The sequence below is a fragment of the Acomys minous genome, assembly GCF_964271855.1.
Source record: "Acomys minous genome assembly, chromosome: 2".
NCBI lineage: Eukaryota > Metazoa > Chordata > Mammalia > Rodentia > Muridae > Acomys > Acomys minous.
This window is the reverse complement of record NC_140484.1, coordinates 42,035,761-42,530,760: the sequence shown is the minus strand read 5'-3', so window position 1 is coordinate 42,530,760 and position 495,000 is coordinate 42,035,761. Positions and strand designations below refer to the sequence as shown.

The following is a 495,000-nucleotide window of genomic DNA, read 5'->3' as shown; positions in this document are numbered from 1 at the left end:
AGAAAAATAGAGTAAGGTAGCCCCAGTGACTACAGCATGATTAATGGGGTTTCATCTCTGAACAAGTGAGTGAAATAAGCAAGTACACGAAAAAGAGAAGTGCACAGTGGTTTTTCTCTCATGCTCTGTAAGTATTGTTGGATCTGGAGGCAGTTCTTTCAGCTGTGATAACCCGTATAAAACCTGTGCAAGACTGGGCCCATCAATATCATCACAGAGAAAGGAGGAGCTCATTCGGCCCTGGAGGCAGTTACTATTTCCTTCAGTAGTATAGCCCATGCTTCTGAAAATACCCCTTTACCCAGGCTCTTATAAGCAACTTGAATGACACTCGTTGGTTCAGCTAAACCAAAACTAACCAGCCAAACAAACGAAAAAGAAGTAACAGTAGAAGCTAGATGCGTAAGAAGATGAAGGGATCAGCAAGAGTGGAAAGAAAGCAAGTGAGGTAATGGGAGGTGAATATATATATATGAAATGTCATGATAAACATGTCTAATTATTACAACTAATAAAACTTGAAAAGAGTCTAGAAAATACACATTCAATATTATAAAATTTTTTCACAGTGGCTAGATAATTTGTGAATTTTCTTTTGATACATTTAAACAAATCAACACATTCAGGTATTTTGCTTTGAGTTTGAAAGAAAAAAATGTGCTGTGTGAAAACTCTATACCAGAAGTTCAGTTTACATTTCTCTCTTGAAGGAAAAAGAAAGCTCAGTGTTAGGCTTAGCATCTGCCTTAAACTATTTAATTTCAAGAACTGTCTACTCAATTGAACAGATACACATCGCACAATTTACATGGTTAGTCAGGAATTACACTGAAAGTTCATTAAATCATGTCTAGGGAATTCAAGTGAACTCAAGTAAGTAAATTAAGTGCTGAGTTAATTAAGTTGTTAATTAGTTAATTAACTTATAGTTTTAAGTGATGTCATTAACAAAGTGACATGAATTTCAGTTTTATTTTCCTATATTTAGAAGGCCTTCAAGGAACTGTCAAAGCTTGAGGGCTTAATTCTTTTCACAGAGTTTTTAACCAAATACTAACATATTTATAGTATGGTTTTATTATTTAGGGTTGAAGGCATTTTAAAACAATTTGTTTAATTGTCTCCTTTTCTCGCTTTTATAAATCAAAAGGTGCTGTCTTCACTTATTTTTTTCTCATGTGAAAAAAACTAAGTGAAACAAACATGAAAATACTCACAGTGCTTAACTAGTTTGATGTATGTCTTTGACTCTAGTTTGGGTCTTAAATGTCTCCCAGAAGGCTGAGTGTTGAAGCGGTCACTAGCTTACGCAACATTAGGAGGTAGGAGAGTGTTTCAGGGTAGGACCTAGTGGGAGGAAGTTAGGTCCTTGGGATAATCCCTTGAAGGGGCTACTGAGATACAGGATTCTTCTTCTCTCTCTTCTTTTGCTTCCCATCTGCTGCGTGGTGATCACTCCTGTGCCACATACTCCTGAGTATAAAGTACTAACTTCTTTGTCACAACTACGGACAAGGGGTGACAAGTGACATATGTGACACTATAAGCCAACAAGAATCTGTCTTCTTTCAGGTTGTTTATTTCAGGTATTATATCACAGTGGCATGAAGGTGATCAGCATGTGCCTTAGAAAAGTGGACTCCTGTTATTCGTTAGAAGGTGAATCATCTCAAAATTGTTGGCTTAAAATACTAGCAATTAAAGCCGGGCGTGGTGGCGTACGCCTTTAATCCCAGCACTCGGGAGGCAGAGGCAGGTGGATCGCTGTGAGTTCGAGGCCAGCCTGGTCTACAAAGTGAGTCCAGGATGGCCAAGGCTACACAGAGAAACCCTGTCTCGAAACCCCCCCCCCCCCAAAAAAAATACTAGCAAATATTTGTTTGCTCTGTGCATCTACCAACTTGGGAGAGCAGGATGCAGCTTGTGTGTCCTGACTGGGACTGTCTGACCTAAGAAAGCCTATTCACATGGCTGACATGCTGGTCCTGGCTGCTGGCTGGAGCTCAGCAGGACTGGTTCCTAGCTCCCATATCCCCACGTGTCTCTCCACAGCACTTTTTTGATTTATAAAAGCATGAACAAAGAGACAAGTAAACAAGTTATTCTAAAATGCCTTCAACCCTAAATAACAAAGTCATATGACAACCATAGTGACTCCATGTACACCGACTTCCTCCCAGTACAGCTGCAGTACAGGAGCGAGTGACAGAGACATGCGCAGACAAGCAGAAGACTGAAATAAGACACGTAGCTATCACCTCACACGAAAACTAAGTCTAGATAGACTAGTACCTAAAGATGAAACCTAAAACACTGAAACTATCAGAAGAAAACACAAGAAGTTCTCTACAGGATATAGATATATAGAAAAGGACTTTCTGAGCAGGATTCCAGTTGTCCAAGAATTAAGGCCAACAACTGACAAGTAGGACTCCATAAAACTAAAAAGATTCTACATAGCTAAAGAAACAAGCAACGGGGTGAAGAGGAACACCACGGATTGGGGAAGAGTCTTTGCCGGTTCCACATCTGACAGAGAGAGGGTTAGCACTCAGAATAAAGAAATTAAAAAGCTAAGTCAAAAGCCAAACAACTCATTCAAATCTGAACAGAAACTCTCAAAAGAAGAAAAAATGGCTAATATATATATATATATATATATATATATATATATATATATATATAAAGGTCACCATCTCTAGCAATTAGGGGAGAGGTCAACGAACGCTGAGTGGAGTGTGGGAGAATGGGGACCCTCATTTACCGTTGGAGGGAATTGCAAACTGGTGCAGGCACTCTGAAACTCAGTGTGGAGAACTATCAAAAAGCTAAAATAATTCTACCATATGATTCGATTATACCACTCCTTAAGATATGCCAAAAGGACTTGACATCCTGCTCCACAGATACTTGCTCAGCAATATTCACAGCTACTAAAACTATGGCTACCAAACTAACTATGGCTACTACTAAAACATATATCTGGAATACTATTCACCTACAAACAAAAATGAAGTAAAAAATGAACAAAACAAAACAAAAAACTCTGAACTTTGCAAGTCGATGGGTAGAACTAGGAAATACCACATTGAATACAACCCAGAAAGTTAAATATTACATGGTTTTCCTAACCTGAGGCTCCTAGTTGGGAATCTTCTAATCTAAGTGTAGTTCGAGGCAATTTCTCAGATGGACAGCATTATAGAAAATGACAACCAATCAAAATGCAGAGCTGTGGAGCCCAGTCGCAGTGGCTATATCTACAAACCAGCTCTTGAACCTAAGAATCAGAGATCATGGTTGAAGGGCCGGAGGAACGGGGCAGAAAGATTGTAAGAGTCAGAAGGTTGGGGAATTTGCTGTGAGATTCTATATCTTAGTAATGTCAGAAGCTACACACATAAAGTCTCACCAGCATGATTGTCCAAACAGGAGCTGAACATGGATGACACCAACTGACATGCCCAAGTACAGCTGCTTCTCTTTCCTGTGGTAGCTGCTGAGTTCTGACTGCGTCAATGGGACATACTGCTGGACACTGGCATCTTCAAAGACAATGGAGAAGGCATTTACAGATAGACCACAACGACACAAAGGGACCAGGGAGCATTGTTAGCACTCCTAGCTACTTTAGTTCTCCAAAATCTGAATGTATCACAATTATTCTATGCAATAGTAAATTCTACTCTTTTGTTTTATTGTTGTTGTTTTGTTTTTCACAGGGTTTTTCTGTGTAGCCTTGGCTGTCCTAGTCTAAAAAGTGAGTCCAGGACAGCCAGGGCTGTTACACAGAGAAATCCTGTCTGAAAACAAGAACAATAAAACAATAACAAGAAAAAAGGGAAGCCAGATGTGGTGGCTTTAAATCTCACAACTCAGGAGGCAGAAGCAGGTGGACCTCTTTGAGTTTGAGGCAAGCCTGGTCTACATAGTGAGTTTCAGGTCAGTCAGGACCATGTAGAGAGACCCAGTCAAAAAAAAAAAAAAAAAAAAAAAAAAAAAAAAAAAAGGATGGGGGTGGGGGTGGGGTTAGGGGTCTCGACAAAATATTCAGTGTTAAACCACCCAATGAAGAAATGAGCCAGCCATCTGCTTCACAGCTTCATTTCTGTCCTGAAATCTCCATGTCAAATCTAAAATTCCCCCGGTCACTGGTTTCTTTTTCTAACACCTGAGTTAGCTGAGCTAAAAGATTAAATAATATCTAAAGTAGAGGCCAGCTCCTGTCTAGAGAGCAGGCTAAATGATGTGGGGTCCACTGACACACTCTTTAAAAGGTAGAGGCTTTAAAACAAACCTCCTAAACTGGTACGGTGGCACATATCTGTAGGGGATCAGAAATTCAAGGCCAGCCTCTGCTACAAACTGAGTTTGGGGAAAGTCTATAAAATTCATGAGACCTTGTCTAAAATAAAAGAGTAAAAAGAAAAAAGAAAAAGAAAGAAAGACGACATTCCTAAAATCCCCTACGCTGACACTCGTCTGTGACCCCAGCACTCAGAAGGCCAAGGCAGGTGGATCACAAGTTCAACATCAGCTTGGGCGCTAGGTGGGCTCCAGACTGACCTGGGCTATATGGTGAAACTCTGTCCCTCAGACCTCTACAATAAGCAAACTATTTAACTTAATAAGAACATGTGTGTAGCACCTGGTTGGTATAATATCCTGAGTGTGGTTCCCAGCAACAGAACAGGAGAGGGTTAGAGGGAGAAGTAGTAGGTATTTTACATACACAGAATAAACAGACTAGAGGTCACAGGATTAGAGTATTTGTGGGGCAGGCATAAGGCCCTGGGTTTGATCTACAGAACAGCAAAATAAACAGAAGCAGGCTTGAATATATAAACCATTGATCTACAGTGTCATGGGGATGGATCAGCCAAAGAGGCCTTGACCTTCTCAGCAAGTGGGAAGGTATAGTCAGTCTCCACAGACAAAGCCAGGACCCTCTTGTACCCATGGATGATAGTGTGGCCCTGAGGCAACAGTAGGGTAAGCAGTCTGCAGGCAGAGGCTGGCAACATTTGGACACTCTCTAGGAAGTGAGAGTGCAGAGTGTGTTCTGTGATGTCAAGCACTTCTGGGTTATAAATGCTGCCACTGACAAGCACCTGTTGGATGATCAGCCCAAAGGAGAAGGGTCAGATGTTGAGCATGTTCAGCAATGTGGCCTCACTGGCTCCTACTTTGTCTCCAGTTTTTATCAGCTGCACATCACTCAGAATTTCAATGGTGCCTCTGGAGATTTTAATTGTGATGCCCAAAGCCTGGAAGAACGAGGTCTTCTCAGGCCCCAGGCCAGTGTTCTGAGCTGCCACAGTGACCTCGTACGGGGTGATGACACCAGCCCTAGCAGTAGCCGGCACCTTATTGGCCAGCAGCATGTCACTAATCCTGGTGAGGTCCTCCTTGGTCCTGATACTGTAAAACCTGTAAAACCTAGAGATCACATATATTCTGTAATTAAGGCGGATGTGCAATACGTTGATGCACAATGTAACTACGCAGTCTGATAACGTAACAGTAGACAGACCCGGACTGGAGATGAAGTTCTGTTTTCATTGTTTGGAGATATTTTAAGAAAGTTATTTGACATTCTGAACATTCCATCTCTGATGTCTGAAAGGATAATGACACTTGCCTGATGACTGCATATCTCAGAGCAGTAGGAAAGCCCAAATAAGTTACTATATAGAAAAGTATATTTTAGATGAGAAAATAAATTATATGTGACTGGGTATTCATGCTGCTGGAAAATATCCATTATATATGCATATATATACTGTATTTCTCTTTATTTGTATACAAAAGTCTGTGCTAATTCTTTTTGAGACAAAACCTCTCTGTGTAGTATTGGTTGCCCTAGGATTTCCTAAGTACACCTGGCTGACCTGATACTCAAAAGAGATCTGCCTGCCTCTGCCTTTCAAGTGCTGGGATTAAAGGCACACATCACACCGCCCAGTTGCTAATTCTTGAATTCTGATACACACTAAGAATCATGACCGTGGCCTCGGGCAACTTAGGCCCACAGTGAGAAGATGGAACTAGGGATGCAGATGCGATGTTTTTGCACTGCTGGCAACTTAGATTTTGGGAGGAGGCTCAGGATCTAATGGTGAAGTTCCACCTATAAAGGAACATTGATAGACCTGCTAAGTTTTTATATCCATCAAGCTGTATAAACCCAGGAGGCTGAACAACTTCAAGGCTTCTTAAATGTTCACGTTTCTGAATGAGCCTGTGGGATACTGTAACAGATGTTGGACTGGATACACGAGAGGCTGTTGCATTCCAACTCCATTCCCAGGGAGATAGAGTGGAGTGTTCAGACTGGCCGCTGGAGAACGGGTTTGTAGGACAGATTGTTCATTGCTTTGTACTAACAATAGAATACAGAACCCATGGATTATCTACATTGTTTTTGTCATCTCTCTGACTAGGTGTGGCATCCTTGAGAGTAGACCCATTCTCTAGCAACTTCAAGGCTTCTTAGATGCTCCTATTTCCAAATGAGCCTATGAGAGACTGTAACCAAGGAGAGTCCCTGGCCAGTCACTGAGCTACCTGGAACACTCCATGCTCTCGGAGGCTACTTATTGGCAAATATCTAAGCGCCTGTAAGTTCAGATGGGTGTCTGCATTATATTCTCTGTAGAAGGAGAAATAAAGAAAAAAGTAAACAAAGAGCCCACAGACATACCATTGAGTTAGTTTTGTGCTGGCCAACTGCTCCTGGGCATGAAGCCTACCCTGGAGTGTGGTTGATATGCCAGGGAAAGCCAATGGGAGAAAACTGATTTTCCCTTTGCTAGCAGATATCAATTGCAGACTTTCCCCCTTAGTGCCGGAACCCCATCTGGTTTGGATCTGTGTAGGTCTTGTGCATGCTACCATAGTATCTATGAGTTCACATGTGCTTTTAGTACCATTGTGTCCGGAAGATATTGTTTCTTGGAGTCATTCATTACTTCTGGCTCTATAGTCTTTCCTCCTTCTCTTCTGCACAGATCCTTGAGCCTTGAGGTGGAGTTGGTTTGATGAAAACATCCCATTTAGAACTGAGTGTTTCAAAGTCTCCCACTCTCTGCACAGTGCCCAGTTGTAGGTCTCTGTGTTCATTCCAAGACATTGCAAGAAGAAGCTTCTCTGGTAAGGGTTGAGCAAAACACTGATTTATGGATCTATCAGAATATCATTAGGAGCCATTTTATTGCTATGTTCCATTAGCAGAATTACAGTGGTAGGTTTTCTCCTAAGCCTGTGAATTATCTAGTCTCAGGTTCTTAGCCAATTTAAAGGTATCAGTTTTTAGGTTCCATATCATGAGGTGGGCCTTAAATTAAAATTTAAAGAACAGTTGGTTGTTTCTATAACGTTTGTGCTACTATTCCATTAGTATATCTTGCAGGCAGGTAACTGTTATAGGTCACAGGGTTTGTAGCTGGGTAATATTGATGATTGCTTTTGTCCTCTGGTACCTTACAGTACCGTTAATAATAGTAGGGATGAAGCTTCTAGTTGGACAATATGTCAATGTCTTCGTGTTCCATGACACACATAAGGATTGCCTTTAGCAATAGAATCTTACAGTCAGGTTGTTGAGAGTAACCAGAAGCCTTCACAAGTAATCTGTGATATTTGTGGGTTTTCATGGGACCCCTTGGGCGAACAGCTAAACAAGATATAACCCATTTGTGGCACTAGAGTTTTTTTCTTGGTGACATAAGCTATTCAGTTGGGACACTTGTCTTCCCTATTATTTGGGGTTTTTTTTTGTTATTTCTTTTAGATTCTTTTAATATATGTATATATCTTTATGAAGCTTCTATAGCAGTAGAGTTCCATATGGTTTTTCAAATGGCCTTTAATATTGTTTCCCCTCATATTACCCCCTTTATACTTTTCTTTCATTCTTCCCCCTACTTAATTCATCTAATTCCCCTTTGTCTCTCCATAATAGTATTTTCTAATCCTCCTTCCTTTGGAGATCCTCTCATCCTCACTAGTTTATTATTAGATAATTAACCTCTGTAGTTATTCCAGTTGTAGAAAACATATAGAAATCTTAAAAGCTAACATCCGCATAAAAGATAAAGCATACAGTATTTATCTTTTTAGGTCTTTGCCACCTCATTGAGGATAATTTTTTCCTAGATAATTTCATTTGCCTGCAGATCTCATAGTTTTATTTTTCTTAACAGCTGAATAGTATTTCATTGTGTGAATGTACCATATTTTCATTATCCATTCATAATCTGATGGGCATCTAGGCTGTTTCTGATATTTGGCTATTATTAATAGAGCAGAAATGGACACAAATGAGCAAGTATCTCCGTACTAGGATATAGAGGTGATGATGTATACCCCCATGAGTGGTGCAACTAGATCTTGAGAACTATTCCCAGCTTCCCAGGAACTGCCACACTGATTTCCATAGTGACTATCCAAGGTTGCACTCCCTCCAGACATCCCTTGCTCCACATCTTCTGTGGCATGAGCTGTCATTTGTGTTAATGATCTTGACCATTATCATTAGAGTAAGATGAAATTTCAAAGTAGTTTTAATTTGCAATTCCCTAATGGATAAGGACATTGAACATTTCTTTAGTCACTTGTGTTTCTTTTCTTTTCTTTTTCTTTTTCTTTCTTTCTTTTTTTTCTTTTCTTTTTTTTTGAGAACTCTCTGTTTAGTTCTGTACTCCATTTTTCAGTTGGGTTGTTTGTTTTCTTGATATTTGGTGATTTTAGTTCTTTATGTACTCAAGATAATAACCTTCTATTATATGTGTAATTGGTAAAGATCTTCATTCATTTTTAAAGCTGTCACTTTGTCTAAAAGATTGTGTCCTTTACTGTACAGACACTTTTTAGCACTTGTGCTGCTGGTGTCCTGTTCAGAAAGTCTTTTCTTGTGCCAATGAGTTTAATCTTATTCTTGTTTACTTTTCCATCAGGTTCAGTGTATTGTGTCTTATGTTGAGGTCCTTCATCCACTTGGAGTTGAGTTTTTGTGCAGGGTGGTAGATTCTACATCAAGTTTGACCAGTACCATTTGTTGAAGGTACCTTCTTTTCTCTAGTGTTGATATTTGACTTGTTTGTTAAAAAACAGATGTCCATGGAATTGTGAACTTGTATCTGGGTCTTCAATATGATTCCATTGATCAACATAGTTGCTGCTGTTTTTATACTAATACCATACACGTTGTCTTTATTACTTTAGCCCTGTAATACAACTTGAAATCTGGGATGGTGATGGCTCCAGCAGTTCTCTCTCTCTCTCTCTCCTCCTCTCCCTTTCCCTCCCTCCCTCCCCCCCTTCTCTGCATGTCTATATGGAGTTTAATTTTTCCCTTCAATTACTGTGAATAATTGTATTGGAATTTTGATGTGGATTGCATTGAATATGTACATTGGTGGTCAGATAGGCTGCATGATGCTATTTCAGTTTTCTTATGTCTATTGAATGTTGGCTCTGTTTCTTAACAATTAAACTTTATTATACAACCCAACTAGCTTACACAAGAAGGAAAAAAGGTTAAAGGGACAAAAGAGTGAACCTTCCTGTATCTGTTCCACGGGACAGGTCCTTAGGTGTCTCTCTGGCCCGCGTGCTGGTCCAGCCTATTCGCTGTTCCACACATTCTCAAGCCCGGGCTAAACCTGTTGTTCTCTCCTCCCCACCTGCCTGAGTCACATGGGAAGGGCGGTCTCCTTCTCCCGTTGAGCCCAGGTGGGGTTCCCAGGTCTGCTTCTTGAATTCCAGGCCCAGGATGGCTCCACTCAGTCTGTCACAAGGTATTCATGGGGTGCCCCAAGGGTAAAGCCCGCCAAGACTGTTTCCACCTGTGACAAAGCTTAATCTTTCCCACAATTGAAATTTGCTTTGGGCTCTAGTATGTGGTCAATTTTGGAGGACATTCCATGTGCTGCTAAAAAGGAAGTATATCGTTCACCATTTGGTGGGATATTCTGTAGACGTCTATTAGGCCCATTTGATTTATGATGCTATTTAACACCAGCATTTTTCTGTTTAGTTTTTGTCTGGATGACCTGTCTGTTGGTAAGAGTGGGATACCAGAGTCACTCACTATCACTGTGAATATTGGATAGTCTTATATAAACCTGACACAAGCTAAAGTCATCTTAGAGGAGTGAATCTCAATTAAGAAAATACTTCTATAAGATGGAGATTTTCTTAGGTAAGCCTCCAGGACATTTTTTAAAGTAGTGATTGATGAAGGAGGACCTAGCTCATTGTGGGTAGTGCAATCCCTGGTCTGATAATCATAGGTTTTATAAGAAAGCAAGCTGAGCAAGCCATGGTGAGCAAGCCAGTAAGCAGCACTCTTCTTTGCCCTCTCCGTCAGCTCCTGCCTTTAGTTTCCGGGCTTGTTAGAATACCGGGCTTGTTAGAATACCTGTCCTGACTTCCTTTGATAATAAACAATGGTTCAGAAATGTAAGCCAAGTAAACCCTTTCCTCCATACATTGCTTTTGGTCATGGTGTTTTAGCACAGCAATGGTAACCCCGAGTAAGACAGAAATTGGTACCAGAAGTGGGGTACTTCTGAGACAGACCTTACCATGTGTTTCGGAGAGGATTGTAGGACTTTGGAACTCTGAACTGGAAAATCCCTTGGATATTGAGAGTTCAGTGGGCTGTTCTGTGGGAATGTGGAAGAGAAGCATCATAAGAGAAATGCAGAGGATGGAGGCCTGTCTTGTGAGGTTCTATATGGAAATTTGGGAGCCATCTAAAAGACTTTATTGGGGTGATTGCATATTTAGCTTTAAGAATCTGTGGTTCTGCTTAGCTGAGGCTGAAGAATCAGCTGTGATTAACAAAAGACCAGAGCCACTAAAGTAAAGCCCTTTCTTTACTGGGACAATTGATATGGTCAGCTGGAGCTCAGGAATTAGCTGTGATTAAGAAGAGAACATCATCCATGAGGTGAAATCTTCCTGGAAGTGTTTGCTCAGAGTAAATACAGAGAAGTTGTGTTTTAGAGGTGTCCAATGTATACCATGTACTTGCAGCTGAACTTGATAGTAGAAGCCTCACCCCTGCGATACTGGTTTGAAGGCATAAAGAGGTCATGGAGAGAAGGCAAGACTTGGCACTGTGTAGCAAGTCCTTGAAGAGAGCCCAGAGAGGCTATTGGTGAGAGTGAGTTCCCAGTGTTTTGGAGATGCTAGTACCATGGTATGACCATCCAGAACAGCAGCAACAATGAAGTGGAGCCTGGTGGAGCCTAGAAGACAAGATGTGTGTGCTTCAGAGAGCAGAGCTAGAGAAATGACCCAAGCCCTTTGAAGGAGCCCAGAAGATCATACGTGAATCCCATACATTGGACATTGAATTATTTACACAATTAGAGTTCGGTTTTGCTTTGTTCAGATTGTGGTTACACCTTGGAAAATATTTAATTTATTTTTAATTTTATAAGAGACTTGTGGGTTTTAAAAGAGACTTTAGATTTTTTTCAAGAGGCTGAATTTTTAAAAATGTTTGAATTGTAAAACTGTGGAACTTATAAGTTTGTAAAATATTTTATATTGTGATGTCAATATTAATGTGTAATCTTGAGTATGAACAAGAAAGAAAAGGTTGTGGCTCAACAGTGATTTGTTTGTGTCTCAAGCTGATAAGGCGTCAATTGTCTTGGATAGTTTTATGTCAATTTGACACAAGCTAAAATTGCCTGAGATGAGGGAACCTCAATTGAGAAAATGTTTCCATAAGATGGGCCCAGAGGCAAACCTGTAGGACATTTTTAAAATTGGTGATTGATAGAGGAGGACCTAGCTCATTGTGGGTGGTACCATCCCTAGGCTGGTGATCCTGGATTCTATTTAAAAAAAAAAAAGCATCCATGATGAGCAAACCAGTAAGCAGCACTTCCCCAGTCCTCTTCATCAGCTCCTGCCTCCAGATTCCTTGCCTGTTAGAGTTCGTGTCCTGACTTCCTTCGATGATAAACAGTGATGCTGAAATATAAGCCAAATAAACCCTTTTCTCAAGTTGCTTTTGGTCATAGTGTTTCATCCTGACTATGACACGGTATAGGGGTCAATGCGTGATTTTAGCTGTAATAGTGTTTCTTTCATGAACTTGGATGCCCTGTGTTTGGTATATAAATGTTTAGAATTGCAATGTCCTCTTGATGAATTTTTTTTCCTTTGATGAAAATATAGTGCTATCCCCTATCTTCTGTGATTAGTTTTGGTTTGAAGTTTATTTGTCTAACATTAAAATAATTATACCTATTTCCTTCTTGGGTCCATTTGCTTGAAATATCTTTTCCCATCTTTTACCCTGGGGTCATAGCTATCCTTGACGGTGAGGAGTGTTTCTTAGATGAGGCAGAAAGTTGGATCTTGGTTTCTAGTCCAATTTGTTAGTCTGTATCTTCTTGCTGAGGAATTGAGAGTTATCAAGGAGTAGCGTTAGTTGATTCCTAGTTTCTTTGTTGTTATGGTGTGGGTTTTCTCTCCCCTTTCTTTTGATTTACAGTTCTGGGATTATTTATTCCTAAGCAAGTGTGGTGGCTGTTTGGTCCCTGTTGGAGAGTGCTTCTGTGGGTTGACTGATGATGCAAAGGGATGAAAATGGGCTAGGAGAAAAGGCTGAGAGGAGGCGGCAGGAAAGAGTTAGCAGGACTGGGATCTGCAGCAGGATCCTCTAGGGAGCAGAGGTAAGATGGGAGGAGTGGGCTGCTGCAGGAACTGTAATTCTGGAGACCAGAATGGAGGACAGAAAGGGTAGTGACAAGTTACTTATCCAAGTCCTAGCCCAGTGCCAGTGTGGCTAGTGGGAGTCCTTGGTAGAGAATCCTTCTGTAGGTCTGCGGCTGATACAAAGGAATGGAGATGGACTGAGAGGTTAGTGGAAAAAAGCGAAGGGAACCCTGGGTTCACACCAAGAAGCAGAGGCCCTGGGAATGGAGGCAGTGCTTTGGCGGCTGCTGTAGGGCGAGGAGTAGGTCTGGAGAGACAGGCTGAGCAAAGTTCCTTTGGGTTTCTATTTCTAGTAATGAAGAACAATGCTTGCTTCAGGGTATTAAATTCAATGAAATTCTCTCATCATTATAAAGGCAGTACATTTGTTTTATGTACATCTTAAGCCTTTTTTTTTTAAATTTCAGAAATGATTAAAACTGGATTACAAGGTTCTTAAGACACCATAGCAAAAAAAAAAAAAAATCACATGATAGCATACACTAAAAATGACACGGAAAGATAAATAATAAAGATACTAAAAGGCAGCTTCTGAACATAGATTTTACTCCCTCTCAATTTTTAACTAAAAGTCTTTTCTAGATTTTTTTAATTAACTAATTTATTTATTCACTTTACGTCCCAGTTATAGCCCCCTCCCTCTTCTCCTCCCAGTTCCACCCTCCCTTCTCCTTCCTCCTCTCCTATTCCTCAGAAAAGGGGGAGGGGCCCTACCTTTACACCCCAGCTCATCCAGTCACATCAGGACTGTTTGCCCATTTCCCCTGTGGCCTGGCAAGGCAGTCCTGTCAGGGGGAAGTGATTGAAAAGCAGACAACAGAGTCCATGTCAGAGAGAGAGCTCCTACTGCCCTTACTGGTGGCTCCACACAAAGCCTGAGCTGACCATCAGCTGCATCCATGTGGAGGACCTAGGCCCGGTCCCTGTATGGTCCTTGATGGTGCTTTAGACTCCATAGGCTCCTCTGGGCTCTGGTTAATTGGCTCTGTCAGTCTTCTTGTGGAGCCCTTGTCACCTCTAGGTCTTTTTATCCTTCTCCCCACTTTCTGCCTAGATTCCCTAAGCTTTGTCCAGTTTTTGGCTGTGAGTCTCAGCATCTGTTTTGAATGGCTGCTAGATGGAGCCTTTCAGAGGACAACTGTGAGATGCCCCCATCTGCAAGCATAGCAGAGTGTTCTTAATAGTGTCAGGGTTTGGCTTTCTCCTATGGGGGTGGGTCTTGGGTTGGACCAGGCGTTGGCTGGACATTGCTTCAGGGACAAAGATAGAGCACATAGAGCAGAGATTGAGGCAATGTCCAACCATTTCTATTTTTAATGCTGAAGGGCCATATCCTTATAGACATCTGCAATGGAAATTCTAGCCAATAACATCTCATCTAATCAGACCTGCTACAGCAATGGTTCTCAACCTTCCTAATACTGCAACCCTATAATACAATTCTTCATGTTGTAGTAACCCCCAGCCATTTCATTGCTACTTCATAACTATAATTTTGCTACTGTTATGGATAGTAATATACATTTCTGATATGTAAGATATCTGATATGTGACTCCTGTAAAAGAGTTATTCAACCCTTAAAGGGGTTATGACCTACAGATTGAGAACCACTGCACTGAAGGTCTAGGCACATAATACGTGCTTGGCATTGGTATGGTCTTGGGCTTGATATACCCCTCCCAAATAATTTTTAACATATATTTGAGAATTTTATACATGAATATTGTATTTACATCATTTCTCTTCTAACCTCTCCTCCTCCAGCTCCTCCCGTATCCCCCACAACCTCTCAAATTTATAGCCTTTTCTTTAATTATTATTGTTCATATGCCTATGCCAAACACACACACAGTGGAACCTGCTGAGTCAATTTTTAATATGTCTTATATGCATTTGTGCATAGGGCTGTCCTTGGTATTAAGTAACTTATCAGGGGGCTCGTCCCTGGAGATGCTAAGCCCCCTCCCTCAGCAGCCATTAATTACCCATAGCTCTTCATCTAGGGTAAAGCCTTGTGAGATTTTCCCCATCTACACTGGCATGTCAACTGATGCAGTCATTGGTCAGGTCTTGTTAGACAACCGCATGGTTGACAATTCAGAGGTGTGGCTTCCTGTCACGCATAAAAATCTTTACCTTGTGGGAGACTTTCTGGCCCTCTGGCTCTTGTCTTTCTGCCCCTGTTTCTGTGATGTTACCTGAGTTGTAGGAGTTTTGTTGTAAATGTACCAGTCAGTGTTGGGCACCCCTTGGTTAGTTGTTGGAAATTTGACCAATTGTAGATTTCTGTGATAGTCTCCATTTGCTATTAAAAGAAACTTCTTTGACAAAGGGTGAAAGCTATACTTATCTGTCACTGTAAGGATAAGGTTGGGAATCATATTGGTTTAGGAAAGTGACAGTAGTAGGTTCTCCTCTAAAATCAATAACCTCAGCAAGGGTGGCTGGTTGGCTAGGTGTACAGTACCAGGCACCAATTCCCTCCTACTGAGTGGCCCTTATGTACAATTAGAAAGCTATTGGTTATGCCCTGGATGGAAGTACCACAATTGCACCACTGGGATATTTTGCTGTGTTGGTCATGTGATTTGTAGGCTTTATGGTTGAATAAAACTGTTGATTGTTTTTCTCCCTTGGCAGCTTTCAGAACACCATTGGTATAAGAGCTAATTCTCATGGAGAGGCTTCCAAATCAGTTACAGTTTTCTTCTTCCAAGTTGCATCTGAAGCGTGTTGTGTCTTCCACAATAGGGTCTTCCTTTCGAGTTTTGAGAGGCAACCAAGGGCAAAGCTGATGGCCTATATTGTTTTTGGGGAGTCTCTTGGGCTCTGCTCACTAACAACTTAGATGTCCATGCCTCGTACTAGGGCTTTTGTTATATAGTCTAAGATTCTTGGAGGGAGCTTTGTAACTCCAAATAGCATAACCTCATTTACATTGTATATAGTTTTATGTATTATCTATATATTTAAGTAAACATATGCTTCTCTATGACTTTTCAATAATCCTGGGTGTTCTTCATCCCTCCTTTCATTCTATTCCCCTGTATTGTCTTCCCCCCTCTATCCCCAGATAAAAATCTCCCTGTTTTGTTGTTATTGTTGGTTGTGCATAGTTCTTTTTTCTTTTCATTTTCCCCCTCATAGCAGTCCTGTTGGAGTATACACCTCTCTACAGCTCCACCACCATGACCTTTTTTAACTTTCCCAGTTTCTGTGGTTACTACAAGATATATACTCACATTTAAATATTCAGAGATATGATCCACAAATAAGGGAGAACATATAGCATCTGTATTTCTGTGTCTGGGTTACTTTATTCAGTATAATATTTTTCTAAGTCCATACATTTACCTCCAAATTTCATGGTTCCACTTTTCTTTACAGGTGAGTGATATTCCACAGTACATTTGAACCCCGTTTTCATTGCCCATTCATCAGTGAAAGGACATTTAGGTTGTTTCTAGTTCCTGGCTGTAATTGTGAATAGAGCAGCCATAAAGATGTATAGAATATGACGCCGAGTTCTTTGGGCATATGAGGAGGAGTGGTATATCTGGGTCATGTGACAGATCTATTTTTAGAATTTGGAAAATTCTTCACAGCGATTTCCTGCAGCGGTTACCATCGTTTGCAGTTCTACTAGGAGTGAGTGAGCTTCCTGCTTCCCTACACTGTCCTCAGCATTTGTTGTCAGTTCTGTTCTTGATCTTAGCCTTTCTGATTAGGGTAAAATGAAATCTCAAAGTACTTTTAATTTGTATTTCCCTAATTGCCAAGATTGTTGAACACTCTTAAAGGTATTTCTTAGCTATTTTTATTTCTTCTTTTAAGAACTCCCTGTTCAGATTGATAACTTATATTTTAATTGAGTCATCCGTTTTCTTCACTCTTTTGTTTTTGAGTTATTTGTATATTCTGGATAGTAGTCTTGTCTTAGTTACTGTTCTATTGTAAGGACACACCATAACCAAAGCTACTTATAAAAGGAAGCATTTTATTGGGGCTTGCTTACAGTTTCAGAGGGTGAGTCCACCCACGATCATCATGGTGGGGAGTGTGATGGCAGGCCGGAGGCAGACAGGCAGGCATGGTGCTGGGGAAGTAGCTGAGGGTTCATATCTGATCCACAAGTCACAGGCAGAGAATGAGACTCAGGGCCAAGTGGGCATTTTGAAACCTCAAGGCCCCCACTCAGGCATTGAAGGAGAGACAAACCTGTTTTTTAGGATTCCAAGTGTGGTATCGGAACAGTCTCGTGAGAGAACAGGTGAGGTTAACTCACTAGAAAAGCAACCACCTCGTGCAGGAGCTTAAGTGTTGCCAGCTGAAAAGATCCCGTGAACAGACTCTGGGAGGAGATATATAAATGAGCCCAGAACTGGAGGTGGGGCTTTTTGGAGACTTGGGATAGATTTGACTGTTCGTCGCTGCACTTCAAGAAGCTCCTAGAGAGAACCGCTCAAGGGAAGGCTTCAGGGCTCCGGGCTCCTGCTGAGGTTCCGGGTTCTGGTTACCCCAGGTTCCAGCAGAAGAAATCCTGCAGCTCACACCCAGAGAATCGTTCCTTGGAACTGATATCCTTAAGGTTTTGTTATTGTGTCCATTAATCCTCATTTCCTATTGTTTTGGTTAGTCGGGTTATAAGTGATGTATGCTCGGTCACTAAGTTGTTAATAAAATATATTGGCTAAGAAAATTGAGCCTATAAGGAATAACTCCAACAAGGCCACACCCACTCCACCCTTCTCACACAGTTCCATTAAGTGGAGACCGAGCATTCAAACATATGAATATATGTATGGCATTCTCATTCAAACCACCACACATCCTTTATTAAATGTGTGGTTGGCAAAGATTTCTCTCCCACTCTGTGGCCCTCTTCTTCAATCAATTGATTATTTTCTTTGCTGTATAGAAGTGTTTCAGTTTTATGAGGTCTCGGTTGTCAGTTGTTGCTCTTAATTTCTGAGCAAATGTAGTCCTATTCAGACCAGCCTTTCCTATACTGATATCTTACAGGGCATAGTTTATGTTTTCTTCTAGAAGCTTCAGTATTTCAGGTTTTATGTTTGGGCATTTGATCCATGTGGCATTAGTTTTTGTGCAGGATAATAGATACAGGTCAAATTTCATTCTTATGAGTGTGAACATTTAGTTTCCCCAGAACCATTTGTTGAAGATGCTGTATTTTACCCAGTGTGTGTTTTTTGCATTTTTCCAACTAAGAAGTGGCTGTAACTATACCCATGCTTGTGCCAAATTCCATGCTGTCTTTTTTTTTTTTTTTTTTTTTTTAAACAATAGCTCTGTAATTTATCTTGAAATCAGGTATGGTTCTACCACCAGCATCATTATTTTTTAAAATCAGGATTGCTTTGGGCTTCTGGGTTTTTTTGTGGTTCCATATCAATTTTATGATTTTTTTTACTTCTGTGAATATATTCTATGAGTAATGTTACAAGATTTTGATTGCTATTGCATCAAATCTATAAACTGATCTTTATAAGACAGTCATTTTCACAATACTAATTCTACTATCCATGAGCACGAGGGGTCTTTCCATCTTTTGGAATCTTCCTCAATCTCTTTCTTCAAAGATTTGAAGTTCTCATTATAGAGGTCTTTTACCACCTTGGTTAGGTTTATCCTTAGATATTTAATTTATTGTCAATGAGACATTTTCATGATATTTTCCTCAACATGTTTGATACTGATATGTAGAAATGGTACTGATTTTTATTTTTTAGATTTAAATTTTTTATGTATATGAGCTTTTTGCCTGCACGTGTGTATGTACACTGCATGTGTGCCTGGTGTTCACAGAAGTCAGAAAAAGTTGTTGAATCCTCTGGAACTGGAATTACAGATGGTAGTGACCATTATGTGGATGCTAAGGACAGAACCCTCTACAAGAGTGTGCTTGACCATCAAGACATCTCATCAGTCTCCAAGGCTACTGGTTTTTGTAAGTTGATTTTGTATCTTGCCACTTTGCTTGGGAATGTTGATCATTTCTAGATGTTTTCTGGAAGAATATTTAGGATACCATCTTCCAACAGGAATAACTTTATATCTTCTTGTCCTATTGTATCCCTTTAATTTTTTTCACTTGCCTTATTACTCTAGCTAGTGCTTCAAGCACCATGTTGAAATAGAGTAGTAATAGCTGACAGTTCTGTTTTGTTCCTGGTGTTAGTGGAATTGCTTCAAGCCTTTCTCCATTTAAGATGCTGTTGCTGGGTGTGGTGGCACACACCTTTAATCCCAGCACTTGGGAGGCAGAGGCAGACAGATTGCTGTGAGTTCAAGGCCAGCCTGGTCTACAAAGTGAGTGCAGGATAGCTAATGTTACACAGGGAGACCCTGTCTCAAGAAACAAACAAATAAACAAACAAACAAAAAAGATGCTGTTGACTGTGGGTGTGTCCTAGATAGACTTTATTAAGCTGAAGTGTATTTCCTTCAGTCTTACTCTCTCTAGGACTTTTCTCACAAAGGCATGTTGGATTTTGCCAAAACCTTTTCTGAATATGTTGAAATGATTATGCAGTTTTTGCTCTTAAGTTCACATATATGGTTTATTATATTTATTGATTTACATATGTTATACCATCTCTGCATCTCTGGGATAAAGCCAAGTTGGTTGTAGTGGATGATCATTTTGATATATTCCTGTATTCAGTTTACAAGTATTTTATTGAGCATTTTTTTGCAGCTATAGTCATGAAGGATATTGACCTACAATTTTTTTTGTTGTATATTTATTTAGTTTTGGTATTAAAATAATATTGGCTTGATAGAGGGGTTTAGAATTGTTCTTTCCATTTTCTTGAATAAATTGAGAAGTATTTGTGTCTTAGTTAGGGCATCTATTACTGTGATGAAACACCATGACCAAAAAGCAAATTGTGGAGAAAAGGGTTTACTCAGTTTATGCTTCCACATTTCTGTTCATCACCAAAGGAAGTCAGGACAGGAACTCAAGCAGGGCAGGAACCTAGAGGCAGGAGCTGGTGCGGAGGCCATGAAGGGGTGTTGCTTACTGGCTTGCTTTATGTGGCTTTCTCAGCCTGCTTTCCTATAGAACCCAGGACCAGCAGCCCAGGATGGCACCACCCACAATGGGCTGGGCCTTCCTCCATTGATCACTAATTGAAAAATGTCTTACAGTTGGACATTTTGAAGGTATTTCCTCAAATGAAGCTCCTTCCTCTCTGATGACTCTAATTTGTGTCAAGTTGACACAAAACCAGCCAGTACAATTGGTTGTATATCTTTAAAAATCTGGCCAAGCTCTTCTGTGAAACTATTTAGGTCTGTTTTTTTTTTCTAGTTAGAAGTTTTAAAATTATTATTTTGATCTCTTTATTTGTTATGGACCTCTTTCAAATATCTTCCTGCTTTAACTTTAGTGGTTTGGATGAATCTAGAAACTCACTTTACTATTTATAACTCAACAGATTGCACTTCTTAAAGTACTTCCTTATATTCTGAATTTTTAAGGTGTTTATTAAAATATTTTCCTGTGTATCTCTGAACCTGTTAATTTGGGTTACCTCTTTCTTTTGGTTAACTGGGACAAGACTCTGTCAATATTGTTTGTCTTATCAAATAGCTAGCTCATAAATTTGTTGAGTCTTTATATATCCTGATTATAGCTCCCTCCCTCTTCTCTTCCCAGTCCCACCCTCCAGGGAGCATCCATGCCCGGCTCATCAAGTCGCATCAAGACTGAGCGCATTCTTTTCCCCTGTGGACTGGCTAGGCAGTCCCACCAGGGGAAGTGATCAAAAAGCAGGCAACAGAGTCCATGTCAGAGACAGCCACCACTCCCCTTTCTAGAGTACCAACATTAAGCCTGAGCTGCCCATTGGCTACATCTGTGTAGGGGGCTTAGGTTTCGTTCATGAATGGTCCTGGGCCCTGGTTAGTTGGCTCTCTTGGTCTTCTTGTGGAGCTTCTGTCACCTCAAGCCTCCCCCTCCCTTTTCCACAGGACTCCCTATGTGTCATTCAGTGTTTGACTGTGAGTCTTAGCATCTGTTTTAAACCACTGCTGGTTGAAACCTCTCTGAGGACAGCACTGCTAGGCTCCTGCCTGCAACCATAGCAGAGTATCATTAATAGTGTCAGGGGTTGGCTTTGTTCCATCGGGTGGGTCTTGGGTTGGACCAGGCATTAGTTGGACATTCCCTCAGTATCTACTCTATGCTCTATTTTTATCCCTGTACAACTTGTAGGCAGGGTAAAGTTTGGGTCGAAGTTTTTGTGGGTGGGTTGGTGTTCTCCTCCCTTCTCTAGGAGTCTTGTTTAGTTAGAGGATGTCCTTTTCAGTCTCCATGACCCCTGCTACTAGGAGTTTAAGCTAGGGTCCCCCTCATATCTTCCCAGAAGCCTATTCTGACTTAGGTCTCCAGCTTGTCACTGAGATGCCCCAGCCCACAATTTTTCTTTTCTCTGCAGGCCTTCTGTTCTCCCATGCCCTGCTTTCCCCAAGTCTGATATCCACCATTATTTCTCTCTCCTACTTTGTTCCTTCTCTTTGACCACTATTTCTCCTTTTGAGTGACATTTAAGCATCCTCCCTTGGGTCCTTCTTGTTACTTATATTCTTTTGGTCTGTGTATTGTAGTATGTTTATAGAGCGAAATGGCAGCTTACATATTGAAAAAAGATCTTCACCAATTCTACATTCGACAAAGGGCTAATATCCAATATATTATATATATTGGATATATATATAACAACAAACAAAATAACCCATTTTTAAAAAGCCACTTAAAGAAATGCTCAATGTCCTTAGTCACAGGGAAATACAAATCAAAAGGACTCTGAGATTCCATCTTATACCTGTCAGAATGACTAAGATAAAAAACTTAATTGAATTGACACAGGCCTTTAATCCCAGCACTGAGGGAGGCAGAGGCAGGCAGATCACTGAGATTAAAACCAGTCTGGTATACAAAGCAAGTCCAGGACAGCCAAGGCTACACAGAGAAACCCTGTCTCTAGAAAACAAAACAAAACAAAACAAAACAAACAAACAAACAACCCAAAAAACCAAAAGCAAAAACCCAAACCAAACAAATCAGCCAACCAACCAGCCAAACAAACAAACAAAAAACCTCAAGTGACAGCACTTGCTGTCAAGGATGTAGAGAAAGAGAACATTCCTCCATTGCTGGTGGGAGTGCAAACTTGTAGAACCATTTTGGAAATCAATTTGGCACTTTCTTAGAAAATTGGAAATAGCTCTACCTCAAGACCCATCTATACAACTCCTGGGCATATACCCAAAAGATGCTCCACCGAGGACATTTGCTCAACCATGTTCACAGCAGCTTTGTTTTGTTTTGTTTTGTTTTGTATTTTTAAGATTTAATTATTTATTATGTATACAGTGCTTTGCCTGCATGTACACCTGCAGGCCAGAAGAGGGCATCAGATCACATTATAGATGGTTATGAGCCACCATGTGGTTGCTGGGAATTGAACTCAGGACCTCTGGAAGAGGAGTCAGTGCTCTTAACCTCTGATCTATCTCTTCAGTCTCAAAGCAGCTTTACAGCTGATGTTTCTGTTTATTTTTGTTCAGTGACTTCTATATCAGAGAAAGTGAGGTACTGAAGTCCCCTACTGTTACTGAGTTGGAGTTAATCTGTATCTCTAAGCCCAGTGTTATGCTTTTTAAGAAATTCTGTGTGTCAGAGTTCAGGGCATGTCCCCAGATTTATCTCTTCCACCTTGATTGAAGTTCATTTTCTCAGATACTAGGTTAATGACATCTGTTTACTTCTTTGTGTCATTTGTTTGGAATACCTTTTTCCATTCTTTACTTCGAGTAGTTTCTATTTTTGAAGATAAAATGAGTTGCATGAAGACAACAGAAAGATGGATTTTATTACCTTAATCCATTCAGCTAATCTGTGTCTTTTTATTCAGGACCTGAGACCTTTGTGTTTAAAGCTGTGAGTTGACTGCTGCTGTTGTGGGTTTTGCTACTTTGTTCTGTTTTGTGTTTCAGTGATTATTGATTCTCTTTTCCTTACTTATAAATTCTTAGATATGTTTATTTCTCACTTTAGTCTAAGATAATATTTCTAGTACTTTCTGCAGAGCTGGTTTGGTGGACATAAATCCTTTTAGCCAGTTTATAAAAAGCCTTTCTTTCCTCAACTATGTCAGATAATTTTGCTGGGTACAGCATGTAGATTGGAATCTGTGCCCTTTTAGAACTTGAAGTTTATAGCTCTAGACTCTTATGGATTTTAACTTTACATTGAGAAATCAGCTGCTATTCAGTTGGTTTCCCTCTATATGCAACTTGTGGGTTTTCTCTTGCAGCTTTCAGGACCCTCTCTTTGTTCAGCATATTTGGTTTTTTAACTATAATATGCTGTGGGGGAGTTTCTTTTCTTGTCTCATTTATTTGGAATTCCGTGTACTTTTTGTATCTATGTGGCTATATCTTTCCTTACTTTAGGAACGTTTCTTCTATGATCTTGTTGAAGATTTGTTCTATGTCCTTGACATATGATTTTTCTCCTTCTTCTATGCCTATAATTCAGCCCAAATATTTACTCTTATGGTATCCCACAATTCCTGCATGTTTCTTTCCTTTGCTTTAACTTTTTAAAAAAAAGATTTATTATTATGTATACAGTGCTCTGCTTGCATGTATACCTGCAGGCCAGAAGAAGGCATTAGATCACATTATAGATAGTTGTGAACCACCATGTGGTTGCTGGGAATTGAATTCAGGACCTCTGGAAGAACAGTCATTTCTCTTAACCTCTGAGTCATCTCTCCAGCCCTGTTTTAACTTCTTAATATTATTTGCTTGAGTGGTTCAATTCCTGCATCTTCAAGTTCTGTATTCTGTCTTCTATTTGATGCACTCTACTTGTAAAAATTTCCCCTGAGTTTTTAAACAGGGTTATGGCATTTAAAATTTTTAAATTTCAGCTTGAGTTCTCTTCAATATTTCTCTTTTTTGCTGAATTTATTTTTCAGTTACTGTACTGTTATTTTTTTTATCATTTTATTTATCTATATGCTTATGTTTTCTTGGATGTCATTCTGTCATTTATTATTATTCTCTTGAAGTTCACTAGGCTATTTGTTGGCATTAAAAAAAAACTCCTTGAATTCTTTGATGAAGTTTGTTATTGTTCTTCTAAGTACTGTGTCCTGGGGTTCATCTAAGTAATTCTCACTGGAGAATATTCCACACGAGTGGTAGATTTGGGGGGGGGGCGGACGTAGTGTCTTGCTCTGTCATATTGCTTGTGGTGTGTGTGTGTGTGTGTGTGTGTGTGTGTGAGAGAGAGAGAGAGAGAGAGAGAGAGAGAGAGAGAGAGAGAGAGAGAGAGAGAGAGAGCGCAAGAGAGAGAGAGGAGACATGGCCATGTGCCTTCCTTCATTGGTTGGGTGTCTGATGTGAGATCTAGGCTGCCAATGTTGGGTGGAAGTTTGTTTTTGTTTTTATTGTTGCCTATGCTTGGCTGATATCTGATTAGGTATGAGAAGCTGGAAGGCCAGTCCTTTAGACACTCAGTTTTGATTTTGGACTAGAGGAATGGGGTGAACCCAATTTAGTTGTAAGCAAGAACGCATGTGAATGGGACAAATGGCTGGGTGTCCTTGAGCTGATGTGCAAGCCGTGGTATCTGAGCTATGTCTCTAAGTGTGGAGATGACATGGATGGCCCAGGGTCTTAAATAATCTTAAGGCTAGGCTGACATATAGTCTGTGTGACCAAAGCTAGGTCTAGGGATTGGTGGGAGGTCTAGGGGTAGGCTAGGGACCAGGGAACACACCACACTGAACCAGAACACAGGATGTGCAAACTGGGCTCGCTGGGATGTTGGATACGGCATAAGCTAGCTAGAGGTTGAAGGATTTAGTAGTCTGGACTGGCATACAGGATGTGTGGTCCAGGTTAGGCCTGGAGGCTGGATATGATATAGGGATGGGGCTCACTGCCCCCAAGATTAAAAACAAAATGAAATAAATTTCAATAGAGAGGGCTTGAATTGGTGTATTATAACAGAACCTTTCCTCTTTAGGGCTAGCTAGGGAAATAGCTCAGCAAGTAAGAGCAATTAATGCTTTTGCAGGAGGCCTGGGCTTGTACACATATATGGTACACAGAAAGTTGCACAGATCCACACATACATACTAAATAAAAATGAAAAAGAACTCTCCCAACTGGCTGTTATTTGTCTGATTCACCAGGGTGACGAATGCTCTCAGATTCTCTGTGACTCATGGTGGCTCATGTCCTCTGCAGCTGCCTGAGTCACACATTAGCCAGTAATTGCTTGTGCTTGTCCCCAAAGTTCCCTGTACTGATTGCACTTGTTCCTATAGTTACCTGGTTTGGTTAAATATTATGTGGCTTGATAACTCTATGGAAGGTGATAAAAAGGATTGTTTCCATGAAAACTAGCTCAGATGATTAGAATTGAAAAAATGAATTTTCCAGGAAAAGTTGCTTTGTCTAGGAAAACTGATATTTTTCTCGTTAGTACTGAGCATTGAACCTAAGGCCTTGTACATTCTCAGAAAGCACTTTACTCCTGAGTTATACCCTTAGTGCTCCCCCAACCCCACTTTTTGTTCTGAGACAAACTTGACCTGGCTGGCCTTGTCTTTACTCTGTGATCCAGGCTAGCCTCAAACTTGTAACTCTCCTGTGTTAGCATCCAAAATAGCTGGAATTATCGACTTGCATCACTAGTTGTAGCTGGAAAAAAATAAAAAAATTTTGACCAGGAAAATACATCTATAAAGATATTACTATCATATTTCTTTAGAAGGTTGCTACTTCAAAGGCAGAAGCTCGGAAACAAACAACCCTCTATCAGATGCTCCAACAAACAATCCTCCATTGGATGCTCCAACAAACAACCCTCCATAGGATGCTCTAAAAGACTGGAGCCAGAAGCCAAACAATATAGCCTTCACCCTGACTTCATGCTGCTGGGAATTTTAAAAGAAGAACTGCTTTTGGCTTCTAAAGACAGAAGCCAAAAGTGAACTCAAGTTGGTTTATATATGCAGGTGGAATGCTTGAATTGGAAATAACAGTGTTAGCTGTGGGCATGCTATATATATTTAATCTCAGCATTGGGGAGGTAGAGTCAGAAGGATCAGTAGTTCAAGGTCAGCATGGGATACATGAGACTGTCACAAGAAAGCAAAAATAAATAAATACAAAATAGACAAAATGTTTGCGTTGTATATGCTTTTTTATAATTCTCCATGAGTCAGGTAGTTTATGTTCATCTGCCCTTAGGTAAGGATGCTTCTTGTCCAGTAGGAATCATGATTCTACATCTACAGAACTCAAATTTCTCAGGGGTGTTAGATAAAGGATTAGAAACCAAAGAGACTTACTGTACCAGAAGTGATTTTCTGTACCAGGGAAAGAAGATGCAATCCTCCTCCTGTGCTCCCCTGTGCCACTGGGGGGCAGGCAGGCCCCATCAGTCCTGTTCCTCACCTGGCTCCTTTTCAGCACAGAGAACCAAGAAACTATCAGCAATACATCACCTGGTCAGCGGAATGAAAGCTCCTGGACCAGGTGGCTTAAGCAGGATAATGCCACAGGTGACAGCACTGAGCTGGCATGATGCTTAAGGGCTGCGCAGGTCGGAAGTAAGTCACGTAAATACATGGAGCATCCAGGAGGGACATAGCTCATCACACAGACTGTTAGGATCAATCTGGGCCACTTCCCTCTCAAGAAAGTGGTCCTTCCATATCACTGCACCAGTGTTTTGTAAGAATGCGCTGAAGGCACAGGGGATGATCTTCTCAGAGAGAGAAAGATCCGTCAGGAGCATACTTGAGATTCCTGTAGCTGGGTCACCCCTGTAACAGCTTGGTAGAACTGCTCAGTTATAGAGAGGACAGCAGGGTGTCTGGATTGATTCTCTGTTACTCTCTCTTGCTATGACTAGGGCAACTTTTTAACTTTCCCAAGCTTACCAATGCTTTATTTAAAAGATTAAATGTAAGAATGCAAGAAACTCATAAAGGTTGCCTCCCAGCACCTTTAAACTTTCTACAGAAAGGTTAAAAGAATCCCCACAAATCTGTGAAATCTTCAAAATCCTTTGCACATTTTTATGCTCAGGGTCCATAACTTTAACAAAATACCAAAGTAGTGTGTGATTAAAACCAAAGCAAAAACAAAGTAAAGCTAAGAATGCTGTTTTTCCACCTGGGAAGGACCTCCTGAATCTTGCTAAAATATTGGTTTGAAAGCAGCAGGTTTGGGAGGGGCATCACAGACTCATTAAGCACTCAGGAGATGCCAATGTGGCTGACCCGTGGACCCACTCTGAGTAACAAGGGTTTAACATACATGTCTCAATCAATTTGGGTTGCTCAGTCTATTTGATGATTACAAAGAAACAATTTATTTTTCTGAGTCCTGGAGGTGAGAACACCCAAGTCAAGGCACTGGTGAGGGCCTGCTTTTCACTCAGAAATGTTGGCGTCCTGCCCTGCTCTTACAGAAGACAACTACGGACACCAATTGCACTCATGAAGACTCCATTTTTATAACCTAATCTCCACACCTTCTTACAGCATTAGGGGTAGCATCTCAGCGTTTGAATTTGGTGGGCGTGGGACCCACAGTGTGCAAAGAAAGGTATTGCAGTGCTCCTGGAAGCCTGAGTGTTGGATACAGATAGCCAGGTTCGCTTTCTGCCTTCATCCCTTCATTAATCTTGGTCAAGGTATTGCACCGCTTTCTGCCTCAGTTTTCTCATCAGTAATAAGAGTTAAGTATTGTTGTGCCTCATTAATAAGTAAATGAATTAAAGAGGCCGTAACAATGTCTAGGACATAGTAAGTGCTCTGTAGAGCCAGGTGTTCCAAGCTTACATTTCAGCTGGTGAGTTCACTCTTAGATGCTAGTGCCATATTCTTAGGCCTCACCTGACCTCAGATGACCCAACATTCTGGATTACCTGTGTCCAGAGGAATGCCTCACATATCATCAAGTATATCTTTTGGAGATATTGGGACCATGGTGCCCTTTCAGTATTCTGTATATTCCATGTATATACCATAATCCATGGATGCACCAGTTCCTTATATAAAAGAACATATAGTCTACCCACACCCTCCTGTATGCTTTAAAATATTGCTAGCTCAATATAAATGTCACATAAATAGTTGTTTTCATTCCAGGGGGCGCTGTAGTTCCCACATATGGTGCCCTGCAGCACAGATCATGGTGTGGTGTTTCTGCTGAGTGGCAATTGGAGCTGACTCACACTGTAGTGCATGAGATTACACCAGAGGGGCAGCCTTCAGATCAAAGTGTGTGTGTGTGTGTGTGTGTGTGTGTGTGTGTGTGTGTGTAGGGGAGTGCAAATTTCTTGGTTTCAGTCCTGACCAGTAGTGTAGATATCTACCTAGGCTGCACAGATGCTCTAGGACAGGGCACCAAGGGTACATTCAGTCAATCTTGCCTGGCCCTTCGCCATAAGTGGCCAGGCCCTCAGCTCACTTGTAGACAGGTGTACAGATGTGTGACGTGGAGAAGGAAGAGCTTCCCATTCAGCTCTGTGCCTACACTTTTCTTTCACCCATTAGTGTAGTTAGTATCTGTAGAACTTACTGTTCTATAAGAATGGGGGCTGGAGAGATGGTTCAGAGGTTAAGAGCACTGACTGCCTTTCCAAAGGTCCTGAGTTCAATTCCCAGAAACCACATGGTGGCTCACAACCATCTATAATGTGATCTGGTGCCCTCTTTTGGTGGGCAGGTGTACATGCAGGCAGAGTACTGTATACATAATAATAAGGTCTAAGCTAATATCTCTCTCTCTTTTTTTTAAATTGAAGCTTGTGGCTAAACACCAAAATAAGAAAAGAACTGTTAACTATTTACTTGTATTTGTTTGTTTCTTTTTCTTTTTTAAATGGATGTTTCCAGGGGCCGATGAGATAGTTCAGTGGTTAAGAGCATTTACTGCTCCTGCAGAGGACCTGACTCTGGTTCCCAGCACCTATATATGACTGCTCATGACTTTCTGTTATGCCAGTTGCAGGGGTTTGATGCTCTCTGCTGGCCGCTGCAAGCATCAGATGTGCACTTGATTCACATGCATGCATGTAGGCAGAGCACTCAGACATGTAAGACAAAAATTAATTAAAAGCGTGTACAGGTATGTTATGATGAACAGAACAGATTAGAATTTAGTGTTTGGCTAACGTATTTTTGTCTAATAAAACTTTATTGGGGCACAATATATATGGAATACTGAGGGGAGTTTGGATGAACGTGAATGCCAGTACAACCAGCATCATGGTCAGGATCCGCAGCATTTCTATTGCCCCAAAGGTGCCTTCTTGCCTCAGGCCACCATTGATTTGTTCCTATCAGGATACAGTGGGTCAGCTGGTTCTGGACCCCCATGGGAAAGGAGCTGGGTAGCAGTACGGTTTGCTGTCTAGCTTGTTTTGTTCAGTGTGCTCTTGGGATGATATTTTTGTTGTGTGCGTTGTTTCCATCAGTGCCAGTAGCAGAATTATTTATTTTAAAAAAAAACCTTTGAAATAACCATATATTTTTTTAAATTTATTTTTTTATTTAATTAATTTATTCAGATTACAACTCAATTGTTATCCCATCACTTGTATTCCCCCCTCACCCCATTCCTCCCTCCCACTTTCAAAATTTCTACAATTATGTGCATATAATAATAGGAGATGCATTTGAAACAAGCCAGCTCACAATGAGGAGCATCATCAAAAGCTCAGGTACCTGGTACTTGTGAAAGCTGAGGTGGCATAGTGGGATGACTGGCCACACAGCTTGTCTGCTATCTACTGATTGTGCGACCAGCAAGTTTTATCACCACTGAAGCTCAGGTCCCAAATACTGATAGGTGCTGACCACTGAGCAGAAGGAGCAGGAGCCAACAGATTAGTTGTGGGGGCTCTGCCAGCCACTTGAAAGGGTCCAAGACACTGACTTTCCAGTTCATGGCCATTGGCCCTGTGTGTTGGAGCTCAGAAGTCTTGAGGTGAACCAAGTGTTCTATGTGACTGGTGAAAGGACTTTACAAATGGATTTCTCTGATGAGGTGAGAATGTAGATTTCTCCTTTCTTTTCCTTGCTTTTCTCCTTCCCTGCTCCCTCTTCATTTCCTTATCTCCTTCCCTTTCTTGGGGCACACAAACAAATAAAACATACTTGTGTAATCTTACAAGAAAATAAATGGACAACTTTGAAAAGGATTAAATATTCAGTGCCTATCACCTAAAGTTCCTTAGGGTTTTATCTTAAAGAAAACAAACAAACAAACAAACAAACAAACAAACACATTAAATGTAGCCACCAGCAATAGTTTATATAACTGAAAGAGATAAAATGGTTTTGAACATGCCATTGTGAGGAAATAGTATGAGCCTGTTTAGGGTTGTCAGTGGTCCACAAGAGCCACAGATGATCTGGCAAAACCTCCAGTTCCAAGCGTGAGAAATCTCCTTTTTAGTTGTTGGTCAGAGATGTCCAAGAGACTCCCAAAACAATATAGGTTATTTCTGCTACCCTTGGCTGTCTCCCAGAAGTTGAAGGTAAGTCCTTATTGTTGAAGACGCCACAAACTTCAGACATGTGACTCACAGGATTTGAGCTGCATCTGTCCCAAAAGCCTCCTCCCTAAGGACTAGCTTTCATGGTACTAGAAAGGGCTAAGATGGCTGCTAAAGGAGAAAACCAATCAGCAGTCCTACCCAATTGTGATGCCTATGAACCACAATGCCAGCAAGACAACCTTTAATAGTGGCACTTCAGGAAGAACAACAACTTTCTTCTTCTTCTTCTTCTTCTTCTTCTTCTTCTTCTTCTTCTTCTTCTTCTTCTTCTTCTTCTTCTTCTTCTTCTTCTTCTCCTTATCCTTCCTCCTCCTCCTTCTTTCTTTTCTTCTTCTCCTTCTCCTCCTCCCTCCTCCTCCATTTATTTATTTACTATGCATACATTGTCCTGCCTGCATGTACAGCTGCATACCAGAAGAGGGCACCAGATTTCATCATAGATGGTTGTGAGTCACCATGTGGTTGTTGGGAATTAACTCAGGGTGTTTGTAAGAGCAGCCAGTGCTCTTAACCTCTGAGCCATCTCTCCAGTCCTCAAAACTTGTTCTTAATACTGTGAACCTAGCCAACCACCTATGGTTGTTGAGGTCATGGTTCTTAAAGGAAGACTGCCATTTTCCTAAACCAGTATGTTTCCCAACCTTATTCTAAATGCCTTATCCTTATAAACGTAGCTTTCACTGCTCACTGTCTCTATTCTGCTGCAGGTATAAACAATTACAGAGACTCAAAACTAATAAAAATGTAGACGGAAACTGACTGGGGTTCCCAGCCCCAAAGGATATACCAACAACAACCCTACACTTGAGGCCCACGGAACATCATGAAGAGGCAGGGAGGGAGGGAAGGAGAGAGAGAGAGAGAGAGAGAGAGAGAGAGAGAGAGAGAGAGAGAGAGAGAGAGAGAGAGAGAGAGAGAGAGAGAGGATTGTCATAGCCAGAGGACCAGGTAGCCTGCTGTGACTGCTTCAATTTTTTGCTGACTTGATTTTCCTATTTTAGTAGATTCTAGAATTGTGAGGAAAACAAAAAACAAAATCTCTTGCCCCCTAAGTTGCTTTAGTCAAGACATTTTATCACATCAACACAAATGAAATGGTATGAAGAGTGGGGCTGCTGCTGAGCAACCAGGGCACATGGTAACCATTGTTTGTAGTAATATGCATCTATTAAACATGGAAACCCTAAGAGTGCCTGTGCCCTAATTCAGGTTAGCTCAGTTATTACATGTGTAACCTTGAGTGATCCTTGAATTGGCCATGTTGCCTCTAGTCTTCTGGGATTTCTTTTTCTTTTTCTGATTGGTTTTTTGAGACAGGGTTTTTCTGTGTAGCCTTGGCTGTCCTAGGCTTGTTTTGTAAACCAGGATGACCTTGAACTCACAGAGTCATGCCTGCCTCTGTCTTCCTGAGTGTTGGGATTACAGGTGTGCACTACCATGCCTTGGCTGATTTTCTTATAGATCTAGGCCCCCTACAAAGATGTAGCTGATGGGCAGCTCAGGCTTCATACGTGGCCTCTAGTAACAGGAACAGGGGTTGTATCTAACATGGATTGTGTTCCCAGCTTTTTGATCACTTCCCCTGGCAGGATTGCCTTGCCAGGCCATGGGGGAAGAGGAAACACTCAGTTCTGATGCAACTTCATGATCTGGGATGGATGGGAAAGGGGGCCTCCCCTTTTCTGAGGAATAGGGTAGAGGGAATGGAAGAGAGGGAGACAGAGAGAGAGTGAAACTGGAGGAGAGGGGGGATGGGGCTAGGACTAGGATGTAAGGGGAATAAACAAATAAAGAAGAAAAAGATGTGGATCATACTACTTTAAGGGTTGCTGTGAAGGGCAGTTGTGCTGACCAACACTGGGCTGTAAAGTGAGAAACAATGGTCTGAAGACATAGGATGGGACTGGAGAAACTGTAAGGGCCTTACGTAGAAATCTGAAGAGAAATAAAGTGAACTGAATGAGGGAATATGTGTGTGTAGTGGGAGTCATGTTATGCAAACATGGTTTTGTTTGAATCCCAGGCGTGGGATATGAGGCTGCTTTAGGCTGTGCACAGCAGCAGACTATTTATTTGCCCCATGCAGGCTCTGAGAGGGGTGTGATCTTTGCCAGCTGCAGATACCTTAGTTCTGGGGACTCAGAGAGGATATACAATGCCAGAGCCCATGGAGGGACAGGGGAGGGGGCTGGGGTTGGGGGTTGGAGGTTGGCTGTTGAGAGTAGGCTCTGAGGAAGTAGAAGGCAGCTGTTGCCTACTGCTGCTGCTGGTTTGCTGGTTTGCTGTCCTGCTAGATATCCTGACTATGAAGATTGGGCCCGCCTCAAGGAACTACTTCTCTAAAAAGACATATGCTTACTCTTTTCCCATATAACCTTCTTTCTCTCCTATCTAGTGTTGGGGGATTGGAAGGGATTAGGGTGGATAAGGATTGGGTGGGAGGTAGAGGTATAAGAACCCCAATAAAATAGATAAAAAAAAAAAGACATGTTACTCTGTGAAAGATTGAAGCGAATCATACAATGCTGACATAATTCACCTCTTGAAAGATTGCACCCTAGTTCATGAAATGCTTTTTATTTAGAATAGTAGCAAAAATGGAAAAGGAAAAAGTAAGGGATGATGAAGAACCAAACCCAGAAGACTCTGGACTTTTCTGAACAGTTTAATCAGTTTGAATTGTTGGAAACCCATGGACTCCTGATTCCCACTGGTACTTAAGAGTCTCTGGGAAGGCGATTCTGATGATGAGGATCAAGAAGGGAAAAAAAATGAAGATCAGTATGAAAACAATCCAAGCACATTACTTCTTTGAGGTGCTGAAAAAAATTGTCTTGCTACAGTGCAGAGGCTTCTTTCTGAGAAGGCTGCTGAAGTGAACACTACAGGGGAGGACAAGTACACCCCAGAGTCTGAACCAATCCCAGGGGCAGAATCTCATGTAAATGTTGTGTATCACATTGTATAAGTGAGGTGTGTATGAGACTCACTTTGTGATTCATGCAGAAGCTGACTTTTTGCCTAGCTGTAAACCTCTGAAATCACGTGAAGTTTCAACTTCCAAAGTACTGTGGTGGGACAAGCACAGGAGAGTCGGGCTTCCTTTAAAAGGGAGAAACTGGAGGGAAGAAATGGGCAGTATTTAAGCAAGTCCCAATTCCTACTGAAAGATTCCACTGTCATCCTGGGCCATAGGAGTGACCTTGTCTTCCAGGACCACCAGGTCAGTGACCTCCACCTCTGACCCCATGTCCCTGGGCATGGCAATGGCAGCACCACTTACCATTTTCTGTAAGATAATGCATGTTCAGAGCTAGCTACCACTGTTGGCCTGCAACCTGGGAGTGCCACGGCCTTCATTGCTTGCCATAGCCGTCCCTTTCTATCATGGCAGGCAATGCTTCTGCAGGTGCCATGCCTCCTCTGTTTGTGGCTTCTGCTGAGATGAATGAGTGGGCCCATAAATCACAGCTCCTGCTTAGCTCAGAGGTTCTCAGCCTGTGGCAAACCTCTATCTCCGAAAGTATTTACGTCACTATTCCTAACAGTAGCAAAATTACAGTTGTGAAGTAGCAGTGAAAATAATGTTATGGTTGGTGGGGGGGGGGGATGACGGGGGACCAGAGCATGAGGAGCTGTAGTAAAGAGTCACAACGTTAGGAAGGCTGAGGACCACTGCTGTAGTGTACGGTTGCCCTGTGATGCCTGTGATGTCCTCTCTAGGGCAAGTGTCCTTAGTTCTCTCAATCTAGATATGCGGAGAGTTATCTGAATCTTTAATTCTGGTTTCCCTTTGCTCCCTCTTGCATCTTGTCATCTGTTGCAAGAAGGAACAAGTCATACCTTCAACACTGCTCAGTTTAAGTAGAAACTTAAAAAGAAATGTGTGTTGAGTGTTTTGTCTGTTTTTACGTCTGTACACCACTTGCAAGCCAGGCGCCCTCAGAGGCCAGAACAGGGTGTCAGATACTCTGGGACTGGAGATACAGAGGATTGTAAACTGTCATGGAAGAGTAGCCAATGCTCTTAACCACTCTGCAGCCACTAAGTAAAAACTTAAAATTACATTTGCTCAGTTGGTTTGTGTTTTTCAGTGTATGCGTGTGTAAGCTCCCATGCACATGCCATGATGTGTGTGTAGGTCAGAGCACAACCTGTGGGAGTTGGCTCTCTCCTCTCAGCATGTGGGCCCTGGGAATTAAACTCAGGTTAAATGTCAGACTCAGTGACAAGAGCCTTTATTTAATTGTGAGCCCGGAGCCATATCCCCGGCCCCTAAACAAATTTTAAGTTAGCAATATAAGAAAAAGATGCTGATAATTTCTTTCAGAAAAATATTTTTGAGATTTTATACTCTCTCAACACACATGCATGTGTGCAACACACACACACACACACACACACACGCACACACACACACACTCTCTCTCTCTCTCTTCTTGCTCTAATATACTAGCTGAAATCATCTTATCTTTCCTTTAAAGACCATCTCATCTCATGCTCTTTTACTGTCATGCGTGTTGCTTGATGGGGTGTGACTCAATTCAATAGTAAAATTATGGCTATCAATAATGAGCCATTTGGAATAGCTAGTTTATCTTTGTTGGCAAATACAGCTGTGCATCTTTCAAAGTGGAAGTATTTTTCATATATATTCTTGTTTCTGAAATGACATCACGGCACTTTAGTCCTCGTCGTTCAGCATGTAACTCCTAATATTGAAAGATTTCTTGTAATTGACCATAGCTATATCTAAGAAAACTGAAAGCCATTTTCAAATATCACCTGCCTTTTAGCTAATCCTCTAACTTCCTATTTATCTCCTATACGATGTATTCACACTATCACTCTTATCTTTAAAACTGGTTTTCTTTAATTCAATTTCTTTAAATTATAACTGGATTCTTTGAGTTAGTTAAGTTTAAGTCAGTCATTTAGCCTGCCCGTTTTCTTCTTAGCAGTGTGTTGTAGGGTAGCCACCAGAAAATACTCCTTGGATATGGGTTTAAGCCAATAGAAAGCCCTTTATTAGCTGGCCAGTGGCTACACTGGGTGTTTGGGATTCCAGTGTATCTCCAGGTTTTTCTCAGGGAGAGCTTAAAGCACAAGAACTATGTTCTGGGTTGACATGATTCAGTTAACAAGAACAATTAGCCAGACAGAACTACAGAAGCTGAAAAGTAAGGTTAGTACATTTAGAGACTTTCCCAGAAGTATGAACATTGATGGATTAGGTCTTTATTTTCATTTTGACCAGTGGTGCCATCCGTCTATGTGTTGAGTTTTACAGCCTGAATGTACTTCCATCATGGAATCAGTTGTGCTGAAGTCTAGGGGCCTACTAAGGTCTGGGTTGTGTTACATGTGAGTGCACTTGTGGAGAGCAAACACTGATGTTGATTGTCTTTCTCATCTCTCCACTAGCAAGATGATGTATTCATGTGATTTCTACTGCTGAGATAAACACCATGACCAAAAGCAACTTGGAGAGGAAGTGGGTTGTTACGCTTACAGGTTAGACTCCATCATCAAGGGATGCCAGAATGGGGTCTCAAGCAGGAGCCTGGAGGCAGGAACTGACGCACAGACCATGAGGAAGTCTGCCTACTGACCTGCTCTTCACGCTTACCTGGCTTGATTTTACCTGCCCACAGGTGGCACTGTCCACAGGTGGCACTGGGCCCTCCCACACCAATTATTAACTAAGAAAATGCCCCAAAGATTTGTGTTAATGCTCTTCTTGGTTGTCAGCTTGACTACATCTGGAATTAACTAGCCCTCACCCCCAAAATGGAGGGGTATGCTTGTGAGGGAGTTTTGCTTTAGTTTGAAGTCAGAAGACCTACTTTTAATCTGGATCATTGAGGGAGGAAGACACACCTTTAATCTAGATCTTTTGTACTGTGAAAACCCACCTTTTATATGAGCCACATCATCTGCTGGAAGCCTACATAAGGGCATGTATGAAGGAAACTTTTACTCTTTGCCTGCTTGCTCTCATCACACTAGCAAGTCCATTGCTTCACTGGCATTAGGGCCCACTTCTTTAGGATTCCAGCATAACTGAAGAGCACCTGAGACACCCAGTCTCATGGACTGAGAAGCTACTGGATTCTTGGACCTTCCATTTATAGGTAGCCATTTCTGGATTAGCTGGACCACAACCTGTAATATAAGTCATTAAGATATATCCTCTATCTATCTATCTATCTATCTATCTATCTATCTATCTATCTAAAGATAGGACCATCTGAGAAAAAGGAAACTTCAATTGAGAAAATACTTCCACCAGATTGGCTCATAGACAAGAACTTAACTATAAATTCTGTTACTCTATAGAACTCTGACTAATACAGACTGACCTATAAGCCAATCTGATGCAAGCATTTTCTCAGTTGAAGTTTCTTTATCTCAGATGACCCTAACTTGTATCAAGTAGACAAAAAATTAATAAAATAAAAATAAAAAATCAGTATATTCCAGTAACACATTACAGTGGTTTGAATAGAAATGCACCCCATAAGCTCATAGATTTGAATGCTTGGTCACCAGGGAGTGTCGTGATTAAGGAAGTGTGGTCTTGTTAGAGAAAGTGTGTCACTGGGAGTGGGCTTTGATATTTCAAGTGTTCATACCAGCTCAGTCTCTCTCTCTCTCTCTCTCTCTCTCTCTCTCTCTCTCTCTCTCTCTCTCTCTCTCTCTCCTGCTGCCTATGGATCCAGATGTAGAACTCTCAGCTGCCTCTCCAGCACCATGTCTGCCTGTGTGCCATCATGCTACCTGCCATACTGACAATAGACTAAACCTCTGAATCTGTAAGCCAGTCCCAATTAAATGATTAATTAGAACACTGACTATGTATCACACACCTATTTTTACTCATGTGAATTACATATTCACAGATACTATTTATTTATATAGATTATAGTATTTACCTTATATAGTATACATATTATATAAAAATATAGTAGCAGATATACCTCTATGTAAGTATTTATAAATGTTAATTTATTGTATTTATTGGAATATTTTTCAGGTTTATTGCTGACTTTAAATTTTTGTTTATGTTTTAAGGTTGTAGATACATATTTTTTTGCATAGAAATATATACATTTAAATTTTTGGTGAATATAAGAATATCTCCTTTAAATCAAAATAGACATCCTCTTGTAGGCATTTAATACTTATTTGTTTGAGGAAATATTGATTGGCCTTGAGTTCAGAGTCTTGAGATTGTATCATGTCATTATAGGGGAAATGTGAAGAGGAAATGAGGGAGGGGACAAAAACTCATCTGAGAATGTTCACAGTAAAGCAGAGAAGAAGGTGGCTTGGTGAAGAACTAGGCTTAAAGTACTTGGAGAGTTGCATGTGTGAATAAAAGCTGCAAGACTTGCCTTAGCTGGGAGTGACAGAAGATGTTTCAAACTGGACCTTTGGACCTGGCACCCTTGCTATTTACCAGCACCTTTGTCCCTTGTAGCACTACTATTTAGTGACAACCGTGAGTCACTAATTTTCGGAGGCTCCTGGAAGAAGTCTCCCACTCTGGGAAGGGATGCTCTTGGAATCCAGAGTGCTGTGTTCATTGTGCTTCAGGATTCTTTTTGTTTGTTTGTTTGTTTGTTAATTTTTTTTGCAGGATTCTTTAAAAGGCAGGCCAGAATGAGGACGGGGCCACACATGCAGAGGATGTTGAACTAGAAATTATCATAATGAGTGAGTTCACCTAGAAGCAAGAGTCAAATGGTATATACTCACTTACTTCGAGACACTAGCCCAAGGGGCATGTCCCATGAAAGTCTTCACATACCAGGACAGTGGGTCAGATGGGAGGACATCATATTGAGACTTTAGGTGAGAGAAGCATCGTTGTTGAACGTAGTATTTGCTCCGTTGTTTAACAACTATACCTCACAAATATTTCCATAAAACCAGGCTCATGTTAACTATTAGAAAACACTTACCCTCTTCAGTCATTCAGGCTAAGTGTATAAATAGTCTCTGCCTGGTTTCTCCTTTGTGTCTACTACTTTCATTCAACCAATGACGTATGGATACACGCTTAATGGTGTGGGGTTGTATGTCTTAGGGTCTACCAGAAAATTATCCTGCAGTGATTCCTTGGGTCTTTCTAAAGATTAGTTTTCACTAGGAACCTGAACACAAGTTGCCCTAAAGTCAATTGCCAGTTAGTGACCCAAGCCTCAATCTTGGCTGTGGGTTTTCCATTCTAATGAGCATCACTGTGATGGAGGAGCAGTGATTTGAATAAACAAACATTTACTGAGTACCAACTGTGTGCAAGACCTAGTGATGCTGCTGTTGTTCGATTTGTTTGGATAAAATGCTATGTGTTCACCGATGCAGGAAACAGAGGCAGGCAGGGTAAGGGAAAGCTTGGAAAGTTTTCAAGATTAATTAGCATGAAGGTGGGGCATTTGGGATATCTGGCACCAGATAGTAATCAACAGTACTAATTATATGCTCATATTAAATCAGTTATGGTGGATGAGTTAGAGTGGATCAGCCAGTGTGGTAAATGCTGCTGCAGCTGCTCTCTGCTTCTCTTTAAGACATATTTATGGGAGACATATTTTCATCTCTTGGTGCATTTCATTTTATTGGAGGTTTTTTTAAGGAACCCCCCTATTTTTTTTTAATTTTTTTTATTTTTTATTTTTTTGTTATAGTAGAAAACTGAGCTATAAGATCAAACCTTACGAACAACCCCCTCAGTCAAGACAGTGTGCAGTCAGGATCATTTTCCTGTCAAGTAGATGGGATGGTCACCACATTGCAGAGGACCTTGAGGCACTAGCTTTAAATGGTGTGGCTTCATTGTTCGAGAGGAGAAGAGTCCCTGCTGTGTTCTAGCCATTTCTTCCTGGTTGGGAACTGAGGTGGTGTTTGCAGCTGAGCAGGCAGCCTGGAGAATCAAGAATGGTTTCCAGTTCTTTGAGTAAGACATGCTTCAGCAGCATTTCTCTGGCAGGCTTAGGTGAGTGGCGTGGAGACGCTAGGCTGGCCTTTCTTCTCCTGGAGCCGGTTTGTCTTTACTCACCACATTCTATTGTACCTTATCCCCAAGAACGGTGGGGAGATTCCATGCTATCGAGAGACACTAGTTCAGTTCCACTATGTTTAAGGCCCATGATCAATTTTCAGCATATTTAGTATTTATCGTTATAGAATAATACATAAAAATATAAGCATCTTTCTTTTCTTTTTTTTTAAAGGAAAACAAACTAATTAGGATTTTTTTCCCCACCAAAAGTTCACATATAATGCGCTGTTCTCCACATTCTCTGTGGATTTGTATGGGGATCTACTGTTGAGGTTTGGGTTAAACTGTATTTGCTAGTATATAGAGGAGTGGAAAGCTTGCTTCTCTTTTGTTTTGCTAGCTGCCACTGGTTATATTTGTCCAAGTCTTCTTAAATCATTAGAATTTGTGAAGAGTTACGTTGATTCCTTTTTTTTTTTTTTTTTTTTTTTTTTGGTTTTTCAAGACAGGGTTTCTCTGAATAGCCCTAGCTGCCCTGGCACACTCTCTGTAGACCAGGCTGGCCTTGAACTCACAGAGATCCACCTGCCTCTGCCTCCCGAGTGCTGGAACTAAAGGCATGTGTGACCACACCCAGGCTTGTTGATTTCTTTTAAAAACAACAATAACAACAACAAAAACCTCAAAATTGACCACTATCTAATAGGAAGAGAAACTTTCTCATCAATTACCTGGTTGCCTTGAGCTTATAGTTTATATAAGAAAATCAATTTGGGGTGGAATCAGGAAAGTTAGTTCCCTCCTCCCTGAGCAACACTTACAATGTATAATAGGATCGTTTTTGAATGAACAAGTTATTACTTGATTTAAGTAATCAAATCATTTAAATAAAATTGAGACTAGTAAAACGAAAGTGTGAGGAATAGGTTTTTTGTTTTTCGGTTTTTTTTTTTTGGTCAGTTTGATACAAAGCTATCTGAAGAGGGCAGCTCCGTGAGGAAAAGGCCTCCTTCAGATTGGCTTGTAGGGGGATTTCTTGAGTAATGATTGACGTTGAGATCCTGGCCCAGTGTGCGTGGTGCTACCCCAGGTAGGTCATCTTGGGAAGTAGAAAAAAAGGTAGCAAGGAGCAAGCCTGTAAACAACGTCCCTCCATGACCTCGCCTTCAGTTTCTGTCCCCAGGTCCCTGTCTTGGCTTTCTGCCCTGACTTCTCTTTGTGAGGGACAGTGACAGGAGCGGGTAAGGCAAATAAACCCTTTTCTCTCCTAGTTGTTTTTGGTGAGAATGTTTTGTCATGGCAACAGAAAGTCAACTAAGGCAGAAAGTAATAAAACATACTCCATATTTATCCAAATATTATTTGGGGGATGCCATTAAGTTCCTGTAGATTAGGTTTCCCTCTGTCATAACACCTTCCAGCTTCCTAGACAAGGCACTGTGACGGCTTCTCTCAGCCTTTATGTGCTTAAACAGGCCTTTATTTTGCCATCAGCTTTGAAGATCTTCTTGTGGAATACAGAATTCTAAATAGACTTTTGTTCTTGTCGTCTTCCAGCTCTTTATTGGTGTCATTCTACTGCCTTTTGATTGCCATTGTTTCTGATGGAAGATTGGGCGTCACTTGTGTCTTTGATCCTTGTGCATAATGTGTTGTTTCTCTCTGAGCATTTTTTTTTATGTTTTAGCTAGCATACATCAATTATACATAGTAATAGGTTTCATTATGACATTTTCCTACACATGCATAATGTATTTTGATAATGCTTATCCCTAACTACCCTTACTTGTTCCTCTTCCATTCCTGACAATCCTTTCTTTTCAGCTAGCTTCCCTTCTTTGTGTGTGTGTGTGTGTGTGTGTGTGTGTATGTATGTGTGTGTGTAAGACACACAGAGAGACTGAGACAGAGGAAGGGTTATTTGTTTATAGGCAAATAGGTACCTTACCAATGGCAAGACAACTGAAGAACATGTCTCTTTCTCCCATATCCACCACTAACTGTGTAGTAGACATTCAGGGAGGCTCATGGGCCCTCCTCTTTCATGATGGGGTGCCGATGGCCCAGTCACGTGCAATGTAAACCTTGTTCTCTTTGACTTTTATGAATCTTATTCACCTGTCTGACTCTGGTATGCCTAAACATTTTAAAGTTCCTGAGGCTTGTTGATCTTTGTTTATTCTGTTTAATGTATTTAATTGATTTGGGAAATTGTTGCTCATTATATCTAAATATTCCTACTATCTTTATTTTTATTTTCTCATTTTTCCTTTTGATATCCACCGTTTTCCTCAGATCTCACAAGTTTTATTATACTCTCCCCAACTCTTTATTTATTTATTTATTTTGGTAATTCTTGTTATATAGTTTCTATAGACCTGTATTCAAGTTTATAGCTCCTTCTTTATAGTGTTTAATCTGCTTTGAGGTAGATAAAGTGAATTACTCATTTATATCTTTATAATTTTCACTGCTAGAATTTCTATTTGTTTCTTTATAAAACACAATAATAGATCTCATTGTGATATGTCAAAAATAACCATTTAGGAGATAAACCTTGCTTAATTGTCTATGCAGCTGTATAGCAATTTCGTCCATGTTGAAACAGTCCCCATGAAAGGAGCAGGGACTCAGGAGGAACTAAACCTCACAAGTCCCAGGAAGTTGCTGAAACTTACAAGAGTCACAGGCCCCTCCTCAAGTTTACACAATCAATAGACAATTGCTGAGGAGAGACTTCCATCTTTCTGGCTATCTGCCAGTCATGCAGGGAGCAACAGGGATGCAGCTTTTGTTAAATCATCACCTATTCTGGGGTGGGCTTTTCAGTGATGCAGCTGCCTTTGATCCTTCTGTGCTCTAGTAACTAACCCCTTACCCATACTCTTCTAAGAACTGTCAATGAACTCCTTGGCTCACTAGGCTACACTTGGTGGACTGATTTCCTTGGCCTGTAATCAGTACCCCATCTAAGGTGAATAGGTATTTGTTCTTGTTTTCTGGGAATAGTCACACAATAATTATCATTGGAGGATTCACTTGAGCTCAGCAATATAATGAGACAATTATTAGGATGTTCCAGGTATAAGGGCTCCCAGAACAAGCAGAGAAATGGTCCAATTTCTCTAAAGAATTCTTTCTTCCTCTCGGTTGTATACTCATGTATACTTCCTTTTCCTGGAAGCTCCTGGCACTTATGTACGTTTCATTTTTCTTTGTGAGACTAATACAGGAAGAAATATAATACTCTGTCTTATACAACAATAAAGGGATGTTGTACTCAGATAATTGACATATTATATAATCAATTTAGTGCTCTCATCAGTATGAAGACAAGAGAACATTCATGGAAATTATTTTCATTAAGATTTCTTTCATTTAACTAATTGATTCTTAACTCTTCAGAGGTGATTGACTTGCAATGACAGATGAAGCCCCAAGGTTTCCATAGAGTAAGGCACCACACTTCATTTGTTTTTGCAGGCCTGGCAATCACCTCCAGGCCTCCGTCCATGCGAAGCCTTTGTTCTAGCGTTCACCTATATCCCAAGTCCAAGTTTTTACCTTTTTCTAAACCAGTACATGTCCATTTTCAATTGAAAGAGGGGAAAGATGGTTTATGAACCTTGAGTGTTTGAAGCAATGGGGCTACCATTATTTTAAGTGTTGCCAACTGCTACACGAGAGAGAGAGAGAGAGAGAGAGAGAGAGAGAGAGAGAGAGAGAGAGAGAGAGAAGCTCTCTCAAAGCTTCTATCTGAAAGATTCATGAGTCTTCTCAAGTCAAACCTCTGCTGTACGAGTGCATATATATATACACATACAGATGTGTGTGTATGTCTGTGTGTATGTGTGTGTGTGTGTTCAGCAAAATAAAACAGGCAATCTACGTGCCAAGGAGTTTTTTTGTTTGTTTGTTTTTGTTGTTGTTTTTTTTTTTTTTTACTTTCCTTTAAAAGCAGGTACTGGTGTGGCAGGGGTGCTGGAGGGCATCCAGCAAATCCTGAGCTAATTCTCTGCAATGGGCAAAGAATTGCAAGTCTGGAAAGATTGAAGACAAGCCACAGAGAAAACTAAAGCAGTCTGATATCTTCTCTTTCCTCAAGAAAGTAGGACAGAGGGGAGGACATCCTATTGGGATTGTAGGTAAGAGAAGCATGGGAGAATGGGGAAACAGAAGGATCCAGAGGGTCCTAGAAACTTACAAGAAGAACATTATGGTGGGCAGTTCTGGGCCCAGGGGTCCTGCTCAAACTATGGCTCCAGCCAAGGACAATACCTGCAGTAAACTTCGAACCCCTACCCAGATCTACCCAATGGACAGGACATTCTTCACAGTTGAGTGGAGAGTGGGGTTTGATTTTCACACGAACTCTGGTGCCCCATATTTGACCATGTACGTCCCCTGGATGGGGAGGCCTGGTGGCACTCAGAGGAAAGATAGCAGACTACCAAGACTTGATACCCTATGAGCATGTACAGGGAGAGGAGGTCCCCATCAGTCACAGTCATAGGGGAGGGGAGTAGGGGAAAATGGGAGGGAGGGAGGAATGGGAGGATACAAGGGATGGGATAACAACTGAGATGTAATATGAATAAATCAATAAAAAAAATATATAAAGAAAACTAAAGCAGAAGCTTTATCCCTTTGGGGCAGGAGGAGCCCTAAACAGACGCTGGCTTGCGTGGGCCTCCAGAACCTTTCCTTACCCCCATTGGTCCTATTTAGATACTGTCTCCTCTTTCTCCTCTGGTTGTCCTCTAGGAACAAGAAGTGACATCTCAGGGACTCCAGTTTTCACTTTTGCTATCTACCTATTTTCCTCTAATTCTCCCTCATCAAGGATTGAACCCAGGACCTCATTCATGATAGTCAAGCACACTACCACTGAGTCACATCCCCAGTGATTCAAGCTTTCCTTATCAGGCCATTCCCAAACAGCTAGTTTAAAAACATCTCCTGCTTGCTTCTTCTCAGTACAGCGTGCTAAATGATAAGAGCAAGTACATAAATTTTCTATATGAGCCGGATCGCCTCCTGATTTTTCTATTCTATCAAAAGCCTGGAATGGCGTGGTTGGAAAGCATTTCCCATCTTTAAGTTTTCTTCCTCCCTGATAAGCCTGATGGACCATTTCAAATGCCCTTGTATGCTGAAGAGCGTGAGCACGGTGGGTGCCTACGATACCTCCCAGATCATCATACATTTTAATGCAAAGGTTTATTAAGATGATTTGCCTGAGTAAGTGTAGTGCTGAAAAGTCTTTTGGCCATTAAATGCAGATTCTGATCAGGACTCTGATAGATTCCCCACCAAACCAGACAGGAAGAGTGATTCCTGTGGATGTTCATCTACTGGGAAGGGATGAATCTGTCGGGGCCACCAGCCAGTGGGATGTGCGCTGAGTGGAAAGATACTTCAGGTATGGAAAATGCACCCTGGCACTACTCCCTCCTGCTTCGGCATGGGTTCCGGTTCCTTGTTGACTCTGACTTCTGCCACCACCGTTCACCGCAACACCATTTCTCTGATGGTCCTATGGCCTACTCCTCCACCTGTTATAAGTCCCTGGCCAGGTGGCGTCTTCGCAATACCACATTTACTGGTTATCATGTGTACAATAGTCACTGTGTCGTGACTCTACACAGTCTTGTCTTCCTAGGCCTCATCACTAGCTGTTTGTATCCAAGTGCCCACTAGACTGTACCTGAAGGAGGGCAGGCTTGTCTGGCTGAATAGCACCTACCCCTCACTACACTTAAAAATATTGTTGCTGAACTGGTTTGCTTGTTCGTGCTCCTAAATTAGAATATGAGAGACAGGGAGTGTGACCCTAGCATAACCAATCAGAACCCTTCCAGTTTCTCCAGCCTCTGTCACTTCTGTGGCCTGGCTCACAGTCCTTAAACCAGTTTCTTCTTTGCTACCTGACAGTTGGAGCCTTAACTGCTACTCAAATGGAAACACCCCTGTAGTGTCCGACACTCTGCCCTGACACATTTGACATGCAGAAGGTGCTGGTGGACTGCAACAGGACCACCCCATGTGTAACTCATGCAGGTAGCCACAATCTTTTTTTTTTTTTAGCTTACACTTGTTCAGTTCCTGCAACTCCCATGTGCCTCTAGCTGGGCTATTCCATGCCAGGTGACCCTAGTCCTTCCAGGCAGCCCTCCTCCCTCTCTTACACCGCCTCCTTCCTCTTCCTCATCTATCATACGCCCTCACTTTGATGATTTGGTCAGTTTTTGTCTTCGCTGTGCACATTTTATTTTACTGTCACAAACAACTTTGTTTAATGTGCATGAATTTTTTAAAATAATTGGATTTTTGTACTATCACTTACTGTTAATGGCAACCCTCAAAGGTTTTGTGGAGATAAAAGTTGGGAATGGCTAGTGTAGAAGCAGAGAACTGGGATGCATCCAATACCTGTGGCTACCGGAAGAGAGTGCAGGCAGCCTTCCCAACTTAAATATCGTCTCCAGGCTGAGAGAGAGAGAGAAAAAAAAAGCTATATAGAATAGACAAAAGCCAAAGAACCTGAATTGACTTTTTAGGAACATATACCTTCAATATTAAAGTGGTTTGGGTACTTTCCCAGCCCTAAAGTTTCCCCCCAACTTTTTAAACCTATGAAAATGTGCAGTACCAGTAAACACTAAGCATTTTGTTTAAATATTAAACTTTAAAGTGCTACATCAATTTTTAATGTGCAAGCTATCCCTGAAAGGCTCCACTAAGCTCCTCTCTCCATCAGCAAAACACTTGAGGGGCATCAGCCAAGCTCTCCGGTTACAGGGAAAAGGCCAGGTGCTGCAGGCACTCCGAGGAGCATCTCTGGGAAGACAGTATGTGGACACACACTCCTCATCCCTTACTGTCTCCATTTCCAAGATCACTTTAACCAGTCATGTGTCAGGAAGCTGCAGCCCCAGGAACTTCTTTAGCCAACAGTTTAGTCAACAATTGCTGAGTGGAAGAATCTCTTCTAGAGCCTGCCAGCATAGCAGCTTTTCCTGGTGGTTTTAGGTTTCTGGTGAAAATGTGCTAGAGTTGTGGTTCTCAACCTTCCTAATGCTACGACCCTTTAATATAGTTCTTCATGTTGAGGTGACCTTCCCCAACCATAAAATTATGTTATGTTATGTTATGAATAGTAATATAAATATTTGTGTTTTCTAAGGGTCTTAGTTAACCCCTGTGAAAGCATCATTTGACCCCCCCAAAGAGGTCAAGACTCAGAGGCTGAGAACCACTGTGCTAGATAGAAAATTGCGCATGTCATCTGATAAGTTCCTGCACCATTTGAAGTGGGAGGTTTGGTACTATATGGACTGTCTTAGTTATATTTTTATCATAGGTGCTCCCTGTTCTTTACGGTCATGTGACTGATTAGGACCCAAAGAGATTGGGACAAGGACTTGCAGGAAAGCAGGTGTGAATATTGAAGTTGATCTTTAGGTAGGGTGGTCCTCCCTAGTGATAGAGGGTGGTGTTTTAAGTGCTGTGTCCCTATAAAAGAAATGTCTCTGATCATCAGCTTAAACAGGAAAAGGCTAACGTTGGGCATGGTGGCGCATGCCTGTAATCCCAGGGTTACAGAGGCAGGATGATTGTGAATTCAAGGTCTGCCTGTCTGAAACATACTGATTTCCAGGCCATCTTGGGCTAATTCACAGAGACTGTCTTAATAACTGGAGTGGGGGGTAGGGAAAGGGAGAGATGGGGGAGAGGAAGGAGAAGGAGAGGGATGGGGGAGGGGGGAGAATATTTCGGTTCATGGCTTTGGAGGTTCTAGTGCAAGTAGCTAGCCCCATTGCTCTGGGCTTCTGACAAAGTAGCACACAGTGGTAGGAACATTACTGAAAGAAAGCCACTCACTTTATGAGCCAGGGAGCAATACGAAAACCAGGGTCCTACAATGCCCTTCAAGGGCATCTCTTCAATTGCAAAACTTCCTTTCCTCCCTCTAGGCCTTACTCTGCAGAGGTTCCACCACACCCCAGTAGTGCTGATATGCTGGAATCTAAGCCATTAGCACAATGACCTTCAGAGCATAGTCAACACCTACATCACAGCAAGCACCGATCCTAGGCTTCATGTGTTGACCTCTGTTCTAGTTTCATTTCTGCTTCTGCAGTAAAACACCATGACAAAAAGTGGCTTAGGGAGGACACGGTCTGTCTTGCCTGTACGTCAAGGTTATAGTCCACTGCTGTGGGGAAGTCAAGGCGGGAACTTAGAGCATCACATTCCTAGTCCAGAGCAGGGAGAGAATAAACACGTGCGTCCTTGTTTGCTTGCTTGCTAGATACTCAGCTGGCTTTGTCTAGTCTTATACAGCCCAGAGCCCAGACCAGAGAATGGCATGATCCACATTCTTCACGGTGGGTTTTACTTCAGTGGACTTTTTCAAGAAAACCCCTCATAGGCCATGACCACAGGCCAAGCACAATCCACACACTCCAACATCTCTTCCCAGATGATTCTAAGCTGCATCAAGTTGATAGTTAACTCTAAACCATCATCCATGTTGTCTCTATCCTTGAAGTTCTTTATTAAGGGTCCCAAGGTCAGGAAGGTCTACTGGCCCCAAGAACTATGGGGAGCATGGTACAGGATGAGGTTGGGTTTGAAGAGCATCCTGTCCTTAGCCTGTGCACATCAGCTGTACCACAAGAACAGGCAGGCTCACGTACCTTCCAAAGTCCATTCCAGGCTTAGAAAACTCTGAGAAACATGTACACTGGCATGCTGCTCAACCCCGCAAGGCTACTCTTCACTACTACTGTGCTGCCAGGCCGTTTGTGATATAAGCTTGACGAAGATTTGAAAGTCAGAAACCATAGTAGAAGAATGCTGAGAATGCTTGATATTTGATACTTCAGGGTCAAGGATTGTATAATAGATTTCAGAATTATGACTAGCACTGGGAAGAAAATTATGTGCTTTGAGTTTTAGGCCTGGATCTTTACTAACTAGGCAAAAGGACCATATTGTATTTGAAAATGCACGTTCCTTCACTATTTGACCCCAGAGACGCTTTCACATCTATATATGGTGCTTCTCTATTCACAGTAGTCAGGAAATGGGACCAGCCTGGATGCCCGTCAACAGGCGAGTAGATGATGAAAATGCTTACTAGCTATAAAGAAAAATGAGATTATGATATTTGAAGCAAAATGGATAAGTTGTAAAGTATTGTATTACATGAGGAAACAGACTCAGAAAGACAAAACACATGTTCTCCCTCACATATGAATCACAGTTTTAAATGCATGTACGGATGTAAATGAATGTGAGTATAGAGAAAGTCTAAGAAACAAGAAAGGAGACTAAAAGTGGAGGGAGATCCTGAAAAGGGGAGGGAAAAAGGACACATGTGACTTGAAAGTGGAAAGGAAGTTGGAGGGATGGTACCAGGGTGGACACGGAAACAGGGAAGGTGGAGGTGGGGAGAGTCAACTCAGATTTTGTTTGGAAAATCATAATGAAACCTAATACTTTGCCTGCTAATTAAAAAATAATCTAACAGGTGCTGAAGCAATGGCTCAGCTGTTAGGAGTTCTTAACAGAAGACACAGATTTGGTTCCCAGCATCCACATGGTTCACAGCCTTCTGTAACTCCAGTTCCAGGGACTCCAACACCCTCTTCTGGGCACCTTCTGGCATGCATGTAGATCTCATACCTAAGTGTAAGGAAAATTACCCATACACATAAAATCAAATATTAAAAATATTAAAAATAAGTTTAAAGGAAAAACTTAGAGCCTACTATGAACACCTTTATCTTCATTTTCTGATGGAGAACATGCTAACAGCATATGGTTATGGAAATTAAAATTGCATGTGATACAAGTCACTTCCTCTACAGCACTCACCACACTTCCGGTACCCCCAGCCGTGGGTAGGTGAGGGGGCGGGGCTCTGAGAGTGGACAGCACAGATATGGAACCTGTTTTTTATTGTGGCTGCGGAATCCTCTGGGGCAGCGCTGTAGGCAGTATGGTGAGAGTTAGAAATGTGGGCATTACGCCGTTTCCACTAAACGCCCTCTTCCCTCTGTGTTCCAAATCTCAGCTGGCTTAAGCTCTGCAACCTGCCACTTGCTTCTTCATCACTTTGAACAGGCGACTTCTGCACTTGTAAAGGAAGCAGCATTAGATAGGGACCTTTCTTCCTGTCTTTGAGAGCCTCCTTCTCGCTGCGTCCTTCACTTGCACTCGTTTCTCTGAATTCTCGCCAGCACTTGCTGTTTTCATTTCCTTTTCTTAGTCAGCCTAATGGGTGCCTGGTGATTTCACTTCCCTCGGTTTCCTTTCATTTTCCTATGGTCCATGGATGCTGAAACGTTTCCACATGCCTACTTGTCGTATCTCTGCCTTGGTGACATGTCTGCTGGTGTTTTTGATGAAAAATTTGTCCAGTTTCTAATTTGACTGTTTGCTTGCTAACTTTGGACGGCTCTTGATGTACCTTAGACATAGAATATTTATGGTAGATGGGCTTGGAAATTCTTTTCTCTGAGTGGTCTATCTTTTCATCGTCTCAGAGTTTCTCACAAAAACAATTTTTAATTTTCATAGAATCATTCATATTTTTAACTTTAATGTTTAACTAAACCTGCCTACCACTAGGCAGTACAAAACCACACCACGTCCACTGCCTGCAAACCCCTTCCTCTTCTTCTATGATGGCAGCTGGTTTCAGCCTGGCTCACCTCACGTGCAGAACCCAGATGGAAGTCCCCCTTGACTCTTATCAGCTTCTACCACTAAACACCAACTAAAATCCCATTGGTTTTCAGTTATTTGTATCCTCTGGCTTTGTCATTTATCCCCATTGCCAGTCACCTGGATCTAATTGCGTTTCTGGTGTCTAGGCCTGCCTGATACAAAGCCAGTTTCCATGGCGCTGGGGAATGGTCCATTTGGGTGCTGCATAGTTATTTTATCCCTTTGTTAAATAAGAAGCTTAAGTAGCTTGCTATTCTCTCCAAAGAGAGGGTTAAAATTTGAAACTTAATGACCACTCATTCTGAGGGATCTTCCTCTACCTGTTAGTGAGCCCTGTGCCAGGCACTGGCTCCTGTTATTTTAAACTTCTCGTGGCTTCTCAGATGAACGTGTGGTTCATGACTCTGATGCTCCATTTGGATTGTATTTTCAGATCTCTCCTTGAGACTTCTGCTCTGCACTTCAGAGTCAGCAAAAGGCACTTGTTCCAGGGAGATCTTTCTGATTATGCAGAGAGCATTCTGAGTATAACCCAATCAAGACAGGAGGTAGATGGGCTTTTATTTATACAACTAAGCAAAGTATGTGGACCCTAGCTTACAAACAAATGAAACTCAGTAACCAAATCCCAGTATTGACCAGGCCTTTGTCTACATTCACTAACCTGCAATCTCTCTCAGTGGAGAGCCATGTCTAGTCTCTCTCACAGGATGCTTGGATCACAGGGCATGCTCATAAACCTTTGATAAATGGTTGAGACACAGCAGCATCCCTGACGTGCAGTGCACTTCAAGTTCATGGAGTTTTCCCTTTGACCATCTCTAGAGGTCAACTCGGAACTCAGTAGTAAAAGAGTACGGATGAGATCAGCAGTTATTGATGTTTTAATGTTTACATTCCATGGCTAAGTGGGCACTTCTGATTCAGGTATGGCCGCATCTGTCCTGAGCAGCCACAGGAAGGCATAAGGCTACTTATGTTGTCTATAATTTAGCAGGGACAGACTGACCTTTCTACTATTGGACAACTACTGAGTGCCAAAAGGCATCTATCCTCATCCAGTTGGAGGTCAGATCTGGCTCCAGCTGCTATTGGGTAATCCTTTCTGAAGTGGGATTCTTCATGGTATTAATAAAGCAACTAATTATGACAACTTCAAATGTGTCCGGCTGACTCTAGATTATGAACTTTTCTCCAATGTGTGAGGAGCGTGGTATGTGGAAATTAGCCAGGGTTGTTTTTAAGGCACCACCACAGGGTAATGCCAGTTCCCTCATTTCTCCTTTATGCTCTCTCAAGCTGGGGGGTGGGTTTGTCTGCTTGTTTCTTGGGACCCCCATAGCCCGCCTAAACTGAGCATCCTCAAGCAATGAGATTCACCACATAAATGTTTATCATAATGCCCCCCGGCAAAGCACCCCTTCCCTTTTAGTAAAGCGACTCTTAAATCGGGCCAAATCTGGGTTTCCAGCGCCAAGCTGCCTTGACAGCAGAAACTTGAAGTCAGCAGCTTAGTCCTGGCCTCACATCCTGGGCATTTTCATCACTAGAATGTGATGAACTGTCTCGGTTTCCGAGAGCCTAACTTCTGACCACGACTTTCTGGCCGCCTTTTGACTGTTCAGCTGTTTCACAAGGACAATTGTTTCCTGTGATTTAAACAGCAGATTCACAGATTCCTAATGTGTTACTTTCCCTTTATTTACTTCTTTTCTGGGAAGATTTATTTATTTTCTGTTCAGCACAGCTCTTAGCAAATACAGCCACCACCTTCTTCTTTCTTTGTCCATCAAACTCAGAAGCACGGCTGCCTCATCTCCATTTGAGCACATACGGGTAGATGTCACTGTAAATTCCCGAGTTAAAACCTCAAACTGGCAGCAACCCCACTTTGCTGCTTTCTGGTACTACCTCCTTTCTCCTTATAGATCTTTCTCGACCATCTTAGCTGTACCATTGCTTTTAGACTTGCAGTCATCTCACCTTCCTGCCCGCCAACGCCCGCAGACAAACCTACACACGCGTTTGCCTTCACTTCCTGCCCTGTGGCCACGCCCAACCTTTGCCCTGCATCGGGATCTCATGTACACACATCCCTTCCAGTTTCCCCCGTTGTCTTCAGACTCTCAAAAAGAATTAGTTCTATGAAAAAAAAACAAAAAACCACAAACATTCCCTCTTAATATGATTACAGAGGTTCGTTTAAATCTAATAGGATCATTTTAAACAATATTGTTCCTCTGGAAAACTTATACAGACTGCTTCCAGAAAATAAATCTCTCTTTAAACTACAATGTCCCATGGTGATTTATGGAAAAATCTTCTGTTTCCTAACTAACCCTTAAGTATTCATAGTTTAGTCCTACTTTTAGCCATGCACTACCCCAGCTGCTCTGGTTAGACAGATCATGTCTCATGATGTACTTTGTATACTGTCTTCCCTTTACCACAGTTCTCCCTTTCTCTTGCTTATCTAGCTAACTAGCAGATGAATTGGTGCTGGGCATTTCTGATGCCAAACTCCAAGCCCAACCATTTAAGAAAATTATTGAAATTATATATATATATATATATATATATATATATATATATATATAATATTACTAAGAGACAGACTTAAAATACCATATGACATCTTATTTTAAAGAATTAATTGAACTACATGAACTCTATATTACATATAATTTCAAGTTAAAAAGTAAAAAAAAAAAAAGCTGAATATGGTGGCACATACTTACCATCCTAGCATTTAGGAGCCTGAAGTAGGAGATCAAGATTGTAAGGCCATCCTAGGCTACATAGCAGAATCCCATCTTAAAAAATAAAAATGAAATGAAAAGGAAAGAAAACCCAAAAATCAATATAATGAACATTTATATACCTATCTCCGGACCTGAAAAAGTTAAGATTTTCCAGATTTAATTAAATTTACCTTCCTCCATTATTCTCAGACATTTTAGGCCCTATTTCACAGAGCATGTTTATTTTTATTTTTAAGCCCTTAAATACGGAGCTGTAACCAATTGAAACTTTTAAGTACCTGACTACAGTGTTGCTTTCATGGTTTATAAAATCAGCAACTCCTTCAGAGCATCTTATACCTGCATGGTTGATCAGCATTGGGACGATACAGATTTGGGTCAGGCAATATCTGTGGAGGCTGCTCTGGGCACCCGAAAGTGTTGGAGCATGCCTGGCCTCTGCCACTAGATATTTGTTTCCCAGTTGTGACAGCTAAAGATGCTCCAGGCTGGAAGTAACATTCACACTTGGCTGAAAATCAGTGATCTAGTACACATTACTATTTATGCTTCTTCAGTTGTGATGGTCTTTGTGTGGGCACATGCACTCGGACAGGATTTAAGGAACAGAATTTTAGCAGACAGAGGTAAGGCAGGTAGGAGCTAATGCCAGAGAAGCCACAAAAGGTGACAGTGGCACCAGGGATGCTGGTGTCTTGAAGGCAGAAGAGGAAATGTCCATGGTATGACCATGGTGACTGGTTGGCGAGCCATGCTCTGGTGGAGAGTGGTTAGCATCTCCTGATACACCTGAGCAGCTGCTCCGCAGATGCACCTGTAACTGGGGTTTGGGGAAAAGGACTGGGCTGTCTTTAGATGGTTGGGAGCACCTGGGAAAAATGTTTACCCTGATTCCAGACAACAAACTGTTCTTAGAGACTAATGCATGTCTGTGCTGCTTCTCTCCCCAGGTTGCCTAAAGCAGACTTGGGAAATCAGAAAACACATGAATATTTAAAATGAATCTCACATCCAGAGTGCCGACTGGGACCATTGACTGTTTGGAAAGGATGGATGCCATAAAAAGGATGTGATGGCACAGTGAATGGAAGAAAACCATGTACAGATGCATAATAAAAGCACTGAGGAGGGGCTGGAGAGATGGCTCAGTGGTTAAGAGCACCACCTGCTCTTCCAAAGGTCCTGAGTTCAATTCCCAGCAGCCACATGGTGGCTCACAAGCATCTATAATATAACCTGGTGCTCTCTTCTGGCCTGCAGGTAAACAAGCAGACAACACTGTATTCATAATAATAAAATAAATCTTTAACAAAAAGCACTAAGGAGAGTCAGGAGCCCACCAAGTATAAAAACTGACTGATACAGAAATTATATGTCATCAGTGAATGTCACACCTAAGATTGACATAAAGGTTGAAAACAAAGGGGAAATATTTGAGGTGAGTTCAAACAAGAAGGGAGCTTTTATAATAGTAACTGAAATTAGAATAAAATTCCAAGGTAAATCAAAGGTCACATAGAAAAATATAATAGTGATGTATGCATCTCACCAATACATACTACTGCTAAACTTCACACCAAAAGCATAATTTGCACATAAGGGTGCTATATACTCTATGTAGTAAGCGATATAAAAGCTATAATAAGACATAAGATAGGGCCTTAGAAATGAACAGATTGAGGAAATAGTTAAGATTTGAAGAATTTTAATAACAGCTAAAAAACCCAAATGTATGTATTTACATAGGTAATTTTTGTATTTATGAGGTTCTGTGCCTAGAAAGTTGAGAAAACAAAATCAGGTAGTGCATTCACATGCGCTCAGCACCCATCAGGCAGAACAGGACACATCACAGGAAACCTCCTGTCAGCATCTTTAGCCTACTTTTTACCAGATATGATATAAGAATCTAAATTAACATAAAAACCTCCAGCCGAATTCCACGCCCTTTGCAATAACTCTGACAGTATCTCTCTCTTTCTTTCTTTCTTTCTTTTTTCTTTCTTTCTTTCTTTCTTTTTTAACTAAATAACAAATACTGTTTATTTCAGAAAAATAAGAAAATGGATACACTTTTAGCAGTGACATCAAATAGCCATGTGTTAATCCATCATCTGCCATATTTGAGCATTTTGATGAACTGTTCATTTTTTAAACTACAGAAAACCGAGTTAATAAATAGAATTTGTATAGATAAATAAAATTTGAGAGATTGAAATGTAGTCTTTTTAAAGCACCACACCTAGATGTTTTTAATGGTGTTAGCTGTCAAATTTTTACAGAACTGAAAAATCCCTCTGCTGCATAAACTAGCACAGCGAAACAAAAAGAGAAAACAATTATAATTTGTTCTGAAAGCCTGGCCTATCCTAATGCAAAAACTAAATAAGGATGAAGTGTGCTGAAAGCAAACCACAGACAAGTCAGTAAACACTGTGCATACAGAATGACTGTCTAAAGCCAGCAAATTAAATCAGCCACACACTCAAAAACAGTATCAACATGTCAATTAAAGTAGATTATGACCAGGCAGTGTTGTCAGTAGAAACAGAAGAAAGTTTCAATTTAGGGAAACTCTTAAATCTGAACTGATGTAAAGAAGAAAAGCCACATGTTATCTCTTTAAGTAAAAAAAAAAAAAATGGCAGTTTAACTCCAGTTTATGTTAAAAGCTAAGACTGGAAGGAACCTATTCTCAACTTTATGCAGCATGTTTCTTAGAAATGTACAGTAAGACCACGTGCTAGAGAAACATTGAAGGCCCCTTTACCTTTGGAAATGGTGCAAGTGTGGCCAGCACCATGTGTCGTGGAGGTGCTGGCCAGGGCAGTAACAGGGAACCCATCAGGCATGCCTGCATTTGAAAGGAAGAGGGCAAAACCCGACTATTGCGTCTGTGGCTCACAGCTTATCTTCCTAAAATCCGAGACAACGGACGACACTCAGCTAGATCTCTGCATGCTAAAGTAGTTGGATAAAATACTAGAGCCAGAATCATTAGACTTTCCAAGGACTAGGACCAATGCATCCATCCAGTTCCAATGGAAACGAAGCATGGAAGTGGCTGTGAGTTAGCCTTAAAGTACTTGTGCCATCCCGCCTCAGTCAAGTGAAGCAATGGTATTTTAAAAAAACCCAAAGAAACAATGAGACATTCCATATTCCTGCCTTTTATTGTCTTGTCAAGACACAAAGAGGGATAAGTGAAGTTGTGTGATTTGAGAATAACAGCGGATAACTACCGTGCAGACTCTAAAATAGTAAAAGGATGATGGGAACAAGCTCATACCAACAAATTTAAAGACTTGGTTGGAAACAACCATTAGGAAAACAGAATTCACATAGCACTGCTATAAGAGCATATACAGGGGGAGGTGGTCCCCTTCAGTCACAGTCATAGGGGAGGGGAGTAAGGGGAAAATGGGAGGGAGAGAGGAATGGGAGGATACAAGGGATAGGATAACAATTGAGATGTAATATGAATAAATTAATAAAATATATTAAAAAATAAAAATACGTATTTTAATTAAATGTTAAAAGTATTTTAATAGGCATTATTTTATGTTACAAAAACAAAGTTGTCAAAAATAAAATTTTGAACATACTCTTTAAAAAAAAAAAGAATTAATCCACATGGTGTGCATGTACTGGGGGGCACTGGCTGCATAGCTAAATGTACTCTTCCCATGAGTAGAACCCCTTTCTTTAAGAAGAAGCTTCCTAGAGAATAGTAAGATTAAACACGGTCCCAGGTGAGTTCTGCCTGCCACCATAGGAAAGGCAACTCAGACTCCATACAACATATCCTCGCGCAGAATGGGAAAGAGAAACTGCCACAATTGTTGATGCAACACTGACCTCAAAATCTGCTCACATTACAAAAAAGGTCAAGAAAGTTAATCTCATGAGCAACGATGCCTGGAATCCTAGACAAATTATTAGCAAATCGAATCTAGTGATACTTGGAGAGATAATGGGCCATGCCAATGTAGTTCACTTAAAGAACATGAAGGTGGATTAGCTTTCAGAAGGAACCAGAATGGTGGGCCAGAGGTGGGGGAAGAAGAGGTTCAATATCATAGATGTTACTTCTCCCAGCCTTAGAAAGCTGACAGGACCCACACCTCTCCTAAATAACCAGTCAGGTTTTTTTTTTAATGGATTGGAGTGTGACAATCTGATCCTCAAGATGAATGGAAAAGCAACACAAACAAACAAAAACACCCAAGAATAGCTAACAGATAAGTTTTAAAAGGGAATTTTTAAAAAAATTAGTAACACATAAACTTATCAAAATGGTAAGATATAGTTCTGGAATATACGGTAAGTTGAGCTATGATAAAGAACACATTTCACATCATTAGAAAGAGATTTTTAAAATTCAATTACTACTATCCAACACTAAGATTATGTAAATAGCTACACGTGGATAGATACATGGCCAAAGCCTACATGGAAGGCACTTTTTTTTTCAGCATCTTATTTAGAAATATGTAATTGCATTCTTAGACATTCATCCCAGAGACAGAGAGAGCGATGTAGGTGTATAGAACAGAGCCTCGGGGAGCTGTGCATAGCAGTGTTAAGCAGATTACAATGGATTATCAATAAGGTAGAGTATACCTTCATTGTAGAGTATAATTCAGCAGTTGAAATAAATGAAGTTAAAAATGAGGCATTCGTGTAAGTCCCAGGCAGCATTTCAAGGACACGGTAAGTTGGTGAACTGTTAGGACAGCAGTTAGTGCCTGGACCCTGTAGAAGACTGTAGGTTTTATGGAGAGCTATTGGAGTCACTAAAGGGCTTTGAGCACAAGCTGCCATGATTTGATTTCTACTTAAAGAATAACCCACTGCAGGTCTGAGGAGCTGACTTAGTAAAATGCTTACCTTGAAAGCACAAGGTCATGAATTTGATCCCCCAAACCCCATACTTAAAAAAAACCACAGGCACGACGAGTGTACTTGTGTTTTTAGCACTGGGGAGATGGGAACAGATTGGGAACAGGTAAACTCACTGTCTAGTCAGTGTAGCCTAACTGGTAAATTCTAGGCCAACGAGAGACCCTGCCTCAACACAAACAAACAAACAAACAAACAAACAAACCAGCAACCACAGAACCTTGTGGACAGTGGCTAAGGAATGACAATCTGAGGTATCCTCTGGCCTCTGCATACACATGTGTGTACATGCATTTATGCACCTGCACACGCGTGCACGTGCACACACACACAAATATGTACACATTTTTGTACATTATGTAAGGCAGAGTGTGTCTCGTGTGGATGCCAGTGAGCATACATGTCAGTGTCCATGGAGCCTGTGGACGTTCTCTGATGATGGGGAAGGAACATTCTAGGCTGTGAGTGAAGGTAAGGAGGAGGGATTAGAAGGCTAAAACTAACGGACACTGAGTAAATTAGTGTGAGAAGTGAAAGGGCAAGCAAAACACACTATGCCTTACTTGTAATGTAGGCCTTCTCATGCCGTGTGTGTGTGTGTGTGTGCGCGTGCGTGCGTGTGCACGCGCGCATGTGTGTGCTATACATGTCTAGCCTTTAATGGCTGAGCCATCTCTCCAAACCAGGAAGCTTTCTCATAAATAACTCTTCCCTATTTTGTTTCAATACAGAAGTCTTGATTGTCTGAGTCCCTTTCTTCTGTTTTGTAAAAATAGTTGCCAACGATGAAGTTGCTGCTCTAAGTTATAAAGTGTAAGTGTCTCATTCAGTAGAGACTCCAAGGCACTTTGTACTTTCTGTCTGTCTTCGTGTTGGGAAGTAGAGCACTAGGTACAACATGGCTTTTCATATGGAAACATCCAGAGTAAGGCCGGGTGTCATGGGGAGAGGCCATAATCCCATCATTTGGGAGGTTGAGACTTGAGACTTGTGAGCCCAAGGCCAGCCTGGTCTCCTAGTGAGTTCCAGGACACCCTGAGCTATACACACAGACTCTGTCTGAAAACCAGAAGGTAGGTAGAGGGGGAGAGGAAGAAGAAGAGAGAGAGGCAACGAGAGAGGGAAGGAAGGAGGAAGGAAGGGAGTGACAGAGTGAGAAAGAGAATTTATGATATGTTGAAGCAATCTTAAGTCATATTTCTATGATAACAGCCAACTCTCATGCGGATAATAACTGAACATTTCTGTTACTCTGTCTGCTGTTACCATAATGAAACACCTGGAGCTGGATTATAAAGCAAATGGGATTATGTTAAGAACGTGCTGCTGATGGTGATGTTCGCTCTGATGAAGAAGATCTCATGGAAGATGGGTTCACAATGGTGGGGGTTTGTATGAGATAGAGACAGGCAATGAGAAAAGAACCCAGAGAGAGACTGAAGTCCAAGGAGAACTATCCTAACCCCTCTCACGAGCATGCCTACAATAACCTAAAAGCCTCAGGCTAGATTCACTGTCTCTCAATACAGGGCAAACTTCTGTTACATGGATGCCTAAGAAACAACCACACCCAAACTACAGCTGTGCTTGTTGTTCAGACTAGAGCTGCAGGACTGACTGGCAAAGTGTGATGACATTAAGCCATGGTAAGACACTGTGTTCCCTCTTAGAGGCATATGATAGGCTCACTTGCTTTAAGTAATTAGATCAGGTGAGATGCTTCCAGAGCTAGCCAGGCACACTCAGTCCCTCTAGGTTCAGCCTCATGATCTCTGTGACCTGATTTCTTTTTAGTGTGCCCGTTAGAGTAGACAGTGATGGTGACTGAGGCCACTAATTTATTTGCCTTGAGATTTGTGTAGATTTTGGTGAGAGCCCTGGAAGCAGTTTTCAATAAACTGGAGGTCAGTCAGTGGTCCCCAAGAAACCTCAATCCCTCAGACATTACAGTGAGCATCAGTTTAAGAGAATGGCCAGACATGTAGCTTGTATGTAGGGAGTGTTTTTGTTCTTAATAGATGAATGATTCTTTCCTTACTGTATTGTTTGTTAATTTGATCTCCTGGACTTTTAATAAGTGGTTGTGTTCATTTGGGTCTTTCAAGAAGCAGATATGAAGATGATATTATATACTCAGGAAATACTGGGTGAACACCCCTGAGAGAACTCGGATGGGTAGGTTTACTTGGGGTAAGTCAGGCTGCAGTGACAGACAACTGTGGTGCTGAGCACACTGCAGAGGCTACACAGGAGCCAGACCCATAGAGCACTTCTGGTAAGTTATTTGTATAACTCTTTAATTTTTATGCTTTAAAATTGTTATTACATTTGGTGTGTGTGTGTGTGTGTGTGTGTGTGTGTGTGTGTGTGTGTGTGTGTGTGTGTGTGTGTATGAATCTCAGGTCTTTAGCTTTGGTTTGCTACCAGGCCCTCTCACTAGCCATAATTTTTATGTTTTTGTGGTGCTGGGAATTGAACCCAAAACCTCACATGTGTTAAACACACATTCAAAGTTTGATGTGCCCTGAGTTCCTTTTAAAGAGAACTTTACTAAAATATAACTTATATACAGCAAAGTTCACAAATTTTAAGGATATAGTGCCATGTTTTTCACAAGTGTGCGTAGCGATTTGTCCATGACCCAGGTAGCAGGGAACTTGTCTTTTGCTGAGGTAAGTTCTTGGGTAGCTCATCGCACTTTATAATATAAAGACTTGTTTCCTAGGCCCGAGTAAGGGTCTCTATAGTGGATGTAAACATGTTTTTGTTTGGATGCCAAGTATGGGATATAAAACAGACTTGTATCAGAGTGTGCAGTGTTTGTCCACTGGAAACAGACTTTTGAGAGAACAGGTGATATTTGTCCCCTAGAAGAGGAAGTGCCTTTTGCTGGGGTATGGTTTTTGCCAAATGATAACCATACTAGCACTGACTCTGAGAGGAGATTCATATGTGAGCTCCAAAACAAGAGGCGGGGCTTTTTGGTCTTGTTATTATTTCCTATCCTTTGGCTGTTCATTGCTCCACTTCGAGACGCTCCTAGAGAGAAACGCTCCAGAGAATGCTTCGAGGTTCTGGGTTCCAGCTGCTGCTCCAGATTCTTGCCGCTGCAGTTGCAGTCCCCTTTGCTGACTTGCTGCTTTTCTGTTTAAAGGGTCTGCTGGAATCCTGACTATGAAGAGTGGAATTGCCCCAAGGAACTGAGTCTAAAAAGCTCTACTTCTGTTCCCATTAACTTCTTTTCTCTCCTATCTAGGGTAGGTGGGTTGGAGGGGAGGTATAAGCATTAAAGGACCCCAAATAAAGTAAAGTTCAAAGCCCACAGGCTGTAGGTTGTAGGTTATCACTACAGAAAGATCACGGAGTAGAAGTGACATAGCATTTCGGTAATGACAGAGCACTTGGAATACCAATTTTAACGAATGTTATCAGGGGAGACCCCTCTTATAAGGCAGTCTTCTAAGATTATAGTTACAGGGAACAGTGCTGACTAAAGCTGGCTTCTGTCACAACAATTCTGATGAACGGCACCTTTTAGACATTTCATCACTTGAACATTGTTGGGCATGCAATCTTCTATTAAGGAATTTCTTTTTTTGCATTGCAAAAAGACAGAACTTCCTAAAAAAAAAAAAAGGATGACAATTCTAAGGAAGCTTTTGCTGCCTTTTCTATTAATATTTAATGGACAGAAAAATGCACTTGAGGCTCTATTGAAATTCTCAGAAATGGATTTGTTTATCCTTTCAGCTTTTTAATCAGCGTTAAATTTTAAGAAAGCGTTTGATGAACACCTATGTAGTGGTTCAAATGAGAATGGGCCTCCGTGAATTCACAATTTTGAGTACTTGGTCCTCAGTTGACGGAACTATTTGAGAAGAATGAATGGCCTTGTTGAGGAAGTGTACCACTGAGGGAGGGCATTGAGGTTTCAAAGGACTCCTGCAATTCCCAGTGAGTTCTCTCTCTCTCTCTCTCTCTCTCTCTCTCTCTCTCTCTCTCTCTCTCTCTCTCTCTCTCTCTCTCTCTCTCTCTCTCCTCTTAAGAAGAAAAAGAACAAACACTGAAGATAAAAGCAGATGAAGCTATCTCAAGGTTAATCTTAGGGAGTATCCCTGGTGTTTCCAAAGGGCAAAGCCAGCCAAGACTGCTCTCACCTGGGACAAAGCCTGCAAGAGGGCAAAGCCAGGCAAGACTGCTCTTACCTGGGACAGAGGTGATGAGCTCACCAAGCCTGCAATCCTTCCACAGGAGCTGATCCTAAGTAGCTGTGATTATAGCAAGTCGCTGAACTGGGGAGTGGAGCCAGGAACCCAGAAAGAAACGGATCCATCAGACTTGTGTTCAGATGGGATGCAGGAGGAAAGAGGAGGCTGGAAGTGGGTTAGTAGCAACCAACTACTTACAGGGCAAGACTTGGGTGGGGCTACAGCTAGGCCTAGAGTGATTGCCACTTCTCAGGGAAGTGTGTTTGTTCACATCTCAGTTGGATAGACTGTACTTGGTGCCAATTGGAATCAGCTGTGACAGTGTGTCAGCTCCATGTAAGTAGAAAGGTTTGACAGAACCTAACCACTGTGAAATTGGAAAGCTGTAATAAAGCCATGTGAAGGGGATTGTTGAAATGGTAGAAGAGGAAGTGGTTCTCTGAAGGGTCAGGGCAAAGCTTTACAGCAAAAAAATGTTAAGAACATTTATAAGTTAAAAGTATTTTTATAAAGATTCAGAAAAATGAAGTAGCTCCAAATATATTGTGACCACGAGTGGACCCGTGTGCCCGTCACAACAGCCACCCCAGTTGTACCTCTCAGAGGCAGAGGTTTTAACCCTAGTAGCTATCTTTTATATTGATCTGTGCACTTAAGGTTATGCTATAACGGTATTTCTCGATTTTTATCATCTCAACATTATTTATTCATTTCCATTTACGATAGTTGAATTTTTTACCCTCTTAAATGCCACTTGCTTTCCGTTCTTTTTCCTCCAGGGAGTTGCTTGATTAAACCAACATTCAGTACTTTCATTATTATAGTATCTTGTAAATGTTTAGGACCAAGCCAAATTTTTTTTTCAATGTAATAAAATTTAGTTAAAAAATTTTCAGGGTTTTCCTTTTCTAATATGAGTAGCAATTCTCTTTTAAAATTTTCTTATTTTTTTAAAGATTATAATATAATTTCACCATTTCCCCCCTTTCCTTCCTCCCTCTAAACCTTCCCACATACCCCATTTTAAATGACCATTTCCCATTTTGGAAATGACATTCTATCTTTCTAAAATTAGTACTTTCTTGTGGTGCTAGAGATTGGGTTGTTACTTTTAAAAACTTGCATACTGTGAGAATATCTCTAATTCACCCACTGGATATCTTTTCTATCTCCCAGTAAACTCCGTCCCCACAGGCTCAAAACTATAAAGCCTTCTGGTTTCCCTTCCTCCCTCTTCTCAAAGACAGAGAAATGGGTTACTTACTGTTGATGCTACTGTTAGCCTGAGATATGGCATCTTATTTTTCTTAGTCTTGGCTCCTTAGTCTTGGCTCTATCTATCTATCTATCTATCTATCTATCTATCTATCTATCTATCTATCTATCATTTATTTGTGCTATAGCATATGTTGCATGATGTCTTTAGCCAGTGTTATAGGAAAAATCAATTTCCCCAATAAACTATGTTGAAGTTGTGCCTCAGGTACCTACGGTTGTGACCATATTCGGAAATGGAAAGTTGTATGTCAGCAAGCTAAGGTGAAGGCATCATCAGGCTTACATGTGAAGCCAACATGCTGAGTGTACCTAAGAGAGGAAAACAGATGTAGATGGGCACACAGGGAGAGCGCACTAGGATGGAGGAGAGGATGGAATCATGCTGCCCAAAGCCAGGATGCCTTGGATGGCCAGAGATCATCAGGATGCCGGAGTAGCGCCCTGAATAGATTCTCCTTGCAGGGGCCCTCCCTACTGACCCCTTAAGTTTGGACTCCAAGTTCCCAAAACAGTGAGAGAATAAGTGCCTGGCTCTGTTTTTCTTTGTGGTTCTGGGATATGAACCCAGGGCCTATGCTAATCACTCCAGCACTGAGCTGTAGCCCAGCTCCAAATCTCTTCAAGTACTGAGTTTGTGTTTATTTGGTTTGGCAGGTCAAGGAAAGGCATGAGGAACATTAGTGCAATCTTGGTAAGTGTGAAAATATTTTCATTTACTTTTATTTTTGATGACATAACATTAAAAAATATTTATGGGGGGTGGTACCCATGTGCAGTGACACTTGTGTGGTCAGAGGAGAACTTGCTGGAATTTGTTCTCTGCCTTCATCATGTGGACCTAGAGAATGGACTCAGGTTGTTAAGGTCGGCAGCAAGTGCTTTTACCCCTGAGCCATCTTGCCACACTCTTTATACATTCTATCTTAACTTCACTGAAAGGTTCAGTGGACACACCAGGTTTTCAATCCATCGGGTTGATAGCCATCATAAAACACTTCCTTATTATTAGAGGCTATGATATGTAGGAAAAATCAGGCATTACAACCTTTGGGGAAGAACGTTTTTTTGTTGTTGTTGTTTTTTTATTTCCTACAGGATTGTAGGTTAAAACTGTTCCCATATAGTTCCAAGAGCATTCTTTTCTGTTTTGTTTTAAATTATTATTTTATTTTTGGAGATTACAATATAATTACATAATTTCTCCCCTTCGTTTCCTCCTCTAAACTCCTCCCATATACCCCGTCTCTCTTTTAGATTCATGGCCTATTTTTAAAAGTGTTTTTACATATATATATATATATATATATATATATATATATATATATATATATATATGTGTGTGTGTGTACATATGCACATATGGACACACATACACATACTCATATTCCTAAATGCAACCTACTCAGTAGAATGTTATCTATACGTATAAGATCTCAGGGCTAACCAACGGAGGGTATCTTTCCTGGTGTGGTGGTTTAAATAGGAATGGCTCCCATGGACTCCTGCCTTTTAATGCTTGGCCTATACGGAGTGGCACTATTAGGAGATGTGGCCTTATTGGAATAACTGTGTCACTGCAGGAGCAGGCTTTGAGGTCTTTTATGATCAAGCTATGCCAGTGTGGCACACAGTCTCTCCCTGCTGTCTTCGGATCAGCTCCTTCTCTAGCACCATGTCTGCCTGCATACCGCCATGCTTCCCAACATGATGACAATGGACTGAACCTCTGAAACTGTAAGCCAGCCCCAGTTAAATGTTTTCCTTTATAAGAGTTGCTATGAGCATGGTGTCTCCTCACAGCAATGGAAACCCCAACTAAGACTTGTGAGTATAAGGACAAATATTAAAAATGCAGTTAGGGATTGTGCTGGTTTAGTAAAGTAGCAGTTACAGGTTCGCCTTCAAGATCCACGACTTCATTAGGCCCAGCCATCTCTAAGCACTGTGTATTCAGATGATGATTTTTGTGGCTCAAGATTTGGTTGAAGTCCAGACATGGGCATTGCCTTTTCTTTTTTTTTTAATTTAAAATTTTAATTTTATTAATTTATTCAGATTACAACTCAATTGTTATCCTATCACTTGTATTCTCCCATTCCTTCCTCCCTCCCACTTTCACCCTATTCCCCTCCCCTAGGTCTATGACCGAGGCGGGCCCCCTCCCCCACGATATGGTCATAGGCTATCAAGTCTCATCTTGGTAGCCTGCTTATTCTTTCTTTGAGTGCCACCAGGCCTCCCCACCAAGGGAAGGTGGTCAAATATGGAGCACCAGAGTTCATGTCAAAGTCAGTCTCCACTCTCCACACAACTGTGGAGAATGTCTTGTCCATTGGGTAGATCAGAGTAGGGGGCATTGCCGTTTCTATGAAGGATTTCCAGTTACAATGTTGTATGAAAATTACTTCCCAGTAATTTCTAATTGGTTAATAGAGAAGCTGAAGAGCCAATGACTGGGCAGAGGAGACAGTAGGCGGGACTTCCATTCCCAGTCTGGGGTAGAAGGTCTCAGGTAGGAACCAGAGAAAGGAGAAAAAGAACTCACCATGAGGAGAACCAGGAGGAATTCACCGTGAGGACAGAGAGATAGAGCAGAAGGTCGATGCAGGATGAGATGGTGAGTGAAAGGGCACCTGGGTGGAGGTAGCCAGAGTAGCACAACTGGAATAGAATAGATAAATAAGTTACAGTACTTAAGGATTGTTGAGTAAATCTTACAGGTCTCTGTATCATTTGGGAGCTAGAGTGGGTACTAGAAGAGGCCCCTATTAATACTATATTTCTAACTGGATAGTTAGCTAAGTTTCCATAGCAGGAGTGATTTCCCCTTTGCTGAGAGATCTTAAGTCCAATTAGAGAGCTGTTGGTTACTGCTAAGGTATGCATGCCACTGTTGTACTTCTAGGGTGATTACGCTATGCTGGTCATTAATGTTCACAGGCATCATAGTTGGGCAGGACTGTTGGTTGCTTCCTTCTGGAAGCTTGAGTGACACCTTGTAGTCCTCAGAGAGGAGGCTTTTAGGTTAGCTCTAGTTTAGGGAACTGTGGACCCTGGGTCTGAAGTGGATTGTCTTCAGCAATAGGGACTTACCTTCCTCCTCTAGAGGGAAACCAAGGGCAATAACAACATATTTTGAAAGTTTCTTGGGCAATGTTCACCAACAACTCAAGAGACGGCTTTTCATGCCTGCTGTTGGGTTTTTGTTAGATGGTCTTTTTCTCTTGGAGGGATCATTGTCAAGCAAATGGGAATTTTTTTTTAATTTAAACTACATATGTATAATTATATACTGATTTAGATTTATTATAGGTATTTTAGGTAGATAATAGTTTGATTCCTTATGACCATTTCATGCATCTTTTCTGTTATTTTTCCTTCCTCCCTCTTTCTGTATTTATGTCCTTCTTCCCTCCCTAACAAGAGGCCCCATTTTCCCCATTTCCCCCTTCAGATCGCATATATCCTGCCTACCATTGCCCTCTCTATTGCTCCCCTCTCCCTCTATCAGCCCTACTTATTTTCCTGGTTTCTGCAGTTATTCTAGGATATGTACTCACGTCTGAAGATTCGGAGCGAGGAGCCTCAGATAAGAGTGAACATGCAATGTTTATCTTCCTGCATCTGCAAGTACAGAGCATATATGTACTACCACATCATTATTATCTGAAGGACATTAAAGTTAGCTCTGTTTCCTAGCTATTGTGAGTAGAGTAGCAGCAAACATGGTGGTGAAGTAGGATGTCACATCCTTTGAATAGATGCCAAAAAGTGGGTCACATATATAGCTGGGTCACATAGCAAATTCACTTTTTACCCTTTTTGAGAATTCTTCACACTGATTTCCAAGGTGGCTGCACCAGTTTGCTATCCCACCAGCAGGGAATGAGGGTGCCCTTTCTCCCACATCCCCTCCAGCTTTTGCTGTTGTTGTTAGCTGATCTTTGCCTTTCTGACTCAGATAAGATAAAAATCCCAAAGTTGGCTTTTTCTTTTTTTCATTTCCCTAATTCCTAGAGACAGTGAACAGTGTTCGAGACTTTTCTAGCCGTATTTTTTTTCCCCAAAAGCATTCTTTACTATGTCATAAGCTTTAGTGTTACTGCAGAAAGGGTCACATGAGTTGTTTTCCCGAGATAGAAGTCCTACCTCTTCTGCTTAAAGACATAATCTTGAGCTCCAGGAGGCTTTCTTTTACTGGATTTGTTGTTTACTTATTTTTTAAATGGTTTTCTTTTTTTTCCTCCTGATCTAAGGATGTAAGAAGCATCATGTAGGTTCGGTGCAATTCATTGCTCTGTCAGTGGTGAGGATGGGCTAGCCAACCAACTGCTATGGCACAAAACCCCAACAATTCAATTCTTTGCATAGACTTCAGCTTGAGTTTATTTTATAAGGTACTCTTGCTTTTCTAATACTTAAAGCATATTTGCTATGAAGCAGTGTAGCATGTCAAACCAGCAGTAGCCTCATATGGGTCCTGTTTAGTAGGTCTCTTGATTTTCTGTTATTTGTGTGGACTAATGTTCCCATCAAGGTATGCTCTGGGATTCGCATAATGATGACATCATCTAGTGATAATTCTTAAAACATATCCCCAGTGATGGGAACCAGTCTTTAAAAAACAGATCATATTATCAGGTTATCCTGAAGGGGCCCTGGGTGGTGGGACAGAAGAGTTGACTGACTTCTGTCTTCATCCAGCCATAGACGGTGCTCAGTTAAGGTGCTTAAGGCCCAGGCTCCTAGGACACCTGAAACCTCCATCCAAACCACCTCTTTCCTACTACAAAAAGCCATGCCATTGAGTTGGATCAATCTCATCCATGATAAAATGCCATGGCTGCTCTCTTCCGAGGCCATTGCTGTGAGAATGGGATTCCAAACCTGGACAGGAAAGCTTCCTTGAACAAAGTTTTCTTCTCTAAAAGGCTGAAGGACTTCCTGCTTGACAAACACACACATTCCTTAGGATGGAGATCTTGAAGTGTCACAGGTCGGGACACAAGCTCACTGGTGACTTCATAGAAGGAGGGCATCTCAACTACACACATGAATCCTGGGGTTGTACAAGTTTCCTGGGATATGCACTTTGTCTCTTTGATCCTCTTTCTGTATAGCAAATGATGTTTAAAGCAAAATAGATACAGTAATCTAAGAATAGATATAAATTAATGTAAAATATATCCAAAGGAGAGGGGAAAAAACCCTAAACATTTATCACAAGTTTCATTGTAAAAATCTTCAAGTAACTCTAGTACAGATTCCAGTTTCAAAAACAGACCTTAGGGATTAGAGAGATGGCTCAGTGGTTAAGAGCAAGCACTGCCCTTCCAGAGGACCTGAGTTCGGTTTCCAGTACCCACACCTGGCAGCTCACCATCACGTCTAACTCAAGCTCTGAAGGCATTTGATGCCCCTGGCCTCTGCGTACACCCACACTCCTGTGCATATGTCCCCACTCCAAAATATAAGTAAGAATAATAAAAATAAATCTCTAAAAACAGATTTTGAGGTTTCTATTTCTATGACCTTAACAAGACCAGTTACTGTGAGATTCCTCACCACAGTGTACCCAGATGTTAGAGAAACGAGAGCAAATGTGTTTCTAAATTCCTTGCAGAACTTAAGGAGAATGAAGACAGCATTAAATCTAAGAAAAAGATACCCCTTAATCAAATTGAAATTAGAACAAGGACATAAGGTGATTGTCTCCAGAGTTGACCGAGGGGAGGAAAGAGGCTAGCAGTCTATGGTGTCCCGGTATTTCGTGAGAGGTAGAAGATGCTTTCCTACTGACAGGCACCTGCTGCATGTGGATGAAAAGGCAGTTGCCAGGCTTATTACCTGGCATTATTACCTCCCATTAGAAGGTACTCTATAAGTTTAAGTGGTATTTTTATGGGCATTCTGCCCATATGTCAGTTTTATGTCAGCCTGGCCCAAGCTAGAGTCATTTTGAAAAAGAGAAACTCAGTTGAGAAAATGCTTCCACCAGATTGGCCTGAGGTGCCTTTTCATGATTGATGGTTCATTTGCATGGGACCTAATCACTGTGGGTAGTGCCAGTGGTGGGCTGGTGGCTCTGGGTACTATAAGAAAGCAGGCTGGGCAAACCAGGGGAGAGCAAGCCAGTAAGCAACCTTCTTTCATGGCCTCTGAATCAACTCTTGCCTTAGACTCCTGCCCTGTTTGAGTTCCTGCCCTGACTTCCTTCCCTCAGTGACGGACTGTAAGTTGTAAGGTGGAATAAACCCTTTCCTTCTCAAGCTGCTTTTGGTCATGATGTTCTACCACAGCAGTAGAAATCCTAGTTAAGACAGGCATCATCTCCCAGAATTGGGCCTGATTGCCTTATATGCATTTGGTGGAACGTCTGGCAGAGAAGGGCACTATTTTTTCTTGTGGATAAATACAGCCATCTGCGTAAATATTGTAATTAGGGCCATATTGGCACATTTTGGCTCCTTTTGTTAAATAATGCCCACCAGAATTGTTCCCTAGATATGACATGAATGATCACTGATGGCCAAGGTGTTAGGTTTACATCAACTGGAAGATCTGTGAGTGTGAACACTGCCGTCAATGAGAGACTTCCGGTGACTGTTTCCTTGTCTGTAATAATCACGCAGGATTCATAAAGAAGAAGGTTAGGCAATGGAAGCTGCTAGAGCTCAGCAGAGTGTTTTGTTCAGAGAATGCAGATACAGCGGACATAAAGAGCACAGCACTGAAGCACGGTTGCTAGCAAGTCCATGCTCCTGTCAGTCTTCATTCTTAGGAGATGTGGCGAAGATCTATTTGAAACTTAAACGCTAATACCTGTATGTTAGAGTCTGAGACCATTCAAAGTGCTAGGATTATAAAAAAAAGTTTTAATTAGTGAAGTGGTCGGATAAAAATGGATCATGGTGACATCATAAGGCTGTGACTCACTCCTCTCGTGATTATGCTATATTGCCTTTTTAATCTTCATAACATTTAAAAGGACGACAACCGTGCCATTTATCTTCAAAATGCTCTTTAAGTCTCCTTCTGCAAGCTTAATCTTTCCATTTTTCACTTTCTTGAAATTCATTGGTTATGAGAAATTTCTTGATGCTCTTCAAATTGATTTTAGCCTTCTTTAAAGCTTTGGGGTAAAACAAAAACAATAACAACAGCAACAACAAACTGGGATTTTGACTCAGATGCTAAATGCTGGCTCTGTGAGGACTGCAGTGGTGACAATGTAAGTCTTTGCTGAGGAAAGGCTGAGCCATTGGTAGTGACACATGCCCTTGCTGAGGCACATCGCTCCATCCCTGTGGGTGGGGAGACTTGGGCAGCACAGGGTAGTAAAGAATGACAATGTTCTGAAGAAGGGGCAAAAGTCTGAGATGTGGAGCTCTGGGGCAGTGTGTGCTCCCTGGGGGTTCGTGTCTGCCCTGTTCATTTAAGAAGAAAGCAGTCTGGTGTTATCAGAGAGAACTTCATGGGAGGAGGAGGAGGAAGAGCTGTGTGTGCACTGGAAGAAAAGATAAATGCATCCCCTTTCCCCAAAGTGCTGGAATTCAGAAGCAAGATCTCTATCCTGGCTATATAACTGCATCTTCATCACACTGAGAATTTGGACAAGATGGAGGTCCAGAACCAGGTTCACAGAAGGGGCTGGCCTGTCTGTCAACTCTAGCTTGTGGTTAATAATTGCATGCCCATTGTTGATAAGATGTTAACAGAACAATAGTACTATACTGAAGATGTGCAAACAGTACAAACTCCAAGTTTCAGTGCTCACAATGCAGGGTTATTGGACCAAGGCTGCACTCGTCTGCTCTGTGTCTTAACCACTTCTGCAGCTACAAGAACAGAACTGAATAGCTACCACAGAGATAGGATGATCCTTAGAGTCAAAACCACTAAGTATGTGGCTTTGTTTGGGGGGAAACATTGCCAATCTCTGTCTAAGCTCTTTTAAAAGACGAGGGACTAAAGAAGAAGTCAGAATGTCCAGAGCAGGATGGAGCCGTAGGAAGATAGCTTCAACCTAACTGAACCTTACGCCTCTATATATTTAGCTAAATTTATTAACTCCAGTGACTTTGATCCCCCCACAACTTATTATTCTGTACGTTCTTCTAAAAAGCAGTTTTTTAAAAAGTATCAGATATGTAGATTAAAATTCAAAAATTCCAAATGATTTCTGGGAACCCTGAAAGCTTTTGATGACAGTTGTGGTATTTTATTTTAATTTTGTTTGCAAGCATTCAGATGGGCGAAGAGTCCTATGCAAAAAGACTGTCTTTCAGAATTGTAGGTCCAAATCAATTTAAATAAAATTCTAGAGCCTCTGTTGAACTTTCAATGGCAGAGGGATGATAAATGTCCTTTGTTCTTGGAGTCTGCCAATCACATATTTTTCTTTTATTGTGGATCTTCAACATTATTTTTACAAGACTAAGGGACATTGCCTTATACAATGTGTTTAAATATGTTTTTGTGTATGTATGGGGTGTGCATGTATGTGCCAGGATACCTGTCTATGGAGGTCAGGGGTGACGGTGAGTGGCCTCTCTGAGGGCTCTAGACCTTAACGTTTTTTTTTCAGTATTTAATTTTTGGTTATAACTTTTATTAAATTAATTTATTTATTCACTTTACATCCTGATCACAGTCCCCCTCCCTTCTCTCCTCCCAATCCCACTCTCCCACTCTCTTTCCTGTCTCCCCTTCCCCTCAAAAAAGAGGAGCTCCCCCTCCCCACTATGCCATACTAAGCTACAGGGCACATCAAGTCGCATCAGAACTAAGGGATTCCTCTTCCGCTGAGGTCAGACAAGGCAGCCCAAGTAGGGAAAAGAGATCCAAAAGCAGGCAACAGAGTCCATGTCAGAGACAGCCCCACTCCACTTGCTAGGGGACCCACATGAAGGCTAAGCTCCCCAACAGTTATATATGTTTAGGGGGTCTAGGTCCAGTCCATGCATGCTCTTTGGTTGGTGCTTCAGTCTCTGTAAATGGACCTAGTTTAGTTGACTCTGTTAGTCTTCTTGTGGAGTTCTTGTTCCCTCTGTATCCTTCTATCCTTCCCCTGACTCTTCCACAGGACTCCCTGAGCTACACCTAATTGTTTGGCTGTGGGTCTCAGCAGACACACATATTATGTACTCACTTACAAGTGGATATTAGCTATGTAGTACAGGATAACAATATTACAATCCACAGACCCAAAGAAGCTAAGTAACAAGGAGGACCCAAGGGAAGATGCTTGAATCCCACTCAGAAGGGGAAATAGAATAGACAATGGAAATGGATGGAGAGAGCTGACTGGGTGGGAGGGGGTATGGGGAGGAGAACCAGAGTTGAGATCAGATAAAGGGAAAGTGGGGGTGAGAGGGCTGGGAGAGAGAAGGGCAACCAAGGGGGGTATCTTTGGGACAAGCTGGAGACCTGTGTGTGACAAGGTAGGCTCCTGGGAGGATATGGTGGTGACTCCAGCTGAGACTTCTAGCAGTGGGAGACATGGTGACTGAAGTGGCCACCTCCTAGCCAGGCAGGACTTCCAGTTGAGGAAGGAGGATGCCAACCCACCCACAAAACCTTTGACCCAATATTTACCCTGCCTACAAGATGTGCAGGGATAAAGATGGAACAGAGATTGAGGGAATCCCCAACCAATGACTGGCCCAACCTGAGACCCACCCCATGGGAGACAGCCAACCCCTAACACCCCTATCAATGATACTCTGTTATGCTTACAGACAGGAGTCTAGCATAACTAATCTATGAGAGGTTATACCCAGCAGCTGATGGAAACAGATGCTGAGACCCACCTTAACTTTTTTTTTGAGACAGGTCTCTCTTTGAACCCAGAGTTCACTTATTTGGTTAAGCCAGCTAGCTGGTGAGCTCCAAGAACACTCTTCTAATCTGCTTCCGCAGGGCAAGGATTGTAAGCATGCACTCACTCGTTCCTGAGTTTTGATGTGGGTGCTGGGGACCTGCAGGTCCTCATGATTGTGCAGCAAGCATTTTACTGATGGAGCCATTTTCCTAGCTCCCAATTTTTGAAAGCAAGCCCCACAGCCTGGACCCATGAAAATGATAATCATGTTGTTGTACCTCACCAGCCACTTCCTGATGCCTATGAAGTACTAAGTTGCCGCCAGAATCTGCCCCACAAACATACTTTTCTAGTGAAATTTGGTCAAATCATCTTTGCCTTACCTCTGCTTTCTAAAATATGTGCAAATGCACCTAAATGGAATTCCGTCGATGACTAGATCCTAGCTGTAATAGATTCTGGGAAATGTCGTTTTTAGACCTCTAGGCTTAAGGGAACACTTGCAGGAAGGAAAAGACGGGGCACGGGGACCTCACCCATCTGGTCTGCTTCTTACTGCTGTTGTGGCTTAAAACAGTAGCGAGGTATCTTTCTGTTCTTGAGGTCAGAACCGAAGCCTTACAAAGGCTAGAATCAGTGTGTTAGCAGAGCTGCATTCTTTCCGGGGGCTCTGGAAAAGAACCTTCCATTGCATCCTTTCCCATGCTTCTAGAGGCCTCCCACATCCATCCAGCCACAGCAGTCTGACTTCGGATTCTCTTACCATAATTCTCTCTGACCTCGGCCTTCATATCTTCTTCCTATGAGGACTCCAGGTTTGCAGGGGGCTCAGCAGAGATCCAAGGATAATCAGGTTCCTCCAGATCCTTAGTCACATTTGATTAATCTCTTCTACTCTATAAAGCACGTGCAGAAGGATTATGACGTTGATAGTCTTCAGTGGGAAAGAAGACATTATTCAGCTACCACATCCCAGTCAGTGGAAAATTTTCACTAACTACATGATATGTGCTAGGAAAACCATCATGGAACATATATTCCTGTTATGAATGAGAAAGGAGACAAAAGAGTTTGGAATGGTGTCTCACCCCCTGGTGATAAAAAGGAATGAATTATTAAGTTCATTCTTAAAAACAGGAAGAAGTGGTGCTGGTGGCCCACACGTGTAACCCATATCAGGAGGCTGAACCTTTGTGAGTTGAAGTCTAGTTGAGACTACACAGTGAGACTCTGTTGCAAACCAAACCCGAGACAGAATGACAAGGAGACACCTCAAATTTACAATGGTAGAAGATGAAGTCTGAGTGGGTCACATTCTGTACTCTCCCAACTATGCAGCACGTGGAATAAGTGAAAATTCAGAGAACGTAAAAGCTCAGAGATCCTCAAAGGTTACAGGATGGGGCAGAAGGTGTGAACAAAATGGCTCCCCTGTTACTGCACTTATGAAGAACAGCTTTACATTTTTAAAAAATATTATATATTATGTGTGGCAAACGTTTTTATGGATGTATTCTTCCACACTTTCTAGACTATTTCTGACAACATATTTTTAGGAGAAGCCATTAGATCATGTGGCATCACCTTTGAAAGCTCAGTCACACGTGTCTAGCACCGTGGATGGCATGCTGACACTGCCTTACAGCTCATGAGGAGAGATGTCTGCCTTTCTTATCTGTGTTCACTGGTCTCCTGCTCTTTCTTAACTGGCCACTGTGTAGGTGAATTGGCTCTTTGGACCATTGGACCTCAGGCCTTACTCATTGAATGAGCCTCCCTCCTAGCACACACACTCACACTGGTCCTCTCCAGAGGAGACAACAGAAGCTTGTGTGAGAGAATGAGGAATTCCATGAAAGTCAGCAGCTGCCATAACCAGAGCTTCCCAGAGAGATGACCGCTAAACACTGACCACTGCACCATGGGCAAGTGTGGCTAAAGCCATTCTTAGTACTTTTTAAATGGGCTCTTTTGCTTGTACTTCAAAACACACACTGGTGCTTAAAAATAGAAGTATTTGACAGTTTTAATGTGGATGCTCTCCTGCTGATAATTTGTAATGTCTGTTATGTCTCTGTTTCTTTCTTCTTTTTCATTTTTAGAGCTTATTTGGAGGCTGGCATATTTCGTATGCATGGGTCAGCATGGTCCCTTAAGGACAATTGAGTTTTACAGGGACTTTGGCACAGTTACGTGCTAATTCCAGACACGCTTGCCCTTTTGGAGAATTGTTATTTAGAAAATCCTTTTAAATAATTATTTTGGCACATGTTGTTGATGCACAAGGACCATTAAATTTGGGGACACCAAGAGAAGAGAAAGGGTGATCAGAATCTTATAGGTTCCCTGATGAGCCATTTCTGCCCCAGGAGGCTCTCCTTGACCTTGGAGAAATGCTTTGCTAAGCACACTTGTTTCCAGTGTTGCAGAGGCTTGAGTGCTTGGCCACTGTGTAACCTAGCTGTAGGATGCTATACCATCTGAGAAATGGCCGTGAGGAAGACTCAGTAATGAAGAGTGAATTCAGTTCCTATTTTGCCCCTGGGCTATGTGTGGAACCTGATGGCCTCCTCCACCGCAGCCCTACTGTGTTACGCGCTTGCTTTGCTGAGAGGTGACGTGTCATATTCCCTCACTCTCTGCAAGGAAATTCCCTTTGGGGAAGAACGATGGTCTCCTCCCTGATGAGAACACCTTCCAGCTCATACCCCAACAGGCCTCCCTTGTCTCCTTGGGAGAGTGAGTGTTCATGTGAATGCACGGAGGGAGGAGGACTGGATTCAGCATGTAAGGCTTGAAGCGTGGTGGTTCAGTGAGCCCTTCAGCTGCAGCTGTAGAGGCATCACAAACCCTGCCAACAGAAACAAGACTCCTTTAAAAGGAGCACGAGGAGCTCACAGTCACAGAGGGTTGTGTGAGACTCATGCGGAGCTACCTGTTGCATGTATGCTGAGTTGCTTTTCCTTGGAAAATAAGAGGACAGAGAGCCTTTTTTGATTGGGCTCTTCCTTTTGTTTGTGTTTGTTTGTTTCTGGTTTCCAGGGGCTCTTATTTGGGAGTGACCCATACTGAGCCCAGTATGTCCCCTCCACGAGAAATCTCTATGGCTCCAACTTTCTATGCATCTCCTGTGGCTACAGCAGTACCTGGGGTAGAATGAGACCAGTACAGGGGTTCGCCATGACTGTGTTTGTGCAGATCAGAAACTCTTGAATTTTCCACACTTTCTTTAAGTGTTTTCCCCACATTTAGGTCTGTCCCGTTCCATAGCCCCCAGGGTTCCTCAGACATTGCTAGGTCATCACACAGGGTTAGGAGCCAGGTCTCTTTCTACCCCCAGTCCTCCTCAATACAAGCCCAGCTGAACTGTCTGTACAGCTTTAGTTATTCAGTTTCAAATAGCCATATTTGGGTGCACAAATGTTTGAGGAATTTTGATGGTAATTATCATAGGCAATTTGTACATTTCTTCATTTCTTCAGAGGGAGAGGTGCCTCAACACTTAAGAGTGTATGCTGCTCTTGCAGAGGACTTGAGTTTAGCATCCATGCCTACTCACAATGCCTGCAACACAAGCTCTGATCCTCTGGTCTCCGTGGACAACTGCAATGACATGCTTTTGCCCCCACCCAGATGCACACTCATAATTTAAAACTCAAAGACAATAGGTATTTTTTAAAATGTGTTATTTTTGTCATTTCATCTGAGGTGGAAACCTCCAAACAGAGAAGCACATCAACCAGGTAGAAAGAGAAAGAAATAGAGGTGGGTTTGAATTTTCTGAGTAGGTAATTGTTTTCCTCCTTGGTTTCAACAATTGCTGTGTTTCTCCATCTGCCATATTTCTAGATCTAAGTTAGCTTGAGCCAGCATTCTTGAAGACACTGTCTTAGAATATAATTAAAAGCCATCATTTTGACCCATTTTGGTAAAACCCAAGTAAGCAGTTCAAAAATGCCTGCGTTTGTTTGTTTGTTTGTTTGTTTTCTTCTGTGTTTATCTGGCTCATGCACTTCTCCTTGAGGCTTCAGCTTGGGAAGAATTGAAACCCACTTATTATTATCATTATCCGAGGAAGCAATTTTCTGGAAAGATCACATTGCCGGATGCAGTGGGAGGTCACAGCAAGGTGAGGTGGATGCCTGTCCTCTGGAACAGGGCAGCACCTTGGGAGAAAGACGTGAGGAGGGATGGGTTAAACAGGCATTTAGTGGCTATCACAGCATTCACATGCTGTTTTCAAAGCTCCTGACTCTTATTGGTTTGCTTGGGTGATTTCCTTGACATTTCTTCTTGTGGTTTAAAGTCAGTAAATGTTTTTAACTAGCTGCTGTGGAGCTGGGGCCGTGTAGATTTATCATTACTGGAGCAAATGCCCACACTGCACTCTTACTGCAGTTTGGTGTGTGTGTCCCGTTGCTGAGGCTACTTCACACCTGGTTTTAAAGGGCTTGTAGTCATTGACTTGTTATTCCTTTTCATTCTCGGCAAGAAGTGGGATTGGAGATATATTTCTGAAATTATAAGAAACAAACTATGTCTCTACCCTGACTCTCTGAAGCAATCTTATGCAACACTAAGGTGAATCCTTGAGAGGGCCGTTTCCTAGACAGCCTTAATTTAGCCGTATAAGGCAGGGCGGGTTATACTATACTAAATGTAAGACAGTTGGACAGGGACATTGCCTGAGTAACTGGGTGATGATGCACCTGGCTCTGAAGCCGAGTATGGGGGCAGGAAACTGGCTCTGGGATAACAGACTCAACGTGCTTCATTTCCTCCTGGGACCACCTCAGCTTTTATAGTGCAGAGATCTAAAATAGGTAGGTATGGGACAAATACATATTTTACCTTCATTTAAATCAATGGTTTATGGGACTTAAAAAAACCAAACTATTCACTTCTTGGGCCTGGAAAGATGGTTCAGGGGTTAAGAACACTCGCTGCTCTTGCAGAGGACCAGAGTTCAGGTCTCAGCACCCACACTGCAAAGTTTAGAATTCTCTGTGACTCTAGCTCTATCAGAGATATGATGCTCTCTCTGGGGGCCTCTTTGAGGAACCACTATGAAAGCATACATGTGTGTGTGTGTGTGTGTGTGTGTGTGTGTGTGTGTGTGTGTATGTGTGTGTGTGTTGTATATGAGCATGGGTGTGCACACTTACACACACAAATAATAAGTAAAAAATATTGAAAAATTTTACAGTCCGCTCCTTTTTTTACTACCTCCCATCTAATGTTATTGGAAACACATTAAATACTGAATTCTTTCTTTTCTCACAGCCATGAGATAAGATTAAGGGTGCTTTAGATAACATTGGAGCAACATCCGACAACCTGAAATCTGAGGTTTTTTTTTTCAATTTAAATTTTTAACTTTAGGTTTCTTGTTATGAATAGATAATTCTTCTGAGAACATCAGCACTTAAAACACAAGGAAGCAAAGACTTTCAACAGATCAAGCTTGCTATTTCCTCTTCCTTAGTTAGTGAGCTTAGTTAAAAATCCTTAAAATGCTTGCTCTGCCTTTGTTTGTTTGGGCAGGTAACTTTTAAAAATATAACAAATGTCCATAAAGATATTTCACTGGAAATAAGACTTAATTTCTCTTTGTATTTGTTATTATCCCTTATGGACTAATTTTTTTTTTTAACAGTTTTTTAACAGTCGATTTTTAAGGTCGAGAATGTCCATTCAAGTCTTGCTTTTTTGCTAGGGTAAAGAGATATGGTGATTTGAAAAAAAAAAAAAAGTCAGTGTCTAACAGATTAAAGCAGGCCTCTGATCATCACTACCTGGTATTTTTCCACTTTAGCAAAGGATAAAGGAAAGTGGAGGGGGAAGGAGGCTGGGGCCCAGGCTAGGTAAACGACACCACAGGGAAGAAGCATTTAGCTGAGCCACAGTCTGTGGCAGGAATTTCAAAAGATCTCAGATGCCCGTGCTTCTGGGACACACAGATCTTTCTTTCTGGTGATTTCTCTGGGACATTCTGAGTAAGTTTGAGGTCTCTGTGTTGAAGTAGTAGTTGGCCAGATCATTCTTGAGTGTAAAGGGTGTGTTCTTATTTCTTCCCAGTCTCCAAATTTCCCTTGTCAGATAGGCCCCTGGGCTGTGTATGGCAACAGATAGGTGTAGAGGAATTTTAATTCAGAACATGGCTCTCTGGCAAGAGATCTCATCTAAAAACCTTCTTGGCCTGTATGATCAGCTGGAATACAAACACTCCTTTAATCAAGGAGACAGAGGCAAGCAGATCCGAGTTCAAGGCCATTGTGATATAGAGCAAGTATTAGTTTAAAGAAAAGCTTGGGTCCAGGTGTGGTGGAACATACGCCTTTAATCTCAAACAATGAAGGTAAAGTTAGTTTGTAGAAGGAAGCATCCATGTTTGAAAGTGATGTCTAATTGAGAAGCAGAAAAAGAAAGTGACAAATCAGCCGGGCGGTGGTGGCGTACGCCTTTAATCCCAGCACTTGGGAGGTAGAGGCAGGCGGATCCCTGTGAGTTCGAGGCCAGCCTGGTCTACAAAGTGAGTCTAGGACAACCAAGGCTACACAGAGAGACCCTGTCTCGAAAAACAACAACAACAACAACAAAAAACAAGAAAGTGACAAATCAAAGAAGGTTTGACAGAATAGGATATGCCCACCTCTCACGAGAACAGAGAGGAAAGGGAAGCTACTTAAGGGAGCAACACAGAGAAGGAGAGAGGAGAGGGCAGTTTTACTGGGAGAGTTTTACAGAGAGAAGGTGAATGAGAGAACAAGCTAGACACAGGTGAAGATGGAAAAACCCAGAGAATGAGAAGGAGCCAGGAGATTAGAGAAGGTTTTTGGAGGTAGTTTGAAACCAAGCAGAGCAATTCAGGGGGCAGAGAGGAAAGCCAGGTTGAATTAGTCAGCTGGGAAAGGAGTTTGAAGCAGAAAAGCTGAGCTGAACCGGCCAGTCAGCGTTCAGAAAAAAAACTAGAAAGGGTGAGATTATTATGCAGTAAGTCTCAGAAGCTGAAAGTATTCTGGCCTATGTTAGATTGTATGGAGGCTAAAAGCTGCCAGGACTTGGTCTAGATTAGCAGGAGGAGGCTCCAAGATAACAATTAAAATAGGCAAATAAGATCCCTTTTCAGTGGTGTGCTTCAGTTTTAGCCCCTGGGCCCAGGAACCTGGGGCCTGAGTTGGAATTCTGGTCTGGCTTCCTGCTGTTTGACCGATTTTGTGAAGATGACATTTCTGCACCTAGTTTGCACATCTTTGGGTAATTCTTGCACTTTTCCTTGTTAGAAGGCTTAATGTTATGGGTACATCTAGCACACTGTGGTGATGCCTCATGCAAAGCAACCGTGCAGAAGGAGGTGGCCTTCTAACGGAAAAGAATGAGGATTTTCAAATCAGAGACTGAATTTCAGATTTGGTCATGTCAGTGAATAATTGGGGCCTCAGTTCCTTTATAAAACAAAGCCCACGTTAGGCACCATTGTTCTTCATCTTAAAAGGTTGCTTCAGAGATGAGAGATCATATTAGTAGAATTTCAGACCCTGAAAACTCTTAGCATCCCCACCCCCTTGCCAAATGCTTTGCTAAAGGAAACGTGTGATGGAGCCACGAGTGAAAATCCACATCAATTGTTCGTCTGCTTTGAGTTGCTGTAACAAAAGAGCAGAGTCTGGGTACTTACAAAGTACAGAGAGGCTTTTATTTATTTGTTGTTGTTTGTTTGTTTGTTGACTCACAGTTTTGGAGGTCTAAAGACCTTCCATTGATGTTTCTCAGGTCTGACGAGGTGGAGTCAAAATGGTGGTAGTGTATAGGAAAGGGCTCACGTGGTGAGAAAGCCAATGGCCTAGAGGGGCTGAAGTTTGATCTTTCCTAACACCCTATTCTAAAGCGTGTGCAACCTTAACCCCCTGTGAAGGCAAAGTCCAAGATAGCTAATGACCTCCCACAATGCCTCGCCTCTTACTGCTGCACACAGCTTCCATGCTTCCAACACAGGCAACATCCAGGGCTCACTCAGGCCTGCTAAACCACAGCACATGGTTTTGTGAGACAGACAGTATTGTTTTGAAGGGCACTGAGCTCTCTTCAGGATGAATGTGTAAACTGTGACCCCTCTGGCCTTACCCAGAGGATAGTTGAGGAAGGGGAGACTTTACAGCCACAGGCTTCATTTTTAAACAGCTGCGCATCTTAAAGTGGCAGCCACTGCTCAGTATCCTGATGACTCAGAGCACTTGCCCTCTCCGCTGTCCTTCCAAATTAAATTCATTGCTCCAAGCAAGCATGTCTGTGCTTCCCAGAAATGACGCAAATGCTGTGTGCCCCGTTCAAAGCCCAGACACTTGACTCTCAGGATATTCTCCCAAGTGAGCTAGAGCTCACGTCCAGCGAGGCCCCTTTCTTCTTTATTAACAGAAGCAGAGGGAAGGGTAACAGCTATATGAATTTATTCTTTAAAAAAAAAAAGTCTTACAAAGTCTATCTTTAAAAATTTTAATATCCTCGCTGAAACATATTTTTAAAAATTAGTCCTCTCATGATGATTTGTCAAAATGAGTCATATCTGACCACTCAAAGGATGAAAAAACAGGAGTTTCTCAGATGCAAAGAAGCTGAACAAAGGGTGCAGACTAATATACCTTTGTCCGTTCTCTGTCTCCCATCCTCAAACAAGCCTCCAGTTCTTTCTAACCAAGTTCACTGGGAGATGCAGTCCCTTGACCTGTATCATAGCAGTGAATAAAAAGGTGCTAACATGTCTGTACCAAGGGACTACACCTGCTAGAGCAGGGAGTCGGGGACGAGGTGGTCAGTGAGGCAGAAGGCATGGAAATGGAAAAGTACACGCCATGACTCAGCATCTGCTATGCAGCTCAGATTTCATTTTAAAAGGGATAGTGTATTCCAGTTGTTGTTTTTAACCAAGGAGACAGCCACATTACCTTCCTTTGTTAATAAAGAAGTGGGCCTGGGAAGAAAGGAAAGCCCAGCTGCCCTTAGTGGCACCAAATAGCAGGAAGAATACTTGGAGGTGGATGTAGGCACAACATACATGTGAGAGTCAGTGAAGAAAGACCATGCAAATGTGAAGGACACAGGTTCTGAGAAACTTAAGTGTCACCAGCCGGCTGTGTGGGTGGATGTGCTGCCTTTCTGGAAACAAGCTTCACACTGTGTAAAATCCAGGCATGAAGGAAGCAAACCTGCAGGAGATGTTAGTGGTGGGGACCAGACAGGAACCATAATGAGGTCATTCCGTTTCAGTGACTGCTGCTCTATTTGCAATCCACCTGAAATTCTCCCCTTGCTTCATGGAAGACCCTCCCTTCCATGGCAGTCACTGCCATGTTCCTTCTGCCCTTAATGGGGTCAGGACAAGGTGAACGATGCCATTACTGATTAGGAGCAGGCCATCTTCCCTATGTGACTGCAGGTGGGCTGTGCAATGACTGCAAAGGAGAAAGGTATTCCAGTTTTGCAAATGGGGGGGGGGGGGATGGAAGGACAGAAAAAAGTGTTTGCTCAAAATTGCTTAGTGCGTAAGTGGCCAGCCAGGAGTTTAGGCCGAGCCCAGCAGGCACTGCTCACTTCTATTCCACATTAGACTCCTTGGGGCTGGAGAAACAGAGACAATTCCCCTTATGTATCTAGCAACTGGCCTGCTCACTGCAGCCCCTGCTTCTCTGTGCTTGAGACTCGCCTTAGATGGCGTTAGCTTCCTTACAACATGGGGGCAGGCTCCAAAAAGGAAGGTCCCAGTCTTAGATATTGACTTCTGCTATATTTGACTGTTTGTACACTCCTTGATTGATTGGCATTTTTCTAGATTCAAGGGGAGAGGGAGGAGGGAGGAGGGGAGGGAGGGAGGAGAGAGAGAGAGAGAGAGAGAGAGAGAGAGAGAGAGAGAGAGAGAGAGAGAGAGAGAGAGAGAGAATGGATCCTACTTCTCGTAGGAGCAACGTCAAAGAGTTGTCAGCCATATTCTAGCATACCACACTGATCAAGGCTAAGGATGCAGACTGGTTGTCACACTTATTCCATCATAACTAGTACCAAACCTGATCCACTTCTCAGCGGCTGCATTTCGCCTTGCACTGCAGTGACTACCCTGGGAGCTTGTTGAAGGCCTGGATCCTGCCTTATGCATCTTGAGTCAGACATACTAACCCAAGAATAGCCAAGGCTGCATGAATGCTGAAGGAAGAAATGAGAGAACTATAGTCCTGTCTCTGGCTAACTGGTTTTGGTAACTGAAGTATGTCAACCAGGGCAGAGGTTTTGTGCTGACAAGCTCACCATAAGAGAGGCTTTGGGCTACACTGGGATCCCCAAATCCCAGTGTAGTTAATAAAGACTTTCTATTGACTTAAACTCATGTCCAAGTAGTCTTTTCTTTTGATACCTTACAACAGTTGGTTGTACCGGCTCTTAATCCCAAATACCCAGGGAGGTGGAGGCAGGAAGATTGGAAACTCAAGATCTCCCTAGCTACAGAGTGAGTTCAAGACCAGCCTGGACATCTTGGGGAGGTCCCCCTGTGTCGTATAAGAGCATGGAGATAAAGCTTGCAAATGGGTGCATGCTTAGCAACCTAGGCCCAGTCTCTAGCACTGAAAAGAGGAGGAGAAATCTGGGAGAATCGTCAGAGAAATGTGATGTTGCTGGTTTTAGGGATGGAGGAAGGGGCCACACATCAAGGAATACGGAATCTTCTAATAGCTGAAAAGGACAGAGGGTTTTTTACATAGAGCCTTTGGGGGGAATACAATCATATTGACAAGTTGCCGTTATCCCAGCAAGACTTGTGTTGGATTATCGCATTACAAAACAATAGGATAATGAATTTATGTTGTTTCAAGCCACTGAGTTTGTGGGAATTTTTACCATAGCCTCAGTAAAATAACATAGGTGGTCAAATTAGGGAAGACTGCACGAGGGATATTTGGCAAACTTTTGAAAGTTCACCACTATCAGGGAAATAATAGAGCAGAAAGACGTTGAAGTTTAAAGCCATCAGAGGAACTTTTGTAATTTCAAGGCTGTGTAATGCCTACCCAGAGTGTGCATCAAAAGCCAGAGCCAGGCATGGGGCTGTACACCTGCAATCCTAGTGCTCTGGAGGCTGAGGAGTGAGGGATGCTGTGAGTTCAAGGCTAGCCTGAGTTACATAATTTCAGGCAAGGCTGAACTACCAAGCAAGCTCCTGTCTCAAAAGAAAGCTAAAGAAGGGCAAAAAAGAGAAAAGGAAAAAGAAAAGAAAGAGGTCAGAGGCATAAGACAGTATCATGTGACATTCAAGCCAGAAGCAAAAAGAGTTCTCTGGATTTTTCTCTATAGTGTTGGTGAAATTGTCTGCACGGTTTTATCTGTATGGTTTTAAGTTCTTTAAGTCAGGGGGAAAAGGGCAGATAGGATCTGCAGCTTCCTCAAGGCTCATCACCTGAACGCACTCTGGAGCCTTATAGTCCTATCACTTCCCTCTAATTGGATCAGACGACTCTGCTGGTTTCTTTCTCTTTAGGGTTTTCTGAATGAAAAACGATATGATTAGGGAATGTGTAAGTGCATGCAAGGAATGAGAAAGTGACACAGGCACAAAATTAGAAAGGACAACAACACACACACACACACAACCACTCTTTACACACACACATACATTTATCCATTAACCGATGTTTAATTGTGGGTTAGAGACACATAGCACATGTTGTGTTAGAGATCCAGCTATGAATGAGGTAGGTGAGGATTTGCCCTCGCGGAGCTCACGGCTTGTGGGAGGATGTAGACATGCAGTCAAGCAATTTACAGCACAGCGGAAAAATGTAAGTTGCTAATAGAAAACGCAGGAAGGGTGGTGACTTCGTCTGTGAATGAGTGTTGGGGAGGCTTTGTGGGCAACAAGCTTCATTCTCAAAGTGTGGCACCTGGATAGATATACAAAGTCTTGAGCACACATAAACAGACTTAAACTTCTGGATGTGGCACAGAAACCCGTTTCATGATCTTGTCAGTGATTCAGACACATGCTGGATGGAGTTCATTAAGAACTGGGCACCACACTGACACCGGGCCGATGCCGTGGTCTCGAACCACCCGATGCTGGTTTAGTTGAACTGGAGCTGGACCCTGGTGCTGAGCCATGAAGCAGAGGGGGCAATAGGGATCTTACAGGCAGCATGCAGAGACCCCCTGAATAAAGGAGCCTGGGGGCCTAAGTAAGACTAATAAATGCACACAAAACTCCAAGGTATAAAGTAAGCTTACAGCTGTAAATGTAGACGTTTATCGGTGCGCTTCTTAAAGTTGAGCGTACATAGACGTATCTGAGAATCTTGTAGAAATGGATACTTCTTTAGGTGTGTGTGGGGGGGGGGGGTACATTTCTAATAAGCTCAGTGGTGCTCATGCTGTTGGTCCGTGAAACTGCCAGCTTGTATTGCCCAGATTTCCCTAAGCATACATATCTAGAGTAAACGGAGGCGGCACAAGAATATAGCGATCCATTAGCCACAGGACCAATGCAAAGGCGACTACTTTGTAATGAGATGCGGCTGTCAGTTGCTGGATGAGTATGCTTGGAGGGTAGGGAGGAAAGTTGCAGCCTACACAGCCTCTCAGCCTACTCTTCTGGTCATTAGCCATCAAGGTCGCATGGCTTTTAGCTCAGCAATACAACCCCCTCTTCCACCGCCCGCCCTGCCCTCCTCCCCCGCCCCCCGCCCCCAGCGCCAATCTCTCTGAGTGCATCCTGGGCCAGGCCAACAGACCAGCTCATTAAGTGACCACTGGGCCTCTCATAACGGTGCCAATCAGCCAGAGAGGCGCTGGACAAGACCTCTCCTGGGGCTGGTGTCCCTCTTCCCACCTTTCCTTGCCTGCTGCGGTAGGGCCTGCAGCAGTGTCACTCTGCAGCGGCCCCTGGCACTTGGCATGTACTTCTGGGCGCTGTCCATGGTTGCAGCATCTTTCAGCGCACCGCATCAGGAGGCCACCGCGGGGCCCTGCGATTGGCCGAGGAACCCCTCGCCACCCCCACTGGCTGCCCCGCGTCAGCCCCCCCCCCCCCAAGGAGCGTGCCAGCAGGCGAGTGTCAGTCCCTGGGCTCCAGGGCGGCACACCCACTTTCCTTATTAGGACAGAGTCGGAGCTGGAGCGGCCACGGGGCGTGGGCTGGGCCAGCAGCCCAGAGGAAGCAAGAAGGGCTCAGTCCCTGCCGGCCCGCCTAGGGAGCGGCTGGTCCCTGTGCTGAGAGCGACCACTTTCTGGAGATACCGCTCAGTCCTCGCAGCTCTCCTCTCTTTACGCTCTCATCCGGACCCCTGCTCCGAGAGGCCCTAGCAGAGACATGGAAGAATTTTTGCAACGCGCCAAATCTAAACTGGTAAATTGAAGCTTCAGGGGTGAGTGCGTGTGTCTGCGTGTGGGCGTGTGCTGCTGGAGGTGGGGGAGGAAAGGGTGCTCAGCAGAGGATGAGGATGAGGATGAAAACAACTTTGCAGCTTAACTGTGTGTGCAAGCTGTGCCAGCAAAGAACCTCTGCAACTCTCCAGTACCAGTGATCTTTCTCCACAGCCAGGCAAGGTACAGAGGTGGGGTGGTGAGGCCTGCCTTAACTGATGTGACTCATGCACCTCAGTTTTGAGAGAGTTTACTCTCAAAGGGCAGTGGGTGAACAAGGGTGTTCCTCCAGGAGAAAGGGAGCCCAGCCTTCCGCGGATGCAAGACCTGTAGGTGTGAAAAGGAAATACAACAACAACAATAACAAAACAAAAACAAAAACAAAACCCCTAATCCTAGGACAGTGCTTAGGCTGGGAGTGGCAAAGCCCTTGTGAGAGCCAAGAAGCTGCTCATGCAGGACTTAGGGGCCTTCCAGGGTTTCCTGACTCTCCCCTGTCCCCTTCACACCCTGGGACAGAGGCAGAAGGAGGGTAGCCCTAACCTCTGATGTTGAGGGGGATCGATCAGGGAGGGGGGCCTGCATGCTGGTTTGGTTTGTTTTGCTATCGGAAACTGTAAAAGGTAAACTGTCACCTCACCGGGGCAGTTGCCAACCATTCTGAACAGGAGGGGCCCTTTTCTCTAGCATGGCGGTAATTCCCCGTGATGGAAATGGTTGGCACTTAAAGGAACAAAAGCCAGGCCCATTTAGACGCTATATCTTCCCTGAAGACCAAAAGTACCTTTATGGATCTAGCATGAGAAAAAAATGCATAATTTACGATGCCCATAACCTTTAAACCTTCACAGAAGCCAATACTAAAGTCTATTGAGATGACTCCATCTATTTACCACACACAACAAAGGGCAGGGAGGGCTTCCTCTCGGGGTGAAGCTGGATAAGAATGTTACAGCACCAAGACAGATATCTTTTTCCCTCTTTCTTTTTTATGGGGGAGGGAGGGGGGGCAGAGCATTACAGTAGATGAATGCTGACACTTTGCTTTCTACCTTTAGTGGGTCCCACCTCCAGCCCATCTGCTTTCAGGGTTTGGGAGGGTTTGTTTCAGAATTGAGAAAGTTTCTGATTACTTCTGTGGGTGTCAACTTCTCATAAGTTTTACTAAAACACCTTGAAGAAGGAAAAAGGAAGGACAAGAAGCTGTTTATGTCAGTACCTCAGTAACTGCCTTGTATCTTTACTGAACTAAGCACCCACCATCCCTCACCTGGGAAGGTACAGTCAGTCTTGGCAGCTTGTGGTATGTGCCTGTGTGTGTGTCAGTGGGCAGTGACCAAACATGAACGCAGAGTCTGGGACTGAGGCTGTGGCTCATGGCCTGTGCTGCCTCAGTTTCCAACAGTCATGTTCAAGTCGTGTGGTTTCGCTGTGAGTCTCATTTCTGAACAGTTCCTGGCATGGAAATTCTCTCTATCAGAATTGTCAGCTGAAAGTGATGTCTAATTTATTTACTGAGTCCCTTCATTAGACAAGCAATTGCTGTACATCATTTAAAAAAAAAAAAAGACTGGAAAACGAGGGTGTTTGAAATTGTTACCAGTTTCCTATATTAGCCAGAGGAACAATTACAGCTCAATTGGTCTTTTCTTGGAATAGGCTTCTGGCTAGAAATCACAATTAACCTTTCTTGCTCAGCTACCACAAATGTGTATGGTCACTTCAGGTCATCACACGTTTCTCCTAATAAATATTTTCAGTAATAAAATTCATGCTTAATATACAATATTCAAGAAGAGACAGTGGTTCTCAACCTGTGGGTAGTAACCCCTTTACAGGGGCGGGGTCACATATTAGATGCCCTGCACATTAGATATTTACATTACAATTCACGACTGTAGCAACATTACAATTATGAAGTAGTAATGAAAATGATTTTATGGTTGAGAGCCATCGCAACATGAGGCACTGTATAAAAGGGCCACAGCGTTAGAGAGGCTGAGGACCACTGCTTTACGTGATGTTTTCCTTGGAGAGATAGATGTCTGTAACCACGCCCCACTTATTCATGGAAAATGGTGGGCTTTTAGAAATTCCATTAATCCTCTGGAAAAGATTTTAAGGATAAGACATTTACTGTTATGATTTTTTTTTGTACTTAACTTTTGCTAGAACTTTAATTAGAATAGAATTGTGGATAAGCTATTTTCTATTCAAAGTTAATACCTTTTGACCCTATGTGATACTTAAAACTGCCTGATTGCCAGATTTTCCTCTCGTTTTATTATTTATTTTGATATGTTGTGGCTGGGATGTATATCTTTGGATATTTTTTAAACAGTTTGACGTTTCTTTTGAGGTCTGAACATGGGCTGGCTACTGCCAGGGGACGATGAGGACCAAAACTCCCTGTAATCTCAGCAACCAGGGAGGCTGAGGCAGGAGAATCAAAAGTGTAAGGCCTGCCTGGGCTGCAGAATGGGTTCGAGGCAGCCTGAAGAGGATGATGAGACATGATCTCAAAAGAGAAAGCACTTACAAGGCCCAGGCCCCATCCCTAGGGCTGTAAAACAAATCAACAGACAAGTAAAAAAAACTCTGGAGAGATTTGCCTGCTTTCCCCCTATTAAGAACATTTGTTGTTTGTCCGTCATTGAGAGGAGAGCATCTCCATTCTAGGCCAGGACCTGGATTAAACTAAAAGGAGCAGAGTCAAGTACGAGCTTGAGAGCAAGGATCGAGCCAAGGGTAACAGCAACCAAAAGCTGCTGCTGCTGTTCTGTTGGGCATGCCACCCCCCCCCTGCTCTCCCCCCTCCCCCACTAGAACACAGCTATGCTTCTGGTCTGGATACCCGCTGCTGGAGACTGAAATAGGAACAAGATATTTTTCTTCTCTCGGCCAGTGCAGTGTCCCTTGGCTCTTCTTCCACCTGTCTGTGCAGAGCTGGAACAGAGTCAGAAACCAAATCCCTCAATTCAGATCAGTCATGGGGGTTTCACCTCACTTTGCTCTGCTAAGCATTTGTGTGGCAGGGCCTTTATTAGAGACGCTGTTCCTGTGTAAGAGAGGTTAAAGAAGGGAAGAAGGGCTTCCCGCCTGCGATTTGGGGAATCTCCTCCAATTTCACAGAATTCCCCTCAGAAAAGTGTTCAGGTCAAGGACGAATTCATCGAAGTGAACTCCAGGTTACCGTGAACATTTTGGGGGGGGAGGGGGGCGAATTGTAACTGAGGGATAAGCTGGGAGTGGATAGAGAGCCTTGAAGTGTGCCCGGCAAGAAGCCATTGTCCCCACACTGAGCGGACTTGTTGCTGAGCCTCCTTGACATCCGGAGACCACCAGCTGATGCAGTTCATGCAGCTGCGTGTGGGTGGGAGATCACTGCCACCCCCCACACGGTAATGTGTAGGTCATGAGTCAGCCTTGGAGGGGGGCACCTGCTGCTTCCAGGAAAACAGGACACATAAATATCCAAGGGATTCTGTTTGTAAAGAGAAAGTGAGGAGGACTGACTGAGTGCAGTCCAGGGAGCGCGTCTGCCATTCCAGCAGCGCCGCCTGCTCGCGTCAGCAGCGTGGCTTTGTCCATACGTGGACTTCTATAGGAGGACGGTGGAGGGTGAACTGAATGTCAGCGTGTACTCTGGGATGCATAACGCAGGGATGAGAACGCACAGTCTAAGCTCTTCCTGAACAACTGCCCTGGAGAGAAGCTCTGTGGATTAACCATTCCAATGGGAAATTGAAGGAACGTGTTTATCCCGATTTCCTAGGTTGGAAAAAGACGAATGTCCACAGAAAGGATTTAAATTCATCATTACATTTGTGTGTGGTGGTGGTGGTGGTGGTGGTGGTGGTGGTGGTGTGTGTGTGTGTGTTGTGCGCATGTGCCTGTGTGTGTATTTGCAGGAGTTGGTCCTCTCCTTTCCCTGTGTGGGTCTCAGGGATCAAACTTGGGTTTGTCATCCTTTGCCCTGTGAGCCATTTCTCAGAACCCTGAAAGGGAAATCTTAAAAGTGCTTAGGGAAGGACCTCAGCGGTAAGGGGCAGCAATTATGAGAAATCTGCAGAACACGTTCATAAGGGAGATGAACCGGGGTCACATGATTGGCTCCCATCACACTACAAGCAGCCAGCCAGCTCTTCTGGAGTTACTAGCCTGTTTTGATTTTTTTTTTTTTGAGACAGGCTTTTGAATCTGTGCCTCCCAGTCTAGGAGATTACAGTCACACTCTTACCATGCCTAGCTTGAGTCAGCGCTTTTTTGCCCAGAGCATTTATGAAGAGGAAACTCAGGCTTCCAAAGCAATTCTGTGACTACAGTGTCATCTGCTTGTGGGCTGATGAAAAACAAGCTAGGTGTAGAGTCAGTCCCGTTCCTCACTGCGGGATAATCCAGACCAGCAGCTGAGATTGCTTTAGCCTCAGGACCTCTGAACCACACCGGACCTTTCCCAGGTAACCGGATGTTAGAGCGCAGTGGTGTTCATGCAGCAGCTTGGGTCCCGGAGGGCACGTGATTAACAGGAAGGAAGAAAAAGCTGCCAGGTTAGGCATAGCCTGCTTGCTGCTAAGCTGTTTATTTGAATGGATATTGCTGTTATTTTGAGTTTGGTGTACTAATCAGGGGCACTCTTGCAAGCTTAAGCTTTCCTGGCGGTCTCCCATCTTTAGAGCTCCATCTTATCAAGAAAGAATGCGAGTGGGATAACGGGGCTGAAAGGAAGCTGTTAAAGAGGAGAGAGATGACAGGCAAAGAACGTGGTGTGACTTTGGTCATTGACTCTTCTTGGCCCCTGGGCTTACTGGAGAGTCACGGAGTTTTGTAGCCTTTTGGAGAAAACAGGGAAGGGGCTAGGTTGGTGATAAAGGGTAGCATTCACATGGACTTTGACATGAATAGGGCTTCAGGTCTGCACGACCTGCACAACCACACAACTCCCCTATCAGAGGTACCAAAATGGTGTATTCATAACCTCTGGCATCACCCTACATCCATGTCTTTGGGCTTTGGTTCTGGTCTCCAGAGAGGGCCAGTATTCTTCCTGAGAGACTTAGTGAGCCTAAGGTAGCTCTATATTGCCCTGAAAAATTAGACATATATAGACTGGATTAGAAAAACTTTGTTTTTAAGCTGGGAAATAGTTAATGGTATTTACTCTCTCTCTCTCTCTCTCTCTCTCTCTCTCTCTCTCTCTGTGTGTGTGTGTGTGTGTGTGTGTGTGTGTGTGTGTGTGTGTGTTGTACAGTCAAAATGAGATAACTGTAGCTCTGAGCACAGAGCTGGAGCAGTGCCTCCTCTCCACTCATCCCCAAGCGTCTCTTCTTCTATAGGACATTATAACGAGTGACACTGTCAATCACCCAGTTTATCCAGCTGGAGACAGACTCTTCATCCCCGACTGCAATAGCCAGCACACTGGTACTCTACAAACTGCTCTCATGCTGCTTGCTGCAAAGGAGCCTTGAAAATACCGGGGCGCTCAGAGCTAAAGGCATCTTCTACTCCCCCCTAGCCCGCCCACCCCCATTAAAACCTTGAGAATTGCCTTAGCCTTGGGACCAGTTTCTCCATCTTAAAACGTTGTGGTTACTTTCCATTGCTCTTAGGAGTATGGATGACATCCTTAGCCTCACACTGCTATTACCCTCTTCTGCCTTCTTCTCCTTTGCATTTGGCTTAAACAGCAGCTGCCACTTCTTCAAATGAAGTGAGTAAAGGAAATCCCCCTGCCTAGTCCCCGCACTCTTGGCTATATACTAGGTTTTAAAAAAATGCCTTTAGGTCTCTAATCTCAGTTTGTCCTTATATTGGGTGTGTTTGATTCATGCCAGTGTGCTAAGAGGAAGGAGTGAGGCCCCCATATAATTTTGCTTACCATTGTATTTCTGGAACCTGGCATGGTACATGATGCTTGTACATGATGTTTAGAATGAATGAAGCCATCAACCAAGAGGCCTGGTTATGACATGTCAGAACATAGTGGCCCAATAAAAATGAATAGCTAGATTGCCAAAGTTACATGCTTTTGGGTCTAAATCAGGAGCAGGACTGGTAACAGTCTGCAGGATGCCAGGCGAGAAGGTGGGGAGCCTTAAGGTCAAGGAGCGCTATGCAATGCTTTGCACATAGTAATACAAAATGTCCTGACAGCACTAAGAGGCTAGTTGTTATCCCTAGGTACTTGGGCTGTGTAGATGTTGACAGATTCAAAGCATGGGGAGAGGAAGGCAGAGGGGAAAGATAAGGCAAGTCTCTGTACAACCAGGACTGGTAAGTGAATGAATAATGCAATTGCTAGATCCAGACTTCCTTAGCGAGTTCAATGTGTGATAGTTGGAAGGCTCTGATCCCAGCCACGATGCCAAGCTGGTCCAGTCTGTTCTCTGCACCTGCACTACTACTCATGCTACAAGTGAGGTTGCCTGGGAAGACTTCAGCATCCCAGAGAATAAGAGCAACAGCATCCTATTTAGGGCCATGTGTGCAGCGAGGGGAGGGAGTGTCATCCAGACTTAGCATTGTACACTTAATTCATGGAACAAACTCCTTCAAAGTTCTGAACCAGACCTCTTGTCTATCCAGTGGCACTGCAGCAGGGCAAAACATTGGTCCTTCACTTTATGTAACTCTCAGGATGTGACCTGAATTCCCCAGGTATGCTGATGACCATAAAAGTCTGTACATCTTGGTATTCGTATGCAAAATGTACTTATTTTTGTGATGTGATATTTCATGCCTTGGAGCCAAGCCCATTGCTGTTTAATTTTCTAAACTTACTATTTTAGAAATAAGATTTTATTATTATTTTTAACTTTTTACTCATTTTAAGATGAGCGTTATCTATATTATGATTTGGTTTATTCTTTTAACTCCTGGCGAGAATTTGTAAATATGGTATACAATAATATATTTGATCTTGAATGTACCTTAGGAACAAATTACGTCAAGCTAGGGTTCCTTTGCTCACATTTGAGAGTAGATATTTTAGTAAGAGAATAACTTGCAGAACCTCCCATACCAGTACAGAAAATGGATGTAGATACAATCCAAAGCTTGTGTTCTTATCCTTGATGGCTGCTGACTTCCCTATGGTCAGCCATGGGCACACACTTGTAAGTGTGAGGCAACTGTGAGGGAAGCCACTTGCCCTAAAGAAGAACTTGGATTTTCCTGGATTGCGAGTACAGGATTTGGAAGCACCTTGAACTGGTTTCTGCTCCACATTTTCTCTGCCCTCAGTGCAGTGCAGCCTGGTGGTTGTGTGTGGGTTCTGCAGGCAGACCCTCACTGCCACTGCCAGCTACTAGCTACACAGCACTGGGTACTTTACCTTCCTGAGTCTTGCTTTTCCTGTCCGGAAAGTGAGAACAAGAGAATCTCCTTTCTGAGCCTGCAGCAGGCGGGCCCATGTCAAAATGAGGCTTTGGTCTTCATCATTGGTAGTAGAAAGGTGACAAGGGCCTCTCGAAGACAAGAGAGCCTGTTCCCTGTGTCACAGAAATGGAGACAACTCTTAGCTCTCTTTGTTTCTACCAGAATCAGTTGGATATCTGTGGTACCTCTAAGAGAGACTTGCTTTAACTCTATAATGGCCTTGAGATGGGGAAGTTTACAGCTCTGTGCTTCTGTTCTATAGTAAAGGCCTTGAACAACTGAGCAATCAGCCAAAGCTACTGAGAATTTGTAATGAGAAACAGTACAGGCCCAGACTGTTGAATAGGCTGTGAGGTTGGGCTTCATTGTGTGCCCAAAGGAAAAGAAATAACTGGTGAGCTGTTCAATGGATAGGGTGTGTGATTAATTTTCAATATAACTAGTGTAGCTAGTTGGTGATGTCTTAATAATAAAAAAATACATTGTAAGCAGTTTGAATGAGAAACAATACTTAAGTGCCAAGGTCTTGGGCACATTATTTGGTTAAGCAGGTTCTCTTGTGGTCATGACTATCCTGGGGAGCACGTTGGTGTTACTTTGGCTGACTGACTGTAAGGTGGGGCGAACTACAGTCGACACAGCTGTGAAGGAGAGCTAGGGTGCCCATCCTGCCATCACTGCCCAGCATGCTGCTGTGGTAGTGCCACAGAGCAGTAACGGCTGTGCTCAGCATGTAGGATGAAGCAAAGGAGAGAGAAAACAAAGGAAGAGAAAAGAGAGGGACAAAAAGATCCAGGGAGGAAGTAAGTGTGCACAGTGGTGCAACTTAGAGGAAAATCTGAAACTCAGCACAGGACAAGTCTCAAGGGCAACAATTCCACTTCCTAAGCTCGATTCTCTGGCAGCCTCTGCCAGCCCAAAGTCTGTCCAAAATGGAGGAGTTCGGTCGAGGCAGCTTTCCTTCGGGCAGCTGAAGTTGATTATTGAGAACGCACTGGTGATGCCTCATTTCATTTTCCGTTGCTGTAGTAAATATGCTGACAAAGACAACTTAAGAGAGAAGGGTTTTTTGGGTTTTTTTGTTTGTTTGTTTGTTTGTTTTGGTTTTTTTTTTTTTTTTGGCTCACAGTTCCAGGTACAGCCCATCACCATGGTAGTCAAGGTGGCAGGAACTTGATGTAGTTAGATCATATGACAGTCACAGTCAGGAGCAGAGAAGGGTGAATTAATGCACCCATGCATGCCAGTGCTCAGCTTGATTTCTCCACTATTATAAAGTTCAGGTTCCTTTGCCCAGGAAACGGTACCCACCACAATGAGTAGGCCTTTCCACTTCAGTTAATATAATCAAGATAATCATGCATATACTTGCATACAGGCCAACCTGATCTAGGCAGTTCCTCACTGAGGCTCTTTTCTTGGGTAATTGTAAACTATGTCAAGTTGAAAATCCAAACTAGCCGTCACACCCGCTATCAAATCTCTCATGGGAGACCCCTGCAAGTTCTATCCTCTGTTTGTGAAATGACACCTCAAGTTTGCTCAGGGCAATCTTATCAGGGTTTGGTGAAGACGTACAGCAGTCAGCCAACGCTGCTTACATTAGCAATTTAATAAGCACTTTGCTCCAATACTCATGACTTTGCTTTTTTCAAGAGTGGATGATAGAAATTGCTGATCAATTATCATGAAAGAACAGTAAGAACAAAACCAAATCAAGCAGGACCTTAAATAAATAAGCCTTCGCCTCTCTAGTGTATGCCACTGCATTTGGTGTGAGGTAAATAGTCCAAAAGATGGGCCTAGCTTATGGGTGACATGCCACCATTGGTGTCACCTACATACATACTTTATTATAGCAATGACCCTGAATAACCAAAGGGGAAAACCCCTGTAATCTCAGTGTTCTATTTAAGAGGAAAGATACAGTGTTTAAGGAATTTCAGGAAACTAATTCTAATTAAGAGGAGTAAATTAGAAAAAAAAAAAGCAGCTGCAGGGAGAGTGAGCTTTTGTTGTCTGGTGGGCCTCTGGAGTAGGAGACCATGACCTTGAGTCAGCAGGTAGGTATGTGACATGTGTTTATCACAAGGCATCATGAGTCAGTGTGGAGGGGAATGGTGCTAGAAATAGGAGCTGTGGGGAGGCATGCATCCTTGGCATGTCCAAGATGTGGGTACTCACCCCACCTCCCATCCTCAAGCAATCATTTGTTTCATTCTGGACTGCAGGAAGGCATAGCAGAGACTGTGTGCATGAAAAGCCTCCAAGTAAAGCCTTAGAAGGATGTGGGGCCAGTCTTATGTTGCCCTGTCAAATATTTTGGAGGGGTTTTTTTTTTGAAAGAGTACTGTTTAGGAATAATTTTTTTTAGTTGAAAAATCAAGACTTATAAGGACCCACTTTCTGTTTTTAAAAGGAAGCCCAGTCATTTAATAAGGCCCAGATTTTTCCCTACAAAATATGATCTCATAAATTAACGAATGACTTCTGCATATCGAGAAATGTTCATGTTGGGCTTCCTGCCATTTCTCCACAAAGGGCAGAAACAGATGCCCTGCCAAACTGTGCCTTCCTCTGCCTTCTCCAGGGATGTTTTCGCAGAAGTGGTCATCTGGACAGACCAGCACCTGGTTCTGAGGACACAGAAATGGCAGATGGCCAATTCAACTCATATGCTCACAGCCCATGGGTCTATCCAAGAGGACAGAACACGAGGCTGGCTGCTCCCAGGAAAGCAGTCACCCTGGGCCCCTCTTTTCAGAGGCAAGGGGACAAGCCATTCTTTATATAACTTTGTCTTCTGTGCTGGAGGTCCAGCTCAGGGCCTGATGGTTGCTAGGGCGAGCCCTTTCCTAACCAAGCACCTTTTTCCGTCTCCCAATTCTCTATGCTCTGGACTCCCATCTCTCTCTTGGCCCTTAGTAAGGTGGTTTGGATTGTCCAGTACCTTTCCTGGCGCAATTGAAGAAACATCTTCTAGCCCATCCTGGCTCCCAGAGAAAGGCCATCAGAACCATTTACTTGCTAGGGGCCAGACTCCTAAAGAGAAAGGGGGGAGGGCAGTGTCCCAACTGGTTCTTGTTGAAGTCATACAAGCCTAAGCTTTGATTTGTATTTTTGAGTATCTACTAAGATCTTTGAACCAACTTACTTAAAAAAAAAAACTCTTTAAATTATAGGTAAATTGTAAGAAGGCTGTAAGAAACATATAGGTCATTGAAAATGAAGAGAGGGAAAATTATTATTTTCTATCTGAATATTTCTTTAGTTACTTAGTTATGAATGACCTTTGTAAGACTATAGCATAACGTCACATGGGTTGAAAGGATGGCTCAATGAATAAAAGTGCTTGTTGTGCAAGCATGAGTTTAAATCTCCAACACCCATGTGAAAAGACAGGTGGAGACATGAGCCTGCTTGTGACCCAGTGCTATGGGGGTGGGATGGGGACAGGACGGGGACAGGATCTCTGGGGTGTGTTGGCTGCCAACCTACCTGCAGTTTAACTGAGCGACCCTCCTCTGGCCATCACACATTTACATGTATATGCATGTCTGAACACATGCATGTGAATACACATCTCACACACATACTCTCTCTCTCACATATACTCAAGTAAATAAAAATAAAGCTGTGCATAAAACAAATCACTGTGGTTCTAAAATTGATTCTGCTGGCCTGTGTTGGCCTCTTGGTTGATACCCCCAACAGTGGCCTGGCATGCCATTACCCTTGAATTTAATCTTCAGAAAAGTGCAGCATACAAACTCCATGTGGTGGAAGTAGATCAAAATGCCATCCAAGCATTGGCTTTTAAAACATTTTGAAAAATTTATTATCCTTCCAAACCATTAGGTCTGTTTAAGCTCATTGAGGGAGAGTGTACCTCTTATTTTTATAAAATTACCTCATTAAAAAAAATGTGCCTCTGACCAAGCATGACATCCCTGTAAAACCATCTTCCTATAAAGAAGACTTCCCATGCTGGCATTTATATGGACTATTTTGATGGCCTCATAAACATTGACCCATATATTACCATTGTCTTCTTTGTTGGACTTGTACTCTCAGCCAAATGGATATTCCCTGGTTATGGCCTGGCCTAGTGGTCCCTTGACAGGAGTGTGCATCCAGCTGTGAGGGTCCCACTGGACCCTCTTGTGTTTGTGATTTGTGCTACAGAACCAAAAGCTCATAATAGGTCTAGAATCACAGACTTTATATTCCAAACAGTTGCACCCTCAGCATCTGTAGAAATATCATTGGATTCTGTTGCAGTTTTATTTCTTTATAAGCTAATAAGCATTAAAGCAAACCCAGAAAAAAAAAAGAACAATAAAACTCATTGTTTTAAATACATGTAGAAAAATTAAGAGTCAAAAATAAAAACTTAGTTCGTTCATTGGAGCATGATGATGGGTAACAGTTTTTTAATTTAATTTTATTTATTTTACATCACAACTACAGCTTCCCCACCGTCCCCTCCTCCCAGTCCCTCCCCTCTGCCTCCTTTCTCCTTCTGCCCATCCACTCCTCCTCTGTTTCTCTTCAGAAAAGGGACAGTCTCAATGGAAATCAGTGAGCCATGGCATATGGGGTTGCAGTAAGGCACCTTCTCAGAAGCAAGGCTAGACAAGACAATCCCGGAAGGGAAAGCATCCCAAAGGCAGGCAGCAGAGTCAGAGACAGCTCCTGACCTGTGAGTAATATTTTGAGAAGTGGATTTGAATTTAGTAGTCTTCTATGCTCAAGATGAAATAAAATATTCATACATTTTGGCACGCTGACTTTTATTGTAACTTAACATTATTTACTATTTTTCTGTATTGTTACACAGTATTCAGAATCAACATCTGTTTTTCCTAAGGAGGGAAAGCATAGAGCATAGTTTTTCATGTGTGCTTTTCTTGTGAACACTGCACAAAACTATTAGAGAATGCCTTGGCAGGCCTAGCCAGGATCATAAGCAATGCTCCCTCACCAGGGTTCCTTGCAACTTCCTGCCCTATTTGCCTTCTGAGAATATTTCTCATTGGGGGCCAGGCCCAGCAGTTGACAGGTCCTGAGAGGAGGAAAGGATTGGTGAGGGAAGAATGACTCAGGCATGGTGGTTGGGGGAATTTTGCAGCTCTGACTGACCAGCAATGAGGTCATTTCTTTATTTATACAGATTTCATAAAACAAAGACAAACTCATGATTTTCCACAAAGTGCAGATCATATCATTTTATCTCCAGACATGTGTTTGATTTTTTTTTTGTTGCATGTCCTGGATTAAAGGTTCAGTTACAATTAACAAGTACAGATAGAACATATTTCATTTTTAATATCAGCCCCATAACTCCATTTTAAAGAATATCCATGCCAAAGCAAAAATGTTTAATATATGACAGCCTGTGTTTAGGCTGGAGGCATTTGCAGCCTAGACAAATATCTGAGCAGGTCTTTTTATGAATGGCAAATTCTGGTACCTAATTCTTTTTACTTGTATTCTTTCATAATCTATTACATATCTACTACATAGAGGTGATGCTGCTGCTACTGCTGATTATGATGATGATGTTTTTCAAGACAGGGTTTCTCTCTGCAGCCCTGGATGTCTTGGAACTCACTTTGTAGATCAGGCTGGCCTTGAACTCAGAGATCTGCCTGCCTCTGCCTCCTGAGTTCTGGGATTAAAGGCATGTGCCACCACTGCCCAGGGAAAAAATTATTTTAATCAACCTATCTTTATTACTGAGTTTTATTCTTCTAGAAGCATACCCTGCATGACCTTCTATTTTTAACCTACATTTTCAGAGAGCTCTGAGCATATTGTAGACTAAGGAGGCCTTTGATCTGTTGTCAGAGCTTGTCATCAATCTCTGTGTTTACACTGTTCCAATTATACTGTTTCTGGGTTTGCATAGGGGCAGACATACCAAGAAGACCCTAGAATCATGGCCTCATAAGGAAATTTCTAGCATCTTTGTGCGTATCACAATCTCTGGGGCATAAGGTAGACTTCCAAATAGGGCCAGATAAAGTTATTTCCCTGAAAGTAGGTGGAATGGTTAAGTTTAGGACTTTCCTAAAAAGACTCGGAAATAATTTTCTCAGCAAAAGACAAAATAAATCATAATGCATAAAGTGCCAAGGAGTGCAACACACAGAGACCAAAACCTAAAGGTGAGAAACAGAATGACAGAAATTGCAGCATTTGGCTCAGCTTTGCTGGAACTGTGTCAAACATCTGTGCTGGCTTCATGACTTTCCCCATTTCCAGTAGATGTGACTGTGCCATGCTCTCAGACACTCACCTAATACTTTCCATGGATAGATTCCACTAGTTTTCACTGTGGAAGCTCTTTTTCTTTTAGCCTACATACAATTATTCCTGACACATACTGTTCTACATTTTGGTAGCTCAAAAATTGAGATACTTTTTATTTACTTTTTTTCTACCGCTAATAGTTTTATACATTTATATACCAAAGTTCCATTCTTTTCACTGCCTTGTACCCTGCCTCATCCCCACTCCTTCTTCCAAACAAGTTTTGCTTCTGTTCCCATGGTATGTGTGTGTGTGTGTGTGTGTGTGTGTGTGTGTGTGTGTGTGTGATGTATGTATGTATGTATGTATGTGTGATGTATGTATGTATGTATGTATGTGTGATGTATGTATGTATGTGTGTATGTATGTATGTGTGTGATGTATGTATGTATGTGTGTATGTATGTATGTGTGTGTGATGTATGTGTGTATGTATGTGTGATGTATGTATGTATGTGTGTATGTATGTATGTATGTATATATGTATGTATGTATATATATGTGACCCACTTGATTTAAATGGGGTTGTATAGGTGGGGTGCCAATTACTGGAGCACAGGCAAATTTTATTTGCTTACACTACTGAAGAAAGTGAGATCCCTCTCCCTATTCACTCTTAAACATCAGAGGTCTCTTAGGAGGATAGGGCCTTAGGGGTTCTTCATTATACAGGGGACTTGAGCATCAGTGGTATTTGGTAATCTCAGGGTTCTGAAATCAATTCCCTTAAAAACACTGAGGGATAACTGCTGTCACTAATTCAGACCACAGTATTTCACTTCATACTTGCTGTTAATATTTGTATCACAGGTGAGAATAAGATCAGAGAGATGAAGTACAGCCTTGGCCAAGGACACACAACCAACCAATTCAGTGGGAAAGCTGAGTGAAGGGTGTCTTTTCTGATTTCCCAGCATCTGCCGGCCAAAAGGTCGGTGCATCCTTTCAAGAGCTGGTATGAAGGTCCCACTGAGAGTTTGGTAGTTTGGATTCGTCTGTATAAAAAAGAATGATGGCACTTGTTAGAGAGACGGCTCAGCGGTTAAGAGGACTTCCTGCTCTTGCAGGGGACCCAGGTTCAGCTTCTGCTACCTACTTGGTGGTTCACAATGCCAAGGGATCTAACGCCCTCTTCTGACCTCCACAGGCGCCGGGACCCAGGCATGCACAGGGTTCACACGCATACTTGTAGGCAAAAAACATTTAGACACATAAAATAAACATAAATAAATCTTTTTTTTTTTTTAAAGAATGTGGTGTGAAAACACATGGCACTTTTCCAGGAGGAGACCAGGTGACAGGGAAGTCCCCACGTAGGAACAAGCACACTGAGATTTGAGGTTTCCTGTAGGAAAGTCCATGAGGTCGTTTTCTTGATTACTGATTGATGTCGGAGGGCCCAGCCCACGGTGGGCAGTGCCACCTTGAGCCGGTGATCCTAGGAGGTACAAGAAAGGTAGCCTAACATGAGCCTGGAGAGCAAGCCAGAAAGCTGCGGTCCTCCACGGTTTCTGCTTCAGTCCCTGCCTCCAGGTTCCTGCCTTGATTTCCTTCCTCAGTGATGGTCTGTGATCAGTATGTGTAAGCCAAAACAACCCCTTTCTTCCCCAAGTTCCTTTTGGCTAAAGTGTTTATCCTGACAATGGAAGGCAAACTAGGACATAATTACTGTATGTCAGAGGCCACAGGACAGGTTTGAGGTATGCAAAGATGAAGATGCACTAGGCAGCCATGGATTAAGTCCCTATGTTGCCTCTTTCTTTCTCTGTCTTCTTTGTCTCTGTTCTTCTTCACGTACTCCCAGCCCCCAGAGGCTATAGCTCAGTGCCTTAGGCATGTGTCACCCATACTCAGCTGTGTCCTCTATCTTTCTTAAGATTTGATTAACCCAGCTTGGTGGAAGACAGGAGCCATCATGTTTAACTGAAGGAGACTTTAAGCAGTTCAGGTGCAGGGTTAGTTGGGGCTTGATATTTTGAATGGGTGAAACTTTTAGGCTTCTTGTCCCCTGAAGTCGTGATTTCCTCCTGGAGATTCTGTGGCCTGGTAGGTTCGTTTCTACACAGTGTGTAATTCCAGACGCCATGATGAGATGGTTTCACATATTCTGAGGCCATTGACTTGAGATAGTACTTTCTTCTAAGCACTGACAGGGAGGAGAAACCAGACTCTGAGCGGCTGTGTTGTGTAAGCACTAAATCACGCACATAAATATTGGCATGCTGTGGGGCAGACGGTTCTGGAAGCAAATTATTGCATGCTGTATGTCAAAATTCCTAGCTGCCCAACTCTTTTCTAAGTATATTTTAGCTTAAAAAAAAAAAAAGAACAACACAAAGCACAGAGGGACAGACAGGATCAATCAAATTAAATCCATGCCTTGCATACGCAGAATTTCTGCCTCTGCCCAGAGTGTGCCTAAAATATCCTTCTTTCAGTCCTGTCATTCACCAGAGTTGGCTCTGGTGAACACTTGATTGTAACCACAACACAGAGACAGGCATTATTACTCCCACTCTACAGAGGGGGAAACTGAGGCTGAGAGATGTCAATGTAGCATCCTCTGTGTTGTTAATGTTCTAGAACAGCAGGCCAAGATTCTTAACTTACATTTCCATTCAGCACAACACAGGGGCACGATACTCTTCTAATAAGAGTGGTGTGCTGGCGGCACTATCTACGTGGCCAATGGGTAGGTGCCTCTGGGATACTGGGGGACACGGACTTCGTGACTACAGATTGTTGGTCTGGGTGCCTGCGTTCCCGACATGCTCTCGGGAGATGCTGATACCAAGCCAAGGTCACTGTGTGAGTAGTAGGGCTCCAGGTCATTGATTGGCCAGGAAGTAGGAGCCACCACTCATGTCCTCTTTAGAGAGTGATTAGATCTGGAAGCTCGCACATCTAGGGGACGGTAGCCAAGAGGAAATGGAGCTGTGGCTGGGAGGCCTGCCTTGGTGCAGTCACACTGACTGTGGGAGGCCTGAGGCCCTCTGGACCCTTCTAGAATGTGAAATGTAAGCCAAGAAGCCAAGGGGATGAATCTGCAGCTGCTCCATTTCCGGTAAGAGTACAACCGCTTTGGGAGGATGGAGACCCTGCAGGCCTGCCACACAGACAGCCTTTCCTTCTGATTACCAACAAGGCAAGCCCTGCACTAATTTGAGTTAGAGTTAGTTCGTGTCCCCTCAGTTTTGCTGATACAAAATGCAAGGACTTGGTGCTTCGCAGGGCCTGGCAGCAGGAGAGGACCATAAATACACCGGTGGGCTCTCTCAGAGTAGAGACAAGGACTGAAGGGACCGGCAGCCCCCTTAGAAATGTAGGGCTCTCAGGTGGACTCTTAGCTAGCTCAGGAGCACGGTGCACTTCTTGGCCGCTCTCTCCGGTCTTGCTTTCAGCAGTGTCTGAGTGAGGCTTTCTGTTTGAAACCTGTTCCCCATCGTCTCTCACTACTGCTTGGTCTCTGTCTGGTTACTTTAAACTACGCAGCTGTTTCCTTGCTGCCATCTCTCGGGCAGTGCTTTTGTCATCTTCAAGGTCGTTTGCTCTCAGTTTCTCTGTTCCCATCCTCCTTTCTGTGGGGGCTGCATGTTCCCTAGGGCCCTGCTGTTACTTAAGGGGTTCCTTTATAATTCATGCCCTTCCTTCTTGGCTGACGGCTTTTGCTTAGTCACTCCGCTTCTTTGGTGTGTTCTTTGTGCAGACCTTACTTCCTGCAGGCCCTTTGAGCCTTTCTGTTCCTTCTCCTTGAACATAGAATCCTGTTTCTCTAAACACGAGGCCTCAGAGCGGCTTGTGTCTCCCTTAGTTTTGAGCCGCTGGTCGGCAGACGTGTGGAGCTTTTTTTTTTAGGATGATGTAAGTACTGTTCCATACAGCATTCGCTGGGTTGGGCTCCGGCAGCAGAGTCTGGGTGTCCGGTGGCTTTCAACACAAAGATGTGTGACACCGGTTGTTCTGGTTCCTTACTCAAGGTCAGCTCATGTGCCAAGGACCTTCTGTTGTGGGTGAACGCTAAAGGAGCAACAGCCACCTGGGATGTGCTGCTGGTCATGTGGCTGAAGAGTGAGGGAGAGAGCTGGAAGGATCTAGCAGTTGGATCTTTGTTTTGTTTCATACCGGGGAACAAACCCAGGGCCTTGCACATGCTCCGTGCCAAGCAAGCTCTGACCACTGGGCTACATCCCGAGCCTGGGAATGATTCTGAAAGCTTCTGCTCAACTGGAATGAGCCACTTCCGAGGGAGGTTAGAAAAGACAGTGAAAGTAAGAATACATGGGAAGGGAAAGGAGTTTGTCTTTCTGGAGTCTGGCTGAAGTCTCTTGCCAGCGAGGGTCAATAATTTTATAACACAGTTTTCACAGAGACTACTTCACTGTGATGATATTTCTTGGAAATGTTTCAAACAAGGGTGGTAAGATGGCAGTGAAATATACTTAGGGCCCAAGTGATTGCCTCTGTGTATAGCCTTCTTCCTTTTCCAGACATAAACCTGCATTTTTTTTTGCATGATTTCACAAACAAAGCCGTAAGTTTGATTTGTAGTAAAAATGAGTCTTGATGCTTCATGAAACCCTCGGGACCCATGGATTTACCTTACCAGCCAGAATCGTGTACAGTGCATCCCCGCAACCCATCCTTTGACCTCATTTACTGGAAAAAGCAAGAAATAAATTTAGCCAGCAATGCTTTGAGATGTAACTACCACCCAAACCCATGCATATAGTGACCGTAAAAACACTTAGGCATAATTTTCTCGCGAAGCCTACAATCACACCTGTGCACATACTGTCCTTTACCTAAGCGCCCTTCGCTCTAATGCCTGCGCTTAAATCCGGATTTAACTCTAGACCTACTACATCCCAATTCTGCTTCGTATTGCCTTGTCCTAAGACTATTTTTTTCCTGTGGTGGTGGTAAGAATCCTGGCTTCAGCTGAGTGAGGGTCTTTGAAAAGAACACAAGCTGCTACACGTGGCCATGTAAAGCTGTCTCCGAAACACACCCTATGGCCACTGCAGCTGCCACTGCCACTGTCACTTGAACTTCGTCAGTCAAAGCAAGCCCAGCGGCCATGCTGAAAAGCCCTGGAGTGGTACTTACGTTTCACACTAAAGCAGAGTGTGTCCTGTAAGGTGTATGCGTGGACCAAGGTTGCGTTATTGTACCTTCGAAGCAAGGATAGTAAGTAGGGATGATTTTGCAGTCTGCAACCCTGTTCGTATCTAGAAGTCAGTCTGTCCTGGGTGGGGTTAGGGGCGGTGAGCACCAGATAGAACCACCTTATATTGCACTAATGGTCATTTCTGCATGTTGCTTGTCAGAAAATAAAAACACTGATTACAAAATATGAGCTTGTCGGGCAGTTGTCTATGTTACAAAGCAGCTCTCTTTTTAGTTAAGGTTGGATAAAGGCAGTCTTCACAGACACTTTTATCACAGCTTCTGGCTGAGTCTGCCTTAGTGGTTTAAGGAAACTAAGTTGCCCCCTTTAGGTCTTCTGGGGAACGTTTATGAATCAAGGACTGCTGGGAAAATCCCTCTAATTTTCTGTGTCTTACCTGCTCCCTGTGTGAGACAATATCGGCAATAGAGTGCTCCTGGTAGGGCTTTATAGATGAAATTCTTATATGTAAAGTTGTCAGATATATATTTGATGCATAATACAAATCCATGGGTGTGAGCTCTGATATTGACAGTGACAGTGACTCTGAACTTCTGAGACACCTACCGAAGACTTCAAAGTCACAACGTTTGAGTATTGTCTCTAATCAGACATATATTCCTGAGTTCAAGATTTGTCAATAAAATAAACTAATACAGAGCAGCGTGATGTAAATATTTGGCCTCTTGACAAGATTAGTCATGATTTCTCACAGACATGAGGATCTTTAGACTGTATTTGGCCCCTTCAAGTCACTATGTGGAAAATCCTTAAAACCTACAGTCCTTGGATTATTGGCTGACTACTGGGCCTATGGGCCACATGAGCAGGGTCATTTTCAAGGACAGTAGTGTGTTTCTGGGAAGTTCCAAACTAGGGTGGGGAGCAGAGCAAGTCAGTAGTCCAACCCTTGGGGGCAGGCCTTGTAGACAAGAGCAGTAAAGGACTGGTGGGTGCTGAGAAGGTGTTTACTAAGCCCTGCCCTGAGGCTTCTGGCTCACAGGGCTGGTGCTTCTCATATCCTCTTGCCCGAGCCAGCAAGCTGGAAGGAGAAAGAGGCAAGGCAAGGGTGGGGAAATCAAACTGTCAAGTTCAATAACTTCTTGATGTGGGAACTTGTATACATTCCTGAACTGCTTTAGACCTAGGCTGGCTTATAAAATGTAATACTATATAACACTTATCCATCCTGACACATGGAAGGACATTATGTACATTATTTTAATATTTACTAAATAATTTTATTTTTACAGTAACTCTCTCTCGTTATCCCTGTTTTATAATAATGAGGAAACTAAGGGAGAAAGGTGAGGGTCTTGCTTTACTCTCAAGGGCAGAAGGGAGTCATGTTTTAGGCCCTAGTCATTTGGCTCCACAGTCCTATAATCATAAACATCATGCTTTGCTGCCTCTAGTTGTTGTCAGCTCTTTAGCAGATGCTGATCCCTGCTAACTCTTCAGACACTATTTAGGATGTTATTTACTTATTGTGAGTATATGAGTATGCGCATGTATGGGGTGTGTGTGTGTGTGTGTGTGTGTGTGTGTGTGTGTGTGTGTGTGTTGTGTGGAGGTCAGAGGACAACTTCAGAAGTCAGTTCTCTCACCTCATTGAGGCAACTCCTCTCATTTCTGCTGTGCTGTGTACTCCAGATGGGTTCCCCTAGGTACTTCGGGTTGAGTCTCCTGTTTATGCTTCCTGGGGATGCTGGGATTACAGATGCACACTACCACATCTGACTTTTTTCACAAGAGTTCCTATGATTGAACTCAGAACTTTTGGCTTACATGGCAAGTGCTTTCGCCTGCTGCCTGAGCTCTCAGACCTCTAGTCCATTTCTGACGTAGTAAGTAGATGCTTACAAAACATTGGTGGCATCCCCTTTGCCCTCTCCAAATCCCTTTCCGCCATACTGGCAAACCTCAAGCAGTCTGAACTAGGGTGTGCCTAAGGAAGGAATGAGAACTCCTCAGTCTTATTTTTTTTTCCCTAGGAAGGTCTTGCCTGACTGGCATGCTTATCTAGTGTGCTTCAATGCATGAAGTATCCTCAGTTTCTCTGCCATCATGGCACCCAGCTGGAAGGTACTATTTCATCCTGTGAAACAAAGTGGAAGTTAAAACAGAATGCAGGCATAGCTTAGTTTACCTTCTAGCCAAATTACTTCCTGCATGAAGCCAACTCTGGGGAGGGGGTGAAAGACTTGACGTGTAGTTTCAGTGTGCTTGGGATGTCAACTCTTTAGAATTCATTCCTTTCTTTTTTCCTGCTGATGCTACACGGTGTCAGAATGGAACTTTCTTATTCTCCCCTATTGGGAAATAATTATTAAATCAAAGTACGGTGCCTATAGAAGAGCTGCCAGGAAGATAAACCAGACCTCCTGGGTGACTCTGCCTCCCTAGCCCTGTAGTCTCCTATCAGAGATTTCATTTCAAACCAGACCTCTGACTAGTGCCGTGGTCTTGAGGTGGAGTTTTGTCAAGGAAAAAACAGCAAATGACCTACATTTTAGCGCCTTCCCTTCTGGAGGAACAGTGAGACTTAGCAAATCACTGGTTCTGTATGGAATTTTCTTTCTTTAATTGCAAAGCAAGCAGCTGGGCTTGGTGTAACCCCTCCACAGTGCGGGCTCTCCTGAATCAGGAATTAGCTTCAAAGGCAGTGCTGCTGTTCAATGTTAAAGAAGAGCTGTTAAGACATGCTCCACAGAAGAGAGAGAAACATGAAGGGACCTTTGGTAATTGAAGGCTGGGGAACAGGAATCGATTCTAAGTCAGGTGTGGTGCATTATTCTCCTCTTTAACTCTGTTTTCTTCATCTGTAAATGACTAATATAAAATCTATACCCAGGGACAGAGGGCTGTGATGAAGATTCAATCAAGCCGAAGCCCTTCGCCATGGCCTCTATGTTATGGCTCTTTCCTGAGTTCTTCAGTACAGATATAAAATTACCCGGCAGAGACAATTTATCCTGCTTCCACGGATCATATCGCACACACCTTCAACTCTAGATAGACCTGAGATTCGTTTGTAGTGAACTCAGTAATGGACCAGTTAATTCACACTTTTGTGGGAACTGTTACCCTAAGTGTGCAGGACAGAAGAGCAGGCAGGTGGGGAGAGGGGCGGACCAGAGCTGGAGAAGAGCAGAGGCCGATATGTGCGGAAGAAGGAGCCGCACTCCTTTCACGTGCACCTCCATGACAGTTGCTGCCATTTAACAAGGAATTCACCATATGACTTTTCGTACATCACCTCATCTTGACACAGATGAGCTCTTGTATCTACTGGCCAAAGCAAATCTACAATTGGATTTGCCCTCTGAACAGGAGGGGCTTCAAGGTTGCACTGGAAATGGAGAGAGGGGCCAGTGTGTGTGTGTGTGTGTGTGTGTGTGTGTGTGTGTGTGTGTGTGTGTAAGAGAGAGAGAGAGAGAGAGAGAGAGAGAGAGAGAGAGAGAGAGAGAGAGAGATACAGAAAGATTGAGAACAGTTTGCCAAACACAGAAGATCAACATTTTTACAGAGTAACATATGTGCCCAATGTGACTCCCAAGGAGGAGTCAGGTGCTAAATGCTTTTTTGTATTATGAACCTCTTTACTACAAATGGAATTCCAGTGGTAATATGTTGTTGTAGTTAATTTACCAGTATGGCCTAATAAAGTTTATCATTAGGCCTAAAGTTATTATTATGGCAGTATAACCCACTAGCAATCAATCAAGACACAGACACCTGTTACATTTTAAAATAGCTTTAGTTAACCTGGGGCAGGGCAGATATCAACCCCCTAAACTACTTCCATAGTGGAGCAGGCATCTCATACCTGCCCCAATCCCATGCCATCTGGCTCTAATAATTTCTATCACGCTACCTCCCATCCATAACCCCACATACTTGATAATGTTCTTCATCTGGGCCAAATCTCCATCCACACTGGCCATGTGCTTCTCCTCTATCTAACCCACGGCAGCCTTCTCCTCCTCTCTTCACCTCCGGTCTCTCTTCTTCCCAAGATTCTGTCTCCCCAGGCCTAGGGACCTTAGCCTATTCATGTGCCCTGCCCAAGTGTGATGGCTTTTCATTAATTAGCACCAAAATACATCAGACCAAGATTAATAAGAGTGTAACGTGGTCCTCACTTTCTGAATTCATTTGGACTCCATGTTCAGAACAAATTACAAGCTAGAAATTCCACTTCACTGTCATCTCAGAGCTCTGCCGAGTGCTCCACAGGTAGTGTGGTATCCAAAGCGGCAAATGTACCACCAGTCCTTCCCAGGGAGACAATAAGCAGTGAATCCTAGCTTCTAGAAGTAACCAAGGCCTCAGCTTTTGTCGCTCATGGCAAGGATTGCTCCAGGCTGTCACCCAGATTTAAAAGGCAGGTACTCCCCACTGTAAGATGCAAGATGGCACAGCGTGGAACGTTGGCTGACTTGAAGGCATCTATTCTTTTCCTATTTCCAAGTGACATTAACTTTCTGCATTCAGTACTACTAATATTTTTTTAATTAATTTGCCTAAAAATAAAAGTGAGTCAATTAAAATATAAGCAAGTCCTGTGGATAGCACAAAGCCCAAAAAATGGTGTCGGTGGGAATGCTGATTGATGGAGCAGTGCATTGCAGATGCTTGGAGAGGCAGTATCCATCTCTAATGTGAGAAAATAGAGGGTTGAAGACGGAAGTCAGTGGCTGGAGTTCTCACATGTACTGAGGGGCTGATCTGGATGCTAACACAGCCTTCCTGCTTCAGAATTATTTGTCCCCATATAACAAACTTCATTTTCTCCAAATAAACAACCCAAAGTAAACAAAAATTCTCTATGTGTGTAGATGTGTATTTTATTAGGAGATATTACAAAGTGACTAATGCTCCATACCAATAAACATTTTAGAGACATGCTAGTATTGCACACCACATAGAGCTACAGAAGCTTCAGCACAAACATTACATCACACACACACTTGTATACACACACCTGCTAACAAAGAGACTTCCTGGTGGGAGATCCTGTATTAAGCATTAAACAACAGGAAGAGGGGAATAGGTTAAAAACAAATATATACCAAGTGGAGCCTTGAAACATACTACTGTGTGCTGGAAACTTGGAAATGATATTTAAATGAACCAAGTGAGCCACGTATGGCGACATGGTAAATGGTTGCATTTGTGTGAAATTCCCAGACAGGGAAGAGTCTGGAGAGAGAGACTTTGGACAAATCATTGTAAGGTGGGGAAATGAATATGCTTAGAACTAGATAGTATGGTGAATTGTTTGTTTTTAAATGGTTAATATTATGCTATGTTAATTTCAGTTAGATTTTTTTTTAATGTGTCCGAGGGAGCTGGAGATAAGGCTCAGCAGTTAAAGGCATTTTCTGTCCATCCAGAAGACTCAGGCTTTACTCCCAGTACCTGCATGGTGACTCACAACCATCTGTAAGTTCAGTCCCAGGAGGATCTGATGTCTTCTTTTGGCTTCTCTGTGCAGCAGAAACACATGTGGTACACAGTCACAAGAAGACAGAACACACACACACACACACACACACACACACACACACACACACACACACACACAAATAAAACAAGTCATTTTCAAAAATATGGCTAAGCCTGGCAGTGGTGGTGCATGCCTCTGCTCCTGACACTTACGAGACAGAAGCTGGTGGATCTCTGAGTTTGAACCCAGCCTGGTCTGCAGAGTGAGTTCCAGCACAGCCAGGCCTATATAAAGAAACGCTGTCAAAGAAAAAGAAATCCATGTGCACACATACATTTAAACATGCAAGTGCACTACTCTCTTTGGGGGGCTTGGGGGTTTGGTTTGGTTTGGTGTTTGGGTCATTTTATTGTTAGAGTGCTTCTTAACCTTTTTAGTCTCAGGATCCTCTTACACTCTTAAAAAGTCATCAGAATTATTAGGGCTGGAGAGATGACTCAGCAGTTAAGAACACGGTCTAATCTTCTAGAGGACCAAGGTTCAATTCAAACCACCCACATGGCAGCTCACAACTGTCTGTAACTCCAGTTTCAAAGGACATGATACTCTCCCAGAGGCATACGTACAGGCAAAGCACCAACGCACATACAAATAAAAATAAATAAATCAATTTTTAAGCAAACAAGAAAAATTTAGTCAGAATTATCAATATCTTCTTAGTATATATTTTTATTTGTCAACATTTGCCAATTTCATATTGAACTGAAACAAATTAAGTACTCATTAATCCATTAAAAATAGCATAAGCTCATTACATATTAAAATTAGACATTTTGTTTTAAACAAAAAAAAACCCACCTATCTTCAAAAGTAAAAATATTCAGTGAGAAAGATCAAAGACGGCTATGCCCAGCAAGCACGGTGTCTCGGTATCAGGAGCTCAGCGGTTGCAGAGCGAGGGAGAGGCCTTGCTGCGGACTCCAAAATGCCAGGGCCTATGTTTCCCAGGCAGGAGTCTAATTTAACCATCCTCTGAGAGGCCTCACCCAGCAGTTGATTGAATCAGATGCTGAGACTCACAGCAGCGCCCGGGGAGTCCTGTGGAAGAGTGGGAGGGATGCACAGAAGGACCTGAAGGGGACAGGACCACGGCAAGAAGATCAGCAGAGTCAATTAAACTATGCCCATTGAGGGCTTACAGACACAGAAGAACCAACCAAAGAGCATGCATGGGAAGGACCTAGGCCCTGTACACATATGTAACCGGTGGCAGTTTGAGCTTCATGTAGGTCCTCTACTAAGTTTAGCCGGTGCTGTCTATGACATGGACTCTGTTGCCTGCTTTTGATCACTTCCCCCTAACAGGGCTGCCTTGCCTGGCCTCAGTGGATGAGGTTGAGCTCAGTCCTGGTGTGACTTGATGTGAGAAGGAGGGTGGGTTCCTCTTTTCTAAGGACAGGGGATGGGGGAGAGGGTGAGAAGGAGGGGACTGGGAGGAGATGAGGGAGGGGGCTATGATCGGGATGTAAAGTAAACATGTAAATTAAAAATAATAAAAAAAAAATCAGCGAGAACAGCTGGTTCAGGTTACAACTAAATGATCATACAGTTGCCTTTTAGAAACCACTGGTCTTCAGAGCACAAAGGAAGTGCTGTGTTCATTCTTTCCATTTTACCAATGGAGAAAAAAAAATATAAATGTACTTGAGGTGGGAGACTTAATTAAATGGCTATATTTTCACCATTTCATTGAGAACATTGTCAAGTGAACTGGCACTCTGGTCCTGTGCAGGCAAGGCTATGAAGGTGTCCCTGGTGGCAAGGAGCCTCTATGATTATTGCTAAACCGTGGCAGTGTTGCCTAGCACAGAATCTGCACTGGCGCCTATCAGTAAAAAGCGGCTGGTCCACATATCCTGTAAATGACATTTTCTAATGTGCATGAAGATAGATATGGCTTTGTGGACTCATTGATGTGTGTCAGAGGCCCCTGGTCTTTGTAGATTGTGAAGGAAGGGCTCTGTGATTGTTCACAGAGAAGTATCAGACTTCTAAGTTGTGTGTACTCAGGTCTTATGTGGCTTTTAAACGTTAGGCTATTTTTGTTGAGAGATTGAGCAACCTTCTGGGTGGATATGAACATGAGGTCCTCCTTTAAGGGCTTTTCTGTATCTTCTCTTGGATGTAGCCCCTTGGGTTTTGCTGTACCCTTGTGTGGAATATCTGAAAACAGGCTGTGATTTCGTCCCATACAGAGTCTCAGAAACTTGTGCGAGTACACACACACACACACACACACACACACACACACACACACACACACCACCACCACCATACACACCTTTTTTGTTTGTTTGTTTATTTTTTGAGACAAGGTTTCTTTGTGTATCCCTGGCTGTCCTGGAACTCACTCTGTAGACCAGGTTGCCCTTGAACTCACAGAGATCCACCTGCCTCTGCCTTCTGAGTGCTGGCATTAAAGGCATGCACCACCATTGCCCTGTGTGCGCGCACACACACACACACACACACACACACACACACACACACACACACACACACTTTAAACACTACTAATATTTCATTGTAAACTACAATTTTTCTATGTCAGACACACACACACACACACACACACACACACACACACACACACACACACACCCTGTTTATTCTATGCCATCACTGTTTTGCCTGTTCTAACACCTTCTAAACTGGTATCTGACATCTTTATGTTCTGCAAGCATTTTTCAGGTGTTGTTGAATGTGGTATAGCTAAAATTTTGATGTAGACATTTTTGATGCTGTAACAGAATGGTGGTACGGGGCTAGCATGTGTTCCTAGGATGTGCACCCTCAATGTCTATTTCTACCCTCAGTGCCTGTCTCTACCCTCAGTGTCTGTCTCTATTTCCCTCTTCCTTTCTCTATCCCTTCCATCTTTATTCCTTCCCACTTTCCCTCCCTCTCTTTCTCAAAATATAGTGATTTATACACATAAACAAAGATCTAAGAGGCCCCATGATGTGCTCACATGTTGCTTTTCAGAGTGTTTGCTTAGATACCAGCTGTATTTTGGAAGCATTCTTCTATACACAGCCCCTCTGCTCACCTTTCAACATTTGAGGGTCAGCCGATACAAAAGCTGTGTGTTGCTTACTGTCCTACAGGGAGCTATTCTAATGCAAATTAGCATTAATTCCTCCAAGTGGAAAGTTAAAGTGTTGCATTTCGTAATTCTTAATTTTATATGAGGACATAACCTTTCTTTATTTCAATATATATACGTTAAGGTTTATTTATGCTGTTTTATGTGTATGAGCGCTTTGCCAACATGTCTGTGTGTTGACCACATGCATGCATATCTGGAGTTTTGGGTGGTTGTTGAAGGAATCAGTATAGACTCAGTACCCCCTAGACCAGATTCTCAGCACAAAGGAGATTTATTTGACTCGAGGAACAAAGGCAGGAAATAAGAGACAAAGGAGGTAGAGGATGAGAAAGAATGGGAAGGGAAAAGGGAGGAGGAAGAAAGGGGGAAAGGGGGGAAGATGGGTGGTGGTGGTGGTGGTGAAGATATTTGTCCCCAAAAAAGGACAAAGAACTGCCTCTGGATAGAGAAGAGACAGACATGGCACATAAGAAACTGGCAATGTATAAAGGTACAGGTGGAAACCCTAACAAGTGGTACGATGAGGTGTTTAATTTTAATTGGGTATGTTAATTAGGTGAGCCAAAGAAGGCTTTCCATTGATGGATTTCAATACTTTGATAGCTGGACGCTGGTAGTCAGCCTCAGGAGGAGGAAGTGGACAAGCGAATAGACCTCAGGGGTTCGCTTTAGAAATATAATCTAATGGTTTTTAGCAAGGCAGAGGGAGAAGGGCAAGACCTGCCAGAGTCGTATTTGATATGATTGGCCTGGCCAGAGTCTCTTCAGTTGTGAGCTTCTGGGACTGGAACCCATGTCCACCAGCATCTCTTATCTGCTGAGCCACCTCTCCAGCCCCAATTTTAATATATATATATATTTATATATATTTAAGTGATATATAGTGCATAGAGTAATTCTATGTTACTGAGATTTCTTGTGGGTGATAGGAGCTAATCTGTATAAGTAGTGGCTTTTGTTTTTATATAATTTAAAAAGAGGGCTTGAGAAATTGTATATTCTGGTGAAAACTGCACAAAATTGAGGAAACTCAGAAGACTAAATGTTTTTCTGTTTCAGATTTTTGTAGGTCATAAAGGATAAAAACCCATATGACAAGGCTCTTGCCTGGAATAAGCTTTGTCCCCTTCGAAGCTGGTACTGAGGTTTGATTGCTGTGGTTTTTGTAGGAGGTGAGCCCATGAAAGATGATGTCTGTGGTAAGAGGTAGGGCCGATGAGGGGTGATGGGTAGTGGATGTTTGTGGTGGTGGTGGTGGTGGTGGTAATAGGATGTGGGGACCAAAAGGGATGATGGGTAGTGAGTGTCTGTGGTGGCTGTGGTAGAAGATGGAACAGAAAAGAGACTGTTCAAAGTGAGTGGGCTCCTTGGCATCTCTTAGAAGGCAACCAACAGAATTTTAGTTACTTAAGAACCCTGAGGCTCCCGGGCTAGTTGTAGGCCTTTCTAAAGAGCTTCATTACATAGCTAGAAACTCGATTATGAATGAGAAAAATGAAGGTCAAGAGGATCATCATTCTTTCAAAAATAAAAGTGTGGGTCACCTGCTGGCTCATGACTCCCCTGCTCTTTTCTAGAGAATTCTCACCCATGAGTGTGTGACTCACTTGTGCACCTTATGACTACAGTCTTCACTTGCCCTTCCTCTAAGTTGACCTTCAAGAGAACACCTGGTCCTCTAACTGGCTGCCATGTCCTTGAAGCCAGTATATATATATATATATATATATATATATATATATATATTTTTCTGTTCAGAGTAATCAATATCTTGACTCTCCAGTGGCCTCAAGAACCATCAGATTGACCACAGTGCAGGCCTCATTTCTGCAGCCCCCACATTCTCAGAAATCATCAGGACTTAGAGTGTTTTGTTGATGTGGCTGTTGATGCCCAGCTCTCTGCTGAACAGCCTGGTGAGCCCCAGTATCTGTCAATAGCAGGAGCACCACGGCTAAACCCTACTTCCCGAGAGCCAAGATTCTATGTCTTCTCTAAGGGTCACAGTGTATCTAACACTGCACCTAAATAGATTTTGTTGTTTGTTCCTGGCAAGTGTATCCATTAGAGGGGTTTTCTCTCCAAACCCCAGAGGCTGGAAATGATATTATAAAAGGTAACAACTGCTTGTTCCTACCAAAAAAAAATCACTTGAACTATGCATTATTTATAACCCTAAGAAACTGTTCTTTCTTCAAATGGCAGATTTTTTCATTCCCTCATGCTCTGTTTTGGCATTCTAGTGTTTTATTGTTTCTTAAACACCGAGCAGAAAGACCTTAGGATGGATCCAATGGCCAAGGCAGATGGCTGTGGTATGGCTAAAGAGAGTCCTAATAGGTCACATCAGATTACCAAGCATACCAATGCTGGAACCCTCCCCTCAAAAGGGCGTCCCTTGATAAACAAACAAAAATAAATGGCTGGGTCTCCTGTGCTTCCTCCTGAGATCCATCCTCTACATCCAAGTTCTTTGCCAATTTCTAGAACATTAAAATGAACATGATCCTAGTGAGCTGCAGGTTCAGCGCACTATTTCAGAGATTCCAGGGCTGAGGCTGAGGGTACAGGAGTGTCTAGATCAAGGTCTCATAGCTAGTTAGTAGTGAGTTGGGCTCAGTACCCTATGTCTCCAGCCTCCTCTCCAGCAAGCTTTCTGCGTCTGATGGCATCCTGAGGAGACAACTTTCTTTCAAATGTGTCAGCCTGTATTAAATTCCATGCCTAAAAGCAGTCCATCTCATTAGTGCTTCTCCAGAGTCACTGTGCACTGTGATTCTGGAGATGGCAGGCATTGGGGTAATTATATATAAAATCTCCTCTTGGGTTTAAGACACTTGCAAGAGCCGGTGGTTATTTTAAAAACCAGTATATGAAGTGGCACGCAGGGGTAGCGGCAAATGTTGAGACAGAGGAGTTAGAATGATTGCCACAAGCTGACTATCTCTGTCAAATCCGCTAAAAAATGCCGGGGAGGTGCTGGGCCATGCTCCCACTACCGCACAGCACTGCAATAGGTGTGGCTGTGTAGCTCAGCTCGAAGAATGAACCACAAGAAAAGGAAGGCATTTAACATTGAACTGATTTCCATGCAGAATCCGTGTCTTCTGTGACTTGCTGTGGAGGAGTCATGGGAAAGAGCCCCACGGGGCGTCTGAGCTGTGGTCAGGAGGGTCCTCATGTACCTTGGGTCATGACGTGAGGTGCCTTTACATTCCCTGACATAGCACACTGCTCCGTGCAGTATACAAGTCTCTGTCACAGTTCCCCGTACTTCCCTGCAGTCAAAGCTACAGAGGGTTTGAGTTCTAAGTATTCATTATATATTTCTATTTTTACTTTTCCATTCAGTTTGCACTCTTCTAAGACTCAGGACTGTCCCTCTGTGTTAGACTGCATCAGTGCTCTGGAGACAGGTTTTGCAAGCAAGCTTATGGAATGTTTTCTTCTGCTCATTAGGAAACAGGTTTTTCTACCATCAGCAAGTGAGAGGCGTCATTCTTACAGTTTGGTGTGCCTCATTTACCTGGGGAGGCAGATGTTCAACACAGAGGCTCCTGGGCCTGACCCTAGGTCTGTCTCTTCAGAAGTAGCAGAAAAAGGGCCAGGGCTGCTAATGACAGCATCTTTGTGCCTCATGTGTACCCTGCGATGCTGATGTTGTCTCAAGTTTATTAGAGGTAGGAAAGAGAGAAGGTCAGCGATGGTATTTCTTGAGTGATGGGGGAAGCGCCTAGGCTTCGATCTCCGTTCATTCACTTCTATGGTGAGTTCTTATCCACTATGTGCACAGAGCATCAAAGCCTTGGTCTCCCACAGGTGTCTAAAAGACAAACCCCACCTGCCAGGTATGATGACGTCTCTTTATGGTTCAGGAGTCTCCAGAACTGGAGAACACTGAGAAACAGGGATGTTTTGCTGTGGTGGTTAGAAAGCCAACATAGAAAAGGGGGCACAAGATACCTACCTACCCCAGCAGGGAGGAGGCCCTGGGTCTAAACCTGCAAAAGAATCACAGCTCATAGGCCAGGAAAGCAGAAGGAACTCATGGTAAAAAGATGACTTGAAGACTAAAATGTGGGCCAATGTAGAACATACCAAGGCTTGTCTGTATGCCTGAGATATACTGGGAGTCCCAAGAAGCATAGGAATTTAAATAGACCATTGCAGGGAAGGTATTGGAAAAACAGTAGGCTGCACGCATGAAAAGATACTGTATTAAAATTTGATACTGATGTTTGGTGCTCATTACTATTAATATGGCTCCCCACAGCCATGGTGCTGCCTTGGCCTTCTTCCTGATCTCATCAGTGACAATGTGTAAACTCCTTCAGCTGCAAGACCTTCTTTCTCTTCTCTCTAATCTCTTCTTTATTGTTAGCATATATTGCCAGCACAAAATACTGAGTTCCCTAACGGCATTCTCATGTATGTGTGTCACAAACTTTGATCTTATTCACCTTTCCATGACCTGACTTAACCCTCACTTGTGCCCCCTGCTGGTCCCTTCCTCATGCTCAGTAGACATCCCCTTCTGCTAAGTCTAGAGAAGACATTTGCCTTTCTGAGTCTTTTTTTTTTTTTATTTCCTAACATGATGTTCTCCAGGGCCTGTTGTCTATTGTCTGCATAGGACATAATCATTTTGTTCTTTACATAGTCGCGTTTTCTTTGTCCATTCATCTGTTGATGGGCAGTATGGTTAATTCAGTAGCTTGGCTATTGTGAACAGTGCAGCAGTAAGATGGATGTACAGGCTACCTCTGTGCTCTGCAGACTTAGATTTCTTTCCATATGCACCTAGGACTGCTATGGCTGGACCATATTGTAGCTCTAGTTTTAGTTTTTGGGTGAACTGCTGTATTGACACAGTATCTGCGCTAATTTATATCCTCATCATCAAGGTTCTAAGGATTTTCTTTTCACCCCACTCTCACCAGCTCTAGTTGATTTTTTCCCCCCACAGATGTTTGGACTGGAGTTAAATGAACATGCAGTGTTTTTGATCTGCACTTGACTGATGGCTAAGAGTATTGACCATTTTTCACATGATTCTTATTAGCCAATTGGACTTATTTGTAAGTATATGAAAAATGTTCATTTCTCTTAGTGTTTCATGTATTTCCTAGGGCATTGCTTGAGGCTTCCATTTCTAGCATTATTTTAATTATATTTGGGCCATCTTATTAGAATTTATGTGTCTGGGTCCCTCAAATGTTAATTCTAAACTGACTGATAATGGCAAATGAAGCTCCAGGAATCGGAAATGTTGACTGTCTTCTACCTATTGTAGGCTGATCTATGAATGGATTCCAGATTTTTGTTTTGTTTTGTTTTGCTGCTTTTCAAGACATGGTTTCTCTGTGTAGCCTTGGCTGTCCTGGACTTGCTTTGCAGACCAGGCTGGCCTCGAACTCACAGAGATCTGCCTGCCTCCCAAGTGCTGAGATTAAGTGCGTATGCCACCATGCCTGGCAGATCCCAGACTATTTTAACTTTTCTGGTTTATTAATTTTTTTTAATGTCAGGGAAACTTAGTAATACTCTGTCTAGATTTTTGACTCCATGACTGTCAAAACTCGGCCTTTTGATTGCTTCTTTGGGATGACCTGCATAACTCCTGCCCAGTGGCAAATAGTTCTCTTGACCCACTCAGGCACCACACAGCCCTGTGTGCTTTCACCTTGTGCACTTTTTAAGTGGTTTCACTGGGAACCCTGTGAACTCTATAAAATGTTGTTATTGTTATTTTTCTGTTGCACCAGCAGAGAAAACAGAGACCTAGCCCGATCAAATATTTGTCTTAATAATTATACTTTTGAAATTTAACATGACTGGAATTTCATGTGACTCTTTGGAGACTGTAGACTCCCCCTTCATTTAAGAGTAATAACATCACCACCCAAGCAGAGGCTGCCATTGCCTTTTGGTGCTGATAATTAAGATGGCATTTATTTGTACTAATGATTTGGTATGATATCTCACTAATAGATGTACTGAGCCAGCACTGCAGTGACAAGATAAGCTGCCCTGCTTTGTTCCATATGTCTGTGTTCTAAGTATCCCATAGTTTTAATTGGTTCCCCGCAGAATAACACTTACAAGCATATGGTTTCGAAAACGCTGCCTCCTTTTGTTATCACGCGATTTCGTATTTGGGGTGGCCCGGGTTCCCTTAGCCTTTAGATGTGATTATGGGGTATTGAATCCACTTCATGACATGTTTCTTCATAACCTGCCTACTGGCTGCTAAATGCCACCAATATGGCCCATACAGAAGGCCGTTCATGTTTGGGTAGGGAACGAATTCAAAGGATTTTGTCGTGGGCCTGTGCAAAAAGATCCCCTTCTCTCTGTCTTGTCTCCTGTGTGGGTTTCTGAAGCACCGTGAGGCTGCATTCAATTATGCTTGAGAGAGGCGGGTTCGCCCTGGGAACCCAAAAGAGCCCGCAGGCACAGTAGAGCTTTTCTGGCGCCTTGTTTGGAAGATTTACCAGCGATTCCTCGGAAAGGAATTACAGATGTGACATTAGACTCAGGGACTGGAGACGGGACCAGCTGTATTTTGGATATTAGAGGGACTTTTGTCCGTGGGTGTTTTTCTCACGAGGAGTGTGGCTGAGTACAGCTGAATTATTCATTGTGCGCAAAGCTCCCTTTTAAAAACTTTTATTTTGGAAATTTAAAACATACACAAAAAAGGAAAGAATTGCACCGTGGATATGTGGTGGACCTCTGCTTTAGCATCCTAAACCTCAAGACTGCTATAACAAACTGCCAAAACCTGGGTGGCTTCACAACAGAAATGTATTGTCTCATAGCCCGGAAGGATAAAGTTGAGGATGCACAGCCTGGGCCATCGCTTCCCCTGGAGGTGCTGAGAAGGAATGACTCCAGGCCCCTCACCTAACAGATGGTGGGCTCAGCATTCCCTGGCTTGAGATGGCTTCTTCCTGTGTCTTCCTTCTGTTAGTGGATGTGTTCAAATTTCCCCTTTATTAGCACATGCCATATTGGACTAGGCGCTAACTAATGACTTCATCACATCCTGTGTGAATGGCGCCCCCTGGAGTTGTGTGAGAGTGGGTACGCTTGCTCTCACGGCTGTATTTCTCTCTTCAGTTAGTGTTCGCTGAAATTTGCTAGTCACACAGAAGCACCAAGCTGTTCTCCCAACTACTACTCATAAAAACCACCCACAAAGGATCGCTGTCTGTTTTGTTTGTTTAAAGCATCAGCTCCCCATTTCTACTCTTTCTACTCAGAAGGGTGAACTAAGTCGTTATTAAATTAAAAAGCCATTTCTCATTACAAACAAATATTTCGGAGTCTGACTCTTTAGTTTTTGCTGGCTTATTTGGTTGTTTTTTTTGGTTTTTGGCTTTGGGCCATGTGATTACCAGGCAAATACCCTACTACTGAGATATAATTGCAGCCCTGTGATCTTCTTTTTCATGAAAACTTATACTCAATGCAATCCATAGTATCTTAGTTGTCATTGGCTTCTTAAAAACAAACAGCCACTCAAACAAAGCAAGAGGAGCAGCTTTGGAGAGGATCTTGGGGCTTTGACCTGTTCCCAAGGATAAACAGTGCTCTCTAAGTCAGACCAGGGACCACTACAGTGTCAGCACTCCTCCAAGCCCTCCAACTGTGCTCTCCAACTCTTACTCAGAGCGGAACCCACAGGCTTCCCTACACTGCTGTTCATCTGCACCTGGCAAAGGACTTTGCCTCTGCACTAGCTGCAAAGGGCAGTGTTCCCTTGATGAAGGTCCTCCACGTTGGAATCTTCAGAGCAGATGCCACAACATTGAGAAACTAAGCAAAATGGTTAGGTGACTCTAAGTCTTTAATTCAGAGTTTTATGGTTTTCACTTTTAAGCGTAGCTACTAGACCAAATGAATGAAGATTTATTGTACAAGATGAGTAAGACAACTTAAAAACTGATTATCATCTGTTTTACAAGGCTTACTGTGAAGGAAGATTTGACGTTTCGACGACATTTTAAAATCTTGCTCATTTTAAAATTTCTAAATATGTCTTTTTATTGAAGGTCCAATGAAGAAAAATTTCCCTATTATACACTTTTTCCGTTTCTCTTTCCTCTTAGGTGATTGGTTGGTTTTGTTTGTTTTTTTTGTTTGTTTGTTTGTTTTTTGTTCTTGTTCTTGTTTTTGTTTTTTAACAGCAAGACAGAAAAACATGCGGGGGTAGCTAGATCTTAAAGGCATTCTCTCTAATCTGTTCATTATTGCATTAAAACTACAAAAGTAAATTTAAATAGTTATCATTAAAATGCCAGCTTTGGAAGGCTGGAGAGATGATGACATGGTGATTAAAAGCAGTCACTGCTCTTGGAGAGGACCTGAGTTCTGTTCCAGCAGCCACTCTGTGTAGCTTACAAACATCTGTACCTCCAGCACCAAGAAGTTGTTACCTCTGGCCTCAAGGACACCTGCGCTCACATGCATGCCCCCATCCCCTGACATAATTAGAAAGTAAGAATACATCTAAAACATGCCAATTCTGGGGACCTGTTTGCAGACTCCAGATGGTTTTCTCAATGGACAACATCAGACGAACAGAGCATGTTTGGACACCTGTAAAGCCTTGCTGTGTCTGGGTGGGAAGAGTATGAGACATAGCAGACTTGAGACTCTGGTAGAGTCTCTACCCGAATGTGGCACCCAGTTAATACCAACATACTTATGCTTTCAGGTATCAGTGGGGGCTCTGGATGTGTAACTCAGATGTAGAGTGCTTGCCTGGCATGAATGAATCCCAGGGTTTGATAGGCAGCAAGCACCACATAGGCTGGGTATGGTGGTGCATGCCTGTAATACCAGCAGTCAGGAGATGGAGTCAGGAAGCTGAGGAGTTCAAGGTCACCTTCAGATACAAAATGAGTTGGTGCCGTCCCAGCATACATAAGATCCTACTTCAAAAACCAAGTAACCAAACCACCCCCATCACCAAACTAAAGGAATAAATAAAATATCATCCATGGGATAATACAGAATACACACACACACACACACACACACACACACACACACACACACACACTTCTGTATCTGTCTTCATTTACATCCTTAGCCCCCTACAATGTTCAGTGTTATAAAACGTGAATTGTAATAAATATTTACTGCACATCTATCTATGGTGTTAGGTACTGTTTAGGTTTTTGTTTTGTTTTGGCTTACAAAAAGATACATATACTGAGGTCACCTGAAAGGTGAGAGTCCTTCTGTCACTGAAAAACACACAGTGTAATAAATAATGGCACCATTAAAAACTGTCATCTTTGCAAAGTACAGCAATTCCCCTGCACATCCCTTGCACATTTCCCCAGGAACCTGCTGGAGCGCGCCGTGCTCGGGAAGGGCTTCTCCTTCCGCTTGCTTCTAGCCCCATGTCTGTTCATTACTGTCATGTTTGAGTGGATTTCTGATGCGCCAGGTGTGTGGTGTCACAGGCTGATGTCTGTTCCAGATACAGACATACACTCCCGTGTATTAAAGCAATAGATCTTCCTATGACAATCAAAACTGAGTGCAGAAAGCAAAGCTTCTGGGAGAAAGCCTTCTGAGCGTGTCTCCACTTGCTCATGGGGCTGTTGGGGAGGGGAGGACAAGACCTGACTAATTAGCTCCAGCCCTTCCAAGCCAAAGAACAGAAATAATTAAAGTAACTGCTGTAACCTGTGCCATGTAGTGCAGGTCACAGGAGAGGTGACATGCTTGGAGATCATGATCTGGACCCCAGCTTAGAAAAGATACTTCTGGAAACTTGATGGAAAATGGCAGGAGACATTTTTGTAAAGAGAATTCGTTAAAGAAAAATGAAACCATTCATGAATCACACTTTCACTCTTTTTTCCCTTTGGTGTTGCTGGGGATGAACATGGGGCCTCTAGTACCAGCCGTAGCCAGGTTTTCCTTTCCTTTTAACCTCTTTCCTTCGTGGTTACAAGGTTGGATACTTTGCCCCTTAAGTTCTTAAACATAGACTAGCATAGAGGAGTGGGAGAATTCCATATACAGACCTTCTCGCTTCAAAAATCACCAATAGTCATGTGGCTATGTCTAAATTTGAAAATTTCATTTAAAAAAAAAGTCTTATTATTGCCAGAAAGAAGTCATTTGAGTTTTACAACACATTTCCTACATTTTGATAACGAAGAGGATCAGTGTTTAACTAACTGTAGAATCTCATCAAATGCACCATATGAAGATCCATAACTCCTTAGATGTCGCCAACATGTGTAAAGTCCTGGCCTGAGGGGATAAATCCCAGGATCCCTTGCTATGATGACAATAGAGACTCTTTGGGTCTTGAATCATTCATACTAGAACTACAGAAGGACTTAACACTGGGTGTGGGGAGCAGACAAAGTTCTAAGTGACTGTGCATTGTGACATGAGCGCAGCCATGCCAAGGACCCCAGTGCCTCAGACCCCTGGAATGGCAAAGCTAGTCTAAGTAGGTATCAGTAGTGGATGTGGGAACTATCAACCATAGCTTCCTCCTCCTACATGACCACAACCTGAAACTGCTCCCCTAGAGAGATCTCCTACAGAGAGTAGTTAAGCCACCTCCTTGTCCAGCTGTGCACAATAAACCTGCCTCCTTGCTCAGGGGTGTATAAGAAGTGCAGCGAGGTTCCGGGCCTTTGGTGCATCTCTAGCAGGGGACACAGCCTGCCCCATCCCAGCTTTGCTGTATGTGTGTCTATGGACCTATTCTTTCTCCATTCCCTCATTGCCTCAGCCATGGCAAATCCAAAGCCACACAGATCAAAGCAACTGCATGTCGATCAGTCATTCTTTCAGTACATGTATTTGTGAAGCATTTAAGTAGCATCATAAGGCACATTTAAGACACGTCTAAAGTCAGAACACTTAACAGGCTACAATCACCCTAAATTTGTGTTATTTCTTCCTTTATGCAGTGGTACACTGACAATCTTACACAGGAAAACGTTTAAGGAGTCCAACCTGGCGGATCCTAAAGCTTCTTCTAACTCTAAACTTTGGTAGAACTAAGTGTAGAGGTTAGCAATCCTTTCTGAAGTTGTACTTGGCCCGAAGCAATTAAATGCTCCCTTTTCTAAACCGATTTCACATACATTCTGCAATTCACAGGGGCCACATGATCTTAAAGAGCTTATCACAGCTTCTTTTTGAGGCAGTAGCTCCCAGCCTGCTTCAAGAGAGGTAGTCTTGAATTCTTCCAAACATTATGGAGCAGAGGAGACACTTTACCATTGGTCTTGGTCTTATTTGACTTCCATAACTAATGAGGTTGACTATGTAATCAGATGTGCATTTCTTTGCTGTTACTCAGCCACATCCTTTACCTATTATTTCCTTGCATTGCTTGATTTCTTTTTTTATTAATTTATTCATATTACATTAGATTGTTAGGCCTTCCCCTGTTTCTTCCCATTCTTCCCTCCCTCTCACTTTCCCCCTTCTCCCCTCCCCTATGTCTGTGATTGAGGGAGACATCCTCCCCCTATATATGCTCTTAGAATATCGAGTCTCTTCTTGGTAACTTGCTATCCTTCCTCTGCATGCCGCCAGGCCTCCCCATTCAGGAGACGTGGTCAGAAAAGGGGCAACAGAGTTCGTGTGAGAGTCAGATCTCACTCTCCACTCAACGGTGGAGAATATCATGTTTGTCGGCTTGACTTCTTAAAAAATCTCAGCATGTATAAACTCTTTGGATAGTTGAAATATTGTCCCACCAATGGGAAGGCTGTGCAGCCTCTATGCAAAAATCTCTTCCACTATGCTGTTTATTGTTTATCATTCTCTTTTGGCACTGTTGTATATCAAGATTTCTTTCTGTCTAAAACCATTTAATAATGATATATCACCATCTTAGATTGAATTTTTTTTTACTATTGTGATATCAAGCATTTTATTCAACAATTTGAAGACCTATGCTGTTCTCCAGTCAAATCTGGAGCATGCTGTTGCAACATTGTCTAAGAGCAGAGTAAGTGGACTGGGGAAAATAGGGCACAGAGCATGGCTGGTTGTTAGAACTAGAAACAATAATGCTCTATTAAATAATGCATGTGCACTGTTTACCTAATGCAATTTACTGAACAGGTTCTTCCATAGATGCCCAGGGCCTGAGAACAAAGAAGAGTCTTACAGATATTACCAAAGTGCACTCTCTTAAAGTTTTAATGGCTTATTCATCAATGAAAGTAGGATAAATAGCATAAAAGTATGCAGGCAATGTTTTAAGGGTTCATAAAGAGAAAAGGATCAAGAACTTGTGTGGCACATTTATAAAAAAAGTAAACAAACAACATCGTGGTGTTATTTTAACCACTAACATAATAATACTTGAATATGAGTTTGAAGATTAACAGTTCGGCATTTCTGCAAGTGGAAATGAAAAATCTGTGTAACCTTTCTGGCAATGTTGAAACATTACATTCTTTGACCTAGAAATTTAAAGCTTGGCAGTTTAGCCTAAAATAATTAGGAATTGACACACACACACACACACACACACACACACACACACACACACACACGCACACACGCGCACACACACACACACACACACAAAATTCTTTCCCAAATAGCCACTGCAGAAGGCTTACTTGATTCCAATATTTTAAATAAAATAAATTTCTAAGAGTGGAAGATTGAGTAGATAAATTATAAAGATCCATATTAAAGAAAACCATCCAATGCTTCAAGTAGTAGGGTAGCAGCTAGGGCTAGACAGGCCGTAAATGCAAAGCATTCTGCCCATTGCAACACCTATATCCTAGAATTTTAAAAGAGTAGAGCCATGTTAAATTTAAAGAGACAGGATGCAAACATTATATATAGCAGGAAAGAGTACTCATAGAAGTGTGGAAGAGAAGAGTACAAGGAGGACACTAAATGCTCATAGCAATGGATGGAATTTGGAAGTTGAGTGCTTTTCTCCTTTGTGATTTCTTATTTTGCAAATTTTAAAATAAGGAATTGCTATGTAAACCTCAGAAGAGACAGGTGCATGTCAGGTGTGGGGCATTCATTTGCATTTATTCCTTGAAACTCTTATATTGCCTTTGATAGGGATGGGTTAGTAGAGAAACTCTTCCAACCACTGTCTCCCGAAGAGTGTGATTTCCAGAAAAGAGACACAAGACAGGTCAGAGCTGAGAGTAAGATTAAGGACCCTGGTTGACTTCTATCACCATAAAAAAGATGACAGCCCTGGTGTCTTGAAAGAGGCAGTTGAGGAGATTTTTTCAAGACCTGTAAATTCACGGAAGACAAACTCCAGGATGCATTATATATTTACAAGAGAAAGGTCCAGTTTATCACAGATAGAGGCACTTACTTCCCAAGCGGACAGCTAAAAATTTAAGACCACCCAGAAAGCTAATGTTAAACCTGAGAATCTCAAGAGAAAGACCAGTTCCACAATTTTTGAGACAAATTTAAAGCAAGCTTTAATTAAATATTGGCCAGGATGGTGAACTCTGGCCAGGACCATTCCGGGGTTTCCAGAAAATGGTAAGAAGTCACATTTCGCAGAAGGTTTTAAAGGCAAACCCATAAGGCTTCCATATTTTCCATCAGATGCAAGCAAGTGCAAGCATACATCCTGATCTGTTTCCTGCCCGCCTACCTCCAGCCTACATGTGATCAAGCACATCCGGTGCAGTGGAATCAAACAAACTTGTTAGGGGAGTGAAAGCATCTGTCTGGAGACCTGGTAGCACTCAGAGGAAGGACAGCAGGTTACTAAGAAGAGACCTGATACCCTATGAACATATACAGGGGGAGGTAATCCCCCTCAGTCACAGTCATAGGGGAGGGGAATAAGGGGAAAATGGGAAGGAGGGAAGAATGGGAGGATACAAGGGATGGGATAACCATTGAGATGTAACAAGAATAAATTAATAAAAAAAATTGTATTAAAAACCCTAAAAAAAAAAAGAAAGAAAGAAAGAAAGCATCTATCTTGGTCTCTCCCACAAACAATAGCCTCTAGCACCTCAGGAAGTATCTGTCCTTAGGCAAGGGACTTAGAGGTGAGAGACATTTTTGTTTCATAGATTTCTTGGGCGCAATAGTTAAAACTTAAAACATAACCTTTTTGACTCTCACATTGTGCCAGATGATTCCCTCTGAGGCTCTTTAGTGAAGGTAAAGATTTAAGGGTGCAACCCTGTTGTTTCAAAGTTCAACTTATAGAGGAAAAATAGTGGTACTGCTTCAAAAACAACCTTGAGCAATAAATGTATGTATACACACACACACACACACACACACACACACACACACACACACACACACACTTTCAGTAAAATGGACTATGCAGAAAAGTGTACATAATGATACCTGGGATGGATTACTTGCTCTGAGAATGTTGTTTTCAAGATTGGCAGTAAAGAGGTTGAAAAAGGGTAGAGCCACCTGAGAAGGGAGGAGTGTTTGAGTGTGCAATACCCAGTTGTTAGGCCCAACCCCCCCCCCCCCCCCGAGTGAGCTGCTGACCCACAACTCATCTAAGGTCCTCAGGCAGTATTTGGGATCGGCTCTGCACCACCTGCTCATAATGACCTCTTATGTATCAAAACGAGGAAGCTCAGGTCTACCCGACCTCAGCTGTTCACAGCTGAACGGGTTTAAAGTGGTCCTCTTTTCTCAAATAGAGGATGTTAAAGGAAGGTATCCTACAGCACGGCAAGAAGAAGCTGGAGAGAAATGTTGAGCTTGGTTTGGGGACGAGTGGTGACAATGAAAGAAAGGCTCTAATATGTCCTAATATGTTCACTTCAGTTGCTGAGGACTTTGTGGACAGGGGTACTGAGAACAGGGGAGAGAGGAAGAAAGTTAATGAGTTAACAACTTCAAGACAAACCAACAAAACAGTTTCCACACTCATGAATGTTTGTCAGACAAAAAACAAAACAAAACAAAACAAACAAACAAACAAACACATATCCCAGTATGGCTGACCAGCAAGGCTACAGCATCTGTTGTTAGCCTTAATTTTGTGGACTGTAAATGCAACCGTTTCTTATAAAGTGTTCTATTCCTAAATAATTGGTGCTTTGAGTCAGCCTGCTCCACTTATCTATAGTCAATCAATGTCAACAGCTTGTATCTTCTTTCCAAGTATTTTCTTTATAAAACCCCTGAGGCCTCTCAGTTCAGTGGCACATCCAGCTGTTTAGCCCTGCTGCTGGAGTTTGTGCTCCCGGGTTGGTCTTTTCCTAGCTGGGTCCTGTAAGGACTCAGCATGGCGTTCTAGTTCAGTTTCATCAGTCTTGAGAGTTTGGGGTTAGCAGTGACGAAGGCAGAGGCCATGGGCAACATGCATTTGTCTGAGTTGACTGTTTCAGTTCTATCAGGCAATTATGTTGCCTCATGATCCTTTTCAGTCTTCACCACCAAAAGCCCTTTGTCCTTTCCTAATTAGGTCACCAATTAAATTACGACATTTATGAGAAAATTGAATATGATATGCTCGTGCCCTACATTTGCAGATTCTGGTAAATGCTTTCGCTTTTACCCACAACTTGAGGTATACCTCCAAGGAGAATCTAATTATGATCACTTAGTCATTTATTACTTTTTAATCTTGTTTTTAAATTTTAAATTGATTTTTTTTTTTTTTTTTGGTTTTGAGAGAATGAGTTAGTTACTTTTCCATTGCTGTGACAAAATAGCCGACAGAAGCAACTAGAAGAAAGGAAGGTTTCTATGGCGGACAGTGTGAGGATGGTCCATCATGACAGAGAAGGTGTGACGGCGGGAATGTGCGGTAGCTGACCGCATGGTGTTCAGAGTCTGGATGAACGCTGGTGCTCAGGTCTCCTCCCTTTATTCAGCCCAGGACCTTGGCCTGTGGGTTGGTGCTGTCCACATTCACAGTCAGCCTTTGATCTTTACTCACACTTTTCTGGGAATAACCCCATAGACACACCCAGAAGTGTTGCCATGGAAATTCCAAATCTAGTCAAGTTGACAATGGTTACCCATCATAGACAGGATCTCATTATGTCACTTATCATTGCTTCAAATTGTTATCCTCCTATCCCAGCCTCCCGAGTTCGTAGCATTACAAGTCGGTGACACTATGCCAGCCTTCTCATTGTTTGGATCTGGACCAGACAGCCAGTGAGTCAGAGGCCCTATTTTGCAATATAATGTTAAAAATTATTTCTAGATTTACTTTAATTATGCGTGCATGAGTGTTTTACCTGATGTACCATGTGCATGCCTGGTGCCTTTGGAGGTCTCAAGAGGGTATTACAGTCCCTGAGATGACCAATGGTTGTGAGCCACAGTGTGGGTGCTAGGAACTGGACCCAGGTTCTTTTACAAGAGCAGCAGTGCTCTTAACCACTGAGGCAACTCTCCAACTCCCGTAGAGACTACACAGTCTCTATTTCTGCTTCCAGGAGTTCTGTTTTATACACACACACACACACACACACACACACACACACACCTGTCACCATTAAGCTATTTAAAGTGAGTGAAAATGAAAAGCGGGGCACTATTGTGCACACTTGCAACTCTACCCCTTTGGAGGTTGAGGCCGGAGGTTCCTGAGCTGAAGGACGCCTAGAGTACGTAGTGAGGATGCCATCTGAAGTAAATGACAAAACAAACGATGAAGACACATCATCATTTTGGTGTTGGAAAAATTAAATCCGTAAAGAGTATAAATAGAAGTTCCCCACGTGGAAATTTAAACATTCATAGACAAACTTTAAAAATGTGTACAATGAATGTTAGCAGCATTTACCTTTGCCTTATTAATTCTTATCACATCTGACTTTTGAAGTCATATATTTCTTATCAGAAAAAAATTTTTAATTAATTTGTCAGCTGGGCATGGTGGCACATGCCTTTAATCCCAGCACTCAGGAGTCGGAGACAGGTGAATATCTGTGAGTTTTAGGCTAGCCTGGTCTACAGAGAGTTCCAGGACAGCCAAGGGTATACAGAAAAAAATCTCATCTTGGGAAAAAATTAATACATAGATTTCAAGACCTCAGACTCAGACTGTCAGGCTTTCATAGCTGGCGCTTTCATCTGCTAAACTGTCTTCCTGGCCCAAGAAAAGAATTTGAATGAATTACTATTGAAATGAATTTTAAAGAAAGGGCAGGGAAGGGACTCTGATGGTATAGCAAGGGCTTTTGATGGGAAGGTTTCTTACAGAACTTTGGATTGAGAAAGTTACAGGTAGAAGCAGCTTTATTTCTGAGAGGGAGAAATTTAGAACAAACTGATTTAATCCTATTGGAAGGCTCTGATCAGTTCCTCTGCTTCCCATGGGTGGGTTTAAAAGTGCATGGTCCTAACACTTCTGCTGGGCAGTGGAATCTGGTGATGCGGGTATTTTGTTGGCTTTTAAAAAGAGCTAGGAAGTTTACTTCAATGAGAAGTCTCATTTTCTCCGTATATAATATTGCAATTTGAAACCGAAAGCACATTCAAATCGTGTCCCATGTTTTCTTTATGCATTCGTTATGGGGAAGTGCTAGCAATCTGTTTGGAAGTGCATTTAGATGGTAAAGCTGCCAGTATCTCTTTTATCTGATTACCGCCGTTCTGTCTGTGCTAAGCTTGGGCATTAACGGTAAGTCTTTGTCTCTGAGATTTCTCAATGCTCATTATGCCTGGGCTGCCATTAAGGCTGAATGTGTCTGCCATTTACTTGCCAGACTCCAGTGCACCGCTGACTTCACAAAATCGTGTTTGAGGAGTGCGTGTGCTTGTCAGTTGCTGAGTATGTTGGGCCCCTTCCCAACCTCAGGACCTTTGCGTACATCCTTCCCATAGCCTGTGACATCCTTAGGCTCCACTCCCTGGGTTCAAGTCTTTACTCAAACATCAGATTTTTTTCCGCAAAGAAATTCACCTAAGCATCCTCCTAATCTTTCAGCCACGTTCTCAGTTCTCATTATCCTATTATTAGGCTCATCAGCTCCAATACACTCAGCTCAATGTACCATTATTTCCGAGACTCTTGTCCACTTGACTGAAGGGTGGCAAGGGAAGAAAGTGTTGGAGCTCAGACACTGTGGCATTAGCTGGCCTGGTAGACGTGTCTTGTATTAGTTGCCTCTATTGCTGCTATGACAGAATACTCGACAAATACAAGCCAAGGAAAGGAGGCCCTTACTCTAGTTCACAGTTTAAGATAAAAGTCCTTCACAGTGACGAAACCACAGTGGCCGAGCTTGAAGGCCAGATGGTCCTCCCAGGTGGACTTCAAGCACAGTGAGATGAAAGCTGGAGTTCACCTCGCCTCCCTCTTCAGTCTAGGACCCCCAGACTGTGAAACAGTGCAGCCCTCAGTTAAACCAATCTATTAATAATAGAAACTCCCAATTACACACGCCTAAGGGCTTATTTCTCTCTTACGGGACTCCAGACCCGGTCAAGCCCACCACCATATTAGCCACTGTGCGTATGGTATCAGAAGAGACCACAACAGTGAAATAGTGTGACATGTGTGGAGAAGAGTAGCCAGAAGAGAAATGAGAAAACATGAAAAAAGAGGCAAGCAGCACTAAGAGCCCTTGGGGTTTTGCACTGGAGTCTGCCTTGGCCCTGAGCGCTAAGATACTATGTGCTTTGTCTCTTTAAATGAAGAAGAAGTAGACCATGATTACGGTAGAAGGTTCCTGGCTTGTGAGAGCTGGTCTAGTATACTTTGGAATCACAATCCTCATTTATTTACTCCTTTCTTTTCCAAAGTAATAATTGGGGTTATATCTGGAAATGCGTCAAGTCAGAGGTATCGTCCTGTCCTGCATGTCTTCTTTTGTGTAAGTTCAAAGTTGCACAAAGTTGCTATGCTGGGAGTGACAAAGCCCGGATAAGAGAGCAGGCGAGTCAGTTGTGCCGAGGCTCCCAGTGTCGGCAGCATCTCTGTATTTAGTGTGAATGTTTAGCTCCCTCTCTTCTCCCTCAGTGCCATGTGCACTGCAGTGGGCACAGAGTCATTAATTAAGGCACTGTGAAGAGGTTAGATGGGGTGGGAGAGCCAGCTCTCGACGTGTCAGGCTTTAGATTGTGAAAACAAGCTTAACCCCATCACAGGTTCCTCCGACCTGTGAAAAGTGTTGGAGATCTTTATGCTGCTCGTCTCACAAAATACAGGAGAAATGAGGTAATGTCTCGGAAGAGCAGCATTTACAGGAATGTGATTTCTTAATACATTTGCCTGTATTGTAATGGACTGGAAATTCTATTTCCCTAAATTTATTTAGGTGCTTCTAGAGTAATTTGTTGTCTAGGTCTGAACTAAACCCCTCAGAGGATGTTCAGTGCAAGGAACCAGCTGTGCACTTACGAGGTTAGAGAAGGAAGCTGGAAAAGGGCGGGTGTGAGAGCAAGATTGGGTGGTAGTGGGGGAGGGGAGCTTGCCATCATCTTCAGTTTGTATCATGCTTTAAGTATGTTGTTTTTATCAGAATTAAATATCAAAGAAATTGAAACTATGAGTCTGTTTGAACTTAGCAGTATCACTTTCTGGGGATGGCTTATATAAAACGCCTCTGCCACTTTTCTCTGTGATGGACTCTGCCCAACATCCTTCAAGATTTGCTTCATCATTTATTGATTCATAAAGTTGCATGTGTACAGATGGCATGAAAGTAGAAGAGAAGCTGTCTGGGGAGACAAAGGGGACTGCGGGGAAGGGCTGGGACACAAAAGGGGAGGAGAGGAGATGTGGGGATAAATAGACTCCAAACGCATTCACACTAGAGTGAGCATGCACAGCTTTATGCAAAAAAAAAAAAAATGACTTCATCTTGGAATTTGGGCCAAATCCTCATTGTTTAATAACTTGCTTCTGATTTTTAATACCACCAGTTCTACATAAATAGTAACCAATTGTCAAGTTCATTTGCAAGGTGCCTGCTAGGTTATTTGGTATGCTTTAACTTTTTTCTTCACATGAGGGAATCCTAAGTGTCTACTGTTGAGCAACCCTGCCATTTAGAACAGTTTCACAGTATGTGGTGGTCTAGTCAGTCTTAAACAGGGAGGTGAAACTAAGTGATGAAAAACAAGGGAAGGAAGCACGTGTGCTGCCGCTATCATACAGCAGACATGCTGTTTGACAGCCAGTGTGGTGGAGCATGCTGTAATCCCAGCACCTGGGAAGCGTACACAAGAGCACCAGAGGTTCTCAAGCACCAGCAGCAGAGTGAGGTTGAGGCCAGCCTGGGCTACATGAGGCCCTTCTCGAGAGAAACAAAAGAAAATGTATTAATTTATTTTTATAATTTTCTCTGTCAGGCATTTGCCTGTGGGCTTTCCAGAAGTACTTGACTTGTTGAATGTATTAAAGGAATGCCAGCCTTCTATTAAAGAATTTAAATGATTAAGCAACCCCAACAAACAAACAACTAATAAGTATGTGTTTTCCTCTAAAGAGGCAACTGTACACACTTTTAAAAAGCCATGGATAAGCACTTGGGAGGCAGAGGCAGGCAGATCTCTGACTTCGAGGCCAGCCTTGTCTACAGAGTGAGTTCCAGGACAGGCAGAGCTACACAGGGAAACTCTGTCACAAACAAACAAACAAACAAACAAACAAACCCATAAACCAGAACAAAAGCGACTGGCTATAATTTGGAGTTTTAGACCAATGATGAAATTCTCGTTGCTCTTTCTCAATGAGAAAAATGTTTCATCTACTAAATAATAGAAAATTTTTAGGGAGAACATCTTGGACATCCAAGATAGACTGTGAGAAAATAAAGCTTTCCAGATAGTTCGTTTGACTCCATAGTGTGGGAAGGATGTGAGAAAAAGTCATGTTGTTTCTTAAACTAAGAAACGTCTTCTATGGGGAGATGGCCTCTTACTAAACAAATAGTGCCTCAGAGATATAGTTCAAAGGAAGTTAATCTGTAGGAGGCCTTATATTGTGTGTGTGTATGTGAGTGTGTTGCATATGTTTATGATACGTATGTATGTAAGTACCTATACATGCAGAAGCATCGCCCAGAATGGGCAGGAGCCCCATAGGTAGCCTTCATAAAGGTAGATTATTTTCTTCTTGAAAAGTTAATGGTTTGAATGAACATGTTGAGCATAGTAATTTTGTTATAAATTTATTCTTTTCTGTCATTGTGTATGAGTATAGGCAAGCATACTTTCAAAAACATTGAAAATTTTCTACTTTAGATTGGTTGGAAGCAAGTAAAATTGTGATTTTTTTTTCTTTTTATTTGTTGCAGGATCGAAGTAAGCGATTGGAGAAGGTCCATGCAGTTATTGGACCTAAGTCGTGTGACTTGGATTCTCTCATTTCTGCCTTTACATATGCATACTTTCTGGACAAGGTGAGGGGAAGAGGGATTATGTGCTTTATACCTTAATTGTGTATCTTTTAAAAATAAATATCTCATAGAGAAATGAGGCCACTAACTTAGTTTCTGTGTTCTGACATACTGTTGTAGAGAATAAATATTAAATATCCAGTAAGCAATGGACATTTATTGAATACCTTCTTTATGCCAAACATTATTTTGGTTATGACTTACTAGTTCCTTCTCAAAACTGTTTTACGTTTCTAATAGTTGATTGCTTTTAGGAGAATCTAGAGAAATGACAAAAAGCAAGACTCAGGTCCCCTTTCTTTCTCTTCTTGTATGTTGTGTGATCATGCCTTTGGGAATAGAAATATAGAATAACTCATATGAACACACACGAAGCACAGAGCACTGACTGAGGATTCAGAGGCAAGGCCATGGCATGTCCAGTCTCGGTTCTGCAAGTCTTTGGTTGTTGCCTTTTGCCTTATGTCCCTTGAGGGACAGTGAAACACAGACCCAGCCCCCTGAACGGGAAAGGCCTTTTTTTTTTTTAAACAAACCTCCCATCTATAAGCCCCATATACCCACAGTAATGGGCTTTACTGTCTGAAAAACCTTCAGATACACATTCCGAATGTTTGGGTACTACTTACAGAATGTTCACAGAATTTTTAATTTTCCAGAGTCCGGTTTATTTTATTTCAGTTTTGTCTGGATCTGGATCCCCTGATAATATGCATTGCTGATCTGGAGTGGTTTAAATTGACATGAAACCCAGTCTTCCAGAATGAGCTGTGGGTGGCAAGTATTGCTTTAGGGCAGCTGACAAAAATGATGGCTAGAGTGTTCAGAGCTCTACATGTGGGCTCTGTGTAAAATTTATCTTACAAATCATTGAACTTTGCAAGGAAGAGTAATTGGTCTGAGGAGATGGATGCATCTGAGTCAGGTTGTGCATACTGAGCAATCCTTGTTATCCCTGCTGCTCCTGAAGAGGGCAGTGGACTGAACTGGATTGACTTTAAGACCATGGGTGATACGTAGTTTAGAGCAAGTATATAATAATAACCACAATATCACCAACTATAGTTATAGTGTTGTGAGTGAGTATGCATCATGCAAAAAGGAGGTAGGGAAATTGTGAATGTTAAATGATAGATGGCCAATGGGCAGATAAATAAATACATGAGACAAGGCTCATAAACCCTCCTATCCTTTGAAGACTTTCAACTAGTCTTAGAAACAAATGTGGCATTTGACTAAGGAACCAGGTGCTGGGGATTTTGCTGTTTCTGGGTGTCTTGGTTGGGTTTGTTTGTTTGCTGTTGTTTGGTTGCTTTTTGTTGACTTGGCACAAGCTACAGTTATCTGGGAAGAGGAACCTCCCTTGAGAAAATGCATCTCTTCAGACTGCCTGTAGGCAAGTCTACAGGGAACTTTCTTGTTTAATGACGCTGTGGGAAGGCTCAGCCCACAGCAGGCAGAGCAGGCCTCTGCTTAGGTGGTTCTGAGTTGTATAAATGAGAAAGCAGCTTGAACAAGGCAGTAAGCAGCATTCTTCTAGGGCTTCTGCATCAGCTCCTGCCCTGAGTTCCTGCCCTGACCTCCAGGATGAAATAAACTCTTCCCTCCATGTTGCTTTCAGTCCTTGTGCTTTATCACAGCAGCAGAAAACCTAAGACACCAAGCCTTTGTCTTAGCGCAGAGGCCCTGCCTGCTATTTGTGGGCTGTGACTCCTATGAGCTCTCCTAAGAGCCAGCTTCAGCCTTCAGGGCTCGGTGGCTTCGCATGCAGTCTTCACACTCTAGAGAGTTGAACAGAGGCCAAATCCTACTCTACAGACACAGAAAGCCAAGGCTCGGAAAGGAGGGTGGCAGTTGACTGAGCAGGGGCTGCCATCTCCTTTTCTGATGGAACCTCCAGAATAAGTCCTGTTTGCCCAGCTCAGGACATGCACCCTGGCTCCTGTGCTGATTCTACACCACTGCATTTGCAGGGCTTAGACATGACTGTCAATTAATCAGGAAGACTAACGTGCCATACATAAATCACTAAAGATTATTATGCAATTGGGATTCGGTATTAGCATTACAGTGGAAAGAAAGAAAAGGCACTTCGGTGGAGAAGCTTTTGTGTTTTGTGTACAACAGCAGTGTCCAGTTCACTTATTTAATTCAGTGAGTATTTATTAAGTGTCTACTGCTGTCCAGTTGTTTTATGTCTTGGAAAGTAGCAGAACAGAATAATCCTGCCCTTTTAATATTAGAGAGGGAGACAGACGATGGGATGTTGAGCAGTGTCGTAAGCACATGCTTGTGACAGAGACTGGAGAATAAAGGCTATTTACTTATCCAGAAACGAAGCATCACCAAGCCCGCATTCCTCCAGTGGCAGTAAAGTCCTCATTGCTATACCCTTAGAGTAATTTTAAAATACTTCACTTTAAAAATCACACAGAAAAAAATAGATTATTGTGAATCTGGAATTCTCTTTCTTTTTCTCCTCATCTGGCTACCACAAATGTTTTATATAAGAGGTTCAGGAGCATATACATATATACATAAAATAATCTCTCCTGAACTCATATATATTAGTATGTGTGCTAAACCTGACTGCTAATTGAGTAACCAATTGAAAACACGGTGTTTTGCATTTTAAAAATGACACAAATCATACTTCAACACATAGTTTTCCAGATGACACTGAGGAAGTAGAAGATTTACCTATAGTATATTTGAACTGTCTACCAAACCTGGGTTGCAAATATCCCATTTCTATGAGGACAGATCTACTTTCTTGTATTACCCAGTCTGCCCCAATTATCAATTTTTTGTCAATTGTATCAAGACATACATTTGCTACCCATGAAGAGAAGATTATGTATGTATGTATGTATGTATGTATGTATGTATATATGTATACATGTATGTATATGAAACAAGAATCAGAAAATTGTCTTTTGACCTCCACATATGCATTATGGCATGTGTACATACACACACGCACACACAGTAATACATGTAATAATAATTTAGAAATACAACATCAGGATCCTCTTGCTAGTGGAAAGTGCTCTGTAACTGGGCTCAGGGAGATTTGTTTCGAATGCCAGATGGGTTAGTTGTGAATAAAAGGCTTACACTCTCTTTAGCAATTAGCTTGGAACTGGAGGGAAACTATTGTTTCTAGCAGCTGAGGTAACTTCTCTTTTGTAGGTCAGTGCACCCGGGGTCCTCTGCTTGCCAGTACTGAATATCCCAAGAACAGAATTCAGCTACTTCACAGAAACAAGGTTCATTTTAGAAGAGCTCAACATCTCTGAATCGTTCCACATTTTCCGAGATGAAATTAACCTGCAGCAGCTGAATGACGAAGGGAAGCTGTCAATAACGCTTGTGGGCAGCCACGCCCTGGGGAGGTAAGGCCACTGCGGGGCTCTGTGCATCTGTCCTGAGTGAAGATTTCCTGGTTGGTTGTCCCCACACTCCTTATTACTGTATAAAAAGAGTCATAAAAAGGACTTTATTTAAAAAGGAAGATTTTTTTTCCCTTTGATGACAAAATTTGGATTATTCCAGTTCTCCATGTTTACCTGGAGATTTCAAGTGCGATGTCTTTAAGTAGAATGCTCTTGTAACACTTGCCAAAACTAACATACCCTTATGTACATACATAACTCTATGTATTGATGTTGAAAACAAGAATCAGAAATTGAAAACAGGTAAAACAAAGAAGGTCCTAAAGAAATCTCATTAGAGAAAAGGAGGAAACTGAGAAATGGGCCATGAAAATCCCTTGATCATGGTTTTGGCTTTATATGGTAAAGGAAAGACAGGCTGTTGGTAGTCTATACAGCTCAGTCACCTTTTGCCGTAGACATGAAACGTAGAGCCCAGCGTCACAGGTGGGGAGTTCAGCTTAGGACTTGGCTCCCCTGCCTCCTCTGAGCACTTCAGAACTGCCAGCTGGAGCAAGGCTCTGAGATAAAGGGAGGAGAATGAGACAGATTGCCTAGACAGAGGCCTCTCTCCACTACTGTTGAGTGAAGGGACATCAGCGAACCCCCCGCAGTGTGAAGTGTTCATTCTTTTCAGTTCGCCAATCTGCCTATTGTTGGTGGCCTTCACCGATTAACCTTGACCTTAGAAAACTTAAAACAGGGCCTTTATATTTAATAATTTTAAAACATAACCGGTTTTTAGGAGGCATATTTACATATGGGTTAAAGGATACCTAGGCAGCATCAGTTGTACAATTGGTTACAAGGCATTTTGAAAACACTCTGTGGGCCGGGTGTGGTGGTGGCGCATGCCTCTAATCCCAGCACTCGGGAGGCAGAGGCAGGTGGATCGCTGTGAGTTGGAGGCCAGCCTGGTCTACAAAGTGAGTCCAGGACAGGCAAGGCTAACACAGAGAGACCCTGCCTCAAAAAACCAACCAACCAACCAACCAACGAAACAAACAAACAAAAACACTCTGTGGATTTCTTTATTCTTTACTGTTTGAGGCAAGTGAAAAATATTTTGAATATTTATCAACCATGTGTTGAGGAGAGGCTGGATGTTTGGGGTGAGTTTTTGGTCTGACTTGTATTTGCCAGCTTTCCCATCACTGTAACGAAAGCACCTGACACAAACTGCGTAGGGCCTTGGTGAGGTTTATTTTCCTCATGGCTCTGGAGAGTCAAATCTTAGATCAGGCCACCAGAGCATTTTGGGCTGTGGTGAGGGTGGCCTATCAACTAGACGAACCAAACAGTCCCACCTTGAGTCAGGGCAGAAACTGAATATCAGAACCACCCAAAGCGCTGTGAGGGCATGTGCCCAGTGATTGTTGCCAGGTACCCCCCATCTCTCTGCCACGGGTACCATCCGGCAGTGCAGGCCTTTGGAGGAAACTGGGATAGTCCCCAGACTACAGAAGACACTCACGCAACAGACACGAGTACAGACGACAGGACAACATGAGAAATGGGGAAGAATTTTGTCACCATTTAAAATGGAAAATGTTAAGTGTCTTTGAGACTGCAGTTATAAACTCTAGGGGTGTGGTCGCTCATGAAATCGAATACTCCAGAGAAATAGAGAGCTTACTTTCTATAGTGTTACTTATTTGTCTTTGAATAGTCAGGAAAAAATGTAGCTTTTTTCCCCTGAACCTTTCTGCTTTTGAGAAACTCCACCTCTATTACATATGAAGGAGGTGAGGGGGTTGGGGTGGAAGGGGTTAGGGGGGGAGGGGGGAGGGGGTTAGGGGGGGAGGGGGGAGGGGGTTAGGGGGGGAGGGGGGAGGGGGTTAGGGGTGGAGGCCTAGCACACCAAAGTGTTTGTCTGAAATTTGATATTCAGTACTCCAAAAATAAAAGAAGTATAAAAATATAATCAATTAGTTAATTAGCAATCTGAATTAAAAGAGCTATGGTGAAGCCATCATGGGCATAGTGAGTTTTTTTGTTTGTTTGTTTGTTTGTTTGTTTTTGTTTTGTTTTTTCCTCTGAACTTCAGTGACTGTTCTGAGTAGGTACTGAAGTCGGATTGTCAGTTAAGAGCCATCTGCTCAACTCCCTGGTCACCCTGACCATGAATACATTTCTTAGCCCCACTGTGCCTCAGTTTCCCCATTTGTAAAAGCATTATCTTACAAGAACACATTTCACAGGGTCCGAACATAACTACAGTGTTTCTGGTCATGTGAAAATTAATAGATAGCAGTTATTGTGGATGTATGAAAATACTTTAGGAACCCTGGGGACAATAATGAGCGGAAATGACATGTGAAGAGACACAGAATAACAACCTGTAGGGAGAGGAGGGAGGATGAGAAAGAGAGAGAGAGAGAGAGAGAGAGAGAGAGAGAGAGAGAGAGAGAGAGAGAGAGAGAGAGAGATTGTGTTTGAGTATGTGTGTGTGTGAGCATGGCTATGTGTGTTTATGTGAGTGTGTGTGTGTGTGTGTGTACCAGCACTATTCAAAGGTGTATACGCTCATTATTGGTCCCAGATCCATGTTAAATTTCTTCCTCCCATCCTCATCTTTTAAGGAAAGGCCAATCAATGAACCCGGTGCTCACTGATTGGCTAGACTGGCTGACCAGCAAGCCCCACCCACCCCAACGCGGTGCTGGAGTGACCTCAGCAAGGAACACCTTGGTTTTTGTTGTTGTTGTTGTTGTTTTTCCGTAGGTTCTGGAGGATCTGAATTCAGGTCCTTGTGCTTGCTCTGCAGGTGTCTTAGCCAGCTCTCTAACTCCAGTTAGCTCCTGCTCTTCTCAGTCAAGAGAATTTATATGTAGGGCCTCCTAAGGGAAATCTTCATTCATGTGGGAACAGAGACTGGATCATGCCCCCAAAGTGGGGAAACGTGCCCTAGCTCTTTTTCTTCCTCTCTATTTATTTTACAGTGAGGACAGAACTTTGGAGCCAGCAGTCGTCAGAGTCATTAACCCTGGAGAGCAGAGGGATGGCGATGGCGGGCTGGCCTTCCCGGAGTCTTCCTCCTCGCTGGTGCTGAAGGAGCTCCTGCGCGAGGCTCCCGAGCTCATCACCCAGCAGCTGGCACATCTCCTCAGAGGTGAGGACGGCGATGCCAGAGTAAACACGGGAAGCTTAATGGGCTGGCTCTGGGCCTGCTCGTGCAGAAAGAGTGCGATCCATTCTTGGGTTAACAATCCCTTTAAAGACCCCGGGAAGCTTCATCAGAGAGGCAGGGAGTAAAGAGTTTGTTAAAGAGTAACATTATATTGAATATTAAAAATGTGCATTTAGAAACAGGCACAAGGGCCTGTGCCGTTTCACTAGACAAGAATGTTAAATGGGCCTGCTGCAGCCTGGTTGGAGAGCGAGAGCAGCTCCTTTGGCTGTTAATAGCTTCCAAAGGAGATTCTCCTCTGTGACAATGTGAGCACGGACCAGAATTCCCTGTTCCTGTGGCCTTGGAGTATCCCCCACGCATTGCATGCTTGGCGAATATAATCCTGCCTGCGAGGCAAAATAGGCACCTTTTGTTTCGATGACATGATGCACTATTCTGTCCTTCAAGCCTGGTCTTTTGCAGCCTTCACATTCTGTCTGTTTTTAATACGACTCAGTGATGTTGGGTACCGTCATAGTGGGCCTTCTGTATCCATGGTCTCCTCCTCATAGACTCAACCAAGGCTGGACTGAAAGGAATCATTTTAAACTGTGTGTATCAGCCACAGTAAACACATCTCTCATTATTGTTATTATCTAAAAAACAAAGAAACAAACCTCAGCATAACAATTTACATTGTTTTCCTTGTTGTACTAAGTGTGGCAAGGGAGTATACCAAGTGACAGAAGTATTGTAAGGTGTGTGAAATATATCTGAGCAATTCACAGGATGTAGACTAAACCAAGCGCTGCTGCTTCCATCTCTCTCTGGAGTCTACTGTGTCTAAAGAATGGTTTTCCCTTCGAAAGTGTCCATCAACTTTCGTTTCACAAAATGAGCACAGGTTTTCAGTTATTTTTGCATATGGGACATGCAAAATATTTTAGCTTTTGTATAAAGCTTTTCACAGTTCCACAGTTCACTTTAGACTTGGTAGGCACAAATTATCCTCTAAAAATGTTTAATATAGACTGATGGAATGGAAAATAGGGCAGGCTGGAGGCAGGCTGGCTCAGTTCTCCTAAGGACTTTCTTTTTCTGCCTCATTTTCTACCACAATTTGCAGGGGAAGGTCTAAGAGTTACATGGTCCCTCTACAAGTTTTAGAACTAACGGCCCCAGGAAACTGGTCACAAGTATGATGATGACCCATTGGCAAGCTTTCTAGCTAGCTTTACGTCCAGGGCATAACTTGGTCTTATCGATGTTGCGACTGATCTCCATCAATGTTTTCTGTGATCACTGATCACCCAATCTAAGCCTGGCTTTGATCTATTTCTTTCACAAAATCAGTTACCATTAAAAAGTATAAATAAGGCAATGACAGTTCCCCAGCTACAAATCATCACATTCAGAATTTAGGCCTTCCATGCTGTGAACAAACAGCACAGCCTTTCCTTTGCTCCTTCAAGCATCCATCTTCTCAGGAGATGTGCCCCATCCCCAAGTTTGTTGTTGTTATTGTTTTGTTTTGTTTTTGTTTTTTCGAGACAGGGTTTCTCTGTGTAGCCTTGGCCATCCTGGACTTACTTTGTAGACCAGGCTGGCCTCGAACTCACAGCGATCCGCCTGCCTCTGCCTCCCGAGTGCTAGGATTAAAGGCGTGCGCCACCACGCCCGGCTTTCCAAGTTTTTTTTTTCTAGATATCCCCAACTTTTCTCACGCTGAAGGACTCATGCTATCTCTCCCTGTGCAGTGCTTGTTCCTCTGCCTGGCTCTCTCTCTCTACCTGTCTCTATGGTCTTCTCTATATGCTCCCTCCAGAATGTCAGGCTCAAAAAAAAAAAAAAAAAAAAGAGACACTTTGTGTGTTGTGTCCTCTGCCTTACCCAGTGCACCTGGTACCTCCACTGTGCCTGGCATATAGCAAAACTCTGTGGGATGCATTTTTTCAAGAGTGGTTTTGGGTGGGTGGAGAAGTGGGGAGGATGTGGAAGGGGAAACTGTAATCAGAACATTTTGAATGAAAAATGTATTTTAGTAACAATTTTAAGAATAGTATTTATACACTCTCTCTTTCATGACTGCATTAATTGTGATAGTGTCTGATACCCAAATCACCAGCTGTTCTGGCCCTGTCCTCTACTATTCGTACTCTCTAAACTATGGACAGTGTTTCTTCCACTAATAACCATTTCCCTTATTGTTGTCTTCTCCTTCTTCTTCTTCTTCTCCTTCTTCTTCTTCTTCTTCTTCTTCTCCTCCTCCTCCTCCTCCTCCTCCTCCTCCTCCTCCTCCTCCTCTTCCTCTTCCTCCTCCCTCTTCTAGAAATCCTAGTGGAATTTATCTCATTATTTTGCAGTGACTGATTAGTTTTTATTTTCATAGTATGTATAATTTTTGAAGTTTACGTATATAGCTAGGCAGTGGTAGAGCACGCCTTTAATCCCAGCACTCCAGAGGCAGAGGCAGGTAGATCTCTGAGTTTGAGCCCAGCCAGGTCTACAGAGCGAGTTCCAGGGCAGCTAAAGCTACACAGAGAAACCCTGTCTCATAAAACAAACGAAAAGATTATGTATATAAGTTTAACCCATTATGAAGTACCTTTAGTACATCTAAAGAAAAGAATACAAAATGTCTATAAAAATATAAATGTGCAATTCAGTAAATCATCAGGAACGAAATGTCCTTTAACTACCCAGCTAAAGAGACAAACTGTGAAGATGCTGCCTACTTCTCATGCCTAGAGCTCACTCCTTCCTGGAGGTAGCCAGCATTTCAAACCCACCACGTTTACTTCTTTGTTTGTCTTTATACTTTCGCCAGCCCTGGGTATGTAGCCCAGGTCGCTCACTCTCCATGGATTGTGGATGGTTGTGCGCTTCACATAAAGGAACCATAGAGTCAGTGCACATTCTCGTCACCTTTAGATCTACACATGTAAACACAGTGTGTGCTCTCATAGGCCAGTTATCTATGAATTACTGATTTTGTCATTTAAATCCTTCTTGTACAGAGTATTTAAAGTAGCTTACCAAAATGGCATCCAATATAGTAAAACAGTAAAAAGAGTCAGGGTGAAGATAAAAAACAGTAGAGGAAAGAGTAACATTAGGCTATCATACAAAATCTGGGGTGTGTGTGTGTGACAACAGTACCCGCATTCAGACTTTGGGTGTGAGCTCCTTGAAGCAAATGAAGACACAACTGTGATTCCTGGGGAAATCTGCATTGCTGTCGAGTCAGGTACTCTGGATAGGCATCCAGATCTGTTACAGAGAGCACTTGTCTCTCACTTTCTTTGTTTCTAAAGAGGAACAAACTAAATTTAAAGGTTGGCTTTCCTTTTCTTTTTTTTCCCCCCATCAGTCCTTTCAAAAAGGTACCTGACTCTGCTGCCATGGTCCCAGCTCATCTATATCTGTATAACTGTATCTCTCAATGCAAAAATAAATAAATATTCAGATTCAATCATTTCATCTTCTTGGTTCTAAAACTTCCCACTGTAATTAGCCACCGAACTGTTTGCATTATACTATACGATTTTGTTCAAATATTGACGTAGAGCTTGATTGCTATGGGTGTTGCTAAATGGTCATTTGCATATCTATTATGCTGTCATTATTGACAAAAGTCTCCTTGTGTTTCTCTTATAGTTTTCCTTGCTACTGTGGCCTTTTGGCCCCCGAGGACAATTAGGGATGTGTGCTAACAAGTAACACAGTACAACAACAGCGTTTCAAGTATAGCCATCTTGAGATAATTTGAATTTAATTTCTCTTTTTAAAATAGCTTACCACTATTTACTAATTGAGCAAATTATGACAGCACCACAGCAGACACCTCAGTTCATCTGTCTAATAAGTCTGCCAGTCCGGCCATCCCTGTTGCCAGCACCCTCGTCTCTGACTTGCTTCTTTGAAATGTCTTCGTGCACCACGAATCTCCCGAGTCAGGTGCTTCACACAGACGAAATACACGCCTGTGTTTCCCCGAAGAGCCCACATTCAAAGTGGAGTCTGTCAAGGCAGTTCTCATTGGTTTGGTCATTCCTTGGGTTTGGTACCCTCACGCAGTGTTTAATTTAATAAAAGTTCCACGGAAGATTCAGAGAAGAGAAAGAAGCTGCCACGCCTTTGAAACGTCACCCTGAGTTTCGCAGAGACACGGAGGTTTGCGAGCTTTCCTTGCCTCCAGGCATGCTGATCTGAGCGCTGTACGTCCGCCTGTCGTCCCCGTGGTAGTGCTTAGTTTCTTTGCCCACAAACTTCTTCCCTGTCCATAATATCTTTTGCATAAGCTTCTTTCTCGGCCCCTTGATCTTCACCTCTGTGGAGGGTTTTCGTTTTTTTCTCCCGAGGTGTGCTGCTGCAGTAGGAATCTGCTCTTCCTCCTGTGTGCATGCACCCTCTGTGGTTACAGGCAGAGAAGACAGTGCCAGTCCTTAAACAGAAGCATCGTCTCAAAGCCGCTGCATCTTGTCTTAATTTGAAACATAGTGATCTCAAGGCACAAACTACTAACATCTAGATCACTCGGAAAGGCGTATATTTATAAAGCATTCCTTTGTAATTATTTGTGTAGGAAATTACATGTACCGGAAGACACAGCTGCTGTGCTGGTAAGACCACTGACCTTGGTTCGTGGAAACATGTCTATCTTTCGGCTTCTCCCTTCCTATCTGTCTTTGTTTTTATTGTGTGATTCTTTTTCTTTCTTTTCCTCTTTCATCTCCTTTTCTTGCTTCTCTTCTTTTATTGTTATTATATTCAAATGTGGCCAACATGAATATTTCTAATAGTCACATTTTGTGGCCTAAAGTTTATGTTTGGCCATATTCTTGGTTTGTGCCAAACACAGTTAGAAACCATCAGACTACTCAACCTGTGTTGCTTTATTTCCTCAGAGATATATTGTAGGGGACGGCTGCCAACTCTAAGATCCATTAAATTGCTGAATCATCATATTGAGAGGTGTGTGTGTGTGTATGTGTGTGTGTGTGTGTGTGTGTGTGTGTGTGTGTGTGTGTGTGTTTCCAGGAACCATCTGGCAGTGAGATTTTAGCCACTGATTTCCAAGCATGCTTTCATCAAGTCTGTACTTCGCCCAAATGGCCCTTCAAGTTTGTTTGCACAAGGCCTTGACAGCAGCCACAAGGTGAAGACTAAAGCAAACAGCAGCTCTTGTTCTGAGCCCAGGATGAGGTAGACAGCCATGGCCAAGTCAGCAGGAGCCAGCCCTGCATTCTACTGGCAATCCCAGCTGACCTTTAATAAAGACTAGGTGTTTGCTATTTTGGTGGACTGGATTGGCAGCTTCAAAAAGGTCCTTATAAGGAGGTCAGATGGGAAAGGAACAGAGCCAAGGTGGGTTTGTTTTCTTCCTCTCTTGCCCAAAGGGTGAATCATCCCATTTCCAAATGGTTATGACACCCAAGGGAACAATGCTGTCTGCTTGCTTAGGGAGAGTCTAGGGGTAGGAAACACAAAGTTTCTCCTAGAGAATTATTCAACCCTCCTTTTACTTTTTCAGCCACACAAAGATATCCTTTCTCTTAAATTCAGACACTCTAAGTCTGCAAGAATTGTAAACAAATAATGCCCTTTAAAAAATTATCTTTTCAGACAAAAATGGAAGTTACATTGTCTTTTTTCTCATTTTTCTTTTCCTTCCCTGCCCACTTTTGTTATTCATTCTTTCATTTTTTTTTCTGTAGGAAATAAATCGATCCCAAGTAAACAGGAAAGAGATTTAAGCCCCACCTTTTTTTCTGCTAGGAATTCATCATGTAGACAACAGCAATTTCCTCTGTTAACGCTCTCCCCATTTCTGGGCTATAGAGTATGAGTTGTGTCAGCATGCTGCAGTACTTAGGTGGTGTGCAGTGTCAGCATGCTCCAGTGCTTAGGTGGTGTGCAGTGTTAGCATGATGCAGTGCTTAGGTGGTATGAAGTGTTAGCATGATGCAGTGTTTAGGTGGTTGCAGTGTCAGCATGCTGCTGTGCTTATGTGATGTGCAGTGTCAACATGCTGCAGTGCTTAGGTGATGTGCAGTGTCAACATGCTGCTGTGCTTGTGTGGTGTGCAGTGTCAGCATGCTGTTGTGCTTATGTGGTGTGCAGTGTCAACATGCTGCTGTGCTTATGTGGTGTGCAGTGTCAACATGCTGCTGTGCTTATGTGGTGTGCAGTGTCAGCATGCTGCAGTGCTTAGGTGGTGTGCAGTGTTAGCATGCTGCAGTGCTTAGGTGGTGTGCAGTGTCAGCATAGTATAATGCTTAGGTAGTGTGCAGTGTTAGCATGCTGCAGTGCTTAGGTGGTATGCAGTGTCAGCATGCTGCAGTGCTTAGGTAGTGTGCAGTGTCAGCATGGTACAATGCTTAGGTGGTGTGCAGTGTTAGCATGCTGCAGTGCTTAGGTGGTGTGCAGTGTTAGCATGCTGCAGTACTTAGGTGGTGTGCAGTGTTAGCATGCTGCACTTAAGTGGTGTGCAGTGTTAGCATGCTGCAGTGCTTAGGTAGTGTGCAGTGTCAGCATGGTACAATGCTTAGGTGGTGTGCAGTGTTAGCATGCTACAATGTTTAGGTGGTGTGCAGTGTTAGTATGCTACAATGTTTAGGTTGTGTGCAGTGTCAGCATGCTACAATGTTTAGGTTGTGTGCAGTGTCAGCATGATGCAATTGCTATTATCAAGAGGCTCTTTATATCCCCATTCTTTTGAGCAAAATATATTTTGGTTGATTTTTTCTATAAAAATAAATCATTTTACAAATATTTTTTATTATATTTGATTTCTTTGTTGCTTGATCTTAGTTCTACCTGCCTGTGACTAACTGAGATGCTTTTGGATACAAGTTTATGGTTTGTCCTCAGAATTTGCTAGAAATTAAGTCAACCACTCATTATGAACTAGGTCTTAATGTACTGATAGGTGTGTTTGGATGCTATATATTTTGATACCAATATTTTAAAAGTTATACAATTACTAAATGTGTTTCTGGGTATTCAGAACAGAAGTAGCAAAGTTTCGCATTGAATTTTACACTTTCAGTACCAAGTATATTTTATGCACTTATCCACCAACAAAACTAAAAACTTCCAAGACAGATTCAGAACTAGACTGTAACTGCATGGAAGTGTTCATGGAGCTGCATAGACTCTGGGTCTGGTTAAGTTTCACATGTGATGTTTTTATCTATTCCCAAGTTCTTAAAGAATAAATCTCACAAAACAACGTAAATACATATGTTTCTCATGTGAAGTGAAGTCTCCAAAGGAGTCCTGAGATGAAGCTGGGACATGGCCTTTATCACCCAGTAGAGACAGCTCAGGATGTGGAGCACATCTGCCTGAATGGGAATTCAGGGTCAGAGGTCACATGCTCACCAGTGTCAAGTCAGACTGAATCAGCCAGTTTTACAGTGTGCCATGCTTTTGGATTCTGCTTAATTCAGTATCTTTTAGGTTAATTTAAAACATTACCTTTCTCTTCCATGTGCTTTAAAACAAGACTCCCAGGCACATGACAAATCTACAGTTGTCTATACCACATATTAAAGTGCCCTTTGTCTTCTCCTAGCTGTCTATCTGGCTCTTCCATCAAAATAACTCTGCATTATGATGAGCATAGCAACAGATCTGCAAGTCCAGCTGGCTTCTATTAACCCTGATACCAGGGAGGCATGCAAATATGTAAAACTACTATTTTACCTTTACAGAATATGAAGAAAATGCATTTTTAACTCTTAAAATACTTTCTTAAAAACATAGCACTACATATTCATCATTATTCATTATGATCCACCATTATATAATGATTGCTCTTGAAGTCATTTAAAATGAGCAAAACATACAAACCATGTAGAATATTTAACAATATTGAAGTATATGCTTAAATTTTATCAAATTAATAAATTTTATTACTGTAGTACAACTTTATGCATTTTACCAAAATTAAAAATAAGGATTACTAAAGAAATCCTCAAATCAAAGGAAAGTTGATTCTTAATTTGACCAAGACAAGTACATATTTGTGAAAGAGATCCCTAAGCATTTTATATTTGATACTATTAAACTTTTAAATTTTGTTTTTTAATTATATGTGTGTGTATGTGTGTGTGTGCGCATGTGTGTGTGTGTGTGTGTGTGTGTGTGTGTGAGAGAGAGAGAGAGAGAGAGAGAGAGAGAGAGAGAGAGAGAGAGAGAGAGAGATTGTTTATATTCAGTTTTGTATTACTGGTCATAGATGCAGCAAATTGGTGAATTTACTTACTATTCTCATGTCACTTGTAGGTTCTTTGAGGCTTTTGCAGACACCTTGTAGGAGGAAATGCAGTTTTAACTCTTCCCCGCCTCCTCTTCCCCAACCTTCCCTTCCTCTTCTTCTCCCTTTCCTTTCCCCTCCCTTCCTTTATCTTCTTTCTCCCTCCCCCTCTCTTTCCATCTCCTCAGTTCTTTCTTTCCTTCCCTTCCATTCTATTCCTGCCTCTCCTTTTCCTCTACCCTTCCATCCCCTCAGCACAACAGAAAACAGAACATGCAATTACAATCGCATGTAACTTGGCATTGCTACCATTTCTCTGCAATGTAAGAGCCTTACACTGCTTCCTCTCTCCTTAGCCCCTTCTGCAGCTCATCACTACTGAGAGCTGTTTAATGGCGGCTGTTTTACCCTCCCTATGATACCATGAATGCTGGTTCATGCTGACCACATATTTACATCGCCGAATGTTCTTCCTCCCTGCCTTTGGTTTTGCCAAAGATCTGAGATCGCCGTCTTTTGCCTTTGTGTATTTTGTGACATACTTCCACCTTCTCTCTAGAAAGGTCTTCATTTCAGCCATGTTCTCACTGAATATAAGGCTCTGGAACAGGGATGACATATATGCCTGCGTGTTGAAGCTGTGGTCCCACCCTCCTCTCACTTGCATCCTTTTAACTGAGAAGCCAGGTTCTGTTTCACTGCAAGTTTTTGGTTTGGAGTGTGTTTTCTCTCTCAACAACTTAATCTTTTTCTGTGTCGCTTTTAGCAGTTCTGCTGCCTGCAGATGTTTTACTTTATGTTAATCATGACTTTGGTTCATAGTTTTCCTTAAATATTAGAATTCTCTCTCTCTCTCTCTCCCTTCCTTAGGAGAGATGTCCCACACATATTAAAACCTGCCCCATGTTCGTAGGCCCTTATGTTTTTCTCTGTAGTTTTGGTCACCTTGTCTCTCCATGTTTCAGCGTACATATTTTCTTCTCACCTCATTTCCAGTTCCCCACCACATCTGATCTACTGTGGAAAACATTTGGAGTTCCTTAATCCCAGGCATTAAATTCAGAATTTTAAATTTTCATTTGATTGGTTGTAAGATTCTAATTCTGGGTAGCGTCACTGTCTTCCCTTTGGCTCTGTTCCCATATGTCTTCTCATGAGTTTCCCCTGCATAGTTTACAGTCGCTCAGTTCGGTTCCCTTCTACCCAGTGGCTTTTGAGTCACAGACAGTGCCAAGGTGGCGAGGTGATGGTGAGTTCTTGAGGCTCTGGTGGACTTCCTTTCCCACCTCAGAGCAGCTAAAAAGTCGCACAGACCTGATCCATCTGTTGAGATTGACTCAAAGCAGGACTTGCGATACTTGGAGAACGTTCTGTTTTTGTTTTACCCTTCTCCTTGGCAGCAGCTGGCAAATGTTTCCCAAAGAGGGCCAGCAAGCAGATATTTCAGGCTCTGTCGAGATACTTAAGTCTGACCTCATATGTTTTTTTAAAAAGCCTATAAACAATGTATAAATTAACAGGGATGGCTGTGTCCCCCAAGAGCTTTGTTTACAAGATGAATCAGCTTGTTAGATTGGTAGCCCTTCAGACCTCCCATCTCAAAGCCCAGATGCTAAGGCTCCTTTTTGAAGCTTCCTCCAAGGCCCCACTAGACTACTCTTAGCTCTAAGGGCTTCTCTGCCCAATGGCTACAACTTCCGAGTTAGCAGCTGTTTCAACGGGAGATCAGCCTGGCATGCTGGGTCTCTGCTCTGTACTTGCATCATCCTAGCTCCTAAGCTGCTGCTGGGGCCTCAGCTACATTCACAGGTGTTGTGTTGTTGCATAATACTTTGTTCTTGGTCAACTGGTCTGTCTACCGTTCCAAAAGCTGGTGAACACCTTTTGTGAAATTCGCATTTGTGTTGACCTTAAAAATAAGTGAGAAAATAATTTTTATGAGTTTTATTTTGTTGTTGTTGTTGTTTGGTTGGTTCTTTTATTGTTTGTTTGTCTGATTTTTGGGGTTTTGTTTCTGTTTTCAAGACAGGGTTTCCCTATGTGTAGCCTTGGCTGTATTAGAACTTGCTTTGTAGACCAGGCTGGCCTTGAGCTCACAGAGATCTGTCTGCCTCTTTCTCCTAAGTGCTGGGATTAAAGGTGTGCACCACTACCACCCGGCTTATGTTTTATTTTTTTATGTCAAAAATCTACTCAAATTCTCTTGGTCACTCTCTACTGTTAACATTGTAAATTCTACTAAATCTGTCCCATTTTTCTTCATGGTAAGATGCTATTTGTAAACACAAAATAGAGAAGAAAAACGGCTGGGTTCCTTACATTTCCTTCTCTATTTTATTCTCCACATGGTACCCAGAGTACAAATTCTGGCTTACAAATACAAAATGTAGATTATAGCATGTTGCTCCTCCTATTTAAAACTCTGTAACACTCCCCCACTGCCCACAGACTATAAATACAGATGCCAAGACAGTTTGAAATGGCTTTTGTTACCTGTATCTAACTCGTCAGCCTATTGTTTTTTTTTTTAACGTTATCCCTAAAAACAGAGCAGCACACTAGTAATCTCAGTCCGAAGTTTAGAGCCAGCCTACTAGACCTGTATAATTAGATATGTATAAATCACCCCAAGGCCATTAGTGGCAATCAAAAGGCTAGCAAAAGCCTTCAGGTCAGCCAAGTTGCCACACTGCACAGCTTTTGTACGATCATTTGGCTATGAAAGGAAGTAAACGAATATATAAAATTGGTAGCATGGCAAGGCAAGTTGGAAGAGTGTTCTTTGATCCCTTAGAGGGGATAGAATTGACTAAAATTTTAAATAGTTTGCCATTAATGTCTATTTTGAAATAGTTTAAAACCAAGGCCATCTCATCTTCTGTGTTTGGGTGGAGATAGTTTGTTCCTTCTTCCCAAACTGTGCCCTGGAGAGCCCCTGAAGGCAGTACCTGAAGCATGAGGAAATTGATTTTCATTGTTCCTGTCTTGGCCAATGGAGAACTCAAGAGCATTTGTATTCATGCCTTGGCAGGGAGCATCCTGTTCAAGTGGATGACCATGGACCCCGAGCTCCCCAAGAAGCAGGAGGAGATTCTCTCCATCCTAGAAGAACAGTTTCCCAACCTGCCTCCAAGAGATGACATCATCAGCGTGCTGCAGGAGACCCAGCTCAGTGCTCAGGGTGAGTGACTCTCCGGGCTCTCTCACTGCTTCCAGGAGGAGGGCCTCTTGGGGGGAGTGTTGTCAAGGAGGTGACTCTAAGTATGCTTGAACTTTCTTCCTTCGTGTGTGTGTGTGTGTGTGTGTGTGTGTGTGTGTGTGTGTGTGTGTGTGATGTCTTAGAGGGGAAGTTCTAGAAATGCCTTCAGTATGGAAGCAAGCCTCCTATGTTAAAACCCCTTCTGCAGCCTTCTGCTTAGGTATATAACCAATCCATGAGTTAATGCTTATGGTCTCCACACTCGTCAAACGAGTTGTGTTTTGAGAATATCGCTGGAGCAATCCTGGAATATAGATGGAACAACGTGATTACACCATTCGGATTTCATTTAGAAGATAAAGAGAGAAGACGGCTAAGCCGAGGATACTGTTCTCTAAGTCCGGGCTTCCTTGGGGCAGTGGATTATCCACACCAACTGTTAATGAGAAGCAGCTGTATCCCAGTGAGAGCTTAATCAGCACAGGGTCCTGAAAGCACAACTTTGTGGGGATGATCTGCCTCCATCCCCATGACAACCCCACTTTCCAGATGAAAGCATGAACCACAGGCAGGCTTCTCTGCCCTCCCAGCATCCAGTACACACAGCTGTGGCAAGTGAGTGAGCAGGGCGGGACTCAACCCAGAAGGCCTGCCGTTAAGGAGAAAATACTAGATTACAAAAATTTCTCTCATATTTTGGAGTTCCTTATGGGTAAATTAGTTTATCTGAGGAGTCTCTTAAAGGCTTTATCCAGTAACTAAGCCCTACAGGATACCAAAGCTCACTAGGGAACTTTGAAGAAGAATTAAATCTGCACCTTAGGGTGGCCCCCTGTAGAGTGCAGTGGTGGAGGGGAGCAGGCCACCCTGGTAAGGCTAACTTTCAGGAATTTTGTGAGTTGGCTAATAAATACTAGATTAACAGTTTGAATTAGTCATGGTAGATGGTTTCACAAAACAGAAACAGATGAAGTACTGTAAACTAGGTTTAGTTGCTGTTTGTCAAACCAGCAGGCCACTGAAATAGTAAAGGCTCCCTCGTCTAGTGGGGATGAAGTCCTCATAGTGGGCTCTGGAGGCTAGTGAAGTTCTCAGATGGCCAGTGGAGTGTGAGGCTGGGAAAAATGAGATACGAAAAGGCAAAGAAGGTGGGCAGAGCCTTGTCAGCCTCTGCCACACATACAGTTTCGTGTGCATGAGTCGGGGTACAAGCGTATGCAGACGTCCGGTGGTGTGTACCTTCATTAATTTCCTGTACCACACCAAGCTGCTACTGTTGCAATGGAATCTAGGACTCAAAACAGGTCTCAGTTCACTCTGAGTCAAAGGAGAATAGGAGTAGCTGTTTCCCCATGTTGCTGTGATGATCAGCGTGTTCCATCCTGGCAGGTTGGGCAGCAGACTGTCTTCATACGCATCCAGAAAGAATGCCTGCACTTTACACAGCTTTGTAGAGAATCTCTCAATAGAGAATTCCAGTTAAACATGAAGGTATACCCATTCTTCTTTGCTTGTGATAGATTTCACTGAAATACTTTGGTCAGCTGGCTACAACTCTAGAGTTCTCAACAACATAGTCATTTTAGATTGTTCCTGCCATCAAGTAAGGATTCAATAAAACTTACTGCCAGAGTGTATTACAGGGGTGGCCCACTCAAATAAGATAGCTTTTGTTGATGCCATTGCTAGACAGGTTGGCACTACGCCACCTGGCTTGCTTGTCTTGGAGCTCTCTATGTAGCCGAGGTTGGCCTTGAACCTAGAGAGCCACTTGCCTGTGCCTCTCAAGTGCTGGAATTAAGATGCTCAACACAAGACCTGACTCAATTACAACAGTCATACAAACTACATTTATAAAGTACAACTTACATAACTCACACTAGCAATTACAAAACTATAGGGGAGTCACCCAAATCTGGGCCTCTTTCTAGGATTATTCGGCTACTTTGTATGGTGTGACTGCCCAATCCTTCCCCACGTGACCTGCTCTGGGACACTGGAGGCTAACACCCAAGTGTGGCCTGCTCCAGGCTGACTTCCTGGTTTCCTCTGGCTTTGATTTGGTCCATGAGGGCAGAAGGAAGGAAACTATGGCTGCACATTCTTTTCCTGCTTCATTCTTGCTGTGGTGCCAGGCTCTGGCAAATTCTTTTCTCTACTGCTAGCCCCTGTGCCTTGCCTTTTTTCTTTGCTAGTCTCTGGCCGCTTCATCCTTCATTTGCTCCTTTTTCCTGCCACCCTCTGTAAGTGTCCTGTCATTAAGAACCTCGTTTTGCACCATAGGGGGTAATTTCTATTTCCTGCCCTCATCCTGCCTGATATAGATGCTGTCATAAATGTGGTTTTTGACTTAGTGTTTATTACAGGTAAAAGTGGTCCTATCAATGGTCAAGCTTAGTAGAATAAATTCTTTAAGTAAACCCTTGACATGTATTTTTTTAAAACAGACCCCAAGGATGAGTTGCTTTTTCCCTCCTTGTTATCCACAGGTTTAAGTATCGAGCAAACAATGTTGAAAGATCTGAAGGAGCTGTCAGATGGTGAAATAAAAGTGGCCATCAGCACTGTGAACATGACCCTGGAGGTAAGGGTGTGGTGCTTTTCCAGTGGAAGTAGAGTTCACACAATAGCTGTCTGAACACCTGGAATACAGCATCCTGCTGTGTGAGTCAGTTCTCTGTGTGAGTCGGGTAACAGTTTGCTCTGAGTGTCAGAATTGCCAGGAGGTTATCCATGTGGTGGAAGCACTATGTATGCCAATGAAAACTGCTAGACCTGGGTTCTCATCTGAGGAAAATAAACCATAGCCACAGCCTTATACATCTGTGTGTGTGTGTGTGTGTGTGTGTGTGTGTGTGTGTGTGTATGTGTGTGTGTGTGTGTAATAGTGATTATAACAAATATAAATAGGTTCATTTGCATATTTTCTCTGTACAGACAAGTTGTGGTGTGGCCTTTGTAATCTATATGGGCACAAGCCATTTTCATGATCAGTGGTGACAACTCCAGTATTCACAGGGAGCCTTGGGGTCCTCCTTGTTAATGGTCAGCGAGGAATGAATGCTGTCCTTGTCTTTATTTCCTTCCTTAGTACATTACCTTTTGCCTACTTTGGGGGTTCCAACGACTTGAGTGTTAATCTTAATTAACCCAACTAATGGGAGCTATATCTTATAGAGGTCCATCTGTGTTTTTATGGAAGTCTCTCTCTCTCTCTCTCTCTCTCTCTCTCTCTCTCTCTCTCTCTCTCCTCCCCCCCTCTAGTTATAGATAGAGATAGATAGAGATAGATAGATAGAGATACTGTTGTATTTCCTCAGAAAAGCTACCACCTTTGATTGGATGCGTGTAGCTCAGAAGTATGTGGAGATGAAGTTTGTTACTTAGGAATCTGTCTTTAGAGTGGTACGTTGGTGTTTGTGTCTTCCTTGTGATGATGGTGACTGGCTCAGTGTGTCTATTTCTGGGGAATGGCTGGCATACCTAGCAGTGTCCACCATTTAGAAAACTCAAGAGCAAACTAGGACTTTCATTCTGCGACCTCTCTGTGAATTTGACCCCAGTGGATCAGCCTCACGGGTCAGCTTATAGATGCAATGAGCGGCAGGGGCCGGCTGTCTTCAGTGCTGGCATATAGCACTTCCAAGCTTCTTTTCAATGTGTAGATCAATACAACAGTTTCCAAGGACTTTCAGATTGATAAGTGCTCCATCTAATTAGTGTGGTGTGTGTGTGAACCAATACAAGAAATGTATGCAATTTGGGACGTAGTAACTAGATAATCACCTTCAATTAGAAATCTGCCTCGTGCCTAGAAACCCAAGCAGAACATGGATCTTGCAAGGGTCAGTAGCTCTGAGAATCATTTCTACTGGTTCAAGCCTTAGGGTTTTCTTTAGCTTCCCCCTCCCCTCTCCCCCTTCATTTAATGGCATCTTATTAGGTTTTAAATGGCTTGTTTGGAATTCCTTTCTAAATTAACATAGAACATCTCGTAATTGCCCAGGAAACTGTCTGTAGTTAGTGGAGTTATTTTAAGGCTATGGATATCAGACTTACTATAGTTTTAGTATACTTTCATTCACATTATAGTAGGATACAAATGGGCTTTGAACTGTAAATGTTTATCAAGCAGAATCAGAGATGGAGACGATGCTCTTAATCTTGACAGTAATTTCCATGGAGGTCCAGTAATTAATCAGGCAGTTAAGTATAATTCTGGAATCCCTGTGTGTGGTTTTCTGGGAGGAGGAAGGCATTTGTGTATATAGACAGGTACATGTGACATTCTCGCCACCTGAAAGCGAGCTGGAATGTTGTTAATACCACATCTGTATTTACACCAGAGTGATGATGTTGAAGAGAACGGAGAAATAGAGCAACGACTCCTTTGTAATGTGCTACCCTTTCCTTGGAAGAGAAAATGCGCTTACCCAGCGTGTCAGTTGAAAACCCATGCATAGTTAAAGGCAGAATTAAATTTTCTCCCTAAGGCATCCTGTGCCTCAGGGCTGTTTTCCATCTCTATTTGGAGGTGATTACGGCTCAGAATTCCTTTCTGATCCTCACCTAGCACAAAACAAAGACCAGAACCCCCAAAGTTATTGTATATGTTTTAGAGTAGTTGTTCAATGCTCCTCTCCATATGGGTATGTCCTAAAGGAGGCTCTTTGTTGTTTCCCATGGCTTTCTAACCAGGCTTATTCTCCGAGGCATGGTCACATTAGGTTGACACTACCTCATGGCCCCAGAAACTCTTTACTTCTTACCTCCAATCTCTGAACTCCTAGTCAATGCAGTCTCTGTGGCTGACCAACTGAAGACTTAAATGTGTACTATGAAACTCATTAAGTGTGAACTGGTTTCATATGTTTAATTATAATTAGATGCTATTTTTAGCTAACCAGGGGTACTATTTTGAGATGTCTTCAACTTTTGGGCACAGTTGTGGGCACATAGTAGGTGCTTAATAAATACAAGTATTCACCTGTAATTTGTTGGGATCTGACTGCTATATCTTTTTGAGCTTATTTACTTGTACACTGCAGATACCTAAGCCCAGGACCTTATGCTTCCTAGTTAAATTCTCTACCACTGCCTAGTTCTTGGAATTTCCATTTCATTTCATTTATTTACTTATTTTTGAGATAGTGTTTTCCTATGTAACTCAGAGTGGCCTTGAATTCACTTTCTTTGTCCCATTTGAAGCAGTTTCTTTCAATTATGACTGAAAGCTAACATCAGATAGATTTTTATTTAAATGGCCCACACATTCATGGATATTACCACTCATCCAACAGCTGAAAAACTGATTGAGTAGCTTTGCAAACTACCCAGCTGTTAAATCAGAAGAAGGCAATGGTGGGAGGCTCTATAGCTTATCAAGAAAAAGGGAGAAAGCACTTTGTGTGTTTGATGATCCAGACAAGGAAAAGGAAGAAAACATTTGATGGTCTTGAGTTGCTCTATCATTGTGAATTACATGACTTTTGTTTTCCCAATGACTCAATTAGCTTTCCTGAATGGAAATATTCAGAAAACCAAGAAGCTTTTTTCTTTGTAAAACACTCTGTAGAGTGAGCCACAGGTGTGGGAGGTAGAAACCCCCACTGGTGCTGATAGACAGAGGGATTCAGGTTTTCTGCATGCTAAGGAGAAAGCTTTTAGATCCCCTTTTGTCATTTTTATTATAGACTTCTCATAAGTGATGACTGTAACCTAAAATATGTTAATATTGGCTGTGGAAAGAGCTGCCATAAAAATCAAGTCATTATGGTAACAGAGTTTCAGAGCTTTGCTCAACGCACAAAGTTACAAATGAATGTGATTTCAGGTGTGACTAGTATAAAGCCTCGCCTGAAGTCGGGGCAGCACAGCAGGCCTTCTTTACAGAGAGGACACTTAGAAGCGAAGGCATTCAGTCCCTTTCCCCATTTTCTCCAAGCCATTTTGAGTCTGATTATAGCATGCACCCTGTAAGACTGTGTCTCAAGGGGTGACATCCAGTTCAATGATTAACGATTGTTGACTTGATCCTTTGGACCTTTTTATTGGTTGCTGACTGACTTGTCCATCAGAAAATGTTTTGATATTAAAGCATGTGATTAATTGGAACCAAAATTACCTTTATTCATTTACTAGCAAAACCATAATGATTCTGTTTATTGGGCCTATTTACACCCTGGTAAAACAGTACATTAAGATGTCTATATCTGTCCATTCTAGCGAGAAGCTACTGAGGTGGGTCATGGTAGCACTACAGAAATGGTTCCTTTGTTAACACTTCCTCAAGCATCTCTCTGAAGACTTTATATAGCACATTAGCATCTTTGCTTTGTAAGAATAAAGGTCTCAGGGAATGGCTGGATTGCTTTTTATCAGTTGCACTAGGATTTATTCACATACAGAGACACATACTGTAAACAGTTGCTAGAGCTGATGTAAAGGTGCTGTGATGTCTACAAACTGTAGGATTCAATGGAGATGTATTGTCTTATAGTTCTGGGAGGCTGAGGCCTCAGGTCAAGATGCTGGCAGAATTAGTGCCTGCTGAAGGTTGTGAGAATGAATGACGTTCTTTGGCTTGTAGAGGCATCACCTAGACCCAATGCTTTATCTTCAGGTCGTCTGTCCTTGGCGAATGGCTCTATGTTCTGACTGCCCCGCCCCCTCCCCCCATCCCAGCCTTAAGGATGTAAGTCACAATGGATCAAATCCCACCTAATGATCACATCTAACATGTTTATAACAGTCCTGTTTCTAAAGACAGTCACATCCTAAATGCTCCCAGTTAAGATTTTGGCATATGATTTTCAGGGGACATACACTGTGATGAGATCTCCCAGAAAGCTCAAGATAACAAAACTTACAATAGGATGTTCTATATGAACACGGGCCTGCTGCTGCCACATACAAGTCAGTTTACTGTAGAAGAAATGCCCTGCCAATCACAACTCCTAAAATTCAGTCCACATTTAGAGCTGATACTCAGCGCCATTCTGTTACAGGGCTGGGAGCTGGGGGACTCCTTCTAGAACGAGCACTGTTATCTGAAACATGGAGGAGAGAGCTCAAGGGCTGCATTCTGATGCAGTGACTCAGTGCACTGACTCATTCCATCCTGCACGGCGAGCAGTGCCCACAAGGTGCCTCGGAACACAGCACTTTCCATTAGCATGAAGAGCACAGACCAGAGGAACTCTGTGGTCACTGTTCCATTCCTCCCTAACAAAAGGGAGTATTTATTCAGGCCTGGCGAATGTAGGTGGCCCATCGTAACTTGTGATTTAAGACTGAGCAAGCCAATCTGAAGTCTCCACCATTTTAGGTACCAATGATGACTTCTTACTGCTTAAAGATTTTTTTTAAGTCAAGATGAAAGAACTCTTTAATTTGTAATAAAATGCATAGTTTCTTTTTAATGGAACTTTTTTTCTTTTTCTTTTTCAAGACAGGATTTCTTTGTGTAGCCTTGGCTGTCCTGGAACTTACTCTGTAAACTAGGCTGGCCTTGAACTCAGAGATCCACCTGCCTCTGCCTCAAGAGTGCTGGGATTAAAGGTGTGTACTGACACAGTCCTGCTTAAAGAAACTTCTTTGACTAGCATACTTTTTAAAATGTTAATAAATACTGAAGTGTTTTGAAAAGATGACTGTTCAAAGGTTTTCTACTCAACCAACAGAAATATATGGACAAGCTCTTCCAGGTCCTATTGTGTTTTCATTTGTAGAAGTTATTATTTTGAGTGTGTAGATATCTAGCGATCAAACCCAGGGCCTTATGTATGCCAGGCGGATGCTCTTCAGCTAAGCCACATCCCCAGTACTTCCAGGCTCTATTTGGTCTGTCAGCTTTCTCTAGCTACTGTAAAAGACATTGGCATGCTCTGTGCACATCAGAAACTGCAGTGAGAACATCCCAGAATTAATTCAACCCTCCTGGGACCCCAAGAGCTAGTAAATGCTATAGTGGTTCCCTACCCTAGTTGTAGCGACTCCAATATCTACAGCAGACAAGCCCCCAAACCTCGGAGGCTCAACACAGTCACCTGTTTCCACTCATGCAACAACCCCATTTGGTGCTTGGTTTGGGTGGCTGGGGGTGGTTGGGAAACTATTTTCAACATATGACTCCTAGCATTACCTGGAACGACATTTCTCATCCTCTCCCATACAGAGGAGAGGCTCTCGAGGGCCAAGGAAGGAAGGGCTTATGTATCCCATCATAGCAGAAAGTCAGCTGCATCTGCAAAAGGCCATCCCAGTCAGTGTTGGGGGCAGCTCATAAAAACTGGAAACCTGGAGCTCACACTCAGCCTTCAGAGAGCTCAACGGGCTGAGGAGCCCCCTTCCCAAGTAGCTCAGCGGCTCTGAGCCTCATTGTTCTCAACCCAGCTCTAAAACTCAAAATCATGCATGACTCCAGTCCCTTGCCATGATGCAACTTTTCCAAGTCAGTGCATAAAATGAAGAACAAGCAGCCTGCTCGGGCAGCACACTTAATGGTGGAGATTTCCTTTCTTTTTCTTTTTCTTTTCTTTTTTTTTTTAATTAAAACAAAAAAGAATGACTCTTTTTTAAATTAATTTATTCATATTACATCTCAATTGTTAGCCCATCCCTTGTATCCTCCCATTCCTCCCTCTCTCCTGCTTCCCCCCTTCTCCCCTCCGCTATGTCTGTGATTGAGGGAGACCTCCCCCCCCATATATGCTCTTAGGGTATCAAGTCTCTTCTTGGTAACTTGCTATCCTTCCTCTGAGTGCCACCATGCCTCCCCATCCAGGGGACGTGGTCAGAGATGGGGCACCAGAGTTCGTGTGAAAGTCAGACCCCACTCTCCACTCAGTGGTGGAGAATGTCCTGTCCATTGGCTAGTCTGGGTAGGGGTTTGAAGTTTACTGCCTATATTTTCCTTGGTGATGCCATAGTTTGAGGAGGACCCCAGGACCCAGATCCACCTGTCATAAAGTTCTTCTTGTAGGTTTCCAGGACCCTTTGGATCCTTCTATTTCCTCATAAAAGAATGACTCTTGAACATTGGAGGTAACTCCAAACAACCAAGCCCTGTGTAGTTGAGGTATTTAAACTTCACAGTTCTTAACACTGAAGAATCCCAAGGGGTTTGACGCAAATGACAAAACAGTTAGATGACTGTCACGGAGGGAGTTTAAGAATCTGTCTGTATGAGGCCCATGACGTTGGACTGAAACTTGACGTCCACTTCAAGCTAATAATTCATAGTTTCTTGGATTCTGGGGTAGAACGAGGAGATGGAAACTGGACGTGGAAACGTGGGCTTTCATTCCCACTGTGGTATGAGTGCCGTTCCTTACAGTGGGAAGCAACTGGCTTGAGGATCAGAGGCTCTCTATTTAAAGACTATTTTAAGCAGCTGAAGCTTGGGACACTTAAGATCTTTGCAAACTATATTAGGCATATTCCGATGATGGGCAAAAACATGTCATCAACAGTGTATTGGTTGCCTTTCTGTCACTGTGTGGTGAAATGCCTTAGAGTAATCAATTTATAGAGAAGAAAGGTTTGTTTTGGCTCATGGTACTAAAGGTTTCAGTCCATGGTTGGCTTTGAGTTTCCGGTGATACGGGACATCATCGCAGGATGTTTGGTGGAGGAAGCTGTTCACCTCAGGGAGGCCAGGAAGCTGAAAGGGAAACCCAAGGGGGCTGGAGGTCCAATATCCCTTTCAAGGCCACATGCTAGCTGCCTAAATTCCTTCCACTATGCCCAACCTCCATTATTTCCCAGCACTGTCCCGGGTTGGGAACCAAGGCTTCAGCACAAGGGCCTTTGATTCAGACTGCAGTGCAGCTAAAAGTCTGAAAGATGTACTTTAAAATACACTAAAATGGAATTTTTATTTTGTTTCTCCAAATAAACTCAACTTGGGGGTAATGTGTATCTCAACTGATAATTTTCTTTTTTTTTTTAACCTATTGATCAATTTTAAATGGACCTTAGTGATTCATAAAACACATTTCATCTAATTCTTCTCTGTAAATGGATTTCACTAAACGGTGCCATATCCCCTTTTACATTTTCTAGCTATCACTCTGCTTGCTACGATCTTAATATTTGCATCTCTCCAAGATTGATATTGAAACTGAATTCTTAGCACAGTAGTGTTGGGGTGTGAAAGCTTTAGGAGATGATTAGGTTAAATTAGATGATTTTCATAATGGCTGTTTCTAATTTACAAATAATGGCTTTGCATATTTTCTGAAATTTGACAATCGTCCCTTGCCACTCCTTACAACATGGTGCCAGCACTCCACTGGGGCTCTGGCTCTGATCCCTGATGTGAGAGGGAGCAGGGCACGTGACAGTGGGCAGGAAATGGAGGTGGCCAGCTTGGGACACACTCTACCCAAGTATGCAAGCTTGTTTCTGGTACCCGGTGCTGTGTCATTAAGTGCAAACTTTCTTCTCTAAAGTATTCTCTTTCTTATCTACCCTGTGCCCACAGAAGATGTTAGCATATAATCTGTTTGTGATGTGATTCAAGCACAAGGCCACCAGACCTTTCAGGGGGTGCTTGTAGTACATGTAGAAAGTATATCCCTTCGGGAGATACAGGAGCTGAGGTGCTGATAATTTTTTAAAGGTAAACCAATCAATAGATGTTTTTTAATAATCGAAGAAAAGATAGAAACTTAATTTATGATCGTAGTTTACTTAGCTAGTTTCATGCACTTTGGCCAAAGGCACTGCCTTTTCAGCACTTCACAATTTTAGTTAGGATTAAGAGTCTAGTCATGTTTAAAGCACTAAGCAGCATTAATGAGTAGTCTGCAAGAAACAGCTGTGGCTGCCTCTCAAGCTGCTGGGCACTCAGGCTGAAGTCACCTCCACTGTTCGCTCCAGGGCCTCTACCACCTCCTTCCTGCAGACAGAGTCAGTCCTCTCAGCTGCTTCCGTCTGACAGCGCTGCTCTCCCTTCTATCCACTGCGAGTCTGTCATTTTAAAAAGCCACAGTCTTTTGACTCCTCATCGAAATGCCTAGGGTGTTCCCTTAAGATGGGTGATAATTCTTTTCTTCCTGTCTGGGGCATCTCTTCTTAGTTTACCATTCCATTTAGGGAATGAACGGGCATGTTATCTGAGGGCATTTAAAATACACTCATGCATTTTAAATTTTTATTTCTTGTTTTTAATTTAATTTTATGTTTTGTTATATCAGTTAATTGATTATAATTATATTTAGTTACATCTAAATTTTATTTGTATGTTTTTGGTCTCTTTCTGTCCCTTCCTCTCTCTCTCTCTCTCTCTCTCTCTCTCTCTCTCTCTCTCTCTCTCTCTCTCTCTTTCTGTGTGTGTGTGTGTGTGTGTGTGTGCGCGCGCGCGCGCGCGCATGTGTGTAGGTCAGAGATTGGCACTGGGTATCTTAATTCCTCTCTGTGTGTATTGAGGTAGGGTCTTTCACTTGGCGAGAGCTTGATGATTTAGCTATTGCAAAATCCCCTGAGTCTCAAGCTCTGGGTTCAAGTAGGTGGCCACACCTACCTATTACTGAGGATGTTACTCTCATCCTCCACTTGGACACGAAGTGCTTTCCCCGCTGAGCCATCTTCCCTGCCATCAGTTTGTCTTTTATAAAGAAAAAAAATATTTGTCTAGACCCTCAAAAGTAGTAAGCAGGAACTCCTTTCACTAGAATCCTTTCCAGGAGGAGGTGCATGGTCCTTTCACTCCTGAACTTTCTGAGGACTTTTCCCAGCAAGAGCCCATGACAGCTGTTCTCTTGCCACTGTCACTCTTTTAAACATCTGCTGGTATTTGGGAAAGTCACAGGAGACTTTTGTCATCCTATCCATACCACAAGATGACAAAGAAACCAGAAACAGCCAAGTAAGTTAATGCACTCTCTGCTTAGCATGGAGGGAACTGAAAGAAAGCACAACCCAGATCTATTGTGACAATTGCAAGTTTCTTCTTAGCTCAGGATCTAATTCTTTTCTACATGTTTCCTCGGAGAAAGGAACCCCTCAGGCCACAATGCTACGCTGGTATAGCTGCACTTTTGCTCTGTAAATACATTTTTTTAAAGTGTGCCGGTATGTCATTTTGATGGCTTAATTTCTGAAAGGATTTGGCTAATTGCCTTTTTAGGAGTGTACTCGGACCAGTTTGAGCTGCCCTGAGCTACTTTAAATAGCGTCTGTTGGCTACCTCTTCTTCAGTTTCTTTTCCCTGTCACCTGCCTTCAGAATTCTTTTGCTGATTTGGAGACCTGACCCTGTTTTAAATTAGTTTGACTGTAACATTCCTCAGAAGCACGGGAATGTTTTAATGGTTAATTACTACATTGTATCAAATTGTCACGGAAAAACAAGTTGCAAAACTAAAGGAAATGTGTTCCTCTTCTTGTGACAGAGAAATCTCTTTTTAAAAAGACAGCATGCCTTTAATCCCAGCACTTGGAAGGCCGAGTCAGATAAATTGATGCAAGCCTGGTCTTCAGAATAAATTCCAGGACAGTGAGGACTTCACAGAAACACCCCACCCTCCCCAAAAGACAACAGGCAGAGACGCCCCCTCCCCTCTGAAAATAATACCCAGCTGGTTCCCTAAGAGACGAGACTGTTTTGGTACACACTAAAAAGAAATAGTTTTTGAGTGGTGATTCAGAGAAGCAGGAAGGGGCAAACGGAAGGAGTCTACTTTTACTGTGTAGATCTTGTCCTTATCCGTTATCTAGAGATGGTAAAGGTGCTGCACCGGCTGCCCGAAGAGCAAGCCAGTGGTGCCGCCTAGTGTACAAAAGGGGAAACAGGTCGTGCCGCTGGAACTCTCAATATTCACTCTGTCAACTCTTCTGGAGATGCTGGCACCCATCCTCGGGTGTGTACCTCCCGTCTCATCCTATGCCTGAGTGTTACCATACACTTAGTAGGCTGTGTATGCCTTTCATTTTGTCTTCACACTGCATCTCCAAAACCAAACCTTGACGTAAAATAAGCCCCATGCTGCCAATTCTATAAGGAAACGCTGAAAGACTCTGTTAAAAGTTCTTTTCAACGTTTAGCACTGTGGCTGTCCTTTGCCTTGCGACATTTTAGCCTAATGTTCATTTTAGGGTACTGACGTGAAATCTAGATTCAATGTCTTCACAAATTCGCATGCCAGGCACACATTTTTTTTTGTGGACTTTAAATTGCTTTCTTTTTATGCCAAACCAGAAGTGAAGCAGTAATTTTTGTGCCTGTCTATGAGGCTCGAAGAAAGCAGCTCTCAATCCCCACTGTACCCACCTGAGTCCATCTCACCTATAGCCCAGCACCTGGCTGGGGCATCACTGAGGCAACAGGGTTAAAGAAGAGGGCTGGAGTGCACGAACATACTTCATTAACTTGGTCATTTACCCATTAACGTACATATCTGTTCATAAAACATTAGTTGAGTAGCTATTATGTGCCTGAAGTATGTGCTCAATCCTGTTATTCACTGGTCTCTCTTCTACTGTGTTTACAAATGGTTGGTCATTCTCAGTGGTGCCAATCATTAAATACGAACACCAGAGAAACACAGAGTCTGATTTGGGAGAGGAACACAAAGAAGAAACTGTGCTCAGATTAATTTGAAAGAAAACTAGGAACAGTATATAAATGTTCGGTGTGTAAATGAGACTTTAGCGGGGTAGGTAGTGGAAAGTAAAGGTTTCCCCTTGTTTTATATAGCTCAGTGGTTCTCAACATTGTTATACATTTTAATGCAGCTCCTCATGTTGTGGTGACCCTCCGCAACCATAAAATAATTTTTGTCATTCCTTCATAACTATAATTTGCTACTGTTATGTAATGTAAATATGTTGATATTTCTGATGTTGTGAAAGGGTCAGCCGAGCTCAGGTTGAGAACCACTGGTCTAGATGAAGGACAGCATTCATGCTACAGCTGAATGGGAGGACATGTATTCAGTGCTGAGTTAGAAGCCTGGGGAAATGGCCTAACCTTCAGGCTTGGATCTCCTGTGGATTTAGTTCTGGACAGGCTGCTGGGTTGATTATTGCTGCATAACTCTGAAGAAGAACAAAAGCAGGAGGCTGACAGACAGACAGGGAGAAGGGTGGCAGGCACATGATTAGGAAATCAGAAGGGCAGCTATAGCGCCAGCTGTGCACCACTGGCTGACTGGCAAGACCACAGGACTCAGGATTAGTAAAATGCTGGTTTGATTTCTCCATCAGGGAAGAGGCTGAAGTGTCCCTACTGATCCAAAGTGTACCTGTGCTGTAAGATGGGACCAAGAAAACAGATTATTTCAGACAACCCAGAGTCCAGAAGGCTGGGCAGGGTGAAGGGATCACAAGTAACAGTTGGGTGTCAGAAGAGCTGGGAAGGTGGCCAAGGGGTACAGACAGGTACAGACCAAGGTCAGACCATGAGGTGAGGCCACTGCCTAGGTACAGAGCACTGAGGGCAGCAGGAACAAGGCTAGAAGAGTCGCGTTTGCATCCTTAGCTGTCACCCAGAGGCAGACAGATCCATGGCACTGGAAAGACTTAGGAAGCCCCTTTATGCAGATGTTCTCACAAAGTATCAGCATGTCACCTTGTGAGGTCTGAAGCCACACTGAATAGCCAGGGATTTCAAATGTCAAAACAAGTCACAGCTCTTCTTGGTCACAGAGAAGATCCAAGCACCACATGCTTCCTCCAGTTAGAAACAATGTGATGGATGCAGAAGGCAGCAGACATCTTCAGGATGTGCTCAGTTGTTTGGATGAGTGAGTTCCTCTGCCCAGCCTGCAGTGGGCAGGGAGCCCTTAGCCCGTTTCCCCCACTGTAAAGGGAATCTATTTATGGTACAAAACCAGAATTCACAAGGCCTGTTCTAAGCCCAGCTTCAGATTCTTTGGGTTTATGAAAGTGCCATGACTAAGTCAGGCTGGCCCCTTCTCTCCGCTGTGGGTACTTCTGTGGGTATGACCCTATTCTGTGGAAATTAATGTTCCAAAATAGCATAACTTGTTTTTCTCATTCTGCATCTCAATTCTTCAAGTCAAAGTCACAAATACTCTATTTCCTAATGCATGACACTTTCTGAGTTTGTGCAGTTTTCTCCATTATATGTTGGTACTGAGAACCTTATATACCAAGATCATAGAGGCACCCACAAAATGGTGTGGATGATAAGCTAGGAGTCACAGTGCCTGCGCTGGAGTCTTGGATTGGCCACTACCAGCTCTGTAACTATTTTAATGCTGGTAACTTAACATTGTGCATCTCATGTATAAGATGGGAACTTATTATTTCTTGACTCTGTCAAGTAGTTGTACTGGGGACCAGGTTAAGAGTAGCAACTACTTAGAATGGTTGTGGCATATGGTAAGCCATTTCTAAACAGTACAAGAAATTATGTAAAGCAATCATTTGGATCCATCTAGTCTGCAAACATTTTCAGACAGAAAATAATTTCTTTTTTGTTTTTTAGAAAACAGTTTCATCACTAACAAAGTATCAGTGAATCTGAAGCTACTTCCTTAATAAAAGCTGAAGAAATATCAAAATTGTTGCTTATTTTGACTAAAAAAAATTAATTATTTGTCTGTATATTATGTGTGTGTATATAGCCCAAAAGTTGATGTTGGGTCAATGTTAGTCACTTTATCTCACTTACTTATGTTTTTGAGACAGGGTCTCTCACTAAACCTGGATGTCACTGATTCTGCTAGGCTGGCCCAACAGTAAGCCTCAGGAATCCCCCTACCTCTGTTCCAGGACTGTGATTACAGATGTCACGTTGCAGATGTGTCTGTTAGAGCTGGCCACTCCGTGACCAGTTGTTCTCTGCGTTTTGCTAGGTTATGGTTTTCTGTGATAGTCTCTGCTGCAAAGACACACTTCTTTGAGGAGGAGTGAGAGCTACACTTACCTGTGTGTACAAGCACATGAGCTAAGGCTACAATTAGGAATGGTGCTGGTCTAGTAAGTGGCAGTAGAAGGTTGTCCTCCAAGAGCATAACCTCTCTAGCCTTGGGTAGTTGGGTGGATTTCCAGTACCAGGCATTTTCCCCTCCTTTGAGTGGCCTTAAGTCCAACTGGACAGCTATTGGTTACTGCCATGATATGAGTGCCACTATTGTGCCTCTAGGGATATCTTGCCATGCTGGTCATTGTTGCAGTTTATTGGCATCTCATATGGGTAGGACTATTGATTGCTTCCCCTGTTGTCATTTTGAAGAGCATCTTCTGGCACTATGAAAGCGAATCTTCAGGAGGTTTTCAAGTTCTGACAGGTTTTTGTTTTGTTTTGTTTTGTTTTGTTTTGTTTTGTGACATTGGGGCATTAGACTTGTTTGATGAGTGATTAAACTAGGACAGTGAAGGAAAGTGAATGACCTCAAATCACAGGGTAAATTTCCAAGCAGAGAATCTGACTCTGAAGGCCTAGTGTTTCCTCACTGTTATGTGTTGGGTCACAGAAGAAAACTAACTGCTCTGTAGATGACTGTCTAGGCTGTTTTTATTTTCACCTGGCTGGATGAATTAGCTGGCTGTGGACACAATGCAATAGTTCTCGTCTATGAAGCAAAAACAGCAGCTCTTGTTTGTTTACTATTCTACATGAGTGACAGTTTAGCATTTCTCAAGGTTTCTCGGGTCCTGTCTGAGCTCAGTCACGTGGATGCAATCAGAGGGCAAGGTGTGGCTAGGGGCAGCTGTCCTCGCTCACGCAGCTGCGGCTCCAGCTGGAAGGCTGTGATGAATCTGGGTAGTGAACCTTGTCTCCATGCGGCCTTTCATCCGGGCTTCTTCATATGAGAACAGATCCCATCCCAGACACTAGAAGCAAGAGTGCTAGAGGTCAGGGCTCATGAGTCCCTTGAGGTCATACCGTGTTCTGTCTATTGAAACATGTCACCGGTGACGCTCTAGACAGACTGAGGTAGATATCCCACCTCCAGATGAGAGAACTTGAAAACTATCCATTAGTGCTTTCCAACAAGCCTGACTCTTTCTTAACTAGTTTTTCATCCTCTCGGATACCCAAATCTTCAGATAGACAAGTCAGCTCACAGTGGGGTAGAATTTGCAAATGGTCTCCACACATCCTTCCTTATACATGGAATCTCTAGATTACTGACAACATAAGCATCATGTCAGTAATTTACACCATATTGTTTGGGGAATCATGATGTGCTAAATGTCCGAACATGTCCAGTTATTTTTCCCAGACATTTTTTTAAAATTTTAATGTATTGTAATTTATTCAGATTACATCCCTATTGTTATCCCCTCACTCGTATCTTCCTGTTCCCACCCTCTCTCCCTCTTCCGCCCTATTCCCCTCTCCTAGACCTCTGACAGAGGGGACCTCCTCTCCCACCATAAGACCATAGCCTATCAGGTCTCATTCAGATAGCCAGATTCCCCTTCTTCTGTGTGCCACCAGACCTCCACACCAAGAGGAAGTGCTCAAACTGGGGACACCAGAGTTCATGCTAGAGGCAGTACCCAGTCTCCCCAGAACCATGGAGAATGAGCTGTCTATTGGCTATATCTGAACAGGGGGTCAAGGTTTACTGCATACACTGTCCTTGGTTGGTGCAAGTTTGTACAGGCCCCCGTAGGTCCAGATCCACTGGCCTTGATGGTCTCCTCGTTCCCAGACATTTTAAAGCCGAGGTATTTAATTCACAGATTTCAAGCCCGCAGGTTCAGAGAGCTGGACATACCTGTACCTTTTAAATGTCTTGGCTGTCTAGGGTTTTGTACAAACAAACACTGGCCTATTGAAGTTCTTGAGCTAATTGGGAGAGTCCTATTGACCAGGCACACAGAGAAAGAAAGAACAGTGATGAAGCCAAGTTCTTCTTGCTTTTTGTCTGATCCATCTTGTAAGTGTTGCCTTGGAGATGTAACTGGGGCTCCCAGACTCCACTTCTCTCTTCAGACTCTCAAATCTCCCCTAGCAATGAAGCTTTTTTACTACATACTTTGAAAATACTCATAAAGCTTTCCTTTGATTTATGAGAGTTCAGGAGGTCAGGTTACATGTGTCCATGCTAGGCTGAGGAGCAAGAGGAGACTGGAGGGGTTCCTATTTATTTATGATAGAATTTGAGCTTGAAGAAGTATAATGCAGACACTCTTGGTCCCACTCAGAATAAGCAATGCAATCAATTAGGGTAATTTTAGGAAAGTCCAATGAGGTGAGTCAGTTACTACGTGAAGGCATGGTGAGGGAACTAAAGGGAAGACCGATTTACCTCAGGGGCTACCACTGAAAGGTAGAGAGAGCTGCTCAGAGCCTTGGAGCGTATGGTCTAAAAGAGATTAACCTCAAGCAGGTTTGACAACGAAATGGCCAGGTTCTTCGCAACATCTCCTGGGGATGTTTTATTGGCTGATACCTCCAAGAGTTTAGAGTTCAGGAGAGGCTCTAGGTATTTTCAGAGGAGCTTTTGACTGTGTCAGGGAGCAGGATGGAGGAAGACAGAGACCAGTGCTGCAGGACAAGTGGGAGAGGATTTGCCAAGAGACGTGTAGTTCAGTGCTTCAGGGAAGGCACCAAGAAGCCTATCACCTGGAACACCATGGCGTGTGGATGTGGAGGTCTGTCTTCAGTTTCTGTTGCCATAACTGAGTGCCATGGCCTGGGTGATTTTGGAGGATGATAAGTTCAGCTTCCGATCTCAGTACTGGTGGCTGAGAATTAGAGCGCATGTTTCACCACTGCCAGTCTACACTGAGGGGAGTCAGTTCTCATGACAGGAAAGGCACCTATGACATGAGGAGGACGGTATACAAGAGACAGAATGGAAAAGGCTTTCATAACGAAGCCATCTGAGCTAACCTTTCAATCCATGAGTGGATTAGTCGCCATGTCCTAATCATCTGCAAATGTCTCATCTGGCTCTACCTCAAATCATAGCACATGGATACAGACTTTTGCAAGAAAGTATATGGCTTTAAACTCTCACCATCTTAAAGGGACAAGAATAAATGAAGTTTGGTAGTAAAAGAGAGAAGGAATATTGAAACATGTGGGTCCCCTAGGAGTAAAGGGAAGGAATGTCAATATAAAGAGGGAAGGGTACGCTGACTGGATTGCAATGGGTTCTGAAATCTTCAGTAAGCCCTCAGACTAAGAAAATGGTTGGATGGATTCAAGAATCTATGATAAGCCAGACCCAGGCCGTGTGAGAGGGACAGACCCAGGCCATGTGAGAGGGACAGACCCAGGCCATGTGAGAGGGACAGACCCAGGCCATGTGAGAGGGACAGACCCAGGCCGTGTGAGAGGGACAGACCCAGGCCGTGTGAGAGGGACAGACCCAGGCCATGTGAGAGGGACAGACCCAGGCCGTGTGAGAGGGACAGACCCAGGCCGTGTGAGAGGGACAGACCCAGGCCGTGTGAGAGGGACAGACCCAGGCCATGTGAGAGGGACAGACCCAGGCCGTGTGAGAGGGACAGACCCAGGCCGTGTGAGAGGGACAGACCCAGGCCGTGTGGGAGGGACAGACCCAGGCCGTGTGGGAGGGACAGACCCAGGCCGTGTGGGAGGGACAGACCCAGGCCGTGTGAGAGGGACAGACCCAGGCCATGTGAGAGGGACAGACCCAGGCCATGTGGGAGGGACAGACCCAGGCCGTGTGAGAGGGACAGACCCAGGCCGTGTGAGAGGGACAGACCCAGGCCGTGTGGGAGGGACAGACCCAGGCCATGTGAGAGGGACAGACCCAGGCCATGTGGGAGGGACAGACCCAGGCCGTGTGAGAGGGACAGACCCAGGCCATGTGAGAGGGACAGACCCAGGCCGTGTGGGAGGGACAGACCCAGGCCATGTGAGAGGGACAGACCCAGGCCATGTGGGAGGGACAGACCCAGGCCGTGTGAGAGGGACAGACCCAGGCCATGTGAGAGGGACAGACCCAGGCCGTGTGGGAGGGACAGACCCAGGCCGTGTGAGAGGGACAGACCCAGGCCATGTGAGAGGGACAGACCCAGGCCGTGTGGGAGGGACAGACCCAGGCCATGTGAGAGGGACAGACCCAGGCCATGTGGGAGGGACAGACCCAGGCCGTGTGAGAGGGACAGACCCAGGCCATGTGAGAGGGACAGACCCAGGCCGTGTGGGAGGGACAGACCCAGGCCGTGTGAGAGGGACAGGCTTGGTCTATGTTAGAGGAATAGCATTTTCCTCAGACTTTATCTAAGAGGCTGAGGAAATCAAGTGGAAACCAAGCTGATCTCAGCTGAGAGGGGAGAGGAAGCGCCATCACCTAGGAATGCAATAGAAATTCGTTGCAACTGTCTGGGTGCAGAGATGGACAACGGCGTTTGATTGTAATAGGCAAGCAGGTGGTGCTTTATTGCAGTTGTCCAGGGGCACGAGCGGATGGAAGGTGTGGGCTCTAGCAGTTCCTCAGATCATGTGAGACAGCAGCAGTGACCAGCAGGGGGCTCTAGCATTTGTACCCTCCATGAAGTAAGAACTTGACCACGCCTCTTCAAGTCCCATTCTTACGCTTCCTAGCAATGCTGTCCCAAACTAGTTAACCTGTTGATGAGGAGCAAAAAGGGCTGGGAGAGAGGAGCTGAAGAAAAGACCATGTTCCCCTCAACTAGCAATGAGCCTGGCTGGGAAAAGGTCAAAGTGTAACTCTCCTCATGATCATACCTATGCCTGTGACAAGGGTTGGGTGTTTAGATCAGCAAGCCTCACGTTGTGAAATAATCATGAGAATGATGTAAACTAAGAGTATCCAGAGCAATCATAGGGTTACTAGAAGTTTTATGTAGGATCGTGGCAAGAATTAGCTCTACAGCATGACTATGCCCACACCTCCACATCCTGCTTGGTGTTCTTACATTTATATAGTAGTGTCTCTCTCACCTGTGCATGACGCTTTTCAAACCCCTGGATACCTGGCACACATATATACTGCATACCTTATGCATACACACTCATGGTAGCTTGATTTATAAATGGGACATAGTAAAAGAATGGTAGTAGTATCCAAATCAAACAATTACAACAGTATTCTATGATAAAAGTTGCATAAATGTAACTTTTCCTCTCAAAACACCTATGTTTTTCAGGCCATAATTTAATGCAGGTTAGTGAAGCTGTAGCAATAAAAGCTACGGACACTGGAAGACAGACTGCCATGTGTCCTACAGACAAAGACAGACAAGGGAGGGTGCTCAGGAAGACTGCCATGTGCCCTATAGACAAAGGGGGGCTCAGGAAGACTGTCATGTACTCTACAGACAAAGGGGGTTGAGAAAGTGTCGGGTGCCCTATACACAAAGAAGGGGTACTCAGAAGAACTGTCGAGTACAATATAGACAAAGAGGGTTCCTTCTTACTCTTCTTTAAAAAAATATTTTATTAGTTTATTTATATTACATCTCAATGGTTATCCCATCCGTTGTATCCTCCCATTCCTCCCTTTCTCCCATTTTCCCCTTACTTCCCTCCCCTATGTCTGTGACTGAAGGGGACCTCCTCCCCCTTTATATGCTCATAGGGTGTCAAGTCTCTTCTTGGTAGCCTGCTATCCTTCCTCTGAGTGCTACCAGGCCTTCCCTTCTTACTCCTGAAGAGGATGAGCATAGCCCTTCCCAGTTCCCCATTTCCTGTCTGTCAAGTGTTTGCTTCCATGTAAATTCTTTCTCCTTATTCTGAATTAGACGGAGACAGCATGGGGAAGGAAGAAGCAACTGTATTCTGTTCACTTCCTACCTCTGAGACTCCCCATAGCGACACATTTTGGGTGTGTGAACCTGCAATGAGTGTGTCCCTGTCAACTCGAATACTTCAGACTACCACAGCGCCATGTTCTGAGGTGCATATTGAAGTCACACTACAAAGGGAGAGAAAAGATCTTTGTTCTTTGAAAGCTGAAGCACACACTGTTAGAAATTGCCAGTTACTAGTGCTTTATTTTCCAGACAAATCTACCATATGTGAAGCTTTGTCCTGGGCATTAGTCAAGATTTATTTGCAAGCTGGAACTTTTGCTTTTCATCCATTGCTTGATATTTTTGTCTTTGACACTTGCAAACTTTGTCCCATTTTGTATTGATGTCTGTGTCAGGCGCCAAGATGGTCTATAAGTTTGTTTTTGTTGTTAAAGAAGCAAGTAAACATGTTAACGTATAATCTCTCAGTAATGGAATTGGAAACAAAAGTCGCAGCAACTTACAGTGCTGTTCGGAGATATCTTTGTGCTGCCTGTTGTGAGAAGTGAGGGTATGTAAAATAAATGATGTATGGAGCTGTAGGAACGCGGCTTCTCCAGATACCTTATGTGTAAGGAACATTAAACATAGGGCTCTCGTTTAGCAAATAAATAACCATTCATTTCGATGGCTGCATAGTCTGGACTTTCGTGCATATTTTTGCAAAAATAAGAAGAGGCCATTAGGGATTTAATATAAAATAAATCGCCAAGGGGTCTTCTTGTAGTCCTAGTCTTTCTGCCACATGGTGTGTTACTAATGTGCATAAATGGGCTTAAATGAATTTGTTATCTGTATTACATTTGCAGTATGTATATATTTATATATTATTTTTTAATTGTGTTTAAAAATAAAACATTAAATACATCATTTTGGAGAGTTGAGAACGTAGAATACGTAAATCAATCAGCTTCAATTAGTATTAAAAATGTCAGTATATTAGATTTGCCTGTGGGTGTATTTACCCCACAGAGTTTAATGTATTTTAGTTTTGTCATCTATGAGGTAGCCATATGGTTAATTTGTCATCTTATAAGAATAGGAGACTACAATCCCAGTTCGATTAATGACATGACACTTATGTGCCTCCAAAAGAGTCCTGTCCTCATTGTTTTATTGATGCCTTAGGTCAGATGCTGAGCCCTGCTTCCGCACAGCACGAATGGCTTCCAGGAGCCAAAGAGCTTTGCTGATTTGTTTTCTTCTCCAGTTTCTCCTCCCCCAATCATAGCTACAGAAAGTGGATGGTGGATTTCTGAATCACAGTGAACTCTTTGACAGTATTGCATCCACAGGGTCGTTCTCTAAGAGTTTATTATTAGATGTTTCTTACATTGATAAAGGAAAATTAATAAATTCTAATCTAATGAGACTAAAGAGATGGACATATTCTTTGCATTCGAGTCTAGAATTATTCTAAATGGCTTCAGCAATGTAGTTTAAGCTATAGTCATTCATCTTAAAAATGCATTGATGTTTGTCTAGTAAAGATGTTCCTATTATCAACCTAAGATATTAAAAATGCTGATTACACTTATCATTTTTATTAATAATCTCCTAGGAAAGGTTAATTGTTGTATTTATGTTAATCTTTCCAGTCTACTCTTTAGGGAAATAGGCTCTTCCAATATTCCATTCTAATCTACTCTCTGTGAAGCTATTGTTTTTAAAGAGCAAAAACTTTCCAAAATTGCATTCAGTTTTCTTTTTCAAGTTGTCTCAATGTAATACTCTCATGTGTAGAATTATCATGCAATTAACATACATATTAGATATGTATTAGACTTTAGCTAATAGGTCTCAGTCATATTGTGTGTTTCTGCACAGAAACGAAATTCCTGTTTTATAAAATCAGCTGCAAAAGTGGGGAAGTTAGTGAGCGTGGGCATGCTGCCTCCCCATCTGACTAGTGAGGAAGTCCTTGTCTTATTCTTGTGCCTTTGCTCTGTCTGGCCAATTTGTCATTCTGGGGCTGTTACTCTTGCTTCTATCACAGCTTTACTGGAGATGTTTACGGGGCATGGGCTTTAGCAGCAGGAGGTGTGTTTTGAAAAATGTTAAGTGTAAAATAGATCTTGTAATTTATTCCTATGTTATTCAGTGTTTGTTTCCACTGCTTGACAGTGTATGCACACAATCCAACACGTACAAGGACTCTTAAATAGATGAAGCTCATGTGCCTCTGTCAATCCAGGAAACAGGGTCAGTCAGGCTTGCCACAGAGGTAAGTCCTGCCCAGGAATGTGTAGAGAGTCTTCCTTTCCTGAAGCATTAACTGATATGGAAAGATTTTAGCTTCATGGATGTGAGCATCCCAGTGTCCAAGCACATAATAACACTGGTGTGATGGTTAAAGGTGAAAACAAAGAACGATTTTAAAATTTTAATTTGGCTATTTAAACTTTCTAAATTATTTTTATTATTTTATTTCCCATAAATGACATAAAATAATGTGAAACTTATCATTCACCATCAATAAATGACAATTAAAAATCACCTCATTTACATTTTCCTTCTCTGTTTCCAAATAAATTATCAATCATTCTTTGAAAGAAAGCGGGCTGGGCTGCGAGTCTAAAGCTCCCCAGTGCCAACCTTCTCTGTCACCACAGCTTCGCATCCCAGATGAGTGTTAGTCACAGGAGGACCAGTATAAAACCAGGGGTCCTGGAGAAGAGTGTCGCAGATTGTGGTCATTCAGCTCTCCAAAATATTTTTGCACACCCTGGTTCAGTATTGATAAGTTACAAAAGGTGGTAAACAAGGTAGTATTGATTTTAAAGCAATTGTAACGAAATATTATGGTATGTATAAAATTGCCCATGGTGACTGACAGTTCTTTTGTGTGTCCTCTCACTGGATATGGCTTTTACTGCCTGGCTATCCCGGTTTAATATGTTCAGGGAATCAGTGTTTCAGTATTCCGATAAACACGCTCCTTTTCTGTGCTTTCCACGATGTGATATGCCATCTCTTAGGTTTAACTTGGAACAAAGTATGCTCTGCTTCCTCCCCGCAAACACTGTGTGGCTCATATCCTTCTCTACTCTTTTTTGGATCTGTAGCTCCACTCTGTATACCTAGTTATGAAACGTGAATTTTGTATACTGATCAAATTTTGTGTCATATTTATGATTGCTCATGAATATTCATTGAAAATCACCAACCCTCCATTTTGTTCTCATTACTCTATAAATAAATACCATGATGACCTGTGCAAATAAGTCTGCAAAATTAGGCTCAGGCAAAGTAGCATCTTGGATCCTTTTTGTCAGAATCTCTCCTGATTTTAGTCCTTGGAGTCTCACCATTTTATGGATGCAGAAGAGCCAGGGAAAGGGAGATTTTAACTTCTACCTACACCATTTATTATAAGAGCCTTTATAACAAAAACCTGTCAACTCTGCGGCCAGGCTGCATGCTTAAGGATGATCTCATAGCAACAAAGAGAATGTAGAAGGCTGAGTTAATGTGGCTGATGGAGTTGCCCTGGAGCGGGTTTCCAAGAAAGTTTTGATGTGAAATATTTTTATCTTTTTTTTTCCTTATGCTAAGTTCTTCAAAACTGACTCTGTAAATTCCTGATTGTTCATCGTATTTGTAATAGCACTATTTAAATTGGAAGCACCCCCAAGAAACCATGAATAGATGAAAGAGTAAACATGATGTGGTATATGTAAACAATAGAGTGGTGTCAGACTTACAAAGAAAGGGAGCTCTGGGACGTGCTACAAAGTGGATGAAGCTTGTGCTATGTAAAGATATTCCAATCACAGAGATATGGACACTGTGAGTTCACATATATGTTATATCTATGGTAGTTGAATTCTTGGAGCTAGACACTAGAGTGGTGTTAGGTTGGGTGAAGGGTAAGATGGGATATTATTGTTTTGTGAGTATTTAGTTTCATTTTTAAGACAAAGATGCTGTAGAGATGATTGTATATGAATGGACAGACTTAAGGGTATTGAACTATAGCAATGATTAAATAGTTTTATTAAACAAAGGAAAGATGCAGTTGTGGCAGTTTGGATGAGAATGCACACCCCGCCCCCATGGGCTCATATATTTGAATACTTGGTCCCCAAATGATGAAACTGTACAAAAAGGATTAGGAGGAATTGCACTGTTGGTGGAGTTTTGCTACTGGTTTTAAGTTGCCTTGGTAATGATGTCTTATCACACCAACCAAATAATAGTAACTAAGACCCAAGTTGGTACCAAAGAGGGGCTATTTCTGTGATAGATCTGACTCGGCTATTTTTTTGGAAGAAGGTGTAAGACTGGGACTTTGGAGTAGGAAAGCAATCGAAGGCTGTAAGTGGGGCTTAATGGGCCATCCTGGTAGGACCTTGGGAAGCAGTAATGTTATTAGCAATGTGGACTATGGAGGCTCAGCGCTCAAGAGGATTCAGGAGGGTACAGTATCGCAAATGGTCTCCAGATGGTTTTTTAGAGGACATGTGTCACTGGAGATGGACTTTCAGGTTTCAAAGCACTGGTGTCATTCTCAGCCTGCCCCACTCCCTGCTGTGGGGGTCTCTGTGACTACCAGGGTCAGCAAAGTAATGTTCCATGTGAGACAAGAAGGAAATCAGGTTTAACATGACTGTGTAAATGGTGTTGGTTCAAAACTTGTGAGTCTCACACTGAGTAGTTTATTGTAGGCACATTTAAGTACAGTAAAATTTGAGACGTTTCCTGATGTGCACAATCTGCTGTCCAGAAGAAGGTGTCATTACATTGAAAGTCAACTCAAAGAACATGTCACTTCTTCCATGAAGATGAGTATATCAAGCTTTAGCTACTTTGTGGGTTCTTTTTTTCCCACCCTTCTACACCCCTTCAACCCCGTAACACTAGATATGAGAGGGGAAAAAAGGATGTAGAAGAAAGGAAAGAGATCCCTGAATAAATCAGGAGTGGAAAAGGAAGCGCCATTATCTTTAGATACTTCCCATTGATTAGTGGCATTAAGTTCCTTGGGGCAAGTTTGCTCTTTGCCACCAGGATATCTAATTTCTTCTTCCTCTTTCTTCTTGGTGCAAGGCTACTCAACAAATCACAACAAACTTCAACCAACAGCATCCAACAACCAACCAACAACCCACCACCTCTACGGGCCCTAGCTTTACGTACCCTGTGAAAATTCCCCAGAATTCTAAACATCACACAATCTGCAGCTGGCAAAATCATGCTCTGTTAGAACACAAGGCAAATCACAGTCAGCTGCTTTGAATCAGCCCCATCTTGTCACACCTGGGATCTAAACAAAAGCATATTCTTATAATATTTCTGTGTTTTTATAGAAACCAAATTCCAAAATCCTCATGACAGATGGGTTCTAGAAATAGGTTCCATGTGTTGTCTTAAGGGCCTAGGGAACAATCTGGGGTAGTGTCGGTCATATAGATAGTAAAGAGGTCACCTGGGTTATTAGCCACCCCAAGTCCTGTTGTAGAATTTTAGGGGGACTTTCTGACTACACAGGTGACACAAAGGTCACTAGTCTACCTCTCAGTCCAGCCTGGCCCTACATACAGCACAAGGATCACCTTGGCTATTAGGTGATCCACCTACCTCCACCTCCATTCCAAGCAGTTCAGGTAGAAAACAGGGATATGAATCTTTTCCTTTGATAAGACTACCTTGTATGTTTAACATTCCTGGTTTCCTTGAATTCTTCCTTGATAAATAAATGTGATCCACTTCATGTGAAGGAATGGTGTCTGCTTGGCCTTTCTAATTGGACTCCTATTCCTTGGACTAATGGCTGGGACACAGTAGGTGCCTTGTGAATGGAGGATGAGTGAAATACCTGGCTCTGAGTCCATCTCACCATCCATCCATCCACGTTGGCTCCCATATCTATTGGATGTGTCTTATTCCCTCCACTTTGGATTTTTTGAGACAGAGCCCCAGACAACTGTTAGTCTCACACCTACTATGCAGCTGAGATTCATCCTCCTGTCTTTAGTTCCCAAGTGCTGGGGTTGCAAGTATGTGTCTTCTGTTTTCAAATGTCCCCATTGTGGTCTTTTTCTTCCCTCTTATCAGTTGTGTTGATGAGTTCTTGTAGGCATATTTAAGTACAGAGGTGGCAATGGGATAGGGTGGGATTCATCATTGTTGGAGGGAGATTTTGTTTTTCCAGGTTTGTCCACCAGTGACACATTTTGTTTTGGGCCATGGTGTCTCTTCTCGTTATTTGACCCTTCCTTTAGAGTTGTTCGGATTTGCAGCTTAGGTTGCTGATGGAAGCTAATATGCTTTCTTAATCCATTTGTTTAGTATAATTTTGTTAATGGCTACGTAGCTTTTGTGATGATACACTTAATTTAGAGTCTAAGTTGAACATCCAGTGAGGCATATATGAATTGAATTATTGGAACAATCTCTAAGTTCTTGTCAATTTGTAAGGTTTTACAAATGTTTATTGTATTCCTAGAGTCTCAATATTTATCCAATTCGGTTTTATCCCTGAAACGTTTTGAAGTGTGAAAAGCCAACGTAAATAGTACAACATGGAATGATTTCTAGCCTTCTTAGTACAAGTTTTATGTGACCTTTATGGCTGCTCAAGGACTTAAATTGAAGACATGTACTAACTACTACATGTAGAAAATTAAATACGTGATTCATTAGAAGTGGCACATTTGGAGTCTATTAATACAATTCTGTATTTTTACTTTGAATACATATATACAAATCTATGTACCTGTCTCTGCCCTATTCTCCTCTCTCCCTCAAACTTTTCACAAGAAACTAGGAGGCAAAGAAAACGCAATCACATCACTTCTAGAACTCTTAACTCTCTCACAGAGGGCATAGGCAATTCAAAATCAGGTTGAAGCACAAATTAAGACATGCCGGTCTGAACTCGCTGTATGTGGAGACTTTTCTTCATGGCGGTGTCTGCCAAGATGCCATTCAAAGAATAACACTGGAAGGAGCAGAATGTAAGGCAGAATCCCCTTCAGAGGCAGGGGTGCTTCTCCTGTTTGATTCCTCTAGATGTTTCCCTGGGTTTTAGGAGCTCCGTGGTAGTGTTAAAGGACACTGTCCCTAGTGGTGGCTTTGTCCAGAAAACAGCAGGCACGCTTTTCAGGTACTTGTATGTTGCTGTCATGCGATCCTAGGCAGAATAACAGTTTCTGCGGATTCATTCTGGAGATTGGCCAATGCTCCTCTGAGTATGTGACAGCTAGCACCCAGCCACATGGCCCACTGCAGTGCAGTTAGCTCCCAACCCGACCCAAAGAATATCCTTTCTGCTCTGAATGTGTCAGAGCAGCAAGACACTAGAACCTTCTCCAGCCCACTTTCATGGCAGGCAGAGAGCATCTGCGGGTTTTTGTCTTCTTCTAGTAGGTCTAGGTCACAAGACTGATATTTAAGAAATAGTAATAACAGTTGCTAACACAGAAATGCTGGATGTGTTCTGGACCAATTGCTTCAAACTTAACCTTGGACTGAGGGTCTAGCTCAGTGGTGAAGGGCTTGTCTAGCATGTCCATAGCTGTGGGTTCAAGTCGCAGCACGTAAAAAGACAGAAGCGGGGCTGGAGCAGTGGCTGGGCAGTTAGAGCACTGAGTGCTCTTCCAGAAGACCTGGGTTCTATTTCTAGCACCCACATGGCAGCTCACAACTATCTAAAACTCCAAGATTCCCTCTTAGGCCTCCATAAGCACTATGCATACGTGGTGTACAGACATGCAGGCATGCATGCATACATGCAAAGCACCCACACACATAAAAAGATAAAACAAACAAAGCTTTTAACCAGCTGTGGTGATTCACAGCCATAATCACATCACTAAAGAGGCTGATTTTGATCCGAAGCTCAAGGGCAATGAGCTTTATAGCAAGTCCCATGCTGGCCATGGTAATATAGCTTGTTTTAAAAAAAAAAACCCCAAAGCTTAGTGTGGGTTGTCCTACTTGGTCTCTGTGTCTACTCTGTGGGCACCTTACACTGCAGCATAGGGAACCAAACCTAGGATTTGCATAGAGGGAATCAAGCCTACCGCCTTATACATGCTAGGCAGGTGCTGTATTCCCAGCCAGGAGTTCGTTTTTGCATCCACATTTTGTAGAGCGAGGGTCCCAGGCTTAGAAAGAGTGTGTAGCCTGCTCAGTGTCACACAGTTACCCAGTAGTAAGAAAATAAGCTTCCTTGCCAAGGTCCAGAGCTCTTCACTGCATTTCCCTCCAGATGCTTCCTGTGAGAGCATCAGAGGGCTTGCATCCAGTCCCTGTTTCTTCCCTTTGCCGTATGAATATAAGCATTTATTTGTTTTCTCTGAACTATATAATATCTCATCTATAAGACAGACATTTTGGGGGCTGGCGAGATTGCTCGGTTGATAAAGTGCCTGCTGACAAAGCATGAGAACCTGAGGTTGACTCCCAGCACCCAGTGGATGACACTGGACATGGTGACACTTATCTGTAGCCCCAGTGCTACATGGGAGAGGGGAGAGGAAGGAAGCAGGTGGATCCCTGGAGCTCACTGGCCTGCTAGCTTAGCTGAGTCACTCAGCTCCAAGTTCAGTGAGAGGCTCTGTCTCAAAATATAAGGTGAAGAATGATAGAAAAATAATGCCTAAGTTGACCTCTGGCTTCCACACTCATGTGTAAACAAAGGCACCAGCAGACAAGTGTGCAAACACGCACAGAAAAGCCACACATCAGGCAGAAGAAGGACATCTATGGCTGCCTGAGCCCTCAACAGATTTGTATATGATAAAAACACGGTATCTTCTCGGTGAGATATTTGTCTACTCTTATCTTCCCTTCAGAGAGCATTGTAACTTTTTGTTAGTATCCCTCGAGTGAACAGCTGCCATGTTTATTACTTGCTGTATCTGATATTGTTTACATTCTTTGTTGTTTTAAGTATATTCTTTTGTTATTTTAGAGTATCTTTTTTAGACTTTATTTACTTTATGAATTTGGAAGCCCTGATCAGAGGGTTCCTGTTCCCCTGTGCCTAAACTTCCCATAGTAAATGTGTAATGCACCCCCTACCCCCTATCACATAGCAGATGTGCTGGGTGTTTTAACAATTCCTTGTACTGTCACTTTAGCTTTGGACACATTATAGCCCTAAGCGTAAGTTTTGCTCTTTGCAAAATGTATTAAGATGAAGCACCAAGCCAGTACATAGCCACTATTGCTCACCAGAAATAGAATAGAAAACATTTGAATTAAAGACCAAAATGAAAACACAGCTGGGAAAATATTTGCCACTTACTGGTAGATACTACCTTTAGAGTAGAAAATAATGGGTTTGTAATAAAGTGACTAAGTCGCTCACTTAAAAAAAGGAATAAAAGATCCAAATAAATAGCTAATATATTTATTAGAGTTTTTAGCTTCCCAAGTAATAGATAAAAATGTGTCTTTGAACCACAGTGCATTAGTTTTACTGAGAGGGCTGGTTATATTTTGAATAATGAGAATGCTGTCCTGTCAAGCCCCGTCTCCCCCAAACCATTCTCTTTGGGCATGTTGAGAAGCATCCTGCATCCTTCAGTCCTATCTCCTGTTCACTGTGATGCTTTAGTGGTGGCGGCCTGCCCCACATGCTCAACCCAAGCTGCAGTGTTTCCTATGTTCCCTTCCTTTTAGCTCCTCTCCAGCCATTGTCCTTTTTCAGGTCTTGGCAGAATCTTTCTCCAGGTCTTAGCAGGATCTAAACTCCCTTCCTTCCCTTTCTGACTCATTCCTCCAGCCAAAATCTACTCTGTGGGCAAAGTGACCTAGCTGTTGGTCTAATGAACGCTTTCTGTGTCCGGCATGCCATTTCAGCCCATGGGCGAGCCTCAATGAGATGAAAACCAAAAGTTGAAATGACACATTTGACATTAAAAGCATGCTGTCCATTGTATTAGGACATCACTGCATATTGCTATAGAACCGTATCACTGAGCATATTATATGATACATATGTCGTGATGATGGAGATCATATGGAGAGATCCTTGCTGTTATTTGGCCCTAACCAAAACACAATGGACAAACTTATCTGCAGTGACCACCAAAGCCACCAAGGATAACAAACGTTTCTCAGTCATGTTGGGCAAAGATCAACCTTGAGTACCAATTTCAGCCCATGCTGAATATAACTGCCCAATGGCCAGTTGACTCCAAGTATTGATTATAAACACATATTAGCTGAAGGACAGAGGCAGGGAATGGATAGGAGTGAAGAAAACAAATGCTTGAGTGGCTGGCCGCTTCTAGCCAGTGTAGTAGTCATGGTGGCTTTCATGTGTAGTCTTGTCCAGTCTTCAAGGATGGGTCCATTTTTTTTCCTTCTCATTTTACAGAGAAAGAAATGGCTGCTTGCCAAGGTCCAAGCGGGATCTTATAGACAAATAAAACTGATAGTGAGCTATAAGGAACCCTGGCGTGTGACTCTGAGTGAGACTTACAGCTTAGGTGCACAGTAGCAAGTAGCAGTGTCCTAGTGTAGCCAAAGGACACCACGCTTTTGTTTTCTTCCAAGTGGCTCATTTAGAAAGACAATTTCAACAAAGCTAAACTGAAAATGGCATTTTGTGCTGTCAATAAGAATCTCTAGCTCAAAGACAGATGAAATATGGTTCTTTAGATGTTTATGTTACTAGATTTTGACACACTCCTTCAAAGTCTTGCACAAATTGCTTTACAGTAACACAAAATGAAAAAAAAATCACTTAAATTTTTTCCTTTAAAATCTTCAGGTCTTACTGAAATACAATTAGCAAAAACGTTAGATATACTCAAGGATGAATCAGTGTGTATACACCTGTGAAATTCCATTCCTAATCAAGTTAATTCACACACCCACCACCTCACACAACTGCATGGTGTGGGGTATGTGGGGTGTGAGATATGGGGGGGTGTAATAGATGGTGTGGGGTATGGATGGCAGAGGGGTGGAGGGTGGTATGTGCATGTGTGTGGGAGTGTGTGTGTATACATGTACATGTACGTGTAAAGAGCATCTTAGCAAATGGGAAGAACACAGCACTTTAACTATAGTCTTCAGCTCTGCATTATCTTGTTCAAGGGTTTTCATCTTCACAGCTGGAGATCTATGCTCTGGACCAACACCTCCCCATTTTCTCTGTCTCCTGGCTCTGAAAGCCAGCATTCTACTCTCTAATTTTATGGGTCCGATATATGTTTTAGATTCCACATATATGTAAAATTGAGTGGTGTTTTCTAAAAGGACACTTTCTAAACTTGAACTACAAATGGTAACACAATGTTCTATTCTTGACTTCTAAAAGTTTGGTCTTTCGTTGTGTCCCATCATATTGGAAGCCCCATTTCCTTTTAACCATGCTGTCTCTTGAATGCTTTTTGAGTGTTACAATGCTCCAAATCATCCAAAAAGAATTAATTCAGAAAAAAAATCATTTCTTCTTGTCTCAGACTGGTATGTACCATCTGGGAGGCTCAGCATCACTTTCTCAGCAGGCTTAATTATGGCAGACACACACTCACATCCAGCAATTACACATCCAGAAAACACATGTCCACATGCAGCAAATATAAAGAAACAGCATTTCTTCACTTTGATTTTGTGAAATCTGCGGCAAACTTTTCTCTTCACTTTCCTATACTAATTCTAGCTTGATTAAATACGGTTCTCCTGGAGTTCCAGGGCAGAGCAGCTTGTCATTGATTAGTTGAACAATAATAAATGCTGGCAACATCCAATTGTGTCTGGAACCAAGGCATGGTGCGGCGCACCTGTAATCCTAGCACAGGAAGGCAGAGGCAGGGGGATTGTAAATCTTAGTCATGTCTCTGCATGTTTCAGGGTCTCAGAAACAAAACCTGTGTCTGAGAAGAGAGAAACAGAGAGCTCGTTATGCCCGGCTCCTAGCTTGGCGAACATGCTGTGTACTGAGGAAACATTCTGACATGGCACAAAGTTGAAGATTCCCTGTTGCCTGTGGGGGATCGCTATAGTTAGAAACTCTGTGTTGCTTTATAATAGACTTATTAAATAAATACACTATGAATTCATTATTTCAGTAAAGGAGACCCTGGGCTTGGTGTGGCACTCACCGAGACGCACTCTTTCATGGCCATGCATTTAGAACTCCGTTGTGGCGGAGCTGGCTGCACAGTGACTTGGCTCACGTGAAGAGTCAGCTTGGAGGGCCCGGGCAGGATGCTTCACAGAGAGAAAGCAGGCTCAAGTTGTTGGAACAAGAACTCCTTATCCCTCACCTCAAGGCCTACCTGGAAATTAACACTGCACCGCCGCCGTCTCAAGGTTTAATTCACAAAGAAGTGGCTTCGACCCCGCTGCTTTTGCTCTTTGATCCCTGTTTATAATAAAGAGGGGGTCGCCCGCTTATCTGAGAGTCTTGTTTCCTCATGCTGAGAATCAGGGTTTTAAGTGGCATCAGGTACCAGAGTGAAGATTATGGAAGATTTGTGATAACCATCCTGGATTGTCAATCATCAGGGACTTCCGGGATTTGAGAAAAGGAGGAAAGGGACAAGGAAAGGCCCAGGCAGCAGATGTTACCCACTGGTCTCCTACATGGCAGGAACTAGGGTTTCACAGGCATGTTCTCGTAGGGAAACCCCGTGGAAGTGTTTGGCAGTGCTCTGCCTTGTACACCAGGTAGGAGGCGTCCAGGAAAGCTGCATGTTGTAATCATTTCTTCTGCTTTGACTGTTTCTCTGGTGCGCCAAGTCCTACTTGCAAAGGGCAGTTTCCACACTAGAGCCCTCCAGAGCAACAGCTTCTATTTGGAAGGAGAATATCAATACCGTTCGGACACAGTGGGAAGGCCACTGGTAAGAAGCGTGAAGTTTGGGTGTTACCTTCTGGCTCCCCCACATATTAGTGCTATGAACGTCAGCAGTCATTTCTCCTGTAAAATAGGAGGAATACTGATGATTGCAACCAAAGGTTGTGACTCGATGAGACCGCAGCATGAAGATCTTTGCTAAAGGCGAGATGCCGCCACGCAAGTGTAGGTAGCTTTAAAATCAAAGTTTCCTAATTTTCTTATGGACCCAAGATGACAATACATGAGAAAACAATGTGTTGAAGTTTGTTGCAAATATTTTCTGCAGAAGTGTAGAAGTGTCCATGGTCCTTTTGAAAATGGAAAGGAGGAGGCTGACGGACATTAGGTGGAAACTGAGCTCTCACAAGCCTCCTCTTTGGGTCTTCCCCTGAAAAACACTGGTGTTTCTTCTTGCTCTTCCCAGCAAGGCACAGCAGGATAGCTCCCTTGACTCCAAGCTGTAGCTTACAGACATAGCCTTCCCTGAGAGTGGAAATGCTTAAGTGGAGGCTCAGGCTGGGAACTGAAGCACTTAACCAAAACCAGACCCGTGAGCTGTGAGCTGTGCGCCAAGAACGTGCCAGGTCTTCTGTGCTTGCCAACCTGAGCTTTGCCCTTTTCTTATTCTGAAAGTTGTTGTCCCCAAATCTCCAGCACTATTATGCCCCCATGGGTGGGGTCATGGTCAGATTCGAATAGGAGTAATATCTTACCAGTTAGTTGTAACTGCTTAAATTGTGTTTGGTGTTGTCCTAAGTGCTTCCTATGGATTGTGTCCTGTCATTACCATTGTCACCAGGATCCCTATGTCATGGATGAGAAACATTAGGTATTTCCCACTGGCACATGGCTAGCAAGTGGAGGAGGCTTGGAAACCAGGAAGTTCATGGGATCACTGGGCTCTATTGCACTTTGGACATTTTAAAGAGGAAGTGAGTACTTTGTGGGTCTAAGGCCTATTATTTACAATAAATTATCAATTTAATTCATGAACTGCTTTTTACTATTTTTTTTAATAAAGCGATTTGTACTAACTCTGTTCATCATAAAAGATGTTCCTTTTGCCTGGACTATGGTTGTTTGTTAAGCAAACAGTTCTCACTCGATACTATTTTGACTCACTTGTTCAGCAGAGTTGGGCAAATGATTACATAGGGAATTTCAGCTCATTGGGTGCTTATAGCCTATTATACCAAATTATAAAATCAAGAGAGGGCACAAAGATAATATCTTCTGAAGCAAGTGACTCTTGGCTGGATGAAGAGGATCCAGACAGAAGGACAGCTTAAAATAGAGAATGTTCTCGAATGTCCACAGAGGAGTGGATAAAAAAAGGAATGTTTAGAAGTCAGAGATGTTGAGTTGGGTATTGCTATGGCATAAGGAAGGTTGAGGTTACTGTTGTCTCCAAGTAAGGAGAAGCTTGGCTATGAAGAAGCTTGGCCATGAAGGACTCTGGGTACCATTCCATCAGACATGGCTTTCTATGATAGGGCATAGAAACTGCCAGAGAGAAGGAGCTGGTCTGGTGAGAACATCATGGAGGCTGCCATGATGACCAGCCAGGCTGGACCAACTGATCATCTAGATCAAAGCATCATCTTTCATTTTACCTCAAGGAAAAACTCACAACAATGTACAAACAGACAACAGAATAAAAGTTGGAAAGTCGCCCATAAGGATACATTGATACTAAGTGGAGTAAGTTGATTCTGGAGAGTGAAATAATAAAACAGTCTTATAACAATGTAAGCATTGTCATAATAAATAAAGGGAACAAAATACACTTTGATAATAAAATAAAAATAGTAACGAATCAAATTTGGTGTAGAGTGTCAAAACACTAGGAAAAAATAATTTGGAGTTAGGATTGTGAAAAATAGGTTTTCAGCATGTAAATTTGACAGGTCAGATAAAAAGTGCACCATTTAAAAAGAATTCTCAAATACAATAAATCTGTGCTTTCTTGGTAGGGAGGGAGGGTGAGAGGACCCTGGGGACAGCAAGGAAGCAGCTCAGGGCTTATCCCCGCAAACCCAAAGGCCCAGGAAAGAATCCCCCATCACACAGAGTCATCAGTCACCCAGCCTCAACAGCCTTGTGTTCCGGCTCCACAGGAAGTCCCTGGGCTTCTGATTTGCATTTCCGCACCGGGGGATCATGTGGTTTGTGCAAATATAATAAGGGAAAGAAGCAGGTCCAGGAGGGGGAAGTATAGAAGATAATGAGATTTAATGTGAATATTTAGAGTTTTAACTGTCTAAAATTAACCCAAGGCAACCTAGCCAGTTGGCATTATCTGAGGGGGAAATGAGTAAGGGTCTAGGTGGTAGGGATACTTGAAAGCCTTGAGATTTTGGGATGATAGTGGACAAAACGACAGGCTTAAAAGAGGACCACTGATAATATTTTGGGAGAATGGACAAAGACATACACAGAAGCAAAGGTTAGAAGCTAATTAATACATGTCAATTAACGGAGTAGAGGTTACCAGAGGTTGACATCTTTTAATAGAATAGTTAAACTTATGCCACTGACCTCACTCATTAAAAACCTGGACTGGGCACCTTTTGGTGGGCCCCACTGTTATGTCTTATACAGACAGGGGTGACGATTCCTCCACCTTTTTATACTTGATTTCTTTTAATTGTGTGAGTTTCAATCCCATATCTGTTTCTTTGAGTCTCTAATGTAGGTATTCAGATTGTTTCTTTCTTTCTTTTTTTTTCCTCTTTGAGCATCAATTCAAAGATAACCTTATTTGTTGGACCCTTAGAAGCCTACAGATACCTGTGGATGCACACGAGCATCCTCTGCAGCCTTGGTAAATGATTTCTAAAGGACGTGAGGATTCAAGTTCTGGCTTCTGCTGAGAATTGAATATTTTCCAAACTGCCTGATTCTCGGCCCCAGCTGAGACCTAATGCAAGTATTTTGCTTACAAGAGCCCACCAATGCGAGGTATTTCTGACAATATGTGTCAAGCAGTGTACAGCCGATGGTAGGAGCCAGATTTATGCATATTGTGGTTGTCCATTTCCAGCTGCTTTTGTGGAGCCAAACTTTTTATGTTAACAGATCACATTATTATCACATTTAGCAGAGAATAATGAGATAGGGTGGTGATACATCATTGGCAGCTCCTAGTACCATTTGCAAACATGCTTGTTTTTAAGTCCGCAATAATGGGTCAGAAAGAGGGGGGGCACTCTCTTGCACGCATACTCACTCTCACACACAGATACAGGTCTCAACAACTATTCCGGAGTAGTTACCTATAAATGCTTTCTTTCCAGAAGGAGCTCTGGACGGTGGCTCATTTCTCCCAATAATCTCGGTGGGCGAGGATATCTCAAGGTTGACGTGCGTGACCAATAGGATTTGTTTAATTTCCAAGGAGCATTCCTAATTAAATAGATGGAGGTTTCCTTCAGGGATATGGCTAGTATTGGTTCTGAGAACACTGTTTGATATTGTGGTGTGGACTGAGAGAGGACTGAAGTGTCTTATATATGGGAACGTAGCATCCCTTCCCTTCACCTCATAGCTCAAGCTTAGAGATGCCCTGTCAGTGTTCCCTCTGTGACTCCTGGACTTTATATGATTATCTAAACATTCATCATTATCATGCTTTAAATATGGGATGATAATGCCCCATGTGTCCACAAATTCTATAGCATCTTTGTTATGCATAAGATAGTCTGTTTATTCCAAGCTTTACATCATTCTAGACTTAGGGGATGAAGTATGGTATCATGGAGAAAATAACAATGTATGGCTCTATATCTGGGAACTGAGAAGGCATGGGGGTTTTGGATATATGTCGAGCGAGTGATGATGATGACAGGTGAGGGTAGATAGATAGGAAGGTCCTGTAGAACCTGGGGACAAGACAAAGCATGTGACTTTTAGGCTAGAATGAAACAAAGGAGAGGGAAGGGCTCCATCATCTTTGGATTGACAGATGCAATTTGTAATAAAACCACCACAGCTACATTTAACAATGAATTCTTCCAGCTGAAAATATAGATTTCCTGGTGTTATCATTACCAGAATGTCGTCTTCAAGATTTTTAAGTGAGCACAAAAATAAAAATGAATTTTGTGTGTGAAAAAGCTTTGGATGGTAGTGATCAGACCAGCACACCACACTCATGCTTTGTGTTGTCCAGTTTAACTCTGGGAAGGTCTTGAGATTCATTCCCTCCTGTTTCATCCATGCCCTGGGCCAGGAAATACACAGCCTTAAGAAAAAGGAAGCTAAAGATAAATAGTGGATATCAATGCAAAGTCTTTGAACCAAGCAGAAGATGTTAAACTACTGATATGGAAAGCTCATAAACCTGGACTCTAAGCATGGAAAGTGGAGGTGGCTACATGCATGTAGATTAGTTGGGCAGAAGAATGTTGGCAATGGTTCTGAGGACAGAAAGAGGCAGCGGTATCCAAGGAAATATCTCTAAGGCGGGCTTCACTGCCTGTAATTCTGTTTTCACTGTTACTTAGTGTGCTCACCTAGAACACAGGGCAGGTGCTCATTGATTGAAGAGATTTCCAAAAACTTAATTCATTTAATCCTCATGAGAACTCTGTGAAGGAGATACTGGCACCACCACTGTTTAATATAGAAAAACTGAGGCACAAAGAGTAAGGACTTGCCCAAGGTTGTTTGAGTACAAAGAAACCCAAGCTCACTCATGCTCTCTTCCAAGGATCCTGAGGTTTCCTCCCTGTTCCTGATACTTTCTGTACCTCTGGTTATCTTATCTAGCTATGTCCTTACCCCGATCTCCATCCCTTGCTCTTGACTTTGTTAGAGAAAATTAGAATCCAGTAGAGTAAAAGTTCAGTGAAAAATACCAAGACATTAACTATGAATGAACTCTTCAATACTGCACACTATATGTGGCTGCTAAGGACAGACGGAAATCAAATACAGGCAGCTCTTATATTCTTAGAGCTCTCAGCTTGGTGGGAAAACTAGACATTAAGCAAATATATATTGCAAGCAAATAGACGTGTCATTAACAAACCAGTGGATATTTCTGTGACCTACTTGACATTGGAATGGGGGGGAGTTGCATAAAGCTTCCTGGAGAGAGACTTTTAAGTCTTTTAAACTTGCAGGTTTGGAATATGCAGCAGTAAGCTAGGAGAGAACCAGGAATAAGGGACCAGCAATGCAAGGCTCCAGTGTAGGAAATGGGTTCCCTGGAGAGATAGAGGAAAGCTCTGTTTGGTACTGGATGTGGGGAGGAAGGGAGCAAGCTGTGCTTGCAGATGTGGGTCAGCCTGTGCAAAGCCTCACTGGCCAGAAGCATTTTAAATTTTATAATGGGCAATTGTGTAAGGAGGGGGGATGTGGCAAGCAATCAATGGGGGAAAGGAAAGAGCAAGAACAGAGAGATTAGAAACTGCTACAGAGAGGTGCCGAAGGCTCAGAGCGGAATGGAGCCATGGAGATGCCATAGACAAAAGCAAGGTAGACTTTTGAATTATAACAAGTAGGATTTGCTGGTGGAATGACTGTGGGATGAGGGAGACAAAGAATTTCACAGAGAATTCCCAGGTATAGAGTCTAAAGCAATTGCTGGGTGCACACAGTGACTGAGAGAAACAACTGTGACCCAGGGGGAGCCCCTCCTATTTCTGTTAGCTAGTGGCTCTAGGCAAATCCTTAAATGAACGTCTGCTGACAATACGAGAAAATGATTTGCCAGCTTCTTCTCCGAGCTTAGCAACTTTCATTTGTGATGCTTTCTATTCTCTACAAATGCACTCCGTTTCAAACCCAGGAGGAGAGGAAAGCGGCTACTTCATTTTATTTTTATTTGCAGGGCATCAAGTGTTGCAACCATAATTGGATCACATAGCTATCAATAACTGGTTTTTCTGTGTTTTTGTGTATTGCATAGGTCCTAATGTTCCATTATATCACATTGAAGATCTTTATTCATTTCTTTAATAACGCTTAAAAGCTTAAAGCTTACCAACTGATTCTTAATAATATGCCACTGTTTTTCTGTACATGAAGCCAAGAGCCTTCATCTAAAGTCCTTTCCTTAGTTGGAGCATTTATCTGTTATTCTGTTTCCATGCCTGTCACTTCCTGAAACAGGCTTGCGTTTCATCAACAGCCTTCACATGATTTCTTTGTGACAAATACTTCTCTGTGGAAGAAAGTTTATCACTTAGGATGTTAAATGCAATTATATTGACATATGGTGATAATGGGATAAAGCATACGGGTTAAAGGTTGCAGGAACCGTGGCTTGGCAATTAGCGATGTAAATGAAACATTCATTATCCATCACGCTGAGAAGTTGATGAACTGTACAGTAAATCTGAGCCCACAGTCAGGACTGACAGAAGCCATTTCAGACAATACAGTGGCGTATTTATGAGCACCAGGGACAATGCTTCCTGATCCCTGGCAGGGAAATGTCTTTACCTATTAGTTTATGTTGAATAAAGGCATTTCACAAGTCCAAGCCACACAGTTCCACTTCGGTTGAAATAAACATGAGGTCTTAAAACTTTCTCTCCAAATGAGACATTTGAGAGTGAAAGTTACTAGATGTCGATACCGGATACCATGTATTTTTAAAGTGTGTTGCACACGAGACAGGCACTGTCCCCAATGGTTCGTCTTGTTTGATGTATTTCAAAACGTAACTTTGGTTGGAAGGGAGCAATGTGGATATCTGTCATTCCCCCAAAGACCCTTAGCTCTGCTGGGTGAAGTTTAGAAGTACTGGCATTTTCAACTCCTCCTCCAAATGATGAAGAAAACACTGAGACAGTGTTCCAAAATAACACCTGAGCTATGCATGTTTGCCCCCGCCTATTGATTATCTTGTGTGTTTTTTAAACTATTTAGCATGAGTAGAAATATCACTAACCCAGAGAGGTTGAATTTACACTGATTTTACATTTTATCAAAGCTGGTACTAGATTCCCAATTTTAATAACATATAATAATGCCTTTAAGAGCAGGATAAACACCATTGGAGAAATAATTTTTTTAAAATCATGTATTTATGGGAACATGGTGTATGGCGGGCAAGTTCAAGGAGTCACGTTGGATGAAAGTCCTCAGTTGTGATGCTCAGCCATCACTACCCAGAACCAGAAATTCCTTTGTAGTAGCTGTGTTTGTTGAGGCTTTGAGGAAGATAAAACAGTGCCTGCCAGAATTGTGTGAGAATAATATTAACAGCTAAGATGTTTTAAAGATGCCTTGTACTGCTCCTAAATCCTCCATCAAATCTGGTAAGCCAGGCATTGCCCTGGGCCCATAAAGCAATTCATTGCTTTGACAGCCCAGTCTCCTGGCTACCAGCCTTTTTCCAGATGCACTTTTGGTTTTGGTTTTTGACCCATTTAGTTTAACCAAATTTCCTCATCCTAGTTGAATCCCTCCTGACCTCTTTCTCCACTTGTCTGGCTCCCTCCTTTCCTTCAGATAGTGCCCTCCCCCCATTTCTGCCTTCTTATCACATGTACTTTTTAAATTGTCCCCCATGCCTTAAGATATCTCCCCCTTACCTCATGATCCCTTTTCTAGGTTCTTTACCAACACACATACACATGCAAACACACAAACACGTGTGCAGACACACACACTTTTAAATTTAAGTTCTCCACATGAAAGAAAACATACTGTGTTTGCCTTTTTGAGTCCAGTTTATTTCACTCCATGTAAAGGCTTGTAGTTTTACTCATCTCTTGTAAATGGCATGACTTCATCTTTCTTGTTGGCTACATACAATTCCGTTGCTTCTATCTGTCACAGTTTCTTTGTGCATTGATGTGTTGATAGACATCTGGACTGGTTCCAGTTGTAAGTTACCGGGAACAATCCAGCAATGAGCATGGATGTGGCGTGTTGACTTAGCGTCCCTCGGGAATATACTCAAGAGTGCTGTTGCTGGGTCATATGGGTGGTCCTGCTTGCAACTTCTTGATGAATCTCCATGCTGATCTCTGTGCTGGCTACCTAAGTTTACATTCCCACCAGCAGTGAGGAAGGCCCCTGTTTCCCCAAGTTCTCTCCAGCGTTTATTGTCATTGGTTTTCTAGGTGGTACCTGTGCTGATTGAGATGAGAGCTCAAAGTGGATTTAATTAGCATTTCCTATGACTAGGGATGCTAAACACATTCGCAAATGTTTACTCGGAAGCTATATGTTCCTTCCACATTCTGCAGGCTGTCTCTTCCTTCGATTACTGTGTATTTGCTTTGCTGCACGGAGCTTTCTGATTTCATGTAACCCCATTTGTCAATTCTTAGGTTTATTCCCTATGCTATCAGAGTTCCCTTTAGGAAAGCCTTGCCTGTAGCCAAGGAAAATGTTTTCCTTCACCAGCTTTGAAGTTTTAGGTCTCATGTTGACATCTTTGCTCAATTTTTAAACGGATGTTGTACAGAATGAGAGATGCAGATCTAAATTTACTCTTCAGCAGGGAGAATTATTTTACTCCTGAAAATGGTTTTGATGGCTTTGTTAAAAAAAAAAAAAAAAAAAAAGGAAAGAAAGAAAAGAAAGGCAGTGGTGGGACTGGAGAGATGGTTCAGCTGTAGAGTGTTTGCTTTGTAAGCCTGAGGGTCTGAGCTGTATCCACTGAACCCACATAAATTAAATATTTTTTTAAGTGGGGGGCATGGAGACATGTGCATTGGCGAGCCAGACTAACCTAACTGGCAAGCTCCAAGCCAGTGAGGAGACCATCTCTAAAACACAAGACCAAAACCCATGCATGGCAGCACCAATTCAAAATTGAGCAAAGACCTTAATATAAGACATGAAACTTTGGAGCTGCTAAAGAGAAACCTTTTAGGATATGAATATGGGCAAGGATTTCCTACAGGGAACTTCAGTAGCATAGAAGATAAGCCTAATGACATCAGGATTTGCCCTGTGAAGGCATGCCCACACGTGTGCATGCTCATCTGCACACACAGGCTGTACCAGCACACAAACATGTACATGTGCATGCATGCTCTCACACAGACACACAGCTGGATGGCTGTAACTGTTTGCGTCTATTGCTGAGTCCTTCATTCTATCCCATTGATTCTGTCTGTTGTTTGTTTGTTTGTTTTTGCTTGTTTAATGTGTGTGTGAGCACATGTGCATGGTATTAGTGTAATGTTGGCTTCGTAAAAATGAATATGTTGCCTCCTTTCCTTTTAGTTTTATGCAACAGTCTGAGGGCTGTTTGGTGCTGGATTTCCTTAAGGTTTAGTAAGATTTGGTGGTGAATCCATCTGACTCACTGGCCTAGATCAGGAGACTTTCTTTTATTGCAACAGTTTCATTGATTGTTATGAATATGTTTTATCTTCTTAATTCAGTGTATCTAGAAACATATTCTTGATTTGCAATCTTGTGAAAATATGAAACTTAAAATACTCCCTAGTGATTATATTTTGGGGTGGTCATTCTGCTTTTTTGGTCAGTTTGGCTAGGAGTTTGTCAATCTTATTTTATTAAATAACTAGCTCCTTTTGAGATTGAGTCTTCAATTATCTTCTGTCCTAATCTTTAGTTTCCCTTTCCATCTGTGCCTTGGGGTTTGTATTATTCTCATTTTATGGCTTTGTGGTGCATTAATAGATTATTTGCAATGTTTCTGATTTTTCAATTTAAGCATTCACAGGCATAAACTTTGCTTATATCCCAAAATTTCTGGTAAGTTGTGTCTTCATTTTTGTTTGACTTTAGGAATTTAAATTATTCTTTCCTGATCTTTTATTGACCAACTGCATTGTCAAGAATGTCTTATGCAGTTTCCATGTGTTTGGGTAGTTTCTGTATTTTCTTGCTGTTGATTTCTAGTTTTATTGTACTATTATCTGGTAAGATAAAATAATTTTACATTAAGTCCTTTCTGCTTGGTAAGAAGCTTGGTGCCCTAGAATGTGATGTATTTTAGATAAGATTCAAGGTTACTGAGAAGAATGTGCACTCTGTGTCTGTTATATGGCATATTCCGCATGCATCTGTTAGTCCGTTTGCTCTCTTGTGCACTTTAACTCAGGTCTGTTGGGTTTTAGTTTGGGTGACCTATCTAGAGCTGGAAGCTCATACATCTGAATACTTGGCCCGCGTTAATGGAACTGTTTGGGAAGGATTAGGAGGTGGGCTTTTAGATTTCAAAATACTCACACCATTCCCAGTATCATTGTGTGTGTGTGTGTGTGTGTGTGTGTGTGTGTGTGTGTGTGTGTGTGTACCTTGTGCTTGTGGATGAAGACATAAACTCTCAGGCATTCCCGGCACCATGCCTATGCTTCCCCATCATGGACTCCCACCCTCTGAAACTGTAATCCCAAATCAAACAATTCTTGCTAGAAGTTGCTCAGTCTTTTCACAGTGATAGAAAAGTTAACTAAGACACTAATGGCAAGGACACTCAAGTTCTTTTTATAAAGTGGCAAAGTATTTTTATGTAGCCCATGGCTAACTTTCCATACACTTTATATCATTTGTAGAACAGCTATGATAACTAATACAGTGCGAATGCTATATATATAAATAGTTGTTTTGCTGTATTGCTTAATAGTGACATTCAAAAACAGTTTTCTTGGTCTCAGTATAAAGGCAGGCTTCTTTCATGTACATATATGCATGTAATAACAATTTGAAGAAAGAATCCATGAATGTGAAGAAGAGCAGGGAGGGGTACACAGGAGAGTTTAAAGGAAGGAAAAGGAAGATAGGAATGTTATAATCTATAAAAATAAAAACAGTTCCCAGAGCTGAATGTAGTGGCACACACCTGTAACTGCAGCATTTGGAAGACCAAGGCAGGAAGGCTATGAGCCACATAGTGAGATCTTGTCTCAAAAAAGAAAAGAAAAGAAAAGAAAAGAAACACACACACACACACACACACACACACACACAGAGCAAACAAATCGCATTTCCTTCTAATCTTGCCCAGCTTATCTTGAAGAGAAGGATTTTTGTTTTTCTTTGAGGACTTCAGGACATTGTTCTCATAATTCACCAAGAACTTCCTCTTGTTAATTCTCACTTTCTGTGGTACAGCCATTAGCACACCTCATTTCACAGCTGAAGAAACCAGGAGGCTCAGGGCAGTATCAACAACTCATTGCCAGCAGCAAACCTGAAATCCTGTTTTCTGTCCCTGAAATCTGCAACCGAGGTGCTGGGTCCCGCCTGCTCCCGCATCTGTAGCTTGTGCTTATCACAATTTCATTATGGTTTAGAGATGAAATTATTTTTCCTGCTCTTCACCCAAGTTTTCAAGCAGCTAATCTCTTTGTTATTTGAAACGCTCCAATTAAATGTAAAAATACCTGTCCCTTCCCAGCCCCACAGCCTTAAAATAGATCTAGTGTCTCCTAACACTCCTCTGTTTGAGCCTCCTTCCCTGCTTCCTTTTGTAAGTCTCATTCCTGTGTTTGCATTATTCCATCACTTTCCACCTCCTCTGCCCCATGGGGTTATTTTTACCAAAATTAATTAATACACAGGGTCTCCTAAGTATGTTTTCCTGTTAAATTCTTTTTACAAGTTGTTACATGGGCATAGGAAAGAAACAATTCTGACATCGTGACTGCACATATTTGTTTAAGATGTGCTAATTTGTTCATCATGTGACTGCACACTGAATATATTACAATTAGAAAGCCAGATAGTATAAATGAAGAATGCATATAAGGTAGAAACCACTCATCTTTTTTTTACCTATTCTGGTATTCTTCCAGGTTTATAAAAATGGCCGTTTTATGAGAATACCAGGTGACACGCTAATGTGTTTGGGGAACATCACAAAGCTCTACCCCTAGCTCAGTGGTTCTCAACCTTCCTAATGCTGCAGCCCTTTCACACAGTTCTTCATGTGGTGACCCCCAACTATAACAGTATCTCATTGCTACTTCAGAACTGTAGTTTTGCTACTGTTACAAGTTGTAATGTTAATTAATATCTAATGTGCAGGATATCTGGTATGTGACCCCCCCAAAGGGTTTGCAACCCACAGGCTAAGAACTGCTGCCCTCAATGAAGAGTTACAGGCAATAAATAATGACTGTGGAGAGAGAGAGAGAGAGAATATCTTCCCTGGAGACAAGCCCCAACAGGTTATTTAACCTTAAATAGTCAGCCTTACACAACTGTACCTAAGGGCAGCACTAAATGGACCTAGCAGGTTGTATTTATATAGACTTATGTGCACACACACACAATTGTATGTGCATGTATGTGTATGACTATGTAAATATACAACAATTAAAGAAAAAAGGTCATTGATTTTATGAATTTAAGGGATAGGGAGGGATGCAGGGAGAGAGAGAGAGGGATATAAATACAGTTCTCATGTATGAAATTCTAAAAGAATTTTATTAATTAAAAAAAGTCATTTTCCCCCAATGGAAGAGATTTGAAGGTAATATGAGCTGTTTGTTTCATTTCTTTTCTTAATTGACACACGGTAAATCAAAGGGCTTTTTCTTAAACTGGATCCATTCCAACAGCAACAACAAAAGAGCACTTTGGGAAATTAAAATTAACTTGGCGAATAAGCACAGGCTTCGAGTGATAGAGTGGGGGTGGGGTGGGGGGGATTGGGTGATAAATTCCAATTAAGGAAGTTCAGTTTCTTATATGATTTGAATTTTGTGTGTGTGTGTGTTTTTTTAAAATATAAATTGTTCCTTTTCCCAATGGAAAGGTTTAAACTAACAGGCCCTTTCCCATGAGCAGAGAACTCCAAGTGACCTGCTTGGTCTTCTCTTCCTTGTCTAAAGCCATGGCTTTTTTTAAAGTCTTCTTGTGGCTGCCTACCAATAATTTATATAATCAAAATCTACATGTAGCCTTCTCTAGAGGAATAGTCTTTGTCAAAGCTATAAAAGTTTGTCTGTGGTATTCCTTTAGGAACTTGTATACAAGCAGTTCTCAAAGTCTGAGCCTCTGTAAAGCCATTGGCAAGTGCCTGGCCATCCATCTGAGAATGGCTGTCCTTAGGGATCTTACATTGGCTGTCACTTCTAAAAAATTAAAATCAACATTTTTATAAAAATATGATTAATAAACTGAATTCTACCCCTGAAGGAACCTCTCTATAGCATAGATGAGAAACTGTGGTCATCCTACTTCTGTTTGTAGTGACTGATGGTCACTCAGCAAGCAGCCCTTTTGGTACCATGGTGGAGTGCTGAAGGGCTCGTGGGTTAAAGGGTAGCTTGTGAAGGCGCGTTTTGGCAGTATTCTGAATGAATGCAGGAGCCAATGTGAGTTACCATTTGCTGGGGCGATACCAGGTACACTTGTGCTGAGCAATGCATATCTTACAGACTCACTGGGGAGTGTGGACAGCTCACAGAGAAAAGATGGCTGAGTGCCTTAAGGTTCCTCATATTAAGGGAGGGAAAGATATCAGCAGAGGAAGCTTGGAAACAGCGAAGAGAAGGGTGTCAGTGAGGCAAAAGTTCTGCAATTTATATTTTATTATTTATATATTAGGGTTTGTTTGTTTCAAAGAGTAGTGGTCAGTGGTGACCAAGACAAGGAAAAAAGTAGGTGACTGCTGACATTCAGGCAGTGAGTTCAACACAGGTGAGACTTCATGGACTTTGTCAACAGAGTTTTCTCCTTCAATTCAGTATGTTTGAGATGCCATCCCAGACACTGGGGATGCAGAGGGACTATGACAGTGAAGGCCTTTCTCCTGCTTTCTCCTTAGTGGCAGGCATGGATGTGGTGGCAGTGGTATTGGAAGTAGGCATGAAAGAATCCAGAATGAAAACAAAATCATTTTGGATAACGAAGGCGTATGTGCGGCAGAGCAGGGCTGGAAGACAACTCTTTCAGTGGAACAGGTGGTAAGATGAAGAAGGCCTGACTTCTGGCCTCACAGAAGTGCTGTATGGCAAGAAGAAGCCAACCGTGACAACATCTAGGGCTAGCATACTACAGAAATGGCAGGTCTCAAGGCCTTACAGCAAGAGCAAGCTCCACACACTCAAGAGCAACAAGGGAGTACACGTTTGTAATTCCTAGCACCTGAGAAATGGAAGCAAGAGGTTAAGGAGTCTAAGGTCATCCTTGACTATGACCACCCTAGACTACATAAGACCTTGCCCTCACCACACCCCCAAAATAAACAGAAAAAATTATTTATCCAGTCAAGTAGGGATTGGTATAGGATGAAATGAAAGGGATACATAGGGACCAGGTGACTAGAAACATTATTCCAAAGAACAAGGTAAGTAGAGTCATTGTCATGAGTGTTATCCAATTGTTCATGAAGCTTAATTTGACAAAAGGAATTGAATGATAATTGGTTTAAATGTAAAATAAAATATACTTGGTGTTTTAAATAAAAGAGAGTTAAGCATTCTTCAAGTCAGAAAGGTGCTGATAAGGAAAGAAAACTGACTCTTTTCTTGTCCGATGATCATTAGTAATATATTCTTGCCACAAAGCACAGAGTCAGCCACTTGGTGCTGACATCAGTCTCACATAGAAGGGCTTTGCCTGGGGCAGGAACATCTGGAATCCCCCAAAAGTTTCAGCTCTTCTACTTGAAGCTAATTTGTAAAAACCAAGAATGATACCACGTAGACATTGTTGTATTTATGCTGGTGTTTGGATTTTCTAAAAGATAAATTTTTAGTAGGAAATTATAAAGATAGATTTTATTTGGGGAGGGGTGTGTGTTTTGAGACAGGGTTTCTCTGTGTAGCCTTGGCTGTCCTGAACTCGCTTTGTAGACCAGCCTGGCCCTGGGTTCATACCAATCTGCCTGCCTCTGCCTCCCCAAGTGCTGGGATCAAAGGCATGTGCCACCATGCCCAGCTTAAAGACTGATTTTGAAGGCTATCTAGGATAACTTATTTGTTTTATATGTTTTATGGGCAAGGAAGCTGAAACCAAGAAATATATGGGGTTGGCTAAGTTCAGCAAGCTGAACAGTGGCATGGAGACAATATTCTGCTTCCTAGCTATTGATCCAAGTGTCTTTTCACCAGAGAAGGCTATGTCTCCTACATTTGAAGTTGTGGACCCTACCAATGGATGGATGGATGGATGGATGGATGGATGGATGGATGGATGGATGGATGGATAGGTGGATGGATGGGTAGGTGGATGGATGGATGGATAGGTGGATGGATGGATGGTTTATTCACTTATTTATGCAAGAAACATCAAGTACTGAGTGATCATTCATTGGGACAGTATAGCTGCTTGGGTGCAGATGCAAACACACTGAAAAGCACCAGTCTCTGTTCCCTTGAGCCTCTCCCTTTCCCTTAGCCTGCTCTAGGTACACATACAGCTCTACAATTGTATTGAGACTTCTCTTATCGAAGCCACTTGTGAACTCTATTATCAAATATGAGGGTTATTTACCTATTCTCATCTTCCTTAGCAATGTTCAAAATAACTGACTGTTTCTTTCTGGTTTTGTGGTGTTTATTTTCCTCCAGACACAATCTTGCTTACAATTCTCCCGAATCAACCTCCCGAGTGCTGGGATTTCACGTCTATTCTGCCAGCTACTTTTTTTCCTTTTTTCATATCCATTTCTCCTTGGCTTGTAATAAGTTATTTTTCCTGGATTCCTTCCACCTTCTGGAAACTTCCATCTCCCCCTTTGCTGCTCTTTCCTCTTAAGTTTTACTCCTCAACATTGGAGTTTCCAGCACACCAACTTTCTCTAACATCCTCCAGGACTCACTACCCCTCCCTCAGTGTGTAACAGCAACTGATTCAAGGCTTACACCTCAAACTTGCCTACTAGCAACTTCAGATGTTGTCTTTGTTGCTGTTTCCTTGTTGTGAAGAGGCACTATAACCACAGAACCTCTTATAAAGTAAATCATTTAATTAGGGCTGGCTTACAAGTTCAGAGGTTTAGTCCTTTATCAATATGGCAGGGAACATGGCAACATGAAGGCAGATGTGATGCTGGAGAGAGAATTAGCTGAAATCTCTACATCCAAATCTACAGGCAATGGGAAGAGAGTGACACGGGGCCTGGCTTGGGATTTTGAAACCTTACAGCTTACCCTCGATGACACACTTCTTCCAACAAGGCTACACCCTACTCCCACAAGACCACATCTGCTCATCATTCTCAAATACTGCCACTCCCAGTGAATGGCAGTCGAATATATGAGCCTGTGGGGTCATTCCTATTCAAACCATCACAAATGTCCGATGGACAGTCAAACGTAACATGCCGTAAGCAGAGTGTTTGCCTTTTCTCCTAAGCTTCCCCTACAGAATTGCATTTTCTCAGTTGGTAGCACTCCAGCATTCAGAAATACTTGACATGTCCTTTGGTGCCAGGTTCTCTTCTAGCTACTGAGGATCCAGTACTAATGAGGGAAAAACAGACAAAAGTGTCTCCTCAGTGGGTTTCCATTTCAAGAGAGGGAGAGGAATCTGCTAAGAAGACAAACGAAGCACTGTTCAACCCCCAAAGTCTTGAGCAGGATTTCTTACCTTGTGCATTCTATTGTTCCCTAGCTCCTTTGCCTTTCCCTCTTGCCACCCCACTTCTACTCGGTATGTGTGTAATCTGCACCAAACAGTAAATACAGATTGTGCATCCCTGGCCTTGCTAGAAATCCTTGACTCGTGTCCTTTTGCATCTGGGGAAAACCCAAATTATTCCCCATGCCCCACAAGCTTTGTGTCATCAGGTCCTGCCTGCACACGGTCTCATCTCTCTCCTCTGCTGCCACACCAACCTTGGGATGGTCCTGGGCTCTTCACACGTGCTTGTTCTTATCTCTGGATTCCTTTGAGTTTAGAACATGGCAAAGCTAATTATCCCTTCTTGTGCAGGAATGTACACTGAAATGTAACCTTATTAATGCCTAGACTTCCCGTGCTAACCTCCCTTTCACTTTGTGTTCTTTTTTCATCACAGTGTTTATTCTGGGTGGCACTTGTCACTATTAGAAATCCTCTTTAAATTGATTCATTTACTTGCTATCTCTGTTCACTCACCTGAAACTCTTTCAAAGCCACAGAATGCTCTGTCTTGTGGAAGGCTTGATCACTACGGCTGAAAATCATGTCCAAGATGCAGGAGTTATAAGATTTGATCTGTGAGACCATTAGTGACAGAATTAATTAACAAATGATGAGTTGCCCTTCCCTTGCTACCATACAATCTTCTGAACCTAAAAGCACAAAGTGTGGAGATTGGCATGTCACTTCTAGAAGTCTAGAGGTCTAGTCCACACTGGGTTCTTTGCTAGTAGCTCTCTCCAACAGGGTGGCATTGTCAATGAATAGACTATGGCACCTCACTTAATTTCCTTTCTTCTGTTGCTCTTGGATCCCTTTTATACAGAGAAATCTTCTTGATCTATCTCCTCATTCACCATAGTGTGGAAGAAACAAGAAAGATAGGTGGATTACTTCCAAATGCCCTACTGGGGCTAGGGAGGCATGAAACAGCAGCTGGTTATTATTTTTGTCCCATCACAGTCCACTGGAAGAATCGGGCATGTAGAAAGCCAACCTACGTGTGTATGATGTATGTTTAGTCCAGGGGAGACTAGGGAGGAGTTCTGTCATTCAGACATAGTGCGAATACTCATGAAGAAGCATCTAATTTTGCTTAGAGCTCACTTGGACTGTATTCATTCCATGCCTTCTCTTAGAGATGGTGCAGGATCCAGGTACTGTTCTAGTTTGCTTTCTATTGCTGTGATAAATGCATGACCAAAAGCAACTCAGAGTCAAGAGATGAGTTTATTTATATCAGCTTACAAGTTAGAGCCAGTCATGAAGGGAAGTCAGGGCAGGAACTCAAGACAGGAACCTATAGGCAGGAACAGAAGCAGAGGCCATAGAAAAACTGCCTACTGGTTTTTTCCTCCTAGCTTGTTCTACCTGAACTCTTATACTACATAGGCTCATCTGCTCAAGTGTGGCATCACCCGTAGTGTCCTGAGTCCTTACATGTCAATTATTAATCAAGAAAATGTCCCACAGACTTTCCTAAGGGCCAATCTGATAGAGGCTTTTCTCAACTCAGGTCACCTCTTTCCAGACGACCTAGATTAAGTCAAGTTGACCAAATGACCAGCACAATCCTCTTCAAGTAACTTTTATAAACTTCACTGGACTCTGTTGCTAATGCTTGTAGTGAAGAAATAGAAACTGAGTAACTTGCTAAGCATCTCACAACCAGTGGACAGTGTGGCTGAGCTTCAAACTGGGGCAGCCTTAGCTCTTGCACCAGACCCCTTGTCATCAATGAAGATTCCAGATGTCAAATGACTTAAACATCAGGCTTGAAGAAAAGGGGGGAGCTTATCAGGTGGAGATAGAGTGGAAAATTATGTACTAGGGAGGAAGAACATGGTTGTGTGTCAGGATATGTTTCAAAGGCAGCAAGCAGTCAGTGGGGTGAGAGCAGAAGATTCAACTGAGAGTGAGGGCAGCCATTTTGTCAGTTAAAACATACAGATCAGAGGTTGAAAAATTGGTCACCCCTAGGTTAGCCAATATATAGTTAAAGAATCTCCCCACCTTCCCACCTTTGTGGGGTGTGTGTGTGTGTGTGTGTGTGTGTGTGTGTGTGTGTGTGTGTGTGTGTGTGTGTGCATTCTTTCCTATGTGTATGCATGTAGAGACCAGAGGTAGAAGTCAGGTGTCTTCCTCCATCCCCTGCGCCTCAGTTTGTGACAGGGTCTCAGTGAACCTGCACCTCACTGTTGCAGCCACATTGGCTGGCCAGTCTTCCTGCTCCCCTTCTCAAGCACTAGCCTTACTGGGGTGCACCGCTGTGCCCAGTTTTCACATGGGTGCTGGGGTCACTTAACACTCATTCTTCCATGGCAAATTTTTTTCCTAACTCAGCCATCACCTCTGCCCTAGTCAGAAAAACTTTTTAAAACAGTAGAAGTTACTATCTATTATAAATTATAAAAGCTTCTTTAAAGTAAAAAGGCAAATGCTGAATGATTCACAGTACATTACAACTTTAGTGTGGTATCATATGGCATTAGTTTATAAACTTTACTGACTGCATGTGTGACCATGGCAATAGTCATCACTTCACAAGAAACTATAAAGATGTATCCCAAATCTTAGAGGCATAAAGACTATTAATAGAAGTTCATGGAGATATTGGTAACCTTTGATTAATGCTTTCAAGTAAAAAGTATTCAATTTTTTTGCAAAAGGAAATGCATTTGCTTGTCAGTATTTCTTAAGGTCTTATTTTTTAAATGGAAATTCAGAGCCCCCTAGTGACCAAAAAGTATTTAAAATACAAAACAGGTTAAGAAAAGGCTTCCAGCAAAAGAGAAAAGCAGTCACTTATCCCCCGTCTTTGGTGCCCAGAGATAAAGTTTTATATCTAGTGCATGTCTACAAGGTGGATCCCAGTGCACAATAAGCAGACTATGCCTCTTGCTCCCTTGGTGGTTAGCGACCCCCACACAGAGACAGAGCTGGGGCTTTTAACTTGGTTGCAGTCAAGGCCTTCATCTACAAGAACACAGTAGGAGATGAAGGGGGATAGATGAAATATGACCATAATGTAGAATACTGTGTCAATTAAATGCATTAATTGCACTTAATTGAGGCACCAAGATGTATTAATTTGACCAAGAACAAGCCCAAGAAGAAAGTCTCCATTTCTTTTCCCAAAACTTCTATCTGTAATCTGTGGTTTCTGGCTTGTCTGTAGTTTGTATTTGATCCACCTCTCTTGCCCATGCCTGTGTCTTATTTCTGTGCCTGCCTGATGCCTAACAGTGAATCCAAGTGTTCCTAACAAAGGGCTTTGCTCTGTCTTTGTTGAACAGCAAAGAAAGTATCACATGGGGAAGGGGTGGGGAATATGTTACAGAAATCTTGAACAGAGTTTTACAAGGGGTTAAACTATGTGCTCCAATCGATCCCTACTGACCCTTGGGCATTCAGTGCTGGAATCATGTCCTCATCAGTGATATCCATTTGTTGCCTTCAGCAGTTATGGTGGGCATTTGTTGTCTAAAGTTATTTTTATGGTAGGTATTTGCTACATATAGTTGTTTTGAACCATTTGCTGTTTTCAGCAAATGATTGCCATAATGCACGCACACACACACACACACACACACACACACACACACACACACGCTCACTGGGTCAGGGGCATGAAAGAATACATAATTTGATATTAAGGTCTGTGTTGTAAAACACAGTGTGATATTAGGTTGTAAAAGCTAAGGTTAAATGTTGCAATGTTTCCCTTAAAAGCAGATTAAATAAAGAGGTTGAGTACACAGAAAGACAACAGTCGAACGTCTTCAATGACCTCAAGGTGTATTTTTAATTGGCTTTGAGATCCAACAAAGTTCCAGTCTCCTAGAAATTAAGAACTATTTCTATAATAATGTATTGCCACCATATGAGAAAGGTGAGTACAAAGTGCCTGTCCTGTGTTATTATGATTGACATAATACATAATATTAGTAATAGAAATAAGGTGTTTTGAACACCTACCAATTCATTCATTCTTCATTCATCCATTCATTATCTATCCATTTATTCATTCATCTATTTATTCACTCAAGTATATAAAATGCATGCTAGGTGATGGATGCGGATGCTGCAGCCAACTGCAGCTCTTCTCTGTATCCAGCAACCACATTAGATTCCTGTGACAAGTTCCTTGTCAATATACATATTATCTAAATCAATTTATTTAATCTCAAAGTAGTAGTCGGAGTACACACACACATTTACATGCACACATACTCACATGCACATACACACACTCATGTATGAATGCACACACATGCAGACACATGCGCACACACCTAAACACTCACACACTCATGAACACATGCACATTCGATTGTCCTTGGGAATTACAACCCAAGACTCAGAGTGGACACCTGGCACTACAGAAGGTCCTAAGCCCTGTGTGTATATATAATGTCTTTATATTATATAATATGTGAGTCAGCCTTTCATCACAGTGACGAGTACCTGAGATAAATAACTTAAAGTAAGCCAGAGTGGTGAGTGCCTGTAATCCCAGCACTTGGCCTGTGGAGGCAAGAGAATAAAAGATCCACAGCCCTACTGAGCTGCAGAGTGAGTTCAAGGCTGGCGTGGGTTCTCAGAGATAGCAAAAGGAATAGAAAAATATGGCTGGAAAATCCCATTTCTGACCATGATTTCTTAGCCTTGCTGCTCTGGCTGTGTAGCAGCAGCACAGAACATTAAGGATGAGCATTTGCAGGGGAGATCCCATGGCAGCCAGCATACAGACAGAGAGTGAGAGAGGGGACTGGAATTCTAATGTCCCCTTCAATGGTGTGATCCTGATGCCCTACTCTTTCGCTAGGTCACACCTCCTAAAGGCGTCACCACATCCTAGTAGTACCACAGAGTGAAGACAGAGACTTAACACATGAGCCTTTGGTGTACTTAAGATATAAACTTAGCACACATGTCACTATGACAAAGTGTAACTTATAAACCAGGCACAATAAAAAAAAATTAGCGAGAATGACAGAATAAATCTTAGTAACTCAATATTGTTTTCTTCCCTACTAAATTGAAAGCTTTCACCTTTTCACTTAAAGTAAGCCCTTTGCAGCTTCCTTGACAGACGCAAATTGCTACCATCACTATTAACTAAAACAAAGGCTATTTGAACACAAGGACTGCAATGATGTAATAATTTAGGCAGATGCTGGTTGGCCACAGACAGGGTGAGTCATGGGAGGAGAGGGGTGAGGTGCAGAGTGGTGTGCAACTTAAAACTCGTAAACTGTTTATTTCGGAATTTTTTCATTTAATGTTTGCAGATGGTTAAGAAAAGTGAAAATGGAGTCGATGTTTTCTGTGTTATTCTGTTAGTTTCTAATGGAAGCAACTGTAAGCCTTAGAGATGCTGTGATGAATTTTCCAGTCATACAAGAGCTGAGGCAGGAAGGCTTCTGAGGTGCATCTCCATTACACCCCTCTGGTTGTCTCCAGGATGGAAGACCACACAGGGAAGGGCGCAGCCCCTTCACCCACACCCACCCTGCCTCCACCACCACTCTCCTCCTGAGCTAGAGCACTACCTCAAGGCTAGGCTAGCCTCCAGCTAAAACAGTGTATTCTCTATGCCTAGTCTGCTTCTTCAGCTAACACCTGCTCCACCAGAATGTGACAGCCTCCCAGTGCGTATCTTTTTTTTTCTTTTTTAAATATATTTTACTAATTTATTCATATTACATTTAAATTATTGTTAGCCCATCCCTTGTATCCTCCCATTCCCCCCTTACTCCCCTCCCCTATGACTGTGACTGACAGGGACCTCCTCCCCCTATATATGCTCATAGGGTACCAAGTCTCTTCTTCGTACCTTGCTATCCTTTCTCTGAGTGCCACCAGGCCTCCCCATCCAGGGAATGTGGTCAAATATGGGGCACCAGGGTTCGTGTGAAAGTCAGACCCCACTCTCCACTCAACTGTGGAGAATGTCCTGTCCATTGGCTAGATCTGGGTAGGGGTTCAAAGTTTTCTGCATGTATTGTCCTTGGCTGGTGCCATAGTTTGAGCAGGACCCCTGGGCTCAGATCTGCCCTTCATAATGTTCTTTTTGTAGGTTTCTACGACCCTCTGGATCTTTCTATTTCCCCATTCTCCTGTGCTTCTCTTACCTAGAGTCCCAACAGGATGTCCTCCCCAGTTCCCCTGGGCACTTATCTTATCTGCCCCTGACTGCCACTCTAAGGCTTCATGACCTTGACCTCTCTGTGACCAAGGTTTTGTACAGAAACACAGAAGGATCAGCTTTGGCTTTGAGTTTTCAGCCGTTTGCTACCCAAACATTTTGTTCTCTGATGTACTGGGTATAGGAATCCCCTGGGATGATGGCCTTCTCATCCATAAAGTGAGAAAAGTGCTACCCACCATCCAAATGGTGGAGAGGCGTAAGTGAGGTGACGAAACATAACGGCCCTGACATGTGGCCTACTGAATTCATGGGTGTACGAAGCCTGCATCCTTCAGTTCCCTCCCTTTGTTCTTCCCACTCTTTTGACTCTGTAACATTAAACAAAGCTCCCCCACCCCTACCCCCACCTCCGCCACACACACACACATCTTCTGGGCAGTAGACACAGGGAGTCCACACAAATCAGCCATGGCCAGGCAGGTGGGAGATCCTAACCCTGGCTCCTGCATTTCACTCAGGCAAGATTTATTTAAGTTCTACATACTTGGTCCCAAAAGTTTGCTCAGGTTTTATGGGGCAATATACTCAGAACTATAAATATGACAAATTTATAAAAACAACAACTAACTAAATAATAAATAAATAAATAAAATAATACAACTAGAAGTGTACTTGTTCGTCCTTCTTTTACACTTATTTAGATTATTTAAAAAGCTAAACTTATTTACTTCTTTTGCTTTGTTTTTTAAACCATTGTTGAAAGTTAGGATGAAAAAAATGGGCTTTATATTTTGCTTTAATCTCCTGATTATAGCTAGCAAATATTTACTGAAAGAAAAAACATTAATAAGAAATATTTTTCTAAATTTGCAAAACTAAGCAAACGTAAAAGACGTGAAAACAAATGTTCAAAAGATGTTTTAGGTGGCTTTCTAATGCATTCTTTTGAAGTCATTAAAGATAAGCCACAAGCTGGGGCGTGGTGGCACAGGCCTTTAATCCCAGCACTCAGGAGGCTGAAGTTTGAGGCCAGCCTAGTCTACAAAGCGAGTCTAGGACAGCCAAGGCTACACAGAGAAACCCTGTCTTCAAAACCAAACAAACAAACAAAAAGCTAAGCCCCAAGATTTCAGATGCTATCTGTGAACTGATGCCTTCTCCCCTGAGTTTTCTCAATGTGTGATCCCCAGCAGGCTAACCGGGATCCCCTGCAGCAATAGCTAAAATTCGAGTTCCCAGGCTCCTCCTTACATCTCTGGCCAAGGGGCTCAGGTCTCTGCATGTTTAACGTGTTCCTTAGGTGAAACTTTGTGAGCTTACACTCTGGTGTGTATTCTCCAAGCTGTAACCTTAGCTATGGCTGAAGAAGTAAAGTTTGCATTTCTTACGTAGACCCCCTCAGATTTCCATCATTCTAATGACATTACCAGGAGCACCCTGTCCTTCACTGGAATTTTGGCCACTCTCTCCACATTTAATGCCAAAAAAACCAAAAAAACAAAAAACAAAACAAAAACAAAAAAACAGGATAGCTTACAGCGCCTTAGGTTTTAGAAACTTCTATCTGAATCCTAATTTGGGCCAATTATTGATTTAAATAGGAGTAAAAAGCAGCTTGCACCAGCCAGCACAGCTGAGAATGTAGAAAAGCAAGTCTTCTGTTCCAGCTTGCCAGTTTGCAGTCTTTCTTATTCCACCAGTAGTGCATCTAAATATTAACTAATTAATCTAGCTTGTAATATTCGCAGTTGGTCTCATTGAATGAGGTGGGAGTGGGTCAGATCTGCAGATCATCCAAATGCAAATAAGTAGCATTTGTTTGTAGGTGGAACCAAATGATTATAAATGAGTGGCGGCTGTCTCCTGGGTTTGGACATAAAGGTCTTGTAAACGAATTGTATCAACAAACGGCTGTTGGGAAAATACTATTATGTAGTAATAGCTGCTATTAAAATCCATTAGCAGTCTTGATGGCCTGTTTGAATTTGATGCATCATTTGCTTTGAATAGCATTTCTTCCTAAAGTTTTGCCGTAGAATTTATGCAGATTGATAGGTGGTCTTAGTGACATTGAGGAGATTAATACTTATTAGACACTGTGCTGCTAATCCAGCTTGGAGAACTGCTGCAAACACTGCACTTACATATGACAGAGGAGAAAATATACAGCCCAGAACCCCAACCCCAGGGTCTCTTAGTGTGAAACAGCCTTTCAGTTTCCATGGAAACCGATCACAAACTTTAAATGGGTCCTTCATTTCCCATTTCTTAATATCCTGCCTTTCCCTCATCCTATTACCTCTTGGAGACGCCAGAGAGCCCTCTAGGGAGGCCACAGTGCCCTCTGGACACAGCTTGGCAGAGAACATTTGATGCCTAATGAGATTTTTGTAAAATGCTTGAGTTGCCAAAGAGAGTACAGCTGTTGAGGAAGTGGAGGATGCCTTGCCACCCAGCCCAGAGCTTGTGCCCAGGTGCTCCAGCTGCACCACCCCGTTGTCCCTCACACCCCCTCCCCATCCCCATCCCACCCCTACCCCAAAGTGCAAGGACAGCACCATCCTGCCAGTGAGCACCAGAGAGTTTTTAGGATGGTTAACCCAAGATGAAAGTCAGAGCCAGCTCCTGCGGGCTCACAGGATACAAGGATCTGTTGTTTACCCAGACTGGAAGACACACTAGAACACACAGCTGTAGTACAGCAAGATAGGCCAGCTCCTCTTGTCTTTCTTTGCTCACACATCCTTGGGACAGTTTAGCATCTTGTGTGCTAAACGAACTAGGAATACAAATCTTTGGGAAAAGGAAGCTTATGTTTATATCCCCAGAGTCTAGAACATGGTATTCACTTAAATCTCTGACTTGCCCATCAATATCTACATATACTTCTCCATTTATTGATTTATTCATTCAGTAACTATCCATTAGCATCTGTCATGGGCCAGGCAGTGCTTTTGATATCCAAGGATACAGTAAGAATACAACAGAGTCCCACCATCATAGGCCTGGCATTCTGCTGGGGATGGGATAGATGGATAATTAAGTAGTAAACAGATAAGCAGTGTGATTTCACGATTTGAAAATGCCCTGAAACAAAATAAACCAGGACCAGACAAGACACAGGGACTTTAATAACTGCTTAATTTTTGTGACTTTCAAAGATAAGTAAGCAGTGAAGTGAAAAAAAAGAGGCAAGATAGAAAGCTTTAAAATAGTTAAATAACAGAAGTGAAGGATTTGTGAAGGGTCCTCTATAATTTGACAGATTAAAAACAAGTATATAAACCACCCAGATAGCCTTGCGCCATTCAAAGAACAGAAGTCAGGACATGAGAGGCCTGTGCAGTCCACCAAGAAGCTCAGTTAATGCCTGAAACTTCCAGGAGTCTCAAAAACAAGAGAGAGGAGGGTGAGGTGGAGAGTGACCTGGAGAACTGTGGCTCCTTTCTACCCTCTAACTAGATCTGGCTGGAGGGGTCAATTTGAATTACTAGTAATAAATTATTCGGGAGCTTTTCCCCAACGTGGTGATTCAATCAAACCGAGCAGGAGACTCTGCCTCACTGGCCTGTGGATTAATCTTACTGTCTCCCACAGAGACAATCACTGAAAGGTTTTCTTCCCCCCAAGAAACGAGCAGAGTGGGGCTGGAGAGATGGCTCACAGGCTAAGAGCCCTGACTGCTCTTCTAGAGGTCTTGAGTTCAATTCCCAGCAACCACATTGTGGCTCACAACTCTCTATAATGTGATCTGATGCCCTCTTCTGACATGCAGGTAAAGCAGAGGAGAGAGAGGAATTTGGAATAAATGAAACAATCATTTGTTTAAGTAATATGTCTGTTATGAACTGTTTTACTCTATAAATTTAAAATATAAAATAAAAGCTTTTTATTCCTAGCAAGTATGCAAAATATTAATGGCACATGCTTTTAATTCCTAGTCTTTCTCTCAAACCTAGATTTCAGTGACTTCACCAAGGAATATCAGTATAATTGACCCTTCTAAGCATTCTCTCTCTCTCTATATATATATATATATATATGTGTGTGTGTGTGTGTGTGTGTGTGTGTGTGTGTGTGTGCATACACACACATACACATGCACGCCTGCATGCATGCGTGTGCCTGCCTGCCCTAGGGAGCAGCTACCATCTGGCAGTGAGGAACATCCAGCATTCTTTCAATGAACAGCTGTTCTATCCATCCAGATTGGTTAACAGAGTGCATGGACGGAGGCTATTTGTGGGGCAAAGGGAAAGTCAACCTCATTCTCATCCTGTGTATGTTCTGGGTCTAGATTTAGGTGGGTGAATATGTGCAGCCAGAAAGCTTGGCAAATTGGTGCAGCAGGGACCTTCTGTTGAACATTAATCATCTCCTTTCCTAACTTTATGCTGTCTCCTAGTTCAGTTCAGTAGTGAACGGTGAACACCCAGACCATTCAAGAAACCATCCCTGTAACCCATGGCCCTACTACAGAGATGCATGGGCTACTTGTGCAAGACCATGTAGGGTCAAACTATTTTTAATTCTATACTCCTGGCCACCAAAAATGTTGTAGACTTCCCGCACACCAAAGACCTCTCTAATTCTCATTAACATCCACTTCCCTGTCTTACAGCTTAACACTGACCCTATCTTACTGGAACCAGTGCAGCCTCCACACACTCTGTCCTAGGAGACTGCTTGCTCCCAACCTCAGATGATTACTGGGAGTCCAATTTACCAACTGTGTATTTAGGATACCAATAATAAGCCAAAGGTTCCCAAGAGCCCTCTGATTACCATAATTTGCAAGAATGGCTCACAGAACTCATGGAAGTACTTTAGATAAAAAGATATGATAAAGAACAATCAAATGATGAAGGGCATAGGGCATGGTTGAGAAGGATTTTAAGCACAGCCGCTTCTGTCCCCAAGGAGTCTGATGCATGGGCACATGGCTGTGTGCACCTAACTGGCAAGCCCTCTAACCCAGGAGAACAAAGCATGTTCTTATCACCAGAAATTTATAAGAGCATCTCTATCATTATAGGCATTATATTTATAATATATATTATATATAAGTATTATATTTGTGCATTATAAGCATCTCTATCACTTAGGAAATGTAGGAATTTCAGAGTTTTGTGTAGAAAACCCAAAACAGATACTAAAGTCTTCACAAGTAGTGTTTCTAGCTTTCTTCCCCGCCCTGCTGCACGCGGAACTAGGCTTTGCTCTTGCTAGACAGGTGCTATACCACTGTGCCACATCTCCTGGTACTTGTATTTTTGAGGCAGTTCCTTACCTCATAGCTCAAGCTGACCTATAATTCAGTATCCTCCTGCTTTCCCAGTGCTGGGTTTACAGGTGTGCACCGCTACACCTAGTGCTGGTTTGTGGTCTATATCCAATCATCTCTAGTGTTTCCTTTTACATTAACACTCATATCTAGTCATGCCCTCTTACCATATTTAAGCCTTCAAAGACTTGAAGCACCTTTCCAGTCAGTTAAAGTAGCATTTTCCTATGTGGCCAGTGAGCACATCCAACATCCATTCCATAAACTGGCTATAGCCACAGCATCCTCAGCTCCATTCTCACCTCTTGCACCCACTGTGCTGTAACCCTGTATGCATCCTACAATGCATGGTTTCCCCTCCATCCTTTCTGCTCCCATGCTTTGTGGCATAGCATTCTGTCAACTTAAAATGTCTATCTCCCGCTTCTTCCCCAAGCTAGAACTTTCTTCTCTGAAGTTCATCCTGCTTCAAAAAAGCCCACACTGAACCTCCAGGTCAGACTTTTTGCACATTTACAGTAATTTAGAGCAGATACTATAAAGTTCATGTTCAGGGCTCAGAAATTTCATGCCATGGTGTGATGGTGGTGGAAAATCTTTCCCTCAACCACACCATCACATTGCAAATGAGGGGCAAGAACAGCTCTCCTGCACTCATACCCTCAGGGTGGCCTCATCCTGCCCCCTCCCCAGGGCCAGCTCTGTAAGCACAGTAAGGAACGGTTAGGGGCCCACTCTCCCAAGTGCCACAGCTCACGAGAGGCAGACCCAGCTCTCCCACACTTACATCATTAGCCTAGCTCTCCAGAAGGAGTGAAAGCAGGAGAGCTGGCCCTTACCCTCACCTGGGCAAAGCAGTAAGGCTAGCCCTTGTGGTGTGGGTACAGGAGAGCTTGCAGGATGACAAACTCAGCTTCCACCCAGGCCTAGATCCAGGGCTTCTGTCTCTAGGGAGGCCCAGTGTGAATTCATGCCTCTCCTTAGGTATGACTGCATGCCCTCAGCTTGACTGTCTTTCTCATCCATCTTCTCCTGTCATCCTGAAGTCCTTGGTGATCAGAGACTTCACCTTTGCATCCTCAGAACCTGACTTGTGGCAACATGGAAGGACCTCCCACCCAACGTTGTGTCCTCTGCTTCTTTGTTTTTTCTTAAGCCCATCAAGGCACACTGCCAATTCTCTTGGCTATGTGGCCTTCCATTGGAGTGTGGTCAACCTACTAGGGGCTGTGGCCTTAAAAAAAACAACAACAAAAACTTCTCTCTCCTGGCTGCTATCAGTTTACCAATAGCTCCTTAGCTAGGGGTGTGACCTCATATCTCCCTCCCTCTCTATGCTCGAATTTTGTTTGCCTCCAGCTTGCCTGATTCAATTCTGATGATATCTACCCAGAGTTGTGATGGGTGGTATAGACTCAGGATTCAATTGTACAAAACTAGCCCTTTCTTCAGATGCCAATCTCAAGTCTCAACTTCTGGAATTTCTTGACCATAAATAAAGTTCCCACAGCCATTTCCCAAGGGCAGTTAATTTGCTGCAGAAGCTTTCAATCATCAGGGAGATACTAACATTCATCTGTTTTTATAAAGGGCGTTGGAGAGGATCTAGATAAATGAATGGCCTGGAGAACACAGCATGGGGTAAAGAACATAGAGCTGCAAGCTACTGCACCAACCAAAGACAATATATGCAGTAAACACTGAACCCCTATCCTGATATAGCCAAGGGACAGGATATTATCCGCAGTCATGTGGAAAGCTGGCACTGACTCTGACATGAGCACTGGTGCCCCATATTTGACCGCTTGCCCCTTGCTGCGGAGGCCTGGTGACACTCAGAGAAAGAATAGGAAGGCTACCAAGATGAGACTTGATAGGCTGTGACCATATGGAGGGGGAGGAGGTCCCCTTCTGTCACAGACCTAGGGGATGGGAATAGGGTAAAAGAGGGAGGGAGGAACAGGAAAAGACAAGCAAGGAGATGAAAATTGACATATAACCTGACATGTAACCATTAAAAAAGGAAAACAACAACAAAAGAATATTGAGCTGCCATTCTCTCTCGGGGCACAGCCTAGGACCCATATGTGTGCATTTATCCAGAGACTCCCAGACCTAGGTTCTATGGAGGCTTCATCACAGAGATGTGACTGATTCATCATTGGCCACTGGCAATTAACTCAATCTCCAGCTTCCTTCTCTCCTCTCTGGAAATTGAGGGATGCTCCAACCTATAACAATGCCTTAATCTTTCTAGTGGCCTGCCCCTGTCCTGAGGCTATCAAGGGCATCTCAGTAGAGGAAGATCGCTTTTATAACTCCAGGGGTTTGAGGTGGTTTATAAGCTTTTGCCAGAAAATGGAGACAAAGAACTAACACATATGTCACAGTGTCATGGCACCCACATCCCTCTGGCTTGGTCTCAATTCCTACCTCTTGGCCCATGGTCTGCCACCAGCTCTACATGTAGCAGGAATGTCTTACTTGCGGGGGGGGGGGAGGGGGGAGAAAGAGCCTCTCTCTCCCCAAGCTCCCAAAATGTTAAGGGATGTGAGTGCCCACTTATTTCTTCTTTATATGTCCCAAAAGGTGACGAGAGTGAACTGCTATATGGATCACCATATATACTTGTGGTCTTTATGGAAAAGGCCTGTTAACAGCAGGAGAAGGGGAGCTGGACAGACAAAAGTGTTAAGAACTACTTGCTATTTCCTGTCCTCTTTGCTGGAAGGTACTGCTGTGAACCAAAACAGGGTATACCAAGCCACAAGTGTGTCTACACGGAAAGAAAATATAATCAAGGGCTTGACCTTTGGCCTAGAGGATATGGAGATATACCTCATAGGTACATGACAGGGTCCTTTGACCTGATCTCTGTAAAGTCTAAAGTAGACTGGTGTTTCTGACATCTGGGAGGGTCACAGCCAGAGTGAGTGTGTAGCAAGAGGTACCTGTTCACTACTCTGGGCTGAGGCTCAGGGATTAAGGTTTTTTCAAAGGGTTCATAACAGAGATAAGGATGGCCAGGAAAAGGAAAAGGAAGAGAAATTAGTCATGCTCCAGGAAACACCTGGACTCAGTGGACGATATTAAAACACTGCAGTACATGTAGCAACATAGGTTGCAAGTCAGTAACAATCCTAACAAGTTTATCTTTGACCTTACACTCAAGGCTTGGAATGGGGTAGGCTTGGAGACATCCTTCACTTAAGACTGGGTGTTGCTCTGGTTAGGTTTTTTATTTTATTTTATTTTTCTCCAGCTTGACACAAACTAAAATCGTCGGGGTCAAGGAAAGGAAAGCTCAACTGACAAAGTGTCTCCATCAGACTGGCTCATAGGCAAGTCAGTGGAAACATTTTTTTTTTATTAACGATTGATGTAGGAAGGTCCAGTGCACAGTGAGCAGTGCCATCGCTGGGCAGGTGACCCTGAGTTGTCTAAGAAAGCAGTCTGAGCAAGCCATGCAAAGCAAGGCAGTAAGCAGTGTTCCTCCATGGCCTCTGCTTCAGTTCCTGCCTCCAGCTTCCTGCCTTGACTTTCCTCCGGGGTGGGTTGTAACCTGTAAGCCAAACAAACCCTTTCCTGTCCAAGTTGGTTTTGGTCGGTGTTTTACCACGTAACTAGGACAGGTGTGCAGCAAGACCGATGGGTGGAGCTGTAGAGAAGCACAGGGAAGAGGGAGAAGCAGATACCCCCAATCAGGGATGCAAACCCTCTTCTGTACAATCCTCCAAGCCCCTCTTCACCCCACCATCAGGGAAGCATCTCCCCAAGTTGGAGATCTTCCGTGGTCAGCCTCTGCTCTGGAAGGAAGATCTTCGATGGCCCGACTGGCGCTTTAATTCCCTGTGTTGTTCTGACCTTGGGATGCTTGGATCTTACAAGGGCATGTGCCGACTGAATAGACTATTATTATCATAACGCAGCCTCTAAACTTGGCATAGGAGATGCATCTGCAGACTGTTTTCCTGTTTGGGTAGATAATGACTTGCGTTTTGTTCAGAAGGAACTGACTGTTTAACAAATGACTTGCTGAAGGCGCCTCGGTTACTCTCATCACTGCTCATGTTTCTCTGTGCACTTAGGCAAACTTGAGTGCCTCATGCAGACTCTTTACAGTACAAAACAAAGACCCACGCACAGTTCATGTCATTATTCTCCTCTCCATTGACCATGTGTTTAAGATCAGAAAGTAATGCATGCTTCCTAAAGAAAATGGTAAGAGATACACAGTGTTTATTATGTTGTTCCTACACTTCAGTGCCTTCCCTCAAGAGAACTAAAGTTGTAAACTCCATGTACAAAGTTGTATAAACACAGATTTGCGTATATAGAGAAACACATGTGTAGAATTATGGAGTATGGAATTATACGGGTATTAACAACATGATCACAATACATGCACTGCTCTAGGATTGTCTTTATTTTTCTCTTACTTTTCTTTCCTCCTCAGGAAATAGTCTATATGCAGCTAGCTTTTTAGTACCCACAGGATGTTCCTTGCTGCAGTTGTGTGGGTATGGTTGTCACTCCAAGGAGGCATGGCAAGACAATGTGGTTTTGATTTTTTTGCCACTACAAATAATTCTGCTTTGCTACCCTCACACATGTATCTTTACATGGTATGTCTTTCATTTCATAAAATGTTTCCTCAAACCAGTGAATTGTTGAATCATAAATTATTTCATTTTACAATTATAAGTACATGATTTAAAATTTTTTTTTCTATCACCTATTCTTACCAGCTTCATCCAAAAGCACCATTTTCCCATATCCTATGCAACTTTAGACTTTGTTTTTCTTAAGGTCTTGCACATTCAGTAGGGAAGTTATTGTTTCATTAGTACCTTATTCGTCTTTTCTTAATCATGTATGAGACTTGAGCCTTTTACATCTTCATCGACTCTTTTTGTTTTCTTCTCTCAATGTTCAACATTTGTTTTGCTTTCTGTTGAGTCTTTTTTAATTACTAACTTACAACTTTATTTTGTATGTATGGACATGTGTGTGTACATGTCTTGTGCCTACTGAGGCTGAAAGAGGGCATCAGATCTCCTGGGCATGAGTTCCAGGTGGTTCTGAGTCACCATGTGGGTGCTGGGTATTGACCTTTCATCTTCTGAAAGAGCAGCAAGGGCCCCTAACCACTGGGCCATCTCTCCAGCTTCTCTACTGATTTTTAAGGTTATTTATTGTGAATATTGTAAATGATTTTTCCATTTCATTAAATCTTGACCTTGTTTATAGTATGTTAGCCATGGTTTTTTTTACATTTTTTAGAACTTAATATGTCTTTTCCTTTTATAGTCTCTTGAGATTTTAGTGTTCTTAAAAACGTCTATGGGGGGGAGGCTTGCCGAAGAGATGGCTCAGAGGTTAAAAGCACTGCTGTCTTCTCTTCCAAAGGTCCTGAGTTCAATTCCCAGAAACCACATGGTGATTCACAGCCATCTATAATGACTAGTGATCTCTTCTGGCCTGCAGGTATATATGCAGGCAGAACACTGTATACTTAATAAATAAATGAATTTTTTAAAAATCTTCTATTGGGGGCTGGGAGACAGCTCAGTGGGTAACAGTGCTCACTGCCTAAGCCTGTTAAATCCACATCACCTCTGTAAGGAGCTTTGTGTGTGTGTGTGTGTGTGTGTGTGTGTGTGTGTGTGTGTGTGTGTGTGTGTGTGTATGTGTGTGTTAATGTATGATGGAGACAGTAGGATCATTGGGGCTTGCTTCTCACTTTCATAACTCTGGGTTCAGTAAGAGACCCTGTCTCAAGGGAACAAGATAGACACTTGAGGCCTTACTCTGACCTTCATGAGAACACATATACCACACATGTATAAGTTCACACACATTGATTCAAAAAATAAGAATAAAGTAAAATAAAATGATTTTAGAAGTTCTTTTAAAGTGCAGAATTATAGGATCTCCTGGATTTTCTTTAAATAACTTATTAAACAGTTTTACATTTAGATCTTTAATTAATTCTTTTTTCCTTCTTTGCATGTGTAGCATTTGTTGGTCAAAGCACCCATTTCTCACTGAGTTTGCAGTGACATGGTGTCATCCAATCCCTGTTTGTGCTTTCTGGATCCTGTTCTGGTTCCTGAAGGAACCAGCTGATGTATGCTGGCATCTATGTGTTGACATTTGTGGCTCTGCTAAATGTATCTGTAACTTCAAATGGGATCACAATGTTGTAGTTTTCGTACAAGACTCATGGGGAAAGAACAAGAGGACCTTAGCTCTCTGCGAAATAATACTGTGAGTGTATTTGATCCAATAGCAATGTCAGTCATCAACCTCTGGAGTCTAGGTCAGCTCTGCGTATGGTTGGCAGGTATATTATACATCATTAAACTTCTGGTTCTTTTACATAAAAAAATACTCTGTAAACTTCTGTGAATATAACTTACCCATCATTTTTATTAGAAATCAGCTTTGAATATTTTTTCTCTTTCTCTGGGGATTGAACGCTGGACTTTGCATACAGCAGGGAAGTTGCTCTCTCACTTAGCCCAAGCTATGAAATCTAATGTGTCTGTAGCTCCAGCAGATTATTCATTTACCAGAGTTCCAAACTCATTCATTTAAATAAGTGCCAGTTAAAGTGATATAACAAGTGAGTTTTAACTTTCAAACATAAAGCTTGAGTTGAGGGCTGGAAAGATGGCTCAGTGGTTAGGAGTGCTCACTGAGCAATCACCAGGACCAGGATTCAGATATGAGCATTCACATCCCAGGCTGGGCATCCCATGCATGGCTATAACCCAATATGTGATGCAAAGAGAGAGACAGGAGAATCTCTAGGGCTTGCTGACTTTGGGGCTGGTCAATATGCAAGTTCCAGGTTCAGAGAGAGACCTGCTTTAAAGGACTAGGCGGAGAGTTACAGCTTCTTCTGGCTTCTGCACTTGTGTACACACAGATTCACAGAGACACAGATGCATGGAGATACATATAGATAGATAAATAAATAAATAAATAAATAAATAATATTGATGGGCAGACAGGCAGTCCAAACTAGCCTGGGGAAGTACCTCAGTGGTTGAGTGGCAAGTACTTGCAAAAAAGCAAAAGTAAATTAAACAACATCACCTTTAAACCTAATAACTAGAGGCGTTTTGGTTATCAACCCTGATCATTTGCTAAAGGGGATTTCTAATGAAATACATGCGTCCCTTTTGATTAATTGTTTTAATGTTTAATTATAAAGTGTTTTAAAATTGTTTTAATATTTTAAAGAATATTTATGTGCGTGCATGGATGCAAACATATATGTGTGTGTGTGTGTGTGTGTGTGTGTGTGTGTCTGTTTCTCTGTGAGTAGATGTGTATGTGAGTGAGTGGGAGCACATATCTGTGTGCCCAGAAAATAGGGTGCCTCATCTCTTGGAGCTGGAGTTACAGGTGTTTGCAGTATGCTCAATTAGAACACAAACTCCAGTCCTTATGATTGTACAGCAAGCACTCTTAACTGAGCTGTCTCTCTACCCCCTAAAATACTTACTAAGTGAAATGCCTACACACACACAAACATACACATATATATATATATACATACATGTATACATATATATACACATACATATGTGAATATATATGTGCGTATGCGTGAGTGTGTCCTATATATTCATATAATTTACATATATGTCCACTATTGAGATAGGGTTTCTCTGTGTAGCCCTGGCTGTCCTGGAACTCACTGTGTAGACCAGGCTGGCTTCGAACCCAGAGATCCACCTGCCTCTGCCTTCAGATGTATGTCATCACTACCCAGCAACTTTAAACTTAACGCTTCATCCAGGTCTAGCTCAAGCTGACAATTCTTTACACACATTTCTGAAACCTGAAAAGCTTTAAAAACATAAACAGTTTTGAAAATTGAACATCAAATTCTGACTAAATATTCATCTTTATGCTCTTGGGACATTTTGTTGTATCAGTGCCACGTGGTTTAGAGAATCTATCCCAAGCTCTGCTGTGGTTTACGCTGTAATCACCATTTTGCCTTTCCCAAACAAAACTACTCTAAATGGCAAACTATGTCACTGGCCCCAGAGATTTCTAACAGGAAATTATAGACCTACATTTGGGGAGGATTGACGGAGCTTGCCACCCCTATTCTTTTGCAACCAGTATTAATGATGGCATTAAGAGCATTAATGGTGTCATTTATTGAACGCTTACTGTGTGTATAGGGTACGTTACACTGAGAGCTTGAGGCTGTAATTCTTCACAATGAGCCACATAACTACTTAGAAATGGAGCTGTGCTGGATGCAGCTGGGATCCAAAGCCACTTCCGTTATGTCCTCTAACCTTTGTTTGCACATCTACTCTACGTTTGTCCATGAGCATTCTCATCCTCCTCAGTGCTGTAATATTTCCACGCTGTGGTGTTCCATGCGCAAACAGGATGAGAGCAGTGAAATATACAAAAGAATCCAGCATGTCACTTGGTTGAGGTCCTTGAACCCTCGGCTTTTCTCTGTTTACTTACTTTTAAAACAAGGTTCAGGCCTGGGGAGGCAGATCAGTGGTAGAAAGCTTGCACAAAGAAAGACCTCAGGTTCCGTGCCTGGCATCAAGAATAAAGAAGCAGCTCAAATACCAGCTTTGCTCCCTGCACAGAGTGACTGTGGGGCTACAGTGAGATTAGCATCTTCCCAGGGTACTGTGTGACACTGTTAACGCCACCCCTCTAAAAATCTTCCCAGAGTATCTTCTCTTATAAAAAGTATCTCTGACAGTTTACAGTGGTTTTTTTTTTTTAAATAGCAACTTTATTGAAACACAAATACAGGGCATCCCTTGGAAGTGTACAATTCAGGAGTCTTAATAAAGTTACAGATATGCAGACATCGTCACTGTTTTAGTACATTTCCCTCCAACACTGAAAAGTACCGCCAAGAACTCACTAGAAGTTGCTACCATTCTCTCCACAGATCCAACTCTAGGAAACACTACCAGTTTCTGTATCATTTCTGTGTCTGGTTCTTTCATTTTCAATTTCCTACCAGTCTGAAAATTCAGAGTTCTAGAGAAAGGCAGATCTTCCAAAGGGGGCGGGTCACTGAAAACCAAAATGACCCTGAGAGCACACTGAAACCATCTCTGGATTCTCAGGAAGGTTTGAGCTGAAGGTACTGTTTCAGGAACACACTGTCTTCAGAATGTCGGAGAACTTGCAGACCTGCAGCAGTTAAATCAATAGTTAATGATGTTCGTCATGTAATTTGAGCCTCTAGTTTGTTTATGCTAGACCAACTTGATCCATACTCCAAACAAATTATCTCTTATAATTACCAGCCCGAAGATAAATCTCTAAATGTTTTTCTGATGATAGTGCTGTGGTTGGCAGGTGTTAAAAGTGCCTCCCAGGGACAAAGATTGAAGATGAGCTCTTCCCGCAAATCCTTCAGGCGAGGATGTTGCGCTCCCTAGCCTGCCATGTGCAAAGGAGCCTTGTATGGTGCCCCGTTAATGAAATCTAATAGGCAAAGGTCGTACATCTTTACAAAGAAAAATGCAAAGCTGATGTGTGATGAATGGGCTCCAGGGGCTCAGTGGACCAGCTCTGTGCATGAGCGTGTGTTTAAGCAGTCTGCTTGGCTTCTCTGTGATGCTCATGCACTAAGTCCCCTCCTTATACTGAGCCTCTCTACCTGGTGGAACAAGCACAATAAGTTCAAAAATAAGCAGTCTGTCCGTCTGCCTTTAGTTCTTTTAGCTAACGTGACTGGCCATTCGTTACTAATAGGAACTTTAACTACCATAACCGTTTACATGAGGAAAAGGCTGTAGGTGTTTAGGTACATCCCTCAAAAGCCTATCTAATTAATTAAAATATGTTTTTCACATCTCTTAAAGCAGTGGCTCTCAACCTGTGGATCGCAACCCCTTTGGCAAACCTCTGTCTCCAAGGATAAATATATATTATGATTCATAACAGCAGCAAAATTACACCTATGAAGAAGCAACAGAAATACTTTTATGGCTGTGAGTCACCACAGCATGAGTAACTGTATTAAAGGGTTGTAGCATTAAGGAGGTTGAAAACCACTCTTTTAAAGGAAAAAAAAAAGCCCTCAAATCTTTGTTTTCAAAATGCTATCAAAACATTAAGCCTTGAGTGCAAAAATGCAAGCTTTTAGCCAAAAAATGTGTGCTGTTTTAGAAATTCTAGAATAAGTTAAATTTGGAATTATGAAGAGTTAAATAAATCAGATATTGTTGAATCAAGTCGCTGCTGATTTTAAAAGAAGTTATCAGTTCATTTGCTGTAAGTTACACTGCTGAGCGAGGAGACAGTTCAATAAATCAACCCAGGCTTGATGGATTCTTCAGTTCATTGAAATGAGTGTGTGGAAGAGAAAAGAAATCTCTTAGTATTCCCTCCTTGACAAAAGGGTATGCAAAGAGCCTGAATGGATGAATGGTTGATTAATTTTGCCAGAAATTTTCTTGACAGCAGGAAATATGTTTTTGCATTACTGTTTGCCTGGGACTTATTTGGTAGAATATGAGTTATTGCATGCAAATGTGCACCTGAAGCTATGTCACTAAAATAGCTATCTCTGAGTATAGGACCTGTAATAGTTTTATATGGCTGTGCACTCCACACCGTTAGGGATTGCCCCGGAGCAGTGACTATGAATGTCTCTTCTCACTGGTGTTAGTACAACAGTCAAATGTGGTCAGTGCTTCGGAACTGAGCTTGGTTTGAGAATGCTCATCTCTCTGCAAGGGTAGGTCTGGAGGCTACCAAGTAGTATGCTTGAGTTTTCTGGAGTCACTGGCAGATTACTGATATACCTTTAAATAGTGAAGAGAAGGCACAAGGTAGCCCGCATTTCCAAGAAAGAGATACAGCCACACGTGAAAATACCCTGGCTGCTGTTGATGACAGTTGCACTTGGTGAGAGCACAAATAGTAGTTTCTTTACTTACCAAATAATTCTCCTGTGCTGAGTGATGTCCTGCTTGAAGGGGGATCTGTTCTGGGTTAGTGTGGAAGGTAGAAAGATTCAGAGTTCTCTACTGAACGAGTCAGTATTCATTTTTGTTGGGATTGCCCCTGCTGCTGTGTTCAGGAATTGAGTTATTACAAAGGAAATGATTACCTCTCCTGTTCTATAGCTGTAAATGACAGAAAGTCAACTCCAATTGCCCCTAAAAAGCCGTATATAGGGACTTGGACTCAAACAAGTGGTCAGGACCTATGGCTTTTTCCACCTCACACCTGTTGGTTTTTGTTGTTGTTGTTTTTTGGGTTTTTTTTTTTTTTTTTTTTTTTTTGTGCTACCTACATTCCCAAAGAGGCTGTCTGTCACTTGCCACTGTAGCACTGAGAATTTTTCAATTCTTAGATCTGTAGACCACGGGGCAGGAGGGGGCCTCATAAAAACGCATGTGAGGCTTATTTGTTGCTCAATTCTTTCACTGGAGCAGAACAGACAAATGGAGCAGGGTCCTCAGGGAGGGCTCTCGTTATTTCCACACAAGAGCTGAGAGTTAGCACAAACATTCAGACCATCCCACGTAATGTAGGGAGAGAAGAAGGGGCTTCTTTTGTCATGACTGAATCCCAGGGCTTTCAGGTGTCCCAGCCCCTGAACACGGCTGCAGAGGCCACCTCTATGGGAAGAAGCACAGCGTCCTGAGTTTAGACTCCCGGAACTCAGGTAAAAGACAGGGTACAGCGTGCATGCCTCTAACTCCAGTGCTAGGAGACAGAAGTATCCCAGGCATAGAGAAGGGCACTCTGACTAGGCAGCCAGCTCCAGGTACCGTGAGAGACCCTGTCTCAAAATATAAGATGGAAAATTATAGAGGATGCCAACTTCACCCCTCCACAAATGCACACGTCAGCACATAGACACAGACAGACAGATACACACACACACAAACACACAATGATGTAACTCCATGTTTTAGTTATTTTCCTGTTACTATCATGAAACACCATAACCAAAGACAATTTAAGGAAATGAGATTTTATTTTGGCTTACATTTGTAAAGGGATGAAAGTCGGTGCTAGCGGCACAGAGGCATGGCAGCACACATAGCGACAGGAGCAGGAAGCTTAGAGTTCACATATTCAACCACAAGCAGGGAACAGAAAGCACTTACTAGAGATAGATAGAGGCTTTGAACCTCAAAACTTGCCCGCAATACCATACTTCTTCCAACAAGTATCCTCCCCCACCCTAAACCATCCAAATGCCACCAACTGGGTACCAAGTGGTCAATGGCCAAGACTATAGAGGACATTTCTCATTCAAACCGTGAAAAGTATAAAACCCGGAAAGAGATGGACAAAATTTAGAACAAGTAGAAAGTTCACTGTTTCAGGCACGAGTAACCTCTGCCTATCCCAGATTTTCCATTTTGCGTGGGCAAAGTGCATTTCTGCATTGAAGAACATAGTTCCACTGTTTATTGTTCAGCTGTAAGGCAAATATGTTGCCGGAATTAGGTATTAGTGTATTCCCAAGGGCTCTTTGAATAAGGAAAGTTGCTTCTTATGCAAATGTTCCCATATAGTTGGCATTTTGGCACTGTTGGTGACCTGTCAGGATGAAGATGAGAAAAAAGTTAAGGATAATAGAGGATAATCAGAGAGAACAGATGAATGCACGAAGACAGATGGACGCAGGAATTTCCTAAATGGTGAGCTGTGGTCAGGGTGCAAGGGTCGCTGGCAATTGTCCTCATTCACTCCATATCATAAGGGGCTGCTATGGGCCACCTGCTGGAGCCGAGCCCAGCAAAGATGGCTGCTCTCTGAGTCACATGCTTATGTCTCAGTCCCCAGGACAAACCAGACACAGACAAATTACACACCTCGGACACTGCACATTCTGAAGTTAATTGGGCTTACCTCTCAGAGAAGATGGCAAGCTCAGTTACTTCTTTTGGGGACCATGTAAGAAACACAAAAGCAGTAGTGGCTGCTTGATTCTCAGAGTAAGCAAAAGGCAATGAAAACAAAACAAAACAAAACAAAAACCAATGGGATTTTTGGAGCCGGGTGGGGGGAGGGAAAACATGAAATTGGATGAGTAAGTATGGGAAGGATCTGGGAGGAGTTGAGGGAAGAGAAAATATAACCAAAATACATTGTATGAAAACATTTTAAATAAAACATACCCCCCCAAAAAAAAACCAACAAAAGGTAACAAAGTCAGATGATTCAAAACTTACATCCAAATGACTCAGATTGTGGGGGTTGGAGCAGAGGCCATGCTGGAGAAAGATGCTTCCTTCCCCCCACCCCCACCCCTACCCCACCCACACACTGCCCCTGAATGACTCAGATTGTGGGGGTGGGGCAGAGGCCATGCTGGAGAAAGATGCTTCCTTCTCCTCCCCCCCCCACCCCCCCCACACCGCCCCCAGAAGGTACTTAGTTCACGTGCATCCCTCTGTGTTGTAAAGCCTGTCTTGGGACCCCCTCAGAGACTGGACATTTGCTAGAGATAGGGCCGTGTTTGTGAAAAAGGAGCAACTCTCCCAGAAGCATAGCCTGACTTGAACACCCAGCCAGGCTCCTGCCTGCAGTGCCATTGATTCTCCGTTTGAAATAAGGACTCTGTGCACAGTTCAGATATGTCTTCAGCACTCTGGGCTTCTCGTTTTGCTAATGGGACCTGTTTAAGAATATTCGCTGCTAGGATCATCTCCTGATGTTTATTCGAACACCTTCAGGGGTTTTGTTTTGTTTTGGGGTGTGTGTGTGTGCGCGCGTGCGTGCGTGTGTGTTAACAATGTTGGCTGGTAGATTGTTGCTGAGCGTATAGTCAGGCTGGCACGCAGCTGTCACCAGCAGACGTCCACCTAGATCTCGTCAGGATCCCCATTTTAACAAGCATCTTCCAGTGATTCCTAGTCAGAGAAACTTACGTTAATATGTCTTGTGATGTGAACCCCTTATTTTGAGGGGAGGCTTGACCTCTGATAGTGGAGCTCTGTTGATCTTCCCTTACCTAACAGAGCTGTGCATCCTTGATTCTGCCATTGTGTTCTGTAGTGCGTGCTGACTGATAAGCTTAGCAGAATGCTCCAAGCTCACTGGAAGGTGGCTGAGAAAGCACAGGTGTGTGAACACCCTGTGACTAAAGTCAATGTTTACCAAGTATCAGCTGTGTTTGCTCCCAAATCTAGTCAGAGTAGTTAATATAATGATGTGATTTCTAGGAAACTGCCGGAATAGATTATTGCTTTGGAGAGACTTAGTGAAATGACATTATACCTGTGTGGTGTGAAAAATGTGTCCTGGGACGGTGACAGTACCACTGCACAAGTGGGTTAGGGGTCGTGAAACGTGGAAGGAATCTGAATTCTGATTTTGTCTCATGTTTGTTTCTATTCTGTATCAATGAACTGCAATTAGAAACAGAGAGCTACGTTTTCTGAGCACGATTCCCACAACAAGAGTATGGGACGCTCTCACTGGTAAATGCCCAGTCAGGTTTTGCTTTGAAACAAAAATATAAATGGATACATAATTTTACTTTTGAGTTTGAATGAAATTGCTATTTTACTTTCTTATGGAACATTGTTTTTAAAATCAGTTGTTTTCCTCTCTAACCAAATCTTTAATGAATTAGTTAATTAGCTTTATGTGTGTGATTGTTTTGCGTGGGTGTATGTCTGTGGGCAATGCCTACAGAGGCCGGAAGAGGCCACCAGATACCCTGAAACTGGAGTAATATGGTTGCGAGCCTCTGTGTGGGTACTGGGAAGAGCAGCCAGCATTCTTAACCACTGAGCCATCCAACCAACCCCTAAATCTCAATTTTTAAGTTAAGCAATTGCTTGTCCTGCTTATGACTGCTAACATCAACCAGAACAAGCAGAAGGCAGAAATCTTCCACTATAAATCTCTAGATTTTAAAGAAGCAAGGAAAATAAAACTGAAGACTTTACTTACTGTCTTGTGGGCTCTTTAGCAGATTAGGAACTTTACACCTAGAGAGGAGGGTACTCACCAAACCAGCCTAAAATGTCATCTTCAGAGCCATGCGTCAGCACCCAAGGAGCCTGCTAGACAGGACAGCACCAGACTCCTGACTCCAGCTTCCTGGAGATGGGGGCCAGGAGTCTGTGTTGCCAGGAAACGCCATGTGATTCTCATGCAGCTAAGCCATTGGCAGGGAACACTGGAAGAGCAGTGCCTGGAAAAGAGCCCAGTTCAGCACCAATCCATTTGCCAGGGACTCTTGCTCTCTACCTGAGAGTCCTTTTAAATCAGAAACTCTATGCCTTTCATAACTTAAACAAAGGCTATAGGAAAAAAAGAGACTATTACAAATAGAAAGACCCTTCCTCACATACATAAAAGTGATTTCTAGTCTTGAATCTGTCCCTGGGGATGGCTAACAGAGCCTTAGGTGGGTACTAATGGGTTCTGTAGTCATGACTACCCCTATGGCTGCAGTGTCACCCCGTGCTCCGGAGTGCTGTGTGAGGGAGCATGTGTCAAACCATTTACACATCATCTCAGTTTATTTTATAAGCAGGTCATTATTTCCTTTTCCCAATGAAGGCTGTTCAGACTAGCGCAATCAAGCAACATGCCTCAAGATACACAGATAGCATATGGAGCCGTGATTTGAGTGCCGAACTGTCGATTCCCAACCTTTTTGGTGGTTTGTTTTTTCATGCGTATGTATGATGTGTGATGTTCAGCAAATGTAGAAACTGTATGGGGACATTACAAATTGAAAATGAGTTTTTGTATCCATGAAACCACTGTTCTTCACCCTACCTGCACTGAGAGTAATAGAGTAGAAACTCTGAAGTAGACTCCTGATTTTCATGTAAATGTCATAGGGTGGGCTCTTTGCTTCTTTTTGCTTCCTGTTGGTGTTGCTTTGTTTTTACAGCTTTCTGGATCATTCTGAGACACAGTCAGGCTTGAGAACCAGTGATATGGACATGTAAGCTCAAATAGCAATCCAGGCCCAGCAATGAGTTCTAACAAAACTCTCTCTCTCTCTCTCTCTTTTCTTTAAATGTAGCCTCAGTTACCAGGCAAGGATGCCAGCTGCCCACTGAGTACTTGCCAGGCACCAGGCTTGTTGCATGATGCACTGGTGTCTTCAATAGCTACATTTCAGATTAGCTGGGGTCAAAAAATAGTTTTGTGGGTTTGAGGGAGTCTTAAATACAAAGTTTAGGGTTTTTTTTTTATTAATTTCCTACTCAGGCCAGGGGAACAGTTCAGTTTGTAAGCAAGGAACCCCAGAACTGAACTGAGCCCCTGCTGCTTTTCACGGGCACCCGAGTTTGGTTTGTGGTACCCATGTTGGGCAGCTCATCACAACCTGTGGCTCTATCACCAAGCTATCCGTGTCTTAAGGACCCCATGAACACTAATGCAAATTCACACAAATAAAAATAAATCTGTAGACCCTTTCCCCAACCAGCCATTACCTACAAACCCACAAGCCTTGGACCAGTCAAATAAGTATAGAGACCACCTATCACCAAAGACACCTCTCTTACAGCAAGTGGAGACTACAGAAAACCACAATGGGACACAAGGCAGGCAGAGGTCAATGGATCATGGGAAGCCTGTCCCAACAGATGCATCTATATCACAGCTTCTAGCTCTGTAGGACACAGGAGAGAAGAGGGGTTGGAAAGAGTGTAAAAGCCAGAACACCAGGAAATCTGTTGTGCAACAGTCTTTCCTAGGAATGGCTTCTTAAACAAGTTTGGACCAATGTCAATATCAATGACATGTTAATGGAGAAGGGAGAAAATTTGAGGGATCCCACCCCTAGATGAAGAGCTAGAGGCAACATACAACTGCTGGAAAAGGAAAATTAGCCTTTCCCTGAGAGCATTAGCTCCATTATTGGTTGTCCAGTGCAAAATGGAACCGCACACACGTGCAACAAAAACAGACGTAGCACATTGTTGTTATATACTTGTGCATGCACTTGAGAGTGTGGGGGGGCCAGGAGGAGTTGGGGGGGTATCATGGGAAGGCTGGAGGCAGAGAGTAAGTGATATAATTTTATTTCAGTTAAAAGCATATTAAAACCAAATCTTTTAAAAATATACCTTGCAGGCTAGGTATGCATACCAGAAAGGGAAGAAAGAACCAGGTGCTGGGGCCTTTTTTCCCTCCCCCACCCTACACCCCAATAGTAGCAAAATTGCCCTCCTCTCAAAATGGTATGGACCATTCCACACTTTTGGACCAAGAGGGAACTATTTAAGCTTCCTGTGATTTGGTTTAGTCGTTTGGACAGCTAAGCCTTGCTCTGGGTGGTCCAGGACTCAGTATGTGCTGAGGATAGGAAGGCAGCATGAGTAACTATAGTTACTGCTCCCTCCTTCTTCTTCTTCTTCTTCTTCTTCTTCTTCTTCTTCTTCTTCTTCTTCTTCTTCTTCTTCTTCTTCTTCTTCTTCTCTTAGCTTTGGACCAGTTCAAAGCTCACTGCAGGCTCATCTTTAACCTCGATCCTAGTTATAAGTAGCCTGCGGACTTCCGTTCACTTACTAAAAGGAAATGACGCTCTATTTTTAATCTAGCATTGGAGGGCCAGCCCTGGACAGTGAGCTGCAAGCCGCTTGTCCATTTGCCTTTATAGTGCTGGAAATTTGTCTCCTTTTAGTGTGCATTTCCTGCCCTCCTGGGTATTTCTCACCATCAGTCATGCTGTTTGTGTTGAAAGAAGCTGATATTTAAATATTTTATATGATACCGGGGAGTAGGTGGCTGCAGAAAGCTTTTTTGTCCTGTATTCCTGCTTAGTGTCCCTCATCACTAGTAACTATGGAAGTCTGACAGCTGTGGTTGAGATTTGAGTTTCTGAGGATTCTGGGAGCTACAAACAGACTCCCGTACATTGACTGAAAAGTAAAGACACCAGGAAGTTTTAGCTTCTTTTCCTTTCTTTGGGTTATATTGCATATTTTGTTTGTTTGGGGTTTTTGTTTTTGTTTTTGTTTTGAGACAGACTTCTCTGTGTAGCCTTGACTGACTTGGACTCATTTCTAGACCAAGCTGGCCTTGAACTCACAGAGATCTGCCTGCCTCTGCCTCCCTGAGTGCTGGGATTATAGGCATGGGGCAGGGTCCCTGGCTGTATTGCGTTATTTTTAATTATGTAGAACTCGCATTTCCTAAACTGAATACTCTCCTGGGTTCGCTTTGTTACTTCTCTTTATACTTTCCTCTCTGGTGGAAGTGTGAGAGTCCATGACAAAAAAACAAACAAAAACAAACAACAACAACAACAAGAAAAAACAAAAACAGCTAAGTCACCTCCCAAACCTTACATTTCTAAACAGCACTGTTATGTCCCTGTGACAGAACAGGTTGGTTAGCAGGCTGGGGATTACACGGAAATGTGAAGTGTGTGTATGTTTGGGGAGGGCGTGGCCTCCAGAAAATGAGCTTCATTCACAAACCTCCTGTAACCGGTGCCTTTTCGGTGGATCATTGTCTTTGCAGCTCACAGTTGTTCGGCCCCACGAATGAGCTTACCCAATCCAAAACGGAACACAGTTGTTTTACCAGGTTTCAAACTCAAGACCAAAAGAGAGCAGGTGCTGATTAAATCCTCAAGGACTGTGCTGGCCTGCTGGAGCTACCCGTTTCCCACACTGGGGAGGATGTCAGTTGGCTAGGTTGATGCACAAAGGCCCCCACACTCCTGAATCCCCTTGCTTTTCTTGTCATTAGTGCATCCAGGTCTTCTTTTAAACTGATCCTTGCACCTTTTATCCCTTTACTTAAGCCAATTATAGTTAAGTTCTTGTGACTTGGGGCCAAGGGAGTCACAATACTGTTCGTGAATCTCCTAAAGAGGACCTCCTCCAGTTCCCCAACACACACACACACACACACACACACACACACACACACACACACACACATACACCCCTCCAAGGGAAAGTAAAACCACAAAGCCCAAAGTGTGTCTGTTTTCTGGAGGGGGTTTCTGGTAATTAGCTTAGATTGCAACAAATGGCACACACAGACTGTTGCCTCTGCGTGTGTGCTCCGAGATTGGTGTTTACCCTATTATTTTCCAATTTAGAGATGGCACCAAGTTTATCAGGGAGCAAATGGAACCCAGCAAAAGCATGTCTGAGTGTGGTAAGAGGTGTGAGTCTTGATGGGTAGATTTTTTTAGACTTCAAAAATAATTAATTACTTTCACTGGTTTGTTAGCAAAGGGGACATAGCATACCATTCCCCCCTACACTTGGTGATGCTTAGATATTTTTAGCAAATGAGTTGTCAGCCGAAAGGCTTCATTAGACCCATCAGGGTATCTGCCCATGAAGAACGAATCCCAAACTGCACTAACAGTTTCCTTGAACCCAAATGATGAAGCACCTCTGACAAGAGCCATATTGTGCTCCCCATGTGAGGACCAAGAGGAACAAAAAAGACAGTTTGATCTTCATTTGGTCAGGTTAATATTGACATAGCTCAGATGCATCAGAAGTGTGTGTGCTTTGCACGTGTGTGGAAGTGCTCTGGGCATGGTATGGGGGCTTCTGGAAGGCAGAACAAGGAGCCTACAAAGGAGTAAGGTCTTCCTGAAATGATCTTCCAGCTCATTCATTATTTTTTACAAAGGGAGACTCCAGGCTTATTCTCAAAACCAACCAACAGGGTATATATATACACATATATTAACAAAGGCGTGTTAATTACTATTACTATTCTTTCTATTTGGTAATTCAACCCTTGTCCAGGTTCTATCATTTAGAAGTATAAAGCATGCCTAGTGAATGGTTTTTCTTTTACATATAGCTCCTGAGTTGTCTATTCCCTGCTAAGAAACATGAACAATAAGGGTCCTGGATAAGAGCCACATAGCCCTTCGCCAGTATCGTTAAACTGAATGCTAGAGCAGAAAGTTTGGATGACTGTTGATAGTATTTTTAAAGAAAATGTAGCTAGATGTGGTAGTGTATGCCTATATTCCTAGCACTTGGGAGGGGAAGGGGGGAAGAGAGAGAGAGAGAGAGAGAGAGAGAGAGAGAGAGAGAGAGAGAGAGGAAGATCTAGGGTTTATGCTTATCATCAACTACATAGTGAGTTTGAGGACAGCCTGAGTTACGTGAGACCTTGCTTTAGTAAGAAAGGAAGAGAGACAGGGACAGAGACAGAGACAGACAGAGAGACAGAGAGAGGGAGGGAGGGATAGAGAGAGGAAAGAGGAGGAGGAGGAAGAAGCAGAAGCAGAGGAGGAAGAAGGAGGGAGGGAGAAAAGGGAGGGAGGGAAAAGAAAGGAAGCGAGGAGCAAGGGAGGGAGGGAGGGAGGGAAGGACGAAGAGGGAGGAAAGTGAACGCAAATTAGGATGAGCTAGCTAATGAAATAATGGCTGTGCTGTCTTCAGCAGATCATGAAATTTCCTCTTCTAAGCCCTTCTACTGACCACTTGACAGCAGAGGAACAGTTTTCCACGAAGTACTTTTTTCAAGCTCCTGTTTCCAGGTCGCTTCTTACTGAGGCGACACTGGCCTTTCTGTTGGCTGGGGACAGTGAAGGTGAAACACAACCTTAGTTCACTTCAGAGTTGACCAGAAGCAAGCTGACCCCTTTTATGCAGCTCTTAGCCCATCACTTGGGAGGCCAGCCTCGTCTACAGAGTGAGTTCTAGGACAGCCAGGGCTACACAGAGAAACCCTGTCTGGAAAAAAACAAAACAAAACAAAAAATCAAACAACAACAACTTCTTAACTTAGACCTGAGCTTGGAGGTGCAGTATCTCCCAGCCAGTTCCTGTCCTCTTATCCCCACTGTGCTGCCTCTTCTTTCTCCTTTCCTCCCTCCCTCCCACCCCTTGCTTCTGTCTTTCATGTCTCATAACATAAGAACAGGGACTTTCAGTTTCCAGTGTTCTTGAGTTCTGTAGTTTTCATGAAGGCCTTACCGGAGTCACTGCATGAAGGACCATTAGTTTTTCCCTGCATAGTTTCCCATATGCCTGACTTACTCAAAGCACTTGCCAACTGCTGATGTTAGTAGGTGCCTTGATAGATAGATGCACCTTAGCAAGGAGATGTTGCCACCATAGGCTTCTCCTGCTAAGATGCCCACTTGGTCACAGGGAAAAACAAAAGATGAGGTAATGCTATTTAGTCCTTGTCTCCTCTATAAATGCCAATTCCTTGTTCCTGTGGGCTTTAGAGCAGACAAGAAGCAGTGTTGGGAATATGTTTAGGTCTGTGACATGTATATTACAATAAACGGTGAAGTGGAATCAGCCCACTGTTTCTGTCTAAGCTATTGGAGGAAGAAAACCTTCAATGAGGATTATTCCAGACAAGCAATGACTATGTCAGATCTACTGTCGCCTACAGTTACCAGCACATGTTGCTGGGCTGTGGGCAGTGCGGCTCACTCAGTTGGTAGTGTGTAGTTAATATTCATGAAACTCTGGATTCAATTACCCAGCACCACAGCAGCCAGGAGTGTGGCACGTGACTGTATTCACAGCACTTGGAAAGAGGAAGCTGGAGGACCAGAAGGTTACGGTCGTCCTCAGTGAGCCCAAGCTACATGAAACCAGATAGAGAGGTAGGGAGGAACATGTTACTGCAAGAACATCTCAACACTCTTCTTACAAAGGTTATTTTGAGTTTCCAATGTTAGGCTCTTACACCTAATCAACAGCCCATAATTAATGTTAATCCCACATTTATATTTGGTGGAGAGGGTGAGAAGCTGCAAGTTAATGATGAAGCCAAGCTTCGTAATCATGGTTGCAAAGGCCAAGGATATGGCTAGCTTGTGCACAGTAACAAGGGAGACCACTACTGGGCAGAAGTAAACACAGTAGAAATACTATCCTTTATTAAGTTAAAAGCTAAAGTTTCCTTCCATAAGGAAGATTCTCATTTGGGGATAAAATACACCTTTGAATTTAGACTAGTGGGAACAGGAATCCAATTTTTTCATGCATACAAGGTGTGTAACACAATGAACTATTTAACCTCCCTGAGTCTCCTTACCCTAATACAAGGCATAGACAATGTTATTAACCTCACAGGCACCAGGAAGCTCATGGAAAGAGATTAGATACAGCTAACCCGACGCTTAATGCATTATTGTCAACTTGTATTATGAAACCAGTATTATCTTAAATCAATACAACCAACCAACCAGTCAATCAATAAAGTGTATTGACATGTATATGCGCTAGACAGTAATTTGAATTATAGCATATTAAAGTCTAGAAATGTTTTCACAAGATATTTTTTAATTATAAAGGATGAAAATATATACTCTCTGACTCTATTTTCAAACTATTAGATCCAATCTAGTTTTAATAGGACCAGGAAAGTTGCCATATAAAAATAAGAAACAAGAACAATAGTATATTTTAAAAAACAGTGTCTAGGAAAAGTATGGAAAAATTCTTTGTTTACCAATTAAAAATGTATGGAAACCAGGATAAATAAAATTTTAATTTATGCATTTTGTGTTCTCATAAATCATTTTCCTGTCAAGATTATCAGACTTTATTATTGTGGAATACTTTAAGCATCATAATAGAAATTTGGTAGCATAAATCATGAAGCTTTCACTTAGAACATTTGTACCCACACCTCAGCATTTTTCTTGTGTCTTGATTAAAAATGAAAATAACCCTCAGCTTAGCAATAAGTCCATGCAGAGTCTAAATGTCAAAGTAGACTCTCGGATTTCAGTAACTCAGCAATCTATGCCACCCACTGTTTGCAGAGAAGTTAAGGACTGTCAACACTCTGCTTTTAAGATTCTCTATTCATACTGCAGTTGTACAAGCCTGTTTTAATCTTGGTGGGGTCTTTTATCTATAAGCATTCTACCTACAGATGATAGCCACCTACTCGGTTTTTCCATTTCCTGCCAGAAGAAAATAACACAGATGTAACAAGTCTGGGAACAGCATTTCATTTGATAATAGCTTGAGTCAATCTAGTTCTCCTTGGTTTGGACGGGAGACAACTGCTTTGGCTTAGGTGTGTAGTCCAGCATGCTGGGCTTCTGAGGACTAAGTTAGCATCAGAAGTAAGTGTACTAAAGGCCCTTAGGCACTTGTAATGAGGGACTCTAGCCAAGGTACTTTGAAGAAAAGAAAAATCACTTGACGTTTCTGTTTGCACTTTAAAGTGATGTTGTTTATAGAGTGGCAAACAGAAGCTCATTAGCTCTACCAGGAGCTAAGGATGAAGAGTCCATCACTGAGATGAGCACTGCCTTGCCCAGAGGTTTTCCATTTTATATCAGGTCATTTTAAAGCCGACTTTGCTCCGATTCGTTTCCTCCATCATCTAGCTTTGTCAGATTTTGCCTGTATGCCATTTAAATGACCTAAAGATTAGCGAGATCATCATTGGAAAGTCCATGTGGCATGAAGGATATAAAGGAAAGAATGATTCTACAAACTGGGAGTCCGCACGCACAGAATCTCACAAAATGCCTTCTGTGTTGGAGGGATTTCACAGACCCTGAGTGTGGGCCCCTTCACAGTTCGGCGGCCAGGAAAGGAAAAGGAAGAGGAACCTACTGCCTCATGCTGTGTCTAAGGCGCCAGGCTAGCTTTTCATATACTGTCTTAATTCTCACAGTACTCCTAGGAGGCAGGGGCTGACAGCTGAGGAAACTGAGGCTCAGAGGTAGAGGGACACTCACCTAGGTGGAGAGTGCCAGAGCCAAAATGCCTAACTGATGGCAAAGGCTTTGGTAGAAAACTTTGGAAGGCACACACTAAAATGGAGACACACAAAGATGTTTAGATCAACAGTTTGGCTGCTGGTGACAATGTAATATTTGTGTGTCTTAGTGCTCATTGTGCATGACAATTTTTAATTAAAAATTTAATTATTTGGGGGGGTAGGGATGTGTGCCATGGGCACCTGTGGAGGTTAGAGGAAAGCATGCATGACTCAGTTCTCTTTCCATCTTGTGCATCCCACGGATCAAACTCAGGTCGTTAGTCTTGCTTAAAAGCGCCTTCACGCACTGAGTCATTTCCCCCGCCCTGCTTATGAGATTTTATAACAGAGAAATATCAAGTTTTATTTCAAAATATTATTCAGTTTTATACCATAGAAATTGGATAGCACTTAACTGGTGTGAGCATTTTCTTGTGTTACTAACTACTCTTTAATTTTTTAGCAATAGTATATTATTCATTTGTATTACTATTATGTAATTTATTGACAATTTCTCAGTTGTTGGCCATACAGATTTTCTGAGTGTTGGTTTTTAAGGTAAATAACCCATGAATACTTTTGTCTACAAACATTGTGTACATGTCAATTTTTTTTCTTTATGCTCTATTGCTAAGAGTCATATGTGAGCTCCCGCTTGGAAATATTTACCAATGACAGAAAAAAAGGGTAAAGATTTTGCTATTAATGAATTTCTTTTATTAATGATTCAAATATTTATTAGATACTTGTATTTTATTTGTAAATTGTCATCTATGTTTTGCAACTTTTTCTACTGGTATATGTAATTCTAATTGATTATTTAAACTCTTATACTCAAGGATATTAATAATTTCTCCTCATTAAGGAAAATAAAATGATGGTAAATAGCAGTAACTGCATTGGGAACAGTGGGTTCTAAATAGGAAAGTGCTGTTATTTCATTTACATTTAAAATTATTTATTTATTTATTTATGTGGTGTGTGTGTGTGTGTGTGTGTGTGTGTGTGTGTGTGTGTGTGTGTGTGTACATGCATGCACATGCACCCATGGAGAGGACAACTTGTCTGTTGTTTCCTTCTACACGGGAGTACAGCGTAACTTGTCAAATGCCTTTATGTGCTGACCCGTCTTTCAAGATCTAATTTACATTTTTAAAAGTCTTTCTTGGTGATGTGTGAACTGATAGAAGGAGAGGAAAGATCCTGGGATACTAGTTGGGATGTTGCCACCAATGTTTGGGCAAGAGATGACGGTGGCTAGGGCTGGAGAGATGATTTGGTGGCTAAGAGCACATACTACTCTTCTAGACGATCTGAGTTTGAATCCCAGCACCCACATCAGTTCTCTCAGAACCACCTGTAAATCTAGAGCCAGAAGATCCAATGCTTCTGTGGCACCCACACTCATGTTCATATATGTGCATACAGCCACAGATAGACATACATACATACATACATACATACATACATACATACATACACACACACACACACACACACACACACACACACGTGCATACAGAATTAAAAATAAAAAAGAAACAAAGAAAAGAAAAGGAGATGATAGTAGCTCTATCTAAGACAGCCACGACAACGGAGAATTGTTTGACTTGATGTGTGTTTTAAAGTAAAGTTGACAAGATTTGCTGATGGGCTTTGTGAGGCGTGAAGGGGAAAGAAAAAATGCTGGAACAATCCCTAGCTGTTTGGCTTGAGTAAAGGTGAGTGATGGTGTCATTTACTAATACTGAAGAAACTGGACAGGACTCGCTCAGGTCGGTCAGACTTTCCCATGCATAGAGTCCACCTGCTTACCCACTGGGAAGTAGGAGCTATTAAAGCCGTATGTCTCTGAATGAGATTGCCAAGGAAAATGGGTAGCAAGAAGTCAGGGAGTGCTGGGACATGTTGTGTCTGGACACTGAGCACTTCGTGTAATGTAAAAATAACTTTTATTCGCCTGGCTCAATTGTTGTCTGGGAGGCCTACTGCCTTCTTCTGCTGGTCTAGGCTTACTCCTGGAAGGTTCTAGCCTCTGTACACTCTAACCTAGGTGCAGAATGTTTTCAGCCTCTGAGACTTAGTGCTTAATAAGCTCACCCTTACTTGTTCTTTCTGAGCTCTGGGCTGACTGGTTCAACTCAGCTGTTCTGACTCAAACTCTTCTCCCACCTGACTTATTTAATCTGGTTTCTCTCTTGGCCCAGAATTGCTCTGCTTGGCCTCAAACTAATTCAGCAGTCTGCTCTAATCTTCTGGTTTCTTCTCATTCTCTGGCTTGTTCTGTCTTCACCTGGGTTCTCTCTCTGAAACCCATCTCTCTATTACTGTCTTGGTTAAAAAAAAAAAAACAAACCTGCCTCCTCTCTCTGTAAAACTGTCTCTTAAGTTGCTTCCCTTTCCTCTCTCTTCTCATGAGAGTTGATGTATCCTTTTCTGTTAAATCTTCTCTGATTCATCACCTTTTCTGCCACTCAATGAGACATCACTTTCAAACATGGGTGCTTCCTTCCACAAACTAACTTTACCTTTATTTGGGATTAGAGTCATGTACCACCACACCTGGACCTTAGCTTTTCTTTACCTAATATCTGGCCTTGAACTTAGATCTGTTTGCCTCTGTCTCCTGGATTTAAAGGCGTGTTTGTATTCCAGCTGGATCACACAGACCTAGATCTTTGGATATGATCTTTTGCCAGGTGGCATCACATAGACCTAGAAGGTCTTTGGATGTAATCTCTTGCCAGAGCAGCCATGTTCTTAATATTCCTCTACAGTGTAATAAGGAAGAATAATCAGCAGATGACCAAGGAGTGGCCAGTGAGTGAAGTGAGAACAAGGACTGCATAATGTCAAGAAAGTAAAGTACTCTGAAAAGGAGGCGGGTCAGCCTTGTTGCAACTGCAGGTAAAGTCCAATGGGATGAGAGCAGAGATGTGTTTGATTGGACAACTCAGAGTCATTGGCATTGTAGAAAAGAGGAGTTTGAACAAAAAGATGGGTCTCAATACCAAACAAGGGAGACTAAGAACACAATAGAAAGTGAAAGTTCATGATGGTAGTTCTGTTTCTCTGCAGAGAAATGCCCTCTTTTAACTACTCAGATATGTCTAAGCAATTACATAGATCAAGTTCACTTCCTGTAATGTGTGGCACCGCCAGCATTTAGCTTCAACGCTGATTTTTTTTAAATTGGATGCCACGTCCTGTTACTCCCTTTTCCTCTGTGTGGTGGTTGTTGGATTATTGCTACTTAATTTTCTAAATTAGATTTATTTACTGTGTTTTATGATGGAGTGTTTTGCCTGCATTCACATCTGTGCATCAAGTACCCAAGAAGGTACATACTGTGCACCTTGGTACCCAAGAAGGTCAGAAGAGGGCATCAGATTCCCTGGCACTGGAATTACCAATGGTGTGAACCACCATGTAGGTGCCAAGAACTGAACCCAGGTCCTCTGCAAGAACAACAAGTTCTCTTAACCGCTGAGCCATCTCTCCAGCCCTCAATACTGAATTTTTTGAAGTAATACAGTAAGAAGTAAAATGGTTATTTTTGGATGATGGAATTTTCCACTACATTGGACTGTGTATTTCCAATGACAAACACATTACATCTACCAGATAAACAGTCTCACAATTTCAGGTCTTATTAGGTCAAGTGGAGCCAAATCATTTCTGCTTCTCTGCCCTGGGTCATCGTCGTCATCATCTTTACTATCACAAAGTTACTTTAGGCTCCTTTGGATTTTTAAATTAGCCTTTGTCTAGAAAATAACAGCCCTCTTTTTCTCCCTGCACTTCTAGACTTTTCTGATTCCAAAGCTGGGGATTATTTAGTCAAACAGATTCACAACCTTCTAAATGTTTGATGATTGATTCTTTGGAACTATGGCCCCTACTGGGGCGCAATCGCTGGGGTGCTGGTCAGTTCCCAGTTTCACTGAAAAGTACATTCCTAAATGTTCAGAAATGTAGATAGTGTATGTGCCTGGGGTTGAATGGTAAATTATAAAAAGAGCATTCTTTCAATTTCTCCCTAAATGGGAAATACGTATGTGTGTCTATTATTTAACCAAAAGTGGGAGAAACATTTTGCAGACATCTGAGCAGGTTAACAAATTGTATTTGTATATGTGTAACTAAAACAGTAATTTATCAGGTAGAAGGCAGATGGGGGAAATAAAATGCCAACCTGTGTCTACAGTGGGGCTCCGCCGATGATGAAGAGCTGTTTATTCAGGGCCAGCAACGTAAGAGCCACTGCAGCACATGACTCCCCGCTTAGCTAGAAGACAAGAATAAATTATATGCTATGCAAACAGCACCAGCATAAAAGCAGAACAGACTGTACTTCCCAGATTCCTGAAGAGCCTCACTCATTCCCTTGTTCGACTATTTTAAATATGAAACCCTTGACATTACAACCCTTAGGCCAGCAAGATGGGATCTGGCTTGGACAAATTCATTAGAGTCCACAGGGCATCAATGTTTGTGGTTACTGTAAAATGTATTTGATTTGGATAGTATGACAAAATGGTGTGTATATATATATATATATGTGTGTGTGTGTGTGTGTGTGTGTGTGTGTGTGTGTGTGTGTGTGTATATATATGATTTTTAAATCAGCAGTTCATTTCATTCTGTGGAACTTGGTCTGGGGTTACCTGAAGAGGACTGAGGCAAACTTATCCAGAAGACCTAGACTGAGGGAAATGATAAAAACATGAGTTCTTGGATTTTGTCTCTAACCTATTAAGTAACAATCCCCAGGAAAGTAGTCAGAATGCACAGCCCAGGGAGGCTTTGGGATGAGGTCAGTATAAAGAATTAGGAGTTGGGGTACTATCCGTATAAGTCTCAGGAGAGCACCGAGAGTGCCAACGACCGGTTTGCAGGAAAATGTGTGGACCAATTCTTTGCTAATGCTGAGCTCTGTTGGTGGGGGTGCCTCTGTGGGTGGGGTGCAATGGCATATGCTGCCTCAGTGAGTCTGGGGTATGGGTAAAACTGTATTTCTAGCCAAAGACCTGGTCTTACCAGACCTGCTGGGCAAGACGCTGGAGGAGTCTGTGTAGCAAGAAGAATCCAAAGAGGTTTTGTCATAGCCAACACTCTTGAATAGCATCAGGCCCACAAGCACAGCTTTGAGTAAGGCTTCTGAGTCTTAATATGCTCAGGTATGAGTCAAATTAACCCGTTTGTGTTTGAGTGACACCAGGGGAGTGTTCAGTCCCTCATGCAAAAATGTCTTTGGAAATTGTGCCTCCCATTTAGGAGTTCATGACTGTATTGGGGGGGGGGTTCATATACTTTAAAATGTTTGGAAAGGAAAATTGTGAGTCTCCAGTTATTAATGATAGGTTGTAGATAAGTGTCTCTCCTGCTTGCTTTCAGGATCAGCTCAGCTTTTGATCTACAGTGGTGCAGAGTCCAACATCAAATTTCTTGATTAATCTGGTTATGCATAAGGGACAGCCTGATTCAAAGAACGCATGCTCTAAACTCCTGTGGGTGAATTCATTCTCTAAAAGTATCTATGTTATGATTGTCATGATGGCATTTGGATAGCTTGGGTGCTGGCAATGTACGTTCTGGGCCACATGTCTCCAAGGGTTCTTATATGTGAGCTTTACAAACTTCGTTACCAAGTCAGCTCAATAGATCCTCGGCATACATTCATAGTACATCCCGAGAGCTTTGTGAGTCTCGTGTGTACTTCCTTGTAACCTCTAAGGGAAAGTGATTGAGCACAATCCCTAGTAAGAATTGCTGCCATGAGAAGCCAGGCATTGTGGGTCGTACCCTGAGTCCCAGCAGTCAAGAGGCAGAGGCAGGTAGAGGTCTGTGGGTTTGAAGCCAGCCTGGCGTGCATAGTGAGTTCTATGACATCGAGGGCTGTGAAGAGAGACAAACAAACAAATGAAACTGGACAGCCACACCTCACCGAACATGGAAGCCCACACACACCAAGGTGGGTTTCATAAACCTTAAGAGTCCACTCAGCAAAACTGCAGAGCCTGTGCATTTAATGGTGACTGTGGCGACTGGTAAGCAGTCTGAAACAGCTATCATGCGCAAATATTAATGTGGCAACTGATCCATAGCGATACATACCGATTCAGCTGTTCACAATGGTTATGAGGGGGTGGAATGGCAGTCACATTTTCTGTGGCAAATAGTTCTATATGGCTTTAATATTGTTCCGCAACAAGCACAATTATAATTACTATTATAATAAAAATGCATAGAATTCTACAGATCCCTTGAGTGTACATCACAATGTTTTTTTGCTGACAGCATGGTAAACTAGCAGCTAATTGATTACACATGATAAAGATTATGGGGATAGTGGCAGTGGTGGTGGTCGTGGTGGTGAGTGTGTGTGTGTGTGTGTGTGTGTGTGTGTGTGTGTGTGTACTGTCATTCCTCAGTATCTTCAGGGGATTGGTTCTGAGAAGCCTCTTTGAATGCCCAAGTCTATAGATATTGAAGTGTCTTCTGTAAAATGGCATTGAGTTTATGTCTAACCCGTGTACATCCTCCTGTACTCACCAAGTCATCGCTAGATGACTTAAAAATGCCTAAAACATGTGGATAGTGGTTGTGTTATTTAGGGAACAGAAACAAGAAAAAATGCTGTATGTGTTTAGTACAGATGTATTTTTTTGTAAACATATGTGATCTTATAACTGTTGTTTGAATCCACAGATGTAGAACTCATTGATATATTGGCTAGTTGTGCATACATCTGTGTGTGTGTGTGTGTGTGTGTGTGTGTGTGTGTGTGTGTGCGCGCGCGCGCGCACATGCTCCATGATAGGAAATAGAGCAGGGGTTGATTTTATTTATTTCTCTTCAGTTAGTTTACAAATATTTCTTGAGCAACATAGTACATGCCATATGTGAATGTCAGGAGTATAATACAGACTTTGCTGTGCTTCTCTTTTTTATTTTTTATTTTTATTTTTTATTTTATATATTAGTGCTCTAACCTACAGGTCAGAAGAGGGCATCAGATTCTAGTTTAGATGGTTGTGAGCCACCATGTGGTTGCTGGGAATTGAACTCAGGACCTCTGGAAGAGCAGCCACTGCTTTTAGCCACTGAGCCATCTCTCCAGCCCATTCACTGTGCTTCTTGGAAGAAAAGAGAGAATTGTATTGGCAAAGTTGCTGTTACTGAAACTGATACAGCTTGAAAAGTCAACACATTTTCTGTAGGTGACTGAGCCACATTCTGAGAATGTTGGAGTGGCTACTGCTTTCTCCACAGCTGCCATATATAGCAAGGTACCCTAACATTAAAACTGTTACAAAACTCTCCTGGACTTCTACACTGCAGTAAAAATTTCTCAGGGGCTGGAACTACAGCCCAGTTGGCAGAGTGCTCTGCAACATACACAAATCCCAGGGTTCAACACGCCCCACCAGCAGCTCCACATACATGAGACCATCTAAAAAAAAGAATTCCTCAGCCAATCCATCAAAGTTCATCTTTGGGAACTTTAGGTAGAAAATAACAATAACCATAGAAAACAAAATTGTAGGGCCATAGGAGTGGTTTAGCACAAGCCTGGCCATCTGAATTCAATCTCCAGAGCACACATGAAAGAGCTAGATGCAACAGCATACATCTGTAATCCCAGAACTGCATAGTAAGAAGAGATGTGGCCAGCCAGCCTGGAGCACACAAAACAGCAACAGAAACAAGAGAGACTGGCCCAGCAAGGAAGGAAGGAACTGACTCCCAACTCCCAAGGATTGTCTGCATAGACACATGGCACCTACTCTGTGTCTCTCTCTGTCTCTCTCTCTCTCTCTCTCTGTGTCTCTCTCTGTCTCTCTGTCTCTGTCTCTCTGTCTCTCTCTGCTGTATTAGTTACTTTTCTGTTGCTGTAATAAAATGTCATGACCAAAACAACTTATAGAAGAAAGGATTTTATCATCTAGGGACAAATTGTGCAAATGTCTGAGCATGTAAGGAACTTTCTCACTCAAACCAAGACAGGTCCCAAAAAAGAAAACAATACTATAGATGAGGAGTATATCAGAACACACCATGCATGAAGACCAGGGTCAGAATATGGACTTCACCATCCTTCCTGAAGGAAAAGAGACAATCATGCAGGTCCCCAGTATATGATTTTTTTTTTGTAGTGACAGGTCGTGATTTGATTCAGCAGATGTTCTTATATGGGTATTATAAATGGTGAGAGCTAGATGTACTTTTCAAATACTTAATAAATATTTCATAAAAGTGTGTTCCCTGGGGCTAGAGAGATGGACAGCTGTTAATAGCTCTGGCTGCTTTTTTAGAGGGGGCCTAGGTTCAATTCCCAGCATCCACACAGCAACTCACAACTGTCTATAACTCCAGTTCCAGAGGACTTGACACCCTCACGCAGACATACATTCAGGCAAACACCAATGCACATGAAGTAAAAATAAATAAAATTTTCTTTTAAAATGTGTTCCTTGTCTAAAGAATTGATAGTAATGATGGAGACATCTTTTTTTTTTCTTGATTTGGAAAAGCAAATCAGTATTTTAGGCCAGAATGTGGAAGTTTCCAAAATTTCTCACAGCATTTATTTCACTTGCTTCTGGTGATAAATATCTGTCCTAAATACATCACAGGCCTGAGCTGACTTGCGGCCAACTGTCTGAAGCAGGCACTTTGACACTAATCTCATATGCCCTGCTGTTTCAGGACTGTCTGTTTCACAGCAACATCACCAGTGATTTGAAAGCTTTCACAGACAAGTTCGGTTTTGACGTCCTCATCCTGATCGCGAGCTACACGTCAGAGGAGCAGCAGAGACAGCAGATCGCCGTGTACTCCCAGAACCTGGAGCTGTGCAGCCAGGTGAGCCTCGCTCTCCTCTGTTACACTGTTTATGAACTTCTGGGATTAAGGGCATGTGGTAAGAGAAATGGACTGCCACATCATAGGAAACAGGCCCAAGAGATAGAGCCCTGAAATTGGGGTATACCACACACTGTCTCCTTTTAGAAAGGCTATCTTAGTCCATTTTGGGTGGCTTGGAAAATAGTACAGTCTGAGTACTTTAGAAAGAATAGAGATTCGTTCATTTATTCAGCTCACACTTCTAGGTACCCAAAAGCATGGCTCTGGCTTGTGCACTGCTGTGGTGTTTAGGGACAAGTGACATGATGTTTTAGCAGCCACAGCCTACAGGTGCTCAGATTCTTGCTAGATACTCAGTTGGACCTGGTACGGTGATGGCTGAGCCTTTTAACACAATGCCAAAGAGGGAGGAGAAGAGAAGAAGGAGAAGAAAGAAGGAGGAGGAGAAGAGGAGAAAAGAGAAGAAGAAAGAAGAAGGAAAAGAAAGAAGAAGTCGAACGAGACAGAGAAGGAAGGAGAAGAAGTCGTCGTCACTGGGTATATGTGCCAAGTTAGTTATTGTACTTACTAACTGGCACTCAGGTAGAAATAGATATGGATAGAAGGATTGGTTAATGTGCGCCTCACTAGTGAGTCAGCGTCCTTAGCTATCACAGGTGACACAAGGCAAAAGCTCCATCCCCATTCCGTTCTCTCCTGCAGCCTCCCTTCTGTCCTCTGACAGCTTGACAGCTCCATTTGGCTCCCTCACGTTAACACAACTGTATTTACTCTGCAATTCTCCCTCAAGTTCAGAGAAGAACGTGATGCCCCTGCCACAGGTGCATTTTGCATCCCCTCCTCTGGCCCACGTACCTGTATGTGTCTAATCACCAGCGGTGCTTTTCCAGTGCGAATGCACTATGCATTTGGACTCAAAGGTGCACTAAGCTACTTTTCTTGTCATAGTGACAGGACACGTGACAGAAGCAGCTAAGTAGGGGAGAGATCTGTTTCGGCTCACATTTCAGAGATATTGTCCATCATGGCAGAGAGGGCACGGCAGCTGGCAGATGGCACAAGTGGGAGCCTGTGGCACGGCTCATCACACCCACTGGAGTGGATCCAGAAGAGTAAGGCTGCTTAAGAAGCAGAGCTGCCCTCAGCCTCTAAGGCTGACCCTACTTACAGGCCAGTATCTACCAGCTACGACCAATGTCTAAGAAGTTTCATGGCTTCTCCACAACAACACTGACAGCTGGGGACCAAGGATACAAATGCATGAGCCTATAGGGAGATACTTTACAGCCAAACCAGAACAAAGGGGAGCTTTTATCCTGTTTTGCTTAATGACTTCCTAGAGACAAGAGATAAGTTGTCCATGCCTCCACTGTTATAATTTTCAAGTCCCTTTTGGAGTAGACTCCTTTTCAAACCCAATTTGAGCATAAGATTATTTAAGCAGGTGGGGTGATCAAAAGCCCTGGAGTCCACAGTTTGCTTTCTCTCCTCACCCGACTGGCAGGATCCAAAGAGAGCTTCTCTAAATACCTGGTATTCCAGAGGGGGCAGGCTCTGCCTCAACCCCCCCCCCCTTTGTCTTGTGGTCCCTGAGTAAAGAATCCACCTCTGCAGCCTAATTGCTGTGTGTTCCCACAAACTCCAAGAACTACTGTGAGAATAAAGAGCCTGTGGCTGTGACACACTTGTCACTGTGCTGATGTGGGTAAGCACTCGGTGACCACCTCTGTTATTACCGTCAAGGCCATTTCTATAGCTTGTGTGGCTACAGACACCATCATTTTTAACCTTGGTTAACCCTGTAGGTCCTTTTCAAAAGCTCAGCATGGCAAAGCACTCCTGATGTCCCCTAAATGTCCGAGTGCTGCAGCCCAGGCCTGGCCTGGCACTGGCTGTCTGGTTCACTGTCCCTCTTTCTCCCAGGTGCCTTTGTCTGTTCATATTTTCATGTCTGCTCCTGAGAACAAGACAGAAGAGAAGGGGCCTGGGTGTCACGAGGAAGCTCACCCTGTGGCGCCTACACTCCTCTTCCATCTTTTCCTTTGCCTTGACATTCTATCGTGGCTAGGCCAGGTCTGGCTTCCTCTCTTATGCCAACACTTTGTCAGCACCCAGAGGTTGTCCAAACTCGAATTTCACACCTGTTGGAAGAAGATCCTGTGTGACACCTAGACAAGGCTTTCAGTAGTTTTAAACATCTTTCCACATCACTTCCAGAACCAGTGACATGGAGCAGCTTGACCAATCTAAACTTGAAGTTGAACGAGCAGTTTGATGGAGCTGGAGAAAGAGCCGTGGGCAGACTAAGCTGAGTGCAACGGAGCCTAGATCTCAGTTATTTGTGGCTTTCTTTGTAGGCATATGGACGCAGTTTGATTTTTATACTAATGAAAATGGCAGGCTTACAGATACAGCTTAGTCAGTAGAATACTTGCCCAGCCTGTATGAAACTCTGGGTTCAATCACAGGTACCACATCAGCCTGGCAACACTTCTTATAGACCCAGAAATGAAGAGGTAAAAGCAGTGTTATTATGCTTCTGTTGCTCTGATGAAGCTCCAAGGCTACGTTGGTTTATGGTTCCGGGGGATGAGAGAGAGTCCATAATGACAGAACAGTATAGCATCCAGTGGCAGGTGTGGCAGCAGCCGGATCAGGAGTCTTACAGTTCATATTCTTGATCATGAAGCAGATACAAAAAAAAAAAAAAACTGGAAGTGGCGCAAAGCTTTTAAGCCCAAATAAGGTTCTTCTTCCTGCAGGGCTGTACCACCCACACCTCCCCGAATAGTACCACTGCCTCCCCAGGCGGTCAGATACCCAAGACTAAGGTATATTGGGGGATTAGCATTCAAACCACCACAGGCAGGAATCTCAAAAGTTCAAGGCTGTCCACAGTGATAGAGTGAGTTGGAGACCAGCTTGAGTTATGTGAGACACTGTCTTGGGATAAAGACAAAAGGCAAAGGCAGTGGGGAGGAGGGACTAGGGAATTGGCTGAGCTGGTAAAGTACTTGCCACACAAAAAGCTGGGCACGCTCCAGCTTAGAACCCTGGCCCTGGGGAAACAGAGAGGAGTATACCTGAGGACTGCTAGCTAGCCAGGCTAGCCTAGTAGGTGGGCTCTGAGGCAGGGAGAGATCCCATGTCAAAGCAGGTGGAAAGCATTTCTGAGAGCGACCCTGAGGTTGTCCCCTGGCCTAACAAGGAAAGTATACATATGGGCATACACACACACACACACACACACACACACACACACACACACACACAAATAAATAAATAAATAAATAAATAGCAAATAAATAAATTGCTTAAAAGCCACCATTCCCAAGCCCTAGATGTGGTTCCATTTGCACGTCTTATATGCCAGTCTCATCTGATCAGCTTTTCTGACTTTATCCCACCAGGGCCACATCTAACCTCCAGGCCATACATACCCACAATGCTCATCCTGTGCCCAGGTCCAGTCCAATAACTATGTCTCTCACCCCTCATTAAAGAAGCTTCTCTTTGCAACAGAAAGAGACCATTAGAGAAAGCCACACCTGGTCAAAATGCAGAACTGATGGTGGGGGTGGGGTGCCCATCACCAGTGGATAAATCCATGGCACAACCCCTGCTCCTAAGGTTCAGGGGACATTATGAAACAGGGGAGACGGGGTTGTGAGAAGATTGCAAGAGCCAAAGGGCCAGGATGTCGGCTGTGAGAGTGTCTTCTGTATGTGACAGGGAAGCTCCACCCAAGCAATCTTAGCAATGCAGTTGCCTAAATAAGACCCAGACCGTGACACGACTGACATGCATGGGAGAAAGAAAGCCCACAAGACCCCATGCCCAGATGAAGAGATATAGGCAATACATGACTGCTGAGAGAGAGAATCAGTGACTCAGTTAGGGTACCTATTGCTGTGATGAAACACCATGACCGAAAAGCAAGCTGGGGGTGGAGGTGGGAGAAAGGGTTTATTTGGCTCACACTTCCATGTCACCATTCATCGTTGAAGGAAGTCAGGACAGAAACTCAAGCAGAGCAGGAACCTGGAGGCAGGAGCTGATGCAGAGGCCGTGGAGGAGTGCTGCTTACTGCAGTGCTCGTCATAGCTTCCTCAGCCTGCTTCCTTATAGACCCCAGGAGCACCAGCACAGGGATGGCCCCGCCCACAAAGAACTGGATCCTCCTCCATCAGTCACTAATTTTTAAAAATGTCTTACAGCATTTTTATGGAGGCATTTTTCTCGATTGAGGTTACCATTTTTCAGATACCTCTAGCTTGTATCAAGCTGACATAAAGCTGTCCAGGATGATGTCTTTCTCAGAGCCCCCTAATTAATTATCTAACACCAAGTGGTCATCCCTAAAACCATATACATTTGAGAAACATTAAATGGATTCAACAAGTTAGATTTATATATCTGTGTATATGTATGTATATATATTATATATGTATTTATGATAATAATCCATTTAAAAGGCTGTGAATTTGATAGAGAGAGTTGGGTGGGGGCATGAAAGAAGTTGGAGAGAGGAGAAGGTGGAAAATGAAGTAAATATAGCATACATATGTGAAAATACACAAACTGTTAGAGACAAGTTAAGAAAGACAAAATGCAAGGGCTATCTGCATATTCACACCATCCTTTGCGCTTCCCAACAGATTTGCTGTGAGCTGGAAGAAAGTCAGAACCCTTGCCTGGAACTGGAGCCCTTTGAATGTGGCTGTGATGAGATCCTCGTATACCAGCAGGAGGACCCTTCTGTGACCTGTGACCAGGTGTTTCTTCTTGTCAAGGAGGTCATCAATAGGAGGTGTGCGGAGATGGGCTCTAACAGCCGCACGTCCTCCACAGAAGCTGTGGCGGGCAGCGCCCCCCTGTCCCAGGGCTCCTCCGGGATTATGGAATTGTATGGTTCTGACATAGAGCCACAGCCCAGCTCTGTGAATTTCATAGAAAACCCTCCAGAGCTCAGTGATTCCAACCAAGCTCAGGCGGATGTCAACATAGACCTTGTTAGCCCCGACAGTGGGTTGGCCACCATCAGGAGCAGCCGTTCATCCAAGGAGAGTTCGGTGTTCCTCAGTGATGACAGTCCAGTGGGAGAGGGTGCTGGGCCTCACCACAGCCTTCTCCCAGGGTTTGACTCCTACAGCCCTATTCCTGAAGGGGTAGTTGCCGAGGAGCACACACGTTCTGGGGAACACGGGGAACACTTTGACCTCTTCAACTTTGACCCAGCGCCCATTGCTTCTGAGCAGTCGCAGCCATCTTCCCACTCTGCAGACTACTCACCAGAAGATGACTTCTCCAACAGTGACTCATCAGAGGGAAGCCTCTCTGCTGGGCCTAAAGGACTTGCTGAGACGGGGGTCAACATGTCCAATTACTCTTCCAGTTCTCTTTTGTCAGAGGCTGGTAAAGACAGCCTTGTAGAATTTGATGAAGAGTTTGTCCAGAGACAAGAAAGCTCAGGAGGTAACCCTGAAAGAAAATTAAGCCTGACATGTTTTGTGGGAGATGAACCTGCTTCCCCTGAAAGGCTGATGAATATTGGAAAGAGAATCCCACCGCCACCTATGAATAGCTTTGTTGAGATTTCACCAACTGAAGAGCCGACCCCACTCTGTCCAGAAGAGATCACCCAAAATACAATTGACACGGCGCATCTGGGGCCACCTCAGACTCGTACCCGGTGCAGGAGCTGGTGGGGTGGCTTGGAAATTGACTCTGAAAATATTGTAGATGCCTGGAGCTCCAGTGAACAAGAATCCACCTTCCAGAATCCTGAGCCATGGCAAGACCATAAGCCTGGGCCAGCTGAGAAGAGAACCTCAGACTCCACATTCCAACCAAAGAGTCTTAGATTCCCAAAGTCAGATCCCTGGGAATCAGAATTTGATCAGCCTGAACTGGGCAGTATAGATACCCAGGACCAGAAGGAGGAAAGCTTGGGCTGTCAGCACCCACCCACAGAGGGGCCAAGTCTAACAAACGCCTCTCCTCAAGAGACAAACCACCTGATAGAAGACTTTGCTGCTTTGTGGCATTCAGGTCACTCACCAACAACAATGCCCGAGCCTTGGGGAAATCCCACGGATGCTGGTGAAGCAGCCGTTATGGTGTCCTTCCCCGCCTGGGGTACATTTGATAAAGAAAGTAATGCTGACACCTTAAAAAATACTTGGAATCTTCATCCCACTAACAATGAGATGCCTTCTATGCAGGACCCAAGTGAGTGGGCTATGGCCCAAAGTGGGTTTTCTTACCCTGTGGCAGACCTACTAGACAATCCCCTCCCTGAGGTAAATACAGATACAGCTCCAGAAATCTGGGGCAAGAAAAGCAATGGCTCCAAGGACAATATTCTTACATCTGGAAGTCCCAGTTCTGATTTGGGTCAAACATGGAATAATTCTAAGCTCCCAGGGGAAGGCCAGAATGACTTGGTGGGTCCTAAAGCCAGAGGGACAGTTTATGAAAAGGAAGGTTCCTGGAACCTCTTTGAAGAGAGTGTCAAGAAAAGAGGGTCTGATGTGTTAGCTCCTTGGGAAGATTCTTTCTTGTCATATAAATGCTCTGATTATAGCACATCCAACATAGGAGAAGATTCGGTCCCATCTCCCTTAGACACCAACTACTCCACCTCTGACTCTTACACATCACCAACATATGCTGGAGAGGAAAAAGAAGTGGAAAACAAGCCATTTGCTAAAGAGAATGGTTTTGAGACAGAAGATACTGACTTCCCTGCAGAAGGGGTTGAAGTTCTTGCAACATCACTACAGCGGCCCCAGAGAAATCGAATCGGTTCTGGCCCTGGGAACCTAGACATGTGGGCATCACCTCACGCAGAGGAAAAACCTGAAGGAAATGACGCACATCACCCAGATAAAGATTTACTCACGATGGAGCACGCAGAAGATAAGAATATGTCCATGGAGGACGATGTGGGGGAAAGCAGTCCATCCAGTTATGACGACCCTAGCATGATGCAGCTGTACAACGAGACAAACCGGCAGCTCACCCTTCTACACAGCAACACCAACTCCCGCCAGACAGCCCCTGACAGCCTCGACACATGGAACCGAGTGATTCTGGAGGACACGCAGTCCACCGCGACCATCTCAGACATGGATAATGACTTGGATTGGGATGACTGCAGCGGGGGTGTGGCGATCAGCGGTGCCGGTCAGGAAGATTACGTAACTGCAAACACTGAACCTGAAACCCGCTTCTCAGTGAAGCAGCTGGAACCATGGGGCACAGAACATCAGGAAGCAAATCAGGTGGACTGGGACCTCCCTGCTTCTGCCGAGCCTGCGGGGGACACTGGTCCCACTGAATACCACATCCTGAATGAGAAAAGCGGGCAGTTAATTGCAAACAGTATTTGGGATTCTGTCATGAGAGATAAAGATATGCCATCATTCAGAATACCAAACTCACCCAATACTGCAGATATGGAGCAAAGCCCTTGGCCTTCTGAAAGTCCCAGGCTCTCGGTAAATGGTAAGGACAGCCACATGTCAGAAGCCACTGGGTTTGGTGAGTCGGTAGCGCTTACATCTCATCCTGACAACCAGGACACATTGACAGAGTCCCAAGGTGACACAGCATCCTCAGTGGCCAGGCTGGAGAGTCAAGAACATTCTGCACAGTCAGATCCATGGACTGGTTATACTTGTGGACAGAGTGAGAATGAGAGTGAAGGCTTGGCAGCCTCTGGCTGTGTGCATCTTGACAAGGAGGCAGAGGTGGGCTCTGGAGTGGATGGTGACTCACTGGTTTCCAGAAAAGAGCCCGTTGACCAGGAACTCTCTTATTCAGTTGCACTTGAACACAAAGAAATATGCAACACATCTGGCAAGATCAGATCTCTTTCAGTCACCTCCAGTCCCCAGACTGAGGAACAAGAGGAAGCCTTAGACATGGAAAAGGAGCCTGCCAATCTCTTTGCTGTGCAACCAGAGACATCTGCAAGTGACTTTCAGACAAAAGAGGCCCATGAAGAATCTCCTGTGGGTCACCGAAATTCAGGCGAAGCCAGCCCAACTTTGGGTAGGATTAATCTGATGAAGAACATGCCTATATCTGAAATGGGACTTGAGAGAACTGAAGACTGTAGCCTTCTTGAGCCAGAAGGAGCAAATGAAAAACTATTTTATGAATCTTCTCAAAACTTTGGCACTTGGGATGGCCCCATAGATAGCGATGTGTGGGATAGTCACATAAGTTACGAGGCACCTATGAATCCTACAGGTGAGAGCACTGAGAACGGGTCTCTACAAGCCCTTTCACCAGGAAGCTATGACAGAGACAGCCTCTCTAGTGGGTGTACTCATTCAAGTGCGTCGAGTCCTGACCTAAATGATTCTTCAGTTGCTTTGTCCTCCTGGACCCACGAACCCAGCTCTGAACATCAGAAAGGGGATCCAGACAGCAGGAGCAAACAGATGCACCAAGAATCAGAACTCTTTAGCACTGAATCCCAGGCAGGGATGTTTGCTGAAATAAAGGACTTTGCAAAAACCAGAAAGGATGGCTCTGCAAAGATGTCTGATCATGAGGAGGACCTTACATTTCCCAAGATTCCAAGTGATTCCATCAATGGTGAGTCTTCACCCCATTCATCCAGCCTTGGGACAGATAAATATTCAAAACATTCTCTCACGTGTCAGGAAGGAAAGCTAATGACTAGCCGTCAAGAGGGAAATGAACTTGACTTTCCGGAAGTTGTGCAGCCAGAGGATACCAGGATCATGTCCACAAGCTCTGCTTCTGGCGAGGACAGTGGGGGTGATGAAGAGTTGCTAGAGGCGGAAATCCATTTGGCCACAGGCCAAGCCACTCAGAGGGAACCTGGGGCTCACAATCCATCATGTGAACCTGAGTTCTTGGCCGCAGAGCATCGCACGTCTGAGTTTTCTGTCTTTGTACATGCTTCAGAGCCATTAGAGAAAGAGAGCAAGCCAGACTCATTCTGTGACAGCCAGCAAAGCAGCCCCGGTCCTTGGATTGTGTCGCCACTCGTGCAGACTGACGCCTGGGACACATCTATGGAGAAGGAGGCCGGAGCTGCAGAAACAGGGAAAATGGGACATGGCATGTGGCAGATGTCTCCAGGAACTGAACGTAAGGATGGAGGCCCCGATAAACTAGAAATGCTTGGTTTCTCTGCTGACAGCAGTGAGTGGTGGAACACTCCTGCGCAGGAAGAGAGATCAACTGCCAATGCATCTGTAGAGTCATCCACCTCAGATGGTGAGGCAGAGATGACTTCTCCGATATTCCAGAATGCAGGGCCGTGGGGCGTGCCCACTCGGAGCGATAGCGAACCTGTGGACACAGGCAGTACTAATCCTTTCAGTGGTGAACTAAAGTCACCCTTTCTGGATAGCCATGGGGAAAAGTCACAGGAGAAACTTTGGAACATTCAACCGAGGCAGCTAGATTCAGGTGCCGCTCAGTTTAGCCAGCTTGTAATATTGGACCAAATTCAAGGCAAAGACTCTCGCCAGCATACAGCCATGTCTTCTCATGCTGGCGACCTCCCTCCTGAAACTCCCACTCAAGAGCAGTGTCAGGAACCTGTGCTGTCCATCTGGGACCGTGCAGGCCCAGCATTTACTTGCAGAGATAAAAATGACTGCGTCGGCACCGGGGTTTCACCCACCGAGTGCCAACAAGAGCACTGGTGGGAACAAGACAGCTCATATCTCAGCCGTGTGGCGCTCCCAAGCACTGCCACAGAAAATCTCCCTGTGGCCAGGGTTCCCGAATGGGATAGGCCCAGCCCCTGTGAGCCCCGGCATAACTTTGTTCCCGATATTTTACATGGCAACTTCGAAGACGGCGGGCAACCGGCCTCAGCTTCACCGGATCTGTGGGTGGATGTCAGGCAACCTGTCACTTTTAAAGCAGAGGCGGAGAACCCTGATATCTTGACTCACTGTGACCATGACAACAGCTCTCAGGCCTCCAGCAGCCCCGACGTGTGTCACGATTCTGAAGGAAGGCAAGAGGTGGAGAAACGCAGTGGCGTTTACACAGGACCTGAAATGGCACCGAGTGAACTTTACCTCCCTGAGCCAAAGATGGCTGCGGAACCTACTCAGGAATCTAGGCAGGAGTGTCTTGCATACAATCTGGAACTCCATTCTGAACATGCAATGCCACTGCCTCCACTCAACAGTCAGACAGATACAAACAGCTCAACTGAGCCCGTCACTTCGAAACCTTCCCCAGAACCTTCTGATATGCATGGAGATACCAATTCAAGTTTAAGAACCTTAGAGGAAGGCGCCAACCCAGAAGGGGAAGCAGTGGGTAAGATGATCCCAGGCACTGGGAATGCAGACACTGGCACTTCTGAAACTCCCCAGGAGGTTAGTGTAGAAGGCAACGGTTCTTGGGCGTCAGAGGACCTTTGTCCTGAAACTCAGACAGGCACTAGAGCCTCGCTTGAATGTGAGCAACCGTTGGCTTCCGAGAACGCTGCTGTGCTTACCGACATCTTGCTAGCCTCAGACACCTGCCTGGATGTAAGCGAAGCTGCCTTTGACCACAGTTTCAGTGACGCCTCGGGCCTCAACACTTCCACAGGCACTATAGATGATATGAGTAAGTTAACTCTTTCAGAAGGCCACCCCGAAACGCCAGTAGACGGGGATCCAGGGAAGCAGGATGTCTGTTCGTCTGAAGCTTCCTGGGGTGATTTTGAATATGATGTAATGGGCCAGAATATCGACGATGATCTGATGAAAGAGCCTGAACATTTCCTCTATGGTGCTGATCTTATGTTGGAGGAGAGCACAGCGAGGCAGTCTCTGGTACCGTACACACCCCCCTTTGATTTGTCCTACTTCACGGAACCCCCAGGTGGCGCTGAAACAGCACTGGAAGCTGGGTCTCCAGATGATGCCTCTCTGGGGAGTGAGGCAGCGGAGATGTTGCTTTCTGCTCTTCCTGATCAAAGGCAGGAAAATCAGACCGAGACCAACAGCAGGCAGCCCAGACAGCGGATGACTGTTTTGCATATTCATGAAGACCCTGAGTCTCTTTCTTCACCTGTTGGAGGAACAGGTTCCAACATAGAGTCATCGCCATCGAACATTGACTGGGAAATAGAAACAGATAATTCAGATTCACCAGCAGGTGGCGACATAAGACCATCAAATGGTAAGCAATACCGCTCCCCCCCACCTACACTCCCTACAAACACACACACACACACACACACACACACACACACACACACACACACACACACACACACACACCCCTCTCTCAAGGACCAAGTGTTAATTAAATTAGTGCATTTCTTAAAGCATTGCTACCAATGCAGGCAGAAAAAGTATGTCTAATCCTGTCTAGCCAGCTTCAGTATACACAAATGTAATGACTATATTGTGAAACCTCTCTGTGCATAAGAAAATTAAACAGGTCCACAGAATGATAATACTTATTACTTGTCTCTTTTTAGGTGCTTGTTTGCAAAGATCACAGATCATATAATGTGCTAATTCACCTGTTTGTTCTCACCTTCGTATTCTAGACAAGGAGATACTGGAGTTAGAAGAAGAGAAAGTAACTCCCACCAAAGGGCCTCAGCAGAAAAAATTAGAATATCAGGAAGATAAGCAGGCAGAAAAGGGCGAAGACCATCAAGCACTAGCTGTGGATTACATACTTGTAAGCCATGAAAATGATTCGCCATTGAAAGCAGAGGCCTGGGAAGCTGGAGAAAATGGCCCCAAATTAGAACAATTAGGTTCCAGGGAGACAGGGCTCCCAGAAACGCAATTAGTGGCTGTCTCAGACACATGTCAGCCTGAGCCTTTAAATGATGTCAAAGTTCATTCTGCAGAGAATATGTCTTCCAGCCACAAGAGGGCATCTCTTCTTGAAAACCCTGCCCAAGATCAGAGCTGGATGGTCTTGGGCCACAGTGAGGTAGGTGACCCATCCGCAGAAGCCAGGAACTTGGGTCCTGGGTCTCCTGAAAAAACTGCGGAGCCATTCTGGAGTCTCAGTTTAGACAAGGCCCCCCAGCCGCAGGTTCTGGGAGGAAATAAGCCTACAGACTCTTTAGCACTAGAGGAAGTTGCTGGTTTGAGCGGCCAATCAAGGAAGAGCAAGAGACAAGGTCAAACTGGTCTAGATGCAGTTCCAACACAAGCCACCACCCACGACAATGAATGGGAAATGCTTTCACCGCAGCTGTCCAAGAAAAACAGGATCCCTCCACAGGAAACAGAAGCAGAGACAGAGTTCCTTGAGCCTGGACCCAGAAAGCCAACACCGGATGGGTAAGCAAAACATTTGATTTATTTTTTTTATGAAAATGACTTTATTTAGAAACCAGAGAAACAGTGAGTTGTGTTTGTGACACATGAGGATACCAGAGTGAGAAGACCTTTTCTGACATTTGTTACAAGCCGTGTCGTCAGCAAAAACAATCGCTAGACAGCCATCGGCAAAAGGATGCTTTCCAGCCAGTCTGCACCCACCCTGCTGACCTCAGTACCTATGTGAACTCCGAAACAGGCAAGTGGACCTGGAGTAGCTGGTCTCTCTCCAGGACCTACTATGCGCAGGGCGGCTTGCCCTCATCAGCTTACCTGACCCTCACGTTCTGGGGGCTAAGGCAGGGATAGGGGAGGAAGAACTCAAGGTTCAGGGTGTTTCTGTAATTGTTCAGGTTCATCTTAAATGAACAGAGTGAGTGCTCTGGGCCTCCAAGCTTCCCGAAGCCAAAGCCTCTGCCTTCCTTACTGACTTGTACAGAAAAAAACTATTCTGTGGTTTCATATAAACACCTGGCTTTCTGGTGGGACTCTCAGGAGAATCCAGAGCAGGTTCAAGATCAGTGTGTAGTGCTCCAGGCCTGATTGGCTAAGGGTTGTCAGATGGTCATCAAATCAGCTGTACCGCTGACCGTTCACCAGGTATAGGGCTTTTAAGGTCCCCCCCCCCCCATGGCCATTTATGGGACGCCAAAGGGCAAGAAGCAAGAAACAGAACACCATTGCTGCCCTTGAGATTTGGGATCTGCTGATATTTAAAATTTTCCTTTCTCTCATTTGCCCTTCAAAATAGTGAGAAATAAGCAGAAAGGAAGATATCCTTTGCCTTAAAATGTAGTGTGGTATGCGCTGTGACATGTATGCACCTGCCCTCCCCACAAAAAAATAATTAGTGCAATTAAAATATTGTGTAACTGTGGTATAAGCAAGGTGCCTCCTGTGCTCAGTTAAAGGGCTGTGTGTGGCATAGGTACTCTGAATCAAAGTATTTGGAACTCTGCCTACCTCTCCCAAGATCATTTACATACTTAAAGATTAAACCTCAAGCTTAAGTTCCCTCATCTATAAAATCAGCGGGCTAGGCCAGATGATTTCAAGCCTTCCTCCTTAATTGGTATGAGATCGAAGTGTGTCCAAAACGCTTGCAAACTCACAAATAGCATTTGTTGTTGAAAGTAGCAGAGAAAAGAAAGACAAGGAGGAGAGTGTTTGAAGGTTTTCAGAAAAACCACAAGGAATTTTAATGGCGAGGCATTTTAGTCGGTCTACTCTTTTTTTTTTTTTTTTTTTTCCTGTCAAGCTACTTTCATCTAGGCAGACCCTCAGATCAGTTAACGGACAGATCAGTTAATGGATCCTAGCCCACCTTCCCCTCCACCCACCACCCTTTCCACCCAGCCTCTGCAGTGAAGAACCTTCCCTTGCCGCTGCCACTGCCTTCACATAATTTACTCGAAGCACACCTGAAATGTTCTCACCACAGGAAGTGCAGTGTAGTGTTTAAAGCCTTGTTTTGCACACCTGAGACCCTGGCTTCAATCCCTAATACTGCAAAGCGACACAAGACGAAGCAAGTGGCCCATAGTGGCTGTCTAGATGGGGGCCTCAGACCAGAAGCTTCAAAGCGCTTGTCCAAAACCCCACCACTCTCTCTCTGGAAATAGGAATTAGGGGTAAGGCCCCACCAGCTGCTTTCACGGTTTCTTCCCTGAGACTCAGACACATTCTTAAATTTGACAGCTATTCACTGAAGTCACAGTTCTAGACTTGACGATGTTTCATATCTAATTAAAGAGTGAGACATAGACAACAGTGCAAATAATAGTGACCAGTGCTATTTCAAAGGCACACAGTTGCCACCCATGTGCATCTGCTGTCAACCGGCTCCTAGGCACTGCATATATGGTCTCTGTGTTCTCACTAGTTTTACACCAACGGGACACAGGCTAGAGTCATTTTGGAGGAATGAACCTCAGTTTAGAAAATGTCCCCACTGGATTAGCCTGTGTGCAAGCCTGTGATGGTTTTTCTTTTTCTTTTCTTTCTTTCTTTTTTTTTTTAAGATTTATTTATTTTGATGTGCATATTTATTTTGCCTGCATGTATGTCTGGAGGATCCAAGGTTACCGGATCCTCTGGAACTCGAGTGACAGACAGTTGCGAACTGCCATGCGGATGCTGAGAATTGAACCCAGGTCCTCTGGAAGAGCAGCCAGTGCTCTTAACCGCTGAGCCATCTCTCTAGCCTGTGATACATTTTCTTGATTAATAGCTGATGTGGAAGGGCAAAGCCTATTGTGGGTGTTGCCACCCCTGGGCTGGTGGTTCTCGGTGCTATATGAAAGCAAGCCGAGCAAACAATGAGAAGAAAGCCAGTAAGCAGCATTCGTGGATGGCCTCTGCATCAGCTCCTGCCTCCAGGTTTGAGTGTCTGCCTTGGCATCCCTCAGTGATGGGCAGTGATGTGGAAATATAAAGTAAGCAAACCTTTTCTTGCCCCAGTTGATTTTGGCTGTGGTGCTTTATCACAGCAATTGAAACCCTAACTGTTGCATTTGCCAATGGTGGCAGTGTAAGCTGTAGGCTGTCTTAGACTAGACCAAACAGAAGATCAAATACCACTTCCCAGAGGCACGATAGACAGTGACTGGTAAGCCTGATCCTTTCTATGTGGTCACGGAGCACGTCTGCAGAGTATTGGGCAGCATATAAACCTCTCTCCTCCTCCTCCTCCCGACCCTTTTGTGCTAAGAATTGAGTCCAGATTGTGATGCATGCTAAGCAAGAGCTCTAGCACTAAGACTTCCCACCCTCTCTTAAAATGTAGACACAGACTGATCAGAGGGATAGCGTGTAAACATAGGGATAAGAGCTGGGACAGGCGAGATGGCTCGCTCAGTAAAGGTGCTTGCTACCAAGCCTGACAACCAAGCTTGAGTCCCAGGACCCACATGGTATAAGGAAAGAACCGAGTCCCGAAAGTTGTCTTTAAACCTACACACACACACATATACATATGAACACACATAAACAGACACACAAAAAATAAAAATGTAAAAAAATATAAAGAAAAAAGAAAGGGGCAGTGATGTTATTAAATTCTAGTCAGTATTTACCAAAGACATAGAACTCCTATTCATTTAAAACTCTCCAACACAAGGGGCTAGAAAAATGGCTCAGCAGTTAAGAGTACTTGCTGCCCTCGCCGAGGACCTGGGTTCAATTCTAAGCATCCATCTGGTACCATATAACCATCCGTAATCGAAGTTCCAGGATACCCAGCAGATGTGCATACAGTACACACACGTGCATACAGGCAAAACATTCATACATATAGAGTAAATAAATAAATCTAAAACAACAACAACAAACCGCTTCCATCCACCATCTCAGCTACATAAAACCATTATGTTTGACTTATAAATATATTGACACTCTGAGTTGTATAAAGTGATAAAAGGAAGCGATTCCCAATAATACTGAGGGAAAATGGCAACACATATGTAATCTTTTGGAGACACAGGCATGCAGAAGAAGGGCAGGGAGAGGAAGAGGAGGCGGAGGGAGATGGGTTTCCTCTTGCCACGTGTGTCTGTGGAGTAGTTAGGAGTAGCTGGCCTTTGTATTTGTTCCTCTGTTCTAAGAAGGGAGGTAAACATCGCTCCCTAAAACATAGATGACGTTTAAATGTAACATATTTCACCTGCTTCTCTCTGCATTCTGTCTTTTTAAATTACCTTTCTTCTTGTCTGATAAACACCATGCCTTTAGGCCAGGTGTGGTGGTGCACGCCTTTAATCCCAGCACTCGAGAGGCAGAGGCAGTTGGATCTCTGTGAGTTCAAGGCCATCCTGGTCTACAAAGTGAGTCCAGGATAGCCAAGACTACACAGAGAAATCCTGTCTCAAAAGACAAAACAAAAACACACACCAAAAAAAAAAAAAAAAAACCACCATGCCTTTAGAAGAACTCATCTTTTTCCACATGAGTGACACTGTTAGACCTTTCTTTGTTTTTCATGAGACCTTCAAAAACCAGGCTTCGTAGGTATTAATACTTCCATGTTCTCTCTTTTTTAAAATACTTTTTTTCATATCTATCTAGCTATCAATCTGACTGTCTATCTATCTATTGGTTTTTAGTTATAGGGTTTCTCTGTGTAGTCTTGGCTGTCCCGAACTTACTATGTAGGTCAGGCTAGCCTCAAACTCGCAGTGATCCATCTGCCTCTGTCTCCCTGAGTGCTGAAATTGCAGATATGTGCCACCATGCCCAGCTGCAAAAATACTTACTTTTATTACTTCTCAATTTTTGTCCTTGTGTGCCTTTGTATAAGGTGTGCATGTGAGTACAGGGCGCCTACAGAGGCCCGAGGCATCAGCTCTCCTACAGATCTTTATGGGCAGTTATTTTCCTTCCCTGGAAGAACAATATCATCTCCGCCACCCCTACATTTTGTTCTCTTTATTCACTTGGATGTCAAAAGTGATGGTGTTAGGTATGGGGGACATAGAGGATCCTGACTATTTGGTAGTGGTAAGTAAACATCGTCTAAATTGCAGTTACCTTCCCTCCTTCCTCCCCACCCCATCAGTGTCTTTCTGGCCAGCCACATGAAAGCAGGCCTTTCTCAATATGGGATCACAAGTTAACAAGAATGTCATTTTTAAAAAATCTACCCAGTTGCCATTTGAGACAGGACACAAGCCGTGCTTGGCCTATTTCCTGGCTTGATGGAACATATTGACTGCATTGTCTGCTGATGTCACCAAAAAAAAAAAAAAAAAAAAGGTAAAGTTTAGACATAAGTTTTATCTCTCACTTCCAGCCCAATGCTTCTCAGTAAAGCAGCAGCTGAAAGACATACTTTCTTGAACTTTTTTGTTTGATACATTTACTTTGATTCCTCCATTGCCCACTGAAAGCCCTAAAAGGCTTAAGACTGAGTTTTCAGTGAGCTAATTTGAAAGCGGCTGAGTCAGATCTGACTCCTGACGTCTCATTCTTATCCCCCTACCCCGACCCCCAACTCTAAGGACTGAGCACAGCCTGAACACAGATTTCTCATCAGAACGGAAAGGGCTACTTCCAGTTCAATGGTTGCTTCCTGCTGAAGCTGTGTGGTTCTAGCTCAAGGGGCTGGAGGGCAGAAGGGAACCAGAGCCTTTCAATGCTCATTTCAGTTTCCCGAATGCTTGTAGGTATGGTGTTTTGTGCTCAGGTACTTTACAGCAGAAGCTGCAAAATGACATGGTAGCACATGGCTGCTTGGTTGGAAGAGGAACACAGAAGAGCTGCTCTGTGCTTCTGGCTTCCAGCTGTGGGAGAGTCCAAAGCGTGCCTCTGGCTGAACTTGAAATGCCAGAAGAAAAGCTGATGGAAACTGATGGTATTGGGGAAGATGAGACAGTGTGGCTTTCTTTCTAAATTACATTTGTGTATGTGTGTCTATCTGTCTGTCTGTCTGTCTGTCTGTTTTTGCACACTCACTCAATGCACATGTGGAGGTCAGAAGACAACTTTGCCAAGTTGATTCTCTCCTTGCACCATGGAGGCCCGGGGGGGGGGGTGGTTGAATTCAGGGTTTTGGGGGGGTTGAATTCAGGGTTTTGGGTTTGACAGCAAGCTCCTTTACCCACTAAGCCATCACACCAGCCTCCAACAGCATGGCTTTCTAAAGTAGGATGTCTCGGTATATTAGGGCACAGGAAAAAAAAAAGGTTATTATATTATGCTTTCAAATTAGAAGACTTCAAGGAAGATTTAATCTAATCACGTTTATGAAGATGGTGGCAGAGTGTGAGGAGGCCACGGTGACAAGGGCAGTGGTCCAGCTATAGCAGTAGTGTTGATGTTAGTGAGTGCCCTGGTTCCAGGAGTGAGGAGAGCGGCAGCTAGAACCCAGAATTAGGTCAGAGAGGGAACAATGAGAAGGGAAACTACCTGAAGAAGTTCAGCCGGTCTGAGTGGTTCCCACATGTTGCATAGTGTTGGGGTCTGGGCCAGATAGTTCCAGGTTCTTGGCCTCTTTTCCAAAGAATTCAACTAAGGCTTTATACAGATTTGAAAGCAAATAAGCAAGCAAACAAACAAAAACAAAAACAAGGTGACATTATTTGGAAGATAGGGGCAGTGCAGACTATAGGGGAGCACACTGTCAAGAACAACAGTAGGCTTCATTAATGAGAGTGCTCAGGGGCCCCACATTTGCAGCCTGGGGTCTCTCCTATGAGATCTAACGGAGGCATAGTTTGAGTGGTTCTCCATTTTTACTGATAGATTTGCTCATTTTTTTTCTATTGTACATGTCTCTCCCCATAATGCATCTGATTTTAATCCTATGTACATCCAATTACACACAATTGTAAGATGGTGCATAGGGGATTCTCCCTAAAGGTTTATTTGAAAAACAGTTTGCCAAAACCAGCTCGGGCTGTGTATGTCACTCCTATTTTTCATATCTGGATACACTGAAACTGTACTTGAATAGATACTACCTAAATTTGTGTTTAGGGCCAGAGAGACCTACACTATTGTCCAAAATTGGCACTACACATAGTCTGATGCAAGGGGAGGGGGTCAAGGGGTTTAAGGGGTTGCTATTTGCATTATCTGGTGAGCATGTGTTTTAGTCACTTCTATTGCTATGAAGACACACTACAGCCAAGGCAAATTATAGAATAAAGCATTTATTTGAGAGCTTGCCTATAATTTCAGAGGGTGAGTTCATGACCATCATGGGCAAAAACTAAACAGGGTCCAGGGCTAAGCTTGCACCTACACTGGTCTGCCTCACATAAGGGAGTCCGACACATTTGTCCTCCCATCTCTCTCCTTCCTCCCATTCATATCTCACCAGAGTATCCATTGGTCAAAACCACCTGGAAGTCAGAGAGTGAGAGAGCCTGCAGAGAGCAAGGTGGAAATAAAAGAGCTGAAGAGGCAAACAGATGGTGCTGTGCACAGTTGGTCTAAGTGGAGAGCAATGGCCTTAACCTCTGAAAAGCACAGAGACAGGAGCGCACAAGATGAGTGAACTGTTACAGAGACAGGAATGCACAGGATGAGTGGACTGTACTCTGGTGCATTAGGGGATCTATTCCCAGGGTCTGTGGGGGTCCTTTTGAAACAAAGGCCGTCAAAAGTCACTCCAGAATTACAGAATTTAAGCTACTGGGCCCAATCAACAATGATTTTGCCGCTTCTTCTTCTTCTTCTTCTTCTTCTTCTTCTTCTTCTTCTTCTTCTTCTTCTTCTTCTTCTTCTTCTTTTTCATCCTCTTCCTCCTCCTCCTCTTCTTCTTCTTTGTTTGGTTTTGTTTTCTTTTTTAAAAATTGGTTTATTTTTAATTTATTCACTTTACATCCCAATTGTAGCCCCCTCCCTCATCTCCTCCCAGTCTCCCTCTCCCTCCCTCTCCCTCCCTCTCCCCCTTCCTCCCCTCCTCTAGTCCACTGAAAGTGGGAACCCTCCTCCCCTACCATTGACCCCAGCCTACCAAGTCTCATCTGGACTGCCTGCATCCTCTTCCTCTGTGGCCTGGCATGGCTGCCTCGCCAGGGGGAAGTGGATCAATGAGTGGGCACGAGAGTCCATGTCAGAGGCAGCCTCTACTCTCCGTATTATGGGACTCACGTGGAGAGGAGACTGTGCTGTCTATCAACTACTTCTGAGCAAGGGGTATAGGCCCTCTCCAGGCATGATCCTTGGTTAATGCATCAAGGTTTCTCTGTGTAGCCCTGGCTGTCATAAAATTTGCTTTGTAGACCTAGCTAGGCTTGACCTCATACAGATCCACCTGCCTCTGCCTCCTGGGTGCTTGGATTAAAGGCGTGTGCCATCATGGCCATTTTGCCCCTTCTATTTGCTAATATCTGGAGACATTTTGATTGACACAACTGAGGAGGAAAATGCCTTCTTAGAGTGGGCAGAGAGGAAAGATTCTGTGGCAGCCTATAGCATCTCCAAGCCTCAGAGATACAGTGGAGAGCACGTTCCATCCCAGTGCACAGCTCTCTGCGTCCCTCTCCCACCAGAAGAGAGCTCCCATTTATCTGTTTTGTTGATCCTGTTTCCACCTCCATCTGTGAGACTGTAACTTCCAAGAGCGCACAAGACTGGTTTGTCTTATGAAGCGTAATACCCCTGGTGCTTAGCATAGGGCCTGCTAAGTATTCAGTGCCTTGCAAGTTTTCCTGACTGAACAAACAGAAAACAAACAAACAAACAAACAACAAATAAAAACCCATTTGTCCAACACAATTATTCCCCTCTCTCCTCCTTCCCCCTCTTTTCCTGTGATGAGTGTCTCATAACATGGCCATAGCTGGCCTAGAACTTGTAATGCAGACCAAGCTGTCCTTGAACTTGAGTGATCCTCCTGCCTCTGCCTCTTGGATGCTGGGATTACAGGTATATGCCACCACACACAGCTATCATAATTTGTTTTTAATGACTGAAAAATTCAAATATTTTTATTTCCTTTTCTAAAGGGGATATGCTGTGCTTAGTTTATGACTAATATGCACCTTTCTTTTATACAGTTTTTAAAAAAAATCCTGTCTCTTGTAATTTGAGACTGAAGTTACTTATTTCTTAGTGGTCCTGCAAGATTTTTGGAGCCCTCTAGCTTTCTTAAAGTGTCTTTATTCATTTCATTGAACTTCACTGAAAAAAAAATGGGTATGCCTGATCAGACCTTTTCTTGGTCAGTTTTTGATTATCTATTGTCTCCTTCATGGCTGTTACGACCTCTCTAGTGTAATGTCCTTTTCTTTGTTGGAAAAGAACAGTAGTCCTTCTACTTAGCCATCATTTATACTTTCAAATCAAGCCACAGTTGAAAATGTATAATCCTCAAAGACCTTTTAAATTTTATCTTTTAAAACTCAATTCATTAAATAGTCATTGGAAAGTAGAAAATTAGGCTCCGAGAAATATTGTCAGCTCTACTGGAGAATGTGATGTCTACTGTGTCCTTTGTGCCAATACAATGACCAAGATGTTGCTTATTGCATTTAAGTGGTGATTCTTAAAAAAAAAAAAAAAGAAAAAAGAAAAAATTAACTGCTTCCATATAAATTAAATGAATACCTTTGCTCAAGTGCTAACTCTGAGACAGGACTACTTCACCTTGGCAGTCTGAGTTTACACGTACATCCTACAAGACAGAAGACAGTGTTGCTAGCAGAAATGGCCTGCATTTCCCACTTAATGTAGTGCTGCTCAACAATTTAAATTTTTTTTACATTTTAAATTGTGCATGTGCAAGTGTATAAGCAGAAGCCAGAAAAAGGTGTCAGATCCCCCGGAGCTGGAGTTGCAGGCTCCAGCAGTTTGAGTGCGAGGAATCAAAAACTCTTCCTGGAGAGCAGCCAGTGTTCTTAGCCTCTGAGCCCCCAATGGCAAGAGTTTTGTCCGTTTCCATAGCAACATGTGGGTTTTAAAACAGATTCCCCAGGCTTGATAGCCTTCTGTCTCTCGATGCAGCATGACTCATCCTGAGTTGGGGGATCCACCTACCCTTCAGCTGAACTTAGGCCACCAGAAGTTGCCACCACTGAGTAAGTGCCTTGCGAAGTGTTTCTCATAACTGCTCGTAATCCTGAGTTTGTTTTGGGTTTTACTTGTCTTGAGACAGTGTCACCACGGAGCTCTGGTTAGCTGGGAGCTCGCTCCCATAGGCCAGGCTGGCCTCCAACTCACAGAAATCTGGTTGCCTCTGCCTCCCAAGTGCTGGGAGTAAGATATGTGCCACCATGGCCGGGTAATTCTAATGAAATTTGTAGATTTTTAGTTAAGACATCAAAATATATGTCCCCCTTTTCCTTTCCCTGTTGCCCCTACCCCAAGCCAGGAGGAAGATATTGAGTGCCTTCATTCAAGAAGGAGCTCATAGGCCAGGCATGGTCACACACACCTGTAATCCCAGCACTCGGGAGGCAGAGGCAGGTGGACTTCTGTGAGTTTGAGACCTGGTCTACAGAGTGAGTCCAGGACAGCCAGGGCTACACAGGAAAACCCTGTCTTGGAAAAACAAAGCAAAAACAAAACAACAACAACAAAAAAAAAGAAAGAAAGAAAGAAAGAAAGAAAAAGAAGGAGCTCATGCTTCTTATGAAGCACCATATTCATTCTACTGAATAATTTCATTTTCTTGTTCTTGTTGGCATTACACCAGTTAGAGATGACCCAAAACTATCCCATCATTTTAGTATAACACAGCCCCCACCACCACCACTTCCACCAAAAAAAAAAAAGCTTTTATAACATATAGGATTTCTTGATTCAAATTGATTTTTATGATTATGACCATCCATATTTTATCTGATAACATAGATTAATATTCACAAAATTAAAGACTATAGCTTTTAGCAAAACTTTGAGGTTTAAAAAACATTTATTTTATTTACGTGTATGTGTGTGCGCCTGTGTCTGCAAGAGTTTATGTGTATTGTTTGCATGCTGGCACCCGAGGTGGCTACAAGAGAGTGTTAGATCCCATGGAGCCGAAGTTACAGATGGTTGTAAGTCACATGCTGTGGGTGCTGGGAACTGAGCCTGGGTCCTCGGCAAGAACAGGAAGCACCCTTAACCACTGAGCAGTCTCTCCAGTTCCCGAACTTTCAGTTTTAAAACTGTCTTTAATTAAGCATTGGTATAAACTTTGGGCATAGTGACTCCCATTTGTAATCCCAGAAACTAGGAGACAGGGGGACCAGCATTAGTGTGAGGCCAGGCTCGACAACAAAGTAAGAGCCTTTTCAAAAAAAAAAAAGCAAAACAAACAAAAAACAGTTGGGCTAAAGCATATTATGTTCTCTTCTGTTATACAAATATTCCTTAATATTTTACTTGCCTTAACTACATCAGCATTTCATCTGGCATTTTTATTCTGTTATTTATGTATACTTGTTTATATCTCATGTACTCATTGATTCATTCATTCATTTGGAGAGGGTCTCCTGTATCACAGACTGCACATCTGCTACAGAGCTAAAGATGACCTTGAATTTATGGTTCTCCGGTGTCCACGTGAATACTGGGATTATAGGCATGCATCACCCTGCCTGGCTTGTGAAGTTGTTGAGTATTGAATCTAAGCCTCCTGTACATATAAGACAAATGCTCCATCAGCTGAACAGCATCCCCAGTCCCTGCTGGTGATTTTATAATTAATCGTGGTGAGCATTTGCCGCAAAGTTATTTTAACCCAGCCCCACTGTATAGGTTATCTTGCAGTTTTAAAGTAGCGTTATTACTGCTGTCTGTCAGTGAACTGGTAAGGCTGAGCCACTGTGCTGTTTAGTCTCCTGCAAACTCGCTAGTAAGTGAGTTTAGATTCAAATCAAGCCTCTTTGTGTAGCATGTTCAATCCATCACGCATCTCTGCCTCCTCATAGTTAAAGCTGTATGAATCTTGGGTGGGCATTCTGACTTTACTACATGTTTCTGACTTTTTCTAGAACTATTCTCATATGCTTTTTATGGTCCACTGTATTATTTTAAGCATCATTCATTAAGCGCTAAATTGCTTTTTTTTGTAGATATGTTGTAGAGCTAGTGTGTGTGTGTGTGCATATGTGTGTGTGTGTGTGTGTGTGTGTGTGTGTGTTTGTGTGTTTAAGAGGTTTCCAGGAACTGAATCTTTTTCAAACTTGTGTTGAAAAAATTCAAATCCAGCCTCATTCAGCGACAGGAGTGGTAGCAGCTTTTGTGAAAATGACATAAAAATCAAGGGGGAATATGTGACTCTGTAGCTCCGTGGGAGTATTTTATACTTGCAAATGCTGCTCTGGCCAGCATTTGCTGGCCCCAGGCACAGCAGGCTGGTGCACTAGGAGATCTAGGAGGCAGGTGATCAGCCTTATTTAGATGTGCCAGTGATCACATGACCAGAAAATGGAGGCGAATCCGTACTTGCTGCTAACTGCTCCTGAAGGGAGATGCTGAAGAGCCAGAACCGCGCATCCTTCTGTCCCTCCTGCTAGCAAACCTCCTCCTGTCATCCTCAGAAGGTAGGTGGGTCCTGGTCAGACTTTAGGAAGATTGGGCTGGCTGGCGGGGCGAGGAGAGATTGCAATGGAGACTGTCCTTCTTGAAGCCTGGCTACTGCTGCTGGGAAGTTAGAGGAGGGACGAGGGGGAGAGAGGAGGCTGGATTCTGTCGGGGCCCCTCACCCCTGACACCCGAGAGCTGCAATTCCTTCTGACCAGCTCAGAACCCAGGAGGCAGGCAAGCTTTTGCCTCTTCGTCCCCTTCCTGGCTGCAGGTAAACATCTAGCCCACCTCTGTATAGCTATAATCAATTTTTATTCTTTTACATCTAGGATGAATATGCTGACAGAAAATTAGAGGAAGTGACCATGTTGAAACTGAGTCTTGAGGGAGGATTACTATAATGTCTGGATGTCTGACGAGCAGACTACCCTAGTGGGAGTTCGCATTTCGTGTGTTTCTAAAAGTTATCGGTGCTAGTATAACAACAGCCACTGCGCTATATTTTTCTGATGAATCTCGAAACACTCACAACCTACCTGATTTCTAAGCTACAGAAATAGGTCACCCACAGAAATGGGCTTCTGTGATTCACGTTGCCTTTTCAAAATCAAGAGACAGAAGCGCTATTTTAATGTATGAAATGTATTCAATATTTCATTGAAGAAGTAAATTGCGTAAGCAATTAAAGATAAAATGTCGCTGGACACTTTAGGTAATCACACTAGATTTCTACCAGGCAGAGGTGATGTGAGGCAGATTCCTGTCTGGGAACAGAGCACTGGCCATGTTTGAAAGGGGGGGGGCATACTTTCAATTGCCCACCTCTCTGCTGATTAGTCACAGATAACTATGTGAGTAGTTAGTGCAAAGCCCTAGCCCCAGCTCCACCCCAACCCCCACCCAGCCTACCAGCCCCAGCCCCAGCCCTAACCCAACCCCCACTCACCTCAGCTCTCAGAGCCCCAGCTCTAGCCCCAGCCCCAACCTTCCCCTTCCCCCAGCTCTGTTCCCCGCAGCCACCCCCAACACCCCAGCCTCCCACAGAGGAGGATGGGAGCTGCTTCTTCTGAACAAACCATTTCAAACTCTTCATTTGATGAGTTGTCTTGGCATTATAATTGGTAATATGCCCAGAACATGAAATCTCGTATAATTAAATTTTAAGTAGTAAAGAAAATAGACTGTGGAAAGTTCTAATTGTTAAGAAATTTCAAAAAGAAAAAGAAAAAGAAAAAGAAATTTCATATCTGCACAACACAGAATAAAACAAATTAACAACAAAAAAACTCACTGCTCTTCTAGAAATCTCTCTGATGGCAACTTAAATTCTTGTAAGATAATACAAAATATTGTTTAAAAATGGCTTGAACCTCCTTGCCCTATACGCAAAGGCAAATAGAAGGTGAGGCTGTTGTTTTTCCAAAGCCAGCAGCACCCAAAGTTCCCCAGAGATGCAGCTTTGTAATGCGCGGGTAGCTTCCAGGCACTAAACAAAGCGTGAAGCCCTGAGTGGGATTCAGGTTAGCAGCCCACATCTTATCAACATGAAGTTGGGTTAACTTTTCCTGGCAGGTCTCACTTCCGTGCGTCCTAGTGAATTTGTTTTCATTCCATTTGATTTTTCAATCTTCAGTGGCTTTGGGCTTTTAGCAGAATTTAGCTGGGAAAAACAAAACACGTACTCGGGCACTTCTATTTTCAGGAGAAAGGTGGCACTTCCTAATTAGCTTACAACCTTTGCACTTACATTTAGGAAATGAAACCAAACTCTTGGAACATGTATATTTATTATGAACACAAACGTTTTCCCCAAGAGCTGCATGTGATCCACAACTAATTAGGATTCACCCTCTTCTTTCACCCTTATGGGGAGGAGGAAGTGAAACAACTGACTTTTCAAGGGCAGAATGAAGCTAGTTCAGTATGTGGGACTCTGGGTGCTTCGAGTTGAGAGGCTGTTGCTCCAGTTCCGTCACGGTAGAAGTCATGAACAAGGATCGTGGATAAGGCAGAATTAGGGACGGGGTAGAGTTGGGCATAGGATAGAGTTGGCAGGTTGGGAGGGGAAATGTTTCTGGTGGAAAGAATTTGATTCTCCAACTGTAGTCAAGCGAGCCTTCGGTGACTCTTAGAAGGCTAAGAGAGTTTGATTGTCTGTCTAGAGTAAAGCAGGTAGGGGAGTTGGGGAAGATTGAGTTAATGATTGAGTCCTGAGACTTGAACAAAAATCTTGGCATTAAATCAATTGTGTGGGTAGTGGAAAGCCAATGTTTTTGTTTTTGTTTTTGTTTTTAGTTAGGACTGCCTCAATGGTTTGGGAACAGTGGGGGGTCAATATGGCGGCAAGAGGTCTTATTGTTTTTTATTGCTTCCCTGACTTACTAGCAGTATCAATCACCAGTATTATCGGGACTCGACCCGAGCATGGATGAGAAGGAAGAGAGCAGTTTCAGTAGAAAGGAAGAACGCTGTAGGGCTTGGGAACAGACAAGGAGGACCCACAGGATCATTGCTCAGGGACTCGGCAAGCTTGGGGGTCTAACATCTGTCCATTCATCATGACAGAGTTTGCCATTTTGATGAGCTGCTTGATATGAATCAAGATAAGCAAGGCTAAGAATGTGCAACTCTCTTCTTCAGAGCAAGTTCAACCCTGCTCAGGCAGTGGCACCAGCTGAAAAATGAAAATCCAGGTCTGTCTTTAGCCTGCCGTGTCCTCAAAGTGCACCCTGGCCTCTATATGCTTCCTTCAGACCCCTGGACAAATTCTGGTGTAATAGTGGGGAAGGGTATGAAGAATAGGGAGAGATTTTCCTTTGCCATCTTCTCCCCTCCTGGGCAGTGGCCGTGTGACTCATCTTGGAATACCAGCTGGAACACCAGGATCAGGGCCAAACGCCACCCATAACGAGCTCTAGAGAGTGACTCATAGGTTATAACAACGGAGTAAGTCTTGATGGTTGGGCATAGGGACCAGGGACAATACAGGAGAAGCAGAGAGCTATCTTACTGTTCTTTATGGCTTCCCAGAAATCACCAGCTCTTATCTGGAGAGCTCAGCTTGATCATTGTTCACCTGTCACTAGAAACATTACCTGTCTCTCCATTTCCAAAGTTTCTGCCAACGCAGTTAGCCCTGCCTGTGCTGTCTTGTGTGGATTTCTCGGTCTTTTCCCTGTAGTCCCCTTGATTTTTAGATTCACAGAGAACAGATGTGTTTCTGATCCATTTGCTTTGTAATGCCCACTCCCAGACTAGTTTAACACTTCTGGATGCTGCTGATATTGAAATGTTTGTGGGACTTTTACCCGAACAGTCTGAGAGGCATGCCGTGAGCATCAGGGAGAAGCCACATCTGTCAGGGCTTGCTTCTGGGAAGCTGGTTTGGAAACCATGATGATTCAAGTATATTTTTGCCCATAGACAGACTTCCCCCACCCCGCCCCAATCTCTTTCAGGTGACAAAGTAGTAACCAAGTACATTCTTTTCATACTGTTCTGAAAAGCAAGGTTTCGTGTTATCCAAACCCAGCTTGGGAGTCCCAGTTCTTAAGCCATCACTGCTCATGAATAAGAGAACCACAGAGCAAGGAAATAAAAATGTCACCAGTTAGCAATCACATTTTCTCACCTCCCATTCCAGAAATATCTCAGAAAGGTCGATGAAATGGGAAGTTCTAGAAGTACCTAGCTCTTTCTAAAATAAAAGAGGAGTAAAAACACCATATTATGATCCCAAGAGTGTGCAGAGGCAGGAGACAGATTAGGCAGGTAAAACTGATGAAGGGAGAGTCAATGTTACTGAACTAAGAAAAAAAATGGTGGCGATAATGCAGAGAATCAGGCTGGGGATGGATAGAGACAAGCGCGATGCCTCTCCAGGCCATGAGGGTGCTTCCTCTGTGTGTTAGTCTAAGTCAGAAGTAATCAAGCTTTGTTCATCACCTCATTCACTGTAGTCAGAGACTAGATCCCCTATGCTGAGCCTCTCATGATGTTTCTTGTATTTGCCAGCTTGAGTGAGGATTGAGTCTCAATTGCCTGGTGAGTGTGCACTGATTGTTAGTCATTCAGTTTATTTCCCATCGCTAACTTTAAAAGTAAAAGTGCCTGAGTACATATATGTGCACCATATGTGTGCAGGAGCTTGTGGAGGTCAGAAGAGGGCATCGGATCCTCTGACACTGGAGTTATAAATGTTTGTGTATTTGCCAGTTTGAGTTTAGCTCAAGCTTGATTCTCACTAGCTTGGTGAGTGTGCACTGGCCTTTAGCTCTTAAGTTTATTTCCCATTGAAGAAGTGCTGGGAACTATACCTGGGTCCTCTGTGTGAGCAGTGAGTTCTTTTCTGAGCCATATTTTAGCCATGCCCTCAGCACTATTATCTACCACCAAGGACCTGGTAACTAGAAAATAAGATGGCCGTATGTGACAGGGCCATGAAATCCCACTGACTACTATAACTCTGTGGACATGGTTTAAAAACACCAGCAGTTTCTCCATAAACAGCTTCGCTCACTTACACGATGAAGACATACCAATGAAAATGAAATGGCTAAATGAATCCGTTCTCTTTATGAGGTTAACCATCCTGCGTGCTTGCTGAATGTGTCCCTTGGGAAAGCAGGAAATTAATCAAGGCTTGGAAATTAGGTTTGTAGAATATGATTAAGTATGCAGTGGGGCACATGTAAGTAAAGGTTGCTTTTGTTCCTGCGGGCCGACTTTGTGTGTGTCTCTCTCTCTAGATCTGTCAGGCAGCAGTAGAGGACACCTCAGAGGAGATGAACTGAAAGACTGTCTTGCTTCCAAACTAATGTTCTTCACGGTGTGGTATTTTGCAGAGATCGTGCCCCCATGTTAGTTTGCTGGAACTCCTTTAGCAAAGTCCTGCAGAGTGACTTATCCAATGACTGTGTCTTCTCATAGCTCTGGAAGCAGAACCCGAGGTCTAGGTTGCAGCCGGGTTGGTTTCCTTTGAGTTCTCTTGCTACGGCTTGTATATGGCTGCCTGTGTCTGTGTGTGTCCAAATCCCTCTTCTTACAAGGACACCAGTTAGGATAGACTACTACCCTCCCCAGTGACTTTGTTTTAATGAATTCTTCAAAACTTCTCACGCCATACGCTTTAAGAGTTGACAATGGATCTATAGGTAACTCCTCGGAGTTCCAGCACTGACAACAGGTTCCCAGCTTCCGGAAATGTCAGTGATGAGACTTAGATTTATATCTTGGTTCTACGAGCAACTTCAAGACCCACAGTGATGGGCTATGGATTTCAATCAATGTGTGAATGCCCATCTGGCATTTGAAAGGCCCCGGATTCAGTCCTTATCACCAATTTAAGCCAGACATGGTAGTCTACACTCTAATCCCAGCGTCTGTAAGGTAGATGTGAGAGGATCATGAATCGAGGTTATTTTCAGCTACATAAAAAGTCTGAGGATAGGCATGGGCTACATGAGACCCCGCCTCCAAATAATAATAATGCGAATAAGATTCGTAGTCACTGCAGAATGTTTAGCTTGACTCTTCATCCTCTAAGAGCGGTAGATAATAACAGCTGATCTTAATAACAGTAGATTTTACAATAACAGTAGGTTTTATAATAACAGCAGATCTTTTGTCAAATGCTTCAGTTATCTCTTCGAATGTGCAGAAGTCATTCATTTTCCTTCTACTGTGACCAAGTCACCCAAGAGAAACAACATAGGAGAGGAAAGATTTATTTGGGCTCAAAGTTTTAGAGGTGTCAGTCCATCGTGGAGAGGAGAGTATGGCATGTTCATCATGGCTGTCCAGGATGCTGAAACTCTGCTGCCTTGCTCTGAACTTTTGTTTCTCCTCCTTCCCCCTTCTATTTGGTCTGGTTCCCCCAGCATATGGAATAGTGTCACCTACATTGCCAGTGGGTTCTCCCCATTTGGTGACTCCTCTCTGGAAATCCCCTTCTAGGTACTCCATAAATATATAGTTATCCATTAGTAATTAAAATGACTAGCAAATAAGATATAGCTATTGATTAGCAATAAAAAATGGCACCCTGTCTGGCAGACATAGACCTTTGAAGGTTATGCCCACCACTGTTTTCAGTCATGCTCTTTGTGTCCCTGTCCACTATGGTGTGAAGTGCCTCTGCCGCACACTCCCATGTCTTCTTCCTGTGTAACATACTCTCAAAGTGACGTGTCTAGATGCTTTCATTCAGCAAATATATGCCAGTCACTAATTTCAAGGACTGTTCTGTCTGAAGCACTCTAAGAAAGCCTACCCCATGTTCATAAACATATAGATATAGATATATTGATAAATATAAATATATAGATATATAGAAATATGTTCTTCTCACTTTACACACAAACAAACATATATACATACATACGTATACATGTATGTAACTCACTTATTTTGCCGCTACTACATTCACAGGACCCTAAGAACCCTTCAGACCACATAAGAAAACTAACAAATATTTATGGAATAAGTAGAAAGAGAGAAACCAAGACATCTGTGAATGTACATAGTTTTTCCCCCCAATATGTTTTCTCTCTCACACTAACTTTGAGTCTCTTGTGACAAAAGTCTAATTTATCCAGGCTTAGGTTAACACAGAACATTATTTGGTTCATACTGTAAAGAATTCAGGAACTAATTTGATTCTAGGCAGAAAGGGGTAAAGAAACTCTAATCACAGTCAGGGTTTTTTCTTTTTCTGCCTTTCTTTTCCCCCTTCTGTGATGTCTCTTTTCTCAGCTCTTGGGTTAATTTTTGCTACATGCACTGAGGTTTCCATGACTGTCAGCTGGCGATCCCCGCAGACAGGACTCATGTCTTCCCATTGCCAGCAGAGACTGGGGTGAGTCTAACTGGAACAAGTCAGAGCACATGCTTACCTAGCACTGGCAGAGGGTAGAGACTGGGTTAGGTGAGCTGTCTAGCCTCATTATCCCTGAAAGCAGAGGAATTACATCTCAGCAATCCTTTTACTTGGCATGAAGGGAAGATGTTTCTTCTCGAGGAAATTGAATGTCATCATCAAAAAGGAAGAAATCTAGGCAGAACACTGTTACATCTAAATGTGGTCACCCCTTAAGGAATGTTTTTGCTAACTGCAGTTGCAAATTACCTGTGACCAAACCACAATCCAAAAGTATTAAATGCCAAATTCTGTAAGTAAATAAATCATAACTTTTTGGGGAAGTGATAAAATAAAGTATTTATTAAAGATGCTACCAGATCTTCCTGCTTTTTTTTTTTCTTTTCTTTTTATCCTCCCTAGCATCAGCCAAGGTTGTTTAGGGATCATCACAGGACCCAGCCTTGGCCAACAACTCAAAAAATTGCAACCCAGTGCCACCACTGGGAGCCTTGCCTAACTACAAGAGATGGCCAACTGAGACTCTGTATTCCTCACTAGGTCCTCACTAGGATCACCCTCATAGACTTCAGGATGTTCTTCCTTCACTAGGTTTCCAAATGCCCCCCAGTTCCAGCCATCTCTGCATGCACTCTCTCCTCCGTCCCATCTCCACCTCTACCTGATCCCACCGACCATTGCCCCCACCTGCTCCTCGTCCACCCATAAAATTACTTCCCCTTCGATGGGAGATTCTTGCACACCCCCCCCAACCCCTCTTCTTTACCTAATATCCCTGGATCTATGGATTGTAGCTTGATTATCATATACTTAACAGCTAACATCTGCTTATAAGTGAATACATAAGATACTTTCTTTCTGGGTCTAGGTTATCTCACTCAGGATCTTTTTTTTTTCTAGTTCCATCCATTTGCCTACAAATTTCACGATGTCTTTTTTTCCCCCCTTAACAGCTGAGCAATAATCCATCGCATAAATGTACCGCACTTTCTTTATCTATTCTTTGGTTGAAGAATATATAGGTTGTTTCCAGTTTCTAGCTATTATGAATAAAGCCACAGTGAACACAGTTGAGCACGTGTCCTGTGATAGAATGGAGTGGCCTTTGGGTTTGTGCCCAAGAATGGTATAGCTGGGTCTTGAGGTGGATCGATTCCCAGTTTTCTGAGGAACTGACATATTGATTTCAATAGTGGCTGTATAAGTTTGCATTCCTCCCAGCAACAGAGGAGTTGTGTTCCACATCATTCTCAGCACGAGCTGTCACTTGTCTAATTGATCTTAGCTATTCTGACAGGTGTACAAAGGAATCTCAAAGTAGTTTTGATTTGTATCTCCCTGATAGGTAAGAATGTTAAAACATTTCTTTGTTTCTCGGTGATTTAAGATTATTCTACTGGGAATTCTCTGTTTAGATGTGTACCCCATTTTTTTTATTGGATTATTTGTTGTTTGTTTGTTTGTTTGATGTCTAGTTTCTTGAGTTCTTTATATATTTTGGATATTCATTTCTATTGGAAGTGGAGTTCGCAAAAATCTTTTACCATTCTGTATGCTGCCATTTTGCCCAATTGATGCTGTCCTTTACTGTGCAGAAGTGTTTCAGTTTCATGAGGTTCTGTTTATTAACTGTTGATCTTAGTGCCTGCTCTATTGGTATTCTATTCAAAAAATTATCTCCTGTGCCAATGCATTCAAGACTACTCCCTGTTTTCTCTTCTATCAGGTTCAGTGTATGTGTTTGATCCACTTGGCCTTAAAGTTTATGCCGAGTGATAGATATGAGTCTATTTGCATTTATCTACATGCCTACATCCAGCTAGACCAGCACCATTTGTCGAAGATGCTGTCTCTTTATCAGTGTGTATATGTGGCTTCTTTATCAAAAATGAGGTGTCCATAGGTGTGTGGGTTTTTGGCTGTGTCTTCATTTTGATTCCATAGATTAGAGTGTCTGTTTTTATGCCAATATCATGCGGTTTTTATTAGTATAGCTCTATAGTACAACTCAAAATCAGAGCTGCTGATACCTCCGAAAGTTCTTTTATTGCTCAGAATTGTTTTAGATGTCCTGGTTTTGTTTTGGTTTTGTTTTTATTTTTCCATATGAAGTTGAGTATTTTTTTTCTTTCAAAGTCTGTAAAGAATTGTGTTGGGAGACTGATGGGAATTGCATTGAATCTGTAGATATCTTTTGGTAGGGTCACCATTTTTACTATGTCAGCCCCACCAACCCACGAACATGGGAGATCTTTCCATCTTCTGAAATCTTCTTCAATTTCATTTTTTTCAAAGACTTGAAGTTTTTGTCATACACGTCTTTCACTTGCTTGATTAGCGTTACCTCAAGATATGTTATATTATTTGAAGCTCAGTTCCTTTGTTATTTGTGTAGAAGAAAGCTAGTGGTTTTTTTGAATCTTGTATCCAAGCACTTCACTGAAAGTGCTTATTAGCTGTAAGAGTTCCCTAGTAGAATTTTTAGCATCACTTATGACTACTATCATTTCATCTGCAAAAGAAATGCTTTGACTTCTTCCTTCCCATTTGAATCCCCTTGATCTCCTTTAGTCGTCTTATTTCTCTAGCTAGAACTTCAAGTCTCTATTGAATAAGGAGGGTCAGTGGGAAACCTTGTCTTGTTCCCCATTTTAGTGGAATTGCCTTAAGTTTCTCCCCATTTAATTTTATGTTGGCTACAAACTTTCTGTAAATTGCATTTATCATGTTTAGGCATACCCTTTATATCCCTAATCTCTTTAGGACTTTTATCCTGAAGGGGTGTTGGATTTTTGTCAGAGCCCTTTTCTGTATCTAATAAGATGATCATATTGTTTCTTTCTTAATTTTGTTTATATGGTAGATTACATTTACTAATTTTCATATATTGAGCCATCCTCACATCTGAAGCCTACTTGATCACGGTGTATGATCTTTTTGATGTGCACTTAGATTCAGTTTGCAAGTATTTTATTGAGTATTTTATCACCTGTGTTCATGAAAGAAATTGGTCTGTAATTCTCTTTGTTTATTGGGTCTTTATATGCTTTGGGTATCAGGGTAACTGTGGCCTCATAAAATGAATTTGACAATGTTCTTTCTGTTTCTATTTCATGGAATAATTTAATAGTATTGTCATTAACTCAACTTTGAAAGTCTGGTAGAATTCTGAGCTAAGGTCATCTGGCCTGGGAGACTTTTAATGACTGTTTTTATTTCACTAGGGGCGAAATAAATTGCATATATGATCTTGATTTAACTTTGGTAAGTGGTGCCTATCGATAAAATTATCTATTTATTTTAGATTTTCTGGTTTAGTGTAGTATAGGTTTTTAAAATATGTCCTTCTGGATTCTGTGATTTCCCCAGTATCTGTTGTTATAGCCTCCCTTTCATTTCTGATCTTGTTAATTTTGGTATTTTTCTCAGTCTTTTAGTTAGTTTGGATAAGAGTTTATCTGTCTTGTTGATTTTCTCAAAGAACCAATTCTTCATTTCGCCAATTCTTTGTATTGTTCTCTTTGTTCTCTTTTATTGATTTCAGGCCCCAGCTTGATTATTTCTTGCCACCTACTCCTTTTGGTGTGCTTATTTCTTTTTGTTCTATGGCTTTCAGGTGTGCTGTTAAGCTGCTCGTATAAGATCTCTCCAAGTTTGGGTTTTTTGGTTTTGTTTTTGTTTTTGTCATGTGTGTGTGTCTGTGTGTGTGTGTGTGTGTGTGTGTGTGTATGCACGTGTGCGTGTGCATGTGTGTAGGCACTTAGCTCGATCATTGTGTCCCATAAGTCTAGCTATACTATATACTCATTTTCATTAAATTCTAGAAAATCTTTAATTTCTTTTTTTTTTTTTGTATTGATCCATTTTTCATTCAGTGGAGAGTTATTCAGTTCTCATGGATTTGTAAGCTTTCTGTTGTTTCTGTTGCTGTTAATATCCACCTTTAATCCATGGTGGTCTAATAGGATGCAGGGAGTTAATTTTCTGGGTTTTTTTTTTTTTTGAGACTTTGTGTCTGAGTGTATAGTCAGTTTTAGAGAAAGTTCCATAAGATACTGAGAAGAAGGTGTATTCTTTTGTATTATTGTGAAATGTTCTGTAAATATCTGTTAGGACAATTTGTTTCATAATGTAGGTTAGTTTCATTATTTCTCCATTTGGTTTGATCTGTCCATTGGTGAGAGTGGGGTATTAAAGTCTTTCACTGTCAGTGTGGGAGAGCCAGTATGTGATTGAAGCTATAGCAGTGTTTCTTTTACAAAAGTGTGTGCCCTTGCACTTGGAGCATAGATGTTAAGAATTGAAATGTCTTCTTGCTGGATTTTCCCTTTGATGACTATGTAGTGTCCTTCCTTATCTCTTTTGATTAGTTTTGGTTTGAAGTCTATTTTGTTAGATATTAAAATGGGTACATCAGCTTGTTTCTTAGGCCCATTTTCTTAGAATATCTTTTCCAACCTTTTAACTTGAGGCAGTGTCAGTCCTTGATATTGAGGTGTGTTTCTTGGATGCTGTAGAAGGATGGATCCTGTTTTTGCATCCATTCTGTTGGTTTGTGTCTTTTTGTTGAGGAATTATTGATTCCATTGATGTTGAGAGATATTAATGACTAATAATTGTTGATTCCTGCTATTTTGGTGGTGGTGGTGTTGCCAGTAGTAGGTGTGTTTGTGTGTGTGTGTGTGTGTGTGTGTGTGTGTGTGTATGTGTGTACATGTCTTTTTGCTAGTATGATTTCCTGTGTTTTTATTGTGTCTTGGGTTTCCTGGATATTTGTGTTAGGAATTTTCTTTTAATTTAACATTTTATTTGACTTATATGTCCATTGTTTTCTATAGCATCTTCAATATCCAAGATTCTCTCTTCTGTTTCTTGTGTTCTGTTGTTAAAGTTTGCCTCTGTAGCTCCTGTTCAAATTGCTAATTTTTTCATTTCCAGAATTCTCTCTGTATTCTTTATTGCATCTATTTCCATTTTCAGGTCTTAAACAGTTTTATTTGTTTCCTTCAAGCGATTGTTTTTTTTTTTTCTTGGCCTCTTTGAAGGCTTTGTTCATATCCTCCCGTTATTTGCTTGTCTTTCTTCTCTTTTTAATTTTTTAACTTTTTATTTTTGTTTTTGTTGTTGTTTATTTGTTTTTGCTCTTTCATGGCAGAGTTTCTCTATGTAACCTTGGCTGTCTTGGAGTCATTCTGTAGACCAGCATGGCTTAGAACTCACAGTGATCCACCTGCCTCTGCCTCCTGAGTGCTGGGATTAAAGGCATGCACCACCATTCATGGCTTCTATGATTTCTTTAAGATTTACAATGAGCATCCAGGCAAACAGTAGAGAAGAAGGATTTGACACTGTGACCAGGAAAGGAAGACTCTTAGCTTGGACAGAGAAGCCTGGTTGTTAATGGGATTAGTGTCACTAACGGGCAGCTGCACAGTTTTCTCTGGGCAATAGCAAAGGTGCCTTAAGAGCAGGCAGTTCAGGTGTTGACTGCACCCAACCCATTGCAGACTCCAGGGTGTACACATCCATTTGAAAGTCTTTCCCTTTAGAAGAGGCTACTCTTCCTCATGCACTCCATCTATACAAGGCAGCACAGGGAGTATTCTCTACTGGCTTAGCCCCTGGAGGCTGCTGCACCTGTGATCCAAGGTTGCCTGGTTGCTGCTTGAGCTGGTGGTAAGACTTGTTTTTATGCACACTGTACTGCTCTTGGAGGCATGCTGAATACGGTTGCTATAGTGCTATAGAGGCCTAAATCCATGTTTTTAGGAAGGCCTATGGGGCCAGATAATGTGTGGCAAGGTCCGGTTCTGTATCAGGAGGCCCTAACAAGGCTTTGTGTGATGGAGACCTAGATTGTTGGAGATGCCAGATATGTGGGATGCCTGCCAGAAACAGCTAAAGGCACTTAGTGGAGCTAGTCCCAGGAGAGAGCAGTGTAAGCTGTAAACAGCAAGGCCATGTGGATGGGGTTGCCCAAGCCTGTAGGAGCCCCACATTATGTCAGCAGTTGCTTTGGGTGCCAGGCATGCTGCTATGCGACCTAATATTTGTCCCGCTCACTTCCTTTTTGCTTTTGTCCTACTTTTTCTCTTTGTGGCCCCATTCCTTCCCTCTGGAATAGAATTATACTCTGTGATACTGTATCTTGGAAATAAATAATTTTCTTCATGAGTTTATAAAGGTCCACCGTTAAGAGTTTGTCTTGACCTAGGGTGTGGTGGTGCATGCCTTTAATCCTAGTGCTTGGAAGGCAATGGCAAACGGATCTCTGTGAGTTCAAGACCAGCCTGGTCTACAAAGCAAATCCAGGACAGCCAGATGTCTATTACACAGAGAAACCCTGCCTCAAAAAAACAAACAAACAAACAAACAAACAAAAACAAAAACAAAAAACAAAAAGAAAAGAAAAGAAAAGACTCAGTTTGGCTTGAGTCTCAAGATAGACTTTGAAGTTTTAATTTTGAGCAGTTTGGGGGACTGGTAATACTGTAGGGACTCTTGATGTCAGACTGAATGTGTTTTGCATTTTGAGATGTCATTTGGGAACTGGGGGATGTTAATAGCCTGAATCTAAAGTGCACCCCATAGGTTCATGATTGAATGCTTTTTTCCTCAACTGCTGATGCTGTTTTGGGAAGCTGTGGAGGCCTTAGGAGATGCAGCCTAGCTGAAGCTGAGATAGGTCATGAGAGGTCATTGGGAGATTATAGCTGCTACCTGGTTCCTGGTTCCTTCCTTCTCTTCTCTCCCCTACTCAACTTCCTGTTCTGCAGTGATGTGAACACTGCACAGCACACACTCTCACCGTCACTAACTGACCTGTTGGTTCTTCCATGCCTCCTCACCAGAATGGACTGAAACAATTCATTATTTCTGTCAGGTAATATGGTCACTGTGATGTAAAAACAATCCATATACCACCTGCTTATTAAGTGCAGTCTACAAGGCTCAGAAGAGTCTGCACATGCTCCCTGGCTCTCAGTGATCCTCCAAGTTTTTTACGAACATGTCAGTCCAGAGAACAAAACAACAATGAAAAGAAAACGATAAGAAATGCTTGCTTCGTTGAAATGAAACAAAGTTGAGCAGCTTTACTGTCTATAGAGTATCTCAAAAATAAAAAAAAGAAATAGAGTACAGCAAAAATCAATCAATTTCCGAGCATTGGTCAGCATAGCCTGATTATTATTTCTTAGACAATACTTGGGAAAGTTTAATCATAAAGTTTACCAAGCTAAAGCCATTGTGTTTACATGATTATCATAGCAAAATGACTTAAGACTAAATGTCCCTAACACAGAAAAAAACTTGACTTACTTCTAGTCCCAAACCAACAGGTGTGCTATCCAAGCCTAGGCTAACTGCCAAGAGGTCCTCTATTGTAAAATATCTGCAAAGTATGATGTTCCAAGCCTACCTTCTATTGCTTTCAAAGCAGATTCTAAAGAAGCATCCTTTACTTTTCTATAGCTAACAGTATCTAACCAAGTACTGTTATGTCAAACTCCTAATTTTCTTTTCAAGCAGTTTGTGCCTAGATGCCCACAATGGTCAGAGCCAAGACTCTCTCATTGTCTCAAACCTTTGGCCAAATTCCTTCTTTCAGCATTCTCTGTGGAAAAAGGTTTTCCAGTGTGAATTTCATTAGGGCTCATAGTCAAAGTGAGAAATAGAGAGAAAGACAGTTTTAGGAGAGAAAGTAGATTTCAAAGTACTTTTTTAGGCAAATTTACACCAGGACCATACATCATACTTAGGGGCAGTGGTGATCATCCATAGATCTTTAGAACTTTGTCAAATAAAGCCTCAACAGCTGTTCTAGATGTCTAAAGACCGTGCTGGGCAGTCGGAGGTCTTTGGAAATTTGTCAGGCAAAGCCTCTATGACTTGTCCTCATGTCTGTTACGGAGGGTCCCTAGATCATCTCTGCCATTTCCCACTCTTATTTCAGGCAGAGCTCTTTGGATTTCATCTGTAGAACTGGGCACAGACTTGAGGAACCGATGGTTTAAATATATGCCACAGTCTCACTCTATGTCTCATTTGCTTCAGGATGCAGGGGACACTTGAATCCCAGTCCTCTGTCCATTTGTTCTAATCCTCCAAACTGGGGCTGCTGGGAAGCTGACAGCTGGGTTGATTTCTGGAATCTGCCTGTGTCTTGACACAAGCTGCCTGCCTCTAGAATTCCCCCAGGAGTCCTCCAAGGGGGTCCAAGAAATGACTTGATTTTCAATCAAACTGACTATGTGGTCCTGAACAGATAAGATAATTGAACACTAGAGGAAAGCAAGAAATGATTGACCTATTATGAAGGAAGAAAATGATGGTGGCATGCTAATGGATCACCAAAGAGATGGAGCAGTGGTCCATGGCTTTTCCATTTCTATGCTCATCATACCATCTGTCCTGCAGGAGCTGATGGTATATTTGTCTGGACAGAACCTGCCAACTTCACATTCGAAACAGGCACAGAAAATAATGCCTTAAGGGCTCAGAATATGGCCCAATGAAAGAACGCTTGGCTCTATTTTGCAAAACCTTGGGATCAATCCCAGGACTAGAGGGGGAAATGTAAAGACATTTGGAGTCAGAGAGGTATTTGGCGAAGTCTAAGTGTTTGTTTGTTTTGATTTGATTTGATTTTCATGTTCCTCAGGTCAGGAACAGCATAACTAAGCAAAGACTAATTAAAAAAAAAAAACAAAGCTAAAGACAAAAACAAAAATAGAGACAGCCATTCTAACACAATAGACAAAGCAGCACTAAAAGAGACCAATGTGGAGAAAAAGAAGATAGCCTCCTTGGGACAAGAAGCTGCTAAATGATAGTGTACAGATGCTGAAAACTGGATGCGAAACAAGATGGAATTAGGTCAATTTAAGACAGCCCACTACAAACGTTGGGTCAGCGAGGCTGTATGTGGCAGCTGCTGTGAGCAGCAGATAGTGCTGCCAGACTGTGTGCTATTTTCATTTCTCCTCCACTCCCTTTGATTAAATCATCAGAAAATGCTTGTGAAGATGCACCAATATGATGGACACGGCCAGAGGGCAGTGGTGGCATACAAAGCTGGCTGACTGCAGCCTGGGATTTCTGCCAAGACGCTAACATCTCAGTTCCCTGTGCTTTGTGCTTCCTACATTTTGCTATGAAAATATCAAAAACCCAGAGACTTTGTCTCTGGGTGGCAGCTAATATTGCTACAGATAAACAAAGAGAAACTATGACTTCCTTAGCATCCCTTATTTTTTCCACTGTGAATTGGATTTGTCTAAGTAATAATTTCTAAAAAAAAAAAACTCTCGAGCTTATAGTTTGTATATAATACTTTGTTCTTTTACATTCATTTTTTCAGAGATAGTCGTGCATGTGGAGTTAAGAGGACACATGGCAGTAGTATTATGTGGGTCCTGGGGTTTGAACTCATATCATCAGACTTGGCAACAAGCCCCTTTACTGGCTGAGTCCCCTTGCCTACCCCTGCATTATTTTGCTTTGAGACAGAGCCTTGTGTATCCCATGTTGACCTTGAACTCGAAATGAAGCTGAGTATAATCTTGACCTCTTGATCCTCTTACCTCCACTTCCCAAGTGCCGGAAGCATAGGTATCTACCACCATGCACCGTTTATAGAAATTCTCAAGAATTTTATTATCTTCGAATCCTTTTTTATTTTCTAATATTGCCAAATGTTTGTGTTGAAAGTTTAAACAGAAAAATAAGGAAAATTCTTCCTCCTCTATACCTACCAACATAGATATTTACAGTATTTTGTTCTACACACACACACACACACACCCCTAAAAATGAATTTATATAAATAATATCACTCAAAGCATGCCACCTTGTTAACTTGAATTTTTAATTATGCATATCTTAAATGCTATTACACACTAGTATATTTAGAATTTTACTATAATGAATGCCATATTTCATAACTCTCCTATTGATGGTCATTTAGATTAACCCTTAAACTTTTCTTGAAACAAAATAGTTATTTCACTTCCTAAAAAATTGTCTTTCAGTAGACTATTTCCTTTAGTAACTAAGTGAGCAGCTGGTGATCAAGGCCAAGGGGAAAATGGTTTTTAAAGTATTTTTTAACCTCAAAGAAAGAGATGATGAGAGGCCCTCAACAAACAGGTCTGATAGTTCCCTGAGAGTCTCTCTGAGCATTTTACCCTAAGACACTAAGCTTAACTATTACCCAGTCTATGTGCACAGAGGACTAGAGAGGAGGAAAGAGGGTACTATTGAGGGGTGTTGTCTGGCTGTGAGTAATGGAGTGCAGCATTCTGTCCCTCCAAAGCCAAGTGAGGCCTGTTTGCTCTGGACAAAGACTTGGAATACTTCCACAGGCTGAGCAGGGCTACACTCCCAGCTGGTCATCTGCTTGGGCAATGAGCTTGTGGGTCTGCCTTCATCTTGCATTAGGAAAAGGTTTTATTATGTCCTTTTTGTATCATTGTCAACTTCAGACTTCAAACAAAAAGTTGTTTTCTTTTTTTTATCTTAATGCTAAGCATCTCTTTTTATTTGTTCAGATGTATATTCATGACCATTTTTGAGTGGAGGGTCAAAAACTGTCACACTGAACATTTTGATTAAATATAGCCCCAAAACAGCACCCCAATTTACACTCTTCATTGGTGCACAGACACATTTAGCAGTGCTATTTGCACCAATACTAAAGTTTCACACTTTAAAAAAATGCATCCAACTGCAGGAGAGCAAAATGTTTTTTAACCTCTTTCACTTGAGGGCAAACACAGTTCAGCTCAGACTGAGCCAACCACCTGTGCTCCACCTAGTGGGAGGAGGAAAGATTTGGCAGAGATTGGATTCAGAGCCTTGCAACACCCACTGAACTCCACCCCTGGCCCCTGGAACGTAGCATACCCATTTGCTTCCACACTGCCATAGATGCTTTTGTGTTCAGTGGCAGAGCTGACATGTGGTACGCAAACAAAGCACACTCAGAATCTGGCTCTTTATAGGAAAAACAATCAAAGCATAACAACAAGCCTCCGCTGCACCCAGCTCTGGAGCAGGGCAACTTAGGTCCTCTGCCACACCCTTTGGGTCAGCATATAAAACTGCTGGGGACAGCAACTGAAAATGTATTTGTGTATATTGCTGTCGCTACTATTTCTGGGGCCAGATCGTCCCACATTGTAGTGTCCCCACACCCTTGAACTACAGGGAAGCAAAGCCATGATGGTGTGGTGTGAAGGAGAACACCCTGAGCGTGTGTCCTCTGGCTGCAGGCGGGGCTAGGAGGAGGCTGTGGACTGCTCTTAGATGTCAGGCGACTGAGCTGGTGAGGTATAGTGCAGAGGGTGCAGGCACCTGGGTCGCGGCCCTAGGAGGTTCTGCTCGTACTTGAGCCTCCGTGGACCCTGTTGCCTTGGGCATTGATGACTCCAGTTTTGGAGGAAAACAGGTGTCTACACTTTCCCCTCTCCTAAAACCATCATTCTTTCTCATCTAAACCACTCCCAGTTGCTGCTTTTATAGCCTCAAAAGACGTGTGTGAACTTTGCTTAGTACACTCTAAGACATCACTTCCTTGTGAAGTGCGTCTGAAATATTCCCAAGTCACATTTTCAGGAAAAGCCTGAATTATAATAATAACTTAATGGAGCAAGATGCAGTGGTCCCAGCAGGAAGATTGAGGGTTCCAGGCCAATTTAGAAGGCTGTCTGAAAACATAAAAGGTTTTGTTGATTCTAAGGAGGACCCATGCTTACTGGCTTGCTTTATCATACAGCCTCGGCCCACCTGCCTAGGGATTTGGTACCTCCTATGGTGGTTGGAATCCTCCCACATCAGTCCCTCACAGATGTACCACAGGCCAATCTGGTCTAGGCATTCCCTTGGCTGGGACTCCCTCACATGACACAGCTGGAGCTCAAGCTAACTAGGACATTTTTTTTTCTCATTTCCGTGACCAAATACTTGACAAACAGTGATTTAAGTATGGAGGGATGGGTATTGTTTGGCTTAAATTTTAAGGAGATAACGTCCATCATGGGTAGGAAGCTATGGCAGCAGACTGCAGCTGGCCACACTGTGTCTGTAGTCATAAAGACACAGGAAAAAGAGGGGTGCTTTTCTCATTTTTCCTAGTCCACATCTAGGGTGAGTATTCCTTCCTCAGTTAACCATTCCTGGAAATGCCCCCACAGACACGCTCAGAGATTTGGTTCCCAACAGTTTCCATATTCATGTAACATTGACAGGATGGTCATCACAACCAATAGGAATGGAGAGAGGCTGAGTGTGGCTGACTGGATTGGAAAGACAGGATCTAGGAAAGACTGTCAGGTCCAGGCTTGGGTGCCCAGGGGTCGTGTGGCCATAGTCACTGGAGGAGAAGTGTACCAGCTATCTGGTGCTATGCAGTAAATTATACCCAAAGTTAGCAGTTTTAAGGCAGTGGATATTTGTTATCTCGCAGTTTTTGTGTGGTAAGAATTCAAGAGTGAAATAGCTAGGTGGTTCTGACTCAGGGCTTTATGTTAAGATGCCTCCAAGACATCTGAGGTGGGAGGGTCTTCTGGGATTGCTCCCAAAATTAAATAGGAATTTCCTTCCCTGCCCCCTATTTAATTGTGGTGCAAGGCATAGATCAGGAGCCTGGACTCTGCCACCAAGCCACACTCTGCTCCTCTTTACTGGTTTGTTTGTTTGTTTGTTTGTTTGTTTGTTTATAAGAAGCCAAGTTCCTTGCCCCTGGACTCCTCCACACTGCTGGTGGATCCTTATAGCATGGCAGCCAGTTCCCAGACCTGAACCCAGACTCCATGATTCAAGAGAGAACAAAGGAAACCACAGGCCTTTTTGAGTACCTACCTCATCTTAGAATGCAGTCATTGTCACTTCCTCTTACTGTATTCTTTGGATGCAAATCACTAAATTCAGTCCATATTGAAAGAAGAAGAGTTAGGCTCTGCCTTTTATAGGGGAGATCTGAGAATGTGTGAGCTTTAAAACAAACAAACAAACAACCTATTGCTGATAAATTGTGATGTTACTGATTTGTACAGATGGCAGGTTCAGTTTTGTAAACGTTGAGTTTGAGGCCTATGAGTAATTTTGCTTGCAGACTGTAAACTCACTTTATAAATTTCCCTCCTCAAAGTATTGGCCTGCCATCTAATTTAAACTTATTTTTAGAGGGTTCAGACACTGAGCCAGGGTCTCATTGTGTAACTGAGGCTGGTCTAGAACGTTGTAGCCCAGGGTAGCATCAAGCTCACAACTCTCCTGTTTCAGTCTCCTAAGTGGTAAGGCTACAGGCATGGGTATTGAGCCCAATACCCATCTGATTTAGACCTTGTGTGTGTTCATGTACACATGAGTATCTGTACATGCATGAGTGTGTGTGTGTGTGTGTCTATGTGTGCACGCACACGCACACAGTCATGCAAGTGCGCATGCACATTTGTAGAAGCCAGAAGACAATTTGTCTTAATTACGTTTCTACTGCCACGACAAAGCACCATGACCAAGGCAACTTATAGAAAAATAAAAAGTTTATGAGGGCTACAGCTCCAGAGGATAAGTCCAGGACTATAATAGTAGGGAACATGGCCAAAGGCAAATAGGCATGGTGCTAGACAGGTAACTGAGAACTTACATCCGGTCTGTAAGCACAAGGCAAGCAGTGAGAACACTAACTTGGAGTGGCATGGGTTTTTGAAACCCCAAAGCCCACTCCCAGTGGCACATCTCTTCCAACAAAGCCACGCCTCCTAACCTTTCTCCCAACGTTCTGCCAACTGGGGACCAAGCATTCAAATATATGAACCTATGGTGAATGTTCTTATTCAAACCACCACACACTCTCAGTGTCCCTCCTCAGGAGACATCCACCTTGTTTCATGACCAAATAGGCCATTGGTTGACCAGCAAGCCTTAGGGGTCCACCTGTTTTTACCCTGCAAGTGCTGAGGTTACAAGTGCGTATCACATGACTGACTTTTTTTTTTTTACATGGGTTCTGGGAGATGAACGCATGGCCTCTTGCTTCTGTGGCCCAAGCATTTTAAAAATCAGATTATCTCTCCAGCCCTGTCTAGTTCGTCTTAGCCGTGATAAACATAGCTATAGCATCGTACCAAGGTTACAGAAAAATGTTGGAAGCCTGCAGCAAGAAACAGAACTCTCCATGTAGCCCTGTTCTCGACTAAGAATTGAACTGCTAGCTGGAAAGCAAGCTAAGATTATCAGTGTTCCTCAAATGTTAGTACTTATGAGATTCCTGGGAAAGAAGTCTGCTCACAGAACTACTTAAGTGCTGTATAAATTAGACAAATTTTTAAAAGGATATTTTTAAATTAAAAAAATATTTTATTTCAAGATACGTGTATGAGAAGATGGTATGTACAAGTACCTGTGGAGGCCTGAGGTGTTGGATCCTCCTGGAGCTGAAGTTACAGCTGATTTGAGCCAGTTAATGTGGATGCTGGAAACCGGACTCAAGTCCTCTGAAAGGCAGCAAGTGCTCTTGACCACTGAACCCATCCATAAGAGTTTTGGTGTCCTTTGGTGTACAAAGTGACTTTTTGCACCTTCAGAGTTGTGCAGTTTGACCTTAAGTAAGGAGATGGCATTGTATTCCTGTCCTGGGAGAACAGCAGATGTGGTGGCGTGGAGGTTGGGAGGCCTTTTCCTCTGGGTTCCCCTAGAGAAGAATAAGGGTGTGAATGCTCACTGCTTATTCCCGTTGCTTGCTCTCCTCTTCTTTCCCTGTCCTTCCTCCCGTCTTCATCTCCCTTGGGCCTCCAGGGATCTAGGACTCTACTTCTTGCCTGGCTACGGAGCTTGCATGTAGAGGCAGCTCTGGCCGCTGGGTAGGGGATTATTGCTAAGAGCAGACTGTATGGGCCTGACCTCAGTTATGTGATCTCCCCTTGATACAGGCTTGGTGGAGCCGAGTGTGAGACCCGCAGCAGGTCCATCATGCCTCCTGCTCTGAGCAATTTGATAAGAGCGCTGGGGTTCCCAGAGTGACAAGTACTACTGTTAAATCTTACAGCCACTTTATCAGGCAAGAGTCTTGAGATGGCCATCCTCCAACCACTGAACGACTTTATATACTTAACACGAACAGCAAATACCCCAGGGAGGCTTTTGTTTGCTTTCCTTTTGTTTTTATCTGACTTCTGGAGAAAGCATCGTTATCGCACATGTGTATCATTGTTGACTGAAAGGTTATCAGGAGAATTATAGAAACTGTGACCTAAAGAAAACTTCTATTTATGTAGCCCTTCTCCAAAAATATATCAGCACAATCAAACAGGACTTTTCTAGAGAACAATCCCAATCCCAGCTTGGCACACTACATTGTTTCTTGTCAAGCTGTGCTTCTTAGTTGCCAGTTTTTTAACAATGGTTATTCTGAGAAAGAGGTGCTGCCTGCAGCTGGGTGGACAGGCCAGTCATGAAACATTGTGTCTAGCAATGTTGTCTGCGTGTGCCAAGTGATGCTGGTTCATTGTTCATTTCCTATTAAAAAGAGCATGGCTCCAGGCAAGGATAATTCTATGGAGCTCTTCCCAACTTGCATGTTCATGCGCGCGCGCGCACACACACACACACACACACACACACGGAACTGTGAAATGTAGAAAGCATTTAATTTTGTCCCTATGCTAAGTGTAAGAGGGTGCCTTTAGATATGACAAACATTTCAACGCTGCCTTCCAGTGTATGATGCAAGGATTGCCACACTACTGCCACCGGCTCCTCTTTACTTAGAAACTTAAACACCAGGAGTACAAACTTGATCAACCTATGGGGATCTGTTTTTAAACTGGAGAATTCCAAATATGTTGCTTGCCCTCGACTTGGTGACATTCAGATAGCTAGAAGAGACACAGAGTTAGTGTCCAGAGTATGGAAGCACAAGGTTCAGGGTCTCCCTAGCTTACTTCCTAGTGTCTGAATTCAAGTCACTTCCTTGTGAGGTGCTTTCAACTGTTATCACAAGTTGTGAAAGGTGGGCTTTACTGTGTGGTCACTTACAAGGGTTTTTGCAGTCTCTAAACTGTAGTTTTGAGGTTGATTTTTACCTGTCTGGCCTGAAGTTAAAGAATAGCACATACACATACATGACTTAGTGTGTACTAGACTTGGCACCCAATGAGCTGAGTTGGAAAAATCGTATGTTCTTACTGAGTGCAGACCTGCTGTTATTGTATCCTCCAGATGTCCTGTGTCCTTTTTTTTTTCAAGTTTTGTTCTAATATATCGCATTTTCTTTTTATTGTTACATTTCATTTTTTAAATATCATTTTTATTAATTCATTCATATTTTATCTCAATTCTTATCCCATCCCTTGTGTCCTCCCATTCCTCCCTCCCTCCTGCTCACCCCCTACTCACCTCCCCTATGACTGTGACTGAGGGGGACTTCCTCCCCCTGTATATGCTCATAGGGTATGAAATCTCTTCTTGGTAGCCTGCTATCCTTCCTCTGAGTGCCACCAGTTCTCCCCATCCATTGACGTGGTCAAATATGGTGCACCCAAGTTCATATGAAAGTTAGTCCCCACTCTCCACTCTCCACTCAACTGTGGAGACTGTCCTGTCCATTGGTTAGATCTGGTTCAGGGTTCGAAGTTTACTGTATGTATTGTCCTTGGCTGGTGCCATAGTTTGAGCAGGACCCCTGGGCCCAAATCCGCCTGTCATAATGTTCTTCTTGTAGGTTTCTAGGACCCTCTGGATCCTTCTATTTTCCCATTCTCCCATATGTCTCTCACCGAGAGTCCCAATAGGGTGTCCTCCCCTCTATCCTACTTTCATGATAAGTGAAGACTTTCATGGGACGTGCTCTTGGGCTTGTGTCCTGATATAAGTGACTATACACCATTTGACTCTTTCTGCTTCTGGGTAACTCACTCGTTATGATCATTTCTAGTTCAGTCCATTTGTCTATATCCTGTGTTCTTATGTGTTTTCCTTTAAGTTAATACATTCCTAAGATACACACACACATCTTTTTCTCTATGAAATATATTGTACATTTCAGTTTATTGCATTTGTATTTTATATATTGTGAGGCTCCATTGTTAAAGTATTAATTAATTCTACATTACTACATCCTCTGAAAAATTAATTTTAATATTAATCTCTATTAACACTAAATAATAACTTTTTTACTGTAACAACATGCTTTCTGCTTAACATATACTTAGCTGATATTAATGCAATGCCCACCAGGCCTGGCTCTTAGACATTTTTCTGTCTATTTTGAAGCAAGCTCTTGTCTACTAGCTATTGGATGGTCTGAAACTTGCTATGTAAACCAACCTGGCCACTAACTCATAGAGAGCCACCTGCCTCTGCCTCCTGAATGCTGGGACTAAAAGTGTGTGCCCTGTCCAGCTGGGCACTTCTTCTTAAGCAGCACGTCTACTCTGGGTTTAAGTGACATTACTTGGTAAGCTCAGTCTCAGTAGTTCAACAGTGTGCTTGAAAATCATTGCTCAGTCATTACAATCTCTTTCGTACTCCTTTATATTACCACTTTTCCCTCATTTACTAAGCCTTTTGGCAGTAACTCATATTGCACCTATTAGTAGTGAGGTGAGCACTCTCTCTCTCTCTCTCTCTCTCTCTCTCTCTCTCTCTCTCTCTCTCTGTGTGTGTGTGTGTGTGTGTGTGTGTGTGTGTGTGTGTGTGAGAGAGAGAGAGAGAGAGAGAGAGAGAGAGAGAGAGAGGGAGAGAGGGATCTTCCAATGGATGCCCCCATTGCCTTCCTGAGATGACATCCAGTGACTCCTAATCAGTGCTACCAAGTGAGTTTACACTTAGGTCTCTGGAACTCCAAGTCATGCATCTTCTTTAATCCTAGGTGAATTTTAAATTTTAATTTCTTGCCTTGGCTTTCATCTGTCATTTGGGTCATAGAAATGAGGTCATGCTTAGCACATAACTAGTATCTTCAGTTCTTTAAGATCGCTGTTGTCTTCTACCAAAGATGCCTGTCCAACTTGCTTTCCAAGGCAAGAAGATGGAAACTTCCTCATCTGCTTTCATTAGAGGGAGCTCTTCCAGAGCCTCTTGTAACAAGTCAGGTCTATGACTTTTTTCCAGCACTGGGAGACCTAGACTGGCCTGGGTCTAGTCTGGAAATCCTGCCCACTCACTGACTTTTTAGTAACTTCATTTGTGACCCCTGGGAGTTTCCCTTGGCAAGGTTAAGCCTGTAAATGTATTCATTATTGTCTAGATATTCTAATCCATTTGGTAGGACATGAGGTAGAGCAGACCTACCTCATCTCCAAGATATTCCACGAACAGTATACTGTGTTTTTTTTCTGTACACTGGTTCCAAGGCAGTATTAATTTATCAATTAAGTATTGTGAGAAGTTAAAAACAATAACTAGTAAAAATGAAGGAATTATAACAAGGCTATAACAGATTTTATTATGAACTGTTTATTTCTGGAATTTTCCATTTAATATTTTCAGAATAGAATTGTGATGGCAACAGAAGCCACAGAAACTGTAGCTATGGAAGGGGGAGAGGAAGCTTACACACAGGGCAGTACACCCTGCTAGACAGAGCTAAGACTTTAAATTCTCTCTTCTTAGCAAAGACAAAAAGCCACAGAGTGAAAGACCAAGGGGTCTGTAACTTGAAGTTAAAAGCATAATTATTTTACTTACTTCATATAACTAATTTATTCTAGACAGTTTAATTATCTAAATATATGATTGATATAAACATTCATTTCAAAGTAATTTTCTTGAATCAAAAAATTTAAAGAAGAATATTAAGTAAGTTGAGTGAATTGAGTGACTATGAAGTTATAAATGATGAGAATAAAAACCATAAAGGTGATATTTTGAATTTCAAGAAAGGTGGAATTCTTGAAATCCTTTGATGTCCTTCCAAAATTCTGACCTAGCTTTGGAAAATGTACATTTATTCTTTCACAACCCGGGCAAGAAGATATGGGTTGTAAACAGAAGGCTGTGTTGGGACTGTGGAAATGGGCTATCCAAATTAGCAAAATAACATTTTGATCACAGTGTGAACTGGATATGCCCTTTGAAGGAATAAAGTTTGCTCTGTAGTCTGGGTGGGCAGGTGAGGGCACAAACACCACAGAAAACCATTTCTGCGCATGCACCCAACTGGCTCGTCATTGGCACCAGAATCTAGCCTGGCAGAACCCTTGTGAGCACCAAGACAGGAAGGAGGAGACACCGTATGCTCCTTTTCCTATTTCTGTTCATTAACTACAGCAAATTATGCAGTCACCTAAAATCCAATGTCAAGAAAATTCCCTGGAAAGATTAGGAGTCAGGGACAAGTGGGGACATTATTCCATCCAGAAAAGAAACCTCAGAACAGTCCTGAGGCGTCCTCTAGGTGGAGACAAGTAGCCAGTCACACTTCTGCCACTTACTCTTCTTCCTCAGGCCACTCCTTTTCTAGAGATGCTTATGCTCCAAAGCATGTGCCTGGTGCTCTCCTAGCTGCGTTTCTAGGCCTTATGGCTCAGATTTCCCTTATATCCTCTGAATACCCAGGGACTTGTCGGAGTTCTTGCCTCTACAAACCCCCGATCATGGCCTTCAGCTTTTCCCTTCCCCAGTGCCTGCCTGCGCATTCTCCCCAGGGCCTCCACACTGTGCCGAGAGGCTCAGGCTCCCCTCTGCAACACCAGTGAGCTGGGAGTCCTGCTAGCATCTGCAGGTCTGTGCAGCCGTGAAATTACCTCTTACCTGGGTTCATACCCAGTTCATAGGAATCTTAGAGACACTTTGTCCAAACACATACAATCCATACTCAATTAATGCTCCTGATTTTGTTTCTGACACATAAAGATGCTTTAAACCCAGACAGCGCTTTATTATTTACAGAGAGTCCCAGGTGTGTTGTGTTTGTTCCCCATAGTCTGGGACACTAAGTATTTATTATCTCTATTTAAAACCCTTAAAACTGCCAGCCAGCTTCCTCAGCCCATCTGTTCATCAATGGTTAAGGGAACCACAACTCTGAACTTTGACCCCCACATCTAGAACTTCTGCAGTTACTCCACTGAATTTTTGGTGACTCAGGGAGTTCGTAAACCCTACAGTTAGGTTGAAACTCTTTGTTGCATTAAAGCTTCCCCACCCCCCATACATATGTTGAGACTGAGGCCTCCACTTTCCTGTGCGCTGTCATGTGGGTATTCTGACGTCTGCTGTGAGCTCAAGTGTGATGGTCACTAGGAACCTGGAGGCTTTTAAACCTTTTATTTTAAAATTGACTCTTGCACAGAAGGTGAGAGAGAGAGAGAGAGAGAGAGAGAGAGAGAGAGAGAGAGAGAGAGAGAGAGAGAATGTTCAGGGTACTTCTGTCTCACATACAGTTGTTAAGCATTTACTTGCCTGGGTACCGGAAAAGCAATAGCGAATGAGAGAGATTGCTTTGCTGTTCACAATAGAGCAAGCTCCTAGATTGGAGAGGGAAGTTCGCTGCAGGGTTGAGAGGTGTGGTGGTTTCTATCATTGCTCGTATTGAGGAATTGCACCACAGTCTCCTCTTACTGGTGAGGAAACGGAAAGAAAAGGTCAAATAAGATGCTTTGTGGCACACAGTAAGCAATTTGATCTGGTTTGCTTTGTTTTCGGGTCTGTTGTTGTTGTTGTTGTTGTTGTTGTTGTTGTTGAGACAGGGTCTCATGTGCCCACCCTGGTTCCGGGCTCCTTCTGTAGCTGAAGTTGGCACTGACCCTCTTGTCTCCACCTCCCAAGGACTGTGATAACAATCATGAGCCACCACACCCAGCTTGACCTAAGTTTTGAGTGTGACTGTTCTTAGCAGCATTCTTCTTACGTGACAGGTATAGAGACTTAATGTTAAGGAGAACCACACAGACAGATGACTTGAAACAAGGTCAGTGCGTGTGTGTGTGTGTGTGGTGTGCGTGTTTTATATATGACAAACTATGCCCATCTTGAGAAATCAGGAATCTATCCCTCTGAATCCTAGGACTTTGAAAACTGGGGCCTCAGGGCCAGAGAGCGGGCTTGCTGGATAAGGGAGAGGACTGGAGTTTGGATCCTGGTACCCACATAAAGAGCTGGGCTATCCCCACACCCCTGTTACCCCTACACTTCTGTGGAGTAGAAACAATAGGATTGTGAGACTTTCTGGCTGCCAGACTCACTGAAAAAAAAAAAAAAAAAGCTCCAGGTTCAATGAGAAACCCTGTCTCAGAGGAAGAGAGAAGGGAACTCCAGAGATGGACGCTGAGTGTCCTCCTTGACCTGCACGTTCGCGTGTGTAACTACAGATCGTGTGCAGGGCCTTGCACACACCAGGCAGGTGCTGTGCTATCGAACCGCACCTTCAGCTTTTCTCTCTGTCCCCCCAGCTCTGCTGCGGGATCCGTTTTAAAGAACACAGAGGGCCAAAGCCACAGATGTTGTAAAGAGACACTCCCTATGTTAGTCAGCTTCCCGTTGCTGACAGAGCAGTTGGATGATTAACTTTAAAAGAGGAAGGAATTATATTTGACTGATTGTATCAGAAGTTTCGGTCTATGCTTGCTTGGCCATGCTGCTTTCGAGCCTGCCGTGAGACAGACTATCATGGCCACGGTGAGTTACAAAGCATAGATAGCTATGGCAGCCAGGATACAAGGAGACTCCAGGCAATATCCCAACAGTCCCCTCAAAATCTCATCCCCAATGACATACCTTCCTTCTCATAGGCCTGTCCTCCTAAAGATCCTACATCTTCCAGAAGTGCCACAGGCTGGAAACCAAACCTTTAGCATTTGGGCCTTTGGGGATGTTTACTTTTTTCCGGTGCTATGTTTTAGAAGGGTCTGTGGAGGGAGTGGGGAAGACACGGGCACTTCTCTAACTGCAGAGCTACGTGAAGCGCTGTGCATTGTTTCAACTCCATCTTCCTGTCTTCATGAGAATGAGGTTTAAGTGTTCTGGTCCACTGTTTTCTCAGCACATGGTAGATCATCAATATATATTCGTCGAATAAACAAAGCTAGTCTAGTTATCACCAGAGGCTTAGAAATTATTTTGTCACCTCAGAGCTTTGTCAGTTACCCAGTGGACTTAACCCCTGACTCCTACAGAAGTTGGTGAAACTTCAAACGTTTGGTACACGCAGACTGGCAGGGAGACAAGGCTCATTAAAGGGAGGGATAGAGGAAGAAATCAAATGACAGCTTGAATATAAAGTTAGCATCTATAAACTTAGATTCACGCCTACATCTGAAGATGTACCATAAAGGGTTAAAATTTCATGGAAGCTAACAAAAAGAAAGGTATAAGAGCATGCTATATGATCATTTGCTGAACGAGGGCCAGAGAATTAAAATAAGTGAAGAGAAATCCTTGGTCTACAGTCAGCAGCTTCTTAGAAGAACATAAACATTTGGTTGTTTTTCTCTATTTTCCTAGTCTCCTCAGCCTTTGTCTTAAGGAGGAGGGTGCTATAAATGGAACTCAACCCTGAGCAGAGACAAGGGGTGGTTAATTAGTAGAACCGTCTTCACTCACACACACAGCGACAGGAAATCTTGAAATATTCAAAGGCAGGGTGGGAACGAGCGTCAGTCTCCGTTATCTCAGGGTGTTAGGCACCTCGCTTTTCATTGCTTCGTCCTTCAACAACCGAGCAAGCTACGTCATATATCCCTAATCTAGAAGCTAATCCCTAATCAGAAGTGGGGTATTCTGCTTTTGGTCCTTGCCACTGAGCCATCAGGCCCACGTTTATAGATGGAGAAGGGGACCTCTGTACTCTGTAGCACATCCATTGCATCTTGTGTTGAAAAAAAAATATGTGTTTAAATGTCCCTGCAATAAATTAGCTGTGTGCATTTTCTTTCTCTGAAGTCTTACTGGATTCGTATTTGCTTGTGGAAGCTGAGGGACGTGACTGTTGTACACTGTCGCCCTGCTATTCATGGTGTCAATGAAGCTGACATTTGTGGCTCTCATTCACCGCGACCGCATTTGCGGCCACTTAACAATGGGCTCCGGACGCACCTTTGGCTTGCTTCGAGTCAGATGAGATGCTGATCCTCTGTTCTAGGTCTATTGATTTCAGAGACAATAAAGTCCTGTGCGGCTTTTTTATGTTCTTCCTCTTGCTTCTTTTCAGACGCCCGTCAGAGGATGTAGGAATGGATATCCCGTTCGAGGAGGGCGTGCTGAGTCCCAGTGCTGCAGACATGAGGCCCGGTGAGAGAAACATCTGTGCATTTTACCCATGGCGTTCTATATGGAGGAGGCATTATTATTCAGCGAGAGGACCACTTCCCATGCATGCAACTTGTGATGTCAGTGACAAAAGTAAAGAGAGAGAGAAAAAAAAAAGTGTGAGAGAAAGGTGTCAGGCTAGGTTAATTTCAGAGTTGACTTCATGTTCATGCTCACAGTTATGAGCCACAGCAAGTGGTCTCCTGGGTCTGCCCTCACTTGGCAGTGTTTTCAGTTCCTATAAATTGGGCAGTGTATATTATAATACTGAATTCCAGATTATGTCTGCACTCAATAACTGATACATAACTGTATGGATGTATACTAGGGGAAAGAGGACATCAAGAATGTTCTGTGTCCTAGCTGTTAAAAAAAAGGCAGACTAGAGCTGAAAGTTTAGCTCAGTAGGAGACTATTTACTGGCATACACAGGGCCCAGTTTGAAACCCAGCATCACAGAACCAACCAAACAAACAAACAAAAAAGACAAAAAGGAATTATAAACACAAAGGAGTTATAAACTTTCAATTATAATGCAATGGCTGTCACTGTATAGTCAAGTATGGCACCAAGACCAAAATCATACCTCACTCCTGACCATGGCATCATTAGCTAAGCCTAACCGAGGTAAGAAGGAACACGATTTTGTTTGTTTGCTGTTATAGCATTTAAAATATTCTTCAAAATTCTAGTCATGTGACCTTTTTAAAGGGGTGCTGAGTTTCAAGTCCAGAACCTTCTATGCACTGGGTCAGAACCTTAGACCATATACCAAGTAAGCCATATACCAACATTCTTATTTTAAAATGTGCTTAAGTCATAGTAACCACTGTATGTATGTCTCTACCCTTCCTCAAGAATCACGGTAGGGCTTCAAATAATCGTTAAGGCTATGGTTAGTAGCAACTAACTATATATGGCTATTTAAATTAATTAAAAACTAAAAAAATTTGTTTCATTCTTCAATAACACTAGTGTCATTTGAAATGCTCAATAGCCATATGTAGAACAATCAGCACAAAAATTCTTCTGGACATTACTGCTGTGAGAATTTCTATCACAGAGAGACTGCTGTTTTTCAGATGTTTTAAGAGAAACATTTTTCAAGTGCTATATTAAGACACTCTAGGGTGCATAGTGTGGACGATGACTTTTGTGGAAAAACAGTACTATGATAACATGACAAGGGAACAGTTATGTTTCTTATGACAAGGACAGAGTTGAGGGGCATACACGATGCCTTCTAAATGCTTTCTCCCCAGGAAGCCCATCAGTCTGGTTTGGAGGTGAGGCTAGGAAACATTTTTCCTACTATACTGTCACATACAACAAATACTCTGGTGACCAAATACGTCAGAGTTCTCACACGAACGCCAGCTGAATAGCCTGATTATTTTGGTGCTGATGCCTCTGCCTAGGAAGTCGAGACAGAGGCATCAGCACACACCTAGACAGTCCCACTTCCCACAGGCTAAGAAAGGCTCAGGCCCACAAGGCAGTTCTCACTTAGCCACCAATTGCAGTCTCAGGCTGGACCTGTGCTCTCATCAATTGGCTATAAATTGGGGTTTCCACAGCCCTCTCCACCCTCAGGCTTAATAATTCACTAGGACAGCTTACAGAATTTGTGGAGACACGTCACTTTTTCCTATTGATTTAATTCAGAGACTGTTGTAAATTAGGCCACAGATGACTGTTCGGCGGTAAGAGGCACAGGATGGGTGATGATCAATTCAGCCTCTGAAACTGGAAGTGTGGCCTTGAGAACTACAGTTCTGGCGTTTCCCACAGGTTCAGATGTCTCTGGCAAGGTACCCCAAATAATGCAGAGGGCTTAAGTAGGGAGACTGGAAAGAGAAGAAAATGTAAAATTTACTAGAAAAAGAAAGATACTTGGTGCAGAAAAGTTACCCTAATACTAAGATGCCCATCATTAAAGTACACACAATGTGTCAATTTTATATTCGTTTAGTCCCTTGTAGGTGGAATAGCACATTCCCAGGAAGTCATGTCCCACAGAGGAGGAAGCTGTAGATAGATCACAGGACATACTAAGTAACAAGGTTGCCGTGGGGTATCAGGGCAGAGACTTGTAACTTTTGACCAATGTTTCACAGTTGAGATTGTTGTAGGATCCTTATTCTGGGAAGAGAAGTAACTACGTAATGAGTTATGTATAGTATTAAAACCACCAGGAACAATAAAACTAGATCTTAGCCAGTTGGCACTAGATCCAAGCATCCTTTTAAGAATTCTTCTGGGCTAGGTTCAGGGTCACTTTAAGCATCAATTCTGGATAGCTTTCTAAATTTTTCTTTTCATATAATTGACTAGCTAGGTATCTTAATTAGGACTTCTATTTTTGTGCTAAAACACCGTGGGCATCTGGGAATGGTGACACATACCTTTAATTCCATTGCTTAGGAGGCAGAAGCACACAGATCTCTGTGAGTTAGAGGTGAGTTCCAGAACCTCTGGAACTACATGAAGAGACTCTCTCTCTCAAAAAGGAAATAAGAAATACCAAAAAAATAACAACCAACCAATCGACCAACCAGCCAAACAAAAAGCAAAAACAACAAAACCCAGCAATATTGTGACCAAAACAACTTCGAGAGGAAAGGGTTTATTCAGGCTTACAGCTCTCAGGTCACAGTCCATCACTAACGGAAGTCTGTGACAGGAACTCAAGGCAGGACCTGAAACACCGGTCATGCAGGAGTGCTGCTTACTGTCTGGCTTCCACAGTTTGCTCAGCTTGCTTTCTTACACATCTAGGCCCAGTTACCCAAAGGTGACCCCACCTATAATGGCCTGGGCCCTCCCACATCAAACATTCGTTTAAAAAATGTCCCACGCATTTACCTAAAAACCAATCTGGTAGAGATATTTTTCAGTTGATGATTCTAATCTGTGTCAAGATGACATAAAAACTAGCAAAAAAAAAACTGGACAATAAGTAATTTTTCAGGTATATACAGACAGCAATGTGTTTTAATTATAGTACCTCCTTGAGAAGCAGAGATTATACTAAGTGCCAAGTGTTTTTGTAAGTCTGTTTTTCTCATTAAGGACATTTTAGGTCTTGCCAACTATTTACACTTTACTCTTGTCTGCATTTTAAGGCTTGTTGTACGATTAGCTAATGCCCCTAAGTACCAATTATATTTACAAGCTCTGAAAAGGGGACAGTCAGTAAGTAAATGATCACATCACTGCAACCCTAAATCAATCCATCTGTCCTCTTAAGAGTGGAAAGCCAGGAGGACTCAAGCTGGAGGGCGATCAAACATGTCTTCTGCATCTCATTTGAGGGGAAGTGAGGGCCAGAGATTGCTTCTGCAGAGCCATTGCTTTCCATTAAGTGGACTCTAGTAACTTCCAGCTTCCTGTTTCCCATCAGTCCTGAGTTAGCCAGAGGTCTTTAAGGTCAGAGAGAAACAGGGCCTGGGGGACCACCACCCACAGTCATGAGTATTTTGTGGTTCATCTATGTAAGGAGTACATACCCCGCCCTGCTCATAACTGAAGAATGGTTCCTTTCTGAGGCAGACAAAGTCATCCTTAGGTTCTTGGAATGCATGGTTCATGATGATTGTGGTGTCATCCACACATATAAACTATGTTTAGGCCAATGAAGAATTTCACGGTCTATTAATAACAAATGCCTGGAGAAGAACTGAACGGGTTTGGTTTCGGAGAGAATCCTTGCATCTAGAGGCTTACTAGCTTGGATTTTAGAGGGTCATAACTTTAGTAGCCTGCTCCTCAGATATTGTTAGCACGAGTTTGGGACAGCGATTCATCTAAGGCCCTTAATTCATGAGGACTTTTCTCAACATGAGAATGCTGTTTGACTAAAGTACTTAATTTTTTCCTGGAGATACACTAAGAGAGCAGAGTTCAGTCGACTCTTGGCTGTCTGTCAGGAGATTAAGGCCAGAGTTTTGGAAGACTGTTTGCTGAGAATTGCTGTGACAGTCCTGTCATTGGGCATGTGAGGCCACTGAGTGAGCTGTAGGAGATTCCCAAGTTGGGTACTGGGGGCAACAGAGTGGGGACTTTGTTTTGCAAAACCTTCAGCACTAACCTTTGAGCATCTGTTTGGCCTTTAGCACTTAATACTGAAGGATCTCTGCCACAGCCATTCCAAAGTCCAAATGTAATACATTCCTAGGCCATATCTTCTTCAAATAAGTAAACTGACTCAGCTCTCCAAAGTGAGGTTCATGTATTTTTTGTTGAAACCTCTAATTGTCAAGCAAATCCACGCAAATGTACTACACTGGGAACTCCTCAGCAGCAGCGTGCAGCTCAACCTTTTTCTGAGGTATATATGTAAACGCTCTAACTTTATCATATTACACATGGCTTGTTAAAAGGTCTTTGAATCAGCTAAGGTGATTTCTTGTTGGAGGACAGACAGAGTTAAGGACTGAACCTGGGGCCTCATGCATGTAGTAGGCAAGTACTATACCACTGAGCTATATCCCTCAACCTCTGAAGTCAGATTTTTTTTTTTGAGGATGCTCAAATTTCATATCCTAAAAAATGAAGCTCTGATAAGAGTCAACAGTGGGACAGAAGAGCACTCAGGAGTGTATGTTTCCTGCTTTAGCTGCTTGGCTTTATAACTTTGTACTAACAGAGTACATGGGGATCTCATTCTGAAATGTCCAAAGAGCTTCAAACCATCATGGGAAATTTTAATCTATCAAGTTATGAATCTGCCAGATGAGGGCCAGGGGCTTAGCCACGTGAGAAAACATATTTCTTCTACTGTGGTTGCTCAGTAGCCTTCTTAGGGTAGCTGTTCCCCACAGAGAGCCATCCTAGATTTCTTTCTATTGCTGTGATAAAACAACGTGAGCGAAAGCAGCCTGGGGAGAAAGAGGTAACTTAGCTTACACTTTCAGGTCACACACCACCCTAAGGGAAGTTAGGGCCGGGGCTCAAGCCCAACTGAAGGGGAGAGCATGGAGGAATGCGGCTTCCTGTCTTGCTGCCTAAGTGTCTGCTCAAATAGCTTTCTTACACAGGCCAAGAATCCCTGCCTAAGAATAGTACATCCCACACGGAGCTGAGCCCGCCTACATAACCTAGCAATCAAGAAAAATCCCTCCCAGACACACCCACAGAACAGCTTGATTGGGATAACCTCATATTCATAATTGAGACTCCTTAGATCACAGGCTGTACCTAGTGGATAGGTGAAACTAAGAAATTCTATTCCTTGTCAACTTGACGTTGAAACATTATCACTTTAAGCCACACCTTTTCCGTCCTTGTTTATCCTAAGATCTCACATTAATACCATAATATAAATTATAATACAGCTTTAAAAGTCCATATTCATTAACACTTTCAACACTTTAAAACTCCAGTGTCTTTTTAAAAGTCAAAGTCTTTTAATTACGGGCTCCTGTAAATTAAAACAAACAAATCAAGTGAACAAACAAAACAAAACAAGTTGTAGCTATTCTAATTCTAAGAGGGAAGGACCAGGATGTTGTGACAGTCAAATCAAAGTAAAACCAAAATCCAACAACATAAAAAAGGCCAATGTCCAACATCGGAAACTCATTCATAATCTTCTGGGCTTGTAAGGGTTGAGATAAGGTTTCTCTGTGTAGCTATGGCTGTCCTGAGCTCACATCTATCCACCTGCCTCTGCCTCCCAAGTGCTGGAATTAAAGGCAGGTGCCACCATGCTAAGAATTTGGGCAGTCTCACTTCTCTGGCTCTGCCATCTGTAACTCACATAGCTTCTCTTGTAACCTCCTGCTCCACTCCACGCCTGCCACTGTCCTTAGTGGACATCCCACAGTCCAGGTATCTGCAACATCCTGTGTCCTTACTGCAACTCAGGCTGTACCTTCACTAGTGGCTTCTGCTGTTCTCTCTTCAGGGACTCTGACCCTGCCACACAGTGCCGAACCTCAGCCACTCTCCATGACCCCTTTCTGCTTTCAAAACCAGCACTGCACCATGTAGAAGACTCTTATATTTCCAAATTAGGCTTCTAGCTTGAGCTGAAACTCTGGTCCCCTCTGGACCACAGATTCTGAATGCTGGTTACTTTCTAAAAGAGTTCATCTTGATGATGTAGTCTCTTTGGTGCCAGGTTCTGGAAGACTTTGGAAGTTGAACAAAGCTGCTGAATGCTGTAACAGAGCTTAGGGGGCAGGCTCTAGTAGGAACCTGGAAGAGCATAGTGCTGAAACTAATGGTGAGAGTGGAGGCCTGGCTCAAGAGGTTTCAAAGGGAGGAAGCAAAGACTTTATTGGCAACTGGGCAAGAGGCCATTTGTGCACTGTTTTGGAGGAGAGTCTGGCTGACTTCTGTCCATGTCTTTAGAATTTACATGGGGATAAATGACAAAGTAGTAGACTAATTTTGTTGGTTTAAGAAATATTTTTTTAAAACGTAACAGAGTCTGTGGTATTGTTACATATGGAGCACATACTTATTCTTATGGATATATACAGTGAACGAAAGCAAGTTGGGCAGAAAAAAAGAAGCTTAATACTGCTCTCAAGATTTGGGCTGAAGAATCATTGTTGTCTAAAGAGATTAGCATCCTTACAGAAAGGCATCTGGCTCAGCACTGGTATAATAGTAAGGCTACCCTTAGAGCAAGACCTCACTCCTGGTGCCAATTTCTGTATTAATTTTTTTTGTTGTTACTGTTCCTGCTGTGATAAAACACTGTGACCAAATTCAGGAGAGTATTTCCTTTGGCTAACAGTCCCCGGGAGGCTCCGTGTTCACAGTGGTGGGGAAGGCATGGCAGCAGGAACAGGAAGCTGAGAGATCACCTCTCAACTGCACACAGGAAGAAAAACAAGAGTAAGAAGTGAGATGAGGCTGCAAGCCCCCAAATCTCACCTCCAGTGATGTACTTGTTCCAGCAAGGCTGCACCTTCTAAAGATTTTGTAATCTCCCCCAAACACTAACACCCCAAGTGCTCAAATGCATAAACCAGTGGGGGGCACTTCTCATTCAAACCACGACAGTAACTCAGCATGAAAGTTACTTTTCTGGCGCTGGAGGGATGCCTCAGTGGTTATGAAGACTTGTTGCTCTTCCAGAGGACTCAGGTTCAATTCCCAGCACTCACACAGCAACTCACAATCATCTGTCACTCCTATTCCAAGAGATCCAAGCCCTTTTCTGGTCTCCAAGGGTACTGTACAAACATGGTGCACAGACATCCATACAGGCAAATTACTTATACACATAGTACAAAATAAATAAACTTTTTTAAAATGAGAGAAAGAATGTTTTCCTTTGTAGAATCCAAATGCCTATCACATGAGGGTGCCTGTCCTAGACACCTGTTCAAGAGATTTTCTTCCTAAGCAGAAGACAACAAAGGACATCCACATAAAGTTTTGGAATCATAACTAAAGAGATTGGAAGCTTGGAAGCTGAAAGGATTCATACTAGCTATGGCTACCAGCGAATTGAGAGAAAACAAAAGACCCCTGTAAGCATGCTATGTCCCTGGCATCACTGGAGGTAGTGTGAACCACGTCCTGTCTCTGACAGCATGTATGCCAATCAAACCAAAGTCAGAAACTATAAATGCAAAGTAACCTCATTTGAGACCCTGGGAATGACACATTTGGAAAATAAAAGTTCAGAATGCCCCAAAGGACACTTCCATGTTACAGCAGATTAAAAGGAAGAAGCTGCAGATAATGGACATTCCAAAAGCTGCATAAAGAGAAAGGGGAGGAGGAAGTTAAGTGGAAAAAAAAAGATAATTGGCATAGGAACATTATCATGACATTAGTGTATCTACCGTTAGGCCAGGCATGACAGATGGACAGATATAAATCCAAGCGAAACATTCCCCTGCCATTTTGCCACAAGTGAAGCTACATTGATTCCATGTTAGGGGCATTTTCAGACTTGGCTCAATTAAAAAGTTCACATTCCTGTACCCAGTTTCTTTTCTTGAACAGCCTGATAAAATGTTGGCATCCCACAATGCCCTCGGCTCTATTTTGATATACTCTTTAAATGTTGTTGTTTTTGTGATTTTTTTTTTCTGAAGACGTGGAGGGAAGAAGGACCTATCACCCTCCTAGGATGTTAACGTGCTCAACAAAGTGCCATCCTAGAAAACGTTGCTCAAGAGTTTTTGAATGTTTTGTTTCACTTTGGGAGGTGATGAGGGTGGAATTGTGGCCCCCTTCCCAACACACCACTGAGCCCAGACCAACAGAGCCCAGCAGAGATGCTTCCAACTCAGCCTGTAAAATCAGTATAATCCAGATAAGGACCACAAATAAAATGGGAGGGATGCTAGGGAAATGCTAAGGGACTCAGCAGCCAGAGAAAAACGTCAAATAGTTCTTCTAAATCCTAATAGATCTCTCTGTGTGTTTGGCTCAGATAAGCTTGTGCAGAAAGGACTTCCCCAACTCTGTTTTTTAACTGATACAAGGCTCTTGAACAGAGGCACTGCAAAGAGAGGGTGGGAGTGCTTCTGGCAGCATCAGCATACTCATTCATCATGAATGTTAGAGGCACTAATGTTGGATGATGTTGGCTAATGTGGTGATTCCATGGGTAAGTTCAAAGGAACTAACCAATATACTTAAGGCTTTATTTTTAAAAGTGAAAAGCAGGAAGATTATGTACAGAACCTGAAAATAGGTATTTTGGGCTTTTCTGTGAATTTAACAGATAAAGTTCTTAACCTCCATTCCATAGGAATAACGTCTACAAGAATCATAAGAAAATATATGTGGTTAACTTTTTTTTCCTCCTTTATTAATTTATTCTTGTTACATCTCAATGGTTATCGCATCCCTTGTATCCTCCCATTCTTCCCTCCCTCCCAATTTCCCCTTATTCCCCTCCCCTATGACTGTTCCTGAGGGGGATTACCTCCCCCTCTATATGATCATAGGGTATCAAGTCTCTTCTTGGTAACCTGCTGTCCTTCCTCTGATTGCCGCCAGGTCTCCCCGTCCAGGGGACATGGTCAAAGGTGAGCCACCAGAGTATGTGAGAAAGTAATATCCCACTCTCTACTCTACTGTGGAGAGTGTTCTATCCATTGGCTAGATCTGGGTAGGGGCTTAAGGTTTACCGCCTGTATTGTCCTTGGCTGGTGCCTTAGTTTGAGCGGGACCCCTGTGCCCAAATCTGCCTATCAAACTTTTTTTCTTGTGCAATATGTCCCATAAAATTCAACTTAATAGTATAACATATTGAAACCTAAACAGAGAAACAGCACAAGCAAACAAATGAAGGTTCCTACCCTTCTTTTCATATAGCCAGGGATGATGTGGTGGATGGAAGCCAATCTGAGGGATATTTTTAGAAAAATATCTAGTAGGAGTGGACTAGAGAGATGACTCAGCAGCTAAAGTGTTTGCTGCATTTCAGAGAACTGGAGTGCAAGTCCCAGCCCCTATGTTGGGTGACTTATAACTACCTGTAACGTCATCTCCAAGGATGTCTGATGCCATCTTCTGGCATGTGAACACTTGTAGCATACACATGGATCACATAAAAACAAAACCTAGAAGAAGAAGAAGAAGAAGAAGAAGAAGAAGAACAACAACAACAACAACAACAACAACAACAACAACCATCCAAATGGTTCACACTTATATCCCAGTACTGGAGGCTGAGGTTGCATGTGAAAGGCCAGCCTGGGCTACACAGTGAGAACCTATCTTATAAAAGAAAGAAGGAAGGACATAAGGGACAAGTTGGGGGTAGGGTCCAAATCCCTTATGATTTTTTTTTTCCCCTGTGACCCAGTTCAGTTCATGAGAGCCATGTATGTGAACCAATGTTGCTACTATTTTCTTCCTTAGAACCTCCCAATTCTCTGGATCTCAATGGCAGTCACTCTCGAAGAATCAAGCTCACAGCCCCAAACATCAACCTTTCTCTGGACCAAAGTGAAGGATCTATTCTCTCTGATGATAACCTAGACAGTCCAGATGAGATTGACATCAACGTGGATGAGCTCGACACCCCCGATGAAGCGGATTCTTTTGAATACACTGCCCATGGTAAGTTGCTGAGATAAAGAGGCCACTATCACATAAATAAATGATTGTCTAGCTAACAGTACACACAAATTTTTCATTTTTGTGCAAGTGCCTACTTTCTCTGACTCCAGAAGCTTCTGTTTGAATCTCACTCAGTGGTGTCCATGATTGGCACTTAAGAGTGTTATGGAGAAAGTACAGGGGTTACTCATCAGCAACTGTTACCTTTTTGTGAAATGGCTACCCTAAGCTACGTGCAGTTGTAGGAAAAACTAAGGCTATGTGTACAAAGAAAGAGACTTGAATCTTGAACGCAAAACTGAAAGAGGAAAAATCAGAATTTACCATTTCCTTTGTAGAAACTCTTGCTGTCTAGAATGTTCACTCTCTCAGACCTTTATGTGATTAGTCACATCTCTTCCCAGGTGCCACCTCTTTGACAGGCTCCCTGACATGTGCTGTCATACATGTTCCCCACCTATGTGCCCCCAGCCCCTCACACTCCATGCCAAAGTAATTTTCTGCATCTTCCTTGTTGAATCTGTGTTGTTTAATGATTTGCTTGCTTAGAGGACTGAAATATTTCCTGGATTTTTTTTTCCTCACTAGAATGCATGCTTCCTCAGGCAGAGACTCCATGGGTTTTGACGCTGTGTCTTCAATACAGAAAGAAGGAAGGCGGGATGGAGTGGGTAGATTGAGGTAAAGGCAAGGAAGGTAATGAGAAGTTGCTGGATTCAGGGCTGACGGTCCTGATAGGAGAGCCAGTCTGTTGTAGTCCTTCCTCTTGCTTGGTGACATTTGGCTGGTTCAGAAGTGAGGACAAATACGAAATATTTGCTTCATAAAGCAACAGTGCCATTTCAGTTCCCCTTGAAGCTGTGTGGTTTCTCTGAAATTATAACTGAAAACCAAAGTGAAAGACTCTCAGCCATGAACTACCACCCCTTGTTGAATAACATTCTTTTAATCTTAAAAAGAAAACACTGTAATTGAAGGTTGCTCAGGCTAGTCACAGGAAATCCCATTCATATGAAAATATAATTGGGAAATTCATCAAACTAACTGATTAATTCCACACAATGTCCTTGAGCCTCAGGGACAGCATCCCTGACCATCGTAGATTTACAGAGTTTAAGCTTTTGTTCCCTCAAGTTAAATAATAATAATAATAATAATAATAATAATAATAATAATAAAAGCAGGTATAACACTATTCCAAGCCTTACTGTTTGTGCTGCATTTCTGACCTGCTCATGGTTTTCTATAGGTTCTTCATACATGTCGTCTGTAGTGCATAGATTCCAAGACCCCAAACGGGCACCAGGATCTAAGGATGTTCAAGTCCTTTGTATGTAGTATGCATTTGTACATAATCCACGCACATCCTCCATATACATTAAACCATCTCTAGATTAATCATAGTATGTAATATTATGTAAATGCATATTTGAGGAAATAATGAGAATGAAAAGCTTTCATGCACATTCAATACAGATGTAATTATTCCCCAAATATTTTCTTTCTGCATCTACTGATGTTTGGACCTGAGTGTGATAGTCTGACAGTTTAAACTATACAAACATAAAGTATAAAAGAATCTTGAACTCAAATTTTTTTCCTGCCACCTCAGAGTCTTCCCAAGATACTCTACCCATCCACCCCACCTGCTCTCATGCCCTCCATCCATCCCACCTGCTCTCACGCCCTCCATCCATCCCACCTGCTCTCATGCCCTCCATCCATCCCACCTGCTCTCACGCCCTCCATCCACCCCACCTGCTCTCACACCCTCCATCCACCCCACCTGCTCTCATGCCCTCCATCCATCCCACCTGCTCTCATGCCCTCCATCCGTCCCACCTGCTCTCATGCCCTCCATCCATCCCACCTGCTCTCATGCCCTCCATCCGTCCCACCTGCTCTCATGCCCTCCATCCATCCCACCTGCTCTCACGCCCTCCATCCGTCCCACCTGCTCTCACGCCCTCCATCCGTCCCACCTGCTCTCACGCCCTCCATCCATCCCACCTGCTCTCATGCCCTCCATCCGTCCCACCTGCTCTCACGCCCTCCATCCGTCCCACCTGCTCTCACGCCCTCCATCCATCCCACCTGCTCTCACGCCCTCCATCCATCCCACCTGCTCTCATGCCCTCCATCCGTCCCACCTGCTCTCACGCCCTCCATCCATCCCACCTGCTCTCACGCCCTCCATCCATCCCACCTGCTCTCATGCCCTCCATCCACCCCACCTGCTCTCACGCCCTCCATTCGTCCCACCTGCTCTCACGCCCTCCATCCATCCCACCTGCTCTCACGCCCTCCATCCGTCCCACCTGCTCTCATGCCCTCCATCCACCCCACCTGCTCTCACGCCCTCCATCCGTCCCACCTGCTCTCATGCCCTCCATCCACCCCACCTGCTCTCACGCCCTCCATCCGTCCCACCTGCTCTCACGCCCTCCATCCATCCCACCTGCTCTCACGCCCTCCATGTATCCCAGCTGTTCTCAGCTGTCACAGCACTTTTCTCATGGATATACTGACTTGAAACCACATTGAAGACAGCTATGACTGGTCCCTCCCCACCCCCCACACCCTCCGCCTTTTGCTTCGCTGTCTCTGTGGAGTGCTTTGCAACACCACATCTGAGCCTTTTATTTATAAATAGTAAACCTGTCGAGCAAAGCGGTGGTGGCTGAGTGAGCTGGTAATTAAAGCTGCCACTTGCTGACATGGTTCCTTTATTTAGTTGACACAGTCATGCTGAAAGAGGCAATTTAATGACCTCAGTTATTCTAGGTCTTAAACTCAGAGAGGCTGATTTTAATGTATGTTGAACTCTAAAATTTTCACGTTGATTTCAAACAAAAGGTGCCTATCCAAGCACTATTAAAAACAAATAAATAAGCAACCCAACACATCAGCTATCAAAAACATAGAATTTGTGTGAATAGCTATATTCTGTACAGCAGACATGGATAACCACTCTATAGGAAGATGGAATGTAAATATACTTAAAACGTAGTGTATGATGTTATAAGCACTTATAAGCTTTGTGTTTTCAGAATTTTCAGGTAAGCATGTTGAATCTGGCATATACGTTCTGAAGGGAAGTGTTATTCATTCCTCCTAGTTAAGAGTTTGCTTTTGTTTTATTTAGGTTTTTGTTTTATTTTCACTTATTTATATAACCACTTTACAGCCTGATTGCAGCCTTTTCCTTCCTTTCTTCCTAGTCCCACCTTCATACTCTGCTCCCCTCAGTCCCTTTCCCCTTCTCCTTAGAGAAGGGGAGCCCACCCCCCTCCCCCGCCATGGGTACCAACTCACCCTGGCACGTCAAGTCACAAGTAAGCGCATCCTTTCCCACTGCAGCCAGACTAGACAGCCCAGGAAAACAAGGTCAAGTGATGAGATTACAGGTGAACTGTCCACCTGACTATCAAATACTTTTAAGTATAGTTTTTCTTTTTTTATTTGCCCGCATGTATGTCTATGTGAGAGTGTCAGACTTAGAGTTACAGACAGATGTGAGCTCCCATGTGGGTGCTGGGATTTGAATCCGGGTCCTCTGGACTAGCAGCCAATACCCTTAACTGTTGAATCATCTCTCCTGCCATCAGGTACAGATTTTCAAAAGTGGTCATAATTTATTTTACCAAATGGACACGTTTGTAGTGCTTACTGTATTATAAGGAATATATCCTAAGTATTTTAGAGATTGTTCTAGTAAGCCTCATGTGTACTCTATAAAACAGACCATCTTTCCTTCACTGTAGATGAGAGCACAGAGACATGGGAGGTTACATAATGTGACTGCACTTATAGAGCTATAAGTGACTGTGGAAACATTTATTTGAGTAAAAATGCCCCCATAGGCCCATAAGGAGTGTCACTATTAGGAAGTATGGCTTTGTTGGGGGTAGGTGTGGCTTTGTTGGAGGAAGTGTGTCACAGTGCGGATGGGCTTTGAGGTCTCAGAAGCTCAAACCAGGCCCCCGTGGCTCACTATCTCTTCCTGCTGCCTGCTGATCCAAATGTAGCACTCTCAGCTCCCTCTCCCTCCAGCACCACGTGTGCCTGTGTGCTGCCATGCTTCCTGCCATGAGAATCATGGGCTAACCCTCTGAACCGTAAGCCAGCCCCCAGTTACATGTTTCCTTCTGAGAGTTGCTACGGTCATGGTGTGTCTTCACAGCGATAGAACCCTAACCAAGGCAGCATTCAAACCAAGCGTTGTGTTGCGTGGTGTCGGTGCTACTTCCCTGTCTCACAGACTGAGGAGTGAAAAAGGAGAGGACCTTTTACAGGTCCTGCATACAGGAAACCAAGTGTGAAAGCTCAGTTTCATATGTATGGTTCTGTAGCAAAACACTGTTGCTGTGCAAATCTGTCCTTTATAGCCTTGAGGGCTTCTACAACTCCCTCTGTTACTTAGGAGCTAAGGGCTAAATATTTTTCCAGGGTATTTGCCTAGTGTCTCCAGTTTGCTTATGGAAAAACAATTTAATCTCTCCATTAAAAGATGCCAACTTGTTCCCTTCCAATCAGTTTTCCTTTACAGCTGTGTCCTAACAGTTGGGAAATATAATTAAGGCTTGATATTTGTGCCAATGAAATCAGAACTACACAGATAATGAAGGGAGTTGGGGTTAGTCATTCATATGAAGGCTGTTCTCAAGTTGGCTTTCAGAGCATCATGATCCTAAACCTAGAAACAAAATACTCAAAGGTCAAGGGGGCAATGATGACCTCACTCTATTTTCCACACCAACCACGGCATAATTTTTCTCCCTATTCAGAACTTAGGTGTGGTAAAGGCTCCTTATCACGGATGTGGTTAAGACGGTAAAGAATTTGGCCAGTGTGTTTCTGATAAGGACCATCAGCATCAGAAGCAACGCATCCACACGTTTAGCCTATCAAGGTCCCACGTATAGTGACCCCATCTAAGCAGCTGTTCCAGCATTGACCTCTGATGACAGCATTCTGGTAGACAGGCCAGCATTCTCTCAGTCAGTCAGAGCCACACCTTCTGCATCCCTACTGGTGCTCATAACCACTGAGCCATCTCTCCAGCTGTGGATACATCTTCTTACATGTAGGTGTCCAGGTATCCTGGTGCCATTTATTGAAAAGATTATCTTTGTCCATGGTGTTGTCATGGCTTTTTTGCCAAAATAATTTCACTGTGTTTATGGGCTGTGCATTTAAGTGTAATATGTAGGATAAAGACTAGTACACAGTAAAAATGAAAACAAAACCAACTAACCTTAATGAGAAACCAGGTGTGGTGGTGCACACCTTTAGTCCCAGCTGGCAGATCTCTATGAGTTGGAAACCAGCCTGGTCTACAAAAGGAGTCCAGGACAGCCAATGCTATACAGAGAAGCCCTGTGCCAGAAAACCAACACAAACAAACAAACAGAAACCCAAAACATAATGAAATATCCTCAATAAAGGGTATGAAAAAAAACCAGACAAATAAACGTACAAGCATACCCTCCTGCACAGAGCACCCCAGAGAGCTCACCAGGGACAAACTAGAGCAAGCTAGAGTTCCAAACATACTGTCGGAAGTCTGGTGAGTGGTGACTTCACTAAGGTTTAGATGCATGGTAAGTTCATGGAGGAGTTGGAGGAGGGTGCTGGGTTTACTAATGACAGTGGTGGGCATGTGTGTACATGAGCATCAGAAGACACGGCATCTCTGAGCCCACAGTTCTTAGGTATCAGGGACAAGATAAGAAATATGGAACCCGGGATGGAAAAGTGGCTCAGTGATTAAGAGCACTGTCAACTCCCAGCAATTACATGGTGGCTCAGAACCATCTGTAATGTGATCTGATGCCCTCTTATAGCAAGCAGATGTACATATGATAGAGCACTCCTATGCATAAAATAAATAAATATTTAAAAAAAGAAATACGGAACCCGAGAGAGGTAAGATTCGTAGCTGAGTTTCCCAACCCAAATAGAAAGGAAGAAGCAGGAAGGATGCCAGAAAACTGAATGGATATGCACAGGTGCCTCGCTGCTTGATTTGAAGCCATGGTTGCTGCCTTTCATGCTTAGCAATCTGCTGAGTGCTGCTGGGAACATAGTGGAAAGAGAACAGGCCAGGGCTCTGTGGGTGGTATGGCTGGTGAGGTTGGCAAGGAAGGCTAGGGTAGGCTTCCCAGTCTCCAATAGTGAGTCCTGAGTAATTGGTGTGTAATGACCTCCAAATCTCCCAGGATGCAATGCTGCATTGTGGGTAGGCTATCGCTAGTTCCCAGAGCTTGCTCAAGCATTCCTGAGCATCCCCACTTATGTCCCCAGAGTTCAAGTGCTCTGAGTAGGTTTCTAAGCTAACTATGGGGCATGTCAATGGTGATGAGTATTAAAGGTGACTTAGACACAGCCTCTTTAGACTGAGAATCATGCTCAAAGCAGCTTGGTAGCTCAGGAGAGTTTACAGAGCACAGTGTTGACTGTATTCACTGCTAGCTTTGTTACAAGTGTCTGCATTGCTTTACTGCCCATTTTAATACCTGCCGCTGTATCCAGCACCATGGGGTAGGAAGCTCAGCACTGCTGTCACAAGCACTGTGCCACAGGAGCACTGAGGCAAAGAACAATGTAATTTAAATGGTCTTTTTTCACAACATAAAAATAAGAAGGGAAACAGCTCAGAATTGTAGGGTAGGATATAAATAATCTTTTCCTTTAGATGATTTATAGCTGTGAAGAATACCTTTGTTAAACTCTATCAGTACTCCTAGTTTAAAAAAAAATGGTTGGGGGGCTGGAGAGATGACTCAGAGGTTAAGAGCACTGTCTGCTCTTCCATAGGTCCTGAGTTCAGTTCCCAGCAACCACATGGTGGCTCACAACCATCTATAATGAGATCTGGTGCCCTCTTCTGGCCTACAGGCACACATGGGGCCAGAGTACTGTATAAATAATAAATAAATAAATAAATAAAATCTTTTTAAAAAATGGTTAGCAGTTTTATCAGTCGCAGCTTACTCTTTTAGTAAACAATATTATTATTTTGAATGAATAAGAATAAACTTTTTACCAAAGAATACTCAGTGGGGTTTGTTGTTGTTATTATTGTTGTTGCTACTGCTGCTTTGTGAACCCAAAATTTCCAGTCTACTAAGTTGCTTGCTTCTCATTTACTGTATATTCTTTACTGTCACATGTTGTAAACAGTGCATGAGGAGTATCAGACTTGTGTATAAGCATATGCCCCAGCTTCACAGCAGGTCTGGGGCTTCATCCCTGTTGTAAGTCTTACAGAAGAAGTCTAAGTACTGTCATCAAGTAAAGGCTCAAACACTCTAAGGAATCAGGGAGGTAGCCCGAGGAAGCCAAAGGTATCTGGGCCTTAGATGACCAGAAAGATCTATAGTGTGTAGCCTGCATGACCAAGGATGATCTGGTACCAGAACCCCAGCCTCAGCTGTTCCCATCTCAACATGACCTTAGGGAAAGGATTTCAATCAGTCTATAAGGTGGGTGTTGTGTGGTCAGGCTACCTACTGTCTGCCTCCCAAACCATGCGTAGTGTGTGGTTCTAGCAGGCTGCTCTTGCCCGCTTTTCCTGTGGAAGTCTTGCTGTGTCAGCACTGCTCTGTGCTTCACTTCCAGAAGATCCCACAGCCAACAGAAGCTCTGGTCAAGAGTCGGAGTCTATTCCAGAATATACTGCCGAGGAGGAGCGAGAAGACAACCGGCTGTGGAGGACGGTGGTGATCGGAGAGCAGGAGCAGAGGATTGACATGAAGGTCATTGAACCCTACCGGAGAGTCATTTCCCACGGAGGTACTCAGATCTGTACAAGTCTGGGAAATAAGGAAGGCACGCCCTGGTTTTCCTTAGGAAACAAATGTGGGGTTCAATTGAATTCTTGGTACATAGAACAGCTCTGGAGGGTACCCTTAAGTGGCTCCCCTTTTTAGACTCAGCCTGGTAGTTATTTACCCTATCAAACGCTTGCTTTCCTATAAACCACATTAAACTTAGGGCAGACAAAAGTTATCCACAGTCAAAAGCTCCATATTTGGCAAGGGACCCAGGAGCGGGCAGAGTGTGTTTCATCTTTCCAGTGCTTTACCTGGGTGCTCCAGGCACATATGTGACTTTGATCGATTGGAGACTCAGAACACAGACATTGCATTGAATGTTGTTGACTTCAGAAAACATCAATGGCTGTTTGATTTGTCTGCTGCATGCGTCCCTCCCTTTGCTGTGGTCTGGAGGTGCCTCCCTAACTACCTAGCCATCCAAGAAAAAGTGCAAGCTCATGAGGCTTCTGCTGCTGTCAGCACTCTCTCTACCCTAATGAGAACTAGGAAATGAGTTTTGGCAGTGCATTAAGAGGTTTTTTTTTCAGTGCTGGAGGGTTGAAACATACACCAGGGCTTTGCATAACCAGGTAAAGGCTCTACCACTGAGCTGTATACTCAGCCTTTCTTAATACTGCACCAAATCAAGAGAATTCACTTTCTAATGAGCACACAGATCTTGGGCAGCCATCCCTCCCCAAGTACATCTCTCACCTTCCCTTCCATGCACCGTTACCTCCCCTGAGGACCAGAGTCACCCAAGGAAACTGATTGACAGAGAAAATTAATTCCCTTGGGAGCCTTTGACCATGACCTTTCTATTTCCTGCCTCACTGTGTGATGTAGAATGGCAGTGTGGCCCTGTGACGGCTCCTGTGGGCAGGGGTAGGACCCTGGGAGAGGAATCTCTCCTTCAGCTCTTTGGAATGAGGCTGAGGAAAGCTTGCTGAGAGTGGCTGAGGATGTGAGAGTCAGTCCTTCACTGGGATAACAAGAGGAACAGGAACTCTTCTCCAGTGTTCACAGAAATCAGTTTCGCTCCACAGTGCCCTCTGGTATTTTTGGTTTGTTTACTTTGAGGCAGGGGGAAAAAAACTCACATAAAAGTGACCTGTGCTTTCTCTAAAATGCACAGGAAAAAATTAAAAAGTCAGCCGGGGGGTGGTGGCGCATACCTTTAATCCCAGCACTTGGGAGGCAGAGGCAGGTGGATCGCTGTGGAGTTCAAGGCCAGCCTAATCTACCCAGGGAGTCCAGGACAGTCAAGGCTACATAGAGAAACCCTGTTTCAAAAAACAAAAACAAAAACAAAAAAATTAAAAAGTCCGCCAGAATACATTAAAGTCCTATGGTGATGATGTGTGGCCACATTTGCTCTTAGCGCTTTGTCTTAGATTCCCATGTCATGAAAGGCTGGCCCACAGTTCTGATGTCACTAAAAGGCCAATCTACCTCTTGATACATTAGTAGACTTACCTATTTGTCCTTTCAAGCTTAGTCAAATCAAGCAGGTGGGTGACCTGGTGTCCAAGTCACTGGAATCAGGCCAGAGTGGTCACCGGGAATACAGTGGTGGTCAGGACCATCTCTGTCTGTCATGGTCTCTTAAAGTCCATCTATGACCTGAGGGGAATCTGGTTTGCTCAGCTATATCCCTGCTGCCTCCTTCCCTTGGCACTTGCTCCTCTCCACAGCATATTGTGTCATAGCATGTTGTGTGCACTTGTTTTATTTTGCCTGAGTGACTGTCACTTTGTTTTGAAGAGAAGGCAACCTCTCCGTTCCCTGGCTCTGCCTCAGTCTCCTTAAGGCACCCAGCTGCATGAATATGCCTCTGGCTGTATCCTCAGCTTGTTATTAAGAAGCCATCTCCTACAACATGCTGGACAGCTTTTGTGCTCTAGGTAAAAATCGCTCAGATGTTACTTCTGAACTTGACAAAGCTTAGTCTTCCATGATGGAGGCTCACATCATTCTCCTGGACTCTGTGATAACATAGCGTCTTAGCTGCCAACCGAGCTTCTCGGCCTGGCTTCTGGTGAACATGTCAAAACAGACAGGCAGCACAGTGACCACAAGCCTTGTTGCTGTGCTTCCTCCAAATTGGTTCCAAAGATGTTTCCTATCAGCCCCAAGAGAACCATCTGGTAAGACAGTGCTCAGTGCAGCAAACTGTCAGGTGAGGGCAACCAGGGACTTGGAGAAAGTGGTCCAGAGTCAGATGCTGCCTGGTGTTCAGCTGTGTTGGTAATTCACTCTTCAGGTTTGGTGACCTTGGCATGAACACTCTGCGAGTAGTTCAGAGCTCAGTTCAGTCTCTGACCTTGCTACATCCCTTACCTTCTCTGCCCTCACTTATTCTATCATCAGAAAGAGGTGGATTAGGGTACCAGTCTTCACATCCTGTGGTCCCATGAGTAACATTCTTGCCATCTGCTTAACTCCGCCCCCAAAAGCACAAAGCATGATGGGTGGTTTTACGTAGCCCATGTCCTGGGGTCATTGAAAGGTTTTTTTGTTTGTTTGTTTGTTTTTGTTTTTTTGTTTTTAACTTAGAGCTAAGAATAAAGTCACTGACTAACCAAGGGCTGTCATACCAGAGGGTGTTAACAAGCAGTTTCCTTTCTTGTTCTCTTTTTACTTCTCTTATTTCACTCTAGGAGACTCAGGTAACCTTCGCCACAGTATTGCTGGACAAAGGAGCCTAGGAAGAGTGAGCGGAAGGGTTGCTGGCTGGTGTGTGTGTGTGTGTGTTCTGTTGCTCCCGTGACATCTTTCCTTCTCTCTCCATTCCATTTGCTGGCCAGCAAACTTGTGTCACATCTCTTTCATACCTCTTGTGTCACCTCAGGTAAGGTCTGCCATCACTGCTCCATAGGGCCTAAGGAGGCTCCATGGCGGGATCACTGACACCCCTGCGCCCAGAGCAGACATCCTACACTCACCTCTTGTTTGTGAGAACAGAGTCAGACAAATTACATATGCATAACAACCAAACTCTAAACCAGACCTGTGATTCCAGCTCCTTGGGAGTCTAAGACAGGGAGGGTTTCTAAATTTAAGGCTTTTCTAGGCTGTAGAGCGATTCAAGACCAAGCCTATCCGCTTAGTGGGACCCTGACTCAAAATGAAATGTAAAAATCAGACTGAAGATGTGGCTCAACAGTAGAACTCTTCCATAGCCTGCACAGGACTTAGTACAATCCCCGGGACAAAGAGACAGACAAAACAAGGTTCATACGAATTATGCTGTTACCAATAGACAACTTTACCTGAAGAGTGGCAGGATCTGAGGCAGGAAGTAAGGGGTTAGCTGGTTGCAGAAAGCATCAGTCCAGAGGACTAAAGAGCAAAGTTCCTCACTCCACCTACTGCTTTTACCCAGTTTTTGTTGTGTTTTGTTTTGTTTTTTGTTTTGTTTTGTTTTGTTTTTTAGATAGGGCCTAGTTATGTGACCCAGGGTAGCCTTGAACTCATAATCTTCCTGCCGTAGCATCCCATGTGCTGTGATTGCCAGCCTAGGCTGCTGCACCTAACTGGTGAACAGCTGTTTTTCATGTATGTCCAAAGCTTCACTACGAAGCTATCAGTTCACAACTCAGGGGGCAAACTATCACGTGGAAATCCTTTTCTTTCATTGCCTTCTTTGCATCACCCCCTCTCCTCTTATTTTCTTCCCTTTCGTTCTGCCCCATTTCTTCTGCAGCTTCTCTACCCAAAGTGCCTAGAGCCACTTTTATTTGTAAACTCAGCAACGTTTGTACAAAGATAAGCCTTCACTTAGACAGCGTCTCTGTGGACTGCTTTGTTAGATGACACAGAGATTGAGGCACCGCAGCATCCTAAGCACATGTAGCATTTCTTAGGAATTTTCCAGAAGCAGAAAAGGTAACCAAAGAGTCCTATCTCGATGGTTCTGATGCCTGGAGCTGAAAGCTACATTTAAAAAAGATGTGCTCATGTCTGCTTTTCCATTAGGATTATGGCGTTGACTCTCCTGTGTTGGACACTAATGTCGTCCTGTGCTGTCTGAACTGCATGTCTTTATCTTAGCTCGCTCCGACATCCCTTGTGGATTTCTATTTGTCGCTGAGTCCTCTGAAATTAAAATTGTTTGAAACAGGAACTTCTCACATAAAAAATATGTCTCGAGATTTCCTTCATGTTAAGGTTCTAAAATGCAGCTGGCAAATAACCACATAGTGAGAGTTTTGGAACTGAAGCGGCAAGTCCAGAGGGAGACTGAGGGGATGCTGTCTCACAAATGTGCTATACCAGATGTAAAAATTGACGTAGGTAGCATCTTGTAAGATACATGGCAAAAACGCCCTGTACTACACTCCAAATTAGTCACGCTTACAAGCCCACAACTGGATGTATTTTTAGCACCTTCCCTCTGCTTCATTGGTGATAGTCATGATTGGTGTCTTTGTAGGGGACATCTTATTAAACTGTCCCTCAAGAGGGTGCCACCACAATACTGCCACCACGTTCCTGCTATATCACCGCTAGAGACATATCACAGCTCTGAAAGGAAAATGACACATACTGACTTCTGGGAGAACAGGATCAGGCATAGGAATACTCTTGTCCTGCCCTGCTTAAAGCTTCAAAGGCATCCCCATGTAATGAGTATAGATTTGAAACCTTAGGATGTCAAGTACTAGTATGTTAACAGGCTGATGAGATGGCTAAGCAGGTAATGAAGGGCTCTCCCTGCCTGGAGACATGTGCTTCATGCCCAGAACTCCTGTGGTAGAAGGAGAGAACTGATTCCCATAAGTTGTCCTCTGACCTCCAGAAGTGTGCCAGGGAACATGTTTGTACGGGCATCAAACTCAAACACCAAATATAAATAAAGAAGAAAAACAAAGGTAAGTAGGATCTGCTGGTGTGGGTCTACAATCCAGCCTCTCAGGAAGCTGAAGCAGGAGGATTGCAAGTTTAAAGGCCTACCAAAGTTACAGAGTGAGTTCAAGATAAGCTTGACAATGTAGCAAGACCTTGTACAAAAATAACTAAAGGCTGGAGAGGTAGCTCACTGGTGGAGAGGTTGCTAGGCTGCTCAGGACTCTAGGCTCAGGCCCTAGTATTACACATGGACATGTTTAAAACTGATCAAGGCTGAGGGTATCTCAGTGCTAGAGTATGAGGTTAGCATGTGTGAGGTCCTGAGTTCAGTCCCCAGGACTCCCCCGATGACAGTCCAGGGCATCGGTTTCCTCTTTAAGTATGAGGGACATATTTCATTCCACATACTTACCCATGGGAAGTTGACCAGCGCCTGCCATCCATTTCAGAAATGAGCTCTGAGGAAACAGAACCCTTGTGGGAAAGATGCTAAAATGATGTCAGTTATTTCAAAAGATGGGGATGATGTCCTGAGATGTATCTGTATCCCTTGACTTTCAGAGTTTGAATGGTGGATCTACTTGCATTTCACAGATCCTATTTTTCTCAGCTCCACCTGCACTTCCACCTCCCACCCATCTCATCCCTAAATGGTTCTCAGGTTTTGCCAAATGCATATATTTTCATAGGGCTCAAAGTGAACTGAGGGAGGCCCTTTTTTTAGTACATTGCTTTCCCTAAGAGGTGAGGCTGTGAATTCCTTGCCGTTATTCTGGGGCTGGCCAAAAGTTACTATGTATTCCTGCTCTTCCTGATATAGCCAGAGAATCCAGTATCACTACAGTCAAAGGACTAGGCCTGGAAATCAAAATAAAGGTATTTTTCATGTCTCTCTTCTAAGTCCTGGTTTTTAGAGTATGTGAGCCTGGGACTGTATTGCAATTCACTGACTAAATTGTCACAGCTAACTGGATCTATAACAAAAAAGAATTAAAATATGTTCATAGAACCTCTTTCTCAGCCATCAAAATGAAATTTTATAGTGATTACCTTTTTTGAAATTAGTATTGTTTAATTTAGAGACTTATGAGTCAAAGTGTCTCATATTATACATACAAGACTATATAAACATGTTAACCACTAAAAGATAAACACATGTATATATACATGCAGAACACTTCATGATGTATTTCACACACACACACACACACACACACACACACACACACACACTGGGCAAGACTTCAGATTTCTTGTTGTAGGAGCAACATCACCTTGATAAAGGGATTTCATTCGGTTACACGTATCTTCTCGTTTGTTCCCAGGATACTATGGGGACGGTCTGAATGCCATCATTGTGTTTGCTGCCTGTTTTCTGCCAGACAGCAGCCGGGCGGATTACCACTATGTCATGGAAAACCTTTTCCTGTGAGTGGTGATTGGGTTGACATCTGTGGGCATGTGATGGCTGATAAAGCATCTTTAACTGAGCGGGTATAAGCTGTAGCTGGTCCAAAGTCTTTGATAAGAAGCCAGTAGAATTTCAGTCAGAGCCTTGCTCTAGGTGAATAGAGGAGAAAGAAAATGAGCCAAGTTTGGCCTATACTTAAAACATTGTGACATTTCCTTTGGGCAAAGAATTGTTTTTGTTCCTGATAAGATGGTCTTAGTGACGGAAACCTGCCTTCATTGACTTTTGCCCTTGCTTAATCTGGGTTGCCCTTTATGTTTGATAACATTGCTGACATTTCTTTTGTCAGCTTTTAAACCCACATATTGTTTGAGGGTGGCTGCATATATACAAACAGAAGGGCAATGGTAGTGCATTGTTCGCAAGAAAAAGAGATCACGCACCACTATTCTTCAGTGTCATTCACCCTGTAATTTGAATGTTACTTAATTATGGTGTAAATAGAGTGGAACCTTTCATGTGTGAACTGAAAACATTTCTCTTCCTTCCTGTGATCAGATATGTAATAAGCACCTTAGAGCTGATGGTAGCTGAAGACTACATGATTGTGTACTTAAATGGTGCAACCCCAAGGCGCAAGATGCCAGGGCTAGGCTGGATGAAGAAATGCTACCAGATGATTGACAGACGGTATGTGGGTACCACCATTTAATTGATGTTTTGACTCCCTCAGTAGCTCTCTAGATAGATAGATAGATAGATAGATAGATAGATAGATAGATACCAGGTTACTCATACATGAAAGAACAAGATGTAAAAATATTAATGGAAGTACCGTGTAATGCCTGAAGCTAATCCACCCTAGACTTTGCTGGCTGTAATTCTGAAGCTGGCATCCACTTTACCTTGCAGGTATAACTTGAATGGACAAACCTAAGAAGCCATGAGTCTTTAATGGTGTCATGTGACCTGGCTACTGTTTTATATACTAGCATACTGATGATTTACAACTATTGGGTTCTTATTTCGGCATTTGTGTCAGTTCAAGGCAACTGCTAACCCAGCACTGCCTTTGTGTGCACCTTCCCCAAGATACTTACCTTTCTACTTAGACAAACTTTATTGTCCTGTATAGAAAAATCAAAATACCAAACTACTAATTTATGACACGAGTATGTATTAGATCCCATTAGTTGAGGCTTCTTTCATAATGTCCTGAGAGTGCCTCCATTACCATTTGCAACAATAATAAAGCAGCCTTTGTTAATATTAAAAAAAATGTGCCTGAGAACCACATTAATTAAAATAGTAAATTTTCTTTATATTTAAGAACAAAATAAGGCTTAGTCAAACTAAATAAACTGTCAAGGGTCAGAAGAGGCAGCTTAGCGGGAACAATATTTCCTAACAGACCCAAGGCACTGCGTCCCGTCTCCTGCATCGACCTATAATCCCTGCATTCGGGAGGTGGAGGCAAGAGGATCAAAAGTTAGACGTCACCCTTAGTTACGCAGTGAGTTTGCGGCCAACCCAGGCCGCACAAGGCCCTGTCTCAAAGCCAAAAGCAATAAACAGAAAACAGTAATTAACAGTCTAAATTGTTACTGGGAGCATATTCTTTTCAAGGCAACAAAGATAAATCTGACAAAGTTCAACAGCATCACAAAGCAAAAATATGCCAGTTGTTATCCATGTGTGTACTGTAAGAGTATTGCCCTTCTCTCTCACATTCGTGCCTGTGGGAAAATGAGATTTAAGTCTCAAGCTATGTCTCAAAAAATCATGTCAGGAAGCTGGGAGAATAGCTTAGTTTATGAAGTGCTTTTTAGGCAAGCAAAGGGACCTGAGTTCAATTCCCAACACACACACAGAAAACAACAACAACAACAACAACAACAACAACAACAACAGCAGCAAAACAAACTATGTGTGCTAGTGCATGCTTGTATGCCTAGTAACGGGCAGGCAGAGACAAGTCAATTCCTAGAGCCTACTGCCTAGCCGTGGAGTCTGATCAACAAGCCTCAGGTCTCAAAGAAAGGCTGTGTCTCCTGAAGATTGACGCAATGACACTTGAAATGGGATTCTCTGCAGGAATGGATATATGCCTAGACACACACTCATGCATATGAACACATACACACACACACACACACACACACACACACACACTTGAGGAGAGTGAGAGAGAAAAACAAACAAAGGGAATTTTTGAAATGAACCCTGGACATTCTATACATCAGAAATTATAACTTTCCTAGAACCCCTCCCTAAAAGTGCATGTATTCTTATTTGGGTATCTATTTTCTGTTTCTGGTGAAAAGTTCATTAACAAGAATATAGAATTGTTTCTTTTTTCAAATTAGGTTGCGCAAGAATTTGAAGTCATTCATCATCGTCCATCCGTCTTGGTTCATCAGAACAATCCTTGCGGTGACTCGACCTTTTATAAGGTATAACTGTGACAGTCACAAGGCTTGGTGTGTTTTCAGAGTATGCAAGTTTTCCTGTAACAAGGATTTGAAAGCTGAGAGCATCCAGGGGAGCTTAATTTACCTCTACCTTCCTGAAAGGACACTTTGGACCATGCACCAAGAGCGCTTGTATAAAGGGCGAGATGTGACGGCACACCTGTAATCTCAGCACTCAGGAGGCTAAGGCAGGAGAATTACAAGTTATGAGGCATTGGGCTCCATAGCAAACCCTTTCTTTATAAAGTGGTAATTACTTCACATAAATATTATCCCCAACAATTACAAAACCAAACCTCTAAATTGCTTCCTGTAAGTGTGGAGGGTAAAGTAGTGAGAGTGCCATGCTACACAGGAGGAAGACTAACCAACACTTTACAGAGATGTGTTATTTTGTATGAAATAGACATTTTGGATGACATGAGACAGTAAAGTCTAGGTAGGACAAAAGTATGAGCCTTAAGTGGGTCATTTCTTCTGGGCAAGAACGGTGCATATACCAAAATTGGGTGAAGAATCTGAGTAGCAGTTTTGAGAGTTATGTTGGGCTCAAATGTAAGGATTCATTGCTCTTATTCAGCAAATATTCAACACTTGACTTAGGTACTATCTAGCGTTATGTTTGAATATGTAAAGAAAATAAGATAGTTCAGAATATAGTAAAATTTGAAACAATTTAATAAATGGAATGGTGTTTATTTTCCAGAAACCTTTTAAAAATAGAGTAAGATCTCACATACCATCAAGGAAGATAAATATATTTTCCTGAATCAGTTATTAATGAATTTTTCATGAGAATTACAATTAACTATTGAAGAAAATAATTAAATACAAAATGTGTGTTTGTGTTTGTATATATTGTCTGCATATATGTAAAATGGATGTGTTTGTCTTTTAACTGTACCTTCTAGATTTTTTAGAGAGGGTTGGATTTATAATAATAATTAAAAGAATAAAAAAGTACAAAATTTTTTGTATGGGTATGTGCACATGAGTGCAGTTTCTTCTGGAGGCCAGAAGAGGGCATCTAATCCCATTGACCTAAAGTTACTTGCAGGTGTGAGCCACCCAATGTGGGTGCTCAGAACTAAGTTTGGATCTTCTGCAACAGTAGTATATATCTTACTGCTGAGCCTTATCACCAGCCCCCCAAAATTTGGCTCTTAGAAAATGATTTTTGGCTTTTTGGCTTTTGAGACAGGGTCACTCTGTACCCCAGACTGGCCTGTAACTCATTAATTAGCCAAGGCCATTCTTGAACTCACTGAAAACCTTCTGCCTCAACATCAATAACTTCTTCTTCAACCTCCTCCTCCTCCCTTCTTTTTTGTTTTAGTTTTATTATTGTTTGTTCGTTCGTTTGTTTGTTTTTGAGATAGGGTCTCTATGTAGTCCTGACTGTCTTAGAGCTTACTGTGTAGAGCAGGATGGCCTCAAACTCACAGAAATCATCCTGCCACGGCCACCTGAGTTCTTGAAGGAAAGTCATGTGCTACCAGGCCTAACCCTGCCTCAACTTCTTGAGTATTGGGATGATAGGCAAAAGCCATCATGTCTTACATAGACAATTTTTAGTAAAATATTCCTTGCTATATAAATTTAAAATTTGATAATGGCTTAACACAGTAGCTTAGTGGTAGAATCCTTGCCTGCGATGTGCAATGTGCAAGGCCCTGGGTTCAATTCCTAAGACTGTAAAACAAATAGAACCAAATCACCTAAAGTGGATGCCAGCGAACATCAACTCAAAGAGATCAGCCAATGGTTTAGGTCTTATAGATAACTCTGGTTTTGGTCACAGATACTCAAATCACCCAGAGATGCTTCACAAACAAGTAATTGACCATGATCTAGTAAAATTTTATTTTAGATCATCACAAAATATTGTTGACTAGTGTTCTTTTTAGCCATTTAAAAAACTATATGAACAGGGCTGGAGAGATAGCTCAGTGGTTAAAAGAAGTTATGAAACAAGCACAAGGACTGGAGGTCAGGTCCCAACATCCATATAAAACTTCAGCATGGTCCTGAACACTCCAGTAACCCCATCTGAGACGGAATGGCCTAGCTAAAAAAGCACAGGCTCTAGCCTCAGTGAGCGATCCCGCCTCAAAGGAAAAAGGCAAAGACTAATGGAAAGCAACATTTGATGTTTTCCTGTGTCTTCTGCAGGTTTATGAGCACACACACACACACACACACACACACACACACACACACACACACACACACACACACACGCCATGGCTAAAGAACATCTTTGGTGAACGTACATGAGACATTTAGTTTATTAAAATGAGCTACTTGTCTGTGCCAAGGACTCAATTAGTCACAAATGACTGAGAACTTGCACAGCTCAGTTGCTGCCCCCAGGAATGCCAAGCCTTGCTGTGGATACAGGCAGAGAAGTCAGCAGCTACCACACTAAGTGAAGTACTTTATGGGGGTGATATCTCTACATAAGGATGAGTTTGGGGGTAATGTATGGAAAACAATGGATAAAAGGGTATATCTAGGCTATCTCTAAGGTGAATTTCGAGGGACAAGGTGGTTTAGCCAGCCAAATCTAAGAAGAAAAGCAATCCAAGAAGAGGAAAGGGCAGACCGAGACACAGAGGAGAGAGCATGGTGTACTTAAAACTCTCTGTTCCAGTGAGCAAAGCATCAGAGAGGTGAGGCACACCCTCTGCCTCTCTTCTCATTGTCTGTCTTGTTTTTTATTAGAAGCCCAGTCTAGTAGCAAGCTTCAGGGGAAGGACTTTCAAAGACTATACAGCACATTTTTGGAAATGTATGTTGACCCAAGACTTGGCTGAAAGATTGGAAGTGATGCTGTAAACAGGCGGACTGTTCACCGGTCACAGCGTGTGGTGAGAGCCACCAGGAAAACATAAATGATAGATCTGTAGAGGAGAACATGTGAAAAGCTGCTGAGCGGAACGAGCAGTGCTCACAAAGGCAAGGAGTAGAAGTGACGGGCAGACCACACGATCCGGAGAACTCGGGCGACTGAAACCAGGGAAGAATTTTAGATCACTGAGCACCAATAATAAGAAAAGGCATTTTCAGAAATGCATCTCATTGTTTCAAGTAGTGCCAGGTTCTCCCCTGAACAGCTGCCAGTTCCCCAGAGACAAACTCTCCACTCAGTTTCCTCCAGCTCCTTCTGGGTGCATCTACGCACTTACGCACATCTAAGATGATCCCATGTAGTTACAGACTGTTCGTACCTCAAACCCAACTTTATTGCTTCATTGGGATGTAGCTTTGAATGTCGAGCTTCCTAACTAAAACTTTGAAAAAGTTTTAAAAAAAATTATTTTAATTTCACCTAAAAAACCGAGAGAGGCATATAAGTCTACACATGCTTTTAAACTATAATCAAATTTTGTAGTCTGGAAATACTCATAATAATTTTGCTTGCTAAAAATGAATGGACAAGGGACGGCAACTAACCCTTAACCCAGGACCGTGGGGAAGTGAGGCTCAGCACTGAGGGGAAACGAGGCTCAGCACTGTGGGGGAGTGAGGCTCAGCACTGTGGGGGAGTGAGGCTCAGCACTGTGGGGGAGTGAGGCTCAGGAGTGTGAGCGCTCAGGCTGGCCTGCACAGCCTCTCCAGGCTCTTCCACTGAATACTGCTGAGACCCTCGCTCCATTTCAGCTTATTTCACCAGAATATAATAAGAAAAATCAGTTAGTTCCCACAAATCACTTAAAGCAGTGGCCATATACCACACAGTTTCCTCAAAGAGTCAGTGCTTGGTTTCTATGGGGTCTTCACCTACAGATTCAGCCATCTACTGATAGAAACTATTAAACAGGAAAAAATATTCTCTGAACGTATGCAGATTCTCTAGGGATTTTTTTTGTTTTTGTTGTTATTGTTTTTGTTTGTTTGTCTTTTCCCTATATTGGCATGGTCTTGACATTGCACTACGTACTTATTACAAGTACTCAGAGACCATTTTCAGTATGTGTGCATAGATCATGTGTAAATTCTACAGCAGTTTTTGAACAGATTTTAAACATCATTGGATTTGGGGCATTCAGGGTCGAGTGGAGGTTCCTGGAACCGATCCACCATGAACGGTGAGGGAGAACTGTATGTAAAATCTAAAAGCATGGAGCTTACGGAGGAAGAGTAGATTGGGAAATGCAAGTCACCAGTGTTGTAAGATGCTCAAAGGGCACACAATTTCAGTTAGGAAATGAAAAAGTGCAAGAGAACCCTTATGCAACATGATAGCTAGCAGTGATAAAAATGCTTTATATTTTCAAATTTCTAAGAGGGTAGACTCAGAATGCTCTGACTACAAAAAGGAAAAAAAGAAAAAGAAAATGAGGATATGAAGTGACGTGTTACCCAGTATAACTTAACTGGGTACTTGGTACTTCAGAGCACCTGCTGTATACATTAAATACACATACACATATATGTGTGTGTATGTGTATAATTTTTGTCAATTAAAAATAGTAATGGCAATTCTTACTGTTTCTAATTGGCCATTATATATGTATGTATGTGTGTATATATACATATATGTGTATATGTATATAGCTATTATATGTATAACATATAACAATAATAAAAAAGAGATCATGAATCTGGGATGGGGAGAAGAGTTAGAGGTGGAGAAGAAGGGACAGGTGCCAAGGAGATGCAGTGCTCATGTATGAACTTCTCAAAACAATATTACAAATGGTAATAAAGCAGTGCCTGGCCCTTAGCCATAATAATGTCTAAGATGTGGGGTCAAGATGCAGTTGAGCATGTGTGAGAGTCTGGGTTTCGTCCTCATTGCAAATAATGTAGAAAAAAACTTTAAGAAAGTCTTCAGACAGGGCGTGGTGGCGCACGCCTTTAATCCCAGCACTTGGGAGGCAGAGGCAGCTGGATCCCTGTGAGTTCGGGGCCAGGCTGGTCTACAAAGTGAGTCCAGGACAGCTAAGGCTACATAGAGAGAACCTGTCTTGAAAAAACAAACAAACAAACAAACAAAAAAAGAAAGTCTTCAGGAAGACAGAATGGCTATAGGAGGGAAATGTAGCAACTGACAATATGAAGCTCTTCTCTCTCTCTCTCTTTTTTTCTCTTCCAGCTCAAAATTCAGCAGTAAAATTAAATACGTTAGTAGTTTATCTGAGCTGAGTGGGCTGATCCCAATGGATTGCATCCACATTCCAGAGAGCATCATCAAGTAAGTCTGAGCTTTGGAGCACTGGTGAGAAATAACACACACTGGAGAAGCGGGGGTTGGGGTGGGGGACACTCTCACTTCTAGAATGATGGGAAATGTTAAGTATTATCCAAAAAAATGAAACATTTGCTCTAACCTACAAATTACTATTCTTTCATATCCTCTTTCACACAAACTTGTAATGATTAATTACTGACTTTTTTTGTTTGTTTGTTTGTTTGTTTGTTTGTTTGTTTTGAGACAGGGTCTCTCTGTGTTAGCCTTGGCTGTCCTGGACTCGCTTTGTAGACCAGGCTGGCCGTGAACTCACAGCGATCCACCTGCCTCTGCCTCCCGAGTGCTGGGATTAAAGGCGTGCGCCACCACGCCCGGCCCTACTGACTTTTTAAAACACAGTATTTCATACAATACATTTTGATCACATTTCCCAATTAAGATTAACTACTGCCTATTTGTTGTTTGTTTCTACTCTGGAGGCAGCATGTACTTAACAGTAACTAGGACATTTATAGCTGTGACCCTCTACATTAAGATCTTCCCAAAATTTGGATTTTTTTTAATTAAATAATTTAGCTACATGACCCCAGGAAATGGATTTAAAAAAAAAAAAAACAAAACAAGAAAAGAAAGGACTATTTCCTTCAAATATCTACCCCTCCCCACATTGTACTCATGATTGCTTTCAGACAGGAGATCAGATAATAGAGAGCCTTTGTTGAGGAGCGGGTGTGGTAAGAAATAGTTTCCTTGCTTAGGACCAGGGAAGGAAGCGGCCTGTGGGTAGAAATTCCATGTACTTTGGATGTCAAGACTTTGTCTGAAAGTAGTAATAAAAGTTAACTCCAAGTATTTGGAACTGGACTATGAAGAAGAAGATGTTAGAGAAGGGACATTCTTATCTGGTACATTGTTGCAAAGAACCATTAATTCTCCGTGCACCCTGCCTTTGTCTCTCCTTGTAGCTGATTAACCCATTCTTGTTTCATTAGAGCCCTAAGAAAAAGACAGGGGGTGTGTATCTCCCTCCAGAAAACAGATAGCAGCAGACCTTCTGACAGGCCTCCAAAAGGGGTCAAGAGCACACTCATAGAAGCTGGGCTCTTCTTGTTTCCATTACTGTTTACCACAGAACACAGAAGAGCTGTGTTTGTATAGCTCACCCAACTTATATTAAACCCCATTTCACAGATGCCAGCAAAGTAAGTCAGTAAGAAGTTACTAATGGGAAGTAGGAGTAGAGGCACGGTTAGGACCAGAGTTCAAATCCAGGTTAGCCTGTCACCAAACGTCCACATGGTTTTCTAGTTGGGTCTTCATCTTTCTTCAAGTGTCACCCCTAAGCTCAGTAGCTCACAAGTAGATGCATTTGGTTTCACGGGACACTGATAGACTATGGTCGGGTGGCTCAGCTGAGGCAAACAGTTTATGAGATCCTAATCAGGGCTTCCGTCCTCAGGGGCTTCACTGATTCCTCACAAGCAGTGCACCCTCCAGCTCTGGCCCGCATGCCATAAGCAGCACCCTGTCTCCAAAACACACTCTTCTTTTAAAACACAGTGGTGGTAAGCAGGGGTTCTTGGAAGCAATGGAACCCTCAGACGAGCTGCAGCCGGTGGGATGGTGCCGATGGTCCTGGAAAATTAACTGCCACCAAAAGTTGCACCAGGCCAGTGCCTTCTAGGTCCTTTATCCCAAAGATTCAAAGAATGAATTGTACAGACAATGGGGAAGGTGACCTTTAGAAAGTTTATTATAGGTTCATAGACGAGATTTGTAGACAAGACACCAGGAAAGGGGGCCATCAAGTGTCTGTATCTAGGGGTTATCAAGACTTTTCTAGATTGAGACACATGGAGGGGCATGGAAGGAGATCTGGTTGCCCCAGTTGTCCCACCCAGCAGGTATTTGTGTGCCCCAGCTTTTGTCACAGCATCATATATAGCTCCCAGAGAATAGTATTCCTTGCTGTGTAAAAGCAAAAGGATAACAAGAAATCAGATCAGGACAGGAGGCCCCAAACACACTAGCATTTCTAGCCTGCAGCCAGGACAGAACTACAGGCTTTTCCTTGGCTTCTGTCCAAGGACAAAAATCAGAACTGCTCCTTTTGGGGGTGGGGGTGGGAAATTCCCCTAAAACTGCCTGATAAGCTCCTATCTCCCATTCTCATCATTTGCCCACAACCTCTTTACAAAAGATGACAAGGACATTGTCTCTTCCTAAGGGAGGGAGCGCTGGCCATTTTCCAGAAACACAGCAGGGCTTCCATGGTGTGGCAAACATAACAGAATGGAAAGAGGCAAATTCAGTTTGAACCTTCCCTCCTTCTCCTCAATGCCTCTGAGACTTCAGGCAGCCCGTGAAAACCCTCTGATGTTTAATGTTCACATCCGTAAAACAGGGACGTAATTCTTGGAGCACGGATTGAATACGAACAGTGAGCAGAGGGTTGAATACGAACAGTGAGCAGAGAGCCGTGGGCACAGATCTTGGAGTACAGAGTGCTACTGGTTATGACTGAAATGCAGTGGAGACTCACTGTCGGGGGCAGGTGTTCAAATGAGAAGCTAGACATGGCCGGGTACTTTCCGTCTATTCTGAAGGGTTGCATTTTGGAAACGTCCCTTCAAGAAGAAAGGTTGCATTTAGAAAGACTTGTTTTCTGGAGGAAGAACCTGGCACTGTGGGTCCCCACTCCCGACTTCACCTGTGTTTCCTCCTGTCATTATGATACATCTCACAGAGTCTTTTCTGCCATTTCTTTTACTAGTCCTCATTGCTTCATTTTTCACACTGCGAATTTTTCAAATTGGCACAGCCTAATTATTTTCTTTTACTGAATACCATTCAAAGCATCTGATCCCAGCCAGTCCCAAGACCGGAATTCAGGCTGGGTGGAGCCTGGCATCATTGGGATAAAATGCAGTTTATATTCGTTCATTGATTACAGTTGGTTCTCATTGGCTGGGGACAGTTGTGTTCAAAAAAGTCATTGGAGACGCTCAGTCAACACTGAGCTATTATTCCTGAAGGAAATACAAGGTGGGGGAAGGGAGGCCCCGTCTGCCTCTGTTTGCAGTGTATTCATCACTTACCAGTATATAACCTTGTTCTGTTGTTGTTGTTGTTGTTGTTGTTGTTGTTGTTGTTGTTACCTACCAGTAGATAACCTTGGTTTTTCATTACCTACCAGTAGATAACATTGGTTTTTTTTAATATCTACCAGTATATAACCTTGAATGTGTGTTTTTTTTTCATTACACATCAATATATAACCTTGGTCCTTCATTGTCCACCCGTATACAACATTGGCTTGTGTGTGTCCCTCCTTGAGAAAGGTCCTTAATGTCTACACATACTGTTCACTCACTATCTTTGTGCTCAGCTAGGTGTGGTGGCAACTGTGTGCAATTACAGCACTCGGGAGACTGAAACACAGGATCCAGATTCTGAGGCCAGCCTGGGCTACACAGAAAGACCCTCTCTCAAACAAACAAGCAAGGCAACCAGTATTACAATTTGTACCTAAGACAATCTCATGGGTCACTTACATTCTCTGTGAGGTACCTTGGCTTTCTTGTGCCTACAAACAGTAGGTAGGGTTTGGTAAGATGCTTGACCCTATTTTAAATAGCCCAGTCTCCAGCCAAAAGCACAAAAATGAGAGAAACATTTAACAATGAAACTATATGAGGCAGGAAGACACAGCATCATCCTGCTTGACTGCTGTTGATCCTGTGCACACAGGGCAACTTGAATTTTTTGTCACCTTGTCCATGTCCACAGATGGCCAAAAGTGCTCTACATTGATTTTGTAAATTTCAGATGTCTTAGTAAACAGGAAAATTTACAAATCTGGAATTTACGAATAACGAGGATTGACTGTACATCTATACATAGTAAACTGATAATTGTGCCTAACACAAATAAGTTTTCTCTTCAAAGCCACTCACTGTTGTCTGGGTAAGCGTTTTCTCTTGTGTTCTGACTGTTGAAAGCATTTACCTGTCCTTTTCCCACTGTTCCTCACTGTCCTCATGGCATTTGTTTCTTATCTTGTAAGGTACGATGAAGAGAAATCTTTTAAAAGAAGTGTGAGGTAAATCTTGAGATCTGTATTCACGCTGGACCCTGCCATGTGTATACTCCAGTGTTATATTTGTGGGTGACCTCAACATGCTGCCAGAGGAAGAGTCTATTGTATCCGTCCTTGGTGTTCCCCTCCAAGTCTTTGTCCTGTGTGTAAAGCTGTTGAGGTCAACCTGATTTGCAACTGAAACCTACTAAACCAGATATGCCCTGACTTGGCCCAGGCTGCGAGCTAACTTTAACTCTACCCAGCACAGTGATGTGGACAATCTGAGCTTTATTTAGCCAGCATGTTTCTCAGCCCCTTGCAACAACTATATCATCTTTCTGAAGGGATTCTCAAAGTAAGCATACGTGACTGGCCAACAGGAAGGACCAGCACCATGGTTAGCTGAGTATGTCTCAATGCACCCAGAGACAGTTTGGGGGACAAAAAAGCAAATACGTACCACTTACATTTGGCTCTGCTTTGCGGGAGATGCTCATGCTCTGCTTGCTTTTTTTGTTTGTTTGTTTGTTTGTTTGTTTCTTCCTTTTCTCTGTTGGTAATTTTTGCTCGTACAGACTGGATGAAGAACTAAGGAAAGCATCAGAGGCGGCTAAGTAAGACTTGGTTTTCATTTTTTGCGGCTGGTGTGATGTTGGCTGGCGGTTCAGGAATGATGGGGAGAGTCTGCATGCCTGCTGTTTTCTTACTGCACCCTGATAATAAGGCTGCGCCTTGACACCCCCTTTTCTCCTATGGCCAATGTAATCTTTGATGTTTTTTATTATAATCTATTTTCCCCATAATCTTGGTTATCTTAACGAGAGCATTTGTCACTGTTTATTTTATTTATTTATTTATTTATTTATTTATTTATTAGTGTATCTGAAATTCTGGCTATCACCAGAAAACACATCACAGACATTGTTAAGTGGAACGTGGTATCTGTAGGACCTCTAGGTATATTGAGGTGTCAGAACCACACCTGTTCATTATTGGGATGAGAAACAGTGGCAAGTAAAAATTGGACAGAATTCTGTAGAATTAACTTTACAGCTTTCCAAGATTTAAATAACACTCTGAGGCTATAGAGGTGGCTCAGTGGATACGAGCACTGGCTGCTCTTCCAGAGGACCAGGGCTCTGTCCCCACGTGACGGCCGCAGCTGTCTATAACTCCAGGTCTAAAGGATCTCCAAACCTTCCTCTGGCCTCTGCAGGCACACATGCATATAGTACATGGATATACGTGAAAAAAAAGCATCCATACACATAAAATAATGGTAAATGTAAATAAATGCTTCGTTTAGTTTCTAAGAAATAGCCTTTAGCTCATAGTTTCCAAGCTCTTTTGACTGGGAGTGGTCATTGCTCAGTCTCATTGAAGCATGGCTCTGAAAAAGGAAAAAAAAAACCACGCTGCCAAGAAAACATAAAATGAACACATGTCAAATTTTGTTATTTTGATGGATTATTTAGTGAGGGATCCAGTAAAGAGTTCTCATGAATGTGAAGAGAATTTAAGCTGCATACATACCTGTGGCAGTCTCTTCTTCCTTGGCCCCAGCCCCTGATTGTACTGTTTTCCTGTACAGACATACCTGTGATTGACAAGAGGTAACACACCATGGCAGAAGTTACGTAAGACTTAGGAATGACATGTTTCTCTGATTTCCCATTTAATATTTTTCAAAGCATGGTTGACTGCTTGTAACTGAATCTGCAGAAAATACAGTTGCAGATTTTTAGAAACAGAATATTTACAAAAGGCTGTTTGGATGAGGTAGTTGGGTTAGGTATCAAGCTGGGTAGAGTCCAGGAGGGCAATAAACTAACATCAGGTTATCTTTTCCATGGGATAAACATGGTTGCATTACTGCAGGACATAAATCTACAAGTTAACCTCTGCCCCTGTAGTACTGAGAGACAGCCCTGGAATGTCTGGCTGAACAGAGAGCTCCCAGTCATTTTTTTTTTTTTTGTTCACTTCCAAGGACAAAAAGAAATCTCCTGACATTATGTGTTAAATGTATACAACTGCTACCTGGAAAGCTTGTCATATAAAGTACATTAAGCTTCTTAATCACTTTAAATGTTTCTTATATTGTTATATATATTTTTTTACAACAAATGCAAAAAGCCTGAGCAATATCCAAGGCATTTGCCAATTCTAAATAAATGTTAAGCAGTGAACTTTTCCTGTGTGGCTACAAATGCCAGTTCTTCATTAACAACCCATTTACACTTTTTTTTTTTGCGTGTATATTTTTGTTACAGGTAACCTAACAGAATTATTCGCCTAAAATACAAATCTTTTACATTAAAAAAATTCCTGAATAAAAATCATTAGCAGTTTTGATGCGGATTAGTTGGATAAGCCATTTGCTGGTAGAATCCAATCCCAATTGATCTTATTCCTTTGGGCTGGTGAAATTAAAAAGTGTTTGCACATTTGAGTATATATAAAGAAAATGAATTGAGCTTCGTTGACCCCACAGGGGTTGCATTTTCTTATTTTCTTCTTCTTCTTCTTCTTCTTCTTCTTCTTCTTCTTCTTCTTCTTCTTCTTCTTCTTCTTCTTCTTCTTCTTCTTCTTCAGAGCATCTTACTATTGCAGCCTTCACTAGCCTGGAACTTGCTTTGTAGACCAGGCTGGTCTCAAACTCACTGGGATCCTTTTGCCTCTGCCTCCCAAGTGCTAAGACTATGGGTGTGTGCCACCATACTTGATCCCACAGAGGCTTGGAAAATCCTCAAAATCCAAGTCCATTGTACCTCTTTCACTATGGCTAGCCACAGATACAGCCCCTAAATCCTGGAGCAGACTGTGTCTGAGTCTTAGATTAAAAAAAAAAAAAAAAGACCCCCCTTCTTATCCGAGACTGGAAGCTAGCTCTACCCAGGCTCTTTCTGTTAATAGGCATCTTGACTGTCCACGCGGCTTTATTAGAAAGCTTCATGCTGGCTCTAACCTGAGTCAGATATATACTATAATAAAAAACAAAGCCTTCCCAGCTAGTTTGTTTTTCCATTCCTACAGCATTTTAAAACCTCTTCCCCGCCCCCCCCATGTACAAGACACGTCACCCATTAAGTTGCACACCACTCTTCACTGACCTCCACACAGAGATAGGAAATACTTCTGAAGGGTCTGTACTGTACACAAACCCATTCTCAGTTTGCAAATGAGGAAGACTCCATCTGCTGCCTTTTGGGTGGTAGCATTTAAAACGTCTGCAAATTGCTGTTTTCTTTTGAGAGATCACCCAAAGCTAAGACGCAGAAAGGCTGGGCTTGGAAGAGTGCCCTTTCTTGATTCTGTTCCAGCTTCCCTGGCTTTCGCTAGCTCACTGCCCTTGCCAAGTTTTCTCCATAAAAATACCAGACCACCAGCAGGGTGGAGAAGTGGAGGGAGGGAGGAAGGGAAGGAGGGAGGGAGGGGTCAATGCTCAGGAAGGGAAACAACCAACTGATATTTTCAGAAAACACTGAACTAGCCGCAGACCCTCATGGAAATGGATGAGTTAGCTTCTTCAACTTAGTCACAACAAAAAGGAACTTGTGCATTTACAAAGGATTAATCCAACTGGAGTGGTGGCTCAGCAGTTAAGAGCACTTGCTGCTCTTTGGGAAGACCTGGTTTGTGCCCCCAAAAAATATGGCAGCTCAGAGGTATCCAACTAGCCCTTCTGACCTCTGTAGGCTCCAGGCACACATACAGTGTAGACACGTACATGCAAACCAAGCATTCACAGACGTAATTTTAAAATCTTTCTTAAAAATAAGTAAAAAGAATCATGGGCTCTTTTATATAATTTTTTCCCATTTAAAAATAAAAACTTAGCAGAGGAGAAAAAGGTAAAAGCTGAAGTGTACTAAACACTAGGAATTGATATAAGGTGAATTTTAAATCAGTTAGCATAGTATCACATAGATATGGATATCATGAACAGTTAAGGGACATAGGCATGTGCACCGTTGAAAACGTTGATTTCATTATTTTATATGGCTATGCTTCTTTTTCTGGACCTGCCTTGCTTAGGTAGTATTAGACTTCACAAGTGGACCTGGGCACTGCCAGCCTCAGAAAGTGGCAAATGTCCTACCCCTGTCCTGTACCAACATCCAGCAAAGCTGACCGGGGACAGTCTTTCTTTCCATACCTGGGAAAATCCTCATTCTTATGAAAACTGAAGGCTGACTGTATTGTGTCTAACCAAAATTAAGATGTTTAAAAGATTTTCCTTTGTGGCTAAAATAGTTTTTATTATTTGAGCTACATAAATTTTTTTTCCATGTTCACTGCATAAGAACAGATTTAAAAAGTAAGAAAAATTGGCTTGGACAAATAACCACTGGAGGTATTTTTATTATTATTATAATTATTATAATAATAATAATAATTATTATTATTATTATTATTATTATTATTATTATTATATGTCTGTATTTTGATTAGTAACTATATTTCAGATCTGATGTTAAAATAGCATAATTTGTTCTGGTTTAGATTTGGGATTGTAGGAGTCGCAAATGGTACAACACTAAGCAGTTTCAAATGCTCAGCTAGTGATGCTGACGTGGCCGTAAGAATGAGAAAATGTTAACTACTTCCTGTTTGTTTGTTTGTTTGTTTGTTTTCCCTTGCACGCAGAACTAGCTGCCTTTACAATGATCCAGAAATGACGTCTATGGACAAGGAGTAAGAACTCTCCATCAATGACAGCTATGTTTTCACATGTAGTATTGCATGGCTGGCCTCAAAGGGGAACTAAGCATGCAGGATTGGATAAACCTCTTGAGATGTTTGGCTTTTCCTGGGCTCAGCTCTGGGAACAACTAAGATATTTTCCAGATACTGTTATCTTAGTGATTGTCACAAAGGAAACTGGATGCTTACCTGACCCTCCACTTTTCCACCCCCAAAATGAGCCAATGAATTTTGGGGCAAGTTGTATGAACACTAAGGCAAGAGGAACGAAACTTTGCTTTCAGAATTACACTGCAGTTAGGGAACGCTCTCCCTTCCTTGCACACTTAATATTTTGGTGGATTGTGGAGAAATTGCTTTGCTTTGCAAAGTCTAAGAGACCGTTGAGCCTGCTTGGAATTATATAGTTGGATATTGCTGTCCTGTAAGAAATAGAAATTGGACTTGCATAGAGTTCTTAGCCTATGCCAGACTCTGTAAGAAGTCATACTCAGTGCCTGATATTCATCCTAGAATAAGCTTATGAGGTCCACTTTACAGAAGAGGAAAGAGAACTGTAGATAAGGCATTAGAGGCTCCCAGGTGGTATTTGAATCTTGACCTTGCAGATCCAGAGTTGGTGGCTTTCAAATCAGAGAGGTGGTCAGTGCTGGGAATGGCTGGAATCTAACAAAGGACAGAAACCATTCCCATGGGACTGTGGGACTGGCCACGTCAGTTTTACAGCTAGTAAAAGGATACTAATTTGGCTTGAGTAGTAGACTTAGGATGGTCATTGTCCTCAAGGACCAAGAAAGGCGAGCAAAACCAACTTAAATATGTCACCCTTGTCACTGTCTCCTCTAGGTCCAAAGAGAACTTAGAAAACCACCGCAGTGTCTGTATCTGCCTTGTTGACCTTAAAGGTTAAAGGAAATTTAGGGACAAACACTAAGTCCCAACTTAAAAAAAAAAAGAACAAGACTGAATGCTTTAAGGGGACTTTCCAATCACAGAGCTTTTCCCTAAAGGTCACTCTTGTCTCAACTTTTGAGATGACAGCACCAGTTGCTTCAAGAAAACTGTTTTTCCAAAGCAAGCATAGCTCAGTCTCTCAATCCATCATGATCCACCTTTCAAACACAGGGCATTCCCTCCCATTGTGAAGCAATGCCCCTTGAACACCAAACAGTGCCCACAGTTCAGCTTGCCCAGCATTGGCCCATTGCTGCTGCATCTGGGGGCTTACCCTCTCCTCTGCCTGCCCCGCTTGTCTGTTCCTCGTTGGTGAGAGAGCTTTTGGTTTGGTATAGAGGGTGATGTACTCATTCTTGTGTGGGCTCCTTAAAGTGCTGCTGTGGGGGGTGGGTGGGGGACAGGGAGGAAGGGGTGCAGCCAACTGTTGATGTTATGTTCCATTCTTAGAAGAACATTTCCTCTGGAAGTTTCTCTTTTCTTCATCGCTCTTTCCTGAGCTCCTTCCAGGCATATGTATCATCTCCCTAACCAGTAGAATGAAATCCCAGATGGGAAACAAGAGTGCACAAGAATTCTCTCCCCTGACCTCCAGGCCTGCATGTCTTTGCTTGCTTGCTTTAACGTTAGTGTGGAGGCCTTTGTTCACCCTTTCCTGGCTTCTGGGGAGATAGAAGAATCCTACACGGAAGCATTTTACACCTGTAGCTACCATTGGATGAACTGCAAATTGGGCACAGGCCCCTTCAAGGGGGCTCCATCCAGCTAAGATTGACGTGAAGTGGGACATGCAAGGGTCCTGTGGTGGCCTCCCATTCTCCACAGGGAGAAGGAGCATTATGCCTGCCTTGCCACTCCTCTTCCATAAGTCACAAGTAACTTTAAGGGCTGTTGCAGAGGATTGCCACACGCCTTGTAAGGAACCTCACTTAGTATATGCAAGAAGTGAGACCATCCTGTCATCGAATGGTAAGGTCATTCTTGCTCAGGGCTGAGTCAGTTGTGGACAGCTAAGATCATCTTCTCAGGCAGGAAGTGCCCCCCACCTACGTTCAGTTCTGGTCAAAAGTTGCCATCGGTGTCAATCTTTTTTTTTTTTTTTTTTGTACCAGTGTCAATCATAAGAGGGACAGTTAGGAAACCACTTTCACCGCTTTTCTCCCTCACTTTAGATTAGGATTTTATTCACTCATATCACAAATTGTTAAAGCAGGGCTATTTATATTTGCATATTTAAGTGATATGATCAAAGACCCTACGTGGTGAAGATGACTTAGAGGTATTAACAGGGCCTTCACTAACCCCACAAGGTAGCTGTTCTCTCAAGAGCAGTCTGCAGAGTGGCTTCCTGTACCAGCTTAACAGGAAGTCATCCACAGTTGCTCTCTCGATGTGCTGGGTAAACAGGTTTTAGTCTTTCAGCTGTTTGGTTACCCCCCCCCCCCAAAAAAGCAATAATTTAAATCTCGAAAAGGTTTACAAAGGAGTCAGAACAACAACAGCAGAAAAAAAAAAAAAGAAAGAAAGAAAGAAAAAGAAAAAGCTGAGGTGTGCATTCTAGCGTGCCAGATCAGGTATTTGTCAAAGGCCCAGACTGCAAATCACAGTGATACCTACTTTAAACTCTACGAAGTTTGAGATCAGTTCATGTCTTTGTGTTTTCAGAAAAGAAAAAAAAATCGAGCCAACTCCATGAGAAAAAGAATTAAATTCCAGTTACCAACTCAAACCTAGCACTGACTTCTGAGTACATTTTAGAAATCTTAGAAGCAAATGCTTTTTTTTTTTTAAATGATCTGCTTTGTAAAAGTATGTTAGAACCAGATATGGGCGTCCGGTTGACAAAAGAAGACACTGCCCAAGGAAAGTTCTGTGGATAAGACGTCAGATCCTTGAAGGCACAAGAACTACCAAGTTACCCCAGTGTCTGGTCCCCTCTGCGCTGTCCCCTCATCACTCCTGTCACAGTAGGCTCTTCAGACTCCCTCAGCAGGATGCTAGTGCTAGTTCTTCCTTTACTAGTGCGAGATGGAATGTGCTAATCCATCTCAATGGGATACAGTCCAGAAATTGAGACTGGGAGGGTGTGGGCACAGCTGCACAGTGCTTACATTGCTGAGGGAATTTCAAAGGAAAAACACTTTACCAGCATGCCGTAGATGGACAAGTGGTCCATGTGACATGTGGCTTTGTCTGCAAAGTTACTAGAAGGAACTTGCTTGTTGCATGGGCCACAGGAAGCTCTACCCCAGGAGGAAGCCTCAGAAGGGCATCGAGAAATCCAGCTGCTTTCAAATTATTTGTTCCAATCTTTATCAGAACTGGTACTCTCTCTGTCTCTCTGTCTCTGTCTGTCTCTGTCTCTCTGTGTGTGTGTGTGTGTGTGTCTCTGTGTCTCTGTGTCTCTGTCTTTCTGTCTGTCTCTGTCTGTCTGTCTGTCTGTCTGTCTCTCTCTCTCTTTCTCTCTCTCTCTCTTTCTCTTTCTCTCTGTTCACTGGCTCTAGTTCTCTTTTTGTGTGTATTGGATACACAACAGTTGTATGATGCTCACTAAAAGGTAGAGGAGAGACCCATTCAACTCAAAGAGAATGTTTATTCCATGTTGGAGAGGAGCTGAGAGAGCCAGGAAAAAGCAAGTTGCTGCTTAGACTCCCCAGAGACCAGTATGCAGACCCAGTTCAAGGAAGGTTCCCCAGAAGGCTCCTGGTGCGAGCCCGTGTTCAAAGGCCAAAAAACCCGGAGTCTGAGGTCCACAGGCAACTGCCTGAGAAAAGACTTCTAGTCAGGAAGGGACAGTGTGAGCAGACAGCAAGTTCCATTCGGCTTCTTCCATTTTCCATTCCACCTGGCACACAGTCCCCTCTCATTCAAGATGGGTCTCGGTCTAGACTCCCGTGGCAGGTGTATTTACAGACACACCCAGAAGTGTGCTGTACCATCTCCCCAGTCAACAACTGAGTATCACAAGAAAGGAAAGTGATCACTAAAAACAGGAAGACACAGTGATGTTCTTTATGTGATTTGAACCTTTTGTCCCTGAGTCCTTTTTGAAAGGTATAAAATGCTTCCAAAAGCAGCTTTGTAAGGTAAAAAAAAAAGTCAACTTTTATTTATTTATATGTGTATGAGTGTTTTGCCTGCATGTATGTATGTCTGTATGTCTGTATGTATGTATGTCTGGGCACTATGTGCATGCTTGGTGCCCACAGAGGCTAGAAGAGGGTGTCAAATTCTCTGACTGGAGTTACAAATGGTTGTAAATTACCATATCCATTCTGGGAATTGAACCCAAATCCTCTGGAAGAACAACTAGTGATCTTAACTGTCGATTCATCTTCCCAGTCTCCTGAGTCAATATTTCTAGAAAAACTTAACAACTGGTGGATGCTTTTCTAGCATAAAAACCTTAGGCAATTTCTTTAAGTTATTTGAAGGAAGATACAAACAAGTGATGCCCGAATTATTATTGAATGCTCCTGACTTGGTGTGTTTTCTCCTCTCCCCCTCCCCCCCTCCCCCCTCCCCCCCCCCCACCCCTCTTCAATTCAGTATTGACATGAAGCTGAAAGAAAAGCCCTAGCTGGCCAGCTGGAGGAGAAATCACTTTCTGCTTGATGGTTCTGCTGGAACATAACCTACCTGGAAGCGACAGGGCTGGTGACACCTCCACTTTGCACCGCCTGGTGCCATTGGAAATTTCCAAGAGGGGGAAAAAATGGGAAGAAAATTTGTTTACTGTTAACATATTTATGAAATGTTGTGTATTTTCCTATTTTGCCAATTATGTGCCTCAACGATTTTAGTTGAATCTTAGCAGGAAAAATAGGTCCTTCCATTTTAATATTATACCAACCCCTGGTGCAGTGGGACTTGGTTCCTTAGATTGGTGTTTACCAAAAGCATAGCCTAATTCTGCTGTTAGACAGATGTTGATACATTTCTGTAGGTTGCCTGGATTCCCCTGTAGAGCTTGCTCTAGATTTAAGATGCACAGGGCTTGCCTTGTCCCAGGAACAGGGCTCTTTAAAATGCTGTCTATGAAATGCTGAGTCTGAACAGGATGGACACACAGACAGACATGAAATCAGCATCATCAGCGTGTGCTCCCTTCCTGTCCACTTGAGATGTCTTTTAGCTTTTCAAAAGGAACCTAGGCTCTCTAACTCATGTAAGCGTTATTTCATATGGCTGTATGTAAATTACACCTTTAGGACATCATTTCCCTAATGCTCTTTGAAGAGCTTCATGTTGTGAAGCTAAGATGAGCATCAAGTTTTCAGTAGCTAATTATGCTTCAGGCCACAAAACAGGCTCAAACCTTTACTCTGCAAGTGCCAACTCCAAGGTGGCCCACTCAAAGATTACTTGGTTAACATTGTATCATCCAAAAGTAACACTCAGATGCATTGCAAAAGCATTCTGCTTTAAGACGTTTAAAATTAAATGCAAGTATATGCTAGCCTTTATGAAACGGTTTGTTTCTTGTTTTTATGTGCCCATTAAATTGCCAGTGCAAGTTCTAATCTGTGGATCTCTAGCAGAGGCTGGCAAGCTATGCCCAGTCTAGGGTGCCACTACAAAGGAAGATGATTTCTATACTTTTTGTTGTTGTTGTTGTTGTTGTTCACTTTACATCCCAATTGTAGCCCCTTCCCGCCTTACCTTCTGGTCCCTCTCTCCCTCACCTCCTCCCCTAGCTCTCAGAAAGGAGGAGCCCTCCTCCCCTATCATCTGACTGCAGCCTAACAAGTCTCATCTGGACTGCCTACATCCTCTTCCTCTGTGGCCTGGCAAGTGATCAATGAATGGGCACCAGAGTCCGTGTCAGAGGCAGCCCCTACTCCCCATATTATGAGGCCCATAAGGAGACTGTGCTGCACATACCTACTACATCTGAACAGAGGGTCTAGGTCCTCATCATGCATGGCCCTTGGTTGGAGCATCAGTATCTGTAGCGCCCCCCTCTTGCATCCACCCCTGGTTCCATTAGTCTCCTTGTGGAGCTCCTGTCCCCTCAACATCTACAGTAGAAAAATGCAAATAGACACTTATTTGTCACCCTGCACAAAACTAAAGTCCAGGTAGATTAAAGACCTCAGCATAAAACCAGATACACTAAATCTGATTGAAGAAAAAGTGGAGAAGAGCCTTGAGCTCACTGGCACAGGAGGCAGCCTCCTGAACAGAACACAAATAGCTCAGACTCTAAGATCAACAATTAATAAATGGGACCTCATGAAACTAAAAAGCTTCTGTAAGGCAAAGAACACTGTCAATAAAGCAAAGCGACAGCCTACAGACTAAGGAAAGACCTTTACCAACCCTACATCTGACAGAGGACTAATATCCAAAATACATAAAGAACTCAAGAAATTAAACACCAACAAACCAAATAATCCAATTTTTAAAAAATGTGATGCCTATACTTACAGTTGAAAAAAATTAATACTTAACTATACTAGAGTTTATTTTACAGATTTTTAGTGACCCTAAATAAAATGTTACTGAAACACAGAGGCACACATTTGTTCTCATACGGTAGGCATGAAGCTGCTTTTACACCTTCCTCACCAGAACTAAATAGTGACAACAGACAGTTCTCCACAAAGCCAAAACAAAAGCATCTTAACTCCGATGAGAGCAAACACACCTAGCCCCACCCTGGCCCCTGTGCTTTTTGTATTTATTTAAATGCTTTCTCCAACTGAGTGGGCAGAGGTGGCTGTAGTCTCATTTGGTTTTGGCAAAGTCATCATTTTTTTCTTTCAAGACAGGATTGTCATCACGTAGCCCTAATTGGCCTAGAACTCACTTAAGTCATAGATCTAGCTGGCCTCAAACTTGTGGCAATCCTGCTGCCTCAGCCTCCCCCAAGTGTTGGCATAATAGGCTTGCACTACCACATCTGGCCTTGTGAAGAAGATTTCGACATTTACAGACAGGGAAATCTCACCCACAGCCTACTGACGAAAGCAGGGGGTCCTCACAAAAGTGCGCCTCTCTTAAAGAATGAGATTGCCAGACTCAAACGGAAAATGTCTGAAAGCTCCTCTTGAGAATCAAAGCCACCTGTTATCAAGCTGATGGCAGAAATAAAGATAGAGTGAAGACAGGCCCTGCCTGGTAGCCTTGTCGAGGAGAGCTCTTAACCCTCTGATCCCTGAAGAAGTCTCCCCTCTACAGGGAGATGTTTCTGCTCAGGTGTCAGGCTTTGTCTAGCTCCATTTGTTTCATGTCTGTTTCCAGGCTGTCTTCCTTACAAGCAGACACAATGTACATGAGTTAGTTTCCTTTCCTTATAAGCCTCCACCTCACCATCTAGTTTCACCTGCTGATCCCTTTAAACTTAATTTCTCTTTTGACTTTTGTCCCTTTCTTTCTTTCTTTCTTTCTTTCTTTCTTTCTTTCTTTCTTTTTTCTTTTCTTTTCTTTCTTTCTTTTTTTTTTTGAATCTCCTTCCTCATTTCATTTGGCTAATTTGATAGAGCCCCCCAATTTGATAGTGCACCCCCAAACATCACGGTGACATGAGTATATTTACCCAATATTCTGATTTGCTCACCTGCTTAACATATTGGCTCCATCATATCCCATTTTAAAAGATGAATTACACAGATCTCCTAAGCCATATGAAGCCTATGACGTCGTGAGGACCTCAGAGTTCAGCTCAGCAGCTCTGTAGACACAGGACTGTTGAAAGAGCGTGCTTTTCACAACCAACTCGATATGACAATGGTGAATGCCACCATGCACACTTTCTTTGAGTTTGTGTATGGAAGATGACGCAGGTGACGTGACGTAGTAAATTCAGTGAGAACATTTTCAGTCAATGATGTTTGGAATATCCGATGGGCCTATAAAAGCATTCCACTATTTCGGGCATATGCTATCTTACTATCTTCTAAAAAACAAGTTACTTTACTTGCACGTGCTAGAGGAAAGCTCCCATGTTCATCAAATGAGTAGGCTTCCAGTGAATCCCAGAAAAAAAGATAGCCCATAAACAGGTAGATATAGCTCATATCTCACTCAGCTCTCGCACCTGCATCCTGGGCATCCTTGCTTTGGTCGGACTGCCAGGAACTGCTTTGCACTTTTTCCTGTAGATTTGTAGGTAAGGGAACTCCAAGGGGTCATTGGGGTGGAAGTGGTGTTTTCACTTTAAGTAGCAGCTACTGTTGAGCTGACTTTTGACTATAGGATGGAACAAAATCTTCACAGGAGTTGGTTGTTAAAGAGTGAAAACAACTGGGGAGGGGGTGGAGGAAGACCCCAAAGTTCCTACTGAAGCCATACAGTGTTATATTATAAGGTTCCTCCCTAGGGCATAGCGATGAGCAGGGAGATCGCTCCCCCTAACCTGCATTCTTAGAATGTGTAATTTTGAGGATTCCTTTATGGTTCTGCACAACCCTCGTCTTATCACAATGCCTCTGCTACTTTAGGAATCTATGTGTGTGCACAAATTAACCTTTTATATATCGAGAGTTTTCTATGTGTATTAGATTGCTCAGAATAAAGTATATAATAGATTTGTTTTGGTAAACAAATTCTACCTGGATAGTATGGATTAAAAATATGACAATATGCAAGAACACAATACATCTACATACCCTTGCTGTGTAACTCAGAAATAAAAATAGATTCCACAAATTGTGGTTTCCTTTTTCAACTTGGCGAAACTTTGTGGCTTCTCTTAGAAGGAACACGATACGCTTGGCACTTGCCACAGGCAAACGGTATATACTTTGGCTTTCCCAGCCATCTAAGCTGTATTATTCTCTTGCTAGTTTTACCCTTGGAGTTTTTGCACTGTACTTTCAAAATGTATCATTTACTCTTTGAAAGTATCCCCTTATTTCGTGGTTGCTTTATTGTGCCTTTTTCTTTCACTTGTCTTTTCATAACCTATTTATTTTTAAAATAAAATGTACTTAGGGCTGGATGTTAAATGTACCTAGCTCAATGGTAAGACATGTACTTGGAATGAGCAAGGTCTTGTGTTTGATTCCCCAGCAACACACACACACACACACACACACACACACACACACTGGGGGTGGGGTGTGTGTGCAGTATTTGTTATTTTAATCTTAGTTGTCTTGGTTTCCCTTTTTTGTTTTCTGGAGTTTTTGTTTGTTGAACTTTCATAGCCTTTAGGCAAAACCAGAGTTGGAAACCACAACTGTACTTTTTTTTTTTTTAACTAAATAAATAGTTGTGGAAGGCTAGGGGTGTGTCTCAGTCTGCAGTGCTTGCTTAGCACATGCAATGCCCTAGGTTCAATCCCCAACACCACACACACCCAGCACAGTACCACATACCTGTACTCGCAGCTCTTTGAATAAACAAATGCACTAACAAAAAGGGGGGATTTGGGTATTCTCAGGACCAAAGGATGAATTCTCGTGGATATAAGGATCATGGAGGGAAAGAAATAGAAATAATCTCAGAAGATTCCCAGATGGTGACAACATTGGCAGTTATGTCCATCTTGCTGCTGTAGCCTAAGGTGGTGGTGGCGGGGGGTGGGGGGGTACACTGAGTAGAATGGGGTGTGTGCATACTGTTCGGCATGGCACAGCTGTAAGAAGCAACAAGCTACGCATTCAGAGCAGCACTTAAATCACAGGGCAGAGGTGGAAAGGTTAAAAAAAAAACAAAAAAAGACCTCAGTATTTCCCAAAATGCACATATGCTGAACAAGGATAGGCATTATGCCAACCCATGTGTTTTCAAGGACTTAGCACACACTTTGGAGTGATGAGGGATGAAATGGGGGAGCCTAATTAATAATCTAAATAAAGAGAAGTCTTATGGAATGAAGTTTAAAACTTTATAAATAAAAACAGCTTAAGCTTTCAGCCATCAATGCTGGACCTTTCAAGGCAGGTCATGGAAAAGCTGGGCTTAAACAGTCTGTGTCTCCAAAGGGATGTTCCCTTTTGCATCGGTTCCTGTGCCATTTCACTGCATTAGCTGTGTCGGTGTGCGTACGCCTTGCCAGGAGCCGCCCTGATGTCATCATTCTAGACAGTTGTGGAATTTTTAATTCAGCTGCTGGCTTCCCGAAGCATTGATCCTCACACAGCTTGGGCTTTACTGAATGGGAGTGGCTTTACAGGACTAATTCTTCTAGACAGTTTTAGTCACATGGACCCAAAATAACTTTCTTTAAAGACCTATTTTTTTTAACGTGCATGCATTTCTCCCCCAAGTGTGTGTGTGTGTGTGTTTGTGTGTGTGTGTGTGTGTGTGTGTGTGTGTGTGTGTGTGTGCCTGCCTACTTGTGTGTGCACTACTTGCATGCAGTTCCTACAGAGGCCAAAAAGGGTGTTAGATCCCCATGACAGACATAACAAATGGTCTGTCATGTTCATTATCGTGGTTAATTCTCACTGTCCATGATGGTTCTAGGCTATGAAATAATCAGAGCATGAATCAGTTCACACCCATCTTTTGCAGAGGGGAAAGGCACAGGGATGCATTGTTAGAGTCGCTGGTTATAGCATTTCAATCAACTGACCAACACAATAGCTTGGGGGGGGGTGTTTGTGTGTGTAAACACACCTATTGAATATGTTTTTTCATTGAGCCAACAGCCTGGATAGCTCCCACACCAGAGCAAAGCTCCTCTACAGATGTAATCTCCAGACAACACATCACGGTGTAGCCCTGTAGGACATGTGCTCAGCACATCCAAGACTGCTCGGATCTGATTCCTAGCATCAAAACAACACAACAGCAAAAGAAGACACATCATAGGCCCAGTGCACTTAAACGTAGTGAGCAGCCCTTCATCACTATACTTGTGAGTCATCTTAAATAGTGAAATCCACAAAAAGGACAAAGGGAAAGACACAGGAAAGGATGCTTGTTTGTAGCACACAAGCTGAAGCAAAGCCATAACCCCCTTCTCAACCTCAGCTGGGGTTTCTATCTCAGGTGCTGCAAATTTGCCTCTTCTCTGTACACGTCGTCATAAATGACCGTGAAAGTGCCATGAGTATTGATTTGAGCGACATAAATAAACTTTAACAAATGAATTTACAACAATGGATTTCTTAAATATTGAAAGTACAGTCTATTCCATGACCTAGCGCCCTGAAACAGCACACTTCAGTTTCTGAGGGTCTGAAAGCTAAGCACAGTTTACCTGGTTTTTCTGACAGGTACAATCTAGGTGCTGGCCCAGCGTGTCTAACAAGTCTGTTAAATTTCGCTGGGGGCGGGGGGGGGGGGGGGGGGGGAGTGTCATCCATTACGGAAGTGATATTTTCTAAGCTGTCCTTTTATCACAGGCAAATCCATGGACCCAGCCTGCTCGGTGGGAGAGTGTCATACAGGGTCCACAAACCAGGAAGTAGGGATTGCTAAAGCCATCCTCAAAGTCTATTTGTCATACCCCCAAGCACTCTGCAACTTCCCTGCACTCCTGCTCTCACTTGTTAGTGAAGGTATTTATTTGCCCATGGTTTTCTGTTTGCTTTTTCTTCTGTTTCCCCAGGAATTCAACAAATCAACACATTTCTTTAGATTATTCACACCCTGATGTGAATCTCGACCATCATTTGTCCTCTTGGTGTGGGAGGGAATAAGTTGAGCTGTCTTCCCTAGTGTGACAATACCATTTCTCTACCCCCTCCCTGTCTTCAAGATTGTACACGCTGGATTTCAATCTTGGTTCTGCTTGCTAGCTTATATTACTCCGAGCAAATTGCTTAACCTCTGAGAGCCTTGTCCATTTTTAAAAACGTGGATTTAAGTTTTATCCTTCATATTTATATAATGGTTAAAATGGATTTAAATGCCCAACTTAAGTCTTCATACTGAAAAAGCATTTTTTTTTTAAATCTACGATTTCTCTCTCACACACACACTTCCTTCCTTCACCTCTCCACTCTCCTAGCCCTTTGATAAGCCGTGTATCTCCAAACCCACTGCTGGCCCCATCTTTGGCTTCTGCCAACCATGTGTGCATCTCACATCCTTCTCAACTTCTCTTCCAAACAAACAAGTCTCCTTAAGCCTGATAGCCATTGTAGTGGTGAGTTTTATACCAACTTGATGTAAGCTGGGGTCATCTGAGAAGATGCCCTGCCAGATTGGCTTGTGGGCAAGTTTGCAGTGCATTTTCTTAACTGATCATTGCTCATGCTGGGCTAGTGGTCCTGGCTGTATAAGAAAGCAGACTGAGGAAGCCAGAAGAAGCAAGCCAGTAAGCCACATTGCTCCAAGGCCTCTGCTTCAGGTCCTGTCTCCTGGTTCTTGCTTTGAGTTTCTGTCCTCACTTCCTTCAGGAATGAACTATGATGTGGAAGTGAAAGTAAAATAAACTCCTCTCAACCTTGCTTTTGGCCATGGTGTTTTTATCACAAGAGAAAGCTGCTTAAGTCACCCATAAGCCTCCAGCCCCTGCCATACTCCTTCCATCCCCTTAGTTCTGCCCTGTCTGCTTCTTGGTTTTAGATTTTTGTTTGTTTAAGATGTATTTTTATTATTTTAAATTATATGTAGATGGCTGTGTTTGCCTGTGGCTATGAATACAGGTGCCCAAGGAAGCCAGAGGTGTCAGATCCCCCAGGAGTTATCAGCCACCGAATGAAGACACTTGGACCCAAGCTCCAGTCCTCTGGGAAAGCAGCAAGTGCTCTTAACCGCTAAGCCATTTCTCTAGTCCTTTCATTTTTATTTTTATTTTTTTAGTGATAATCCCAAGCATTGCAAGAATAGGGATGAAGTTATAACCCAGGGCATGTGACATTTCAGAGGCCCCAGGTTCAATGTCCTGCAGTAGAGGATACAGAGGAAGAAGGGGGAGGTGAGGAAGGAAAAAGAAGACATTTATGAGTGGGCCATCTACAGAGTTCCATCAGCCAATATCCAGTGCATTCTGCCGACAAAGGCATCTCATCAGGAAATTACCATTGCAACATGATGCTGTTCAATCTCTGCGTTGTTCAGGTTTCACTCATTGTCTCAATAAATGCCCTTTGTGGAAAAGGACATAATCCAGACCACGTTTATTACTTAGTCATCGTGCCTCTTTCGCCTCCTTCAGTCTGGGGTGGTTCTTTGGCTTTCCATGACTTCTGCAGCCCTGGCATTTGTGAATGTTACAGTTGTTCCATTTGGTGTCCCTCGACTTGGACATGGCTGCAGCTGCCGGATTCAGGTTACTCGTCTTTGGCAATAGAAGGTAAGAACTGACTTACAATTTTCCAATTCCTCCCTACAGATGTTCACTTTGAATACTTGATTACAGTAATATTGACAAAGTTTTCCCACTGGGGGAAAAAGTGCTTTTCTGTTCCTTATAATTAATGAGCATTTGGTTATGGTGGGGATCTGGGCATGCATAGGTAGCCTATTACCCATCAAACTTTTAGTTTACAGATGTAGTTCTATTGGCATGAACTTGCAGAATCTTTATTCAATAGGCTCTTTGTTAGTGACGTTATTTATTTTGGTCCTCAAATTTTTCCCTGTAATCTGGCTCTTTCAGTCTGGCTTCTGTGTGCATTGATAAGTCTTCATCAGTCTTGGAACAATTCTCTACCTTGGCACAAGATAGTCCAAATATGACTGCAATTATCCACAGCCCAGCCTGAGAATTCCCCAACGTCTTTCCAGAGCCCTGGTTGAATGTGCTCTTTGTTAAGCATGAAATCACTGCTTCCAGGACTCTTAGTGCAGAGAGCTAGAGAAAACACATACACACACACACACACACACACACACACACACACACACACACACACACACACACCCCTATATATCTGTGTCTACAAGTATTGAAGCTCATGAGTTCACATTTGATATTTTTCATCCTCAATCCCATCCCACAGATGTTCTCACAACCAGTTGGACCTTGGGTACCTAGGCAAGAATGTATCTTCATCTAGGAAGCCTGAACACACAACTGATACAAATGTCCCAGGAAAATAAAGTAATCACTGTAGTCAAAGGCACTCTCCACAAACAAATGCTTTTCAACAGCCTCTTCTTTAGCACATGTTACATACAGCATGGCATCCTTCCTGCTGGTGTCTAGTATGTTGTGGGTGTTAGACTGAGCAACTACCCATCCTATTTCTTACAGTCTAAATCCTCTGGCTCCAAACCAAAGCTGTAAAGCTTTCCTCTTTTTCCTTCAGCTTCTCTACAGCCAAGATGCAAAGCCTTCCTATAAATAAATGTGTGGCCAACATAATAGCTAAGATAGTGACAATCTGGAAACAGTCTGAACCATACACAGTAGAACCTGTGGTTTCTCCAGCAGGAAATATTCTTGAATGTTCACTGTCTAATCTTCATGTCCATTCACAGTTCATACTCAGGTATCCAACATTTGTTAAACACAGTCTAAGGTCTAGACACAGAAATTAGTTATTTGTGACACAGACGTGGGAAATGGTTTCTTTTCTATGGCTGGAGTAATTGTGCAGGTCCTATGTGGCAGGTAGGAGATGTCAGACTCCCAAAAGCTGGAACTCATGGTAGAGTGAACTATCATTAAAGAGATGGGGCTGGGGCTAGGGGCTAGAGAGATGGCTCAGGGATTAAGAGCAGTAGTTGCTCTCCCAGAGGACCCAGGTTTGGTTCCTAGCACCTCCATGGTAGCTCACAACCATGTGTAATTCCAGTGACATGGGATCAGATGCTCTCTGCAGGACTCTCCAGGGACCACATACACATGACACACAGACAAACATACAGGCAAACACCATACACATAAAGTAAAAATGAAGGTGTGTGTGGAGCAGGGGGGAAACAGGCCAAGGGCCAAAGGGGTCATAGATAGGAGCTATGTCACTAAGCTTAGAAGTCATGGAAATTATCTTAGGAGGATTCATGTATTTAGTCAATACCCTTGAGGAAGGAAGTAATAGAAACTCAGCCAGAGTTAAATTGAGTCAAATCAAACCTCATCCTAATAAAAGCCCATGACCAAAACTTGTTTTTGTTTGTTTGGGTTTTTTTTTTCCTGCTGTCGGTCTGACTCGTTTCATGGATAGCTTTATTCTGAAGTACTATCTCCTATGATGGCTAACACAACCCTACAAAGCTCAGGCTTTGGAGCTCATCTATTTGGAAACTTACTGGAAAGGGTTACCTCCTGCCCAGTGGCCCTGGAAAGAACACTGGGCCTCTTTACACTGGAACAACGTGATATTTTAGATTCATAAATAGCTTCACAGCTAGTAAAACTTAACAGAAAAAAAAAGATTCCCTGTGGCTTCAATTATAAGAGATATTTGTATGTTTCATATTAAAAATCATTTTCTCACCATAAAAGTGATTTTCAAAAGTATACACTAGGACTGTCAAGGTGGCTAAGTTGTTACAGGCCCTAGTTTCCAAGCCTGACCATGTGAGTTTGATACCAAGTACCCATATTGTAGGAGAGGACCAATTGCTCCAAGTTATCCTCTGGCCTCCATCCCTCACACATACACCATGGCATGCAAACACCCCCACACACATATACAAAATAAACAAACAAGTAAGTGTAAAATAAATACATGTGTAATTTTAAGTAATAAAATCTATACTGGCTATCCAGAAGTTTCTTATAAATATAATAAACACATTTTAATAGTATTGGTTCTTTTGACATCATTGGCAGTGACTCACGATGTATGTTTAATTGAAAATACGTAGAAAAGGAGAAAGAACACAAAATAGCACGAATCTCTTGTGTCATCACTTGAACCTGCAGTTGGAACTTGACATTACCCTGTCCTCAGTATCAGAGCTGGGCGGTGAGACCACTGAGACCACAGCCAAGCCCAGGGACCCCACCCAGTTAAGTATCGCTGGTCTCCTGTTGTAATCCATTTTCTAAGCATAAATATAAAACAGCCTTGTGTTCTTTTCTTCTTGGAGGAAAGACACGTGTTTATTAAAACTAAACACATCAAACCTGGATGCCAGAAATGGGATGGTAAAAGCCATGCGCCCCACCCTTCATCTTAGGGAAAGCCTTTCTGGATGAAGTCCTTTGAAACACATACTTTTATTACCATCTGTCAGGCACCTATAGAGAGACAGTATGGGCATCTTGTGGTCTGAACAACTTTCTCCATGCTGAGATCTTTCAAATAACTTCCTAGATGCACACAAAAGGTTGTCTCGGGCTGTGTGGGCAGGGGCAGATTCATAGCCATGAGCCCTTGTTAATCAGTGCTCTTTGAGGGGGTGGTTAGGGACCTGTGCTAACTCAAATAACAGAGGATCCTTTGCCAAGGCAGAGCTTCCCCCAGGCAACCACGCTGAGGGGGCTGAGGTCATCCTGGGGACATAGCCTTGAGCTTCTAGAAGCTAGCGTTTGTTTAAGTAACAGCTATGCCCCCCCAAGCCTGGGATTCACACTGTGAGCCTGAAACCAAGCAGAGAAGAGGGTTCAGGGAACCCAGCTAGCCGCAGAAAGGCACTCTGCCAATGCTCACCAACACTGGGCTTTGAACGCTTTTTAATCTTCATCATTCGGGTAGAGAAAAAAATATTTTTACTTCTATTCACATTTCTCAAAACCCAAGCGTCTTGTGTATTTCTTCTCTCGTGGGTTTGGCAATGGTGTTTTAGTCACGCTTCACACAGGGTAGCCGTTATTTTTCCTTACTGGCTTATTATTTTTCAGTTCACAATCTGAAGTTTTTCATGTACTTGACATTTGGGGATCCCAGGCCACAAATCCCTATGGGATCCCTACTACCTTCCCTGAGCCTGTGAATACCAAGCCAAGTTCTCAGCGGTAAACTCTGGGGGCTGTCTGGTTCCCGAATGCATAGCCCTGGAAAGTGGTGCGCTGAGTGCAGTCAGGTATGCTTCATTGAGCCATGGGCAAGCACAACAGTTTTGACTAAAACCTTCTTCTCCTTGCCTCATTCATTTCCCCTAAGGCTATCGAGGGTAGGCAGGGATTGGTCATGCTTTTATAGAAAGCACCTCCACATTGCAGAACTATCCGCCCCACTTTCTCTTTCTTTCTTTTTTATTCTGTCCCCGCATATCACATCCTAATTGCAGTTTCCCATCCCTCTCCTTGTCCCAGTCTCTCCCCACCATCTCCCCCTTTTCCCAGATACCGCCCCCCCCACCACCACCACAGGGACATCAACCAAACAGAGCATAACAAACAACAATAAGACCAGGCACATCCCATCTCATCAAGGCTGGACAAGGCAACCCTGTAGCGGGAAAAGGATCCCGCAAGCAGGCAAAAGAGTCAAGGAAGGCTCCCGCTCCCGCTGTTGGATTGCCACAAGAGCACCAAGCTACTCAGCCATAACATATATTCAGATGTCCTAAGTCAGACTCCCACAGGCTCCCTGATCTGTGAGTCTCCATGAGTCCCAGTCAGTTGATTCTGTGGGCTGAGTTCTCACAGTGTGTTCCTGACCCTCTGGTTCCTCTGGCCCTTCCTCCTCCCCCTTCTCCTCTTCCCTCTCCTCCTCCTCCTCCTCCTCCTCTTCCTCCACATGACTCCCCGAGTTCCACCTAATGTTTGGCTCCACCTAATATAGTACTCTGTGTCTGTTTCCAGCAGTTGCTGGGTGACGTCTCTGGTATATCTGATGATGATTATGCCAGGCTCTGGTCCCAGCACACTCTGCAGGCAGGACAAACTGTAGGTGGAAGGGTTTGTGGCTAGACTGGTACACAAATCCCTCCAGTTGAGGCCTTGCCTGGTTACAGAAGATAGCCAATTCAGACTTCATGTTCTCCAGTATGAGGAGTCTTTGTAGGGTTTTACTCATGGATTCCATGAGGCCTCCACTTCACCTCCTATATGTACCCCGACTCCAGTATTTTCTCCCTCCCTCTCCCAACCTGACCCTTACAGTGACCAACTCACTTGCCCCAGGCCACTCACAACATCTATTCTATTTCCTTTTCCCAGGGAGATCCTTAAATCGCCCCTCAAGCCTTCCTTGTTCCATAGGCACTCTGGATCTGTGGCCTGTGGCATGATTGCCTTTTACTACAGCTGATATCCACTTAGAAGTGAGTACACACCATGTTTGTCTTTCTGGGTCTGGGTTACCTCACTCAGGATGATTGTTTCTAGTTCCATCCATTTGCCTGCAAATTTTATAATGTCATTATTTTTAACAGCTGAGCAATACTCCATTGTGTAAATATATCACATTTTCTTTATCCAGTCTTTGATTGAGGGACATCTAGGTCGTTCCTAGTTTCTGTCTACTCTGAATAAAGCTGCCATGAGCATAGTTGAGCAAGTGTCCTTGTGATAGGATGGAGCATTCTTTGGGTATATGGGTCCAATGTTCTGAAAATCTGCCATATTGACTTTTAAAGTAGCTGCACAAATTTGCACTCCCACCAGCAGTGGAGGAGTGTTCCCCTTGCTCCACATCCTCGACAGCATGAGTTATCATTTGTGGTTTTTCATCTTAGCCATCCTGACAGGTGTAAGATGGAATTTTAAAGTCATTTTGATTTGCATTTCCCTGATGGCTAAGGATCTTGAACATTTCTTTAAGTGTTTCTTGGCCACTTGAGATTCCTCTGTTGGAAATTCTTTGCTTAGGTGCCTGGAGAGATGGCTTAGAGGTAAGAGCACTGGCTGCTCTTCTAAAGGTCCTGAGTTCAATTCCCAGCAACCACATGGTGGCTCACAACCATCTATAATGAGATCTGGTGTCATCTTTTGGTGTGCAGATGTACATTCATGCAGACCACTGTATATATAATAAATAAATCATTTTTTAAAGAAAATTCTTTGTTTAGATCATACTCCATTTTCTAAATGGATTAGTTTGCCGATGTTTAGTTTCTTGCATTATTCATATATTTTGGATATCAGTTCTCTGTCAGATATGCAGTTGGCAAAAAATCTTTTCCCATTCTGTAGGACACCATTTTATTTTATTGATGGTGTCCTTTGCTTTACCAAAGTTTTTCAGTTTCACAAGACACCATTTATTGATTGTTGTTCTTAGTGCCCGAACTGTTGGTGTTCTGCTCACTTTTTCTTTAGTTGATATTGTTATTCACTTGTACCTCTGATCAAGGAACAGGCAGAGGACTTGAGAGAGGACTCAACACTTAATAAGTGTTTGCAGCTTTAGCAGAGTTCAGTTCCCAGCACCTCACAACAGCCTGTAAATCGCCAGTGCAGTTTTCTACCCTCGCGTGCCTTTAAAATAAATCTTTTAAAAATAGAATAAAATACCAGGAAGTTCTTTTGAGTTCCTTGGCGACTGTGGTAGTCATTGAAGACTAGCCTTCAGAGAGGACAGCTCCCCATACCTGGGAGAGCTGACCTTCCTAAGTCCTTCCCAGAAGTACAGAAATGGCTAATGAGCTTTCAAGAAAAAATAGTATCATTCTTAGCCCCACCTTCAATACGTGAAGGTAAACCATACAATAAGACATAATCCAGGAAGAGACTTTCCTCGAACAGAATGTGTTCGGGGTCATGCTTTTGCCCTTTGAGCTGGAGAGGACATCAGTAAAGGCTCACTGACCTGGCAGAAAAGAAATAACCAGTAAACTTTCTCCATGTAGCCTTGGCTCTCCTGGACTCGCTTTGTAGACCAGGCTGGCCTTGAACTCCCAGAGATCTGCCTGCCTCTGCATCCCTGAGTTCTGGGATTACAGGTTTGCGCCACCGTGCCTGGCTACTGACCACCTTTGTGGCCAGCTTCCACTTACTCTCTGGCTCCTGCTCTCTCCGTGGACACTGATCTGAGAGACCTGGATCTGCAGTTGTTGTAAGTTGGGGAGAAGGTGACTGGGACCACTAGAAGACTTAGGAGTTAAGTGATGGAAACACAAACGGAAGCTCTTGCTGTTTTCAATTTTAATTTCCCTTCCAAATTAGGCACAAAAATTTAATTTTTAAAATGTATTTGTTATTTAAAAATTCAAAACCCCCTTGTGTGGTGGTTAGTCCTGGTTGTCTATTTGATGGAATCTGGAATCACCTGAGAGAAGTACGTGTTCCTGGATGGATCTCTGAGGGACTTTCCAGGGAGACTTAGATGAGGTGGGGAAGCTCTTCCCCTTCTGGTGGTTTGAGGGAAAGTCAGGGCTGCTCTTGCCTGCCTGCCTTCATTTCCTGATGGTGAATGCATCTAACCTGCAGCTGCTACTGCTGCGGCCAACCTTCACCCCGTTGGAACCCAGATTCTTTGGCTTTCCAATGTAGACTGAAGACCAGAGGCTTTCTAGAGACCCTCCAGGCTTCTGGTGCCATGTTTGGACTGCTAAAGCATCCACCTTCATGGTCTGAGCATCCTACTGGTCCTTAGTTCCATCAGCATGCAGACAGCCATTACTGGACCACCCAGCTCCATTCTAGAAATCAATCCCGTCATCTCCGATGCACTTTTCATCCTCTCAGTTCTGCTCCTCTGGAGAAGGCTGACTCACACACTTTGGACCATTCATTCATTAGGCTCTAAATCTGAGAGACCTGGGTCAATCCCAACCCTTCACTGTGTCTACTAGTCTGCAATTTAGGCAAGACTTGAGAGAAATGCTCATCTCTGTTTGCATTTAAACCAGGCCGAGTCCAGAGGATGCTCCTACTTCTGGGGTCTTTGGTGTTTTGTTTTGTTTTTTTTTTTTTTTGATACTAGTCCAACAAGCACAGCTTCACTCCTCTTGGCTGCATGAGCCTTTTCCTGTGGAAAGCATGAGCAATGCCTATTTATAAAGAGGTATAGGAGCTGGTGAGAAGGCTCAGCAGGTGGAGGTCTTGCTGCCAAGATTATCTACCTAGAACCCAAATGGTAAAAGGAGAGAACCAACTCCTGCAAGTTGCTCTCCAACCTCCTTATACATGCGCACACCCCTACACATAAAAAATAAATAAATGTAATAAAAATTAGCTTATAAAGGCTATAAAAAATGTTATAGATATCACGATGTTCACCAATAAGACCACAAAGCCTGTGGAGTGGATAAAGGGTGCAGAGATGAACCCCTCCAGTGATGGTTTCAGGGGATAGCATCTGCTTTATTGCATGTGATCAACTGCTTGTATAGGGAAAGACTATCAAATGTGATTGGTTACTGAATTACCTTGGATTGGACAGTGTGCACTCACATCACCAGGGTCTCTGTGTGGAAGAAGAGCATTAAAAGATGTTGAGAGTACAGTGTTCTGACTTCAGGAGCATGGCATGCCATGCTTCTTACTTAGAAGTGCAGTGTGCCAGGTAGGCTGGCCTCCAAGTCATGCCCGCACTTTCTCCTACACAAAAATAATGAATATAAACAACACAAGATAGAATAAATACATATATTTTCTGAATTAAATATATCTGGTATAACACAAGACCTCATGAGGCCAAGGAAGAAAAATGGATCAGGAAATTTAAGGTCATCTCTGCCTAGATACTAAGCTCAAAAACAGAGAAAACAAAAATCACTTTTTGTTCTAACCTTTTGAGCCTATAGTCTCTCCCAATCCGCAGCTCACAGTTTGGAACCTACGAATCAAGGTGGCAATTTTAAGAGATAGAGCTTTGCATGCTCTAGTGGGTGACTTCACACCCATTTGTGCAGCACTAATTGGACTCACTGTGTTGTTAAAATCAGGTTGTGTGTGTATATATATATCATGGAGTTGGTAAATTGGTAAGTACTACTTTCTGTTGCCATAAGCCAACCTGCGGAAACAAGGGTTTATTTCATATTACATTTCTAGGTCACGTGCCATCACCTAGAGAATTCAGGCAAGAAACTCAAGGCAGGAACCTGGAGGCAAGAACCACAGAGGAACACTGCTTACTTACAGGTCTGATCCCAGGCTCACATTCAGTTACCTTCCTACCTCTCAGGACCACCACCTGCCCAGGGGTGACACTGCTCATGGTGGGCTGACCTTCATCAGTCAACAACTGGTGGAATAAGTTCTACTCATTTGTGAGGATTGTAACACTCCCAATACTAGCATCTACCCAAGGGATCTTTCACCTGCTAATATCAAAATTTGTCAAAAATTGCTTAGGGAATTTGTATAGTCCTTGATAAATCACAGTTACTACTGTGAAGCTCATTATCCAAAACTATGTCCAACCATGTCACAGGTTTTTTGGTTTTTGGTTTTTTTGGGGGGGGGTTGATTTTTTTTGTTTTGGTTTTGCTTTGTTTTGTTTTGCCATTTAAGAGACCTTGTAATTCTCCACAGCTCCAGACACGACAATGTTAAAAGATAACAACCCCAAGCAAGCATGCAAACTCACTTCTTCAGAAATCTTGCTGCCCTGGAGGAGGCTTCCGCACAGGAACTCAACACTTGTGAGTTTCTTGAATTCCCTGGAGCCACTACTAACATGGGGCATCACCTCTCATAGCTCATTGACCACTGTCTCCAGACTCTACCTCTCTCTTCCCTTTTTGGGACATGCAGCTAAATCTGCTTCCCACACAAGAGCTTCACTGCAGCTTCCTAACAGATGCCTTGGACCTTTGTTTTGGAGCTAAGAAGCACTAATTAACAGCCTGTGATAGGCAACCTTGAAGCAAATCTGAGTAATCTCCGCCTCTTGGCATTTGTGTCCTTGTGCATTTCTTTCTTCAGAGTGTGGGATGAATGTAGTGATTCATTCTAACAAACAGAACACAGCAAGTGTGACAAAATGCTATTTCCGAAATAAGCTTACAAAGCAATGGTGACTTTTATCTCCTCTCTCTCTCTCTCTCTCTCTCTCTCTCTCTCTCTCTCTCTCTCTCTCTCTCTCTCTCTCCCTCCTCCTTCTCTGAGAGATGCCAACAGCCATATTGAGAACATGGTAAGAAAGACTCTCATGTGGCAAGGGATTGCTACCTAGAGTGGCCAGAGAGAACTGGAGGCTTGCCAAAACCACATGAGTGAATCTGGACACAGATGGACACTCCCCAGGATAGGCCTAGAGGGGTCTGCACCCTTAGCCAAGTTTTGCATTTGGCTGACTAAGAGACGGAGCCAGCTATGCAGCTGATGCCCGATTCAGACCCCAAAACAATAAGCAGCATTTCTTGTGTTATCTACTAAGATTCCAAATAATTTGTTTTGCGGCACCAAATAACTAACCTATAAGATTGTCAGTGCAGAACTAACTTGAAAAAAATTGAAACCATTTCCTCCTACCTTTAAAGTTTTCTTTTAGCCAGGAGTAAGAAACAACAACAAATCGGTGGATGGATTAACCAGCAATAAACCAAAACTACCTGCAATAGCATAAGTAGATAGAGTAGGAATCCCTGAATAGGGATGACATCACCTGCATGGCCTTGGGACAGATCTGACTGGGCTACAGGGCATGAAGGAACAATACTCACCCCTCCAGAGAAGTTGGGATCTGATAGGCCATGCACTCTGAAGGAGGTACACCAGCCGCCCAGAAACTCAGTGCATTTATTATGTACAGCTGAAGCGATGGTTAGCCAATCCTAATGGTGGGGGTGGAGTGGAGGGAAGTCTCAGGCTACAGACATCTGGAAGGAGGAAGCTGTGGTTGACGCTTTCTGTATGTACTGCCAACATTCATCCTCAGACCAGGGGAAGGCCTTGCCATGTCCCTGAGCCTGACCCAGGGAAGCCTTAGCCATTCTCATGGGTCTGAGGTACTGGGGTCCTTGACATGGCTGTGCTCATGTCAACAATACACATTCACTCAGGGCTTCATCTGCTCCCACACACAGGGACATTACCTCTTCCTGTCAGCCCACACCAAAGAATTGCCCTGACTTCTAAGCTGGATGATAACCAGTGCCGTCCTCGAACAGAGCTTGAGGCTCAGAGGAGAAGAGAAAAGTAGCTGCCATTGTCCCTAACCACGCCCTTGGTCTGTCTAGCTCAAGCCTAGCCCAGCCTCTTGGCACACAAATATCCTTAGTCCTTAGGAGAGCAATACAGGAGGATATGTGAATAAAAGTCAGTGTATAGAGCTCACATCAAAATTAAATGGGGAGCCCTTTCCTTTCTGGGCTAGCCTAAGGCTTTGGACTTTATCTCTTCTGCTCACCAAGAAGACTGGTGACAAAATGAAAACCAACCATTCAGAATGCAGCCCACAGGAATGGTAACTAGGAATGGAGTCAAGCCACCTGCCTGCACAGCCCAGAGGGGCCTTTCAACAGGAAGATGGCATCAGAGGTCTGAACCAGGCAGAGATGACTACAGATGGCTGCTGTCTGGGAGACTTGATCTGCACCATGAGACATCCTTGCCCTGATAACTATAATGCCCTTTGCTTTCCTCCGACTGGACCACCTCCATTTGACCCAGGACACCAAACTCTATCTAAGAGCCAGGCATCTTGGCTCTGATCTGATACCCTCATACCTGAGGCATATAAGAAGTTTCTCCTGTTAAATAATAAGTGGTGTTAGGGATGTAGCTCAGTAGTAGATGCCTGAGTAGCACGTACCTGGCCCTGGGTTTGTCCTCAGCACTGCAGAGCAAACAAGTAAGTGTGGGCAACTGTGAAGACATTCTTGTGCTTTACCTTAGTAGTTTTACCATAGTAGCCCTACTATGTTCTCACAGTGAAGGTTGAGGGACATGCTTTCAGTCGGACATAGACATTTTTCTTAGTTTAATTAACTAATTCATTTATTTATTCACTCATTACTGGTGTTTGGAGACAAAGTTTGCTATACAACCCAGGCTGGCCTTGAATTTTCTATTCCTCTGGTTCAGCCTCTAAGTGCTGGAACTAATAGTCCATACTGTCATTTAAAAATATGTCCAGCTGGGCATGGTGGTACACGCCTTTAATCCCAGCACTCAGGAGGCAGAGACAGGCAGATTGCTGTGAGTTCAAGGCCAGCTTGGTCTACAAAGGGAGTCCAGGACAGCCAAGGCTAACACAAAGAGACTCTGTCTTGAAAAACCAAAAAAAAAAAAAAAATGTTCAGAACATTCTGTTCTTCAATAAGGGCTGCAATCAAGAGGACAAAGTGCCTCACTAAAGGGAAGGAAGAACAACAATAGTAGCCTTCCAGTCTTCCCTGAGGTGGAAAAACAGAACAAAAAAGAGAGGGGCGCTGGTGAAAGCCTAGCTCCAGAGCGCATGCTCACTGCATGAACACAGACCACCCCGTCACACTAGCACATCTGTAAGGCAGCTGAGTTAGTATTAGCAATGAACCCTAGGGAACGCCTTACTAAGTCCCTGGAGACCGTGAAAGCAGTCTCTAGGGAGGCTCGCAGGCAACAGAGGCGCCATAACAAGTACACCTACCACATAAAGCCTTGGTTTCTAAGATGTACCGTGACGGCAAACAGTACACCGAGAGCCTGCAGTCCAGCCAGACAAACAAACCTGCACACAAAAGGCCTATTTAGAAGTCTCTTTCAGTGACACTGCAGTGTCTAGATTTCAGCAAGAAACTGCAAGCCTTGCTAAAAAGCAAGTGACAGGTATGTATATAGGAAATCAATTATTAAAAACAGAAAGTCATCGTTCCAGACTCCAGTCTTTCTCAAATTATTAGAATGTGAGGTCGTTTATCTAGAGCCATAATCAGTGCTGAGAATGGAAGCTGGGGCCTAGGGCCTCCTCGGCAAGCATCCTCGCCCCCACCCCCCTCCATGTTATATAATAAAGTTTATAGTGTTTGGTTGAAGATGTGCTGATATACACAAGCTATTCATAAGTCTGAGGCTTTCAGGTCACATTATTGTATCATTTTTACTTAAGGAAAACATCTATTTGGCCATACAGCAATAAATGAATCTAGGGCTGGTGAGATGGTTCAGTGAATAAATGTACTTGCCTCTAAAGCCTGGCAGCATGAGTTTAGTCCCCAGAGCCCACAAAAAGCTGGAAGACAGAACCAACTTCATAAAAGTGACACATTCCAACCTGAACAGAGGGGATAGTTGGTAACCCAGGGTCTTTTTGTTGGTTTGTTTGTTTTGGTTTTTCAAGACAGGGTTTCTTTGTGTAGCCGTGGCTGTCCTGGACTCACTTTGTAGTCCAGGCTGGCCTCGAACTCACAGCAATCCGCCTGCCTCTGCCTCTTGAGTGCTGGGATTAAAGGCGTGCGCCACCACTGCCCAGCTAACCCAGGGTGTTTGGTAGGAAAGAAGAGTCTAGGAAAGACGGTTGTCTTTTGAATTCCTAATTGGGAAAATTATAATTCATCTAATATAGATAAGGAGACTAAAATACAGGAGTAAAACCATCCTGTACAAGTTAGACAAATGTTGTTATTACTGATAAGTCAGAGAAATAATTCTCTGATACATGTATCACAGAATACATATCATATATATTATTAGATAGATAGATGGATCACAAATAGAACCAATAGACATTGCAATCTGCAGTCACATGCAGCCCTTCAAAATGTGGCTGTGACCTCTCAGTTATCAAACTATGGTGTCTAGCCCATGCAAGGACAGGGCAAGCTAAATGATTTGTGTACTGCAGTGCAGAATTAAAAACAAAAACCTGAGCATAGTGGCGCACACCTTTAATCCCAGCACTTGAGAGGCAGAGGCAGGCAAGTTGCTGTGAGTTCAAGGCCAGCCTGGTCTTCAAAGTGAATTCAGGACAGCCAGAGCAACATAGAGAAACCCTGTCTCAAAAAACTAAAAACAAAAAACAAAAATCAATCAAACAAACAATAAAAACAGGACTTTGTTCAAAACACAGGGAAAGTACTATTCTAAAATAACATGTTTCTCATAATTAGTTTTAGTGTCATTCCTAATTAGAAAACATTTAAATGATTAGCATAAAGTTATCATTCATCCTCTTATCAAGCATCATTGGTGCTAAATGTTTATTTATTTACTTATTCATGTATTTACTCATTCATTTATTATTTGCCTAAGATTGTATACACGCTTTCCCTGCCTTGTTTCACAATACATGTTGTTATTATAGATGTTAATGAACCACCACATCTGTTTTAAACTTCATCTCTCTTTGTTTCTCGTGTGTGTGTGTGTGTGTGTGTGTGTGTGTGTGTGTGTGTGTGTGTACCACATGCATCTACCACAGCATGTATGTATCACAGCTTACATGTGGAGGTCACAGGATAACCTGTGTGAGTAGGTTCTTTCATACATGGTTCCTGGGTCATCACACTTGGCTGCAGGCACCTTTACTATCGAAGTCATCTCGCCAGCCACACATCACTTTAAATGCAAATGATATGAACAGCTAATTTGCAAGTGGAATGATCAGATTTCCACATTACGGTGTGATCTCATTGGCTGTGGTATGACATTCACACACATGTGCATTTTGTTCCTAACAGAGCAACAGAAACACGGAACAAAACACACTGGATTTTATTTCAGACACGGCAAGGCATACGCTTGCCAACCAACTGCTTTCTAATGGGTGAACAAAGAAGGACGGGAAGGAAAAGAAACCTTGGTCCCTTCTGTGCACCGTTTGCAGCAGTTGACTAATGTAGGGGAGTGACTCAGAAGGGATGGGACCAGGCTCTTCAGTCATTTGCATCCCTAGAACACTGAAACTGTTGCTTTATTTTGCTGGTGCTAAGTGCGGCCTCTCCAGGCACAGTGTCGGTATGCACAACTTTCGTAAGTCAGGGCTGCAGCACATCAGCATGTAATGCGTCTGAAACATACTCCTTGCCTTGAGTATTCCATTCACAGGGGCATCTTCAACACTGTGGAAACAGGGGGGTGATGAGGCAGGAGAGCAGGCCTGACAGTGAGCCTGGGAAGGACTTACACAAAGGCATTCACATATGAGGAAAATGAGAGGGCAGAGAGGAGAACTGGAACCCCCACCCCCATCCCAAGCTGACTAGAAGCAGCTGCAAAGTACAGGTACAGAGGCACTCCAGAGTGTTCAGCCAAGACCCATTGTAATCCTGAAATGCTCAATTCTGTGTGGAGATTGAAGATGTTAATGCCACACATACATATATGTAGTACACTTAACACAGAGAGCACATGTAAGAAAGCCCATGCTATGCAAACGGCCCCTGAATCTTATATGACATTGGAGCCTCTACCATAACTATTACGCGTCTATAGTTTTTCTCTGCTGTAACCTGCTTCCTCTCCAGATGTATATACTTTCTGAATACATTCTCTTGCCTTGCTCTGGCTGTGGTCCCTAACTAATGGCCTTCCCTCTACACTGCTTTTATTGAGCTCTTTCATGATAAAACATTAGATGTTCTAGGTAAGCCACTGTGAGTACAACCTGGCATCCTGGGACCTCTGCTGTTCCCACCAGCTAGTCTGGACTGTCCTCCTTCGAGGTGGGGGCTTCATGCCCAGAAGCTACACACAAAGAAAGTCAGCAGAGCAGAGAAAGACATCCAGCCCCTTTGATGCACGTGGCCCAGGGCCATAAGCTGCAGGGGGTAATCTACTTACTGCCCAGCCCATTTGCCTTCTTCCAGTGACTCAAAAAAAAAAAAAAGTTGTTTCTTTTTTTTTGTTATTAGAAAAGAAGTAATAGCCTTCTCTGAATGCCTTTTAAAAGAAAAAAGTACAGAAGAGATATTTTACTCTTAAAACACACACACACACACACACACACACACACACACACACACACACACACATCCTTCCTTCCTTCTTTCCCTGCTTTCTTTCTATATCCTGACCACACTTTCCCTTCCCTCCTCTGCCCTCAATCCACTTCTCTGTTTCTGTTTAGAACCAGGAAGCCTAGATAGGACTGACCCCTCCGCATGTACGTTACGGTTGTGTAGTTTGATCTTCTTGTGGGACTCCTAACATTGGGGTGAGGGGCTGTCCCTGACTCCTTTGCTTAGTTTAGGGACTCTTTCCCCCTACTATGTTGCCTAATCCAGCCTCAATGTTTTTTTGACATTCAAGAAGTTTCTGAGACTAAATTGAAAAAAAAAAAAGAAATGTGAGGTCAAAGTTTGGACCTTTCACCTCTTGTTTCACGTTCAACCTTAGAAATGAAATAGACTCACTCCTCATCTAAGGCAACACTGGTCTTGAGCTTGTGAGCAGGTTTCCGGTGCACTTCTCGGCTACAAGCCTGTATACCCTAGGTTGATCTCACACTGGCTACACAGTCCTGAATAACCTTGGGCTTCTGAGTCTCCTGCTTCCACCTCTGGATACTGGGGTTCCAGGCAGGCATCACCACATTCCATGTATGCAGTGTGGGGACTGAACCCAGGGCTTTGTGTATGCTATTAACTGAGCTACATCTCCAGGCCCAAGGAGTCAGTCTTCCTTGCACAGTAATGGGACAGCCAACTCTAAGTAAAGCTTAACAACTGGGGACCACTCTTGGGCTACATATACACATCTTCCCTAGCAACGCACTTAGCAACCTAAGACCCCCAACCTGTAACAGGCTGCATGCACACATCAAAACAAAGCCCTCAGGACGATCTGATCTATAGTGCTTACTGATGCCAAACACTTCCTGAAATAAGCTGCAGTGGGCTGTTCTAGCCTAGGCTAGTGTGGGACAAATGCACAGTAAAGCAGACTATGTCCTAAGCGTGAACTTTCAGGGAAAAATCTATTTATCATCCGATGCTATAGTGAGAGACTATATACCAGGAGTCAAGGAACTGCCATCTTGGGGAGTTCAGCTGTGCCCCCTTCAAAACGATCATCCCAGAGAGGCTTGTTGGCTGATTTGTACCCCTCATGGAGGGCTGGGAAGGGACATCAGACTCCTATCCAAATGCTCTACCACTTGCCGTACACAACTCCCCCTTAACAGCATGCGGCTTCTGGGAGGGACTAGAGTATACAGGCAAAGAATGGGGTGCATGGGTGATGGTGGGGGGTCCAGGAAAGCCCTCATTCCTGTGGGGTAAAGACTTTCCACATCCTTCCTGTGGCAGGGAGGAGCCCTCAGACACCCCACCCCACCCCACCCCCGCCGGTGAACTCATTGGTTCCCAAGGCAAACTTTGAGAGAATTGTGCCTCTGTTTGCTGTTGGGACCTTAAAAAGGAGAGATATATGTTGTTTAGGCTTTTCCCTGGGAAAGAATTTTAGCAACATACCCCTATGCGTGATTGTCCATGAATAGTGTTCAAATAAGGTACACTGTGGAGAAAAGAGCTTTCCAGTGAACAAAGGCTTCCATAACGCAAGCCTGTCACTCAAACCAGAAGGCCACTCACATTCCATACCTAGCAACCAGGTCCTGGACCCGTGAAGAGGAAGCTCTGGGCAGTAGCCAGGAGCACCTAAGGAAGTCTCGCCTGTGTTTTTGCTGTCTCGAAATAAAAATCCCTTGTTACTTTGCATTTGTGTGTATGTTTCTTCAATTCTTTGAATAGGACACACCCGAATCTAGAAATATCTGGTCTAGGCAGAGACCACCAGTAACAGTAAAGGTGCTCCAAATTCTGTGAGGCAGTAAATTTTAAAGGAAAAGCATAAGAAAAAAAAATGAGCCAAGTTTTGAAAAGATACCTGTTTCCCTTTTTAGAGAATAACTTTCTCTTTTATTTATTTATTTATTTATTTATTTATTTATTTATTTATTTATCCAAAAGTCCACCAGAAAGCCAATAGCCAAGCCTGTAAGGAGCCAATACTGACTGAATGGTCACTTTTAATCTGCCTGTACCTTTCTGACATAAGGGCATCTCAATTGTAGGAACACGTTTTTTCATGTACCCTGGGCTGAATAGGGAAGGGCAAAACAAAGACAGAGAAGACTTCAGGGGAGAGGACACTACACAGAGGCTGAGAAGGCATGACTTAGATGCCTAAACATCTGGGGCCCTTGCACAGCGCACTTATTCTTATACATCTCCTTTACCTGCCAATCAAGGCACCAGCAATGATGAAGTACCCTCCATGCTTGCAATCTGCTCTCTGGGGTTAAGGTTTCAATATATTAATGTGTTCTGTAAACTTTTCCTCATAAACCACCCTGCTTTCACAATGCTTGCATTCTTTCTTTAATCACCAGCTTAGGACATTTGGGTAGTGTGAGTGACGACGGGAACATTTTAAATTCATGGGAAACACAAAACTCCCTTTGTGAGCATTGGTTTCAGCTGCCGCCTCAGGTAACAAGAGTTCAGCTAAGTTTCCCTTCTTCTCCTTTCCTTGGCCATTGAGTCCCTGGCCAAGGTGCTATCGAGTAGCCTGATGACCCGCAGGCCAAGGGAGAGCGGAGGAGATGAATAGCAAGCGAAAGCACCAGCTGGAGAGTGGGACGGTATCACGGGAGGCAGCTGCCTTTCCAGAGCAGACCAGTGTTGGGTTCAAAGGTCAGTCCTGCTTCCAAAGCTGGAGGCACAGAGACCATCATGTGACTGAGCTGCAACAGGAGACAGGTGCCATCACTTTCCTGTGCTCTGTGTCTATAGGACCTGCACTTAAGGCCGTCGGGCAGTTGGTTCCGCTCAAATTCTTCCAGAGTTGGAGCCATAGTTCAAGAACAGAGCACTTGTTAGCCTGGGTCGGACTCTGGGTTCCATCCCCAGCCACGCAATTAGAACAACAACAAACAAACACCACACCCAAATCTTTTATCTGTACCTGAAAGAGTTCGACTTCTCGTTGACCCTCAATGTCATGACCTATATATAAATTAGGGCCTTTGAAAGAGGAATCAGTGAGAAATCATGTGCAGTTCTCTGACAGCACATAGAGTTTGGTTTAAAAAGTACCAAGAGAGTTGTTGCTTTAAAAGGCAAGCTATTACCCAAAATCTGGCCTCTGCCAATGGCATAACAGTGGTTCATATTCTGCATAGGCCTCAGGTCTGTGTGGGAGCTACAGTCTAGGGTCGTGAACACATAGAGCCACACACATCACTTTCATTGGTAACACTTTCTCTTCCCTTGCCTGTTTCCCTCTCTAGACCCCATCTCTTTTTCCTCTTCTTCGCTCCATAGACTTCATCAACTCCATTCTCTCCTTACCAAATCACTTTTAAAAGTCTTCTTGGGCCAGGCGTGGTGGCGCACGCCTTTAATCCCAGCACTTGGGAGGCAGAGGCAGGCGGATCTCTGAGTTCGAGGCCAACCTGGTCTACAAAGTGAGTCCAGGACAGCTAGGGCTATTAAAAAAAAAAAAGAAAGAAAGAATTATTCTGAGAATAATTGCTTCTCCAAGGCAAGGAGACTAATAGACCAGTTGCTCTCTAAGCTGCCTTGGAAACTGAGGTACAATTATCCTCTTCTCAATGCATGTCTGGTAGAAGCCAGGATGTTATCTCACACTTTATGATACACAAGATAAACCAGAAAAGAACTATCCTGCCCAAAATACCAATGTGCCAAGATTAAAAACCCCTTAGCAGATGAACAGTAGCCTTTTAGGCCAATTGTCCTGAAGCCAGAAGTTTCTCTTCATAAGAACTGACTGCCATGAGGACAGGCAGGGCCAAGCACACTCATGATGACTCGGTCGTGGATTGCCATGACAACGATGGAGCCTAATTCAGCCTATACCCCATGTGCCAACTCCCTCACTAAGGAAGGCCACTAGTGCCTGGAGCATCCTTGCCAAAGGTTCTTATTCTTAGGATTCCTACACAGTGAAGGGACAGACTTGTAAATGAGTTCTGAGTTGTTCATGGACTTCAACAGCAGTACTAAGCAGTTAACGTAGAAGAAAGAATTCCCAGTAAGTAACCAAGTCAGGACTGATGGGAAATCCTCATTTCTGGCTCTGCCTTCGGCCACCTCACCCATTCTCATCTAAATCTCCGACTCTCTGGAATCTTCTGAGCTACAGCATGCTCTTCCTCTAAGTTTCCAGTTTTGTTTCTTTTAGTCAACCATCTTATTTTGCGGCCACAATGCCCTGATACAGAGACTCTTCAGCTCCATGTAGTAATTTCCTAACCCCGAGCAGCATCTTCACTGCCTTCCATCCTAGCACTCTAAGAAACACGGGACTGCAGGAACAGCCTGGTTTGTACTCTTATTGATCACTCGGTGTAGTGATCACGGAGAATGTTATCAACACCCACTTAGTTATACAACGTGATCCTAAAGAAGCTACTGGTCATTGTGTGCCTGTGAGGTTCCATTGTGCCACAAACCCTTGCATTTCAAGAGCCAATTTGTGTAACCTTGTACAGCTTTGGACTTAACTCATCTTGAGCAACAAAGTAAGGAAGAAAGGAAAGACACACAGACACAGACACAGGCACAGGCACAGGCACAGCCACAGGCACAGACACAGACACAGAAAAGCTGGCATTGGGTGGCCCATGTGCTGGTGAAGACCTACCAACAGCCTGGAAACCCAACTTGTCTACTTTATGTACCGCTAAATGGGCAGGCGGTTTTACAGCACACGACTTAACAAGGAGGCTGGTTCAGCTACTCTCCGTCAAAGGTCCCTCTGGGGAGGTGAGCAGTCTTGGGTGGCAACCATCTATAAGGAGGCTGTGGTTTATACTCCCTGCACACTCTTGTCTAGTGATATACACAGGCCCTTGGCACAGGCCCTTTTGATAATTTCTAAAGGCACATTTTAAATATACAATACAAATCTACTCTTTAAACTCTTTACTCCCTGCTGCTCTGATGAAGTTTCCTCAGGTCTTTTGTTGGTTGGTTTTGTTGTTGTTGTTGTTTGTTTGTTTGTTTTCAAAACAGGGTTTCTCTTTGTAGACCAGCCTGGCCTTGAACTTACAGAGATCCGCCTGCCTCTGCCTCCCGAGTTCTGGGATTAAAAGCATGTGCCACTGCACCCAGATGCTCTTCCTCAGGTCTTTAATAAAATCATTAACCTGAGGATGCATCACACTCTTTCTGCATGCACAGGCTCAGAACCAGGAAAGGGGGAGGGAAGGGGGCAAAAAAGCGATAAGGAATTTCCTCTCTTCGGGCTTGACAAATGGTTCCTTCCTTTCTCACTCATTTTCCTTGTTGTCCTCTAAATGTTGTGTCTCAGACTGCAGGCCAGGCTGCTTGGGTCATTGAGTTAGAACCAGCCCAGCGATTGCAGTTGCCTGCACACGGAGCTGTGACGTCGGAGAAGGGAAACCACGTGTCACCTCTTGGCCTCTGGCGACTCACAGGCCGTTACTGATTGTATCTTCTAACTCGTTCTCAGGGATGACCTCTCCTCTCCTCCCACACCCTACCTGCGGACTTCTTCTCCCAGTAGGGATCTTGCGTTGCCTTAAACTCTTAGCTGATCACCCTTCCCCACATGTACATGTTCAACTCCACATCCCAAACAGTTTCTAGAAAAAGTCATTTAAAGTTCAAGGCCCTGAAGTGCGTTCCCTAGTGTCCCTCACAGATGTCATACAGTCAAGGGATGTGCTAACGCATAGCTGGCAGATGGTAAGGGACAAGCAACAGTGGAAGCTGAGGCGAGCTGGAGGGCTCCTAGCCTCCAACCCAGCATGGCAAGGCATGCCGTGGCTTGCCGTCGGATGACAGCAACATGTGTGGTCTCAAAGAAGTCTGTGAGCAAAGCAGTTGCCACCTGAGGAAAGCCATTTTTGTCACGGCATAGACGTCTTCTCTAGCCTGAATTCGGCTTTTGACTCAGCTCCAACTACAACCCGACTCACACTCCAGGCCCAGCTTTGTCATCGGCCTGATTTCTCCCATGTGTGCGGACTCTGTCCGGCTCATATTTTTTGCCCATCTCCTGTTTATTCTTTCCTTCAATATCCGAATCATTCCCGATCCAAGTGGACTAACCTTTGCCTTCTCTGAGTGTGTGGCTTCACTGAGGTTTCTCCAAGGACTATTAGTTCTTTTGAGAGCTGGGACAATGTAATACTTGTGCATAAGTCCCCTGCCTATAGCCAAAATAATCATATAACAAATATTTGCTGAACCAAACACTAACCTGAGAATTCAAAGACCTTTGTCTGAATCCAGGAGTCATTTGTTAGCAAGGATTAGCTATTTGCAAGGCAAACATGCTATGTCCTAGTTATTTTTTTTTTTTAAAAGATAAAAACAGCAGACTTTCCCCAAAAGGTTTTTATGGTATAAAATTAAATAAAATGTTCACAAAGAAATAACATAATGCTTGGAGTTAAACCCCAAGTGTATACTATTTTAGCTAGAGCAAGGTGGCTCACACTTATAATTCCAATACTTGGAGGCTGAAACAGGGCAACTGCTGTGAGTTCTAAGCCAGCCAGGGTTACAGAAAAAAATTCTGTCTAAATAAATAAAGAATATCTTTTGTGTTTTAGTTTTGGGTTTTGGTTTTTCTTTTCTTTTATTTCTTCCTCCCCCCCCCCCTTTTTTTTATTTCCCTGACTCATCTGGCTTTATTTGTCCTGGCCAGGGTAGATCTTACATTTCATTTGTTTTCCTTCCTACTTGCTGTAGCTAAGATCCAGCGGTATTTTTTTCTTTTGTTTTTTAATTAAATGTAATTTATTTTTATTCTTATTTTTAATTTGTTCACTTTACATCCCAGCTATACCCCTCCCTCAACACCTCCTGGTCCCACCATCCCTCCCCCTCATCCCCCCACCCCCCTCCTCCAGTCCTCAGAAAGGGGGAGCCCCCCTCCCCTATCATTTTACCTCAGCCTAGTAAGTCTCCTCTGGACTGCCTACATCCTCCTCCTCTGTGGCCTGACAAGGCTGCCCGGCCAGGGGAAGTAATCAATGAGTGGGCATCAGAGTCTATGTCAAAGGCAGCCCCTACTCCCCATATTATGGGACTCACAAGGAGACTGTGCTGCACATACCCACTACATCTGAACAGAGGGTCCAGGTCCTCACCATGCATGGTCCTTGGTTGATGCCTCAGTCTCTGCAGCATCCCCCTCCTCCACCTGGATTTGTCGGCTCCATTGGTCTCCTTGTGGAGCTCCTGTCCACTCCAGGTTCTTCTATCCCCCAACTCTTCCGTAAGACTCCCTGCGCTCCACCGTGGAGTTTGGCTGTGAGTCTCAGTATCTGCTTCAATTCCCTGTTGGGTGGAGTCTTTCAGGGGATCTCTAGGATATAGGCCTCTCTCCTGTTCCTTCTCCTCAACCACTTGCAGAGGCTGTTCTTTTGGCCCTTATGAATAAGAGTTAAAGATCCTCCCTAGGTTCCTCCTTGTTATTTAGCTTCTTTAGGTCTTTGGATTGTAGTGTGGTCATCCTGTATTATGTGGCTAATATCCACTTATAAGTGAGTATATGCCACGCATGTTTTTCTCCGTCTGGGTTACCTCACTCAGCATGAACATTTCTAGTTTCATCCATTTTCCTGAAATTTTCAAGATTTTTAATAGCTGAGTAGTATTCCTTTGTGTAAATGTAGCACACTTTCTTTATCCATTCTTCAATTGAGGGACAACTAGATTGTTTCCAGATTCTGGCTATTTCAAATAAGGCTGCTGTGAACATAGTTGAACAAATGTCCTCGTATGGTGGAATATTTTTTTTGGGTATATGCCCAGGAGTGGTATAACTAGGTCTTGAGGTAGAACTATTGCCAATTTTCTGAGAATGTGCCAGATTGATTTCCAAAGTGGTTGTCCAAGTTTGCACTTCCATCAATGAGAATTCCCCTTTCTCCACATCCTTGCCAGTATGTGTTGTCAATTGAGTTTTTTTATCTTAACCATTCTGATATGTATAAGATGGAATCTCAGAGTCATTTTGATTTGCATTTCACTGTTGACTAAGGATATTGAGCATTTCTTTAAGTGTTTTTCTGCCATTCAATATTCCTCTGTTGAGAATTCTCTCTTTAGCTCTGAACCCTATTTCTTAATTGGGTTATTTGGTGTGGTGGTGTTTAATTTCTTGAGTTCTTTATATATTTTAGATGTTAGCCCTTTGTCAGATGTAGGGTTGGTGAAGATCTTTTCCCAGTCTGTAGGCTGTTGTTTGGTTCTGCTGACAGTGTCCTTTGCCTTACAGAAGCTTTTCAGTTTCATGAGGTCCCATTTATTAATCGTTAATCTTAGAGTGAGGGCTGTTGTTGTTGTTCTGTACAGGAAGTTGTCTCCTGTGCCAATGAGCTCAAGGCTCTTTGACTTTTGCTTTTGCAAGACAGGGTTTCTCAGAGGCTGGAGAGGTGGCTCAAAGGTTAAGAGCACTGACTGCTCTTCCAGAGGTCCTGAGTTCAATTCCCAGCAACCATATGGTGGCTCACAACCATCCATAATGTGATCTGATACTCTCTGGCATGCAGATGTACATGCAGATAGAACACTGTATACATAGCAAATAAATAAATCTTAAAAAAAAAAGAGACAGGGCTCCTCTGTGTAGCCTTGGCTGTCATGGAGCTCACTCTGTAGACAAGGCTATCTGAAGACACAGAAGTCCACCTGCCTCTGATTCCTGAGTGCTGAGATTAAAGGTGTCTGCCTGGCTCAAATAAATTGTTTTTAAAGTATGAAGTTTTGGTGGAGCTCTGTCCCAAGTAGCTCAAAACCCAGCTCTGCAAGCACAGGTTATGACTGACATCATGACTGCTTTACTTGTTGCTGGTCTTCTAAACATGCTGTCTCGTTATCCTCTCAAAAATCCCTTTTTGGAGCTGGAAAGATGGCTTTGGGGATAATAGCCAATGTGGCTCTTCCAGAGACCCAAGGTCAGTTCTGAGCCCCAAACTGAATGTGGCCTCTGTGGACACTGCCCTCACATGTACACACACACACACACACACACACACACACACACACACTTTAAAATAAAAATACAAACTTTAAAAATTCCTCATTACAAACCCTCCTTCAGTCGCGATAAAAGCATTCCTGCAATTGATGATTATCAGAAAATTTCCTTTCTATTTTGTTTCTTAATGGTAACAAATGAAATAAAAATCATGAACACAAGGCAAAGCTGTAATGTTCAGAATAAAGGCTGCATTGGGGGATTATTGGAGGAGCCAAGGAAGCCTTTTGGGTTAGAAAGGTTTTCTGTCTTGATCTGGTTAATGTCACACAGACATACATCTGTTATCACCATCTACTGTCATGTGTTGAACTGTGACAACTATCCACACCTAAAAAAGATGCTGAAGTTTTACCCTCCAGTACCTATGATGTGACTTTATTGGGAACCTGACTTTCAAATGTTATCACTTGGGTAGAACCTAATCCCACGTGACTGGCATTCTCATAGAAGGGGAAGTTTGACACAAACCCGCAGACAGGAGAGCATCATATGAAATGAGGGCAGTGATTGGACGAGTAGGTTATCAATCACCAGCAGCAGTTAGGAAGAGAAGGATTTGACCGAGAGCTCCAGATGGGTATGGCTCTACCCACTCCTTACTTTGCATTTCTAGTCTCTTTGACAAAGCAGATTTCTGGGTTGGTTGATTGGCTGGTTGGTTGGTTTTAAGCCTTCAATTCATTGTTCTGTAGTAGGTCAGTCTGAACAAATGAATACAGATTTGGGTATAGGACAGTGAGAAATAGCACATATCTAAAATGTGGAAGTGGAATTAGGCGACTTATAAGGACTGCTGAGCTTCCAGGGACTTGATAACACTGCCACTACTGTAACTGTAGAAAAGCCAAAATCACCATGAACAGAATGTAGGGGGACATGGGAATATCAAAATGTTAATGCTGAAATACTAAAGTGTTGGAAATGAGGAAGGTGTTATTAGGCACTAGAGGACGGGCAATGTGTGTTACAAAAGATGCATGTGTAAATAAACATAAATCTTTTTTTTTTAATGAATTGTATACCAGTCTGCACTGAAAGAGACAGAGACAAGATAGAATAAGAAAAAGGTTGATGCAAAGCATAGCGATGCACATTTAGAATCCTAGGATTCTACAGGCTGAGGGAGGAGATTCAGGAGTTTGGGGCTAGCCTGAGCTACATGGCAAGCTCCTATCCAGCTTGAGCTGTTTTGTGAGATCTTGTCTTTAAGAGAGAAAGTCAAGTAAAATGGGTTTATGGGAAAAGCCATAGATGTAGACTCAACGGGATGGCTGATGAATCAAGAGGTGTCACCACCCCCAGGGGACCTCAGAACTGAGCAGCAGAGAATAACTATGCGGTTGTAAGATCTAACAAAAAAAAATTTTGCACCTCTTAGCTACAAACCTGCTTTCTATTTCTTCTGCATCTTTCTCTCATCTAAAAGCTAAGCTTTAAGGCAATGTCCCATGAGGGGGAGGGGTCCCTGCAGGTATCACAGCAGGCAGGGAAACAAACTATGGAGAGATGAAAATGGCAACTTGGGTCATTGACTTAATCAAACTAGACCAAATGTCTAGAGTTTGATGCCAGGCACTTTATTGTAAGCATATTTAAGCATAATATAATTTGGAAAAATAAAAAAAGCCGGGCATGGTGGCGCACGCCTTTAATCTCAGCACTCAGGAGGCAGAGGCAGGCGGATGGATCGCTGTGAGTTCGAGGCCAGCCTGGTCTAGAGTCCAGGACAGCCAAGATAACATATAGAAACTCTGTCTCAACAAACAAACAAACAAACAAACAAAGAATTTGGAAGGAAAAAAAAAAGAGTTTCCAGGCAACAATCACTTCCATTCTACGTGCACAACAAAGCTTAAGGTGTGACTACCGTAGAAATGCCTTTGCATGTGGCCGTGAAGGTGGGTTCTGTGGCTAAAAGGCCTAGAGCCTAGTGTGGCTTCTGACAGGGATATCATAGAGGTTAGCAGGTCATAAAATACATGTGACATTTCCGCTAAGGATGGGTTCTATTAGCCAGGAGCTAGAGATAAAGGTCTGGGGAGGGAGAGTCTGGGATAAACATTCTAGGCGGTTGGGTGAGGTCTACCGCTACAGATGGCAAAAGGTTGCCAAACCACTAACGATATCCGTGATCAGCCTTCCAGGTGGAATGCAAGCATTTTATCTCCTCCATTGAGTAGATACCTGTGTGTGCTTACCAGTCCCAGTTTCCCTAGTAGTCTGTGGATAAGGAGACCTTTTGTGCCCCCAACAGTCCCCACTCTGCCTCTACTCTATAACTTGGGTTGGGTTAAAAGTCCAGCTTGGGCTGTGTAGTGAGATCTCTTGTCTTTAAGAGAAAAAAAAGCAAGTAAAATGAGTTTACACCATGCAGCTCAGCATCCTCCCCTTAGCTTCTTGTGAAGTCTGGGTGTTCTGGGCAGAGGGATTCCCATCTTTTGATGTGACACAACCACTACCTGGTGGTTCTCTTAGCAAAAGAAAAGCCAGGAGCCCCTATCAGACGCTCGACATACTCTTTAAAGGACACCTCTCAGTCTACCCTCCACCCACCCTCATGTCTGCTGGTGGTTTGTGAGCATCATAAGGCCTTTGTCTAGCTCTTACAACTTCAGAAAGAGCCCAACATTCTCCCATTGACTTCTTCTTAGTGTTTTCTGGAACAATCCCTCAGGTAACTGGTCTAAGGCCATATACTAATTAGGAAAATAGTCACATTAGCCAGGATCAAATGAAACTGGAGAACTCAGTTCATCTGTTGATCATGAGAGAGAGAAGTGCAAACAGTGAGCTGTGTGGGAGGCAGGAATGTTTTTATACACACATACACACACACACACACACACACACACACACACACACGTCACTTCGGAGCTTTGCCAGGTGGTTGCTGCATCTGTGTCCACTAACCCACGTATTTTTCTTTTCAAAAGACTTAGAGGAGTTGTTCCATCTCTCTAGAATGGTGGTTCTCAACCTTCCTAATCATGTGACCCTTAAATACAGTCCCTCATGTTGTGGTGACCCCCAGCCACAAAAGTATTTTCATTGCTACTTCATAACTGTAATTTGTCTACTATTGTGAACTGTAATATAAATATCTGATATGCAACACCTGTGAAGGGGTCTGGACCCACAGGTTGAGAACCTCTGCTCCAGAGCAGCTACAAAAAGGGAAGCTTTCCCCACTGCACCTCACAGTGGAGAGAGCAGAAAGGATCCTCTCCTGGTGGCATCACCCTGAACATGCCGCTGACACTCCAATGTCCTTGGGTCAGTCTCCCTCCCTATCTCTATAAAGCAAGCCTTGCATTGAGTAAGTTGGGCTCTATTCCAGCCTCGTACCTTACTTCTTTTGCCTAGGCCAACAGTTCGAGATCTCAGGAGAGTCTGCCCCTCTGGGGGATGCCCTTCCTTCTGCAGCACCCAGCTGGCTTTCAGGGAGTGCTTCTTCTTGCTGCTTCCCCAGCCTGCTTAAGTCAGAGGAACTCTGGTTCCCTCGGCCTACCATGAAGATTCCATCCACCACACAACAGAACTGCCCCTACTGTCTGTCTCTTTCCTTTGAATGTATCTCCTCCGGTCCTGGAGTCCTAGGTCAGAGGCCTGGCTCTGTAGGGGACCCCCAAATACCAGCTCTGAACAATCATTCAAAAAATGCCAACAGCATAGAAATAAGTGATGGCACTGAAGAAAGAGAATAAATTTATTTCATTGTCGCCAGCTCTGGAAAGGATAGCAGCCTGACTACCCAAGCTCTGTCTTAAAGGTTCTGACAATCACTCTGGGATTATACAGGGGGAGAAAGGGGGGAAGAAGTTTGTGTGGTCCAGCAGACTTGGCTAAACTGTGCTCTGTTTGGTCACTGTATCATTTCCGGTGATTGAGGAATGGCTGATGCAACTGATTGGGAGTGGGGTGAGCAGCTTCAGTTCTGATCGTGGCTGACTTTGGGGCTTGCTGATCCTGGGATATGAGATAGACTGAGGAGTAGAAATAACCCAAAGTAAAACTAGGGCTGAGTTCTTCTTTAACAAAGAGGTTCCTATCACACTCAGGCAGCAGCAACTGCCTTTAACCCCTGTGACCTAGCACTGCAGGCCGTGAATGTCGCCTGTTGTGTGCTCAGGATATGGAGGGTACTAATTTCCAGACACCTGGAGTCCCATGTCATTGTCATCTTTAGTGACAGGAGTAAGACCTGCATGTACCCTCTGCACATCTAGTACTGTTCTATGGCCAAGTGTTACTTTCATGATTATTTGTTTGTTTATTCATTTACTCATGTATTTATTCATTCCTTCATTTATTGCAGTGCTGGGGATTGAGGCCATGTGGTTCTCCTCTTACCACAAGCCCACCAAAGCAAGAGGAGCAGAAGATGTGATGCAGGGCCTGGAAGACCATAAGCAGGACAGAGATCAAATACTCCAGGAACCATTTCAGGCACCAGTTCAATTTTAATCAGGGAACACTTGGGGAGTGGGGGAGGAGGGGCTTTCCAAAATAGGTGTTCACAACTGGTTGAAACCAGTCACCTTAAGGATGTTTGTTTTATATTTGGCAGCATGTTCCTATCATATGAATGGAACACAGTACCTAATTATCCTATAGACACAATGGGGGGTGGGGGGTGGGAGAAGTAGCAGGGAGCTGTGTCAAGGGCTGTATATCCAGTGTGGTTAGGCGCATCTATGTGTAAAGACACTCTCCAGATGAAATCAGGCAGAGAGCTGGAGGCCCTGCTTAGGAGAGGAAGTCCTGTACCTAATGCTGAGCTGCTGAGCTCAAAATGGCTATCCGGACCAGGAGGACTGCAATCTCAAGCAGCAGGGCTCTTCCAACAGTCCAGAGCCTGTCTTTATCTTAAATGTATCCCTTGGGTGGCTAGAGAGATGGCTCCTTGGTTAAGAGCACTGGCTGCTCTTCCAGAGGACCCAGGTTCAAATCCCAGCACACATGGCAGCTCATAACTGTCTGCACTTTCAGTTCTTGGGGATATGATACCTTCACACAAATATCTAGACAAATATATTAATGCATATAAAAATAAATAAAGACTTAAAAAAATAAAGTCAGAAATAAAAGGCCAAAGCCAGGGCCAAGGATTTGTATTCCTCAAACTGTATCAGTCTCTGAATCTTTAAAGAGTCTCTTTGAATGTCTGGTTGTTGGGGTGTCCCACTTGTATTTAAGAGTAGACTCTCCAGTGAATAGCAATATAATAGAATTGAGAGTGGGCTTCAAGAAAACAGCTTCACTGAAGTTTTTCACAGCGGCTAACATAAGGAAACAGCACAATAACACACAGACAGCAGACCTGAACAGACAGTTCTCCAAAGACGACACACAAGTGAACAGTAGGTTTATGAGAATAAGTTTGGTAGTCATCACAGAAACGTACAGCAAGCGCACATGAGAGCTCATTTCACTAAAACAAGGAAAAACAAAACAAAACAAAGATAACAAGTACCTGTACGGATGCAGAGAGAGCAAGCCCAAGTTCACACAAGATGGTAAGGTGAAAAAGTGCAGCCATCATAAAAGACGTTGTAGAGGTCTTCAAACATAGTCAAAAATAAAATTGTCTTGCGGCACAACAATCCCACTCGTGGCATTCATCTGAAACAAGGGAAATCTGGAAGAGGAAGCCTCACTCCTGCATCCACTGCAACATTTTTCAATAGGCGCTGGGACGTGGAAGAGACGAAGCTGTGCATCAGCCAGCAAATGGGTGAAGAAAGTGCTACTGTGCTAAGCAAAAGTGACTCACAGAACACATACTGATAATTTTGCTGTGTGGGGCACCAATAGGCAAAAGTGTTCAAGAGGATAGTAGGACGGTGTTGCGGGGTAGAGAGGAGGATGGCATTGGGATTAGTTATTTAATGGATATAAAGTTACACGCAAGAAGTTGTTCCAGAGATCTGCTCACGTGACAGAGTGTCTGTAGTTAATGAGCAACATATATGGTAATCTTGAAAGAGTATGTAAAGTATATGCAAGGTTTCCAGTGCCAGTTATAACTCACCAGAGCTAGAAAATAAAATAATATAAAACAATGAAAACTAGAAGTCTGCAAGTGCATGGGTGAGGGCATGGGTGAGGCCAATCTATGGTCATGGCTTCTAGGCTATGCTATTTGCCTGAAGGAGTCTAGACTTAAGTCTGGGGTCAGGCTCCCTCAGGGTAGATGCAGAAACAGTGCATCCTGTTCAAGTAATTTGCTTCAGAGGTAATCTCAGGAGACACTGAGAGGGAGATGAAAAAGTGGGCAGGGAAGGGATGGAAGCCGGTGTGGGTGGAACCCCAGTGTTGCAGGAGATTCTGGGTGTCAGTGTGCAGGCTTCCCAAGCCAAGGTTCTCTACCCACAGAACAGCAGACAGACTGCACTCTGTACTGACCACCTGGCAGCACATGTGCCTGCTGGTATCTTCCTGTGCTGGTCCCCTAGCTGAAAGGGGCAGTCTATTGATGCAAACGACAGGAGTTTACAGAGCTCTGGGCTTCATGTGCAGAAGCCAATGTCAAAGAGACAGAGCCAAGGGCTGTCATGTCTGCCTCTGGGAATTAAGGGCTTTTTTGGACTGATTAGCTTCTCCTGAGGTGAGTATCTCCATCTTTGACCTAACTGTCAGGAATCTAACTCCACCTGTTATGGGACCACCCCACATTCAGTATTGACACTCTTTAGCCATGCCCTTGCCCCATGTCACCATTAGTCATTACACTCCGGAGTAGTATGTTCTAGTGGAAATATAACATACATTTTAGAAATGGTTTTAAATTTCATTAAAAATAGGGCAGTGGATACATCTCACTTAGTACAGCATTTGGCCAGTATGCACAAAGCCTTGGGAGCTCATCCCTAACACCGTAAGAACTGTGTAAGGCATCCATGTGTAATCCCAGCACTTGAAAGGCAGATGCAGGAAGATCAGAAGTCTAAGGTTATCCTCTACTACATATTTAGTTCAAGGCCAGCCTGGGCTAACTGAAACTCTATAAATTAAAACCAAAAATGAATAGACGTTAATTGTAGTCATGTGTCATCTAATCCAGTTGACCAAAAATAATAATGCTTCAACATAGAATCAGTATTTATTTATTTATTTTTAATCAGTATTGTGTTTGTTTGTTTGTTGGCTCTAGCACTAACGTTTGACCCCCAAGGCATGCTGGGCAGAAGCCTATGCTCAAATGCTCTATACTGTTCTGCATGCCTAACCATGGTAGCCATTTATTAATGGTCAAGATATTTTATATTTTTTTCTTACATTTATTTATTTGTGTATGTGTGGAGCTCAGAAGACAATTTTAGGAGTTTGTAGTTCTCTTCCTTTACCATGTAGGTCCCAAGAATCCCACTCAGATCATCAGGCTTGGTAGCAACTGCTTTTAGCTGCCCATCCCTCTTGCAGGCCAGGATATTTGATATTCTGCCCCTAATGGAAGCGTTGTGATCGGATGTCTGTCATGTTACAGCATATCCCAGTTCAGAACAGCCACACGGCACATCCTCAAAAGACAAACACAGGTAGTAAGCACAGGCAGTACGCACAGCACAGCTCTGAGACTCAACTTCCATTCTGCACAAAGGCTGGGACAGTGGAAGGGGGGGGGTAGGGGAAATCTACAAGGTCTTGAAAAGGGAGCTTCTAAAATAAGGCCTCCACCTATTTGCCCAGTAGCTTTTATGGCAGAGACACCTGGTGACACTGAGTCCTGTCCATCCTGCTCTTGCTTCCAGGGTGCAAACTGACACTCTCTATCACTGCCAGCATGGCTTACAGTCCATTGAGTCTCTACATCAGTTCACACTTTCCCCTCACTTGCTAATAATCCAAGCTGTCCTTTGCATTTCCTCCACCTATAGTCTCTTTGTATTTAAGGATTTTTCAGAAAAGTCATTTACTATCATTTTAGTGGATTTATAAATAAAACAGAAAAACTACATATATTCAACCTATAAGTTTTCTGTATGAGTGAATATGAAATTCTTTTGTTCTTTTTAAATCTTGTGCCACAGATTTCTGTTGCATATCTGATGTTTGAGTAGAAACATCTACAACTCTCTGTCTACAATAACTGTCTCCAAAAGCAAGGGATGTTTGACTAAAGATTAGCCGCCTGATCCAGCTGACACTAGGCCACACAGCCATGCCCAGCTCCGCTGGCTGCGGTAAGACTGAGCAAAGAACTCGACAGTCCCACACCAGCAAGCCAAGTGAGTCAGCTGTTTCCATCATTGCCTCACAGACCGAGCGTTAATCACACCGATCACATTTATGTAAAGTCCTCCCTCTTTTCCTAACACTTCTTAACTGTGGCTTCTCCAGCCTTTAGAATCTCTTCTGCTTTGGAGAGGCTCTGCACTATTTCGGATGTCTGTTTTGTTGCTTGTGTTTCCTGCAACAGGGTCTGTCCATAAAATCCACTAGCCTCCTGCTTCAGCTCATGGACTGGGGCAGTGAATCCACAAAGGTGGGAATAGTATGGTGAAGCGGAGCAGTTACATCAGCCAATCAGGAATCAGGGAACCACTGTGCTTACCCAGCATTCTCCTCCTTTCCCCCATTTGGTCCATCTGGGCTCCCAGCTCATAAAGATGCTACCACTCACAATCAGAGTGACTCGTCCCTTTTCTGGTAGTTCACAGACACTCATGGGGATGTGAATCAAACTCCTAGGTGATCCTAAGTCTAATCAAGTAGGCAATGAATATTAACCATCAGAGAAACACCAAAAATGTAAAAATGCATCTACGTATATGAATACATATGTGAGTACACAGCTACATAAACTCGAGTACAGTTATTTCCCCAGCTTTGTCTATAGTAAGAGAAACTCTAATGACAGCGAATGCAGCCTCGGTGGTCTTCTACAGGATACAGTTCTCCTCAATGAAACCAGCGTGTTCTAGAGAAAAATGCCAGAGCAGAGGCAAGGAAGCTGAATATGAACTTTGCATCAAAAGCAAGGAAACAATGTAGGCACAACAAAAACACACAGAAACTAACATCAACATCAAACAGATGAGCATCACAACATCTTTATAGCCACCTGAACAGAAAACCACCAGCCCTTGGCAACATAAATATATAGATAAGTAGAAACGTTAATGAAGACTCTATTATTTGAATAGAATCCCCCACAAGATAGTTTTGTAGCACAAAATCTGCAATTGGAGTAACTATAAAAAAAGAGTAGTTTCTGAGTGGAGGAGGGTGAGTACGTGGCAGACAGCCTCTAATCAAGTGATCAGTGTCTGGGGAAATTTAACTGAGAATGCCTCGCAAAGCGGAAATGAGAAGAGCAGACTGACATCTCCAAACCACTGCCCTGCATTCTGTAAAAGTGTTCAGAGTGGTTGACTTTAGGTTTCATTTTGACTGGCTTGTGGGGAGCCTAAAGAGCTAATAAGGCATCCTCTGGGTTGTCTACAGGGGTGTTTCCAGGGAAACCGAGGGGGCAGATCTGCTCTGATGTGGGTGAAATAATCAGATTGGCTAGGGGCTGGGATAGACGAAGATCACAGAAGAAGCGGGCAGTCCCTTCCCAGTCATGGGACTTACAAAAAGTCCGGGGCTCAACTGCTCCACCTACTTCCCAGACTGCTTGGACTGAGCCATCTCTTGGCTTTCCTGGATTTCCAGCCCCTAACCCTTGAACTTCCACTGGAGGACTTTGTAATCTCTGCCATCTTGCAGGACAATCTAATAAATTCATATAGACATGAATATGTATACAATATGTAAATACATTGCAATTTCACTGTGTGTAGTTACATTTCTCAGAGGCCCCTAATATAGCATCAAACTCAGAAAGGTCAAGAAAACTTTTTTAGAAGCTAACTTTTAAATTTTTCAATAACCTTTTATATTTTTCTAATCTTCAGACATAAGAAGACTTTTTCATGAAAAAAAAAAACACTATGAGAATTTATCTTTCTTCCTGTCACATTATCGAATCTGTTAAAAATCAGCCTATGCTAAACAACAACAAACAAAAGACAGAAGGAGGCACCCAAAAAGGAATGGGTGTGGCTTTCTCATATTGCCATGAGCAGTGGCTTAGCAACTCAACTACTCAAGGTTGCTCTATTTACATACTGGAGACTTTAGTCATTGCTGAAATGAAGAAGTATTTCCAGTATAAACTGGATAGAACTGATAAGTCAGCATTCCATAGCCTCAGATTCAGACTCATAGTGATACTGTTTTTCAGGCTTTGGGGGGAAAATCTGCTAAGTAAAATGCAGTCTTCGTAGCACACGGTGCATGGGAAAGGTACCACTTTCACTCACTCATACAGTGCTTTCTCAGGATGCCAATGGACAATGTATGCTAAATACTTGTATCCCGCAGCGGATGAAATGAACTTCATCTTTCCATCAGTATTTGTTGTTGGTATACTGAAAAAACTTTAACTTTTCTTTTGCTGTGAAGTTCTGTATGGCCTTCTTGCAAGATTTTGGCCACATGAGAATAATCTGAACTCAGTATGCTAATACTTCCTCCAGGGGGAAGGATCCCATTAATAGATCTGAAAAGTTCTGCCTACTCTTTACGTGTAGGCTCGAGCCTTGTGGGTGCGGCTCTTGTGCCTGCAGACTTCCTATGCTTTACATAGAATGCAGCAGTTGCAGTATCCTCCAACTTTCCTTCATACAGGTCTCTTGGGGACACACTTGGGGGCCGGGGGTCTGGACAACCCAAGGCTGCCCAGGAGCTAATTCTTGCACACTGCAGGAAGCTAAAGCGATAGTGGGTGAAACTAGGACAGGGCCTGAGAACCTGTTAGTTATGATACAGTCATGTTAATTTACAGATTTTTATTACTGTTATTGTTGTGGTGGTGGTGGTGGTGGTGGTGGTGATGGTGGTGTGTGCGCGCACGTGCCTGAGCTTGGGCACACATGCCAATGAAAAAATGTTAACAGTCGATTTTCTCTGTCCATTGTGGGATTCAGGGACCAAACTCAAATGCTTTTAACTGCTGAGCCACCTCCCTGACTCTAACTTAAAGATTTTAACAAGTGTGTTCTGTTTCAGTAAAAGAATGTCCTTGTTTTTTAGAAAACACCCATTCACTGAGCCAGGGGATTCAAGCATTCCGAATTGTTTGTTTTCGTTGCTGGAGATCAACCCCAGAATCCCCTCCCACTAAGACTTTAATTCACCACCGAGTTATACCTTCAACCCCTTGGTCCAGTTTTAAGGAAAACAGAAAAATCCGAGCATGGTGGTTCACACAATTAAACCCAGAACTCAGGAGGCAGAGACAGGATTTCTATGTGGTTGAGACCAGCCTACATTTCAAGTTCCATGCCACCAGGCATATACAGTGGGTCCCTATTTTAAACAAACAAAAAGAGAACAAAAACAGAGAAAGACAGAGACAGAGAGACAGAGGGAGGGAGGGAGGGAGGGAGGGAGGGAGGGAGGAAAAGAGGGGAGAGAGAATGGTGGGTGATTTATTTAGTACATAAATGCTTCTGCAGCGCTGTCACCCAGACATTCAACAGTACCAATCCACACACAAACTCCTCCCAAGCAGTATGTCCCCCCTCCCCCAACCCCCGTAGTTACACACAGGTGACACAGGTGGAGAAGGGAAAGCTACACCCAGTGTAAACAAGACAAAACCTTACAGTAAATAGACACAGGTGGGGCCAGGAAAGGAAAGTGTCCTGTTTCACATCCATTATTATGAAGAAAGTTATCTTCCCCTTCTAAAAAAATAAAGAGTACCTCTTAAGTGTTGAAATTTGTACCTTCTTTCCTTCCTTTTAAAGAAAAACCTTGTCCCAAGGAGGAAGTAGAAATCTTCCTCAGAGGTCTTTTTGGAAAACTAAGGAAGAATAAGCCACCGTGCACAAGGCTTCAGGGCTCCCTGAGCTCCTGGAGTTGGTGCTCAGGCCTGCAGTCCCAGCATGCACTGGGACTCTGGCTTTGTGCTCTGGGAGGGAGTAGCCTAGGGGCTAAACATAAACTTCCCAGCAAATGACCAAATTCCACATCTGGCATTTGCCACTAGATGTGTCTCTGAGTGCTTCCTAGCCTGCTCTGAGATGGATCTCTAGCGAGAAGGAACAGGGTGCTCCTTCATCCAATATTGTGAAAGCCTGCTGTAAGACACCAGAGCAGCATGGGGCACATTCTCTGTAATCAGTATTATTTATTATTATACCATATATACTATTCATTAACTGTCTGATAGAATACTTCTGATAAAATATTAAATTTTGGAGCTGGAGAAATGGCTAAGTGGTTAAGAGCACTGACTGCTCTCCCAGAGGACCTCGGTTCAATTCCCAGCGCCCACTTTCCCTCTTTTGGCCACAATTGGCACTGTGCCTTTGCAGTACATCAATAAACATTCCAGCAAACAGCCCATACACATTTTTAAAAAAAGATGAAAGTTAGTAAAATGCATATTAAATCTTAGTCTTTCTGCCAGGAAGCGAACACCTTTCTCTGCCCTGATAGCAAGGTAACACACTGCCTAGCCATAACCTAAAACAACAGAACCCACAGAACATGGACTGAAACTTCCAAAATTGTAAACCAAAACAAACCTTTCTTCCTTTTAAGTTGATTGTTGCTGGCATTTTGTTTTAGTCACAGAAAACTGACTGATAGCTCCTGCTACTGTGGAGGAGTCAACAAACCTGGCTCTTTCAGCAGACTCTAAGAGAGAATATGTTTTTCTCTTTTCCTTTTCTCTTTGTTCCAGTTTCCAGTACAGATTTCTGGGCCTTTGACTCTCCCTCTGTCTTTTACTTAATCTCTGCCACCACCCTCCCTTCTTGCTTTGACTCCTCCTGTGTGCTTTGTGTAAGGATCATTATGTCTCATTCTCAGTAACCCTCCATCGCAAAGCAGTGTACTCTATCACACCTACACTATCTTCCTTGTCTTGTCAACAATAGTCACAGGCCCCAGGCTCTAGGTAGGGACCTGCTGGGTTCAGCATTATCATTCTCCCTCAAACACCAACAAGATTCTCAAAGTTGCTGTAAAGGGATGAACGTACAAAGACAGTGAATAGTGTATGAAAAAGAACATAAAGTCACTACAGTAGGATCAATATAGGATTGCCAATAAGTAGATCAGTGGAGTAGACTAGAGAACCAGAAGGAGAGCTCAGCATATATGAAAATCTAACACTTGACAAAGGTATCGTTTCAACTCGAGGAGAAAAAAGGGTCAGTTATTTACTAAATGTTACAAACACAGGCGTCGAGTCACAAAATCGAAGCAAGCCTCTATCTCAAGCAATCAAGATGGTAAGAAACAAACAACACAACAACAAAACTGCATTAAAAAAATAGCCAAGACAAACCCAGTATAGGCTATGGACACCCACGGTAGGTGAAGCTTCTCAAGGAAACCCGAGCTGCAGTCTAGAGGACCCATGGGACCATACATGAATGGAACCATATAACAGAAGTACTTATGGTTGACAAGTGTGCGCTGAGGGTGTAGCTCAGTGGTAGATACATGCCTATGAGCTCTGGGACCTGGGTTTGGTCCTCAAGTGTAGAAAACAAAATCTGTGATATAAAAGGTGGGAATTGGTATACTCCAACTCATACAAAAAGCGGTTCCAAATGGAGCAACTGCCTGCCACGCCAGCCTGCAGCCTGCACTGCACTGCTCCACACTGCTCCAGAGATGATTGTCTCATCTTTGGGCAGACTTTTCAAACCCTGACACATTATTATTCCATAGTCCATCAGCTGTTACAGCCAAGACACTGGTGACTCTGCTGGCGACAAAAACGGGGTTTGTTTGTTTGTTTTTTTCCAGACAGTTCCTGTCTTCTGAACAGAAAGGAGTACATTCTCATCCACTTGCTTTCTTTTCTCCTTCTGTTAGACATTGCTTTGAAGTTTCCACAGGGCATGACATTTCCCAAGTTTGTGTTGTCATTGTTTTGAATAAAGTTTAACATTACTTTGCTACGGTTCAGTGAGTAATTCCCCTCTTTGAATTTCAAGTTAAGGTGGGTGTTTTGTTAGTTGCCTTATGCTGGGATTGAAAAAAAAAAGAGTAAATAGATAGATGATAGATAGGTAGGTAGATAGACAGACAGACAGACAGATAGACAGACAGACAGATGGGCCATGCTGGCAAGACAGGAGGAAAATTGAATTTCATCATGTGTCTGAGACTATACTCACTTGTTACGCCCAGGAGAGAACTATTTTAATCCAGACTCTGCTCTCCTCTCCCAAAACATCCGTGGAGACTAGAGGGAACCTGCACTAAAGATGCTTCATAGAAATCCAAGCACAGAGATTCTAGGTGACCCATAGTGAGAAGGGTTGAACGGACATACGGTTTCTCTTAAGGGGGGGAAAAAGTATACTAGGAAGAAAGAGACCACGGAGTTAAGGAGTATCTGTTCTAGTCTGACTCCCTTACAAAACTCCTTATCCTCCCGAGCCTCAACACCCTCATCTGTAAAATAGGAAGGAAACCAGTAGCTATTTAACAGAACTGTCTTGGATTAAAAAAAGAAAAAAATCTGAGAGTACACATACTCCTACCAAGAGTCCAGAAAAGTCTCACCAAACAGTCTCCATTATTATTACTTTGTTCTTACAGAAATCCCTGAGGCTGGGGCTGGGACTGTAGGTGCCTTTTTATCTCTTGGCCAGGCCACTCTGTTTCTGCTACACAATACAGAGGCTAACCCTTGGAGATATTTGAACTCTGCCTGTCCTTCCGAGAGTGGGCTGTCACGGCTGAACCCGGTAGGTTTTGGCAGATCATGGTGAGGCTGTGACGGTGTGTGAGGCTCTGGGCCTCCACGCAGAGTTTAAGTTATGTTGTTCTTTGTTTTGGTTTTATTGGTTGATTTTGTTAGAGATAAGGTATCTTATATTACAGGTCAGCCTCTATGGTAGAATGTAGCTAAGAATGGCCATGAACTCTTTGTTTTTTGTTTGTTGGTTTTTGAGACAGGTTTTCTCTGGGTAGCCTTGGTTGTCCTGGACTCGCTTTGTAGACCAGGCTGGTCTCAAACTCACAGCAATCCACCTGCCTCTGCCTCTTGAATGCTAGGATTAAAGGCGTGCGCCACCACCGCCTGGCTGGCCATGAACTCTTGACCGTCCTATCACCACCTCCCATACTGGACAGATTGGATTTGTTCTGTTTCATATAGAAGAGATATACATGATATACATGAGCTTTCACTCCTAAAACCATAACTCCTTCCCTCGCTTCTGCAAGGTGGTTACAATTCTGACATTCTGTAGGCATTCCGTCTTTTTTAAATGAGCTTTTAGAGTTTTCATTAACCTTTTCTAATTATCTGTCCTTAGACACTTGATCTCTCCCACTCAAAAAGGGGAAGAAACCATATACAAACCCACATCTGTTTTAGCTTGGCTTACTTTGATGTATTCTACCTCTGGGACATGCTTCCCCTTTAAAAGAGTCTCAAACAAAAAAGAGGACAAATAAAGCTGGTGTTTCTGTGGACACAGGAATACAGGAAAGGCTGTAGGAGGCAGGCTGGGAGAGTTTTTTTGTAAAATGATAAAGTGACAACTAACCCCTGCTTTCATGAAACAAGAGTGGCCGGCACTTCCATGTTCCCAGACAAGGATGGCGAGGACCCATGTGGCTCAGTAAGCTGCTTCAGCTGCCAGTGTTTGCCCTGACTCAGGGGTTCGGCTTTTTCCCGGGACCTCCACCCACAGGGGAAGCCTGCCCTGCTGCTGATGACTCAAGGCACACACAACTTTGAACCTCTCCCTGTGCAGACATGGAAGAATCTGATGGGTGCGTTTGCTGATGTTTCCTCCGTAGAAAGAAAGGAATGGCTGTACCAGACCTGTCAACTCTCAAAGAGCCCTTTGTACAAACACATACCAGAAGTTTCATGAGCGATGATTGCAGAGAGGCCCCCTTTACTCCCCAGAAATCATGGTCAAAACTTTGCTAGTTCAGCCAGCCCTGGCACTCTTCCAGGAAACTCCTCCTGGCTATGTGCACTATGAATTGCTGATTTGAGAATCAGTGAACTTAGCAGTCTGGACAGAAAAAGAAAGAAAGAAAGAAAGAAAGAAAGAAAGAAAGAAAGAAAGAAAGAAAGAAAGAAAGAAAGAAAAAAGAGGTAGAAAACAGCCAATGAAAAACCCAGAGGTCCATGAGTAAAATTTCCCTCTAGCATAATCCTTGGTAGCAAAATAGCTCTAAGTTCAAAAGCATAAGCATGAAAATTTGACAACAAGAGGAAAAGATAGACTTTTTTTTTCTATTATAGTTACATAGAGCAAAGTTTCCTGGTTGAAGGATTGGGGGAGCTCTTGTTTTGTTTGGACATGATCTCACTAATTAGCATGGACTGGCATAGAAATCACTGGGTAGCTCAGGCTGGCCTCAAACTCTTACTCTTCCTGTCTCTGACTCTTGCATGCTAGACATGTATCACATCTGGCATATTTTGTTTTCTTACACACTTGTCAAGAGTAGCTGGTATGAGGGCATATGTGTGCTATGATCTTGATATTTGTTGAATGAACATATGAACGAATGAATGACCATTCCCCCTAGTGGAGTCAGGTTAGTCTAAAAATAATGACAACGGAAATATAATAACTGCTTCAGGATTGCCTTTCATTTTGGCTGACTTGGGAAATAGCAGCACCTAACATTGAAGTTACTGTGCTGAGATTACCACACTAGCCACAGAGAAACCGTTCTGGAATATTTATGGAGTCATGGGGTTTGATCAAAGGCAAGCTTCCAGGTAGGAGTTTTGAAGACTCTTGGAGAGAAACTGTCAATTGATACCATTCAAAGAAACGATGAACCATATGATGTTCATTCATGAGAGCTTTTGAGGGTACACCCAGTTTCCTTATTCTGAGTAAGAGCTTTGCTGGCATAGAATTACATTCTAAGGACTATACTGAGGAGGACTGGTGAACAGAATGTTTGTGTTATGGAAACAGGCAAGTATATAGTCAGGGCAATTTAAATCACAGTATTAGTTATTTTTATTAGTGCTGTAATGAAAGTTCCTGATAAAAGCAACCATCGAGGGTTTGCTTTGGCTCACAGTTTGAAGGGCTAACCTCCAAGAGGGAAGATGTTTGAACAAGAGCAAAAAGGCTGCTGGCCACATTGAGATTGCAGTCACGAAGTACAGAGAAATTACTTCAGCTGGCTTCTCCCTTTTCCTCTTTTTATTGAGTCTGGCATCCAGCTTCATAGGCTGGAGCCACACACATTCTGAGTAAGCCCTCCCTCCTCAGTTAAACCTTTCTAGAAATCAAAGATACAGACAGAGGAACATCTTCTAGGTGACTCTAAACTCAGTCTAGTTGGCAACAATGATTAACCATCAGAACCAGGATCTATAAAATATAATCCAAGCTCTACATCTGGACTATGGATGGTTTTTAATAAGTGAATATTTAACTGGAAAATGGCCAAACTGACTCCTTTAGTTATTGTCTGTGACTCCTTTTTACACTGCATGCTCAGAGCTGTAGAGCCACAGTGATTAAATTAGTTACTATCCAGCCATTTAGAGGAAACTGTGGCTAAACTCTGAAACAAACAGTAAGCTGTGTGGGGAGGAAATGGTCCATTCTTGTGGTATTTATTCACTCATCAGGTATTTATTAGTCACATAATGTGTATAAGGCACTTCTGTAGGTGCTGGGAATACAACCCTCAACATGACCGACGCTGCTTACGTAGAAACAAGTCAGGAAGTTATCTGAAGCAGACAGCTGTGGGTGCAGCTGTCATTGGTTGGTTGGAGTGTATCTCTCAAAGTTTTTGTGTTAGTGTTGGAAGGTGAAAGCCTCAAATGATGGTTAGGTTGTGAGGACTGTGCCCTGATGAAGGATAAAAGCCATTACTTCAGGACTAGTTAGTTATTGTGGGAGTGGATTCCTGGTAACAGTGACATTACACCATTCTTCTCAATCTCTTCTGGAATAATCTAGAATCAGGGACCAAACAAACTTTGCTTGTTCATAAAATTACCTAGTCTGCTGTAAATAGACTAATAAAGATATGAGGCGCAATAAAACATGAAAAGGAGATAGAAGGTTGGTAGAAAGAAAAAGGAGAGGTTCCTTGAGATGTAACCAGCAAGGAGAGCCTCTCTTAGGCAATGTTGAGGACTCTGCCTCTTGGTGTAGAACAAGGGACTCCCTAGTTCTTTCCTGCAGCCCCTTCTAGCCTTTCCTTCTAGCTCATCTTCATTCCACTGTGACACTCAACAACCAGCGGAAGCACTCAAACCACTCCACCAGGGACTCCCAATGGCCACACTAGGCTGGGATTCAAGAACTCTGCAGCTGTCATACTTGTCTAGGACTGGGAGAGGGCAACAGCACACAAGGAATGGAACACACACACCAACAAAGACAAGACCAGATGTCTATACAAAGAAACACTTCAAATGTCAGTACCTAGGCCCCAGCATAAACTCACAAACATAGACAACACACCTCTTCTAGAAGCCAGGAGTCCTATTGCAGCAGACTCGGAGAAAAGCAATTGAGCTGAAGCACAAGACAAGGGCTTTAAAATAACCTTTATGAATATGTTCAAGGAACTTAAGGAGAATAAGAATAAATACCATAGGGATAAAAAAGATTGTGAAAACACAGTTAATAAAAACAAGAGGTGAAAGTAGATTTAACAAGGAAGTAGAATCACTAAAGAAAATCCAAACTGAAATAAAACTGGGAATGAAAATCTCAGGATGTCAAACAAAAACTTCACAGGGCATCAGTCAGCCCACATTAGAAAAGTTTCCTCTTGAATTAGATGGGAAATGAACACAGATGCCTATAACTGGACAGTGTTCAGAGAGTGAGCAACTTTGGAGCACTTGGTCCTAAATGGGATGTCTTCATCAAACCCCTTCCCTCAAGAGTCAGGGATTCTGCAGAAGAGGAAGTGAAAAGATTGAAAGAACCAGGGGTGGTGGATGACTGCAGGAAGGTAACATCTTCCAAACACAACAAGACTGACATACACGTGAGCTCGGAGAGTCTGTGACAGTAGGCACAAGATCTACACAGATTCAACCCAGACAAAATCCTGGCACTGAGAAGGAAAGATGGACAGAGTCCTGCCCCTAACCAAGTCATTGCGTATGTCAACCACACTTCAGGGCAGACCTCATGCCAAAGAATAGTTGATCCATACAAACCAGACTCTATGGAGGAATGCCTCGAGTGGGTATAGCAGTTGTCAATAAAGCGCTGTTTGGCCAATCAGCTGGGCAGAAGGACAGGAAGTGGATGGAGCTTCCAAGAGGGATTGGAAGAGCTGGTGGCTGGACGGTTGACGGTTAAGAAAGAAGCCACCCCAGGAGTCATCAGATTGGCAAGTTATTGGTATACATGTAGGTTTTGAGGCCATAAGAATAGAGTAGTTTAGATTCTGCCCAGTGTAGTGGTTGCAGCTTTAAAATACACTATAATCTCATGGTGTCTGTTATTTGCACTCTAAGCCATGCTGATAAGTTATTTGCAACAAGACTCCCTTTGTTTTTTGTTTGTTTGTTGGCTGGTTGGTGTATGGGTTTTGTTTTGTTTTGGTAGTTTTTAGTTTTTGGTTGTTGTTTGCTTTAATTTTTATATTTTGAAGGGAGAGAAATACATGGAGTTGGGTAGGTGGGTGTTGTGGAAGGTTTGGGTTATATGTAAACATGTTTTTGTTTTAATCCCAGATGTGGAATATGGAGGCTCTGCTCCAGTTTGTCCACAGATGATAACTGCCTCCTGAGAGAGCATGTGATCTTTGTCAACTGTGAAAGACCTCATGGGGCAGCAGCAGAGCGTGGCGGAGGGGGAGAGAGAGAGAGAGAGAGAGAGAGAGAGAGACTTGAGTCTCTGAGAAAGAAGAAGACTGTTGGCACTGCCCCCCCCACTCCCCTCACCCCCCCCCACACACACCCCCACTCCTGGTTGCTGTTGATACAGGGTGACAAGTCAGAGATATCCTGAACTGACGATTGGTCTTGCCTCATGGAATCTGATGACCCTAAACAGCAGGAAGTAACTAAGGAAAACTACGCCCTCTCTCCCCTCTCCCCTCTAACCTTTCCCTCCTACCTGGTGTTGGGGTGTTGGAAGGGACTGGAGTGGAGAAGGGAGAAAGAGATTTAAGGAACCCAAAAAAAAAATAGATTTTTAAAACATGCCAACATTTGGTGCTCAATGTGCGGCTGGAATAATGGAAAATCTGAGTTCTAATGTCTTAGAGGAGACACCTGGGGTGGGGGGGTATGGAGAAATGGACACACTGTTTTAGGGTATGAGAGAGTTTTACTGAAGCTGTAGCCACTGGGTTCTCTCCCGCTGTACTCCCCGAGGGGATTCTCTGCTTTTGCTTCCTTGTCTTCCTGCCTTCCGGTTTTTAAAGGGTTGAGAAAATGTCTAAACAATTGGAAAAGTTGCAAGTGGATGAAATAGGAAAGCCGGAAGTGTAACTAAATTCTCTCCTTTTGGAAAGGATTGCAAAGTTGGCTGTGCAACTGGAGCAGAGGTTGAAGTGCTTGAAAGCAGAAAAGTGCTGTTGTAAAGGGAGGACGCCTGTGTGCAGAGAATGTAACCTTGCCTTAGGCTGGGCCCATGGTGAAAGTAGTGTTGGGTGGCTTGACCCCACTGAGGCCTTGCTTCTGCGCACTTATAAAGATCTTAGATAGACCCAGGGAGAGAGGAAGTCTCAGCCCAAGACAAAGGAAGGGCTCTGGGGACTCTGGCCCAGGCATTGTATTGCAAAAAGAACCATCGATTAGGAGGAGAAGAGAGGCCAGAGCTTCCTGCTGCCTTGGGGAGTTGGAGGATTTGGTGGCCCGTGGTGAACTCGGTGGTTTTCTCCAGGTTCGGTCCAAGGTGCGGCAGCTTCTGTGAGATAGAGGATCTGCTAGACTCCTGAGATTTACAGGGGATTTGCCCTGCAGAACTGATATCCAGAAGGTTTCATTCTTGTTCTCCTGAATCTCCTTTCCCTCCTGTTTAGGGTAGTTGGGTTGTAAGGGAGGTACGTTCCTTTACTAAATTACTAATAAAGTAGAATCGTTAAGAAATCAGAGGCAACACACCTGGGAACCGAGAGCCAGAGTTTCCCACAGTTGCTGCCCTACCCTGCTCCTCAAACTTAAGATGTTAAGTTCCCAGAGCCCCTGAGTAGGCTGGGAAGCCAAGAGGAGCAGAAGGCCATACAGGGTGAAAGGGTTAAAGAGAAACAGCCCCTTTCAAGAAATAAGGTTAATCGTCTCTCCTCTTTTTTATTAATTCATTCATATTATATCTCAATAGTTATCTCATCCCTTGTATCCTCCCATTCCTCCCTCACTCCTGCTTTCCCCCTACTCCCTTCCCCTATGACTGTGACTGAGGAGGACCTCCGTGAGAGAAGCATGGGAGAATGGGGAAACAGAAGGATCCAAAGGGTCCTAGAAACTTACAAGAATAACATTATGATGGGCAGATCTGGGCCCAGGGGTCCTGCTCAAACTATGGCACCAGCCAAGGACTATATGTACAGTAAACTTCGAACCTCTACCCAGATCTAGCCAATGGACAAGACATTCTCCACAGTTGAGTGGAGAGTGGAGACTGACTTTCACATGAACTCTGGTGCCCCATATCTGACCACGTCCCCTTGAGGGGGAGGCCTGGTGGCACTCAGAGAAAGGATAAGGTTAATCTTGAACACACTAGAGAGCAGCCTCGGGTTAAGAGATTAGCACTGTTAACTTTCCCAGTAGCCACCAAAAGCCTCAGATATCAAAATGCTTGGTGCTTCAACTGCGGTAAAGTTGTTTAGTCTTTAAAAAGAAATTGTGACCAAACTGCTAAAAGCCTCAGAGCTTAAAATGGCCAGTGCATTAACTCTGAGAAATACGGCATGTTTGGCCAGAGATGTGAACAAGGCATTTCTGACAATACTGGGTTCTTGACAAGAATGTTTAAGTTTCCTGGTGTTTGGGGGCCTTAGTTGAGAAAACGCTTCCATGAGATCCAGCTGTAAGCATTTTCTCAATTAGTGATCAATGGGGGAGGTCTCAGCCCATTGTGGGTGGTGCCATCCCTGGGATGGTGGTCCTGGGACCTATAAGAAAGCAGGCTGAGCAAGCCAGGGAAGCAAGCCAGTAAGCAGCGCCCCTCCATTGCCTCTGCATCAGCTCCTGCCTCCAGGTTTCTGGCCTATTTAAGTTCCTGTCCTAGCTTCCTTCAATGATGAATAGCAATATGGAAGTGTAAGACAAATAAGCCCTTTTCTCCCAAACTTTCTTTTTGGTCATGGTTTTTTGTAGCAATAATAGAAGTCCTAGCTAAGACAACAGGAGCCCATAAACTGTAGGATGTGGTCAAGAACCTGTGATCGAGGAGGTTATGTGCTCCAGGGGAGAAATTACTAATTTGATTTTTCTGAATAAACATGGTATTGCACTGCCTTCTAAACACTTTATCTTTATACCCATAATTAGTGCTGCCTTTAGCCCTCATCAGAGATTTTTTTTTTTTTTTTGCAGTGCATGATGATTAACATACACTCACAACTGGCCAAAGCACAGAGAATAAGTGACTGGGGAGTTTCTAGCCCTAAACCAGTCAGCTATAGCAATGATCCTCCCTGAAAGGATCAGAGAACATTGTGGAAGAGGAAATCGAATGAGGATAGTAGCCAGAGGTCAGGGAGGAGTGCTGCACCACAGTGGATGGACACAGCGTGCCTGTTCACTCATGAATTCCCTGCAGCTATGCTTGCCAACACAAGACCTGCAGAAGATCAAGCCAGTTAACCCTCCAGCATGGACCAGAGACAGGCTTATGAGGCCCCGCCCCTAGCCAAGGAGCTATGGTAATTGATAGTTACTGCTAGGTTGCCCATGCGCCAGTGGCAGGCCTTACACTCATGCACATAAGGACAGCACTAACTGGCTAGTTAAACTATTTTAAAAGACATGAAGTTGGTACAGTGGTGGTGTCTGAGAAGAGCTGGAAAGGGTAAGAGATGAACATAATTAAAACACATTGTATACATGTATAAAACATTATAAAGATTATTTTATTTTTTCATTATATATATATGCACATGCATACACATGTGTGTCTCTTCGTATAATCCATGCTCCTGTCAGGTATCCGAAGAAGCCAGAAAATGTCATCAGATTCCATGGGGCTAGAGTTATAGGCAGTTATGTGAACTATCCATTGTGGTTGCTGGGAACAAAACTTGGATCTTCTGCAAGAACAGTGTGCTTTCTTAACTGCTGAGACATCTCTGCAACCCCCAAAAAGTATATTTTAAAAATGGAATGCTACAGCACATTTGATCAATGAAAGAATAGTATGTTTCTTCATTCTTACAAGTTAACTGAAAATTTGCGTTGAATGAATAGAAGTGAAAATATTTCATTCACATTAAAAAAAAAAAAAAGTCCAAATAGCTTAAAAAGAGAAATGCTAAAACCTGTTTTGTTAGGAGAAATAATTAACATATCACATTAATAAAACTTGCCATCTCCAGTTGGGCATTTGTCCTTATTACAATAACAAATCAAGTTTTGGTTTTGTTTGTTTTTTTGGTTTTTCAAGACAGGGTTTCTATGTTTAGCCTTGGCTGTCCTAGACTCACTTTGTAGACTAGGGTGGCCTCGAACTCACAGTGATCCTCCTGCCTCTGTTTCCCGAGTGCTGGGATTAAAGGTGTGTACCACCATGCCTGGCTGAAACTTTCTTGTTGTTTGTTTGTTTTTCAAGACACGGTTTCTCTGTGTAGCCTTGACTATCCTGGACTCTCTTTTTAGACCAGGCTGGCCTTGAACTCACAATGATCCACCTGCCTCTGCCTCCCATGTGCTGGGATTACAGGCATGCGCCAATGCATTTTTTTTTTTTTTTAAATCTCAGTATACAGGAGGCAGAGGTTCCAGGACTACAGAGTGAGACTCTATCCTGTCTTAAAGAAAAAAGGCTGGTTGTGGTGGCGCACGCCAGTAGGATATTTGTTTGATGATTTTGTATGTATGTATGTTTGTTTGTTTGTTTGTTTGTTTATTTACTGTATGAGTGCTCTATCTGCATGTACCCCTGCACACCAGAAGAGGGCACCAGATCTCATTATAGATGGTTGTGAGCCACCATGTGGTTGCGGGGAATTGAACTCAGGACCTCTGAAAGAGCAGACAGTGCTCTTAACCTCTGAGCCATCTCTCCAGCCCTCAGCAAATCAAGTTTTAAGTAAGAGAAACATTATATATATATTTTTTGGAGGGTGGGTCAAACAGTATTTATTCAATGTAAAGCAACTGCAGACCCATGGGGAAGAAAGTTCCGAGGATAACAGAATAGCACAGATTAAGTACACACACACACACACACACACACACACACACACACACACACACACACCTACCCACCCACACAAACATGTACTCGCATAGACACCCACACCATGCTCCCCCACGCACACATACTCTCACCAACCGTACATCCAAGTTCCAGCAGTGATAAACACCTGCTTCTCTCCAGCCTGAGTGGCAGCTGGCAGGACCTCATAGTTGAGAAGTGGGGCTCCAGGGTGGGTCCTCATAGCAGCCTTGTCCTTCGATGCCCCTCCCTTGCTGGAGGTCAAAGTGAGCCAGGTAGGTAGGATGCCTAGGAGGTAGTTGGCAACTCTTCCCCACTCTGCCGCAGACGGCTCTTGGATCGGATCTCATTCACGGCCTCTTCTATGGAGCACATGTCCCACTTGCTGGCCGCGGGCACACAGCCATAGGTCTTGTTGGCTTGTAGCATGTGCGCTTCGTCTTTGGCTGCTCCTCTGCCAATAAGGTGGCTGTACTTGTCCTTGCAGCCGCTAGCCAGGCTCACCACATGGGTCCCTGCTGGGCTGCTTCCTCTTCCTGTTTCTGAGCCTGTTGCTTTAGCTTCTGCTTCTCTTCCGCCTCCTGGGGGTCCCACTCCTCTCCATGACCGTAGGAGTCTACCTCTTCATCTGAGGGTGCAAGTTCCTTTTTGAAGATCATGACATAGCGACAGCCATCATCTTCTCCACAGGAGAAGGGCCTGAGGCCAGCTGCCTCTACCAACCACATCATGTAGTATGCTCCTCTCTGTCCTGTTCGTAGGCTGAAACTTTTTCTTGATCTGTCCACTGTCCTGGATGAAATCAAACACCTCTTTCTCCATCCTTTTACGAAATTCCACTTTGTGCTGTTTGCCTTGCTCCTGTAGTTTCTTCAGGCAGGCAGGCAGCCTGCTCTTGGGCCTCGAGCCCAAGGACACAGAGCCTGGAAAGCCATAAGCAGGACAAAGATGAACCACTCCTGGAACCACTTCAGGATCTAGTTCCACTTTGCTCAGGGAGAACAAAGGCTACATAGCCCTTGTGGAGCGGGGGAGGGGGTGTCCCGAGATAATTGGTTGAAACCAGGCACTTTAAGGATGCTTGCTTTATTTACATTTGGCAGCACGCTCCTATCATATGAATGGGAACACAGCACCTAATTATCCCACAGGCACAGGGAGGGGAAAGCTAGCAGGGAGCTGTGTCAAGGGCCATATATCCAATGGGCTTAGGGGCATCTGTGTCTAAAGACACTCTCCAGATAGAGTCAGGCAGAGAGCCCGGGAGGCCCTGCTGGGGAGAGGGAGTCCTACACCTAATGCCGAGGTCAGAATGGCTGGCTGCACCGGGAGGACTGCAACCTCAAACAGCAGGGTCCTTCCAACAGCTAGCAATATGTATGACACAATATTCTCAAGTGATGTTGAGCAGCAGCAGTCAGCCAGGTGATCCTGAGAGAAAACCACCTATCCTGCACCATACAGTGTCTAGTCCTGCATTTAATAAGTTCCATTGACAACACTTCATTTAACTGGGGGGTTTGTATCATAGGTGGCTTTGTACAATAACATTTTTAGTGCGAGCATCCTGAGCACATTTTAAGGTAGACTAGGCTAAGCATGATGCCAGCATATTAGATGTACCCAACATGTCTTCAAGCTTAGGGCATTTTCCGTTTATACTGGGACTCTCAGGCTATGGCAGCGGTTTTGAAGCTGACTTTCCTAAAAGCCCTGACTTTTCACTCGGGCCTTCAGGATATGCTACCTTAAGCCTTGGGACAGAGGCCAGGATGTAGCTGGCCAGGTTAGCAGAGCGTCTGCCTAGTGTGCAGAAAGCTTTCATTCCTTCCCTAGCATGGCGCAAGCGCAATGTGATGGTTTCGGCTTCTCATTTCTGCTATTCAGGAAGGAGAGGTTTGAGGATCGGAAGTTCAAAGTCAGCTTTCACTGAGTAAACCTGAGACCAGCCTGGGCTACAGAAGACGCTACCATGGGGGAAAAAAAGTTAGCAAACCAAAACCGAATTCGCGTCCATCCCTGCACGTCAGGTGTTTACTATTTCAGAGTGTTCGCCTGAAACCGATAATCTTCCTTCAAGGCTGAAGGCATAATCCACAGGTTACCAACCAGCATCTTTTATACCATCGGGTTCTAAGGCACCCAGACAAAGCCTAGATGCTTCTCGTCAGTGCCCTAAACCTCAAAGAGGAACAAGCCGTTGTCGGAACAGTAACAGTGCTCTTTTCCCTTTGTGACTGACTCACGCTCTGAGTCACTCTCTCCGACGCTCACCTCAGATCTCGGAAACAACAGGTCTGATCAGAAAGCAGCTTCAGGCAGCTATCAAAGTTACCCTGAAGGCAGCACTGGACTGCACACAGTTGATAGAGAGGAAGATGAACAGATAGCCCCACAAACACTTCTTGACCTCACATGCTTCCGGCTAGCACCCAGCTTTCGTTCTTCCCCTGTGTGATGCAAGCACGCTACCAATACTCGAAGACAGAGCCGAAAATATCTGTCTCTAGTGCCCTTCCCAGCACAGCTGTGTTGAATAAACTCTTTCTCTACACTCACCAAAACTTCTTTGGTGAAGGGTTTTGAGCTGCTGGAGCACGCGCATGCACACAGACGCATACGGCAACCACCACCACCCAGCCACGCCTCTGGCCTTGAACTAAGTCAAACCTCATTGTAAACTGAGGAGCATCTGCAGTGGCTTTTTTGAAGCTCCCAGGCCATGCAGTTTCAACTTTGTGAAACTAATGTTTAAAATTACTCAGCTACGAGCCGGAAATGATGGGACTGGACAACCTAAGCTCTACAGCTATAACCTCTATAGCTAGCACTTAGGAAGCTGAGGCAAATTTGAAGCCAATTTGGGCACATAGCAGGGCTGTTTTGAAAACAGACTAGAACTTGATAACGGATAAACTATAATTTTCTATTTAAATATAATCTTATCTATAATCACTCCTATTTTGATGCAAAGTAATCACTTTAAAAAAAAAAAAAAAAGAAAATACCCTAGTTTCATTAAGCTTCAAGTACAGCCTGGTCTAGAAAGCAAGCCCAAGATAGCCAGGGCTACACAGATAAACCCTGTCTCGACAAAACAAAAACAAAACAAAACAAAACAAAAAAAACCCAGCTTGCCCTGATTATAGAGATAACAAACCACTATTATATGTATAACTTACTTCAAATATATGTGTGTGTGTGTATATATATATATATATATATATATATATATATATATATATATATATATATATATATATCTTTTTACTGTTTTGCCTGTGTGTATGAATGTGTGTCACATGAATGTCTAGTGTCCACAGGAGCTAGAAGAGGTCATCTGATGGCCTGAACTGGAGTTATAGATGATCAGGAACTGCCATCTGGATGCTGGGAGTTGAAGAGCTGCAAGTGCTCTTAACCACCAAGCCATCTCTCTTAAAATACAGTGAGGGTTTATTAACACTGTGTTGCCCAAATGGAGGGTTTTACAACATTTTTTAAAAGTGTGTGACTGTGTGTGTGTGTGTGTGTTTCTTGTGTTTGCATGGTTTCTAGTACCACTGCACAGGTATGAATGTCAGAGGGCAACACAGCAGAAGTGGTTCTCTCCTTTCACCTTTCCATGGGTTCTGGAGTGCAAACTCAGTTTGCAGGTTTTTGTTGAAAGCACCTTTACCTACTGAGCCATCTCACTAGCCCCAAACATAGTTGCTGGGTTGTTTTGTTTTGTTTTAAAAAAAAAAGCTTTCAGTGTATGAAAACATCATGATGAAACATATTGCTTTGCATTCTAATGATTTAATTTTTAAAATTCTCAGAAAAAAAATACAACTTGGGCCATTGAGATGACTCAGTAGATAAAAACCTCTGTTGCTAAACTGGACAACCTAAGTTTAATCTCTGGGATCCACATGTTAGGAAGAAATACTAAGTCCCCAAAGTTGTCCTCTGACTTCTACAACAACACCAAGACACACATGACCTGGTCTACACACCCCAAACAAACCAACACATGTAACTTTAAACTACCTGAAAACAAAAAGTATCAGATTAGACATTTGCAAGCTTCTCCAGGATCAGAAGCCGAACTGAGAGCTTGATGAATTATGTTCTGCAGCCAGGAGGGCAGACCCTTGCTCACTCAGCAAATACCCGTGAGACCAATAAGGATGTTCAATGGGGCTCCAAAGTCTGGAGTGATGGGGCAATGACAGCAGCAGCATGGTTCAGATTTGTTTCAATTGCTGCTTGCCACAGACATCGCAATCAAAAGCAGAAAAGACTTACAGTTGAAAAATCTGACATCTGAGACCCAGTGTGACTTCAAAGGAAAAGTCACAATTACCATGACCCTGAGTTCCTTGAGCCCTATAGAAAAACTAATTTTGACTTAGCTTAATATGTGGTAAGCAGCTTTGTGAATCCATCTGTTTTCCGTTAGAGTTTTGAGACTTCTTACTCAGTGCAATTCTGTGGTTTTAAAGTGATCAGAAATCTGCATTTGCCCTTTTTTTAAAAAAATCATTCTTTGATATGGTACATTCTAATTGCAGTTTCCCCTCCCTCCCCTTCCCCAAGCCTTCACCCCCATCTCCCCACCCCCACCTCTCCTCTCCCCTCAGATCTATGCCCCACCCCACCTCCCCTCAGAGAAGAGCAGGTCTCCCAAGGACATCAACCAAACACAGCATAACAAGCAACAATAAGACCAGGCACATCCCATCACATCAAGGCTGGGCAAGGCAACCCAGTAGGAGGAAAAGGGTCCTACAAGCAGGCAAAAGAGTCAGGGATAGCTCCGGTTCCCACTGTTGGATTGCCACAAGAACACCAAGCCACTCAGCCAAAACACATATGCAGATGTCCTAGGTCAGATACCTACGGGTTCCCTGATCTCTGTCTCAGTCAGTTGATTCTGTTCTTATGCTGTGTCCCCGACCCCTCTGGCTCCTCCTTTCTCCCCCCTCCTCCACAGGAGGGGGAAGTCTCTTTGATGATGATTCTGCTAAGCTCTAGTGCCTGCACATTCTACATGTAGGTCAAAGGTTGTGTGCTTGGGTTGGTGTCCCAGTTTTTCCACTTGAGGCATTGCCTGGTTACAGAAGATGGCCAAATGGCCAGTTCAGGTTCCATGTTCCCCATTATCAGGAGTCTCTGCGAGGGTTACTCTCATAGACCAGACCATGAAGTTTCCATTGCACTGTTTCCACTTTGCCCCCCCCAAAACCCCCCAATTCCAGTCATTTCTCCTGGTATTTTCTCTCTCCCTGCCCCCAATCTGATCCCTTCTGTTTGTAATCCCACCTGTCCCTAGTCCATCTGCAAAATCTGTTCTTTTTCCACTTCCCAGGGAGTTCCTTAAATCTCCCCTCAAGCCCTCCTTGTTACTTAGGCTCTCTGGGTCTGAGACTGTGGCATGATTGCCTTTTACTACCGCTAATATCCATTTAGAAGTGAGCATAAACCATGTTTGTCTTTCTGAGCCTGGGTTACCCCACTCAAGGTGATTTCTTGATTTTTTGGGTTGGTTTTGTTGTTGTTGTTTGGTTGTTTTGTTTTTGTTTTTTTTCTAGTTCCATCCATTTGCCTGCAAATTTCATGATGTCATTTTTTTTAACAACTGACTAATATTTTAGTATGTCAATATTCCACATATTCTTTATTTGTTCTTTAATTGAGCCATAAAGATAAAGGGGCATCTAGATTGTTTCCAGTTTCTGGCTATTATGAATAAAGCTGCTATGAACCTAGTTGACCAAATGTCCTTGTGATAGTATGAACGTCCTTTGGGTGTATGCCCAGAAGTGGTATAGCTGGGTCTTCAGGTAGATCAGTTCCCACAAATCTGCATTTGCCCAAGTTTTGTTTTGTTCTTTTAAATGAGCATCTTCCCATTTTGTGTTCCTTTCTGAAAGGAAGTGTAGTTGTTTGGTAATGGAGTGTTAAGACAATTATTAAATCTGGCAACAGTGAAAGTTTTCACATTGCACATTTTTTTTCTCTCTAACATATGTACACACATTCACACACACTCTTTCTCACACTTTTACACACACACTGTGACCAACACACACACATACATACACATTCTCATTCACACTCACACACACACTCTCATATACGTACTCACATACACTCACATGCACACAAACTCATACACACACAATCACTCATATGCACAAACACACACTCACATACACACACTGTTAGAAGCCTGGTGTAGTTCTGAAGCAGTGTTCTGAGAGAGCGCGGACAGCCCATCCCCGGGAAGGGAGTCTCTCTGAGAAGAAAGCACACTCCGTTCTCAGAAGGCAGCGCCTGTCAGTGAGCTCCGAATGGACTGAGGGCTCGGTCTCACGGAACCCCAGTCCCATTGTCGACACTGCCAGCTGCTGCTTATCTAGAACCCAATATGCACCAAGCAATGAAAAGATTGTCATTTGTCATACAAATAAAGACCAGGGTGTCAGAGGGAGAAATCACTTATACAGATCCATAGAGCATCTGTGAGATCTTTTTTTCCCCCCCAATCATGGAAGGTGAATTTAAGACCTCACACACGCTAGTCAAGCACGATAGTGCTGAGCTTGAACCTCTGCCTGCCTTAGTAGTGTTTTGTTATTATTGTTGCATTATTTATTTAGTGTGAGTGTGTGTGAGGCGGGAGGGAGGGTGAGAGGTGAGAGGGGAACTATATTTACTTTGAGTGCATGGGTATGAGAGATGGAGGGAAGGGGAGGACAGAGAGGGAAGAAAGGAGAGAGGGAGGGGGGCTCACACACCAGTATGCATGTGGAGAACAAAAGACAGAAGACAACTAACCAACTTGCAGGGTTCTCACCTGCCACCACAGGACCAATGCCTAAAGGTCAGCAGGCTTGGTGACAGCTACCTTTCCCTTCTCAGCCATCTTGCTGGCCCAGGAGAAGCATTTAAGGGGTGGTTTCTGTAACTACCAACTACCGTTCGGAAACCATTCGCTTCCTGACGTCACACAAACACTGCGTCCAAAGCAGAGCCAGCACTTAGTGGGAACAGCTAAGGAAGTGTGACCAGGAAACATCACAAGAAGGACATCATTTGAGGGCACTCATGCTGTACTTTTACGAGTGTCTCCTCCCCCCCCCCCCTATCGGCAGCAAGCAGTTATGAGCTGTGTCTGAAGATGCTAAGTAGGGATGCCCTCTGCAGCTCACCCGCAGGACAAAGCACTCATGACCTTCCCAGTGTAGCGGTCAGCCTTGCTTCTTCTCTACACAGTGTGCACACAGCCTGTGTCTCCCTCCACAGCAAGGGTGACATTTTCCCTCCAGAATTTCAAGCTCCTACCTTGATGCAACTATGCCCCGGGGAACTTTACCTTCCAGGCTATGCTTTCATTTCTACCTCACTTTCACATTTTGCTTAGTAGGAAAGGCCAGCCAATTCCCAGACATCTCTACGTTCTGCTCCACAGAGCTCTGAGGGGAGGAGTGTTGCTTCCTGATAAAGCAATCCTCCCATGGTCCTCCCCTCTCCCCTCTCCCCCAGCACCAGCCACGTGAGTGATATTGCATCCTCCCACCACAGGCTTCAGCGTAGCTGTTCTGCCCACAGGAGACCTGCTTTGTTCCAAAACAGAGCCATTTGCCTCAGCTCAGTCGAGGACTCGTTCCCACTGGATTTGCTCCTTTTACTGCCCTCACTCACCCTGGCTCTCACCCCAACTCTCAGGAGAGCAGAGAGGGCTGCTGATATGTAGCAGTTGTGTAAGAACAAAGCCCTGCAATCATGCTGTCTTGGAGATTACGTCAACTTCACGGTGGGGAACTGAGTCTTCCCTTTCTCAAAGCCACGCTCGTGAGCAACTCATAACTCTGTGTTCCATTGCCATGTTCACTATTTTCCCGACACTAGACAGCTGAGATGTGGCAAAAATCCACAGCTTTCTAGGAGGATACACATGGCCCATGCTCTAGATACAATCATAAGAGAGACTGAATGACTGCCAGCCGCACTCACGGCAGGAGGAGCCCTCGGATTAGCATGAACACCTACATGTCGAAGGAAAGCTATTTCTACATGATGCGTGACACAGGGAAGGAAGATGTTCACTCATCATTCTATAAATATTTGCTGGGCATCAGGTGCCATTTTAAATTTGGGAAACACACAATAAGGAAAAACAAACATCTGGTGCTAAGAGATGGTTAGGCGGCTAAGAGCCTGCACTGTTCTCGCAGAAGACCTAAGTTCAGTTTCCTAAGACAGCCCACAGATAGCTGTTAATGGCAGCTCTGAGGCACATGCCTGCACCTGACATGCACGTACACACACACACACACACACACACACACACACACACACACACTGACAAAAGTGAATTATTTTCTTTTATTTTTTGAGACAGGGTTTCTTTGTGTAGCCTTGGCTATCTTGGACTCACTTTGTACACCAGGCTGGCCTTGAACTTAGAGATCCATCTGCCTCTGCCTCCCAAGTGCTAGGGCTAAAGGCATGCATCGCCACCACCCCTCAAAGAAAAGCAAATCTTAAATATATTTATTTCAAACACAGAAATCTAAGATTGAGATATATTTAAATAGCCAGATGTGGTGATGCACACTTTTAACCCAGCAGGCAGATCTCTGAATTTGAGGCCACCCTAATCTACAAAGTGAGTTTCAGGATGGCTAGGGGGTACAAAATGAGTCCAAGAGAGCCAAACAAAACAAAACAAAAATAAGTGATAACTACCTCCAGAGATAGTGATAAAAATGGCCAGTGTGTGTAAAATGCTACATGATGCCAGAGATGTGGTAAGCACGGGAAAGATTCTAGGACTTATTCCTATTCCCCCCTCTTTTGTTCATTTTCTTTCTAAGATCCTAGGTCAGATGAGCAAAATACTTCTGAGAATATCATTAATCCTAACCACAGTGGTACTGCCTCGCTTGTGACCTGTGGTTTTAAGGCTATGTATGTTTCCTGGAGCTGAACTAAAGCAGAATCCTACAGCAGGGGCCTAAGGTCCACCAAGTCCACCTCAAACTTCCCACCAGAAGAGAAAGCCCAGCCTGGAACAGGGAAGTTGCAAGAGCATTTAAACTGTCTAGAGAGTGGACATTTGGAATGCAGAGTGCAGTGATGCAAAGTCACTCGACTGTCACAGGCCCACACGGACCATCCAGGCAGTGAGTGACACTTCATGCTTCCAGTCAGTGTGTGTAGACGTTTTGCTTGCATGTATGTTTGTGTCCCAAGTGAGTGTGTGCACCCAGATCTCATGGGAGCAGAGTCAGACAATTGTGAACCATCATGTAGGTGCTGCAAATGGAATTTAAGTCCTCTGGAAGAGCAGCCAGTGCTCTCAGTCACCTAGTGTTTTTGCACAGTTTGGGGAGGGACATATAAAATGGTAAATGCCTTAGATTTACTGTGAAATCCAACAAACAGTTAATATCAGAGCTCATCAAAATGAGGAGTTCCCCCACCTTCTGATGAATTGTGGTAAGCTCTTAAACTTGAATAAACATTTATGTGAAGTTTCCAGGAGTTGTCTGGCACAACAATTATTCTGGAAGCAAAAGGGGAAATTTTATTCTAAGCTACAAAACACATCCTAGAATTAGTTGCTTTGTTTTGAGTTTTACCCCTGCCCCCCCCCCAACTCTCTAAATGTTCTTTAGAATGTTCTGGAACAATCGTGCCTTTTATATCCACTCCCTGAATAACTCCATCCCCAGCCAAGACCACCAACACAGCCACTGCCCAGTAAGAGCCAGGTATGGTGCAAAGAAGGTGACAGGAGGGGGACTGCCAGTTGTACTGGTCCGTAGGGGTGGCTGTGTGAGTTCTTGAACTTTTCAGCAAAGGAAACAAGCAAGAAGAGAGAGGTTCTTGTTGCAGAAACCTCCAGCCAAATTAGGAACAGAGTTGTTACTGGGTTTGTTAGGGGAATTGCCTAGTCAGGCCCAGTCTACTCTCATCCTGGGAAGTGGCAAGCGAGACCACTCAGAACATCTTTGTATTTAAGGCAGTGGTTCCCAAGTTTCCCAGTGCTACAACCCTTTAACACAATTCCTCATGTTGTAGTGACCCTCAACCATAGAATTATCTCCTTGTTACTTCATAACTGTAATTTTGCTACTGTTATGAATTATAATGTAAATATCTGATATACAAGATATCTGATATGTGATACCTCTGAAAAGGTTGTTTGATTCCCCCATACACACATTCCCCTCCCTGGCCCCCCCCACCCCCCACCCCTTCACCCTCCCACCCCCCCACCCCCCCCATCTCCCGCTCCTGCCCAAAGGGAGTCACAATGCACAGACTGAGAACTGCTGATTTAGGAGACCTCAGGCAGAATGTCACATACCTCATTCTGAGGCTTCTGAGTTAAACCGATTTATAATTTTACCTCCGTGTTGACTTGTGAACTTTTTTACAATGACGTTCTTGTTACAAGCTGTGTGGAGTGTTTCACTTCCTGACGTTGAGAAGAAATTCCTGTGTCAGAATTATGAATTATAAATTGATAAAAAACTAAATCTGTGAAATGTTTCGGTGATTGGAGGGCTTGGTACAGGAGAGGAAAGGCCAAGAAATTGGACTGCTGATGAAATTCCATTCTTATCTGCAAATGTTCTGATTCAGAGGATGTATCAAATTGCATTCCTAACCTTTGACTTGTTGCTCACACAACCAATACGCAGAGACCAGAGGCATAACGTTTTCGTTTCTGACAGTGTTGATGTGGTAGTAGACGCTGATGCTCAGGACCACTCTCCACTTGCCAGTGATGTACCTGCCTGTCAGCAACCCCCTGCACTACAGAAAGGACTTTCTAATCCTGGCAGTTACTCTCAGGGAACACTATCCCTGTGACAGAGAACCAGCAGATTTTTTATTTTATTTTATTTTACTTTAGCTTCTCCTAAATTGACACTAATACAGGACTGATGTTTTTGTTTGTTTGTTTGTTTTTGTTTATGTTTTTTGAGACTGAGTTTCTCTGTGTAACAGCTTTGGCTGTCCTGGAACTCACTCTGTAGTCCAGGCTGACCTCGAACTCACGGAGATCCACCTGCCTCTGCCTCCCAAGTGCTGGGATTAAAGGTGTGTGCCACCACTGCCCGGCTTGGACTGATGTTTTTTATAAATACCTGGGATCTTTCACCTTAGGGAGACTGGAATGCTTTCTTCAACTGGAGTTCAGAAGTCCAGTACAGAAAAGGAAAAAGTTCACCATGAAGGAAGGTAAAAATCAGAACAACTTTTTTTGGAAGAATAGCAAGGTCTGTTGCCTGCATAGTCACTGTTATCCACCGTTCCTCTCTCTCTGCATAGTCACTGTTATCCCCGACTCTCTCTCTGCCCTCTACCACCCTCTCTCTCTGCATAGTCAATTATTTACCACTCCTCGCTCTGATTAACCTTCATTTTGTTCTGGTTTCTACTCACCTGAGAATTCCTCAACCCTTCTTATTTGATCTTGAGGTTTCTTTGTGAAGGAGAGTTAGAAACTCCAGTCTCTTCCTGGAGGCGTTTCAGGGTAGGTCGTGAGGGATGCCTGCAATATGATAGCCATAGGATGCATCTTTATCACAGTGGATGGGCCATCTAAAGTCAGGGCTGTGACCGGGTGCCCTCACAGGCAAACTGGTACTAGCAGATGTGTGGCGTCTCTTTTCTGAATGGTTCTCCAACTGATGCCCACCTATAGAGACCCTCTCTGGAAGAAGCTTAACAGAAGTTATTGGAGCACCATCCCGAGAAGGGATAATCCATGGTGTGTGTCCTTTCTCAAGAGACTAAAGTATTCTAAAAGTAGAACTCAGCCTCAGGTCTCCTCTGGCTTCCCGCCTTGTCATGTGATCTCTTCCACGCATGCTCTCTGTACCTGAAATGTCCTCCGCCATGTTTTGCACCTGTGGCTGTGCACTCAGTGGGCCCCTTTTCTAACTCAGTTTGGTGTGTTGTTACAGTGACAGGAAACAGACTAAGAAAACACAGAAAAGCATCTAACAGTGACTTCTTGGCAGAATGTCAGAAAGAGTGAAGTAGCCACGCAGAAGGGAGCGGGGAGAGAGTGTAGCAAGTGGAGAATCTTCCTGAATGTTGTTGTTATTGTTTGCTGAAGTCCTAAAAGACTAAAAAATGTATTATACATTTTCCAGGTTAGCCACATGAGCCATCACTGAAATGCACACTTAAAAGGTATCTTTTATGTTTACTTATATGATCTTTATGATCTTGTCAAAGGCTGTGTCAGAATACATCCAGGCTTGATCTCAAGTCAGGAGGGGCAGTGAGGACAAAGGCTATCTGGTTTAAAGTGCCCTATTTAAGTGGCCTAGGGAGGACCAAAAGAAGCAGGCTGAGACAAGGCACAAGCCTGTGCAGGCAGTCACTTTGGAGCCACTGATGGCAGCTGCTGGGTTAGACTCTACCTTTTCCGAGGCTTTCTGGCTGGCCTGCAGTGTTTTTTTAGCAACAGTTTCTGTCTCCTTACTGTTGGGGTGGTGGGTTAGCCCTGCCTGCCCCTACCCTCAGGTGGGCACCTAGCCAGGAAAAGTTGCTGATGTCAATTCGAATGCACAGGACCCAGGTGTCTGGAACATTTCTATTCTGTCTCCATTTTTAATGGGGAAAAGGAATGAAATAACAATGAGGGCACAGTTCCAGATGGATCCTGCTGCCAGCTCGGCAGCTCCAGGCCCAGGTTACTGGGGTTCAAATCCAGAGACAGTTTCTACCATGGTCAAGCTGCAGCCCTGCCTGAGACTTCCACTTGCTTATTCTAGCTTAGGTTAAGTCGAGAGAAAAGTAACCAGTACAGTTGATAAGTGAGTTAGTACCCCTCATGTGGAAATCGGAGGACAACCCATGGGAAACTGTTCTCCAACACGTGGGACTGAACTTCGCCTTCAGGCTTTGTAGCAAGTGCTTTGCCCACTGAGCCTTTTCATTGGCCTGGATTTTTTTTTTAAACACGATGATGTCAGAGTTAATCCCTGCTCTCCACCTAACTGTGGAGAATGTCCTGTCCATTGGCTAGATCAGAGTAGGGGTTCGATGTTTACTACTTGTATTGTCCTTGGTTAGTGCAACAGTTTGAACTGACATGAACTTTGGTGCCCCATATTTGAAGACATTCCCTTGTTGGGGAGCCCAAGGGGCACTCAAAGAAAGAACAGGCTGGCTATCAAGATGAGATCAAGATAGCCTGTGACCATAAAGTGGGGGAGGAGGTCCCTCTTGGTCATGGACCTAGGAGAGGAGAATAGGGTGGGTGTGGGAGGGAGGGAGGAAAGGGAGGATACAAGTGATAGGATAACAATTGAGTTGTAATCTGAATAAATTAATTAATTTAAAAAACCCACAATGATGGCTGCAAACGTATTCCCTGCTAATCTTGTCAGTTGGAACATTTCATCATTTGTTTTCATTCTATCCAGACTTCTTATTTATGAAAAAATTTTAAAATAGTACAGTCAGGACCCCTTAACACTCTTTCTCCTTCCCTTTCTCCCTCCCTTTCTCCTTCCCTTTTTCCTCCCTCCCTCTCTCCCTCCACTCTCCAATATTGTTAAGACATTATCGGGCTGGAGAGATGGCTCAGAGGTTAAGAGCAGTATATGTTCTTCCAAAGGTCACAAGTTCAATTCCCAGCAACCACATGGTGGCTCACAACTATCTATAATAAGAGCTAGTGTCTCCTTCTGGTGTGAAGGCTCACATGCAGGCAAAAACCGATATAAATAATAAATAAATATTATTTTTTAAAAAGACATTATAAACATCTGTAGCTGTGTCACACACAAACAGATGCACCTTCTTTTGCTAAGCCTTCTGTATTTCCGACTTCATTTTGATTCTTTTCTGTGATAGAAATTTGTCTACACAGCTTCTATTTGTTTTCCTTTGAATAAGTTCTTTTGCATTCATCAATTCATGGAAGAGTTACGTACCATGTTGAGCCATTCCTGACTTGGCACTGTAGGGTTTTAGCACAAGGAAGCCCTCAACCTTGGGCAAACTGAGGCAGGTGGCCACTGTGGCTGTGTCTGTGTCCTTAAGATATTGCTTTATGTGTATTACAACCTGTATTACAACAAAGGGAACAAGAGTTGCTCAGTTGGGAAGAAGAATAAAGCTGTAAACTGCCCTCTCATAGGTGTATCTGAACAACAGCACCATATTCTGAGAAATATGTTAAGCTGTTTCCTCTTTTCTCTCTTTCCTTCTTTCCTTTTCTTTCTTCCTTCCTTCCTTCCTTCCTTTTTTTCCCCCCTATTTTGATTTTTTGAGACAGGGTTTCTCTGTGTAGCCCTGGCTGTCTTGGACTCACTTTGTAGACCAGGCTGGCCTCGAACTCACAGAGACCTGCTTGCTTGCCAGAGTACTGGGATAACAGGCATGCCCAACACTTTAAATCATTTCCTGTGTGACCATCAGCCAGAGTTTACAGAAACTGGGACAGTCCAGTTAATCAGTAGAAACCTGAGGTGTAGGACTGCCACACTGCACAGTACCAGGAAACTTTCTTTTTTGCAAATGGAATGAATATACTCAAAGATGCTGATAATTGCTTAGTAATCACATGAACCAGAGACACAGTAGCTGAGCCCCATTATTAAGCAGTGAGTGCTGTGCATCACTGTGGATGCTTCATGCTCCGTGCGACTAGCACATAGTAGGCCTGCTCACGGGGCTCAAGGGAGATGTGCAGGGCATTGCATTCTCTTGGGACATCACTAGATAACAAGTGTTTTTCAGATCCGTTACCATGTTACAGGACCACTGTCTTACCTACATACCACCATTGATCGTACTGTTAGAGATACATGACTGGGCTGGACTCATGTCTGCTTTGAAGCTGAGGCAGAAGCCTCATGAAACAGCCAGGGTTTGTTGATTGAACCTTGAGACTTCCCAAGTTTTCTTTTAAATTTTTTTATGAGGACAGGACATATTCTCTAGTATGGAGATGGAGATTTCTTTAATTCAAACACATAATCTGCTCTTGTTTATATCTTCCCCCCCCCTTTTTTTGTTTGTTTTGCTTGGTTTTGTTTTTGTTTTTGTTTTTTTGAGACAGGGTCTCTCTGTGTTAGCCTTGGCTGTCCTGGATTCGCTTTGTAGACAAGGCTGGCCTCAAACTCACAGTGATCCACCTGCCTCTGTCTCCCAAGTGCTGGGTGGTGTGGCCACCACCGCCTGGCCACATGTTTTTATTGGTTGTTTCCCCCTCTTTCTTTCATCTCCAGAACCTCAGCTCTGAGTCCTCACTTTGTGTCTCTGTGCTTCCTTTCTGAGCCTGTGTTTTGCTCTCTCAATGTTGCCCCACGGGGTGTTTCCTCAATCAGATAAGAGGCCTCCAGAGAGCCTACCGTTAGCAATCAGCCCCGTCATCTTCTCCTACACCCACATTGTGACAGTGTACCAAGTGTTGGCCCTGAACCAGGCATGGTGCAAATGTTATCAGACAGGTTATTGTGCCATTCACTAAAGCACCAGGATGGAAGTTCCCTTGTGACCCCATTTTAAACAGAAGGAAACCAAAAATCAAAGATAGAGCCCCATTCAAAGACACACACCTCATGAGCAGCACGCCAGGCATTTAAACCCGATCCTCTAAAAGCCACATCTGAGAGCTTCCCTCCTACAGCACCTCACTTCTCCAAGGACTTGCTCCATCTCCCATTGCACTTCTTCTATGCCCATTAAAGCTTCGAAGAAGGAAGTATCGAAGTGACTTAATTCACTTCTGATTAATTAAACCAAATGAGAGACTGAAAAACAGCAGCTTTTCTTTCTCTCTTGGTTACAATTTCTTTTGTCTTGTTTTCAGCATGTGCTATCAGGGATGGGATGCAGGGCCTCACACTTGCTCAACAAGAGCTCTATGCTGAGCCTAGAAAGGGAGCCTGACCTGCTTAAGTTTTGTACGCATAATGTTTGTGAGGGAGTGCTGGCTTGTGAGCACGAGGGTGGAGGTCAGGGCATAGCTTAAGGAGTCCAGTCTCTCCTACTATGGATTCTGGCACTTGCACTCAGCTCACCAGGCTTGAGTGGCAAGTGTTTTTTTGCTTTTTTGTTTTGTTTTTGTTTTGGGTTTTTTCTCCCCCCCCCCCTTTGTATGAGTTACTTTTCTTTTTCTGCAGCAAAATACTCTGACGAAATTTGGGGAATAAAGAGTTTATTTTAGCTTTACAATTCCAGAAGGGTCTGTTCCATCCTGGTGGGGACAGCACAGCCGAAGGAGCAGGAAACTGAGTAAGCACATTTTCATCCACACAGGAAGCAGAGAGAACAGGAAGTGGGTCCAGGCTCTAAGGTCTCAAATCCAGAAGGCTCCCGGTCCTAAAGGTTCCATAACCTTCCCAAACAATGGCACTTAGAGACCAGGTATTCAAATCTGTGAGCCTATGAGGGGCATATGTACACAATGGAGTTTTACTCAGCTGAAAAGAAAGAAATTATGTCATTGGTGTGAAAATAAATGTAACTGGAGATCATCAAGTTAAGCGAAATAAGCCAAATTCAAAAGACAAATATGATGTGTTTTCTCTCATGCCTGAATTTAAGTACACATGTGTACATACATATATATGAAAATAGATTGGGGTGATTTGGAAAGAGAATGGGAACCATAGAAGAGGAGGAAGGCAGAATCAGAGAGGATGATGATGGGCGAATATGGGGTGCACCAAGACTTCATAAGGAGACTCATTATTCTTTTTTTTTTTTTACAATTAATATCAATAAGTTTTTAAAAGAATTTTTACTCTTGGTTTTCTTCTAAAGCCATAGAGCAAACAATCAGCTGCCTGAGGCCTAGGGGCCTGCTGGCATTGCTCTTTCCTAGAGGACACTTCCTTCCTGGTGACCCACACACACTCCTGCAGGGGCACTTGGTATGCTGGGCAGGAAGGAGAAGTGTGCAAAGCACTCTGGTGTTCTCTGAACATGGCCTACGAAGAAGCCACACTCCCAGGCTCACGACGTGAGCTAAGAACTCGGGGAGAATGGGAAGTGCTTGGCTTGATGACTTATGGAAAACTACACCTTCCAAATGTAATGAGAAATCATTTTGAGCAACAATAACTGGATAGCTAAATGAATGTGCTAAGACTATTGTTTGGTTTTATTTGAAATGGCAGATGATTACCATAAACAGAATATTCAGGCCTCATGATGCTTCTCAGAGAACCACAAACGTTTTAAGATCAGGAAAAAAACTGAATGTATTATGTGGTTGTTGTTTTTATTTGTCAACATAATTAGCACATTCTAGAGTCACTGGGGAAGAGATTCTCAGTGAAGGATTATCTATATGAAGTTGACCTGTAGGCATGCTTAGGAGTGGGCACTTGCCTTGGTTGCCTTGTGGAAAGACCCCCCTAAATGTGGAAGAACCTTCTGGTAGTAGCCCAAATAAAAGGACTTGGAGACAGTTTGAAGGGAAATGGGGGCGGGGGGTAAGTTGGCAACTTATAAATGTCTGATGACTGTCAGGATTGTGCAGCATCTCTAAAGCCCTGGTTTTCTGATCTTCAGGGGAGGAAAAAAAAAAAAAGAAATCAAAACTCAGCTTTTTGAAAAATAAACTGAAAAAAAAAATAAGAACAAACAAAAAACAAAACAAACGAAAAAACTCCAGGCTTGCTGGTGCATGCCTGTAATCCCAGCACTCAGGGAGGGAGAGACAGGCAGACCTCTGTGAGCTTGGGGCCAGCCTAGTCTACAAGAAAGTGAGTCCAGGACAGCCAAGGCTACACAGAGAAACCCTGTCTCAAAAAGCCAAAATCAGAAAACAAAAAACAAACAAACAAACAAACAAAACAGAAAAATAAACTGAATAGCAGTTTAGTTAGCATAAAATACATATGAATATAGGAATTAATGAATATTCATTTGTTTTCCTCCCTTTCTATTCAAGCTTATGGCCAAGCTCATTTGTGTAGAATACCAACTATGCCCCAGAACATTAGAAGACATGATGATAGTGATAAAAACAAAAAAAACCAAAAAAAACAAACAAAAAAAAACAACAACACTGTGTCTAATGCTTGACTTCAGGAGACAATGCATGATTGTTGACACTGAATAATCACAGCAGTGACGTTGATGACACAGGGAAGTAGAGAGAGAGATGTCCTAATCAAGGAACTTTCTGAAACTTCTTCCTCGGTGCAGAGAACAAAGACGAGGTTATCACTTCACATCTGGTAACATACTGGTTGCTGTTGTGTCACGGTGGCCAAGATAGCTGACAAAAACAGTTCAGGAGAGGCTTTTTGGCTCATGATTCAGTGTCAGCCCATGACAGGAAGGAAGGCCTCAGAGAGGTGCTCCATGGGACTATGAGGGCTCTTCATATCAGGACATACGGAAGCAGAGAGGTAGGGCCCAGGCCTTGCGAGGCCTACCTCTGGTGACTAACTGTACCAGTTAGGCCCAACTTCCTAGAGGAACCACAGCCTCCTAAAGTGCTTCACTAGGTGGGGAACAATATGTAAAACATGAACTCATCAGACTAAAAGCATAACATCTAGAGAAACATATACCATACAAAGATCTTTACCCCTTTGGACTTCTCTGCATTTTCGGGGTGGGGGGGTGGAGGGGGAAGGAATGTGTTTATTATGCTTTTTCCCTTTGTCTTTCCATATGTGCAGAAAGAATTCTTACTAATCCTCTCTGCTTATATGTACTTGAAAGAATAAGTGACTTCTCTGAGGGTTGTGACGATGTCTCAGTGGCAGAGCTCTTGGCCAGCATGATCGAGGCCCTAGGTCCAATCCCAAATACTAAAACAAACAAAGAAACAAACACCATGGACATGGACACTAAACACCAAGGAAACTAAACAGATGGTACCAGCTTCAGGAGCAGTATAAAGCAAGGTCATGGCTGTGTGTCCATCTTCCCCTGACTGACTGCTCAGCCATCCAAACTGTCCAGCCAGCATTACAGTGTGGTCTTTGAAAGAATGCTGCACAGTGTAGACCTGAGAGTGTGGCATGCAAGTAGTCCAAGGCATAAGCTGCCCAGCTAGGGAAAACTGTGTTTGCTGGAACCCTGGACCAACTTCCCAGACTCCCAGACCCCCTTCAAGAAATACTTGTGGTGATGCTGAATTTCATCAGCACCCTTGATTTATTGCTACCTGGTGGAGTCACCAGAAAGCAAAATGGCTACCATCACACACACACACACACACACACACACACACACACACACACACACACACACACACAAAAAGTAAAATATTACTAGATTGGGAGATGAAGGAGGCTTGCAGCAAGAACTGTCCATGGGAGTGCTTCTCTCCCTACTGTGTACAGTTTTGTATAAAAATAATGACCTTCCAGTGCTTAACAAGGGGGGGAAAAGCTTCAGTACACCTGCTGAGTCTCCAGCTGAGTCTCTTGAGAAATTCTGTAATCTCTACATTGTCCTAAGTATCACAGGCACTACTTTGTGTCCACAATTACATATTCAGTATTTGCTAATTTATGATTGGCTTTGGCTTCATTGAACATAACTACCAGGAAGATCAAATACTGAACAGGCTGAACCACTTGGGAAAGCCTGGACATTGAGTTCTTATCAACCTCTTCATTTCATTCTGAAACATTTGAGAATTTGATCTAACTGCTTCCCTACACTGGCTTGCTCTCATGGCTTGCTTAGCTTGCTTTCTTGTAGAACCCAGTACCACCAGCCCAGGGATGGCCCCACCCACAATGGGTTAGTTCCTCTCCCATTAATCACTAATTAAGTAAATGCTGGCGATCCTAGGTGGTGGCACCAATTGTGCAGTGTGTCTGATCAACAGGACTGAGCCAAAAGACCAGATTGGGAGCTACAGAGCACCAGAACTGGAGTGCCCTAGATAAGAGAGGTCTACACTGTGTGGAGCACAGGTGGGTCTGGCCTTGAGCCATCCAGTTGGTCCTCAGAGGAGTCCCTGGATACCTGTGGGTAGGTGCCCAGTCCCCAGAATCTGGACTCATACCTGCCTGCAAGTTTTATCTGTGCTCCACATCTTGGATTCTGTGTCTTGGGCTGAACTGTGGGCTTCAGAGCACCAGCATCTGGGTCTGTTAGCCCAGAGGAGACCCCAGGGTGTGCAATATTGGTGGATCTGACCTTGGATCACACAGCCAATCCAGGAAAGGCTCCAGGGCCCAGGCGAGAGTGGACATGGTCAGCAAAGCCTAGCCACATGCAGGCCAGCATGCTGTACCAGCACTGTGTCTGAGGCTGAACTGTGCACTGCAGAGCACCAGGGTCTGGGGTTTCAGATGGAACTGTGGGCCACAAGGCAACAGTGTCCAGGTCTTAGAGCCCAGAAGAGATCCCATGGTGTAGAGCACAAGAGGATCTGACTTCAGGCCACCAGCCAATCCATGGAAAGTTCCCAGATCTGAACCCAAGTCATCTGCCTGATCCATGGAAGGGTTCTCTGATCCCTGCGGGGGGTGGGGGGAGGGTGGAGTCCAAACCTATGGCCAGTTGCATAGAACCTGCTCTCAACAGCCAGTGAAGGACACCAGAAACTACTACCCAACACCAGAAACAGCAAGATGACTAAAGGTCAACATAAAAATATAAACAACAAAAGTTAAAATAATATGGCATCTCCAGAACACCATTATCCCAAGGCAATCAGACCTGAAACTCAAACACAACTGAAACACAAGAAAATAACTTCAAATCCTTCATAATGAAGATAATGAAGAAAGCAAATAAAATCCATAAACAAATATGGGAAGATACAGCCAAATAGATTGAGGACTTTAGAGAGGCCATGACAGAAGCCAATAGAGAGGAAATGAAGAAATCACTGGATGAAATTCAGGAAAATGCAAACAATCAGGTAAAGGAAATCAATAAAACAGTTTAAGATCTGAAGATGAAAATGGAAACAATGATAAAAGCACAAATTGAGGAAAGCCTGGAAAGAGAGAACTTAGAGAAGAAAATAGGAACTACAGAGGTAAGCATTGCTAACAGAATGCAAAAGATAGAGCAAAGAATCTTGGGTGTAGAAGATACAATAGAAAAATTTGATGAACCCATGAAAGAAAAAATTAAATCGAAAAAATCCCTGACATAAAACATCCAAGATATCAAGGATACTGTGAACACATGAAACCTAAAGATAATAGGAATTGAGGAAAGAGAAGATGCCTGGCTCCAAGTCACAGAAAATATCATCAACTAAATCATAGAAAAAATTTTTCCCAATTTAAAGAAAGAGATGCTTATAAACATACAAGAGGTCTACAGAACAACAAATAAAGTAGACCAGAAAAGAAAATCTTCCTGCTACATAATAATCAAAACACAAAATATACAGAACAAAGAAAAAATATTAAAAGCAACAAGAGAGAAAGGCTAACATATAATGGTAAACCTGTCAGAATCACCCCAACTTTTAAGCAGAGACCATAAAAGCCAGAAGCACCTGGGCAGAGATCTTGCAAACTCTAAGAGACCACAGCTCTACAGAAGATAATAGAAGAAAAATTCCAACCCAAAGAGGCTAACTACACACAGGAAATAGATAGCTTCACTTTAGCAAAACGAAAACCAAACACACTATCACAATCAACACCAAAATTCAAGGATCTAAAAGTCATTGTTTATTAATCTCTCTCAACATCAATGGTCTCAATAAAAAGACACAGACTAACAAAATGGATATATAAACAAGACCCAACGTTCTGCTGTATTCAAGAAACACATCTCAGCCACAAAGATAGACATTACCTCAGAGTAAAAGGCTAGAAAAGGGTCTTCTAAGCAAACAGACAGAAGAAACAAGCTGAAGTAGCTATTCTAATATCTAATAAAATAGACTTTCAACCAAAATTAATCAAAAGAGATTAGGAAGGACACTTCATACTCATCAAAGGAAACATCAACCAAGATGACATCACAGTTCTGAACATCTATGCCCCAAATGCAAGGGGACTCACATTTGTAAAAGAAACATTAATAGGGTTTAAATCACATATTGATTCCCATGCATTAAGAGTGGGAGGCTTCAACACCACCCTTTTGCCAAAGGGTAGGTCAACGAAGCAGAGGCTAAACCAAGAAATAATGACATTAACTATGTCATGAATCAAATGGTCCTAACAGGTATCTTTAGAACTTTTTACCCAAACATAAAAGATTATACCTTTTTCTCAGCACCTCATGGAACCTTCTCCAAACTTGACCATATAATAGATCACAAAGCATGCCTTAACAGATACAAGAAGATTGAAATAATACTTTGTATTCTATCAGACCACCATGAACTAAAGCTGGACCAAAACAACAGAAATAACAAAAAGCCTATACACACTTGGAAACGGAACAACTCTCTACTCAATGGTAACTGGGTCAGAGAAGAAATAAAGAAAGAAATAAGAGACTTCCTAAAATTCAATGAAAAAGAAGATACAACATACCCCACATTTATGGGACACAATGAAAGCAGTGCTAAGAAGAAAGTTCATAGCCCTAAATACCTTCCTAGCGTAGTGTTCCATTGTATAAATACATCACAGTTTCTTTATCCATTCTTCAGATGAGGAATATCTAGGTTGTTTTCAGATTCTGGCTATTAAGAATGAAAGTGCTATGAACATAGCTGAACAAATCTCCTTGCTGTATGGTAGAGCATTTTTGGGTTATATGCCCAGGAGTGGTATAGCTGTGTTTTACAGTAGCACTATTCCCAATTTTCTGAGTATTACGACCCCTCCAGTGGAGTCTGTGTGACAAACATTACCACAGAACCCGAGGCGATGACACCCTACTCAAGGGAGAGCCTCCTGGAAATAGGTCTGATGTTCTTGCCAGGAGTAACTAATTGCAGGTCCCCTCCTTTTTTCTTCTTACTCATTGTTTTAAAATATTCTGCCTTTGTTTTACTTTCTTATCAAGAACTTTTCAGATGTAACTGTGTTGCTAGGAGATCCTTAAGTTGAAACTGCAGCCAAGGGTCATTCAGGCAAGTTTACCACTAAGTTCCATTCCACTTGTTAATAAAAATGGCTAAACATTAATCATAGTTCATAGTATGACTTACAAATAAAGTGTTTAGGTAAGCTCCAGATAGTGGCGGAAGAGCTAAGAAAAAAAAAAAAACTATCCTGACTCACAGATGATTGACATAATGAGAGAACACTGACCTTTGATAAAGAGGGCATATACACTGATACCAATCTAATGATTTATAAATGATTGTTCAAGATTGATGACAACATTATACTACATCCTGTATTTTGAATTATATAGGAAAAAATATAGCCATGAAAAAGCATCCCTGTTTCAAAATGTGTATACAAACCTAGCTCATTTGCCTACAAAATACACTAAGATTCAAACAACACCTCTGGGCTTGTCTCCGTCACTCACCTATCTTCTGCTCACTGACACTTTGAGAACTCCCAACCCCAAAGACCTATACCCGACTGAGACAGTCTGTGGCATCTAAGAAAGTGCCCGATTGATTTCCAAAGTGGTTGCAAAAGTTTGCACTCTCACCAGCAATGGAGATGGTGAGTCCACTTTCTCTACATCCTTGCCAACATGTGCTGTCACTTGAGATTTTTATTTTAGTCATTCTGATGGGTGTAAGATGGAATCTCAGAGTCATTTTGATTTTGCATTTCCCTGATCACTAAAGATGTTAAGCATTTCTTTAAGTGTTTCTCAGCCATTTGATGTTCCTCTGTTGAGAATTCTCTCTTTAGCTCTGAACTCCATTTCTTAATAGGGTTATTTGGTTTGGTGGTGTTTAATTTCTTGAGTTCCTTATATATTTTAGATACTAGCCCTTTGTCACATGTAGGGTTGGTGAAGATCTTTTCCCAGTCTGTAGGCTGTTATTTTGTTCTGTTGGCAGTGTCTTTTGCCTTACAGAGCTTTTCAGTTTCATGAGGTCCCACTTATTAATTGTTGATCTTAGAGCCTGATCTATTGGTGTTCTGCTCAGGAAGTTGTCTCCTGTGCCAATGAGTTCAAAGCTTTTCCTCATTTTTTCTTCTAACAGATTTAGTGTGTCTGGTTTTATGTTGAAGTCTTTAATCCTCTTGAACTTAAGTTTTGTGCAGGGTGATAAATATGGTTCTACTCAGATTTTTCTACATGTAGACATCCAGTTAGACCAGGCCCATTGGTAGAAGATGCTATCTTTTTTCCATTGTATGAATTTTGCTTCTTTGTCAAAAATCAAGTGTGCATAGGTGTGCAGATTTATTTCTGGGTCTTCCAAACATTGCTGCCACATGGGGACCAAATATCCAAATATCTGAAACTCCCCATCAATGAGTTTACAATCATGTACTACCAAACTTAGAACTAACATGGACTGAAATCATGTTTGCAAGGCAAACGCCATACTGACTGAGCCATCTCCCACTTGCTTTTAGCTCATTTTGGTAAATACCAAAGATCATAATTGCTGGGTGACACTGGCAGATAAGGCTTGGCTATACCACTTTGATTTGCCATTGGCATTGAATGAGGGTCCTATTCCTGTCATTTCTTCACTAATGTTTGTTGCTGCCTGGGTCCTGGATGCTGGGTGTTTCTGATTGATATGCGTTGGCATTTTATTGTTGTTTTAATTTAAAGTTCTCTTTTCCTTTGGTTATTTACCAGTTACATAATATGTCTTTTGGTGCTGGAGAGATGTCTCAGTTGTTAAGAGCACTGACTGTTCCTCCAGAGGACCTGGGTTCAATTCCCAGTGCCCACCTGGTTGTCTATAACTCCAGTTCCAGGGGATCCAACACCCTCGCACAGACATACATACAGGCAAAGCACTAATGCACATAAAATAAACATAAATAAATGTTTTTTAAAAACCCAAATGTCATCTTTTGGGTCTTTTGCTCATTTTAAAAGTTTAGGTTCTTAATTTTTCTTATCATCACATTTTAAATATTTGTTGTTCATTCCATTTGACAATTCTTTATCAGATATGTTTTTTTTCAAACACTTTTGTCAGTCTGTGGCTGTACTTTAGCAGTAATGCAGATTAAAATATTAAATTAACATCTGGAGGCAAGATGCTGCTCGGTAAAGACATTTAATAAAAGATTGCACAAAGTACAAATATTAAACTAATGGTTGATTTTGTTCATGGAGGCATGGATATATCTCTTAATTTGTTGTGTTTACAGGCCTAGCATAAAGCAAGGTAGACAGTAAATGCTCACAAAACACCTGCACATTAATAAAGAAAATTAATTTGCTTTATCATCATTAATTACTCTTGGTGAAGAAAAAAATGTGTTTAATTTTTTCAAATAGAAATTGTAACAGATGAGAAAAGCATGTAGAATTTTTTAATAACCTTGTAATGCTTAGCTAAGTTCAGTTTTGTTTTGTTGTTGTTGTTGTTTTTTTAACATTTTCTCGGTAAAGTGAAACCTCACTGGATGTCCAGTGCTGCATTGAATTAAAGTGTCTGCCATTTTTATTTTCTGTCCGCGAATCTTTCTGTTGAGGAGATTTGTCCTTTAGCAATCTAACTGCCTAAGCATGTGACTGTGTTGACTTGGGAGCAGGTCACAGAATGTGGGTCTCTGCCAGGGAGGTTCATTTTGTTCACCAGAAGAGGAGGAAGGAGATGACAGTCTACTCTTGTGAGTTCCTGTTGTACTTTTTCCCAAGCTGTGTGTAGAAACCACCCAGGTCACTGTTAGGGTAATTGTCACGGTACACCTGCTTCCTACAATGCTGGACTACAGTGTGTATGGGTTCAAAAGAGGACGTAGGGGCAGATAATGCACAGACTTGATTTTTTAAAGCAGTAAGCATTTAAGCTAAGAGAGCAATGTGACAGGAGAAACAGAAAGAAAAGCCCTTCCCAGGAATTTTCCCACACAATTGCCACATGATACATGGGCTATGGAACATCATGATTCGTGGCTAATTTATCACCTTTTTAAAAAAGCAATGGGGACCATTAAGAGCATTGGCTGCTCTTCCAGAGGACCTGAGTTCAATTCCCAACACAGTTCACAAGTGCTGTAACTTCAGTTGCAGAGGCTCTGACAGACACAGCGAAAAATGTCAATACACATAAAGTTAAAATTAATCATAAAAAAAGGATCTGAGAAGACTACAGTATTTATCCACGTTGTCATGAGGGTATATAACTAACTGGTACTCTACAGTGTATTGTGGGGGTATTTAATAGGTAGAGAATGCTAAGTATATTTTTGATTTATGATATTTTCAACTCATAGTAGGTTTATTAGGATGTAGCCTCATAAATCAAGCATCTGTATTTGTCTGATATTAAAATGGTGGGAAGGAAGGAAAGAAGAAAGAAAAGAATAGAAAAGAAAGAAATCTGACTCATTTACATTAAGGAAATTGAACTTTTTTGGATTTTCTGACATGGTGTTGAGTATCCTGGTCTGTGTTTATGTCCTAGATTGCAATCCCAAGTTTTATATATTTCAAATTAAAAATTTTATATTTGTAGGAAAAAAGTAAAAGTTGAATCAGGTTTATACCTCAAGGAAATTTTTTTAAAGACCAAATTAAGGCCAAAATTAGTAGGGGAAAAAAACCTACCAGAATAAAAATCAGTGAAGGCCAGAAGTGGGTGAGCCGGCCCTGCCCTGATGACATGGGAACAGGAGAGCAGGCCCTGCCCTGAGGACAGACATAGGATCAGCCCTGATTCAGGGCTCTGAGTTGACCTCACCTCAACATCTACCCCATGTATGATCTGCTGGAGCACATGAAAGGGCCAGACCTGCAAATTCAAAGATTAAGAATCTCCTTGACACATGGCAACAGTGAGATATCCAACAGCAGTCCCAGTGAGGATCCAGTAATGATAGTGTAGGCCTCCAACCAGACCCATCACTGGTAGCAATGAACATTTGAAAGTAAACATATGTGGACAAAAGGCTATACTGCGTGATACACTACAGCTTCTGTGACAAGACTTCTTGTTTGTCTGTTTGTTTTATTTTACTGGGGAGAGGAGAGGGATTTTGGTGCATGATGTGTAAATCATAGACATTCAATAAAAGTAAAAAAAAATCAGTGAAGGCTAGAGAAAAACTAGAAAGATGAAATAAAGGGATGTTATTTTAGGATGTTTATTTTATAATTACACTATTTTATGTGCATGGAGTTTTGCCTGCATGTATGCCTGTGTGCTGTGTGCATTCCTGGTGTTTAGGGAGACCTGAAAAATAGTTATGGGCCCTGGAACAGTAGTTTCAGGTAGTTATGAGCCACTGTAGGTGTTGAAGATCAAATCTGGGTTTTCTGGAAGAGTAGCCGGTGTTCCTGACCTCTGAGCCATCTCTCCAGACCCAAACTAAGAGCTGTTGTTGTTGTTGTTGTTTTAAATAAACAAAATAAAAAAACCTTAAACTAGGAAAATTTAAAAGGATAAGTAGACTTCCTAGTATGCTGAGTTGTGAGGAAGTAGATACAAACACTATGTACTATCTCCTGTGGTACAATAATTGCCACACAAACCACTTGAGCACCAAACTCAGTGACAGGCTGATTGCAATCAGGGACATAGTGTAGACTCAGGAGCCTAGATGTGACACAGACCTGTTTCTAAGGCAGGCCTTTTATAAGAATAAACATAACCAGGTAACAACCAGGACACCAGGTAGGAAGCAAGGGAAGGCCAGCATTATACCATTTTGACTAGCTAAACACAAGAAGAATCGATTTTGCTGGGAGTACATTGTAACCAAGTGGATAGACAAAGCATTTTTAGCTGATTGGCTAGGATATAGGCTTGGAGACTTTGCAGTTTCCCACTGTTCCAGGAGAAGGGATCATAGTAGGGTACTGTAGTTGTGTTTAAGGACAACATACACCATTAATTCAAGCAGAATGTTCAACAAGTATTGAATTGTAAGTAAAAGGCTATAAATTGGTGGATAAAGGGTATAAATTTACTATGTTCTGTATAGTTTGTTTACAGGTTATTGGCTTATAAGTGATTGGATATGGTTAAAAATTTCTAACATCTGTAACAAAAAGTTATTTTAAACTTACAACTTAGGGTTGTAGCTATTCTGAATAACAAATGGCATGAGCCAACTAAAGAAACATGTCTCCAAAGACACTTTTAAATTGGGATAGGATTTGGCATAATTAAAAATTCATTCATTTACTTATTTTACATGCATTGGTGTTTTGCTTGCATGTATGTCTGTGTGAAGGTGTCAAATCACTTGAAGCTGGATTACAGTTATGAGCTGCCATGGTGGTACTGAGAATTGGAGCCAGGTCCTCTGGAAGAGCAGTCAGTGTTCTTAACCACTGACCCATCTCTCTAGCCTCTGATTTTACATAATTTCTGTCCTGTCTTAAGAAACAGATTTATAAAGCCGGGCGTAGTGGCATACACCTTTAATCTCAGTGCTCAGGAGACAGAGGCAGTCAGATTGTTGTGAGTTCAAGGCCAGCCTGGTCTACAAAGCGAGTCCAGGACAGCCAAGGCTACACAGAGAAACCCTGTACCAAAAAACCAAAACCAAAACAAACAAACAAACAAAAACCAACCAGGTTTATAAAAAATAAAGTTTAAAACTATGCTAGATTATTAACACTGCACCTCCATAAATTCATGTGTGGGAACTTTTTTTTTTTCTTCTTTGGTTGTTTGAGACAGGGTTTTTCTGTATAGCCTTAGCTGTCCTGGACTCACTTTGTAGACCATGCCGGCCTCGAACTCACAGTGATCCTCCTGCCTCTGCCTCCCAAGTGCTGGGATTAAAGGCATGCACCACCACACCTGGTTTGTGGGAATTTTTCTTATTGGAAGCCAAATTTTATAACATCAAAATTATACACTTGGTACTGATTTTAAAGATTATTTACACTGTTAAAATTTGGTTTTGTCTTACAAAAAGTATGGTTATGCTCTGTGACTTCACTTTTTAAAGGGTACTTTATTTTAATATTGAAAAAACAGCTTTTAAAAAATATTTAAATTTATGAGACTATAGAACATTTTTAATTTATTAGGTATTTTATTATAGTGTATTAATTAATATAAATCTTGGTAAATAAATAAATAAAAACTAGGGCTGAAGTATATTGGGCTTATGTGCCTGATCCTCCTGTGCTTCACTTTATTAACTGGGAAGAGAATAATATTCCTGTTTAGGTCAATAAATTTTAGGACTTGGAGGCCCCCATTTATGGTTATATTAGGCAAAGATGGTCCCATAACAATTTGACTATGGATGTTCAGGCCTGGCATGATAAGATAAAATAAAATCACTTAGCATTCAAAGTTAGATGAATCACTCTTTCTTCATCACCACAGAAAAACCTGACCAAGATAATTTTTCTCGTTATTTTTTCTGTGTCTAATTGGTCTTTTAAACTACAGTCCATAGGAATGTCTCTGAGAATTTTGTTATTGGCTATACTGGACTGCCACAGACATGAGGATAAGTCATACCGGCTTTGCTTGACAAAGCTAGAGACCTCCGACTGCCCAGCATGATCACTTGGCATCCAGAGCTGCTGTTGAGGCTTTGCTTGACAAACTTCCAAAGACCTCCAGTTGATCACCACTGCCCCTAATATTATAATATTATGTATGGTCCAGGTGTAATGTTGTTTTAGAAATCTGCTATTTCTCCTAAAATTGTTTTTTTTTCTTCTTCTTCTACTTCTTCTTCTTCTTCTTCTTCTTCTTCTTCTTCTTCTTCTTCTTCTTCTTCTTCTTCTTCTTCTTCTTCTTCTTCTTATTTCTCAGCCGTAAGGAAATTCATACAGGGAAAACTTTTTCCCATAGAGAATGTTGAGAGAATGTATCTGGCCAAAGGCTTGACACAATGATAGAGTTTTTGCTCTGACTGTGAGCACCCAAGCAGAAACTGCATGAAAGAAAGTTAAGACCTGGACATAACAGTACCTGGATAGGTACTGTTACCTGTAGAAATGCTTCCTTAGAATCTGCTTTGAGAGCAATGGAAGGTGGGCTTGGAACGCCATGCTTTACAGATAGTTTACAATAGAGGACCCCTTGGCAGTTGGCTTAGGCTTAGATAACATACCTGTTGTCTGGGACTGGGAGTAGTCAAGTTTTTTCTTTATTAGAGAACATTTAGCTCAAGCTATGTTGCTATGACAATCTTGTAAACACAATGGCTTTAGCCTGGGGGAATTTATGATTAAACATTCCCAAGTATTGTTTCAGAAATAACAATAAGGTTAGGTGGACCATTGTTTGGAAATTGATTGGGTTTTGCTGTATCTCTTATTGTAGGTTATACAGAACTATTTGTGTTCATTGTTAGACTGCTCGCTTTGTTGATTTTTGAATGCTCTATTGATTGTAAAAGATGAGAAAAATTATGATGTAATCTATAATGATAAAAAATTCAACTTCATTTCAATAAAATACAAGGGCTGGCCCATGGAGACAGTTAGTTGGACAGACAGACAGCAAGCAAGATGTTAATTAGTTAGTTAATTAAATAGAAGGTAGGGCAAGCAAGGAACAGACATGAGAAAGTACGCTAGAGTGAGGTGAGGAACAGAAAGAGAGATAGCTACATGGGGAATGGCAAAAAAGGCAAGTAAGTAATAGACATGAGAGAGAGAGCTAGGGCGAGGTAGGAACAGCAGGAAGAGAGATTGGAAGATGGGCAACAGCAAGAGATAGATAGATAGATAGATAGATAGATAGATAGATAGATAGATATAGACAGATAGATGTACAAGGAGCTAGTAAGTGAGCAGGGAGTCAGTCAGACAGCAAGCAAGACAGAGACAGAGAGCCAGATAGAAAAGTTCTCCTGCATTTTAAGACCTTCTTCAGCTTGTACCATATATGCCTGAGTCTCCAAGTATTTCTTTTTCCTCCGTTCCTCAACCTCTCCTCAACATTTAGATCCTCTAGCTGGTTGTCCAACCAACAGCTGGTTTCCCTTAACCAGCCATTCACCGCCTGCTCAGTTCTCCCTACCGGGGGTCCACCTCTCTTCTCTTCTGTTTGCCATTCCTGGAACTGGCTTTGGGGAGTGGCAAACAGTCTTAAGAATAATTTGTTACCGTATGTATGCTTTAAAGATTGACTTGCATAGCCTAAAATTAAAAGTTAAAAGAAAAACTTTGATAAATCATGGGATTGGCCTGGTCTAGCTGCTTTAAGAAGCAAATGTTATAGGTTTTTCAAGTTAGAATCCGAGAATCCATGGCTCCTAGGACACAATGTATCTTCTAGCTCCTGAGAAACCAAGACACTCCCGCAGACACTGAAGCATTCTGTCTGCTTTCTGTGTCTTCATGTTCCCTAGAAGTCAGTGAAGCATACAGAAGCTTGACGCGACAATTGGTCTTACACATTAATCTTGTATACCTTGTACAGCTTACAAATGTAACTAAATCCTGGAAACTACCACAACAGCAGAGATATGTATATTAAAAAGTTACAATATAGCCGAGTCCGGTGGTGCAGGCCTTTAATTCCAGCACTTGGGGGCCAGTGACAGGTGGATCTCTATGAGTTTGAGGCCAGCCTGATCTACAAAGTGAGTCTAGGACAGCCAAGGCTACACAGAGAAATCCTGGCTCAGAAAAAAAAAATTACAACATTAACAGAAAAATAAAAAGCACTGGCTCATGAGGTCTATCCAGGAATAATGGAGGCAGATTTAAGGATGTATATATTTGGCTTCCTTGTTTTTACTAACATTATGAGGAGAGGGCTTTTTGGTTTTGTTTTGGTTTTGTTTTTGTTTTATGCTCTATGGGAATGTGCCATGTGGATATCAAGGAAGTTCCCAGTCTCTGTATTTAGAGATCCTGATGCTGAAGGAGCTTACAGTTCAGTCAGTGACTATCATTGTATTATGGACTATTAAATATGATTGGGGCTTGCAGGATAGCTGTTGGTTGCCTCATAAGTGATTATACTCTTTGGGATATTCATGACTGTCTTTATGATCATGATTGATTACCAGGAGGGGCTTTATTTGGCCTCTGTTTTTTTTTTTCAAAATTAAACAACAACAACAACAAAAAAAAACCAAACTGCTTCGGATTGTTGAGGAAAACCAGGAAATGCAAGTTGATGGTCAGCCACCTTATGATCAAGTACATTAGTGAGTTCAGAAATAGAAAAGTCATTCTAAGAGCTGATACAGCTAATTACAAGATTTAAGCTTTATCTAGTGTCTTGTTTTATGTTTTCATGATTAAGGCTAGACTAGGTAACTAAATATAAACACAGTTTGTTTAGCTCAGCTGTAGTTAATAGATTATGGTCTTCAAACCTGTCAGAAAATCTATAGAATGTGGCGTTTAAATGTTCAGTGAAAAAACTTACTATGACAGAGACCCCAGCTCCTAGCGGTGACCCAGCCATCAACACCACAAGAGCCTAATGAGATGGCTGTCTGGGTAATGGGTAAGCCTCTGTCATGTTCATTGATATTTAGGATATTTTCTACTGTACTTTATCCTTCTCATGTCTCTGATGTGTTTGAAGACTAGACTAGTAAAAAATGTAACTCTTTATTTATTGTTCTTTTATCTGAAAGAAATTCCCTTACTGCTTCTGGTAATCAACCAACCACCTGTATTACATGGTAAATAATTAGATTTTTAAAAAGTGTTTGAGGATATAAAAAATACACTTAAGGTTTGTGACTAAAAAGACATTTTAATATTGGTATATGCAAATTATAAAGGTTAAAAAATATGAAACCATCAATGATGATAAATTATTTAAGACACTGTTATATGGAGCCTGGAGAGATGGCTCAGTGGTTAAGAGCACTGACTGCTTTTCCAGAGGTCCTGAATTCAATTCCCAGCAACCACATGGTGGCTCACAACCATCTATAATGTGATCTGATGCATATTGTATACATAATAAATAAATCTTTTTTAAAAAAGATACTGTTGTATTAAAACTGTTCATAGCTTTAGCATTAATTAGATTTTAAATTGTTTCTCAAGCTAATATGTCTCCTTTTGTAAACTTAAAAAGTTTTAAAAAATGATTGGACCCACCTGCCACAAGACTTTGGATAAGTACACCTACCTGTTTCTGAAAAATGGAAAATTTCCCTGATCTTGGGATTCTTCACCTTCCCCAATTACTAAGAAATTTTAATTCTGTCTCTAGTCTATATTTGTCTCAGAAGACTTTCATTTGGCTGACAGACTCCATCCAGGGATCACCTGCAGACTGCAAGCTGCTGAGCTCCTGAAAGCTGATGTAAACCAGTCCAACTGATGTGATTGCTCCCTGTCTTTCAAGTGAATTAACTAATCAGACGCTTCTAATAATTGCCCCATTGCCCAGCCTTTGACTAGCAGTTCGGCCTTTCTAGGCCCTGATAACAATGTCCTAATGTCAACTGGAAATAGTTACAGAAGAGACTAGGTTGTCCATTGTCCACCTAACAAGCTGGAATGCTACATCAAAAAGAATTCCCTGGTATAAGGGAAAAATGAGTTCTGATAATGCCACTGATGTACCACCCTCATCATGAGTCTGATGGAGCCCCCTAATTCTGTTTCTCTTGGTTATACATTATGCCCCTTGCCTGATTACATATACCATCCTCCTAACACACATATGATAAAGATGTCTAATTCCCTAGGGATGAAAAAGACTAACCTTCTTGCAGCTCCTAAAGGAATCTGGTTTTCATGTACCATGAATCTCTCCCCTTGCCTCTCTGTGAGTCATTTCACAAACACAAAAGCCTAAGCTATGTGTACTTGTACATGTAGTACCACAGGTCACCCACTAGGAAGCAACAGCGGGATGAGTTCACATGGGCCTTTGTCCCCTCTCATGTCCTCGGAGGGCCTCCATCCTAGTACCAATGTTAATTGGGATGGTCATTGCAGGTTTAGCAGCCATAGGTATCACTGCTCTGGTCAGAGGACAAATAAACTTTTGCCAACTGAGTAAACAAGTAGATAATGATTTGGCTCAATTACATTCAGCCACCTCATTCCTAGAATAAGTAGACTCCTTGGCTGAGGTGGTTCTGCAAAATCCGGGGATGTTAGTGATATTATTCCTCAAGGAAGGAGGATTATGTATGGCCCTAGGTAAACAATTTTGCTTCTATGCTAATCATTCTGGGGTAATTAAAAATACTTTGGCTAAAATCAAAACTGATTTTCTGAGTAGAGAGCAAGAAAGACAACAAGTTATAAATTGGTTTTTAAAAAGTATTCAATTCTTCTGTTAACATCCCTGGTTACTGTTCTAATTGGTCCTTTATATTGCTGTTAATTCTAACCTGAAGGCTATGCCTTATCAATACCAACATGTCCTTCATCTAGAAGAGAGCCTCAACAATTAAACTCATGGCCTTAAGGACCCACTATAACTCTCTGGATACAAATGATTCAGAGTCAATGATTTGGCTCTAAGGCAAAACCCAAACAGGGAAATGCTGAGGCACACGAACATCCAGACATGTCTAGGCCTTACTGCCTAGCATAACTACAGCCATTTTGTTTTTGAGTATCCATTTTGATCATAAGGTGAAATTAAGTTTAGATTCTCAAGCTCTGCCTGTCTGAAAACTTGAACGGCCTTTTTCTTATAATTTAATACTTGTTAAATGCTCTTCTAGAGGTTGGAGAGATGGCTCAGAGGTTAAGAGCACTGTTTGCTCTTCCAGAGATCCTGAGTTCAATTCCCAGCAACCACATGGTGGCTCATAATCATCTTTAATGAGATCTTTCTTCTGGTGGGCAGCCACACATGGAGGCAGTATGTTGTACACATAATAAACAAATCTTTTTAAAAATATTCTCTGCTAGGATTAATGATATATGTTTTACTTAAACAAAGCCACAATACCCTGCTGTGTCCCTTTCTCCCTGAATGATGAACTGGAACGTCACCAAGCTCTCCTACCCTATATCCTAGCCAATCAACTTAAAATGCCTTGTCTAGCTACCTAGACACAATGTACTTGAAACAAAATTTATTCTTTTTATGTGTAGCTAGTCAAAATGGTGTAATGCTGCCCTCCCATTGCTACCTATGCCTGGTTACCTGGTTGTTATCTGGTTACAGTTTTGTTAAACAACAACAACACAACAACAACAAAATGACATCAACAACAACAAAACTGCCCTAGAAACAGACCGGCATCACAATTTGGCTAAAATATGTAAATACTTGCTTATCCGGCCCACTTCCAATAGATATGCGTCTATTCTCAACCCACCCCACTGCCACCCTCTGATGATCACATGCCACTCCGTCTAAGGTTAGGTAAGCTGCCCAGGTAAGCCTCACTCACTTCTCCCTGCCTGCCTTCCTCCAGGCCTCCTGGCCATTCGAGCCATGCAAAACCACTAACCCCCGATTTGCATCATCATTTTTAAATTGCACCTCGGTGCACACCTCAGCTTGTGGCCAAAACAACTACCTATAAGTGCTCCAGTCCAACCTCACAGATCATGCCAGCTGGACCTGCATTGTCCCTCCTAGCTGCACATGTTCTCAGACCGTGAATAGCAAATACAACAGCCTGCTCTTCCTGGACTTGGCCAACATTTCAGCCTTTTGACCACCTATTGCTGACCCAGTGTCATCAGGAAGCAGCTAGAGATAATTTCTTCATCTCTTACCCATTTTTTATCAACAAAAGGCTGGAATGGTATACGTCAGACCTAGGACAAACAGCTCCAGATTCTCCCAGCATCTTTGGTCCCTATCTGCTGCAGAACATGGCTGGCATACCTTGTCCCCTTGTCCCCTATTTTGAACTTTCCAGGGCAGGGGCTCTTCTTTCCCCTTCACTATATAATCTGAACATTTTGTTGCTCTTGTTCTCTCTCTCTCTCTCTCTCTCTCTCTCTCTCTCTCTCTCTCTCTCTCTCTTGGTCTCCTTTTAAATGGTAGCCAATTTAAATGGTAGTCCAATGAACCTACATTTATATACTTTAACTAACCTTACATGAAATGCAATCCAACGTCCTGAATTTTTTAATTATAGGAAAAGGGAGGAAGGTTGGCATATAAGCAACCTGCCTCCAGGTTACTTAGCAACCTCTGACATCATCACCTGCCCACCACCAGGTGTGGGCCCAGGAAATAAAAGGACAAACCCCCCACACTTCACTTTTTCACTTTGTCTTTCTTACTCTTAATCTCTCCAACCCCCACCCCGCCGTGTGTGTGTGTGTGTGTGTGTGTGTGTGTGTGTGTCCTGGAGTGTCCCTCCCTCTTCCTTCTTTCCCCATGTTTATATAATAAATCTCTCCATCTCAAATCTGTTATGTCTGTATTTATTATATACATTAACAGCCAGACAGGTGACCACACAAGCCTGTGACCTAGGAGACTTGACCCACAGAACAAGACAACACTCATCTCTTGCCCCTTTGTCTAGAAGGTCAAACCCTGAGCCCTTTGGTAATGTAGGTTCACAGTTCATTTATCTTGCCCCTCTGGGCTTTGTAGGCGTTTAGTGACGTTTGTATGCTCTTGGTGACCTGCCTGCCAGTTTATTCTATAGATTGAGATATTTAAATCTTCAGAGGAAAGACAATATTTTATTTGCTTATTTATTTTTAGTTTTCTGAGATAGGATCTTTGTAGCTCAGTCTGGCCTAACACTCACTCTAGGCTGGTCTTGTTCATATGGTTTTCCTGCCTTAGTGTCTTAAGCCCTTGCAACCCTGGCAAAGAGTATAGCTAAACCTTTCCTATTTGTTAATAGCACAGAAACTCAAAAACACATAGGAGACTAGCAGGATGAGCTACACATCAACAAACTGCATCATCTAGAAGAAATGAACAGTTTCTAAAAAAAATAACCCACAGCCTATTGAAAACTGTGTACTGAAGAAATTGAAAGTCTGAAGTCATTAATACAGTAAAAAGAATAGATCACTCCTCAAAAGTCTTGAGGCTTGGTGGACACTGGTGTACCTTTAATCCCAGCACTCAGGAAGTGGAAGCAGGGGAGGAACCTCTGAGTTTGAGGCTAGCCTAGTCTACAAAATGACTCCTTATGTCAAAAAACAACAAATAAGCATATACATGCAAACACATACATGCATCCTAGCAAAGAGCAACATAAGGCAAGGGGTATCTTATTTGGCTTATAGTTCTGTGTTCCAGGTCATTATCGCAAAGAAGTCAAACTAGGAACTCAAAGGATCATATCCACAGTCAAGAGCAGAGCACAGACAAGTGTGTGGTTCCTTATTTGCTAGCTTGCTTCTGCTAAGCTCCAATGTAGTAAGAAAAGAGAAGAAGAAGAAGAAGAAGAAGAAGAAGAAGAAGAAGAAGAAGAAGAAGAAGAAGAAGAAGAAGAAGAAGAAGAAGAAGAAATAATAATGGGCAGGACTTGAGTAGGCTACTAATAATCAACAGATATATGAAAAGGTGTTTGATTTCAGATTGTCAAGGAAGTACAAACCACACATGATTATCTCCCACCCTCTGGAAAATAGCAAACACCAGCCAAATGTTAAGTATTGGTAACATCATAGATCAAAGACAGCTCTTCTGTGTGTTTAGTGAGAGTGCAAGTTGACACCACGATTATATAGAGAGCAGCATTATAGGAACCCCAATAACTAAAAATCCCAACTGGTGGGTAGCCATCAAAGAGACTGAAATCTGTCTTGGTGAGATCCCTGAGTGCCAGCTATTGCACTCATAGTCACAACAGCTGAGAAAAACAAAACAAAACAAAAAATGGAGGGGATTTAGTTCCAAAGGTAAAACTTTTAATCCTAAGTACAGGGTAACTCTGGTTACTACTGTACTGTGTACATTAAATTTTTACTTAGAGTAGATTTCTCCCTCCCCACCCGCCTTCTCTTTGGTTTTTTTGGAGACAGGGATCTCTGTGTAGCCCTGGCTGTTCTCTATAGACCAGGCTGGCCTCGACTTACAGCTATCAGCTTGCCTCTGCCTCCTAAGTGCTAGGATTAAAAGTCATATGCCATCACTGCCCAACCTTTCTCTCTTTAAAAAAAAAAAAGTATTAGCTATTTGTGTGTGTGTGTCACTGTGGGTGTGTGGAGGTCAGAGGGACAACTTGGAAAAGTCAATTCTCTTCCACCACGTAGAGCCTGGCAATTGAACTCATGTCACTCATCTTGGTAGCCAACATCTTTATTGACCGTGCCATCTTGGTGACCCCGAAGAGTAGCTCTTGAGCATTCTTCCCACACATACAAGGCAACTGTGAGGTGTGAGGAACATACTCGTTAACTTGATTGTGCTAATCACTTAGCGGTGTGAGCATCTATTGAGACATTCTGCTACACACTTTAATCACATATAATTTTTACTTGTCAGTTATAGCTCAACAGTCTGCAGGCAAGGAGCAATGCTCTCCTTTTTCCTTCAAGTTTTCTCTAGGCCCACTCACCTCTTCTGGTCTCTTAACCCACACGCTGGTCTTTCCTGCAGGTTCCTCCGGCCCTCACATTCCTTGGCAAATCCTGGAATGTGCTAATTCACTTAGAAACACAAAACCCAGCCGGATAGGGCTCAGCCCCCCATTTCCCTCACAGTTCCCAGACATGCTGCTATTACTAGAGACTACAGATAAACACAGGCTGTCCAGGAACTGGGGGCTTGAAACTTTTCATGTATTTTCTGAGGTGGCACCTCCTTCTCAGTCTTCCTATGTTTTCCAAGTCTTTGAAGAGGACACATGAGAACTATTCTCTTGACAGCTTCTAAGCTCCCCTCTCGCTCCTGCTTTTAGGACTTCCTCCCAGGGCCAGGCACGTCTTGGCTAATGCTGATGCATACCGAGAACATGAGTTTGCATCCACACAAGAACCAGAAACCAGCCGGGCATCGTGGCACACGCCTTGAATCCCAGCACTAAGGAGGCAGAGGCAGATGAATTGCTGTTGAGTTTGAGGCCAGCTTGATCTACAAAGTGTGTCCAGGACAGCCAAGGCTACACAGAGAAATCCTGTCTCGAAAAACCAAAACCAAAACCAAACCAAAACAAAAAGAACCAGAAACCCCAGGGCTTGGGGGTGAAGGCAGACAGGTACTTGGGCCTAGCTGGCCAGTCTAATGAAAAGAGCTGCTTCTGGTTCAGCAAGAGATCTTATTTCAAAAAACAAGGTACAGACAGCGTAATAGGGGAGGGAGGACACCTGACCTCTGGCCTCCACTTGCATACACACACACACACACACACACACACACACACACACACACACACACACACGGGCGCGGGCATGGCAGGGGAAGGGAAAGAGACAGGTGAGGGGGATCACTTCAAGAACTCCAAAATGAGTGAATTTGCTTCTACCCTTGTAACTTCCAATGCTTTTGAGAGGGGGGGGGAGGGAGAGAGGGAGGGAGGGAGAGAGGTGTTACATTCAAAGCACAGCTTTGGAAGGAGATGGATAGCTGAAACTAGAGGAGACATTTTTGTTTGAAAACAAGGAATGCCCTTTGAGCTATGTCTGTCTAACCCTTTGTAAGCTGTCCCCAGAATAGCACAGGCGCTTATGCCAGGAGAGGGAGGTAACATTACCTGCAAGGTGTGTAGAGCATGCAGTACGCTAATGCCCAATAACCGTCAAGTTGTCTTTCATTCAATGGGGTTCCAGGAAAATATTTAAACGGGTATTCTTTGAGTGAAGGGGTAGGAAAAAAAAATTCCCTAATGAAAACACATTTCTTTCCAGTCAAGTCAAATGAGGGACTTCTAACTGGGCCAGGAAGTTTTCTTGATGTGTCTAAAGACAACGAAAGCAAATTGTAAATACCTAGCAATATTTAAGGCAGTGGTGTTCATGTTTTGTTTCCCCAGTGGTTTCTTGAAACCACATTGGTTTCTATTCTTAGCTAGCCTTAAAGGTAGGAAATCCTTCACACAAGACTGTACAGCATTCTCTAGTTAGATATGATCTTCTGCACACTGCTCCTTAAAGTTACCCCACAGCAGGACAGTCACAAGGACTCTTCGGGAGACGATTAATGTTTTCTAGTGCTGCTGAAGGCAAACATCTGTTTCTCCCTCGTAAGAAGCACATCATCCAATACTTACCTGATAGAAAAAACAAATTTAGAAATCCATGTGGGGGTGTGTGTTAAAGATTTGTTTTTATTTTTATTTAATTTGTGTTTGTACGAGTGAATGCCATGCATGTGAGGTGTCCAAAGAAGCCAGGTGAGTGTCAGATGACCTGGGACAGGAGTTACATGCTGGGCTAGCACAAGATGGAATTACCTGAGCGCCCAAGACATGTGGGGACCACCCCCACCGGGCGTTTCTCATTTCTCAGATGTCTGCTGACCCCTTATCAGAACAGCTTGACCACAGCCTCCTGCTATCCTAATAGCCAAAGGCCCTCCTCAAAAAAATGTTGCTCACAGAAATCCTTTTCACCTGCTATGGTACTTTTCCCCTTAACATTCTTCTGCTCAACTAAAACTACCCTATAAAACTCCAATAAAAAACCTACAACAATTCCCTTTTGGCAAGGATGCTCTCCCTTCTCTTGCAAACAGCCTGGCCGTTCATTCCCCCTAAGCAAAGCGTTATCTTTCAGCCTTATCAGGGCTCTGGTGGTCTGGTTCTTTATGCCCCACAGCTGTGAGTCTTGGCTCTGGGAATCACTTGTGTCCTCTGAAGGGCAGTTAAGTGCTCTGGAGTCACTTCTCCAACTGCAAAATTTATCAACCTAAGCGCTCTGGGATCTTGCAGACAGATTGCCAATGGCTAGAGAAGGGAGACAGGCATGCACGGCTCTTCCATAAAGTAACACCGCCACCCAGGACTTTTCCCCTCTCCCCCATAGCAAACACACTGCTCTTCCCGCAATTGCTTCGCCTGACCTATATACAACTGAGTCATCCCATAGCTGCTCAGGTGTAAGGCCTTAACACACACTGCTAAGCCCCACAGCTTAAATCTAAAACGTTTCCTGGATAAGAGCAGCAAGAAGGTGGGGGCCCTTTCCACTTGAGTAAATATGCAAGGTAGGCAAATCATATGAGGAATAGGCTCCAAATTCAGATTTCACGGGCAGTTATGGAGCTGGAGGAGAGGACTCAAAAAGGTACAGCTTGGGGAAAACTCCAAGCACTTCTTACTGCTCAGTACTTTTTCCTTTCGAAGATCACATTATATGAGTTTTCCTCAAGATAGCCGTTTAGGTAATGAGAATGGATATTTTAAAAACACTCAGTATTTTCAAACTAAAACTGGCTGGCACTGAGGATTTAGTATAGTTGGTAAAGTACTTGTCCAGCAAGCATGTGGAACTGAATTTGAGCCCCATAAATTTTTTTTTTTTGGTAGTCTCAGCATTGGGGAGGGAGAGACAGGGTGTCTAGGACCTGCAGGCCATCTAGCCTAAGCTGCTTGATACATTCTAGGTTAGTGAGTCTCTTCTCAAAGGATGCTGGGTAACGTTCCTGAGAATGACACCTGAGGTTATCCTGTAATTTACACACACACACACACACACACACACACACACACACACACACGAGAGATGGCACTTGATTGTAAGCCCAGAACTGGGGCATTGGAGCAGGAGGATTGGGAGCTTGAGGCCGGTTTGCCATATACTGGGAGACCATACCCAAGTCAACTAATCAATTAATTGATCCATCTAGAACTGGGGGAGTAGCTCTGTGATACCTTAGTCACCCTATCAGGCACGAGAGCCTTGATTTGATCCCCAGCAGAAAAACTCATAATAAAATCTCTTATAAACTTCTAATTATTCAGGTTTTGAAAAAGATCTGAAATCCATCCATTCCGTTACTTTCTAGAATCTATTTTATCGAAAAATATCTAGAATCTGTCAGCTGCTGAGCCCTGAATGTAGGGGGCACAGCTGAGAGAACAAGGGCCCCTCCCCCCCCCCCCCCCCCAGATACTGAGAGCTTAGTCCAGATGCCAAAGGTTCTGATCTGTTAACACACCTCCAGGTGTTTGCAGCCGCATTTTAAACGAAACTGATTCTAGCAGGCTACCAAGATGAGACTCGATAGCCTATGACCATACAGTGGGGGGAGTGGGTCCCCTTCAGTCATAGACCTAGGGGAGGGGAATAGGGTGAAAGCGGGAGAGAGGGAGGAACGGGAGGATACAAGTGATTGGATAACAATGGAGATGTAATCTGAATAAATTAATTGAATTGAAATAGGTAGATTCTAAAAAATAGCAAAATGGATGGATTTCAGATCTTTCTGAAAACCTAAGTATTTTGTGAATGTGTAAAATATTTTATCATCATCTTTTTTTTTTTTGGCTTGTTTGTGCTGGGAATTAAATCAAGACTCTCATACATGCCAGGAAAATGGTTCTCTCCATCAGTGGACAGAAGCTGAAGTGTGTCCAACATGGGAGAATGCAGCTGATGGCATGCTTCGAAACTCCCGGTCTTCTCTCTTGATTTCTTTTTTGACAGGGTTTCATTGCATGGCCCTGGCTGGCCTAAAGCTACCTATCGACACTGGTCATGAATTTCCTGAGCTCCTCCTGCTTCTGGAGTTCATCATCACATCTAGTCTTTCGTCTTACTCTGTAATGTCATTTTTTCTGCCATGTCTTCCTTTCAGATATTTTACCTTGAGAATTTCAGATGTCTCTGTCTTGTTTTTTTTTTTTTCCAACTACTATTCACAAATATAAAAACTTGCTTTGCAGTGATTGGTGGAACTAAGAAGAAAGTAATAATGCGTGCAGACACAGCACTGGTTTCTGAGTGACAGACTTTAATGGTGATATGACTGATTCATTCACAAGAGTAAAACCACCAATAGTTTTCTGCATTTTACACTCCATAATGACAATGATTATTTAAGCAACTAAAAATACCTACTTCCATCCATCCTACACACAGATGACTAAAACAGCTTCTTCGAAAACAAAACCACGGGAAGAGGAAATAGATTCACTTAAATGAACTCTACTAGGTGTGTGACACAAACACGTATGTATGGGAACAATCAGGTACCCCGCTTTCAAGGTGAAACGACTCTTTTTCACTTTGGCCTTGGAAGAACCTGGGCAATTACCTACACAATGAAGAATCTTTTTAAATTACCTTTTAAAACAAGTAATACATAAAATCTTGATTGACTTGATAACTAGAACCCTATTTTATTTGTGAATGTGATTGCTAAAAGTTTTCTGTAAAAGACCTTAATGATAGCATTAAAATTAGTGTTTACTAACAAATACAAGTTTATCTTAAATAAAGCCTGTATCTCTCCCAATGACCTGGAGTTGTACTCTTCCGGGATGTCTTAAAGCTTTATTTCCAAGTTCCCTTTTCAGTTCTTCGAATTATTATCCACTGGATGGATTTCTTTTGCTTTAAGTCATATGGAAACATTAAAAAGCAAAACACACTGAGTCCCAGTAAACAGACACTGCATGAGCCCTGAGTCCGGCCCTGGGACAATACAGCATCAGACACAGTTCAACAAGTACAATGTTGGGAAGGTGAGGTATCACAGAGTGCAGAGGCTTCACAGCGTTAATGTAGGGTTCTGGAACTCCAGAATCCCAGTTTCACTCCTGTAGTGGGGGGGAAAAACCCTTAAATATTCCATTTAACCTTAAAGCAAATGCAGTTCCACTACAATAGTAAGAGTGGTTAAGATGAATAACACCAAATAGTTGATTTTTTTTTTTTAAAATGCTTGTAATTTAAAATTTTCTAATTTCCAGTTTTGCAAGGTTTAAGAGTTTATCCAGTATAAAACAAATGGGGCTGGATGGGTTAACCACTGGTGACTCCAGGCCAGGGTCACTTGCTGGGTCATTGGACTATTGCTTTAACCCGTTTTCAAAATGGAAAAAGAAAAACTGCATAAGTCACAGCTGTTTGCACAAATGATATGTCATCAGGAATCATTGGCTTTAGATTTAAAAGATGCCCTGTCTCACAAGTAAAAGCCTTTCTACTGAAAAAAGCATTTGGCAAATCCCGGGTACATACTAAAGAAAGAAACCAGCAGCCGCCGCCGCCGCCGCCGCCACCATCACCATCATCACTGGTTTGTTTGCCACAGCAAGCACGTTTCTATTGGCCGAACACAAAACTAGCTTATCTACTGATCCCCGGCTTTTCTAATGGTAAGAGTTGTCATTAAAAGAAAAATATTTTCTAGCTTTGAGGCAGAAAACATACTTTCTCAGTTGAATGCCTTAAAATTGCCTGATGAAGCTTCATGTTCATTAGAATTCTGGAAGAACAGTTCAGATTTACCTAAATAATATTAAAACAAAACAAAACAAAACAAAAAACCCTTCATTTGAAATGAGAGACAGAACTACAGAAACCTGCTATTTGTCTTTTGGTGAAGGCATGCTGCAACACCACAGTGCTCTTCCCAGGCTTTCAAACTCCTGTGGACACAAGCTTACTTCTTTTTTCCCCCTTATCAAGGGCCACAGAGAGGAAGAAACTAGCAACTAGCAGGCTAAGGAAGCCAGTGGGCAGGTAACAGGAATACTCAAGGCCAGGATGCTGTCACCTGGGACACGAACGGATCCAGTAGGCAGAAGCCTTAATTTCTTGGGTCAGAGCCAATTGCTGGCTTTAGATGTGTACCAGGGACTAGCAACAGCCTTCATAGATCCCTTCTTCCCTTGGACACCTACTTTACCCTCGTTTTCTGCACTAGTTACTGGTGACTGGGTCACATCAAAGACTCAAAACACAGATACAGGTCCAAAAACATCATGTGTGTGCAGCTTGACAGTGTTCACAGTCTAGAAAGACAAGATGAATTTGGGTTGATTTCTTCTCTCTTTTTGTTTGTTTTTTTGAGATAGTTTCTTTTTATAGCCTTGGGTGTCCTGGAAGTCACTCTGTAGACCAGGCTGGCCTCAAACTCAGAGATCCCCCCTGCCTCTGCCTCCTGAGTACTTGGATGAAAGGCGTGCACCACCCGGCTGATTTCTTCTCCTTTTTAAAGAAACAAATTTTTGTTATTTTGCCTGGCCTGGCTGCTATCACCTAAGCATCAACAACCTAGAATTTTCTAATAACTTAAGAGGATTCATAGAAATTGGTGAACTAGAAACTGTGCCCAACAACACCCCCTGCTTTTGGAAACATGTATGCATAGTTAAGGAAACATTAAGACAGAGATATTTATGCTGAACATATTTTAAGCTCCCTGAGATGACACACAGAGACACATCACCCCCACAAAGTCACAGCAGGAATTAAATTATTTACAAGCATAACAGTCAAACCAAATACCTATTCCAAAAAATATGCAAGATAAATCATATCTTTGTGATTGGTCATTGCTACAAATTTATTCATGTCAAGAAAATTATCGTTTTATAAATTCTCAAGAGAATTTTGGCACAAATCAAATTTCATTTAGATTAAGTACCTGGCTTCTTTGATTAGTCTGGGAGGCTGATTTTTTTTCACTGTCCTCTTCTACAATCTCCTAGGTCCCCTCTGTCCATAAAAATCTTCCCCAGCCTCCGGCCATCTGAACTCTGCCCTCACATTTACTCTAGCACCTAGTGTATCAACCCCTCTTGTAACTGTATTCTGCAGAATTTGTGTAGCCTAAAAAATCACCACCCCAGAGAGGACCCCTACAGGACAAGGGAAGCAGATGAGGGTGGTTTGTGCATCCTTATCTTCCCCAGGATCGCCAACAGTGGCTAGTGTTCTAAGGCCTCCAGGGCTTTATGCCTCAGATGCTCATCCAAACACTGGATGGCAAAGGGGTCGACATCTATGTCAAACTTATTGGCAAAAAAGTGGTGCTTGTGCAGCATCCAGCTCAAGTCACCAGCCCCGAAAACGCACACGGAGCGCACGTGGACCCCGCTGCATGGGGGGTAAGGCGCGCCCTTGGAAACTTCGCCTTCAAAGTACTGCCACTTGACAAACCTAGCGACGGCATTCATGTCAGACAAGTCATACTTATGGCTGGAGGGGAGGGAACCGGGGACCTCAGGGATCCTCTGGATAGTGGCCCAGAGGAACTCATCTGGGCTGTACGTGTCCTGTGCCCATTCCATGAACTTCTGGATGTTTTCATTTTCTAGCACATAGCCTACATATTCCCTGCTGACTGCGAAGTAGGCGCTGCCTGAAAATAGAGGCGTTTTGAGTGGCGGCTGCGATTTGACAACCCCAGTGTTTGTCAGCTTCCCATCAACGATAGTGTGCCGTTTTCTCCACCTTTCTTCCTTGTTGGGGGGCATCTTCTCAGTTTCCAGGTTGTTTTCCCCTGTGAATGTCTTGAGCTTCCTGACGATTTCCAGGTTGGTTTTAATGGGGAAGTCCATACCACAAAGATTGATCAAGTACTTCCAATTGGCATTCATTCTGTACAGCTCTTCCATGCAGTTGAGGTCAGCCTGCACCCGACTCCAGGATGCGTAAACAACGTTCTCCAACTTGCTGGCCACAAAGACATTCCCGAAGCAGGATGCGATGCCCGTCACCGCAGCCAGAAAGGACTCCTCTGCTTTTTTGTCCACGTGAATGCAGTAGAAATTCTGAGGCATGTAGATGGCCCTCAGGAGCCTGTCAAGCATTTCGATCTTGTGATGGACCACTATGGAATATGCAATAGGAAAGCCTACCTCTTCTTTACTAAGGGGCTCCATGATATATTTGCGTGTCCTGATGAAAGCGACACAGTCACGGGTCATGTTTATATAGTCATGCGGTGTCCACCTCGGGCGCTTCCTGAACTGCACTGTGAGTAACTGTAGCTTCGCCTTCTGGATTTCCTCTGTGTCACCCTCTAAAACTTTGGTGCAATTGACACTGCTGTGAGGATCATCTCCAGTAAGCTCCAAGTGTCTGACACTAACAAATTGAGGCTTCTGATGAATTCTTAAAACAGAGAAGGTAATCAGAGAGAGAACAAGACCCATGAAGTAGTATTTTGTGGGATAAGAAAAAAGTCTCCTCCGAAACAAGTTTCTCAGCATTTCAAATAATAGTCACAGGCTTCCCTTTGTGATGGGACAATCTTCTAAGCCTTGGGTGCCAATGGTGCTTCCTCCACTTTCCCTCTATTGTGGCCAGAGGAGTTGTCAGCTTATCAGAAGGACAAGATGTCACTGGACAGGATAGAGCTAAAAAATATAATAATAATAATGAAGGACATATGTAAATGCAATAGTTTACAGTATCTTCTCAGGCTCAAAATCCTTTGGTATGAGGCCAGATTAAAAAAAAAAAATACAAGGTTGACTTAATTAGAGACTAGAGATCATTTCATAGAAGACCCACTGTTCTCATAGAAAAGCTGGAAACTGAGTATAAAAATAAGCAGCAAATCTAATGCAAGGATGTCTTAAAATATCCTACAATAAAAATCTGAGGTTTGGTGGGGGTGCACAAACCTTTAATGCCAGCACTCAGGAGGCAGAGTCAAGCTGAGTCTATGTGGTAAGTTACAGGAGAGCCTGGTTTTTAAAAGAAGGAATGTCTAAAAAGCGGAAAATCTGAGCTGCAGGGATGTAGGCGCATAAGAACACAGATGAAGATCATGGCAGTAATTACTCAGCTGTCCACATGCCATGAGCTCCAGTGCTCTGCCAGTTCTAAGAATCAGCACTTCTATCTTAATATTATCACTAAGTTCTAACTGACACAAGCAGCTGCCAGGAGCTGAAAAGGTCAGATCAATCCTGCTTTTTGCTGTTTAGGGCTCTGCCTCACATAGAGATAAGTTTAAATACCGAAGACCCTGGTGTCCGGAGCCAACCCAGGGTCATTCAAGGCTAAAAGAGTCTAATGGCAAAATACTGATGCCCCGTTCCAAAGCTAACTTCTTCCTTTCAGCCTCTGCATAACTTCCTCCTTTCAACCTCTGCAGGTTAGCTCTGTTTTTTTGTTTTGTTTTGTTTTTTTCTTTTTTGTTTTTTTTTTTTTTTTTTGGTTTTTCGAGACAGGGTTTCTCTGTGTAGCCTTGGCTGTCCTGGACTCACTTTGTAGACCAGGCTGGCCTTGAACTCACAGCGATTCACCTGCCTCTGCCTCCCGAGTGCTCTGGACGAGAGATAGTTAGCTAAGATAAGATAGGAATTGTTCTGAGATGAACCACAGGATGTTCCCCTGCTGGGATCTTCTGGAGGCATTCTCGGGCCCCCACCCCTGCTGCTTAGCCCCTGCCTTCACCCCATATAAGCTTTTGCTTTTGATTCAATAAACAGACCTTGATAGGAACGCTACCTGGTCTCGCCTCTCTCTTTCTCGTCCCATCCCTCAGGTATGGCTCCCCTCGAGACCCCGTAATTACTGGTCCTGCTGGACGGGACACCCTGGAAGCAAGACAATTCTATTGAGTATTCAAAGTGGGCTGAAAAGACTTAGCTGAACCAAAGCCAGATTGGTGACTGTGTAGGGTTGACCCCTAAGGGTTCAACAGACAATAAAGCTTTCGCAACCCCTTCATTGGCTGAGGCAGATTATAAGTCTTTACAAAAGCAATACCTGGGCTGGGGTTGTAGCTCAGCTGGAAATTGGGAGAATGCTTGCTTGGCATGCATGAAACCTTGGATTCAATGCCCAGTACTACAGGAAATCAGGTACAGGGCACATCCAGAACCTTAGCATTCAGGAGGTAAAGGCTGAAGGATCATAAATGCAAGGTCATACCTGGACACATAATAAGTTTGAGGCTCCCTGAGACAAAAACAGGAAACAAACAAAGAACACTTCCATAAATTATAACTTTTACATTCAAACGCCAAGAGCTCAACTTTCAGTACATAAAATGTTTATAAACAAGTATTATCTGTGTGGGGGCCTGTGCACCCGTACAGGCACACATGTTGGGGTGAGTATGCACATGCTTGTAAACAGTGTTTTAAGTATTGTTTCTCAGTTGCTCTTTGACAGGTCTTTTTGCAGCAGAGTCTCTCACTGTCCAACAGATCACCAAGTGTGGTAGGCTGGCTGGCTGGCCAGCGAGCCGCCGGAGCTGGATTTATCTGCCTCTTCAGCAATGAGAGTGTGTGGTGGGAGGGGTGCCATATACTCTGGGGATTGAACTAGGGTTCTTAGATTTGCAAAGCAAAGACCTCACTTATGGAGCTAAGTCCCTGACACATCTTTTAAAATGATTTATTTGATTTTTAATTATGGCAGGGGGCGGGGGCGTGTCCACATCAATACAGAGGCATCAGATTCCTTGAGCTAGAGTCACACATGCGGTTATGAGGCGTCCAATGCAGGTGCTGGTAAACAAACAGGATTCCTCACAAAGGCAGCCAGTGCTCTTAAGCACCGAGCCATGTCTCCATCCTCCCCGCCAGCCCCCTCACTATGGGTTTTTTGTTTGTTTTAAGAACAGTTCTGTAAACTCAATACGTGAAAGCCTTCAATCCCAGCCCTCAGGAGTCAGAGGCAGATGGTGAATGTTTGTGAGCTCCAGACCAGCCAAGGAAACATAGTGAGTCCCTGCTTCAAAAACAAGACAAGCACCGGGCAGTGGTGGCGCACGCCTTTAATCCCAGTACTTGGCAGGCAGAGGCAGGATGATCTCTATGAGTTCAAGGCCAGCCTAGTCTACAGAGAGAGTTCCAGGACAGCAAGAGCTGTTACACAGAGAAACCCTATCTCAAAAAACCAACCAACCAACCAAACAAACAAACAAAACCAAAAAAAAAACCAGACAAGCAAAAAAAACAAAACTAAACTAAACAAAAACACAAATAAAAAGAACAGTTTTGTGGTATGGCAATTGGTTCTGTAACTAATAGTCCTAGCAAAATGGTCCAAGGCCAATTCAGTCTATCCATACAGTTTGGGGAAGGTGAGGTTAGAGGGGAGAGTGTTTTTGTCATTGCTTGGAGGCCAGGTTGACATTGAACTACTGGTTTTACTCCTGCTACAGCTTTCCAAGTACTGACTGGGATTACAAATTTACTTCATTAGGAAGTAATCTGTTACAGTTGATAAGACAAAGTGAAAAGGAAATAACTGACCATTGCAAATACAGGATAACTGTTGGAGAATTGGTGTGATGTATTCTGATGCTAATTGCTGGCTCAAAAGATCTCGGTACCTGAACCTTGCCTCCCTGATTGGCTGAATAAATATACCTGGGCAAGGCAGAAGAAGGTGGAGGTGGGGTGAAAGTTCCAAGGGCTTTGGGAGAAAGAAGAAAAAGGATGGGGGAAGGAGGAGGAGAATCACCACAGGATAGGAATAGAGTGAGGTTCCTCATGCAAAGATACAGGATTTTGGGGATTAGGGATGGAAGGTAGACCGAACAGAAATTATTAGAAGCAGATGGGATGGGCTGGAGACTGGGAGTTATTGAAGGTTAGCTTAGGAGGTAACATCTGCCTTGCCCCAGGTAAAGGCTTGTTCTAAAATACATCAGGTTTTCACTAATTGCTAGCAGGTTCGAAAATACTGCTGTAAAAATAAGTAGCCCAAAACCCTGTCTCGAAAAACCAAAAAAAAAAAAAAAAAAGTAGCCCAATAATAAAGCATTTATTAGGCCATACTTCTACATTAACCACAACAGATAAGACTAAGAAAAAAAAAACAGACATTTTACCATTTAGAATCACAAGAACTCTAGATTTGTCACAGCGTTGATTCCAGGTGACATCCTGCACTTGATCGGAGCTATCTTGCTGCTGCCAAGTTTCTATCATGCCCCAGGCATCCAGCGATGATGACATGTCCCAGCAGGCTTTTCAAGCAGTCTGTAAAATAAAAAGGGAAAGCGAGTGATGGTGCTGATGGTGTGTGTTTGTAGTGCCCACCCTCTCTGGAAAGTCACTATTCTGGTAAATTTACTCTCAGCTCCTCTCCCTCAAGTCCCTGCCTCACTGAGGTCTCTACAATCTTATTTATTTTTCTAATACTATGTGCGATTTAGGTTAAACTTTTTTTCCCCTCTCCTTCCCCTCCTCCTTTGAAAATCAAACCAAGGGCCTAATGCATCTTAAGTAAGCTGTACAGGTTGAGCTTTCTAAAAGAAACACCAATAGTACTCCAAAAAATGGGTGCTAGGGAAGAGTTTAACAGTCTAACTGGAGGACACCCCCCATTTTGTCCTCACTCTCGAGGCTCCCCATGCTCAGTGACATATTAACAACAACCTCACAGTAAAGTAAGCAGCTCACATCATTTTCTTCCCATTATCGTTACCAATGCTTAAAGTTTCTATCACTAACGTCAACAATGGGGCGTGAGAGATGGCTCAGTGGTGAAGAATGCTTGCTGCTGCTCTTCCAGAGGACTTGAGTTCGGGTCTCAGCACCCATGTCAAGGGGCTCAAAACCAGGCTCCACACTTACATACAATTACACATAATATACATAATTAAAAATAAAATAAGTATCAAGAGATAGCCAAAATACTAAGAATATAACATTTAGATAATTCCTGATTGTTCTTCTTGCTATAGGTAGTTTATTGTTTATATGTGTAATAATATGAATGTATATGTAAAAACCAAAAAATGTTAACAAAATAAAATAAAATAAGCAATAATATTTAAATAAACAGTAAGTACTCCTTGTCCCCTTTTAGTTCAGGGAATTAGAAAGAATGCTTCTGTCCAGTCACTTGGAGACCAAGAAGCTAACTAAACAGAGACTTCCCTTTTTTCTTTCTTTTCCTCTCTGAGGCAAAGTCCCACTGTGCAGCCCAAAGCCTTCTGTGAATTTGTAACCCTCCAGCCTCCATTTCCAGGATGCTGGGAATAACAGGGCTGATTAGAGACTTGAGTGGCTTCCCACAACAATACAGCCTCTTAAAAAAAAAAAAAAGACACTGAACAAATAAAGGTAACAAGAAGCCTCAGCAGGACAGGGCTGAAGGTCTGACTGTCCAGAGTCAACACTGTGTCACAAGATGTAAACCTACAAAAACAAAGGTTTACAAGGCATGCACAGAAACACAAAGCTGCCCCATACATAGGGGGAAGTAGTGCGTTTTATCTCTAAAGAACTCCAGGCACTGGCCCAACAGACCAAATAACTACCGTATGTCCATTCAAACAACTTAAGAATGAAACAAAAAGATGAGATAGCTAACCAAATTGAGAAATTGAGGATGGCAGTAAAAAATAATTTAGTTTTAGCAGGGTGTGGTGGAGCACACCTTTAATCCCAGCACTAAAGGGAGGCAGAGGCAGGAGGATTTCTGTGAGTTCGAAGCCAGCATGGTCTACAGAGTGAGTTCCAGGACAGTGAAGGCTACACAGAGAAACCCTGTCTTGAAAAAATAGCAAAAAACAAACAAACAAACAAACAAACACTAGTTTTTAAAGAAGGAGCAACAGAATTCTGGTAAGGATATGTTACAATCACCAAATGGAACTGATACATTATAATGCCTGAACATACTAAGAGTCCAAAAGCAGGATTGAACTGACGTAGGAAAGAATTGGGGGCTGGAGAGATGGCTCAGGGGATGAGCATAGTGGCTGTTCTTCCAAAGGACTGGAGTTCAATTCCTAGCACTCATATGGCATCTCTTGGCTGCCTGTAACTCCAGTTCTAGGGGATCCAACACCTTCCCACAGGCATACATGCAGGCAAAACAGCAATGCCCAAAAAATAAAATAAATGAAGAAGAAGAAGAAGGAGCAGGAGGAGGAGGAGGAGGAAGAGAAAGGAGAAAGGAAAGAAAGAAAAGAAAAGAAAAAAAATGAATCTGAGGAGCAGAAAGAAAACAATTATGGAACACTGACATTGTCTCTGAGACCCAAGAGACAACACAAAAAGCAAGTGTCTGGGCAGATGGGCAAGGGGAATCCCAGAAGAAGTGGACAAAGAAAGAGGGCACAGAAGAATTGTTGAATAGTGGCTGTAAAGCTTTCCAACTTAGCTTTCTACAAATTCATCTATATATTCTAAAACTCAGGTCCACAAATACAAAACAGTGTGGTCATGTTTCTTCCGTGACTTAAAGCAGAGTAATAATCCAATCCAACCGTCACATTCCTGGGATTTACACAGGGAGTTGCACAACCTTATAAATGAATGTTTACAGCAACTTCATTCAAAATTGACAAAATTTGGACATCCTCATGATGTCTTTCTATAGCTAAATAAACAAACATGCTGAGGTATAGCTGTAACTGACAGCAATGAGTTCACATCTCAGTGACCGCAGAGCTGAAATACCCACAGCTAAGAGCTAAAGCACTGGACATGTGGTTCCTGCAACAGGCAAGCTGAGCACCGGAGTCGTTTCATTTCCAAAGTGTGGGGATTTTATGTGGCGAGCCTATAAAATACATAGTTTATATCTGGGTTGGATCATTCTAAATAGGCTCCGTTTGAGGTCACGGAGATTACAGTGACGGGCAGGAGCACGTCTGCACACGCTTAGCTTGTACCATAAAGGGTTGGATGGGAACAAAGGAAAAGATGCCTCGAAAGTGCACTAAAATAGGAGTCCCCTCCTGAAAGAGTCAGCCTTGCTTAGTTGGCAAACATATCCATAAAACAAAACATTACTGAGTGGTGAAAAGAAATAAGCTATCGTATCACAACAGAAAGAAGCCAGTTTGAAAAGACTGTCGTTCCAAGAACTTGGTGTTTTATAAAAGATAAGCCTAGAGAGAGAGTAATAAGATCAGTATTTGTCAGAGATGAGGAAGAAGGGAGGGAGGGTTAGTAGGTAGGCCTTATTAGAAGACCAGAGAAATTACTCCATGTGCTTGCGGCTAACGGACGTTACATGCCCCCTGAGAATAATCAGTAATTCATTTCTAAGCACCCAGGTGCAGCTCAACAGTAGAAAACACCTGGTACACACATAAGGTGCTGGGTTTAATCCTCAGTGCTGAGGAAGGGCTGGTGGGGGAGGGGACAGGAAGGTCAGAGCAAACACACCATCCATGTCAGGCAACTACAACCACCTGGAACTCCAATTAAAAAGGATATCGCACCTTTTTCTGGCTTCCATGGGGATACACACACACACACACACACACACACACACACACACACACGCAAGTACGCACACAGCGCATACACTTAAAAAATATTAATGCAGCTGGGCAGTGGTGGTGCACTCTTTTAATCCCAGCACTCGGGAGGCAGAGGCAAGTAGATCTCTGTGAGTTCGAGGCCAGCCTGGTCTACAAAGTGAGTCCAGGACAGCCAAGGCTACACAGAGACACCCTGTCTCAAAAACAAAACAAAACAAAACAATATATTAATGCAAGATGTTCATAATTAGAGAAATAGTGCACACTACGGAAACTACTTTTCTGTGCAATTTTTCTGTAAACCTTAAACTGTTCCATAGAAATTTATTAAAGTGAATTGTACACCCTGGATCACTGAGCTCCAGTGAATATAAACTTGAAAATTGACAGGTATGGTGGTCATTGCTTTTAATATCAGTCCTCTAGGGACAGAGGCGAAGGTCTGGACTACATAGTAAGACTGGGCCTCAAAAAAACAAGTAAAAAAAACTCAAGTGGTTGTCATTAAAATGACAGTAAAAACATTGAAAAATTAGGACAGTCCCAGAAAAATTCAGTTTATGCAAATGGAACTGCTCTACAAGAAATAATGGAGGCATTTGGCTGAAATAAAAGGATGTTAGACAGTAAATCAAACTCACATAAGTCAACACAACACAGCAGTGGTGGTATACACACGGATAAGCACACAGACTGAATACATGCTCTCTGTGATACTCTGCCGTCTGACTTGGAAGGACAATTGAGCAAAGTAATAATGTCTTTAATTTTGTACATTTATCATCATGGTAAATGGAGCCAGCAGTTCACTAAGAATGTCACTACTCATCCCAACTTCAAGTAGTAGAGCATTCTCTTAAAGTGAGGGGACAGGAAAAGACGACATCACGGAGGGATTTCCATGAAGAACAGAAGTTTGAGAGAAACACGTATGAATGCTACTCTAACAACTTCCTAAAGATTCTTAACTTATGTACAAAATAGAACCTAGAAGAATTGGAACAAAACAATTCCCTAGTGAGAAAAAAGAAGACCTGAAAAGAGAGGTTATGAACAGGTGACTAAAACAAACAGAACATAAGTACACCCCTGGGTCAAGGCGAGAGGCAACTTGGAATTGAATGGATTGGTAAGGAAGACAGATGGCCTTGGATGAAGAAAGAGGAGTCAGAAAAAAAAACAAAAAACAAACAAACAAAAACAACAACAACAACAACAACAACAACAAAACACCAAAAAACAGAACTGGAAGAACAGAGAGACAAATAACCCATGGCTCCCAGCTCCCAGCAGACAGAACGAATGAGCTCTATTTACACTTTGGATCTTCAAAGGGTTCAGGGATTAGTGAGATGCTGCACCTGTCAAGAGAGGTTTGAAGGCTGTTAACTAAATAGTTGGGTCCCAACCTCAAACCTGGCCAAGACCCAAGGCTTTCTCTCTGCAGAAATGCCCCAGGAAAGGCGAGTAGAATCCTCAGCAGAAAACAGAAACTCAAACATGTAGAATAGATCTCACTCTGGCTCACTTGTTTTTCCTATCAGTTCCTGGAATTTTGGTTATCAATGCAAAACAGTTTCCTTACTAAGGAATCTAGAATAAGAGAAAATGAGACTTAAGTATCTTTAACAGTGAGTAACTTCAAAGGAAACACAGTTTAGGAAGAAGAAAAACTACTATTAAGATTCTCAGAGAGAGGGCTGGAGAGATGGCTCAGAGGTTAGGAGCACTGGCTGTTCTTCCAAAGGTGCTGAGTTCAATTCTCAGGAACCACATGGTGGCTCATAACCATCTATAATGAGATCTGGTGCTCTCTTCTGGTTGGCAGGCACACATGCAGGCCAAATACTGTATAAATAGCACATTAAAAAAAACTTTAAAAAATAAAAGAAAAAATTCTCACAGACATTGTGTTCTTCAAAGATAAATATATGATGGGGCCAGTGAGGTGGCACAGCAGGTAAAGACATGAGTTGCCAAGCTTGACCATCGCTGGCACCTTCATGGTGGAAGGAGAAAACTGACCTCTGCTAGCTGTCCTCTGACCTCCACACACTCATGCAGCTACATGCACATGTGTGAACAAACTTAAAAAATAAATAAATAAAATAAAAACTGAGGTAGGTTACACTGCATTATCAGAAGGCTGCTAAAACAGTACAGTCATTATGGAATGACCATTCTTCCAAAAGGTGACTTGGCTAGGCCCCATTCAAGCAGTCAACCATACCAAGCATCCCCCACCGCTCTGACAGACACACATACTCAATTTGGACAGATGATAATTATGTTGACCAACAGAGTTTGGCAGGAATGATACCGAAACACGCAGCTTCCACCTTGCTGCCTTGGAAAATGCTATGAGAAGGCACAGGGGGAAACCAAACTGTCGGGACCCCAGCCACCAGCTCCAGTCATCACCACAGGCGCCATAAGCAAGCGGATAAATCATCAGGTGACCGTAGCAGACACCACAGTCCTTGAGCACGTAAGTGAAAAACGCAACGGTTGGGGCTGCAGTCAAGATGGTTTGCCTATAGGTTAGTAGAACAAACCGAAAACCACAGAACACCTCCCTAATAATAAAAACAGGTTTGAACATTACTGACATGATAGCAAAACCGAGAAAACTTGATAGAGAGGGTAGAAGGAGTTACACAGTCAAAACGACACACGGAACAGCAAGGGAAAATACAGGGCCATTAGACAGCAAGGCCAGGCTAGCCACCAGGTGAGGAAATGGAACCTGGAGTGGAAAGTGCATGTACAGAATGAAATCTCAGGAAGCTCCAACACCCAGCTGTAGAGGAATGGTAATTCAGAACATGGCTGCTCGGGCAAGAGGTCACATCCTTTTAGGTCTGTGTCATCCCAACAATGTGGAATACAAATACACCTTTAATCTAGGAAGACATAGGCAAGCAGATCCCTGAGTTCGAGGCCAGCCTGGTGTAGATCAAGTATCAGGTAAAGAAAAGCTTAGGTCCAGGCATGGTGGTGCAAGACTTTAATCCCAAGTGAAGGTAAAGTTAGTTTGTAGAAGGAAGAAGCATCCATGTTTGAAAGTGATGTCTAATTGAGTGGCAGAAAAGGTCAGAGGTGACTTGACAGAATAGGATACGCCCAACTCTCATTAGAAAATAGGAAAGGGAAGCTACTTAAGAGGCAGTTTTATAGAGAGAGGAGGCAGTGTTTTGGTTTTGGGGGTTTTTCTTTTCCTTTTTTTTTTTTTTTTTTTTTTAAAACCAGGACAGTAATAGAGAGATTGGGTTGCAGAGAGAGAACTCAGGTGAAGACAGAATGAGCCAGAGAATGAGAAGAAACCAGAAGATTAAAGCAGGCTGCTGAGTTAGTTTGAGGACAAGCAGAGCAATTCTGGGCTGAGAGAGAAGCCAGATTGAATAATTAAGCTGGGAAAGGCACTTGACCCAGAACAGCTGAGTTGAACCAGCCAGCCCAGAGCTTAGAAAGAACAAGTTAGGGTGAGCTTATTAAGCAGTAAGTCTCAGAGGCTGAAAACATTCTAGGCCTAGGTTACATTACATGGAGGCTAGAAGCTTCCAGGACTAGGACTAGGCCAGCAGAAGGAGGTGGTGAGTTTCTCAAAGAACAATTGAGGAAGAAGAATAAAAGTTCCTTTTACACCCAGTAGTAACAGAAAGTGAATCCAAGGGCTGTGACAAAGCAAATGGTAGGAAAGGCCTCCGAGTGACTTCTTCACAAAGGTTAAACAGACAGGAGTGAAAAACGCTACAAAAACACTTTAAACAACAGCAGGCTTTGGGCTGAATTGGGTAGCTATATTGAAAGCAAAGCAAAGGACGTGAAGTAAGAACATTATGGAGTTCGAAGAGGCCGGAGATGTGCTAAGGCAGTCACATACCTAGCTCCCAACGGTTTAGCTCTGAAAATCTTGGGTCTTAGCATGTAAATCTTATCAGTCAAAATGCAATAAAACTATGCTCTAGGCTTCTCGATCCATCCCCTGCACCAGAAAAGCTGGGAAGGGAAAGAAAAGGAGGCAGAGGAAAGGAGAAAGATGAAATTTAGTCAAGTGAGGTAAGGAACAGATGACTGTGGAAGGGACACATCACTCAGCAGCACCCATAACTGACCGGAGCACTGCGGGAGCACAGTTTACCTCGCTGTTGTAAAACTAAGGCCGCTTTCTGCTTCTATTCAACCAAGCAATGATCATTTCAGGCGAGGCCAAGGGTGCAAGCCAGGGCAGGGATATTTTTACAGGAGATGTAAGCAAGGCCCCCAAACCACTGATTGTCAGATCAGATGCATTTTGAAATATGCATGAAACACAAGAAGAAGACAGCCGATGCCAAAAATGAGGGCATTTCAAAATTGCAGTCTACTTGATATAACCAGGACACACTTCTGTTTGTTAAAATAGAAAGATTCTTCAATATCCCTTATATTCATCCTCAAACCACACACTTAAAGTATAAGTCAATTTACAGAAAAGACCATTGCAAAGAGGGGGACGGGAAGAGTATTTAAAGACACATGCTGTGTGTGGCTCAGGCTATACCTTCCTTATGACTATGTAAGGGAGCCCAGCAAAGAAACTGTCAACATTATCCACTCCATCAGGGGGAAGGTTGTTATTGTGAATAAGAGAGAAAATATCCAGAGGCATCTCAAGAGTCCAGAGCAGAGAGAAAAGCAGACTGGCCATGGCCAGGGCTAGAGAACTGGGGGAGAGTAGTGGAGACAGCAAGAGGTAGCGCACGGGGCCTGTGGGGCCTGTGGGTGACGGGGATAGAGATGGGGAACTGACAGAAGAGCGGGGTGGGGGGGTGGGGGTGGTGGTGGAGAAATCCTACGCACTATAAGGAGTAGCTGTGGGGAGGAACTCTTTGAGGGATGGAGAAGCCATTTTTATACGTTCCTAAGGAATGCTGTCTTTTATCTAACCACCAGAAATCCTTCTACAGTCCAGCTTGAGCTCATTTCTAGACATATGAAGGGCCTGAGACCTAACAATTACATTTCTGATCATTAAAAAAAGAACCAAGCACGGTGGCACACACCTTTAATCCCAGCACTCAGGAGGCAGACACTGGCAGGTTTCTGTGAGTTTGAGGCCAGCCTGGTCTACACAGTGAGTTCCAGGACAGCCAGAGCTACTTAGTGAGCCCGTCTCAAACAACAAGAGCCCGTCTCTGTTTTTACATGTGCATGCATACTCATGTGGCATGCACGTAACCACGTGCGACAGTACTCATGTGGAGGTCAAAGGGTGACTTATGCTTGTATTACGTTGATTCTCTCCTTCTGCCATGTAGGTCTCAAGGATCAAACTCAGGTCATCAGGCTTGTCAGCAAGCACTTTTACCCACTGAGCCGCCTCAGCAGCTCCAAAGCAAGAACTTGGAGAGATAACAAAAGTTTATCTTATTTCAAATGAACATATCAAAATTCTATCTACTATACATTTTCCCTTTCGGTTTTACAGTGCTCGCAATAGAAACCAGGGCCTCTAGCATGCAAGGCAAGCACGTCATCTGAGCCATACCACTGATGCTGTAATATGACTTTTAAAGCAATGGAGACTCCTTAAAAGCTGCACATGTGTCAGATAGTGGTGGTGCAGGCCTTTAATCCCAGCACTTGGGAGGCAGAGGCAGAAGCAGGTGGATCTTTTTGAGTTCGAGGCCAGCCTGGTCTACAGAGCAAGTTCAGCATAGCCAGGGGTTCACAAAGAAACCCTGTCTGGGAAAAAACCAGTAAATAGATAACTGCACACACACATGTACACAAAATATGTGCACATACCTACACAACCATATGGGCATGCGGAGCAGGGCCCATATCCCACTGTAACAGGAAGCCTGGTCTAAATCTGTTCAGTTAGTGCTTCATCCCAGGCAATACTCCTGTACTCAACTTCTCTCAGGGACTGCTGTGACAGGAACAAAATTCCAACTCCTGTGTCTAATACCAAGCCACACACGTGTCTCAGGATTGTGACTCTGGAAAGAAAGCCCCAAGTGCCATCAGGAACAGGCCAAGAGGTGTGCTAGAAACAGAGAGCAAAGCCTAGACACTTGGCTGAGGTTCCTCTTTCCTGCTATCTGTGCTTTCATCGCCTCTCTTCTTTGGGCATTCGCAGCCCCTGCCCTTCCTAGTCCTCTTAGAGGGTGGATTCTATTACCTCCCCACGTTGTCTGTCACTCAGTGGGAGGTTTGCTGAGATTCTGAGGTCTCCTCCCAGTGAAAGAGACTTCAACACAAGGAAAGCTCTTGTCATGTCTGCTCTCAGAATTCACCTGGAATTTTCTGAGTTTCCTGCCAAGAAAAGATTAAGCAACACCGACCTTTTATTTTTATTTTTTATTTTATTTTATTTTTTTTCGAGACAGCGTTTTTCTGTACAGCCATGGCTGTCCTAGAACTCACTCTGTAGACCAGACTGGCTTCAAACTCACAAAGATCTGCCTGCCTCTGCCTCCCGACTGCTAGGATTAAAGGCCTGCACCACGCCCCCGCCCCCACCCCTCCGCAACACCCCTTCAAACCCACCCCCAACCCCACCCCCCCAGCTAACACGGCCCTTTTATAAGTCGAACTGGGTTGCATTTCTGGTGGCCCTTTGGAAAGAGTAGCTTGAATACTGCAACCAAAGTTAGATTATGTGGTGAGGAAAGAAGAGAGTCAAAGCTACATCTTCAGACCCGGCAAGGCAGTGGCAGGCACAGCAGATGGTTCAGTATTTGCTGAGTGGGTACGAGCTCCGACACAGGCCATGTTCCCCTGCTAGGAGTGTTAACACCTATCTCCTTACCCTTTGGGCTGCTGGGGGGAAAGCTGCACTCAATTCCCTGTGCTTGCAGGAAACAGACATTTCTAAATGTGTACTGTTTGCAGGTCAAATTATAAGTCTTTTTATTATTTTTTTTAAAAAACATATGTAGTTGAAAAGGTCAGCATTTAAAACTCCAAAGTTAGAGAAAACAGCTGCTTACTGACCTGGAGCCTCCTAAGTTGAATCCTTAAGGTGGGACACCCAGGGCACAGGCCCTGCTGAAGGCTCCAATGAAGCCAGACAAGGCTTTGTTCTAAACAAGCAAGTCTACCAACCAGCAGGCTACTCGTAAAATGTGACACAAAATAAAGGCATCTTCACAGAAAGTCACACAGACTTCTTCTTGGTAGATTACACTGCAAGATGCATAGCAGCAGAGAGAGAAAGTGGGGAGTCTACCCCTAACTGTGATGGCAATATCAACAGCATCATGGTTTTTGGGGGTGCTTCCTATTTTCCAGTGATTTACCTGTGTTAGCACACAGTCATTTTTTCTTTCTTTCTTTCTTTCTTTTTTTTTTTTTAGCACACTGATTTTTTCTTTCTTTCTTTCTTTCTTTCTTTTTTCTTTTTTTGGATACAATTCTAGCCTCTGTTTAATTACACATAACACCTTATAATTTACTATTTAGAAAGACCTGATGTACATCAGTGATATATTAACTGATTTTCACTGAAATGAAGTAGAATTAGGCTTCAACTGTATCATCTATAGAAGAAAAAAAAACTAGTCCTCTTGGCTGAACTTAGAACACAGAGAAATCTTTCTTATTCATTCTGTGACTGAGACTAAACATCACTTGGTGAATTCCTCTTACACTTTGCCCATTAATGGGCAGCGTTCACTCCTTTTCTCACCACAGTGCCTGAACCAGCACCTGGCAGCTTCAGTGGGGGAATAAAGCTGCCTTTTCTGCCCACACAGCTTGAAGCAGTGGACGTCCAGAAGAAAGGACAAAATTCAAGCTGGCTTCAATCACAGGTGACTTGAATCTTGCCAAAGGGAGGGTTGAGGTCTGAGGAGACAGATGTGGGATTCCCTCATGGTAATGTCTGCTCAGGAAGTGGAGGCCTCAAGCAAGAGACACAGGAAGGAAGTAGAGGTCTGGTACACAGTCAGCCAACGGGAAGACATAAATGCAGGTTACACTCATGTGCAACTCAGTGTACACTAACTGCCTGTGGGAGAAAGGTGGACTCTGTCTCTGTCTGTCTCTCTGTCTGTTTCTCTCTCTCACATACACACACATACTGCAAGGGGATTAAAGGCAGGTACACCACTACACCTGGTTGCCAAACCCTTCTTTAAACAATGTGTGTGCAGATCAAAGATGAAAAACAGCTGGTGCTCGCCTGGGTGAGTCCACTTCATCAGCACAGGAGCAGAGGCCCTCTTATCCCAAGAGGACCTCCCCACTGGGCTCCATCAAGTGTGGACACTACAGCAGAGAGTGGTCAACGCCCAGGATAAAGGGACATTAGGGGATTAGGGAGAGGTTTTCCTTCTCTAGTCAAAGAGGACTTCAAAGAGGATTTAGTAATATACTAGCACTACTGTGTTTTCCACAGCAAAAACCCCTTTCTCCCAACCCTAGCTTTATTTCTCCATTACTAATATCCTTTACCAAACGTCTCTTTCAAGTTCAAGTTTTCTTTCTCTTTTCTTTTTTGGTTTTTGGAGACAGGGTTTCTCTGTGTCAAGTTAAAGTTTCGTACTAGAAATACGCATGGCTTTAACCGTAGCAATTTCATACATTTCACACAGTCCCTCAAAAGCCATAGGAAGCCCATAACTGCGTTTAAGTCCCCAAAAGACATCATATTCAAAGCTAGAAAAAGAAACAAACAAAATGTGTTCTGTCACCAGAGTGACACGGCATTCGGCCTTCAGTGCGAATGCAATCACACGCCGTAACATAGATGACCCCAAAGGCACTGTGTTAACTGAAATACAAAGACACACAAGTTTAGATTCTCTAAGATTCCAGCAGCACATGGTACTGGAGTAGCCAAATTCAGTGCAGGACAGCAGCACGTGTCTGTCTGTCCACCGTCCATCTACCTCCCTACCTACTTCTCTGCAGTGCTGAGACTCAAACCCAAGCGGGCCTTACTCATGCTCGGCAAGGGCCGTGCACTGACCTACACTCAATCCTGAAGCATGTTACTCAGACGCATATTTTAAGTGACTTTTACATAGACGCTGAAGAAAATTATTAGTAGGGTACGGGTAGGTAGGATGCCAGGTTACTCCAAGGGGAAAAGCACAGTTGTACTTCCGTGGTAAAAAAGCTTAGAGATGGGCTGGGGTTGTAGTTCGGTTATAGAGTGCTTGCCTAGCACGTATAAGACTTTGGGTTCAATGCCCAGTACCTGTTTTTAAAAAAAGAAAGAGAGAGAGAGAGAGAGAAACAGAGAGACAAGAGAGAGACAGAGACAAAGACAGAGACAGAGACGGGTGGGAGGAGGAAGGAAGGAAGGAAAGAAAAAGAACACTTCAGAATTGTTCAGAACAAAAATCGCAAGAGTCATCTCTCAAAGGATACTCTGTTTCCTCAGGCAAGCTGCTGTAGTATTGCCCCAACGAGCTGGTGTGTGGAAGCCCTACCGTCTCAGGCAAGGCAGCCTTAGTAGATCTGGTTCGCAGCAGTTGTCTTCGACAAGCTCAACAGAATCACATCCACTCACATAGACAGAGGAAACAGTTTTAAAAAGTAATCTCAGCTGGGCGCAGTGGTTTATATGCCTGTAATCCCAGCACTCGGAAGGCAGAGGCAGGTGGATCTCTTTGAGTTGAGGCCAACCTGGTCTACAAAGTGAGTCCAGGACAGCCAGGGCTACACAGAGAAATCCTGTCTTGAAAAACCAATCATCATCATCATCATCATCTCAACCTCATTATTACAGGCCAAAAGAAGAGGAAAGGATCCCCTTGCCCGCTTCCAAGTGACGTATTTTCACTCCAAATGACTGTACAAGGCTACCTATGAGGGAGGACAAGTGCTTTTCTTTTTCCTGCTGGTCCCTGGAGTGTTCAAAAACCCACTTCAATGTCTTCCACCTGGTCCCTCCCAAGAATCACATGAGCACTGCCTCTTTTAAGCCCATCCATTCACTATTAGAAGACACTGAGCCAAAAGAGGTGAAGATGAACAGAAATGGGTACAGGGCCGGGTGAGGTGGCTTACACCTTTCATCCCAGCACTCAGGAGGTAGAGGCAGGCGGATTTCTGTGAGTTCGAGGCCAGCCTGGTCTACAAAGCAAGTCTAGGATAGCCAAGGCTACACAAAGAAATCCTGTCTCAAAAAACAAAACAAAACAAAACAAAAAAAAACAAAACAAAAAAAGAAAGAAAGAAAGAAAGAAAGAAAGAAAGAAAGAAATGGGTACAGACTAACTTGCCACTTCTTAACAGACAGTAGCACTAGTTCCCTCATCCAAAACTGTAGATTGGGGTTGAGGGCAGCTAGCTTTGAATGAGCAAGGCCTTAACCCAAGCCACAGCCCCTCCCCCGAATACCTCTTACTCAGTGATGACTTAGAAACCATTAAACTTCAGCACAGTGCTGCTCAGTGACTAGGGGACTTCAGTGTCATAGTGCAAAGGAATCTGTATGTGTGCTCTGAGACTCCTGCAGGCCAGTGACTAGCCTTGGACCCCTTTCCCATCTCCCGCTACTCATAACTGTACTATGGACCTAGCTCAACCTTATTCAGTTAGTAAAGACTGAAAAAGGAAACAAAGAGAAACCAACATCCAATCATACCCACTTCTTCCCAAAAAATGCAGGCCAGGCATTTTTCTGTTCAGATGCTTTTCTTTTCAATGACTCTGCCTTCAGACAAGGACACTCAAGTTCTGGACTCAGATGGACCCAGTTACTGAAGGGCAGGGAGCAGAGTATGGATCTAAAGAGCCAACTGTTGGCTGCTACAGAAAGAGCATTTATAGAGCAACCCCAAACCACAGGCCTCGCTTTCGGTAGGGTTCTCTTCCTGTCTGGGGATTGTCCAGATGGTTCTGAACTTTCAAGATAGAAACGAAGTGCTGAATTTGGTGAGAGGCGACCAATCCCTGGGTGCTAGCATTCTTAGCTGGTCCCTAGCAGATTCACAAGGTCGAGAGCTGGGGAGGCCTCTGCTGTGTCTCAAGCCTACTGGGCCATGTGTCAGAGAAATGGGGATGGTGGTGTTAGTTTAAAGAAAATAATCTGCTTCTCTTATTGAGGGGCTTTGAGTTTGATATGTATCTAAGAATGGATGCAAGTATGTCCAAGACCACAGATTTTCTTCTCCTTCCTTTCATCTTTGTCTTCATCCTCCTTCTCCTCCTTTTTCTCCTGCTCTTCCTCCTCTTTCGTTTTTCAAGACAGTGTTTCTCTGTGTAGCTCTGGCTATCCTGGAACTCGCTTTGTAGTCCAGGCTGATCTTGAACTCAGAGATCCACTTGCCTCTGAAGGCAGCTGCCACCACCACCATCACTTAAAGGAATGCTTATGTTATCATGAACACGCGTGCTTTACATACATTCTCATTTAATTCTTATCACTGTTCACATGGAAGAATCAGAGTTTAAAAAAAAATAAAAAAGCTGAGGCTTCAGCTGCTTTTACATGTGGTTTCAAAGCAGTGATGCGGGAAGGGCTGGCACCCTGGGGACAGACAGACCAAAACACAAACACAGGCTATATTTATAGCCAAGAACCACCCAGCAGGCAGTCATTAACAGCTTCCTGTCGGCCCCTAGGTTTCCACCATACCCCACAAGTCTTCCTGCAGGTTGGCTATCATAAGTCTCCTATGAGACAGTGAGTTCTAGGACAGCCAGGGCTACACGGAGAAACTCTGTCTCAAAAAAAATCAAACCAAAGCAAACCAAACCAAAACTACAAAGTGGCAGAGCACAGTGATGCAAACCTTTGGTCCCAGCACTCAGGAGGCAGAGGCAGGAGGACCTGTGTGAGTTCAAGGCCAGCCTGGTGTACATAGCAAGTTCTAGGACAGCCAGGACCAGAGAGAGAGAGAGAGAGAGAGAGAGAGAGAGAGAGAGAGAGAGAGAGAGGGAGGGAGGGAGGGAGGGAGACTGAGACTGTCTCAAAAAACAAAACCACCACCACCATGACAAAAACTATAGACTAAGATTTAAAAGCTCTTAATCAAGCCTGTACCCTCCACACTGAAGGGGAGGGGCCTGCAGCCATGATTTCCCCGCCCCTAGCTGAGGAGCCGTGGTCATTGATGGTGGCTGGAGCAGAGTCCAGTAGGTTGAGAATGCTCCAGTGGCCCTTCACCCATGAGCAGTGATGGATTCTGTGGATTTTTTTTTTTTTTTAAAGAGGAGAGGGAGAGGCAAGTAAAGTTGGGCGAGGGACGTGGAATGGAATCCAGGAGCTACTGGAGGTGAGCAGTGGGGAACAGACAGGAGCAAAACGTGTTGTATCTGTTTCAAATTTTCAAAGAAAAAAATCTGAAAGTTGTTTTTGTTTGTTTGTTTGTTTTAAGATTTGTTTATTTATTATATATACAGCATTCTGCCTGCAGGCCAGAAGTGATGGTTGTGAGTCACCATGTGGTTGCTGGGAATTGAACTCATGACCTTTGGAAGAGCAGTCGGAGCTCTTAACCTCTCTGAGCCATCTCTCCAGCCCCCTGAAAATTGTTAACAGGCATCAATGCTCCAACATAAGCCTTAGCCGAAATATTCACAGTGTTATCACTTAATATACTCTAGGTCGACTCCTTTTGGAAGGTTACAAGGTGTCTGACTGAGGGAGGGTCTTATACATGACAGGCAAGTGCACTGAACCACTCCCAGCTCTGGGTTTACATTTCTCCACTGCTTTTTGTATGTATCTGTGAACATTACAGAGTTTCTTACGTGCTCATACTAAGCGGTAATGGGTATTTATCTTCTGCCTTTTTCATTTCCTGGATATCAATGATCCTTTTTGTTTTAGTTTTGCATCTTAGGGCTAAGTATTAAGGGTATTTCCAAATTATGTTGTTATGAACATTCAGTAGGAATCTTAGTATATTTCTATCTTTGTTTTCCTTTAAAGGATTTCCCAGGATCAGCATTCCTATACCAGCATTTGTAAGTTTCTGTACAGCTCCAATGCCCTCCAAATGTACCATCATAGTTAAAGTACCATTTTCTTCTACAACTCTGTAATTATTTTAACTACATGTGCCATTCAGAGGCCAGTTGGGTAGCCTGGGTCCCAACGCTTGTGGGTCAGTCCAGGGTCCACGACTTGGGGGCTGGTCCAGGCGCTGCTTGCTTCTGGACGAGAATGGAGACAACTTGAGATCAAAGGGTCCCAAGGTTCTGCTTCTTAACCAGGGCCAGCACAGAGCACTCAGGGTGAGGTTCCCAAGTCAGGCAGGCACTAAGCTGGCTGGGTTCCCTGCTCTCTGGGGCAGGTGGAAAATGAGTTCTCTGCAGAGGCAGTGTTACAGGTTAGCTCTTTTAGCTACAAAGTGTTAACCAATCCTTGTTTGGGCAGCAGAGGGAGCAGAGAGTTGTCTGAAGCCTGCTGGCAGGCAGGTCTGGTGAGATGCAGGCCTGACATTGCTTCACTGAGGGTCAGTGGTAGAGCAGGCCTCAGCAGCTGCAAAGGTGGTTCCACCCATCCCTCACTACCTGGTGTCCAACAGCAGAGCCCCCCAGAATAAATAAAGTTTCAGACAGTCATGGTGGAGGAATGGCGAACAAGAGCGGCCCCCCGGTATACCAGCCAGCCTTTACTTATAAACCTTGTGCAGTAGGGAGAGGTTCTGAGGGTGAATGTGTCTGATTTCATAGAGCTAAGGGTGCCAGGACACTTAATCTATATACAGTGGTACAGCACTTCGTTTACATGCAGTAACAGGAGGCCCTGAGGCTAAGATCTCCTCAGCATAGGGTGGGGTACTTCTAGAAATTCCCAGTGCCTGTCAAACAAGTTTCTTATCAGGAAAGGGCTAGGCCTGTAATCCTCTGTGAGGGTTATGTGACATTCCTTATAAGATCTGGGGTTACCAGATCAGGTGGAGCGGGAACCCTGCTGAGAGAAGGAGTCACCTTCACAGGCCAAACTTTATCCAGCAGAGTCCCACATACGTGCATATATTCTGTAACTTTGTCAATATTTCAACTGTAAATGTGGCACATCACCAAGGTTTCTTTCTGCATTCCTCACTGCTAGCTACTGCTGGGATTCTTTCTCTTGAATTTGCTCATACAGGAGAAATAAGAGAGTCTGATACCTATGAGCTTTGAAGCCAGCTAGAGTCAGCAGGAACCCTGGACACCATCACTTAACACCTCAGACTCCCCAAAGCCCTTATGGGTTCCTAAGCTGCAGTGTCTTCTTTCACAGATGCATAAAAATAAATAAATAAATAAATAAATAAATAAAGCAAGCTGAACATTATCAACGAGGCATAAGGTTAAAACATACATTGTGTAATATTAGCTTCTTTTACTAAAAAATATTAATTTTAAATGATGTATTTGGGGAAATATTCATATATAAAACTTCTGAGTTTTTCAGAATAAGTGACCTGAACTAGGTATGGTAAATAAGTGTACACAGACATACAACACCGGTACTCAAGAGACAGAGGCAATAGGATCATTGCAAATTCAAGGCCAGCCTGATCTGCAAGATCCTGTCTCAAACACAGCCCACCCTTCTCCAAAATACAAAAGAGTAAATGGTGCTGGAAGGAAGGAAGACTCGGTGTTGGATGCCAAGCACTGTCTGCTCTTCTGGTGGAGCCAAAATGATTCCTAGCACTTACATGGCAGCTCACAACCATTTGTCACTCTAGTCCCAGGTGATCCAATGCCTTCTTTTGGCCTCCTTCGTCACCAAGAATGAACATAATGCATAGACACATGTGCAAGCAAAACACAAGTACATATAAATAATAGTATTTTAAACAGTGAACTGATCTATAACATGCTTATACTGTACTTTACACACAGTGAACTCTATTGCTGTTGACCTTTCCCTCATTTCTAACCTCTTGTTTTGTTTGTTTAGTTTTGAGACTAGGTCTAGCTACGTAATGCAGGCTAGCCTCATCATTCAGAGGTGAGAGGAGGACGTGGGAGGGGACATGTCATCCTCTATGACTCTAACCTTACTGCCCTAGACAAGGTCTTAACGAAACAGAAGCTCACCATTTTGGCTAGGCTAGCTGTGCAGTGAGTTCCCAGGTCCCCCAGTCTCTGTTCTCCAATGCTGGGAATCAAGGTACATGCAGCTTTTACATGGGTGCTGGGCTTGTGAACTCAGGCCCACCCTTAGCCACTGAACCATCTCTCCAACCCAGAGAAAACCCTTTTCCAGCATGCTACCAGATACTCCGATGCACTCGACCTAACATATTTCAAAGTTACTATTAAATACTTTGGTGTATTCAATTTAACTCCACACTGAACATCTTACTCAAAACAGATTCTAGATTCTGGGGAGGAACATGCCAGCATAAATAATGCATAGGCCCAGCTTTCCAGGAATTCACAGTGGTTATTTACTAAGTCTTCTAGGGGAAATTGCAGACTCTTTAAATGTAATTAACATTATTTTTAGAACAATGTGTCATTGTAAAACTGAAGGGAACTTTGAAGAACAGGGTCCTAGACTTGGTTACTGGGTCTTCTGGGGTGTGGGCACAATTGTCATCTAGTGATTAAAAGGAAAAGTTGACATAAATAAACAGGTTCTGCAGCTTGGTATGATGGTGCACGCCTTTAATCCTAGCCCTGGGGAGGCAGAGGATCACTGTGAGTTTGAGGTCATCCTGGTCTACAAAGCAAGTCCAGGACAGCCAAGGCTACACAGCCAAACCCTGATTTGAAAAACAAGAAAAAGAAAATGTAACAAGGTCCTATGCCTCAAGGCTTATTTCTAAATCCTTCAGATAATAATGTAAACATTTAAAGCCAGGGATACATAATAACCAACCAAGAATCCTTTAAAAAATAAAATAAAAAACCTCATCTAGTCTAAAGATCCAAACTTTGATTTAATTCATGAAAAAAGAGACTCCAGAGGCCTATGTGGCTTTTCTAGGTTTTGTTTGTTTGTTACCTTTGTAAACAAGATCTCCTTATATAGCTCTGGCTGGATTTGTAGACCAGGCTGGCCTTGGACTCAGAGATCTCCAAGATTCAGACTTCAAACACTGTAATTAAAGGTGTGTACAATCCAACCCAGCTCTAAATGGCTTTCTAAAGGTCAGAATGATGTGGGAGGTTACCCTATGCCCGGAACTTCATCCTGACTGTCCTTCCACATCCCCTCTCCATGGTCACTACTGGATTCTACACTTAGGGAGGAGTAGGCAGGGCTACACAAAGGCACTACCAGGAAATCATTTCCCTGTGGTCAGTATCATTCAAACATGGCTTCTCTTCCTTCTTTCCCTTTTTCAATTCAGGTAACTTCATTATCAACAGCAAAGACTTCTGTATCAGTCAACAAGATCATTCAAAGATGTATTAATAGAATTCATTTTTATATAAAATATTAAAGAACCATGTAGATTATCTTATAATACTAACTCCTTTTTAAATATCTATTTTTAATTTGTGTGTGTGTGTGTGTGTGTGTGTGTGTGTGTGTGTGTGTGTGTGTATACCTATGAGCACAGGGTCTCACAGAGGCCAGAGGTATCTGATCCCCTGAACTAGTTTCAGACTACCCATCATAAACTTCCTGGCATGGGTTCTGGGAATTGACGCCCATCTTCTGCAAAAGCCACTGAGCCATCTCTCCAGACCACTACTAACTTCTTCTTTGTTTCAAAATTGGATCTACCAAAACTGAGCTCCCTTCACAATGAGAGTGATTTAGCATCAAGGACGTATTCCTTCCCTATGGTTAGAAATACCTATGACAGGCCAGGCAGTGGTGGCGCATGCTTTTAATCCCAGTACTTGGGAGGCAGAGGCAGGCAGATCTCCATCAGTTCAAGGCCAGCATGGGCTACAGAGCGAGTTCCAAGACAGCCAGAGCTGTGACACAGAGAAACCCTGTCTTGAAAAACCAAAAACAACAAAACAAAACAAAACAAAAAAAAACCCCAAAAAAAAGAAAAGAAAAAAAGAAATACCTATGACACTAAATAAAGAGCTTGCTATAAAGATAGTTATATAAGTTTGTTTTATCTTTTGTTTTATTATAAGTGTGTGTGTGCGTGTGTCTGTGTGTGTGTGTCTGTGTGTGTCTCTCTGTGTGTCTGTGTGTGTGTGTGTGTCTGTGTGTGTGTGTCTCTCTGTGTGTCTCTGTGTGTGTGTGTGTGTGTGTGTGTGTGTGTGTGTGTGTGTTTTATGGGATATACACAGTATATATACACCAAATGGGTACCTAGAATGGGAGGAAGTGATCCTCCATGTTGGTCCTGGGAATTGAAGCCAGGTCCTTTGCAGAAATAAGTGAGCACTTGTAGGATTTTTTAAATCCTCTATTTTTGGCCAGAGTTTGTATGTTCAGGGAGCTCACAAGTTTGTTGTTATGTTCTGTATAATTGACTTTAGAAGTATTTCATCAGGAAATTGGGATTTATCTCAATGCTAGACATTTGTCAAACATATAGGAGGTCCTGGGTTTGATTTCTAATACTGCATAAAAATGCACACGCACAAATGCATACTCTGTAAGACATACAAGTATAGGTTTTCGTCTACCACCTGTGGTATGCAGGGACTAAGAACCTCGTGCAATTTTCAAGAAAGGCCACAGAGTAGCTACAGGAAGGCCTCCTAAGCCATAGCCAAGGCTCTACTAGTCAGAGGGAGGACTTCTCCACTGTAAGGTCTGACTTACTTGGCACAACACTTTGAGCTCTAGTGCTCCAAAAAGGTCAGACTTACATAGCAAAATTCTTCGTTGGCCTCACAGTGACAAAGCAAGCAAACAACCTTGGCAAGCAAGTTAGTGCCCAAGGCACATTCCTATATCCACTGGCTGATTCTAGAAAATTCTTGACCACCTGCCGGCAGCTGGACCCTGCTGACCTTTCACAGAGGCTTGCTCAGAGCCCACAGTGATACAGCACTGACGTGAGGAGACTGGCCTTTCAGTGCTCTTCTTCACCTGTTCTCACACAGTACCCAAGAGAGCCAGAGCCCTCACCAGACCAGTGTGTTTACAAAAGCAACCAAAATGGCGCAGGCTGATTCTCAACAATAGCATGTGACCATAATGTGACAGAAGTAGTGGCTGATAGAGGAAGAAACCACATCACCAAACATTTAAATCACTGTAGCACTGCCAAGTGTTTAAATGAGAAGTTTTATTTTACTTTTGGATAGAGCTAGTGATCCAACCCCAGTGTGTTCCACACCAGGCAAGCATTCTATTGAGCTATATGCCCACCCCATAAATACATTCTAATTGACAAATAATAGTATTTATGAGTACAATGAGATACATGTGAGATTATATATATTACATATCATATATCATGTATTATACATTCCAGGAGAACCCAGAGACTGTGTCAGTCACTCTTCACAAATTTTGTTTTGTTTTTTGTTTTGGTTTTTGGTTTGTTTTTGTTTTTTGTTTTTTGTTTTTTGAGACAGAGTTTCTCTGTATAGCCTTGACTGTCCTGACTCACTTTGTAGACAAGACTGGCCTCAAACTCACATGGATCCGCCTGCCTCTGCCCTCCAAGTACTAGGATTAAAGGTGTGCACCATGATGCCTGCCTTTAAAAAAAAATTTTTTTTAAACTCTTTACAATTTGAGCACTATGTGTGTAATTGTTCACATGTGTGGTCAGGTACACAGACTTGTGCCTACATGTGATATGGGAACAGAGGTCAACATTAGATATCTTCTAGTCACTCTCCAGGTCATTTTCGCTTGCTTATTTTTTTTTCCCCCCCTGAGGCAGAATAACTCACTGACCCTCAAGTATGAAGATTCAGTCTAACAAGCTCCTCGGATCCAATTCCTCCCCCACGCCCCACCCCACAGCTGAGATTACAAGCCCGAGGCTTCAAGCTCCCAGGGTACCTCAGTTCAGCATCAGTAAAGTACTTACCCAGCAAGCACGAAGACCCCAGTTCCTCCCCTAGAAACCACATTAAGAAAAAGAACAAGCGGAGGAGGACGGTGGAAGCCAGCTAGACACAGAGCACACACTTGGGATCTCAGCACTGAAAAGAGACCGGCAGATCTCTGGGGCTCCATGGACAGCTAGCTTTGCTACACGGAACCCAGCCTGATCTTTGAGCCCTAGGTCCAACTATGTCTCCAAAACTTAAGTGTAATCCTTCTGAGGAAGGACACTTAAGGTTGTCCGTTGGCAACATTGGCAAAAAATGGTAAGACAAAGACCCATGTCAGGTGTTGCTGCCATTAGTCACCCAAGCACAAGGTGAAAGGTAGGAAGCCAAGCTCAGAACAGGGTAGGGACTCACGGCCAGTGCAAGCCAGGAAGTTCTGTCAGAGACCTCTACTGGGGGGAGGCGGGGAAAGAGTGTCAAAATCGTGACTGCACCAGAAAAGAATTTCAGGCCAAGTTAGTGAGAAGGAGAGCTAGAGTTCATAAAGGGGGGGGGGGGCCGCGGTGGGGGGAGGCTTAAATTGGAATTTAAGCACAGTGGTTAACAGAAAGAGAGGTTCTTGGGGAAGACTACAGTATATCCAGATTGGGTGCAGGCTTAAGGGAAAGCAGTGCCTCCTCGTCTTTACAGTCGCCATATATAAGATTTTGGTGGCTTCTGAAGAAACACATCAAATGGCTGCTAAGGAATTTAAGTGAGTATATAGAACGGTTCCTAAGTATTAGACAGGACTGCAAACTGACAGCAGAAAACCCCTAAGTCACCAGGATGGCTGGAGAAGCTAAGACACAAAACAAAAGTCTGTGTCCACAGACTGTGTAAACAAAGGTCTATGAGAAGAAGCCCAGAAAGTTTCCCAGGAATGAGACCACACCCAAGGACCCTGAGGAAGCAAAGTCACTCTCCAGCCCACCACATTCCTTACCAGAAACTTTCGCCCCTGTTCCCACTGGCTCACCAAGACAGCCTTAGGTGGGACCCTTTAGTGTACACACAGCCCCGCCTGTGAGGAACAGACTGTCTGTCTGTTCACATCTTCCCAGGAAAAATTAACTCAACAACAAAGAACATCATCCCAAACAGTTTTTCTGGAGCTCAGTCATGAACCTTGGCACCAGAAAATACTCCAACAGGCTAACTGCTATTCAGTAAAAGAATGCTTGTCTTTCTCACAAGTCTTGTCCCTAGCACAGCAAAATTACTATTACTAAAAAGGAATAGCTTTAAAAAAAAAAAAAACCAACTAGTTGAAATATCCTACATCAGAAACAAATAAGCTGAGTGACCAGTCTTGCTTCTTCTTTCAAGAAAGGTGAAATGAAGTCCTGGATGGCAGATAGAGAGCATCTTCATCCATCCTCCTCCTCACAGACACAGAGCACCCTGTCCCTGCTGTCCTTGTCATCTCTGGAATTGGGTCCTACCCTTTATTTCCACCATACTTTTTTTTTAGCCTCTTACCTACCAGATGTTTCCAGGAACAAACAAACAAATGCAGGGTCTCTCAGCTCAGTTCAGACAGAAATAGCACAAAACAAAAGCCCCAGAAACCACTGACCCCAGGTTTTCTGCCTACCCTGCATGTGTACCTGGTTCCTTATGAACCTCAGCCATTCCTGCCTCTCTCCTTGCACAGAGAATGAGGAACAGACCCTTTCTCTCCCCCACTCTGCTCTCTCTTTGGAGGCTTTACTATGAATGAGGATTTACAACCGAAGGTTTGTGGACATTTCTATTCCACGTCTAATTGCGGGACTCCTCAGTTCCATTTGGTTGTCTCACATTTAAAACACCTCCACAAAGGAATTACTGTCCCTCCCCAACCTGGTGCCAACCCCATCCTGCTCCACCACCTCCACCCTGCGGCTCTCTCCAGCAGCATAAATGCTTCCTACTCCATCCCACTCAGTCTTTCATGCTAGAAACTGGTGAATCATCCTTGCTACCTCCTTGTCAACAGCACTGGTTAATAACCACTATCCTTCCGATTTTAACTACAGACCTAGTCTCAGTTTCTTGGCTTTTGGGTGTCTGGTGGGGCATTGGGTGGCACTGTTTGCTAATACCCACGCTCCCCCTCCAAGGTGGCTGCACATGGCTGCACAGGCAGTGCCACATGGTTGGTTCAGGAAATGAAGCCTGTGCTGCTGTTTGCTCTGTGGGCAAAGAGTCATGTGTCCTGCAATGGCACTGTGAGTCCCATCTGTACCTGTCCTCACATGGTTCTCTGCACAGCTGCAGTATGATCATTTGCCGCCGCCGGTGGCGGCGGCGGCGGCGGCGGCGGCGGCGGCGCACGCCTTTAATCCCAGCACTTGGGAAGCAAAGGCAGGCGGATCTCTGTGAGTTTGAGGCCAGCCTGGTCTAAGCGAGTCCAGGACAGTCAAGGCTACACAGAGAAACCCTGTCTCGAAAAACCAAAAAAAGAAAAAGAAAAAGAAAAGAAAACCCCAGAACCGACTAGTTGGTATCACCACTACCATCATATCCAGTATCCTACAAACAACCCAAAGCCTTCGTCCCAGCCATTTTCCTCTTGAGCTCAATGCCTTTCTCCTAGAAAGCCATCCCCTAACTTACCTCGTTGCTTTCTATTCACTTTTTGGGTATCAAATATGAAACACAACTTACATTGAAAGAGACCTTCCAGCCAGGCGTTGTGGCACATGCCTGCAATCCCAGCACTCCAGAAGGCAGAGGCAGGTGGATCTCTGTGAGTTTAAGGCCAGCCTGGTCTACAAAGGAGTCCTGAACAGCCAAGGCTACACAGAGAAACCCTGTCTCAAAACAAACAAGCCAACAACAAAAAAACAAAACAAACAAAAACAAAAACAATCCCCCCCCCCCAAAAAAAGTTAGGAAGCACCTGTGACCACGTGCTTGTCTGTCCCCTTCTCTAGCCATCAGACTGAAGGACGCAGTGACCAGGGGCTCAGCCATTCACTCCATCGTGGGCACAGCTTAGCCCCAGAACCAACAACGCCTGTCTCAGTTTAAACAGCTGTTCAGTGAACAAGCAACCAACCCCAGTACCCAGGACCTTAAGGAACCATGGCTACCACTTTAAACAGAGAAGAACTAACCATGGGAGGGGTTATTTAGGAATCTCCCAATTGGATGTGAAAGCACAGATCCATATCTCAGAAACTCCAAGTGAGGCTGGGGACAAAGGCCAAAGGAGGAGTTGCCTGCCTAGGTAGAGCAAGGCCCTAGGTTTCAATCCCATCTGGCAGAGAGAAGAAAAAAAGGGGGGAGGGTCAGGGAAGAGACTCCATTATTTTGGTAGATTTGCTTTTGGGGGAGGGGTCACCACCCTCCTTTTAGCTGTCCATAGAGAGCTTTAGGGAGCCAGCTTCACAGATGCACAGGTATGCATACAACCCAGGGCCCTCTGCCTTCTCCTGCCTTAAATACTCTGTTGCTACCAGCCTGTGATTTTTACATTTTGAACAAACACACGAACAAAAATCTCAAAAATTATGTAGCTCGTCCTGAGCTTTACAAAAGACTTTGACTTTTGAAGGGGCCAACTACAACTACTTCCTGGTTAAGAACGCACTTTTTATAACCTGGACTATGCTCCCTAAGCTTATATGAGGCCTAATAAAAGGGGTCACATTTTCTTCCTGTATCAGCAGGATATGGTGTTCTTTTTGTTAACTTTTGGTTTCTTAGACTACAGAGATGTGTAGGAGAATGCTGAAAGCTCTAAACTGATTTTCTTCTACCCTATGGGAGCCCAGGTTTGAACTTAGGCAGTCCAGCTTGGCAGCAGCCTACTGGGCCATCTCATTTGCTTTATTCACACTGGGTCTCAGCATGAGAATTTTTGTTTAGGTTTTGCTGTTGTTATTTGTGGGAAACTGCAGCTGTGCTGGTACTGACCATTACTTGTTTTTGTCTGCAGTTGAAACTTGACTTGTTTTTGTCTGCAGTTGAAACATTGTGCTCCACTGGTTGCCTTCATTTTCCTTGTTTTGAGTCTCGTTATTTGGCCCTTGGTTTGGCTCCTCTTGGGGACTTTCCACAGTGCTGTTCCATTGCTGCTTCCTCCCCTATGTAAGCCCCTCTGTTACTCCCAATAAATGGCATTCTCTCAGCACGAATGACCCATTGTTGTGTCATCTTTTCAATCCGCAGACCCTCGCCATAGCCTAGACAAGCAGCATGGGTGCTGCAGTTATTTGTTTGTTTATCTGGGGGGGGGGGGAATCTCTAAGTAGGCCAGGGTAGCCTTGAACCCTTAATCCTTCTAGCCCAGCCTCTTGAGAGCTCCAGCTAAAGGCATGCACTGAGAATTCCTGTTTAGTTTTCTTTGGGACTGACACTGTCAACCCTACTTTTCAATATACATGGTCATTTGATGGTTTGTCACTTTCAAAAATCTGAAAGAAACACTGAGCGTACTGAATGAAAAAAATCAAATGTTCATTTTTAAAAGATTTAGTGTGTGTGCGTGTGTGTGTGGGTGTGTGTGTGTGTGTGTGGGTGTGCGCGCGCACGCATGTGTGTGCCCGCACGCGCCCTCTCTCGACTGACCCATGCATGCTCTGAAGCTGGAGGAGTCATGGTGAGTTGTGAGCCGTTCACCATGGGTTCTGGAAACTGAATTCTGGCTCTCTGCAAGAACAGCAAATGCTCTTAACCACCGAGCTGTCTCTCCATCCCCTAGTATTCCTTCTCCAGTTAACTTTCTAACTCTAGCCTTTTATTAAGTTTTACAACAGCATAAACACCTGAAATCTCTGTGGCAATAAAACTTAGCAGGGCACACAGCCATTTACAGGGAATAACTCTGTGCTCTTCGTAATTAAAAAATGTCTTATAATTCAATGTCTTATTCAAGACATTTTTAATTTACTGATAGCTTCTCTAGTCGTTGACAGGAAATACTTACCCCATAGTTCATTGATACTTAGATCTTTTCATGTGTAGGCCTACTTTCATCCTCAAAGGCCAGCTTTGCTCTCCAGGGAAATGTTTGGCAATATCTGAAGTCATATGAGGTTACTGTCACTGGAGTAGGGGCTTTGGGCACCAAGGGGGTACACAGATGCTGGTAAAAGTCCTATAAAGTGTGTAACAATCCTGTCACAGAACACACCTAGCCAAGAGCTAGGGCTACATCTCAGTGGGTAGTCCTTGCCTGCCAGGAACAGAACTCTGGGTTTGGTCCCCAGCACCATGTAAGGGTGGGGCTTACCTACAATCCAGCTCCTAGTAAGTGTTTACAGACCTATTAGAAGTTCAAGGTCATTCCCAGCTTTGTAGTGAGTTACAGGTTGCACAGTCCCTAATCACAAAATGAAATCTATCTGGCAAAAATGTCAGCAATGCTATAAAAACATATAACATTTGTCTCCGAAAGAAACCTGACAGCATCAAACTCCACTTCCAGTGTCAATGCTAAGAATACAGTCCCCAAAAGAAGACACCTCACCTTATTTACACCAACAGTCATCTGGGAACACCCTTTTCTCAAGAGTTTTAGTTATTTGACATCCTAACCCAAAACTGTAAGTATATTTCTCATTAATTAGCATGAAAATTAAAAAGTCACTTAGCTCTGTGCATAAAAGGCTGCATTACTCACTGCTTGTGAAATACTACACACTTCATAGCAAAAGCATCCGAGCCAGTCATGCTGCACATGCCTGAAATCCCAGCCCTCAGGAACTGCTCCGGACTGGAGCCAACCTGAGCTATACAATAAGAACCTGTCTCAAACCAAAAGAAAGCACCATCTGACATTCAGAAAAGACTGCTGCCAAGAGTACTAATTTTTTTTCTACCACTTAATTTCCTAATTGGCTGTTTCTAAGAAAGCAAGCTTTCCCCAAACTACCATCTTTAAAGCCTGAAAAAAAGAAAGGAGGGTGGAAGTTAGGAAAAAGGAAAGCAAAGATACCTGTAGTTTTCCACTCTTCTAGAACTGAAACCTGCTCCCAATCCTCCTGCAGAGAGAGGGGCCCACGTGTGCAATAGCCTAAGCTAACTAACAGGTAATTTACGCTGATCTCTTAAAAACCATTTCATCCCTCCTCTTCCCTTCTTGCAGACAAACCTGCCTTTCAGAACAGCTCTAAATGGGGGCAGCAGGCCAGAGGACGGAACCATGGTGTTTCCCCACCACTCACCAAATTCAGGTCACAGCCCCATCCACGCGCCTTCACAAGTCAACGCACCAGTGCTCTCTTGGAACACAAGCATCTCCTCCCAATTGGCCTCTAGCTCCATTATTTGTTACAAAGTAACTTTCTTCTGCAGCGAAAAGACAAAGAGTGCACACCAATCCGGCACTTGGGTTTTTTGCAGAGCCAAACTCTGCAGGTAACTCCTCCATGGTGGAACTAACAGGCTTAACAGTTGCTGGGCAGCAAAGGGGTGGGCACCTCTTTTTCTACATTGAAAGAACTGAGAGCAGCTGTGAGGATGAAATGAACTTCTTACCCTTCAAACGTGGTGGTGCACGTCTTTAACCTAGGTAGGCAGAGGCAGGTTAATCTCTTAGAGTTTGCAGAGAAAAGAAAGAAAGAAAGAAAGAAAGAAAGAAAGAAAGAAAGAAAGAAAGAAAGAAAGAGAGAAAGAGAGAAAGAGAGAAAGAAGAAAAGAATAGCCCAAAAGACAAAAACAAAGAAACTAAGGAAGTAAAGTGTCTACTAATTACCTGTTTTCGTAACAGACCTGCAGGCCCAAGAACAAGGCAAAAGGAAGGGCAGCGACTGCTTGGACCCCAGACCGGCCGGTCTGTTTGCAATCGGCCCCAAGGCAGTCATTCTCTGCCCTAGCGCCGGCTTCTGTCACAACGCCTCTTCGTTGGGCTGTGGCCCTACGAAGTTTAAGTCCTAGGCGCCCAAGGCACCGCTCTTACTGTTCGCCTCTTACCTTCCACGCCTGCAGCCAACCCCGTTTTCTAAGTCCACACTCATTGCGCGGGTCCGATAAAAAGAAGTCAGTAAGTGCCTTCCAGAAGCCACAGTGTACTGGTGTCCCACCGAGGGACCGGAAGGAGAGTAGGAAGAGGACGCCTGCTCCATCCTAGCCGGCGGCACCCGGCCCAAGTACCCTCTCTCCCCGCGCCAGCTCCCCTCCCTCCCCGGCGCAGCCTGGCCCGCCCGTGTAGATCCGGCTTGGGGCTGTCCAACTCTGCCGAGCTACCGCCGCTGGCCCTGCTAAGTTACCTGGAGCCTGTGCCTGCTGGGTGCACGAAACCCCGCTGAATCGGCTCGCACTGAGGATCCAGGCGCGCTCAGTCCCGGGCGCTCCCGACCTCGAGGCCGGCGCCACGCCCTAGGACGCACCCTCGAGACCACGCCCCCAGGACCACCCTTGAGACCACGCCCCCGAGCCCACCTGCGGCCCGGGCTAGAGGTGAGGGCGCCCTCTGGGCGCTGCGGTGGTCTCGGAAGAAAGCTAGGATCCAAACTTACTTGTTTCCTAGGACTTCTTGGTTCTCTGAGCCAAGTAGAACCAGGTACCTGAATGGAATCTTTTAAAAACTTTTATGCTTTCTTCCTCTGAGACAATAGTTGGCATCTATTGTCATGTGTGATTTTATTTTTTACTTACTTAATTTTTTTTGTTTGTTTGTTTGCTTGTTTGTTTCATTCAAGACAGGGACAGCCCTAGCTATCCTGGAACTCTGGAGACCAGGCTGGCCTTGACCCCACAGAGCTCCTCGGCCTCTGTCAGCCAAGTGCTTCCGTGCACCACCACTACCTGGTTGTTATGCCTGATTTAAAAATAAATAAAAAGTTCAAACGGCAACATGTTTATAGTGCATAAAGTTTAGAGATGCCCATGTCATATTGTTTTCTAGATAGACCTTGTCCCACATTTTGCATCAGAAGCACAGATGCTTTTGATGTTTGTGTCCCCACAATGTCAGAATGTATTGAATAACCAATATATTCACAAGGAGCATCAGTTTTTGGATGCAACCCAAGTAATCCTGATTTTTACCTGAAAGTTGGTTCTTCTTTTGCTCACTTTAATTCACTGTGTTAACTCTCACTTTACACATTATGCTTTATACAATAAGTAATACACAAACATGCAGGTTACAGAAACCGAGTTTGCAAGCGGGTGGGTCACAGGTGGGCCCTTGTATCAGGTGAGCATGCTTGGTGTCCCTCAAGGATAGACGTCATTAGCCATAGGAGTGTGGAGGGCAAGGCTGGGCTGTCTTGGAAGCAATCTGTACTGTTCACTCTCTTGGACTGTAGGAGTGCCTGCTACAGTGTCACACCAGTTGAGACAACAGCAGGGCCTACTGTGTGAGGCAATAGCACTCCCTGGAGCCGTGTGTGTGTGTGTGTGTGTGTGTGTGTGTGTGTGTGTGTGTGTGTGTGTGTAAAGTAATATCTGCCCTGCAGAAACAATGATCTGGGTGTTAATGACACCTTCCTAGAGAAAGGTTAATCTTGCCCCCTTCCCTAAGAGATTTTCCCACCAACAACAGTCTTACAATCTCTTGCTTTAATTTTATGCAGAAAAGAAATGTTATAATGCATCTTTTAAAAAAGTTTAATACTGGGCTAGAGAGATGGCTCAGAGGTTAGGAGCACTGGCTGTTCTTCCAAAGGTCCTAAGTTCAATTCCCAGCAACCACATGATGGCACACAAGCACCTATACTGAGATCCAGTGCCCTCTTCTGGCATGCAGGTACACATAATAAATAAATTAATCTTTTAAAAAAACTTAATTCTATTATTATTTTGTGTGTATGGATGTTTTGCCTGGAGATATGCATGCATCACATTCACGCAGTGCCCTCTGAGGCCAGAAGAGGCCATCAGTCCTCTGTGTTGGTTAAAAGTCTCCATGCGGATGGTAGAAATTGAAGTGGGAGTCTCTGGAAGATCAGCCACCTTTCCAGCTCCTGTTATAATGCATTATGTGTTAGGTCTAGAACAGAGAGAGAACATGAGCCCATTCTAATCTGAAATACATACATATATACATATAACATATATATATATATATATGTATACATACATATATATATATATATATCTTCTACAAAATGCACTTAGTTTGCATTTGTTCCAACTAGATAAAAAGCAGTTGCAATTTCTTTTCTCTATCTATTCCTAATTCATTTGTCCCTCCACTAAGAGACAATGTGATATTTTTTAATTCGTTTGGTAAAATCATTGTAAAAGTAAATGCACATTGAGGTCACACCATGCATTATGGAATGTTACAATGTGATATTTAAAACTAAGCTTGTCACTTGTTTTCATAATATCATTATAGATGGCTGTGAGCCACCATGTGGTTGTTGGGAATTGAACTCAGAACCTATGGAAAAACAGACCCTTAACTTCTGAGCCATCTTTCTAGCCCTAATGAGATCTGGTGTCCTCTTCTGGCCTGCAGGCCTAATGCAGGCAGAGTATTGTATACATAATAAATAAATAAATCTTAAAAAAAAAAAAAGAATATACTGTTTCCTCTATCCTCACTGGACTAATTACTCTTCCTTTTTCTTTTTTTCTTTGTTTTTCAAGACAGGGTTTCTCTGTGTCACCCTGGCTGTCCTGGACTCACTTTGTAGACCAGGCTGGCCTGGAACTCACAGAGATCTGCCTGCCTCTGCCTCCTGAGTGCTGGGATTAAAGGGTACACCAGCCCGCCTAGCCACTCTTCCTGGGTTTACGTGAAGTAGTTTACATTTGTTTTAAAACATCAATGTTTTACAGGAAACACATTTTCCCTTTCCTTTCCACCCCCTCCCTTCCTCTTCTGTTTCGTTTCGTTTTGCTTTGTGTTTGGTTGCTTCCCCTTTGGGCACTGTAATGGCTACCAGGGACTTAGGCGCGCTAAGAAATGCTTTGGTTACTGAGCTTCGCCACCAGCCAGCCCCTGACTTTACTGTGTACTGTCAGCTTTTCGAATAAGTCCTGCGTAAGGCAGAGGAGGACTTGCTCCTCTTGCAGAGGATTCGAGCTTTGTTTCTAGAGCCTGCATGGCAGGCAGCTCAGAGTCTCCCGAAAGTCCAGTTCCAGGGGATCTAGTGCCCTCTCCACGGGCACCAGACACATGGTGCATATAGACACATGCAAGGAAATACTCATACATATAATTTTTTTAAAATGATCATTAAGAAAGAGTAAGTCTTCTTTCCCAGTTGGATGCAATATACCATATGAGCAGTCTCTTGCCTTTAAATGCTGCTATTGCACATATGCCTCAGACTATACTACATTTCTGCGTTGGATTATGGGCATGTGTGAATTAGGACCTGGTAAGAGAACAAAAATCAAAGCAGTTTTGTTTGTTTTTGTTTTTGTTTTTTTACGCAGAGAATTTAAGGAATTGTTGGAAGAAATAGGAGGAGGAGTTTGAAAGGGAGAAGGGAAACACTGCTGAGGCAAGGGAGTTAACTGAAGGAAGCAGACGCCCCTGGCAAGGGAGAAGGAACCCCTAGGCAGCTGGAAGGGAGTGGTCCCATGCTGGGGCCTTATTTCTGGAGGTCAGCCCTGGGCCTAGATACAGAAGAGGCATTAAATTCTTACAGAGATCCCCACCAGCTAGGAAGACGTGTGACCTGCTAACCTGCTAACAGCCAGAGGGAGATCAAGCAGATGTGGTGGGCCACTTTCCTCCCTGTTCCTCCAGCTTTCCATCTTCGCCACCACTTCCTACTGGCAAAACCTTCCAGAAAATGTGGTTTACTGAGTCCAGCCCCAGGACCCAGTGTAGAACGGTGAGCTTCCAGACTACTTTCTGGAGCTTAGAAACCAACTCACTATCAGGAATACCAGCTGTCCTAAGATTAGTGTGGAGGATTCTAATAGGCACAACTGTTATACTACATACTAGCATACTGGTACATTACCAGTGATATATTTGTAAGTGATTGAAACAATTTAAATATATATATTTATTATATATATTTATATTTATTATATAAATACATATACCTATGTATATGTATATATATATAATTTATTTTATGTGTATGATTGTTTTGCCTGTAATCTGTGTACCATGTGTATCCTCAGTGCTCACAGAGGCCAGATGAAGGCATCAGATTCCCCAGGGACTAGAGTTACAGAGAGTTGTGAGCATCCTTGTGGGGGGATGGGAATCAAATGGGGGTCCTCTGGTATTGTGCAATAAAGCTTTTCCTGGGGAAATGCAACACATGTCTACTCACCCCAGATAGAGAGCCCATTACAGACCAAAGTGTGTCTACCTCCTAAGTCCAACTTGGTGAACTATGACTTTGATTGGGGTCACTTAACAGGAGCAGAAATGATTCAAAAATAGCTGCATCACCAAAGCCCACCCCAGTACTGGCTACAGCTCACAAAAGCTGGGAACCTGTGCACACTGCACAGCCTGCTGGCAGCTCAACGTCCTTTCCATGTGCCTCAGTGTGTCTAACCTTCTTCCAGGCAGCTGGTCTGGTCCTTGGCTTGAATGTCTTCTTTGCAGCTCAGCTTTCTTTGTTTGAAAGGAGCTCTCTCTAGGCTTTTACTGTTTACTCTGGCTGGGGGTGGGGTGCCCCTTCCCCTAGTAGTGAATCTGGTCTGTTTCGGAGACTTCCTGGGGGAATTTTGAATTGTTTAACTTTCTGCTTAAGGAACTTCCCTGCAAGTTGGAATATTGTAGTCTCAGAGGAAGCTAACTATTGCGCAACAAGCAGTCATTCAGGACTCTTAACTGATGAGCCACCTCTCAGCCTGCAGCAATACCTTTTCACAAACATCGTCAGAGAACTGTAGTATGTGACACACTCAAATGAGAGAATGTCCCCAGTGGGCTGTGTCAGAGACACAATCAGACATGGTCACCTCCACATCACAGTGTATTAAAGGGATATAAATTTAACAACCTAAGTCAATTTCATTGGCTTTAATTCTCTATTAATTCTGGGTTTTACTCGATGTCTACAGCCATCAGCAATAATAACTTCTTTTATTTCAAACTAATTGCTAATGTTACTAATGTTATGGATGAGGCGAGGCGTCTCCTGCACTCCTTTCATTTCTAACTATTCCAGAAGAATTCACAGCAGGACACAAAACAGGGCTAGCAAGTGGCCAAGGCGGGAAAGAAAGCACATGCTTCAGGGTGAAGGGCGGATTTAACATAGTTGCAAGTACAAAGGCCTGCCTGGTACCCGGACTTGTGACTCCTGGTCAACTGAATCTCTTCTCCTTGGGGCATCTTTCCTGGAAGAAGCAAAAGCTTTCTTAGAAGCTGCCCTTACCCATAATTCAGTCTGTTTTAATTATATGCATTAGATGCACCAATGTGTTTAAATGTGTAACTTCCCATAAAGTTGAGAAATACTAGAGGAAAGGGTAGCAGTGCCTTGCAGACTTCTTGACCCTGGGGGCTGGGGGTGGGGCTCCTTAACGGCCAGAGCCTATCCAGCCCTGTCCTTCCTCTTTTCAGGTCAGCTTGACTAGCTCACAGCCAGCTGCAAGCCCTCATAATTGCCTTCCTCAACATTTCTCAGCTTTGCCATTCTAACCGTAACATTCATTTTAAGCCAAACATTTGTTGTAAAGTTTATTTTTACAAGATCACACATTGTGCACCACAAAGTTGTGTGTGGCCAAGGCATGAGAGAGGCTGTGTTGAAGTCCAAGGCACAGAGCTGGTAGAGATGCCAGGTCTTTTTTTTTTTTTTTTTTTTTTTGCACAGGATCATTTAGGTTTTGCAAACCAGGCCACAGGCACAGGGTTGTCAAGGAGATGCAGATCTAGTGGCAACAGCTTTTGCGTGTCAGCCTAGAAAGGTCATGCAGGAGAAACCATGCTTTAACCAGAGTCCCCAGATGAACAGGGTTCCTTTGCTGTGGCAGTTTGCCTGGCTAAAGCTCAGGAGTGACCAGGTGATGTCAGTGTGCTTGCTACATCTCAGTCTTGGGGCACTCCTTTTACAGTGAGGGGTTCATCTGGTGTGATTGAGGACCTTGTCTGTCTGAAGCTCCTGATATGAATCGACATATTCTCATGTGTAATATTAATCAGCACGTACAAATTATTTATCAGATTGGGGCTCACGGTGCGCTGGCAGGTGGCAAATGAGTAACTTGTATAAACAAGATGCAGTCATTCTACCTTGGCACTTAGGATCACAATGGAGTAACTCAAGGCTTGGCACTGTCTGACAGCCAGCAATTCTAGAGCATTCTGGAGCTTACCCCAGTGTGCTGTCCTCTGGAGCAATGTGGAACTTGATCCATCCCTGCCCTCTGGGAAAGTAGTTAAAGATTAAAGAAATCACCTCATGCAGAGATTAACCAATCCTCAGGTGATTTAGGTAAGACCTATAGGTTACTTCTGCGCTTACTGAGGACACAGCCTCATGCAGGCCTTAAACTCCCAGTCTCATCTCATGAGTCATGAGCTCATTCCTAGGTCCCACTCAATGGACTGCTCAAAATCCTCTACTGGATTGAACTTTAGTCTGAGGTCTCTCCAAAACTTTTGACTGTTCCCCACCCACCTTCAGCCTAAGAAAGTATTGGAATGCAGGATAAAGCGTAGGGTTCTCTGACAAGAAGCTACCTTTTGCTAGCCAGGAAGAAAACCTCTTCTTAGCCACTGTCCAATCATACAGAGCTCCTGCCCAAGCCACTCCCTGGGACTGCTCCTTCCTAGCATTGTTCATGGCTTCATGTAAGAAGAAACATAGAAGAACAAAGAAAGATGAGGAGAAAGTGGCTTCAAGATTTTTTGTTTGTTTGTTTGGGTTTTGGTTTGTTGTTGTTTTGTTCTGTTTTATGAGACATGGTTTATCTGTGTAGCCCTGGCTTCCCTGTTAGTCACTCTGTAGACCAAGCTGGCCTTCAGCTCAGAGACTTGCCTGCTTCTGCCTCCCAAGTGCTGGGGTTAAAAGGCTGCACCACTACCTACCAGCTAAGAGATTTTGTCTCTTAAAACATTTTCTTCTTGCCAGGCAGTGGTGATGCACACCTGTAATCCCAGCACTTAGGAGGCAGAGGTAGGTGGAGGCCAGCCTGGTCTACAAAGGGAGTTCAGGAGAGCCAGGGCTACACAGAGAAACCCTATCTGAAAAAGAAAGAAAGAAAGAAAGAAAGAAAGAAAGAAAGAAAGAAAGAAAGAAAGAGAAGAAAAAAAGCTGGGCGTGGTGGTGCATGCCTTTAATCCCAGCACTTTGGAGACAGAGGCAGGCAGATCATTGGGAGTTCAAGGCCAGCCTGGTCTACAAAGTGAATCCAGGACAGCCAAGGCTACACAGAGAAATCCTGTCTTGAAAAACAAAAACAAAAAACAAGACCAAAAAACAAAAAAGAAAAGAAAAGAAGAAAAAGAAAAAAGAAAGAAAGAAAGAAAGAAAAAACCCAAAAACTTGTTTTCTAATCAATCTCATCCTCCAGATCTTGGGAGTCCAAGTGTGCACCACCATGCCTGGCTGGTTTCATTTCTGTTGCTGTGACAAAAAGCAAGTCAGGGGAAGAAACGGCCAATTTGTCATACGAGTCCAGGTTGCAGACCATTACTGAGGGAATTCAAGGCAAGAACTCAACCATCTAGTTCTGTATCTGCCCATAGCAGAGAGAAGAGAATGGGAAATTTTGGTAGAAAATACAAGTTTGTGAAATATAACAGAATAACTATGTTGATGGCTTTTGTTTCAACAGTAGTTATATCTTGACTCAACTTGAAGATACCTAAAGTCACTAGTTATCCTACAAACCTTGAGAGGTTGGGGGCAATGCTGGGTGATATAGTACTTTCTGTAGTACCCACTACAACCAGAAGAAACAACAGCAAAACCAAACAAAAAACCCTGGACTTACACAAAGTCAGTTTAATTAATCGATACTCATTAACTACATAGGGTATGTTTAGATGAGGTAGAATAACAGTGTAGCTGGTTTATTAAGGAACTCTTGCCTCTTGGTTTTATGATAGTGAGAGGATACATGATGTTGGTCTGTAATTAATGTGCTCATTGCTTACAGGTTGAAAAGGTGTGCTATAACGTACTGTGTAGCTGTAGAAATCATAAGCTATGTCCTGGTAGCTCCTGCCTCTGGTGCCAGCTCCTTAGAAGAGGCAGAGGGGTGGGTTTGAATTTGAGGCCAGCCTGTGCTACGGAGCCCCAACTAAACAGTGAGATCCTGAAAACAAGCAAACAAAACAACAAAATCCCCTGCTGCACATGCCAAGGCTTTGTTGAGCTTCCCGGGTCTGCTAGAGCATTACGTGGTGAAGACGCACCTATGCTGTCTATGCTGTTCCAGTTTGCTAGAGCTGAGCATGTCCGACCGTGTGGCTTGTACCGAGGAGGCAGTTTCTTTTCTCACAGCTCTTTCTGCTCTTGTTCCTGCTGAGGGTGGAATTCAGTAACATGTGCCTGCCGGGCGAGTGCTCAACCTCTGGGTTTCGTGAATAGGCCTTAAAACCTTTCGGTCCTGGGCTCCTCATTGCTACTACTCTGCCCTTGGCTTCCTCAGAATTGTTGTGGCTACAAGTCCAAGATCACGGTGTCAGCAGGGAGTGTCTCATTAGGCCTTTCTCCTAGGCTTGTACATGCAAAACTAACATTTCATATATACATTCTCCCCCACCCCCCAACACATATTTACCCATATCCCAGCCTGGCTCTGAGCTCCCTATGTAGCTCGAGTTGGCTTAAGGCCGGCTTAAGCCCCTGGCCTCAGTCTCCCGAGTGCTGGAATTACAGGTGTGCTACCATTTCTGGATATTAGATCTCTTATACTAACAGTTCTTGTTTTAATTATAGAGACTTTTAAGACAGTTGGCTACCCACCCTCCACAGATGCTTCAACTCCTTTGCAGGGATCCTCAAGAGATTAATGACATCCTAACTTGCCCCAGGCAGGCCTCCAACAGCCTCTGAGATGTTAAGTGGTAAGATAAATGGCCTTGGTCAGAAAGGAGGAAAGAATATATATAATCATTGCCCATGTGGGATGATGCTTCCGCATATCCACACCCATTTTAGAGATTCTATAGGAGATTGAGGAGAATTTTGTGACTGTGCAGAGTTGGAATGGTGCAGGTCTAGATGCAAATTATCTTAGGCTATTAGTCCCCTCATTGTCCACCTCTGTGTCTGATCCAACGCACACACTCGGACAGAATAGCCATACAGGTTCACAGATGTTTTAAGAATAAGAATTCCTGGGCTGAAGAAACAAAATGATCCTGCTAGTGTAATTGTTTTAGAAGTGAACTAACTGGAACATCAAGTGTGGCAAGAGCGCCCTCTGCTGCTATCAGGCTCACAAAACACACAAAAACACAAGCTCATCAAGCAATATGAACATCCGGTTCTAGAAGCAAATGTTGAACAAATTATTCAATCTACCTAGTAGAAATGGTTTTGCTTCCTGTCCTGGCTAGTTTTTATGTCAACTAGACACAAAGTAGAGTCATTGGAGAGGAAGGATTTTTTTTTAATGCCTCTATAAATTCCTTGGCTGTCCTGGACTTGCTTTGTAGACCAGGTTGGCCTCAAACTCACAGACTCCTGAGTGCTGAGATTAAAGGCATGCGCCACCATGCCCGGCAACAAAACTTAAAAAAGAAGAAGAAGAAGAAGAAGAAGAAGAAGAAGAAGAAGAAGAAGAAGAAGAAGAAGAAGAAGAATAATTAAGCCTCCAAGAGCCTTGCTGAGGTTCTGCTATTGTTTCCTCCAGGAAAGCAGCCTTACTGAGGTCTGCTGGATCCCATCAGATTCTCCAAAACTTCCCGACGACTGTTCAGATGCTTCCTAGATAATCGCTGGGGGTAGATTTTTAATTTTAAAAAATTTAATTTGTCAGTTTTGTTTTTGTTTTTGACTCTGGGTTTCACTATGTAGCTCTGGCTCTCCTGGAACTCACTCTGGAAACAACCCCCCCCCCCACTCCCCCAGGCTCCACCCCCCCTTACCCTCCCAACCC

At 43.0% G+C, this 495,000-nt stretch overlaps 2 protein-coding genes, 1 long non-coding RNA gene and 2 pseudogenes across 20 annotated transcripts; 1 reads left to right on the top strand and 4 right to left on the bottom strand.

Annotated features, from left to right (window-relative positions):
* Window positions 1-4,862: 4,862 nt before the first annotated feature.
* LOC311609352 (large ribosomal subunit protein uL10-like) lies at window positions 4,863-33,624 on the bottom strand (annotated as a pseudogene). The gene is made up of 2 exons: window positions 33,539-33,624; window positions 4,863-5,439 (listed from the first exon to the last, which is right to left on the bottom strand). The product of its transcript is annotated as a large ribosomal subunit protein uL10-like (transcript).
* Window positions 33,625-86,311: 52,687 nt separating this feature from the next.
* On the top strand, window positions 86,312-352,341 carry PRUNE2 (prune homolog 2 with BCH domain). Of its 11 annotated transcripts, none has more exons than XM_084770073.1 (20): window positions 86,312-86,475; window positions 135,226-135,330; window positions 138,520-138,722; window positions 141,704-141,873; window positions 153,168-153,317; window positions 155,825-155,919; window positions 248,225-248,380; window positions 253,042-259,561; window positions 259,938-260,691; window positions 302,718-302,797; window positions 312,659-312,859; window positions 320,486-320,656; window positions 326,856-326,958; window positions 327,500-327,631; window positions 329,308-329,394; window positions 334,514-334,612; window positions 338,676-338,711; window positions 339,266-339,304; window positions 343,341-343,388; window positions 347,901-352,341. In XM_084770073.1, the coding sequence occupies exons 1-20, from the start codon at window positions 86,440-86,442 to the stop codon at window positions 347,929-347,931; spliced, it is 9,216 nt and encodes a 3,071-aa protein (XP_084626199.1). In that variant the 5' UTR covers window positions 86,312-86,439; the 3' UTR covers window positions 347,932-352,341. The 11 variants fall into 11 exon arrangements, with proteins under 11 accessions (XP_084626199.1, XP_084626196.1, XP_084626202.1 ...); XM_084770070.1 differs by having other exon boundaries at window positions 320,483-320,656; XM_084770076.1 differs by lacking the exon at window positions 338,676-338,711.
* Window positions 338,718-343,333, bottom strand: LOC311590864. The gene is made up of 3 exons (XR_014776993.1): window positions 341,804-343,333; window positions 340,224-340,287; window positions 338,718-339,278 (listed from the first exon to the last, which is right to left on the bottom strand). It is a non-coding gene; the product is annotated as an uncharacterized lncRNA (long non-coding RNA).
* Window positions 352,342-405,370: 53,029 nt separating the features above from the next.
* Window positions 405,371-406,158, bottom strand: LOC311592065 (sperm-associated antigen 7-like; annotated as a pseudogene). Its single transcript has one exon. The product of its transcript is annotated as a sperm-associated antigen 7-like (transcript).
* A 41,830-nt stretch (window positions 406,159-447,988) lies between these two features.
* On the bottom strand, window positions 447,989-485,402 carry GCNT1 (glucosaminyl (N-acetyl) transferase 1). Of its 6 annotated transcripts, XM_084773045.1 has the most exons (4): window positions 485,277-485,402; window positions 455,809-455,959; window positions 453,454-453,559; window positions 447,989-452,368 (listed from the first exon to the last, which is right to left on the bottom strand). In XM_084773045.1, the coding sequence occupies exon 4, from the start codon at window positions 452,219-452,221 to the stop codon at window positions 450,935-450,937; it is 1,287 nt and encodes a 428-aa protein (XP_084629171.1). In that variant the 5' UTR covers window positions 452,222-452,368; window positions 453,454-453,559; window positions 455,809-455,959; window positions 485,277-485,402; the 3' UTR covers window positions 447,989-450,934. The 6 variants fall into 6 exon arrangements, with proteins under 6 accessions (XP_084629171.1, XP_084629168.1, XP_084629169.1 ...); XM_084773042.1 differs by lacking the exon at window positions 453,454-453,559; XM_084773043.1 differs by lacking the exons at window positions 453,454-453,559; window positions 485,277-485,402 and adding an exon at window positions 484,981-485,236.
* Between the last annotated feature and the right edge of the window lie 9,598 nt (window positions 485,403-495,000).

Bases quoted from the DNA above. Each gene is read 5' to 3' on its own strand.
- PRUNE2 (XM_084770070.1), top strand. From the start codon at position 86,440: ATGGAAGAATTTTTGCAACGCGCCAAATCTAAACTG. The intron at 135,331-138,519 runs GTGAGGGGAAGA...TCTCTTTTGTAG, and splicing joins ATGCATACTTTCTGGACAAG to GTCAGTGCACCCGGGGTCCT. The intron at 343,389-347,900 runs GTAAGAACTCTC...TCTTCAATTCAG, and splicing joins ATGACGTCTATGGACAAGGA to TATTGACATGAAGCTGAAAG.
- GCNT1 (XM_084773045.1), bottom strand. From the start codon at position 452,221: ATGCTGAGAAACTTGTTTCGGAGGAGACTTTTTTCTTATCCCACAAAA.